The sequence below is a fragment of the Alligator mississippiensis genome, chromosome 2 (assembly GCF_030867095.1).
Source record: "Alligator mississippiensis isolate rAllMis1 chromosome 2, rAllMis1, whole genome shotgun sequence".
Lineage (NCBI taxonomy): Eukaryota > Metazoa > Chordata > Crocodylia > Alligatoridae > Alligator > Alligator mississippiensis.
This window is the reverse complement of record NC_081825.1, coordinates 275,919,355-276,436,517: the sequence shown is the minus strand read 5'-3', so window position 1 is coordinate 276,436,517 and position 517,163 is coordinate 275,919,355. Positions and strand designations below refer to the sequence as shown.

The window sequence follows — 517,163 nt, the reverse complement described above, 5'->3', positions numbered from 1 at the left end:
TCTTCCCTTCAAAACAGGATATTCACACAGGATGCCAGGAAAGATACAGATGCAATGCAAACTAGTGCAAAATTGGGAATTCAGAATTGAAATGATATTCAGAACTCTAGGTAAAGGCGATTATCTTTTATTAGTTGTTAAGTAGCCTATCAATAGATAGAATATGTATCTATAAATACCATGCTTAAGTAACCATTTGGGAAGTGAGCTTTCCAGGCTTTAACAGAGTTGAGCACTATCTTAAGTGAGTAGTGGTAATTGAAGGCAATAGAATGACCCATTTTAGTAAGATTTAAGAAGCAGGACATGTAGTCCTTGATCTAGACAGTACTGAGCAGAACAGTTAGAAAAATATGCATTTAACTCAGAAATATGTTTTTGAGGAGCTTGCAGTTAACCTAGATTTAAGATGTATTAAAATCAGCTTCATATAACCATGGTATTTGATTACTGCAGCCATAGTTTTGAAATATAAATGTGTGACCCAGGCTTTGAGTATACCAATAGCCAGATGTTGCACAATAACTGACTCTAGTTATTTTATGGCGTAGGTTAGTTTCCTTTTGCGTATGATGCCATCCAGGCATTACCAAAATTTTTTTCTCTTTTGGGAAATGTGGGGGCAGATTCCAAGATAACCAAAAAAAAATTAAACTGGGCTTACTGTTATTGTTAGCTTTATTTTTGGTGCTCCTCCAGCTTTTGTCATGAGGTAGTGGTCCAGATGCTTCCAAGGGAGGGTCTTCAAGATGAAAGCATTTCTGAAGCATGCTTTTTTTTTGTATCTGTAATTACTTAAACAGGTGGGTGCAGTGTGCACACTTTCACTGATCATTTCACATAAAATGCAATTCATTACTTTAGATGGAGTGCCTCAAGAGCAAAAACAGTCATGTTTTCAAGTACACTTGGTTATACATGAAATTCAGAAGCAGAATGGTAGCTACTAGGGCTGTGCGAAATTTTGCCGCCAGCTTTGTTTCAACCTGTTTCAAAATGGAACAGATAGTCAAAACAGCCTCAAAGCAAAATGAGGCAAGTCAAAACATTTCGACGCTGTTTCGACATTTCAGGAAGATAGGTGCAGGAGGTTCGGGGAAACTTCACCCCAAAGTTTCGAAAGCAAAACTCATGTCGCGTACATGTGTTAAGCTGGTCCCTGAGAGAACCATGATTGATTGTGTAACACAGTAGCTAGCTAGCACAAGCACCCATGTCACGAGTTTTGCCTGTCAGCAGCTAGCAGTGCAGGGCCCCAGAATCCCTGCACCTATCTCCTTAACAGCTGGCAGGCTTCATGCCCTCAGAAGGGGTTACCATTCCTGCAAGTTTCATCCAAATCAAGACAGAAATGACAAAGTTATAGGCTGTTTTGTCCTTCCCCGGTATATCATATGGGTGAAATGTTGAAACAGGTTTGCTGTTTCAACAGAACAAACCAAAACAGCTGTTTCGAATCCAAACAAAATTTGAAATTAAATGCTGTTATGTCGAAATGCTGGTCGAAACAGAACGCTGCTGTTTCGCATAGCCCTAGTACCTACTGTAACTGCCTTCAATTTGGGGTTACAATCTACCTGCAGTTCTTCAGGAACCTGGCTTCTTGCAATAGTTTAATGATCTAATTCAGTGGTTTCCAAACTGCTCCACGGAACCCGGGGCTCTGCAGTCGGGGTTCCACAGCAATTGGGGTAGTAGCAGAGCCAGCCAGGATGTGGTGCACTGCCTTCGCTGGGCCAGGTCTCCTAGCTCTGTCAGTTCACACAGCTGACAAAGCCAGGGCTAGGGGTTTGGTGGCAGAAGTGAAATGAAGTGGTTCTTGACTTTAGGAAGTTTGAAAACCACTGATCTAATTGACATAGTTAATGGTGCTTAATCCATTCAGTGCTGTCACCTCCAGAAAAACACCCCATGCTTTAAGATGGACTCAAGTTTTTGTTTCTTGGAGCTTGGGGAAAGGGGCCGGGGTGGTGACTTACACAACAATAACTTGAGGGGCTTTGCGGGAGTTTGGAATATGTGGTCAAAATATATTTTGCACTGGTGTGTAGGAGTGCATTTTAGTCTGGGTTCTCTTGGTTACCAGTGGTGTGGGGGCATACCCAGGCCCTTACAGAATCATGATGTTATCAGAGTCCGTAGTAATGGGAGTGGGGGATGTAATCTACCTTCAAGAACCATTGTAAGATTAAAATTTCATTGGAGTACAGTCCACATGCAAGATGGGAACATATTAGGTGTGTGACAGTTTCCCCCAACATCAGCTACTGGTAATTAGGGCTATGTGCATTTTAAGTGAGGAAGCAGGTAGTAGCAGCTTTCACAGAAGCCTTTGCCAGAGAAAATAACTGCACAGAGGACAGCACAGCGAGCACATGGAGCTCCCTAGCTGCTGGCTATGAAAAGAGCCTTGCTTACTGCCTCTTCCCCTGCCAGCAAGGGCTAGAACTGCAGAATCAACTAATGGCTTGGCTCTTCTGTATGTCCAAAATGCAACTGAGTGCCAGGACAGAGGCTAGGATCAGGCCCTCAGCTGATTTAGCAGGCACTGCTGGTTGCACCTCTCCCCAGCTCCCTTTGCAGGGTGACTGCATCTATGCTCCTCTGCAGATGGACCAGGTCCCTGCCACAGGAAGAATCCAGCCAATGTCATGCAGAACCAGCTCCCCCAGCCTCTGGCCACACACTTCCTTTTTGGGATGGACCTCCTGGAGTGTGGCCTTCCTTTCCCAAAAAGTTGCAGAAGGGGCTAGCTTCCCCTAGCTGAGAGCTCCTGCTTGACTGTCACCTCCAGTCACAGCTTTAGCCTGTTACTAGAAAAGAGAGGCCAGCACCTCCCCTGGGCCCCAAAGAGTGGGATCACATCTGCAGAACTGCATTGGTTTGTTCTACAGCTGCTTCCCAGATTCCCACATGGCATAATTTCCAGATGTTATGAATTAAGACGGTAACTGGCACTTTCGCATTCAGATTGTAAATATTTCTATTTAGCAGATCAATTGTCTTGTGGAAATTTTACACCTAATGTGAAGATGTTTATTGACATCAACCAATTGCCACGAACGACCTGAAGTGCAGGGGCCACGTGGACTGGGATAAAGAACTTGGCCAGGACATCTGCAATATCATCTCTGCTTGCAAAGGTAAGTGGTTGTGGAGTTCAGTGTCTTACCAGAGCCACCATGGTTGTTCTGACTGCAAGTCCTGCTTGAGAACTCTAGAGATTAATGGAATTAGAAAGCAGGTATGAATCCATGAATCGAAAGCAGTAGTAACAACGTAACACTCCAGGCTAGAGTTTACAACCTAGCTACTAATTTCTGTCCCCAGAGAGCTCAAACTGACTGTGCTTCCCTTCCTGCAGATACTTGGCTGCAGTAAGGAGGGCTGTGAAAGGGACAGGTAGCTCAGCATAGGTGTGCAACACCTAATCCTCTCTACTACCTCAAACTAAGCTAGACCTTCCTGGGCAGGATCTAACCTGCAACCCAAAGGAACCACAGAATCAAGGCCATGTCTGAAAAGGGTCCCCAGCACTGGTATTTAAGAAATATGTTTCAAATTATGCTTATGGGTCATTTGCAGCAACTTCCAAATTGCTGGCAGATCACCAGAAGAGATACGGTGAACACCTGGTAGATGAGCTGTTCTGAGGAACAGCTTGCAACATACAGAATCATACAGCCTCTTAGATCAGCAGACTAGTCTTTTGTATGGGAAATGACTACAGTGTTGTCAGTCAACTAAAGCTGTGCAGCTAAGTGACCTTCTGGTTGACTGCAACACTGTTCAGTTCAAACTTGAAGTTATTTGTTTTTCTCTAGCATTTATTTTCTTTTATTGTTGCAACAAAACAAGAGTTGCAAAAGTTTTGGTGGCAGCGTCCTTTTCAAGAGCTTGCCCAGGATGTAGAAGTCTGTTTTGTAAGCAGCTTCAAGTGATTATAATCAAAGAACCTTAATTAGTGTTTTGGATCATGCCGGCCCATCCCTAAGACTAGTTTCACTTATCTACTAAAATGGTGACTTTGTGACTTTTGAACCTTCATACTTTATAGTAGTGGTTCTCAACCTTGTTAGACTCCAGGTGCCCCTCAGAAAATGCCAGCTGTCTCTTAGCTATCATTCATTTCAACTATGAAAGAATAATAGAGCAATTCTTCAGTTCCCAAGAACTCAAAGACCACAATAGGTCAGAAAGGAATCCATAATGGCACAGCCAATCTGAAATCTCTGGGTTTACCTTGTGAATCCTGTGTAGGTGTTTGCACACCTCCATAGTGCTAATACTACGTGGCACCCTGGTTGAAAGTCATTAATTTGGTTTCTCATTTTGCTCCTTGAGCTTTCCTCAGGTTATGCCTGTCTATGGTGTTTGTCAACTGTTCTAACAATCTGCTATTGTAATCTTTGAGAAATCTCTTTGCTGAAGGTAAAAAACAGCTATTAGGCATTTCTGAAGTCAGCAACTCTACCAAGCAATGTTGCAGATCTACATTTTGCTTGGGGAGATCAGCATCTGCTCTCTTGTAAAGAGGCTGCCACTATAGTAAGCTCTTGTTTAAGGCCCTTTTGTCTAACTACATACACTGCCCTATGTGTCAGAAGTAGTACTTGTTTTTGTTAAGGCTGCAATTTAAAACAAGTATATCTGGCTGCTAATTACCTTATACTTTTAGGACTAATTACTGGGTTTGGGATTGAATTAATGCTTTCCAGTCAATTGGATTTCTGCTTTTCCATCTTTCTTGGCTCTCATTTCTTTGTACAGCAAGTCTCATGACTTGCACAGGAGGTTGGCTAAGCCACAGCCTCCTTCCTGGCTTGAAAGAGATTTACTGCTGTTTGGACTGGGTGGAAGCAGACTAAACCACACAGCAGTAATTCTAAACAAAGTAACCTTAAAGTGTGCACTGTCTGAACAGTCATTTTATTTAAATTTTACAGAATTTTTTGGAGTCCAATATGCAGTTACAACTCCAAGAACAATTGCTACAAAAAAGCACATACAATACCCAGAAATGTAGGTTCAAAAGCAGCTAGTCATATCCGCAAAGAACAAACCAATTGTCTATCAAGTTTCCGCAAAGTAAGATGGTCAAACAAAATTAGTGGGGAGAGTAGGACTTGGGGCGTGGGGGCAAGCAGTTTGGTTAATGTAGGAGCAGAATAGTACCCTCTCGGAAAATACAAGCCCTCCAAGTACAATCCATAAAGTGGAGCTAAACATTATCCAAAACACAATTTCTCAATCTTTTCTCTAGAACACCTTATTTATAAAGCGGGATCAAGGTTGTACGTTAATCAGAAGCTTGTTGACATGTGAAAATTGATACTTGAGTCTTAGGGGTATCAGCTGTACGTTTAATTTAAGAGTTTTTGCATCTTAGGTGCCTTAGGGTATGGACAGGTGTTTGTCTGCAGTACTACAAAGGGTCTCAGCACTACACTTGTAGTGTGACACTATAGGGTCATACAGGCATTCAAATCCCCCAAGCTGGAGAGCTAGAAAATCTGCTGGTGCAGCTGTGAAGCAGGAGGGTCTCAACAGGGCTCTGACAGCTTGCAGCTGGGCAGGCTGGTGGGAAGTCAGCTGCTCACTCCCCATATCTTGGAGGGCTGTGGGATGCCAGGAGTCTGTGTTATGCACAGCACTACAAAGCCTAGAAAGTCCTCTCTGAAAGTATAACTATATTGTAGCACTACAAAAACTCAAACTGCTACAAAAGAGCCTGTGTTTGTGCTTAGAGCTACAAATAACGTGTGTGTGGCCTTACCAGTCACAATACTAACAGAATGATCACAACTTCATGTGTACTACAGCTGGAAGATTTTAAAACATTAGGCTGCTATAACTGTTTTAGTAAATGTCCAGACTATCTACTTAAGATAGATCTGTTTTAAAACTAAAATGTATTATAAATCTTTTTGTTGTGAAAAAGTATTAATTAGTGGCATCCTATTTACACTCTAGCAGAGGGGAATTAAGATGAGTCACTTTGCTGTACAGCAACATTCTACATTTAACAAATGTGAGCCAAACATTTTCTGAAGAGGAATAAAAAATGCCACAAGCTCCGCCTCCAAATCAGTCCGTGATACCTCAACCTTCTTTTAGTCTCAAGACGCCACCCTAGGATTCTGCCTACACAAGTACAATGCGATGTGTGTTATGGGCCTACTGTCAAGATTTGACTTCCCTCTAAAGGACTAAAATAAACAGGATGTTGTTATTAAAGCACATGCCTTATTGTTTAGAGAATTATGCCTCCATGTGAACAGCAGATGAGAACCCACTGTCTTTGTATGGGACACACACAAAAAAAATCACCCCAACCAGGAGTTAGTACAGAAGCATTCAGACCAGTAAAGCAACATTATCCAGTTGTGCAAATGCACTGAATTCCAACATAGTACAAACACCAAGGAAAGAGTGACTGCCTCCATTTTAGTATTAGATACAGGGTGAGGAAATAAAATAAAATCAGATTAAAGAAGAAAAGGAACAACCTGGCACAAGTTTTAATTTGGACCAATCCATTTGCTCAGAAATAAAACCACCTTTCAAAGTCTGCTCACCTGTTGACACTGAAATTTGTACAACTAAGTCACTATGCATTGCATTTGTCGTTAAGTTAGGATGCATCTGTAAGCTATAAAAAGTAGTTAGAAGTATTTTACGAAACAGACTGAATAAGCAAAAAGTTGGAGGCGACTTCTTAGAAAGCAGGATTTGAGGAGGGAGGTCAAGTACTAGTGAAGGTGCTTCTATTTATTGAAGGATATGGTTTTCCCATTTGTCCTTTTTGAAAGTCAAAGCCTTTTCAATTTAACTGCAGTAGTACTGCATCCTATTTGTCCGCCTTCTCTTTCGTGACTGAAATTCTTCAAAGAATTGCTGAATGTCCTCTCTCTTAACAACCTATTGGGAATAAAAAAAAAAAATCAAATCCAATCATAATACTGGTATAATAACATTTTTTTTCCAAATACGTAATTGACTGACAAGAACTACATGAGACTCTACTCAGGGCAACGTATTTTTTCATTACTGTAAAAAGACATGTGGAAACCAGCAGCAACAAGTTAAATTCCTTGGTACTACTGGGAAGAACAGTGTCCTGTTCTATGCACTGGAAGGCCCAAGGCCTAAGTTCCACATTAAAAGTATGCGAGCTCCCATTCTGAATGGCAAAAAGAGAACAAGTGCAATGTTCGCAAAAGGTATAATGCCAATTCAAATGTTCACCTCCTGCCTATAGTCAGGAATGCTACTTACAGAGTAATGCTTCAGTAGCAGTGTGTTTGAGTTGAGGAAACATAACTGCATATGTAGTACTTGTACTTTAACCCAGTTAGAAATGCATATAAGAATAATGCTTTTCCAGACCACTTCAATTCAAATACTGAACATGGCTTACAAGGAAGCTTTTAAGGTAAGTACTGAAGGGCAATGGGATGCAAAGTCCTCAGGTGAAATGTGACTGAATAGGTCAAGTATGTCAGTAATTAACACCAGCCCTTAGTTTTTACAGTAAAGCTGATTAGTAGAAACATGAGACTAAGATTTAGTCTTATGCAGAAAAAGCCTTGCTAGATTAATTAGATTTATAAACTGCACTTGCTGCCCAAGATACACATTTATGGACACACTTCTGATCAGCTCCAATAGTCTCTCAACAAGGCTTTCCTTTAACAACAATACATTCTTATTTAGTTAACAGATATCCAATTTCACTTCACTTGCCTTATTCATATAACAGTTACTAAGGTCACTTTAACCTGAAGTGTCGCACAATTTAAAACAGTACAAAAGCCTAATGGGACTTTCTAGCAAATGGTGACACAAAATTCTGCATAGTTGCATCTTACCGTTCCTTCATCTGCAAATCTCCTGAGATAATCAGTCAACTCTGTCTTTAAGTCATTGTATTCTGGAAGGAAAAATGCAAGGGAAACTGTAGTTAAACACTTGCTTCAGTGAGGGCTTGGTGTCTACCTGTGACAGCTAGTACCCAGCTAGAGCTGCATCAGTAAACTTCATTTGAGCTTGAACCGAACAATAAAATAATACAAAGATACAAGATGTTCTGTCTAAACAATCTCCTTAAGACTTTGTGAGTCCTCCTACATCTGTCAACACCAACTCCTGCTCCAAGTAAAGATAACAGTTTGAGCTGTAAGCAAAGCAAAGTGCTATCCTGGTGCAATGAGATGGATCAGAACACATCATGCAGATTCCTTAATTCTAGGATTTGGCATTTTTTTTAGCTCAGTCTATTTGTTCCTCTACATCAATCAGAACAATCTGTTCCTCTCTGAATGTTACCTCAAGGAGAATCATACCTCATTCTTGCTAAGTCTGAGAGAGTATGAGCCTGATTTTAGAAATAATGAAGGATGGAGAGACATTTCAACTATGCCTCAAATGCACTATACTGGAAGGGACAAATGACAGCAGAGTTAATCATCTACAGATTCCGCAAGTGCCTAGATCCACCAGGTTGGTGGCCTCTCTAGCCCACAGGAGCCTTGAGAAAAAAAAATCAGGCTCCTGTAAATATTAGCACTAGCTGCTCTTTAAGTGTTAAGCAAACTTCATTTGGATGAATCCTTTATGGTTCATTAGCAGAAATCCAGTCAGCAGCAGAACAGATTCTGCTCTAAGACTCGATAGTCATGACAGCTCACTAGGGTCTTCAGAAATGTGTACAGGAAGCAAGAGAGTAAATCAATACAATTGAAAAAAAAGTCTCTGAAGCCTTAATTTATGAGGGATTCAGACTCACTGATGCAGGTGTCCAGCAGAATACGACTGAGAACAACCTCTGCTATTTTTCCAAGAATCTTCTTTTGGGGTCTGCCTTAAGGGAGAATATGAAAACTCTAAGGCAGAAGGAATTTCTTGACACTATTGGTTGCCCTACTGTCCCTGACCCCAAATAATGCCTGTTATAAAAAAAACCCAGAAATCTACCAAAACCATAAATCTAGACCAGCACTAAATCAGAACATGAAAAACAAAACTAACAGCAACATAACCTTTCCAGAAGGTCTCATATTAAAACTGTCAAGAAAAAATGTAGAAGGCAGCATAATCTGCTTTCTTAATACAAGCAGCAGTCATTAACACCAGGCTTGAGCCAAAGCTGTGGTTTCCTATATAAGAATTTTGGGAAGTTTTCAATCTGGGCCAGTCTCTTGTAAGCTGCTTTTTAGAAGACCCCTGCTATTAAAAATTAGGCTTATTAAGCAGCACTTTAAGATTTTAAAATATGCAGGTCATGTGATGTCTAACTCCCAAACAAGTAATATTTACCGCAAATGAGTTCTACTTGCTGGACTCTGTTCATGCTACTAAGTGTGTCCATTAAAGGATCTCTTCTGTCTGTCTCCTGGTCACTTGTGCCTTTATTCTCATAGGCCAACACTGTGTCACATTCATCTGTCAGGAACTGGACATCCAATTCTGAATACATTTTCTGAAGAGTAAAGTAAAAGTTACTTTCCAGCTTATAAACTTTGCACTTCATTTAGCAGCCTTTCAAGCCTTCCTTTTGAGGAACTAACAGGTCACAGCATTAGTTTAATACCAATAAGCATTTCAGGTGCTTCTCCCATATGCTTCCACAACTATGCTCATATTGAAACAACGGGTAAATGTTTAGAAACTGCTCAGTTAATTCAAAAGAGTCATCAGTGGGTCAAAAAGGATCCAACTTTTACCAATTTCCCTACATTCATGGACTCTTCCACTAGATATTTACATCTAGAACAAGGGAGCTTTAGAACCTGCATCAATGCCAACTTCCTTCAATAGGTTCTTCAAGAAGCCAATACGAACATTAGCTTAGAAAGTAAGACTCATACACACCAAACAGTCTTTGCATGTGCATAACTTGCTTCGCCAGCTAGAAGGCCAGAATGTGGCAGTATCTTTCTTTAGATACGGCTTTCTTTGGAATTCTCTCAGCTTGCAAAATTGTTCTTCATTCTGTGTGACCACCTGAATGAAAATGAGGAAAGTGTTTTTCATTTCAATGGTTTTATTCAGTTCTTGACACTTTTATTGTATTGAGTACTTCTATTTTTTGCTAGAGAATTATTTTTTTTATCCCTGTTATACTTTTAAAGGACCCCTTAACGCAGTTCAAATCAAGACACTGCTATATCCTCCCCAACTCAGCAAAAACTATTCGACACTTATCCTTTTAAATACAGTGTTCATCCTTCTTGCAAACAAGGATGCTCTTCCATTGACTCTCAATGAAGCTTTCACAAATTTAGATCCAGGCTAAGCCACTGGCACAGTTCCAGCACATGGTACTGCCACCTTTGAAATATATTCATGAGAGTCCTCAACCTGAGCAAGCAAAAAAGTTAACACAAAGGAAGGCTGGGCTAGGCACGGCATATTGTAGTTCTGCACCTTCTAGCCTACTGGCTATTAGAGGCATTAAATCCTTCACAGCCGTGTTTACTGGCATGTCTATAGCCTGAAGAATCTGCGCTGGGACAATAACAGCACAAAAGTATTATATTTAGGTAATGGCAATGAAACAAAAATACTATTTCCTGAACTCAAAAACAGGTGAGCTTTGCCTTCACTAGGTAGTGGGGGAGCACAAAATAAAAGGAAAAATGCGTGCTTTACCTTTGGACATGCAGACCCAGAGCTAGTAGATGGTTCATTACACTGCTCAACTTGCTCTTCCACACACTTTTCTGTGTGGTCTAGTCCACTTTCTTTTTTGATTTCCCTTGTCTGTTCCTCAGTTTCTTTAACATTCAGCACAATCCCATCATCTTCATGAGAGTTCATTTTGGTCAGTGTAGGAACTGGAAAATACGTATCCACAACTACCATTAGAAAACAAGGCAAAGAAATCCATATTTCTGAATTTTTCTTTACTTAACATTGTAGTGTCACAGTGGTTCCCAACCTTTTTTGTACTGCGGACCGGCAAACTCGCTCAAAAAATTTTGGTGGACTGGGTATCTAATTTACATATTTAAATTTTACTTTTTTGTGGGGGGAGGTGACTGAGGATGGGGTTCCAGCACTGCAGCCACAGGCACTAGGGAACCCTGCAAGGGAAGGGGCTGCGCAGGCAGTGGCCTGGGGGGACCCAGCTGGGGCTGCCTGGAAAAAGGGGCTCTGCTACCCTCCCAAGGAGCAAGCAGCAGAGCCGTTTCCCCACCCTCCACCTTGAGCATTTGCCCGCCTGCATCCCCCTGCTCCCAGCTGCGGGCAGGGGTGGAAGACCCTGCCCAACCCAGCACAGGCCCTGGTACCTGCTGCGCAGGCAGCGCCTCTTCAGGCATGGCCATGGCAGCAGAAGAGGGACAGGGGCATGGAGCTGGCTACCTCCCTCCCGGTGCTGCCCCACCATGCCATGACCTGGAGGCCATGGCCCAAACCTCTGCACTACAGCAAAGCCCAAGATATATCTGACTGCTATTTTAGTACATAATGATCTCATTAACTAATGCAATGACTTAATCTTTCACTACTTATGGCTTATAACTCCTTCCACCCCAAAAATACTATTACAGAAGAAGTTATAGATACAGGCAGTCCTAGACTTGCAACGTTTCAAGTTACAACGTTTCACACTTACGTTTATAAATTGACACCCTGTTTCAACTTTAGTTTCGACTTACAACATTTGATCCGATGCAATGCCATGCCAGCGAACAAGTTCGCTGCGTCGCTCATCTCCCTGGAGAATATCTGTCTAAATTTCCTTGGACACTTTCTTTAAGAAAGCAGACAAGACTCCAAAAAACCTGCAGCCAAGACTCCTGAGAAGACTCCAGCTAACAACCCTTCAAAAAGTCCAACCAAGAGCCCTTCAAAAAGTCCAGCAAAGTCACCTCAAAGAAGTCCTTCCAAATCAATGATTGCTATTTATAATATAAATATATTAATGTAGCTATAATACTTACCTATAATTGATCAAATACAAAATTCTGGGGTATTTTTGGTGAAAGTAGGGTATCAGGCCTTGGTTCAGGAACCAATCCCGCATTTATAACATTGTTTCTTATGAGAAAATTGGTTCCGAGTTACAACGTTTCGACTTAACATAGTTTTCAGGAACCAATTGTGTCGTAAGTCTGAGGACTGCCTGTACTGTATTTTTTACTGAGACACTATTCTAAAACCAATCTGCTTAATTTCTTTGTGTCTTGCCATTTCACATTTATTTTCTAGTAAGCTGTGGGGTTTTAGTATAAAGAAAAATTAACTGAAGAGGGAATAGAATACTGTTATCTCACATGTTTCTGCATGTTAAGATGCTTGTCTTTTTGAGGCTTTTGGAATTCACTGATATTTGTAAAAGACTGGATGGCAGCCAGGTAATTTTTCTAAGTTTTTATTTTGTCATATTTTAGTTCCGGCACTGCCAAATCTGGAAGGCTTTATTTTCTGACGTGGGGTGAAACCAAGAACTATAGTTTATTCTAGAATAAAATACTCTTTTAAAAATGTTTAGGGCTGTCATAAAAACATATAAAGGAATAACGTTCTGAACAGATGATGCCACTTCTAATTTTACAGTGATTTTTCCAAAAACAGAATCATTTAACTATTACATTTGTCCACATACACAGAGGCAAGGATTTTTGGACAAACTATATAATTAGGAGAACTGATAGACAAGCTTTTGAGCATCAAGTGCCCTTCCTCAGGTCTAGACTCTCTCCCCCAGCAACTAAGTGGCAGATGAAACTTAGTAAGCAATGCACTAATCCTGTTACACTTTAAGGTGTGCGAACTCTTCTACACATGCTCTTATTTCTGAAATTTAAGGTGGGGTCTGAATGTCTCAAGAGCTCTGCTTTTCCCTCCCTCAGTCTACTTAGCCACAGAACAAATAAGCGTGACATATCTTCCTGGACAGTGTGACGGAACATTTCTTATTTTTTTTTAATTCTTATAACAAGGAGAACATTCAGTCATCATTGCAAGTGGTCCTAGCAGCAGTAAAAATGTACAAGTTACCAAACAGCTTCTAAACAATTGCTTCACTGGCATGTTTCATCTCTGCAACTGGAGCCCAGCGATACTAGAACCATAGTTATAGGGAAACGGGGCTGGAAGGGATCTAGGCTGCTGCTTGTTTTATCAGCCATGGAGCACGGTATCTTGCCATCCTCTTTAATGCCATGGAGTTATGTGAAGACTATCGATAAGCCCACCTTTTCTCGCAAGTCATGTTTTTTGTTTGTTTTTGTTGGGGGGGGGGAGGGGAGAGAGATCTGCTGTGGCTCTGGCTCCAGCCCCCACCAAGGGTCAGGGCTGGAGCCACAGCAACCACCCACCTGCAGCCTTGCTCACCTAGAGCCATCATAACCCCCAGATCTCTCTCCTTAATACTGCAACCTAGTCACTTGTTCCCAATTCGTATTTATGCATTTTATTGTGCCACCCCAAAGGAACTTTGCACTCATTCTTATTAATCTGAAATTAAACTGAATAAAATTTATTTTCCAGTCTATCAAGGTCATTATGAATTACAATACCATCTTCCAAAGTGTCTGCAGTTCCACTAAGCTGGGTGTCATCTTCAAACCTGCTAACTATGCAATCCCATCATCCAAATCATTCCATCATTGACCTCAGAGTCACTGTTCTTTAAAACAACAAAACTTTAAAAAACTAATTAACATGAAATTGTGGAACAAGGAATCCCACAGACTAGACTGTGTTTAAGTACAGTCTGAACACAAACTGTGCTTTCTTATCCCATTACCTGGGTTAGTTTTTGTAACCTGTCTCTCAAGGGATTAACTGATCTCTTCAACCCACTTTCCTCTCATCAGTGGGTGCATCTACACAAGACACTACTGCGCAGTGGTTACTACACAGTAGTGCTGGCAAACATCTTTTAAATGACACTACTGCGCAGTAGTGCATTAGCACTGTTGGTGCTGTGACATGCTACAGCACAGTCAGCGTCCCATGCCCAGTATCCCTTCTCTTACTCACCCTTTCCTTCTCCTTTGTATTATTCCTCCCTATTTAGTACTCAATTTAGACTTTTATTCTATTTAGACTGTTAAGACCATCTAGTACTCTAGACTTTATTCGTATTTAGTACTCCTGATCTCTACAAGTACATTCATAACATCTAACAAAGCAAGCAATAGCCTACAAAAGCTCCTGCCTCTCTAAACAAGCTAGTCTATGGTAACACCCTGCCCTGCTTTTCTGCCTGAATTCAAACTAAAAGATAGCTAACTACCTTGCTAATATCCAAATCTGGCAGAATTCCAGCCTGCAAGGAGCTGAGAGGAGCAGGAAGACAGCAGTCAGGAAGGGGGCGCCAGGTTCATGTGCACACACACACATGCACATGGCAGCCTGAAGAGCAGCTCCCACAGTTAAGTCTAGTGGGGGAAAGAGGATTGAAGCCCCCATAGGGAGAGAGGGAGGGAAGGAGTTGGGCAGGACTGGGCTTGGGCTGCTGCCCATCTAGGACAGTACATGGAGCTTGGAGTCTGGGGCTGGAATACATGGCTACATGGCCCTGGCAGAGAAAAGGATGGTGCCGCAGGCAGCTCGTCCGAGGGAGGACGGTTTCCCACCACTGCATGCACTCCTGGGGACAGGGAACGTGCCCCCACAGATCTATGTATACAGCAGCGGCAGGCTGCCCACTATGGGCTCAGACTCCCTGCCCTGCTGCCTTCCCCTACAGGGCCTGGTGCTGTGGGTACAGAGTGAGAGGCCTGGACCTGCATCCTGGTGAGCAGAGGGCAAGGGGAGCTCTGATTTTTCCATGATAAGAAACCCAAAATTAAATACCAAAATGTATAGGTATTTAGAATTGATTTTATTATAGTGATTGAGGTACTGGTAGGCTTCCAAACTGCTTTGAAGTTGTAAATGTATCAAAAAAACACTGTGTTCAATTTATACCTATATATATAGTGGCATTTCATTTTAATCATGGATTTGGGGGGTTTTAGTCAGAGAATTTGCGATTTTTAAACATAGGAAACCAAAATCCTTGCTAATGATATCTATCTTTTCCTATTTGGATAGGGTTATGTAATTAAGGCAGCTAAGTATGGGGTATATGCCACAGAAATATTAGTGCAGCTATCCTAATTTTACCTGCTAACTGTGCAGCATAAGGCCATAGGAAAGAGCATCGATTCATACAGGTCTGGCACACCATCTCATGGAAGTCACCACTGTCAGGAGGAACCACACCAAGATGCTGTGTCAAGAAGAAACAGGAGCACAGGGTTGAATGTCAGTTGAAGTCTAATGAATTCAGCAGACTTTTTTTTCTCTTGTACAAGGTAGAAAAATATGCATTATGTCCACCTCCTTTTTCAAGTTTTCAGCGTCTCTGCTATCAGCATATCCAGAGCCCCCTTCATCAGCATCAAAATAACTAGAGGACGGGAATGAATTGATCAAACACCAGCTATATTTCCATGTAATTTGTCTTTGTTTACACACCAACTCTCTAAATCTGGATTCCATTAGCCAAAACATTCATATCAATTTAAACGTTGCATGCCCTAATAGGTCAGCTCCAACACACTGCAAAATTCCCATTGCTCAACAAGTTTCAGAAAACATTTGAGACAGATGAGGATTCTTTAGGGTGATATCTTTTATTGTACCAATTATATAGTTGGGATAAAGTTAGACAAGCTTTTGAATGCAAGACATTCTTTCTTAAGTCTCATTTAAAAACATAAAAAACTAGAACTAACTCTTGGTTCCAAAATGATACCTTTTATTAGACCAACTGGAAAATGGCAAGAAAACTGTCCTTTTCTGCAAGCTTTCAGGATCAAAGTCCTTTCGTCAGGCTCTGGGAAAAGTGTAGATGGTACAAGATGGTAAAAAGTCCCCATAGGTAGGAAACAAACTTCATTTTTGCACAGGGGGAGCTGAAGATGGAAGGTTCTCCCTCTGGGTTTAAAAGCATTGCATTGAAACGCTTGTCTAACTTTAACCTAACTATACAGTTGGTCCAATAAAAGATATTATCCTAAGAAATCCTTGCCTCTTGCATAATAACTGGACTATCACAGCTACATCATCGCTCTTGCCCTAGTAGAAAACATTTAGTCTTTTTTCACTTTCAGTAGGGTATGAAGAGGTCACAAATCTAACCTGCTTTCCAACAATCTGTTAAGAAACATTCAGACCAGGGGTGTCAAACATATAGCCCACAGGTCAGATATAGCCCATGTTGCTGTTTCACCCAGTTCATAGAGGTCCCAGAAGGACTAGGAATTTGGGAGTGGGGTGGGTGAGGCCACAGCCTGCTATCTTGGTCCCAGATGGAGACTGAATGGGCACCAGGTGTTGACAGCAGGGGGCAAGTGATAGGGTGACTGGCCATGTACTTAATATGGCTATCATTCCCACTGGTAGATCCACATCAAGCCCAGTGACATAGATGAGTTTGGCACCCTAATCTTAATCAGGGGTTAGCAATTTTTTGCTTCCACAGGCTGTAACTTGCAACAGATGCCAGAGCTCTGGCCCCTGCCCCTGAGCATCTAAACCCTTGAAGTACGTAAGTATTAAACCTCTCCAAGGGGCTGGGCATCAGCAGCAAAAGTAAGTGTAGGCACAAGAGGGCTGTGAAGGGGACATAGCAAGTAAGATGCGTCACAAAGAAAACACTGATGTAAGTTCATTTCTATGCAAGATGACAGTTGTGTTAACTATATATAGATCCTTACCCTTCCATGGAACCAGTCTTCACAAACAATGCACTGGATCATTTCATCCGGGATCTAGATGAACAATCATATTATTAGCAGCAATATCAATCTTCAAAAGTCTCACAGGCCTCAGTATTATCTGAGAAGCATATATAAATATCACTTTCCCGTTCCATGCACCCACTGTGAATAGCCACTATAAATAGTTACCACCTCAGTTGCAAGTCTGTTTTCTCAAGGTCCTGAATGTAATCTGTTACATTCTGAAGACCATGGAGATTCCCACTTGTCTAACAAAATTAGTTTTTCCTTACAGCCAGACCTCCTGACATACAGATTTGACAAAAATCAACTCAGTGCAGTACATCTGCAACCATCACCTCTCATGTGTAAGTATGTGAATAAAAGATATATCAACAGAAGCAGAAAGAAATCTTTAGGTTAAAGATGTCAGATTTTTAGGAGTCATAGACAACCTAATTCAGCCTCAGAATTCTGTTAGGTACAATACAAGGCAATCTGGCTTATCATTAAACTATATTATGTCTTAAACTGTTCATTTATGCATTCATTAGAGTTCTAAATGCTCAAAAAAAAAAATTTTTTAAAAAATCAGGAACCGGTTCCAATCCTTCACTACCTCTCCTAGTTAGAAAGCTTTGTAATCCAACTAACATCTAACCTAAAACTTCTTTGCTGCAAATTAACCTACCTCTTTCTTGACCAATGCCCTCTATAATATGCCTTTTTTACATATTGTCCCATACCAACCTTCTTTTTTCTAGACTAAGCAAACCCAATTCTTTCTCTGCTCTTAGGTCCTGTTTTAGAAATCCTGTTTATTGCCACTAGACTCTCTCCAATCTGTTTACATAATCCTTCAAGTGCAGTGTCTAAAACTGGAAGCAGTAGTCCAGAATAATCACCTCGTATCTTACATACGATACTTCTGTCAATACATTCCAGAATATTTCCTTTTGCAACAGCATTACTTCTTTAAATTCATATTTAGTTTGCAATCCACTATGATCCCCTCATCCTTTTCTGCAGGTGCTGCTGCTTAGCCTTTTTTCCCCCCCTCATTTGGTACTTGTGCATTTGATTTCTCCTTCCACTTGTCTGCATTGAATTCTATCTTGTTGATTTCAGATCATTTCTCCAATTTATCAAAGTCATCGTGATCACTAATCCTCCAAAGTTCTTGAAACACCTCACAGGTTGGTAGCATTCACAATGATTATAAAATGTAATTTCTATTCCATAATTCATGTCACTAATGTAAATATTAACAGAACCCTTCCCCCCACACACTCACTCTCCTCCCAAGTTTAATGACAAACTACTAATAACTACTAGAGCTGTGCGAAAAGGCACTGTTCCATTCCGACTTCAGTTTCAAGGTCTGGACGGCACTAGATGGCAGGGGGTGGGGAAGCAGCCCAGCCGGATCTTGCATCGGGGATGGTAAGTCAGCCCAGCTGGACTGACTTTGTTTCGATCATAGCGCCGCAGATGAGAAGTCAGCCCAGCTAGACTGACTTCCCCATCCCCAGCGCTATGATGGAAATGTTTCGACTAGCCTCGTTTTGTTTCGTTTCGATGTTGCTGTTTCGACCTTGAAACAGCGCTGAAACGAAACGGCAGTCGAAATTTTGCACAGCCCTAATAACTACTCTTTAAGAGAGGCTATCTTGATTTCATCTGATCTGTATCCTCTTAGTTAACCTAAGACAGTGTTAAAAGCCTTACAACTAAAGTTAAGCTATATCAAATCTACTGCTTTTCCATTATCAGTTCTCCTAGCACAGAGGGTGGCAACCCCCCAGCATGCATACCACAGTGAGACATGCAAAGGCATTTTGCTTCATGCATGTGCCTCAGGAAGGATGGTGAGGAAGGGGCTGGGTCTGCACTGCCACAATGACTGGGGGCTACTGCTCGTGGCTCCCCAGCTGTCCACCCGGAGGCACTCACCTCCGGCAACAAGCCAGGCTGGGACTCTGCAAACCCCAATGCAGCTCCTTGCAACCTCCCTGCTGTGAGCAGCGTGGGTTTTGTGGCAGGCAGCAGGAGCCTGCCAAAAGCGCAGGCCAGCTGTGGCAGGCAGCCGGGAGGCTGCAAGCGACTGCACCAGGGTCCGTGGAGCCCCGGCCTGGCTCACTGCTGCCAGCAGATGTACATGCACCTTGGGGTGGGTGGCAGGGGAACCGCAATGGGCCTGATCCTTGTTGGGGCAGCGCAGGCCTTGCCCCGCTTCCCTGCCGTCCGCCCTGAGGCATGCATGCACCTGCCACGAGCAACAAGTCAGGCTGGGGCTCTGCAGACCTCAGTGCAGCCACTTGCAGTCTCCTGGCTACCTGCCACAGCTGGCCCAGGCTCTGGGCAGGCCCCTGCTGCCCGCCATAGAGCCCAGGCTGCAAACATCTTCACCAAGGTCCACAGAGCCCTGGCCCAGCTTGTTGCCAGCAGCGGGTACATCCACACCTCGGGGTGGATAGTGGGGAGGGGCCCGAGGCTGCAGTTCCACAACAAGGATCAGGTCCCACATGGCTCCCCAGCCATCTACCCCTGGCATGCTAACATCTCAAGTCAAGTTTGGGCTGTTTTTGGCACTGTGCCCAAAAATACTGCCAACCTGTCCTAGCATATCAAATCTACTGCTTTTCCACAATTAGTTATCATAGCAAAGAAATCTGATTAGCTTAACATAATTTGTACTTGCCTAACAGTAGTCCTGTCTGACGTTTATCACCTTTTTATCCTCCCTCATTCATGTTCACATATATATCTAATAAGAAACCAGATACCCGTGTTTCTGTATCAGTTGTTTGGTGCTAACCATATTAAGATGCCTCTCTCTGAGAGAAACTCACTGTTTCTCTTCCAATTATATTTTTGCCAATATTCTGTATTTCCCAAAAGTGTATTATAAAAAAAATAGTTCAAAATGAATATACAAGCCCGTCTTTTCTTTTTTTTAAATAAAAGACAAAAAGAAAGATAATGGCTTCAATTAAAGTGACAAAATGAAAAGCCAAATGTTTGAAATTGCTGTGGGCAAGCTTTACCAACGAGCTACTGTTACAGTAGAACTCTACTAATTGGCAAATCTTGTGAATTACAAAAAGAATATGATCACAGAGACTGCTTCAAGAAATATTTAATGTGCTCTGACCAATGTAATTTTAATAAAGTAAATGTTATTTTTCAAATTTCTCTGCCTCTTTTCCATTATTCTCATTCCTGGAACTTAAAAATACTACTTATGTAGAACAAATAGAAATCTTTCTTGAGCTAATGTCACCAAATTTTACAGGACAATTTATGCTTTCAGCGTAGTATTTTCTGCTCGTTTTTAAAGTAGACTCATAATTCTTATGACTGCAACAAAAACCCTCCATAACTGAATACATAAAAGTATTGCAGAGATTATAGCATACCATACTATACTATGTATATTTTTCTTGTTGCAAAAAAGCCAACGCTGTCCTCTGTTGTATTAACAGGAGTGTCACTTGAAATAAGGGAAGCGATTCTCCTACTCTATTCAGCACTGGTGAGGCCTCACTTGGAATACTGTGCCCAGTTTTGGCTCCCACACTTCAAGTAGGATGTGGGCAGTTTGGAGAGTCCAGTGCAGGGAAACAAAAATTATCAGGGGCCTCAGAGACGAGACTAACGGGGAATGACTGAACAAACTAGGGTTATTTAGCCTGGTTCAAGAGAAGACTGAGGGCGGACTTGATAAATCTCCAAAATACCTGAAGAGTGATTATACAGAGAATAGCAATTGGCTTTTCTGTAGCTGTAGGGCACAGGACTAGGAGCAATGGCCTCAAGCTGCAGCAGGGGAAATTTAGGTTAGAGATTAAGAGGAACTTTCTGGCTGTGAGGATAGTCATGAATTGGAACAGGCTACCTAAAGAAGTTATGTTATCTCCATCCTTGGAAATTTTCAAAAGCAGGTTAGACAGATGCTTGACTGAGATGGTCTGGTCAAGGATGATCCTTGTCTTTAGCAGTGGGCTGGACTAGATGACCTCATGAGATCTCTTCCAGCCCTACTTTCCTATGATCCTATGAATGTAGTGATGCCTTTCTACAGCTGTAGAAATACTGTGCATGTCCCAGGTTCCAGTGTTAGAAGCAGGCTGCCCTGTAGAGCTGAGAATACCATACACTCAAGTATAAAGTAACCTAGTGTCTAGAAGAGGGCAGAGGGAGCAGCAGAAAGAGAGAAATGGTTTTCTACTATTAGTTTATCCTGGGTGAAGGGAGGGAAGGGGGTACGGGTAGCATTATTTTATTTGTATATTGGGGCTATCCCAACACTTCGCTTCAGTCTTACACAGCTATCTTTGAGGATAAAAACATTTTTTTTTGTTTAAGAAACTGAGATTGCAGACTACTATATAAAATGATATAAAGTGACAAGGCAGGTTAAGATTTATTAAGATGGGATATATACTATGGAGATCCTGAGGACACTATGTACATAAAAAAAGTACATGCACTTTGTGTTATTCCCAATCCTTCATTTCTTACCTCATCTTCAGGATCAGGATAAGGCCTTTTACAAATACAGTACAATCCATAGAAGTTGTCGTTATACTTATTGCCTGAATTCACCTTTACTTTTTCCTAGAAAGAAAACAAGATGCGTGTCTGGATGGACAAAGCAGTAAAAAAAGTCTGGTCAGACTGCATGACCTGAAGGCAATTACATATTATTTTAATTTCCTACAGGACAATTATTACACTTACTCACTTGACATTAGTATGATGCCCCTGCTACAAAAGGAATCTCCTGCTTTAGTAGCTTTTCAGGATTCTCACATATGGATATGAGAAGTCAGATGTTTCAACAATACCTTGCTTGTGTGGCAGCAAAGATGAGAGAGAAACATGAAGAATGCTGAAGTCCAAAAGGAAAAAGGAGGGGGTGGTGGGGACAATCTCACCAAAATCATACAGCTTAGGGGAGGGAAGCAGGGGGGCACAGACTACAGCAAATGAGACAGGAAAAAGTACTAATCTGAAAGCCCTTACAATCATGGCTTGAAAAAGCTAACTTCAACCCAATCTTCATGTGCACACACTTTTATAAGACCACAGATAATCACAATGGCAGTGGTTCTCAATCTCGTCAGACCCAAGACCCCCCTCCATAACTTTTGGGAATTAAGTAGCACTCCAGTTCAAAAAATAATTTATTTGAGTGCTTACCTCCCTGCAGAGGGTCCAAGCAGTGGGGCTAGGGGAGTGGCTAGGTAGGGAAGAACCTGAGCCTGCACTAATCTCCTCATACCTGCTTATCTCCTCGCATCTCAGGGTACCCTTCGAAGGGTTTTGCATCAGCCTGGGGTGCTATAGCACCCTGGCTGAGAATCATAAAACCATAGATAAGTAGGGCTGGAAGGGACCTCCAGAGATCATCTACTCCAGTGGTTCTCAACCTTTTTTGTACCAGGATCCATTTGTAAACACTGATGGCCAGTCCTGACCCAGTGCCCCTCACTCTTGACCTGCAGTGTGCAGGGCAGGGGGTGGGTATGTGGGACAGAGGGGGCCCCAAGCATGCCCTTGCAGGCTGGAACCCTGACAGCCTGCAAGGAAAAAGCTACAGCTTCTCATATTTTTTTCTTTAAAGGAGAATCCATTTTTACAGGTTGTTCACAACCCTCCCTTTCATATATTCTAGCGACCCACAGATTGAGAAACGGTGATTTAGCCCAACCCCTGGAATCAATGCACTACAATTTTATCCAAACAAACCTATGAGTTCTGAACCTTCAGTTCTGCCCATACTTCTCAATATTTTACCAGTGTTTTAGATTCAGTGCTGTAGGGTCTACTGAACCGCATGTTCTTCCCATCTTCCAGAATGGAATTCAACACCTCACTCTGCTTACTGGTAACAGTAAAACCATTCTAAGTCATGTTCTTTAGGACCTGTACACAAGCTAACCCAGTTTAGCCAACTTATGTGACTGGTACCCAAAGAATTTAATTAAAACTAGATTTTAAAAGTTATAGCCTGTCTCTAGCAACAGCTGTAAGTCCTGGTTTTGCTGTGCAAATCTTAACTCTATACAATGCAATGAACCCATTTTAAACATAGCTTCTGTAATCAGTTCTCTTTTGAGAGTACATTGGTTTTTGTGACAGAAAAAAACACAACTAAACTCTCCTACTTGGAGAAGCAATACTACCACCAGCTTTTATTATTCTCTACAGAATGAAGAAGATAGCAATGTTTAAACTTACTGGAAGTAATCTGCATTGCAAATTTTTGAATTTGCTGTTTCCACAGTCACAGCAGAAGTTTCTGGAAAAAAAAAAATATAGCAGTTCAGATATTTTTTTAAATGTCTCAAAATGATTTTATTTTTATATTTTTAAGGGCTTCCCACTGCCAGCTGAGAACTAGAACATACTCTCATAAGCTAATTCACAATATCATCTTTTAGAACTGATCAAAGTCCAGCAGCATTACTCCCTCATGCTAACAGCCTGTCAGATTTCAGTATCATTGTCAAGTAGAATCACTATTCAATTGGGATACTCTTCCGGCCCATGTAATTATTGCTGCCGAGAATACTCTTAGGCTTATGGGTAAGCATATGTGTTTGAAAGACAGCGACTGTGAGTTGACTTGAACCTGGAGGGGATCTGGGACAAAAGCACGATAAACCAATGTAACCTAAATCACTTAACTGGTTTATCTTAAACCAGTTCTGGCCATTTTGAATGTGGTTTATGTGCACTGAACTTCTGCTGTTACAGATTTAAACCGGTTTGTGTGTCATTTCTGTCCCTAGACTTACAGGTATACGCCATCTTCAATATTGCATTTTACTGCTTCGTGATGTAAATGGAAGTACCTCAGAAATGGCCCCAATAGTGCTTTACCTTTTTGTATACAATTCAAACAGCTTGTGTGTTCCATGACACTCATAACTGCAGGCTAAGCATATCCCTGCCGGTTCTTCTCCTGGCGGAGTACAAGTACTGCAAGCATATAAAGCTTGTCTCTTTACAGCACCCTACAAAGAAACAACAGATATAAAAAGAGAGAGAGGCACAGAAATAATCTGAAAAAGGTCATTTGCTGTTTGACTGAAGTAGTAAATGCAGTTTGTCATAAGCAAAAAGCAAGTTAATGCTGATGTGCAAGCTAGCACCAGAGGTTCAGAGAGAATCAGTATTTATTTGGCAGTATCTTTTACTAAATTAACCGTAAAGTGGGGAAAGATGTTAGACAAGCTTTTGTGCACAAAGTGCCTGTCTTCAATTCTGGGCAAACAGCAGGTACGTACAGCCTGAAGTAAACACCAGGTAAAACAAGAATCTTTTTCATTTACACAATGGAGTTAAACAACAGCACTTAATAAGTAGAGAGGTAATTAGCATCTGACAAAGTAGACTGCTGCCAATGAAGGCTCATGCCTCTTTAAAAGAGTTGGTCTCTACAGTGCCACCCTGCCCTGCTGATGAGACTTAAAGGAAGGGAAGACAGCAGTAAGCCTGTGGCATTAAAGGAAGCCATCAAAAGCAGCTACAAACCAAGAAAAAGGCAGCTGAAATAAACCTATAAATATATAGATTTGTTTATTTAGATTCACCATTTATTTTCACCACAATAATACCAGGCAAAAGGGGGGAGACTAACGGGGAGCAAATAAATCATAAGCTGTAAAACTACTGTCTGCGTTCAGTCCATAGTTTTAGTGTCCCATAAAACCCTGTGCCTGAAAGCTTACTGAATCTCAATAAAAAATATTGCAAAACAAACCTTGTTTCTCTCATTCTCTGAAGAGAATCCCAGCTCAAACGCTAGAACCTTGCTACAAAACAGAATGACAGCATTCACAGTGCAAATGCACCCCGTTTAACTGCACAGTGTTGGGACTGATAAAAGGGTCCGTATTTACCCCCATCTCAATGTCGATAATTACTCATTAATTACAGGAGCAAGTGAGCTAAACTTTTTGCACCTCAAAAAGGTTTCTTATCTTGTTTCTCAAAACACCTTATAAACAAACAGCCTTAAAATTGGCAGGGCCTAGTAGGCTTGAGCTTGCCTTAGAAGCCTCGAAATGGACAGCTCCCAGCCAGCTTCGATCATGCAGTTAAACCCTGTGCAACTAACTTACAAAGCAGAGGATTCCCATGCACTTAAGCAGCTAATGCTTTTAACGAATACGTGAATAGCTGATGATCGTTTCAATGTAAGTAACAGGTAATAAACTGGGACTGACCCTGCGCTTCACAATTAAGCTAATTATGCACTTACGTGATATGCACACCCATACAGGATGCTTGAAAACTTTATGAATAATATCTCATAGTCCCAAGGGCTGACCTCCAAGGCACTCTTCAAAAACACTGCTTACTAAAGCCTCCCTGGCAGGTCGACCCTTTTTTGCAGGCAGGCCTCAAAATAGCTCAGCCACTTCCTCAAGTGCCACTTTAATCCTCTTCCCCTGCCCAATTTTTCTGATCCCAGCCCCAGCCCCAACCCCTGCATGGCCTTCTGCTCCCTGCCCTGCCTGCCACGGCGCTGCCCGTCCCCTCCCTGATCTGTCACGGGGGCTGCTAGGGCCTGTGCTGCAGGCTGGCCACCCCAATCTACCAGCTGCACCTCTTCCCTTGCCTCGGCCTAGCTTCACACTGCCCCAGCTCACAACCTCTCTCTCTGCTCTTTAAAGATGTGAGGTGGGGCTGTGGCATGTCAAGTTCTGCCACAAGCTACACGACACCCACTGACCAGCCTGGCGGTCACCTCTCCCTCTTCAGGGAGGAGGAAAAGCAGGGGAAGACCAGGGCCGTGGGCCCCACACGCCCCTGTCCCTGCCTCCTGCACCCCGGTTCTCTCCACCTGGCCACCACACCCAGGGGATGGCTCCCCAGCCGTCAGCCCTCCACAGGGACCCCAGGGGCCAACAATCCTGCCTGTGAGCCCTGGCCGGGCGCGTGTGAGCAGGGGGGGGGGGGGCAGAGCTCAACATCGGGGCACTGGGGGGGGACTCCCCTCCAACCCTCTCCCTACCCCGCCCCCCAGCACAGGCCCCTTCCCCGGGCACAGGCCCCGCCCCGTTACTATCCACCTGCCCCCGCTCCGCCCCCTCACCTGCGAGTAGCTGCAGCGCTCGTGGTCGCTCCCGCCCAGCACCGCGCGCGCCTCCTTCTCCAGCTCCTCGTTCTCCGCCAGCACCTCGGCCAGGGACACCACGGGCTCGTCCGGGGCACCCGCGCAGCCGCTGCCACCGCCGGAATCCGCGCCCCCCGCCGCTGCCGCCGCCTCCTCCATCGTTGGACCCGAGCGCGCAAGGCGGGAAACGCCGAACCACCGCCAGGGGGCGCCGCGGCGGAAACGGAACCGCGCACCCGTCACGTGACGCAGCCGGTGGCGGGGACTCGGAATGTGACCCAGGCGGGACGGGAGGGGAGGACACTCTGGGCAACCAGTCACAGAAGGAGAGGGGGCGGGGCTGGCCAATGGGACGCCAGGGGGAGGGGCGCGGCATGTGACGCGAGGGGGTAGGCCAGCCTCCGCCACGTGACCGAGGAGGGGTGGTGCGCGGGGCTTGGCTGCCGGAGGACGAGCAGTTTGACGGCCGTTGGACCTAGGCGTGGGCCTGCCAGTGATGACGCCTTCCGGGGGAGCGCAGTTCGGGCGCTGATTGGCTACGGGCGGTGCCGCTCCAGGCCGGTCCGCGAGGGGGAGGGGGTATGGAGCTGCGCGCGGAGCTGACGGGGCGCGACGGACTGAGGCAGCCGCTGCGGGTGCGCTGCGAGCCCGAGCCCGGCGTCGGGGCGGGCGGGGAGCTCCGCGCGCTACGCCGGGGCCTGGCCCAGCTGCAGGAGCAAGTCGCGGCGCTGCTCGGGCCCCTGGTGCAGCAGGAGAGCGGCGCCGGCCCCCGCGGGGGCGCCCAGGGTGAGCGGGGGGGGCGCGGCTCGCGCGTTCGGGGCACGGGGGCTGAGGAACAGCGCAGTGTCTGCTCGCGGCCCTGGCGCTCGGTGCGTGCGGGAGCGCCTGGTTCACCGCGTCCTAAATGTAACGTGTGCCGGAACCCGGAGCGGAGCGGGTCCCTGCTGGGCAGGTGGTGGAAGGGCCAGAGCCCAGGCAGCTTGTCCAGGGAGCGTAGGGGGGCTCCCACCACTGTACCCACACCAGCTGAGGCCCCAGGTGGCACATGCTTCCTGCATCTGCGCGCAGCGGAGGCAGCTGTCGTTGTGGGCTGGGCTTTGAGGGAGTGGGCAGGGGAAGGCCCTGAACAGCCAGGGCACAGGATGGAGCAGTAAGTGGCTTGTCTGGGGGTGGGGGGACACAGCCTAGGAGGGAATGGGAGGCATATGCAGGGGACAAGCAGGAGCTGGGGGGACAAGCAGAGGCCCGGAGGGCACATGCCCTGGCCCAGCCAGGGCCCTACTTCCCCCAACCCCTGCTCCTGTCTGTGCCCTGGTCCCTCCCTCGCTGCGGGGGGCCTTGATCTGCCCCTTCCCCCACAGACTTACCTGATGAAGAGCCACAGCCCCAAATCATTTTTTCTCTCTCTGCCTCAATCTGTTCCTCCCCTTCCTTCCCCATAGATTGACCTGTGGGGGGAGAGGGTGGCACATGGTAGATCTTGAGTTGTTTTTTAGTTCAAAAAGTGATCTCCTACTTAAAAAGGTTGGAAACCACTGTTAGAGGATGGTTTCAGGTTGGATGGAAGGAAGAACTTGTTTACGGTAAGGGTCACCAGAATCTGGAGTAGACTTCCCAAGAAGGTGGTGCAGTCCCCAACCTTGGAAGTCTTCAAGAGGAGATGGGACAGACACCTTGCTGGGATCATTTGATCTCAGCAGTACTCCTGCCCAGAATAGGGGGTTGGACTTGGTAATCTTTTGAGGTCCCTTGCAGCCCTTTATTTCTATGAGAAAAACCCAGAGGTTGCTAATAGGACTCCATGGTGCTAGAAACCTGACCTGCTGTGGTCTTTTTGAGTACTTTGTAATAGGATAATTTGCTCTAGTGTTTTTCTGTAGTCTAGTGCAAACTAAGACCTGCCAGTTTCCGAGGGGTGCCTTGGGTCTAAAAAGATTTGAGAACAGCTGATTTAGAGACTCTCCGTCTTCAGAGCCCTCTGGTTCCCTCACCTCAAAACATGGATTTGCAAACACTTCTTCTGTTACTAACCTATGTATTGTAACCTTTTACAAGGTGATGTTGGGGAAGAGGAAGAGGATGAAGATGAGGACCAGGAAGAAAACAATGTTGACAAAACACATTCAGATGAGCCACCCTTAAAACGGACAAAAATTCAGCACTCCTGACTGTTGCCTTAAAGACTCCTTAGCATTTTAGAAAAAGACCCAACAGTTCTATCAAATGTATGTTTAACTGGACAGTCTTACTTCCGGGGAAAAAATGGAATATTTTTGGAAGCCAGGTATCCGCATTTCTGTTCTAAAATACAACCAAGCTGAAGAGAAATACCATTTTGTTTTTCTAGTATTTAATTTTAATAAATAATCTGACAAAAGAAATAAGGGTGGCTTGTTTTGGGTTTTTTAAATATTTTTAGGTAGATGAAAATTATTATTTTAATGTTGGAGAGAAGAGAACATGGAACGTAAATGTCAAGAGGAGCTTCTGGCAAAGACATTGTACACAAACAGTTGTATGTTTTGGATACTCCCTGAGCATAAAACAGTCTAGAGCTGTTAAAGGAACTACTCCCAAGCTCTGTATTTATTTGTATCACTTTTAAAATTGACAAACTTGGAAGAAAAAAAAGACAGTTTATGTACTTGAAATGGTAGAAACAATAAGCTAACAATTACCTGTGAAGAAGTTGTTAGAGATGTATATAAAATAATTTGAGGATTCTAGACTGGCTTAAATACATAAGCAAGGAAATAATTTAAAAAAAATTGCTTTAAAAAAGCCTACAAGACAGGAAGTCACTGGTGTTCAGGTATGAGGTATGTTTGTGTTTGGCAGTTGATTTGACAAGATACACGGACGTCTTCGATCAGGACTTTGCCCTCTACCACAGTTCAAATGCTAATTGTGAAATGTTGACATGATTTGCAGTGGATCTTTTTAAATAAGTTTGGTTTAAACCAGAATACATAAGAAACGCAAGAGTATGGTTTTACTTATGTAATGCCAACTTCAGTGACTTGGACGAGGGAGTCAAATGTACTCTGTCCAAGTTTGCAGATGACACAAAACTATGGGGAGAAGTGGACACGCCGGAAGGCAGGGAACAGCTGCAGGCAGACCTGGATAGGTTGGACAAGTGGGCAGAAAACAACAGGATGCAGTTCAACAAGGAGAAATGCAAAGTGCTGCACCTAGGGAGGAAAAATGTCCAGCACACCTACAGCCTAGGGAATGATCTGCTGGGTGGCACAGAGGTGGAAAGGGATCTTGGAGTCCTAGTGGACTCCAAGATGAACATGAGCCAGCAGTGTGACAAAGCCATCAGAAAAGCCAATGCCACTTTATCGTGCATCAGCAGATGCATGACAAATAGGTCCAAGGAGGTGATACTTCCCCTCTATCGGGCACTGGTCAGACCGCAGTTGGAGTACTGCGTGCAATTCTGGGCGCCACACTTCAAGAAGGATGCGGATAACCTGGAGAGGGTCCAGAGAAGGGCAACTCGTATGGTCAAGGGCCTGAAGACCAAGCCCTACGAGGAGAGACTAGAGAACCTGGACCTTTTCAGCCTCCACAAGAGAAGGTTGAGAGGCGACCTTGTGGCTGCCTATAAGTTCATCACAGGGGCACAGAAGGGAATTGGTGAGTATTTATTCACCAAGGCGCCCCCGGGGGTTACAAGAAACAATGGCCACAAGCTAGCAGACAGCAGATTTAGATTGGACATTAGGAAGAACTTCTTCACAGTTTGAGTGGCCAAGGTCTGGAACGGGCTCCCAAGGGAGGTGGTGCTCTCCCCTACCCTGGGGGTCTTCAAGAGGAGGTTAGATGAGTATCTAGCTGGGGTCATCTAGACCCAGCACTCTTTCCTGCTTATGCAGGGGGTCGGACTCGATCTATTGAGGTCCTTTCCGACCCTAACATCTATGAATCTATGAACTTTTATCTGTCTAAAATATTTTAACTTGGATCACAAGGTAGATTACTCTGAATATTATCAGTTTATTAAAAATATGAAGACTGCTTACAGCTAGTTGGTGCTAGAACACATTATTACCATCACACTGTCCTTTTGCCAGCTTGCTTTATCCACCTGCTAAATTTTATTTTTAGGCCCCATCTTAGCACTGAGATCTGCACAGGGAGTCTATGCACAGCAAAGTGTTTAATAAAGGAAACTGCAAACACAGTCAGCCCCTATGTAAAGATTTGTTTGCAAGAGAGACCACTTTTATAACCATTTGGGGAGGACTGTTCTTTATTTTATATTTGCATTGGACTTAACACAGTGAGATTCTTACCTGTTTGGTAACTGTATCACCTGTTACATATAAACACAAGTGCAGTATTAAAGTTATTACTAAGCTGTAAAGGCAGGAATTAATTTCCCATGGTGTGCATAATTATAAGCATATGCAGACATAAATTATAAACAACCTAATAGTTCTAGAGGTAAAAAACAAAACAAATAAACCACCACTTACATGTGAGGTGTAAAAAAAAAAAAAAATTATTCTTTTACCTTAGCATGTTGTAAGATGAGTGTCCTCTCCTGCTGTTCAGTTTGCATAATATTGAATAACATGAAGATGGGTATAATGAATATTCATGAGAACAAAATATATACAAAAAACTTGAGAGAGATTGTTGATTAGCGCAACATTCAGTCTGTTTTGCATGCATGTATTTTGATAGTCTATGTGGGTTTTTCTTCTTGCACTTGCAAGCTCTTTGCTTTTTAGAAAAAAATCTGCATTTCAGAAAAGAGAATATAGAACAATGTATAGGTCCTACACGAGCTTATTTAGAGAGCCTCTATTTTAGCCCATACAGTCTACCCAGAGATGACTGCTCATAAGTGAGAAAATTAGTATTGCAAGAAAGTAACTGGAGAAGATAACTGGGCTTTATTAGGAAAAACTCCAGAAAAGCAACAGCATTGGCAAGAATAAACCTGAATCTCAACTAATGCTAAGTAAGGTATATCTAAATTACTATCCTTTCTAAAAAAAAGTTTAGAGTAGTAATGGCATTCAAAATGGTGATGAACTGAGCAATAGGTGTTTATATAGATGGTATTCACTTAAGGTGTTCTAAAGGAGGGTGAATAGTACCCAGGATCCTGGTATCATGGCTACTGCAAAAAGATGGAACTTAGTGCTTTTTGGATGTGACCCCTGGTAAGTTAATTGACTTCTACTTGACTCTATGACCTGTGCTCTGTATATCCTGAAAGTGTGATATTATGCTGCAGAGTCTCTTATTTCAAGAAAAAAATGTTTCTGCATTATGTCAAACACTGAAAAACATGAACAGAAAGCAAGTAATGTTCACTTATATTTGTAAGGTGCCTGATACAGCCCAAGAGGTGTGAAATACCTAGGTAATCTCTCTCTGTTCCAGGGATATCTCAGTTCTGTAAACACCAAGTTTGGCATTTTCCAGATCATGAGGTTGCTAACTGTACTGTATAGCAAGGCATCTGCTATATGCTGCTACTTTTTCTAGGGTCTGCCTGTAGTTTTCCCTGCAAAACATGGGTATGTGCTTGTAGCATTCTTGATAGTAGGGAATAGGAAGAGCCCAGCTAGCAGTAAAGGCAAGGAAATAGCAAGAAAAATAGGCAGGCTAGCTGGGTTGTATGGAAAACAGTATAGTGACCAGTGATTAAGATAAGCTGGTGCTAAGATGGTATCCCTCTGATACATGAGAGGTTTTGAGCAGCAGAGTAAAGTTCTCATAGAGAATGTAATGAAGAACACTGTTCTGAGCTGCTGGGGTAGAAGGGATGATGGTAATGAAGATTGTGTGGGGTGTTTGTTTTTATAGACACACTGGGTTGATTCTGCTGTGGAATTCTAGAGTATACAGAATCCAAACTGACATACATTCACTTAGTTGATGGTGACAAATTGATTTTGGAATAACAGCTAGTGCAGTTACAGCCCCACCAAGCAGTATGCAGATAAAAGGAAAGGAGGCAAGATTGATGTGCTGGTCTCATGGACAAAGAGACCAGATAAATATGTGCTAAGATGTGTCTTGTTAGTCAGAGCATCTGTAAGTAGAGCTTAGACTTTGTCTGATCCCTCATCTTTCCACTGATCAGAGACAAAAAACCACTTCATCCAGCTTAACATAAGTGTCACTTGCACAGCTCTTATCAGATGCATTTGTGGCATTGTGTATCTGACTAATACTGGAGTTAAGCACGTGGCTCAGAAAATAGGTAGGATCCTTCTGCTCACTGACTGCCCTGGTGAAATAAGGATGTTGCACCAAGGATACAGTCCAGCATTAGGCTTTAATAATATTAGTAGAATAGAGCGAGAATGTCAAGGCATTATCCTTCTTCTGAAATGGAATTGGTATATAGCAGTCTGTTGAAAATACTTCCTGGGTATGTGCATGAACTCTTTTTGCTACTAGAAATTAACCAGCTCTGTTTCTTATTAAGCTAAAGAATGCCTCCAAGGGTCAAGCAACTTTTTTATAGCACTCCTTTAAAAAAAAACAAACAATCCCTGCCTAATTTGTGAAGCTGGAATGAAGGATCTTCGTTTTCTGCCTACTTTTGCTGGCCTGTGATTCTCTGCTACTAACACCCTGTTTAACTACTATTATTTCTGCACTGTCCCTGCTGTTAGCCAATTTCCTGGAGTGATTTTCATGTGACTTATTTTTCTTCCCTTAGCCTTTTTTGCTGTAGTTTTCAGAGTGCTTTTCATCTAGCTGGGTCACTTCACTCCCATCATTGCATAGCTCTGCACTGCAAAACAGTTGTTTCATGAATCTTTCTAACTTCCCAGCCCAGCTATGTGCATAGTAAGGCTGCTCCAGCTAGTACTTATTCATTTGGAACTGTTGCTTATAGACCCTCTCCTAATTGGCCTTCTCCTCACTCTGAGAGACTTAAGGAAGTGAAGTGCTGGTCTATATTGACAAGTATGTTGCTGGTGCCATGAGGCCAAGAATTCTAAGCCACTATTTACCTCAGTTTTCAGAACAACAGCAAGTTGTAATAGCCTTGAGACCCAAATAAATGAATCTCGGCAAAAAAATGCAAGTATTGTGTCATATAACTGGCACTAGACCTAACTGGATTGGAGCAAACTGCATCCGTTTGCCAAATGCTAATCCACCATACGTTGTAATTCCATCTTGATAGGCAAGTAGGGGGAGCAGCTCCTGCAGTAACTTGCTCTGAGTATGTCTGTTCCCTCTCCCATAAAATAGAAGGATTGGAAGGAACCTCAGGATATCATCTAGTCCAGCCCCCTGCTCAAGAATTATCCCCGACTAAACCATTCTGCTCAAGTGTCAGTTTAACCTGCTCTTAAAATCCAAGAACGGAGAGTCCAGCCAACAAAGATCCAAACCAGGACAAACTGAAGGCTTTATTGTTTTTAAAAAGGTGAATCATTCACAGTGCATTTAGTCCCCCAAAGACATTTTTAAAATGTTCCAGTAATGCATTGTTAATTGCAAAATGATAGCAGTTAAGGTGCTGCAGTTGGCACAGGAATTCAGGCAGTCTAGTGCCCAACTTCTAGGTGCTGCAGTTGGCTAATGGCAACTTCATCCCAGTTGGGTGTATTTTGGAGAGAACCTCAGCACATAACCTATGCAAGGTAAGTGTCTAAGGATGGGCAAGCCAGAACAAAACCTATGCCCTCAAAGCTGGCATAGTACCTACCCCTGTTCAGGGATTCTCAGCCATGACCCCTTTCCTAGAGTCTTGCCTAAGCCAAGTTGGTCTTTATAGTTGTAAAAAACAAACAAAAAAACCACCTCTCCCCATCATGCCCAGCAGTCCAGTGATTTAGGCAGTATTGCAGGGGCAGGTAAAGTCCAGCCCACTGGCTGGATAAGGCCTGCAGCAGACTCCATTTCCCAGCAGCCCCTGCCCACATTGCTGTGGCTAGTTTCCATGGAGACTAAAGGAGCATCAGGGCTGTGACAGCATGGGGCCAAGATTTCCATGGAAACCAGTCCCAGCAGCACGGGCAGGGTGCTCTGCTGGGCAGGGAACTGTTCTGGAGATGGGATCTTGCAATGGTGACAACCTGGTTCTGGACCATGGCAGAGCTGGGATCTGCCCACCCCCTGGGCAGGGATGGCAACTCCGCCACAGCTCCAGACCATACCATCACCATCAGATCTTGACTTCGGCCCCAGAGCACCTCCCTGTCCAGCCATACACCCTGCCAGTGCTGCTGGGACCGGTCTCCATGGAAACCCTGGCCACATGCTGTCATGGCCCTGCTGCTCCTGGAGTCTCCATGAAAACCAGTTTCAGCAATGTGGGCAGGGGGTGCTGGGAAATGGAGTCCAGCCACCAGCTAGATCCACCATTTTGCCCACCGCTGCTCTATTTAGATGTAAGAGCCCTGTTTTCAAATTCTCACCACCTGATCTGAGAACAGGTCTGTTGTCTGCAAGAATACCCTACATTCCAGGATGATCAGTATTCTGGATGGGTGTCAGTCCCTCCTGTTGAACTGTTCCAAGCCATACAAATATCAATTGAAGTACAGGCTGCTCTCAACTGACTGTCACAATCACTGGGCTGTAAAGTTGCTCTTGCTCTCTCTAAGCCAATGAATATTCAGTATACGAATAAAACAGCTGCAGCAGAAGGGAGATTCATCCAGACTACCTAGTAGTTAGTGCACCATTCTGGAATGTGGGAGATAGAGATTTGAATTAAATAGATGGCAACTGAGTACTCAATCTAGTGAGTGGTTGGGTAAATTGCATGCACTGGAGTTTCTGGAAAAGTTTTGTCCTGTGTGAGGTCTGAGTTGGTAGGTGAATACTAAGAGCAGCAAATATATTAGGCCCCACATGCAAAATACAGGGAAATGCTTAGTTCAAAACCCGATTACAACTTGGATGCTAAGCAGTGTGGTCACATTAGGACTCCCAAGTATTAAACGCCAATAGTTTTACTGCGATTGAAAGGTTCTGCCAGCACTGAGTAGACACAATAGTGCCAGGCAAATAAAGCCTGGGATTGGTGCCTGAATATAATTTGGTACAGCTTTATTTTACTGCATTTGGGTCACAAGATATATTCCACAATGAAATGCATGGTAGTATATGTTTATATTTTTCATATCTTTATTCAGGCTACCATTAATCTGTTCTTTTTTCTTAGTTTTCTTTTAATATCTGCCAGAGGCCAAAGTGACTTGAGGATAAATCAAATCCAAAATAAAAAATGTACAACTACTTGTGGAAAAAAGTGAGTAGTTTGGCCATAACCTGATTATATTAATCTTCATAACAATCTACATTAAATTTTAAAGACCTGTACAACTGATGTAGTTCTATTGCTGCTAACAATTGTGGGTACAATAATCAAGAACTTAGTACACTGATGTTCCTGTGCAGGCTGAGGTGCCTGTTCAGTCCTTACATCAATACAAGCATTTGATGCCACAGAGCCAGATTTCCTGACAATGACATGGTTAACAGTAACCTCTGTCAAGTCAACTATTAGCAGCTGTTATGATTCAACCCTGGCATTCATGGGCCACTGAGAAAGGTCAGTTTACACTTGTCTTTTTCTGCTGCTTTTGCTGCTGAAGATCAAGTGTTAACCTTGAAGAGCTTGAGCTTTTCACATTTCAAGTCTTAACATGAAAAAGGGGATGTCCACAACGGCTGGATACTTAATCTTTGACAAATCCTGAAACCAAAGGGGTCATCAGAAAATAAAATGCCTATTTACATTTAAGTAAAAAGCACAGTAGTCAGAATTTGACAAACTATGCCAAAAATAGCTTCACCCTCCAATTTCAGTGCTAAGACAGACAATCATGACCAGCACTTAACATATGTATTTTTAAATGGCTTTACTCATATCCAGGAATCATTTAGCTAATTTGATCTGTATCTGGGAAGGAAATTTAGCACCCATACAGTGTCTTATTTTCACTTGCATCTTATTGTTTTTGGTTTGTTTTTTTTTTGGGGGGGGGGGGGGTTGGTTGATTTTACAATGATATTCCCTATCTAATTAAAACTCAGTTACAGCATTTCCTAACACAATGCCATGCCACAGAAAGTTGTTCTGCACCGCTGCTGAAGTGGAACTAGAATAGTGAAGTAAGAGTTGCATTTATGGAAGGGTTTTTTTTTTTTTAAAAAAGAAGGAACCACTTAAAAAGGGGGGGGGGAAAGAGAAGTGGTTTGCATACTGTAAGTGATGAGCCTTCTTTTGGTGCCACAGACCAAGTGTCTCTGGGCCTAGACTGCTCCCCAGCTTTAATCTATGATGTAGTATTTGTGCACCTCCTTAATTCAGTGTCTGTGACAGAGAGGACTGCCCTTTCTAAAAATAAATCAGCCATGTGTCATTTTTTGCTTCCAGTGTAATACAATTGCTTCTAAAAACAGTGAATTAAGAAACAAGCTCTAACGTGTGAAATATGTATTCAGAAAAATGAGAATGCAAAGTATTGTGTTAAGTGCAGCTTTTATAATCATGTTCTAATCATTTTACATTTTACCACAAAATGTCTGTTCTTTGATTTTTCTCAAAAGGAAACCTAGGAAATCATCTTTTTTGTTTGTCTTTTTGTACAGCAGAGTAAGACTGCAGACCAGAAATGGACTTCCCACATGATGGTTCAAATGAAGTGTAGCAAGTTTTCATCATAAGGCAAAATGAGAAGTTATCCCATCATGTCACAGAGGACTCTTCCTTTCTGGTGACATGGTAGATCCACGCTTTTAAAAATTGTAACTTATCTTAAAAATTAAAAACCTGCTATTCTGTTCCCCTTTTAACTGTTTGAAAGAAAAGGCTCTTTTCTAGCCTCTGTTCAGTATTTCCGTTCAGTCTTGTGATTAGATCAGGCATATGCATGGTTTCTGAAGCAGCTATGGCAACCAGAGATTGTATCAAGTGTCAATCAACTGTAATCTACTGATCTGATTAGAGGCCTTCACAAATGTTTGGTGACGGTTGCAAATAACAGCCAAGCAGATAGGGATGATGCAATAGCCCACAGTTTTGGGGTCAGCTCTTGTGCAGGAATAGAGAAACAAAAACATCTGTAAGTAGGGTATTAAAAATATGATAGTCCACAACCAAAAAGGCAAGGACAGCAGTCGTACTTTTAAGGAGTGCATCCATGTGGTTCCTTCTTGTGGTTCCTCAGGGTGTTGCTGAATGTGCTCCAATGCTAATTTGTTGTATGTCTCATTGATTTCAAAGACATAGTAAAAAGCCGCAGCACTTGCCAGCAGATACAACCCCACACCAATCCAGCCCATCCTCTGGCGGAAGTTCATCATTCTCCATGCTCTGCACCTTTAATAAAAACAAAACATCCATTCAGTATGGATTCTGGGAGAGGAATATTTAGATGTAACCCAATCTGTTCATAAGCTACCTAGCATGATAATATAACCACAACAACTGCAAGTACATCCGGTTTGGGGGTTCTTAGCCATTAGTAAAGAGTTAAGGACTGCTGTATCAGCTGCAGATTAACAATACACAATTAGCCAGTATCCTTATGCTTAATTCTGCTATTAAACTAGAATGACCTAGCATCTGCTGAAGACTGGATAATGGGCTACCCAACAGAGGCTCAATCTGAACAAGGCAGAAACAGACTGGGCAAAACAAAACTGACTGACCAGCAAATCCCTTGTCCTCTGTGCCTCAATTTTCCTATCTAGAAAAGAAGGGTGGTCACATACTAGCTTCCTTTAATAGGAAAAGTGCTACTTAAGACAACTGTTTTCAACCAGCTAGAATTGTATGAGTGCCACTAACTGACTGGCCATTTATTGCTAAAATGGGGTTAAAAACCAAACTTAAGAAATCCTATTAGACACCTTGGGTTTTCAAGGAATGCCCTGAAAACAAGCAGCTATGTCAAAGGACATCTCTTTCTATCTGCACATGTAAGGTAAACCTAAAATACTGGTTTCATATATTCTATCTGTATTTGTTCGTGCTTTTATCACTGAAACTGAACTATTGGGATGTGTCCTACTTAGCACTGTGCATAAAATCCAGAAGCTGAAGCCAGTCCAAAATGTGTCAGCTGTCTGCAACCCAGCATGGGAAGCACATACCACTGGTGTTCCACACTGTAATGGTTTCCTTTGATCATTGTAAGCATTTCCTTTGATGGTTACAGTTCTAACTAGTTTGCGATGCTCCCTCTCTTCTCAGACCATTTCTGCCCTGGTAAGTGAAGCTGCACAAAACGTAATACTTTCAGAGAGAAAAAGGAAACCACTTTTTTCCCCCCCTCCTCCTACAGGATAGAGGGGATAGGGGGGAAAATGTTCTTCTGGGATTGCCATAACCAGGATTTGTTCTTCTAAACTTGCTACAAAGTATACTCCTTTTTTCCTATAAAGAAAACAGAATGAACTCTGTGCAATAGATCTAAATAAACAAGTGGCAGTGGTTTCAAGTAACTTAATAAAGCTGGATTCATTATTGGAAGTTAGATGCACTGGATAACATTTTTAGTGCTTGTGTGCATGTGTATATACATACACATCTGCATGTGTGAAGAATAAGTGCATAAAAACTGGTATCAGAATAGATCAATATTAATAGTTTTGAAATCATAACCTATGTACTTGTGTCTATGGCCTGTACCCAGTCTTGGACAGCAGTGTACCTCCCCATCCCTTATAAATTCTCTCTCAACCCTGCCTCACTAGGAAGAACCTTGACAAAACAAAGTGGGGAAAGTTGCTCTGGCCCCAGGCTGTTCTTGTTGTGACTAGAAGGTCCATATCTACAAACAAAACTAACCATTTTTTCAGGGTCTATTAAGTTATGTAAATGCATAACTTATACTATTTGGGTTGGTCTAATAAAAGATATCAAAAATTCACCCAAGGAACCTTGTCTGCCTAACTTATACTATTCAATTCTGTGTTTCATGCTAATATACTGGATGCAATTTTGGATAATTTTAAACAAATAATCCAGGAAGTTTCAAAAGCTGTTAATCTACTAAATAAACTCTGTGCTAAATTCCAGAGTACATGTTTAACCAACAGCTTTGTGGCAGTCTAATTTTTTTTTTTTAAATCAGGAATTAGATATTTTATAATTGACTGTTGGCATTTTCTTTAAAATAAAGGCAAGAAATTTACATAAGAATGCAAATATTATAACCACATCATCTATGAAGTTTCAGATTAATTCTAATCTTTAACTCAAACCACTTTAGCTCTCTTTTTCTATATAACATGGAATACAAGCAAAAACATCAGCTTCACTTCTCAGTTAGATTAGAAAATGAACAGAGGTTAGTCCTTGAAAAACTTAACAGTGATTTATTTGTTTACTTACTTGGAAGTTCCTGCATTCCTGCCTTTCTTGTGGAAATTTATCTTAATTTAAACTGCTCTATAGAAATTATATTCCAATTCCATATGCCTTTTCACTACCCATAAGACCACAACTTAACTACTTACTGAACACCATGTGACCATGAATACTAGTCATTTCCGATCATGAGTGTTAATATCACATGGTGAAAGAACCCTTCACAGAACTCAAGTCACTACTTTCCCCAGAGATCAAGCTACCAAGGACTGCCAAATCCAAATCCAACCACCTGTAATTCAAGCAAGACCCTAAGTCTGCATCCTCTGGGCACACAATTGCTGTGCTAACAAATACTTTCTTTTTGCACAATTATGTAACGGCAAGGGAGACATAAGCTTAATACAGGTATTTGCAAGATGTTGCTCCAAAGAAACAAGCCACAGCCGTGTTAGCTCAGATTACTTGGTAATTACACAAGACGTGTCAGAGATTCAATTTAGATTTACAAGAGATCCATGATGGCTAAGTTTCCTTTCCTACTAATCCTTCCACATGCAAGGATTTGCCCTTTGTGGGTTTAAGTACTGTACTGAAGTAAGGTGCCCAAGGAGAAAACTAGTTGCCAAATGCTGTTCCTACTGGCACCCGGACGCAGGAGGCCCTGGTGCTTTTCACAAAGGACGCCAATAAAGTAACGCTTGTTACAGAGCTCTAAAACAGTGGTTTTCAACCTTTTTTGTACCACAACCCATTTGTAAACGGTGATGGCCAGTCCCACCCCAGTACCCCTCGCTCCCAACCTGTTGCCTGCAGTGTGGGGGGCAATGGGAGGCCCCAAGCAGCCCCCACAGGCTGGAATTCTGGCAGCCTGCGAGGGAAAAGCCACCATTTTCCACATTTCTCTTTTAACAGAGAATCCATTTTAAAAGTTTGTTCACAACCCTTTCATACGTTCTTGCAACCCACTTTTGGGTCCAGACCCACAGGTTGAGAAATGCAGCCCTATAAGTCGTTGCTGAGAGGGTGCTGCCGCACGTTTGCACAAAAGCTAGAGAGAAACCAACTCCCGAGTTGTGACATTTTGAGGCACTAACGTGGCTGGCTCTTTTTTATGGCCAAGGGGTCATTTTTGAGAATTACTTTGCACGTGCGACCGGTGTAAACCCACTGTGCGAGCCCCCCAGCGAGCCGTGCGAGAGGGACTCGGCACGTGGGGCCAGCGAGCTGCGTGCGGCCGGGCCCGGGGCAGCGGCGCGGCGCGGCGCGGCGCGGGCAGCAGGCCGACGGCCAAGCCCAACTCGGGTCCGCAGGCTCCCGCAGGGCCCGAGCCGGCTACAGCAAGGCGATGCCCGCGCGGGCTCCGGGACCGGGCGCTCCAGGCGTCTCCGGTAAGTGCCCCGGCCGCACGGTGAGGGACCCCGCACGGGCTTCACGGCACCGGGTCCCTGCTCCCCCCGCCGACAGCCCGTCCCGGGCTCACGGCTCCGTCCCCCGCACCCGCGCCTCCTACCTGCCTCAGCCGGAAAAGAAGGGAGCTGAAAGGCGGCGAGCGGCCCGCCCGGCCCCCTCACCCCGCCCCGCCGCGCCGGGAGGGGGGCGGAGCCGCAGCCCCGCTCGACCCCTGCCTTCGGCGCCGGGCAGCTGCCATCTCCCTGCGGCGGCCGCACCGGAACCGCAACACTTCCGGGTATGAAGGCTCACTACTTCCGAGGCACTCGGCTCTACTTCCGGGCCGCGGCCTTATGCTGACTGCGCCGCGCCTCGGCTGTCTGCCACGTGACTGGCGGCGCCAGGAGGGCGCTTGGCGGGCCGCCATCTTGTGTGGGGGCGGGGCCTGACCCCAGTGTAGCCGCGCCGGGCCGGGCCGGGCCGGGCTGTGAGCTTCGCCGGCGGCTGCGAGCTGCAGCTCGTCCTGAGTCTAATGTGTCCGTTCTCATTTGACACCTCTCTCCCCCCCTTTTCCCGCGCTGTGGGTGAAATGGATTTGAAATCATGGGACACATCTACACGTGCATTTTAATATGCATTAGCCTACTTTAATGCGTATTAAAGCATCATAAAAAAACCGTGCTCTTTTGCTAACGTGCATAATGGAGGTACTAATTTAATGCACATTACCTAAAGTGCATTTATGAAGTGTGGAGGTGCCCATGGAGCCCTGGACAGTGTCCTTCCCAGCTGGCCCTGGGAGTGCAGCAATGCACTGGCTGCCAGCAACCTATTCTGCTGTCCCACGTCCTGCCTCCTGAATCTGTAAATGAAGGGAGAAGGCTTTTTGCAAAGGCCCTCAGCACTGGTCCCAGCCGCGCCTCCCCCAGCCAGCAGGGGGATGCCAGGTTGTGTGCAGGTGCCCCTGGCCTCTGCCGTGGGCCCTGGCAGGGACAAACACAAGGGGGCAATTGCCGAGTGCCTGCACGTGCCCCGCACCTGGAGTTGCAGCTGCTGCCTGACAGAGGGGCTATAACGATCCCAGCTGTAGGGACATGGAGCCACTGAGAGGAGCAGATGGAGCCTCCAGTTGTTATCTCCATTGATTTCCCCATTGCTCATTCCCACCCCATTGAAACCCACCTGGCTTCTCTGACTGGCTCACTCACCACCATGGCGCCCAGGTACCCTTCAAGGTTATGTCATGTCTCATATCGGTGCATTTGCAGATGTTCAAGATCGCTTAGGGTTATAGAGGTAGGCACAGGTTCCAAGCACGATGACCCCAAATCCACATTTCTTCCTCAGATAAAAGAAGGGGTATAGGTTGTAGCCATGTTTATCTAAGGATATAGACAGACAAGGTTCTTTCAGCAAATCTGATATCTTTTATTAAAACAATTAAAATAGTTGGAAAAAATCTTTGAAAGCTTTCAGGTACAAACACCCTTCTTCAGGCAGCCTGAAGAAGGGTGTTTGTACCCAAAAGTTTGCAAAGACTTTTTCCAACTATTTAAACTAATAAAAGATACCAGACTTAGCAACTCGAAGCATAATTTGACTTTTGTACCGCGCTCCAGAAGTGGAACTTGGAAACCTGAATTAGGCACCTATGTTCCATATACAGCAAATGGGGAGGGCTAGGGGCGTAGGAATAGGTTTTACAACAGTCAGAATGCTGAATGGGGAGACACCTAAGCTAACAAAAAGGAAATACCAAAGTGGGGCATCTGAAATTGCACCTTTCCCTTCACTTTGGGGCCTATCAGAAGGCTGTAGTTATGCATCTCTGTTAGCCTGGGATTCCTAGTACAAAATCTGCTCCTGTCCTTGGACATCTACATTACCCTTTTGCATAGGAATGACTGCCTGACTCTGTTTTGAAACAATATATCAACTAGAAAACAAATAAGAGGTGCAAATGGTAGCAATTGTCATGGCACTGGTGTTATCTTTTATGTAGTACCTTAGAAGCTAGATCACTTCTTTATGAAGTGGGAAACATGGGTTCAGTGTCTTCCTCAGCCTGATAGGTTCAAATCCACATTTCAAACCTCCCAGAAGTGAGTCCCAATGGCCACAATCTGAACTATCCTGAATTAGGGCACTCTCTACCTTTCCCATCAAAGTTGTGCCACTGTGCAGAAAGGAAGGCAAGATTCCTGGGTCAAGAAAAATAATAAGACTAGAGACAGAAGTTACACATAAACCCATTTAAGTGATCAGCAACTGGTTTAAACCTATAACAGAACATAAGTTTAGTGCACATAAATCCTCCCTAGCTGGAGCACTATTACTGCTCTGGCCGGCTGAGAAGGCAGGTAGGGGACTGCAGGCACAGCAGCATCTTCCTGGCTTCCCCCTGCCCCACCCCACCTCACCGCTCAAGCAGGGATCCCATTCCCTTCTCCCATAGCACGGACCCCAACTGCACAGATGCTAGCCAGGTCATGGTCACACCACCACCTTGCTAGCTAATGCTGGGAGGTGTCTATGTGTGTCTCCAATTTCTCTGGGACAAAAGCAGACAGAACAATGTCTGCTTAGGACTTTTTGGAGCTAAGCAATAGGTAAACTGGTAATGTTCTTCTATTCATTCCTTGGAAAAAAGCTGTTTAAGAAGAGCTTGAACTAATGAGAGAGGCTTTTGTTTTCTTGATGGGATGATAAACTCTGTGTTATCAGCTCCCTGTTAGCTTGCTTGTCTGTGAGTCTGCTGCAGACAGTATAAAGAAGCAGAGAGAGGGAGATTGAAAAGATCAGTATTGTCAACAGATGCATGCATTGCACACAAACAGTCCTCCCTACCCACTGCACCCTTGCCTCAGAGTGCTAGCCGGGGGCCAGGGTTTGGCAACGCTCTTGCCCCTTGAGCAGTGAGCTAGGAAAAGCCCAGCAAGGACTGCTTCCCCCTCCCCCTCCAGGCATACTGCAGCTGAGGACTGTGCAGGTAGGGTGGGGGTTTAAACCCCTCCCTAATCAAAGCGTCTTGCCAGGGCCTGGCCATGCCCCCCCTCAGCTCAGCAGTGTGGAAGGGAAGGGAGGGCTGCTCTAGCACCCCCTGGCTTCTAGCTTAAGCCACTGCAGGCATGTGCCTGTATTTCTTGATTAAAAAGTGAAAGTCTATCCACTTGCAAATTGGTTCAAGCTCTGCAAGTTAGACTAACCTGCAAAGAATGAATCAATTCAGGCTTGGGCTTTTTGAATGTCTGTCGCTAATCTAAAAGACATTGGTCAGCATAGTGGGCTGAAATTGTGTAGTCCTGGGTTCTGGTCCCTGAAACCACAGTTGCTTCTTATTGTTATCCGCTAACTGAAAATTGCAAAATGCATTAATAGACCTAGGAGTAGGAGCCAAAAACCAGGACCTCCCCATCCCAACTGAGTGTCCTAATGGCTAGGACACAAAGCCATGCTCCTTTTGCTTGCTCATTGTCTGGACCCATGAATCGTTTATTCTTGACTGTGCAGTGGCACAGCTTCAACAGGAGGGGTGGAGGATTCCCTGACCAAACTAGCCTATTACAGGACAGTAGGGCACTCTTTTGGGAGATGGGACCTGTAGGTTTGAACTCCCTCATACTGAAGAGAATACTGAACTTGGGTGCCCCACTTTCTGGGAAATAGTCTATTTTATTACTGGTGTTCACCACCATCAATGTCACCAGCACAACTATCATCAGCTGTATTTCAAAATGTGCTTGGTGCTGAACTTGCAACTGTTCATGTATGTTAAGCAAGCTTTTGTTTGTGGTATCTTTTATTGAACCACCTGAATAGCTGGGAGAGAAGGTAGACAAGCTTTCAGGCACAAAGTGCCCTTAGGCATGCTTTGAGCACTACTATAGGGGCAGCACCCTCTGGGACTTAGTCACAGGAATGCCTCCTTTTGAATCTCAAGGTACACTAAGAGGCATACATGAGACAGGCACCCGCATGTTCAGTCCTACCAAGATGGCACTGCCTTTGGGCCTGCACAGTACCAGACCTTTAGCACCTAAGCAGCTGAAGTAATAAAAACTAGGCATCACTTGACAAGGAGTTGTAGGGGCTTTAGCAAGCAGGTGAAGTTTTGTAGTATGTAGTCTCACAGACTTAGGTGCCTTAATTCCACCTGAAATATGCATTAGACACCTTAGTGCTTTTGAGGATTTGCCTGTAAGTGTCTAGTCATGTACCGCAGGGGGCACTAGGAGCTTTGATCCTGATTTTAATGGAGACCATGTCTTTGCAAATAATCACTTGGACCTTTCCATGTAAATTCACATGGACATATTGAAATGTCAGTAACAGTAGTGTAACTGGAGGGGGGATGAGGGGAGGGCAACCGTAGCAGCAACCCCTGGCACCACCTTTGGCCTGGGACACAAAAACAGTCACTGTCACAGCTCACAGTTGTCTATGCCTACTAGCAGGGCAGCAGCCCATGCTATCTGGTTCATTGCCACTGCCCAAGGCACAGAGCAGCCCTGTTATGCCTCTGGTCAGTAAAATACCGGAGTATACACACTTCTTGCTGGGGCAGATTTTAAAGTGCACAGCAGCCAGAAATTAATACACAGCAGAAGCCTCTTAACACACTATGGGCCTCTTAACACACTATGGGCCTGTGGTCCTTATTCAGGCCAAACTCCTAATTATGTATTTCTTTGAATGTAGTCTGACAGCATCCTTATGAAGTCCACTAGATGGTGCTCAATACCACAGGAAAGTTTGGTTGTCATCATTATATAACACCAAATGTAAACCTGACTTCTACATAGGTTAATGACAATTTTGTTGCTGATTTCAATGTTGACATTTTTTCACAGATATGGGTAAGATACTATGTATCTTTTCTCACCATAACAAAATGGCAAAAGTTCCACACTTTGTCAAATCTGGCCAACCCAGCTATGAAAAAGATGATTCCATTATTGATTTAAGTTTAAGAGGATTGGCCTACTCTAAATTATGCTATCAGACTTCTCATTTTGGAACTGAAAGAAGATCCAGTAGACTGCATTAGCCTTTGGCCGGTAATAAGGGTTAGCAAAAAGTTCAAGATCAAGAAAAGGAAAGTTTAAACAGAAAATCAGGAAAACACCTTAACTGTGAGATTTGTCAGAGTACAATAATATATCAAGTAAAGTAATGGACATACAAAATGGATTTAAAATGGATTAAGCCCTAGAAAATGCTTTGCCAGGAACAATACTACACAAGGACTGTCTAAATCAGGGGTCAGCAACCCCTGGCATGTGTGCCGAGAATGGCACGCCACCGCCAGCCTGGGCTTTATGCAGCTGCTGCCAGTCACGAAGCCCGGGCTGCACCCAGCAGGCGGCTGGGTGGCTGCAAGCAGGCCAGGCTCCAGGGTTGGCAGGTGCACATGTGCCTTGGAACAGATGGTGGGGGAGCAGCCTGGGGCAGTGCAACCCCAGCTTCTCCCCCACTGCTGGCACTGAACTGATGACTGGGCTCCGGAGCCTGGAGCAGCTGTTTGTAACCAGCCTGGGCTCTGGGCAGTTGCAGCAGGCTCCACAGCCCTGGCATCAGCTCCATGCTGGCAGCAACTCTACATGCACCTCAGAGCGGACAGCGGGAGGGCTGTGCAGCCTCAGGCCCTATCCCCACCGTCCGCTCTGAGGCGTGCATGCACCTGCCAATATGGAGCTGATGCTGGAGCCCAGAGCAGCTGTTTGCAGCCTCCCAGCTGCAGCTGGCCCAGGCTCAGGTAGCTGCTGCCAACCATGTGGCCCAGGCTGCTTGCAGCAGGGCTTGCAGCTGAGCCTGCCTGACTTCCACCTGCTTTGAGCCCAGACCCCCACCAGGATGAGGCTGACGCTGCTCCTTGCCAGGAGCACCACACATTTTGCCGGCTTAGCTATGTGGGGTGGGTGGTTGGGCTGATGGGCAGGCTCCAGGCCAGGGCCCTAGCCAGCTGCACTGCAGCTTGGGGACTGGCTCCCCGGGGAAGCCCAGGGGCTCTGGTGGGACCAGGGCATTGTTGGGTCGGACTTTGTCCAGTGGTCCAGGAGCCCAGCTCTGTGCCCCTGCACATCTGGTTCTGTGTGTCTGTGCGCGCACACATGTCTGGTTCCAGAAGTGTGTGTGCATGCATCTGTTCTGGGTGTGTTCTGGTTCTCTGTGTTTGTGCACGTGGTTCTCTATGTGCATGTGTCTGGTTCTCTCTCTGCTCTCCTTTTTCTTTCTCTCTCTCCTGTTTCTTTTGTCTCTTTTCTCTCTCTCTCTTTCATTGCAATATGTTCAACAAAAAAGGAATACACAACAACAAAGGCAATATTTATGACTATTAAGTATACTAATATGCAGTACATCTTGCCATGTACCCCTTCCCCCCTCCCCCCCCCAATTTTGTTTTTCTGGCATGCTGGCACTCCAGCACCTTCCAAGGTAGACATTGTGTTTTTTTCAGCACTCTGGCCAAAAAGCATTGCCTACCCCTGGTCTAAATGATAAGATTATGTCTTTTCTATCTATAACACCTCTGAAGCAAAGATTTTGGTGGTCTATGACCTGCATACCTACAGGCTGGGGAACTCCCTTCTCGTGAGTGCAGAGGCAAAAACGGATCTTGATGTCATTATAGATGCCAAAATGAACATGGGCTGACAGTGTGGGGACGCGGTCAGGAAGGCCAACCGTACCTTGTCATGCATCGACAGATGCATCTCAAGCGGGTCGAAGGAGGTGATCCTCCCCTCTATGCGACACTGGTCAGGCTGCAGTTGGAGTACTGCGTCCAGTTCTGGGTGCCACACTTCAGGAGGGATGTGGACAACTTGGAGCGGGTCCAGAGGAGGGCCACTCACATGATCGGGGTCAGCAGGGCAGGCCCTACGAGGAGAGGCTAAGGGACCTGAACCTGTTCAGCCTCCACAAGAGAAGGCTGAGGGGGGATCTAGTGGCCTGTTACAAACTAGTCAGAGGGGACCAGCAGGCACTAGGGGAGTCCCTGTTCCCCCGAGCACTACCAGGAGTGACAAGAAATAACGGTCACAAGCTGGCAGAGGGCAGATTCAGACTAGACATCAGGAGGCGCTACTTCACAGTCAGGGCAGCTAGGATCTGGAACCAACTTCCAAGAGAAGTGGTGCTGGCTCCTACCCTGGGGGGTCTTTAAGAGGAGGCTAGACGAACACCTTGCTGGGGTCGTTTGACCCCAGTACTCTTTCCTGCCATGGCAGGGGGTCGGACTTGATGATCTGCTCAGGTCCCTTCTGACCCTACAACTATGAAACTATGAAAAACTGCCAGCTACCTGCACCTTGGAAATGTATAAAAAAATATTCAAAAGCCAATAAAGCTGTCAGAGGTACATCAGAGGTACATCAGAGCATTGCTATGAGGCATGATGCACCTGCTCCGTGTGAATGACACCCTGGCAGGGCTGCGAGGTAGCCACCCTCATGTAGTGCAGGTGCATACCAGTGAGCTCTCTGTCTTGGGTCTGCAGAGGAAAGTTCTAGAGCATTCAGTTTATCTAGAATCAGCTCACATTAAGGAAGTGGGATGGGTTGGATTTGGACATATATTCATGAGAGATGAATCATACAGAGCTACCACACTGTATTTTTTTCTGAAAATAAATGTGTAAAAGGCAGAATTGTAGGTTCCCTGGGGCTTGCCTGGTCCCTCACTAGCTCCCCCAGTACTGCTGCTTTTTGTCTCAAACAAGCTCTTAGGCAAGAGTCATCCCTTGATCCCTAAATGCCTTTCAGTAGTGCAGTAAGGAATAGAAGCAACTGTAATGAGACCAGAGCACCGCTCCAGACCCAGTCAGCCTCAGTATGGGAGGCAGGTTAATTCACTCTCTGAACAAGTGCCACCTGCAATAAACCCCAAGCAGTGTCCTATAGTCTGCTGGTCTGAGTGGGGCAATTTGAGCAGCCAGTCCCCTGAAGCCACTAGCAATATCCCCTACCCACTTCAGCTGTTAAAAACCAGCTCTGGCCTCCATGCCCTTGTCTGGGCAAAGGTGAAAGATCCTGATCTGATCCCCTGTGTGTTTCTTTCCTGGGTCCCTGATTTTCACTTCTGGCTCTGACTCCAGCTTCCAACTCTGGTAGGATCCTTGGCATCCCCTGATTCTGGTTTTCTGCTCTTGATTCTAGTTTGACCTCCAGCTCTGTCTTTCAGTATCTGATCCTGGTTAACCTGAGCTTACCCTGCCTCTGGCTCCAGCTTTTGACCCCAGTCTGTCCTGACTTCAGCTAGGCTTTCCAGTCCCAGTTCTGGCACCAACTGATAAACCAATATGGATTGCACCTGTGCCTCAGGTTCCCATCCCCTAGATCAGACTACCCATGCCCCAGTCCCTAACACTAACATCAATCACACATTTGCTATCTCTTCCTCTCCCTTGTGGGAGATGGATATCTACTGGACAGCACTGTAACAAGAGTTGGTGCCTAGGGCAAACTCTGCATGTGGGGGCAGAGGGGGTTGGTGCGCAGATCTGAGAGTGGGGCTGTGGGCTGGGAACTGTGGGCTCCAAAAGCAGGGGGCGGGCAGGATGCGCAGCTCTGAGCGCAGGGGGGTCTGTGAGCAGGGCTGGGGCCAACACAGGTTCTCGGAGTAGGGGGAGCTGGGTTCTCAGAGGGGGATGGAGGCTGTGGATGCTGAAAGCAGTGGAGGGGGTTGGACCCTGAAAGGGGGGGCAGCAGCCCAACCACCACTAGGAACTCCTAAACACTCCTGGCTGAGCCACTGCTGCTGTCACTGCATATGCTCTGGCTATTGCTCTTAAAGCAACAGCAGCAGGGACTGTTTCAGAGTTCCCAGCATGGGAATGCTGTTGGGGTGCAGGCTCTGTGGGTAGGAGGGTGATTCTGGTGCCCCTCCTGACTTGGCGCTGGGGGCAGGTGCCACTCTCACTCACCCCTAGTTATTGTACTGTTACTGGACTGTCTTGCTTGGTGGGGAATTAATTTTCTTTTCTTTTGATGTTGTTAACAAACATGTTCCTGTACATTTGTTAAAGGAGACAAAGTTAAGAAATGTCTTCCATTTGAAGCTGCAGATGGCAAAGTTTACGGTGATCCTTGGTTTTAAAAGGAGTTTTTCAGATTCAGCAGCCAGAAAGCAACCAGTCATGTTCTGAAGAGGTCCACGTTGCCAGAAGAGAGTAACTATCACCCATCCTAACTACTTGTAGAAGAGGGCAGGGTGCATCTTGCAGACTAACCTGTTCAGAGAGTCATAAGTTTTCATAGCATCTGATGAAGTAGGCTGTTGCCTATGAAAGTTCATGCCTCTCTGAACAAGTTCATTTCTAAGATCCCCCCTGCCTTCTGCTTGACTTCAAACTAACACAGCTAATTCAGGTGGTATTTTAGATATTCTGGGCCTAAGTCACAGCAAGCCTTGAAGATAAAGACTGAGGCTTTGAACTTGGTATTCAATTCAGAGCATAGGGAAAAGGTGTGATGTGCTCATGGCAGGCTAAGGAGATGTGCTGCAACATTGTGTACTAGCTGAAATTTCCTAAATGCTACAGGTTCATGACTGTCTAATGCTATAAGTACCTAAAACAGGATCATCATCTGCTAGGATAGGTAAGACTCCCCTACACAGCCAGAACTGATTGATGCATCTCCAACTGGGGTTTTTCAATGTGAGAGCTAATGAAGAATTGAATGAATTGACCACTTCTTGGCATGTGCCTTCAACCAAGTAAAACAGCATCCTGGCTAAGCCTTCTTTGGTATGGTTTCCATTGTCCATGATTATCTAGCTCTGCTCTGCTCAGGTTCAGCTCTAGCCAGCTGCTCCTCATTTATGAGCTAATCTTTTTTTCCAAGCACTGAGCAGTCTTGGTGGTGGAAGCATGGTCATACATGGGAATGGTTAAGAAGATCAGACTGGAGACAAGACTGGCTGGGTAGGTTGGACTAGAGATGACCTCTGAAAGTCCCGGAGAAGCAAGCGATGAGATGTGGCTTTGTGGGTTTGAATCAGCAACAAGCCTGGGTATTTTGCCACCATTGCCAGTAAGGTATAAGGTAGGTCCTTTATGAAATAGTGTGTAATGGTCTGTAAGTCAGCATAACATCCATTTACTTTGGTTCTGGTTTCTGTTTTCAGCTTTGGAAGGCATCCAACAGCCCTGCTTTTCTCATGACATCCAGGGAACCAGACAACTGCCCTGCACTTACGTTATGCTATGGAGTGTGCCATGGGATGGCCATTTACACAATACATAGAGTCTTCTTCCCATTCAAAACACATCCTACATCTGTTTGTTAGGGGTCTTTGTGAACCCCACTATTGCAAACCTGAATCTAAGACTACTAAGCAACCCCTTTCCACAAAGTTGTTTACTGGATCTATCCTCCTGGGAGGTTTATAATAAGGATAGATTTATTGCTGTTATTAATAATAGTAGCTTAGATTGTGGCACTGTGTAAAGTCCCCAGAAAAGGATTCAGTCTTATGTATGGTATGAACTGGACAGTCATGATAAAAACTTTCCCCAAAGAGCTTATGCTTTGAGAGCAGGAGATAATAGAGCAAATAAAAATGTGATCACAAGATTAAAAGTGCAATGCTCCCAGGCTATGATAAGCAGAATATTCAAGATAGCAACTGTAGTACTGCTGCATTTCTTGTAGACACCATAGCAGAGATGAGATTTAGTAACTAAAAGTGGAAGCTAGGATGACTTTGCAGATCTTTACATGTAGGCTTATAGGAGTGGTGCATTTTTAATTACACTGTTTTTGTACACTTAATGTTTCTACACATTTGGATGTGGTGGATGATAGTCTCTCATACAATTAAGGTATGTAAAACATTCGAATAATTAATCCTCAATTATTACTTAACGTATAATACCCAGATTTTTTGATAGAAGTTCTTAAGCTCATTTGTCGAGCTTCACATTGTGTTGGAATGACTCATTAATAAAAGTCTGAAAGTCTTCTAATAAAATAGGGATGAAGAAATGAAAATTGACATATCACCCACCTCCCTTAGTCGCTCAAAGGGCTGTTTGTAAATTAGCTGTGCAATTTTTTTGCCTAAAATCTTCAAGACTAAACTTGAAAAGTGCAATCATGTCCTAGATGCAAGCGCAAAAGAATTCTGGCTTGAAGGCTCAATCAAGGGCAAAAGTTTAGTTTCTGTAAATACTTTAATTCCAACACTTATTCTTAGTCTCTGCAGAAAGATTGTTTCCAAACAATGTCTTTTTAACTGAATTTCAGGATTGTGGCTTAAAACTCTTGATTTAATATTATTCTATGCTTCAGGAGAGAACGGAAATGAAAATGCAGAGAAAAACTTAGCCAAAAAAATATAGGAGAGAGCTCTAGCTCCGAAGACTTCTTCTTTCATATGACAAAAATGGTGTCCGTATCTTTATCTTTGTGCGTGTTAGCATTTTTGTCAATTCGGGATCTCTTGGCCATCAGAGATGTTACTGGGGATTGCTACGTGGAAGAAGCTCTCATTGATCTCCACTCTGAAGACTGAACACCTAATAATGACACCCAACTTTGCATATAGCGCTCAAGAGTTATGTAAAGCTCAAAAGCTACAAAAAAGGTCAGTATCATTTCCTCCATTTTACAGAGAAGCTGTGGCACAGGGCTGCAAAGTGACATATTTGGGTTGCAAAGCCAGGAATTGGCTCCAACAATCCTGAGTTCTATCCTAGGCAGCACAGAAAATGTACCCTAGTTGAGTGTTAGCATACTCTATAGTCAAAATAACTTACAGAGTAGGTTACAGCCCTCATTTTTGCCAAAAGTTGTCAGTCTCTGAGCGATACTTTCCATCAGCCAAATACCCAATCCAGTCTTCTATTTGGGCATCCCAGTGAAGCCTGTTGTTCACAGAGAACCACCAAGGAACAGCTGTTGCAGGGGTGGGCACTCATTTGGGACCAAAGGCCACTTTAGAGAGTTTTGGTGAGCTGTTGCGGGCCGAGTCAGCACCCCCCTAACTCCACCCCCACCATGCCAGGCCAGCACCCCCTCTCTACCACCACCACTCACACCTAGCTCACAACAGCTCACCAAAACTCCCTAAGTGGCTGGGTGGATGGGATGGGGTACAGGTAGGTGGGATGGGGGCACAGGCAGGTGGGGAGCAGCATCCAGGAGTGGAATGGGTGGGTGGGGCCAGAGCCAGGGCTGGGATTGTGGGGCCATGATACCATGGGGCCAGGGCCCAGGCCAGAGCTGCAACTCTGCCCTGCACATCCCCATGACAGGCGCTGGTTCCGTGGACAGGGGAGTGCAGGGAGTGGATCACTGCTCTGCCCCACACCGCAGCCCGCATTGTCACCATCCAGCAACCCGGAGTTCTCTATGGAGACTGCCTGGGACCTGCGTGAGCAGAGTCTGGGGCCAGGCGGATGGGATGGGGCCATGGGTGGATGGGAAGCAGTGTCCCGCTCTCATATGCTGCTCCCCACTTGTTTGCCCATAACCCTATCCCATCTGCTCAGCCACACACCCTGCCCATGCAGGTCCTGGTTGGTCTCTATGGAGACCCCACCCAGCTGCTCCATTTGGTGCCCCTGGTGGTGGGCGTGGGGTGGACGAGGCAGGGTGCTCGAGCAGTGGGGCCAGGTAGCAGCAGAGACTGGTAGTGGCAGCTGGAAGGAGCTATTGCTGCAGGGGCTGCTCCACCCCAGCCCTGCTTCATGCCCAGGGATGGTGGAACCAGCCTTGTGTGCCATGGTCCAGGCTGCCTGGGACCAAGAGACCTGCTTCAGGCCAGACAAAATCCCTTGGCAGATCAGATCTGGCCCACAGGCCATATTTTACTTACCCCTGAGCTATCAAATATTGATATCACATTAAAGTGTTCAATTTGCATCTACCAATTTAATATTATCAGTCACTATATAAAACATTAAGACACAAGTCATTCAGCAAAATGATTACTTAAAGTAATTCAGAGATATCTCTTTGTTTCCATGTGATCTCAAGTTTCTGATAGATTTGTAACATTCAATGATACAGTTAATTCAAAGGATTACAATGGGGGCATGATGGTGGTGATGATTAGAACAACTGACATTTTTCCTTCTGAGCTGGCCAGAAATTAAGGCCCTGTTGTGGTTTTGTTACCGGAAGTGCTGACTTTCTGATGAGATGTGAAACTTCAATCCTAACTACTTGTAGAAGAGGGCAGGGGGCACTTTGGAGTGCGTACACATGTACTAAGTAGACTTAAAATAAGGCAACTAACTAAGTTGACTTAAGCCATGTCAGTATGTACACATGTATATCTCCTTGACACGGTGCCAGCCACCTTGTGAACTAAGCTGACTTAACAAACACAGCTCAAGATATAAACAAGTACTAAATTACTGTGCAGTAACTGGAGTTACTGCTCAGTAGCATCACTGAACAGCTTTTAGGTGATGCTGACTGGGCAGTAGCTTGTTACTACTGCGCAGTAGCATCATGTCATGCTTCCTGCCATGCAACACTACTGCACAGTAGTAACAAGCTACTGCACAGTCAGTGTCTCAAGTAGATGTGGCCTCTGCCATTTAAGTCAACTTAAAAATGTGAAGTCAGCTTAATTGTCAGAAAGTGAGTATATGTGTACACATCCTTGGAGACTAATTTGTTCAGAGAGACATAACTTTTCATAGCATCTGAAGTAGGCTGTTACCTGTGAAAGCTCATGTCTCTCTGAATAAATTAATCTCTAAAATGGCCGGCCCCCTGCTTTCTCCCTGACTTCAGACTAACATGACTAATGACCTCTACTTGTAACTGAAAATCAAATACTTGCTTTGCAAGTTACATATGGCCTAAGTAAATTCCCCTTATAGTTACTTTCACTTGGTTACAGTATTTACTTTCACTTTCTGTCCTCAAGAGTTGTGTAGTTTTATGCACTGCTTTATGACTACCATGTTCCACTCCAGATGTGGGTACACATCTTTGGGAGAGATGAAGCACCACTTGTTTGTAAAGCACAAAGCTCTTAGTGATCCACTGTAATTAGTCACATACTATGTGCACACTTACCCCGAAATCAGCCCTCCAAATTTGGGGTGTATGTCTTAAGTGGGGAAGATGATTTTTTTTGCTGGAATAAAAATAGGAAGGGATAGCAGCAAGCAGTGTTATAACGTTGCCAAGACAGCTGCAGTTTGTCTATGACCCCAGTAAGCAGAAAAGGCAGAGTCCTGTGTTAATGCTTTCAGATCTGCTGTAGTTGTTGGCTGACAACTACAGGCACTGTAGCTTGTGCCTGAAGCTGGCTCTGGGCTTGTGAGGTGCTGCATGCAGTCTGTAGTATCTTGATGAGATTTGTGGTATGGAAACAACACTGTATTGTTTACAGGAACTTCTATAAAGAGCTATTTACAGTAAAGAAATAAGTTTTACTACTGCCCACAAAAGGGTCTGAAATGAGTCTTGCTGTTGTATATTAGGGCCCCTGGGATTTGAACCCCAAGCCACAGTGATTGCAGGCACAGGCTACAGCACTACCAGGGGGTTAGCCATGGGCTACTGAGCAATGCATCATTCTTTTATTGCCATCCTGTCCCCTTATTTTGCTTGTTTACGACACTATTGATGTCATGTCAAATACAGACAGAAAGCTCTCTACAACATGTATATTTGTTTTATACAGATATACACATGATGCTCCGGCATTTTCATTAAGTCCTGGAAGAGATTTTCAAAGGTACAAATAGGAGATAGGAACCCAACTCCCATTGCCTCCCATTGGAAGTTTGGCACAGAGGTGTTTTGGTGTCTATTAATCCCCACCCCCCATAGGAAACTTAGCGATTGGGGAATTCAGAGATTCAGCTACCGGACAGGAACTTTTTTGGTGAAGCATTTGAAGTATACCACTAAACTCAATAGAGGGCACCAAATCACAAAATATTTTGTAAATGTAATTTGGTTGCCCCAGGAGCTTTCCTATCCTGCTGTAGAATTTCTAAAGCAGGGAAGAGCTAGAGGCTGACTGTAACCTGCAGACTGCTACCCTGTAAGCTAAGTCATCCTCAGATGGATTATGGGACCAAGAAGACTTCTAGGGCACTTTTACATGTGCTCCAGGTGTGGTGAGGAGCAGCACTTTAATTAGAGCAGTTCAGACAGCTGTTCTAATTAAAGCGCTGCCGCGTCTCATGTATCAGTGTCCCCACACTTAAAAATGGTGGTGGGGGCACTTGAACTAAAGCTCGTTCAATGACTTTTAGATAAAGTTCCCCTGCCACTCTTTTTAAGTGCAGGGACATGAGACTTGGGAAGCTGCTGGAATGCGGCAATTGCCAGGATTCATCAAGTCTGCTCCGATGTGCTGGAATTTCAGTGCATCAGAGCAGCCTCCATGCTCACGTATGGCGCCCGTAGTTCCTAGCATGAGACTGAATGTTGAACCACTGAGCTCAGGTTGGTGCATCTTATGCTGGGACCTGGAGTCTTGTGTTTTACCTTCATCTTATAGAAAAGGTAAATGAAATGAAATTCAGATTTTAGAATCTTGAGGTAAAAGCACCAGTTAAATGACATTGTCATTAACCCTGCTCTTCCAGAATTTCTATCCACCGTGCATGTAATATGTTCTTCCCAATTTAGCCTTCAGTGTGCCAAGTGATGGGACTTGCTCTAGTTCCTGTTAAGAACTCAGGGTGTCTATACATGTGCTCTGACATGTTCTAATTAGAATGCATCAGAGCAGACTTGATTAATCGACTCTGCTGGAGCCTTGTAATTCAAATGTTCCAGCGTGCTACAACATCACATGTATTCAGCATCCCGCATTTCAAAATGGTGATGGAGGTGCTTTAACTAAAATTCATGAACAAGCTTTACTTTAAGTGCCCCCACCACCATTTTGGAATGTGGGATGCTGAGTACACATGACGCTCCAGCATTTTAATTAGAGCAGCTGTTCCAGAACCACTCTAAAACATCCCTGTCCCTTCCACCCTGGGTCAAGTGTATAGACACCCTCAGTGTTCAGCGGCTTTTCCTTTTATTTCAGGTATGGCCCTAACACTCTCAATTAGTAGTGATCTAGTCTTCCAACCCATGGCAAGTTGTCAGCAGAGTTCTTGGCTGGGCAAATTCAGAATATCCATGTTAGAAGAAACACAAAATTTGCTTGAATTGAGAATACTTTTTTTCAATAAGCAAGTGCTGGTGTATCTTACTGTCCCTTCTATTTGGCTTAACATGAATTTAACCAAATATTAAACTAGATTGATGATAAAGCTTTTAGCTTTTGCAGTGGCAGTGGATAAAGCCATTGAAATCTGTTACCACGTGGCTTCTGGCATATTTTATTGCCCCCACTTTTTTTTTTTTAAAGTGAATTGACATAAATGAGCAGAGCCAGATACATATTGTGTACTCTCCTAAGCAGGTTAACACTCAGCTGAGTGAATTGTATGCATGTTAGAAGTTATCTGAACACCCAAACAGCCACAAAAGTGCTGGGTAAATCATTTTAAGCTCTTCAGAGTACAGGCTATCCACTGCCAGGCAGAGAAGGGGAAACAGATGACTTATAACAAATTAGGGTTTTGTAGTAAGATTCTGCTCTCCCTTGCCACTAGGATGCTGAGCAGCAGCTGATTTTTATTGCAGGCAACTCAAAAAGGAAAAAAGGCAAGGATAATGTTATGGGTGTGTGCATTCATAGGAAGACAAGGTTCCTTGGGTGAATTTGATATCTTTTATTAGACCAACCCAAATGGTTGGAGAATAGTTATTAAGCAAGCTTTCGGGTTCAAAAAAACCCTGCATTCATAGGAAGCAGGATTGTTACTGCTTAGACCAGGAAAACTGTGGGTGGGTCCTCACATGCAGAGGTATGTGTTTATAGAGGCACAAATTTGTGCAGGTGCTTTGCGTCCCATCACACAACCCTGCACATGCACTTTGGTGTGCAGCAAATTGTTCCGGGTAGGGGTAGAGAAGATTGGGACCAGCACCTTGTGTGGTAGAAGGACACCTCTGTTTCTCCCCAAAAACTCTGCTCTGTGACAATTTGGTTAGGATGGGCCCAGCAGAGGATACACACCTTACCCTATCTCTTTAGGTAACCTGAGATGAATACATTCCTAAGGGAGGGAGGAAACCTGCTCCCTCTGTCTACGTGACTGGCATCACATACCTACGTGAGGGGCTTGGGCACCCTGGTGGGCTAGAGACTGCCAGTCTGCCCAGCAACCAGTGATGCATTTCAAATTGGCTGGCTGACAGTCAACAGGTGCTGGCTTCTATTGGGCCAGGTAAATGAGGTCATGAGGGCTATATAAGTTAAGGACTGCCCAGGAGGAAGGAGCAGCAGCCATGAGGAATACTCAGAGAAAGAGAGGAGCTGGACTATCTGAAACTTGCTCTCTCTCTCAAAACTCATGATCAAGGAACTGCCTGCCTCCAGAGGGAATCTCCACCTGCCTCTGGATGATACTTGTGAGTAAGCTACCTGAGATCTAACTAGATATATAGCTTGCAGTAACTCAGATGTGTGATCAAAGGCTACCCAGCCACCCTGTTTGCTCTATGGGATTTCTCTGATACTACTCAACTCTGTATCCTATTCCAAACCTACTCCTTGTAACCAATAAAGTTCTCCTTTGTATCTAGCGTGGGAGGCTTATTGGGAGTGGGTCTAGATTATGCCTTGGGGTCCCCTTGGTTCATCTGACTAAGGGAGACCACTACTTGTGCTTCCGACTGAAGGAAGCACCCCAAGTTCTTGAAGTGAGTCAAGTAACCTCGAGGGCTACTAGGCCTGTGTTTCCTGGGGGATGAGAGCCCATTCTTGGGTGATGGCAGCTCTACTCCCAGGCTACCGGGTGTGCTCCAGGAAGGGGGTCAGTCAGACGTGAGGCGCCTCTGGAGGAAGGGGATTGGCCAGATGTGAGGCACCCCCAGGGAGGCACTCGGAGCCTGGAAGGTGGTTGGGCACAGTGAGGTGGGTGGCTCAATGCAGGATTACCCCCTACTGGCCCACCACACATGGTTGTAGCAGTGGGATCCGACAACCTGCTGTGTTGAAGGCATAATTTGGGGAAGGGAATAGAGTTACTGAAAACCCTTGAGCAAACAATTTCTAATTTGACATTGGGTCAACTGGACAGTGTAGATAGCTAGGATGGCTGGCAAGTATGACCACATGATGATGGCCAATTTGAAAGAGCTGATGAAAGAGAGAGGCCTTCCAGTGAGGAAGGAGCAAAAGAGAGAAAGCCTGATTAAGATCCTGTGTGATAATGACTATGCCACAAGATCACCTCCGCATGTCCTTCCAGAACCCACGGGGGACACTGAAGAGCTGTCCTCTGAGTGGGACATCTGGAAATTCCAGCTGCAGCTAGAAGCTGAGGAGCAAGAGCACAAGTTCAAGCATGAGCTAGAGTTGAAAAGGATGGAGCTGGAGGCCCAGCACCAGCATGAGGAGCTGGAGGCCCAATGCCAGCATGAGAAGGAACAGCACGAGCATAACACTAGAGAGGCCCAGCTCCAAAGCAAGCACGAGCTCGCAGCACTCCGGATGAAGCCAAATGCTGAAACCGCAGGCACCCAGCCGACACTAGCTGCACCCCCCAGACTGAACACCCCAGTCTTTTCTCGCTACAAAGATGGGGATGATCCAGAAGTGTTCCTAAGCAACTTTAAAAACCAAGTGTGCCATGGAAGTTGCCAAAGGAAGAGTTCATGAAACACATGGCTGCTCTGGTTCATAGATTCATAGATTCATAGATGCTAGGGTCGGAAGGGACCTCAATAGATCATCGAGTCCGACCCCCTGCATAAGCAGGAAAGAGTGCTGGGTCTAGATGACCCCAGCTAGATACTCATCTAACCTCCTCTTGAAGACCCCCAGGGTAGGGGAGAGCACCACCTCCCTTGGGAGCCCGTTCCAGACCCTGGCCACTCTAACTGTGAAGAAGTTCTTCCTAATGTCCAATCTAAATCTGCTCTCTGCTAGCTTGTGGCCATTATTTCTTGTAACCCCCAGGGGCGCCTTGGTGAATAAATACTCACCTATTCCCTTCTGTGCCCCCGTGATGAATTTATAGGCAGCCACAAGGTCGCCTCTCAACCTCCTCTTGCGGAGGCTGAAAAGGTCCAGTTTCTCTAGTCTCTCCTCGTAGGGCTTGGTCTTCAGGCCCTTAACCATACGATGGTTGAAGGTGACACGTCCTGAACAGCCTGCCCTTGGAATCAGCAGATAACTATGATGCCTTTAAAAATGCTGTGTGTTCAAGGTTCAGGTTAGGACCGGATTATTTCCAGAAAAAATTCCGGAATACCATCCTACAACTGGGGAAGACAATGGTTGAGTTTGCGGCCCAGGTGTGGGACTTACTCCTTAAATGGGCAGACGGAGCCAAGGCTGACAATAGAGAGAAGTCACTAAACTTCATAGCACTGGACCAATTTTATCACCGCTGTCCGAAGGAGATTAAAATCCTAGTCAAAGACAGGGCCTCCCAAACCATCCAAGAGGCCACTGAAATTGCGGACAAGCTGTTGCTAAATCGTGAGGGGCTGGACAAGAAGCCTCCCTACCTTGGGAAGGAACAGGAAGGGTTCCAAAAAGGGGGAAGGGAGGGCCAGGCCCAAAAGGGGAAAGAGGGTCACCTCCTGCTGAGCAGAAGGTGGCCCCAGATTCGGACAAACCACCCAATTCGGAAAAGAGGGGGTGCTATAACTGCGGGAAGCTGGGCCACATCAGGCCCAACTGCCCAAAGCTAAGCAACAAACCCAAGCCAGTCAGACATGCAACAGCTGTAAGCAGTGAGTGGGGAGACCTGAGCCACTCTGAGGGTCATACCTGTTGCTACAGGATTACAAACCCAGAGGAGGTGACAGCCATCCACTGGACTAGAATAATGGTAAATGGGAGAACCCTTGTCAGGGAACTGGACACAGGGGCCAGTGTGTCATTAATCAATGCCAACCTTGTTTCACCTGTGGATATAGTCCTGGGAGGACCCTTACCATTCAAGGGGTGGGGTCCCAACCATTCAAGGTACTGGTAACCCATCCCCCCATCAAGTGGAGAGGCTGCGAGATGTGCATAGAACTAGGAGTGCTGGAAGGGGCTCCTGTTCTCATCCTGGTGGGACGTGATGTTTTGGAGCTAGAATACCTGCAAAGGGAGGAAGACCACCTCCTAGAGCCCTACCGTGTTAATGTGGTGACTTGTCAACAGAGTAGAAAGGCTAAGGCGGGAGGAGTGGAAACTTCCCAGGGCCTGGTCACCCAATTGGCTACTGAGACAGAGGAGGAGAAGGGAGAGACTCAGACTCCCTTAGACTGCAACCAGCCACCAGCCATTGAGGAAACTAGTGACCTCAAGGTTGGGTTAAGTGACAGCCCCAGGGAGGAGTCTGGTCAGTCCGTGGCAGAGAAAACTGAGCCTCAAGGGTGAAGGTGCACTCTTTGCAGGAGCACAAGAACTCCCTGCTGATTGCTTAGCCAGGCAAAAGGAGTTCAAGCAGGATGTTCTAAAGCAGGGTGGGCAAAATATGGCCCGCAGGCCGCATCTGGCCCACGAGGCCATTCTATCCGGCCCACGGGGCCCCTAAAAAAATTTAGAAAATTAAAATTTATCTGTCCTTCGTTCCTGTTAAAGATGACAGGAACCAAGGGCAGTAGGACCCAGGGGAAGCCCTGGAGGACTCCTCCAACAGCAGGGCCTGCCCCCCCCAACCAGAAGCCCCAGCAGGGGCTTCTGGCCTGGGACCATGTGGCTGCCCCTGCACGGGAAGCTCAGGTGAGGGGGAGGGAAAGAGTGGGGGACAAGCTGGTGCGGACTGCAGGGAAAAGTGGCCCCTTGCCTTCCCCGTGCCCAGAGGTCCCTGCTGCAGCCGCTCACAGCCCGCGTGGGGCTGCCTGTGCCTGCTCAGGACAGCCCCACAAGCTGCGAGCGGCTGCAGCAGGGAGCACCAGCCATGGGGCGGGCGAGGGGCTGCTTTTCCCTGCGCTCCGCACCAGCTGGTTCCCTGCAGGTGAACACGGGGTCAGGGCTGCGTGCTGTCCCCCACCTGTCCCACAGGGCTGCGGAGCACTGGGAGTGAGCGGGTGTAGGAGCAGGGCCTGCACCCGTGTCCCAGGGCCAGTGTCAGCAGGCCCCAGATCAGGGTGGCAGTAGTGCCTCCACCGAGGCACCTGTAGTTGCTGAAGCCCTAACCAAGATCTTCTTTCAGATGGGTTTTCCCTCCAAGATCCTGACTGACAGGGGTGGGAACTTCCTGGAGGAGGTGATGAAGTGCCTGTGGGAGTGCTGTGGGGTGAAACACCTCAAGACCACAGCCTACCACCGTCAGACAAATGGGCTTGTAGATGTCACAACCCATTGATTTTGGTGCCTTGGCACGATGGAATTTTCCCGCCACATGAGAGCCTCTTGCACAGCAAAGGATTTGTTGCAACAGAAAAACCCGGTGCAAGAGAGTTCCCGCCATTTGAATGCAAATTTGTGTCCCACTATTGGCCAGTTCTAAATTATTCCTACGTGGTGGCTAGTAATTGGCTTGCTAGCCATTTAAAATTTCATGCGACTTCCGCCCAAGTCGGAGAACTTTGAGCACGCTGCAGAGTGCCTTTAAAGAGATCTGACTTGCGGCTGAGCTGATCGATAGACTGATCACCTATCGATTCTTCTCCCCATCGCTGAGCGCAATCCTCGACGTACCCTTTCCCCGCCGGCTTAATTTGTGGACGGATTAGCTGGCCTGAGCCTTGCCAGCTGGAACAACTCACATAGTTGTTCAAGCGACCGGACCACCTGCGTCGCGGCTACAAGCGGCGTAAGTAAAGTTTTTGCAACCACTAAGCTTTGTCTGCCTCTCCATTCACCAGCCTGCCCAGCGACCGAGTAATTTCTAAATCACCTCGAGTCGGCTCTGGCCGTCCGAGACATGGCGACAAGGATGGGATCTAAGGGCACGGTGATGGAGATGAACCTAATCGGGTGCTGCCCCGGCGCACCGGGACCCACCGCGTAGAGAATGCAAATGATCTATGGGCGCATATCGCTTACCACTAGGCGGTAGAAGGGGATGAAAGAAATATTGATGGCTACTTCTCCGTAAAGAGAGAAGAAGCAGTTGTAAAAGAATGGAGAACTAAGCTATCCCTTGGGGAGTTCAGATGCATAATGGGGAGCGACCAGGTCTACTATTGACCCCCGAAGGAAACATCAGCTATATCCCTAGCCGGGGTGAAGGCGCGGAAGGCAGAAAGGCTGACCCCCGCTCAGGAGTTCGCTCAATGCACCCGATACTTAAGGGAAGAAGGGGAACCCACCCCCACGGACTGGTTCAACTGTCCGGATTTGGTGCCTGGGTCGCGGGGCCATGAGCTCCTCGTTCAGCTCCGGGAGGACCTGGAAACTAAGGGCCGTTACGTGCCGAAATGGGGTTTAACTAAATGGAAGAAGGGAAAGATGATGAATGTGCTGTTCCAGACAGTAACAGGTCTACTAAGGGAATACGCAAATTTGGAGGCTCAGATGCATACGGCGGGTAAGGAGTTGCTGGAGCGGACAGCAAAGGGCTCCGGAGCGACGCTTATCAATAGCACCGGCCGCATGATGCCGCTAGCAGAAAATGGCGCCAAAAGAAGCGCGAGCCATCCGGGGAACCTGGAAAAGAGGGGCGGAGTTTCAGAAGACCCGGCGGGGATCCGCCTAGCGATTCCACCCCCTGAGGTGACGTCGTTACCAACGGCCCCGCCTCCTTGCCACGGGGAGGGGGCAATGGAAGGAGGGATGTATCCAACACTCCCGCATGAAGAATTTAACCCTCTCTCTGCCGCAGCTCACCCGATAGCTGTGATGAAGCATACTGCAGATGAAGAAGGTACCACGCATATCACTGTTATCTCCCGCACACGCACCCGACCAGAAATTCAGGAACTTTGCAGAGAATCTAAAATAAAACCAGAAGAAACCTTGGCCATGTGGTTAGGATGGATCTGACACTTTAGATCTGACACTTTAGACAATTTGGATCTGACACTTTAGACAAGGAAGAAGCAAGTGCCCTGACCCGACAAGCGGCATGGAGCAGAGGGCGTGCTACTGATTTGAATGTGGTCATGGACAGTGCCCACTGGCCCATCCCGCTCCCGGCGCTTGTAGTGGGACAGGTAACCCACAAATTTCACACCTGGCATGAGGGTCACCTGCAGAAGGCCACTGCAGAGCAACTCCTCCCGGCCATAATCGGGGTATCATATCTTTCATGGAGCCCGCGAGCGAATCCAATGGGACTAACAGCAGTCCAATGCAAAGAGAGATGGGCTCATCGTCACCTATCGAACCCTGGGGCAATTCCAACGCCCGTGGAAGCTATAGATGCCTGCGTGGAGGTATACGGAGGAGCAAATGCCGTTACGCTCCGACTCTTTTTGAACCCGATGGCGGGTCAGCCAGTGGGAAATCTCTTAGGCCATCTCCCACGACTGCAGGCGCTCATGAAACAGAGTGAAGAAACTTCTGATGATATAAGAGACCGATCCTCAGCATACCCAGCCAAGACACTGAGACCTAGACGTCAAGAGTTTACCCCCCGGCGAGAGCTATGGTGGTCACCTCCAAGAACCTCGAAGGAAAGAACTACAAAGGAAAGGAATATGTTTGGTTTTCTTCTCGCCCGCTCTGGACTTACAAAAACTCAGTTGCGAGTTTTGGGAGAAAGGGCCCAGTGTTGTCTGGCCGAAGTATTAGGATTCAAATTTGAAGACCCACCAAAAAACAAATAATGGCCGTTGGCTCTGCCGGCAGCCTTCTCCAACTCAAACCTGACCCCACTGACCCTCGTCCATACGCCGAACTCACTGTTTACAACCCTACCGATCCGGATGACCAACAACAAGTATTCTTCCTTCTCGATACTGGAGCTCAAATCAATGTGATTACCTCAATGATACCTCACCAAAAGACCACCAAAATGATCAAGGTACAAGGGCTTAACGCTATTGCAGTCACCACAAAGGTCAAATTCTCAGTCCAAGGCCACCGATACCCACTAGAGGCTGTCCTAGGGGGCATCAATATTTTAGGAATCCCAGGGATAAAAGCGCTTGACCTTAAAGAACAAGTGCTACAAGCATTACCCATTATTATCCCAGAACAGGATTGGCATCGACCAATGCTTCGTAACACTTCCACCTGGCGATATTGACCAATCCCAACTAAGGGTCCTCTAAAAAAGTCCCTTACTGACCTCCTGCGGCGACTTGAGCAATGAGGCTGTATTAAGACCGTAACTGCTAGCACCTACCTGTCATCAGGATGGGGAGGTGCGAAACCTGGAAAGCCTAACAAAGCCCGGCTAGTCGTAGACTATAGAGAGGTTAACAAAAGATGTCAAGTACTTCAACAACCTAATCCTTCTACTCTGCCACAATGTATGTTTGAGATGGCACAGTTCCAACAAAGTAAGTGGGTCGGAGTCACATTGGATCTGAAAAACATGTTCTTTTCCATCCCGATAACTGACCCGGAAGGAATACTAAATATGTGCATTGATGGCACCATGTACAGGTGGACGGTTTGTCCACAAGGATATCACAATGCTCCGTCATTAGCTACTGGTGCCATGAATAATACCCTAAAGAATTTTCAAGCCTCACACTCTCTTCCCTCAGAGGAAGAATTGAAAATCTGGAGTTATGTCGATGATATTGCCATCATGGGTCATGATAGTTCCGTAGTTACTAGTATAGTCAACCAACTAGTCGCTCACCTTCAAAGTGAGGGATGGACGATCAACGAGGAAAAGTCATGCCTACATCCTGTAGATGACATCACGTTCCTCGGCACCCAATATATTGGTTCCATCCGCCACGGAATCTCGCATGATGGTCCTAACATCGATCCATTAAAAACATTCCTCCCTGTTACTAAGAGGCATTTCCAACAGCTTTTGGGTCATTTGAACTGGTATCGGCATTATGTTGGACCCAGTGATTTGGCACTCCTCACCAAGTTGCAGCGACAGATTCGTGACAAATCCCGAAAGTCCATGCCCTGGACGAAAGGAGATCAGCGGAACCTGCTTCACCTGCTAGCCACGGTTAAAGATACACAGCTCCATGCCATCGATCTGGGTGAGTCACTAACCGTAACCCTTGGGTTTACCACAAACCACTTGTGGGCTGTCGTGCATAACCCTCGCGATGAGCTAGTATACATGGCCCATAAGACGCTTCAAGCGGCACAACATCAATATGGAGCTGTAGGAAAAATCCTCCTAGCTGAACAACTGGTGGAGCCATTAGCAAGGGGGCATGAGACGTTACGCGCTCCCGGTGCCATATTGTTACCCTTGCTGGATGTGAAAAAGGTCAACCCACATTTTCAGGGGGAGTCTAAGACCTGGAATGCGCTAGTGCTTACCCACCATTACAACTGGCATTGCTGGAGGTTGGAAGACACGGCACCTGATCCAAGCCCAGAAGATGAGGAGAAGGTCCCTACACTGTATGAAACTTCTGCCCCGGCATGGATGGCCTCAGATGGAACCTCCCAACATGGCGGAGGCTATGGGTACTATTGCAAGGCTTGTCATGACAAGAAAATATTCCAAGCCGACCCAGATGATAATTCCACCCAAAAATGTGAATTGTTAGGATTCCTCAAGGTACTGGAACATTGTCTGACCCATCATAACGACTCGCTCCCCGTTCCAATCATTGCAATCGATTCACAATACATTTATAAAATTCTTACTGGTACAGCCTTTCCCACCGAAAATTTGAATGATTGGCAAGACATCTGGAAGACGTTAACTAAACTTGCACGCCTCCCATTGGTTAGGCACACTAAGTCCCACCGTCCGGATACTGATCCAGTACATGAGGTCATTGATAAGCTCTTAGAAGACCCACTCCGGACCGACATAGTCTTGCCTATCACATCTACCTCCGGTCCTGAAGTAAATCCATTCTTCGCGTGGCTTCACGAAAATTGGGGTCACCCAGGACCACGGGCTTGCCATCAATGTTGGTGCCGAACCATTACGGAGCCGGCCTCATACGGAGCTAGGCGCGATTGGGAAAAGGTAGCTCAGGCCTGTGAGATATGTGCCAAAGAAAAGTGCCATAGAACCAAGCATCAACTCAGAGCTTTCGATTCTTCATAGTTTCAGGCAGGAAAAGTTTGGCAGGTAGATCTGCTAGGACCCCTCCCAGGATCTAAGCCGCCAAATAAAGAATTAGTTGTTGTCAACTTGGGAACAAGACAGTTACAAGTTATTCCCTTATGAAAAAGCAATGCCACTGCTGTCATTTCTGCCTTAACTGCTGTATTTGCCACCTGGCAACCTCCTCATGAGATTCAGTCTAATGCCCTAGATAAATTAACTCTAATGCCCTAGATAAATTTGCTCGTCTTCACAACGTAGCATGGCATCTCCATCTGCCGTACCACCCGCAGTCCAACGGCGTTGTGGAAAGACACATAGGCCTGTACAAAGAACAACTCCGCTTCAGAGGAGGAGGGACATTTAAAAACTGGACCAAATTCAATCATGATGTTCTCATCTCACTGAACACCGCTAAACCGTTATGGGACGAAGCTAATGTCCAGAAACCCCCACCCTGGGAACCCAAGTTCCAGCCAGATGAGTTAGTATGGATCTCAATACCTCACCCCCATCAGTCTCATCCACAAGTTCACAAAGGAACAGTTCAACGGTCGGGACAATATCCTAATACCTGTTCTGTCCACTTAGAAGAAAAACCCGATCGTCCTCCTATTATCGTTCATCACAACTGGATGACTCGCCGCTCCAACGTTCACCCAGTATCCTTACAGTGAATCCAATTATGAGTCTCTTTTGTTTTGTTTTGTTGTTCTCTTTTCTTTACAGGTCTAACCTCAGCAAAGCGGTAATCTACAGCTGTTCGATTGTGAGACCCGTCGAGCACCAAACTACAGTTCATTCGAGTCAATAGAGTGACAGTTGTGAAGGAGACACTGAGGCAGCGAATGTCCATCCGCTCAGGACTGGCTATGACGCTGTTTTCTCTCATTTTATTAAGTATTTTAATTGACATTGTCTGTTATAGGAGAAGAAGGACTGATTAATGAACGAGGGGAGTCCCAAGCAGATGTTTCATAGATTCATAGAAGTTAGGGTCGGAAGGGACCTCAATAGATCATCGAGTCCGACCCCCTGCATAAGCAGGAAAGAGTGCTGGGTCTAGATGACTCCAGCTAGATACTCATCTAACCTCCTCTTGAAGACCCCCAGGGTAGGGGAGAGCACCACCTCCCTTGGGAGCCCGTTCCAGACCTTGGCCACTCAAACTGTGAAGAAGTTCTTCCTAATGTCCAATCTAAATCTGCTCTCTGCTAGCTTGTGGCCATTGTTTCTTGTAACCCCCGGGGGCGCCTTGGTGAATAAATTCTCACCAATTCCCTTCTGTGCCCCTGTGATGAACTTACAGGCAGCCACAAGGTCGCCTCTCAACCTTCTCTTGCGGAGGCTGAAAAGGTCCAGTTTCTCTAGTCTCTCCTCGTAGGGCTTGGTCTGCAGGCCCTTGACCATACGAGTTGCCCTTCTCTGGACCCTCTCCAGGTTATCCGCATCCTTCTTGAAGTGTGGCGCCCAGAACTGCACGCAGTACTCCAACTGCGGTCTGACCAGCGCCCGATAGAGGGGAAGTATCACCTCCTTGGACCTATTCGTCATGCATCTGCTGATGCACGATAAAGTGCCATTGGCTTTTTTGATGGCTTCGTCACACTGCTGACTCATGTTCATCTTGGAGTCCACTAGGACTCCAAGATCCCTTTCCACCTCTGTGCCACCCAGCAGATCATTCCCTAGGCTGTAGGTGTGCTGGACATTTTTCCTCCCTAGGTGCAGCACTTTGCATTTCTCCTTGTTGAACTGCATCCTGTTGTTTTCTGCCCACTTGTCCAACCTATCCAGGTCTGGTCCAACCTATCCAGGTCTGTCCAACCTATTCAGGTCTGGTCCAACCTATCCAGGTCTGAATGTTCTCCAATCAGACGATGATCAATAGTTGTTGTTATGTGTTCAAGTTATTATATTTTATAGTTTGTTAAGAAGACCGGTCTATTAAATTGTTTATGTATATATATTGGTTGTTTAAGCTTCGCCAGGTCAGTAAATCCTGAAACAAAGACGCCTTATGATGTGCTCATGTGTCTAAAATTCCAGTTGTGCCGTCGGCAAGGGGGCATGTCACAACCCAGTGATTTTGGTGCCTTGGCACGATGGAATTTTCCTGCCACATGAGAGCCTCTTGCACAGCAAAGGTTTTGTTGCAACAGAAAAACCCGGTTCAAGAGAGTTCCCACTATTTGAATGCAAATTTGTGTCCCACTATTGGCCAGTTCTAAATTATTCCTACGTGGCGGCTAGTAATTGGCTTGCTAGCTGTTTAAAATTTCGTGCAACTTCTGCCCAAGTCGGAGAACTTTGAGCACGCTGCAGAGTGCCTTTAAAGAGATCTGACTTGCGGCTGAGCTGATCGATAGACTGATCACCTATCGATTCTTCTCCCCATCGCCGAGCGCAATCCTCGACATACCCTTTCCCTGCCGGCTTAATTTGTGGACGGATTAGCTGGCCTGAGCCTTGCCAGCTGGAGCAACTCACATAGTTGTTCAAGCGACCCGACCACCTGCGTTGTGGCTACAAGCGGCGTAAGTAAAGTTTTTGCAACCACTAAGCTTTGTCTGCCTCTCCATTCACCAGCCTGCCCAGCGACCGAGTAATTTCTAAATCACCTCGAGTCGGCTCTGGCCGTTCAAGACAGTAGAAAGGTTCAATGGGACCTTGAAAGGTATACTAAAGGCCTATGTGGACTCTAACCCCAATGTCTGGAATGAGAAACTTCCGCATTTGCTCTTTGCCTAGTGGGAGGTGCCTCAGGAGTCAACTGGGTTCTCGCCATTTGAGTTGATGTTCGGAAGGTGAGTCAGGGGTCCTCTTGATTTGGTAAGAGAGGAGCGGGAAGGGAAAATCTCTTCCACTAAGACCTCCGTGGTAGAATATGTGCTCAGCTTTCGTCAGAAGCTAACTGACATGATAAAGGGGACACGAGACTCCCTGGCCCTGGCCCAGGCCCAGGAGAAGCAAAGTGCCTGGTATGATGAAAAGGCTCGCTTACCTACCTTTGAACAAGGTGATAAGGTCATGGTTTTCCTGCCACTAAAGACAGACAAGCTGCAAGCAGCTTGGGAAGGTCCTCACGTCATCCTGGCCAGGCTGGACAATGTGACATATGTAGTGACCAGGAGTGGGAAAAAGCCTAAGATAGTTCATGTGAACATGCTTAAACCATACTTTAATAGAATTGATGCGGTATTCTGGATTTCCTCAGTAGAAGGGAGCCAGTCATGTATGGTGACTGGGACAGAGAAGCAGGAATAGAGGAACTCTGCTTGCCAGACCATCGGCCCTCCCAGGACAAGGACAAGCTGGTCACAGCACTCAAGGACTTTGAGACAATGTTCTCCAACAAACCAAATAAAACGAACTTGGCAGTACACTCTATAGACACGGGCAGCCATCGCCCTATCCAATCCAAGCCTTACCCAGTTAATGCGAAGGTGATGCAAGAGATAAAGTGATAGATCACAGAGATGAAAGGGTTAGGGGTAATCCGGCCTTCAATGAGTCCCTGGGCCAGCCTGGTGGTACTCGTCCAGAAGCAGGATGGGTCCATCCTGTTCTTGTGTGGACTACCGGAAGCCGAATGCTATTACCACCCCTGACACTTACCTTATGCCCAGGACAAACACTTTACTTGATCACCTGGGCCCAGTCAAGGTCATCTCTACTCTTGATCTGTCCAAAGGATTCTGGCAAATGGCACTGGATCCAGATGCTATAGCCAAGTCTGCCTTTACCATGCCTGTGGAACTATATGAATTTACAGTTTTACCTTTTGGTATGTGCAACTCTCCTGCATCTTTTCAAAGACTGATTAATAACCTGTTACAAGGATGTGAGCAGTTTGCCATGGCCTACATCAGGGGTGGGCAAAATGCGGCCCGGGGACCTGATGCGGCCCACCAGGCCATTCTATCTGGCCTGCGGGGCCCCTAAAAAATTTAGAAAATTAATTAATCTGCTCTGGGCTGCCTGTCATGTGGCCCTCAATGGCTTGCCAAAACTCAGTAAGCAGCCCTCTGCCCAAAATAATTGCCCACCCCTGGCTTACATCGATGACATTGCCATCTTCAGTCAGGACTTTGAATCCCACCTGATTCATCTAACCACTGTGTTGGGCAAGATCAAGCAAGCTGGTCTTACTGTGAAAGCCAAAAAGTGCCAGTGGGCACTATCTGAAGTGGAATGTTTGGGATATTGTGTGGGTGGAGGTCTTATTGCTCCCTTGTGGGACAAGATTGAGGCCATTAGAGACTGGCCACCTCCACAAACCAAGAAGCAAATCAAGGCCTTCCTTGGCCTGGCTGGATATTACAGGCAGTTTGTCCCTGGATTTGAAGTGACAGCAGCTCCCCTACATGAGCTGACCAAGAAGGGCAGCCCCAATCCAGTGGTCTGGAAGCAGGGGTGCCAGGAAACATTCAACACCCTAAAGTCTGCCCTGATCAAACAACCGATTCTGAAGGCACCAGTCCATGATAAACCCTTCTACGTAGCGACTGATGCCTCCAACTCAGGACTAGGAGCTGTACACTTACAAGAGCACCAAGAGACACAGCACCCCATGGTTTACTTAAGCCGAAAGTTAATCCCTCGAGAAGGAGTGTTTGGCAATCGTCTGGGTGCTGAACAAGCTGAAGTCCTATTTGTGGGGGCAGCAGTTCACCGTCCTATCGGACCATGCCCCACTGCAATGGTTGCAGACAATGCAAAACATCAATGCCAAGCTTCACCGATGGGCCTGGCAGCTTCAGGAGTTCAACTTCATCATTGAACACATCAAGGGAAGCCAGAATGTGACAGCAGATGCCCTGTGAATGTGTTCATGGGCTGCATCATTCTTTAATTGCCATCCTGTCCCCTTATTTTGCTTGTTTACGACACTACTGATGTCACGTCAAGTACAGACAGAAAGCTCTCTACAACATGTGTATTTGTTTTATACAGATATAGGAACCGCCCAAGGCCAATATCTTGTCTCTGACAGTGGCCACCACCAAATGCTTCAAACAAGCTGTGTGGAATATGGCTTTTGACACTCCTGGGATCTTTTCCATTCATCAGCCAATGCCCTTCCAAGTGCACATCATAATCTGATGGCACAGCTGCTGTAATGGAGCTGTAAGGAGCCACCAGAAATGCCTGTGTGCATACATGTGCATATGGTTTCGTGGTGGGAGCTGCCATCCACCCCAGGAAGTTCTGGAAGCAGAGGTAATTTAGCGTCAACATAGACTATGTCTGTGAAGTTCTGTTCTAGTCTCTGTCTAATGCCAGCAGCCCATTGTACTTTCACTTTAGAAAACTAGCCCTATCTGGTTCTCAGCTTGTCAAAATTCCCAGAATAAAATTTGTCGTCTTTCCAACAGACTGTATATGTTCCCTCCAATCTCACAGAGGTGTTTGCTAAATCATTTTCTGAACCCTCCACAGTGTCTGTCAGCCACAGGAAGAATTACACTGTCCTACTCTCTGTCACGGTGCTATTAAAGAACAAATCCAGCCATTTAGACAGCTTGTTAAATGATGCTCCAATTCACTAGTTATCACCAAACAGGAACTTTTTGTTTGCTTTATACCAATCCAAATAATCCTGGTAGGAGGTAGGGAAAGCTCATGCTTCAAGGGAACACTTACCATACATTTTCCAACAATGAATTGTTGACTTCAAAGATGTTAATAAGAACTAACTAAGCGGATTGAATAGCATCAGTAGACATCTGGTAACTTCACTTCAAATGTAAAGAGGAATGTACATTCAATGGGCAATAGACTAAGCAGCTGGCTGGATTATATATTATCACATATTCCAGATCAAACCGATCAAGTTCAGGATCAAGGGAATGATGGATGTACTAAATAGACAACAATTAATGTTTATAAAGTGCAGGATCCTTGAAAACTGCTATATAAGTGCAATTGGCCTTTCAAGACATTTTGTGCCATTTAATATACTGGGCTTCAGAGAGATGGGAACTACCATAATGGACCAGTCAGAAGCCCCAGAACTAAGTTGGGGCTGAAATGAAATGGGGAGAGGAGATGCTATTTTATAAGATTGATCTATCTTAATTTTATTTCCCTCTCATTAATTCATTTTTTGTATGTTGCTAATCTGATGGCCCTGGAGACTGAAAACCCTTTATTTGACCACAGGATAAATACAGTTTATGCATCAGCAATGCAAGTATTATTGTACAAGCTTTAAAATTGCTCTTTCCACTCAGGAGCAAAGGTAATATTTTTCACAGTATACAATGACAGTCAGAAGTAGTACAGCTTCTCTCTTGCTTCTTGCTCACAGTGCCAATCTTATTATAACACGAACAAGAGACTTTGACCTTGAAAATGAGCAATGTTTCAATGAGCAGTAACAATCAACTGGCCTCAGTGATTTCAAAACTAAAATAATAGAAAGAAAATAAAAGATTATTTCAACTGTTGTAATATGTCACATAATATTTAACATATAATTTGTAGTACATAATGTGGCATGACATATTCCAGCAGAACTAAGTAGCATGACAAGGAGTGGGCACGTGGGGCCTCAGTCCTGGGTGCTGATTTTGATGATTATTAGTCCATTATTTCATGACCCTCTAAGTGAAACAAAAATAGAAAACCAATAAAATAGATTTTGAAAGAATTTCAATTTCAAAATGGATTTTTTTTCAATTTTTTTCTAGAATAACATTATCCAAAAAATCTAGATTTCCCATTTTGTGTGGCATTTAGAAAATATTTGTTCTGTTTTTCCACATAATAAGGACAGAGTTTGAAAGATCAATATTTTCCCCAAAACAACAGTTCTGAGCTTTCACTAGCTCTAGAGTAAGGCTACAAACCATTTTGCCCATGGTCTGCAAGCTGCCTGCCAGGGGAATCTCAATGGCCTGCCATAATTCATTATTAGACCAGGTGTTAATTATGATTCTACAAGCTTTAAAATTAAAAAGGATTTGAAAGGCAAAAGAGTGGGCTCTGTATCATCTCAGCACAGTAACTCATTAATCTGTGCATGTGCCTGCTTGTGTGACCCAGTTTCCCACTTGTGGACAAGCTAAGCACTACAGCTGATCAGAGTAGTTTCCATAGGGGCAGCCCTCTGTTTGAAAGTTCACCTTGCAAGCTGGCATCGATAAAGTTTTGAGTTCAGCACCCTGATCTAGAGGGCACATCAATCTGTGGGCTTGAGACTCTTCTCCCTTACTGCTTTAGAAATGATTGGAGTTCTTCTCTAGTGTAAGTGGCAGGAGGTCAGAATCAGCTCCTCTGTGTTTAGTCAACGCTCTGCCAGCCTGCCTGCCAAGAACTGGTACTATTGGGATGGCCTTCCTATTGAGATTGCCCCAGGTATTCATTTTAATGAGCACCCCCCAACCTCTGGGAGAGTAAAAACTAATTCAGTTGGGAGCATTGTATAAAAAAAAGCCAAGCACTGCAAGCAGCAGATACTCTTATAAAAATCATGTGTACTAACTAGGGAGCCAAGTATACATCAGTGTGCTATCTAGCCCCAAGCCACAGACCCCTGCACTGCTTGAGCTAAATCAATGGTAAACAGATTCTTTATGTTCTCAAAAGGCTACTCACTAGAAGCATATCTCCCTCTCCACCTTTTACACACAAATACATACATACCACACACACGCGCGCGCGCACACACACACACACACACACAGTGCAGAGTACAATACACAATGCAAACTATCCCAATGCTTCAAACAAGCTGCACATTAGTACAGCTTTCAGTTTCTCTTTAACTGGAGAAAATGTGTTATATTTGATAATGTGCCATACCATCTGCACCATGCTTTTTAAAATCCTAGATCCATCCATTATTAAATCACTCCTCAGCACCTGAGTCTCCCATGAAACTTTTTCCATGATTCTACTGTGGTGAGCTCCTGTGTCTGTTCTCCCTTTTTATTTCATATTTCTTGGCTTTTCTTGTCATGGTCACTAACAAAGAGCATGAGTCCTTTTATGGCCTATGAGTAAAGCACGTTGTTTATTTTTATCTCACTTTTCCTTGTACGTTTCTTACCCTGTGTCCTTAATTATACCTTACAAATTAAGTTTCATTTATTAACCTGTAATGGTTGCTTTTTGCATAAAATAAAGCTGTATTATATTTTGCATAAAATGACAGATACATTATTTTTATACAGGTATGACATAACACAGAAACCAGGGACCACTGTGAACTGTCACTACCCCATGGAAAAATGAAGGATGACCTAAGGTGCCTGCAACCATCTTACGCAATGATGACGGTGCTCTATGCAGAAAGTAACCACAATACATTTGATGTATTTTGTTTGATGTCAGCTGAGATAGGTTACTAAAAGTGACTGAGTCTGACTCAGATTCTGAGCAAAGAGAGCAAATCACCTATATTTCAAAGAAGTCTTGGTGTAAGAAGTATAGTATAGGGTTAGGCACTGTTTGATGGAAGTCCCAATAGAGGTTTAAAAACTCCCAACAGAGGGGCCCACAGCACAATACCAGGAGGGAACTGGATGAGTTCTTACAGGCTCTACCTCAGGGTTACTGCCCCCATCTCGCAGGAGCCGAGGCCGGGCAACTTTTACTTATGACCCAGTATCCACAAGCCTGGCAACCCAGGATGTTTCAATGTTTCTGGCATTGGCACTATCAGGTTGGGAGATTCTAGCTATGTTGACTCCTTCCTGTTCTCATATGCCACTGGAGCTGCCAGCTATTTGAAAGACACCACAGATGTCTTAAAGAAACTGGTCTCCATTGACAAGCTTCCAGCTAACAACCTTCCAGAATACTTTAGTCTCCCTGGACACTCCATCACTGACCTGAGGGTGACTGTTCTCAGGCAGCAAACTTTTAAAAGCTGATTTGAACAGGAAATTACAGAACAAGAAATCCATTTACAGCCTGGATTATGTTGGTTTAAACAGGGACTGTAGGTTTTTATCCCATTACCTAGATTAGCTTTTGTGACTCCCTTGTTCCACGAGTTCACTGGTTGCGTCACCCTCTCCCCTTTTCCCTTTCTGTCCCTCCCTTCAGCTTTTGTATTCAAATTTCTCTTTCTTATACACAGCTTTGTGCATGTCCTTTCACAGCATCTGATAAAGTGAGCTTCAGCCCATGAAAGCTTGTGATTAGATAGATAGATAGACAGATAGAGTTAACCATGATGTGTGTGTGTGTGTGTGTGTGTGTGTGTATAGAAAGGGGGGGGTACAGGTTTCTCTCACTTTATGCGGGTTCTGTATGTGCAGATTCACTCTTATGCGATGACCCTTTTATGCCAAAAAATCATTATATGCGAGGTAAATTCACTCTTATGCGATTGGTGTGGTGGAAGTCTGCAGTCAGCTGCTTTGTGCAGTGCATTGTGGGAGTGATGTGCACCAAAATATAGTCTCATGTGTGGATCTGTGCCCCTTTCTCGTTGTCAGTGACACGTGTTTCTGTAGTTGCCATCCCCATTATGGCAACATTCATCACCACCCAGTGCTGTTGGAGAGTACTAACATTGTCTTGTAAAAAGTAGTAGAAATGGGTCTGGGGTCAGTACAGTCGAGGTTTTCAAATGTACCCTGTGTGCTACATTGTAAAGTGGGTTCCCTTTATGCAAATTTTCCAGGAATGCATGTACAGTATAAAGCAAGGGAAACCTGTATCTATATAGATATCTATCTACTTCGGTTAGTTTATAAGGTACGTATCTACCCTGCTTTCTACTTAAGTTCAGACTAACACAGCTAACTACAACTCTCTAACTCCAAATGGGCCAACTGCTGTCTGTACCAAGCTGAGGATAGGAATGAGATGGTGTTAGGAGTATTGTTTGGTAAATTTAATGTAAATATGGATAGACAACGGATGATATTAGAGACTATAAACCAAGTCTACACCTCTACCTTAACACATCCAGCTAGTGTGGGGCTGGGTTCACTCAATGTAATTGTCATTTGCTGTTACTGTAAAAGAGAATCAACATGTCCTTGTTTGAATGAGGAAACCTCTGAAATACTTCAATGAGAAACTTAAACACATCATTTTAATATGGTTGTTTCAAGTGAACAAATCTTGATTCTCTCAAAACTGAACCACCTGGGCCAAATATTACCCAGTTACCCTGCTGTAAAATCCAGAATAACTACTCAGAAGACAGATGAAGTACTCCATGTTAACATTAGTAACTGAAAACAAAATGTGCTCCTCTGTGCCTGACTAGAAGCAGAACTTTTGCATTATTCTGTAACTAAATTAAGCTTGGAAATAGTAAGAAAAACAAAACCCCTTTTCCCCCAGCCCCAGGCTGCACCCTTCTTCCTGCTCTCAATGCTGTCTCCTCCTTCTAATGTAAATTCTTAGGATACCTGTAATTGTCTCTATGGGCTCCAATTTAAATTCCAGGACATTTCTTTGGATGCACAGCTACAAATGGCTATATTTTCCTATCTAAAACCGTGTGTGTAATGCTTTATTAGGTAGGCAACTAAGTGGCAGGTATGGGGAAGATGAGAAGTTATTGCAGAAAGATAACCAGAGAATATACTAAAATATTTTTTTATTTGTTAAGTTGCCTGAGACTGCCACAGGCAAACCTGCTTCCCTTATATCCCAAGAGCTATTTGCCCTTTCACAGCTTCAAACCCAGTCCTGGGCTTTCAAAATTGGTGGGAAAGAATAGCCCAACTTCTCACTATACCGTGCAAGCCTCAACCCCCTCTCTCTGTCAAACACTGGTGGGCAGCTACCCAACTTCTAAGAGATATGCCTGCCTCCTGTTATGTATTTATTTAGCTTGTGTGATAAGAGGGTGGACTCCTGGGAAATATATTTATTTTCTTTCTGCTGGCATCTGGGTTTTTCTAGCTTGTTTTATTGACTGCTCCATCTTCATTTATAGCTGTCCTCCAGCCCAGTGCCTGACTTAGTGTGTAAGCTCCAACTAGCAGGGACTGTCTGTGCTTAGTGGCTCATACAAAGCACATTCCTGTTACTAAACAAAAACTGATGCAATATTCAGCTTAAAAACCTTTTTCTTGGTTTTGAATTTTATACTTCTTTTTGATTGAAAAGTGCACCATAAATACATAAATAAATCCTAGGACTTTGCATAGGGCCCATTGGAAGATTTGGGGGAGGGCAAGAGAATTACATTTTGTGAAAAGTTGAGAGAGAATCCTGCATTCTGCTGCAGAAGCAAAGTCCAGAAACCACCTCATAGTTGCCCACTTTTATATAACTTTGCAAGAGCCAGCTATCCAAATAGCTCAGAGGCTGCTGGATCCTTAGTCACAGAAATATTTTCACACATTCTAACAGACCTGCACATTTCTTACTATACCTGCTCTTTACTGTTTGTATAATTATCTTCCTCATTTCACAGATGGAAAATCTAAAACATAAGAATTTAAAATCTTGACCATAGCTATTAAATGAGCCAGCTTCAGTCAGAGATGGAACCTGAATACTTTTTGGTGCTTTCTCTCAAACAAGTCCTAGACCACAATACCTCTTATTCTGTTGAGCAATTATAGTAGCACCTCAGCTCTGCAGATGCATCTAGATGGGTCTTTGTATGGGTCTTCCGCACCCTCCCAAAACTCACCCAGCTGTAATTCATCTGGCATGCTCATTAGAATGAAGGACTCTTTGGCTATAGATTTGGTGAACTACAAGGGGCAGGTGTAAAATAGGCTAGAAGCAGAGTATTATGTAAAATAGATACTATACTCGCCTTTCTTGGTACCTCAGTTTAAGCTTTTGGTGGGGCACAGGCCAAGTTTGTCTCTTTCAGAAATCAGTACACAGAGTGAAATGCTGTTGTTTTCCATTGGGGCGCAGGTGTTAATTGCAATTACCAGTCACCTTCAAAGACAGAATGCCATGGAAATGTTTAGTAGACAAATATTTGCCTTTAATTCAATAAAAAGCATATCTCACTATTTGAGAAGTAACTCAAAATACAATCTATTTGGTAAGAAAATAAAAATAACTTTAAAATAAAATAAATAAAAAGTCACCTTTATAATAAAATCTATTCGGTATCTGTTTCTTCCATTGTAGATTTCCACAGACTCTTTCTGCTGCTGTTACTGTGCCCATGAAACCTGGAAGTGAGAAAGTCTTTGATGGCTGTAGGGAAGTGGGGCACAGACTTTCAGGACATTCTGAACAGCCAGAGAAGGCATCAAATGTCCCTCTGGGCTGGGGAGCCAGGGGTTTGAAAGCTTATTAGTGCTTATAGTCTGAGAGCAGGGTTGAAGGGAAGAAGAATTAATGTAATAGAATTAATTGATTGAAATAATTAGTGTAAAGCATATGCTTTGTGAATTGATTTTATTCAGAGTGGATATTATTAGGAAGAGCTGCACCCTAATATTTTTCAACTGAGGGCAACTGTAACACTGAATTTTATTGCTTCAACACAGGAAAAGCCAGTGCAAATGGAAATAATTACAAGGGTGCAGAAATAGCCAAAGTGCAGAATGAACATGTTGGCGCAGGCAGGCTTACAAGTATATTGAGGTGGAATTGTAGCTCTTCCTCTTGTCTTGGTTGGGGGGAGCGGTGGAGGGCGGGGGATGACTTGGCAACTCTCCTTCCTTTGCAGGTGGAGAAGTAAAAGGGGCTCCCAGAATACTGTTTCCAATAGGCTGCAGTGCAAGGGATGAGCACAGGACAAGCACCTCCAGTGAACTGTCTGCTTCTGAAAAATGTCCTACAGCCTTTCCTCCATGTCCCTTTTATAATTATCAAAGCCCTTGACAGCTTTTTGGCATGCCTCTGTCCTACTATTCTTGTTCTTGTCCTGCAGTGTGAATCCTCTCTTCCATTCTTCTGGGTGTTCTTTTTGTTTTGCCCTCTGCTGGACTCCCTCTTCATCCTTTATCTCCTCCTTTGGAGGCTTGCCAAGCATTCAGTGACTGAGAGCACCTCTTCCCCGCTGTTGCTGCTGTCCCAATCCCCAGGTGAGCCCAGCCCTAGTGCAACCAAGCTGGGGCAGGCAGGAATAGGTCTGGTGCTTCCCCTGCTCCCAGAACAGTGGGGAAAGCAATAGTAGCAGGCAGACAGGGGAAGGAAAGGGGGGTTTTCACCTGCTTTAGAGACTTTAAAAAGTCCCTAGCAGCTCCTGAGGGTAGTCTACCCACATGAATCGGGGGCAGAGATGCAGCTGCACCCGTCTTTGATTCCTGCTCCATGCAAACTTTAAAACCAATTCCCTGGGAAGGGCAGAGGTGTTTCTATTTAGGCAGCAGTGAGATAGTCAATGGACTTCATGGTTCATTGTCATTTCCCTGGTTCCTGCTAATCTATCTCCACTCCCCATGCTTTAACAACCCTCTCTCCTTTTTAATGGTCTCAGTGTTCCACTATTCAAATGATCCTTTCTTCTGCGATTTTGCTGTCTGTTAGATATTCCTAGTAATGTCTTCTTCTATTTCACAATCCTGCAGTTTAGCTCTAGCTAAAAACCTTAGGGGTAGTAATATTAACTCAAGTGTAGGAATGACTGACACTAAAGGATTGCAGGCACCATCAAGATGCTCAAGAAGGCTAGATTTTGTTGTATGAATCTGAAGAAGAGACCTACATTTAATGATAGTGACTATGATACTAATTACACAATATCTTTTTATAATTTTGACTTTTTTTAGGTTTTTTTTTTAACCTTAGTATATAATCCAGCAAATTAGTACACATTCCATGATTATATTTGTTTTTGCTTTGACTAATAGAGTGCTAGGCCCCTAGCACATTAGTACAGCTTTCAGTTTCTCTTTAACTGGAGAAAATGTGTTGTGTTATATTTGATAATGTGCCATACCATCTGCACCATGCTTTTTAAAATCCTAGATCCATCCCTGGGTGTGCTGAAGGGTTCTTGGTTGCCCAAGAGGAATTGGCTTCCGGTTAGAGTTGGTGATTGCCTGTTTCCAAAAGCATGTTGGCTTCATGACGGGCTATAGCCAAACATGCTAAGAAGCCTGTGATTGCTTCTCATGCAAAAGTCTGGTCCTGCTCCTCAGAGTACTGGGGGAGTTACCAGATGGCTTATTTCTATCTTTGGTAACTTTGCTGCAGCTCTGTGGCTTTGACACTGCATTGATACATTTCCCCTCTGTGTTTCCTCTCCTAGTCACTGGTAGGTCTTTCCATTCTGAGGGCTATTAAAACGATGGGACTGAACTTGCCCTTTTCTCCAGAGAAAGTACAGGATCTCCTTACATAACCATGCAGAAACACACGGCATAACAGCTGTAATTGACTTGGGCTCTGTGAACCTGCCATGAGGCATTGTGTACTTGTTTGGGAGAAGGTACCAAACAATATTCAGGTTCCAAACAGGGGTCTTGGGTGCGTGTCAGCATTGAAATACAATCGTTCATCTAGCCTATAGGTTCTGGAAGACTGCAGAATTCAAAGGTAACCAGACTGACCAAACTGGATGTCATAGAATCATAGAAGTAGGGTCAGAAGGGACCTTGTAGATCTTCAAGTCCGATCCCCGGCCTGGGCAGGAGGAAAACTGGGCTCAAATGACCCCAGTCAGGTAGGCATTGAGCCGCTTCTTAAAGACCCCCAGGGTAGGAGCCAGCACCACTTCCCTTGGAAGTTGGTTCCAGATCCTAGCCGTCCTAACTGTGAAGTAGTTCCTACAGATGTCTAATCTAAACCTACTTTCTAACAACTTGTGGCTGTTATTCCTTGTTATCCCGGGGGGCGCTAGGGGAAACAAGGTCTCCCCCAAACCCTTCTGGTCCCCCCCTAGTGAGTTTATAGACAGTCACCAGGTCTCCCCTCAGCCTTCTCTTGTGAAGGCTGAACAGGTTCAGGTCCCGTAGCCTCTCATTGTAGGGTCTGCCCTGCTGTCCCTGGATCATGCGGGTGGCCCTCCTCTGGACCCTCTCAGTGTTGTCCACATCCCTCTTGAAGTGGGGTGCCCAGAACTGGACACAGTACTCCAGCTGTGGCCTAACCAGTGTTGCGTAGAGGGGGAGGATCACTTCCTTGGCCCTACCTGAGATGCTCCTGTGGATGCATGATAAGGTCCGGTTAGCCCTGCCGACCGTGACCTCGCATTGTTGGCCCATGTTCATCTTGGAGTCAATGATAACTCCAAGATCCCTTTCTGCCTCCGTGCTCTCAAGAAGGGAGTTTCCCATCTTATAAGTGTGCTGCCAGTTACTACTGCCCAAGTGCAGCACCCTGCACTTGTCCGTATTGAAACGCATCTTGTTTTTGTTAGCTCACCCTTGCAACCTATCCAGGTCTTTCTGCAGTCTTTCCCTCCCTACTAGCGTGCCCACCTCACCCCAAATTTTGGTATCATCAGCAAATTTGAACAGGTTGCTTTTCACCCCGTCGTCCAAATCGCTGATAAAGAAATTGAACAGTGCAGGCCCAAGGACCGAGCCCTGGGGAACTCCGCTGCCCACTTCCCCCCAGGTCGAATATGACCTGTCCACCACCACCCTCTGAGTACGACCCTTCAGCCAATTTGCAATCTATCTGACTGTGTAGGCATTGATGTCAAGCAGTGTCAGACTACTTGAAGACAAAGCATTCATTTGAAATGGGATATGTTCTGACCCTGATGGTCATTCTGAAAGTTAAATTGCTTTGCAATTGGATTTGGGAGCAGTGGCAACAAGCCTCCTGTGTGAGGGGTGACAGTTGGGGTCTTTTGAGCCTATGATAAGATTCTACCCTGTTAACCTCCCCCTGGCCAGGGCCCTAAAATTTCCAGTTATGCCTCTGATGTAATCAAACTAGTACCACTATCTTACAGTGGTGCATTTGCTCCAGTATAAAAGAGATCATACCAGTATGGCTTCCATATAGCTCAGGGGTGCTTAACCTTTGGCCTGCAGATGAGATTTGCCCCACAAAGCCATAGGTACTTGGCCCATGGGGTCCCCCATGGATCAGGAAATTTGTTGGCAGGGGAGCAGTGGCAATAAATATGGCCACCCTTCCCCCCAACCCCTGAAGCTAGATGAGACTGGGACATCCCCCACCCCCCAGCTGGCTGGGACTGGGCCATACCCCTTTTCCCAAGTACAGGCAGGCTGGGGCCAGCTCAAGTCCCCTTCCCTCTGCCCCTCCATGGGGCCGGGCCATACCCCGCCTTTGTCATACTGCCTCCCCCTGCTAAGCCAGGTTAGAGCCAGGATGTCCCCTGTCCCCTCCATGTGGCCAGATGCAGCTCTGCCATGACTGTACCATGCTATGTCAGATTCACCAGCCAGATCCAGCCCACGGATGGCCTAGGCACTGCCTATCTGAGTTGAGCACTACTGATGTAGCTTGTTTCCATTAATGGAAGAGGAAAACTCCATATTGGAGTAAGCAGGCAAGGTTCTTTGGGTAGATGTGATATCATTTATTAGACCAACTGAGTAGTTGGGAAAAAAAGGTCTTTGGAAGCTTTCAGGGATAAGTACCCTTCTTCAGGCATCGGTAGATTCTGCTCTGGTTCTGAGATTTCCAAGGTAGGAAAGAAGCTAAAAGTGTGAGAGGGGGTCAGTGAAAATGTAAATAGGTGGAAGTTTGGAAACCCATGGGTAGAGAAGGGAGGGGAGGGGAGGGGAGGGGAGGGAAGAAAGAGGGGGGAAATAATGGGTGAAGGAATGCAAAAGGTAAGCATGGGAGAGTCTGCTGTAGAATTGAGTTCTCCAAGGTAGAAAAGAGGCAGTCTGAAGAAAGTAAATAGGTGAAAGTTAGGAAGACAATGGGTAGACGAGGAGGGGAGAGGAGGAAGGGGGTGGGAATGTGTAAATGGTAAGTTCAGGCAGGTACCTGGTGAATCAGATATCAGGCAGGCTGTAATGTGTCATAAATCCAATATCTATATTAAGTCCATGATTTTTTTGTATCCAGATTTATGAAGTTTGTAGGCTCATGTACAAAATGTGTTTCATAGATTTCATAGATTTCATAGACATTAGGGCTGGAAGAGACCTTGGAAGATCATCGAGTCCAGCCCCCCACCCAAAGGGCAGGAAGTCAGCTGGGGTCATAGGATCCCAGCAAGATAAGCATCCAGTTTCATCTTGAAGGTGTTCAATGAAGGCGCCTGAACAACCTCCGGTGGCAGGCTGTTCCAGACCTTGGGGGCTCGGACAGTAAAGAAATTCTTCCTTATGTCCAGCCTGAAATGATCTTGTAGTAGTTTGTGACCATTCGACCTCGTCATCCCTTGGGGCGCTCTGGTGAACAAACGTTCCCCCAGATACTGGTGGTCACCCCTGATAAACTTGTAGGTGGCCATCAGATCACCCCTGAGCCTGCACTTTTCCAGGCTAAAGAGCCCCAGGGCTCTCAGCCTGTCATCGTAGGGTCTGCTTCCCTGACCTCTGATCATGCGCGTGGCTCTTCTCTGGACTCTCTCAAGCTTCTCCACATCCTTTTTGAATTGTGGAGCCCAAAACTGGACGCAGTACTCCAGCTGCGGCCTCACTAAGGCCGAGTACAGGGGGAGAACGACGTCCCGGGATTTGCTTGAGAAGCATCTATGGATGCAAGCCAGCGTTTTGGTCGCTTTACTAGCCGCAGCATCGCATTGCAGGCTCATGTTCATCTTGTGGTCAATGATGACCCCCAAGTCTCTTTCTTCCATAGTGCTAGCCAACATAGCACTGCCGAGCCTATAAGGATGCTGCAGGTTTTTTTTCCCCAAGGTGGAGAACCTTGCATTTATCGGCGTTGAACACCATCAGATTCTCGTCCGCCCACTTGCTGAGCCTGTCCAGGTCAGCCTGGATCATCCGCCTGTCTTCTGGTGTGGATGCTTTGCCCCAAAGTTTGGTGTCATCTGTGAACTTGGCCAGTCCGCTTCTGACTCTAGTGTCCATATCATTAATGAAGATGTTGAACAGTATGGGTCCAAGGACAGAGCCCTGGGGGACCCCACTGGTCACCGGACACCACGATGAGTGACTTCCATCAATTACTACCCTCTGGGTCCGACCCCGGAGCCAATTTTCCAGCCAGTGGATCGTGGGGGACCCAAGGCGACAATTGGCCAGTTTCTCCAAGAGACGATCATGGGACTCCAGATCGAAGGCTTTTTTTAAGTCAAGATATATGACATCAATCTCATCTCCTTGTCCAGGTGATAGGTCACCTGGTTGTAGAAGGAAATGAGATTGGTCAAGCAAGACCTACCCGCAACAAACCTGTGCTGGCTATCCCTTAGGATGTTGGCGTCGGCCAGTCCATTAAGGATGGCCTCTTTAATAAACTTTTCTAAGATCTTCCCCGGGATAGAAGTCAAGCTGATGGGCCTATAGTTAGCTGGATCCACTTTCCTCCCTTTCTTGAAGATAGGCACCACATTGGCCTTCTTCCAGTCTTCGGGCACTACACCAGAGCGCCAAGAGTTTTCAAAGATCCGCACTAGAGGCTGGGCTATGATGCTCGCCAGCTCCTTGAGTACCCTGGGATGAAGATTGTCAGGGCCGGCTGACTTGAAGGTATCCAGCTTCTCAAGATGTTCCTTCACGAAGTCAGCATTAATGGAGGGCAGGGGATCACCCTCACCTGGACTTCCCGGCCCTGTAGCAGGCACGGGCGTCCCATGGGGCTGATGAAAGACTGACGCAAAGTACCTATTTAATAGGTTGGCTTTTTCCTGGGCGTCAGTTGTCAGTTGCCCCATCTGGTTCAGCAGGGGTCCAACGTTGCCCCTGCTTTTCCTCCGGCTCCCAACGTATCTGAAAAAGGACTTTTTATTGTCCTTGATGCTCAAAGCTAGCTGGAGTTCAGTTGCAGCCTTGGCTTTCCTGGTCAGCTCCCTACAGGACCGGACCAGTGCAGAATAATCCTCCTTGGAAGTGACTCCGATCCTCCATCCTTTGTAGGCCTTTCTTTTTAGCCTCAGGAGGTCTGCTAGGTCCCTGGAGAGCCAGGGGGGCTGCTGTGCCCTCTTGCTGCCTTTCCTCCGAGATGGAATAGACTTAGTTTGTGCATTGAGGATCGCTCCCTTGAGGAGCAACCACTCTTCTTGAACTCCCCTCTCCCTGTGGTCACAGTCCCTTAGGGCCTCACTGACAAGCCTCCTGAGCTTGTCAAAGTCGGCTTTCCTGAAGTCAAGGACTTGCGTGTTGCTGACTGACTTGCCAGCTTTTCGGCGGATGGTGAAGGTGATCAGCTCGTGGTCGCTGTCACCCAGCTTCCCATCGATCACTAGGTTGCCGACTAGGTCATCCCCAGTAGCCAGTACCAGGTCGAGCAGCGCTTTGCCTCTCGTTGGCCCATAGACTTCTTGAGTCAGGTAGAGGTCATCCACGCATGAGAGGAAGCTCTGCGACCGCTCAGATTTTGCCGAGTGATCCTCCCACGAGATGTCCAGGTAATTGAAGTCACCCATGACAACCATGGTCCTGGAGCAAGCTGCCTCAGCCAGTTCCTGGGCAAACTCCTGGTCAAGCTCAGGACTTTGGGTGGGAGGTCTGTAATAGACTCCCACCATTGTGTCCCCTGTGCCGTGTTCCCCACGGATTTTAACCCAGAGGGTCTCCAGCCGTCCACCCTGGTCGCCAATATCGGCTTGCAGGGACGCATAGCTTTCCTTAACATAGAGAGCTACACCCCCGCCCCTTTTCTCTACACGATCCCTCCCGTACAGGGTATAGCCATCTATCCCCGTGGTCCAGTCATGGGTGGAGTCCCACCAGGTCTCCGTGATCCCTATGACATCGTAATTGTTTGCACTGAGCAGGAGAATGAGTTCCTCCTGCTTATTCCCCAGGCTCCTGGCATTAGTGTACAGGCAGGCAAGTGCCCCCTGGGGGGCTCCTTCCTTGCCCACAGATTTTACCAGGGCTGGGGCCGGGGTGGGCTCCCTTAAGTGCCGTGATCCGCTGGCTTTGCAAGGATTGCTCAGCGGGCCAGCAGTGGCGGTAGTCCCCCCCGTCCTCCAACGGGCTTAGTTTAAAGCCCGGTGGAGCAGGTCAGCCAGTCTGGCTGAGAAGAGCCTCCTCCCTAGGGGAGAGAGGTGGAGACCATCTCTTCCCAGCAGCTCGCTGCCTCTCTTGCCAAAGAGCGGGCTGTGGTCATGAAAGCCAAAGCCTTCCTGACGACACCAGCGCCGCAGTCTTTGGTTGACCACACAGATCCTCCTGTCCCTTCTCAGCCCATAGCCTGAGACTGGGAGGATCGACGAGAACACCACCTGTGCCCCCAGACCCTTAAGCCCCGCTCCCAAATCCCTGTAGCGCCTCATGACCTGGCTGGGAGTGCTCCGAGCCGTGTCATTGGTGCCCACATGAATAAGGAGCATGGGATAGTGGTCTGTGGGTTTGAGGAGCTTGGGGATCCTCTCCGCAATGTCCCGGATGCGGGCCCCTGGGAAGCAGCAGACTTCCCGGGCTAAGGGGAAGCAGATTGGCCCCTCCGTCCCCCTCAGGAGGGAGTCTCCCACAATAAACACCTTACGTTTTGTCTTGGGGAGAGCAGGGGCGGGAGCTGCAGTTAGGCCCATGTTGCCTGTGGGGGCCGGCAACTCAGCAGGCTCCGCTGGAGCGGCAAGAGGTGCGTACCTGTTGCTCAGTTCTGGTGGGGGAGGGGCCTTGGTGCGGCGGGCCTTAGGGCCCTTGACCACCTTGGTCCATGCCCCTGGCTGGACACAGCAGGAGGTCCCAGAGTCCTCCTTTGGCCTGGAGGGAGACCGTGGTCTACCCTCCGCCTCCCGGGAGAGAAGGGCCTGGCAGTAGGAGTCTATCTCCTGCTCGCAGTCCCTGATGGCACGCAGTCTCTGGACTGTGGCCTGGAGCTCCTCCAGCTGGCGCGCCAGAGACCCCAAAAGGGAGCAGACCCCGCAAGGGGAGGTCGCCATGCTCCCAGGCCCCAGAGCCTGAAAAAGGGACAGGCAGCCCCCGCAGCCGAGAGCCAGGGGCTCCGTCTGCGTGGAGCCCAGAACCAGGGTCTCCGTCTGGGTGGCCGTCTCTGAGGTGCCAGAGGGGGGGGCCGCGGAGCCCGAGGGGACCCTCGGGGTGCGGCACGTGCCCATCCGTGGCATGCCTCTGGGAGGCTGGCTACAGCTGGGGCTGTCTACCCTGGGGGGTGCGCAGGCAGGGTCCGGGGCCCTCCCGCGCTAACTCACGCGCCAGCAAAGAAGCGCTCCTGTTTGCGCAGCTCCGGTCGCGTGGCTCCCTGGGGGGCTGGGCGAAGTAGGGGCCTGGGCGGGGCTTGACCCGGCCCGGCTCCACTCAGCCGCCGCCTCCCACACACACACTAAGGGGTTAGCACCCTCTCTCCACGGGCCCCGCTTACCCCGGCTCTGCTGGGGGTCAGCGGGGGGCTCCACGGCTGCTGGAGGGTTTCTGGGGGGCTTCGGGGGAGCGGGGGCGCAGCGAGCTTTCACCCGCGCGTCTCTCGCCGCTCTTGCATCTAACTGGGCTTTTTCCCGGTCAGCGGGCCCTTTTAAACTGATTATTATCTGGCCTCATTCCATCAGGGTCTTTCACCCGATGGGCTCAGATGCCTCTCTAGTTTGTGCCTGGCCCCACCTTGGGGTAACCCATCAGGATGTGCAGGCTAGTGTTTTAAGGCACCCCTACCCACCTTTCACCAGGGAGGTAACTGGCTTGGCATTTTGCGGGGACTGTTCTACCATAGAAAGCCCCACCAGGCCACCCTTCCCCAGCAGGGTGCAGTTTCTAGTCATTCCCAGGACCAGGAGTCTCCTGTCACCCCCATAGCTCCTGCCCATACCTCTAAGATGGTCTGAGAAGCAACTCAGCCAGATATTACCTCCTCAGCTCTGAGGGCCTGGGTTAAAATGGAGGCTGTTCCACCCCCTCCTCCAATCTCAGGGCTCTCCTGGGGTCATGTAACCCTGATTAAAGCTAGCTCCCACCTACAGGCTGCCCTGCTACCTGCTCTCAAACCTTAAGGTGGCAGTCACTGAAAGTACTCTGCCACAGGTGTGTATTCATTTTGGTATGCAGTTGTTGTTTGGTTTCTCCTACATATTTTCCATCAGGGCATTTGGTGCCTGAAAGTTTGCAAACAACTTTTTCCCAGCTAAGTTGGTCTAATAAAAAATATCACATTTATACATTTGCATATGTCCTTAGACCAACACAGCTACAATCAACAACCCTGCATACTGGTATAAGACACTCTTATATCAGTGCAACTGCATCCATACTAGAAGTTGGGTCAATATACTTAATTTCGTTAAAGAATCACATCCCTCCTTGACCTAGTTACTCTAGCATATTAGGGTAGGCCTAAATCCAAAATTCAAGCTTCTTTCTAGTGGCTTCTTGTAGCTACCTGCATTCAATCTTTTGGGAGTCTTTTAAATCTTTTGGGTCCTTCTCAGCCTGTGAAGTTAGAGAGGAAGCTTAGAGGCAAAAAGTTCCATGTTTTGAGACTTAACCTGGCAGCCAGGTTTTTGAAAAACTGCTTTTGAAAAACTATTCTGCTGCGTTTACTTGAATAGTCACTAATCTTTTCATTTAAACTTTCCTCTGCCCTTGAATTCTTGTTGGCTCAGTTCTTAAGCCATGGATGGAGCAAGATGTAAAATTACCTGCCAGTAACAGTAGCTTTAAAGAGAGCATCATGAAAACTTACTGAGCATGCTAAGTTTATTACTTATTTTCATTACTGTAGTGCCTAGTTATGGACCAAAGCTTGATGCTCCCTTCAGTGGAGTTTCACCCACTTGCATCAAAGGTTGGTTAGACTCAATATGTCCAATATTGGCATGGGAGCATGCATTTGCTGAAAGACTTTACAAAGAGAGTGGTCAGAGGGAAACAAGGGAAACCTGTACTGAACTCTAGCCAGAGCCTAGATGAGCAGAAAGATTGCTCTGATTTCCTAGAGGCCTCAAGATTTGAATTATCCCTGATGTCTTAGTCAGTAAGAAGCAGCTCATCTGTACTTCACAGAAAACCACCTCCTGATTAGGGACTGGGGCCACATTTCCCAGGGCTCCCTGGGGCCACAAATTTGGTAATTCTACCTAAACTCATTCTGCAAGGTGAATAGAGCATTGTATTTAGCAACTGATAATGCAGCAAAGCCCAATGCAATACAAAGGAAGAAGTACATTTCCTCCTGGCTACGAAGTTGGTGTGTTGTTAGATTAAGGAAACAGATAGTACTAAAGGAGGGAATTTCCTGTGTTTCTCCTTCCTACAGCTCAATTGCTGATATGATATATGCTACATCATTCAGTTTGCTTCCTCCTACTAAGAACGTTCTAAACATTAGTTCAATACTTACTTTTTGTAAAAAATTTCTAGGGACAGAGACCAAGTCCAGAGTGTGATTAGGAGCTCAGATACCAGCATTAAAATGGCATGCAGTAATTCTCTTTAAATTGCAGTAAGGCAGCATCCATTGTGGGCCTTATTTATAGAATATAGGTGCTCAGATGTTGTGTGGATAGTTATAGGATAAAAAAATCAACAGAGTTGCTCTTTATAAACATGTGGAAGAAAGCTCTACTCTGTGAATGTCATTCACTAGTCACCTGCTCCTTCCAAGTACCTGCAGAGTAATCCCCAAAGAGCAAACAAAAGCATAAATACTGACAAGAATTTGTACTTTAATATTCCATGAGCTTAATTCTACAAATAAGCACTACTAAAGGAAGTGCTTCTAGTAAATGGTGACTACTCCACATCGTAGTCTCTACATGGGTACAAAGTGCTTAAATGCTTTAAGATATTATGAATAATATAAATAAGATGTGATTCTTTATGTCATTTTAATACTTGCAGTACAGTGAAACAGTGACTATTGCTTCATCTTGTAAAGTGAACTACTCAGCAATTAAGCAACAAGAGTTATGATTATTACTCCATTTAATTTGTATTATACAAATGTCAAGTGTTACCCCAGAGATCTCCCCAAACCAGTAAACCTTTATCTCTTTGAGCTTATCCAGCACAATCTTCTTTATACCTTCATACAATTTTACCCAATGTTACACATGCTTTTTTTTCTCCCATGAGGCAGAGCTGAGAATGTTCAACACCTCTGAAAATCAGGCCTCTGATGTCTGAAACTATACATTTCTGCCTCATCAAAGCTTGCAAATTAGAATGAAAAGTCCAAATTTTGAAGATTCTTACAAGAAGAAAATTCTGAAAATGTTTTATTCTGAAATATCAACATGTATAGTTTCAATAATGTCAAATAATTTTGAGTCAATAGTTTCAAAAAATATTGTAATATAAAACATTAATACATTTGAATTTTATTAGACAGAGATCATATTTATTTTAAGCAAGAAAGGCCACGTACATTGTTTCAGCTTTCTTACTCCATTCTCATATTGTCAAAATGTTTTGTCTGAACCTTTTCTGGTCATGAATTTTGCCAAAATCAACATGTTTCCATGACAGGTTTAATAATCAGTGAAATGGTATTTCATAGTTTCGTTTGTACGGTTGGAAGGGACCTGAGCAGATCATCAAGTCCAACCCCCTGCCATGGCAGGAAAGAGTACTGGGGTCAAATGACCTCAGCAAGGTGTTCATTTCCAACAGAGAAAGATTCTGTAAATGTTTTTCAACCATCTTGAACAATAATGATGAATAACCCTTAATCACCTCTGCAAAAAGTTTTGGAATATTATTTACATGAAATCTGATTTAAAAATAAAAGTTATTCTGTTGGGAAGATCAATGAATATTTAAAAATGCTGTATAGTACTTGGTATCTTCCATGTTGCAGGGGTTTAGGTTGTAGCCGTGTTGGTCTAAGGACATAGGTAGACAAGGTTCCTTGGGTGAATTTGATTTCTTTTATTAGACCAACCCAAATAGTTGGAGAATATTTATTAAGCAAGCTTTAAGCCCCTGGCTTGTTTACTTCTCATTCCATCCAGGAAGAGCACACACCAACTGCTGAAACTTCTTTAGCCTGATGAAGGGTTTTTGAACCCGAAAGCTTGCTTAATAAATATTCTCCAACTATTTGGGTTGGTCTAATAAAAGATATCAAATTCACCCAAGGAACCTTGTCTGTATAGTACTTGAGTGAGACGTATACTACTTAATTGATGCTGCCAAAGGACAAAAATAATGTTACATTTTATTTTAAGTGCAAGCAGTTATTTTTGACTTGCTCCAGGTAAACCTCTACTTCTTGTATACACTCAAACATTCCATTTACTTAGGAGTTTTTATGATTTGATTGTCTTGTAAATGTAAATAACAACAGAAAATAAAACAGCCTATGCTGATTCCCTGAGCCAGGCTCTTCCTAGGGTTTCTTATTTCCAAATTATTTTCCCTCTAAACAGAGGCTGGGACCGACCTTTCTACCACCCTGTTTAACCACATGCATTGTGGCTACCATGAGTCAGCAGGACATAGCCGGCAGCTGTATGCAGGGTGCTAAGCTTCGTTTGCAGAGAGCAGCCACCAGAAGATCCCTGCTTCTCTATCATACTACTGCCAACTTGTTACAGAAAGAAATAAAACAATTATTACAAAAGCTATGTTATGCAAACAGCCTCATTGTCATGTTTTCCATTCCCAAAGACATGCATTTTTCAGCCCCCATGCCGTTTGCTTCAGATTAGGGGAAACAACAAAGATGGAGAATTTATATGAGAGATCCCAGCAACTGATTCTCAAACACTGTGCATCTGAATTCAAACAAAAATGACAGCTGCCTCTAGACTTAAAGGTGCAGAACACAAAAAAGAAAATGACAGCTAAAGCAGGCTGGGAAGGACTCCTACATGGTTAAAAAAATAGCATGCATTGAATTTTTTTCAGTCTCTTCTGGGTTTTTGTCAAAGTCTGGAAAACTTGAGGTCTCTTCCCCTGAAAATAATGATCAACAATCTTTTCTCTTTGTAAAAATGCCTATAGCAAGATAAACCTCCCAAACTTTTACATTAAACAAGAGGGTTGAAGGAATTTTCAGTCAGCTGTATTTGACCACTTCTTTCAGGGCCATAATCTGCTCAGTGGGTCTGGCAGCAAGCTCCACACTCACTGAGCTCTGCACCTACTTGGATTTCAAACTGGCTCATCCCTCCCAGTCAGATGGGGACCTTTTCTGTTAAAGGGGCAGGGCCAGTGGCAATGTGTGCACTCCCTGACTGGCCACACTCACCACTTAGGTGATGGGCAGGGTGCAGCAGGTGGGAGTGCTGGTGCCCCCCGTGTAGGTGCTGGCCAATAGCTGCAGCCACTCCCAGAACCGGCCGCAGCCACTCCCAGAAGCAACTGCAGCGATCTCCCCGCTCCAGGCAGTGAGATTGGCCGCAGGGGGACCCCACACTTAGGTCGGCAGAATCAGCTGCGGAGGACCTCCCCCAGTCAGTGGGACTGGTCGCAGGTGGCGCACGTGCTCCCCCCCTAAGGAGGCACCAGTCACCCATGGGCAGGGCACTGGGATTCAGACACTGGTACAAGGCGTGGGTATGGAGGACGTCCTGGAGTATTTTCCCCTGCTTCAGCTGAGGCTGATTCCCATCCTTGTCCTCCGCCAGCCTGTTCTCAGGCCCCCAAACCTGCCTGCAGCATCTTGGGCCCTTCCGTGACACTCACAAAGCTAAGGCCAGACTCTGGACGTGAGGACAGGAGTCCAAGCTGCACTGGTTCCCATTTGGGACTGGCTGTAAGCTGGACTGTCATTTCCATGATTTTAGGAGGGAGACTCGATGGCGCTACCACAGGCTGCTGTCTGCCTGGCTTCAGGCTGTTATGGAGGTGTAGTTAGTTGTGTCAGCCTGAAATCAAGGTAGATGTCTATAAGGTACAAATCTACCCTGCCTTCTACTTGATTTAAGACTGATGGGGTTTCCCCCTCTCTGGTGGTAGCTGGGATGCAGACAGGGGCAGACCGGGGAGGGGGAGGGAGGGTGCACTGATGCCCTTGCACCCCTCCCCGCCTGCCCCTCATTGATTCATACTCTGCCCAAATTTTAAAACCAACTGCCTGACCCTGGCAGCAGCACTTCTAGGCAGGCAATGCTGAGGGAGCGCATTGACTTCATGGCTCATTATAATCTCCCGTATCCCTTCTAAACTCTTCACTCCAGAGGTGTTAAGGACTCTCTCTTCTTTTTAATGGTCTTGCTGTTCCACCCATCAAGCTGGCCTGTGTTGTGCCCCGCTGCTCTCTGCTCACCACTGCTGGTGGGGAAGCTCCTATTCCACAGCCTTGCAGACTGTGTTTAACTCGCTCCTGTGACGTTATATTCGTTTCTTTTCTTCAGTCTCAAACTGAACAACACAGCCCTAGGCCTGTTAGTGAAGCTTCCAGTTTACTTTTCATTGGAGAAAAACATGTTGTTATAAAGACTCCTAGAGAAGTCGGGCTGGAAGGGACCTCCAGAGGTCATCTAGAGAGCAACCCCCTGCCTCAGGCAGGATCCACCTTATCCAAACCATCCTATGCAAGCCACCACCTGTGACCCTCAACCCCGACACAACACAGGCCCAACACCCCACCCTGCCACAGGTAAAGCAGGAGGACCGCGGCGGCCAACATCCTGCCTCTACGAAAGGCTTCCAAGATGCGCTCAAGAGATCCGGGTTAGAGGGTCGTGCCCCTGGCTACGCAGGAAAGCAACCCTCACCCGCCCCTACCAAGCCTACACCTGATGACCTTGGTTAGAGGGGCAAGGCCCTGTGGCCAGAAACATGGGCTCAGCCCACTCCCTGCTTCTGCATCCCTTTGCCAGATCCGGCCCTGTGAGGAGGGGTGTGGGGGGGGGGGGGTGCTGCCTTTCCTCCTCCTCCTCCACGCAGCCCGAGGCGCTGAGGGGCCACCTGAGCCGGCACCCTCCGCCCCGCAGACGAGGGGATCTGTGCTTGGCCACATTCACCTGTTCCCGCCGTCGCCGGGGAGGAGCAGGCCCCGGTCCCCTCGGCGGCCTGCTCCGGGGCAGCGGGTCGCCATGGCGGCCGCGTGCGCGCTCCCCCGCGCGGCTGGGTGTGCCGCGTGCCGCCCTCTGCCGGCCCCGGGGCGGGGCGGGGGCGGGGCCCGGCGGCGGCAGGAGGAAGTGGAGGCGGCGGCGAATAGCGGCAAATGGAGCCGTGAGCGGCGGCGGCGGCGGCAGCGGCAGCGGCGGGCGGACCGACCGACCGGCCGGCGCGTGCTTGTAGCCCCGCATGCTGCTCCCGTAGGGCTGCGCGGCCAGGGCCACCCTGCCCCGTGCCGGTGCCGGGACGATGCAGACCTTCCTGAAAGGCAGGCGGGTGGGCTACTGGCTGAGCGAGAAGAAGATGAAGAAGCTGAATTTCCAGGCCTTCGCCGAGCTGTGCAGGTACGAGGGGCCCCCCGCCCCGGGCAGCACAGGGATGCGGGCAGCGCGGGACGGGGCTTCCGCCCGGGCAGGGAGGGCGACTGCTGGGCCGGGCCGGGCCGGGCCGGAGCTGAAGCCGGAGCCGGAGCCGGGAGCCTGCCCGGGCGGGGCGCGTCCAACTTGCACTTCGCGTTCGCTGTCGCTGCTGTTCTCTTCGTGACCCTTGGTCTGGAGGCGGGCCAGCGCCTCGGGTTATTTTAGGCTGGGAGCACGGCTGAGCAGACCCGGCCCCGGAGCCCCGGTGCTGCTGCTCCGAGGAGGGGAGCCGGGCAGGGCGGCGCTGTCCCCGCTGGCAGATGGCAGCAGTGTCTCCCCCACCTGCTCGGCAGCCCGCTCTGGGCACGTCTCCGGGCGGCTTCGCAGGGCACTGCCCGCTGGTTTCTTGGACTCGCCCCAAGGGCAGAGGACACTGTCCCGCCTGCTCTGCTCGGTGTCCCCCCCTCGGTGCACTGGTTTTGAACCTATGATCCTCGCTCTCATCCCTGGTCAGCTTTTTTTGTTGTTGTTGTCCAAAACCATCTGGGATGTGCTGGCCCGTAGTGGCCCCCATTGCCACGGAGGGTTGTCGCTCTGCTTGGTGGTCTTTGGCCCATGTCACAGTATGGCAGGTCAAAAGGCCTGTTCAGCAACCCAGCAACCAAACCCGGTTCCCTTGATCTTAGTTTGAAGTTTCTCCTCTTCCCCATGGGTCCGTCCCCCCCCCCCTGCAGTCCTGGTGATATGTCACTGACTAGCCTGACCACTGAAAATGACTGAGACTCTTGCTTTGGGTGGATGCTGTAGCTGTGTTTTGTACCTAGGCTACACTCTATTTGCTTGCTGCTTCTTGGGAGCTCTCTGTCTCCTGAGAGCATCAATCCCAACATGGGCTCTCCTAAGAGCTTGGTGGGAATCAAAATGGGAGCTCACTGGTTTTGGTAATACTGTTCAGATCAATAGCTGGGCAGAATATTGACTTGTAGAATCATAGGAAATGATGGATCTCAGGAGGGCATTTAGATCAGCCGCTTGCTCAAAGCAGGGCCACCCCCAGCTAGATCTTCCCAGCCAAGGCTTTGTCTACCTGGGTCTTAAAAACCTTTAAGGATGGAGATTCCATAACCTGTATGGACTGAGGGAGTACTAAACCCTTATGTAAACTTTTACTCCACCTGTCATGCTTTGGGGGATATCTGCATCTATCTACCTCCACTAACAGGATGTTAGCGAAGGTTATTCTATTATGTGTGTTAATTGCTTTACATATATAAAAGAGCACGTGCAGTGTACCTTCTGGTATTTTTACAGGCTTTAATGATTTGATCCCATGAGTGAACTAAGAGTAAATAATATGCTGGACAAGTTTTCAGCTAAACAGAAAACTTAACCCATCATAAGTTATTAGACTTCCCATAAGAATTATGTAAAATTAGCAGTAAATTAAGAGAGATTTTTAAACCACTTCATGTGCAGACAGACTTTCTAAAGTTGGGGAATCTACTATGATATTTGTAGTGAAGAAAACTTTTAATTTTGTTATTTTTTTAGAAAGGTACTTTGTCTCTTATAACACTGATTGTTAAGAGGAACTGTTGCCTTGGGTCCCTTCTGTAAAGATGAAGGGGAAATGACAAAGAGTAACTTGAGCTAATGAAAGGTTTGGCATTTTGGATTTTCTTCTGATCATTTTGTATCCTGTTAATTAAACTTCATAGATATAAGATCTGTTGTAAAATTTGTGTATCTAAATAGATCAAAAGGTCTAAATTAATATATATTTTTTTTAATTTTCCAAGCAAAATCCTTTCTTAATGATTGATACTATACTTTAGACATGCCTAAGAGATCTTCCATTTAGTTTTGGTACAGTTAAAAAATACCTCAAGCTTAAAATGACCCTTTTCCTATGTTTATAAAAGGATATTGTATCTAGCGTACAGCAGATTCCATAGAGTAAAACTGAAAGGGCCCTTGTTCTCTGTATTCTCTATATGTTTTAGTAATGCCCTCCCTTATTCCTGGGACTGAGCACTCTGTATTTCCATGCTTGGAATCCCCAAGTTTCTCATTATCGACCTTATTGACTGACTTCTGAGTTGGTTGCGTTTTCCCAGTTTCAGACTTCCTTATGGTTGTATTGCATAATATTGCTCCATAATGTCTTCACTTAGTGCACAAGTTATCTTAATGGGTGCCACACAGTCATTAAGGTTAAAATAAACCCAAAGGGTCTTTGTGCACAAGGTGCTTACTTGGCTCCCTTAATGATGGATGCCATTTTGCCTTTGCACTAATGTTTTCTTGCATTTCAGTGTTTTTCAGTGGCCCCCGTCTTTGCAGAGGCTAAATGTGTGTTGATTAGCATTGTAGCTTTAGAATGGATATATAATTAGAACTGTGCTTTCAGTGTCTAGGCATGGAGACTAGCATATTTATGGGAATGAAGCTAAGTAATGAGTCTAAGGGTGGACTTGCCTCAATAACTGTCTCATGCTTAAGGTCTTGGTAGCCCAATCTTGCATTACCTGTCCATGCAGGTTTCACTGACATCAGTGGAATTTTCTGCCAGAGGGAATATCTTTAAGATTCTTGAATCTTGGTTCCTTTTGCCTTTTGTTCAAATATCCTCCTTGCAGTTGGAAGAGTAATGCCTGACTCAGCATGCATCTTGCCACAAGCAATGTACCTGATAGTAGGAATTACACATGTGAATTCACTCCTTTACACTGAAGCATATGCTATCGGGGGTTGTGTGGACTGTCCTGTAGGTATTCCAAGGCAAAAGTCACCTTGGAATCTGTTCACCCATTGCCTTGGTCTTCATTTTGTGCAACAGCAAAGATGAGTTGGTTAATAGGTCTGTTCTGAAGCAGTGCTTGCACGGTAGAGGCAGCATAAAGGGAGAATTTCATTCTGGGTCCTCTGCTAAGGTAGCTTAGTTTTATAAGGTGATGAATATGGGAATGATAAATTTGCTGAGAGAGGAAAGCTGGTGTCTTCCCTGTGTCTGTGCATTCAGTGAAAGAGCCACCTAACAATTCGACACATTCAGCCCCAATTCGGATCTGAAGTGCAGCCAGGTAAAAATTGGTAGACCAACCTTTTATTTAAACAGCTTAGAATACTTTCCCAGAAGGTGGCTTAAGTCAACTATTTTAGTTCATTTTCCCCCCCCCCCCCCCCCCCCTTCTCTGGCCCCTTGACATGGCCTAAAGAGACTGGTTTGATGCTTAAGGAGAGACTTGGGGAAGGTCTCCCTGCTCTGTCATTCACTTCCCATGTTGATTTACTTGTTGAATCCATCAGTCAATCTCTCTAGCCCAGGCCTACAAAAGTGTGGGAAAGCTGAATGCTGCCTCTCCTACTTGCTAGGCATCTGGCTTGCAGACTGGATTTCACAAATTTGAATTTAGCACCTAAATTCTGGTACAATAAATTAGAAGGGTTGGGTGTGCAAGAGTGAGCCAGCATGCTCAGCAAGGGGATTCCTGAGCTGGCTGTTAATTGATGTTTAAGACAGATGAATGTCTGCGGTCTTGTTTCTCCTCAGGACTGTGGCTTTTGCAGGCACATATATAAGATTGGGATTTGCAGCTTCAAATCTAATCCTGTGCTTTAGTGCCTCAGCTGTTACCTTGGGTATGGATGACTGACTTTTAAAACATGGCTACTGAAAGGGGTGCAGACTAGTGTTGTCCATTATTCATAAAATCACCTAGGGCAAGAGCACTTAGGAAGTGGGACATCTGGGTTTTTTGGCTGCCTCGGTTTGAGGGGTTCAGGTGCACATTTTGCCTCCCAATTTGCCAGACCAGAGAAAAAGTTGAGGCTCCTTTTGGCCTGTGGTCCTGACCCCTGCCAGCCTCGGTCACTGTGGGGCTTCAACTCCTGTGAACACGGCTCTCCCTGTGGGATTTGACTCCCTCTGGCCCTAACTGCCTTAATGGCTAAAATAATGGCCTCCTGTCATCCCCATAGCCATACCATACCTATGCCTTGCAGGATGCAACTTGCTGTCCAGTTCGTAGGGAGCCCCCGATCTCCAAGGCAGCACTTGACCCCACAGGCCTCAAGTTTTTGTCTGGGTTTTGGCCTTCTGGCATTAACCCTCTTATTCGGGCTGTGCCCTCTTCCCCACCCCCGGTCCACTGCCTTGGACCTTGGCTCCTGGGCCCCAGCTCTGTTTTGTTCTCTGGGCCTGTGGCCCTGTCTCATGAGCTTATCTCAGCCTGCTGGGGTTACCAACCCAGGTGAAGCTGCTCTCAGCCCAAACCCAGCTCACTAGGCTTCCTGACCCAGGGGAGTCTGGCTTCTCTCTGCTACAGCCCTTGGTTTCCTGACCTTTATAGGGCTCCACGCTGGGTGTCTCTCGGGCACCCCTGGGGCCTCCATACATCCCCATAGCCACAGCCCAGTCCTCTGGTCAAACCTAAGCACTATGTAAATACTAGCAAACTGCTTCCATCTAAGGTTTGCCTTTGTTCTCTGTCCAAGCCACACCCAAGCCATATTTCTCCCTTAACTGTCCTGGGTGGCTTGGGTGCCTGTGTCCTCTTGTCCCCAGAAGTCCTCTCCCTGCAGCTTTCAGGGCCAGGCTACTTGTGTTGGTTCAGACATTGGTTTTATATGCCCCAAAGCACCACCCCTTCTGATTGTGTGACTCTCCAGCCACACACAGGGCTTTCTTCGTTTGCCTGATGGCAAGCCTGTTCCAGCTGCCTGCACCCTTTACCTTGGGGCTTCCTGGGGATCCTCTCCTTAAATGTTGATCACAGTATAGTTTGCTTTTGCTCAGTTGTCTGCCATACTACAAGGTTGGCCTGCTGCATTATCCCCTTGAAGTAACAGTAGCTTCTGGCTCCCTGCTACAGAAGCTGTAATACAAAAAGCTTGAGCAGGTCTTACCTGTTGCTTAAAGTATTCTCCTGGGAGGTAGAGATGTGGTTTTGAACTGTTCAGGCTGATGAGAGCCTTTAACACAGGTCTCCCACTTCCTGGCCAAGTGCACTGGCTACTAGGCTGTTATGTAATAAGTGACCACCACCACTGCAGCCTCTTCTTCCGGCTGTATATTTTGATAGAGGGGTTGAGGCTTCTGTGCCGTGTGCTGAATTCATTACAGCCTGTGTGCATCAGCAGTGCTTTGAGCACACCTGATGGATTGGGCTGATGATGCAGAATTTTAGTTTGAGAGTCCCAAATGTCCTTATGTGAAAGAGATGCGCCAGATTGCTCAGCTCAGTACTCTGGCTATCTAAGGAACCAAATCAGACAAAAGATAAGCGCCTTTGGATTTTTGGGAACCTAATCATTTAGGTCGGGGTTTTGTGGATCGCTCACTTGAACTTGGACACCTAAATTCCATCAAAACTGCACTTCATAGGCTTAATGCCTTTTTTAAATATGGTCCTCTATTTTAGTTACTCATTGACAAACTGGTAATTAACAGTAGTGCTGTATGTCGCTGGACATTGTGCCACGAGCCCCCATCCCTCACCTGTTTTCCCAGGGCGCGCCCTCCCCCCCCCCCCCCCCCAATGGCTGCCCCACTCGGCCCCAGCTCCCGGTTCTTTAAAAAAACAAAAACAAAAAAAAGCCTCCACTCGCTGGCTGCTGCAGTGGCCATCAAGGCTTCTGGGGGCTCATGGCAGAGCCCCCCATGCAGTACCAGTCAGTGGAGGGGCAGTGGGGATTGCCCCCCCACCTGGCAGGAGCCAGTGGGTGGAGGCCCTAACTGCCTCCACTGTGGAGTCTGCTGAAGGGGAGCAAGATGCTGGAGACCCTCAAGTCACCGAGTGTTAGACAGCACACTTCCACGGAGCACTGCATGCTCCTTCCCGCTCTTCACCTTTGACCAGCTTAGGTACTCGGGCCCACGCTGACTCCAATCACATCCTCGCTCTCTCTCACTATCTCTCAGTCGGACACCATCAGTTAATCTCCACCTTGCTGTTAGTCATGCACACATCAAACCCACACCAGGCCATCCCACACACTCATCTCAGGCATTCTCAAATAAACCCCCCCTGAGCTCCGACACGTACCCCCTTTTATACAGATGTGCGCACAGCACTCTCTAGTTCTGCGCTCAATACTAAAATGTACACGTGACACTGCTTTCAGATGGCTGACATCATCTTAACAGGGGTAAGGTCAACTGCAGTTCACATTGTGACTTACTTAGAGAGTCAGGCTGGGTACCATGATATCTCTTGCTCTGACACAGACCCAAATTTCTACAGTAACACCTGGGCTATCCTTGAGACTTCCAGCAGCTAAAGCAAGGGGTTGGGGTTTGGGAAGAGAATTCCCTTCAGCTCCTTGAGGCTGCCCTGTGTTGGGGTGGGAGGAAGCCCTCCAAGGTGGGGGCTCCCTGATGCCCCATTGCTGGACTACATGGGCAGGCGTCTGGCCCAGAGGTGGTCTTCTCCCTCCTGTGGCAGCTGCTGAAACAATCGGCAGCTGGGGAGGGGGAAGGAGGGAGTTCCTCTCCGCTCCCGGGGCTTCCTGGGCTGGGGGAAACCTCCTGAGGCAGAGACTCCCCCAGGGTGGGCCAGGACCAGGACAGGGGGCTGCTTAATCCCCTGTGGAGGGACAGCAGAAATTTGGGGACACTTGGCTGGCAACGGCCACCAGGCTGGGAGATGTTCTCTAGTGCCTGTTGCCTATTGGCCTGGGTCAGTGCAGGCCTCCCCCTACTTTTCCCAATTGAAAGCTGAATGTTGGTTATCAGTTCAACCTATGCAGTTTAGAGGAAGCTGCCTAGATTGAATTGATTCAGCCTCAGGCTTTTTGACTGTCTGTACTTAGCCTTTGACAGTGCTTCACTGAAAGTTTTTTCCACACCTGAGTTAATGTCTTCAGCTAGAGTGAAAAACAGTTTACCGGCCTGTGAAATAAGAGCTACATTACCAGGAACAGCTATCAGACACCAGAATTGCAGAAGAAAGGATAGTTTGATTAGTTGAACATCAACAACATTAAAAAGAAGAGGGGGGGTTGTTATAAGCTGTGGAAAAAGAAGTTTAGAAGGAATTAGGTAGATTACAATGAGCCATCAAGTCCATTAACTACCTTACCGGTGCCTGAATAGAAATGCTGCTGTCACTGCCAGACAGTTGGTTTTAAACATTGGGTCAACCAGTAATCAAAGGGGGGGGGGGTGCAGGTGCACCACTGTATGCCCTTGGATCTGCCCCTGCTTGCTCCCTTACGACCTGTTGTGATCCCCAAGGTCAGATGAGAGCAATGTTTTACAAGTACCATCCATGTGCCAAGTTTGCTTAGTGAAAACGTGTAGGAGGTTGTTATCGACAGTCATCATTGTGCCAAGTTTGCTTGGTGAAAGTGCGTGGGAGGACGTTCTCAACAGTCGCTCCTCAGTTCTGGCGCCATCCACTGCTGTAAGACTCTCCAGACCCTGAGCCTGGACATCTTTCGCAAGCGCTGTAAGATCTTCCTATTTGAGCAGGCATTTAGCAAAGAAAGCTAGGGTGAGATACTGTTCAGGGCTGTTTTATACTGATACTCTAGTTGCCTTCTAAGCTATGTTGTTCTCATATTGTAAGCTGTCCTAGGCCTTTGTTGGCGGGGGATGGGGGACATATATAAATTGAATGAATGAATAAATGCTATAAATAGATATGTGGCTAATCCTGAGATTCTTCTTCTCATGTCTCTACAGCACATTTCACCGCTGCTTGTGCTTGTTTGTACTTTGCAAGATCTTTCATTGTACATGTGCCTTCAAGCAGTGGGCATTGCAGCAGGTGTTGCCTAGTCGGTGGCTCTGTTACTGTTACAGGTGGTTGAAGTGGGGCTATACCATTGGTTCATTAGTTCCTTGGCGCATCCGACTTCAGTACATGGGCAGTTGAGCCATGGCCACTTCTACTATGATTTGTCAGCGCCTGGTGGCAAGGACTCGGTGTTGGAATGACCACTTTTTCACTGTCACGTACTTTCTTCAACCTCTCGTTCCACATATGTAGTCGTGTCTCCTCAGATGTGGCATTGACAGGTTGGGTGCTGGTGAGGAAGCTCCTGTGTGACTTAAGACATTTGTGTGCTGCAGGATGGTTGTCAGTGTACTCAGTGTGGGTGTCTCTCGCATCTTCAGTTCATCTGAATCATTCTTTCCTGCTGGCCACTGCTTTTCTGATGTCAGACGGAGCGATGCTGGCATGCAGGTACACCTTGTTTAGACTGGTAGGCTTCAGATATCCTGTGGTACATCAGCATCTGTCATTCAGAATGTTATCAAGGCACTTGGCATGTATGGATCTCTCCCAGACAGGGCACGAATACTGAGAAATTGTGGGCGATTAGTACACATTGGCACTTATGTTGGTTGCAGGCATTAAAAAGGGTGCTTTCTCAAAAGGAGATGAAGGCTTTCATAGAAAGACAGTCTGTGAATCAGTAGACACTATGGTCTTTATGGGGAGTTCTACACACAGGACAGTAATGAGGCACTTAAAACTTGTTTGTCTTGTGCTGGTACCGTATCTCAGGGAGCATGGCGCTAAGCATGCCCTAGCCACCAGAGGCCACTGATGTACCTCAGGGCTGAAACTTTGCTGGATTTGCCTCCAGTGTCTGCTCCCAGACCTGCCAGATTAAGGCCTTGAGAGTGGTTGTTGAGGAGGAGCTTGGTGCAACCTTGCTGGCTAGCTCCAGGGCTGCAGCATGTTGGTGTACTCCGTGTGGGTGTGCTCAGTCTGGTGTTTCCTGGGACATGTGCTGCCACAGTAAAAGGAAGCACTGGAAATCCCAGAACTTTATCCAAACCGGCCGTAAGGAGAACATTCAACAGGAATACAGCTGATCTCTGCCAGCATCACCTGCATGGATCATGTTGTTATTCTGTGCATAAAGTGGAATTTAAAACATTTCAACATCCAGATGGGATCAAAGTTTGTTGTGCTGCCTTTATGCTTTTGCACAAAAGCAGAAAGGGGATAAAAAGAGGGGGTTTTTTCTTCTCGTGGAGCAACCGTGAAAGAATCAGATTGATCATGTTGCCACCAAAATAAGAAAATAGAAATGAGGAAGTTGGGAGAGATCTCTGTTTGCTAAAAGCTTCTTGCCATAATATGGAATGAAGAAACTAAACTGCCTTCCCAGAAGAACTTCTCTTGACAAGTCCATCCATCATGGGTTGACAGACTTAAAAAGACTGAACCCACTAGACCCAGTGTGAGCCCGAGGTGCTACTTCAGTACAGACAATAAATAACAGTCTTGAGACTGAAGTTTTGTCTGGTGTTCAGATGGAATCAGTGGGGGAATTCTTTTTTTTTTTTTCTTCCTTGACTGAAAATCAGATGGATAAGACTTTATTATGAGGTGAGAAAAGATACCTTCTTTTTGTTGTCTTGGGTTTTGGAGTAAGTTCTCTTAAGGTGTGTGTCCTCCCTGCTTAATACCTTAAGAACCAGTTTCACAGGTCGCTAGAATTTTGTTGCTTTAGGATAAGACTATTTTTGTTGCTGATGATAAGAAGTAGCTTTGCTGAAATCCCCATCCTTATTTTCTTCTTCCTTTTGGATAATTGATGTCAGTGAGGCAAACTGGTCCACTGTATTTTCTTCAGCTACAGTTACCCCCCCCCCCCCCCCCCGACTCATAGCTTTGTTTCGGTGACCTGTTGAATTTAGCTGCACTCTGTACATTTTGCAGTTTCCTTAGTAGCATTTTATAACCAAACTGTCTTAGTAAACCAACCTCATAAAACAGAGGTAAACACTCTTGTCCTGCAAGAGCAGAGTACAGGCTTCTTTTCTTTTTGGAAATTCATTTGTGGTCCCCTGTGTGTAGTGGACTGCACGAGGGCCCAAACAGGAGATTTGACACAGACTTTGGAATCATTCTCATCTCAGACTATTACATTGAGCTGTTTCTTTATATAGCAAACTATGAAGTATGTTGCATATTGTTTCCAGGAAGAACTTGGGTTTTTCTCTCTAACCCCAGTTCCCCAGAAAAAGTAAATGCTACTGTTGTTAAATGCCTGGCTTGTGCAGGTTGGCTTTTAAGCCTGTAGAGCAGGGGTGGGCAAAATATGGCCTGTAGACTGGATCCGGCCCATCAATTGACTAGATCTGGCCTGCAGCTGCCCCCGATCTCCATATAGGGCTGAGCCTCACCCACTCCTTCCAGGGCAGCATGCACCATGCTCCCACCTGTGCTCACTGGCCCAGGCCCTGACCAGCATGCACAGTTTCTGCTGGGGCTGTTCCTGGTGCTGCTTTGCTCCCCTCACCTCCTAGCAGGAACTGCCCAGCTGAAGCTTCCCACCCACCCAGAGTGGCGCAGCAGGGGCAGGAGCAGAGGACGAGCTGCTGGTGGAGGTGGGGAGTAGAAGAGCCCCACTGGCCCAGGCCCTGGCCCTGGCTCCGACCAGTGCACACAGCTTCTGGCAGGGCTGTTCCAGGTGTGGTTGCAGCTGGCTGGGGTGCTGCTCTGCTTCCTCACTTCCAGCGGTGGCTCCTTCTGCTTCTGCCCTTACTGCGCCCCTCTGGGCCAGCAGGTATGTTGGGGGGAAGCTTTAGCTGGGTGGCTCCTGCTGGAGGTCAGGGGAGTAGAGTAGCACCTCACTGTCTGCAGCTGCACCGGGAATCGCCCCACCAGAAGCTGTGCACTGATCAGGGCTGGACTAGTGAGTGCAGGCTTCAGCGCAGTGTGGGCTGCCTTGGGTGGGGCTTGGCCTCATGCGGAGCGCCACGGGGGCAGCTGTGGACACTCTGCCTGGGCAAGCTCTGCTGTACACAACCCCCCTGCTTCCCCCTCCCTTTCTTCACCCCCAGCTGGCTCCTGAGACCTAGCACCCAAGCAGCCCCCTCCCCATGATCCCCACAGGGCAGGGGGTGTGCAGGGAGCGGATCATGACTTGGCTGGGCCCCTGCCCTGAGATGGCAGTGCCCTGCAACCCAGTGACATGATCCTAGCCTTGCTTGCCCATCTGTCCTGCTCCTAAAGCCCCATAAGAAGTTTTGGTGAGTTGTGGGGGAGGGGGCGCATGCTGACTTGGCCTTTGATAGCTCATCAAAACTGCCTATGTGGCCCTCTGTTCCAAATAATTCCCCAACCCTGTTGTAGAAACTATAAAAATTAATCCATAAGCATGTTGATCATTAGCCTTCATTGTTGCCTAGATTAATTCAGTACTCTGTCAGGAGAAGCCAACAGAGTTGAGAGAAATAAAACATCTTTGCTTATCCACTCTCCCCTGTAAAAAAAACAAAAAAAAAACAAAACAAAAAAAAACAAACAAAAAAAAAACCATGGAATTTCTCTCTGGACAAAGCCTTTTATTTTGGGATCCTACATATGTACAAGAATTCCTCTTACTTTTAAGTACCTGTGAGGTAGCCATATAATATGCTTCTCACTGAGCCACCCCTCAATATGAGGGAGCTAACTTGATTGCCACTCAAGCTGCATATGTAAATGACTGACTGACTGTCCCCAGCCTGTTTTGAATGTGAGTAAAAGTTGGGGATAATTAGACCTGGGATAAACCCCAAGTCTCTTCCTATCCTTATTGAATACAGCAGGGGCGCTCAACCCTCAGCTTGCAGGCCAGATCCAGTCCCTGGTGCTGTGTTGTCTGGTCTGCAGGGGATTTGTGAGGATCCATGTCTGTTGTCAGTGGCCCTATGCACTAGATCGGCCATGCAGGACAGCATGGGGCCAGATCCTGACATGCAGGAGTGGTGCAGGGCCTCATCCTGATGGGTGGGGCATGTGTATAGACTTTGGAAACAGGTCTGGGGTGGGATTGTGGAACCCCAGGTTCCTGTGCCAGGATCGGGCTCCAGGTGCCTCCGCCCAGCACTCTACACACTAGGATCAGACCCTGTGGACCTGTGCTGCCTCTGCCTGGCTGGGATTGCGTTTCAGCCGCGCAGAGGCAGTACAAGGACCTGTCCTGGCAGTGTGGTCCGTGGGCTAGGTTGGGCACCAACCCTGTACCTTTCATCTGGTTCACAGATCCAAAACTGTGAGTACCACTGTAATAGAGCAATGAATCACTGTGTTCTGTCTAGGGAAGGATGGTTTATGGCTGCTGCTGATTCTCTGCTCCTTCCAGTACATGGCACAGCAGGAACTGCCTTTCTTTTTAGCTAAGGTATGTTTCTCTGTGGAGCCCTTACAAGCATTGGTAACAGGCTGACGCAAAGCCCTCTCCCCTCCCTCCCCTCCTGTATACACAGAGCTTGCTGCAGTGTCTCCCACGTTCTAGGGCCAGAATGCTTTGATGGCCGTACAAAGCACAGTTGCTGTGGGCCGAACAACCAGAATATTTGCAGGCTGCCTGCGTTTCGTAGATAACAGTAATTTATCTCAGAATTTGATAGCACTCAATTCAGTTCTTCAGCTCGTCACTTGCAGCTCTTGCAGAAAAAATTATAAAAGGGGTGTGGGGGCTGTGTGTGTATATTTATATACATAGGGTAGGCCTTTTCCTGCAATCATAAATAATGCAGCACAGGTCCTATCTATCAATTGTGGTACAAGTGTAGACTCCATTTCAAAACGTACTATTTGCCACACTTCGCCTACAGATGCAGATTTTGTTGTGGCGCTCAGGTTAACACTGACAGCTGCTGAGTTGATTAGGATTATGGGGCTTTGTATAGTTTAGGGAGATGGGAATGTTCTACCTGATGCGCCTTTTCTCACCATACTGTTTGGTTTGAGGATGAGGGTTTGTAGGAACTAGTAATAAACTCTGCCTCTGCCTCTGTTGCAGAAGGTTCCTGAAAGAGAGTTCGTCATGTCATGCTTGCTAATTTCTTTCTGTCTCAGATGTTGATGGCTCCTTACTAATTCAGAAGTTGCAACATGTTTTGCAGGGGAGGGGGAGCTGATGATCCAGATACTAAAACCTCATCAATGCTCTCCACAGTGGAGAGATTCTGGAGAAAACCACTGAAATATGGCTTGCTTGGATGTGACAGCTTCTTGGATGGTTTTAAAGCCTGTTAAGTTACAGGCTAATTGGGGAGTTCAGGTGCATTTAACTCGTATACCAGATAAACGCTTCTTTGCCTTCCTAGTTAGGACATTCAAATGGAGGGCCTGATGAGGCTATAGCATTGAAGATCTTATGATTTGCTCTCTGTGCTTCCATCTTTAGTAGAAACAGTATTCAGGCAGATCAACTTGTTTATCTTTCACTTGACTTCATACTGGCTTGCAGATCCCCTGTTAGGGGGATGCCCCATTAAAGTTAAGGAGAATGGATTAAAAAAAGAGAGAAAATTTGGGTACTTTAATGTGTGTAGTTCAGTCCATGAGTAGGATGAATCATTTCCAAAAATTTCTAATGGAAATGAGGTCTCTGAATCTCCATGGGTGACTTTGGAAATCCCATCTTGTGTCAAAAAATGATTTTTCTGAAAATATGGAGTCTGCAGAAATGCAGTTATTTTGCTAACTTTTTGTATAAAAGTTTGTAGATTGTTATAAGCTATTTCTTAATGTTTCCTACTGGCTTCTTTGCATTCTTTTAGCAATTTGTAAGTAGGTAGCCTGCTAGGAATTGAATGATTTGGTCATAATCTTTGGTATCCATTGTTCAGCACAGCTGCTGATGTTGAATTGCTGGGACTGGGTGTGTATCGGTAAAATAGAAGGTCTGGTTTAATGTGAAAACAAAGGTATTTATGTGTGTAAACACATTAGCCAATGGACACTGCATATCTAATTGTTAGTACCGCTGGCCCAAAGTCCTTAAAATGCTTTATTTTACAGTGAAAATATTATTGGAATAGGGACAGTCTGATGTATACGGAGGTTGAGAATTTCTCTCAAGGAATATAATATAGCTGATAATAGAAACCCAGGTCTTTTGATTCCCATTTTACTCTTATTCAAAGAACCCATGTTCCCCTCTTCTTGCCTGCATATTGTCTGTGAATTTACTGTATGTCTGTGCACACATGCAGATATCAAAACCACAGGAGGAGATCGTGGCTGCACAGAAGTAAATAACAAAACTGCACTTTACGTCAGCATTGCAAGGTCATCAACCCAAGGGTTGTCAATTCATTTTGTTTCAGTATTTCGTACGTAACTTTTGTAATGGAAAGACTTACTATTTCTGTGTCTGCTTCTCCCTGCTGTACTTGTGGGTTGTGAAAGATTATCCTTTTAAAATAACTAGTGAACTTTCCCTCTTAAAAATTTTTTCAAACATTTGGTAAAAAGTGACACTACCCAGAAGAATATATATTCTCTCCTAGTAGAAAATAGTTCAAGGTGCTATAGAATTTAGGCTAAGAATGAACTCTTTTCTATTCTAATACATAATAATGTTTAGTAATAACAACTCCCTGTCTAAACCATGATAAAGTTAACTACAAGTTGAGATTACTGGTTAATAGCCAATAGAACAAATGATGTATTTGGTGATTAATGGCTATGGAGAGAAATGACAGTATTATAAAGGTCTGTTTGTAATAGGCCACCCATATCCCATCTACTGTGATAAAATGCTTCAATTGTTTTTCTATGCCACCCCTAAATTACTGCTACAGTTACAAGAACTGATATAGTTCAGTTTTATCTGTTACCTTGTCAGCATGGCTTCATGACAAGGGCATAAAGAGATGTAAAGCATTTTGTAAGCGTGGGTTATGTTATGAAGCATGCTTCATAAGTTATGTCTTTGTATTACCAAATCCGAGAACTAGTTCAACAGTGACCACATATGAAATATCCTGAACCCTTAGTATTTTAAATATGTATTTCTGTGAAACTCAGTTATTTCATCTAAGCTTAAAATACAAAGATGTAAACAATAATTTATTTACTGTTTGTGTCCCTTGTCGTCATCGTTTGTGTCGTGTACACCCCCCCCATCACTTGTATTCCTGTTGGGCCTTATTTGGTCAGGGTTTGGACACCAACTCCCTTAGGAGTTGTACACATACATAGCAGGAAGTTGGTCCCTACCCCAGTGACATTACAATCTGGTGCATAATTGTTTTGTTTGCTATGCACATAGAGCCCTGTTCAAGTCCTGAGGTCTGATCTTGGTGCACCAGTGTCACCTGCCATGATTTGCCAGATGGGAGCCTAAACAAATGTGAAGTGGGAAGAAGGCAAGGTAAAAGTGAAAATGCAGAGACTGGTGGAATAAGCCACCAGTTAGTTAAGAAGCACTTGGAGGGGCTGGATGGGTACAAGTCAGCAGGCCCGGATGACCTCCATCCATAGGTACTGAAGGAATTGGCCAGTGTCATAGCTGAGCCGCTGGCACGGCTGTTTCTGGCCAGGTCCCTGAGGACTGGAAAAGGGCCAATGTGGTGCCCATTTTTTAAGAAGGGGAGAAGGGATGAACCGGGTAACTTTAGGCCAGTCAGTCTTACCTCCTATCCTTGGGAAAGCACTGGAAAAAATCATTAAAGAGCACATTTGTGAAGGCCTAGCAGGGGAAATAATGCTGAAAGGAAACCAGCACGGGTTCTTCAGAGGTAGATCCTGCCTGATGAAACTTATAGCCTTTTACGACCAGGTGACACGCTGCCTTGACACTGGAGCTGAGGCAGATGTCATCTACCTGGACTTTAAGAAGGCCTTCTATACTGTTTTGCATCCTGTTCTCATAAGGAAGCTAGCAGGCTGTGGAGTGAATGCTTACAGAGTCAGGTGGGTGGCAAACTGGCTTCGGGACCACACCCAGAGGGTGGTGGTGAATGGGTTATTTTCAACCTGGAAGGAGATGGGCAGATGTGTCCTGCCTGGGTCGGTCCTTGGAACAGTGTTATTAAATATCTTCATCAGCGATTTGGATGAGGGTGTGGAGAGCACCCTCTCCAAGTTTGCAGATGACACCAAGTTATGGGGCAGGGAGTGGATACAGGCCAATCTGGACAGGTTGGGTCAATGTGCATAACAAAACGGGATGCAATTCAACAAAGACAAATGCAGGGTACTCCACGAAGCAGGAGGAATCCCCAGCACACCTATAGGTTGGGGGATGTCCTCCTCAGCACCTGAGAGGGATCTTGGAGTCATAGTTGACTCCAAGATGAACGTGAGCCGACAGTGTAATGAAGCCATCAACAAAGCCAAATCGCACCTCATTGTGCATTAGCAGATGCATGACCAACAGATCAAGGGAGGTGATACTCCCCCTCTATCCGGCATTGGTCATGCCACAGTTGGAGTACTGTGTCCAGTTCTGGGTGCCTCACTTCAAGAGGGATGTGGAGAATCTGGAGAGGGTCCAGAGGAGGGCCGTTCATATGATTAGTGGCCTCTGTGCAAGACCCTACGAGGGGAGGTTGAGAGATCTGGATCTCTTCAGCCTTCACAAGAGATGTCTGAGGAGAGACCTTGTAGCAGCCTATAAGTTTATCAAGGGAGGACAACAGAGAGTTGGAGATGCACTAGTTACCAGGGCACCCCTAGGAGTAAATAGGAATAATGGGTACAAACTAGTGGAGAGTAGATTCAGGTTAGACATTAGGAAGACATTTTTCACAGTAAGCATGGCCAGAATCTGGAACAGGCTGCCAAGAGAGGTGGTACTCTCACCTAACTTGGAGGTCTTCAAGAGGAGGCTAGATAGTCACCTGGCTGGGGTTGTCTGACCTTTGTCCTTTTCCTGCCTGGGGCGGGGGGGGTGTCGGACATGATGATCCTTTGGGGTCCCTTATGACTCTATTATCTATGAATATATGAAAGCCAGGACCATTGCACCGCAGAGATCTAGCCATTTCTGAATGTTGCAAAGGAGTCGAGCAAAAGTTGGTCAGTCATACCAGGATTTCCCCCAAGTTTGACTGGTCCTTTGTACTCTTTGGTCCTTGGCCTGGCTGTGCACTCTCTTAGGAAGCAGAAAATCATTTCAATAAACTTTTGTACATTGCTTCCATTTTGTAGGGTTCAGCACACCCTTGTTCTTAGCATGTTTTCTTGTAAACAATTGTTAACAATGTTTCCGTATGCCAAAAATCTTGATGGTTGATGAATTGTTATTGCCTTTGAGTTGAAAAAGTGGCAAACTTAGTAGAAAGTCCTGTAGGGTGGTTTCCCCTTAGCCCCCAACCTGCCGCTTGTTTGTTTGATTGGGGGGGGGGCGGGACTGTTAGTTTAAAAAAACAAACCCTCCTCAGCAACCTGTCTCCTTCCTGGTCTAAACCATCAGAATTTGGCCTTTTCAGAACTGCAGTGGGAACTCATGTAGAATCTCAAACTCCTTGGTGAACGAAAAGGGAAATTGCTACTTGCATGATTATGGCAGCTATTTAGTGGCTTTTGCAAATCAAAGTACAGTACAAATAAGCAGCAAAATATACTTCTCTGTAGTTTGGTTGTATATATAGCAGTCTCCCTGCATGCACAAAGTTTTTCAGCTAATATTGAGAACATGCCTAGTTTTCTTTTGGTTTTCTACTGGTCCTGAGTCAGTGCTGGCGTAATACAGTTAGGGATGCAGAATTTTGGAGTCAACCAAACTGCAAAATCCTTGCATTGCCTTGACTCAAACTTCCTTTGGGTGTGAAAGAAAAAAATGCTGACTTCAGTGAATTAAAACACTGTCCATGTTGTGTGTGTTGAGGAGGAGAGATTGTGCTCTGCAGGAGAGTTGGTGAAATAAGAGAAACATCAAATTAGAGTTGCTATGTCATCTAGATCAGGATGTCAAACTGACCTGCACTCTTGGGCCAGATTCTGACCCAGCAGCAAGGCCAGCCTTCAAATTCCTGGCTCCTCTGGGAGCTTCATGGGCCATATATTTGATATGACTGATCTAGATATTAGACATAATCTTACAAGAGAAGTAAGTCAGAACCAATTTAGTGCTGGTTTTTTTTCTTCTTCTTTGTTTTAAATTCTCTGCAAGGATGTATGTCTCTGTGCTTCCAGGGTAGTGCTCAATGCAAATGAAGTACTGGTAAGTACCAAATTCACGGCAGACCTCTTCTAGGACTAAGCAGTGTAGTGATGCCATTTATGAAGGGAAGGAATTGGGCATGTTTGCTAGCAGAAGGTGCAGGAAGAGGAGTTTGCGTGAAATGTCCCTGCCTGTGCTGCGCTTGCTCTTTGGACAAAGAGGGGCTTTAGTAGAGCTGTCAATTTGTTTCAGTTAACAAGTAATTAAAAAAAAAAAAATGGAACTATATGCACAGGGGTGGGTGGGTGGTCAGCCTAGGCTGTTCCTTTTACAGTAGCTTCTAATGACTGCTACCTGCACCCTGTAGCTAAGAGTAAAAATAGGAGGGGGGGAAAAAGCACAGGCCTTGCAGCATGGCGGGGCATAGATATCCAGTGCAAAGGCTACCCAGTTATCGGCCCAAGTTTCCCCTTGCTGTCAGTTAAAAGAACAGATTTTCTTTCATATTTCACTTCTTAATGAGATGTTACTATGAAGCCAGCACTCGCTGATGGCAGTGCTCTTCATTCTGTGCAGGGAGAGCGTCTTGTTCTTCTCAGCACTTTCTGAGATTGCTACGTGGAATGCAGATTAGGAAATGCCTCTGGCTCTTTTGTGGAGGAAGGTTGCATTTTTAAGGGGGTAATTTTTGGATAGTAGGATGAGTCCTTCACCTTTTGAGCATCGTAGGTACCAGGTGGAAGGAAATCTTGGTTCAGGAATTTTGCCACCTTTTGAGCATTGTCTCTCTTTCTCCTCTGTCCCAAAAAAGGTATCTGAGGCCTCCTGGCACTTCAGAGGCTAGAACTGGTTGAAAGTTTTTGCATGGGGGAGAAGGATTTATGAAAATTTTGGTGATTTCTTAAAATTTGGGGTGGTTCCCCCTCCCCCCCTTTCAAAATTTCAACCACCTCTAACAAGGAATAAATTCTGCTGTTGCTGGTGAATGGAAAATCAAACTCTTCCTCCTTTTGTTTTTAATTACTTCTTCAGCTTTTAGCCCACAGCATCTGTTTGAAAAAGAATTACTACTCCAAGTTCTTTCTAAATTGTGAATAAAAGCATGAGCGGTGGCTCATGCTGGCCAGCTGATGGAATCAAAGTAATTAATAGTATATCTAAGCTGCTACCACACTGGAAATAACTTTGGTTTGATTTAGAAAGAGGTTTGGTTTGCTTCTCATTCCTGTATTGGGAGAGTTCGAACGTAGCTTCAGTATTTGTAAAGCATGCAGATTCATTGATCTCAGAGAATTCCAGGGTTCCTACTCCAAAAAAGCAGCCGTTTCAAGAAAACCTCATCTCCTGTGTGCACGGGCTTTTCTTGAACTGGCTCAAGACTATAGAAGTCACTCATGCAGAAAATGACAGTCAGCCTTGCCCCTTCCCAGTCAAAGTATAAAGATACCCTCCTTTCTTCAGAGCAACTTTATACCAGCTGCTAGGGATTTGTAAACAAAGCCAAACATCCATATCACAAAACTTCATCTGTCTCCAAGGGAGGGGGATTGGAGTGGAGTGCCAACTTGATTGATTGATGTGAAGTTATCTTGTATGCTTCAGCTTGGAAGGGTGGCAGGATATTCATAGTGATAGCAATGGTTTTACAATGTCTGAATAGGACAGAACTCTAGTCTGCCATGCAGAGACCTACTGGGCTGAGGCTGGAATGACTGCTACATGACTGAGCAAGAAATGAGGGATGTGTGTGCATGTGACACTCGCACACCTGTCCTATTTCTTGTTCAATCATTTACACACATGCATACATAAATGTGTAGAATAAGTCTAAATATTTGATGGAGTGCTCAGGTTGCACATGACTACCACTTTCATTTTTATTTTATATAATGCCTCAATATGCCCTGTGGCAACCACAGGGCCTCTGAGAAAAAGCTTTTCTTTTCCACTTTGTGTGACTGTGGGTAGTAGTTTCCTGACCAGCCTAGCAGGTTGCTTACAATGGGCATTGTCTGCGAGGCAGTTGGCACAATATATTTTATTTATTTATTTTATTTATTTATTTTTTGCTGAGACTTGGAACTCTTTGTCTTGGGTAATCGGTTAATGTGACACTTATCTTGATTCTGTTCCTTTTTGGCCGTGTTTTTCATCTGCTTTTCTTGCTGCAGTAATGCACTAGTGTAGTGCTAACTGCAGAGATTAGAGATGCATTATTTTCCAGTTTGTTTACTTTTGGGCCTGTTTCAGGTTTCTGGGTAAAGGCAGACTCACTGCTTTCCCTCGGCTTTGCTTTCTCCTCTTTGTTGTTGCGAGAGACGCCTACAGGGCAGAGGAAAGTTTTCTTAAGCAAAACAGGAAAATGATTTAAGCCATAAAAATAGCAGGGGGACTTGGGGAAAGTAGAACTATAGTACACTTTCTGATTTCCCAATTTTTTTCTTAACTTGCAGGATTTCGGCTCAATTTGTGGTTAGCTCAATAGTTGCAAGTTGTATGGGCAAGAATTTATTTTTAAAACAATTGCAGTTGGCACAATCCATATGCCTGTGGCTCTTGCATGGTGTTTTGCCCCTTAAAGGCAAGGTGTAAGCAGAGGATTTGAAGATGAAGTCCTGTTCTGACCATTGTTCTACAACTGATCTTGTGGCCAAATCTATCCCCTTGCATGTAAAATGAAGCTAATATCTGTCTGAAGGGGCTGTATAACATGTGTAAAATGAAGATATAAGGAGTACAGACTAGTCCTGTTCAAGGACTCTGCAAATATGACTGCTTCCCCGTGACTTTAGAAGCACATTCAGCTTCCAATCAATAGGAAGCTTTGCAGTGGATTTAATTGGGACCTGAATTTGCCCTTTGAATTCATTTTTACTTCTTCATTTTATTAATGGAGAAACTATGGGTATATCAACATTTTATAAAGGGTTGACCTGGACCTCACCCAGCCTGAACCATGTGAACTGTTACCTGTCTATATTGTATGTTATGGCCTAAACCAAAGCTCTCCACATAGTGCTTCTCCCTTGGAAAACAGCTGTACTAGGAATTCCTTTGTGAACTACTTGTCTCCTGGGTTTGTCTGTCTTGATGGGATGCCAAAGAGTGGGGAAGTGAGAATAGGGAATTCTGGGATTGCTTCTGACCACACCTAAGTTCCAAACACAGTGCAAGGAGGAGTGGGCTAAGAAGTTGTTGGGAGCGGGGTTCAACAGAGCTTTTGGGGTCAAATGTATTGCCACCAGATGGTCAAGCTTGGGAGTTCAGTATAGATGGGTTTATGCTTAAGGGTGATCTTAAGGTTACCCATAGCTATTAGAGTAGATGTAGCTTGAACCATAGCAAAGGCAAGTTCTTTGCTCAAGGCGTCATGGGGTCAGCACCAGGGCTGGTTTCGGACTGTCCCATGCTAGCCTGTGTGGGATCTGGTCCAGGGGCCGCTAGTTTCACTTGCTTTTTCTGCCTCTGTAAAAGTATAAATCCTAAAGCAAAAGCCCCAGCATGATTCAGGTTAACAAAAAAAAATTGGGGGCAGAATATCATAGCTGTGGCAGGTGGTCATTGACATCCTGCTAGGATCGCTTTAAGCCCCTTTTGAATGCTTATTTAGTTCAGGGAAATATCCGGTATAGTAATTTTGTATTTTTTTTGTAGCATCAAGTATAGTATTTGCATTTCCTGTCTCTTGGTGATACTGCCACCCTTTCTTACACTGAGTGACTTTTGTGGGTGTGATAGCACAGTGTGAAATCAGTAGAGCATATTTGCTGCCTTTAGCTGAGGGGTTTTCATAGTTTCATAGTTGGTCGGGTCGGAAGGGACCTGAGCAGATCATCAAGTCTGACCCCCTGCCCTGGCAGGAAAAAGTACTGGGGTCAAACGACCCCAGCAAGGTGTTCATCTAACCTCCTCTTAAAGACCCCCAGGGTAGGAGCCAGCACCACAAGGTATCTGTCCATAAAAGCATATATATTACATTTTAAAATCCTTTCTCCTTTTTTTAAATAAAAGGAAGTTGCCATTTGTGGGGAGTATGTTATTTTTTTGCTAATGACATTATTAGACTGCCCCAACTCTAGTGCAGCAAGAGACAGATTTTGTCAAGGAGTGCTTTCAATTAATGCACATATTATTCTGTCTTTAAGATGGTGAGACCCTGTCTCTGTGTGGGTGTCTTTAGCAGTCGGCATGACGTCAGCGCGATAATTTTTGGGAGCCTTTTATGAATAAAGGGAGGCTAGGGGCTGATTTTTACTGCAGCCCAAGAAGCAGAAGTTTTTAAAGGGTTAATTTTCATTTTCTTCCTCCATCAATAAATTTAATCTGCTTGTGAAAATCTTTTGCCCCCGACAACGTGAGGAAATTATATTGTTTACTCAAAATGTCTGATGTCAGTGTGGACCACCTACGCTAGCCTAGGAAAGCTCCGAGCTGTTCCTGCAAGGCAAGCCCAGAAGAATGGGAGCTGTATCCTTTCATCTGAACTGTAAACGTACAGTTCAACTGCCTGAGTGTTGCAAGCAGTCTTCCCAGACAACTTTAAAATTACACTAGATTCCTAGGCCTTTATAACTGTTGCAACCATTTTAAATCTCTTGCAGTATTTGGAATGTCTTCTGCATGCTCACCAGTATCCTGTTCAAAGGCATTTTAACTCATATAAAATTAATGATCTTTTAATAAGGATGGATGGCAAAAGGAAGGCCTGTGGTTGAGGTACAGTACTAGGAATCAGAATGGAGTTTGTGCCCATAACTCTGTTATGGGCTTTATCATTTATACCTGGGATGTCAAAAATCTGGCCCATGGGCTGGGTCTGGCCTGCCAGGCTACTGGAAATTGAGGACTATGACCTACTGCAAAATGTGGGGCCTTTCAGCCCTGTTGGCTAGAGCCATTGGCAGTGATTTGGCGGCTTGCTGCTGCTGCTGCTGCTGTCCCCAAACCCTCATTGCAGCCAGTCCCCTGCCAGTGCCAGACCCCTTAGCTAGGGACAAATGCAACAGGTAGTTCACAGCAGATAAATCACTTTCAGAATGGACAGAACAGGTTTAAGACAAACCTGGATGGATGTAGTATCAGACTTAACTGATTTAGGCTAAATGGGTTTATTGAACTTCTGTTCTAGATTCTCTCCAAAATCAAGTTAACTTACGGTCCCCCAGCATCCCAGGATGCTTTGCACTTCCCCTGCAAAATCCTGCTTCTGTCCTCCCCCTTGTAGGGGGGGCAGGCTGGCCTTGGCCCAAGCTATCTGCTCCAGCTGAACAGGGAGGTGTGTTGTAGCGCCCCCTGGCTTCTGTCCTGGACCACTGCAGGCATGTGGCTGCATTACTGGAATCAAAAGTGAATGTCTGTTTGCTTGCTTATCGGTTTAATCTGTGTAGTTTAGACTAACCTGTAAAGATTAAATGATTCAGCCTTGAGCTTCTGTTTGTACTTAGCCCTGGCTGCCACTGTGGTAGTTGCAGTAGCCATCCCATGCCTTGAGCTGGATCCAACCCTTGAAGAGCTCCAGGTGTCAGAGCTGGCCCAGGGCCCCAGGTGAGTTTGACTCCCTGTCTTAATGCAAGTCAGTTAATTTCTTGGTATCTTACTCCCCGACCTATCAAATGAGGGACAGTGTTACATAATAGCCCTGTGAGATGTTTAGAGTTGATTGTGAATTACTTGGATACTTTCAGATAAAAGTTGTAGCAGAAGTGCCAGAGTCCTAGTTTGGATGTCTGATCCTGATAGTTGCCAGGAGCTCTTTATTAAAACTTTATATTTTCAAGGCTACTCTTGCCAATTTCAACTCCAAATCATTAGGAGCCCAATTGTGGTTCCAGTGAAAGGAAAAATACAGCTGATCTATTGCTTAGTACACAGGGAATCTACTAAATATCTTTAAACACTTAGTTCTTTTAACTGTCTCTTTTAAAGTGGTAGCTGTTAAAGTATTTCACAAATAAAGCAATTTATTTTATAGCCTGTGATGATCTGAAATCAGTTGTGTTGATGCACTCAGCAGTCTAGTTAAGGCTTACCCTTTGCATGTTCATTGAGCTACCATTTATGTTGACTTGCTCTTTGTGGTTGGTCAGTTGAATTGGAGAGACCTATTCAAAATGTGCTCAAGATGCAGCTGTAGGTTAATTGTTGTGGAAACAATGGATGTGATGCTGCTGAGGCATTCCCTGGCATTTCCCTTGAGATACCAATAATGAATATGTCTCATGCCTTACCTGGTGTTCTTCATCTCTCCCAGAAGGGGCTTACTGCCATGGAAAGTTCAGAGTAGTGTGGGAGATGGGAAGCAGTAGCCAACCACATGAGGAGAATAAAATGGTCAAAAAAAATGCAACCCCCCTGTATCCGCCTCCCCCCAAAAACCCCAACAACAAAAAACTCTGCAAATAAATTAAATAAAGACCAATTCTAAACCCACTGAGGGACTTGGCAGTTTTTCCTGGTTTATTGCATTCTACCTAGGAAGCAGATTAAGATAATTTGGAAAAAGGAACATTTCTGTGTATAGACCAGTCCTTACCATTCTGTTTTGTTGTGTCAATGTCTTTTAAATAATCAGAACATGTTAGGCAGATTTGCATAATTTGCTAATTGAAAATTGTATGAAAAAAGGTAGCTCAGTTTTGTAAAGCTTATATTGATGATGAGGTCTCATCCTTAGAGGCTTTCTTCAAAGACTGATGTTTCTCAGTCCAATGGTAAACCTATTTCTATTTAAACAAAACCCAAAAACTCAAGACTTCCAGATTTGCCTCTAAAAATAGAGTCATTTGTGACTTACAGTAAACTGCTTAGGAAATAACATACTACTTTCAAGTGACTAACATGATGTGCAATCATCATGCAACCTCCACTGATTAGAATGGGTTGAATAGAAACTGTTGGCCAGATCAGTTCCTGAGAATGAGATGGAATAGTAAAAAAGGTTTATGACCAAAAATTTGGATGAGGATGAACTTCTGTAGGTAAAGCATGATATTCTAAGATGAATGTGCTCTATGGCTGACCTGCAGATTTGTCTACAGAAGACTTTGTTCACTTAATCTTCCCACTGAAAGAAAATTTGCAACGGATCCTGTTTTTCTCTATTCTCTGTAATTTGGGCCTCTTGGCACAATATTAAAACCCAGTGGAGCCCTATGTTGTCTTTCAAATGCATGACTGAGCCACAGTTACAATATAGTCAGATGCTTTTGGATGTGGCCAAAGATTTAATAGGCTGTATGGTATATGGTGTTGTGGTGTGAACTGAAGTAAGCTCCTCCTCAAAACTTACGGGTAAAACCAGGGGCGAGCAATTATTTTGGGTGGAGGGCTGCTTAATGAGTTGGTGAGCTGTTGAGGGCTGCATGGGCAGCCTCACCCCTTGACTATTGCCCTGCCCCCTTGTCACCATCTTGGGACAAAAAGCTCCACACCTAACCCCTGGCAGACAAGGTTCCTTGGGTGAATCTGATATCTTTTATTAGGCCAACACCTAACCCCTGACTTCTGCCACCAAAAGTCCTTCCCCTTGCCTGCCGGACATGCTCCTTCTGGGAGAGGTGTTGCCATCTTAAAGCCAGAAAAAAACCAAATCCTACACTAAAAGTCAAACACCTATTATAACATATTTTAATTTTATTCCAAAAAATACTTTTGTCATGATTTGTTTGTCTACTGTATGTAGAGGTGATTGCATAATAACTCCAAAAATACATTATTAGTCTTGTATATTGTGTGTATGGAGGGGTGGGTACATGCATGTGCATAGTGGGGGCAGGGTGTGTGTGTGTGTGTGTGTGTGTGTGTGTGTGTGTGTGTAGGGGGGTTGTGGGGGCAGGGTGTGGGGAGTCCCATGCACTTCCCCCATGGAGCAGCAGCAAGCAGGGCACTCAGAGCGCAGGCGCCTGGCAGCGTGTGGCTCCAGCCAGTGCTGCACATCACAGCAAGGGGTGCAGCCTCCATTGGGCCATCTGTAACACTGGTGCTCCCTGCCACTCATGCTTAGCCCCTGCACTTGCCAGGCATGGGAGGGAATCGCCAGGCACTGGAGGTGGCTGCCTTCCCTGTCCCCCAAGGGAAGGTGCCTCGGGCTTCCTTCCCTGGTTACACAGCCCTGGCGGGGAAGGCAGCCAGCTCCAGCACCTGGGGCTTCCCTCCTGTGTTCGGGGAGTGCAGGGGCTGTGCGTGAGCGGCAGGGAGCACTGGCAATACAGACAGCCGGGTGGAGGCTGTGCTCCCCGCTGCAATGTGCAGCGCTGGCTGGAGCTGCACCCCACCGGGCAATGGTGCCCCGAGCACCCCCACCTGCTGCTGCTGCCACTGCCTGCTGTGGGGGGGGTGTGTGGGAAGTCATTGCACCCACACATTGTGTACCCGAGCTCTGTGTTACTGCTGCCCCATTGGGTGTGGGCTCTGCGCTGCCACCAGCCCTGCACTCCTGTCCAGCTACAGCTCTGCCCCTACCACTTTCCTACCTCCTGCCTGGAGCCAGCAGGAGACTGGGGAAGTGGAGTAGGTCCCTGGGGGCTGCAGCAGCAGCTACCCTGTCTGGAAGCTGCTCTTGGCAAGGCTGCTCCCTTCTGCCCATGAGGGTGGGAGCAAGGCACAATAGGATACACTTTGGGGGGGAGGGGTGTACACATGGGCACCTCCCTCCCACCCTTGTGGGTGGGGGTGGAATTCATTGGGGGGCACCACAAGCCAGATGAAAGTGCTTTGTGGGCAGGATCCAACCCGCAGGCCGTATTTTGCCTGCCCCTGGGTAAAACAGTGTTGTAGGGAGTTCCATATAGCATGGGAAAACTGACCAAGGGCATGCCAGTACCCATTTGGCTACCTTGGTCTCATGAAGCAGGGCTTCTACCCAGAGTAACAGATCTGCTGCAGGAGAAATTTCCCTGGCAGAGAGTGTGCTAAGTAGGAAAGCCAATGGCAAAGAGTGTGACTATTTTCTCTAAAGCCAGTTTGAGAAAACACAAACTTGTGCATCCTCTCTCTTATTCTAAACTCTGGCTTAATGAGATCTTTAAATACATGCTCCTAGGAGCTATCTTCTCTGATTTCTTTTGAGACTACCTTTTTCCTATGAAACATGAAGACCTTGAAGAACCTAGCCTGGCCTGTAGTCTGCTATGGACATCTTTATATTTGATCTTCTAATGCAAATGTGAGCTTTGGTTGCAGTGGGAGAAATTTTGATTCCTAAGGACGAAACTGGGTATCTCAGAGTGCTGCACAGACTTTGTTTGAGGATTTGGGGGCCAAAAAAAACTAGTTATTTAGTAATTCAAGGATTACCACTTTGAATTCACCAACTAAATGTGAATGTTTGCAGTATAGTTGTCATCTGTTACATGCTTCATGTCAGGGTATGTAGTAGATAGAAGAGTTACTGAGTATCTTATTCCATATGAATCCTACCTTGTGGCTGAAATGTGTTGGTGATCTGTTTTGTTCTGTTTTTTTGTCGTTCCCCTCTCCCCCCTCACCCCCCCATTGAGTCCAGTTAATTTCTCTGTACAAGCAGTAGGTGATCTACAGCAATTTTTATTTTTAGTGCCACAGCAATAGAAAAATGGCTGTTCCCAGAAATAAAGCAGCACTACGCTGTAATATCTCTGACTGATGATTTTAGGAAGGACCTACAAAGGGGGATGACAGATATTGGAGTGTCAGGCCTTTAGTTCTGCATTATTACAGCGAGGCGAGTGAAAACAGTTTACTTCCAGAAATGTAGAGATTTGAAGTGCTACTCTTACAGATTTCCCTATACAAGGCAAAGCTGAAGCCTCAGTGTCCTGAGAGCAATACCTTTTAAAGGAACAGAAGCGTACTCCATTATTCTGTGAAATCCAGAAGGGGGAACAAGTATTACATAAAACCTCATGTAGCAGACCATATCAACTATTATATATAGGTTCTCCTACTGTGCACATCATTGTAGTAGTTGCCAAGTATCTGGTTCTGATACTTGACAGCCTTAGTCTGGCTATTTATACTACATTGTAAAGATTTTAAGACCCACAATACTTGATTGGATTTATTGTTAACTTGCAGGATAAGAAATATGTTGTCGTAGGTGGGTAAAGACAGTAAATAATCAATCTTTAGCAATCTGAATACCAAGGGAATAGTGTAACTTCAGGAAGAAGTAGGAGTGAGTCTCTTAATCATTAAGAAATAGCCCAAGCTTTTATTGTGTTGACTGTTCATTTAAGGCAAAGGTCCAAGAATTGTGTGGTATTTGAAAACCTTTATTTGCAGGAAGACTGGTGGAATTTGATGGCAACATTAGTGTGTGGATGGCCACTGAAGCATTATCAGTCAGGTTTTAGAGAGAGGATACCAGAGTTTATGGGCTAAGGGGCTTAATTACAGTAGGGGTCTGGGTACAAATATTTGTAAGTAAAATAAAAACAAGATTGAAAGGCCAATGATTTTTTTTTAATTGCCTTTAGAAAAATGTAAAGCAGTTCACTTTATATCTTACTAGTTGTATAGATTTAAATGTATAGTTTATATACGTTATATAGTTTTCTGAAGCAGGGGTTGTCAACCGGGGGTACTTGGGAAGGTCCCAGGGGGTATGCAGCAGTGGCACAGAGATGCAGGGGTACTTGGGAAGTGTGCTGCTGCTTCCCAAGCAGTACTCCCGCTTCTCCTGCCATTGCTACTTGTCAACCAGCCACTGGGGGATCCCCCATGCTCATCCAGGGGGTACAGTCCAGGAGGGATACCCACCAGACAAGGTATACTCTTTCAACCTTTTTAAAAAAAACAAACAAAATCCTGTTATAAAGCACTTGGAGGAGAAAAAGGGTGATTATGAACAGTCAGCATGGATTCATCAGGGGCAAATAATGCCCGACCAACCTGATTGCCTTCTATGATGAGATGACTGGCTCTGTGGATGCTGGGAGACTGGATGTGGTGTACCTGGATTTTAGCAAGGCTTTTGATATGGTCTCCCACAACGTTCTCCTAGGCAAGCCAAGGAAGTATGGGCTGGATGAATGGACTGTAAGGTGGATAGAAAACTGGCCGGAGCATCAGGCTCAGTAGTAATCAATGACTTGATGTCTAGTTGGCAACTGATATCAAGTGGAGTGCCCCAAAGGTTGGTCTTAGGGCTGGTTTTGTTCAAAGTCTTCATCAATGACCTGAAAGATGGTATAGAGTACACCCTCAGCAAGTTTGCAGATGACACCCAAGATAGGGGCAGTAATAGATGCACTGGAGGGTAGGGCTAGGATTCGGAGTGACCTAAACCATTGTTTCTCAACCCGTGGGTCACAAGAATGTATGAAAGGGTCGTGAACGAACTTTAAAAATGGATTCTCCTTTAAAGGAGAAAAACATGGAAAACTGTGGCTTTTCCCTTGCAGGATGGCAGAATTTCAGCCTGCAAAGGATTGCTTGGGACCCTTATGCCCCACACATGTCCCACCCTGACCCACATAACCATCCTTGCCTGACGCACTGGACAAGTGGGGCCTGGGAGGGAGGCAGCAAGTTGGGAGTGAGGGGCATGGGGTCAGGGCTGGCCATCAATGTTTACAAATGGGTCCTGGTACAAAAAAGGCTGAGAACCACTGATCTAGACAAATTGGAAGATTGGGCCAAAAGGAATCTTATGAGGTTCAACAAGGATAAGTGCAAAGTCCTGCACTTAGGACAGAACAGTCTCATGTACCAGTACAGGTTGGGGGCTGACTAGCTGGGTACTAGCTCTGCAGAAAAGGACCTGGGGGTTACAGTGGGCAATAAGCTGAATATGAGCCAGCAGTTGCCAAGAAAGCTACCAGCATACAGGGCTGCATTGGTAGGTGTGTTACCAGTAGGTCAAGGGAAGGGATTATTCCCCTCTATTCAGCACTGGTGAAGCTAATTCTGGAGTACTGTGTTTAGTTTTGGGCCCCCCACTACAGAAAGCACAAATCGGAGAGAGTCCAGAGGAGGGTGACAAAAATGGTTTGGGGGGTGGGGGACGTGACTTGTAAGGAAAGACTGAGGGAACTGGTCTTATTTAGTATGTCAAAGAGGGGACTTCTTAGCAGCCTTCAGTGACCTGAAGGTGTGGGGGGTAAGGTTTGAAAGAGGATGGAGCTGGACTGTTCTCAGTGGTGGCAGATGACAGAACCAAGGAGCAAGGGTCTCAAGTTGCAGCAATGGAAGTTTAGGTTGGATATTAGGAAGGAGGGTAGTAAAACAGTGGAACAGGTTACCCAGAGAGGTGGTGGAAGCTCCATCCTTGGAGGTCTTCAAAACCTGGCTAGACAAGGCTGTGGCTGGGATGATCTAGTAGGGGATGGTCCTGCTTTGAGCAGGGGGTTGGACTAGATGACCTCCTGAGCTCCCTTCCCACCCTAACTTTCTATGATTTTTATTAAATGGCTAAAATGGATGTTTTGTGTTTTGTTTTGTTAATTGCCTAATAGGTGGTAGGTTTTTAGATGCCATAGAGGTTTTTTTCCACTATGGAAAAGTTATGTTTGTTATGCTTATCTATATTGGAAAAATCAAATCCATGGCTTCATTAGAATTGCTCCAGTGAGAACAGACATGCTAAAAATTGACAAGCATCTCGCCTGCATTTGCAAACTGCCCATCTTCTGTATTGAACTTCCAAAAGTCAACAAAGCTGAACAGCTTATGGAGGAGTATCACTTCAAGGTTTTTATAGTTCTCAAGTCCATGAGCTTTGTACTCCAGAGACGCTTATAAGTAGAAATTTTCAAGAACAGACACTTGAGATGGTTTAGTCGGGGCTGATCCTGCCTTGAGCAGAGGGCTGGACTGGATTATATTCAGGTCCTTTCCATCCACACTTTCCTATGATAAAGGCAGTATTTTTGACAGAATCTGTGCAAGTGTATGGGTTAAGACCTTAACATTGGGCACTTGTGTTGGAAAACTTTGGCCCTCCTATATGTGAAAAAGTTCACAATAGCTCTAATGTGTTCAAAAATAAATAACTTATAATTTTTATCATGGAAGTAATTTTTATGTTGATAGAGTGCCCCTCTGGCATCAATTCACCAAACTGCAGAATTAGGCTGTAACTTTTTTTTCTCTGCTGCTGCAGTTAGGCCTTCAGTTAAATGGCAGATCTAAAAATGAAAGTGAAATGGTGGGAACAGATGGCACATCAGTTGGAAGTTACACTACAGCTTCATCTTAATAAGATGTACGTTTTGCAGGATTGATTGGCATACTGTGGATCTAACAACCACCTGCTTTTAGGGAAAGTTAGAGGATGATTACTAGCTTGTGGGGGGATGTATGTATATGCTTGGGGAGGGTGGATGTTGTATGCACACCAGTATGAAGAATCTTTCTATGCTTTACTGTTCGGAGTAGGATTCTAGAACCTAATATGGAGAAAATACCTTCAGTTATTTTAAATCAGTAAGGAAAAATGTCTAATGTCCCCATCTTTCTGCCCCCCCCTCCCCCATGTGCACACACACATTGCAAAAAATGATTAGTGGCCTAGTTAAGGCACGACGGGTGCCCCATGATGTAGCTTAAGGAACTGCAGTTCTCTCAAGGGTTTGATTATCCCATTGCAGCTGTAAAGCAGAGTGCTTCTGAGGTCTGGCAAGGTTTTGAAGAGGAATTTCTCTGTTAAATCTGAATGCTTCGTGCCCTTAAGGTGATATGTGTGCATTTCACAGCTTAGTGTCATCTTGGAACATTCCCTGACAAAGCACAAAGCCATGTAAATCAGTCTGCTGATAATATATGCTTCAAGTGAATGTGTATGGACTGCAATGAAATAAAATACATGGCATCTGTGTATAATCTGATGTGTGATTCTGGGGATGGTACAGTTTCCTTTATGAACCAGGGAGGATTAGGTTTGATCTGCAGAAACCTCCAGGCATAAAATCCTGCCTTTGCACAGATAGATCACCAGTTGTGTGCCTCCTTTATACACATAAGCAGACATGTTTTTGCATTCACAGAAAGAAGCACTTGCAAATATTCTGAACACATTTTTGTTATTGCCTGTTAAGAAATTGGTGCTCTATCTCAAAGTGAAAGGCAAATATAAATTCCTTCATATGTGAAATCCTGATTCTTTTGTGGGGCTTATAGCTTAGGTGTACTAGGCCACCGATTATTTTATCAGATAAAAAAAAACAAAAAACCCTCTCATATATTTTATACTAATATATTTGTTTGTGTGCACATATGTCTGCTTCCCTACCAACCTCTGTAGATCGTGTGTGTGTAAAATATATAACGTGTCTTAAGTTACTACCTGAGGAGTAAGCAAAATCAGCTGCATAACAAGGATGGCTCTTCATGCACCCAGATAAAGTATCCCAAGTTTCTAGCACAATTTCAGGTAATTGTTTATCACAGACTTGCCTATTAAACTTGATCTTCAGAGCTGATCTCACTGCTGCTTTGTGGGCTCCATAGTTACAACAGTTTAGAAATGCATTTATGCCCATGCATCTCTAGCAAAGCCCAAGGTGTTACAACTGCATGTGTATCTGTGTTGACAGCTGAAACGGGCCCTGCGATTCTCACAGTTTTTTTAGCTAAAACCCCAAATCCTAGAAAGTTGTTATTGTGCATTTAATGTCTTAGGTCAGTATAGAAGCTAAGTATGAATACATGAGTGTGATGGTTGTGTCTCTTCTAAAGTTCTGTGTTCCTCAAATTATAAAATGGTTCCTTGCTTTGTGTATCTAGTCTACCAGTTTTTAAATAGGGCCTGGAATCCTGGCATCTGATTTTAATTGGAAAAGTAGGACCAACTCTATCCTTTTCTTACTTTTTTTAAATTTCCAAAATGAGAAAAAAAAATATCAAGTAGGAAAAGATGGGCTCAAAATTGTAGAAGTGGCCTTAGTTCTGTAGTTACCCACAGATATTCCATCCTACTTAAATCTCCTTTTTTAAGATTATCTTTATCACTTCTAGCAGTCAGATGAGGAAAAAACTGGGTTTTGGGAAGGTGAAGGAGGAGCTCTGGGTAAAAATAGCCCAAAGTTAAATAAGTAATTGATACTTTAATTTCCTTGCTTGTGTTCCTGCATCTCCAAACCTGGCAGGTCACCAGCTTTCTTACTTGTAACCGTGCTTCTGGGCTTGTGACTCTGTCTAGAGACAGAAATTGCACATTAGATCAGTTTTAGTGGTCAGAAACTGGTTAACCTGTAACAACAGAAGCTCAGTGCACATAAACCAGTTTTAAAATGGCTGACACTGGTTTAAGATAAACCTGGTATCAGAATAAACCGGTTTCCATTAAATCAGTTAATGGAACTTCTGCCCTAGACACCTTCCCAGTTCAAGTTAAATCAAAGTTCCCCAGCATCCCAAGAAGCTCTGCAGGCTTGGGTTGGGCTGTGCTGTCTGCTTGAGCAGAGCAGGGTTGGCCCCACCCCTCTAATCTCTAGCCCAAGCAATGAGGGCTTGCTGACAAGGAGCAGAGTGGGGGGAAGAGGTTGAATCTCCCCTCCCTCCCCCTTTCACCTCAGGCTGCTGTTGAGGCTGGCCATGCCTCCCATTGCTCAAGCAGCAAGTGGGGGGAAATGCGTGACAGGCTGCTGCGCCTCTGCCTGGCAGACCTTGGCTGGGGTCCTGTGCCAGTGGGAGAGGGGGGATCAAACCCCTCTCCCTCTTTGCCGCAGGCTGCTGCCAGGGCTGTCATCTGGCTATGTCCCCTGCCTCCCCTGACCCCTGCTCAAGTGGTGGGGTGGGGGAATGCCTAGCAGGAGCTGCTTCCCTGACTGGGGTATACCCTGACTGGGGTATACCCTGACTGGGGACTGTGCAGGTGTGGGGGGGGCTCCCAATTGGCCTGCTGGGGCCTGGCCACATTTTCCCCCCCCCCAGCTTCCCTCCCTCCTTCTGGCCCCTGCCAAAGGGAAGGGAGGGCTTGCTCTAATGCCCCCTGGCTTCTAGCCTGAGCTGCTGCAGACATCATGTGCCTGCATTTCCGGAATCAAAAGTAAATGTCTATTCACTTCTCGGTTCAATCTACACAGGTTAGACTAACTTGCAAAGATTGAATCAGTTCAGGCTCGGGCTTGTAGAATGTCTGTACTTAGCCTTTATGTCTAGAACTTCTAGATGCCTGTTGTAAGTCCCTCTTTAGCCATTGAATTTTTGTTGGCCATGCAAATATGTTTGTAAGGGCTATAACATGCTTGCTCATTTGGGAACCTGTTTTCTAACCAGAACTTGGTTACTTAAACTAACTCTGATTAGTCATGCTAAAGGACTTTGTTACCTAGTTGCTCCTTGATATGCTGTGAACCTGCCTATGTTGCAAGTGGTACAGGCAGCTAGCTGAGAATCTAGATAAAGCTAACATGGTAGCAACAGCAGAAAGAAACAAATATGAACCATGTATGAACTGTTGGCAACAGAGTACCTATTGGAGATGAGGAAACAAGACTGTGACTAACTTAGCTTCCTAGTATTACTGCAATTGCTAAGACAGTTGCCCAGGAATGAGGGGGTTTTTGACCTCAAGAAGTGTGTAAGCCATATCACTGCCTCTTACTTGAGCAATGCTGTTAGCTGGACAGTATCAACATGATATCAAGTCAATTTGGAAAAGTCTGGATTAATAGTAGTTTTGAGTTGTACACTTGACCCTAAATCCCCTGGCCAAACTTTGGAGAATTTACACACTTGTTATAGTTTAGGCTAAACATCAGTGAAAGAAACCATCAACCTCCTTGTATAAAATGGGTAGTTGAAATGAGACGCTGTAAATAACAGACTAAGGAAAGGATCTCAAAGCACCCCTGGGTGCCAGGGCATCCTGGTTGAGAATCACTGATTTAAGGGGAGAAACACAAGATGGAAAATGCATTCATTGGTTATCCAGCTGTCTAGTATGCCAGCCTTGCAAGGTGATCTGCTATTTTTGGTTCTGCTTTTGTTTATAAGGCACTTGAATTTGCATGTGTATCAGTCATTCATGTTATTCCTTTTATCAGGTAAGTAAGAAGTTTCATTGATGTGCTCTCTGCCCAGATCATCATCTTCAACTGCAGTTATGACCCAATTCACTAATTGTATCTGGTTGTTTGGCTAGTTCTGAAGTGTCACTGGGCACTTAATTTTGTATGGTCATGTGCAACTCATAGTATAGTGCAGGGGTGCTCAACTTGTGGTCTATGGGCCAAACGTGACCCATGAAGATATGACATCTGGCCTGTGGGGCTCCCCACAGGTCAGGAAATTTGGCAACAGGAGAGTAGTGGCCATTAATACTGCCACCTTTCCCCGCTGCCAAATTCCCAAACCCCAAGCTCTAGCATGATGGGGTCTCCCCTCTGCCAGGCCAAATCCTCTTCCCTTGTGCAGCTGCCCCCGTGTCACCCTCAGTGTGGCCAGGTGGGTCCTGCTTTGCCAGCCCCAGAGGTGGGATTGAGACCAATTATGGGATCTAGCCTGTGGCTGGACTGGGTACTGCCCATCCAGCCCTAACAGTGGAAAGGCTGAGCACCACTGGTGTAATGAATCATCTTGGTCTCCTTGACCCTCCACTCCACTCATGCTTCATGGGGAAGCTGGCCACATGCTAATCAAAGGAGTATTATACATAAAATAGAATTGTAGTTTTTGGGAAGCCAGTCTTCAGTTTTTGCAAGGATCTTGTGATAAGGTTTCCAAATGAGGCAAAATCAGATTAGGTCAATGGAGAAATTATCTAAATCCTGAAAAATAAGGGGAAGCTGTCAAGCAAGAACTCACATTGGGGATGTTGGGGGTAGGGGATGATTTAATTTTGGTACTGCCTTCTGAGATTGAGAAGGGAGCTCCTTCTTGCTTTTTGTTGTTTTGTGCAGCATGGTTATTACACCGCATTTTTTTTTTTTTTTTTTTTCCCCCTTCCTGAGTCCACTAAACTGTTAAGTTTCACTTTTTTATGGTCACTTCTTTTTTTCCAGCTGCTTCTGTGCTACTAGTACAGTACTGCAGTGCTTTGGGCTGACATAACAGCAGGGAACTCAATGTGCAAGTGCAAATGAAACCCTGCGTCCACTTGTATTATGTCTGACAAAAGCATTTTTATGCTGAAGCTGATTTAGGTCTGAACTGCCTGATACAGACTCTGTTTTAAAAATAATAGCTTCAAAAGGTAGGGAGCAAGGAAACTGGGGAAGCTGGCTGGGTGAGTAACTGAGCTTCATGGGTCCAGGATTCAAAAATGAATATTTCTAGGAATGGCTCTTTTATTTCAATTACTTCCTGGTAACTGCTCCCAAACAACCAACCGTTAACCTGGCAAAATGCCAGCATTTAGTTGTGAATCCATAGCACTGTGTAGTTCTGAGTGTAGAGAGGCTAATGGGATCAAACCTTAGCTGCTGGCTACATTGGTGTATATCACCAGTTACTAAAAGCAGAATTTGGTCCTTATTCAGGCAAATGGTGATCTCTAACTCAACAGATGAGACAAATGACCACGAATATATTCAAAACAGATTGTAACTCTGATCTCCTGACTCATCTTGTGCTGAAACCACAAGGTTGTCCTTCATTCCACAAAGTAATATTGCGAGTTAAGCTTCCATCATAAGCAAAAATGTTAACTCCCTTCCATAGGCCTAACAGCAGCTTTGTGAGAACCCTTCGCACACCCTGCTTCCCTTCCCTTCCACCACACTCCAACACCTGCTTATCTTAGAGAAACCGTGATTAAAGTTGGTCACTTCTTTGAATTGCAAGATAGCAAGGCTGACATGCCAGACTTGTGCTAAATTAAATCTTTTCTGTAACTCATACTGAAGGAATCTTAGTTTGCCACTGGTTTACTCCATGTGCTTCTCAACTGATGGATAGTTTGTCTGTGTATGGCAAAAAGTTCAAGGCTTTTTGCTGATTTAATTCCTGGGGCGTGGTCATGGGGCTGAAATGCTTTGATTTGCTGGGTAACTATGTGGAGGCAAGGGTATTTTGCAAGGTGATATGTTTTATAGGACCAACTGGTTGGAAGAGATATTTGACCTAAGTTTGCCTTCCTGAGGATGGGCACTTTGGCTGGGGACAGACATTCAAAAAGCCTGAGCCTGAATTGATTCGGTCGTTGCAGGTTAGGCTAACCTGCATTGGCTAAACCAGTTTTGTAGCAGGACAGGCATCCCAGAAATGTAGGGACATGCCTGCAGTGACTCAGGCTAGAAGCCAGAGGGCATTAGAGCAGCTCTTCCTGCCACAGCATGGAGCTGAGGGGGCTGTGGCCAGGCTCAGGCAGGAGCTCTGATTAGCCCAGTAGGGAATTGGTAAGTGTTTATCACCCAATTAAGAAAACAACAGAGGGACAGTACCAGCTACTTGTTGATTCTACCTGTTGATTCAGCACTGACTGTAGCCAGCATGTGGTCTGCTAGCCAATACACAGACATCTCCTCAGCAAGGCAGAGGATAGGGTGGAATTCCTGCTTAACAGAGGGTGGTGAGGGGGAGGAGCCAGCCCTGCTATGGAGCAGAGAGACCTGTCCAGCCCAGAGAGCATGCCGGGATGCTGGGGAGTCTAGTTTATCTTAAACCAGCAAGGGGTCTGGAACGGACGTTGCATAAATCGGTTTGACCCAAATCAGTTAAGTCTCTGATACTACATTCAACCAGGTTTATCTCAAACCAGTTTTAGCCATTCTGAAACTGGTTTATGTGCACTGAATAACTGTTCTGTTACAAGTTTAAACCAGTTTCTGATCACTTAAACCAGTTTATGTATTATGTCTGTCTCTAGCCTTTTTGTTCAAAAGTTGTTTTTTTTTTCTTTTCTCTTCTTTTTTTTAAATCTCTCCCAACCATGTACTTGGTCCAATAAAAGAGATCACTCCCCCATCCCTGGTATATTTCCTCTTGCATATTTTCCGGACCACCCCAGCTACAACATCACTCTACAACAACACTAACTGCTTAGATGTAATTTTAAAATTCAGGTTTTCATGTCGGACGCTAAGCCTTTCATCTCTCTCCCCTTGTCTCAGTTTCAGGACTTCTGAGAATTGTACAGCCATTCCATATCACAATGAATGTAGTCTGTGAATGACCTTAAGAGCAGGCCAAATGCAGCCTGGGGGTGCTGCTTATGGGATCTTAGTGACCCTCCTTATTAAGTGGAGCACACTGCTCTGATTGACCTTGTAGACCATTCTGTATTAAAGATGAGGGCAGTTGTAACCAGCTGCATCAAATGGTGAAAGCATCAGAGCCCTTAGACTCCTAGCGAGTTGTGCAAATAATTTTTATTTGGCTCAAGCACGAACTTCCAGGTAGGACTTGTCAAGTTTAAATGTGCTGCTGTAAGATGTTGGAAAGTTTGTTTTTGTTGGTTTGGGTTTTTTTTATTGAGTGGCATGTAGTGAAAGGCAGATTTTAGGCAGTGTTCTTTATGTTCTTAATGTCTTTATTTTTAGAAACCGGATTTGTTTTGCATCCACTTCCAGCATTGCCTGATTTTGAGAAAATTTAGCAATCATTTTATCTGACTTCCCCCCTTCATCATTTTCTTCCCCCTCCCCCCCCCCTTTAGCTTTCCAGACTGTGTTACAGACATGCATGAAGATCATTATAGAGAGGAGATCCTCCAGCATACAAATAATTCATCCTTGGGATTTGGGGTTGTGTTTTTGGGACTCTGACAGAATTTCTCCCTCAAGCCTTTAATATCATCATTTAAGATGTTTGCCTTGTAAAGTGATCTTATTAGGCTAAGCATCAGCTGGGAGGGAGAGCTGCATGCTTTGAGTTTCTGTAAAGCACTCTCTACCCAAAGAGGGTATGTTGTTAGCTCAGTGAGATCATAATCTTAGTAATTATTATCTGTATTACAGAAGCCCTTAGTGGCCCTTATTAGAATCGGGACTTGATGGTGCACAGCCACAGAGTGAAGGATAAATTCTTCCCCAAAATATTTACCATCTAGTTCTGCTTTTCCTTCTCTGCTAAATTTATTAAGTAAACTTCAGTAGCCTGCAGCAGGTTGAAGTCAGCAGTTGTGCTTGCCTAACTTAGAGGCCATGGGAAATGCTTGGGTTTGCCTTTTGGTTCCCAGGGGCTAGAAGACATAATGAGAGGCTGTGGTTGAGTAGGGAGTGAGGACCAGCTGATTGGCTGGCTGCTACAAGTATAGCTTTTGTTGACCAAGCAAGGGAGCTCATTGATTTTTTTTTTTTTTGATTTTTTTTTTTGGGGGGGGGTGGGGGGGAAGAGTTGGGTGTGTGTGGGGGGTGTTCTAAAAGTGACTGTCAAAGGTGTTTTTAAGACCATAAGAATTGCCATTTACTAGGTTAGATTGTAGGTCCATCTTGTTCAGTATCCTGTGTCACAGTGGCAGAGACTGGATACTGAAAGGGAAAATGACCAGGGTTGTTTTTGGTTTTGTTCTCTTCTTCTTTCCCAGCCCCCCACCTGCAGCATTTAAGGTTTAGGAAGTTTTGACTCAGAGGATGTGCTCCTAACTCCCGTGCTCAATAGCTACTGATGCCCCTTTTCTCCAATAATTTGTCCGGTTTCTTTTGGAATCTGGCTAAACTGTCAGCTTCCACCACATCTTGTGGCAATGAATTTACACTTTAAATACACACCCTGGCCGCATCTATACGAGATGCTACAGTGCAGTGTCAATGAGCTACTGCACTAAAGCTTGTTTCTACCACACAGCGTTGCCAGGCACTAACTGCACAGTGATGCTCATTGCTATTGCTCACTAGCATCTGGCAAAAACCATGTGGTGACAGTACTGTGTAGTCCATTTAGTACTTAGTACTATATGATTAAACAGTAACAACTGCGCAGTCCATTGCACACGTAGACGTGGTCCATATGAAAAAGTAAGATTAATGTTAACAAAAGAAAGTTCTATCTGCTAGCTTCATTCTGTGACCACTTATTTCTTGTATTATGAGACAGCAAATAATAAATCCCCATTTACTTCGCCACTTTTTTTAGTTTTCAATTTATGGGTGCTGAACTTTAGAGCACTTATACACGTGATGCCATTGCATGTACACATGACAAAAATGTCACTGTGTGGCTTTACTGTATGTGTACTGTGTGATACCATTGTTTTGGGGATTTTAAATGAGTTTACATTGTTGCAAATTAAACTATATCAGCTGTTGGGGGGGGGCCCCAGTCCTTCTTTCCGGCAACAGCACCCCCTGGGGCCGCCTGGGCTAGCTCCTACCAGGCTGGGAGTTGCTCCAGCTCAAGGTCGGGGAAGAGTTGAATTGGGTTGGGTTCTGCCTGTAAGTTGGGGCAGCACTCAGCCCACTAGCCACCTACCCAGGCAGCCCTGGTGGAGGCGGGGCACTGCCCCTGTGAAGGGAAGGACCTCGGCTCCGCAGCTCAGAGGCTGTTCAGTCCACCAGCAGCTCACCCCCGGCTGCAAGCAGGCTCTGCAGGAGGGGAGGGGAGGGAAAAGGATCAGGCCCCTCACCATTGTTGCCCCTAGGCTTCTTTTTGCCAGAGACCCCCAAGGATTGACGTGGCTCCTCGTCCGATTTCGTATCAAGTGAACTTTATTAGTAATCCTTTAATCTTATTAGAAGTATTCTTCTCTGTAATACAGCCTGGCAAGTGGAGATGTTACAGCAGTGACCTTCAGTGGTACCAGCTTCAGATCCTCTGCTGGGTGTGTGGGATGTTAGTTTCTGGATTCCTCGTTGTTCATACAAGAAGTCCAAGGTTGCTCCTGTCTCCCTAGGGTGGCAACACAGAACACACACATTCCTTTGTTTGTCCATCACTTTTGTATCTTTTCTCATCCCAAATTGTCCAATCCCCTCACACTGAAAATCATTCTTTATATGGTGCACCAATCCCCGGCACTGTGCCAGCCACGCTCTTTATAGGGAAACTTGTCCCTTGCTCGCCTAGTGCCCAGTTACAGCACTCATATCTCCCAGTCCCACAGAAGGCACTCTGTTCAATTTTGTTGCTTAGTTCTGGAAAGGCCTGAACTATGGCTAAAAGCCTTGGCATAACTCACTTTGCCTGCTACAGCCATAACATTTTTCAATTAAACCCACCATTTCAATTTAGGGGGCACAGAATGCAACCTTAAGGACTAAACCCCCCTCATGTCTACGAGCGCCCTTAGATGTTTTAAACAGCTACAATTCTTAATGGCCAGTTTATGTGGTTCTTCCTGAAAAGCTATCCCCAGAGAATTTAGAGTGCAGGTAAGCATCATGGTTTCTGGTCTCATGGCCAAATTAGCGTGGTCGAAGAATACTCAAGTTGGAAGCCTAAAGGTTGATGCTTTTAAAAGCTTTTCTTTCCAGGAGTCCTTTCAAGTAGCATTTTTAAAAATTTTTTATTTACTCTGTGTTTAGCTGTTTTGGCCAGTGAAATCTTCCTTTTGCACATGATTGGAAATCAGACTGGTCACTCTCCAGTTGCCATGGAGCAGCAGTAAGGCCCTCTTCACCCCTAACATTTTGAAAAGGTTGCTCTTTAAATAAGTCATCACAGGCAAAGCTGTGGATCTTGCATTATCTTCTAGTGTCTGTTTGGTTTGTGATTTCCCCTAGTGGTGTTTCTTTAGAAATATTAAGAAACACCTCCTCCCCACCTGAAACAGTTGTGCACTAACAAATATATTTCTTCACCCTTGTTGTTCCATATCTGAGCAACTTGGGAAGTTTTTATAGGTAGAACATGAGGTTAAGTGCATCTGCTTGTAAAATATATAGATATATTTTACAAGCAGATGTACTTAAATCTTAACCTTTTAAGATATAGATAAAAAAGAAAAACATGTTTCAAGTGATCAGATGTTTTTCAAGCCTGTATAGTCTATAGGAAGGTAAATCTCTCTTTTCCTTTAACCCTGCACGATAGTTGTACCATGTATATATCATCTATGTTAACACTGGGGAATTAATACCGATGAATTGGGCAACTTTTGTACGGTGAGAAGGAAGAATCTTTTGATGCCTAAGCTTGATTGATGGTGCTTAAATTTAAAGCCTCTAAATAAACTGTCTCTCCATTTTTTTTAATGTGCATTGTGAATCTGTAGTATCCAAAGGAAAGGAAAATGCATGCTGTCTGTATGTGAACTGTGTCTTGCATTGTAACAGCTATAGAAACTTGAAATGTGTTTGATTAACCAGTGCATGGGGAGTAGCTGTTTATCTCCCCATATTCCATATTAATGATTTATGATGGCCACAGCAGAAAACTGTGTATAAAATATGTATGCAGGTTTCACAAGCTTTGGTGTGTGTCTGTTAAAAATTTAAAAACCATGTAGAACAATGAAGCAATTGTATGTTGGGTCATGTCTTAACTGTGAGATGGGAACCTAAAAAAAGACATTCATCAGGTTTACAACCTTTAGTTAATGAAGGTTCTATCCTGTAAACTGGAAGAAGGGAGCAAGTAAAGCATTTCATGGGTCTGCTAAGAGGTAGGATTCTTCAGGGCTTCCTTTACTGCCACATTCCTGTTCTCTTGTGTAGGGGAAAATCTGTTCCTCTTTCCCTAGATCTCTGTGCTTTTGCTCTTTCTGTCTCTTTAGGGAAGTATGCTTTGCTGGCTTGAATATAGCAATAGCAGTCTAGCCACAACAACAGTAAACTCAGAGAAGGTGGCCAGACCCTTTTGAGGAGCTGGGTGAGTGCACTGTGCTCTCTGTACTGTACCTGGCAGCAAACCAACCATGCTTGAGTTATCTATTTTAAATCTAACTTCAGTCTGTCTTTGTGAGCTGACTTCAAACTTTTGATTTCAACAGAGACCTCACCTCCCCTCTGTCCCTGCCTGCCTTCTGTGGCTTTGTTGTGTTACACAACCAGTGTTTGTCAATTTATCACTCATAAGACTAGAAGAAACCCTTTGGACTCCAAATTCTGTAAGATAGTGGAGTATATCACAGTGGTTTACTTCGCTCAGTTTGGATTGTGCTAGTTGCTTTCCCAGACCTGATGATGGATTCCTGAAGCCCAAAAATTTGTTTCTGATCTCTCCCAAACAGCCATGGGCAGATCTTGGATTTTGAAACGTGGGGTGCAGATGGTGGTGTACCTCGTCATATACACCACAACACACATTTCTCTCCAATTAAAAATAAACTAGAAGCTTTACTAATAAGCTAGGGCCCCGGGCCATATTACTCAGTTTAAGTTTGAAGTGAAAACAAATGTAACTTTATTGGAATCTGTATTAATTTGCCATATCATGAATTTTATATAAAACTGAACCAACCAGGCAAAAATAATCAAAATCATTAGAACTCTGGTCATTAGAATTAAATGTACATCTTGATTCATAAACAAAATCTAGCCACTTTGTCCATCTAGCCTTTTTTGACAGTACATCCAATACTTCAATGAAAGTTATTTTCACATGTAAGTTAATGTTTTCAGCTAGGGTTAAAATGAGTTTGCAGAGCTGTAAAATAGAAGTTTTGCTACCAGGAGCTACTAATAGAAGAGCTGGAGAAGGAAAGCTAGCTTGATTAATGGATCATTAAGACCATTAGAAAGGAGAGAGAATCATAAATGCCTGGGGAATGAAGAGTTTAGAAGGACTTGGGTAGATTATAATGACCCTTGAAGTCAATTGACTACCACTGTTGCCCAAATAGAAATTCTTCTGCCACTTCCAAGCAGTTAGTTTTAAATTTTGGATGCGTCAGGAATCGGAGATGGTGCCACTGCACCACTATCTGCCTCCCTTCCTCCCTCTCCCCCAGAAGCAGCCATGTTTGTCCAATAAAAGGTATTACCTCACCTTGTATATCCTTACCTCTCTAAATTCTACATCTGTATTGAGGCAGGAAGTCAGGCTATGTTGTATAGAAATTCACCCAGGAATTCCTGTGCCACCAATCTGTTTGTTCTAAGCAAGGCACAGGCAGTGATAATATTACCTTAAAGAGGATATAGAAGGCTAGTCCAAGGGCACCCTGAAGAGGAGGTTGAAAGCTTGCCAGGTAGCCATGTATAAACCTTGGGCACCCTTGAGAGAGCATGTCTTCAGCTGGTGCTTTCAGCCACTTCTCATCAGGAGCAGGCTGCCTACAGGCTGAGAGAGACCAGTGTAAAGGTGGGAGGAACTCCCTACGCTGCTGAAAACTGCTGTGGTCCAAGGACACACAAATGTGCTTGGCTAATACTGTAAAAATAAAGCTGTGGCTGTCATTGCAGAAGTTATATGCTACCAGTTTTCTCTGTCTCTAGGATGTAGTTCTCATACTATCAAAATTGCAGCTGATACAAGGGAAAACCCACCTAAAGCAGAAATTGGACCAGCAAACTAAGTTGCTAATCTCGCCTGTGCCTCAGCAAGCTTTGTAGTAGGGAAGCAAAAGTAGGGTTCTGTTACCGGTTGCAGGATAGAAAACTTAGCCTGAGTCTCCTGTGCGTACAATTACTTGCTAAAAGTAAATAAGGCTCATTAGCTGGTAGCAAGATCATAATCTTTTTCCTTTAAATATCACTTGATATCCCATAGTTTTGCCTCTGATTTGGCATTGCTCACTTAAATAAGCTCTATAAAATGGTATGAAAATGTGGACCGTCTTCAGAGTATTTTCACACTAGTCTGGGCATCTTCACAGTATTGCTGGTTAGAGGGCTGCAGTACTTGGAACTCATGGTGCATGGCTTTTACTTTCTTGCTGTAGAAGGAAGAGCAGGAGGTACAGTTTCTTTTTCTTTAATGACTGGCTGATCTGAAGAATCTGGTTCAGTTGGTCTGTTTTTTTGGGGGTTTTTTTAGGTGCTTCTTATTGGCACTCTTGGGTCTAGGCAATATAAGTCCTACTGCAATGTATTTGATCTTAAAAATAGACTTTTATGCTGTCCTTTGAGGGTTTTCTCTTTTTTTTTTAAGAGCTACAGTCAACATACCTGGATTGACATGAGAGATGAAAGGTGTTGGATCAGGAATACATTTGATCAGGTTTCCCTCTGAGATCCCAGTAACCTTAATTGTGAACAAACCAGACACCAGAATGGGATTCTTGCTCCTTGATGACTTTTCTGAACCTGCTAAGTTTGAAGAAGAACAGTGGGTTTCCAAATAACAAACAGATATTTGTCCTCAGGCAGAGAAGAGACTTCCTTCACCTTCACACCACTCGCCTTCCTCATTTTCCAACACGATTAAATCATCATATGTTGTTTTGGGGGAGCAGGTGAAGGGAAATCTTACAGATCTTATTCCTGGCACCATGTGGAGCTTCCACAATCTCTTTGTGTTGACTTAGATCCATGTTTTCACTTCCTGCTCAAGTCCACAGGTATCTAGTAACTTGTTTCCATGTTGAGTTGGCAGTTACAATCGTGTTGAATTTATTAAGACTTTTGCAAAATGCAGATGTTTAGAAACTTAAAGGAATAAGAAGTGCAGTGAATTAAACCTATGTAGATACAAGATCTGTTTCTCTTTCTTTGACCTGGGTATCTTTTTAGAAGTGCCTATCATCATGCTGTTGTAAGGCACACATACAACATGAAGAGACTTACACTGCAGGCTCCCTAGGACAAGGGTTCTCTTTCACTATGTTTGTACAGAGCCTTGCGCAGTGGGCACCCACCACCACCACTTGAGGCTTATAGCTGCTTCTGAAATGAGTATTAAATATACATGAATAAATAGTGCCTACATCTATGGACACAGAATGCTGTGTTTTGCCTCACTGTGTTCTTTCATAATTTCTTAGGTTTCTTCATGTCTCTGCCGGTATCTTGTGAATGAATAATACTTATAACCAGGAAGGGGTTTGCACTGGGTTTAGGGGAAATGCAAAAGGTTGGGTTCGGACACTGCTGACCATGGGTGACTGGTGCCTCCTGAGAGTGGGGGGCACAGTTTGTGGGCGGCAGTGTCCAGTGGCGGCAGGGTGTCAAGAAGCTGGTGTTGGCATTGGGATGGGGGGCAGGTGGTAAGCTGTGACTGCCAACAGAAGTCGGCGGCTGTGGCAAATCTTGGGGGGTGGGAGGGGTGGAGCACATGCTCCCCCTACCAGTCACCTATGCTGGTGACCATGGGAATGGAGAGCCTATATCATGAGAGGAGACTGAAAAAGACCTTGACTTGTTCAGCCTAGTAAAACAAAGGCAAAGAGATTATATGATATGATTGTTGTCTGTAAACATGTGTGGGAGTCAACACTGGGGAAGGAGAAGAGCTATTTAACTTGAGGACAAAGCTGGTGCAGGAACAAATGGTTACAAACTGTTCATGAATAAATTTAGGCTGGAAATTAGCCAGTGGATTGCTGTTCTGGTATAGACTTCAAGTAGGAGTAGTGAGGCAGATAACCTAACTAGCTTTAAATGGAGTTTAGTCAGAGTATGAATGGGATTGCATGATGTAGGTGCTAACTATAGCTGGCAACATGATGACTAAGGGGCTTCCTTCCAGTTCCATACTCCTGTGGGTGAAGGCTAAGCCTTATGAAGTTTCTCAAAATTGCAGTTACTTAATATTACTATGAATGACTGGCAAGAGGATGACTTGCTACATGTAATAACTTCTTTTTCTGGCTTTCTGTAGGTGCAAGTCATTATTCTTTCTTCCTTTGCCGCCATGCTATTTCTATCACTGCATGAAAGGCTGAGTTTAAAGATTGTCCCTCTTGTGTTCATCATTTTCACAGCTTTTGACCTGGAATACCAAACCACTATCTTGGGAAAATTGGGGGGGTTTTTTTGGTTTTCCTAGCTAAAAGAGAAACTACTTTTGCAAAACCAAGTAGCATTCTCTTAAAGATAAGTGATTTGTGAGAGGGGTGGGGGAAGATGGAGGGTGGGAGAAATCAGACTCTTTCAGATTGCATATTTTTATGACTATTTTCTTAAAGCAGCTTGTTTTGTAATGAAGCTAAAATTAGTAGCCCTGTTTATGTATTTTGAAGCAGTTAGTTGCTGAAAATTGAAAGTCTTAACACTGGGTGACTAGAACTACATTTATTTCTTTGCAGGTGCTGTTTGAAGGATCTGGTTTATCTCTTCCTGTCTTTTTTTTCTGCTCCCACATCTCTGAGGACTTTTTGAATAGAGCAGGGGTCGGAAGTGTTTTTAGGTAGTGTGCCAAAATCACCCGCAACCTCAACTTGCAAGATGTTGGCATGCCAGGGGCAAATGGCGGGGAGCTATGAGAGGCCCAATACTTGTTGCAGCAGCTCAGCCTTGGTCCACTTCCTGAGGTGCATGTGTTAAGCAAAATGTCTTCACGTGCCATGCTCTGGCACGCATACCAGGAGTTGCCTATCCCTGGAATAGAGCATAGTTTAAGAAATGGCATTTGGATGTTGTCGTCTCACTTGTTTGAGGCAGTGTAACTTTGGTCTCCCACATTCACAAGTTACCTGGGTTCTGATGCACCTTTTAGGATCCTAAGAAAAAAGAGCTGGAAGGGACCTCAGTCATCCAGTCTAGCCCCCTGCTCAAGGCTGAGATGGTTTAGTCAAGGATGATCCTGCCAAGTGTCTGTCTAACCTGCTTTGAAAGTTTCTAAAAGTGGAGTTACCACAACTTCTCTAGGTAGTGTTTTCCAACGCCTGACCACCCTCATAGTCAGAATCCTTAATTTGCATGGTGATGCTTCTGAATCGTCACATCTGGGTTTTTCTGGTATGGAGATGCTTGTCCCTTTAACTAGCGTTAATATTCAAGTGTTGTGCTGCTGCCTGCCTTGCTGAAAATAAATGTCCGTTTGTGTCCATATGAGTGCAGGCTTCCCTCAATATTTTGATGCAACTATTGACATCTAGTTCTTGTAACAGGTTCTCCATAATTATACATGGTGTGGGAAGATGCTATGAAATTGGAGAGGAAGCCAGATGGTTTGGCTCAGTTTCATATTTTGTGTAGTGAGAATCATAAGAAGATTGTGTACTATGCTGTAGTGTTTGATTTGAGCAAATTCACAGTATTGATGGTGTTCCCCATCCCCATAAAATGGGGAAGTGAATATATTGCGACAGATGTAACCACACTTAGTGTTCAAGTTAATTTCTTAAATGATGTGCACTGCAGCAGAAACCCATATTTCATCCCACCTAAAGAAAAAGTCCCCCTGAACTAGTAACCGGTCCCCTTTTTGTGCATGGGCTCCAGGATGCTAGAAGAATTTAAGAAATGTAGCTAACATATAGATTAATGAGTAGTTTTTTCAATTGTACACCTCAAGAAAATGACTGCAAAAGTAAAAACCTGCTGAAAGGCACTGTAATTAAGCAAATGTGATCACAGATGCCGACTTGCTAGACTGAATGCAAAAAAAAGTTCAGAAGGGGCTCAGTTCTTCCAGGTGCAGAGTGTTTCCTTTGCATAATACTGAGGAGAGTCGGAGAACAAAAGTTTGAGAAGGTGAGACTCCATAAGTCTTCAAGTTCTAAAAGGTTGCTTATAAGGAGGATGGTGATAATGTGTCTCATCCCCTGTGGACACAGAAAAGAAATAAGTGTCCTAAAGTGCAACAAGATTAAATTTAGACCGGATAATCGAAAGAGCTTTCTAACTATGGGGATGGTTAAGTATTAGACCAAGCTACCCAGAGAAGCTGTGGAGTCTCTATCTTTGGACATTTTTAAGAGCAGGTTAAGCAGACACATTTCTGACATGGTTTAGACAAATATAAGCCTACAAGGGGTTGGATTAGGTGATCTTCTGAAGTATCTTCCAGCTCTATTTTTCTGTGATTCTGTACTTTGGTTATCTTCAGTGGGAATATGATTGACCTTTAAAAGAGATTGTGTTAGAGCAGTCCCCTAAATATTTTTGAGCAAAGTAGTCTGTCTTCATGAGCTTTTTTGTTGCCCAGATGGGGGAATCAGCAGTTGCTGTTTCACCAGTGATTACAAGAAGGGGCAACAAGAGGAGAAAAAAAATACAAAAAGCAGAGACCACCCAAAAATTAAATAACAAAAATGCAGCTTCCTTTGCTACCAAAATGCTAAGGCAGATGAGCTGAGCAGGGAAGCCTCTTTGCCAGGAAGACAGGAGGATGAACAGAACATTGTCAGGATGTTGATGAAGATCATCTGCTGTCTTCCACACTTAACCTGGTTGTCATCTGAGACTTCTCATCTTCATAAGTCTCTGATAATTCCAATCATGCTCAAAAGGTTCTTTCAAGAAGGAAAGAATTGCAGTATTGTTAGAGGCTACTTTTATTAATATTTAGAAAGCATTCTCTGATCCTAATACAGATATCCTTATAGAGGTTAAATATTGTTTTATTTGCCACATGTAAATGGAAATTGTTGGCTAAAAATCCTGTTTATAATAAAAGAAACAAACTTTGTTCCTTTATTCTTCGTATTGATAACTTCTCAGATTATGGAAACTGAAAAAATAGCATTTAAATGAAAAGTTAAAAGTTAAAAATGCTATTTGAGTTTTCTTGCTTGTCACCTCAGATCAGACAGTAATAACGTTAGTCGGTTTCACCTTTTTGTTTTTTGTCATTTTCTCTTTAGGCGTCACTTGCCAGCACAATTTCTGAAAGTCTGTCCCTAGACTATAACAGCCTGAGCTTGAATTGATTCAATCTTTGCAGGTTAGTCTAACCTGCAAAGCTTGACCTGATTTGGAGGTGGATAGACATCCCCTTTTCATTCCAGAAATGTAGCCTGTAGTGGCTCAGGCTAGAAGTTGGGGGGTGCTAGAGCAGCCCTCCCTTCCCTTCCATAGTGCTGAGCTGAGGGGGGTGTAGTCTGGCCCTGACAGGAGGCTCTGATTAGGGAGGGGTTCCCTCCCTCCCCAGCAGGCCAGCAGGGAGTTAATAACACAGTATTTATCACCCCATTAAGAAAACAAAAAGATTTATCATTCGTTAAAGCTCTTCTTTAACAACTTTTTCCAAGGAAGGAGTGGAGGGATCTTACCCACTACCTGTTGATTTAGCTTCAAAAAGCCCTAAATTGACACTGTGCTGTCTGCCTAGCACGGACCATAGCCAGCATGAGTTGTGTTAGCTAATGCTGAGAGGTGTCTGTGTAAGGCAGAGGGGAGGGAGGAATCCCTCCTTAAACGGAGTGGGGGGTGGGGAGGAGGGAGCAGGAAGAAGCCAGTCAGACGCCCTATACTTGCAGTCTCTGCCAGAGCTGCATCCAGGGAGCAGAAGGGAGGGGCCAGCCCAGCTCTCTGGACCAGATGGCCCTGCCCAGCCCAGAGAGCATGCCAGGATGCTGGGGGACTGTGATGTAACTCAAACCACGAAAGGGTCTGGGACAGACATTGCATAAAGTGGTTTGACCCAAATCAGTTAAATCTGACACTACATTCAACCAGGTTTATCTCAAACTGGTTTCAGCTATTCTCAAACTGGTTTGTGCACTGAATGTCTATTCTGTTACAAGTTTAAACCAGTTTTTGATCACTTAAACCGGCTTGTGTAATGTCCGTCCCTAACCTTAATGTTCAGCTAACGTACTGCTGGGGAATGTTTAAATCTAAACTCTTTACTAGTGAAAACATACAGTAACTTGGAGTTTGGCAGTTTTTTTAAATCTTCCAGGACATCAATGCTGAGCCTTTATTAACTTGATAGCATATCCTTTTTAAATAAGTAGATCTAGTTAGTTTAAATCTGTGGGGTAAATTAATCCAAAAATCTCACACCTTAAACACTTTAATTGCTTTTCCATGTTGTAGAGTTTGCTTCATCAAATAACTTTTCAGCAATTTCAAGCATGGAAATGACAAGCTATAACAAGCTTCCAATTTTGTTTTGTTTCTTTTTTGCATTGAAAGGTAATGATGTGCTACTAAAGTATGACTAGTTAATGTTCCTTTTAGATCTTCACATGTAGCAACAACCGCTTCCTGTTGAGCAGCGAATTTGATGCTGAGCCCTGTGCTGAAAGGGAAAAAACCAGAAGCTAGAGTCAGTCCTTGGTGCCACATCTGAATGGGTTTCTGTAGCTCCAGGCATAGAAAAACAGCTTGTGGCATTAGAGATTTGCTACAAATGATCTGTTTGGGAATTTTTTTCCCCCCTAGCATAAGCTACCTTTTTCACAGGTTTATAACTGTGGATAATCATTTTTTTTTTTTCCCCCCCCCCCCCCCCCCTAGGCTGATGGTTCTAAATAACAAAAGCTCCCACCTAGTTCTACATTCCAATCAAGTGTTTCAGAAATAATGGCTACTAGGGTGTAGTTTAGCACTGACCTTTTAGCATGTGCATGACCTGTATTAACGGAAAACCTACAGTCACCCTGTGGCCTGTTGCATTGCCTGTTCCAAGGGAAGAGGGAAAAGGTTTAACACCCTTGCAGGGCTCTTGTCCCATGCTGTCTTTTGTACAGCTAACGTAGGTTTTAATTTGTAGCTGCCCAGGCCTTTGCTGGAGCCATGTAGGTAGTAGTCGGAATACAGGGGCTTGTTGCTTCTGTACTGTTTGGGAGATGAGGGGGCTGAACTGATGGTTCTGAAATCCATTGCAGCCTCCAAAGGAGTTTGCTCCTTTGCCTACAAGAAGGAGCATGGTAACACTCAGAAGAGCCAGGCTGGAACAGAGCTCCTTTGGTATAGCTGTTGCCTTTTGTAGGCACTCATCTCTGGAGACATTATCTTATCTAGCTGTTTGCATCTGTGCCCTACACTTGATGTGGCCCTTGGAGAGAGAATTTTTTTGATCACATTTATAATAGTGCTTTTAATCATTCTCTGTCCTCAGTGCAAATGTCTGAGTTGGGAGTAACTTCTGGTACAAGTTGCTGCCATTTTATATTTTGGGAATATATAATGCACATAGATTGTATTTGGAGGATGTTTCAGTCTAGTTTGGGTAGGGTTTAGTCTCTTGGCTAATACAGAGGCTTCTTATCCAAGGAATTTACCCAACAGAAACCATGCAAAGGATATGATGCCTGCATCTGTCCAGATGAGGTTTAAAACATCTGTGGTGAGAGTATCTTAACCCTGAAATGAGCAATGCAGTTATTAGTCTTGTTTGAGCATCTCTTGCTGATTCAGAGAACTTTGAACAATGCTATTTCAGTAAAGGCTCCAGCCCAGTGAATTACTGTTCAAAATACGTAACTTCCGTGGTTTCTTTGTCCCTTGGTTTTGAGGGTGAAATGTTGCAGCATTTCAAATAACTACAGAGGAAATCACCTCCTAGAAAAAATGTAGAGAAGCCCAGCAAGGTAAACTAGCACCTTCTCCTTCTTTCCCTCGGTTCTTTAAACTTCCACTGACTTTGTATCCAACATGGTCATGTTCTCCTGCACTCAGCTGAACTGAAGAGTAAGCAGCTAGTCTAATTTTGTTCTTAGACTTGCTCTTGCTTTTGTAGTACAATCTGTTTACAGCAAATCCTAATAAATGTGTAAAGTCCATTTTTATTAGGATTTTAAAAGCTTTCAGACTGAATGATACTCAAGTGGCTTTGGCAACCAGCTTTTTCTTCCTTGAAAGCAGAACAAACTTTGGTCTGTGTGTACACACCCATGTACTACTTTTCCCACCACCTAAATTTGCCTCTTTCCATGCCTCTATCTTGGGAGGCAAAAGAGGCATATTTCAATGGCAGCCTCAGTCGTCTTGCTTATTACAAGGCAGCAATGTGTAACCCGTTTGCTCATTGTAAGCTCAAGCGCTTGGATATTTTGAGATGCTCAGAATGCTCCTAACCTGAGCTGCTCCAGTTGTTTACTAAGCTCTCCCTGCCCACTTAAATTCCTTCTCTCCCTGATACTGGTTATGTTAGTATTATCATTAATGTTTTCTTTGCCAAATGAAAATCTCTCCTGTAAACAGGGCTAGCAGTAGGGATCTGAGTAACCTAATTTGCTGCATGTTAGTCTGTAGCAGTGTGGACAGGTTGTGAGCAATTTGTAAGTTGTTCATCAGTTACTGAAGGGCTTTATCTGTAAGTGACATTGGAAATGCTCCTCTTTCTTAGGTGCCTTGATTTCATTTACTCCTACTTTTAATTTTTGTTTTCTTGCTGAGCAGCAGGCTAATGATTATTTGTATGTACCAACAGGGAATGGTTCTCCTAGCCCCCAGTAACCCCAGAGCTTGAGGTAGCCTCTTTTCCTTGGCCAGTTTTGTAATAGTCTTCCAGAAGAATGAGAGCCTGCACTGGGCTCCAGACTACTGGAGTAATCATAATGAATTCAGCAAGTACACCCCATACTTGCTCAGAGCAACAGCAACTGATGTAGACTTTTTTTTAGAGAGGAGGGAAATCGTATGCAGGTATATTCACTCCTCTTTGAGGACTGCTTGAAGGGTCTTTTTCACATGAGGAAATAGTGGAGATCAGGAAAAGGGATCCTGACTTCACATCACTTTTGAAGCTTTTCCTCAATAACTAAAATGTTCTTTTTCTTGTTTGTAAACGGAAAGCTTACTGCGTTTCAGTAGCCTCTGCCCACACTAGAAAAGTGGCATGGGATAGCTGTGACTGTTTTGGGGAGGGAAGTGGGGTTAGGGGGTGGGGGAGGTCTGGTGTGCTGATAACTTGTCAGATATAAAGAATGAATAAACGAATCTTTCTGCCTAGATAGGTATGAGCTGCTTCACCAGTTAGGCTGAAGGGCTGAGTTTAGAGATGAGCCTAATTGGTTTCAGCACCAGCTTCTTGCCAGATTGAACAGATCTCCCAAGGTCTTGCCTCCTGGCTGCTCTTGCCAGTCCTGCTTTCCAGGCATTGTGGAACTGCCTCCCTTACAGCTGGAACTTTGTGCAGGGTAGACAAAGGTTCCTATGAGGTCCAAAACTTTTTTTTAGTTTGCTCCAGCAGAAGTGACCAGAGATCTCCCCATCTTTGGATCCATGTGCTAAATAGTTTCTATTCTGACCTTGTTCGACTCATGTAACTTGTTAACTTTTTTGAAACATGTTAAAAGACTTCCCTGCAAGGGTTGAAAATGGAGTAGGTTTTATTGTTATAAATCATTCTGTCTGTGTGTGTATATATGGGAGGTTATGGGAGTTGATGATCATAATACAGGGACATGGGTAAGTGCAGTAACTTAATCACACACTTGTTTCATAGTAGGTAGGGTCGGAAGGGACCCGAGCAGATCATCAAGTCCAACCCCCTGCTGTGACAGGGAAGAGTACTGGGGTCAAATGACCCCGGCAAGGTGTTCATCTAGCCTCTTAAAGACCCCCGGGGTAGGAGCCAGCACCACTTCTTCTCTTGGAAGTTGGTTCCAGATCCTAGCCGCCCTGACTGTGAAGTAGCGCCTCCTGATATCTAGCCTGAATCTACCCTCTGCCAGCTTGTGACTGTTATTTCTTGTCACTCCTGGTAGTGCTCAGGTGAACAGGGACTCTCGCAATGCCTGCTGATTTTTCTCCCCCCCCCCCCAAACTAGTTTGCAAACGGTCACTAGATCCCCCCTCAGCCTTCTCTTGTGGAGGCTGAACAGGTTCATGTCCCTTAGCCTTTCCTCGTAGGGCCTGCCCTGCTGACCCCTGATCATGTGGGTGGCCCTCCTCTGGACCCTCTCAATGCTGTCCACGTCCCTTCTGAAGTGCAGCGCCCAGAACTGGACACAGTAATCCAACTGCAGCCTGACCAGTGTCACATAGAGGGGGAGGATCACCTCCTTGGACTTGCTTGAGCTGCATATGTGGATGCATGACAAGGTACGGTTGGTCTTTCTGACCGCGTCCCCACACTGTCGGGCCATGTTCATTTTGGCATCAATAATGATTCCAAGATCCTTTTCTGCCTCTGCGCTGATGAGAAGGGAGTTCCCCAGCCTATAGGTCTGCTGCTGGTTCTTCCTCCCTAGGTGCAGTACCTTGCGCTTGTCAGTATTGAATCCCATCCTGTTCTCATCTGCCCACCCCTGTAACCTGTCCAGGTCCGATTGCAGCATATTCCTCCCTTCTCGCCTGCCTATTTTCCCCCACATCTTGGTGTCATCTGCGAATTTGAACAGGGTGCTTTTTACCTCCTCGTCCAAGTTGCTGATGAGGATGTTGAACAGTACGGGCCTGAGGACCAAGCCCTGGGGGACCCCACTGCCCACATCTCTCCAGGTCAAAAATGACCCGTCCACCACCATTCTCTGGGTGCGGCCCTCCAGCCAGTTAATGACCCATCTGACTGTGTAGGTATCGATGCCACAGTCCCCTAGTTTTTTAATGAGAATGGGGTGAGAGAGAGTGTTGAAGGCCTTCCTAAAGTCCAGAAAGACTGTTTGACTTAACTTGCATCCCCTTACAAGTGACTTCTGAATTTCACTCATTCTGTGGGAACTTACTCTGGTGAAATTCCCTCACTAGATTCACTTAGGGGAGGGATATCAGGGAAAGAACAATTCAAAGTGCAACACTCCTTTAGCTTGCAATCTCATATGCTTCTTTTTGGTTGGTAGTCACGCAGATTATACCAGTGCAGCATCGTTTACATGTGCTTGCTGGTCCCTAGATCCCAGTTTAGGAAAATGTTAATTACATGCTGAAATTTTTCCCTGTTTAGGACAGCACAAGCACTCACTGAAATGTACAGTTTTTCTCTTGTATACTAGCATCAAATAGAGCATTTTTGTAAGCATTTGACTTATGATGCCGTTCACAAAAGTAACCTTTTTTCTTTTCTTTTTCCCCCCCTAGGAAAAGAGGGATAGAAGTAATACAGGTGAGTAAATTTTTTTTAATATTTAATTTTTAAAATTATAATAAAGTGAAGGCAGAAACCTACCCCATTCTTTAAATAAAACTTGCATAATCTCTGGTGGTTTTCAGTGGCATATGGCCACAATTTCCTGCTCCTCCCCCCCCCCCCCCCCCCGGTCCCACAATTTTTTTTTTTTCTTGCTTGAACAGTGGATGATTCAAACATTGGCTCTGGAAAGGAATTATGTTTGCTGCTGTTAAGCACATATCACCTTAACTTGTAGAGCCTCATAATTATCAGGGGCAATTGTAAAGTTAATACCCTGGTTAAGCTTTTCTTGTCTCCAAGTTGATGACATTGTTTATGATTAGCCTGTGTTTAATCTGTGCTCATTGCATTTAAATATAGCATGGCTTAAAAGAAGAAAGCAGAACTGTTTCCTGCATGTGAAACTTCTGGAAGGATCCATGCGAAAAGACTTTTCTTCTGTACTAAGCAACATGACGCTGCTGTTTGCTATTGGCCCATTTCCTGGGGGGGATCAAGCAGTGGTTGGTTCTTTCTGTTTGGCAGGTCTAAATGGTTGCATTTCCTCTGTGCTCTAATGTAAAGGGATGCTGTCAGCTAGAAAATACTGCTATTTTGTGACATTTTTATTGTTGGATTAACTCAGTTCCCTGCTACTGTACACTCAGCAGGGAAATGTAACATTCTTGGGTTTTTCAAGTTCATTTTGTGCATTTTTACAACCGTTTGTAGCATCAGATTTTTTTTCTTGTGGCTGGTCTGTTGTGCTCCTTTCATGTGCTGAAGTGATGACATTACTTAGAAGCTCCTCATGCCTGCAAAGAGATTGATTGCTTGTAACTCAGTAGCAAAACTTAACTGTGTCCTCAGCAAGGAGGAACAAAAGGGACGTGGGCTGATGTGTTTGGGTGTTGCTCTGGATCTGCATGAAAGACTTCTTTTAAGCCTCAGTGAAGAAGCAGAGAAGTATTCTAAACATTAAAAAAATAAAATAAAATAAATCCTTCATCAAAAGAATGGAAATGTCCCTTTAAGGGGTGTGAAAATGAAAGAATATCTGCATTTGGGCACATAATGTAAGAAAAGAGAATCTGCCTTAATGGCCAGCTATATTTAGCCTAACTACTAGTACTGTGTGCGCCACAAGATTGTTCTTTCTTTTACCAGGACACTGGATAGTGCTAAACAGCAGCATCTTTCAGTCTTCGCTATTAGTTTGGAATCTTGAGACCATGCCTTTGGATGCTGGTAACATTTTATTGGTTTCACGTGCTTGGAAAGGGGAAAAATGGTTTTATCAGCATTATTATTATTATTATTATTATTATTATTATTATATATAACATTTGCATTTATAAGAGCTTTAATCGCAGAAGTGCTTCCAGAGGATGTGAATGTATTATATTGGCTTCCCAGTACCATACTACATATTAAAGTGATGAGACAACCTTTGTCCAATGTATCCAGTGCAGCTCTCACTGACTGGGTAGAGAGGAAGTTTTCTTCTTTCTTCAGTTAATCAAGTTGATGTCCTTAGGTCTGTTTGTCTGAGTTTGTGTGAATGCATCTTGCAACGGGCTGTAGCAGTCTTGGTAGGTAGAAGGCCTTGTTAGTAGTTTGCATGGCTAAAGGTCAGGTTACCACTTAAACCTTTTTTTTGTTTGTTTTATAGAGGAAGGTTTTGGAATTGTTTGAGAACTTGGTGAAGACTCAGATGTGAAAGGACATGTTACTGTCCAGACCCACAGCTTTGCACAGGCTGCCCTAACATCCTGATTTTTTGAGTTGTGTCCTAAAAGGTTACACTGGAAAATGAATGGGCAACCAGTGACCTTTACTTGGCAGCTGCTGCACCAGCTAATTGTAATCTAACAACACAGGGCAAATATTCTTCTACTGTGGCAGAGTCAAAGTTTCACATGATCTTGGGTTTACATGCTTGTGCAGTATGGGATATTAGCCAATACCTCTTGGGAAAGAATCTCTTTCATAGCACAGGAATCTTGATAGATCTTACTGCTCATGGCTCTTGAGGCATCCCTTCCCTGATGCCAAACCATTCTGCCTATGGCACTGAACTAGCAAAATTTCCATGCAGAGGTATGCAAGCAGAAATTGGAGCAGTCTTTTTTCCTACCCAGCTTCCATAGCCACAAATGATGAATTCTGCCTCTAGCTGAGGACTGATGGTTTGGGTATTCCATGTGCTGCACAAAGTTTTATCTGGTAGAAGAAATATTGTTTCTGTGTCTTAAACAGAAGGGCTGCTTTGATTTCTAGGTTCAGACTCTGATGGGAGCTGCCTTTAGCAGAAGCTAGTTCATACACTTGACAATAAACAAGCACCTTGAAACAACAATACACAGAGCCTTGTATGTGTGTTCCTGTTTACACAAGGTTTGAAATCGTACCTCCTACTGAGATGCATTGAGGTTTTTTTTTGGGGGGGGGGGGTGTATGAGAATATACTCATACTGGTGCAACATGAGGGTGGAAAATAGGGATATGGTATGAACCTGGAGGGCACAAAGTTGGCTGGTGCTGCAGTGCAGGACTGAATGAATATTTTCAGGATTCTGCTGGTTTTTCTTCACCAACTCTTTCTTCTTTCTTACGATTTTCCCCTACCTGGGAAGAATGTATGCACCTTCTGCTTACAAGAAAATATTTTTATTTTTATTTTTTTTTTTAAAGCCAGGCCCAGTGAGTTTGCTGTTTCTTTTACCAGTGACAAGTTAAGGTGATCTTCCCCTTTTCCTGGTTACTAATGAAAGTCCTTAACTTCATTTCCTTACAGTTTGTTGATAACTGAATTAGCAATGCAACTGCCATCCAAGCCTAGTTTTAAACTTTGCTGCTGGATTTGAGATTCGAGGCCTTAAACTTCTTCTCATCTCAAAATCCAGACTCTAGAGCAGTGTTTCTCAGCCTGTGGTACGTGTACCCCTGGGGGTATGCAAGACACGGGCAGGGGGTACATGGGTGCTGCATTTTGGTCTTTGCCTGCTTGGGCTGGAAGTTCCAGCTGCCACCCTTCCCGGCATGTCTGCTACACTGGGGCTTTCACTCCCCAGCGTCAGTGCGCCGGGGGATAGAGAGGGAGGCCCTGCGCAGGCTGCTTTGCCCCAGGCTGCAGTGGAAAAAATGGGACTTGGCTCATGGCAGCGAAATCAGAAGTGTCACAGTGGGTCTTCTGGTTTCACTTTTTCCTTTTCAATCAGCAGGGGATACATAAGGTACCAAAGGTTGAGAACCACTGCTCTAGAGAAGGAACTATGCAAAGCATTACTTTCCTTGCCTCGCAAAGTGAGTATCCTCTCCCACCCCTTAATAAGGCATTGCTTTTTCACTAGCCGTCTAATAATCTAAAAGAACTTGCCGAAAGCCAAGCCTCCTAACAGGTGTATGTGAAATATTGTTTAATGAAAATTTACACAGAGTTGAGTTGCAAGCTCAACATGTGGGAGTGGAATTAGGTAATGTTATTACTTAGTGCTTTAAATGAAACCTGCCAAATGAGATGGCTGAATCTGGAGTGGGAGTTGGGGGGGAAACGCTCATCAAACACTGAGTAATTCTCTAAAGCAGCCTGAATCTTAACCAGTGCTTCTCAGTCTTTTTAGACCCAAGAGACCCCTTGTTAGACTCAGGGCACCTCTCAGAAAATGCCAGCTCTTAGCTTTCTCTCATATTTTGATTACAGAAAAATAATAGAACAATTTTCTGTCGCAAAGAATTTGCGAAGACAGCAACAGTCAGAATGGTTTTAATGCTGTGAATTCCTATTTGAAATCTCTGGATTTTATTTTGTGAATCATGTTTGCAAATGTAACAGTACTAATATTGTATGGCATGTCATGGTACCCTTGAAAAGATTTAAAGGCACCCCAAGGTGCCACCACACCCTGGTTCAGAATCAGTGGTCTAAATCCAGATATCTGGGAGCTCAGTAAGTCTGGATCTGAGGTTTGCAGCTGGTTCCTGTCTTTCTCTTGGACAGAAGCAAAGTGCTGGGTACGAGTCTCTTGAATCTGGCAATGTTTTAGATTTGGATCTGAACTCTGTAGCTTGAACTCAACTCCGTAAGGTAGCAATAAATTGATTCCAGGTTACAGTGCATGGGGTAGGGAGGGGAATCAGTAGACAGTGAGTTTGAAGAAATTCTAATTGCACAGAATGGCTCACTACATCTCTGCCTTTGCAGATGTTTAATCTTGTCTGTTTTAGGCGCTTGCATGTCCCTCATCACCACAGCATTGGAGGGCCTTGTTATATAAGGTATTTAAGTGCTATCAAGCCCATTTTCCTGATGGTGAGCTTAGGCACAGAACAAGTGACTTGTCCAAGGTTATATAGGTAATCCTTGACAATCACTTGCCCAACATTACCTTGAGAGAACTTTTATGATACATCTAAACACAGCATGTAATACTTGTAGTAGGTGCTCTTCAAGTACCTATCCCATAGGGCTTGCACTGTTTCTTGAAACCAGGGCTTTTGCATGGTCTGTGAACTCCAGTAAAGAGAACAGTAGATCTGGTGCCACTCCAGAGCCATTGTTTTTCCACCCCAATGTGGGAGACTATGCTGGTTCAGCTGGACTTAAGATTTGTACCTCATTTATATGCTTGTAAAAAGCCCAATGTAGTTGTTGCCTGCACGTTTCAGGTGCTGTAAAGATGTTGCATGCTTCAAGCCCTTGAGTCAGTGGTTTTGAAGATGTTGTTAGGTGGAATGTGTTCTTTGGGTTTGCTTTCACTGGTTCAAGAGTAAACGCTTCATAGATTGTAATGGGCTGGAAGGGACCTTACAAGATATTTGCACTAGTCAGGAAAGACAACTGGGGTCAGGTGACTGTCCAGTCTTCTCATGAAGATTTTCCAGGGTAGATGTTTGCACCACCTCTGGGGGAAGTTTATTCCACAGTCTGGACACCCTGACTGGAGAAGTTGTTTCCTAATGTTAGGCCTGAAATGGTCTTCTAGGAGTTTGTGGCCATTACTCCTGGTTTTCCCCAAGGGTGCCCTGGTGAACAGTTGTTTGCACAGCCCCTGATGTAGCGATTAAACTGCTACCAAGTCTCCTCTCAGCCTTCTTTTTTTAGGCTAAAGTCCCTCAGCCTTTCCTCATATGGCTTGCCTTGCAAGTCTCCCATCATACAGGTGGCTCTTCACTGGACTCTCTCAAGCTTTTCTACGTCTTCATTGGAGTGCAGCGCCCAGAACTGGACACAGTACTCCAGCTATGGTCTCACAATGCTGAGTAAAGCAGAAGAATCACTTCCTTGGTTTTGCTTGAGATGCATTGGTTGATGCATGCCAGAGTATTGTTTGCCCTGCTGGCTACAGCATCTGATGGCTCATGTTCATACTATGGTCTCTTATTACCCCTAAGTCCCTTTCAGTCGTGGTGCTAGTCAGTATCGCACCACTGAGCCTGTAAGTATGGGGGGTTGTTCATCCCCAGATGGAGCACTTTACACTTCTCAACGTTGAACTTCATCTGGTTTCAATCTGCCCAACTTGCCAGCCTGTCTAGGTCCACCTGTATCTGCAGCCTGTCTTCAAGCATGACCACACTCCCCCGTAACATGGTGTTGTCTGCGAACTTGGCCAGTGAGCTCTTCACACTGCCACATCCAAATCATTGACGAAGATATTGAAAAGTGCTGTACCAAGCACAGACTCCTGAGGGACACCACTGGCCACTTCTTGCCAGGGCGACACAGATCTGTTCATTAGAACTCTCTGGGTCTTACCCCACAGCCAGTTTCCTACCGACCTGACTGTCGAGCAGTTAAGCCCACAATCCTTCAGTTTTCCCATGAGAACATCATGGGATACCAGATCAGAGGCATTTTGGAAGTCTAAACGTACAATGTCAACCTCCTGTCTCTCATCCATGTGGCGAGTTACCTGGTTGTAGAAGGAGATGAGATCGGTGAAACAAGACCTGCCCGCGATGAAGCCATGCTGGCTGTCATTCAGAATCCTACCTTCTGTGAACGTATTGCACATAAACTCCTTGATAAATTTTTCTAGGATTTTCCCTGGGATTACAAGTTAAGCTAAGTAGCCTATAGTTCCGTGAGTCCTCTCTCCTTCCCTTCTTGAAGATGGGTACAACATTGGCCCTCTTCCAGTCTTCAGGGACCTCCCCCAAGTGCCACAAGTTTTGTAAGAGTTTTGCCAGAGGTCCTGCAATGACTTTGGCCAGGTCCTTCAGCACTCTCAGGTGAAGTTCATCCGGTCCTGCTGACTTATAAATGTCTAACTTTCCTAACTGATCACGCACCAGCTCAATGTCAACAGTAAGAAGGCTATCATTCCCACCATGTCCAATCTGAACCTTATCTAGTATGATTTTCCCGTTGCTTCGGTATTTCACCAGAATAAAGTAGTCATTCAGGAGTTCAGTTTTTCTCCTGTGTGTTGGTAACTAGCTGTCTTGAGTCACTAAGCAATGGTCCCGCACTTCCATTTCCCTACATATCTAAAGAACAATTTCTTATTGTCCTTGATTTCCATTGCTAGTTTGAATTCAGTCTTTGCCTTGGCCTTTCTAATTGCTCCCTACAAGTGCAGGCTGTTATTGTATAGTCCTCCTTGGGGACTGTCCCAAGCTTCCATTGTTTGTATGTCTCTCCTCTTTCAAGAGGACCATGATATTCCTATTGAGCCAAGAGGGCTTACCAGCCCTTCTGCTACCCTTCCTCTGCATGGAAATGGACTTCTTTTTGGGCTTCAAGGATAGTGTCCTTGAGGACTCTTCATGCACTCCTCCTACCTTCAGTCCCTGGTCCCACAGCACTTCTCCTACTAGTGACCTGAGCCTGTTGAAATTCACTTCTATATGCATCTGTGTAAAATACTCCTCTTACTAGACATCTTATTCAAGGTCCAGTTTTATGGGAATGGACTATAATGCCAGCTTTTAATGGAATCACCTTTTTAAGGCAAGATTTACTTTGGTCTTGATTTTGGACCCTTCTCCCACCACTCCCCTCCCCCTGCCTCAGCAAAAAAATGCATTTGGGGTTACATTATAGACATCAGAGTGGGCAGTTTCCCTCTAACTAGTGACATAGCTTGTTGCTTCTATTACTATGCTGGTGCGTGTGTTGTGGCTGTGTGGTCTGTTGGACAGGGAAGGGGAGGTATACGAGAGAATCCCCCCAAGTACATCTCTTTGCAGGAACGTGCTGTCTCCAGTAATCTGAAGAATGCAAGATTAAAAATAGGCCTAATTCATTGAAGTGGAAATCATCGGAAGTTCATCTTTTGGTGGCTTGCATTTTAGTCTTGTTTCACAAGTTATGCAAATCAGCATTAATTAGCTACAGCCCTTAGGCTCCTGACAAATTGCTAGTTCAGCCTTGGTGTTACAAAGTGTGGATGGAGCACCCCTGTTCCCTGCGACTTCAAAGCTCAATGTAAATGCCTACCACGCCCAGCCTTTCCTGATGTAACGCATCTTCTTCTATTTTTAAATTAGATAGGGTTTCTAATTCTTTTTGTTCCTAATTAACATTAGCATTCTTTTGTCTTGGCAAGACATTGCAAGCACTTTGCTACAAAAAAGGGATTAGTCATTGTATTTCAAACTGCAATCTTTTTTGCTTTTCAACAGCAATGGGACCTGAAAGACGAGATTTATTAAATGTGGAACGTCTGCTTATAGTAATAACAATGTTCTAAGCTGCTGTTTCATTTCCCTTTCCCCACCTTGAATTCTCTGGGAGTTCAGATATTACAAACCTCTTATTTTTGAGCAAAAAAATATTTTTTGAATAGGCAGCTTTGCTGAAGACTGTAAAGGCAAACTTCAGGTTTTTTATCTTGAATCAAAGTAAAATGCCGATGACAACAGTTTCCACTAATTGTTGCCAAGGAACAGTTGTTTTCTTGAAATGTTGAGAGGTTTATTTTCACATGAAGTATTAATGGAATAAGCTAGGAACAGCAAAATATAACCAAGAAAAGGGAGCTTATAAAATACATACCCAATAACATATACAGAAAGATGTGACTGGAAAGCTTCCAAAGAAAGCAGAGCTGCAGAGATGTTGGAGAGTTGGCTCCCTAGCACTAGAAGAATAACGTTTATTTTTATTTGCATGCCAGCATCTCAGTAATGTGCAGATTCTTTTGGGTATGGCAATCAGCTCTGGCTTAGTGCATTTTTGGAGAAGATAATACAAAACCCTTGGCTTCCCCCCCAACTCTGAATGTTACAGGTATATGCATGCTTTGACACAAGGGACCGGAAGTTACAGGTGTTAAATTCCACATTAAAGAAATGCTGGTAGTTTTTTAAGGTTACAGTTTGACCTATTGTATCAAATAGCTCTATTTTGATTGGTGAGCGTCTCTTCCAAAATCGGGGAATAGTATTTTTTAAAAATCTACGACTCCATCCCCTAGAAATAATGAGAATTAAACAATTCTGCAAATCTGCAGCTCCTGCTTTTTGTGAGTAAAATAATGTGACAGTAGCTAGCTGAGAGAGAAGCATTATTTGCTGAGCTGATATGAATTGCAAATTTCAGTGCAGAGAAGGATGTTTTGGCACGATGAGGCATTATAGGCTGCAAACTGGAGTCAAAAGTAAAATAAAATGTGTTCATTTCTGCTTTGTTTAAAGCACACAGATAAATGCATGTGCAAAAAATGGAAAGAGCTAATATAATATTCTAAATCAGAGTAATAAGCAAATATGTAGCTATACCTAAGACACCAAAACAAAAATCTCAAAATGCAGTTACCTGCTGTATTTTACTTCAGTTAGATTTTGTAAACTTGAACATGATGCATAACATTTTCAAAAGCACTTAACTGATTTAGGAGCCCAAGTCCTAGTGACTTTCAGTGAAATTATCTCCAAGCTGCTTGTGATAACAGGGGGTGCTTCTCAAAAAGTTACTAACAGTTTGGTAAGCTGTGACTATCATATAAGAGCAGCTTTCAGATATGAACTAGCTGTACTTTGAGATGTGAATTAATGAGTCTGACCCTTGGTCAGTCTAGACAGGAATTTGAGAAGTGTTGCAGTCTAACAGATATTGCAATAGACTGAGAGTCAGGAGATCTTAGATGCAATTCCATCCCCTTTAAAGTTAATGGAAAAACTTCTAGTGACTTCAATAGGACCAAGATTTCTCCCTGACTTTCCTAGCTTCAGCTGAGTCCCTTAATTTCTGTGCTTCAGTTTTTCCCACCTTTAAAATGAAGATAACTACTTTTTTGTTATGCTACTGTGTTAAAACATTATAATTTAAAAGGGTTGTACAAGTTCCAAGAGGATGTAGGGCAATTGGGGACCTTTGTGTAATAAGGTACAGTAAATCTGCCTAGTCTTAACACTCATGGCTGTTAATCATGATCATTATGAAGCATATTTATTTTGGTGGTGCCTAAGGAACAGCAAAAAAAATAATGCGTCATCTTTGCACTTTGATCATCATGATCATGTAGTATAAGTAGTATGATGTAGTATCATCAAAGAACAGCTAGTATAATAAGGATTTGTAGCATGGGAAATGCCTTTTTTTCTGCCTAAGCTGTTGCTGTAGGTATGTTTGTGGAGCTCTTTCAGCCTCGCATACATTTTTAATTAAATTGTTATTCCTGCATAGGGGAAAAGTAGGGCTGTAGTTTGTCACAATTACTGGGCTAACAGGGACGCCAACCTTATGCTCACCTCCTTGTGGGTTTCAGCCTGATCCTGCTGCATGTCTGAGGGTGGAATAGTGCAACTTTCCACTCTCAAAAAGGCTGTGGTCTGCAAGTTTCTACTTCAGCATATCTGACTTTGTTTTGGGCCCTGTGGTGCTTGTCTCCATGTGAGTGATAAGTGGTACCCCCTAACCAGACAGTTATCTTAAAGCCAAATATTTTGTCCTTAAAACAAAAGCATTACAGAGAAAATTGATCGTGGCAACCATAAAACAAACCATGAGTGTATCTCTCACTAGCTGTCAATTTTTCCCACACTTGGGAATGCTGGTTAGTGGAAGCTTTCTGTAGACCCTTCAAGGTTCTTTGGATCTGGGGAAGAATCTCTTCCTTTTAACTCTCTGTTTCTCTCTCCAACTTTAGGAGTATATCCTTTAAACTGCTTAATCATTTTGATCATGCCTGTTTGTATTTTGGGTATGTGCTGAAAGGATTTCATATGGGAATCCATTATGTTGCATACATGGTATGTGTATGCATTTTTTTTGTTTTGTTGTTTGTTTTGTTTTTTACAATACCCTCCATTGTTAAATCAGTACATTCATCCAGGAAGTTCTAATAAAGAAGCATAGATATAAAATAATTCTACTTCTCTTACAATAATTGTACCATTACTGAATGTACATTTTAGCCTACTGTATTACAAGTTCTCATCTGTCACAAAACCAACTTAAACAATTAACTAGACTTTGCTTACAGGCCTGAATCTGATATACCTTTGTGGCTATGCCTCAGGAAAATACTTGTTCAGGAAAGGACACTGCTTGTTTTACTAAGGAGACTTAAGAATTATGCTTGAGTGTTGTCCAGAATCTAGCTCTGTATGTGGAACTGGCATTGAAGAAAACACAGAGTGACTTCAGCCTCCAGCCTTTATTAGAATAGCTAAACATTAATGCTTTTCCCTACCAAGGGCATTGTAGTTTTTAAATGTCATCTTTTGCCAGTAGGAAAATATAGTCCTTCAACTTAACTCTGCATTTTTGGTGGAAAAATTGTCTGGCATTCTTTCTTTCTTCTCTCTTTCTTGGCAAGGATATATGTCTTTTCACTTTATATCTAAAGGTAGGCAGACCAGACAGAAAAATTCAGTTCCCATGTGTGGTGATGATGTTTTCCATGCCTCTAGCTGCTATTTTGCAATGTCTTCCTTTTTATGAGGTTGAGCACTGTTGTCAAAAAATATTTTTAGTCTTTGTCAATATATTATTAGCCATGGTCGTTGTCTAATAGTCATCCATGCTCATTGTTCAAAGGAATTTTACATTGCTGAGCAGTTACACAGCGCAAACCATTTACGTGGTTATTATTGAGTACAGGTTCACAGACTGAGCAATGCAAAGAAATGTTGGGGAAGTGAGGGAGGGAGGGAGTTGCTGTTTGTCTTGCTAGCTGGAGTCCCAGAAAGTTGGTTATAAGAGAAATAATTTTTTTTTAAGATGTGGTTGTGGTATGGAAGGGGAGGGAGAGAAAGGCAGAGGCTCAGGGTGCTAGCCCAGAACTTGAAAGATAAGTCAGTTCTTTCCTCCACAGCTGTTGCTTATGGGATGGTAGCAAGTTACTTGGTACCTCGGTGCGGAAGTTCTCCAACTTTCAATTGATATTTAATAGAAATCACATTACACCTGTATCTAAGCATCTCATAATGTTTAATGAAGGCCATATAAACACCAAAGACATGTCCACAAAACTGAAAGAACCTAGAATGTTTTATAGTTTAGGTTATCAAGGTTGCAGCTATTCTTCTCCTATTGCCATGTCACTGTTCTAAAGCTCTGAAGGTGTGCCTCCAGGACTCTTGGAAATAAATCTTAAGAGTTTTTTTTTTTTGTTTTTTTTTTTTCAATTAAGACGTTGGTATTTTTAATTGCATACCTTGATACAACAGACACATGTCAACTCCTCTTTGAAGAGCCCTTAAAGGATGCTAATCAATTAATCTAAGAAGTTACCCTTTTCATATTGAGGTTACATTAATAAATAGATTAACAAACTTTTGTAGATATAAACATAGATGGAGTAGCATACTTCAGATGTGTGTGAACATATCGGAAGCAGGTGTTGTCTAGCTGGTTAAAAAATCTTGGCTTCCAACAGGCTGTTGACCTGTTAGATTCCAAAATCATACGTAATCATCTATGTAGCCATAATTTTAACTATGACAAAAATAAAACAAAGCCAAAAAAGTGTAGTGTGTTTTACCACCTCCTCTGTCAGGAAAGAGCTGATTTAACTATATTGAGATGAGTTCTCACAAAATAGCTTAACCAAGTTTCTGTCACAAAGAGCAGAGGCTACAACTGTACATACAACGCATTTAGTACTTGATGCTTTTATTAACTGAGGACGTATTACGGAATGTTGTTTTAAGGTCCAAGTTGATTTTGGTGTCATTCCTTTTCCACAGTAGGTGCATTTTTCAGTCTTGGGTTGCTCCAAGAAATGACCTCTGTTGCCTTGTTGAGTTAGCAACATGGCAAGCATTTAGTTTAGTCAAAGGAGCCTTCTATATGCTTTATCTCTAGTATGCATGTGTATATCACCCCATATAATTAATTATTTCAGTTATAAAGGGATGCTTATTATATGCAAAAAAGTTAGCCATTACTTCAGTAGTTAGTTGAGATGCTTTCATTTATTTCTGCAAGTGCTTCCTGCCAAAGTGGAAACCAGTTATTTACAGTGCTTTGACAGAATCATCGGAAGAATGGATGGAAAAGATGCCATTGGGACTGAGCTAATATTGTAAGAGACTGAAATGTAAGGGGAAACAACTGTTGCAGGAGAATTTTGGCTAACTGCAAATAAATGAAGGCTTTTAGTTTTGTTTTCCTAGTAAATTGTTGACTGCAGCCCAGAGTTCCTTGAGTCTGAGTATCTAAATGCAGTCAAAAATGTGTTTTGTACCAGAACCTTCATTACAAAATAGGCCTGATATTCTCTTATTTTGGCAGTGCTTAGTTTTATTGATTTGCTGATGGCAAAGACTAATATGTAAGATGTGTGTAGTCTATAATTACTTTGTTAGTTGGGTTATCTTGGTAAGGAGTCTTTTCTTGCAACAGAGCTGGGCTTTTCTTGTGTTGCCTTTCCTGTTATGATAACATTGGCTGAAAAAAGAATTACAGCCATAAAAGGGGAAAACAGAGAACTTTTTTAACCCTAAGTAGGAAGCAGAATTGTACATGCTGCCTGAAACTTTTTTTTTTTTCCAAAATCTTGATATGGTGACTTAAATGCTGCTCAGGCCCTTAGTAAATATGCTGGGCAAGGCAAATCTTTTTCCACATGCCTAGGAAAAAAAACCAAAAAAAAGTTGTTTTTTTTCCCCCTTCCCACCACATTTTCTTTTGCTCCTTGCCTATCTTCTTTCAGTTGGAGAAGGCAGGTTATGGTTCCTTTTTGGGATGCCTTTGTATTAATAAGAGTTTTTGGCAGGGTACCTCCCCATTCTGACCTTTTGTGGTCTTTCTGAGATTTTCAACAGAAGAATTGCTCTATTTTTCTGTATTCAAAAATGAGTGAAAGCTAAGAACTGGCATGTTCTCAGGAGAGCCTTGAGTTTAAAAAGGTTGAGAGCCACTGATCACCAGTTCAGTCCAACATGATTATTTAAGATGCTAGGATGTTCTGCACAGGAGTCCAGTAGTCATAGAATCATAGAAAATTAGTGTTGGAGGGGACCTCAGGAGGTCATCTGATCCAGCCCCCTGCTCAAAGCAGGACCATCCCCATCGACATCATTCCAGCCAGTGCTTTGTCAAGCTGGGTCTTAACCTCCAAGGATGGAGATCCCACCACCTCTTTAGGTAACCTGTTCCAGTGCTTCAACACCTTCCTAGTGAGAAAGTTCTTCCTAATATCCAACCTTGCTGCAACTTGAGACCATTGCTCCTTGTTCTGTCATCTGTCAACACTGAGAACAGTCTTGCTCTATCCTCTTTGGAACCCCCACTTCAGGTAGTTGAAGGCTGCTATTAAATCCCCTCTCCATCTTCTCTTTGGCAGACTAAATAAACCCAGTTCCCTCAGCCTCCTCATAAATCAGGAGCCCCATCACCCAAGCCATTTTCGTTGTTTTCCGCTAGACTCTCTCCAACTTTGTCCACTTGCTTTCTATAGTGAGGGGCCCAGAACTGGACACGGTACTCCAAATGTGGCCTCACCAATGCAGAACAAAGTAGAACAATTACTTCCCTCGATCTGCTGGCAATGCTCCTATTGAGGCAGGTCAGTATGCTGTTCACCTTCTCGGCAACAAGGGCACACTGTTGCCTCATCCATCTTATTGTTCACTGTAACCCCCAGGTCCTTTTCTGCTGCTTAGACAGTCAGTCCCCAGCCTGTACCAGTGCATGGGATTGTTCCATCTTAAGTGCAGTACTTTGCACTTGTCCTTGTTGAATCTCATGAGATTTCTTTTGGCCCAATCCTCCAATTTCTCTAGATCACTTTGAATCCTAGTTACTGGGCCCTCAGTATCTACTACCGAGGGTGCAATCCATCCCATCTTCCAGATTGTTAATATTTAAGTAGTTTTAGATTTGCTTCCAGTGACCAATCTTGGTATAAATTTGCTTCATCTTCCAATTTGTTAGGGAAATTGTATGGATTGGTAATGGAGTTTGAAGATGATCAAGTGGCATGTGGCTGTTATGGTTTGTTAAAGAAAAGAGCCTTGTAATGATCAATTTGTGTAGTTATCACCTCCATTTTGATTAATGTTGGTTTTTTTTTTGACGTTCCATTTTATGGCTAGGTATTTGGTCATTATAAATGTCAGATCTTTCTATTCAGGCCACTAAGAAGTTCTACATCCCTGATTTTTAGAGCAATTGGAAGCTCCCAGCTTGCTGGTAGGCAAAATTCTAGTTCTTGTCTATTGAACTGGGATCCCTTAATGATCCTTTTCCATCTTATAAAGTTCTGTATATCCAGTTATTTCTGCCCAGTCTTGACTGAAGGATATATAGTATGGTATATGGCAGCTTAGTCCCATCTGTGGTTGCACTTCAGAAATGTTACCCAAGACTTTTGGTATGAGTGTAGATTTACATCTGCCCAGGATATAAATAATTCGAATAAAGCGGTGTCTGGTGTATGCCTCTGTATAAGACAGGGATGTCAAAGATAAGTCCATGGGCTGGATCCTGCTTGGTGCTAGTCCTCAGTCTCTCATTCAGTCCCTCCAGATGAGTTTTATGGGCCAGATGAACAGCACAAAGCTAACCCCATGGCCTGGATTGGGCCCAGGGCCCATGCTGGATCTAGTGCCCATGGTGCCCATTCAGGCTGGTCTGGGAACCATGTTGCACATGGTGCTCGCCCCAGACCAGCTACAGCAGGTACCACCTGTTGCTTGTGTCCCAGACCTGGGGCTGGATCTGGCATGGGGGAAGGAGGTCTGTGGGTCTGATCTGGCACTTGAGGTCCACCACGTGCTGTTCATCTGGCCCATGAACCAGTCCCTCACCACTCATCTGGCCTACAGGGTCAGATAAATTTAACACCCCATTTTTTTGCTGCCCCCCCCCCCCCCCCCCCCCCCCCCCCCCCCCCGTAGAAGGGATTGTAAAGTAAATGCTGTACAGTATAGTCATGCCTTAAAAGTAATCTCTTTGGAAATGCTGTCCAGAAGATTTTCAGGTTTAGTGCCTAGAGGTTGGTCTATGGCCAAACTTCAGAGCAGTAATAACATCAGGCAGAGGTTTGTTTGTTTCTTACAGAAAGGGGCTAATGTGAAGCTTTTCTTTTTAGTTGACAGGAATACTAAACCACCAGAGTTGCTGGTGGCAGTGAATTTTAATTTTCTATAAATTCCTGGAGATTGATGCGTTGCATCTTTATTTATTGAATCTCTCAAAGTTGTTTATGATTTTGCCTGGAGAACTTTGTGTGTTTGCAGTTGGTGGCATAGCAACAGCCTGCCGTACAACGATGTTGAAGATGACGAAAGCAAGCCAGGATGATGAACCATAAAGCAATACAAACAGCACATTCAATTATGGGGGAAAAAGTAGAAATCTAAAACAGAACAAAATTAAACGGTTTATTTTGAAAAGAGCTTAACAGTTACTTGGTGTGTGCGCTCTTTTATAACTCTTGTATGTCAGGATCCACCTGTGTGTTGCTGTTGTATTGAAACAACAATATTTTTTCCACTTCAGTAGATAAATGGATAGAAAGCATTATGGAATCTAAACACTTCTATCTGTTTAGAGACTCCTGTTTCTTACTGTAGTACCTAAAGACCAGATATCTAAAAATACAGGTAAAGTGGATTGCAAATCCTCATGATTAGTTGTTTCGTTTCCCCAGAGAGAATTATCCTATTTTATGGATTAGAAATTACAGATGGCTGTGTGACCCGAGATCATCTGAGAAGTCTATTCCCAACTTCCTTGTCTTCTGCAGAATCTAACCATGGGTGGATCTAGGATTTTGAAAAGGGATGTGCAGGTTATGTGGCACATCATCATATATAATGCAGCACATCTTTGTTCAGTTAAAGAGAAACTAAGAGATTTACTAATATACTAGGGCCCAGTGCTATATAACTCAGTTTTGAATCAAAGTAAAACCAAATACGACTATATTTGAATACACGCTAATTTGCTAGATAATATATTAAGTTTAAAAAACACAATAAGTTACACAATGGTAAAAAAAAATCTTATTTTATCTGCCTTGTAGTCATTTATAGTTAAATGAACATCTCTTACTTGGATTCAAAAAGCAAAGTCTAGCCTTCTTGAGCTTCTTGATAGTGCATCCAACACTCTGCAGTTAGTCTCTTCCAGACCTGAGTTATTGTTCACCTGAGTTAAGGTTTTTAGCTAGAACTAAAAAAGTCTGCCTGGCTGTGAAACAGAAGAGAGAGATTACCAGGAACGCCTAACAGAATGCAGAATTGCAAAAGAAAGGATAGCTTGATTAATGGAGGATCAAGACTATTAAAAAGGGGAGAGAGTAGTTTACACTTGTTGAGTAAAAAAAGATTATCAGGGATCAAGTAGATTATAATGACCCATGAAGTTAATTGACTACCTTAGCAATATCTGACTAGAAATGCCTGTCCCTGGCGTTTGGTTTTAAAGTTTGAATGGAGCAGGAATCAAAGGGGAGTGCCAACGCACGTCTGCCCCTCCTGGATGCTCCTTCTGTATCTAGCTTTCCTGGTTGCCAGTTCAGTTCTTAAGCCCTTACACAATGCTCTCTTCCATACATAGCATTATTTTTTCAGAAGTGTGTAAGGTTTAAGACCAACAAGTTACAATTAAGTCTACTCTGACCATCTGTATATTACAGGCTGTTACATTCCAATTAGTTTTTTGGAATATAGCATACAGTAGTAACTTTTGTGCTTGATTTGAAGTTGTTGAATGGCTTAACCTAAAACTGAAATATGTATTTACAATTTAATAGTTTCCCCAGTGTTTGAACTCAGAAGTCTGGATGAAGACTTTTATACAATTTTAATTTACCTGATCAAAGATAAGGGAAGAGGAGGCTGCCACCTCTGAGCTTTTACTTGAAAAGGAACAAATTATTATTTTAGTATCTGGGTCCTATCTTCACTTAATGTTCAGAGTGTTTTAGATTTAGGTGTTTGGTTTAACCTCAATTTTCAGTTTAGCAAAGGAACTAATAGGAACAGATAGGAGCTGTTACTCTGATATTAGTTTCATTGTAGAGATTCTGAAGTTCTTGGTTCTATACATGTATGATCTTTGAATCCAGTGTTCTCAGGGTTGGAGAAAATTGGATAAATTATTGTTCACTTGAAAAAGTATCTTGTGGCTATCAAGTAAGCAAGTAGACAAGGTATAAAGAGAGTGTTGTGCTGAATGGTGTTACCAGAAGAGGAAGGTTGACACATTGAGGTAAGGGACTTGACTTCTAGAAGTTCTTTTTAGCAAATTTTTATTTTTGAGCTGTGTATGTCATGTCAGTTTGACATGAAAGTAGCATTATGGGGATCATCTGATGTATCATTTTGCCAAATCAGAATTGTGCCTCTGGTCTTTTGAGTGGGTAGCTGAAGAGGGATCTGTGTCCTTGCAATATTTTGAGTTGTTTTGAAGGTTATTACCTTGTAAGCATAGAGTAGTGTGACAACTAACACTACAGATGTTGAAGTTCACAATTCACTTTGTTGCCAAGGTCTTGGGTTTATCTGAGATAAGGCATTGTTAACGCATCGGGCAAGTTGAATGTTGACACACAATATTCTTGGTACAGGGTTATCTTGGAAATTTATTTTACCATGGTAAACAAGTTGGGCTGAAACTATGGGGTGGGGTGATTTGAAGCTCATGTTGTGCATGATATATATGGATTAACCGAGAGGGGTAGTTCTATCGGTTGTCTCTTCCCTGCAGTGGTCTGCATGATCAGCTGTAATGGAAATGAGAACGTGTTTATGGCAGTTAGCCCCCATTTGATTTTCCTTAATTTGAGACTGGTTTTGAAGCCATGCATGACCTTTTTCCAACAGGAATCAGGTAAGAACCTGAAAGACTCTTCACTGATAGTGAAAGCAAGAACACATTCTGTTTTAAACTCCTTTTTATCTCCATTGTACCTCACATTTTTTGATATTCACTTGTTTCTATTGTTGATGTTTTGTTTTATTTAAGTCTTCTGAAGCATATGCTATCCTGCTTTGGTCTTCATTCTTTGAAACAGTTGGTAAAACAATAAGTTTCTGCACATACTGATCCCTCAGGCTAAAGGGACTATTCAGCAATAATTGTAGGGTTGAGTATTGCTTTGTTAAAATTAACTTGGAGAAAATTACAATAGGTTTCTCCTCTGTAATTTCACAGAAAACATAAAATCAGGTGTTTTCTGTGAAAAATGGTGGGCTCCACGACTTTTGGCAGGCTCACTGAAGGCAAAAAAACTTACTGGCAGGCAGAGGAAAAAGGCAGGAAGCCCTGCAGTCTTGAAGCAGGGAGGGGAAGAGGAAGCAAACGAGAGACTGAGCCTGTGACAAGTTCGGTACAGGAGCTAGTCCAGGGCATCTCAGAAGTAAGAGACATGCTGCTGCTGCATGCTACAGCTTGAGGAGGATTGAGCAGGGATGAACACTAAGAAGAAATCCTCCAAGAGGGCCAATAGTTTCATCTCTGGACTCTGTAAGGTAGTGTCCTTCAGGGACCTTGCACACTGATGGAGGCATACTATTCTGTACCACCTGCAACACCATTCTGGATGTGTCGAGGAAGACCAGTATAGATAAACACTTAGGAGTCCAAGGCTGAATGTCAGAGCAAGAAACAAGTGACCATGTCCTCGCTTTTTAAAAGGACCACGGAAAGCAGCTTGGCAAGGCGAGTAGTAGTGTTTCACTCATGGAGGCTTTCATAGTTTCATAGATGGTAGGGTCGGAAGGGACCTGAGTAGATCATCAAGTCCGACCCCCTGCCATAGCAGAAAAGAGTACTGGGGTCAAATAACCCCAGCAAGGTGTTCATCTAACCTCCTCTTAAAGACCTCCAGGGTAGGAGCTAGCACGCCTTCGCTTGGAAGTTGGTTCCAGATCCTAGCCACCCTGACTGTGAAGTAGCGCCTCCTGATATCTAGTCTGAATCTACCCTCTGCCAGGTTGTGACCGTTATTTCTAGTCACTCCTGGTAGTGCTAGGGGGAACAGGGACTCCCCCAATGCCTGCTGGTCCCCTCTGACTAGTTTGTAACGGGCCACTAGATTCCCCCTCAGCCTTCTCTTGTGGAGGCTGAATAGGTTCAGGTCCCTTAGCCTCTCCTCGTAGGGCCTGTCCTGCTGACCCCTGATCATGTGGGTGGCCCTCCTCTGGACCCGCTCCAAGTTGTCCACATCCCTCCTGAAGTGTGGCACCCAGAACTGGATGCAGTACTCCAACTGCAGCCTGACCAGTGTCGCATAGAGGGGGAGGATCCCCTCCTTGGACGTGCTTGAGATGCATGACAAGGTACGGTTGGCCTTCCTGACTGCGTCCCCACACTGTCAGCCCATGTTCATTTTGGCATCAATAATGATTCCAAGATCCTTTTCTGCCTCTGCACTGACGAGAAGGGAGTTCCCCAGCCTGTAGGTCTGCTGCTGGTTCTTCCTCCCCAGTTGCAGCACCTTGCACTTGTCAGTGTTGAAACCCATCCTGTTCTCATGCCCACCCCTATAACCAATTGGACGTAGACAGTAGCCTATTCCTCCCTTCTAGCCTGCCCACTTCCCCCCACATCTTAGTGTCGTCAGCAAATTTGAACAAGGCGCTTTTTACCCCCTTGTACAAGTCACTGATGAAGATGTTGAACAGCGTGGGTCCGAGGACCGAGCCCTGGGGGACCCCACTGCCCACATCCCTTCAGGTCGAAAATGACCCGTCCACCTCCACTCTCTGGGCGTGGCCCTCCAGCCAGTTAGCAACCCATTTGACTGTGTAGGTGTCGACGCTACGTTCACGGCAGCAAACATCCCACTGGAGAAACTTGAGCCCCCTAAGTTAAAGGACTGCTTAAACTAAAACATGCCAAATGCTGGTAGTTTTCTGTATGCAAATAAGCTACGCCAAGACTATCTCCCTACACTGATTTACTTTGCATACGCAGTCCACAAAATCTACATTGGCAGAGTATGAATCATTCTCCACCGTGGCTGATGAAGCCACTGACCCTCGGGATAACTGTACTGCACACTTTATTTGTTTCTGGGAGCTGGACAGACTGGGACCTGCCTGTTTTTCAAACGGAGCTAGTCCACCTCACATTTGTCAATCTTTCTACTGTCCCAGGCTGTAGTGAAGGGAGTTGTCAACTACGGCTTAGACTTTAACAAGATCTCAGCATTCCTGTCAGGCGATGCCATGTACATGTGCAATTCTTTCTTTGACATGCTCCAAAGAATGCTGCCCAATGCAGTTCACGTTGCCTGCAATGCACACACTGTCTTTAAGTGACATCTGGCATGCGCAGTTCCCTGATGTCGATAGTCTGGTGTCCTTCAAGCACTGTACAGGCTATAAGGTCTGGTACGAGTCCCTCACCAGTCAAAGTAGAGACTCACATGTGACTGTATCATTGCCAACAGATCCTGTGCTCACAAGCTGCAGCTGGGCAGAAGCATGGAGCATGGGGCTGGGGCTAGCAGGAGTGCAGAGCCCACACTTGAGGGTGGAGGAGGTGGTGGCGGGAGTGCAGAGTGTGAGTGGGCAGGGTGCAAGTGTGAAGGAGGGTGGGGGGAGGTGTGGGGACCCTCTGCCCCTGTGCGTGCCTCTCCCCCCCCCCCCCCCCCAATGGTGCACAGCCCTTGGTGGTGGTGGCAGCAGCAGGCGCTGGGTGCTCAGGGCACTTGTGCCCCATGTAAGTGCTGCTATCCAGTGGCACATTGCTTTGGCCAGTGCTGCAAGTGGTGGCAAGCACAGCCTGGCTGGCCCACCTCTCTATTGTACAGGACTCCAAGCGGTACACGTCCAGGTCCACACCAGTGAGGGAAACCCTGCACAATGGGACCCTACCCTCTGCTTCCCGGCAAGGTCCCAGGACCTGCATCGCTCCATCGTGGGGCTTACCCCAGTGGTGCGTGAGTACAGGGAGCTGCATGTGCTTTGCACTGAGCACTGTGCAATTAGAGGTTGGTCAGCCTGGCTGTGCTCGTCACCATGTGCAGTGCTGGCCAGAGCCATGCACCACTGGGCTGCAGTGCCTGCGTGGGGCACGAGCAACCTGCTGCTGTTGCTGCCCCTGGTGGGAGCTGTGCACCATGGGTGGAGTATGTTGGAGGGGTCCCCACATCCCCTCACTCTCCCTCACAGCCCACAAATGCCCCACACATCCACAGCCCCAACCATACTCCCCTCCCCTCACAGTATACAAGTGTAAGACTTTTATTTTTGAGCTGTTATGCAATCACCTCTATATACAGTACACAAACACAAATTGGCACTAAAAATATTTTTTGTAATAAAAATGAAATGTGTTATAGTAGGTGTTTGACTTTGTGTATGATGTGGGTGTTTTTTTTGGCTCCAAGATAGCCACCTCCCCCCATCCAAAAGGAGTATTTCTGGGGGGGGAGGGGAAAGGACTTCCAGTAGCAGAGGTCTGGGATTAGGGGGTGGGACTTGCAGTCCTAAAATGGTGACCTGGGGACAGGGCACCTGTCAAGGGGGCAGGGCTACCCTTGCAGCCCTCGACAGCTTGCCAAAACTCATTAAGTGTCCCTCCAGCCAAAATAATTGCCCACCCCTGTACTGGATTCATAGAGAATTAGGATTGGAATGTGTCATAACCCAGTGAGTTTGGTGCCTTGGCACTATGGAATTTTTTTGCCACCTGAGAGCCTCTTGCACAGCGAGGGTTTCTGCTGCATAAAGAACCTGCGTGCAGGAGGAAGTTCCCGCCACTTCTCAGTTGTCTTTGCAGGGTGCATTTTCCCTTTGCAGCACAGAAATGCACGGTGCAAAGAGTTCCCGCCATTCGGATGTAAATTTGTGCCCCGCAATTGGCTAGTGCTAAATTATTCACACGTGGCAGCCGGTAATTGGCTTGCTGGCCGTTTAAAAACTAGTGCGACTTCCGCCCAAGTCGAAGAGCTTTGAGCATGCTGCAGAGTGCCTCGAAAGAGATCCAACTTGCAGCTAGCTGATCGATAGACTGATCACCTATCGATCCCTCTTCCCGTCGCCGAACGCAGTCCCAGACGTACCCTTTTCCTGCCGGCTTGAGTTACAGACGGATTTACTGGCATTGGCCTCACCAGCTGGAGCAACTCACATTGTTGTCCAGACGACCGAACCGTTTCCGTTGCAGCCACCCGCGACATAAGTAAAGTTTTTTTACAACCATTAAACCTCGTCTGCCTCTCCATTCACCAGCCCGCCCTGACGAACGAGTAATTTCTGAATTGCCTCGAGTCGGTTCAGCCCGGCCGAGACAGAATGGACTTCAGGAGGTCATCTAGTCCAACTCCCCGCTCAAGAATGACTGTCCCCAACTAGATCATCCCAGCCAAGGCTTTATCTACCTGGGTCTTAAACTTCCAAGGATGGAGATTCCACAACTTCTCTCAGTAACCTGTTCCAGTGTTTGACTACCCTTCTAGTGGGAAGAATCTTCCTGATTTCTAATATAAACTTCCCTTGCTGCAACGTGTAACCATTGCTCCTTATTTTGTTATCTGCCACCACTGAGAACAGTCTAGCTCCATCTTCTTTTGAACCCTCCTTCAGGTAGTTGAAGGCTGCTATTAAATCCCCTCTGTCTTCTCTTCTCCAGACTGAATAAGATCAGTTCCCTCAGTCTCTCCTCAGAAGTCATGTGACTGAGCCCTCTAACCATTTTCATTGCCCTCCGCTGGACTCTACATCTTTTCTGTAATGGTGGGGCCCAAAACTGGACACAGTACTCCAGATGTGGCTTCACCAGTGCCAAATAGAAGGGACTTCCCTCAATGTGCTGGTAATGCTCCTACTAATGCTGCCCATTATGCTGTTAGCCTTGTCGGCAACAAGGGCACACTGTTAACTCTCATATTCAGTTTATTGTCCACTGTAACCCCCAAGTCCTTTTCTTCAGAGCTGCTGTTTTGCCAGTCAGTCCCCAACCTGTACTGGTGCATGGGATTGTTCCATCATAAGTTCAGGACTTTGCACTTGTCCTTGTTGAACTTCATGAGATTTCTTTTGGCCCAATCCTCCAATTTGTCTATATCACTCTGAATCCTAGTCCTACCCTCCAGTTTATCTACTACTTCCCCCAGCCTGGTGTCATCCTCAAATAATACTAGGGGTATTATGTTGTTTGTAGTATATTGTCCTTGAAATTCCTGCAAATCATACATGATGACTTTTCTAGCATAAAAGTATGGCTGAAATATGATGTAGGAAAAAGTCGCAATGGAAATAAGGAACATATTTCCAAACCATTAACAACTGAACAGATTACCAAGGACTCTGAGGGTGGAAGCAGATGTTACCTTTATGCCACCATAAAAATATTTATGGTGGCACAAAGACCAAGCAACCAAAGGTTCATATCTCTTGTCTTGCCACAAATGCCCAACATTTGTGGCTGTGACGGTGGTAATGATTTCTGCCACTTTATTATGTCTGTTTGCTTTACGATGCAAGAGTGTGGGCAGCCCAGAGCTGCCTACACTCTCCAGCCTACTGCTTCCTCAGCTTGAGGGGCCTAATTCTGTGCAACCTGGAAATTTCTGCACAGGATCAGGCCCTTAGTGCCCTGGGAGCACCTGCCTGGCTTACCCCTCTTTCAAGGAGAGACCTTGGAGACTTTCTGGGGTAACTCTCTCTAAGCAGAGTAAGCTGAGGTTCTGCACTTGGGCAGCCCAGGGAATCTCTGAGGCATGTCTCTAAGTGGAGAAAGCTGGGGTCCCATGGTTTCAGAAATGTGCCCCAGAGACTGCCTGGAGTGTTTTGGCAAGCAGAAAGTCTAGCTTTTCCTTCTTAGCGAAACATCCCACCATAGCTAATCCACTTCATTTGGCAACATCCGTTTGATTGCCTGAGAGAGTTTGTTGCTTGAAATTATTTTTAATCGAGATAGGTTTGCTGGAAAAATTACAAGGGGAAATTCTGTGACTTCTGTTCTGTACAGTAGGTCAGATAAGATGATTTCAGTCCAGGAGGAACTGTGATAAATCTTGGAAGTATCTGAAATGCCAAATAAACAGCCCAACTATATATGGTGCTGAGCATCTGCGGTTTCCATTCACCCCAGTGGAAAATGCCCTGTTTACTTGAAAAAAATGAAACCATCTATTTACATGCATAAATACAAATTTAGGAGCCCAACTTTAGAAACACATTTCTTAGAAATCTTGGCTGAAACATCTTTCTAAATGAATGTCACTCTCTTAATCAGAGTAGCTTTTCTTTTTGGCTTTGCTGTAGTTTTACTGCTTTCAGTAGGGCTTATTTGTGTCTTTATTGTCATAGTCAATGACATTCACAGCATGTAAAGGTCCTACTTGGTCTTCGTCTGTAGATCTCATGGCTGAATTTTAAATGGATAAAAGTTTGTTTTGTTTTGGTTTTTTTATTGGTATAAAGAAAGATGGAATAAGCACCAAGCGAAGCAGCAAAGGAAAAACTTTGAGTTTTAGTGCGGCACAACTAATAGCTTTATTCAATTTCTCATGTTGTTGTATTTGTCTACTTCCTTCTTGTTGGCAGTGTGGGAGACAGATGTTTAGTTTGCTAAAGAATTAATCTTGCCAACTGATAATAAAACTACAACTTGGCAAAATTAGTCGGTTAATGAACTGGGGAAAAACAAGAGATGTTCCCCCTGATATCTTTGGGTGAAATAAAGTTTTTTCTTTCTCTTTTTTTTTTTTTTTCTCTTCAGTCACAAGAGAAAAGGTATTTTAAGCACTCAAGGAGAGACTTGTTCTGTGGGAAATGTTTGTATATAGCAGACTTAAATATAGAAGCCAAAGAGTGTCATGACAGAAGAAATCCCTGTCCCTATAAAGCAATAAATGTGTGCCCTTTCTACTGCCTGGTCTTCTGCTGTGCTGCATAAGGAAGGTCTTAGAATGTTTTGGGGTTTTTTTTCTTCCTGCTTATTTTTGTATTGACAGTCCTTGGCATCCATATATGCCCTTTGCAAGGAGATTTTCAGCAAGATACCTGGATATCCTGGATAGTGACATAACAAGAAGTTAGAAATTAGTCACAACCCATTGCCTTCCCTTAAATGTGAAGGGGTCCAAGGACTCTGTAACCCTGTCAAAACAATGCTGCACAATAACTTTTCAGCTTGCCTGTTACTGACCTAGGTCATAGGAGGGTTCAGTTTGGCCATCATAGATATGAGGGCTGTGTAAAAAGCTCCTCAGAAATGCTCTTTGGCTGAAGTCAACATTACATGTAGGCTGAAGTCAGTTTTGGCAATGAACTGGGTTGTAATGTTCTGACCACCATAAAATGAGCTGTTGGCTTTAGCTCTGTCCATACTGCATCTGGAAGGTACAATGTACAGAGTAGATCAGCTTTCCCGCACTAGCTTTGTTGTTACCAGTGTTAGCTACAACATCATGATCTTTAGCATAGGCTGTACAGAATCCCCTAAGACCTAGGTATGTAATTTGAGCTGTTGGCCTGTGCTGAGGTCTCCTCTGTTGCCACTTTTTTTTTTTTACTTATTTGCATTAAAGCCAGATGTACCAACCTGTCCTACAGCCATACCTCCTTACTGCTGCCGAGCTGTACCCATGGAATCTGGGAGGGCAGCGGTTTTGGCCTCCTGCTTTCATGGCACCATTCAGGTGATTGTGTAGACAACCGGCTGAGTATGTGGCCTCATGCTCCTAACCTGGGAACATAAATTTGAAAAAAAATATTGGAAATAAAGGTCATCAGGATCTATACTGTAGAAGAGATGCAAAAAAGCCTGATTTTATAGTTCCTTAGTCAGACTGACTTATTTTATTTTAATCCCTTCCTGCCTGTCTTCCAGAAAATGTGCACATAAATCATTAATACAGAAATCGGAGAACAGGTTTTATAACTTGCTACTGTTGCTGCAACTACCTTTTATGTAACCTGTAATTAATTTATGTGCACCAATATTGAACTGTCAGTGCTCAATATAAATAAAAATAGCAAAATCAATGGAGGTTTTTTTGCAGTTTTGGAGATTTACCTTCAGAGTTGATGGATGTGTCTGAAGTTATTCCCATGGTGCTCACTGGGAAGTCTGTCCTGGGAGCATAGCTGTGCTGCTGACAGTTTCTTTTATGACTGACTTTAACAAAAAGACTATTTCTAAAAGACTTTACGTGCCCAAAACCAAACGCCTCAAATAAGGAGAACAGGTAAACCCTGAAACTCTTCATGCATTCTAAATATTTGAAGAAAGGTTACATCTCTCCCTCTGTTCATCAGGAAGTCTCTGTGACCACCATAGATTGTCCCTCTGCTCTTGCTGTTCATTTGAAAAGTCACCAAACTCCTTGAAGCACCTGAAATATTTTTGGAAATTGCTTTGAAAATTATTGAGAGAGAGAGAGAATTTGCAAGCTTTTTCAAAGCAAAGAGGGGTGGACCTTGTATTCTCTTGTTCTTTGATCTCTGCTTGTAGATACCTAATTTATCACTTTTCATTATCCCAGTTTAAATTAAAGAGGGGAGTGAGGTCAAGTGGTGGATGAGCTGCTTTTTATAGGCTTTGGTTTATTACCGTACAAATCCAAATTTTGGAATAGATATGGCCCAGTTCAGTGACCTACATCCTGCTGGAATAGAAGAAAAAAGCTGAGGGGAAAACAGATTGCCAAGGTAGCTGGTTCTCTTACACTTGTGACACGATGCAAGACTTTTAGGCGGCTCTGACTGGCTCCTTTGTGGATTTTATTCTTCTCCAAGGGAATGGTCAACTAAAATCTAGACGCAAGTAAAAGAAACATAAAAAATATAATAGCTTTTTATTTGTTTGTTAACAGCCGAGTTAATGTTTTAGCAGGAGAATTGGGAGTTGGGATACCTGGTTTTTAGTCCCATGTGGAAACTTTGGACAAGTCATGTAACATCTATCTTTATGCATCCATTTTGCCCATTAGTAAAGCGGCCTTAATACCTCCCTGGAGAATTGTGGGACTTTCATTAACTCTTGAAACTGTTTGAGATCCTCTGCTGTAGCTTCATAGTATTATTACTGTGTCAGTGTAGCTTGGCTTGCTCCTAGCCTTTGTTCCCCAGCATGTGTGCTCCATGCTAAGTATCTGACTTCCCACGGTGCTATATACTTCAGTGTAGATCCCAAGCTGATCAGTGGCATTTATGCAGCAGCATTATGAGCATTTATCATTAGTAGCACTGGGCTGTTTAATGATCAGATCCTAGTCTTGCTTCCATGTTCTGGAGACTGGTAGAAATAACTCTAAAACGAAAAAGAGAGAGCGAGCCCTTTAACTTTGGAGGGAAAGCAGAGGTGTGACTGAAATATGCAACAGGCTTTCAGAAAAAACTTTTATAAAAGAGTTGGTCCAAAAGGAGGACTGCTCTGGTTACTACCTGAAGAATGGAAATGTGCACTCAGTGAATTTTTGCAGGGAATTCTCCTTGGTAGGCTCTAAGCGAGGGAGAGAGAAGTTATTCTCTATTTCCTCATCTCCTGTCCTTCAGCATCGCTCATTACGTGTATAGCTCTTTTGGAGTCCATGGCTGTGATGGTAATAGAATTGGGCTGGGCTGCCTCAAGTTTTCAGTCGGCCTCTGTTACGAAAGGCCTTTCTGAAAGACTGCACCTGTTGTTTGCTTCCGCTGGGGCTTGATCATTCCAGCTGCTTTTTTTTTTTTTGCACCAGCTCTGAGCTTTCACACAAGCATCAGTAGGTTAACAGCGTGTATTTCTATGATGGTAGCTCCTGGGGCTGTTTCTCACATTTCACTTTCTTTCCATCCAGTGTAACAACAGCCAAGCCTTATTTTAGCTACAGTGGTTAGCCTTTGCTCTAAAGTGGTTTACATACAGCACCTCATTTTAATCTAGTTGTAAATTTGCTGTACTATAGCCTGGCTTGTGTAGGGCCGGTGAATCTAGGGAACCTGGATTATCTTGATGAGCCTGTCCTCCTTTTTCATCAGTTTTATATATAACCTTTCTTCATTCTCTTTATTTGCATGGGGAGGGAGGGAGAATTAGAAGCTGGATAACTAGCAGTAAGGTGCACTGATTATTCTGGGAATTATCTAATTGTCTTGGCAGTGTCTGTCAGATGGAGGTGCTCTGCACAATGGTGACACATGCAAGTTAGGACGTCCTACAGGTCAAGTGCACGTTCCTTAATCTTCATTACTTAGTTACTTTTAGAGCCAAAGGTGCCTCTCGGAGATCTTATCAGGCAGCAAATAAATTTGGTTGTGTTTGCACAGGGTGTTTCCCATGTGCTGATGCTGGGACAAAGTGTATGTTCTATCAAGAACCATTAACTTGCTCAATAAATCAGGTTGCTTTTTAATGGTTTAATAGAGAGAGGCACTGCAGACCTTCTAACCAGTGAACTGGGGGTTTTGGCCAGTCATTTGTAATGAGTGCAAAGAAAACAGTTTGAGCCATGGAGTAAGCCACAGAAAATGGTGCTTATCAGAATAGATTTTTATTAGCTATTTTCCATTGTAGTTAGCTCTTGAGTAATTACAAGCTGGCACTTAACTAGCTACTGGCAAGTTAGTGGGGTGAATTCTAAATACAATAGGTCTATAATTTTTTATTATTATTGTTATTTCATTAAAATACATTGCCATCTGCCATATAGAGAATGCAGCATGGCTGAGCTGGATAAATACTTGTTAAATATCAGTACAGATTTATTAAACATGTCTCTCTTGCAGCAAGGATGAAATTTCTATAGAAGCAGTCAAATAAACATTTCAGATCATGGGTTTGGCTAATTTTAAATAAACGGCAAATGTCTCTGGCCTCAAACCTGAGAGGGACTTCAGTCATTTTTCTAAAACAGGAATTGCTCTTCAAGTTCAGCTCCTCTCTCCTTGGAGACTCTTACCTGCTTTTTATTAACAGTAAAGAGTGCAGAGGTCAGAGCTTAGCAGATGGAGTCATGACCACCTAGTTCCAGAAGGAGCATCCTGCTTGATCTATAATATGAAGGGACAGACCTGCTCCCACATCCACGGGCTGGAGCTAATGGGAAGTGAAAATTCTGGCGAAATAAAAATCTAACAGTAAAAGGACTTGCCTCAAGCCTGCACGTTTGGCAGAATGAAAAATAGAAAGAGAATCCATAATAATGGAAGAGGTCAGCCAGTCAATTTCCCTGCTGTTGAGGGTTGTTTCCTACTGTACAACTCTCTATTGTTCAGTCTAGCTTAACCCCATCATTTGGAATGCGTTTTACTCAGTTTCTTTGGGAGTTCCATAGCTAAAACGTCTCACTGCCAAGAAATCTTCCTGCTAATCAGTCCAAACATTTCCTCTCTTAAATTTCATCCAGTTATTTATAATTAACCGTTTTTGTCTTTTGCCACCTTTAACTGGGGTCGTGTGATCCCGGTGTGTGCGCTCCGGCCAGTGGCAGTGGGTCAGATTAGATGATCTATTTAGGTCCCTTCTGACCCCTAAGTACTATGAAACTATTTCTCTTCCCTATCCTGTACACCCAAGAGATTTTCTGTTGTGTCTCCCCACATTGGTCATTTTGTCATCACTGTATGTATTAAGGCTAAGCATTATAAAGCTACTTGCCTAGAAGATTTGGGCTCCTGATTTTAATTTTAATTGGGAATGAGTCCTATCTGAATCTCCTATACAGCTTTGAAAAATCAGGCGTCTATTAGTAAGCTTTTCTCATGAATTGGCCTGTCTAGCCTTCTGGTCTCTCTCTCTCTCTTGCTGTTCACTACCATTCTCGTCAGTTTGCCAATAGTTTTCCCAGTGTTCAGGTGCCTAGAAACAAGTTCAGTAAAGAGGTGGATCTTGTTATGCATCATTAGCAGATTCAAGTACTGTACATAGATAGTGTTTCCTTCTTGTAGGACTTGATTTACTTTATTTTTATTTGACATGATACAGTAGAATTGCTTTCTTTTCCCCCACCCTGAGTACTTTGGTAAGGGTTTCCTGGTTTGACTCCTGCACCTCAGTAGAAAACGTCCTGTTCACCCATCTTTTTTTTTATGCGTGTTTGATTATCCTACAGCAATGGTGTTCTTTTAAGGGGCACATACTTCTGGTTTCATTTGGCTGTGTTTTTAATCAAAGTGTCCTTGTAGTTTAAACCATTTTGGTGAACTCAAGAATTTTAGTTAGCTTTTGTGGACTGCTGGTATTTTGCAGTATGGGCTCTTGGAGCACAGTGTTTTGGTACTAGCATGCTATTTTAAATGCCTTCTTCCAAAAATCCTCTCTCTGTATTGGTAGTCTAGACACTTTCCCATGTTCTTCTGCTATGTTGTGGAAAGTGAAAAAGGGTGTTCTAACACTCAGAAATCATCACTGGAGGCTCTGTATGCTCCTTGGGAGAAGCTATGGCAATGTCAAGAAGGCCATTAACATGATGTTAGGCATAGTGTTTAATACCTATAGCTTGAGTCCTCTTAAAGAATGCTGGCTTCATATTCTTTCACCTGGGTCCTGTCTCCACAAAGAGTTCACTGCAAGCTTAAGGCCTATTCATTTTGACTCTACACAAATTTGTAGTAGTTCTATGGGAGTTCTCCTTTTGAAGACCTTCTACAATTGGGTCTTTGAATTCCCCAGTTATAAGGAGTGTCTCAGTTGCCCTCCTGAAGTAGTTCTCAAAGTATCTGAGGTAATCTTCCCTTCTTTTATTTCCTTGATATATATTGCACTGTCTCTGAAAGAAAGCTTCTAGTTTTCATGGGTTGTTGTTTTATACCCTTCATTGGTGTATACAGCTGTCAGCCACCATCTACCTCTGGCAAAGATGACAAGTCACCATTGTTCTCTGGAACTGGAGGAACTGCTGTCTCCCTTCAGTCAGTAGTCTTATGTGTGTATTTCTGAGCCAGCAATATTTGAGTGTCATCATTTTATTTTGACCTCCCGATGATTTGTTAGTTCAGTTTTGTTTCTTGGGCTTGCTACAAGTGGACAACGTAAGGTGCTATTTAGTGTTATCTGTTAGTTGGAGCACAACGCATTTTGGTACTCTTTCCTCCTTCCCTTGTGAGGGGTTACAGTAATTGAGAGCAGAATCTTTCTTGCAATCAACTCTGGATTGTTCTGTTTATAGAGGAGGTAACTGAACTATTAGTACTAAAGGGAAAGTTTTTAAAGATATTGTTGCAGTTGCTAATGTGCATCATCTATCTTCCTGCCCCCCTCAACTATTTTAGTCATCGTGTGCACATTTTTTTTACTTGTTTCGTGTTGGGTTTCAACCCTGATTTGAGTGCTTAGCTGAGCTACTAAGATACTTCCCAATACAGTGCAAGGCCCCAAACCTACAGTGAGATCCATGTAGGTGCAGGATTTCTCCTGTATGGACCTAGTTTTAATAAAAAAAAAAAAAAAAAAAAGGCAGAGCCTGAATTGATTCAATCTTTGCAGGTTGGTTCAATCTAGGCAGGTTAGACTAATTTGCAATTGAAAAGACATTCACTTTTAACTCAGGAAGTGCAGGCACATGCCTGCAGTGGCTCAGGCCAGGCACCAGGGGGCACCAAAGCATGTCATCTGCAGGGAAGCTGTGCTGGGGGGGCATGCCCAAGGCAGCCAGCATGCCTGGGCAGTAGCCTCAAGTGAACTGGCACTCCCACCTCACTGCTGCAGGGGCAGGGACATGGCCAGATGCTGGCTGGCATTGCCTCCCTGGCCCTTTACCTCAGGGAGCCATTTTTCCCCCCCTCTAGCCCCTCTGCCCCTGGGGGACTGCAGCTGGGGGTCTGCTAGATCCAGCTGCCACCGGCCAGGCACTCCCTGCACAGAGCGAGCAGTGGAATGAGCCCCTTCCCTGCCTCTTCCACCAGATGGCGGGGGGGAGGGGGAATTAACCCCACTCCCTGCCCCCTCGCCTAAGGGGGCCCTACCAGCCGGCCTCTGGCTGCATCCCCACCCCTGCCACTGGAGTGGTGACGGGGGTAGCGACCTTCTCGGGGCAGCAGCCCCTGTTATGGTTTCCTGGGGAGTACAAGTCTCTTCCTGGTTGTGGGGCAGTGCTATGGATGGGAGCAGGGCAGGCCGAGCTGCTGCAGCCTGCATGGGGCGAGTGGTGGCACTGGGGCTCAGAGGGCTGGTCATAACCCCCCCCCCCTCCAACCTCCCTAGTGTTGCTGCCACTCACCCCCAACCCTGCCTGCCCCTCCTCCAGCTAGGGAGCAGAGGGGCAGGGCCAGCCCTACTCTGTTGGAGCAGAGATCACAGCCCAGCCCAGGGCTGCAGAGGATGCTGGGGGCTCTGGTTTAACTTAAATCAGGAGGGGGGTCTGGGACAGAAGTTCCATAAACCAGTTTGAGCTCAATCAGTTAAGTCTGATACTACGTTCAACCAGGTCTTTCTCAAACCGGTTTCGGATATTTTGAAACTAGTTTATGTGCACTGAGCTTCTGCTCTGTTACAGGTTTAAACCAGTTTGTGCTCACTTAAATCGGTTTATATGCCATTTCTGTCCATAGCCTATATGCAAAGAGTGCATGAAATAAAGCCATCTCTAGTTGCCTTCCCCCATTATGACATTACAAACATTCGGAAACCCAAGGCAGAATTAGTCTTGTTGCACAATTTTAGGTCAGTATAGTTTACATCAGTAGCATGGCCCCCCTTATGGCTGGAGGCACAAATCCTAGACTGGGTTCTGCTTTTTTTTTTTTAAACCACTCTGTGTACTGAATTTTCTGTTTTACAAATATAGACCAGTTTCTGATCGCTTATACTGGTAAGTGCAATGTCTGTACCTAGCCTATGTGTTTAACAGTGCCAGGAATAAGTGTTTTACTTGCACTGTCAATGGGGACAGCTAGCAGTGATCAAGTGAACTTTTAAAAATCTTTATAAGAGATCAGTAAACTCTGCTGATTGCTTCTCCACCTATAAAAGGAAACTTTTTATATCAAAGTCTCAAAGGGCATATTCAGCCATCATATTTTAATTAAACCTTAAAGCACCTGGGATGTTAGAAAACCATACTCCATATGTGAATTTTAAATTGTTGTCAAAACTAGTGTTGAAGATAATTTGTCTTTAAGTTGAGAATTTTTCAATGGCAAAAACTGAAAAGCCATAGCATATACTGTATGTTTTCCCCCCCCCCCCCCCTTCCTTCCTGCTGGAAATGCATGCTTAAATTTTTTTTAAGTACATTAAAAATGTGACCTGCACAGTGAATATGACCCATGCATTAATAGCAGGCTTGTCTTGACTAACAGCTATATGCTCACTAAATGAGGCAGATGGGAAACCTGAGCAGAACAAGTCAGGCTGCACAAAAGAGCTGGTGCTGTTGGTCTCCACAGGAATGGCAGAGGGCTAGTGCTATTTGTCTAATGGTAAACAGTTGTGCGGGTTTTAAATAGTAGGAGCTGCATGGGCAACTATCTTAGTGTTAAAGTTAAGTGTTAGATTCTTCAACCTAGGCAGTTTCCTTTGTAACTACTTTCCCTTTGATCCCGTTATTGTATTGTAACTTGTTGCATGAGCAGCTTGGGGTCCCAGTCAAGTTTGAGGGCTCCTTTTATGCTTGACTCTGCGGACCTATGGTAGAATTTCCTGTCTTGAAGAGTCTGTGTCCCTTGATAGTCACTCAGTTACAACTCTTTCATGCTGCCCCAGGAATACTATTCTGCTGCAGCATGTAAACCATTCAAGGAAGACAGGCGTTGTAGAAGCAGGTATAAACTTGCATCTGTTACTGAACCCATAGGAATTTGGAGCCAGCCTGAAAGTCACTGTTGTTTCATAAATGAACTGGATTAGTTATAAGCAAGGATCCTGGTTTTTCACTTTGACTTTAAACAAACAAACAAATTCCAAATTCTCTGATTTAAAAAAAATCCCAAATCTGCATTTTTCATGATTTAAAACGAAACAACACTGTGTGTGTGTGTGTGTGTGTGTGTGTAACACATTGTTTTATTGATATATTTACAGTTTTAAAGTAGGTCAGAAGCCTAACAGTGCTTCAATCATTACAATAAAACAAATTTTAAATACCTATGTATTTCGGGGTTGTCTTTTTATTTACTTTATTTCGTGTCACAGTCAGAGCTTCCCCTGCTCCCTTTGTTCACCAGAACATGAGCCCAGCTGTGGTTGTCCCCCTGCTGCTTTGTGGCACTGAGCAGCCCCAATATGCAGGTGCCCTGCCCTGACCCATGTCATTGCCTTTCACTTCCAAGCCACAGCCGCCCCAGCCGGAAGGGGGTGGGTACATGAGGAAGTGGGGTATGGGCTCAGGTAATAGGAAGGGCAGTGGGGGGCACATACCCCTTTACCCCAGATTCTGCAGCCACAGTGGGGCATAGGACTTCAGCCTGGCTATACCAGCTACCTCTACAGCCCAATAAGCAGGACCTGGCACAAGAGGGAGTGCTCTGCTACCATAGCTGCAAAAATGAGGTGCCCGCTGCCTGCCCAGCAGTAGTGGGGGGCACAGATCCGTGCTGCTGCACCTTACCTTGGCGGCCATGGTAGTTCAGTGTTCTCTTCTGTACCAGGTCCTGCCTGATGGGCTGTGGAGGCAGCTCCTGCCTGGAGCTGGTCCAGCCAGGCTGCAGCCCCATGTCCTGCTATGGGTGCAGAAATCTAGGTGGGAGTGGGGGTACATGCCCCCTCCCCCACCCCCCTGATGCATCTCCTGTCTCTCCCCACCCAACAGACTTAGCTGGAGGGAGCTGCTCTCCACTACAATGCCTAGCTGCCATGTGTACGTGTACACATTCATATACATGTGACTCCCACTGTGTCCTGCTGCCCCCAGCCTCAAGTAGTCCCTTGCAGGCTGGCAGTTTCCTGGGTCTTTCTTCTTTAGAGTGGAAAATCCAAGTTTTTCTGCAGCAAACAGAAAACTTGGATCTCTGGTTGTAAGAAGACATCTTAAATGAAAAGTGCTGGATGTACCCGTGTCCCAGTTCAGAGAGATTTAACTGTTTAACTTGAGTCTTTTAAAAGCAGTTTCCTCTTATGTCCTGTTTCTTAACAGAAAAGCCACAAAATAATAAATCCTGCAAAAGCACAAAACATAACTTTAATACAACCATTTTAATACAATCATTATTTGTAGTTTCCCATCAGTTCCCTCTAGAAATTGGTAATTCATTAAAAAATTCAAAAGCATTCTAGTTTAAAAACAAAAAAAACAAAAAAACCCAAAACACCTCAAGATGGAAAATCTGGATAATTGTTTTAATGCTCTGATTTAGCATGTAAGTGTCACATGCCTCTCAACAAGAAACAAAGGTGGAAAGGAAGAAAATTAATTTAAACATAAAAACAAAACCAAATGAAAAAAAACTGGCTAAAAGGCAAGGCTCAAAATGCTATTTGAATCGAGCATCTGTATTTTGTACTTCCACAAGGCATCCACAGCAAATCCCATGGAAAGGAACATTAGCTATGGTAGGTAAAATGGGAATTGGAAGGAGAGTTGAACTGTACTTTGACATAAAAGCATAGCTGTTCCCAAGGTGTTCATATAGTCTCCATTACCATGATACGAGTGCCTTACATTTGCTAATGCATGATCCTTGTTCAACCCCTGTGAGTTGTAGGAAGGACCCTTGTCTTCCTTTTACAGGTAAGGAAAGCTAGGGAAGCACTACACACCCAGCCTGCTTGCATTCCCCCCCTTTAATGTAACTGCCTTGGCGTGGTTCTGGATTCATGCCAGTAAGCTTGCTGTTTTAAGGGAGCAACACCCCTCTAAGGCAGCTACGTCACATCTCTTTTTGGGTCTAAGTAGACATAGAGCAGTCATGACCGTTTTCCCTGCAACACTCTCTGGCATGATCCTTTAGCACAGATGTGCCCTTCATCATTTGCCCAACATCTGTGCTGAAGCAAATAATGTCTGTACCATAGTGTGTAGACCAGGGGTGGGCAATTTATTTCAGCTGGCAGGTCACTTAATGAGCTTTGTTGAACTGTTGAGGGCCCCACAATCTTTCAGAATGCATCATTTTAACAATTTATAGATAAAAATGTATACTAAAAATCAAACATCTACTATAACATTTTAATTTTTTTCCAAAAACAATTTTATGCATTTAACTAGTGCATAGAGGCGATTTTTGCTTAATAGTTCAAAGTAAAGTCTTACTCTTGTATGTTGTGTATGTGCGTGTGGGGGATAGATATGTATGTATAGGGTGCTGCTTGTGTGCTAGGTCCTGGAGAAGCTGGGGCAGGGGGTGCATGCAGCAGAGCTTGCCTGGGCAGTATGTTGCAGCACAGGTATGGTCCGCCACCCTCTTCCCCCAGTCCAGCCCATGGCTGACCTAGTAGTGTTCCACACGGGGCTGAGACCCACCAGCTCCCACGTGTGCTTGCCTGCAGCATGCTCCCACCTGTCTGCTGATGACCCAGCCCCAGCCAGTGTGCACAGCTTCCCAGTAGAGCTGCTCCCAGTGGAGCTGAGGGCAGCAGGGAGCATGGGGAAGTGACAGTGGCCATGGTAACACATGCTGGGTGCCACATGTCCAGTCAGGTGGGAGGAAGCTGTAGCCAGGTGGCTCCTGCCCCTGGACAGGGGCTTCAGCTCCCAGCTACCTTCCACCCACTTGGGTGCACACAGGTGGCTGCTCATCATGCCAGGTGGGTGAAATGGGTGGAGGGCTGTCGGGAGCTGGAGTCCCACGTGCTGGGGCAAGGAACCTCCCATCGGCAGCACCCCCCCTGCACGTGCAAACTGACTGGGCATGTGGTTCCTGGCAGGCATCTCCAGCTCCCACCACTTCCCTGCACTGCCTGCTGCCAGAGTGACACAGCAGGAGGTGGGGAGGAGAGGAGTTGAGCAGTACCTGGGTAGTTGCAGCTCTGCCAGGAAGCTGTGTGCTGGCCAGGGCTGGGGCTGTTGGTGGGTGTGGGTTGGAGCTCAGTGTGGGCTGCCCTGGGCAGGAACGGGCAGGGCTTGACCCCATACAGAGCACTGAGGCAGCAGCCATGGGCTGTATATAATCAATTGGTGGGCACTAGGGGTTGCAAAACGGGCTATATTCGATTCAGATTTAGCTTGAATCTGGGACAGTAATTCAATTTGTTGATTGGGATCACTGTCCTCGATTCTTCTGTTAGGCCGAATCTGAATCTGAAGATTCGATGTTGATTCGGGAATCAGCGATTCAGACATAGACACAGCTTTAAATGTTTTTTCTACATACCTCGGTACCAGGCACGGCTTGTGATCATTGCGATGCTGGGGTGGATGGAGCATCCCACAGGAGTGCAGGGGGGCCCCCATGTGCTCAGCGGCAAACCTGGAAGTGGGCTGGAACTACTTCTAGTCCACTTCCAGGTCTGCTGAGGAGCGTGCAGGTGTCTGCTCCCCTCCGCACCTCCCTGGCTTGGTGATCAGCTGTGGGGGGACCTCAGGTGCCCCCCCAGACCCAGGAGGCACCAGCTGCTGAGCCGTGGAAGTATGGAGGGATCCCCCCCAGCATGGTCCCTGGCAGACCTGGAAGTGGACTAGGAGTGTTTGTGGTCCGCTTTCAGGTCTGCTGCTGAGTGCATTGGAGACACCCCCCCCCCCCCGCACGCACGCACGCGCGCGCGCGCACTCCTGTGGGATGCTCCATCCGCTCCACCATCGCAGCACTGACTAGCCATTTAAAGCTGTGTCTGTCTAAATCGCCGACTCTTTCCAAATCGATCTGGAGAGATTTAAAGGGTCTCCTGGTTCGGTTTTGGAGATTCAGCCACCGAATCAGGCCGAATCTCGGCCGAATCATATCGGGGACCAAAGGTTCACATAGCCCTAGTGAGCACTTTTCCACAGGCTGGATCTAATCAGTTGGCAGGAGGGATCTGGCTTGCAGGATGTATTCTTCCAACTCCTTGTGTAGACATTAGGGGTCTGTACCCAAACATGCAAGTAAAATTGTGAGGGCTAGCGGTTGTTTAGACGGGGAGAGCTGTTTCATTGTAGCTCATACAAATAACCTTGATTTTTGTAGGTAATGTGTTGTTTGGTTTTTTATTAGTAAAAAGGGAAGGAAAAGGTTTAGAGAGAAAGTAAGTCCCTGCGTAACTTCAGTGCTGGCAATGCAGAGAAAGTACAGGCCAAACAAACATATCCTACATGTAGCTGCTTAGACAGTGTATTAAATTATTTACATAAACAGGTATCGCATGTATAGAATTGCAGCAGACTGGTTGTACAGGGAAGATTATTGGTGTTTAAAATACCAGGCCACAGCTTTCTAGAGGGCTAGCAGTGGCAAAGCCGGGAGGGACAGAATGACTGAGGGGAAACATAAAGCCTGCGGGCTAAAAATGATAGAATCATTTTGGTTCCTGTTGCTAAAATCTTCAAAGAAGTATTGGACAGTGATGTCACTGGATGGTGTTTCAGGTTATTAAGGTGTCTAGTGGTGAAAATCTGGAGGTATTACAGGTAGAAGGAATGCATTTGAGAGCAAGAATTTTGGTCTTGGCTGGCTTTATTTGGACAGTGCCGTGTATGGAAAACTGAGGGCAGGGTTTGCAGGAGCATAGATTACTTTCTACTGCAGTTGAGACACACCCACCACATCAGATTAACCACTCAGTCAAATTGTAAGAAATAAACCACGTGAGAGAAATAGATTTAAAGCTAAGGAAACTTGCAGGATTTTAATCATCGCAATCACTTAGAATTGAAATCCTGTGCTTAGTGGCAGAGAGCTACACCATTGTTCTGACTTGAAGGCCAATGCTGAAGGAGCATGAAATGCTCCAAGGCAGGGAGAGTGGCTTCATTTCTCTTTTATTTCTTTGTCTGTTTTATATTATAGGGGTCTATGTAGAGAGGTACAAAAGTGAAAATCGAAACAATTGGAAAAAAAACCAAACCCCCAAATCCCTGGGTGCCAGGGGGTTCCTTTTTCCCCTTTAGTTTCATTTTGTTCTGTGACTCCTGAGCTGCGTGTTGAATAGCTGCTTTGTTTCCTGGGAACATTCTCTCACGCAGGTGTATAATGGCAGGGGGAATGGTGCACTCATTACATTTTACATACATCCTATTAGAGGCTCTATGTTCTGCTTGTGAATCAGAAACCACCCATTTCATTCCCTGTGAATTAGACTAGGGTCCAGTTTACTCTCATCTGGGCCTTACATTATGACTTGAGTAATTATTTTGCATGGTTTTGTAATCCCAGTGCTTCATAGCACATTTTATTGTGCTTTAGTTTGAGTGCTGCGCAGTTATACCAATTATAACTGTATTTGATCAAAAATATTGCATGGAACAAAGCTCCCTGTAGGTCAGAACCAAAGGGCACTATTGGTACTTGTGACCAACAAGAAGCAGGCTCCTTGGTGTGTTGCACTATAGGTCTCTGCTTGGTAGGAAGTGGGTAAGGAGGAGGCTTCCACTGTTTTTAAGTTGGTTGTGTTGTGTTTTTTTGTTGTTGTTGTTTTTGGTTTTTTTGTTTTTTAAAGGACATGGCCAGGAGTTCAGCAGTTCAGTTTATGCATGTAGATCCTGTGACATTTCCTGTTTTCTAGCAGCTAAACTTCATTGCAACGTGCAGGTACTCAACACATATCAGACCTTGCTGACGACAGGAGTCAGCTGCCAAGTCACTGCGTGCATACAGATCTTCATTTTTATCTTCCTCCGCTTCCCCAATAATGGGCATGGGGAAGAATAATAAATTGCTAGCCACTTACAAAGATGTCAAAGAGCCCTGTATTTAAAGCAACATACAGTTGAAGTTGTGTGTGTACAAGCAGATTCATAGTTTTTCACCATCCTATATTCCAGCCCCAACAAGTGTATTATTTCCTCCCAACACCAGATGCAGACAGGAACAATCGGAACTCTGATAACATTATCTTTAATAGGGGCCAGCTGGGTCATACACCTCAGTTGTTTCCTGTCTCTGTACAAGTAGAAGGGATGGTTTGGCTGTTCAGAGGATTGTGAACTGCTGATAAGCAAATGGGTAAGAGAGGAGGAAGAGAACTGTATTGGTGGCTTAGCACTCTTGTTCAGTCCAGTAGAGCTAAAGGAAGAGGAGGGATGAGTTTAGAAGGGAACAAGGAAGCAAAGAAAGGAAAGAACAGTCAGAAACATCCACATCTCCTGTCAGTCTTGTATAGTCATTCTTTTTTTTTTTCCCTTCAGTAACAGGAGAATCAAGAATTTGACAGCTTTGCATTAAGTATACATTGGGTTCTTGTATAAATTGTTGGCTCAATGGAGCATGCTTGTGTTTCATTGCTGGAACAAGTCAAAAGAAACCATCCGTAGGAACTCATTCACCAACTCTCATCAGGAAGCAGACAGTTTTGCTTTTAAATAGAAACCTACTGTGTACAGCGTTAACCTGATCTATGGGAACTTTTTTCCCAGTTACCGTAAGTTTTTTCAATTCAGTTATTCTGAATTTAATGATTTGAACAGGTATGAAATGCCAGGGAGAAGGGAGTTGTATTCTGCTTCTGTCTACCATTCAGTTCATTAAAAATCCTCATTAAATGTAACATTCCTTCTCCTGAGTTCTCTGTCATTGGAATAGCCTATTAGGATCTTGCAGTAAATTAAAGTGGAAGCTGCTTTGCCTCTCTTGATTTTAATAAGAAAAGACCTTTGCATGTGGAAATTGGAAATTGGCATTTAGCTTGAAAGTTTCAAGTGTGTGCGCACAAAAAGTTTCAGTATACGTGTTTAGTCTGACAGTAAGTACGGGCTGCCAATTAGAGAGCTAACAGAACAGAGTTTTGTCACAAAATGGGCTCCCTTTTTATGACTTAAAATTTTCACTAAAAATATACAGGTATTGGATTGACAACCCTGGAGTCTGAGGTCCTCTATCTGCAGAGTAAATGAAGTGTCAGCAACTATAGAGCAAACTTTCCATGCTGCCTTACCAAGCTGTCTGTCCTGATTTTACTGGGATGCTTATCTAAGGCAAGGTAGCTATATGGTCCTTGGCTGAGAGCAGGATGTGGCATTTGCATTATGGATTCTTGGTCCCTGGTGTAAAACAAATGACCAGATTTTGTGAAAGTGTCACAAGTCACTGAATGGTGACAGAGCCATACTGTGAGAGCGTGCGTTACATTCCTCTGTCATTTATTATTTGTATTACCGCAGGAGGTCCAGTTACGGATTAGGACCCCAGCTGTGCAAACACAGATTAAAAAGAAGACAGACCTGCCTCAGAGTTTACCTTTTAAGTATAAGACAAAGGCCAACAGATGGATAAGGGCACATCAGAATTTCAAGGCAACAATGAGATAACATTGATTAGCATGATCAACAGAGATCTGAGCTGGTGTAACTGCTGTGAAGTTTGTGTAAGCATCACAGCAAAAGGGAGTTCTTAAGGAGTGATTTGTCTGTAACAAGGCAGTTTTGTGATCATTTGTAGGGAGCTCCTACCTAATTTGTGGGGCAGGATGGGAGAGAGCATCAGAAGTGTAAGTTTGAATTGATCTATGTTACAGCTGCAAGATGATCACTTAGTATTGAATAGTTGTGGGGTAGGGAGGGGGTAGGTTGGAAAGGGCTTTGAAAGGGGACAGAAAGACCTTATTTGTTGTGATTGAGAGGGAGTGAATAGAGGGGTATATAGAGAGGGGTGATGTGGCATAACAAGAGGCTAGGAAAATGATCCTTGCATCAGCATTCTGGATGAGTGTGAGCTCGGCACACTTGCCTTTGTCAAGGTTAGAGAATTAAATATTACAGTAATCGAGACACGAGGTGATGGGCACCAATGTGATAGTTCTAGGTGAGGCGTGGACAGGATAGACCACATCATACATATAATAAAGGAAAGGTCATCAAGACTTAACTTGGATGTAAGGACCCAGATGACACTGTGGGGCAGGCAGGATGCTCAGGTTATCTGCAGTGATCAAGAAAAGTGTGAAAAGGCTGGGGAAAGACATGTTTGTGTCATGCTGTGTTGGAGGTGACATCTAAGGAGATGTCGGGGAAAATGGCCGAAGTTTAAGTTTAACCAGAAGGTCTGAAATAGAGCGGTAGATCCTTAAGTTGTCTGCACTGAGATTTGGAGTTGAATTTCTGAATTAGATTACTGAGATATAAAGAATAGAGTGGGGGGGAAGGTTTGAGGGGAAAATGAGGATGAATCTTTGAAGGACAAGCTGAAGGAACAATTAGAAGGGTAGGAGGAGTCAAATGCAAGTCGGACATGGAGAAAATGCAGTTGGGATTGTGGTCATGGGGTTCAGTTAACCTGGAAAAGTAAAAATGTTCAACTAGTAAGATAACAAAATTTAAAGAGAGTATGACTCAGTAGTGAAGAAAGTCAGCTTAGTCATGGGACCTCTGCCAGCAGTGCTATACAGCAGAAGAGCAGAAGGGGACAAAGGGTGTTGAGGCCGCTGGGATAGGAAGGAATTTGCTGGAGAGGGAAAGTGGCAAGTGTTGAGGACTGAGATAAGCCAAGCTAGGAGAAGATCGACAAGTGCATCAATGAAAAATGAGCAGGGAGGTCATTGAGAAAGCTGAGAAGAGTCATCAATACTAATGGTGTGCAGCAGTCAAATATGACAGTTTGGGGTGGGGTGCTGGAGGCCAATGAGGAAAAAGAGCAGACACTGGAATTGGGGGTGAATTCTGCTGCTGGGTTCAGAGAGAGTGAGTAGAGCAGGGGTGGGCAATTATTTTGGGCGGAGGGCCGCTTACCCAGTTTTGGCAGGATGTCGAGGGCTGCATAGGTATCCCCACCCCTTGACAGGTGCCCCTCCCCCTGGTCACCCAATGTCTTGGGACCAATGTCCCAGGGCCAGCACTGGTGGGGCCCAGAGCAGGGCACAGGCTGGCAGGGGTCTGTGGAGCTGGGCTGGGGTGCACCAGCAGGGAGTGGGGAGTTGGCCTGGCTCCATAGAGCCCCTGCCGGCTGAGACCTTGTGCTCCTGCCACCCTGCTCTGGGCCCCACCGCACTGGCCCAGGACAGTGGTGCGGGCCCTGTGCTCCCACTGGCTCCCTGCCTGCTCACACCCAGTGCCCCCAGCCCCATGGTACAGGCAGGGAGCAGCGTACAGCCATGGCCCCCTGCTTGCCAGTAGGGAAGAAGCTGGTGCTGAGCGTGGGGAAAAATGGCCCCTTGCCTGCCCCATGGCCGGTGCCCTGTGCTGCAGGCACTTGCAGCTCACACGGGGCTGTCTGAAGCAGGCACAGGCAGCCTCATGCAGGCTGCAGGTGGCTGCAGGACGGGGCACTGGCCGTGGGGCAGGCAAGGGGCCACTTTTCCTCGTGCTCAGCACTAGCTTGTAACCTGCCCCACTGCTAGCCTGGCAATGGGACAGGTTACAAGGTGGTGCTGAGTGTGGGTGGGGTGGGGTGGGGGGGTGAAGAAAACAGCCCCTCCCTGCCCCATGACTGGCGCCCCGCGCTGCAGCTGCTCGCAGCCTGCCTGAGATGTCCAAAGCACGCACAGGCAAGCCCCATGTGGGCTGCAAGCACCTACAGTGCAGGGCACTGGCCATAGGGTGGGCGAGGGGCCACTTTTCCCCAGGCTCCTTCCCTGCATGGAGAAAAGCTGAGCGTAGCGGGGGGGGGGGGAGCAGCCCCTCCCTCGCCCTATGCTGCAGCCTTCTTGTACCTGCTCTGGTCGTCCCCCCCACCCCCCACTTACCTGAGCTTCCGCGCCAGGGCAGCCATGTGCTCCCAGCTGGGGCTTCCAGCTGGGGGGCAGCACTGAGCACTGTTATTGGAGCCTGTTGGGCTTCCCCTGGGTCCTACTGCCCTTGGTTCCTATCAAATTTGACAGGAACCAAGGACAGAGAAATATTAATTTTCTACATTTTTCTTCTTTTTTAGAGGCCCCATGGGCCAGATCTGGCCCATGGGCCATATTTTGCCCACCCCTGGAGTAGAGCTTGGTAAAGACCAAGCTGAGATGCATGAGATCTCCCAGTATTCTCTGTCACCCAGCGGGTATGCTAGGCAATTCTGCCTTTTATAGTCCATGTTTACTTTTTATTTTAATATCTTTTCTTTCTGCCTCTGCTAGTTAACTTACTATTCATAAGTGTAATTGCATCTGATGCCTGTTGAAGGGGGCACCATCAGCTTATAGATCCCAATTCTTTGAGAATGTTTGAAGTACTGCTCTGACAGTTGTTCTTAGTTAGTGTAAACTGAAAAGATTTGAGAAAAATTGACATTTCATGCTGTCCTTTCCAAGTTTTAATTGTTGCCTTTGAAAGCAGTTTGTTTATAGACCATTTCACTGCCTCCTTTATATAAGAAGTAGTTTTTCCTGTTTGTGTGGGCTTTTCACACAGGACAAGGGGAGGGGAAAAAGATGGTGTGGGCAGGGGGGAGGAAAATGTTACTGTAAAGCCACAGGCACTGGGGACTGGTACCTGAAACTACTGCTAATTAAGGTGTTACAAAAATGGCTGAATTGAAAGAGAATTTTGAGTAGAACTTGGCAGATATTCCTTTAAATTGGTGCATCTGCCTAGAAATCATGTAAGCAGGCTTTTGCCCTAAGGGACACCGATGCAGAAGATAAGTACAGCCTGGGCACTGAGCAAAACATGGTGGTGTGATTTTTTTCCTTCTCTATATGGTAACCAAACAAGCTGCTTTGGTTAAAGTGATTGGTAAGAGAGTTGGGGATCACAGGAAATCTAGGTGAACCTAGGTTTCCAAATTGCCTTCTCTCAGCATGCCCTTGTGTTGAGTTGGGTCTTTTCCTCTTGCCCATGTACTACCTGGCACTCCGTTTTCAGTGGAGGCAAGGAATGTAAGCTTGAAAAGATGTCATTTGGAACCTATGATTGTTCAATTTAGATCTTCCATTTTGTGTAGCTGTATTTATTTTATTAATGACTGTAGCAAACCTTTACCAGAAAGCAATTAAAATCCTTTGATTCAGCTGAGAATTGCAACTCATCAAAGTCTCTATTCTGTTATGTGAAGTGTGTAAATATAGCAGTATGGAACTGAAAGGGCATCTCCTGGGTTATCAAGTCCTTTCTTGCTGCTGGAGGCAGCCATGTCACATAATCCCATTCACAAACTGATCAAGTACCATCTTAAAACTAGTTAGTGTTTGCCCCAACTACTCGTATTACTCCAGACCTTTGCTTTTACGGTGGTTATGGGCCTTCTCATTTCCTGACTCATTTTAATTCCTGGTCAGCTTGTTCCCATTCGTTATTGTGCTGGCATTGTGCGTTAGCTGAGCTTGTTCTTTTCCCCCTGTGTTCCATCCCCCATTGCTGTCCACATTATTTTTGAAGAATTTTGTCAAACCCCTTCCCAGCCTTTGGTTTGTGTGGCTAAGCAAGCCAAGGTCTCTTAGTCTCCTCATAAAACAGATGCTCCATTCCCTGTTTCTGTACCTGTTCCAGTATGAAGTCTTTTTTTTTTCTTGACTAGAATTGTGCACATCACTTCAGATGAGGTTTCACCAGTTGCAGTTGCCTAATGTTTTCTTATTTTCAGTAAAAACGTGACTAACAAGTCCTAGGTTTGCTTTTGTATGTTTTTCACAGTTTCACAGTGGTGGTATATAGCTATCCTGTGGTTGGCTGCTAACACTCACCCCCCCTGGTCTTGTTTGTAACTAATGAACCTCCTGTTTTATAGGAGAGATTCTTGTTAGTCCCAAAGAGCATGACCTTGTGCTTGATGCTCTTGACCTTCATCTCATTTTTACTGTGCCAGTGTTCAAGGTGTCTCAGTTATTCCTGTTTGATATTGGCATCCTTCTCTGTATTGACAACTCTTTCCATCTTTGTGCCTACTTTTTGTTCCTGGGTCATAATGAAAATATCAACCAAGTTTGGTCACAAAATCATCCTTCAGAAACTCCACTAGGAATCTCTGCAACCTTCTACTTCTCCTTTCAACATGAACAGTCATTCCAGTTAGCGAGTCCCTTTGAATCCCCACTTCTCCAGTTTACCTCATGGTATCAAATGCTGTAGTAGTAAAGTCTGTATAGATTAGTCTGCCTCGCTTCCCTTGTCTAGAAAAAAGATCACTTTTCTAATGAATGAAAGCTATCTGGCATCTTTAGGTAAACCCATGGCCATTTAACCCATTTTCCTTTGTGTCTCTGTCTTTATTAATTATTCTTTCCTGAAAACTGTGTTCTAAAGCTCTGTGGGCTATTCAGCTTCGACTAATGGATGTGCAGTTGCCTAAAACACCTATTTCCTTTTAAATATAGATATTGCATTTGCTATCCTCCAGTGATGCAGATCCTCTGCCAACGTTGATAGATCTAATGTGATTCCATGTGCCAGTTCTTTCACAGTTCTGGGATAGAGATTATCCAGTGTGAGAGCATTAAACTGTTCAAGTTTTGCTTTCATCCCAAATGTGGTAACTTTCATTTCTTAGCCATCCTGCCTTTGCTTCATAAGCAGCATTATCATCTTTATTGAAAACTGGGGAAGATAATTTCATTTAATTTGGGGGCCATGCGTCCATTTATCTTCATTGTCAACTTCATTCTCACTGCTTGGCAGCTCCATGTCTCCTATTGTCTATATGGCGGAAGAACCTTTTGGTGTGCTCTGTATTAGGTCTGAAAGTTCATTTTATTCCTATGCTTCCAGACCTCTAAAATTGTTCTTTGAACCGTATCTTTTTTTCAATTCTTTGTGGGCTCTCATCTTTCTACTATTATCTTAATAGTACACATACTCTTCCCTCAATTTTTTTTTCTCCTTCACATAAGAAGAGTCTTTGAGTTCTTCAGTTCAGCTGACTTCACTTAATTTCTTTTAATTTCCTGAAGTTTTGCCTGTTGGAATTCTAAAACTTCATATGTATTTTTTTTTAAGCTTCCATTTAATTTAAACTGAATCAATTCATGATATCATGATTCAAAGTTGTTATCTGCAGTCAGCTTGTTTATCATGTCCACATTATACAATTTCCAGTTCTAGTTATCTTTCTAGTACCTCTTGCATTGACTTCAGCAAGGTCTAGATTTCATATCGGGAGTGTCTGTTGTTAAGTGTGCAGATCCTGTTGTGCCTGGGGGCCTGTGCGCACATAGAGGGATGAATTAACCCTACTAGGCAAAGAAAACTGTGAGAGACTAATTAATCTCTTCTCTTCGACACTTTTTTCTGATGTAAGTCAGTCAGTCTCACCTGTTAATCCATACATGCAGAAGAGTCGTCATTGGAAAATTCTAGTGTTGACCATAAGTAATCTGATCATTTAAGATGGGGTGGTCCAACTTCTAAGTGTCCCGAGGCTGCAGGTGTTGTCGCATCCTACCCGCCAACATGCCATGGGAGCCGCATACACCCTAGGTGCATGAGGATGCCCTTCCCTTTGCCCTCGCCACTTCCACACTGCATGGGCATCTGCTGTGCTGTGAGAGCCCCCGGAGCTATGCCCGCCCCCCCCCCCCCCCAGTGTGGTGGGCAATTCCCACTGCACTGTGCCAGCGTTCATAGATTCATAGATGTTAGGGTCGGAAGGGACCTCAATAGATCATCGAGTCCAACCCCCTCCATAGGCAGGAAAGAGTGCTGGGTCTAGATGACCCCAGCTAGATGGCTATCTAATCTGCTCTTGAAGACCCCCAGGGTAGGGGAGAGCACCACCTCCCTTGGGAGCCCGTTCCAGACCTTGGCCACTCGAACTGTGAAGAAGTTCTTCCTAATGTCCAATCTAAATCTGCTCTCTGCTAGCTTGTGGCCATTATTTCTTGTAACCCCCGGGGGCACCTTGGTGAATAAATACTCACCAATTCCCTTCTGTGCCCCCGTGATGAACTTGTAGGCAGCCACAAGGTCGCCTCTCAACCTTCTCTTGTGGAGGCTGAAAAGGTCCAGTTTCTCTAGTCTCTCGTCATAGGGCTTGGTCTGCAGGCCCTTAACTATACGAGTGGCCCTTCTCTGGACCCTCTCCAGGTTATCCGCATCCCTCTTGAATTGCGGTGCCCAGAATTACACGCAGTACTCCAACTGCTGTCTGACCAGCGCCCGATAGAGGGGAAATATCACCTCCTTGGACCTATTCGTCATGCATCTGCTGATGCACGATGAAGTGCCATTAGCTTTTCTGATGGCTTTGTCACACTGCCGACTCATGTTCATCTTGGAGTCCGCTAGGACTCCAAGATCCCTTTCCACTTCCGTGCCACCCAGCAGGTAATTCCCTAGGCTGTAGGTGTGCTGGACATTTTTCCTCCCCAGGTGCAGCACTTTGCATTTCTCCTTGTTGAACTGCAGCGTTTTTAGCTCTGTATGGGGTCCCCAGTTCCCCCTGAACCGCCTGACCATAGGGTTTCTCAGCCTCACAGGCCATTCCACCCCACACCCAGATGAGTGGGCAGATAGCAGAAGCTGTAGGAGCAAGGGTGAGGACTCTGGCCCACAGCACCTAGAGCAGGGGTGGGCAAAATGTAGGCTGCATGCGGCCCACCAGGCTATTCTATCTGGCTCACTTGGCCCCTACAAAGTTAGAAAATTAATATTTATCTGCCCCTGGCTGCTTGTCATGCGGCCCTCCCAAAACTCAGTAAGCGGCCCTCCACCCCAGATAATTACCCACCCCTGATCTAGAGAGCAAAGTGGGAAGTGGTGCTTGGACCATGAGATCAAGGGCCACATGCAGCCCACAGGCCAGCAGTTGGATAGCCCTGCCTTAAGAAATGAAAAGTCATTCTGTTAGGCATATCAACCCCTCATTGTGTGCATTTCAAAGGCATTGCTTCAGAAATAGTAGTATTGTAGTATTTATTTATGAATATTTGAACATGTCCTTTAATTCATTGTTGGAAGTTTTAAAAAAATTCTTCCCTTGTCTCAGAGATGGTCTGAAGTCTGAAAACATATTTATAAATGAGAGACTCTGAATTTCGTTCGACTGTAAAGATCACTTATTTTCACAGGCAGGTTTGGAGCAGTTTAGATTTCTGCTAGGTGCTGGGCATAAAGTGTGTTAGGAATCTTTTCTGATTTAAAAAAGACAGAGGTCAAGATTTGTAGGCACAGTGCTTTACCCTCTTTTCCCCGCTTAGCAAAGTCCATATGATGTTTTATGTTCCCCTTGTCAACCAAGTCTTCCAGGGTTTTCACCCTCCTCTTCCTTCTCCCTGGTCCTTGAGAATTCAGCAAAACCTCCCCAGGCACCCAGCACGCACCAAAAACCCGACAGTGGCACAACATGAAGGAGGAGGGAATTTTGGTAAGGAAGCACATTTCAATTTCAACCTGCTAATTTGAGGGGAAATAAAAAAAAAAAAAAAAAAAGTGAGAATACAATTGCATTCGCTGTCTTCCAGCCATCATTAACATTTCTAGGATGCAATAAAGATGGCATAAATTCAGGCAGCTGACAGTCAGACTGGGTTAATGTGTTCTGGATGTGCTCCGCTTTGCTTATAGCTCTGCATTATCAGTGAGACTGTGGGATGGGAAGCACATGTGTAAACCAGATATTCTGCCATTGCTTGGTGAGAGAGTTGATTAGGGTGATGAAGGCGGCTGTGACTGATCACCAGCTGGAACAATCATTTAGAGGGTAATTACTCCCGAGGCATTAGGAATGAAACAAAAAAGCAGCTGTGTGTTCCAGAGGATCTACTCCTTTTGGTATCTGGAAGGCAAACTATTTAGGGTTCTCCTGGAAATGTCAGAGCCCTGCAGTTCAGGTCAGGTCTGGACTTCCTTAAAATTTTAAGGCATTCAATACTAAAAATAAGATAACACCAAAATAACCTGGCTTAAATCCTTCAGCCTAATGTTCTCATTTTTTTGTAGATCAGTGTTTTATTGATCCGATGATGTTCCCACTGCCAAGTAAGAAAGCTTGTACTCTATCTTTTGACTGCTCAAGAGAAGTTTTCAAAGAAATGTTTTCATCCCTTCACGCACTTTCTCCTCTACATGCAATCTCCCTTGATTTTTAAATGTACTCACAGCTTTACTATTAGGAGACCTTTCCTCCAGGTGGACCTCCAGATACTGATTAATTTCCATTGTATTGCGTGCTTGCGTGATCCTGATATGCATAAACATTACTGCTCAAGTGTCCCGTTCTTCATCTCTGCCTTAGCCTGCATTCACAGACTTCTGATGTAGTATTTTAGTGTATGGTATTGAGGACCAAGTAAGATTGTTGACTATCCTGAGCCTTGTTGATCTGATGAGAATTTCCCAGTTCCACTCCCTCTTGCCTCCCTTGCTACATGGTTCCGGCATGGATTAGTAGTGGGGCTTTCAGCACTTTCATTCATTCTGCCCAAGTTTAGAGAAAGAAACAGAAGATATTTTCCAGGAAATGTGGTCCTTCTGCTCTTACTAAACTAAGTGTCTGCAGGCAAAAGTTTTGACTTGGCATCCAGGGTCTCAACAGGTTTTCTGAATCTACCCACTGGTTTTTCTAGAGTTTCGTGTGCTGTAATTTAAAAAAAAAAAAAGTGATTATATGAATACTGTTTTCTACCAAAAATGGAGGTCAGTGAAATTAGTCCATTTCCTCAGCAAGTTTCATTTAGATGGAATTCTCTCTAGGAGCTTACATTTCCCTATAACTTCCCTTCCTCAGAGCTGTAATCCTCCTGTGTGTCACACTTGCCCTTCAGCTTTTCTTCTCTGCCAATCTTTGGATTCGTTCTGCTGCCGTTCCTAATCCACAGGAGTACTTGCAACTCCTGGGGAAATCTTTGGCAGGAAGCTTTTTTGGATTTGGGTAACATGGATTATTCTGTGTGCAGTGCTCAAAATCAGCAGCTGTCTTTCTAGCATCCGTGAAGAAACCTAAAGTGCTTAACCGCTTGCCTGCCAGAAACTGCATCTGCATTCACCCAGAGGTTCTAATGGAAAAGCTTAGTATGATGATGGATACAGATGTTCCTACATGTTTTACAGTTGCCGGAAAAATCTTTTATACAGCCACCAAAGCTCTGTATCTAAGAGGACGAGATGTATTAGCGAGAGAGGTGCAGCTTACATGTTGTCTTTTTTTTTTTTTTTTTTTAAAGGAAGTTTGTAACTGGGATTTGGCTCAGAGTGGCGCGCTGAATATTCTCACTAGATAAAACATATTTCTAGCAGACAGACAAATGCACAAAAATTCATGATGAGGAGATACAAAATGATGACCCAGATGACAACAGAATTTACAAAGGATGAATAATAAATTAGGTGCTACATAGATATGTTTCTCCTGGAGCCACACTACATAAATGAAGGCTGTTTGGGAATGGGAGGTCACAGGTGGGATTGAAAGGATCTGACTCAAATGGAAATTACTAAAAACACTGTTTTAAATCAGTTGCTTTATGTCCTGCCCTCTGCTGCAGGGGAGAACAGTTGTTCTCCCTCTCTTTTTATGGCAGCATTTCAAATATTTGAAAACTGTTCTCATGTTTCCCCCCAGCCTTAATCTTTCTTTCTCCAAACTAAACACACCTAATTTGTACACTTGCATTCCAACCCATTTATCACCTCTGTCTCTCGCCTCTGCATCTTCTCCAGTTTCTCTACATCCTTCTTAAATTGCAGAGCCCCAAATGGTACATAACCCTGCAGCTGAGTGCTAGCCAGTGCTGTACAGAGTGGCACTGTTTCTCCTCTGTCTTGCATGCAGTATTCCTGTGAATGCAGCCCAAACTTGCAGTTGTCTTTCTGGTGAACTCCTGGCATTACTGATTTGTGTGGAGTCGGTGATCCACCAAGATCCCCCAGAGCCTTCTCAGCAGTGCTGCTGCCTGGCCAGTTAACTCCTTTTCTGTATTTCTGCATTGGGTGTTTCTTTCCTGAATTATCTTCTCTGATATATTTTTCTCTCGGGTTAGGGACAGAAGTTGCCCATAAACCGGTGTAAGTGATCAGAAACTGGCTTAAGCCTGTAACAACAGAAGCTCAGTGCACATAAACTGGTTTCAAGATGGCTGAAACTGGTTTAAGATTAACCTGGTTGATCAACCAGGTTAATCTTAAACCAGTTTATCAGACTTAACTGATTTGGGTCAAACCAGTTTATGGAACTTCTGTCACAGACCCCTTCCTAGTTCAAGCTAAATCAGTCCCCCAGCATCCCAGGATGCTTTGCAGCTCTGGGCTGGGTTGGGCTGTGCTGTCTGCTTGAGCAGAGCAGGATTGGCCCTGCCCTGCTGCTGCCCAGCCAGAGCAGTGAGGGTGGCTGACTAGAGAGGGGGGTAGGAAACCCTGCTGGGGATGCAGCCCCTGCCTGAGTGGAGGGGGCATGGGACAGCAGGCTTGGGCAGAGGGGAGGGAGAGGGATTGAACTCTTCTGTGTCTTCCCTCACCCCCCAGGACAGGTACCCCATCTGGGGTCTGCCTGGCTTTTCCCCCACACTGGCCACTTGTACAGCGGGTGGTGTGTCTGGAGCTGGCCTGGGCAGCAGTCTCAGGTGAAACGGAGGGAGGGAGGGGGGATTAAACACCCCGTCTCCCCTCAGCCATGCCCCCCACTGCACGAGTGGCCAGCAGGGGGTGGGGGGGAGCTGTAGTCGCCATGCCAGTAGGAGTGGAGGGAGATGGGATTTAATCCCCTTTCTTCCCTCCCATTTCCCTGAGACTGCTGCCTGGGCTAGCTCTGGCCATGCCCCCTGCCACACAAGCAGCCAGTGGTTGGGGGGGGAAGATGGGCAGACCCCAGCTGGGGTCCCTATGCCCATAGGAGAGGGCGGACATGGAGCTTTAATCCCCTCCCTTCCTCCCCTTCACCTGAGGCATTGCCTCAGCTGGTGTCTGGCCATGCCCCTCCTTCCTCCCAGGGACAAACATGCAAGGGCTGCATCCTTCCTCCCTATCCAGGCACACACCGGCTGGGGTCTGTGCAGGCCCAAATGAGGGTTTAAACCCTTCCCTAGCCATGCTCAACAGCTTGCCAGGGCCAGTCATGGCCCCCCTGCCTTTCCTCCCCAGCTCATCTTCCCTCCAGCCTTCTGGCCACTATTCAGTTGCTTCTCGGTTCAATCTAAGCAGGTTAGACTAACCTGCAAAGACTGAATCAATTCAGGCTTGGGCTTTTTGAATGTCTGTACTTGGCCTTAATGGTAACCTTTAAAACTAGACTGGACAGAACAGTACAAAAGAGACTGGTTCTGTAGGAAAAAAAGAACTATCTGTTGAAATGGGTGTTAGTCTTAAATCTCTTTCATTCTGTGAAGTGTGAAAAAGTGGTATTTTCCACTTGGATTTTCTTCTCATTGGAAAGAGTTTCTCTGAGGCTGACATCACTGCTGCTGTTAATGCTAAGGTGTTTGCTTCTCTAGCCAGCCAGGCAGTTGAGGGGAGGGCGGGGGAAGGCTCCACACCATAGGGGATTTCCTTTCTGAGATCTCTGCTGTTGCAACAGAACTTTAAGGACAAGTTAATTCAGTCCTGGGGAAAGTAGCAAGGGAGGGAGGGAAGGACGGAAAGGATCCTGATAGTGAACTTTTTCATTCTTTTGCATTGCAGCCTGCAATAGGTTGGTTTGTATTGGCTCTTTGCAGTGGGATCAGCCTGCTGCTCCTGTTATCCTCACAAAGAAAGGTTTATATTCATCTAGTTCTCACTCAGTGCCCTTTGGCTCGTTTAACAGCAGCAGCAGGTGCTGAATAGTTGAGCTGGTTTTGTAGTAGGAAGACAGAGAGCACTTTCTGACCTTGTTAGTTGGTTGAGAAGACCTATTTTAGTTCTTGAAATATTCTAGGTCAGAGGTTCCCATTTTTTTTTTTCTTATTGTGTACCCTCTTCCAGATTTACCAGCTGCCCATGTACCAGCATACATAGTGGTATTTATTTTAACCCCTTAAATGCCAGTTATTATAATGAAGATTAAATTTGGCACTGCGTAGTTTCTCCTGTGTACCCCCCCCAGAGACACCTTGTGTACACCCAGGCGTACATGTGCCAGAGTTTGGAAACCCCTGTTCTGGACAAAAGGAGGGGTATGTGTGTTAAGAGATCTGCCTATGCTCCTGCCTGATAAGCTGGTATCTTTCCCCTTGCATCCCTTAATAAAGGTTTAGTTACCCCTCCTCTGTTTATTCTGGCTCTTATTCCTAACATCACTTTTGCTTGCAGTTAAAATTCACCCTGTAGTTTCTGCAAGTGCTTTCTCAGCTGATGGAGTATATGGGTTGATGCTGTCAAATGTTTAGGAAACTGCAGGAATATATTACACCTGAAGTGACTGAACCCCAAGACAAAGTTCAGGGATTCATAGGGCATGGGGATATACAGACAAGTGCTGTATCAGACCATTCATTGTTTTTGCATCTTTTCAATTTTGCTTTATGCACCAAAGAGCAGACGGGAGATGGAACTTATATACTCAGTTGCTCTAACTTTGGATAATCTTTAGACACCATCAAGAGCCTCTGAATACATAAAACAGTTTTCTGATGAATTTCTCTTTGCCAAAAAATCAAAAATGTCCTTGTAGTAAAACTGAAGTAAATTTTATCTCCATTAATTTTATTTCCGACAACAGGGAAAGAAAAAAAGTTGTGTTTTGCAAATTTTCTGCCCCTTCCCCTCTGCTAGAGGAGACTTTTAAAAGCTGTTCTCTCTAAGGCTAAGTACAGACAGTCAAAAAGCCTAATACTGAATGAATTCAGCCTTTGCAGGTTAGTCTAAACTGTACAGATTAAATGTGTAAACAACTGGGCAGACATTCACTTTTGATTTGGGAAATGCAGCCACGTACCTGCAATAGCTGAGGCCAGAAGCCAGGGGGTGCTAGAGCATGGTTCTCTGGCATGCAGCCAGCATGGGCTGTTTGCTTCCTCTTCCTGCTGCCCCCAAGGTCTCTGGGATTTGCAGTCCAGAATCATAGCAGCAAGACTTTGCAGAGTTTCTCATCACTTCCTCTTCCTGCTTCCAGGTGCCTCTGGGATTTGTAGTCTACAGTTGCAGCCAGCAGTAAGTTTTTAGCAGGGCAGGGCATCTCTGTACTTGGGGGAAGGGAAGCTTTAACCCCCTTTCCTGACCCCAGACAGGGTTTGCCTGGGGGGAGGAGGGGGGTAGTTCCTGCCTCCCCATCCCCCTCAACTCATCTCTGCTGGAGCAGACAGCACAGCACAGCCCAGGGCTGGAAAGCCTACTAGGATGCTGGGTGGGACTGTGATTTAACTTTGAATCAGAAAGGGGTCTGGGACACAAGTTCCATAAACTGGTTTAACACAAATCAGTTAAGTCTGATACTACATTCAACTAGGTTTATCTTAAACCAGTTTCAGCCATTTTGAAACTGGTGTATATGCACCAAACTTCTGTTCTGTTACAAGTTTAAACCAGTTTCTGATAACTTAAACTGGTGTGTGTGTAACTTCTATCCCTAGCCCAAAGCTGGTGGAGGGAGCAAGGCATACCCATGCTTAAACATTTGGTTTCTTGCAGGTTTGAGGTTTACCAGCTTAACCCAAAACTCATTAGTGTTTTCTGATGACTCATTTCCTTGATGTACGCCAAGACTAAATGTTTTGCAGAGCAGAAGAGGGTACATTGATATCAAAAGGATTTTAAAACAAAATGCAGTGAAGATGCAGAGTATAAAATTGCCTTGGAAGGACTAACAGTCTGAAAGCTGAGACTTGGTGGGCTTAGATAATTCTCAAACCTGAAATAAAATCCAAATGTTTCTGGGTCAGTGCAGCTTTAATTGAACAGCCTACAGCAGATCTGTATGGGGAATACCATATACAGCCTTTGGAACTGAGACACAAAAGGCCAACTCAGGCTGGTGCTGTATGTCCTGTTCAGAGCAGGGAGTGCTTCAGTGCCAGAGAACATTTAAATTGCCAGTGCAGAGAGTTCTGATTCTGCAGTTTATGGAAATATGTTCCTGGTATAGACCATCCTCCATGGGGTGAAAAGTTAAATGGACTAACTCTTTGCTTCAGAACAATTTCTCTTGTATTTGGGTGAATGTCAGAAGTGTAGCAGAAGCTGTCATGGAAGATTGTTATGATATCCTCTTAGAGGATTCAGACGCCCAGCTTTTTTGATCCTCTCTGCCCTCTGACGCAATATTCACCCTTAGTTCATACAGGTTTTCCCTCCCTTGGCTGCACTATTATCATACAAAGGTCATAAACTCCTGTTTCATCGCTACAAAACATAAGGTCAAATTAAAAAAAAACAAACCATTCTTAACAATGCAGCATTTGCGTTGAGGGGTTGTTCTACATTTGGTGATTAGGAACAAGATGTTGAAACAATGGGTGTATTAATCCAATTGTACAGATAAATGCTTTGAGAGGAAAATGAGGAAAAATCATAAAGGGGGAAGCCCTAACCATAAGTCACAAGGGCATAAATGAAGTCAGGGTCTGCCCATGGCTGAGAACAGGATGGCATCAATATAGTTTCACTCAAATAATCTAAGAACTCTTTCCAAGACGGATTGTTTAAAAAAAAAAACAAACCAAAAAACCCAACAAATCCCATTAAGCCAGGCTCTGAAATGCAGTTGACTGTGTCATGTGCTAAAAGCACTTTCAAAGAGATTGTACAAAACTGTATTTGTATTCATTTAGAAAAATCATATTGCTTCTTTTGCTAAATCCTGCACTTGCAGTTTGGGTCTGTTTTTAAATGAACAGATCCTCATTTCTTCACGTGGTCCTAGTTTTATTTTTAAACGCTGCTTTCAGAAACCCACGCATGCAAGATTGCAGTTGGCCATGGAATTTAGCTGGGCATTTGTCCCTTTGCAGACCATAGAAGAATCGCCCAATGTTCTGCACAAGGATTTTGGACAAATTCTCTGTATTGGAAATATAAGCTGGAGAGACCTGCAATTAAAGACCAAGGGTACAGATCTGTATTTATAATTCCAGACCTGTATTTATGTCAAAGGACCAACATTCTAGTTGCAACTTTGCATTTCTGTATGTGCAAGTTCAGCAGTTACTGCTTTCTTCAGCCCACAGATTTGTAGAGCTTGGAAAGCATAGTCTTGGTATTTGGCATTTGCTACACATTAACAGGTTTTGCTCTGTATTCCTTCGTCATCGATTTACTGCATTTTGCTGGGTAATTGAAGCAAATTTCTTCTAGGTAATATTCATATATGCTAATAAACATTATCAGAAAGAATAGGAACACCACAGATAAATACACTGGAGGTGTTTGCTCAACTGTTTTTCAATCCGCTGCTGATAAACCTTGTTTTCTCTCTTGTTGCTATAGCGTTGACTCTATTTGAAACCAAACCTTTGGGCAATCAGGTCAAATGCAAGGGGCACTTGAAGAAAGAAACAGGAAGCAGGAGGTCTCTGATTCCAGCTGATGACAAACACTAACTCCTTGTTTGTTGCAGTAGAGGATCATCAGAAAGTTTGTGCGAGGCTTTGTCAGGCTTGTTACTGGAGCTGATATTCCTCTTAAAAAGGCTTCATTTTTAAAAGATTTTCTATGCCAATATACAAAGGAAGGTGGAACTCTTCCAAATCCTGCATAACTCAGAAATGTTTACCTTCTGCAGTTCAGACCAGAACACAGAGATCTTACTTTTGCAAACAGTATGATCTTCAGGATCATGTAATAGTGGATGAAACCACAGACTTGTGTAGTTGAAATGTAGATGCTGTTCTTCCTCCTAAAATTGCTGGTTAATGTGACCTAGCAAGCATTCAATTTCTAGACAGAGTAAACTTGATTAGTGTGTTGACTTGGGCTAGGGACAGCAGTTACACACAAACTAGTTTAAGTGATCAGAAACCGGTTTAAACCTGAAACAGAACAGAAGTTCAGTGCACATAAACTAGTTTCAAAATGGCTGAAACTGGTTTAAGATGAACCTGGTTGAATGTAGTATCAAACTTATATGATTTGTGTCAAACTGGTTTTTGGAACTTCTGTCCTAGACCCCTTCCTGGTTTAAGTTAAATTGGGGTCCCTCAGCATGCTCTGCAGGGCTGGGCTGGGCTCTCTGCTCCAGAGAGCAGGGCTGGCCCCACCCCTCTACTCTGGCCAGAGCAGGGGTAGGGGGCATAGCCAGAGCCAGCTGCCATGGCCCTGCCATCCACCTGCCTCACGTGCAGCTGTGGCTGGGACTGTGGGGCTGAGTTGGTTGGGCCTGAGGGTAGATGCAGAGGGGCCAGCACGGGCTGGGCCACGGGCCAAGCCCTTCCCAGTGGGCTGCGGCTTGGACTGGGGCTGCCAGATTGCTCCTGGCTCCTTGCACCCTGTCTGGGCAGGGCTGTCATGGAACTGCAGCTGGCTGGGAATGGCCTAGTGGGGCTGTGGGGACAGGACCCTTGCCAGCTGGCTGCAGCTCAGTGACAGCCCAGTCTGGCAGCACGGGTGGTGGCTGCCTGGTCAGTGAGCTGCCCAGGCCAGCTAGGCGGTGCCAGCTGGGCCAGAGGCCAACAGCCACTCACAGGGGCTTGTGTGCCTGCAGCGGCCATGCCACCGCTTGTCCTGTGCAGTACGTGGCAGCTGCACCACAAGCTGTGTGCTGGCCAGGGCTGGTGGGGCTGTTCTACTTTCCTCGTCTCCAGCTGCTGCTGCTCCTGCTCCTGTTGCTGCCCCTGCCACTGGGGCACTGCTTGGGCGGGCAGCTTTAGCCTGACAGCTTCTGTCTAGCTCCTGGACACCTTCCAACCACTCTACTTGCCTGATGCAAGGAGCAGCCCCTGCAGGCGGGTGGAATGGGTAGAAGGCAGCCGAGAGCTGGGGCTGGATTTCCATGTGCTGGGCAGAAGTCAGGCTGAAGCTTCCACCCACCCAGAGTGGCAGGAGGAGGGAGCCGCCGCTGGAGGCAAGGAGACGCTGTGCTTTGGCAGGACTGAGCAGGGCTGTTCTGTTCCCCTCACCTCCAGCTGTGGCTCCTGCTCCTGCTGCACCATGCAGCGCTGCTCCAGCTGGGTCTGAGCTTCAGCCCGGCGGCTTCTGCCCAGGTCATAGAACTCTGGCTCCAGCTCTTGGCTGCCTTCTACCCCCTCCTCCTGCTCGCAGGGGCTGCTTATTGCACCAGGCAGTGGAGGGTTATATATTTCTAGTTTCAAAAGAGTTGGCCTTTCAGTGGGGGGAGGGAGGTAATATGATTGTGGGAGGGGGACCGTATATGACCATGCCTTGCTCCTGTCCCTCACTCCCAAGCCACAACCCTGCTGCTGCCCCTCACTCCCAACCTGCTGTCTACTGCACCACCCCTGCAAGCACAGGCACTGGCCCGGGCCCCGGTGCTGCCGAGCTGGCCATGCAGCTTCCCGCTGCCCCTGAAGGACCTCCCCTCCCCCGCTGGAGGGCTTAGGTGCCTCACTGACCTCCCTTGCCCTACTGCAAGCCTAGCACCCAGACAACTTCCCCTAGTGATAGCGGGGAAGTTCAGGAAAAACTTTGATGCTAAGCTGACCAAAATCCCAGACATTTGATCATAGTTTAAAAAACTGCCCGGATGCAGATTGGAGAATCCAAAAAGAGGACGTGTCTGGGAAAACCCAGATGTATGGTAACCCTACTCCTGCACTGTGACAGAAATGTAGCAGCTGCTTCAGTGGGAGTCCTGGACTAAACAGTATCTCACCTTGTTTGGGTCCCAGTCCTGCAAATACCATGTGCTTCATTTTACTGTTGTTAATAGCCCCATTGTTTTTGATGCAACTACTGGACTAGTCACCTGAAGTAAATTTTAAGCACGTTTCCCAGCTCAGGACCTGCAGTGGCATTCTTCTCCAACCACAGCTAAAGCACCCTTTGTCATCTGTCTTTCGACTCTATTATGCCTTGTGTGTTCATTTTGAAGGTTTCTGCATTACGTAAACTTCCAGCATAAAATGGTTACAGATCAGGACAGTAGCTTTAATTGTACTGAGTTGTATTTCCAAGCTTTCTAGGATGCAGTATTCTAAACAGCGTTGATTTGTCACTGTGCATATAGAAGTGTGTGATATTTTAGTTGAGAAACATAGGAGGTTTCTTCTGAGGAACTGGTTTTCCAGATAGGCATGTCTTCACTACAACAGTTAGTTTGATTATATTAGAATTCCTTCCTTTGGCTTAGCCTCGCTTAAGTGAGAGAGAGTAAATGCCCTGTGAAAGTGCTCTAGCTACATCCAGTACGGTGCTGTAGTGTGAGCCATCATGTCCCCATCATGTTACCAGTTTGAGCATTAGGAAACTTGCTTGAGGTCTAATCCACCCCACTGAAGCCACTTTGCTGAAGCTTAAAGCTTATCTCCAGAAACTTGTGTGCGTGGGTGAGAGTTGGGTTACAGTAAAACTTGAATTTATAGCTTGAATTAATACAGCGGTGAAGATGAGCCCTAGCTTTAGATTGTAAGTGCGTGTATGTGTAGTAGGCTAAAAGGAATAGCAGTAATGTAGAGGAGGATGGTGGCAACAATAAGAGTATGTGTTGGCTTTGGTTTATGATGAAGAACTCTTGTGCATCCTAGATAAAGCCATTCTTGTTATGGGTTTCCAAGCAAAACATACATGAATGTCACGAGCGGTAATGGGTTGCATGGTCAACTGAATAGCTGCAGTCTCTTGTAGTGTAGTTGATTGCCAATAGGGACAATCTGTTATAGTGCTTGGCACATGAGACTGCCTAGGATTTATACACAGTAACATTTCCAAAGCATTTTAATAACTTAGCATTAATAGGGCACATCTATGCCGCAGTAGTTGTATGCCCTGGCCAAGATGGCCCTGCCCCCCTGCTCCTTCTCATAAACTCTAGACACAGAAATAGGCTGGTGCAGATACAGCTGCTCTAATGCCTGCCAGAGGCCAGGGTCTTGGGAGTGGTCCCCAGAGACTGTTTACTGCAGTTGTGTGTTTGGAGGGTGCAAGTGGGAATAGGTGACTGGGGCATATGTAGGGCTATCCAAACCTGGGCCTGCTCCTGCTGTGGTATTCACCTGCCCTACAACACTTCTGTCGTATCAAGTGTTAAAACTGGGCATTGTTCCCTGTGGTTAATCAGCGAAGAGAAAAATACAGCTGGGTGCAAACGTTCCTTTAAAAATATGAATGAATAGCATAGACTCATTCCTTCCATCTTTGGCAGTACCAAGTGGGTTTGCAGAGGCAATTTGAATGTGGTGGTCTTGCATATTGGTAATGGCTATAACCTGTTACTATTCTCCGTGAAAAGTAGAACCTTTTGGGCAGCCCAGGAAATGCATTTTCCATGGGTTTCTAAGGGGAAGTGATTGAAAAAGTCTACCAGTAAATTTGAAGCTAAATACTAACAGTGATGGCCCAGTGATCCCCACACTTTGGGGATACTGGGAATTGAAAACACGGATGTGGGGAGGAAAAGGCCTTGAATCTGGGCTTTTATTAATAAAGGTTTCTCTTTGTTTTATTCATTCAGCTTGACCTCACTAAACCAATTGAGGGCCCACTGGATGTGATCATACATAAACTGACAGACGTCATCCTTGAAGCAGACCAAAATGACAGCCAGTCATTGGAGTTGGTTCACAGGTTCCAGGTGAGTGTTCCTTTTACATGGCCTTTGTATACCTCGGTGGGGATGAGCCTGAGCAGGAATAGGATCTTGGAGCTGCCAGTTCTCATGAAGTTAGGGATCCTTGACTAAAACGGTTCCTGGTATTCTGCTCCTTGGTGGCTGAGAGTGATGAGAAAAATGGGCTTAATGGTTGAGAGTCACTGATCTAGACCAGTGGGTCATGACCCAAAAGTCGGTTGCAAGAATATTTGAAAGGGTTGTGAGCAAGTCCCCAGAAAAACCTGTGAAAGCCTGGGTTTCCTCTTGCAGGCTGACCAGCATTCCATCCTGCAAGCAGCTGCTTGGGATGATTGGAGGCAGTGGGTGCATGTGTGTCTGCACGTGCAAATGCATATGGCCAGCATAGAGTAGAGATGTGAAGGCCTAGAGAGAGAACCCATAAAAAATTGGGGAAAAAAACCGAGGGTGTTTTTCCATCCCCCCCCCCCCCCCCCCCCGAGGACTTCCAATTTTTGGGGAAAAACTGAAAATTTTTAAAAAGCCTCTTATGAAATATTTACTTTTAGAATGATGAATAAAATGGTCAAGACAAGGTGTTCATATATTGCTACCTTTTACTCCCCCAAAATATTTTGTAATAACTATGTAATAGGAAGACTTTTATGTAAGACTATCTACTGTATCAGATCATTACAATTCCTGTGCACCGAGGACAAGCAGTACAGTACAACTCTCAAATGCAAGAGCAAGATGCATTTCTGCCCCCAGGGGGCACTGCCACTTTCACAAGAGAAGGAAGAAGGATTCAGTGCTGCCTTTGCTTGTGGACTTCCTCTGTTGTTGACTTTTGATCTAGAGGTCCTCCTGACTAGGCCTCAAAGGAGTGGGAGTGGACACTGGCAGCAGCATCCGTTCGTTCCTGTAGAGATTAGAAACAAGGAGCTTATTGCCCTGCTTGCTCAAAAGCCTCAGGAGAGGAGACGAAGCAAGTCTAAAAGTTTTGGAGTTGGAAGGAACCTGCCTCTTCCTGGCCCTGTGACCTTGAGAGTCACAGAAGTACAGAAACAGCACAAAAGAGCTGAAAGAAAGTATACTTCTTTATTGAAAGGTAAGAGTTTAAATTTCTCTGCATTCAGTATATTAAACTATTTTAGCTTCATTAGCATATTTTCATAACCTATGCAATTCATAATTGAATTTCTACTAATCTGATGTTTTGTAACAAATAGCCCAACCTTAGCAGTGAGGTGAGGCCTGCAGGGCAGGGAAATTGTTCACAGTTAACTCTGAGGAGGCCTTTTCTCCATCCATTACTAAATTTGTACATGCTGTAGCTTAGTGTTTATATATGCAAGCTAGCCACTAAATTACATTTTTCTTTTTTCTCCCTCAGCAAAATGGTGCAACCAACTTCTACCATGTGGAAGCATTTCCACGCTGCAAGTTATTCTGAGAAAAAAATGGGAGTTTGCAAATACTGTCAAATGAAATATGCATTTCCAAATGCTACTAGGATGACCAAACACATTCCTGTATGTAAGAAGTGTCCTACAGACATTAAAAAATCCTTCATGGGTATAAGTGAGGAGGAGGTAGATCATGATGATGAAAGTGCAAGTAGCTCTTTCCAGTGTTCTTGCTGCAGAAGTCCTCCTACTGCTGCAGGTTCTTCTATAACATCAGCATTACAAAGGGTTGCACAGTCAGCATCCTCAAGTAACCAAAGATTGCAACCAACTGTATACAAAAGACTCGATAGTTTCATATGTAGACAAGATGACACTTGAAGATCAGGAAAAAATTGACCAAGTTCTTGCAAGAGCAGTGTATTCTTCTGGGATGCCATTGTCAATAACTGAAAATACATACTGGCAAGAAGCTTTTAAATTACTAAGACCATCATATTGTTTGCCCAGAAGACATTCTTTGAGCAGGCCTTTTTTAGAGTCAGATTATGAACATATAATGCAATCTGTGCAAGGAAAAAATCAACAAAGCACTGTGTCTTTCAGTACTTACAGATGGATGGTGTGAGCGGGTGAAGGATCTTAGCCCTACCTTCCTCCAGACTCTCCTGCCACAACTTAAGAAAAGAAGAGGGTATCAATGATCTTTCTGGGCTAGGAATCACTACCGCCACCCAGTTGGTAACTTTTCACAGGGTTGCTTTATTTCCCAGCAGGGTGTTGCACAGTAGCAATAGCCTCGCTAATTACTTAATTACCAAGGAGAGTCTGTGTTGCCGATTTAAGGTAACTAGACAGCAGACATCTTACAGATAAATTGTAGTGGTTACCGCTTCTATCGTTAATTGCCTTGTTAGCGAGACGCATTCTCCGCGTCTTTTGTGTCTGCCTCGTGCCAGGAGTGGTCCTGGCTGCTCCACCGCCTGCTGCACCACTGGTTTCGGCATCATAGCTGGTCCCAAGGGTTCGGGGGCTTATGCGCGCTCCTCCTGCCTGCCCATCATCCCAGAGTGACTGTCTTCACCCGGAATTCCCCCGCTGAGCCGTTCCATGAAGCCCCGGCTCTTCCCCACACTTGCCGGAGCTGCTGAGATTCCCAGGTACGTAGCTTGTCTCAGTTGAGTGATCGTGTCGTCCTGAGTCCCATGGTCTCGGCATTCCCCCTAGATCACCAGGCGGCCTCCTAGTCTTCCTCGTCTTCTGGGGTCTCGGTAGCCTCTAGTCTGCCCCCTCATGCCCGAAGGCAAACTGGATATGTCCCGCTGCTGGATATATACCAGCCGTGGAGGGCTAATCACCCTGCTTTGCCCCGGGTGTGTGATCCCCTTCACCTGGTGGAGTGCGTCGGGTCAGTCATGCCTGAAATTGTTTCAGTAACAGGGCTTCCACCTGAGTCCCTGTTACAGATGGATATGTGTGCGGGAAGAAGGAATCATAAACTTTGTGTTAATAACACCTCAACCAGTTTTTTACAGAAGCATTGAAACAAGAGAGAACAGACATACTGCAGAGTATATCAGTAGTAAAATATGTGAAGTCCTACAGAAGATTGAGAGTGGTAAAGTATTTGCTTTGCTGCCTGACAATGCAAGTAACATGAAAGCAGCATGGAAGATCATAATGGATAAATATCCACATTACTGCAGTAGGATGTGCATCCCATGGGCTAAACTTGCTGCTTAATGACATCATGAAATTGGATGTTCTGCAAAAAACCTATAAAAGAGCAAAAGAAGTTATAAAACATGTAAAAGCTATTCTTATTGTAGCTGCAGTCTTTAAGAAGAAGCAGGAAGAAAAGAATGCAAAGAATGAAATAGTGACACTCAAACTCTGTAGTATAACTAGATGGGGTGGAGTGGTGATCTCATTTGAAAGTTTACTGAAAAAACGAACTCTTCAAGAACCAGTAAGAATTGAGGATCTTAAAGTATGCAGAAGTGTAAGGAACACTGTACTTATTGAGGATGTCTTCTGGGTTCAGCTGCAGAATTCCCTGAGAGCTAAAGCCAATTTCTTCAGCAATTGCTGCATCTGAATCAGACAGTGCACTCTTGTCAGACATTTCTTACCAAACGGCCTAGATGAAATCAACTGTTTTTAAGAATCTTAAGTGTATCTCTGCTTACAAGTACAGAAGAAAGAAAAGTGAAAGACTTCAGATTTCTCCATCTTCTCCAGCATGTGAAAGGAACTGGTCTATGTTTGGAAATGCACCAAATCAAGAAATAAACTAACATGTGAAGGAGTAGAGAAGCTTGTCTCAGTCTGGGCAAATCTTCAGTTTTCAGAAGTCCATGAAGATCATAAAAATGAAGGATCAAAAGAAGCAGAAACTGCTGATAGTGATAGCTTAGAAAATGAGACTGATTAGACAAAGTTTCATGTAGCAAAATTTGTATTCAATGAGTCTTGGGGTTTTTTCCCTTTTTTTCCCTCAGCTCTTTTTCTAAAAAAGTGCTTTATGTATCTGCTTGACACTGTGGAGGAGACTAAGTCTAGAATACATAACAACATTATTTGTTTTACTATGTTGTTGACGGTTTCTTCTATTTTCAACATTAATCTTTGCCTGCTTCCCATAAACTAGCAAAAACTAAGAGCTGCTAAGTTCTTTGGAGTTCAGCAGCTTGTAGCTCCATTTGTAACAAAAATTAAAAACATTTTTAAATACATTCAATTAGTAAATTTGTAATTATTGTCTGAATAAACTATACTTTTAAATTTTAATAAATATACCAAACATGATAATTTTATGAGCAAAGTAAGTTTTATGATACATTTTATGTTCTTAAAGTAGCAAAGTGAATTTAGATCAGTAAAAGGTGCTAAGAAAATAAGTATTGCATATATTTCAATTTCCCTCAAAATTCCCATTTTTTTTCTGAAAGAAACAGGAAAAAAAACATTTTTTTTTCCCCATGACTTCAAAATTTCCAGAAATTTTATATCTCTATCGTAGTGAGGTCAGGTCGTGGGAGCGACCCCAGTCGCTGGATGCAGTTAAGTATGGGGAGCAGGGGATGGAGATCCAGGGGATTGTCTGGAGGACTGGTGGGGAGTGGGTTGTATGTGGACAGTGGCAGGGTGTGGAGCTGCAGCAGGGCAGGGAGAGCGGGAGAAGGAGGCAGGGGCAGTCCTTTGCAGTGGAGAATTTCATGCCTGGGCCAATGGCATAAGGCCAGAGCCCATATGCAGGGGCTGGCACTTGCTAGAGCGCAAGCAGCTTGAGTAGGATGGAGGCAGCTGGGGGCCCCCTCTGCCAGGGCTAGGGGGGGGCAGGTGACAGCAGATTGGGAGTGAGGGGCACCAGCAAGGCCCGGGGGGGCTGTGGCTTGGAGGTGAGGTGTGCCAGCAGGCCCTGAAAGTGGGGGCAGGGGACTGTGGGTCAGGCACTGGCAGGGCCAATGGTGTTTGGTTGGATCAAGCCATCGATCTTGGCAAATCAATCCCAGTACAAAAAAGGTTGAGAACCAGTCAAAAAATGGTGACATTGTATCATTGAGTAGTTCTTACATTGCATAAATAACAGGGCAGTACCCAGTTCACCCCTAATGTCATTCTGTCATCTTAAAGCTTCTGCCGTTCCGAAAGAAAGGTATGCTGTATCTGAAGGATTTGCCACAGCTGACCACCAGTTAGTTTATCCCAACCCTTCCATGTTGAAAGAAAGTTGAGAGGTTGGTGTTTTCCCCCGTTCTTCTAGTATGCTGGTTTCTGCAGTGCCAGAGCTACTATTTCTTCTGACTGGGTTCTCCATACTGTTGAGAGGCTGTTTGATTCATTTCTCCCCTGACTATTTGCAGTACAGATCAGATCCTCAGCAAAGTCATGCAGACATGTTCATGTTGAAAACAGTATTCAGAGAATGGGTTTTTTCCTTTGTTTTTAAAAAAAACCTCCTGTAAGTATTCTGAAAGCTGATTTCATAATTTTAAAAGGAATTAGTTAATCAGTGACTTTTGAGCACAGACACAGCTTCCTTTCCGAGAGAGTTCAAGACATGTTCAAGACAGCATCGTAAGAAATTGAGCATTCTGCTGAGATCAGCTTTAAAAAAAATACAAATTTGACAGCTTTATACTTTAGGAAATACTATTCTTGTGCTACTTGATGAGTTGCAAGAAGAATTTCCTTTCTATTCCTTTCTTTGGTCAAATTCTTACATGAAAAAAAATCTGACTTGCAGGAACTTGCTCCTCTAATACTAAACATCTGACTTGCCCCTATAATGTTTATTCATTAAGGAGCAGGTGAGTGTTGGGGCACTTGCTCCTTTCCTAGGGTTATCTGAGTATATCTTAACCAGTTACTTCTCCATCATTGCTGTACTAGGGCATTGCCAGTACCCTCATCTCTGCTGTTTTTACTTGTGACATGTTGCATGTACTCCTGGTTGTGGTTTCTGGTTGTGTGCCTTGTTGCTGTGTGGAGAGTTTGAAGCCATGACTTCTTTAGAATCTTTGGGTAAACGTTTGCCTGTGAACTCAGAAGACTGAACTCTGCTCCATTCCAGTCCCATGTTTCTATCATTTTTTCACCGATTTTTAAATAGATGCCTACTAGGGCTTTGTGAAATTTCTCCAGCAGTTTCGTTTCAACACTGTTTCGACTCATTTCGAGCTCAAAGCTCAAGCTGGGCTTGCCTGCAGGGAAACAAAAACTAAAGTTAGGAGAGGGAGGGGGAAGCAGGGGAGAGAAGAGTGCTCCTTATTGACTGTGTAGCTGGCCAGTAGCTGTCATCATTCCCTGAAGTCTCTTCCAATCCCAGTGCTCTGGGGGAGGGATGGAAAAATTGCATAAAGGGCAGTGTTGTTTGAACTGCCCTGCTTTCTGCCTTGGGGTCAGTTACTTAGCTGTGTGTTCCAGTTTTGCCTGTCAGCAGCTAGGGGTGCAGGACCCCAGAACCCAGACTCCCCCTGTACCTATCTCCTTGGAAGCTGGCAGGCTTCATGGCCGCAGCAGGGCCTAGGAGGCCTGCAGTTTTCGCCCCCTGTGCCCTAAGACAGACGCAGTCCCACAAGCACCCATGTCACAAGTTTTGCCTGTCAGCAGCTAGAGGTGCAGGGCCTCAGAACCCAGAAGCCCCTGCACCTCTCTCCTTGACAGCTGGCGGGCTTTGTGGCCTCAGCAGGGACTAGCATGCCTGCAGCTTTCACCCTGCTGCGCCTTAACACACAGTGTCACCCATGTCACCAGTTTTGCTTGTCTTTTGGGGAAACTGCTTGAGGTGCAGTTTCCCCAAAACCGCTGCACCTATCTCCTTGAAACTTGGCAGGCTTCATGGCCTCAGAAGGGGCTACCATCCCTGCACGTGTAATCTGAATCCGGCCAGAAATGACAAAGTTATAAGCTGTTACAAGCTTCCCCATTATAGCCTATGGGCAAAACGTCAAAACAACAAAACTGTTTCGCCAAAATGAAACAGAACAATGGTTTCGAATCGAAATGAAATTCAAAACAAAATGCTGTTCTGTTGAAACGTAAAAATGCAAGTCAAAATGGAGCATTGCTGTTTCGCACAGCCCTAATGCCTACTGCTCATAGAATTTGGAAAACTTTTGGGGTTACCATGGGAAGGCTCAATAAGGGGAGATTTCAGGTACCTGTTGCTGGTGCTCATCTAGCATGTGACTCCCCAAACATCACGCAATTTATTGGCCTTTACAATATAGGTAGTCTCTAACTAGGTACGTGGTTATTCAGCTAGAGAGTAGAAGGTGGCTGGATGTAACGCTAGTATTGCATCACTTCCTTGTGTGCCGTTGGTTATAGGAACACTGGTGTGCCTCAGTTGGTAGCATAGTGTTTGACTTGATACCTTTGACTTCTGTTTATTGCTACTCTATGGATGAGGTCCAGCAGAGACTAATATGTGCTGGGTTTAGAACTCATGAGATCCTAATTCACAGTCCTTGCTTCCCATCCTGCTCGTTCCTATAGACCAGTGGTTCTCATGATTTTTAGATTCATGGCACACCTTGTTAGACTTCAGGCACCTCTCAGAAAATGACAGCTTTCACTTGTTTTTTGACTATGGAAAAATAATAGAACAAATCTTTTGCTGCAAAGAAATGACTGCGGGCCAGAAAGAAAGGATCTCAAAGCACCCAGTGGTGTCGCAGCATCCTGGGTCAGAACCACCACTGTAGACTCTTTTCTTGCTAGTATTGTGAAACTAGTGCAATGGGCTGCATCTTCCCTTATTTCCAAGACCATTCATCTGGTAAACTTGCAGAATCAGCAACGCATTGCTGAGATTCAGAAAATACACGATTTGGGTTCTGTCTCCTTTCCAGCCTGTTTGTTGGCAACAAAAGTTAACTGCTCAAAAGTTTGGCAGTTACATAGGCAGAGTATGACTCCCTTTTTGATTCCTTGGGAAGGCCTAGATCACAGATGGTTTGCAGCATTAGGTACTAGTAAAGCTGTTCTTTGGGTTCTGTGAAGTCACCAAGAAAAGGAAAGCTAAATAAAGTTAAACAGTATAGTGAAGTTAAGCAGCTATAAAAGAGAAAACAGGAGAGATTATACTGCATTGTTTAGTCTCTTAACTGTTTGGGGTTTTTTTGGTCTATTATCAGTGTTATAGTTTAGATTTATAATTTCCTTGAAGAGGAATAACAGTCGACCTTGACATTAAACTGAGTTGTTGTCTGATGACTCCCAGTTCTGACATTTCTGTTGCTAACATATATTCCTAATGTGCCCTGTGTTCTGGAGGGGGTGAAGGGCATCAAAATGAAATTCATGTTTAAGCAGGGAACACATATCAACCAATCTCTGAAACCAGGTTCTTTGATTCTTAAGCCAGAACTTTAAGTGGTATTAACTTTATAACACCAATTTATTTAGTGAGCTTGGTATATGCTGTAGCTTGCGCTTAAAAAAAATGTTCCTAACTGTTGGATTTTGAAAGAAAGGAGACCTGAGTATATGTATAAGGAGACTTCGTCTTCAAGCCATAGTGTCTCAGTGCCACAGTTAAGGGGCTGATATCAAACAAAGGCATTGCTATTGAGGGAACTGTGAACTTAACAATGTGCTATTTTGTTTGCAGTTTGGTTACTGCATTGCTACAATCGCATAGAGATAAAGTGGTGCATTCTGGTCCATTGCTCTGGTTGATTTGCTATGTGCTTTGGGTTATTTTACTGTTGATCTATTGCGTCTTCTTTAACTGTCCTAATAACTTAATAAACCTAAGCCTCTTGCAGTGCTTGCACCTGTTGATATCATAAATGCTTGGTTAGAAAGGGTTCAGTGCAGGTGGTGTGATTTCGATCAAGTGAGAATAAATATGAAGTGTAACCTGTTACCATTCATGCTTCCATGCTTCAGTGCTGCAACCTGCCCCTTGCTACCTGTTGATAAGAACACAAGACAGATGGACCTCTCAAGTCCAGTCCCCTGCTGTTGCAGGCAAATAGGTCCCATAATCCTCAATGTATCAAGCTTTATCTTGATCTTATTGCTTGTCCACGTTACCTTAAATACCCTTTGTGTCACCACTCGGTCAGCAATCAGCTTCCTCACCTACTATTGGAAGTGCACTGATAGATCATCGTATATCAGATTAGCATTAATAAAAGGAAAAATTTATATCACCCATAAATGCTGTGTGCATGCAACCCAGCAGCTTGGAAAGCAGCATCTGGTTGGTAAGTTGTGGGGGGGGGGGGGAGCACGGGGGAGGAAAGGAGCGTGGGTGGGCAGGTTGAGGCTCCCACAGTGAGGGAGGGAGTGGGGCAGGGCAGGTGCTGTCCAGTCAGGGCAGTGAATGCGACCCCACCAGGAGTGGGATGGAACCGCAGGTGGCAGCCTTCGCCCCACATACAAATCTGGAGCAGCACATGTCCCCCATGCCTCCCTTGGGGGTGCATGCAGTAGCAGGAAGCTCTCTTCCCGCCCCCCCCCATGCTCCCTGGACAAGCCACCCGTGGCTCTGTTCCACTCCTGGTGGGGGTACATTCACCACCCTGGCTGGGCAGCGTCTGTCCTGTCCCAGCCCCAATTCCAGCCCCTTCCTCACTCCTTCCCTCACTGTGGGGGCATCAATCTGCCACCCTTCCTCCCCTCCTTCCCCCCCCCCCCCCACCATATGACCCTTCCTTCCTCCACACCCCTTCCCCCCACTACAGACTTACCAGCCAGACTCCGGTCTGCAAGCTGCCGGGCTGCATTCCTGTAAATTGGCTGTTGGGTTGGTATTGGCCAATATGACCGATTGATTAATAATCGGTCATCAGTATCGGCCAAGAAAACCTTCATCAGTGCACCCCTACCTACTACTCTTTTCTAACCCACCTTGCTAAAGAGGGGAATTTGCTTTGTGCTGCCCTCTCTACCTGGGTGGGCTGTATAGTCCTTCCCATTGCAATAATACTGTGCATTAGGTTAGAAACTGGATGCCTGGGGTCTGAGCTAAATTGCCTTTTGGTTTAAGTGTGTGTCCTAGTGATTGATTTACATGTTGCTCGGAGTACATTGCAGCCTTTGCTGTTGCTGGCAAATCTGTTTGCAGTGCTGCCTAATTTCAGATGCATAGCAGCTGAGAAATGGTTTCATTCAAAGCTGGTCTCCTGTAGGATGTTGTACATGGGCCTTCTGTTTATGTATCTATCCTTAGTCAGCTGCCATTATTCATGTGAACGCCGTATGGTTTTTTATTTCATTTCAAAATGGCTAAATTGTCTGGTAAAATCTGTGATCAAAGTTCGTGCCAGTGAACTGTGCTTCGGTGCAGGGAAGTTTTTCTGTCTCTTTTTTTTCTCTAGTAGTATTACTGTCCAACGTCTGCCCTGAATACATTGGGGTAATTGTGAATACCTCACCACTTCAATACCTGGGAACAACTTGCTACAAGCAGTTCAAATTAATACATGACCAAGCCATATAGTTTCCTGAAATTACTCCCCAGTGCTTGTTATCAGCACATGAGTGGTGCTACTCATATATCACCTCATGCTTCTTAGTGGACCACATGATCTCAAAGGGTGTGGATATACAAACGGTTTATCTTGGGCCAAATAGGGTCGTGCTTCTCTGTGCGTCACCTGCTTCACAGTAATTCCCTTTGTTTGCGCTCTGACCCTGTGAGAATTGAGAACTAACCCATAAAAGCTCCCGTTCTTTCATTGCAGTGTGGCTTTCATTTACCTTGGGTAAGAGCACCCACATTGGGCAGTTACTGCCGAACAGTTGATGTCTGCTAAATGCTGCTCGTTTGCCCTACACTAAATTATATAAATGTCCATGCCCAAACCAGGGGATGGGGCCACAGGTGAGATCCTGTGGCTGCGTAGTGTTTGAGAGTTTCCTCAGCTTCCTCTCTATACAAAAAACTTTTTGTCCTTGTTACAGTTCCTTAAATATTACTTTTCAGTTTGCAATAGTGATGTGGCCTTAATCTCATGCACACTAAAGGAAAGGGTGACTTACTAGGTCAGTGATCAAACTGGAGATAGGCTTGTTGAGTCATGTCATTATTGCATAAGGGTGAGGCCACTGATGATATGCAGTACTGTCAAGGCAATGTAAAACTAAACATGGGACATGTTAAGTTCTTATTGCAGGACTTGAAGGGTGATAATTTTTTCTATGGGGACATCTGAATAATTCTGCTTTATTGGTTATCTTCACAGAACCACCTGCAGACTGATAGGAATATATATCAGCTTGGCAGCATGTTAACCTAGTGCTTGATGAGGTTAGTTTAGGAATATGAGAAGGCAAAGACAAAACAGTCCAGAGGTTGGATAATAGGACTGAGAATCAAGCCTCCTGGCTCCTGTTCCCATCTCTGCTACTATCTTGCTGTGTGACCTTAATGTCAGTCAGTCTGTTCCTTGGGTTGCCCATTTGTAATGTGGATGTGACATTTACTTCCTTGCTGTGGAGGCTTACCAAATTGTAAGTGCTTTGAAATCTTCCTATAAGCTGCAGTACAGAATTGCAAAATAGAATGATGATGATTATTAAATGCATCTCCAATGGACTGATAGTAAATCTGAAGTGGTAATAGTCTAAATTAGGATCATGTACCAAGTACTATAGAAAGAAATCCAGTACTTCCCTGTCTGAGTAGTACGTGACAAATTACAAGTCAATAATGCCCTTTGCAAACTGGCTCACTTATTAACCAATAAACAGACTGTTCTGGGCTTTAGCTGAAAAATCTCTCTGGGAGGTAACAAATGCTATATACTATTTTTCCTTCAGCTCTGAGGTGAGAGGCCAGTTAGCAGAGAGAGATGAGAAAACAAACTAGCACTTGCATTAGACAAGGTAGAAATCCACAAGTTGTGAGCTCCTTATCTTTGAGATTAATGTATAAGCTTAGTTGAGTGAGCTGCTTTGATATAAGGAGGTTATAAACACCTCTTTGTATCAAAGCCCAATATCATGTGGCCTCACAAAGACAACCCTGTAAGAATGGAGAGCTGGAAGTGGTCAGTCAGTGTATACTGGCCTTGCATCTCAAGAGGGCAAAGTTTACATCACAGGAGGGTGATAATTTTGGTCTGGTCCTAGTCTTCTATTTATGCACTTCATCAAATGACCATCCAGTATTTCTTTGTGCACAGTGATTACCACCAGCCTCTGAGTGTGGATTGGCTCAACTATGTGGGGAAAGTTGCTTAGCATCTCTTGCGAAATGGTTTGGATCTCACTAGTGCCTATAAGGCCTTCATTTTTAGGAATATTAAACTTAACTACAAATGAAAATAATAAAAAAAACCCAGGAATGCCTGAAAGGAACTTGATGTTCTCTCTTCCTCCCTGTCATTATTTATTGGCCATCCAGCAAGCACCAAATCATCCAATACATTTTTTTCTTGCACTGCAAGGCAGGGTGGTGCAATAGGGAGGGCACCTAGGAGAAGTGGCTTTAATTCCTAGCTTGGCTATTGCTTTGCTGGATACCACTGGGTGGCTCGTTTCTATCCCTATGCTTCCATTTCCTATCTGTAGAGTGGGGATATTGTAAGCTAATCTCCTTTGTAAAGCCTATTGGAGAGCTACAAATGTAAACCACCATACTGTATGTACTATGCTAGTAATAGTAGTAGTATAAAAGGGTGGATTTGGTCCTGTCTCCCATCTCTGACTATAGTGCTGATATGAGTTTGCAGTGACTGTGGCTGCTTTGACTTACCAAGACAAGTCACAGTAGTCCTGTCTAGACTAGTCCTGTGCAGTGATATTCATTTATTGAGCCCAAAGCACTTTACAGAGAGGGAAATGAGGCACAGAAGCTAAGTGACTTTTGCACAGTCGCATAGCAGAGAAGAGAAAGTGGGTTTCCTGTCTTGTCAGCTTGTTTTCTAGCCGCTGGATTGTGCTTCTTCCAGGCTGTGGTTAAGAACCATAACTCATCCCAAACCTCCAAAAATTATCATAGATTTTCTTGTGGTATATTGGATGTGGAGGGTAGAAACCCAACTGGATGAAGTTCTGACACTATTTAATCCGTAATAAACGAGGGCTGCAAACTTCTGGCATATACAGGTTTCTGGCTTAGATGCAAAAGGGTGCACCCTTTTGTCACGTGTGCAGGAAGTTTTCATTGGCTGTTTGCACCATTTGCATGCTGCTTGCTGTAATAAAATGTGTACACAGGTGTTGGTAGAGCAGGGAATTGTCCTGCCAGCACTGAGCAATGTTCAGGGAGACTGTTCAATGGGAGTACTATAAAATACATATATTTTAAGAGGTATTACCCCTTGGGAATATAGTAGTTTATTGATTTTCCCCCCCCCCCCCCCCAGTGGCCTTCCATTGTTTTAAATTAACATATCTCCCTGCTTCCCCCCTACCTGTCTCCACATAGCCAAACTCTCCTACATATCTGTAGTGGCATGCAAGTGGTCCCATTAAACAGTCTCCCTGAACATTGTTCAGTGTTGGCAAGACTCTCTCTCTCTCTCATATATATATATATATATATATATATATATATATATATATAAAAAAAAAATAAAAATGTGGATACATTTTAAAATGGAAAGTGGTGAACCTCACAGTCGAGCTACCTACATATTCATGACCTGGCAAGTAACTAGTACTTGTTGCCTTCTAGCTTGCCATGCTATATGGAAATGGTGTCATATATCCCCCTTGTTCAGTGGATGGGCTAAAGCTCAGATGATCTTGAGCAAACCAGACAATCCATTGCTTGTGATGCTTTATTTGTCTTTTCCAGCTATCTGCTTTTTTGCCACTAAATATAATTTCCAGGGTTGAAACTGTCTACTTTTTATTACTGCTACTCCAGAAACTAGATGCTATGAGCTAGAGAGCAGGTTATGCTCTTCAGTAGGATGAGAAGAACTCATAAGGCCTATGCTTCTAACAGCCCTTAAAGACCAAGATGGGAGTGATGAGGCTTAAATCATCATCTTTAAAAAGGCTTGCGCCAACCTTCAGTTGACAGCAGCATGTATGTGTCTGTTGTGAGCTGTCCCAGTGCTCAACCTGCTCAAGACGTATAGGACAGACTTGGCATGTCCTCCTCTTTCTGATTTTGTAAACCAAGTTCTCACTACCCATGTAAAACCAAAACTGTAAAAAACAGTCTATAGAAAGAGTGAGGACAACTTGTCTACCCTTTTGGGAGTGGGAAAGGGAGGGGCCCTTTTAGAGGAGGAAAACAAGCCCAGCCACTGAACTTCCATGACTACTAGAGGGAACTTGATATGACCACTTTGAGGGGCCTCTGCAGCAGCCTCATAGAGGTGGGTCTCAGTTGCAACTTGCCAATCTTTGTTAATGGTTGAGCTGTCTGATTGTCTAAACCTATCCTAAAATGAAGACCTGTCCATAGCTTCCCAGTAAACTGACAATATGGAGCACTGAAATACTTCTGTTGACTCTCTGTGCATTGGATCAGGTGCTTTCAGGTTGGCAGAGAACACTTAAAAAATCCTTTTTCTTTGATTAATAGTGCCACTAAGCTTTTGGGCAGGAACATCATGTCTAAAGACTTTTAAGCTGACTAGTAGGTACTTTATTTTGGTCTACTGATTTTTATTTTTTTGTGCTAGAATGGGTTTCAAGATATGTGCTTCTGCTACTACAGCTGACCAGTGTCTCTTCAGAAGAGTTAAAGGGGTAATGCAGTGCATTTGGAGCAATCCTAAACTCTGGAATATAGGTCTGGTTGTGTTTTTGCTGACTGGGCTAATCTAACATGGATTCCATAACATGGATCTAAATTCCATTAGATAGAAATTGTCCAGGGTCCTTGGGTGCCTCCTACCTGACTCCTAGAATCAGGCAAGAGGAGAACCAGTACCAGCGTGAGGTCAAGCAGGGAATAGGCATTAGGCATGCTCTGTAAATGCACGGCCAATTTAATTTGATGCCTCAGTGAATATTTTCTTGCTGGCAGCACTCCTCCCCCCCCAAAAAAAACAAAACAACAACAAACAACAAAAAAACAAAAAATGAAAAACAAAGCATTCTCTTAGCCACTGCAAAGTCTGGTATTCCTAGGAAAGTTTATGACTTTGAGAAGTGAACGTATCTTTGTTTTTGTCTTGTGTTAAAGGCTGTGACTAGGAAAACTTTTGTTTTGATTAGAACAAAATGCTTTCAGCCTGCCATGGCTGTAAGGGACTTGGATGGGTAACTTCATTCAGTGGAACTGCTTTCTAGTCTGTCACATTAAAGATGATGGCTTGAATGGTGGAAAGTTAACGGGCTTATTAATTTGTCCTCCAGGGCTGCTTTTTGTGAATGACTTCCATTCCACCAGCCCTGTTTTGTTTTGTTTTTAAAAAGTTACATCACCACCATGAGGCTTCTGCTATGTGCTTTAAATGATTGCTTTAAGTGTGAAAAATTTAAGTCTTTTTTTTTTTTTTTTTTTTTTTTTAATTTTTTCTCCTCCTACCTGGAAATCTGTGGGGAGCAGTAGGTGTTCTGCTATTCTTGGTCCACAAGCTCCATCCATCTTCCAGATAACTATTCTTGTTGGAGCATTTGTTGTCACCATAGACCTCACTTTCTGAGGATGGGCAGCCCAGGAACTTCCTCCTGGAGATAATACCAGGTCTTTCTGTGATGATGGATGATGGGCAGATTATGGTTGGGGGGGGGGGGGGGGGGGTTTAAATTCCCTCTGTATCCAGCAGCCCACACACTCCTAAGAATCAACCTTTTGTTGTGAGAATATACAACAGCAAAATCCTTGGAATATCAGTAACGTGTTATAAATTTTGCTTTTGCAGAAGGCATGAAAACAAGTAGAATTGAAAAATGAGGGAACCAGCAACATGAAATATTAAACTTATTACCTTAGTAAAACAAACTCTGCTCAGATGAGTTTTGAGTATTACACTTGCCCCTAAGTCCTGCTTGTCAACTGTTGTGGTTTTACAAACGTTTTCCTGTTTTTAAAAACTGTTTTTCTGTTTAATGCTGTTGTACAAGCTACCCACACACAGAGGTGCTGTTAATTAAGGGCCTGATTTTTGCAAATGATCATGAGATCGTCATGCACATGTGTCTTCAGAATTAAGTGCTGACTAGTCAGAGAAAAGGTTATTCAGAATTGTTGACAAAAGCAGTTTGGGCTATAGGCAAAATGTTTCATTCTCTGTTATACTAATCTCATGTGGCAATAGCAAGTTTAAAAAAAGTTGCATGTTGAGTTAATAGAGTCGTCTTAAAAGAGCAAAATGAAGCTTATGTGTGAGGTTGAAGATGGAAGGTAGCATATCCAAGTGAGAGAGTTTGAGCATTGGGAGCCAGGAGGACCTCCTATATTTTACCTCATACTCAATACTAACTTCCTCTGTGGCTTTAGCTGGTTCTTAAGCCTCTTTCTATCTCTTCCTCTCCCCTCCTACTCTGTCCTCTTCTAATATATAGATCTACTTAACAGGGGTATTAGAAAGGGCAATGCTGGTGAGATGTTTCAGAGATGGAAAACCCCCTATGTATACGTGTTAAATTTTATTCTTGCTCTTGTTAGTACATATTTTATTAGCATATAAAATATATTTAAAATGTAGCATAATACAGTAAAATCTCTGCTATTCGGTATTTCACCAACTGGAATTTCTGTATTAACCAGAGTTTCCAGCCGGCTGGCCGGACGCAGGGGGGCGAGGGAAAGTTTGCATGTGGTGGCAGCTGCCGCTGCCCACCACCCTGTACTGCTGCTGCTGTACTCTGTGTTATCTGAAAACCCTGTTGGGTTATTTAAAATAATCTTAAGTTTTTTCATCCAGCCTTTTTTAGCACTTATCCTGGTATTTGCAGGGTTGGATGTACTAGGGTCTTTTAAAATGACATTGTAGGGTCTAATTGTCCTTCAGCTTTTCTAGCTATTTTTTTCAGGTGAATGGCACCCTGGTCATCACTTCCTTTGTCACACACATCATCCATCTGAACAAGACTTTACTTTCTGCAATGCATCCAGATCTCAAACTGGAAATCCTCAGTTGCTCTTTGAATTCCAGTTTCATTGCTGGCCTTCTGCCAGCAGCAGGGCTGGCACAGCTTTCCTAACCGCCAGGCTGGAAATCTAAACAGGAGGATCTGCTCAAAAGTCCTTGTTTCTTCTTGTTTGCTTTTATGTCAAAGATTAGAAAGAGGAAAACATCTATGTTGCCTGGGTCAAGCTGAACTGCAGCCCAGGGACAGCTCCCTTCCCAAATATTGTCACAAAACCTAAGCGTCCTCCAGCTTGTTGCTCAGGCCGCTGGAGCCTGTGGTTGGAAATAGACAGTTGGTAAAGCCCAGAGAAGGAATGTGGAAGGTTAGTTGATCAAGGTGAGTAAAAACGAGCTGAACAGACCAGTTAAACTCCCCAAGCTGCAACCTGCCCTTCTTATTGCTTTCCCCTTCCCACATCTCTTCTCTTCAAGTTCACATTTGTAGTCGTCAGCACGCTACCAGGATTCTTCCACTTCAGTAACTGGTTAGCAGTGAACAGTTTCATGTTTATTTTATGCAAGAAGAAAAAGCAAGTTTCATAGGATGTGGAGAGGGTTGCTGCTTTAAATTCCAATAGGACTTCTGTCTCGCCTGTCTCGTGTTTCAGCCATTTTAGTGGATAGTCCCCTTGCTTACATATATACCAGACCATGCTCTTACAATAGCAGGTAGTTGTTCTGCTGCCCTTGTATCCAGTGATCCCCACTAAGGGGTCAAGATGGTCTTTGGAGGTACCGATATTATTCCCATGAAATAAGTACAAAGCTTTTTGGGTTTCTTTCCACCCCACTGCACATTTGTAAATATATGGGAATATCTGGGGGATCTGGTTTAATATGGATGATGGGAAGGAGTATATTCTCATATGACTGCAGTGGTATGGCAGAGACTAGGGGAATAACACCAACGCCTGCTTGTGGGAGCTGTTAAGTCCTTCTCTAGGATTTCTGTTTGCCTGGCCATATGATGGTGTTCATCTTCAGTGGGGTTTCCTCCAGCTATGTTTGTATAGCAGTTCCCTATCAAAGGATAGAGGACTTGCCATGAGCAGATGATAGTGACTTGGCACAGCCCTTTGTCCTGTGAATATTTTGAAGAAGAGAGTTCTTCTTTATGCACTGAAGATGACATTTTCCTTTGATTGCTAAAGGTTAACTTCCTAGGACTCTTATTCCTGTTCCAAGTCCTTTTGTTTACACAGGCAATGCATGCCTTCATTGTTCTGCATTGGCATCCTCTGTATTTTACCATTCCTATGCACGTAGGCTTTCAGGTTGCCTGAGGGACAAGAGCAGGACAGCAGGAGAGTGGTACCTGAAGTGAGTTTGGTGCCAAGGAATTTCATGTTCCTTGGTAAACAAAGCCCCTCTCTCAGGTACTTGTGTGCGTGCAAAGAGACTGTTTATCTGGCTGCCATGGTGTGCAGATCAGGTCAGCTTACGGTTTTGTGGAATCCTAGAATAACTTGCATTGGGCTGCTTAATCTCTGGGGGGGTTGCTTTTTTATAGCACTTTACCTTCATGTTGTGTTGATCTTCCTGCTAGTTGGCAGGGGTGGTTAGAGCCTGGTGTGTCTCCTTCCACCAGGAAGATGAAGAGCAGGCTACTGAAAAATAGCTTTGAAGTGCTTGTCTTTCAAACTCCTACCTTCAATGGAATGGACTCGGTACCATTCCCTTGCTCAGTGATTGGGTGATTTTTTTATTTTTATTTTTTTTTAAATGTATTTTTATAATTCTTGTTAGGAACAGAGCACCATACAGCATACAATGGGGTACTGAAGAGAATATAAGTCCCCAACTCTGAGAATGCAAAGTGTAGCCTGGGCCAGAACAATACAAAAAGTAATGTCAACTACAAGAAGGTAAAGAGACTGTTGCTGAGCAGTTGAGCATCAGAGTGCTTCATGAAAGCTGGTGCTTTATGGAAGGATCAGAAGAGAACAAGGAGAGATGTTTTACAACATCAGAGGATGGTCTGAGTGTAGGGGTCAAAGTGAAAGATGATGAGGTTGAGAGTGGGATGGGTGGGCAGAAGGGTAAACAAATCTGTGCTGTGTCCTGATGAGTTTGAATTTAATGCAGTAAAGCAACCAAGAGAGATTTAGAGAGTGAGAACTGTGAAGTGGTTGCTACAGAGTAAATAAAGAGTTAATACACACTCCAGGAAATCTTCAAGATGACTGCTGTTATTTTATAGAGCTATCAAGCCACAATACAGATGGTGGTTGTGTCGAATTTCAGATTCCTGCCTTGCTCAGTCTATTTATCTTGGGTATGTATGTCACTCCCATGCTGTAATTCAGTTATGTGTAATGTATTTATCCTTTATATAGTGCCTTTCTGAAGTAGGGGATTGCCACTATCTCTGTCTTACAGACAGGAAACTGAGGCACAGAGAAACCTGGCCAGGGTCACACAGGAAGTACATGGCAGAGCAAAGAACTGAAACCAAGTCTCCTAAGTCTTAGGCCAACCATTGAACTGTCCTTCTTTTGGAAAAGGCCTTTGTGAGCAATACACTTGCAAGGACCAGCATTTAACTTGTATTTGAAAATTCTGGGGGCATGTTTTAAGGAATCTCAACCTATTTTATGCTCTTTGAAAAAGCTACATTCACTTTTTTTCTCTGCAGCGTTTGAGAGAATCTAACCAACTGCATCGTACCTTCCCCTAGTGTAGTAGGTGATGTCAGGGGAGTTCATTCTTTCAGCTAGTCTCTGACACTTTTGTGATCAGGAGAAAAGAGCTCTTTACCTGTTTCATGCTTATCTGCTCAGAATGAAAGCTTGGAGCCCAGCTTTCATTTGGAGAGGAGCCTTGTAGCCAGGGACAGCATCTGCAGGGGTAGCATGTGGCAGCTGTCTAAGTTTGACTGCTTGCAACCTCACTGTGGTGCTGGCCCAGTGCCTTTCTTTTTTTGGGTGGTGGTAAAGACTCGTGCAGTGTAACATACACCCCTCTGAGCAATTTGTTTGGTAATTCTAAGAGAGGTATTAAATATGTAAGAGCATGTGGTGCCACATAGCATGTCAAGGGCATGTGAAGGAAAGCCATCTGTGTGATCTGAGCAATGCAACACAGCTGCTAAACTACCCCTGGCTCCTCTTCAGTTCTGAAGAATAATCCCTCTGCAGCAAGCAGTGAATTAGATATATTCATTCAGCAGCAGGCAAAGACTTGTTGGTGCCAAAAAACAACTTGCCCGCTCCATATTTGGAGCAAAGTCACATGTTGGGAGTCGCATGTCTTCATTTCCATGCCCCCCCCAAGTATCCAGCAGTGTCCCCAGCACTACCTTGTGGTGTCCTGAGTGCCACTTTTAGTATAGTACATAAGGAAAAACAGAAATTATGGGAAACATGTATTATGTAAATAGATTTGGAGAAGTGAACAGACGTTAAGCTCAGACTGACTTGGAAATAGCATTGAAGAATGAAAGCAATTTTATTCTGGGAACAACTTGTCTGTTTCTAAATTGTTCTGCAATTGTGGGACCTGGGTGGGTGGCCTCCCATAGCAAGGAGTCTGAAGAGCTTTTCTGTAGCGACATAGCAAGATGGATGCCTACAACTAGCACTCTGAAAACTCTGCCATGTCTCAGTGAAGCAGCATTATCACCTGCCAACTTGTTTTCTGTTCTTATTGTTTGGTTCTTAACTTGGGCAGTCAGTACAGCTTGAGGAGGAGGATAATAATAATAATAATTTAAAAAAAACAATATGTAGTTCTGAACTTCTGTTCATAGCATATTGATGCGCATATTCTGTTTGAGCTCACTTGATGCAATTACAAGGCTGACCTCAGTACAACAGTATGTCATCTTTCTCTTTTTCTAATGGTTATTCCTGGCGAATCTCACAGCTGCTGTTGTGGCGCTTTGCCACTGGTACACTGCTGTGCTGATGTGGTTGTGGAGCATGTTACAGCACTGGTGGTAAATATATGTTAGGATGTTGCTGTCCTAAATACTGTCTGCCATAATATTTGCATTCCAGTGACCAGAAAGTCTAGGCTTTCTCTGGAACAATAAAGGCAGCCTGTTGGCTTTGTCTCAGAGAGGAGCTAGAAACTGATTGAATGGGGTTTTAAACTTTTCTCTTTCTTATGCTCTTTCCCCTTAAATTGCTACTTTTTGTGCTCTACAGCTAATCTGGCAGCAGCTTTAACCCTCTTATTGTTTTTCAGGAGTATATTGATGCTCACCCTGAAACTATTATCTTGGACCCCCTTCCTGCTATCCGGACACTGCTGGACCGATCCAAATCTTATGAGCTTATTCGTCAAATAGAGGCCTACATGCAAGGTAGGCAAGTGACCTTCACCTCCGAAAATTTGTGCTTAATAGTATGGGTTTGTAGAGGAAAGCACATGGGATTCAAGGAAGCTATGTTCATGAAAGCATTCCTGGTAGGTAGGCCTCTTGCATTCGGTGAGTCATGGAAGCCCAAACACTTGACACATTCCTTTGTCACAGGGTTGTATTCTGGGGTCTAGGATATTTGTTTACAAATGCCTGAGACTTGGGGTTCAGCCTAGTTGAACATAAGGTGCAAGTTTAATAGGGAACAGATTTATTACACTGAAACATGGGAAAAATCTCCAGGAAACCATTGTCTTTTATATACATCCGTAAATTGAAATTACTCTGTACACTCTGACAGCTGATCATGGGAATGCTGAGGCCTGGATTTAGGAAGGGATTATTAAAGGAGAAAAAGTTCATGGAGGGCCTAAAAACAGCCAAGCTGTAAATAGAGAGGCAGTTTTATTTGAGGAATGTTGGAAACCTCCTGCACATGTTGTTAGAGATGGAGACAGATGCAGTTCTGGTGTTGGCTACTTACCTACAATAGATGTGCTTGTTTTTTCTTTTTATTGGCACCATTTGAGTTGTATTTCCATGTTTGGAGGGAATGCTTTTGGGGCTCAATAATTATTTTAATTTGTTACCTTTCTCCTTCTATTTTTGCCATCTAACCTGATATAATTAAATGCTGATTCCAAGGATTTTAGTTTCTTGAGCTTTTGTCTTTAGGTCCCTTCTAAATAGCTTTAACAGTTAATAAAAAAAAAAAGAAAAAAAGAAAAGAAGAAGTTTTATCCTGCCTTCACTGAAGATGATGAGCTCTAGCTTTCTTACGGTTACTAATATTTAGTGAGTAAACAACAGATAGTTCTTGAACCAGTTCCTGCATTTAACCTGAGTAGCCTTTGCATGTTCTAAAAGCAGCTGTTTCAAGAACCATTTTTTTTCATGGTGGGGGGGAAAAAAAATGCTTCCCTTTAAAATGTGTTCCAGTGTGATTATTTAGCTAGTTTTAATGTCTGTGCAGTTCTGTCACTGTTTCGATTTGTAGGTCAAACTTGCCCCAGGGCTATATTTGTATTTTTATGCCTGGGGATGTGTGTCCATGTGGCTTCTACCCAGTCTGTCTGGCCCCATCAGCATGGTCCTTGAGAGCCTCCCAAGCATATAAAAAGAGAAGAAAGAACATCAATTTCCCAGTGTCTTTCATCCTTGTGTGTGCGTGCTCGCGTGCACTCCTAAACTGGGCCTCTAGTCAATGGGCAAACAGCATAGAGACTGGATCCTCCTGTTGTGTGTTCACGGTGAACTTTCCTTAAGCAGATGGCCTCTTAATTTTGTACCAGTACAGGCTTGCTCCGGGCATATCGCTTTATTCCTAGGTATATTAGCTTATAAGAAATGAGTTGGGTGGTCCACAAATGTATGGGTCATTAAAGCTTAATCTGCATCTGAAACGTTTTTTTAATAGGGTTGTCTATTCTGTTGCTCTTCTTGGCTGTCTAAATCACCAAGGCACAGCTCAAAGTCAAACAGAGGTGTATCCATAAATAACATGGCTGTTGTAACACTTGCATCTTCTATAGACTGGGTTCTTTAAAATTGAAGTCATCTTAATATTTGACTACAACTAGCGGATTCTTCAGTTAAAGATGTCCTGTTGCACCATGGGATGTACCCTGATGGGTGGTATAGCCCAATTCTGTGAACACAGAATCAAAAAAATAGGGGTGGAAGGGACATCTGGAGGTCCCCTACTCCAACACAATTCCCAAGACAGGATCGACCTGGTCTAAACCACCTAAGGCTATCAGACTTGCCTGGGGCCCTGGGCTTGTTCTGGACTGAAGTGTTCTTCATGGATCGGATCCAGCCTGGGGCATAGGGGTGGCAGTAGGCTCAGAGATGGGGAGCCTGGCAATGGCAAAGGTCTGGGGGGTGCAACAAAGGTTCAGGGGCAGCTGCAGTGAATCAAGCTTCCTGCCAATGACCATATTCAGCAAGGCCAAAGGGCACTGCCTTCTGTAGCAGGACACATCCCTCAATTTCTGGTAGCCTGGCAGTAGCCCAGTTGGCCAGATAGAGAGACTCCGTAGATCATATGTTTGCCACTCGTAGTCTAACGTGCTCTTAAAACTTTCCAAAGACTGGAGATTCTGTAGTTTCTCTAGGTAGCTTGTTCCAGTACTTAGCCAAACTCATACTTTAACAGTTTTCCTCTTCTGAAGTGAACATAAAAAATGTAGAAAGTGTAGCTACAAATATTCTTATGGAAGTCCATTTCATAAAGAATCTATGCACATGCTAGATACCAATGCTTTAGGTCAGTGGCAGGCAATTATTTTGGCTGGAGGGCCACTTAATGAGTTTTGGTGAGCTGTTGAGGACCATGTAGCTAACCCTACCTCCTGACAGCTGCCTCACCTCCTGGTTGCCATCTTGGTACCAGAAGTCCTGCCCCTAACCCCTGACCTTTGCCACCAGAAGTTCCTCCTCTTGCCCTGAAAGTACTCCGGGGTGGGGGGGGTGCCATCTTGAAACAGGAAAAAAAAAAAACTAAAAAAAAAAAAAAATCAAACTGCCACTATAACTTTTATTTTAATTTATTTTTAAAAATATTTTTGTCCCAGTTTGTGTTTTGTGTAGTGTATCTAGAGGTGATTGCATAATAGCTCAAAATATATTCTTATTCCTGTGTGTAGGGAAGGTTAAGGGGGTATATGTTGGGGCTGTGTGATTTGAGGAGTGGGTGTGGGTATGGTGAGTGGGGGTTGGGTATGGGGTATGTGGTTGGGGGGTAGGGGTGAGTGGTAGGGTGTGGGTGTGTGTTGGGTGTATGGTGGGAGGTAAGGAGTCAGACCCACCTGTTCCATCTCAGATTCAGCACGCAGTTCCTAGCTGCAAAGTTGGGACCTGTATGGCACAGTACGGGGCCAGCCCAGCACAACGCAGTTCTGGTTGCATGACCGGGAACTGCACAGGATGGCATGGAACTAACCTGGCCCAGCCCAGTCCATCCTGGCTGTGGCTCACGGTTCCCAGCCACAAGGCCAGGACCCATGCAGTGCAGCACAGAGCCAGCCCGGCCTGGCTCCTCTGTGTCGCACTGTGTGGATCCTGGCCTTGCAGCAGGGAACTGCACACCATAGCTAGGATGAACCAGGCTGGGCTGGCTCTCTGCTGTGCTGCATGGGTCTTGGCCTTGCAGCTGGGAACCACATGGTACAGCATGGAGCCAAACCATTCTGGTAGCGCGCAGCTCCCTGCTGCAGTGCCGAGACCCACGTGGCGTGGGGATGGGCCAGGCAGGGCTGTCACCATGCTGTGCTATGCAGTCCTTGGACTCGCAGCTGGAACCGTGTTGTCAGGCCAGGCTGAGCTCTGTCTGGGGCTGTTCTGCTTCCCTTGCCTCCCAGCTGCTGCTGCCACTGCTGCTGCTCCTGTCCCTGCCATGCCATGCTGCACCGCACTGCTCTGTGTGGGCAGGCAGGAAGCTTCAGCTCTGGCTCCAGCTGCCAGCTGCTTTCCATGTGCTCTGCTTACCCAGCTCAATGAGCAGCCCCTGTGGGTGGGCGGAGTGCCCTGGTGAGAATAGGACTTGCATAGTGCGCTGCTAGAGCAGTGCTATTTGAGGTTGCAGGACTGCCTGTAAGCCAGCACAAGTTTGTCCCCTCTGGCTACCTTGAGATGGTCACCATTTTCCCAGGAGGGGTTGGAAGTCATGAATGATGTGCCTGAAGTGTTCAGGTTGGGGACTGTAGGAGACAACTGAAGGGATTCATTTGCCTTTGCCCTGGGGTTGGTATTGTAGCAGATCAGAGTGGGGCCTGAGACTGGCTCTGTTGATCTGAGTAGCTACAATTTTCGGATTGTATTATAATTGTAAATCCCTGCTCCGGATCTTTAAGGTGCGCATCCTAGTTTGTGGGATCGGAGCAGATATGGTTGTAAAATAGGGTTTGGTTGTAGACAATCGATCTAGTGGTGTAGCTAGGATGAGAGCAGCTGGCATGGAAGTAGCTGTAGCAGTCTGTTAAGGCACTTAAACACATGCGGGGAGCCTGCTCCAATGTGCTGGAAATCCAGTGCATCTGAGCAGACTTAATTAATCGAGTCTGCTTGAGCACATAAATTGCCGCACTCTGGAAGCCTCATGCATCATGTGCATCAGCAGCACAGCGCTTTCTTGCGCTGAGAAAATGGCAAGCATGCTTTGAAATAAAACATGTTCAATGTGCTTTAGTTCAAAGCGTTCCACCGCTGCTGATGCATGTGATACATGGGCACTTTTAACTAGCGTGGCTCACTAATTAAAAGCACCTGGCGCCACATCGGACCACATATAAAAATGCCTTTGGTTTCCAACACAATGTGATAGTAAGGCCATTGGAAACTTTCACAATGGCATACAAGAAATGAATTTGCTGGGAGGAGTATTCCAGAGCCAGCTTGATGGATGCATAGAAATTTAGTCCTGGTGGAATTTCTCTGGAAATGTATCCATTCTCGTGTATTCATCTGATGTCATCCATGTACCTTAGGGCAGTGCTTCTCAAACTATCTGATATGGCAGACCAGCAATTTTTTTTCCAGTAGGCCAGGAACCGGTGCCCGGTTCAGCTGGTGGCAGCAACTGCGTGTAACAGTGCTACACAAATGCACGACTGGCTGTTTCTTTCTCTTTCCTCACCTCACATGACATGACGTCACCTGGAGTGTTGGAACATATGAACTGTGGTGCTATGACATATATTAATGTTATGCTTCTGAAAATATACTTCTGTCTTTCCTGGCAACTCACTGCAGACTGGCAACTGGTGGCTTGCGGACCGGCACCGGTCCACAGACCACCACTTTGAGAAGCACTGCCTTAGGGGGATAAGAGGGCAGATGCAGAGGAAGTGGACTTCAAGGTCATAAATACATTGGGATGTTTGGGGGCCATACATGTGCCTAAGGCAGTGCCATTTGTTTGTAGGTATAGGGAGTCCCCAAATCTGAAATAGTTATGTTTGAGGACAAAATGGAAGTGTGTGACAGAAGCAGTGTACTTGTCACAGATAATGTTCTTTATGGTTTGTAATCTATCCTCATGAGGGACGTTGGTGTACAGATGTAGTATCCATAGTAGGTAATATGGTGTTAGCTGGAAACTTGTCACAGGAAGCCAGTTTCTTTCAAATAGCTGGCAGTTCCTGTAGCATATGGAAATAGGATTGAGTTGGTGTAGCCAGAAACTCTCTCTGTGATGGTGCCAGCTTTGGAGAGAATGGAATACCGTGGGTTGCCAGCTTTGCAGATCTTGGGTAGTAAGTAGAAGTTGCCTGGCCTGGGCTAGTGGAAGGTGGAAGCAGTAATCCTCTTCCCTGTTTCCAGCAGTAGGCTCTTTGAGATTTTTTTCTGTTTCCTTGTGATATTGTGCCATGGGGTCCTTGGTCAAGACTTTGTAGAACTCCATGTTGGAAAGTTGTCTCAGTCTCCTGTACGTGTAATGTTTTGTCCATGACAACAGTGGCACCCCTTTTATCAGCCTCTTGTATGATGATATCAGTGTTGTTTTTAAGGCCGAGTGTGGCTTTCCATTCCTGAAGACTGAGGTTGTAACATAAAGATTGTCAAAAAACAACAATGCATGAGTGGGTGCAGAGGTTGAAGCCATTTGTGTACAGACCCAGAGTGAAGCTGCAGCCCTCCAATGGACAGTCTAGGAGCTGTCTTTCCTGTGCTGTGTATGGTTCATGTCCGTGGTGGGCAATCATTGTCTGACTCCTTGGGTACTTACACTTGTGGGGAGTCTGCTCTGACGCACTGGAAATCCAGTGCGTCAGAAATGGACTTAATCCAGTCTGCTTGAGCGTGTAAATTGACATGGATTGGCAGCCTTGTGCGTCACAGGCATCAGTGGCACAGCATGCATCAGCGCTGAGAAAATGGCAGCAGTGCACTTTGAATTAAAGCACGTTCAATGTACTTTTAGTTCAGAATACATTGCTGCCATTTTTTGCAGCCCTGACGCGCGCTGCACCACTAATCATATCTGGTTCCGAAGCAGCGCCGGGCGCTTTTAATTAGCATGGCTTGAGGTCTCACATATAAAAATGTCCCTTTTTCATGGAAAGATTGCTTTAGTTTTAGGTGCTGGGAAAGAGCCTTGAGGTCTCAGTACAGCTGCATCTTCTGTAGTGGGGCAGCAAGAAAGAGCACAGAGTAGTACAGACACCTGAGCTGGGCTGAGGATGTAGTTGGATAGATTGATAATATTACTGTGGATTGTCAGGTGGTGTGTGGAACATCTGAGTATGTTTAGAGTTTTTTTTTTTTTTGCTTCTTTTAAGGTGTGAAAGTATTTGTGATAGGCTTCATGGCTGGGTGCTAAGATCTCTTGGTAATTGGCTGTTACGTCCTGGTGGTTCTGTTTGCTTTTAGTTGGTCCTGCAAGTCTGGTGTTGATCTGTTCCTGTTTGCCCAACAGAGCACTGGTAAGGGGGTCCCTCAATTAGTAATTGGGGTCCCTCAATTAGAGTAAAACCCAGAATTTCAGAATAGGCTGTATGGTTTGCTGTGAATGTCTTAATTTTTGGGCACTCAACTTGGCACCTTTAAAATAAGCCCAATTTTCAGAAAAATTTGAGCATTGCCCACAGAAATGCTAGTCATTTTGAAAGTCTTGCCTTGTGTCCAGCAAAAATATTTAAAAACTACTTGCTTTCAAATTAAATCATGGGGCCTAGTTCTAAAAATGTCTCTTTTGGTTATTCTTCTGGACTTCATTATCAAACTGTCTCAGCATATCATGCCTTGCACTGTAGGGGAAGATAAATACATTAAAGAGGTGTTGAAATGTACCATCTCCTTTTTAAAAGCACAGAAAACTATATGATTTGCCCTCTGTGAAATGGGCAGTCCATGGTGAGGTAAGAAATTGAACTTGGGCCTCCCAAGTCCCAGGCCAGTATGCTAACCATTTGTTACAGAACCCCTGAGAGTCTCATTAAATGTGATAGCACTAATTAATGGTGAATCTCTTGGATGAAACATAGGGATTGACATGATTCCAGCTCAGGAAGAAGTAGCGCTCTCAAAAGGCAGGAAATATTTCTAATAATTCTCATTATCGCTATGAGATGTGGATTTTTTTCTTTTTAGAAGAAATAGGTTAAGGGCTGTGACTTCCTCTTTCCTGTTCCCTTTTTGTTTTCACAGTGCAAATTCTGAACAGCTAGTCATTCTAAAATCCTTGTTTCAAAATGAACAAAAGCTTGGAAAAATATAATACATACAACACATACAGGATGCACACTTAGCGGGTAGATCATTATTAAAATAGTTATCAAAAATGTTTTGCTGGTATTACAGTTAAAGCTATAAAATTTGGAGCTGTAAAAAAATTTATCCTGAGAGATTTCTCCCCACAATAATGGTGTTTGGAAAAAATTAGGAACAGGCTTTAATGAAGAAATCACTTTGAACAGAGCTTTCTATGATCTCAGCTGTGTCTGCTCTTTTAAACTTTGACCTTATGAACGGTATCTTTTGAGTTCCCTCAGGCATACTGATGACCTTGCATTGTGAGATAACTTACCCATGCTTTTATGGTTAAGATGTTAGCAGATAATCAGAGTGACTTGGTCTTCTCATGATTTAATTTAGAAACCACAATATCTCTCTTGCACGTAGAAACTTTATTTAAAAGTTACACATTTTAATCCTCTATTTTTATTGCATATCATCCCTTAAGGTCTGAAGGAATTAAAAAAAAATAAATTATTCCTTAGTTTTTAACTTGATTTAGGCGGTGGAAATGTACTACTAGGGTTTTTTTTTGGGGGGGGGGGGGGTGTCTTTTCTTTTCCCCTATTTAATTAGACTCAGGGCAGTGATTAGACTGCAAATATTTTTGGACAGTTTTTTGATCGATTAACTGGTTCCATATGATTTTATAATATCATGAAAATCTTTTTTTTTTTTCTAAAAGCAAATTATTAGAAAAGCTTTAAATGTGAGGTAAATTTTCTCTTGAGGATGAGAGTGCGAGAGAGCGCGAGAGAGAGAGAGAATTCATTTGTGACAAGCTGTTGTTCTTAAGTTTCGCTCCCACTTAACAGTTGTCTTTTGAAGTCCAGGAGCTACTCCCTACAGATACTGTAAACAATATAAAACCATTTAACTATGACATTTGCAGCCCAGGACATAATTCAAACCGTTTATGTTCCATTGTTTTTGAATTACGTGATGCTGCTGCTCTGAGCGCTGTTTTCTGCCCTTTTAGGAATATGAGCAACTATGTTATGCTCCATTCTTTTTTCACCATGAAATTGGATCTTCCTTTGGCTTAGCTAGCAAAGTATCTCTTGCATGACCAGAAGTATCTCTTTATGACCAGAAACATGAGACATTGCAATTTAACAGGTAAAGTACTGGATTTCAGAATGGGCAGTCTAGATTCTTCATGGAGATCTGTCATTAAACATTGTCATTGATCACATTATGTGATCTTAGACATTTCACTTACTTTCCAAATGACTGTTTTTCCTTCCTTCCTTTGTCCATCTTATGTATGTATATGCTAAATTTGTTTTATAGGGTAGGAGCTTTCTACTTGTTGGATATCTGTGTACTGCCTGACAAAAGGCAGTCTGAATGATCTAAATTGATGGGGGCCAACCTTTATTGTCGGGTGTGCCACAAATTAGCCTTAAACTCTTCCCGAGTGCCATTCCAATCCCCGTTCTCTGCCTGATCAAAGTTATCTTTTCTGCTTCCTGTCCTATCAGTCAGTGCACTGCTTGTCTCCTTCCCAACCTTTTACATGACACGCACACAGGCTGCCCACGCCACTTTGTGGCACATGTCACAGGTTGGCGACTCCTGATATAAATGAGTATTTTTAGATGTTGCTGTCATAAATAATAATACATCTGTTGTTCGATAGACGTGTTGGTGGGGCTAGAAGTAGGTACTTAAAGAAGTAGCCTGATTGTTTTAAAAGTGTTAAGTACCCATGTTTCTGAAGCAGTGGATACGCATCACTTCTATAAAGTGGGACACCTATTTAGGTGCTGAAGTATAGGTGTAAATGTCCAAATTGAAGAAACCATCATTGAAACTTTTGGCCAGTTTATTTGGCCTACCTTTCTTTGTCCTTTTGGATGCCAGATGTTAGAACATTGAAGGCTCCATCAGTGATTTGCAGCTATTCTTTCCTCCAAGTTCACATGACAAAGGGTCTCTTGTCATCTAGACCTTATCCAATTGCAGGGTATGTGGTTTATACATAGTGGGCGTGTCTATACAAGGCATCTTAATATGCAATGGACTGTTCTACTGCACATTAGCACGTCATGGCAAAAACCATGCTAATGCACAGTAGAATTAGTCTACTGTGCATTAAACATCACAAAATTATGTTCACTGTAACTAGTGTAGATTAGCACAGCTACTGTGCCTTTTATCTAGTTCTAGTACCTCATATTAGAGGCACTACACTTAATGCACAGTAGCAAAGGTGCATTTATTAATGTGCCCAGTGTGTCTTCACTTGCAGTAACTTTTAGTCTGTTTATAAATTCCCAGCAATGGCAAACTCTTCTCTGGCTCTGGGGCTAAGAGCAGGCAGCCCCTCAACACAGTAATGCTGCTGTTTTCCAGTTAACGGAGAGGGGAGGGGAGAGCCGGAATAGCAGTATGGGTTCCAGCTGTCAATTTGTACAGCAAAATGAAGGAATGAATCCCTTCTACACGATGCTCTGAATTCCTTTGGGCCTGAGGTCATTCTGAGAACTGGGATCTCATGTCTCTTACACAAAGTGTTTTCTTCAAAGCCATAACAAAAGGATTTACATCTGGTATGAAAAAAACTGCCAAGTTTTAAAAATGGGGGTGGGGAGGAATCTACTTGCAAAACTTTCTTTGATTTCACCTGCATGTACAGCCCTATTGTAACTGTGAACCAAAGAGTGTTCCAGGCATTGGCATTGCAATTGAGCAAGTGTCTTGCTTAACAGTTCCTGTTCCTCAGCCAAACACAATGCATAGCTTTTACATGCATAAGACAGTTGTTTTCAACATATGGTCCACGGACCTCTGGGGGTCTACATGCTATGGCCAAAGGGTCCACGAAAGATAACTATGATCAATCAAAAGTATATGAATACCCACACTTAAAATTCAGAGGGGTCTGCACCTCCATTCAAAAATTTTTAGGGGTTTTCAAATCAAAATTTTGAAAACCACTCCAGTAGGTTTCAGCTAGGTTGGTGGTTTGCTGTCCCAGTGCTGGATCTGCAGAACAGGTCAAAACCAAGAAAGGCTTGGGAGGTTCAAAATAGGAAAGATTATCTGCAGTTCTGGCTCCCAGTGTGCACACTAGAACTTAGTGAGCCATCAGGCAAATGTTGATCTTGTGTCCCAGCAGTACTGATGCGGTTGAGTTCTGAGAATAAACCCATTTGGATGTTGCTTTTAGACACTCTGGGCACATCTACCCATGTGCCTGACTGCACAGTTGTTACTTTCTTGGGTTTGAACTGTCCTGCAAGTTTCAGCCCTGGGCCAGCAAACTACCAACCTAGCTGAACCCTACTGCTTTAGCAAGTATTGAATGATTGGGCAGTAACTGCTATTACTGTGCAGTCCTGGTGGCGCACGTTTTTGGCCCTACTGTACTGTAGTAATGAGCTGCTGTGCAGTAGCCTCAACGTTGCAGCTCATGCCCACCAAGGCTACGTCACCATAGCTCATCACTACAGCAATGTAGCGTCTCGTGTAGATGTGCCCACTGAGATGTTAATTTTTAATCTGTGTGCTTTGTTGGCCATATGTTTGGAAACCAGTTAATACTCACAGTGCCCTTCATTTAACAGCCTCTACAAGGAGACTGTCAGAGCTCTTCATCCCTTTATTATATAGTAGTGTGGAAACATTTGCTCGCACTTTCTCTCTCGCGCTCTCTCTCTCGTGCTCTCTCATGTAATGTAGAAAGATATCACTTCAGGAGGTCTGCATCCATTTGAAAACATGAAGGTGACAAAGATCTGAGTAGTTACTTCTGTGAAGAATCTCTTTAGTTTGGATGGTGTAAAAGGAGCTGATATGATTCACTTGCATCCTTCCCAGTTAAAATGTTTTGTGGGGTTTTTTTTTTTGTTTGTTTGTTTATTTTACCTAAAAGCATCAGGAAGTAGAGGCATCGCTTCTACATTTTTACCATCCTCTGGCATGTTTCTGAGACCTCTGCCACCTTGGTGTTAAGTGCTGCACATGGTTATGCAAAAAATGACAAAGGCAATATTTTCTGCCTAGTTTTAAGACTGTGGAGATCAGAGGGAGGGAGTGAAGGTTAGGAAGTTGTTATTTGGGGAAGGCTTCATTGAAACTATGGCAGTCTTAGATCTTAATAGAGTCTAGGGCCTCATGACTTCCTTGGGCAAGAATTTTCTCAGCTGACCTTCCAGCTGGTAAGAACTGTATCCCAAATACCTGGGGCAAGGAGGACTGGGAAGACATGGTGGAATGGCAAAATATATAGTTACTTTGAGACAAAATTAAATGTAAAAATGTATTGGGAAGCATTAGTGCCTTCTCCTGATTTGTCCAGCCCCATGAAGTGCTGTCATTTTAGTGGGTCCTGGATGATAAAGCACCATCTGGGATGGCTACTTCTAACCTGGTTTTAGTTTCAGATCAGGATTTTGAATTTGATTTAAAACTAACAGACAGCTAGCTGAACTCGTGGGAGTGCCAATACAATATATGATGACATCACTTTTTATTGCTTAAGTGTATCTCTACCATATGTAGGCCCAGCTATAGGAGGGAGAAAATATCAGTGATAAAAGAGAACAAAAACAGAAAGCCTCTGGCTGTGAAGATGCAGCAGTCTGTGTCCCAGGGCAGGCTAGTGAGGAGTAGCGTGATTGCAAAGCTTTGCCCATTCCCCTGATTCGTTGTCATGTAAAAAGGGAGTATATCCATTCTCTGAAGGAATTCCCTTTCTTACCATCTCCACTGCTATTTTCTTTGGACTGAATTTGTCTCAGTTCCTCTTATCTATCCGCAGGTATTATGACTCGTATGTGATTGTAGAACCTGCACCAGTGGAGAAGATGTATAGTTGAGTGCCTTTCCTCTTTGGATGCCACTAGATTATGTGATGTCCAGGAATCCTGTTTTTTTTTTTTCTGATAAATCACAAATTCTCTGCTTAAAAAAAACAACCCAAAAAGGCACATTCTCTGATAAAGACCCCAAGATCTGTGATTAAAATAAAAAGCCACAGGATGAGGATCCTGAGCTAGTTTTCTAGAGCTAGATAAAGGCGCAGTAGCTGCACTAATGCACAGTAGTAATGGTGAGTATATTTTTGTGTAGACTAATACTATCGTGCATTAGCATGGTTTTTGCCATGATGTGCTAATGTGCAGTAGAACAGTCCATTGCATGTGTGTATAGGTATCAATTGAACATAATCTTTTATTGATATATTTACTGTTTTAAAGCAATTTGGAAGCCTACCAGTGCTTCAATCGCTATAATAAAATAAATTCTAAATACCTATAAATTTACTCTGTGGTGGCCCTGGGGAAGTGCAGCAGGATGAGGATCCTGAGCCTGCGGCGTGCAGCCTGTATTGACCCCCCCCACCCCACACAGATCTGGTGGGCACAGGTCCCCCTGCCTCCCCCCAGGAGTGTGTGCAGTAGCAGGGAGCCAGCTCCCTAACCCCCTGGACAAGCCTCCCATGGCCCTGTCCTACTCCCTTTAGGGGCCCTGCAGCCACGGCTTCTGGCCCTGGACCCCAAGCCCCAGCTGAGCAGCAACCCCAGCCCCAGCCTTGCCCAACTCCCTTCCTTCCTATGCAGGCCTCAATCCCCTCTCTCCCTGCTAGACTTAACTGCCAGAGCTGCTCTCCAGGCTGCCTGGGGCCATGTGCATATACATGATCATGGTGCCCCCTGCCTGACTGCCCTCCTGTCACTTCCCCCAGCCCCTTGCAGGCTGGATCAGTGCCAGTCTTCAGCAAGCTCTTTGCAAAAGTGCAAAATCCACATGTTTCTCTGTTAAAAATGAAAAATCCACATTTTTTCCAGTAAAAGGGGAAATCTGCCGGTTTTTTCCATTTTTTCCACGGGAAATGCAAAACCCAGATCCCTGGAAATGTTATTCTCTAGACATATATAGGCTGTTTGCAGACATGGAAAAAAACCCCAGCACTTTAAATTTGGCGCACACTCACACTGAGCCCAGTGAATGCCCAGAAGAGGCAGAGCATTAGTTGCACCTGACTTTCTCAGCATCTGTATAGATCAGGTGCTTTAGTGGGGCTTTTTTGGCACTTTTATCTAATAGTTGAGTCAGCTTTAGGTAAAAGTGCCAAAAAGCCCACTGAAGCATACAATCTATACAAATGCTGTGGAGCTGGGTCAGAGTAACATGCTGCTCCTGGTAAAGCGTGGGGTTTTTTTGGTGGTTTTGTTCCGGGGGGGGGGGGGGGGGGGGTGTCCATGCAGTGAGGCTATGGATGAGAGTAAGATGGGGTGAGATGAGCAGCTGATGCCCTCTACAACCTTCTGGGGTCTAAGTGAGGGGAGCAAGTGGATTTGAGGTGGTTTTAGTCTACGGAACAGAAGTATGTATCAAGTGAATGCCATCTGCTTTGAATGTTCAGTGGTACAGAAGGCCACAGACAGGTCTAACCAAAATAGCAAAGCATGCAGACTTTGTCTGTGTGGTAGCCAAGATGGGTATCTGATGAGTTGTCTGGTTTGGAACCTGATTGTGAAGAATCTTGGAAATTGGAAGAAAGAATGTGCTGCTATGGGCATACACCACCTTCTCAGTAATTGGCTGGGAACAGGGAGACATAGAGATACTTGACCTCAAATGTCACCCTTTTCAAAGCTTGTTTGCTTTGTTTGGTACAGTCAGGACACTGATGAATTCATTGAGCCTGGTGATTTTTACCAGCCAAAATGGGCTGAGCTCAGAGGATGAGTCGGACACTCCTTAGGCTTTACGACTGAGTAATTGGAACAAATCTCTCTGAAAATCAATGGCTTGATCTTCATGGACTAGGCCACCAATAACATGTCATTATTTGACAATAGTGTCTGAGATATTGCCATCGTTACCTGCTCTGAGGCTGAAGAACTGCAGGACAACCTGTGTAGCAGTGACTGGAAAAGTAATTTTAAAAAAGCAACCCACTGTGTACATTAAAAATAGAGAAATTATATGTCCGCATGCATAGCTTTCCTTCCCTGAACTTCTGTCTCCACAGCTTGGGTCACCATACTGCAGCTGTGTAATGGAAACAAAATGCAGCCTATGCAGAATATGGCTTTAACCAAATGAAAGTGTAAAGATGCTGCACAAAAATCAAAGTGTGACAGTACCAGTCGCGTATTTGCATCCTGTTTGATGGACAAAACGTGCTCAATCTGAACATGCTTCAGAGCATGTGCCATAAGGAGGAAAAAGGTAATACTTACAGGGTGCATCTACATGTGCATTAATACACTTTTTCTAATGCGCATTAAATGTAGTACCTCCAATATGAGGTACTAAATAATTGTGCGTTAAACTGCTAATGCGCAGTAGCGCAAGTACACACTTTTTAGGTGATGCTTAATGCATAGTAGCCTATTCTACTGTGCATTAGCATATTAGCACGATTTTTATGCACCACTTCAATGCACAGTAGAATAGGCTACTGTGCATTAAAGCACACATGTAGATGTGCCTAATGTGTATTAGTAGAACCCATTCTTACTCTTCCAAGGTTTAGACATAATCAGATTGGTGCTAAATGTTGCACATCAGTCATGTCATTCTGGTTTCTTCCAATATTTTCTAATCTGCTAGAATTTTTTGATTGTGTCAACAAGACAGTGGATAGAAGGAAACCAATTACAAAGTTCTGTTTGAACTTTGAAAAAAACAAAAGTCCTGTGATAAAAAAGCCCTTAGTTAAGTGTAAACTAAGAGAGATTAGGCAAGTGGCAGAGAGACCAAAAGCCGAGTTGGGATAAATAACTTAGTTTCAGCCTGGCTGACAAAAGGTTCCCCAATAGCAGTAATGCTGTTGTTGCACTTTGTAATTAGTGGTCAGGAAAAATTTCAAGTGACCTCAAATTATTTAGGTTCTTCAAGACTTTTGAAGACTGGAAAATCTAGGTGGACACAACAAAGATAAGTGAATGGCTGGCACAATAGCAGTCATAATTTACTGCTAATTCTGGGACACAAGAACAAATGCACCAACACGTCCTTTGTTAAGTTCTCTAGTGACTCACTGCTCAGGAAAGGCCTGGGCACCCCTGTGGATGGCTCAGTGAATAGTTTTGTCCAGCACTCTTCCATGGCCAAACAAGATCAAACTGAAGATTATGGTGAACAGAGCAGAAAATAATATTGAAGATACTATAATACTGCTATACAAGTTGATAGTTTGCTTGCACTTGGAACACTGAGTTCAGCTCAACTGACCTCATTTCAGAAGCATGTATTAAAATGGAAAGAATTCAAAAGGGTAGCAAATAATTTTGGATATAGAAGAGCATCCATTTAATGAGAGAGAGCAAAGATGAAGCCTGCCTAGGGAGGAAGCAATTAAGAGGAAGCATGATTCAGATAAACAAAATAACAAGTAGTCTAGAAGGAAAATAGGGCTTTCTATGGACAGGTCCTTGTAATATGACAGCAAAGGTTAACATTTAAAAATGAGAAAAAGAAATACTGTTTTACACAAAATATGCTTAACCTGTGGAATTAATTGCTACAAAATATAGGCGAGATCAAGAGCTCAGTCAGTGTCTGAAATGGACAAGAACATTTAGCTGCATTAGATAAATTATTCTTTAGAAGTGTGATAAATTACCATGCACCGAGTCATGGGGCAGTGAGATAGAAGAAATTTCCCCCATGGAGAATTTATTCCTTCACTGTTCACATAGTGGCAGCATTTCTGCACCTTCTTTGGAGCATCTGGTACTGACAGTAGTCTCATTTAGAATGACAGTTTCCACTGTCAGAGAGAGCATGCTGGGCTAGATGGACCGCTGGTCTTTTGGTATGACGCTTCCTATGTTTTCTGCACTCTTTTCACAATACAACAGTGCTTGAAGATGCAAAGAAGATGTAGCTAGTTTTAGAGTCCTGTGTAAACTTTATACCTAACACAAGTAATAATATTTTGTCTCCCAAGTGTAAGGTTCTGAAAAATGCCAGGGGATGCATATACAAGTATTACTGTGTTGTTATTAGCATGCTATTACTGCTTTACTATTAGCATGCTTCTAGTGAAACACAAACTCCAAATACTGTCTGTAGTATCAAAGCTGGAAGAGAGTTTTGGGGAGGTTTTAATCATATGTGACAAGATTGTATTTTATCTCATAACTGATTGACTCAGCTTTAGAGAAGCACCAAAAAGTCCTGCTGAAGCACCTGATCTATACAGATGCTAGGGAGCCAGGTCTAACTAACGCACTTCCTTTTTCAGTAAAGTGGTGTGGTTTGTTGTTTTTTACGTCTGTCATCAATCTTGGTGTCAGTCAAACCTGTTCTATGTTGAGACAAGATGTCAGCCTCTGGCTGCATGATGGTGCTTTCCAGGCTGCCTTTAGTGATTAAACCCTTGTCAGAAACAAAGGGGTATGCTAAGTCTTTAAATAAGGTCCCAGAGGAGATGGAAAATCTTTCAGCACCTTCCTGTCCTATGTTTCTAGTAGAGTTATTCATTTGGCTGGTGTCTGGAGGCCAATTGAAATCTGGCCTCTTTATGCCAGGCACAGTGCAAAGACCCCTGCCTCTTAGGTCTGGAACAGCCTGCCACCGGAGGTGGTTCAAGCGCCTACATTGAACACCTTCAAGAGCAAACTGGATGCTCATCTTGCTGGGATCTTATGAACCCGGCTGACTTCCTGCCCTTTGGGCAGGGGGCTGGACTCGATGATCTTCCGAGGTCCCTTCCAGCCCTAATGTCTATGAAATCTATGAAATTAGGGCATCTTTACACATGTTCCAGGGGTGGGAGGTAGGCATGTTAATTTGAGTGTTTCTGAGAGCCCCTCTAATTAAAGCACCCGCAGCATCTTGTATGCAGTGTCATGTATTCAGTGTCCCACACTTCAAAATGCTGGCCAGGGCGCTTTAAAGCTCATTCAGTGAGCTTTAATTAAAGTGCCTTTACCGCCATTTTGAAGCATGAGGATGCTGAATACATGAGATGTAGAGGCTGTTGGGGTGCACAAATTAGCACACTCCAGCAGACTCGATTAATTACAGCATGTCAGAGCAGCACCTCTGCAGGCACCCTTAGAGTCCCTGCCTCGTAAACTTAAGTAAATAGAGCACAAAGGAGAGGCTGTTCTCGACCATGGTAAACTAGGATGTAGGCTTGGTCTTTCCTGTCACTCACATGCTGAAAAATTTTGGCCCTTGATCCAAACTTCGGGTACATCTACTCAGCACAAGGCAAAGCCATGCAAGGCAGCCTGAGCCAGCCAGCTCTGACTGGGCCAGTTCAGGGGCTGGAAGCAAGATAGGCACTTCAGTATTGCATGGCACCTGGATGATTAGCCCCCTGAGAAACCTCCACTCTTCATATACTATCAAGGGCAAGATGCATTTCAGAATATCCCTGGGAGTTTTGGAGCCTTACTACCTATTTCCTGTGCTAAAATGTGGGTTCCCTGAGGCCAGAGACTATATCAAATACTTCCTGTCCTGCTTAACTTGCAGGAAAAATTGTCCCGAGTAAGTGGCTTCAGCCGTGCCAGCAGTCAAGCTTAACTTACCTTATTTGACACTTTTGATGTAGGAGAGTAGATGGGAGGGATAAGGCTGTGAGCCAGGTCCTTCTGGGTTCTAATCTGGATTTCATTCTTCATGGCCTTAATTCCCCTATCTCTAAAATGGGAACAAAACTTGCCTACCTTTCAGGTATGACCTTCTGAGGATTGACCAATATTTGGACAGCCTATGGAAGTCCTATGTAAATGTGACTGCTACAATCTTGACTGATCTATGAACAGAGCAGTGATCAATAGTTTTCTCTCTGGCCGCTGGGGGAAAGGGGAAAAAGAAATCAGCTTAATTTGTAGCAAAGATGGTTTGGGGTAGGTATTGGCAAAAAGACATTCTAGCTGCGAGGGTGGTGAAACACTGGACCAGGCTACATAGAGACATTGGGGAATTGTCTTCCTTGTGGGGGTGGACTTTGAAAGAAAGTTAGGCAAGCATCTGTCAGGGGTTTTCTCGGTAAGTTTGATTCTACTTTAGAGAAGGGGGTGGACTAGATGACTCAAGGTCTCCGCTAGCCCTGTATTCCAGGGTTGAGCTGGGGGCCTCCAGCGCTCAAGCCAGTGTGCTAATATATGATCTCAGGGGAGCTGTAAAAGAAGTCTTGTCATCTGTAGATTTGACAGAAATGAAAGCAGTAACATACTTGCTGGTGGGTGATGTCAGAACTTAGCAATATGGTCTAGACCAGCAGTTCCCAATCTGTGCTATGGGTGGTCTGCAGACAACCTGTTAGTGGTACGTGTTAACAGATTTATTACAACGACTTTATATGAAAAAAATTAACTGGTGGCACTTAACTTTGAACTGAAAAACTTGCTGATTGTACTTAAGCTTGTATTGTTTTAAATCGGTGGTGAGCAATCTGTCAGAGCTTGGGAACCACTGGCCTAGACCGTATTAGGAGTAGCAAATATCACTCTGCTGATTGAATGATTTTGTTGCTTTGTGCACAACGGTAAGGCAGCTGAAGCCAGCATTTCTGAATCGGCAGGTCTCTCAGCCTGAGGCATTGCTCAGGTAACTTCAGGTTAAAACTAAATCTATAAATAATTTGTATAAGAAGTTAGGTGGAGAAACAGGATAGGCCCACGCTAATGACTAACTTTCAGGTTGCTACCAAGAGCCTGATAAGAGATCAACTGAAGTAGTTTCATTTTTTGCAGCAATTAACTTTAGTCTAGGACAGGGGTATCCAAGCTTTTTGAATGTGGGGCCGGATCACAAACTTTTTAACATGCAGTGGGCCGGTGAGCCATATTCAAAGATGTCACAGGAAGTGGTATCGTATCAGGAAGTGATGTCACATGACCTTTGACACCAATGAAATTGCAGGGGTTGATATGGTGCTGGTTGATATGGCATGCATGCCCGGTTTGACATGGTGCTGCAGGAGCCGCTTGGCTACAGCCGGGTTGACCTGGTGCTAGAGAAGCCGCGGGGCCAGGCCGGGGTTAACCTGGGGCCTGCCCAGCCTGCCAGTGCCGTGCCCGGGTTGATGTGATGCTGCAGGATCCGCCTGGGCAGAACTGGGTCAGCACTGGCCAGGAAAAGCAGCATGCAGCTGAAGCCGGCTTCCAATGTGCTGCTGGGGATGGGAGGAGGCCGTCCAGGTCTGCACCGGCCAGCAGAAGTGGTGGCAGAGCCACGTGCCACCCAGGACTGACAGGTGCAGGCTCGTTCGGTCCTGAGCAGCACACGTCTCCGCTGCTGCTTCTGCTGGCTGGTGCGGACCTGGCCGGGCTCCTCCCATTCCCAGCAGCACATGAGAAGCGGCCCCGTCGGGGCCTTGCGTGTGGGCAGGTAGCCGGGCCTGGAGAGCCGCAGCGCCCCGGGGGGAGCAGGCGCTGCCTTGCTGTGCGGGCAGGGCAGGGCAGCAGGGCTGGCTTGAAGTAGGTGGGTGAGGAGGCAAGTGCGGGCTGGCAGTGCCAGCGGCTGCTGCTTGGCCTCCCGTGCGGTGCTGCTCCCCCGGGCCCCACAGGGGTAAGCAGCTCCCCTCCCCTCGCTGCTGGCTGGGGCCCGTGGGCCGGCCCTGCCAGCCTCACTGGCGCCGCGGCAGGTCCGCCTCGGGCTAGATAAAATGGCTTGGCAGGCTGCATGTTGGCCTGTGGGCCATATGTTGGACAAGCCTGGTCTTGAAGAAGCAGACAAATCTGTCCTGTCAACCGATTGCTGCATCATGCAGTTCACTGACGTAACTGTTGTGAATCTTTTGGTTTCCTTTTTATGTAAGTATGTTTTTTAATGTATAGTAGTTAAAATAGCTCATATTTTGTCAGGAAGGTGGATGCAAATTCAGGACATCACTTCCAATAAGAGAGTTAAATCAATTCAAAGGAATTCTCCTTTTATTTGTCCTAAAGGAAATTAATTCTATCAAGCATGCTAGGTGTTGCTTAGGATAATTCTTTTCAAGGCTGTCTTGTAGGTAGGCTAGATTTATAGATAGACTTTTTTATTCTCTTACCTGAAACTTGAGCTTGGTTTGACTGCTTTGGACAAAGCCCACTTTGTCTTGTGAGGGACAGATTTTGGCCCTGAATTTTCTAGTCAATTGTTAGGCTAAAATCAAGGGTTTTTGATTTTTATCTAGACAGGTCACTGTGTCTAGCAGCTGCAGTGTTACCTTTTATAATGTTTTGGAATCATGTTAAGTGTTGTTTCTTTAAACACAGTCTCTTTATAGCTGCACCTTCTCTTCATTTCACTTGCTGTTTATAAAATACAGTAGGCATAATTTGCCTTCAAGGTCCTATCTTGCAGGTAAGTAGTAGACTTAATGCCTCAGTGGATCTCATCCCTCCAGTGCTGATCAGAGGTTTCAGATCTTCAGTATTTTGCTATTTGAACTACAAAAAATCAGGAAGATTTCACTGAAACTTGCATTTTACAAATCTTCGTTTGACCAGTTGTACAATATCTCTTCCTTACCCATTTACTTTTCAAGCTAGCTCTAACCTCAACTTTGGTTGAATCAAGGGAGAGAGAGGTGAATTGTCACTTTAGCTTTTGCTCAAATAGACTGAAATGAGATAGGGCTAAGGGAATTGTTGACCAAGGAACTGCCCTTCAAGCATTATTATAGTTAGCTTAACTTGCTACTGAAATACAGCCCTGTTGCAGACCTTTTGTTGCCTGCTTGTTCTAAACTTGAACCTAAGAACTTCTCACTGCAATTTATATTTGCTGACATAAAACACTGCAGAAACGTGCTGGTTGTGATAAGAGGATGGCTTGAATAACTGTAAACTTTCTGGTGAACTATGATCAGAATGGGTCTCACAATTGGCATCAGCCACAAGGGGGTAGGAAGTTAGGCTAGATTAGGGGAGGATGAGTTAAAAGTACATGGAAAACCTGAATGTTTTCAAACCCAGTGAGCTTTATGAGCTTTACCCCAGAGTACTTGGGAACTGGTGGAAGCAGTCTCAGAGCTGTTAGGGATTATCTCTGAGAATTTTTAGAAGAAGGGTGAGGTTCCCAAAAACTAAAGAAGGGTAAAAAGGGCCTGTCCCTAAACAGAAAATGGGGAACCCAAGGACTTATAGAACTGTTAGACTAACTTCAATTCCTGGAAAGTTGCTGGAACAAATAATCAAACAATCTGTTTGAAAATACCTAGAAGATAACTATGGATATGTAAGAGCTAACATAGATTTTGCCCAAAACAAGCATACCAAGCCAGCTTCTTTCATGACAAAGAAAGAGGCCTTGTGGCCCAGGGAGAAGCAGTAAATTTGATACATCTTTAGTAAGGCACTTGACAGCATCTTGCATAACATTATTTGAAGCAAGTTAGGCAAAGCTGGTCTAGGCAAAAGTACTTTCAGGTAGGATACACAACTAGTTGAAAACCTGTTCATTATATGTTGTGGTGAATTGTATTCACTAGATGAATGATTTGCTATCAAACTGGAAAAATGTATTAAATAGGCTTTGCAGGGGTAACTCTTAGACATAGTAATGTTTAGTATTTTTATTGATAAAATGCGTGATGGGATAGGGAATATGTTCATACGTAGCACTTAAGTGGAGAAAGAGGTTTTAAGCATTTTAGAGAACCAGATTGGAACTCAAAATGATTTGGACAATTGGAGAAACTGATAGGATGGAATTCAGTAAGCACAAATGTGCATTACAGCATTTAGAAATAATCGACTGCCCAAATAAATGAGCCCTGACTGACCAGATAGCCGAAAAGGGTCTTGGAGATGCAACGGATAATACACTGCAAATGATCCAACAATTTTGTATTGTTGTGAAAAAAGCCAACAGCATCACACTGAGACACAAATAGCATACTTTGAAGGAATACTTCAATCTCCTCTGTTCTGGCAAAGCTTCAGTTGGAATAGTATAACCACCAGAGTAGCATTTTGGGTATCGGACTTGAAGAGAGATGGGAATTAGAGTGCAAAAGAAAGAAACAAAAATGATCAGAGGCCTAGAAAACATGAGTTATGAGGAAAACTGGATTTTTTTCTGTCTAGGGAAGAGAAGACCAAGGGGGAACCATTAAATATTGCTTAGGTTACTGCAAGATGATGGCTTATAAACTGTTCTTCACATAGAATTACAGAGAAGTGGAACTGGAAGCAACCTCAAGGCTAAGGACAGGCATACAAAAAGTCTGAGCCTGAATTGTTTAATCTTTGCAGGTTAGTTTAACCTGCCAAGGTTTAACCAATTTGCAATCCTACAGATGTTCCCTCTGGACTGAAGAAATGCAGGCACATGCCTGCAGTGGCTCAGGTTAGAAGCCAGGGGGTGCTAGAGCAGCCCTCCCTTCCCTTCTCCAGTTCTAAGCTGAAGGGGGGCATGGCCAGAGCCCAGCAGGATGCTCTGATTAGGGAGCAGTTTAACTCTCCACCCTGCCTGCACAATCTCAGGCTTTTGCCCACTTCCTGCTCAAGGGGCGGGAGTGTTGCCAGAGCCCAGACCCCAGCTAGCACAATGAGGCAAAGTGGGGAGAGGGAGGGAGGACTACTTGTGTGCAGTGCATACATCTTTTGATGATACCGAGCTTTTCAGTCTCCTTCTCCCTGCTTCTTCAGACTGTCTACAAACCTGACAGGTGAGGGAGGCAGCAGGGAGCTGATAATACAGTATTTAGTAGCCCATCAAGAAAACAAGAGCCTCTCTCCTTATTTAGAGCTCTTCTTAAACGCCTTTTGCTAAGGAAGGGAGGGGCATTACCAGCTGACCTGTAGATTAGCTCCAAAAAGCCCTAAGCGGATTGCCTTTGTCCTGTCCCAGTGAAATTGGACAGATTGATAGACAGACCCCCTCTCAGCATTAACTAGCATACCACATGCCAGCTGGGGTCTGTGCTGAGGGAGATCGGGGCAGGGGGTGAGGGGGGGATCCCTGCTTGAGCAGCATGGGGGGTGGGGCATAGGGAAGCCAGGCAGACCCTACTAAGCCTGCAGTCTCTGCCAGAGGTCTGGCAGAGCTCAGGGAGCAAAGCGGGTGGGGCTAGTCCTGTTCTGTGGAGCAGACAGCACAGCACAGTCAAGTATCTGGGATGCTGGAGGACTGATTTTTACTTAAACCAGGAATGGATCTGGGACAGACACTGCATAAACTGGTTTGACCCAAATCAGTTAAGTCTGATACTATATTCAACCAGGTTTATCTTAAACCAGTTTCAGCCATTTTGAAACTGGTTTTTGTGCACTGAACTTCTGTTAAAGGTTTAAATCAGTTTCTGATCACTTAAACCGGTTCATGTGTAATGTCTGTCCCTAGCCCAAGAGATCATGTAGTCCAGTGGTCACCAACTGGTCAATCTCGATTGACTGGTTGATCATGGAACCTCCAACAGTCTATCTCAGTCTATGGGGGGGGGGCTAAGCGTGCATGCATCTGTGGATGCTGTTATACTTGTATAAGCATCTGTATCTAACTGGGAAGTTGTAACAGTAGTGGTCTCAATGCCAAACTCAGGCACATGTCGCCATCCGAAATGCATGTGGGCACAGAGGTTTTGCTAGCTACTATTTTGTGAAGGTTTGTGTGTCAAAGGACTCGCCTCCAGGGGAGGTTTCTTTACAGTATAATAAGAATTTGCAGCACAATTGCTACTCCAGCATCTCCGCATCTTCAGAGCTTTGACTGTACTTTGTTTACAGATCTGAATCTTTTCGGCCAGTGGTCAGCCCAAAAAAGTAGGCTTTGTTTGGACTTTTCTCATGCCTATGCTCATTGGTTGTTTAACTTGTGCCTGGTAATCCCTTCAAGTAGTGGGAGCTACCTCTCGCTTGCTATGAGGACACTAGGAATGTCCACGCAAGGAATTAGGGCAGAGTAGCTAGTGTTGTAAAGTTACTGGCCCACAAGAAGCCCTGCAAGGAGCAGCAGAAAGAGCAGTGAACCTGAGGGAGGAGGAGTTCCCAGCTACAGCTTGACCAAGCCTGTGGTGTGTCGCTATGAGTGTTATTGGCACGAAGTACTGGAGCTACAAGTAAAGGCACTGTCTTCTGTTGTCTTGATTTTGCCTTTTGCAAAACGTCCAGTTTCCACAATCACTTATGGCAAATAAATGGGATTGCATCACAGATGCCTGACTCCCTTCATTTTTTTCTCCTAAGGGACACAAGCCACACGGCCCTAAATTATGTCTAAGTGCTCATCTCAAAAAGGAGTACTATTAACAAGAGTTGCAATCAAGTGTATAAGTCCATGTGTATGGGATCAGAATTATGTATATACACCTGGAATGATGCCAGTGGTACATCCCTCAGTGTATACATCCTTGACTTACCCAGGGGGCTTCCTTTAGAACCAAAGCTTTGGATAATTTTGTTTGTTGCCTTTTTAATCTTAGTGTTTTTGTTGGCTTTTTTCTTTTGGCTTATATCAGAACATGTTCAAATAATAAACTTTGCCTCAACCTATGTCTCTTAATTCTTCATATATTTCTACTCTAAATATTCATAGATAATATGAAATTATTCAACAATAATCATATGAGGTAAAATGAAAGGCCTGCTTGGAATTTAGTAACAAACCAAATACTTTGTTGGTTGTTTAGTTTGCTTGCCCTCGTCTCTACTCTTTAAGCTCTTGTGCAATTTTTGTTTTTCATTTCAGTTTATCCAAGGATTTTTTTAATAGTTTTTCTAACTTAGTGGGCCTCTATGGAAAATCATTTTTCATCTGCTGAAGGTAAATCCATGTATATTGAATCTTTGTTCAGGTTTCAAGGGAAGCTTATCCTGATTGAAATGTAAATGGAAGTAGATTTTTTTTGTCTTAGGAAACAGTCTTTTCAGAAGATTTGTGGTGGAGTCACTTTGGGCTTTTTGATTTGATTTTGTATTACGGATTTTTTCACTCCATATGTCTCATAACCACCTCCTGCAGTACAGGGCTGATTACTGGTCCAGGCTTTGCTGGCTGTAGTGCACATAGTTGCAATATTACATGCTAAACTGACTTGAGCTCTGCCTGTTAGAGCAAGTGTCTTGTTAAACATAAGGAAGAGAACAAAAGGGTTTAAAACATTTAATTGCAGGCCATAAACTTTTCAGCAGATCCCACTGGACTGGAATCAGTAAACCCCAGTATATTCTTAGTCTCACAGCTAGTTTGGGGGCTTTTCACCTTTCTGAACTTCTGTTTTCCTTCCCACTCCCTTGCTTATTCAGATTGCAGGCTCTTTGGAGAAGATGCTGTCTGACTCACCATGTGCCTGTACTAGTATTGAATAACAGGTATCTGTGCTACACTGGAGCTAGGAAGTACACAGTCTTGGTTTATTGTTCTCACAAAACTCCCGCAGTATCCAGACTGAAGTTTTATTATGTGTATACATGGAAAAATAAGCTTTTAAGAGCTGCTTTTGATGAAAACAGAATTCAGAGACAGGGCTGTGATTTCTTTAAATGTACAGCTTTGTCTTTCATTGCAGTCTGCAGAATCTGATATTAAAATAATAGCTCTTGCAGTACTTTATTTTTGGAAGAGTTACTAAGATCTTGTCCTGTGCTCCTGTTACACAGGTGCTGTACAAACCACCAGAGCCAGAGAAGTTAAGTGACTTGCCTTAGTTTACATGCAGTGGAGTAGCAGAGCATGGATTAGATGCCAAAAATTCCTGGCTCCACCTAGATCAGGCTGCCTTTTGTAACATTGCATTATGCCTTAGTTAGTGATCACTGCAAAATCCAGGCAAATCTGCAGGGTCTGACTTAATTCCAGAGCAAACAATGGAATGCAGAGACTAGATGCCGCATGTGCACCAGTCTTAAGCATAAATATCTTAATTGGATTGTTTTAATGCTATTATTGCATAAACTTGTCAGTTAACTACCTTTTGGTTTATGGTTTAAAATGTTCTTTTTAGAAATACCTGAAAGTTGAAACCTAAGAATTCTATAGATTGGTGAAGGGGCTATTGTATAAAAGTGCTGATCATCATTGCCTTGCATAACTGGGGGTAAGGAAAAATGTCTAGTTCACATGCTAGTAAGTGAGGCAGAAATCCTGTGGCATGGTGTGTTGGAGTGTGTACCTGCAGCAGTCATTTTCTAAAGCTTAAATACCTTAACTGTTAAAAAATCCTTCTCCACACCAGAAATGATGTGAACGCAGAATAGACCTACCACTTTCCACCTTGTAAAAAATCAAATCGACACTGGATAGGGTGTGGAAGTTATGCAAGCTTAAAATGAACTGGCTCCTACAACAGTAAACATATATATTGCTGTGTGAACACCAGCAAGTTATTTCAAAGATTAATGCAGTTGCATGTTTTTATTAAACCATCCAGAGTGCTTGGGTGTCTATAGCAAAAAAGCATTTAAAAATCTCTTAGTGGGGCTTCACTCCTTTTTCTTAGTCTCATTTAAAGACCAGTCTTTCCTTTTCAAGGATGTAAGGAGCCCCAGTTCTGAGTCGACTGACAGATGAAGGTGTTCAGCATGCCAGGAGGATATTCATCCTTAAATCACTAATCCAGCAACTGCATGTACACAAGCAGATCCCTGCATGTACAACCACAAGCTCATTGCTACAAGGAGATTATAATGTTAGGCAGAGACCTGTGTGGCTTTGGTTCTTGTGAACTGCTTTTTGTAATTTCAGTGTCATTAAGTGAATGCCAAAACTTGTTCAACCCTAGGATAAAAATTGACAGTGAAGAAAACACCTTCACAAAAAAAAGTGTGGTTGAGATGGTCAAAAAGTAACTGTAAGAGTTAGGACCTAGTTCCCATTGAAAGGCAGTAGGAACTGGGTACCCAACTCCCTTAATCTCCTTTGAAAATACCAGCTAGTCTTAAAACTTGAGCTATTTGAAAGCCTTTCTGAGGGTGAGTACTGTTTGGTCCTATACAAGCAGCAACCTGTACTGAATTCTCCAAGCATGATTTTGAGCTCTAGTTTGAACAACCATGTTATACTTGTGAGGTTCAGGTGCTCAAGCTGGGCTTTGAATCAAGTTAGAAGCATGTGTGCCCAGTCACTGCCATGACCTGTGTTCTGTTGTGGTGAAAGCAAGCCAAAGATGAATGGAATTATCCAGAGTGCTTTATTTTACCTGTAGCTATTCTCATCCAGTTGATTAAATCTACAGTAACATTGGTGGGTCATATCTAAGAGTTCACTGCCTCTAGATGCAGAATGATATTGAAGAATTCCAGTCTTCAGAATTGTGACCTTTTGATCCTTGTCTGTATTGCTTTTTTTTTTTTTCTTTCTTCCTCTTGCCCTTGGTAGGTGGCCTGTAAAAGTAGGTTTTTTTCTTCACACTCATCTGTTCCCCCTCCAAAAGGAAAGGGAGGGGGGAGAATCTAAGAATGCAGAGATTGTAGTTAAATTGAATGGGAAAGCAAGGCTGTGCTAACAGTGATATTAAAGGAAAGCAATCATAGCAAGGATTTTGAGTCACTGTCAAGAAACTTAAAACTCCAGATTTAAGGATTTTTTGATGAACCTGTTAAAAGCTAGGTGATTTACTAGTGAGGAAAGATTTACTGTGTATTTAAATCTTAATCTCCCCCTGAAGTTTTGGGAATGAATTATCAAAGTATTTAGCCTTCAATAAGAACAAAAAGGTGATATTGCCCCTTGTAAAGTCACTGTTCAGAGTGAATGATGTGTAAAAAGCATGAATTCTGAAAAATAAAATAAATGAATTTATAACTTTTCTGGTCCCAGGTGTTACCAGTAAAGATAATGAGACTTTCTCATCACAACTTGGTCCTAACAATGATCCACTGTTAAACTTTAGCAGATGCCATTTACTTTTTCAATCTTTATCTTACATGTGACAAGACAATCTTGCACCACACCTCATTATGGCCTGTATACATTTATAATGCTAGGAATGAGTTCTGTTAGGAGTTGCTTTATATTAAATAACAACAGATGAGAGGTGTTCTAAAATTTGATTTGAATGCTTTTTTACCTACTTTATTAATCTAGCCTGCAAACCTGACATAGCTCAGCTAACTTTACAAATGTGTCTGGAAGGCTGCTGACAGACATGCTTAAGATGCAATGAACTGGTAAATCATGTGTCTTAAGTAGTGGCATGGCCACACATTTATTCAATTAATGGCATGATAAAATGAAAGCCACAAAATTACTATGCAGAATATGTGTAGTAACTTTGTGGCTGGTCCCTATCACTCTTTTAGCTGAACATGTGGCCAGTGCTCCTGGCTTCTGGAAGCATGCTGAATGAAGCCCTTCAAGTTTCCCATGTGCTCCAGAAGCCCCAATCAGCTGATGGGCACTCCCAGCCGGGGAGCAGATCGGAGCCAAAGGTTTCGCACATTGCCCTGGCTAGGAGCACCTGTTGGCTGATTGGGACTTGCAGCCGCAGGAGAACGTGGAGGCTGAAGGCTCCATATGCTCTCCTGGTCAAGCGCTCTGATCAGGTGACTGGGGCTCCCAGCTACAGGAGTGCATTGGAGCCAAGTTTGTTACTTGCCCATAAAAGGGGAGCCTGTAATTGCAATCCTGGGCTCCCCCTGCACCAACGGTATGGCACGGATAAGCTCTGATGTTCAATCACAGAAGCCTACCTCCAATGTGGTATGGTAGGAAATATGATTGTTGGGATCTGCCATTAGGTCACATCATGGCTTTAATTGAACGTCTGTCAGTGACCGAAACGTTTGCAGAATTCTCCCTGCCCATTGCACAGTATCCTGTATAGGTTTAGGAAGTCCCACTAGGAAGGATTCTCTTATGCAGGTTGGACTAGTTTCAGCAGTTCCAAGTTCTGGATGAGCTTTCATTTCTGAGAATAACTTGAGTAGCCACTGTGCCAGGACAAAAAATAAATGTAACAGTCTGAGTTAGCTTTTGAAATGAATGATGTGCAGTGTCTCTCTTCCAGTAAAGGGAAGTGCGTCACTGACTGTTTGTCTAGGCCCTATGTCCTGTCATATGGGCTTTTCAACTTCTTAACCCTCATATAAGCAAGTGGTGACCACCTGCATTAGCTATATTAGCATTCCCACTAGAAAGGCTTACTTGGGTTATGGCAACCTCACTACATTCTTACTTTCCTGTCTGTCTGGGGCAGGGATGCTCAAACTCCACTACTGAGTTGCAAGTGACTCTCTTGCTTATCACCTGTGCTTTGTCACAGAAAGCATCATCTGTTTTTGTTTATTCTCCCCTGCATGCACTGCGTTGTACTTCATGCCATTATGCATAGAGTGTAGATATCTGTGGATTTTTAGTTAACATTGAATACTCTTGCATCTCCTGAACTAGTCAGGACTGGGAGTCATTGGTTTGGGAGTATATGCCATGTTGCTTTGTGTTGAGATGCTCTTAGGTTCATACCTTCATTTAGTTCCAGGATAACTTGTTTGCTGTTCAGGGCATTGTAGGAAGACTTCAGAGGACTATTGGCACTTTATTGATTTCACTGAAAAGGGGTTAGGTTCCAGTTTAGGTTAAGGTGGAGCCCAGACTTTAACGTACTTTCACATTTTTTAGGTTCAAAGTACCTCTTGTTTGACTCACAGCACCCCTTGGAAAATGCCAATCTTAGTTTTTGACTCATTTTTGACTACAGAAAAATTATAGAGCAACTTTTCTGTTGCAGGGAACCATGACCACATCACCAGGTCAGAGTGCTTTCAACACTATGGATTCCTATTTGAAATCACTGGGTTTCTTTGAATCACGTTTGCACATTTAACCATGCTAATGTTATATGGGACCCCATGGTACACTTAAGATCCTTTAAAGGCATCGCATTGTGCTGCGGCCCTGGTTGAGAATTGCTGCTTTAACCCATAAACCAGGGGCAGACAACAATTTTGACCAGAGTGCCAAAAAAAGCTCAATGTCTACCTTGTAAGATGCCAGAGTGCCAGCATGCCAGGAAAATAAAACCAGAGCAGAGAGGACATGGCAGGACACACTGCATATTAATATTCTAATATAGTAAAAGCCTCTGTCTGTCTGTCTGTCTGTCTGTCTGTCTGTCTGTCTGTCTGTCACACTCCAGCCCAACTGTTCACGTGCTGCCGAGAGGGCGTGTGCTGATTGGCTGCAAGGGCCTGGGAGTGTTCCAGACAGAGGAGGTGAGGGAGCAGCTATGCCGCACCCCCCCCGCCCCCAACAGCTGGCAGGGAGGGGGAGGTGGCAGGGAAGAAGGAGGGAGCAGAAAAGGGAAAGGGGGGGGGTTTCTGGTGCAGCCGCCCCCGCCCCCCCCCACTGCCATGCACCCCCTGCTGCCGCTGCCTGGCCCTAACAGCCAGCAGAGGGGGAGGTGGCACGGAGGAGATGGGGAAGGGAGGATGCATGTTGCGTGTCGCCGGGTGTCAGTGGTTGCCGCTGTATGCAAGCTCCCCTTCTCCCCTGTTCCTGGAAGCCGTGCCGGTGCGGGGTGGGGCAGCAGGGGATGAGGGGGGCTCATGGGGCTGCAGCAGGGGCTGAGAGGGTGCATGGGGGTCAGACATGGGGCCGGATGCAGGGGGATGTGGGGGGGATGTGGGGAAATGTCATTCATGACAGGCAATTTGCTAGTATTTAATAATAATGCTCCTTTTTTCTTATAGCAAATGCAAGGTTTTCTAAAAATTCTAAAATTGGCAACACTAAACAAAACTTTATATACTGTGAGTGCACATACAGAACCAGACACACACATGGACATATGGAGACAAACGCACAGACCCACATGCAGATGCACATGTGCACACCCACACAGCCGGGCTTCTGGGCCACAGCCCAAAGTCTGACCCGACAATACCATGTTCCTGCTGCAGCCCCTGTGCTTACCCAGGCTGCTGGTGCCTGAGTTGCAGTGCGGCTCTCTAAGGCCCCTGGGGTGTGCAGCCTGGGGTCAGGGGGCAGCAGAATGCAGACAGCGTCCCCGCCTGTGTTCTCCTGACTCGCCCTGGTACCTGCTATGGCGCTGGGATCTGTGGCTGCTCCAGAGAACCTGGAGCAGCAATTTAACACCCCCCCCCCCTCCACCCCCCCCCCCCCCATGGTGGGAGATCTTTGCTGGGTGTCTGTTGGTCTTTAGATTTTTATTTTATTTTTTTTTTTTTTTTACTATGCCTTGCAAGACTTTAAGGCCTTTTATTGGTGTGCTATAACACAATCCTTATAAGTATTGTGCATCTGCTGCATCTGAGTATCTGGCCTATTTTCACAGCACTCCACATTAGTGAGATGAATTCAAGGAACAATCAGTTTGACTTCCAACCCTGACCTGCCTGAACAAAGTTGCCTGCAAAAACTAAGACAACATTCCCTTCCCCTCCTTCCTCATCTCCCACAATTTAGTAACTAGAAGCCTCTTTTTTTTTTTTTTTTATGCTGGTGAAACTGAGATCCTGAAAGCCAGTACGATTTGGCTCACATGATGAGTAAGATTCCTTGTGTGCAAAGAGCAAGACCACCCTGGAGCTAATGCTATTCTTGAGAAGCCCCATTCTACACTAATGCATCCTTTTTTTTACTGTTTCTTTCATATTAATTAGAGCATGAGGTCAGTGCTGGTTCTTAGTACCTGTTGATAGAAGAGATGTTATATAAATTCGGCGCAGACAGTAATTCAAGTAGTTTAAAACTCATTTAGTAAGAAGAGCCACAGTGGGCAACCATGAATACTTGCATCCCACCCTACCTTACCCTCTGCTTTTTCCATTTTACAAGCTAACCTATGAAAGCTCATGCTGAATTTCAAGTTCGATTAGATCAGAATGAGCAGTTGCTTGAAAAAGGGGGGATCAGGAGAGTAGCACTGCTGGAACTTCTTCTGTGTCTAAATTTTCACCATTGTGATTTAACTTTCTTGTCTTTAGAATGTCATTGGGGTAAACTGACTAAAATAAATATGCTGCTGTTTAAAGAAAAAGACCCAGGGAGAGTCATAGCCATGCTTGTATAGTTCAGAATATGTACTTGACAAAACAAAAATACCCTTATGGGTATTATCACTTCGAGTTTGGACTTTTTATTTTTAATGTAACAGTCTCTTTCCTGTAGGAAAATGACATTTGTGCAGTGAAATCCTACATCTGTTAAAGCTAAAATCCGGGTTTTGATCAGGGAGGAGAAGTAATCTGGGGAATGATCATATAGTCTTTTATTTAATCCGGATTCTCTGATCTTTTAAGCTTATTATTATTATTTTAAATACATGAATTCAAGGAGCAAAACCCGTGGTGGGCTGAAGTAATCACAGACCCTCCAATCTGTTTCCAAAGTTAGGGTTGTTTGTTTTTTAAACTGCCAGTTTTTTTAGCTAATCAAATCAAAAAGTCTGCAGCTGATGGCTAGAGATGATAATACTGGGGCAGTTCAGTCTTTTGTTAATAGATACTCTCCTCTCACAGTGTGGACATTGCCTAGGGCGTGGGGGTGTTTTAATTAGAGCAGTTCCTGGAGAGCTGCTTTAATTAAAACACCACAGCGTCACCTGTATTTAAGCCCCTGCATGTTTAAAAATGGCTGCACTATGCTTTACCTAAAACACATTCAACAAGCTCTAGTTAAAGTGTCCCAGCAGCCATTTTTAAACCCACAGGGGCTTATACATGTGATGCTGCAGTGTTTCTAGAACGTGGAACACTTGATTTAATTGAGTGCTTTAGAACGCGTTGGAGCAGACAAGTATAGTCATCCTTCAAGTGCAACATACCAATGTCTTTGAGGCAGGGCTTTCTGCCTGGGAGATTACCCATCTACCATCTCACCATCAAGCAAAGAAGTCTTTCTTATTTTATTTTAAAGTTGGTAAATAGAAGAACTAGTTGAGCATTTGATTTGTTTTCTTCAGATGTCAATCTGGGCACCTCTTTCAAGCATTTTCTGTTAAATTGGAGAAATAATTGCCTTCTAGGCTGTAGTGCTTCTCTTTAGGAAAAACACCCCCCTTGCCTGGTATGTCCAGGCTCGGAAGCATGACACCCACTGGTTTCACAGCTTCTGTGCTAAGATAGCAGGATTCAGACCTAATGCTTCATACCAGAACATTTCTTTGAGTGCACCAGGTTTTTAGCTCCTGAGTCACCCCCCCCCTGCCCACCCAGTTTATATAGATTAAACTGGTACAACTTGAAAGAGACTTTATTTAATGGTTTGCATTAACTTTCTTTAGACTAACATATGTACACAACCTTAATACTTGATCATATAAGACCTATGTCCATGTAACCTTTGAGGCATGTGTGTTGAGTCAGACAGATAAGCACCAATTAACACTGCCAAATACAAGATTCACAAGTGCAAGCAGATGTGCATGCAGTTTGGCAAGAGCAAAATTAGAGATCATTTCTGGAAATGCATACTTCCTTATGAGTTCCAGTGGGGATCATGTACAGAACATTAACCTATGTTATAACATTGGAAGAGGAGCATTTTAAGTGTGACCTGAGGACTTTTTTAGTTACTTGCTTCCCAGGAGGACTTGGACAACACTGTCAGTCCCTTAACTTTACAGAGAACTTTGAAGATTCTGACCTAAAATGAGTGGCTTGTGCAAGGCTGAGATGAGTGGAAATGCTAAAGTTCTTCTTTGGCCTGGATATGTAGCATCATGTTTGAGCATGGAAGGATTCGCAACAACCTGTGAGGAAGTCTTATTCTTAAGTATCCATATGCATAGGGACCCTTCCCAGAAACTTGTGCAAAGATATTACCTGCTTCTGCAACAGCAGTAATTCTGTTTTTCACCCAGCTCGGAGCAGATCTCTTTACCCTTCAAACACAAGGTGGAAAATAGTTTTACTTTAGAGATTAGGAATCTGAGGCACAGATTATAAGCAGCCTGCCAAAAGTTACAAAAGAAACTTCCAGAAGAGCTATGACTTTGTTCCTAATCAGGTGTTGTAATTTCAAGACCATTCTTTTGGCTTTGTATTTAATTATAAGAGTTGCTGCAGACCTCTCAGACTTCTTAAAGCCCTGTAGGAAAGAGCTTCTGGGAGCAATTGTACTGCTTTTGTGAAGTATTTTACTCTAATGAATACTCTGCCTTTCCCTCACAGTACAGCATCCTTTATGGGCAGAGCTTTTGATTAAAGTATTTGTTACACACAGTATTTACAAATAGCAGAATGGGAACCCAAAACTTCCCATAAGGATGGCAAATTCCCCACATCTACTGTAAATTTGATTCCAAGGAAATCTAGACAGTGATCCAAATGGAATAGGCCCATTTCTTGAATAGCTGTTTACACTTCACCTCTTTTCCTTCTGTGAGTATTCAAGTTAACGGTCAAGTACACGGTGTTTAGATAAGCTTTAAAGTCTAAAGCAGTTGGGGTCTTTCTAGTTTGTCATAATTAACTTTTTAGCGAGTATTTAAAAAATAATGGCTTCAGATAACCCTTTCTGGATGCTGGTTGTAGAGCTATTAAGAGGATAGAACAATCATTAAAAAGGATTTGCATGGGGAACTCAAAATGCATAAAAGAGTAGCTTTAGAGGTGCATCAATATATCGGTCCATATCGGATCAGTACTGAAAAGGAAAATTGACGTTGTCGGCAATCAGCTTTTTTTGGCTGGGGTAGCCAATAATGTCACCAATAAATGTCACACATATGCATGTAGCCGCAGTATGCACATGGCCAAAAATGCAGCCTAACAGCTTGGAGAGCAGTGTCTGGATGGTAAGTCTGGGGGGGGGACATGGATGAGGGCAGATCAAGGCCCCCACGTTGAGGTAGAGAGTTTCATAGTTTTTAGGGTCGGAAGGGACCTGAACAGATCATCAAGTCTGAGTTGGGCTGGGGCAGGTGCTGCCTGGGTGGGGTGGATGGGGCAGGAGCAGGATGGAGCTGCAGGGGGCAGGGAGGGGACAGTACCCCACTGCTGCAGGAACCCACAGGGGAGGCATGGAGAGCATGTGCTGCCCCGGATTTGTGCATAGGGAGAGGGTGAGCTGCCTACTGCAGGCTCAGGACCAGAGGCTGTGCCAGCCTCTTCCTGGTGGGGTGCCTGGGCCAGGGCTGCACTTGGGGCGGTCAGGGGCAGGGTGGGTGGCAGTGTTTGCACTGGGATGGAGGGCTACAGGGTAGGCTACAGCCCCCCCAAAATTCCCTGCCCCAAGTGCATCCCTGGCCCAGCCCCACCCTGCCCCGCAGGGAAGAGGCCAACACAGGCCCTGGCCACGAGCATGCAGCCTGCCCTCACCCCACACTCAAATCCAAGGGGCACATGTCCTCCCTGCCTCTCCCAGAGGTGCGGGGAGCTGCCCTCCTCCTGGACAAGCCACCCTCTGCTCTGTCCCATGCCCCATCCTGGCTGAGCAGCACTTGTCCCTGCCCTGCCCCAGCCCCACTCCCTCCCTCACCATGGGGGCCTCAATCTCAAATCTCCCTTCCTCGCCATGCCCGCCCCCTCCCCCTCCCCCCCCCCCCCGACTTACCAGCCGGACACTGCTCTCCAAGCTGCTGGGCTGCATGTTGGCTATTGGATCAGTATATGACTGGTTAATAATTGGCCATCAGTATTGGCCAAAAAAATTGTTGTCAGTGCATCCCTATTAGCCTTCAAAAAAGCTGCTCTGTGTTCTTAAATTTGCCTGGCTGTAGTTTAACCTGGGTCTAGACAGTTGTTTTTTTTTAATACAAAGTATAATGATTGAACTTTTGCTGTGGAATTTGCATCAAACAGAAGCAAAGATTATGAACAAAGATAAAGTTCCCAAAAGTTTTCTCCTATATTCAAATGAATTGCAGTGAAATGAACATTGTCTCTTGAACAAAATGTTGTTACTTGCATAAAGGAAAATTTTTGGTGTCCATCCTTTTCCTGTCTCTAGTTGGTTCTGTAAAGATAGTTTCTCAAGAGGTGGGGTTTAAGGATATTGGCATTGTGTGTTCAGAGAAATTATCAGGAAGAGAAGATAGCAGGGGGGAGTAATTTCTTTCATTGTTGTAAGTGAACAAAAGATGATTGTACAATCAGTGAATACATGTCTGAAGCATTTTATTTTTCAGATTGCACAGTGTGAATATTCATCCATGCAGTAGCTTTGCATGTAGAAAACAAATCTCTGATGCAGATCATAAGCAGAAATACAAAGCACCAGTGGGAAAAGGCTGCTTTGTACTAGAAGAGATTAGGTATTTTATAGAAAATAACATACGTATTTTTGGGCAGCTGACAGATAATTTGCAAAGTGTTCATTATTCAGGGAGATTTAAGAAGCAGGTGTTCAGAGCAGGATATTCTTACTTCAGTAATAAAGTAATTGTCCTTAATAAAAAAAAAAAAAAATCAATTATGTCTTATAGTGGGGGGGGAGGGTATCTTGCATCTTTAAAAACAAACTCATTATGGAGGGAAAGATGGAATGAATTAAAGCTACAAAATCAGTTATCTGGAAAAGCAGTGTTCCTCATCAGCTGTCCTACATGGGTACTTTTTACAGAGAAAAGCAGTACCCCCTTCTTACCAACCAGGTTCAAGTTTGCCACCAGGCTTCCTTTTCAAAGACTTGTTTTAGATTTCCTAAAACTAACATGCTACAGTCGGTCTTCTCCAGGTTTCCCGATCCTCCACTGATCTGAGAGAGAGAGGCAGGGAGGGACACAGAGATTGGGTAGGCTGCTTTTCAAAGGTACCACCTTTGACTTTTATTTGTATTGAGATTTAATCCTAGCAGCATAAAAGAGTCAACCCTCTTATTTTTCCAGTAAATGTTCCTTTTCTCAGATTTTTATTATTAATAACATAATTTCCACAGATACATGATCTAAATGAGATGTCATAACCATCCTCTCTTCCTCTTCCATTTATGTTTATAGTTTGCATCCTGGGCTGAAGAGGAAGGTAAATGCTGTTTTACAGGGTGGACATGGCTTTCTTAGTTCTTGATGGTGCAATCCCAGGATTCATATTTATCTCTGTTAGTCCTGAAGAATGTTATCTCTGTAGCCTCAAATATACCATAGGAAGGAAATTGGAGAATTCTTGTAGAGGGGAAATTTTGTTCTTGCTGTCTTCAGTGTTCTGCAATGACTATATCAAGCTCTCTGGGCTAAAGGGGCTCTGAGCTTGACTCTGTTCAGAAGTAACAGCAGGAGCTTATTTTCTAAAGGCAGATCCTATTAAAACCCTTCCTCACTGATTATTCTTTAGCACTTCTGTTCCTAGGTGAGTCATCGGGCTGCTGCCCTCTCTTGGAAGACACAGACAGAGCCAATGATTTATCACAGGATTGCTGTACTAGTAAAGAATCTACTCCTTGCTACCCTATAAGCTCATTGCTACATATTTCCTGTCGCTGCGCTAGTTCAGTGTCATCTTGCTTTCAGCTCTATGTTCTTTTAGAGAGATGTAATGCCTAACCATGTTCAGTATCCTGGTTATGTTCTTTTCAGTGTTATTAAATGTACAGTCATCTCCTTTCACGGAGAGCTTGGCAGTTTTTCTGCCTTACCTTTTAGCAAATCCTCTGACAGTTTTTCCTTCCTTTGTTCTGCTCCCTTAAGCTGCATGTAATATTTCTGAATAACCCAAGGTGGCTGTTGTTAAACATTTGAGGGGGAAGTTTGAACTGTGAAAGCAAGTTGTTTGGTGATCTGAGCTGCTGTTAGCGTCCGCTGTAATTCCCTGGGTGTGGACACACACAGACCTTCCCCCCCTGCCTTTTTCCGTGTACGACAATACAATCAATTTCTCTTCCTGTGGAGATGTTCTCGTGAGCACCCGGCACATTTCCTTGTGTTGTAACATGAAAATCAAATGCTTTCCATGAACAAGCAGCTTAAGAGTAGAACTCAGCGAGCCGGGATCATTTTGAATTTCCCTTAGTTCATTTCTTCTGTTACACTCTGATAACACTCTTTTCCCCTATTTGGAGCAGTAAAAATCCCCCCTTTAACTGGGCAGCCCATTATGTTTTGGCATGGTATGAATGAGTTCCTGGTGTTGTCTGCACAACTCTTCTGTTTCCTCAGCTTTTGGCTGCTGTAGTCAAGTGCATAGATGTGAATAATAGTCAGGCTAGCTGAAATGAACCAAATGTTGGTATTGCCTGGATTATATCCCTGTAGCAGTGCAAAAATGTCCTTATTTAGAGTAAACACAATTTGTTTCTCAGTGCCCTTCTGTTTTGCATGTACGAAGTCCATTTTGGCAGCAGTGAAAAGCATTACCATCCTCTACCCTGAACCGGGGGGCGGGGGGAAGGGGGGGAATGGAATGCTATTCAAGCCGGTTTTGTTGGCGGGGGTGTTTCATAGATTCATAGATGTTAGGGTCGGAAGGGACCTCAATAGAACATCGAGTCTGATCCCCTGCATATGCAGAAAAGAGTGCTGGGTCTAGATGACCCCATCTAGATGCTTATCTAACCTCCTCCTGAAGACCCCCAGGGTAGGGGAGAGCACCACCTCCCTTGGGAGCCCATTCCAGACCTTGGCCACTCGAACTGTGAAGAAGTTCTTCCTAATGTCCAGTCTAAATCTGCTCTCTGCTAGCTTGTGGCCATTGTTTCTTGTAAACCCCAGGGGCACCTTGGTGAATAAATACTCACCAATTCCCTTCTGTGCCCCCGTGATGAACTTATAGGCAGCCATAAGGTTGCCTCTCAACCTTCTCTTGCGGAGGCTGAAAAGGTCCAGGTTCTCTAGTCTCTCCTCGTAGGGCTTGGTCTGCAGGCCCTTAACCATACAAGTGGCCCTTCTCTGGACCGTCTCCAGGTTATCCACATCCCTCTTGAATTGCGGCACCCAGAATTGCACGCAGTACTCCAACTGCGGTCTGACCAGTGCCCGATAAAGGGGAAGTATCACCTCCTTGGACCTATTTGTCATGCATCTGCTGATGCACGATAAAGTGCCACTGATTTTTCTGATGGCTTCATCACACTGCCGACTCATGTTCATCTTGGAGTCCACTAGGACTCCAAGATCCCTTTCCACTTCTGTTTCACCCAGCAGGTCATTCCCTAGGCTGTAGGTATGCTGAACAATTTTCCTCCCTAGGTGCAGCACTTTTTTCATTTCTCCTTGTTGAACTGCATCCTGTTGTTTTCTGCCCACTTGTCCAGCCTATCCAGGTCTGCCTGCAGCTGTTCCCTTTCCTCCGGCGTGTCCACTTCTCCCCATAGCTTTGTGTCATCTGTAAACTTGGACAGAGTACATTTGACTCCCTCGTCCAAGTCGCTGATGAAGACATTAAAGAGTATCGGTCCAAGGACTGAGCCCTGCGGGACCCCACTGCCCTCACCCTTCCAGGTCGAAACCGACCCATCCACCACAACTCTCTGGGTGCGACCCTCTAGCCAATTCGCCACCCACCGGACTGTGTAGTCATCCAAGTCACAGCCTCTTAACTTGTTCACCAGTATGGGGTGGGATACCGTATCAAAGGCCTTCCTGAAGTCTAAGTATACGACATCAACCCCTCCTCCTGTGTCCAGGCGTTTCGTAACCTGGTCATAAAAAGAGACTAGATTGGTCAGGCACGATCTGCCTGCTACGAACCCGTGCTGGTTTCCCCTCAGCATAATTTGTCCTGTTGGGCTCTCGTAAATGTGAGCCTTGATAATTTTTTCAAAGACTTTGCCAAGGATGGAGGTGAGACTGACTGGCCTATAGTTGCCCGGGTCCTCCTTCCTCTCCTTCTTGAAAATGGGGACCACATTGGCCCTTTTCCAGTCATCTGGGACTTGGCCCGTGCGCCACGAGCGTTCAAATATTCCCGCCAGTGGCTCTGCGATGATGTCGGCCAGTGCCTTCAGCACCCTCGGATGGAGCTCATCCGGGCCTGCTGACTTAAAGGCATCCAGTTCTTCCAAGTGACTCCTCACCATCTCAGGGTCTACGCATGGAAGTCTGGCGCCTTGCTGCTGCCTCTCTACAACTCCAGTGAAAGACTTGTCGTGCCCCTCACTTAGGAACACTGAGGCAAAGAACTCGTTGAGGAGTTCAGCCTTGTCCCCCCGTCTGTCACCAATTGTTTCTGCCCATTTAGCAGGGGTCCTATTCCTCCCTGGGCCTTCCTCTTACTCCCTATATATCTAAAAAACAATTTCTTGTTGTCCTTTACTTGGGATGCCATCCTCAGCTCCATAGTAGCTTTGGCCCATCTAACTGCCTCCCTACAAGCACGAGCAGAGGAGGTATATTCATCTTTGTTGATCTCTCCCTGTTTCCACTTTTTATGTGCTCCCCTTTTGGCCCTTAGGCTGCCCTGGATTTCTGTGGTCAGCCATGGAAGCCTCCTGGCCCCTTTCCCTCTTTTACCTCGCACAGCGATCGTCTCGCTTTGTGCCTGAAGGATCGTTTCCTTATGGCACAGCCACCCTTCTTGGGCTCCCATCACTTCAAAACTCCTACTCTGCAGTGCATTTGTTTGGGTTTTTGTGGGCACCATCCAAAAAACCCCCCAAGATGAAGAGTGCAATTGTCCAGCTGTGTTAGTGCAGCATTTTATTTTACAGCCCCCAATCTTCACTATTCTAGTGGCCTCACACTGCCCAACAGTGAGATCACAAAAGGGAAATTATTTGAGGATAGAAGTCGGACTCAGACTCGCTGTTGTAGTCAAGGAAAACTCATTGTCACATCAGTGACTCTTAAGGCCAAAATTATCTGTTGGTATCCTTCACTGGAGGAAGGTGTTGGGGGGTGGGGGGAGGAGGAGAGATGGGCTCATGAGACCCAAGTCCCATTTCCTGGCTCTCATTGCCCTGACTGGATGGCTTTGGGCAAATCATCTTACTTTTCCCTACCTCAGTTCCCATTTAATAGAGCTGATGCTGCTGAACCTCCTTTGGAACATGCCTTGAGGTACACCAATAAAAAGTGTTACGTGTATAAGCTGGGTATTACTATTGCACACTAGTCTGGACCTGGCACCACCTTTTAACCTTGGGTAGCTCATTTAATCTCTTGGCTTCAGCTTCCCTATCTGTAAAATAGTGACAATGATTGCATATCAGAAGAGCATGAAGGATTCATCCATGTCTGTGGGGTTTTTTTGACAATGAAAACGAATGTATTAATGTAAATTATGCTTATACGGTTATGGTTATATTTATTGTCATTCTGTTACCAATATTTGTATTTTATGGCAATTAAAGGCTTAACCATGTTACCAATACAAGCTAGTTCAGTTTTTCTAATAGGATAAGGATTAGTATATTAAAATTTGGATGAAAGAAAACGACCACATCCTTTGAAATCCACTAATTACTTTTGAGGCTAATCTGCATTTTCCAGAACTACAGAGAAGTTCCCAGTTTTAGTAATGATAGAAAATGTCCGCATTTCTGTCATCTGGCCCAGCTTTGTTACTAAACTTCAAGTCTGTGAACAGGCAAAAAGAAAACAGTTATCTGGCATCTCTAAGACTGCAAAAAGGTCATTAAATAAATCAAATGAAGAGGAAATAGCATGTCTGTTAAATCAAAGATATTTTATACAAACCATGATGGGTCATGCTGAGAACTGTCTAGCTTGTTGAGCTTAGCAATGTTTCTCTAATGAAAATCAGCCAAAAATGTAGCTCTTTCCATGACTCTTTATAATCTACCTACCATACCAGAAGTCAAAATCTATTTCTCAATTGGTACAAATCCAATGCACTTCTATTGTTTAATTTATAGAGTTAATTCCAATTTTACTTTAGGGTAACTCAGAATAGAATTTAGCCCTGTGGCTCAGAACATCTAGCTAAAGCATAAACTACTAATAAACAGATCTGCTTATGCAGAATATACTGTATGTGATTCCAAGGAGTTAAAATCATAAAGGAATAGGGCTGGAAGGGACTTCAAGACGTTACCTAGTCTAACTGCCTGTTCAAGGCAGGATCATCCCTGTTTTAAACCATTGTAGTGAACTACTTGTCTAACCTGCTCTTAAATTTCCAAGGATGGGGATTGAGTTGGACCAAAAATATCTAGTGCTATTATCTCTCCAAAAGCAGATGGTAATGTGACTGTGGAATGAGCGTGACGTCTTCTCTCATTTTTGCATCTCTTTGTGATTTTTCTAGGAAAATTTGTTTGTCAGATGTTCCCTGTTTCTTTTCAAAAGAAGCTGTGAATTGTGGTGATTGATGCTGACTGGAAACGAGGCTTGTAGTGGGTTGTTACTCCTTTAGCTAGGCTCAGGAGCGTGCCTTCCCCCTTTCCTACCTCAAACTAAACAGAATAACAAAACATCAGTAACCCTCCCCACCCTACCTCTCCTATCCAGGGCAAGGGATTCGCTGCAGTGCTTCAGTATTGCCTTCTTGGCTACCAGCATCATCTCTCTGGGAGCTTTTAACTTCCTTCAGGGCCAGCCAATCATCCCCATCAGCTGGCCTAGACCTCCTAGGCAGGCAAACTATTACCCTCTAACCCCCTGTGGCTGGGTTCCAGTCCCTGTGCCATGCAACTTGTTACAGGGCTTTTCTCTGCACAAATCGGATATTGTGCAGAAGGAATGCAAGCATTCCAAGCGGACAAGCCTCAGGCTTCTTCTCTAAGGTTCCTCTTCTGGTCACTTATCAACATGGATCAGTCAAAAGTGCTCTCATATAGATGAGAAACTTCTTATTTCTTTTACCTATTTTGTGGACCATTCTGTCCAGTTGGACACGTGGCGTCTGTCCCCTGCACGTGCAAAATGGTCACAGTACATTTTAAAGGTCTCTGGTGGAATCATGAGGGGTAGTCTGCTGTTTGCATTGATGCACTTCAGATAAATGGCTTCTACATCAAAGTCATAGTTTGCCAATATACTGTAGCTTAATTGGTTGTGCTTGCTTTCTGGAATTTGTGGCTCCTTTCACTTTTTAACTTAATTTTAGACATGAGGTTTAGCTACCCCCAAAAGCAGAACAGTTGGCACTAACTGAAGTGTTAGTGAGAGTTGTGTTCTCTGTTTGGCTTCAGTGGAAAAGGAGCCATAGTGATTAGGTCATACATTTGGAAACAAGTGCAGCTGTATCATTTCTCTTGAGCTCCACTGAATAAGAAGGACCTTAAGCAGCAACTCTAATCTAGATATTCTTCCTTCCTTTGTACTTTAGTGAAGATAAGAGCTAGATCCGTATTCCTGTGGGCCAGCCAAGACAAAGGCCTAAATGCCCTTTAACTTTTGGAGGTGTTTTGAGCCTGGATCTAGACATTGTAGTTTGTCCCAAATCTAAAATAACAATTAAGAGCAGTTGAAAAGATGGGGGCTTGCTGTGCACTATTAACACCTGTGCACTTGTGAATGAAATTGCACACAGAAGTTCAGTTATAGGGAGTCACCTTTCAAATACAAGACTGAGAAGAGTAAAACTCTTAGTTCTTAATTCCTGCAATTTATGATTTGTTGGGTAGCTTGAAGAGGGGAGAGGTGACAGGGAAGTGGGGGTAGAGGAGGTTACAGTTACTCAGAGGGAACAAAGCATATTGTGAATCTGAATTTTGCAAGTGGAATGTTGAAGAAGAGGCGACTTCTAGGAATATCAGAAAAAGAGAAGCACAAGATTTGAATGAGAACCAGGATGTGAGGAGAGGAAGAAAAGGAGGAACAGTCTTGTGGGTTCAAGCTTAAGTAGCAGGTAGGGCAGAAAGAAGCTGCCGTTGGTGGAAGAATAGGAGGGGGACAGTCCTATATTAAAATTCTGTGAAAACAGTTCACCGTAGGTCAAGGGTCATCAGAAAGGTACCAGTGAGGTTTTAGGAGCAGGTGGGATTAGTTCCCCAGCATGCAGGTTTTGTGGGATAGTGATGGGGAGGAGAGCACTAAGGCCAAAGAAGTCCTTGTCCTTGAGGACTGGAATAACACAGGCTGAAGGAACAATTGGAGAAGTGAGTGTCATAAACAATAACATACAATTCCTTTGCTCTTGTTTTTCATGCACTAAAAAGGCTACTTTTCTATCAAGGAAAAATGGTTTAATAGTTTGCAAAAAGTTGCATTTCACTTTGTAGGGAGTATATACTATACCCCATCTGAATCCTGGTTAACTGATTTTTAGGTTTTTACAGTGACAGCTGGTATACAAAACTAATTAGGAAAATAAATTCGTAAACTTCTGTACACTTCGTCTCTGTCAGCAGCTGGGAGCTGCACTCAAAGGCTTATACAATTTCTCCCAGATTACGTGGTGTAAAGGGATTCAAAGAAAAAAGTTTTCAGTTCCTGGGTGAATCCATACCAAACAGTTATGCAAGAACAGGACATGGAATCTGCATTTAATATATTGCAAACAAAAGATTTAGTCAGTGGCAAGGTGCCTGTGCTGAAGGATTAGAACCCAAATGAAACTGTGTTCAGATGGTACAGTGAAATACTTCTTGCTCACTTTAAACAAATCTTAGTAATGTAATTTTAGAGTTAATCTTTGTTGAGAGGGAAAGAGTGATGTGGTGGAATAATTGCCTTGGCCTGACATTAGCAAGTACGTACTGGATAAAGTGGCAGTAACCCCTCTGTCATCCAAGAGCTTTAATTTGAAATAGAGGCGCAGCAATATACCAGTGCCATATTGGATCAGCATCAATAAAATGAAAATTAACAGTATTAGCTATTGGCTTTTTTTGGCTGGTACATTTTTAACCAATAATGTACCAATAAATATAATATGCTTTCCAGCCAGGACCACCAGACACCACATGCATGCACACAACCAGGAGCTCAGCCAAGTAGTGTGGAGAGCAGCGCCCAGCAGGTAAGTCTGTGGAGGGGAAGGAGTGGGGGGAGAAGGAAGGGGCTGGGGGGAGAGGCAGATTGAGGCCCCCATGGTGAGGAGGAGGGAGTGAGGCAGGGACAGGGTCTGGGGCAGGGAAGTGAATGGGACCCTGTTAAGGTGGGAAGCAGGATGAAGCTGTCGGTGGCTTGTCCAGGAGATTAGCATCCCGGCGCTTAAATGGTGGCAGGGCATTTGAACTAAAGCCTGTCAAATGAGATTTAGTTCAAGTACCACCACCACCCATTTTTAAGCGCCGGGACGCTTTTAGGAGTGGAGCTGAGTGGGGCAGGGGCAGATGTGGACTGCCTGCTGTGGGCTTTGCGCTCTCCACTCTGCTGCCTTTGCCCTGGAAGCCATGCACTGACCGTGCAGTCCTTGGCTGTCCAGTAACAGTGGTGGTGGTGAGCTGTGCCTCCCACTTCTGGGCAGGCAGGGGCCACAGCATAGCCAGTGTGTGGCCCCTGGGGCAAAGCAGCAGGGCAAAGAGCCCTGAGTCCGCAGCATGCAGCCTCCACCCTTGCCTCACTTGGCTCCGCTGCTTAAAGTGTCCCACCACTTAAACATGGTGGTGGTGGCACTTGAAGTAAAACTCGTTCTTTGAGCTTTGGTATAAGAGCCCCCACCACCATTTTTTAAGCACCAGGATGCTGCTTCCCTGGATGAGCTGCCTGTGGCTCCATCCCACTTCCCCCCCCCCCGGGTCCCATTCACTGCCCAGCCCCAGCCTCTGCCCCTGCCCCACTCTCTCCCTCAGCCTTGATCTGTCCCCCCCATCCCATTCCCCTCCACAGACTTACTTGCAGGGCACTGCTCTCCACGGTGCTTGGCTGCATTCCTGTAAATCCGTTATCAGATTGCTATCGGCCGATTATGCCTGGTGAATAATTGGCTATCAGTATTGGCCAAGGAGATCTTTATTGGTGCACCCCTAATTTGAGATGGTTTTTATGTATGTACATCTTTCTCTCTCCTCTTGCCTCCTTCCCTGGAAGTAGAGGTATTGTTTAAATTTCTGTCATTACTTCTGTTCTAAAAAATTAGTTTCTGTTCCAGAAAGTTCATCATGTTTAAGCTTGGGCGATACAGCAGAGCAGTGGCTTTCCTTTTGAGACTCCAGGCACCGCTTGGAAAATGCCAGCTTAGTTTTCACTATTTTTTTTTTTTCACTACAGAAAAATAATAGAGCAATTCTTTTTTTGCAGAAACTTGGAAAGACCACAACAGGTCAGAATGTTTTTAACACTGTGGATTTCTATTTGAGATCTCTGGGTTTATCCTGTGAATCATGTCATAGTGCTAACATTGTGTGGCACCCTGAGGCACCCTTGAAAGGATCTCAAGGTACTCTAGGATGCAGTGGCACTCTGGTTGAGAATCACTGTAGTAGGGAGTGACTAAACAGACAAATGAGAGAGAGGAAGATGTGCGGCAAGTAAAGACCGATGCAGTTGCATGAAAAAATAGTCAAAGTTATCTCGGAAGTTAGAGAACTAAATGCATTTCTTTAAAAGCATTTAGAATATGTAGCCAACTGCTCTTTTTCTGGCATGCTTTGATATAATACTTAACTACCCGTTTCAGTTGCAGGTAGTTCCCATCATTTGACAGTTTATGGTAATTTGTGCAGGTGGTGATATTTCTCTGACATTTGAAATATGTAAAACTACATTCAGGTCTTGCTTTAAATGCCCAAAATGCTTACTAATAAGGAAAGTTGAATGTGTCAATTCCTGCCCCACCACAAAGTGCAAACCAGCAACCTAGGTGTAAAGTTAGTGTTAAAGAAAATCCAATGTATGCAAGACTTCACTAACCATACTGTATTCTGCTCTTACTTTGGGTGATGAGAGGTAGATGGGAGGAACTCAGTTCTAAACTACAGGGTTTTTACTGGGTTTATTTGTAAACCAAGATCAGATTGACATTTGTATATTTTTAAATAGCTTTTTAGGTTTAATTTTGTTTTCCACCTTCTTATATTTTTGAACATCTCTGAACATATTTTCTCTATATTGCATTCCTGTATGCTAGTACTAATGAGCTTAGTATGACATGCTTTGCTATTGCAAAATGATTCTAGGAAGCTTCTGTTCATAACCAAAAGTACTCGTATGGAAATACAAACCACAAAATGTGTGGAAAGCCTAATAATATACCAGAGTAGAAATGGGCCACATTAGAGCTGGAACTCTGGATACTAGAGTTCAAGATCTCCAGATATGGGTTCTGCTTTAGAATCTTCTCAATAATACAGTAAAATTTTTGCCTTTCTTGATTGCTCTGTATTCATGGTTCTCAAAGTACTTTATCTGTCGGCATTAAACATCTTGCACTTTGCATATATTCATTTTTTCAAATGTATAAATGGAGTCATGCATGTTCATTACTTGTTCACATTTCACCTGAGAGTGCATCAGGAGTGAACCCACAAGTCCTAATTCCCATTCCCCTGCTGTAATTACGAGAGCGCAGTCCCCTTTGGAAATGTGGCAGTCATAGACACTCAAACTTCATATTAATGGACACCTGATGAGAAGCTTTCAGGAGACCACTGAGATGCTCTTCTGCTTGAGAGGGAGTTTGAATGCATTCTTGAACGCTGCCCTAGGGTTCTTTCATGTTCTGCCTTGCATTTGCGATACGTAAGGGATGTACTGTGCAGAATAAGTGGTATCAGTAGGTACCATGGGCTAGACATTGTATTGTCTTTCTCAATATTTAGTTCCAGAAAGCTTATTACACTAATCTGGTTTAAGGGCCATCAACCCTCTCAGAATTAGAGTTATAAAGAGATTTTATAAGACTGTCTATTCTCTTGCTATGCTTGTAGCTTCTGGAAGTGAGCTTTTCTATGTGCAAGAAATACAAGTCATAAATATACTTAAGCATGTTCTCTCTCTCTCTCCTTGCCCCTCAGCCCCTTTTTCCTAATAGTACACATAATCAATGTGAGAATTGGAGACTGATTCTCCAGCCTTTAGGCAATAACTTGACAGTTGGTTGAGTTACATTGATATAAATCCATTAGGTCCCAGGTTTTAGGAAGCACAGCTACTCTACTGTACAATGAAACTTCTTGTTCAGTGGCAGCAAGATCTTCGCATAGCATTTCTGACTTAGGCGCACTAGGGTTTTGATATTAACATATTTGCCTCGAGTCCTAGATCCACCACTATAATCAGCACAAAACCTGTGGAGCCGGTCTGGTAACTCCTGTAAGTTTTTAAACCGTTTGGGGTCACTGGGTAGGAACTAGCATCACGGCTTATCAAATAATTGGGACCTATATAGCTCAGGACTGGAAACCAGTAGTCTGTCTTTGTCATCCTAACTGCTAATTAATTCCCTATCAAAACAGATGCTCTGCAATTAGCAGTTGCAAACAGTTTGTAAGAATGTCTGTGTGTGTTTTTATCCTGTCAGCACTGAACAATCTCTTCAGTGACAGGCAAGAAGCCTTACTGGGAAGGCCATGTTCCTCTTGCTGCCATCAAAGGACTAAGACTATCCTGGCTTTCCCTTGGGCTGAACTTGATCTGCTACTCCTAGCTCAGCAATTTTGAAGCATGCTGCATATTGCAGGAAATACTGATATCCAAAGACAAAACTAAGAAATGAGTGTAGAGGTGTGGTCTGCTGAACAATAGAAAAGATTTGAGGGAAAGCTGCACCTATTGTAGGTAACAATCATCTGCTTGACTGCCACTGGCTGTTCATATATATCTAGGCAAAGGAGCCCTGCTGGGTTGCTGAATTTATTGGTGCTTGATTTGGGGTTTTTTATCATGGAAAATCAGAGCTCTCCTTACCCACTTTGCTCATCAGGATGTGGGTCCAGCTGCGGCAGTTCCTTCCCCAACACGCTTCTTTGTGGCACTGAGCAGCCCTGATTTATACAAGTGCCCTGCCCATGCCATTGTCCCCCACTCCAGACTTGCAGTCCCCTGGGCCCTGCTGGTACCCTCATTCCCCACCCACAGCCCCCTGGGCTCTGCTTGTGCCCCTCACTCCCCAGCCTCCCACCTGCCAGGGCTACAGGGCCAGGGACCTGGGTCCTCATCTCCCTGCCGCCCCATCTCAGTGCCTGAGCCCTGGCTGCTGCCTGCAGCAGGTACTGCTGCTGCAATGGAGATGAGCGCGGAGCCCATCTCCCCCTCCCCCACAGGCAGTACAGCCAGAACAGAGCCCATTGGGGACAGGGAGGGATGGTGGTGGGCTGCCCTCTGTGGGCTCTGGTTTCCCTGCCCTATTGCCCTCCCCTCGAGACCTCTGCAGTCTAACCAGCAGGACCCAGCATTGGAGGGTAGGGCAGGACTGGGCGGGGAGGCTTGCTGCCACTGCTGGGAGCTCTGCATCACCATGGCGAAGTGCCCCCTGCCTGCCCAGCAGGAGCGAGGGCTGCAACTCTGTGCCTGCTGCAGGGTGGGTAAAGGGCACCTTGCCAAGGTGGTGTAGGGCTTGTGGCAGTGGCACCAGGCTTCCCTGTCCCACCCACCAAGCTGCAGAGGCCATGGAGGGAGAGCAGCAGGGTGGGTTGCCCTGAGCCTGCAGCTCGCAGCTCGCATGTGCCCTGTGTTACCCCACCTAGGAATGTATGCAACAGTGGGGAGCCAGCTTCAACACCCTGCTGGCCACCAGACAAGCTGTCTGCTGCTCTGTCCTGTTCCCTGCCTGGAACTGGTGGCCCCATATTCAGGCCCGAAGTCCCCCCGCACTACCTCTGCTGGGCAGCAGCCCCAGCCCTGCAAAGCTCCCTTCCTCACTATGCAGGGGGGCTCAATCCTTCCTCCCCCACCCAGACTTACCTGTAGGGAGCTGTGTACACACATCGCATACATGCACATGGCACCCCCTGCCTGCAGCACAGACAGAGCCTCCCAGTACAGAGTGAGAATAAAATGGGGGAGGGAGATGAACTGTTGGGTGCAGACCTTGTTTGGTGGCAGGAGAGATAGCAGGGTGCAGAGGAGGTGGTGGGGGGCAGGGATAGACAGCAGCTGCAACTATGGCCCCTTCTCTGGGTAGGGCCTGGAGTTCAAGCCACAGCAACTGCCTCCCCCACCCCTCTCTGGCCCTGTACTGGATTCTAACACGAATGGCTCCCCCATGTTAAATAGGGAAAAAGAACGTCATCTTAGAATTGGGTAAGTATGGTAGTAAAGTATGAGTGACAGTCAGTACATTTATATAAAATGTTATGTAACACAGTTAAGTCTGTAGGCTGAGAGACTTCAGCTGCTGCAGAAGAGCAAATCTGAACTCTAGTTGCATGCCTGAAACATGTGGACAAGCATACAAAATGGAGCAAGGCCAAATTACTGGAGTGAAAAAGTTTAATTGGACCAGCTACTGAGTTTCAAGTGTTCACACTGAATCTCAGAGTCATACCCCATTTTAGAGCAGACCTGATGGGTAGATTTTTACACTGTGCCCTTTCTAAAAATTCTGCTTGGATTCCCTGGGAATAGGTATTTTTAAAGTCAATTTACTGAGCATGTTACTAACTTAAAATAATGGAAATGTAGGTTGGATATGTGAGTGGTTCACCTTTAGGATAGGATACCCAATTGCCATCCTTGGAAGTTAACAACAGGTTAGACAAACACTTGCCTGAAATAGTTTAGACAGGGATGATCCTATCTTGAACAGGGGGTTGGACTAGGTGACCTTTGAGGTACCTTCCTGGACATACTTCTAAGTGATTCTATGAGTAAAGGTTTAAGTATACAGGGAACAGTTGCTTTGAACTTGCCAAATAGCCTTTTTCTTTTTTCCTTGACAAAGAAGATGAACCCTACTCTTCATCTAAGTTTTGCTTATACTTGCAAGCTGGACACATTCCAGCCTGTGAGAATAATTCTCAAAACTTTCTTATGGTTTGACTGCCTCTAAGAAAAAACCTTACGAGTATGACTAAAGCTGTTCTGCAGTGCCTCCCAACTTCCTCCTTATTTTTAGGAGGAGGACTTTATTTACAATTCAGTACCTCCATATAATATTTGAAAAGAACCAGAACATTGGCTTTCTTCCTATGGAGAGCTAAGAGCTTTAGTTTCATTTATTACTACGTGGCCCATCTGTAAAATGTCAATGTGGCTTTTCAGTGCCTTTGTTTTGTTTTTTTACATGTGTTGCTACTGTGAGACATGTCAAGCACAACTGAAAAATATGGCATGGAGTTTTCAGCAGCTCAGTCATGTAACAACTCCCCTCGAGATTGTCTGAACTCCCAGTCAGATCTGGGTCTCTTCATACAGCCCAAATGTAATCTTAGCCCAAAACTTTGGAGCCTTTGAAACATACACTTCAATGCATGTGCCACAATGGTTTCTCTCTTTCACACGTATGAGCTGCATTGCCACACTGTTCCCTTTTAGCATTAGAAGTGAAGACTCTCTGGGTGTGTCTACACGTGCATTGATGCACCTTTCCTAATGCGCATTATATTTAATACCTCCAATGTGAGGTATTAAATCAATCCACATTAGGCTGCGCTAATGTGCAGTAGTAGAAGTGCATGCTTTTTAGGTGATGCTTAATGCACAGTAGCCTATTTTACTGTGCATTAATATAATAGTACAGTTTTTTACATGACTCTTTAATGTGCAGTAAAGTAGGCTACTATGCATTAAAGTGCACGTGTAGACATGTCTTCTGAGGACTAACATGCCTGCGTCTCATCCTTTCCTGTGATCTTTCCCTGAATGAGATAATCTCTTGCCTTCTGTATTATTACATGTCCATGGACTCGCTCTGTCCAGTTCTGTCAGTGAATATGTTTTACCACATGGCATGCTCTCATTCTAGACATGGTTCCAGATACCCATGAGGCTGAATCATGATGCATAAGTTGAATGCTTGTTTGCAAAGCTTACGTGACAGTCTGTTTTGAAGTGTAAGTGAGATAAATATATGCTCCTTTCTAATTTCCAAGAAAGTAAGTGTACAAAACATTTTACAAGTTTGGAATCTAAAAATGCTGCCCTTTGAGAAGAAGAGATTTTAAAAAAATTATCTTCAAGATATGCAAGAAGAGAAGTGTATTCTTCACTCTGTTAAGCTGGAATAATATGGGATGGGAAATGTACAGAAAAGTTTTCTGTGGACAGCATGAGCTAGAGAGAATGCTGCTTGGACCACAGCTTTGTAAAATACCTCTCCTAAACTGGAGAAGTCAGTAGGGGATGCTGAGAAGAAAAGTTCTAACAAGGATGACTTTAATTATTCCTTTTCAACTCTCTCCTGTTGTCCTTTCCTACCCCCTCCCCCCAAGTCTAATTGAATTTGTTGTGGGGGTTTTTTAAAAAAAAAGACAAAACATTTAGCAGCCCCGAACTTCTGTAGAAATAGTAAATTCATTAATTCTTTATATACCAAAAAACTAGAACACTTGGTTCCAAGATTTTGGATTTTAAACTTCATTGCAGAACAACAAGTACGTTTTTTTTTTTTTTTTTGCCTCCCTACCTACCATCTGACACCTTCAGGGAAGGAATTCTACTTGATCAACACATCAAAGAGCTACTCAACACAGCTCACAAAGACATTCTCATGGACCCAGAGGGACAGACTTCCATCTTCAGCTCCCCCTGTGCAAAAATGAAGTTTATTTCCGACCTATGGGGACTTTTTACCATCTTGTACCTTCTACACTTTTTCCAGAGCCTGACGAAGGGACTTTGATTCTCGAAAGCTTGCAGAAAAGGACAATTTTCTTGGTATTTTCCAGTTGGTCTAATAAAAGGTATCATTTTGGAACCAAGAGTTCTAGGGGGTTTTTTTATGTCTTCTTGTCTCAGACCAACACGGCTACCAAGTGCACCCGTTAATTCTTTATATACTTCCATTTATGGAACTAGGGTTTGGATTTCCTTACTTCCTATGCAGAAAATCCAGAATTGCCCATTTGTTACTGTGAAGACTCTTGGCTACAGAGGTGTGTGTTGAATTGCATACAAACATTCCACTCATCAGAATCCTAGCCTTAATACAGTATTAAGCTGAGGGATCAGACCCTCACAGCTAAGAGTGACTGGCCTTCTTGAACGTTAATATACATCCATTGACTTCAGAGGAGTTATCAGTGGTGAATTTGGCTGGTGTTCTCTTTATTTCATTGTACTAATCAAACAGTAACTTTATATATAATGTAGTGCCGACTGGAGTTCCTTATCCAGCCTACAGTATGGTGCAAGGTATATGGTGTGTCTGTACAGATGACTTTGAATCTACAAATCAAGGTATATTTCAGAGGAAATCTTTTCTGCTAGTAACAGTTTATACATGCATCGACGTTCTAAGAGGAGTGGATGGAACACAGGTGAGATTTAGAAGAATATTTCGTTTTGACATGATTTAAAAAATGATTTTGGTGATTTACAAAAATTGCCCTTTGATAAGACATTAAAACATTCAACCTGAAAAGAAAGTTGCGAACAACAGAAAAGAGGTCTTCTCATGACAGCTGCATTTATCTCGTGATTATAAATATTCTGAATGAGGAAAAGAGAAGCAGGTAATGGGTTTCAAATGAGCCTCCCAACTAAAGTAACCTAGCCACAAAAAAAATCTTCTCCCCTCTACCTCTCCAATTCTTGATTTGGGTGCATGTCACAGCTGAATTTGGAGGCTTCACCTTGCAACAAAATGTGGACGAGCTAGTGTCATGCTGAACCACTGAGGGGAAGACAGATAGCTAGTCCTAAACGTGTAACCCCATGAAAGGTATTATTGGGGTTAGCGTTGATTCAGTTTCTTTTGATATGGTGTTTTTTGTTGCTGACAGATGTTTTATGCTTAGACCCGAGAAGGGCTACGTATGTCTGCGTTTTGACTCTTTAAACCTTTATTATAAAATATTAAAAACAAAATCATCCGTCTGTCTCTGGTTTTGTTTGGGTTTTTTTCTTTTGGTTGAAAGTGAAGCTTCAGAGTCAAGGGCGAGGGTTCTTCCAGCAGGTATATTAAGAGAAGGACGTGCTGTACTAACTACACAGTACATCTTGCACATCCACACAGTGTGGAGTGCATTAGAGCAACTTGTGAAGGTGGTGATGAAGTACAGCTTATTGAAAGATTCAAGGTTTTCTTTTTGAAAAGCGTAAGTTTCTTTTAAGCTCCAGAGCCAAGTATGTTTTCTCCCAAAGAGAGAGGTGATTTGGGTACATCCTCTTAGGGAACAAAAGTGTAGAATTGTTGTTCCTTTATTTCGGGTCTTTGCTGATTACTTAAGACTAAATCGTGCTTCTGGAGCCTTTGATAGTAAGTAACCTGAACTACTTTTCCTTAAATATGGACACTTTCTGCTTATTTTAATGAACATTTACAGGGGAAGTCAGCACTTAGGAACAATGGGATTCTCTTCTCTGCATCCTATATCATGTAGGGATTACTACGTCCTGTTTCTTCACTAGTGTCTCTTGCAGCTCCTCCAAACAAATGCAGAGACCAATGAACTGTCTTTGCCTTAATTGTTGCCGAGTACAATTAAGAGGTCATGCACTTAGCTGTTTCCTTAGGCCAAGCTAACTGCACACATTGGGGATTCCTTACCTCCACAGGTTCCTTGAGTGCCTCCCTCTTTTTCTTTCCACTTCAGAGATGTGGTGCAACTCCCTCCCAAACTCTCCTTCAGGCCAAGGACTGTGTGCATGTTCTGTACCCCCTCCCCTCTCCCTTTACAACTAAAATTGATGCTAAGTAGGCACCGCTGAGCTCTTTCAGAAAGAGGGACACTAAATAAACAGCTTGGCGCTCTCAGATTGCGTCTTTCTGACAGCTCTAAGAATTAGGTTTTGGCAGGTAATATTTACAGATAAAGTTTTCGAGGAGTAGTTCGTTAATGTACAGGGGTAGGCAACACCCCCCCCCCCCCCCCCCAGCAACACAGGTGCCAGAATGTGGCGCACATGCCTTGTGGTGGACAGTGTGGAAGGGGCCAGGGCTGCACTGCCACAACAAGGATTGGGCCCCTCGTGGCTCCCCTGCCATCCACGTCTGGCACTCCAACATCTGACGAGTTAAGGTGGTGGGTGTTTTTGGCACCGTGCCCAAAAAATGTTGCTGACCCCTGTGCATTAATAATGCTTTTATCTAAGGATCTCAAAGAGCTTTGAATTCTCTTTTGAACCAAGCCACAGTAACCAGGCTTTATTCCCTGCTCTAAAGAGGCAGGACCTAAAGCACAGAGACATTGTGACCTGGCCACACCCACACAAAAAATTGTCAGTTGTGGAAGAAAGAACCCTTTTCTCCTGATTTTCTGTTCTTTTGTTTAATCTCTTGCTAGTGAAGGTCTAACGGGAGCTATAGTGGTGGTGAGTCCGGATCCTGGAGTCAGGAGTTATATTGCTGGTTAGCTCCCATGCATTATTAGCAGGAATCCAGATTTTCTGTTCACCACGGAAAAATGTGGTAAAACACTGCTTTTTCTCTTGTAAAGAGAAAATTGCAGATTTTCTCATTAAGGAGAAAAACACACACAGGCATATGGCCACCAGGCAGCCTGGAGAGCAGCTGCTGCAGGTAAGTCAGGGGAAGGTGGTAGGGAATTGAGGCCCCCATAGTGAGGGAGGGAGTTGCCAAGGCTAGGGCTCGGGCTGCTGGCCAGCCAGGGTGGTGTATGGGCCACGGCCTGGGCAGGGAGTGGGACAGAGCTGTGGGCAGTTTGTCTGGGAGGTAGCGAGGGGTGGGGGGCTGGCTTCCCACTGCTGCATGCATTCCTGGGGAGGTTTGAGGGGCAGATGCCCCCCAGTTTAGTGCACGAGGCAGGGCAGATGTGGGCTGGTGGCTGTAGGCTATGGGTTCTCCACCATGCTGCCCTACCCCGGAGGGCTGTGGGACCTGGCATGTGAGACCAGAGTGGGGCAAGGAGGCTTGGTGCTACCATTGGGAGCACCAGGCTGCCATGGTGAGGCACCCCCTGGCAACCTGGCAGTAGCAGGGGTGGCAACATGGAGTTGTGCCCTCTGCTGCTGCTGCTGCTGCTGGTGCTCTGGGTCCTACCAACCGAACTACAGAGGTCCCAGGGGGTGGGCAGCAGGGTGGGAAGCCCCAAGCCTGCATCAGTCAGCCCGCATCTATCCCCCTCCCCCCTGCACGGGCTCTGCTCTGCCCGCAGCAGCTGTTGCCTCCCACAGGTGGCAGCCAGGACTCGGGCACTATGGGGGGGAGCAGGACCCATGCCCCATAGCCCTGGCAGTTGGGGTCCCCCTCTGGCAGTGCTGGGGGGAGTGGGGGCTGTGGTTGAGGAGTGAGGGGCACTAGCAGGGCCCAGGGGGCTGTGGGTGGGGAGTGAGGGGCAATGTCATGAGCAGGGCACCGGCATATCAGGGCTGTTCAGCGCCACAAAGCCATCTGGGGGGGGAGGGGGGTGCACAGCCACATCTGGACCTGCGTCCTGGTAAGCAAAGGGGTAGGGGGAGCTGTGATTATCCATGCTAAACTCAAAATCAATGCCAACAATTTTAGGTATTTAGAATTTATCTTATTATAATGATTGAGGCACAGGTAGGCTTCCAGACTGATATATTTACAATTTTAAAGCAATAAATCATTGTGTCCAACTGATATGTATGTGTGTATATGTATGTATGCATGTAAGTGGCATTTCATTTTAATCAAAGAAAAATGTGGATTTGGGGTTTTAAATGAGAGAATTTGTAAGTTTAGGTTTTTTTTAATCCTGAGAATTTGCTATTTGTAAACGGAGAAAACTAGGATCCCTGGCTGTTAGTCGCAGGTTTCACAGTAATTTCCTGAAGTAAGAAGAATTGCCTATATGGTATTGGGACAGGGCTAAACAAGAACATGTGGCACCAATATATGGTCTCAATGAAGCTTACCATTTTGAAGAAAAGACTCCCGTATAAAAGCAGTTTTGCCCATTAAAAGTTATTTTGTTGGAAGCATGTGGGAGAGCTCTTCAGCCATAGTACCACAGCATTAGTTGTTACTATGATTAATTATTTTTTCTAGCAGTGATGGATGGGAGGGATGGACTGTTTTCAGAAATGGAAACATCACTACTGAGGGTGGTATGATCTTTTGATCAGAACTCCTTGCTTTTCTTTGAGGGGAAAAATGTCCATATCCATGTTGCTGTCATGGTACATTGGCAGTGCTTGGTCACGGTGATACTTTTTTTTCACAAATCATAAGAATCACAGGAGTTAGAGGGAGAAAGGACCTTTCGGTTCATGGTAGTGTTGGAGTGATGTTGTAATGTTGACATTAGGAACTGAGCCCTCATACCTTTGTTCTGAGCAGGCACAACCCTCAGACTGACCTCAACACCTGCCAGTTGATAATAGGCGAATTCACTGATACAGAGTAAGAACAAAAAAGCAACAATACAAACAATTAAACAATTCTATATCTACCAATCCTATGGATGTCATCAGAGTCAAAGTACATCTGGTCAGGATGCAGGCTCCACTCGGAGGCTCTTTCTCTTGGGTGTCAGCAGTCTGGAGGTGGGATGCCACAGCCCACAGCCCCCCTCCAGTGGGGCGCATGAGACAGGCTGCTGGTATGCAGTCAGTCCATGGTGGCCTCAGAGACCCTTCCTGGGGGGTGGGGATGGGAACCCCTCTCAAGGAAGAGAAGTAGGAGGATGATGGGAGGGATAAGACAAAGGTAGGGACCATTTGTTAGTCTCTGCTTTTGTATTCTCTTTCCCCCTTGAAGACTCTTCATCCGTAGCTATCTCTGGTTGGTTGTCTCTCTGTGGTCGCACGTCCACGTAGCCTTCCAGGCCTTCTAATTTGGTCTGTTCCCCCAAAACTGGCACTCAGCCCCCTCTCTGCTCTGGGACCTTGTAGCTGGTGTCACTTATGTTGTGTTATGGGACAGTATGGTATATTCCCAAGCTGTTTCTAGACTGTGTCCTTGTTGGCCTTGTGCTAGACAGCCCGTCTGCTTTCAGGGCCACGAGAAGCTGTGTGCGCGTCTCCCAAGCTCTTTAGAAATCCATTTAACCCCTGCTGCCCATCTTGACCCCTTTATGCATATATCTATACCTATAAGCCAATTCCCCCAAAAAACAGGCCTTTAAATACCGTTTCTAAGCCAACAGTAATCATGATGGTCCAAGGAATATGCAAGATGCAAGGATTTACCTTTTATTTACCTTACCAAGATGCAGGTAATACCTTTTATTTAACCAGCTGCATGGTTGGGATAGACTCAGTCTAACCCTGTAGGGGGCCCAGTAAAATATCGCCCACAAAAAAAATCTTGCCTTCTTGTACATGCTGTCTTCCCTTTGTCTGTCTAGGTTTGTCCTCTGCAGTCTCCTACCTTAAGCTTGGTTCAGCTTTTAAAAATCCCAATCATTGAGATATGTACAGGCAGTCCTCGCACTTACGGCAGGTTACGTTCCTGCAAAAGGCGCTGTAAGTCGAAACAATGCAAGTCTAATCTGATTTTCCCATAGAAACAATGTTATAATAGGGGGTTACATTCCTGACCAAGGGCCTGACGCCCAACTTCTTATAGAAATGACCATAAACACCAGAGCTGCCGGGGTGTAGGTGGGATTCGCGCCACCCCAGGAGTGAGTCCTGCCCTGCCTGGGGTCAGAGCCAGGAGCCCTGTGCCCCTAGGCAGCAGTTCCAGCCCTGTGAGCCTGTGCCAAGTGACCAGGTGCAGTGCCCATCACCATCACTAGAGCACTGCCTTTTCCTTTTATCAGCCATTTTTAAGGACTGAATATATAAAAAAGCTTAACATGCACTAAGAATCAAAGAATACAAGAAACTTACGTGCCGGAGCACATCAGGAAGCAAACTGACTGGGTGAAGTATGTACATTTGTGCGCTGCCTGAGTTGCCATCATGCCGTAAGTGCGAGGATCCAGCACTATAGGTAATAATATGGGTGTAAATGGCGGAGCACGGCAAGTGCGAATCGCCATAAGTCGAGACGCCGTAAGATGAGGACTGCCTGTACTGTGTTTCACTGCCAGGAAATCCTTTTCCAGCTGGTATTCTGCCTAACTTTTCCCTAAGTTGCAGCTCGCTTCACCTCAGAAAAAAATATTTCCTTTCTCAGGACTGATGCCTTTTGTTATATTCTTCATCTTTCTCATTTGTTGCTTTGCCATGTTATCCATATTCTACCCTGTTAATCTTTGTCTTTCAGTCATGTCACTGGTCTTTTTTTGGGTCCCCTATAAACTCTTTCCAGTGCTATGGCATTCTAAGAAAGAAACGCCCAGAACTAAATGTCACATTCAGGCCCAGATGCAGCAGAGCTTTAAAGAACAAGGCCACCTCTGCCCTGTTGCATCATCTAGTGGCTCTTTTATGTGCCTCTGTCTCCCAGATGCTTCTTATCTGCATCCATGCTGGGGGGTGGGAATCAAAGGAAGAGAAAGGAATAGTGGTAAAAAGAGACTGGGGCCAGACCGCTTGCTAGTTTAAATTGAAAAACAGACATCTAGAATTGCATTTCCAGCCTCAGGTCTCTGATATAGTCTACCAGACTGCAAACCCACCTCTAGTAAGTCAGGTTCAGACTGAGTAAACTCAGGGTTTAAGAAATTAGTGAGTGTTACATTATGGCATTCCTTAGATTTTTTAAAGTGATTTCTCCACTGATGGTTTGGTTTCAATAAAAGGCAATTGTTGACAATCAAGTTTATATGGAAATAAACTCGTTACCCTTTGCTTTAATTAGTATTATAATAAATAAGCCTGGAGGATTTCCAGGAAACCAGAAGGCTGGATTGTAGTTCCCCTTGTGGGCAATAGTTTTTACTTCAAAAGTATTCTCCAGGGTTTTGTAGCAAGAAAAGCACCTTTTAAAACATTCCCTCATGTTATAGCTGGGCTCCCTTGTTGTTCAGTCACTGTAGGCTATCCATAAACTATAGCGACTTGCTAGGAAATGAAGCATGTAGAGGCCACTTCTTCAGTGGGTAAGGACAAGAGATCTCTCTGCTGCCCCATGACACCGCTCATTAGTGTTCACTTGGCTGAAACATGCTCTCGGTTGTGTTCTGCTCAAAACCATTTGAGCTTTTTGACAAAAAATGGCCTATTATTCCTTAAACACATGTCTGTTTCTCTCAAATATTTTCCAGTGCTTGGATAAAATTTGAAAACTAGATATTTGGAGTCAGGATGGTCCCAAAAAACAATGTTTTGGCTTTTAAAAACATTTATCTTAACTTCTTTTGAAATGCCTCACAGAAAATACATGCACACATAACTGAATCTTTTTGCCTGAGAAGAAGAAATGTTATAGTTCTTTTAACTACCATGCTGTGAGGTACAATTCTAGTGTGAAAAATAGCAGTGTATATATAGCTTAAACTGCCTCCTGCTGTGTGCATGTATTCTGAGTTGTATCTGATTATTTCCCACAAAACTAAATGTTACGACTTTTCATAGCCCTGTACTGCTCTAGGAAGGATGTCGTGTGTGACATCCTGCATTAGCAGGTATCCAAGCACTTTTAAATGCATCATTATTTTGTCCTTACTATACCTCTGCCAGAAAAATCACAATCGTGCCAGTTTTTACAGATAGAAGCAAGAAGGTGTCAGTGCAGTGAGTTGCTGCCAGGGCCACTGCTCTTGCTCTTGCTTCTAGAATGCACTCTTGCTATGGCTGTTCTTGTTCCTCTTGCTGGTGTTTTCCACTGGCAACAGGTCACCATTGTTTTCTTAAGAAATGGTGACTACAACCACTACTGTCTGATGCTAGAATGCAAACAAACACAGAATCTCTTGATAGTCTGTTAGCACAAAGGGTTAAATCAATTCTGGGCACATGACCCGGTTTCAGATGGTGACATAACTAGTTCTCTCTGATGCGAGACAGTATCAAGATTGGCCCTCCCCAGTTCTGATGGCAAGCAGCTGCACTAAGCTGGCTTTGCTTTCTGATAATGGGGATTTGGTGGAGAAAGCAAGATGCTTTTCCCCAGAAAGCAGTGCAGCGTTTGCAGCCCTGGACCAGACAGTAATTGGTGACTAGGGGCTGTTTCTTCAAAATGAACAACTGCCTTTAACCACACACACTGGCAGGTTTTAATGCTAAGAAATCGCTTTGCGTTCACGGCTGTGGTAGGATATTACGCTTGGGGGCAAAGTGCTTTCCCATTGAGTTAACAGGCTGTTCTGGTGTCTTCAGTAGGCCGCAGCAGTCCTTTGGATGGCGGATCTCTGGTGGGCTGCAAACCCTAGTCTGTGGCAGCAAATTGGAGCATTTGGAGGTTGAGTGGTTTTCCCTTCCCCTTTCTTTGTTGATCTAGCTGTTTTTAAGCACTAAGACATTCTAAGAAATTAGTTTCTTTCTTGTCCCCTTCACAAGCAAGTGTCATTAAAATATATCCATATCCCATTTCAGTTTGCTTGGGAGATAAATGGAGGAAAGTGAGATGGAACCATATGTGCTCCTGAATTTACATAGTGATGGCAAGAGTTATTTGTGAGCCTCATGCACAAGGGTGGGAAAGCTGCCAGAGCCAAAGTTGTTCCCATGTATCCATAAACTAAATCTGATTTCTCAAATTAATCCAAATTAAGAAACTTTGCTCTGGCAGAAGCTTGTAAATATTAAAGTACCTGTCACTTTTGGATGCTGTTTTCTGTTTTCATAGCAGTGAGCTGAAAGCTTTGAAGTCTGGGATGCTGTGTTTTGAATTTTAGAAACTGACCTCAAAGCATCAATCTTTTTGTAAGCTTGCTCCTTTCAGGGCACATGAAAATAAAGCCTGAAGTTGTTGCAGGGGAGAACTTTTTATGGCAGAAGAAAAGCTCAATGGTCAGAACAGACCAATATAAATCAAGAACTTGTTGAAGTATAATCCAAATCTACTGTTCCAAACCCTCTATAGCCTTTGATGCCTCAGTTTTCCCATTTGCGCAATGGTGATAGTGTGTGAGGGTAGGGGAATTACTTTAATGTTTTATAAAGTGATTTCCAGATGCCGAGGAACACTCAAGTAGTTAAAATTATTATACTCATTTCTTAGATTGAACATTCCTTTAAGCCTGATTGTAAAGTGTGTAGAACATTAGGGCTACAACTTGGCTGGTGTCTGTTGGTGTCCAGTATAAATGTTAACCCAAATGATCAAGATTTCATGCTTGTTTTGCTTTCTGCCAAGGAAAATTGCTAGTTGATGCAAAAATGCAATTTACTTTTGACAGCAATGCTGCTAATGATCATTCTTCTCCTACCTTCTGTGTTGGTTTTTGGTTGATATTCTGAGATGGGTGCAGATCGCCTGCCTTATAACTGCTGAAATCTGTCCTCTTTCATTTAGTGTTTTTTTTTTGTTTGTTTGTTTGTTTGTTTTGGCTAACCCGTTCCTCTTCTGGAATATGCATATCTATCTTCTGAAAGATATGCCCTAAATCACTGAGATGTTCTTGAAAGTGCTACTCTGTGGCAGGGCTGTCTACCTGGTGGCCCATAGGTTGCACATAACCTGCGAGGGGTCAGTTTGCAGCCCTCGGGCTCCCACCCGGCTGTCACTTCGCACCCCCCAGCTGGAGCTGGGGCAGGGCGAGATGTGGAACAGAGCCGCGGGCAACTTGTCTGGGGGGTGGCTCCCCACTTCTGTTTGTACCCCCAGTGGAGGCATGGGGGCATGTCCCCCCCCCCGATTTGTGCTTAGGGCGAGGGTGGGCTGCCCACTGGGGGTTGGAGGCTGTGCCAGCCTTTTCCTGGTGGGAGGTGGGGGTGGCGGTGACAGCACTGGGAGGGGGAGTATTGTGAATTTTGGAGTGGCTGTAGCCCACCCCATATCCCCCCTCCCAGCACCGCCACCACCCACGCTGCCCCTGCCCACCCCAAATACACCCTCCTCCCCACTGAGAAGACGCAAGTGCAGCCCACCCCCACCCTGCGCACAAATACGGGGGGGGCACATACCCCCCATGCCTCCCCCAGGGATGCACGCAGCAGCAGGAGCTGCCATCCCTCCCCACCCCCTGTGCACAATCCGTCTGTGGCTCTGACTTGTGCCCTGCCCCACCCTGGCTGGGCAGCATCTGCCTGTGCCCCTGCCCCATTCATTCCCTCACCATGGGGCCTCAATCTGCCACCCCTTCTCTCCTGCACGCCCCTTCCCCTCACAGATTTACCAGCAGGACCCTGGTCTCCAAGCTGTTGGGTTGCACTCCATACCATGTGCGTGCTGCAGCTGCGCACATGGCATTTATCAGTGACATTATCAGGTATACTGGCCAAAAAAGGCAATGGACAGTAATGTCAATTTTCCTTTTATTGGTGCTGATCTGATGTGGACCGATATATCTGTGCACTTCTCATGATGCTGTTTGTGAAAATGTTGTTCCTTAACTATTCTTTCTTCCAAAGATAGTCTGTAATTTAGGGCCTGCAGTTGCTGTAAATTCCCAGAAGCCCAGTCCAGGTTTAGCAGATGATCTCCCCAACGCTTTTTAAATTTATTAGCTGAAGTACTAGGAAGGAAAAGAGCTAATGTGAACATTAACTGGGAGGCAAAAGCCCCTGATCTCCATTTGATTGCCCTTTTTGTCTTGCAGATGAGAGAATCTGTTCACCACCCTTTATGGAGCTGACAAGTGCCTGTGGAGAAGATACCTTGCAGCTCATAGAGAAGAAGGGACTATCATTTCCTTTCAGTATGTAAACAGATGTCCTATTACTTCTATTATTTTCTGAATTCCCCTCCTTGGGGGACGCTGTAACCAAAACAGTCTCATCAGGATTTTAGGAGATGTATTAACTTTTCTAAAACAAACACTCTTAAACAGAACAGTTGTTCTGAGAATCCAAATCCTTCCCCGCCAGCTTTTACTTGCTCCTGATTTGGTATTTATTATTATAAGCACATCTCTGCCATAAACAAAACTGCATTCCTGGGAAAAGCTAATGGTTCTTATGAATTGCCTTGAACTTGCTCTGGAGGTTACCCCCACAAAGTATTATTTTTCTTGAAAAAGAATCAGTTTCCATCTCAATCCAGACTGCAAATATACCCTTACTGTGTCAAGAGTTTTAAAAAAATGGACTGGGGCTAGGGGCAGACATTCAAAAAGCTTGAGCCTGAATTGATTCAATCTTGTAGGTTAGTCTTACCTGGCCAGGCCAAATCAGTTTGTAACTGTACAGACATTCCAGACATGCAGGCACATCCCTGCAGTGGCTCAGGCTAGAAGCCGAGGGGGGCAGGTGCTAGAGCGGCCCTCCCTTGCCTTCTACAGCGCTGAGCTGAGAGGGGCATGGCCAGGCCCCAGCAGGATTAGGGAGGGGTCTCCCCTCTCTCCGACCAGCCCAGCAGAGAATTGATAACACAGCGTTTATTTACCTCACTCAGTGTTTATCACCCCATCAAGAAAACAATAGAGGGACATTACCAGCTGCCTGTTGATTGTGCCTTTGTCCAGTCTGCCACAGCATGGACTGCAGCTGGTATGTGGTCTGCCAGCTAATGTTGTGTGTCTGTGTAAGTGGGGGTGGGGGGTGGGGGCAGAAGCCAGGCAGATGTCTTTAGTCTCTGCTGAGCTCCAGCCAGGGAGCAGAGGGGAGGGGCCAGCCTACGGTGGCACAGAGCCCTGCCCAGTCCATAGGGCATACTGGGATGCCAGGGGAGTCTGATTTAACTTAAACCAGCAAAGGGTCTAGGACAGACATTGCATAAACCAGTTAGACCCAAATCAGTTATGTCTGATGCTACATTCAACCAGGTTTATCTCAAACCAGTTTCAGCCATTTTCAAACTGGTTTATGTGCACTGAACATCTGTTCTGTTACAGGTTTAAACCAGTTTCTGATCACTTTAAACAGGTTTATGTGTAATATGTGTCCCTAGCTTGGAAGACTGGCTTCAAGGGATGCAGCCTATAGCAGCTGCAGTAAATTGCCTGCCCCATCATAATGGATGCCCATAATTCTTCCTTCCTTCACTTTCTTCACTTTTACTTTCTTCCTTGTCAGTGTCTGCTTGATTGTATTAGTCTACTGGATTATGCAGTGTTGCTTTGTAGGGAACTGAAGGAAAGCCATGCTGAAGCACTGCATGCCTGTTCTCACAGAGACTGCATCCACCAAGAGATGCAGATCTCCTGAAGTTAGAGTAAAACAACCCCTTAAACACCACTGTGAAGGGCTTTGACTTTCCAACTTGTTTTCATCATGGACTGGCCAGTGACAGCCTGCCTGGCTTTGTAGTCCTCAGGTTGCAGAACTCAAGCAGTGGCTCGCAACAGTTAGCACTGCAGTACTGCCAGCTCCAAAGCTTCAAAGAATCACAAGATTGCAAAAAAATCATGCAGTTCTCTTTTAAAAAGTTCATGCTGTGATTTATTTCCTGCACGTGGATTTTTGAATTCCCATTGCTCTTCCTCAGCATGTGTGTAGGGCAAGGTTCTTTGGATAAACCCAATATCTTTTATTAGACCAACTAACATAATTGGGAAAAATCTTCTTTGCAAGCTTTTGGGTACAAACAGCCTTCGTTAGGCTGAGGAAGCATCTTCAGCCTGACTAAGGGTGTTTGTACCTGAAAGCTTGCAAAGAAGAACTTTTCCAACTATGTTAGTTGGTCTAATAAAAGATATTGAATTTACCCAAAGGACCTTGTCTGCCTATGTCCTTAGACCAGCACAGCTACAACCTATACTCAGCATGCGTATAGCACTTAGTGTTTTCCATTCTCCCTAATTTCTTCTTCCCCTTGCCCATCCTGGTGTTTCCAGGATGGAGAAGGGAGGAGGTAATGGAGAGTGTACATGCTCTCATCATTTTCAGGTGGGAATAAGGAAGAGGGATCCAGGATCCTTGAATTGCTGGGGTATTTGTTCCTTCATGTGGGAAATGTACTGGCTCCTGAGGATAAGGAATGAAGCTCTGTCTGCATCCTGCAGCGGCCCTGATTGGTTGCTCTTCCCTAGGAGCTGGGGAAGTGTGGAAGGCAGCCAATCACTCAGGGTTTTCCCCAAAGCTGAAATTTAAATCACTGCCAAATGAACTACAGCTGAAATCTCATAATTCATGGAGAAATCATGAGAGTTGGCAACGCTGCTGCTGCTACTTTAGTCTTTTGTACCTGATGCTTTGTTCCTCTCCCAAACTTAATGCCAAATTTATCTGCTGGGCCATTTATTTCCATCCTGCTGCCTTCCCTCTCACCTGGTATGACTCAACTCCAGTTGCAAACTAGCTGTAAGAAGCTGTGGTTCAGAGCAGGCTAGACTATGGTGGCATTCAGCATGTCAAGAGAGCTAGTGAGTCCTGTTACAGTTGGTATTGGTCTGTTAGACCGTTATATTTGAGCACAAAGGTGTTTAAGGTGTTTGTATGTGGCTCATTTCACACATTCACTGTGGTTATCTTTTCTGTTTATATAGTTTGTAAAACCAGAGTGGCTCATGGAACCAATTCTCATGAGGTGAGTAACTGACCTTGGGGATTTAGTTGCCTCCTTTCTAATCCCTGCATAACTGCTAATAGTTTGGCTAGAGTTTTATTGTGCTGTACTAGTCAGAATGGTACTTCTTACATCACCCCCGCCCCCAACCCACATTTATTCATGTTTGTTCCTCGGGCTCAGTTTAACCCTGTCTCGTACCTTGGGGTCCAAAGTGCCGTCCTTAGGAGCAGAGTGAGACGAGTCTCCTTTGGTGGGAGCTTAAGCTAAGTGAGCTGTCTTGTGGACCATCTCTGTGCCCCGATGTGAGGTGTCAGTGCTGAGAACTGGTGCTGAGATGTGGCATCTTTGATCCTCTTCTGTGAGATTGTGAGAGAAAGGAGACAAGATAAGTAGGACAGGCTGCCATGTGACACTCTTTATGGCGGGACTTAAGGGACAGGAGCCAAGTTCCACATTATACTCTGTTCTCTTCATGAGCTGGAAAGAGGCTCTGTAAAAAAAAAAAAAAAAAAAAAAAAAAAAAAAAAAAAAAAAAATTGGGCTGGGCTTTGCTTCCAATCTGAGGTGGCCATAATCAAAATGATTGCATATCCTTGAGGTGAGGGAATCTCTAAGAATCTTGGCTGGCTGTGAGTACAGGGAAACAGCGTGGAGCTAGAGAACCATCTCTCAGCTCATTCTCCTATGTGCTTCCAGCCTCTCTCAAGTCCCCATCTGAAAAGCCAGGCCCTACTCCCTTGGAATAAAAATGCATTGTTCTTTAACACTTTAGCTATTGTCAGATACATTTTCCAGCTGCTCCTAAAGTCTGCAGTGCATTGCTGCAACACCTCTAAGAATTAAGGGCTCTGGAGTGAAGTGAAATTTGGAGAAATACGATGCCTGTCACCAAAATGATGAATGATCGATATTAGTATATAAACATAATTAAATCTGTGACTCAAACCTTAGCTGGATCTTACTCCCTCTTTGCAATGATGTGGTGTGTAGTTCTGGGGAGAGTTTAGGGGAGTGCCTGATATCTGCTGGCCACTCCTTGACATTTTCTCCTGTTTTGGTGGGATTTCTGTTTCCCTGCTTCTAGTTCTCCTGCAGCCGCCCTGTGAAATGCATGAGACTTTCAGCACCTAACGAATTCAGCATGGACTTCTTGATGAGTCTTTCCATTCTCAAAAAAAAATCTGACTCATTTAAACCTTCTGCAGGAAGCAGCATGTGAATATTTTCATAGTGGGGCTGTTGTCACAGAAGCTGATTACTGCTGCCCAAGATGGTACCCTGCAACAAGCCTGGAGTCCTGCACGGCACTTCAGCCCCTGTGTAGCAGAACTGCAGGTGGTGTTAAGGCTGGTTTATGGTCCAACAGCAACCTATCTTGTAGTAGCTACATGTGGAGAATGGCTGCTTGAGACGTATGGAATGCTTTTTTTGTTGAGAGGAGGCAGTGTCTCTAATGGTTTGAACACAAGAGGCAAGAAACTCTCTCGTTCTGTTGTCTCCTCTGCCAGTGACTCCCTCTGTGCCCATAGGCATGTTGTTTAATCTTCTGAAGATGTCTTTATTGCAAAGATGGCCTGAGCTTTAACCTTGATGTTGCCCCCCAAAATCCTACTTCAGTTGACACAGAAAAATATCTAACTTGGACTTGTGGATGCTTTTACTCCTTGGCTCACTGAGGATATAGACTTGAGCTTCGGTTTGGCATCAAACTAAGCTGGCAACTTGCCTATTTGGCAGCTAACGCAAGCTTGGAGTGCAAGCTAATCAAACCCTGGGTGCTGTTAGTCTCCAGTGATATCCCGCCATTCCATGTGGACTGCACATTTGTTCTCTTACCACCCCGCTTCCCCTACTTCCTTCTTTCTCAGCCCTGGAAGTCACCTATGTTGGCTTAGCGTTTTAACCCTGTTTTGTGTGCTCCATTTTTACTACATTTCCACAGCGCTATAATAGAGATACTGTCCAAGAAATCCTCCCCTCATGCTGCCACTTGGCCAGAAGCTGATACCAGCCTTTGGTAAAGCTGTAGTGTGACATCAGTAAGACCCAGCATGTGGTGAAACGTGCCCAAAACAACCCTGGTGTGTTTAGCAGACTGGAATGAATGAAATAGATTGGCAGAGAATATGAATCATTTTCTGGTTTGCCAAATTAATTCCTTAAGGACACTGTCACTGAAAGCTCCTGGTGCCAAATGTTGCTTCATTTAACTTTCCAAACTCTCTGTAACGTCACATGGAAGCTGTTTATGTAAAGCATTGTTCTTATGTCACTCTCACAGATGATGGCTTCGTATGTGCTTACTCACCCTGCAAATGAATTCATGGAGAAATCCAGTTTTATGCACTGCTAAAAACCATGGGATATCCCACCAGGAATCTATTCAAGCATGCTGGCTAGTACAGAAACATCATGCACATGTTTCCACGACTGCTAGACCCGTGTAGGCATGGCTAGCCTGGGCTAATTCCAGCAATGAAGACATACCCTTTTCCACCTGGAAAATGGGATTAATGAATAGATTTTCATCTTGGCTCCCATGAAACACCTTTAATAATGTTTACAAAGTGAACCTTGAAAATATGAAGAGCTACATGGTGCTGTTATTTTATATAAAATGATGTAATATTGTGTTGGACCCTCTACAAATGTAGAGAATCATAGCCATCCCTGCCATCAGTGTGGGGAAAAAATGTGTTAAGTTGTTGGTATGGCTTTGAGTCATTTTGATGGATGATTCTATAGAAGCTTACTTGAACAGGTTATTAATGTGCATCTAGTATAATAGAGATGGAGTAAGAATATCATTGCAAGTAGGCATTGACAACATACACTAACTTGCACTCAGAAAACGTTAAGAGAATCGACTGATTCATTGCGTATGCATACAGACAATTATGTGATCTAATATGGTCTGCTAGGTATAGAAGAGAATGGAATAGTAAACAGCTGGGTAGAGACAAACATGTGCTCAGACCTTTAACCATGAATGGATATCACTCTGTTGTTTATCTGGGCCAGATTTTTGCCTTTTTAAGTATCATTTTTTATCAAAATACCTCCTCCTTAAAAGGGGCAAAATGAGAAGTTAACATGAAGTCAAATATAGCTCTGCAAAGTAAGATTACAACATAAATCAAATGGACAGGCGTGTGCACATAGGAGATAGAAGAAACTATTTCATGGCATGCAATTTGTAAAATCCATGGGCGCTCCTGACTTCACTGAGATCCAGTTAATCATAGAAGTAAAGAAGAGAGACAGGGAGCATATAGAGCAAGAGTGGTATGATGAGTCATACTCTGCCACTGGAATGTTTGGTGACCCAGAACAAATCACTTAAACTCAGAGGTTCTCTCTCCCTCCATGAAAACCCGACCCTACTGAAATCGGATCGTCGGCTGCTGTGGAAGACAGAAGGATCTTGCATTGTGCTCTCCTGATTCCATTGGAGTTTCTCTGGTGGAGAGTTCCATGCTTTGAATACTTTTTCACTCGAAATGACTTCTCCCTATCAAAATCCATCCAAGTTAGATGCTCTCAGGCATTGCACCTGATACTGTTCATTGGTATCATTGGAGTGACCTGTCTTTTAGTTACTTGGACCACAGCCTATATAATGCTTTAGAGAGGAAGAGCAGACTTTGAATTGTCCCTGACCATTAAATGGGGAGCATTGATATGAAGTGCTGTCATCAACCTTTGCCAGTTAGCAGGCACACATGGTGCTTTGCACCGATTGATGCTTGTCACCTCCAGATGGGAGATATTGTCATAGTCCATCCTCAGAGCAACAAAAGCCATGCATTACAATAGGAGAGCACAGTTTTCAAAGCAATTAAAGTTGGAAATAAGTGTGTCTGGCTGATGATTTAATTGGATGTCCAAGCATAGAGCTCAGTTGTATATGTTGGTGCCTATGGCTGGCTCCTCAAAGTGCTTCCCTTCACTATTACTTAAATGTTACATGAGCTAGGTTTGAACTGGTTGTTGCTCATCATTAAAGCCCCATAAATTATTTCCTCTGGCATATTTCTTCCTGTGCCTGCATTCTTCATCTAAGGGGTCTGTACACTTGGAGAAATTGGATGAAACTGAGCCAAGAAAAATGTTGGCTGAGCATTTCCTAGCAGCAAGAACTGTTAGACTATGAAGAACTCTCTCAAGTGAAGTGATGGAAGCCCTATTGCTTCAGAGAGTTAAAACCAGGCTGAATGAAGCGATTAGAGAAACAGCTTGTATTGTCAAGGAGTGGTCAGCACTTCTTAGTAGGCAGCGTCTGAAAAACCTGATAGGTATTTTCCGGGCTTTGTCACTCAAACCTTTTACTGATTTTAAAATAAAAACTAAAATCGGGATTGTGAATAAACTAACTGTGATGGATGACATTGTGTGTATGTATAAAAACTTAATTTAAAATGAAAGCTGCACTGCCAATAACATCCTGAGGGTTTTAGAGCTTGCTTACAGCAGTGAACATAATAAAATAAAAGCTAGCAACAGAGAGGGGATTTGGGCATTATCCCTGAATAGATATTCCCCATTACTTGCACTGTGATCAGACAACTGAGAAATGCAAAATAAATGAAAGCCTAAATCCTTGTGGAGAACTGTATTTGTGTTTTGTGCTTTAGATGGCAATTGTATTCAACCAGGAAGGCCTGACAGCCATCCGCCCCCCCTGTGTGATTCAGAGCTTCATCAATCACAATGCTGTGCTGTATAAAGTGTTTGTGGTCGGAGAGTCGTACACTGTTGTGAAAAGACCATCTCTAAAGAACTTCTCTGCCGGTGTCTCAGGTAAATTGCTTGTGTGTTAGCTTTGAATGCAGGCATGAGCTCCGAGGGCCTTTGTGCCTGGGAGCCTGAATGAAAAATGACTTTGAGTAGGCTGCTAAAATTAAGGCATCTGGTTTTCACATACTGTATTTCCTCCTCTGTATTATTTCAGTAGAAAGGGAGATAACTCATCTGCTCTGGAATACATGTGAATGGAGATCCTGTAGTAAATATTTATGTGACATTAACCTGAGTCTTACCTGTTAAAAGCTGTGGTTTATGTCATTGTTGAAGGAGAGAGAGCCCCTCCACTAGAAGTTCTAAACACTCAGCAGGTTCATTTGTCACTTGCTCTTGGAGTTTTATATAGTTGAATGTTGGAGAGAGATTCCTGGATTCTGTCATTTGGGAACTTCCTGGTCTTATCTTTACCTCAATCTTTTTTATGTTTAAATTAAGAGCCAGTTGAATTCTGTCACATGGGTCAATTTTTTTAAATCACGATGGGAAAAATAGCTGTACATTTTCACTTGATTGCAGTTGGCAAATATTTGGGGGAACAAAACCTTCAGAGATAATGATTCTCCTGTTATCACCACTAGGTACAATTTTAAATCGGCAGTATTTATTTGGAGAGTTTTAATGAAATGTGTTGAAATCTCCTTTTGTGGAAGAAATACAGCTTTCATTGCAAAGCATTGGACTATAGAAAGCTGTACAAGTTTAGCAGAACTAGTATTTCAGAACTGATGTATCTAGCAGGTAGTAGGTAAAGGACTGGGCCACATTATGCCATAGGCTGTACAGAGAAGTAGCAGAGTTCATGTCTTAAGGAGCCTGTGCTCTAGCAGTCCAACTGCTATAGCCTAACAAAGCAGATGTGTGGCCTGGGAATGGGTGAAAAGGGAAAGTACCAAAACCAGCAAAGATTAACAGAACAATACAAGCTCATCACTTGCCTTGGTGGTAGTGATATATATAGGGAGAGAGAGTGGAGAGTTGCTCTAATTAACGTGCCCAGAGTGTCTTGGGTATTAGCATTCCTGTGCTTCAAAATGGCTGTGGGGGCACTTTATCTAAAGCTCATCAAATAAGTTTTAGTTAAAGCGCCCCTGCCACCATTTTGAAGCACAGGGATGCTGATGCACGAGATGCAGGAGGCTGCTAGAGCACGGTAATTGCCATGTTCCAGCAGACTTGGTTTATCACTGCAATTCCAGTGCGTCAGAGCAGTCTTCTTGCTCATGTATAGGCACCCTTAGAGTCTAACTGCTTCAAAGAGGTATGAGTTTTCACAGACAACAACCTACTTCATCAGATGCTAACGTCTTCCCTACACTGCCCCTTCTCCCTTTCCCCATCAAGTTTCCCTTGTCCATCTCTAACCTGTCCATATGCATCAGGAACATGTGTGATTTAGTGATTACAAACAGCTAAGCACTAGTAGCTTGATCTTCAGATCTGCTGCTCTGCAGGAGCTCTGGGCTGTGAGCATCACTGAAAATTAGGTCATGAATATCTAAAAGCTGGCATTGCCACCTGCTGTAGGTCTCCACCATTGTTCTTCCACATGTTATCAGAAGTCACAGATTGATTTTGTCCCATGTCTTCTGCATCTTTACTATAAGCAATCAGCTAGGACTTTCTGTGGTTCTGTCTGCTGACTAGAACAGCTCAGGAGTGACACCCTCTTTGACTGACCCATTAAGAGAGTAATGGCTCCTGCATAGTCCATGCTACGTTTGTTTTGACATTGGCCCAGATTCACTCCTGGATCTGTGCGCTGGTAGAGGACCCTGGTGGTGGAAGCTCAGCCCCAAGTGATCTGGATGGAAAGCTTTCAGAACATCTGCCCTGCCAGAAAGCCTGAAAGGGGATGCAATGGGCAAAGGAGGTGGCATAGATGGAGGGTGAGCAGGATGCAGGTCCTGGAGCAGCCTCTGCAGTAAGGCTCCTGTGGTGACAGCAGATTTAAAAATATTCCTAGTCTTTTAGCAGTATCCTCTGTCTGCCTCTTCACTGAGGTGATCCTGCCATTTGGGGTCACCCCTTTGGGGAACCTGTCCTTTGGGATCAGGATATTTTAATTTGAAACCTCCCTGCACTCTCTTAGTTGAATCTGATGCCAGCCATAACAATGACCTTCCCCATCAGTCATGTAAACAAGATTTTGAATGTTTCCAGTTGAATGGTCATTTTAATTCCTAAAAATTACCTAGGAACAGTTTCATTAACTTAGGAAAAATGGTTTCTAATTAATAGGATTTATTTTATTGCAGGGAAACACAACCATCCATATATAATATACTCATGCGTTTGTATATCTTGTGTGTATCCTAAGATCTTAAAACTGTATCGGTCTCTGGCTGTATTTTTCTACAGTTGATAGGTAACTAAGTGATGGAAGACTGGAAAATACCATTTTTTCGGGGGGGGACTGGCTCGCGAATGTTATTAACTATTAATCTGGATTAGATTCCCTGGTCTGTACTGCCACCTAGTGTTGTATGCAGCCTAATCCTTTATAAATCAAAAGAAATTCCAAGTCTATATTCATTTATTACTTTTCTTTTTAATTTCAGATAGAGAATCAATATTTTTCAACAGCCACAATGTGTCAAAGCCAGAATCTTCCTCAGTCTTAACAGCAGTAAGTACTTTATAACATTGATATAAACTACTCTCTCTCTCTCTCTCTCGTTAAAGCAGTAATGAATAGTGAATCTTAATTATAAATTGTATCTGGTCAGCTCCCAAGGAGTAGTTAATTTCCCATTTACAAATTATCCAAATCTACATCAATAACTTGTTGTAAATTAATAACAAACTTGAAAACCCATACAAAAGGCAGCTTCTGCCTTGAAGCAACTCCAGAAGGCTAAGTAGAGTTTGAATCTTCTGCAGAAAACTGCTTTCTGTTAATTAACTTTTATCAGTCTGTTGAGACAGACTAAATTCTAGATTATGGCACCATTCATTTGGTGAAATCCAAAACAATCTTCAGTGCAAAAGTAAAGGTTGCAGTGTTCTTTTTGTTTTGAAATATATGCATTTAGTAATTAAAATACTGGACCTGATTCTTCATTTGCTTTTATTGGGGTTCTGTGTCTCTTGATTTTTCATGGAGTTTCACAAGTGTGAAATCGGTATAACAAGAAGTGAATGAGGTACAATGGAGAAGCCCAACTTTTAATTTGCATAAAATGCTAAATGGCAAAAGAAGCTGTTGTGGGTTCTCTTTTTTTAATTCATGGAAGTGATTCTCCTGCAGTGATCGAGAGACTCTTTAGATTGACATTTGCGGTGAAGAGAGAGCTGAGTTCCAAGCACCCAGGATTTTTTTCTGTTTATGTTGTAGCTTGATAAAATCGAAGGTGTGTTTGAGCGGCCAAATGATGATGTCATCCGGGAGATCTCCAAGGCACTGAGACAGGCTCTGGGAGTTTCCCTATTTGGAATTGACATCATCATTAACAATCAGACTGGGCAGCATGCAGTCATTGATATCAATGCATTCCCAGGTAAGAAAGTTCTTTCACTTTGCACTGTGCTGTATGGATGCCAATCCCTGTATTTTTAAAGTGGAATTTATATTACTGGTGAATGGAAGTCAGTTGGATTGCTGCCTCTTAAAATAAAAAATGGAGCAGATTTTCTGATTGCAGGGTGCTATTCATTGGGGTGATGGATCTCTAATCTAGTATTTCAGTAGCACATGCCAAAACTAGAGCTTTAGGACAAAGATAGCCATAGTGTGGATGGCTAGTCAATTTTATGCCATACCTTCCACCCTCTATTATACAGAGGTAGGACCCTCACCCCCAGAGGATCCCTAAATGAAGTACTTAATTTTGAGTCTCATGGAAGGCCACTGGTCTGTCTGCCTCATGGTGTGGAAGGTGAGGACAACTTCAGGCAGGTTTATCCAGCTTTTGTTGGGTACCATGACACAATGACATTGAAGAGTAGGCACAGCCAGCCATGTACCTTTCAAAATCTGAGTTAATAAAATGAAACACTTTTCACAGATAAATTATTACAGCAGTAACTGGGGAGTAATGTATGTAAGAGGGGTGCTGGGACCCTCAGAACACAGGAGATGTCTTAGCAGATGGGAAGATCATTCCATCTCATTCAGAAACCTGACAAGTTGCTATGGTTTGACACTGAAGGATAACAATATTTATAGACCAAGTCAAAATCAATATTGTTTCCCTTGCCTTGTTCAGTCACTTTTGAAACCATATCCTGTGCTAACAAGTTCTTCGCATATGGAATGTGTGAATCAGCACAAAGGTGAATAATAATGTGCTGTCTCAGTTCCATGTTCATTAGCTTAACAGCAAAAAAAAAATGCATCTGCTAGGCGCTGGGAGTAGTTGCCTTGTACATGCTTTTCATGTGATATTTTTATCTCACTACTGAAACTGTAGGATTCCCTTGTACAAACGTGTGCAGAGTTGTTAATCTGGTGTGCTTTCTTCTTCTTCCAACTTTTTGATGGTGTGAGGTTTTGGGGGTTTTTTTCTGTTTTTTGAGGCAGAAATTCTGTCCCAAATTGTCTCCCTTCTTAATCTCTCACTTCTGGTTTTTCACCTTCCTAAGTGTTATAACCAAGGAAGCCAAATGAAAACCAGCTCCTTTTAATATGATGGATGTCATTACTAGATGCCAGTCCATCCCATTTTATCTACATAGTCATCCATTTTCCTAGATTCAGAGCTTTCTTTTAAAATACTATCTGTTGCCCACCACCTCCGTGGTGCTCTGAGTTCTTCAAGCCACTTTGCAGTATGAACCTTCCCTTCATTTGTGGTGGGGATGCCTCCACTGTGCTGGTATGACCCACAAACAAATGACAAAAGAATTGCAAATAGTCTTCCAATAGAATAAAGGGGAACAAACCACCTAATTCATTTTAAGATAGAGGTTGATACATTTTGAGTGAGTTTATTTTGCATACCTCCTTTCAGTGGCAAGGAACTGGACTTTATAATCCAGAAAGTCCTATTCCAATCTTATCTACATTCCTACTGCCAAAAAACACAGCACAAACAATGGCCGAGGGCTTTAATGTTTTTAACAAACTAAACTTCAACCTCCCTTTTCCCCAAAACAGTGACTCCTGCATTGGGTGAAAGCTGCAGCAAATTTCAGTATTCAAGGAGAGATTTTTTTCCATCCCTGTTGCAGAAGCTCGTGGAGAGACACCTGCATACCAACGCTGTTCTGTTGTAGAGCTTCCCGCCCACAGCTGCAGCTTTTCACTAGACATCAGAAATTCCTTCTGAGTCAGGCATTTTGAGCTGCATGATATCTTGTGCTTTTAAGAGGCATTGGATCAATAGTTTGTTCTCTGTAAATAGATAGATATTTTGGACACTGAAGCAAGAAAACTTCTTGTCCTTTCAAAATGTTTGAACGCATAGAGAGGCTCTGTTTATGTAAGTTTATGGTTACCAATCCTTAAATTTGTTACCAAATAGATTAGGGAGGGGCAGCTACCCAGTGGGTTTGTACATTTGCGTATTTATTTTCCAACCAAGAAAAATTCAGTGCTGCTCATTCACGCCTCAAACTGCATGTCCCACAACCAAGCCCAACTGCTGCATTTCCCTGGGATTGCCATCTCTTAGGCCCCTGCCACATATTACATATCTTATGCAATTAACTGGTTAAATGCAGACAAATTTAGACTGGCCCCATGTGCAAAGTAATTATTCCACCATAAAAATTACTATCTAGCTATAAAAAAGAGCCAACGAGCTACAAAGTTACACATTTTCAAGCACTATCTCTATAGCTGGCTTCTCATCAGTTTTAATTTGAATGTGGGACAGGACCTTTTTAAAAGCACAGTCCTGTACAGTCAGTTCCAAAAATTCTTTACATGAGAAAAGATGGCACAACAGCTTTCTGAAGAGAAACTGACCCCTTAAGGGCATTTCTGACAATCTACATCACAGTGGACCTAATCTTCCCACATCCACTCCTTTCCTCAGTAAGGTGAACTTTCAGAGGGCTCTCTCTTCTTTGCTTGTGTCATCCTAGCTTGTGAAGCCAGAAGTTGAGCTGCCAGATGGAGGTGTGGGACATACCTGTAAAATGGGCTCACACCCTACTTCAGATAGTCCCAGCTACTGAGATGAAGACAGGCTGGCCCAAACCTTGTTCCGTCTGCTCCCAAATCCAATTTACTCTGCTACTGCCATAATCAGATTGCAAAGCTCATGAACCTACCCCTTCCCCGAGCTGTTGCTGTGATCTTGGGTCTGATTTACCATTGCCAGTTTGTAGTGGAAGTACGTGTAGAAGTGCATCATCTGTCATCTGCTGTGTATCGTAACAATGTTTTTTCAACAATCTTTATAAGATAAATGTCAAAGACACCTGCTGTCTGTCCTACATGACTGAAAACTGCCTGGACTGTATATTTGGATGTAGCAACACAATGAAATATTTAATGCTAGGCAGGTAGACATTAGAATGCATTCTGTCAGGTTGAGGTGATCTGACTTGAGAAGATGATAGAGTGAAAAAGGTTACATATATACTGTTTCATCATGTCTTTACCTGGTTACTGTTGTTCATGCATAAATTTGGGTGTGGTTTCTGTGTTCTGTTGTCTGCAGTGTCAGAGTTAGAGACTCCATGTGTTTTCGGTGGAGTTTGAGTGTAGGAAATCTGGATGTATGTTATGATATGGAAGTGTTAACTTGGTGTCACCAGCAGAGGAGAGTGACCGTCTTCTCCCAGGTGTTGAGAAGATGACAGTGCGCAAAAATGGGTTTCATCATTGGCTGTCTGCAAATGAAGGGCACTCTTTTAACAACCAAACTTACAATATTTGCAATGTTAGTTTAAAATTTACTGATTTGTTCCAAAACCTGTGTGGAGGTGATCTCCACTTGCTAAATATAGGTCTTGACCTGCATCGCAACACCCCCAAAGGTCAAGCAGGACATTTTTGTGATGGTTTGATTCAGATGCATCTCAAACTGTGGTTGTCCTACCTGTCTGTGCTCATGAAGCTGATACTGTTCACATTCAGTATTTTTACTACTTACCTCTGTAATACCAAATTCAGATCTCATAGAATTAGAAAGTAGGGTTGGAAAGGACCTCAGGAAGTCATCTAATCCAGGTTCCTGCTCAAAGCAGGAACATCCCTATCCAAACCATCTCATACCTTATCTAACCAGTTCCTAAAACTATAGAAACAACCTTGTCACACAGCTACAAGGCATGTAGCCCAGAGACACGAAAAACACCCTTCATTCCTTTTCGCCAACTTGGAGACAGCAAATAATTCTACTTGTTGTACCTCCTTTCTGTAGCCCTTTTCACTTTTATAAACTTACCCCAGGCTTTTTAATCTTCATCTGTAACTAAGCTGGTTGTAAAGCTCTGCTTTGTTCCCCTGCTTTGAACATTGTCCTCTACAATATCTATCTCCTCTGGGCTATCGAGCTCTTTTTGTGATCTCCCATTCTGTGGGACTCCTGGATTTCTAACTGTTGTTCTTTGTAGGCATTGCTACTCCTATATCATCCCTAAACAATGCTTCTCCAACCTCTTCCTGGACATCTCCAAATTATGAAGGAGATTCCACAACTTTCCTAGGCAGTCTATTCCACTGTCTCACTGTTCTAACAGTGAAAAAGTTCTTTCCAGGTATCCAATCTAAACCTGCTTCGCTGCAATATCAAGCCATTGCTATGTATCCTACTCTTTGCTGAGATAGGTAAAAGGTGTCCTCTGTAGTCTTTGTGGTAGCAGTCTTCAAATATCTGAAGTCCTATCATATCCCTTCTCAATCACCTTGACTGCTTGCAGATGTTAAAATAAGTAAACCAGCACTTTATTTTCAACTCTGCATATTCCTGTGCCAAGCCCCATACATACCCAGAAGAAGCAGCATCTTAGTTGAACCCAGCTCTGCAGCCTCTGTATAGATCAGGTGCTTTGGTGGGGCTTTTTGGCACTTTTATGTAATAGCTGATTTAAATCAGCTTTAGCTAAAAGCTCCAGAAGGCCCCGCTGAATCACCCAATCTGTACAGATGCTGCAGAGCTGGGCCAAAATAATGCGCTGCTGCTTCTGGTAAAATGTGTTGTATTGGGGAAGGAGGTGGAGGCCAGTTTAACATCTCTAAGCAGCCCTTTTCCACAAGCTCAAAATGCCACTTCTCTCATAGTTTGCCTTCCAAGCCCTTTATCATTTTTATCACATCCCTTTTATCTCCATTTGCTTAAAGAGCCCAAAACTACACACAGTATTCTAGTTGAGGCCTAACCTGTTCTGAGTAAATAGATGATATTACCAGCCATGTCTTGCACCTGTTGCACATATTGATGCAGCTCAAAATTGCATTCGCTTTTTTTACAGCTGCATTACAGTGCAGATTTGCATTAAGACTGTGATCGACCAATACTCCTACATCGTTTTCCATAGTGCTGCCATCCAGTCAGTTATCACCCATGTTGTTCTTGTGTTTTGATTTATTCTACCCAAGGTGCAGCACCTTGCATTTGTCAGCATTGAGCTGACAAATGAACTGACAAACTGAACCCTGTTGGCTCTAGCCCAGCTTTCCAGTTCTCAGAATCCTTTAGAATTGCGCTTCTGTCTTCCCAGGTTTTTGCAGTCCTTCTAGGTTCATGTCATTACACATTTTTCTCGTGAATCCAGCATCCAGATTTCAAGTAAGCAGGAGCTACTGCACTGATTGCACTGGACCCCATGGAAGTGGTACCCACTTAGAGATCTAAGCCAAATCCACAGAATCTGTTCATCACTTGAAAGTCTCTGGGTTAGGATCAGAGTGGAGAGCAACAAGGATGATGTTATGGTGGGAGTCTGCTATAGACCACCAGACCAGGAGGAAGTAGTAGATGAGGCTTTCTTCAAACAGCTAGTAGAAGTTTCCTGATCATAGGCCCTGGTTCTCATGGGGGACTTCAGTCACCCTGACATCTGCTGGGATGGCAATACAGCAGTGTACAGGCAATCCAGAAAGTTTTTAGAGAGTATGGGGACAACTTCCTGGTGCAAATGCTGGAGTGGCCAACTAAGAGCCAACTAAGGATCCTCTGGGAAGCCAGTCTGAAGGGGGGAGGAGTCCAGGAGAGCTGGCTGTACTTCACAAACAAACAAACAAAAAAACCCAAACCAAAACAAAAAAAAAACCTTAATGAGGGTGAAGGAACAAGCCATGTGAAGGAAGACTAGTAAGTATGGCAGAAGACCAGCTTGGCTTAGCAGGGAACTCTTCAGTAAGCTTTAAAAAAAAAAAAAAAAAAAAGCTTATAATAAATGGAAACTCGGATGGAGAATTAGGGATGAGTATGAGAGTATTGTTTGGGCATGCAGGGATGAAGGCCAAAGCACAACTGGAGTTGCAGCTAGCAAGGAATGTGAAGAGCAACAAGAAGGGTTTTTACAAGTATCTCCATAGCAGGAGGATCAGGGCAAATGTGGGTCCCTTACTGTATGGGGGAGGCAGCCTAGTGACAGGATGAAGAAAAGGCTGAAGTGCTCAATGCTTTTTTCACCTCAGTCTTCATGGGCAAAGTCAGCTCCCAAACTACTGCACTAGGCAGCACAGTTTGGGGAGGAGGTGAGCAGCCAACTGTGGAAAAGAACAGGTTAGGGATTATTTAGAAAGGCTTGACATATACAAGTGCATGGGGCTCAGCAGTTTGCACCCAAAGGTGCTGAGGGAGGGGGCCACTGCGATTGCAGAGCCACTGACCGTTATCTTTGAAAAGTCATGGTTACTGGGAGAGGTCCCAGATGATTGGAAAAAAGCAAATATAGTGTCCATGTTTAAGAAAGGGGGAAAAGGAGGACCCAGGGAACTACAGATTGGTCAACCTTACCTCAGTTGCTGGAAAAATCATGGAGCAAATCCTCAAGGAATCTATTTCTAAGCACTTGGAGGAGGAGCAGAAGGTGATTAGGAACAGTCAGCATGGTTTCACCAGGGACAAGTCATGCCTGACCAACCTAAATGCCTTCTATGATGAGATGACTGGCTTTGCAGATGTGGGGAGACCAGTGGATGTGGTATGCTTTGACTTTAGGAAAGCTTTTAATACAATCTCCCACAACAATGTTGCAGGCAAGCTAAGGAAGTACGGGTTGGATAAATGAACTATAAGGCAGATAGAAAACTGGCTGGATCTTTAGGCTCAGAGTAATAATCAATGGCTCAATATCTAGTAGGCAGCCAGTATCAAGTAGAGTGCCCCATGGGTAGGTCCTGGGGCTAGTTTCATTCAGTATCTTCATCAATGACCTGGAAGATGGCATAGAGTGCACCCTCAGCAAGTGTGCAGATGATACCAAGCTGTGGGGAGGCGGGAAATAGTAGATATGCTGGAGGGTAAGGATAGGATTTGGAGAGATTTAGACAAATTGGAGGATTGGACCAAAATAAATCTCATGAGGTTCAGCAAGGACAAGTACAAAGTCCTACATTTAAGACAGAAAAATCCCATGTACCAGTACAGGTTGGGAACTGATTGGCTGGACAGCACCTCTGCAGAAAAGGACCTGGGGGTTACAGTGGACAGTAAGATTAATATGAGCCAGCAGTGTGCCCTTATTGCCAAGAAGGCTAATGGCATACTGGGCTGCACTGGTAGGAGTGTTGCCAGCAGATCAAGGGAAGTGATTATTTCCTTCCATTCAGCACGGGTGAGGCCACATCTGGAGTAGTGTGTCCAGTTTTGGGGCCCCCACTACAGAAGGAATGTGGAGAAATTGGAGAGAGTCAGGTGGAGGGCAGTGAAAATGGTTAAGGGGCTGGGGTGCACAACTTAATGAGGGGAGGCTGAGGGAACTGAGCTTATTTAGTCTAGAGAAGAGAAGACTGAGGTGGGATTTAATAGCAGCCTTCAACTACTTGAAGGGTGTGTCCAAAGAGGATGGAGCTGGACTGTTGTCATCTGGCAGATGACGGAACAGGAGCAATAGTTTCAAGTTGCAGCAAGGGAAGTTTAGGTTGGATATTAGGAAACACTTTTTCACAAGGAAGGTAGGAGAGCACTAGAACAGGTTACCCAGAGAGGTTGTGGAATCTCCATCCTTGGAGACTTTTAAGACCAGGCTACAAAAGGCCTTGGCTGGGATGATCTAGTTGGGGATGAGCAGGGGTCTGGAATAGATGAACTAGTCCAACCCCTTAGATCTAGTTGCTTTGAGCAGGGTGTTGGACTAGATGATCTCCTGACTAGATGATCTGAGGTCCCTCCAACCCTAATTTTCTGTGATCATAACTTGTGGAAAGAATGTCCTGCCACTGTCCCTCTGTAACTTAACCCCCATCCCTGTTTCCTGTAATTTCTTCAGACAAAACCTAATTCATGCTTCCACCTGATTTCCTGAATGTGCAGTCATTGCTTTGAATTTTCCTTTGAAGATGCTGTGGCAACACTTAGTTATTAGCAGCCAGCAGCATGACTGTGGTTCTTTATAGAATTCTTGTGTGTCCATTCAGTCCTTGCATTGAGTCAGGCTGGAGTTTACCTCCTCTCTTCCTGACTCCTTCCTTTATTTACCATGTGTACTCCAATTCTGAATGACTGCAGCATCCCCAGAGAGATGCTGCGAAGTGCTGGTTCAGAAGTGTACAGTTTCCTATATTCTAATACCTCTCACTTCTCAGGACTTAATAAGTGTTTCTGTCCTAGCCCCATAGATATTAAGAATGACTTCCTTACGAGTTTCCTGTGTGCCGTCTGCATAGGGCTTGTTTTATTTTAACTGAGCATGCCCAGATCACCCCAGGCCACTGTGGATCTTCCCTCTGCACGTTAAAGCTGTTGCTATGGAGATGGCTTATTCCCAGAGTGTTTGAAGTGCATTGAGTAGATTTAAAAACTAATTCCCTGGTGGTGGGAGAGGTTACATAAGCAAGAGATGTTAACAGAAGCTGTGTGACAGAAGTGGGGATTCCTTGACTCCTGCTCTACTAACCATCCTAGCTGGGTGCTGGGTGATGCCCAGCTGATTAATGCTGCTCACGGATGCCCGGGGAGCTGGCATTTTGAATTTGGTTGATTCTATTTTTTTTATGCATTTCAAGTTGTAAAGAAAACCTGAGTTGTGAAAGCTGTTGTCTGGGATATACTGGTTGTATACCAGTTGCCTTTTAAAAGACACATAGGAAAATTGTCTAATCTGCTGTAGTTTCAAAAACCAAAACCAATTTAGCAGTATAAATGACAATTAATTCTTTCTCACATTTGGGTTATAAATATGCCATACAATGACAAAAAAAACACCTCTCTTTAGAATCCAAACCTAGCATTTTATTTATTTATTTATTTATTTATTTATTTTGTTACTTGTGGTGTTTTTCATTTGTATTCAAATGGGAAGCTTTGCCCTATTGCTTTCCCTGTCATGGATTAGTCTGGGACTGGAAGGGGAACAGCAAAGCCAAACTCCTGGCCCCTTCCTCCATCCAGGTAGTGCTTGCTTTGGGAAGAGGCTGGGAGCTGCCTGCTCCCCAGACCCCCGTCTGGGGAAAACATGGGGAGTCTTTCCCTACTGCACCACTGCCCTTGGGGATTGGGAGGAATGGAGCAGGCACTGGTGGACTGGATTGCTCCAGTCTAAGGAAGGCAGGGAGAGCAGGGGAGAGAGGGCGGCTGCCTCTGAAGATCTGTATCCTCAGTCTCCTGCAAAGATTTCAACTGGTGGAAATCTCTCAGAAATTTCCACTAGTAGAAATGAACATCTGTTCATGGCCAGTGTTTGTACCTGCAGTCAGTTGTGTGCACAGAATTGTACTGCAGAGTGTAAGAGCCACTTATAACTGGGGGCATACAGGGAGGAGGGATATTTGTGGGGGACGACCTGTTGCAGGTGACTCACTTCCTTCTCTTTCCTTCTCAGGTTATGAGGGCGTTTCAGAATTCTTCACAGACCTCCTGAACCACATAGCTGCTGTCCTGCAGGGCCAGGCCCCAGAGGTGACCAAGGTGAACAACAGCAAACTCCTGGCTGAGCAGACCAGCGGCCTTATGGGGGAGCGGACATGCTGTGCTAGCACAGGCTGCCGAAGCGTGGTGGGAAAAGAGTCCTCCTGGATTGTTGAGAGCGAGACCAACAGCGCGGTAAAGCTGCAGCACCAGAGACTAGGCTGCAACTCTGCAGTCTCACCAAGCTTTCAGCAGCACTGCGTTGCCACTTTGGCAACAAAAGCTTCCTCTCAATAACCAGCTGATGCCATGGACTGAGGAAAAGGCACAGGGATTCACATAATGATCCCAGAACCAGAGCAGGCTGTAACAACACAATTACTAAAAAAAAAAAAAAAAAAGAGAGAGAAAGGGGAAAAAAAACAGGAAAAAAAATCTTCCATTGATTTAACCTGATTTGTTGATGAAATGATCTAAAAAACAAAAGGGGGGGGGGAAGTGATCTGGATCCATTTCATCAGATTCCAGTTGCAAATCTGTAGTGAGTTTACACACACTTGTGTTTTTAACACTAGATCTTAATGTGGAGAGGGTTGCTTTTTAGTTATTGTTTTTCTTTGTAATCACCAGTTACCAGCATTTTAGAATCAGACCTCACGGAATCAGGAAGAATAATGGTGTAGGTGGCATGCGTGAATGTGGAAGTGCTAGAGAATCTTTCCCCTTTTGCAGATGCTTCACATTTCCTCTTTCCAGCATGGCCCTCACAGAAGTACAGCGAGTCTAGCCATCATTGCTCAGTCCAGACTTTCATCAGTCACTTGATAGAAGTGTAAGGACTGCACATGATTTTAATGGGACAGAACAGATTACAATTACTTTTGTTTTCAAAATGGAGGAGGCAGCTAGTTCCAGCTCTAAGATTCTTTTCCTTGAGCCAAATTACCCAAGATAAAGGCAGCTGCTAATTGGATTTGCATTATGGCAATAAGGAACAGTTTCTGGCCCAGAACGGCTAGAGTCTAAAACGGAAAGGGTGCATGATACAGCTGTGGGTGTGCCAGGGGTTGAGTGATTTTTTTAGTGGAGAAAGTAGTGCCCTGTCTTCCTACAGTTTGGTGCAAGACCCTGAGAGCGTTAGTGGTTTCAGTTCATTCTGTAGCAAAGAATATCATCTGCTAAATATCGTTTATGCTGTGCGAAAGGGCCAGCAAATGGGTCTACTTCTACTTTCTTAGAGTAGTAAAGCAGCCCTGTGGATCCTGTGAATGCATGGATAATTGAGATTTGAAGCCACTGCTCTCAGTTGAGGCATGTGATCCAGATGTAAAACATTCTTCTCAGCAGTTAAACACAGGCAAAATTGGGTGAAGCAGGGCTGTGTGTCTGTTGGTAATATATGATTGTTCTTTTAATCTAGAAACTGTTGCTATCTTGAACCCACAAGCGAGGCTTTGTGGGGTGATTTTCCAGAGCAGTGTGTGTGTACTCACTGTGAGGTGTAACACGTTGATTGGACGTTGCAATTAAGATGCCACAGGAGACCTGTGATGTATATGAGATCTTAAACATGGCAGCATTTCCTGTACTTCAGAAATTTCCTGCAGCTCTTGCCAGTTGTGAACACTAAATGGAAGGTAACTGAATTGGTCAACCTGTGAGTTTGACACTACTTTGGTGGGGTCATGGCCTTTCCATCTTTAGATAATTCCTGAACTATATTCAAAGTGACACTGTTAAGCAAACTTCACCTTAATTAATCTCCTATCTTACAGAAATGACAGTTCCTTGTTTTTCTGTTTTTGTACCTTAGGCATGTATCACCATGGCATCTCAACGGTGTCAGCTTATTCTTATATCTGATATTGATGGACCCTGTGATGGACAAGGGGGGGGGCGGATGTGATACAAAGCTAGGGAGTGGAAAGGCTGGGAAGGAGGAGTGAGTCAAATCATTTGTAAGGAGATCACTGCCATAAAGTCATGGTAATCTGTCATGGAAAAGTCCTGTAGCATGTAATAGGATTTTATTAAAAATTCCTTAAAACATATAGAATCTAATAGAAAATAATATTTTAGTGCCATTCAAGGGAACTCTATAGCAGGGATTCAATTTATAGAATACTTAAAAGCCCGCCCCCCCCCCCAACCCAACAAAACAACCCTTTAGGAGAATTATTAGTTGTACATTCTCTAAAACTTCTTTTGTACAGGGCTTCAAGTGTCAGGTGTTTGTATTAGATTTCAGAGACAGATATGTACAAACAGGCGTGTAGCAAAGGCCCTGCATTTGTGTACAAATCTATTCTGAATCATGCACCTGACACAACCCTAGGTTATTCTGAGGCTTCTGAATAGTTGCTGAATGCCACAGGTTACTTTATTTTGCAGGTCTCATGATTGGTGGTGGTGTGCGAAGTGTATGCCCTTAGCCAAGCGTTTCTAAAAGTATTTATGACAGACCAGACCTTTCCTAAATCCGTGACTGAAATAAAATTGACATCCAAAGTTGTTTTGTTTTTCAAATCTCTTGTGTTCAATATGCAACAAAGATTCCCTCAGGAAGGACACCGTCAGCGTGTGCTTTTGTATGATACTTTCATGTAACCAGCTGGTTGAGTGTTTGTGGACTTGCCATTTGTTCCCTTTATAAGAATGGAAATATTTTAATTGGGTAATGATGGTGGGAAATGATGCTAAATCTGGTTTAGTAACTCAAGACTTTTCAAACTAACTATGTTTACATGAATCTGAGTGTTGGATCCAAGTAAAATGTCTGTATGCTGTTTCCTAGTTATAACATTGAATAAGAATTTATTTTCCTGGCTGCCTTTTGAATTTTGGTTGGCCTATATTGCACTGCTTTATTTCTCCAAAATAAACTACTGAAATCTAATTTGCATTTTACACTTGTTTACAAATAATTTTTAAACATTTATTTTGTAATTCTCTGAAGTTTTACAAAATACTTTATTTAAATATGTTCCAGAAGTTGGCAATAACTAGAAAATGAGTTTATTTCACTAGCTTGATCCTGACCAATGTCTTTCCCTTAGTCTATAATTTATTTTATTTATCAAGTTTATTGCTATCATTTTAATTTACTGAGCACCAATATCATGCAAATGTTTTTTAATGCCATGGCATTATAATGAGGTTTCCAGATAAATACCATGTAATATACCTAAAAGTAAGTTTTTCTTCGATTTTATTGAGTTACCACTTTGATAGTACACCTTTGCTGATGCCATTGAACTGGGAAACCAATGGTGAGCTTCTGACATTTGTTAATTCCTCCTTATCAGAACAGAGGCAATAAAAATGCAAGGGTTCTTCTGTACGAAGTATTCAAGCACTTAACATGTAATATGTGTCTAAGTCCATAGCTAATGATCAAAGCACTTAAGTATATGCTTAAGGTTGAACATATCTTAAGTGCTTTACTTTATTTGACAAGGCTAGATGACTTTTAATTATGCTTGTACTTCATAGTACACTAGTTAGTGTTCTGTAGTATTTTGTAAAAGTAATGAAGTCTTAGTAATATTAGACCTCACTAGAGTATTCTAGCTATCGCATCCTTGCTGAGGATTGGGGGAAACTTCCATCTTATGTATATGGAAAAAGGGAATGTGAATCAGTGAGGTTCTGCTGTGTTTTTGGAGGCTTAGACATTATCATTGTGTTGACTGGTAGAATCTCCATAGTAATTATATTCTAATAGTCAAGTTACCCTGTAAAAGTTAAATTCAGTTCTGTTGTACTCTTGTAAACCTGCACTAACACTCTAATTTCACTGAAGTTTTTTCCTGGTTTATGACAGGATAATGGAGCAGAATTAACTGCGAAAATCAAAATCTTGGTCCCCTGGAAATCGGTGATAATTTTGTAATTGGTCTCAAAACATGAAGATTAGTCCCAGTGTGAAGAAAACTTGCATGGTATTGAATAGCCTGTAATGTAAAGCAAAGCCATTACCTTCACCCATTTGCCCCAACCAGCTTTGATGCATGCTTTGCTTTATAATGGTTATATCGCATTACTCAGTTCATTACTCAAAGGCCAGTTTTAAAATGCGTTATGACTATGATGATCATCAGTGTTTATTTTTGTGGTTAGTGAAATAGAGCATACCCTTGGGATATGCCATTTTGCCTTTTGGTTTATCTGTGTCTGGGTATACAAAGCCTGTGTGCTGTATGTAAGTGCTGGTTGATTGGGCTGGTGGACTGCTACAATCCATTTTATCCATGGATGGTAGATTTGTAAATGTAGGGTGTTTTAATGCAAATGACAAAGCATATTACAGATCCCGGTTCTGAATGCATGTGCGCTTCTGTGTAGGAGGTCTATTAAATTTTTGTGTATTCTTCTGTAGTAGGTTGTTCAGACAGAAAACCACTGATTAAGTGGTTTGTTTGTTTTTTAAATACATGAATTCATTTTAAGGACCTGATCCTACTACCTGAACAGGAGTTGCAGATTCTAAGGATTTCTCAGTATAAGGCTCCAGATTCTCCAAATAACTTGGGACTATATCCAACCTGGAAACAGCTGGATTTTTAGCAGAGGAATCAGTGACAAGATATTGCCCAAAAGCAACAGAGTAAAACTGTCAAAGGCTTTAGCTATCACTGGTCTAATACTTTTACTCCAGTGAAAAAGCTTTCTAAACTTGCCAGCTTTTAAGCAAAACTTTGCTTCATAAACCAGTTGAGTGGCAGCAATGGCAAGTGAATCAGACCTTTAAAAACTGACTAGTAGCCACAGCCTTTGTAGTTGTTCAGAAAATCTTGTTCTGAAATGCATAGACTCTTAACTGATAGCATTTGAGCCAATGACATTTGTGCATAATTAGAGGAATGCACTTTCATTACTTTTCTAACTTCCATTTCTTTTTCCCCTCATTTTTAGTAACAGCGATAATCTTTTCTTTGAGAGGTAGTTAGCCCTATTAATCTGAAGTCAGGCAGAAAGCAGGGTAGATTCTCACCTTGTAAACTAACTAAATCAGAGATGCTGTCCTTTCACAGCATTTGATGAAATAAGCCTGCAGCTTACTACTTATAAAAGCTCATGTTATACATCTCCCCTGCCTTCTGTCTTTCTTTTCTTAGTCATGTTGTGTGAATTTGTTTATGACTTGGCAACCATAACCATTTTTTGCATCCTCTTAATCTTAAAAAATAAGATAAATAGATTAAAATAATTATTTCCTTTAAATGTTCCTCTCTCTCAGACTCAGCATTCCAAATAAGACTACTAATTTAATTGGCAACTTCTGCTTCAGTGCAATTTCATATGGGGGTCTTTCCTCCAGAAGAGTGGGGTCTTTCCTCCAGAAGAGTGGCTCCTATGCCCTTCCCTCTTCTTTTTCTGCCTGTTCTATGGATCTCAACCTTTGAATGCTGAACTTTTTGATTTAATGTGGCTGCCTAAAGTGAAGTGAATCAAATCATAAAAGATTTTAGGGGGTGATCCTTAGCAAGGCCATGATTCACTAGAACTGTTAATTCTAGTGAAATAGAGGGAAGGTTGTGTGCTTGATGGTGTTTAGATTACACTGAACCTCTGCTTACAGTGACACCTTTCCTGTGGAGGGGAAGAAAGATTTAACTGTCAGATGATCCCCCATGTGTGTCTGTGTACAGACTTGAAACAGGAAGAGGTTTTAATTTCTAAAAACCTTGAGTGAAATCTTGGTGTCATTTGAAGCCAATTGAAGCTTTGCCATTGACTTCAGTGGGGCTAGGATTTCACTTCCCATCCTGGAATCCATTGAAGTTGATGTAGCATAAGGTATGTCTATACTATCCCAACATGACACCATGGAGTGCCATATGGAGACATGTGGTGGACCCACTACCTCCCTAGCTGGAAGCAGTTTAGCTTCCTTGGAGTGTGATGCTTTATGCATGCCAATAAGCGCTGTTTTACAGAGCTTACACAGATGATTGGCTTTCACACAACAGTACAGTAAGGTGACTACACCTTTTCCAGTTCAAGACATAGCATTCTCCAACTGGGCATGGCATATCCCTGTATGATACTTCCTGGGGCTTCCCTAGACTGGTGCAGAAATATCCTCTTATGGGCCATGTGACACCATTGGACTTGGAACTTGTATTGAGTCTACTTGTTATTTATTTGCATGGAAAGGGAAAATAAATGGCAAAAATCCAAATTCCTTTGCTCATGCCAGGCTCTTTGTTTTGCTGTTATATTTCATTGTTGCCTGGGAAATCAGTGGAAACTCCAGAAACAGCCATAATTGAATGATTGGAACTCTTGAAAATCAGGTCTTCCCAGTTAATCATTTTAAGGAAATCATATATTCTTTTATCTTGCATTCTTTCTACAGTAGTTTTCAGATATAAATTATGTTAACATTTTGTGTGAAAAGGCGCATATATATAAAAAAAATTATGAAAGGGCACGTGTACTTTAAGTATGAAATAGCAAGTTTCTGTTTTAGATGTTAGGAGCCCATAAGAATGAGTGGGGTTGTTTATCTCCTGTAAAAAGTCAGTGCTGTAAAGAAAAATATTGTATTAGATGTATTTTTTTTAAGTTATTTCTTTGGATTGTTTATTCAGTATTTTATATGGCTCACATATATCCCTGTGAGAATCACATACCCCACTGAATGCCAACATTCTCCTCAAACATAATCCCTTAGGATCCCACAGCTTTAAGAAAAATATTCCTTCATGTGTGAATGGAGTTGTATGCCCTTCTTTGTCCTTGGCATGGTTAAAATGTAGAGTTCCCAGTCCAGTGCCACGAGTTTGGGACCATTCTGATTTTATTTAATTTTTTTTTGTTGTGATGAGTGTCACGAGTATAACAACACACATGCATAAATCCAGCTTTATAGTGTTAACAAGTGTGTGTGTGTTGTGATTTTGCTTCGGTCCTGTTCACAAATGACTTATGAAAATAAAACAAGTTTTGTACTTAATTTGTATATAAGTATATAAAATTTAAAAAAAATCATGGCTTACTGTAAAAACCAAAAATACATGCTCTTTTTGGCTTTTTACTTTACTGCATGACAGAATACATGTGATGATGACAGTGAAGATGGTGCTTTCTAACACCATTTATTTCAATGGCAACTTATCCCATTTCTTCATTTGCCAAGCACATGTGATGGACAATATTTTGGTTTTAACAGTAGAGTATTATGCAGTAAGTATTGTATTGTTATTTCTGTAATTGTTTTGGAGACAAAACTGTCCCTTTGCAACACATAATGAAATAAATGCCTTACAACATCTCTCACTCTGCAGTTTGTTAATGAGTGAAGAGGGCATGTGTGGGGGTTCTTGGTACGGGCAGCAAAATTTCATGGTATCAGTTTTCACATCTTCCTTTTCAAACTTAGTTACTTTTGGTGGCTAATTGTAGACCTGATTTGTACCCGCCTCACTAATGAGTTTCATTTCTTTTTTCCCAGAAAGATGGTGAGAGAAAAAAAAATGCATCAAATTTCATTGAGGTTTGACCCTCAATGTAACCCAGCCATGCTACTTAGTTCTGTCTTTAAGCATGATTATTGATTCACAGTGCTTTAGTGTGGGCTTTCCTTTATACTTCTGAGAGGAAATTATTGTTCTAAGAAGCATTTATGAAATCTTGCCTGGGATGTGAATTTGCTTCTCTTTCATCCTTTACTTACTGGTAATATAGGGATGCATCTGTGGCATTGGTCAGCAAGTATTGACTTGTTAATACTGTTTTCTGCTGTAGCTCAGATGTCAAATTCACCCTTTTAATAAGTTACTGTCAGCCGTGGAAAGCCCTCTAGATTTTCCACACTTCCTTTAAATTTAAGATTTATTTTTTATAGGATGCATCAAAATAATGTTGCATCAACAAAATACTTCTCTCTCCTGATGCTAAATAGAATTTAATAGTAAATATCTACCTGTCTACAGTTTTTAGGCATTCTATAACATTTATTATTGCTTATATTCCAATAATCACTGCAAGGCATCACCCATGCCTGTAGAAAGACTGTCCCTACCACACAGCATTTACAATATTTGGTAAGTGGTTAATTTAAAAGGATGGTTTAAAGAATGAATATTGGAGGCAGGCTACAGTTCTCTAACATTTATAGAATTTTAGAAGAACTCCTATGGTATCGCATGGATTTAATTTATACTAGATCCTCCATGCTTATTCCCAGAAGAGTTATAGAACGTAGAGTAAGGATATTTGCGTTTTCTTTTCAGTTAAGATGACCTATGTACAACCTTTGGACAAGTCGCTTCACATTTCTATGCCTTTCTTCCCTCATGCCTTCTGTCTTGCTTATTTATTTTACAAGCTTTTAAGGCTCTCTTATTGCACTTGAAAGTAGTGCTCACTGCAATGGGGCCCTCACCGTGGATGGAACCTATAAGCTGTACCATAACAACAATAATTATGAAAGTTGCAGAGACTGGAATCTACCTGGACACGTTAGCTGCACTGCAATTCATAGCCTGGGTTGAAAACGGGGGAGGGAGGTGGCGGGGATTCCATGAGGAATATAGAATAGTTGTCTATCTTTAAAAAATAAATAAATAAGGGCTTTCTTTCCAGTCCAAGCAGTACAGAAATTAATTGTCCATATGCCACTTGCCACTGACTCAGTCTTTGGTTACAAGTGTCCCGTGATTTGGCTAAAACACAGTTCTAGTTTGCTGTGAAGATAGGACCATGGTGGTGTTTCCCAGTCAGCTGACAGCAGATTTAAGACTTTAATTGGGCATGAAAAATGGATAAAGCATGCCCTGCAGACTGAATTTTCTTAGCTTTCTCTTCCATTATAAACTGGAGCCACTGTCAAAAAGGGGACCCAGGATTAAGAGTGAAAAAACGGTAGAACTCTTCCTAAACCCAGCTTGTGCTCCTGGTTTTGCTGGATGTTGCACTGAAATGATTAGCAATGAGATGCTTACTCTAGTTCCATATTTGCCTAGGCATTTACAATTCTAGGTGTATCTGCAGTGTTTGTTTAATGTGGTCATTAGCGTTCAGAGTTGATACCCTTTGAGATGAATGGGGTATTCCAAACCGTCAAGAGCTACAGCTCAGGCTGCCATACTGAAGCCTCAGTAGGATGTTGCTGCTTCAAGTCATGCCTGGGAGGTTTCCTTTGTAACTGAAGATTGTTTTTCATCCTACAGATTCTGATGTAGTTATTGTATGAGTTGTAACATGATGTACCACGTAGTCACTAGGTTTTGACACTTGTGCATTGAAATGAAGATGCACTGTAAAAAGGCAAATTGGCTACATTGATCCCATCCATGGCATCCATCCCATGTGTAGAATTTATCCCGAAGAATGGGAGAAAATATTATGAAATTCTTGAGTTAAATTCTGTCCTTAATTACACTGCTACAGCTCTGAAAATCTGAAAATGTGTGTGGCTGGGAACAGAATGAGATTCCTTAAGGCTGGGCTTTCTTAACTTTGCTAGACTCTTTTTTTTCTTTTTCTTTTTCTTTTTGAATTCTCTCCCTTCCTGCCCAAAGTATCTGCTTTTCATTTCTAATTAGATCTGTTGCAGAAACTTCTAAATCATATTTAGTTTGCTTAAATTCCTGATTCTGGGTCTACAGGCACTGTCCCTTTTTGTATCTTTCATTGAAGCAAATGGAAAACCTGGCATTTGAATTTGGACCCTACGGGCACCTCTACATGTGCAGCGAGGCTTTTCCAATGCACTGTAATTACAGCACGTCAGAGCAAACTCTAATAGAGTCTGCTGGAGTGGTAATTACCACACTTTAGATAAAGCGCCTAAGCTTTAGTTAAAGTGCCCCCACTGCCATTTTTCAATACAGGGTTGCTGATGCATATAACACTTGGAGTGTTTTAATTGGAGCAGCTCTGAGTCGCTCTAATTAAAGCGTTCTGCTCTCCTCCCCCTGCCATGGAGCACATGTATAAACAACCTATGGGCACATCCTGACAAGCACACACATGCCAAGGCACACATTTCCCATGGCACAAAAAGCCATGGCACATATTTGTGCTGCTGCTTTTTGTTGCAGGGCACACCCCGTATGCATGCTCTGGGTGCGGTAGGAGAGTCTAGGGTGTGCACCTGTGTTGGCCCCAGCAGCCTTACCTGAGGCCCTGGGGGTCTCGAAGGGCAGCAGTGGCATCAAGCTGGCTACTCAGAACCTGTTCAGCAGCCAGACTATGGCTCTGGCCAGCCAGGCTCCATTTCTGGCAGTGCATACTGCTGCCATATGCACTATGCTGCTTTTTATAGCTGTGTTTTTTTTCACACCAGGATCTTCTGGGGTCCAAAAAACCACCCTGCCATGCTGTGAATTAGCAGTGTGGTCAATGGGGGTGCACATGTGCAGTGTTCAGTTCAGTGTCTTAAATGGGTTTGCAGTGCCACAAACTACACATTGCGCTCCTCAGGATGCATCCTATAGGTTTTTTTTTTAAATGCAAGAAACCTGCCTGCCTGTTGTTCTCCTGCACCTCACCCTGTTTTTTGAACTTGCATGTGATGGTCATAACTCATTCCCTGCTACATGGTTGTCTTGACAGTCTCATACTATTTAACACTAATGGTAGGCAATAAAATAGTGCTTAATGTATTAGTGTGGCAGGACTAGAAATAGAAAACTTTTTTTCATGGGAATAGAGGAGATTTTGGTCCTCTCTCTACTTGGTTTTTGCAATAAGAAAACCCCTTGTGCTGTGTGCAAGGATTGAGACAACAGCTGGAAAAACAAAGGAGGGAACCCATCACCATTTTATTTTTCCTTAGATAAATTTTTATATAGAATATATTACAGTCAGAGTTCTCAGATTTTAATCAAAAGATAACAAGTTATTGCAGTTTTATCCAGAGAAACTAATGGTAGAAGTGAAACATTCTAGAAAGCTGTCCTGTTTTAAAAAAAAAAAATCAAAAGAAAAAACCAAAAAACCAGAAAATGCATGAGTAAGTCACACTGTTCAGGCTACAGGAATCCAGAGGGTACAAGAAAGAATCCAGAGTGGCTGAGAGAACACAAAATCAAGTATGAAGCAGAGGGCGAGCACAACACTACAGCAAAGAGGGCCAAGCCTGTTATTTTCTAGCAATACCAGCTTCCTAGATGAAATGCTTTTGCTGCATCTTTTTATTTTATTTTATTTATTTATTTATTTATTTATTTATTTACTTATTTAACCAGTGAATTAAAAAGCTGTGTAAAAGGAGTCGTCAATTTCTGGCTTCTACTGATGATACAAGTTGGGAAAACTTCAGCCTCTTCTTAGCTCATGAAGCTTGTGGGCCACTTTCTCCAGTTCAGCTTCTATTGCTGCCAGGCTCTCCAGCTCTTGATCCTAAAGTAACAAGCCAATAAATCAAAATGATCCCACAGGCGAGTCAGCCCTTAATGTTTTTTCCTCTCCCCCGCACTTCCTAATTAAAGATAGGAGGGGGCTTTGTTATTTGGATCTGCTTTGTAGGCAACCCAGAGGCAATGTGGTTTTCAGTGGCTGAAATAAAAGCGTGATAGTCAGAACTGAGATTCCCCTCCCCTTCTTGTTCCAGATCACACATCAGGCCAGTGGCTTGTCATATCACCTCTTTGCCTGTTTCCCCCCTAGCCCTTTCTCTAGACTACAAACACAGCATGGCAGACACTGCCTGACACAATATGTTGGTACAATATCAGCATGTCAGGGCTTGGATCTTGGTTAGAAGGGTTTTACTTTAGAATAAAATAAGTAACTTTCTGAAGCAGGCAGTTGACATTTACTGCCTTGAAACCACTGAGAGCTTTAGCTGCCTTCTCTGAGCCCTTCTTGCTGGGGCTGCAGCCACATGCCCTAGATATGAAGTCAGCCAACTGTTCCCTTTTTATTCTAAATGTAAAGTATTCTTGATTTAACCATCAGCTGTGTCACATGCTCCTAACACATAGAGTAGTGGCATGGCAGCTCTCTTTTCCAAGATCTAAGGAATAAAGGAATTCATAATGCACTGATGTAGGAGATCTGAGACATCCAGCCAAGTGCAGAGGAGATCAGGAGCTCCTGCTTGGAGATTTTAATCTCCTTAAAATTAAAGCTGGGTTGTTCAGAAAAGATGTAAAGAATCCAGATTAGTTTTAATATTCACAGACAAGGAGAGTGTTTCTCAGTTCGTACACCATCTTAGAAACATGTTTAGAATAATCTAGGCATGTTATCAGATAATTTAGAACATTCTCTTTTACTGCTTTACATGCCAAGTAGATGCTACCCATGAATCGGTCTTTACGACACCCTGGTGACTTAGGTAAGTAAAACCCTCCCCCACATCCTTCAGACAGCAGATGCCTGAGATGAGTAGCCATGTGAAGTGACTTGCACAAAACCATGCAGCAAGGCAGTGGCAGAGAGCTATACTTGAAGTCAAGATCATGTGAATTGCTGGGCGGTTTGGTACAGGAGAGAGAATCTGCTTCATTTACGGTGCTTGCCATCACTTTATCCTGACACAGCACATATGGAAATTAAACCTCCTGTTACACTGAGGGTAAGCAGAATTGCTCACATCAATTAATCTGCCTGTGGGTTTGTTTTCCCAAGCTTGTACAGGAGAGATAAGAAAAGCCAGCACTGCAACTTACAATTGCTGATTTCCTCTTAATGATTCCTTTTCTTTGGATTTGCTGTGAATATGAAGCTTGCTGGTTATGGGGAAGTAGGTTTACGAATATTCGAAATAAACCTGGCAGCTCACTGACCTGCTAGGAGGTACTTCACGTGGTGTATAGGGACTGCATTACACCCATACAGAACAAAGGGTTCCTGGTGCCTGCTTAGGCATAAATGGTGCCTTGAACCAGCAGTCTAGCTCCACATATGCTGCTGTATAAACACACAGAGCCTAGCTGTGCATTTAGACTGCTCCTCTTTAAACAAAAAAAAATGTATAAAAAGGTAATGGGGAAGCTTATTAATGAGCAACCCTTCCTGAAACACTCTTTGGGTGCTTTTTACTGTGGCCCTTTTATGAGGCTATTTTGGTATAGGTTGTCTCCTTGGTCCAAACTAGTCTGCTCTCAAACCCCATATCTTGCTACAAAATAACATGGGTTCATTTAGCAGACTAACCTGAGCCATGTGCTATTGACCATGGGCATGCACGTAGAGATGCAGACCTCTGACACTAACAGCACAACTTCCTACCAGCTAAACATTCCCTTTGGGCCATTAACAAATAGCAAAGATTTGTACTGGCTAAAGGCCACTGCCAGAGTGAGCCATGTCTGCAGGCTAAGATGCACGCATTTTCTGGAGGAGAGGAGGGGAGGGTAGAAATAAAAGGTAAAACCCAAAAGGCTCACCCATGCTAGTGGACCTGGTCTCTACACTGGAAAATGCCTATCAGTCCCAATGAGAATTTGCCCAAGCCTAGCTGCAATCCACAAAGGCCAGTGCTCCAGTACTGTTGAAGTGGCCTTTGCTACTGTGGCCTCACTGCTACAGATGAGGGCAGCAACAGATCCAATCCATGCTAGAAACATTCAACCTTCTGCTTTCAACAGCATGCAAATACCAAGTTTGATCTTGCCTTGTTCCACAGGTGGTTTATGTGGGAAAACTGCAATTCAAATCCCTAGTACACCAGGAAGGGCACTGCTGTACAGTTCAGGACTTGGTAAACCCATCAGGGTGAGTTTCTGTTTCTCAAAAACTTGTCCACAGAGCAAAGATGCTCTGAAATCTGCGCTCCTGAACACCTCCCCTCTCCCCACCACACACATTCCTATTTCTAATCCTTGTCCTTAGTTAAAAAATGAATATAAAAAAAAAAAAAACAAACAAAAAGGCAAGAGAAGCATTTCTGCAGTACAACCTAATAGGACACACTTTAAGATGAGGTAGTCAGATGCCACTGAAGTTTAATGAATGAGGAGCTTTACAGTTGGATCTTCTTAGGGGGGAGGAAAATAAGATGGGTCTTCAAAATCCTTAAAGGCTCTGGTTTTTGCAGGCCCTGACCCTTCCAAGAAATACTGGATGGGCCTCCCTCCAGAGTCTACTAAAACCACTGTTTAAGGTAACCAAAGAATATCCACAGGGCTTAGCACCTCCCGCCATAGCACAAGGGATTTAACTTGAGAGATTCCATGGCTTCTCTTTCAAAAGACTACTCAGCAGGTACAGAGTGTTGAGTATTATCTAATCCCACACAATTTCTACTCTCCTCCAGGATAGTGCTTGATTCCATCAATGGCCAACACCACTCGAAGCAGCATATCCTGTTTTGGGCGGGGGGGGGGGGGAGAGCCTGGTTTTGTCACTAAGGCTTGGTGCTGGGAAGCTTCTATTTCCAAGTGTGTCCCAAAATTCCTTGATGGATGGTTTGCTCATGCTCTCTGAGCTCCAGTTTCCTCAGTTGTAAAGTAGGAATAATACTTACCTGCATAGGCATCAACTTTTATTCTTGCTGGGGGTCCTAAATCAATGGACTTGGGAAGAAATGCATACCACTTTCCACGAGGGAGATGGGCCCTTGGGCCACTGACATCCTTTGCACCCATGCTTATATGCCCATGCTCGTTGCAAAGCATTTTGATGGAAGGAGCTAAGAGGTGCCATCATGTAAGTTAAAAAAGTCAGTGTCCTCTCCTGAGTGCATTTGCACACATGTGGACTTACCCTGCTATAGGCAAATTTAATCCTCTAGCCTATTAGTGCCACCTACTTCATTTGGATATGGAACCTTCTGCAAGTTACCTTTTTGCAGCATTAAAGGTATTGACTTCTCTTTCATCAACTGCTACCTAGAGGAAAGTTGGTAAGGTACCTGGTTGCCTCCCCAGAGAGATAGAAAGATGGTCTATTTATAACATAGTCAGCTCTTTGTAAACATGGTGATTTCAATACTAAAAGAGCATACTAAGCTAGCTGACTTTCAAGATGAAAACTAAGCTACCAGTCCCAGAACAATGAGAGTAGATTCATAGATGCTAGGGTCGGAAGGGACCTCAATAGATCATTGAGTCCGACCGCCTGCATAAGCAGGAAAGAGTGCTGGGTCTAGATGACCCCAGCTAGATACTCATCTAACCTCCTCTTGAAGACCCCCAGGGTAGGGGAGAGCACCACCTCCCTTGGGAGCCCGTTCCAGACCTTGGCCACTCGAACTGTGAAGAAGTTCTTCCTAATGTCCAATCTAAATCTGCTGTCTGCTAGCTTGTGGCCATTATTTCTTGTAACCCCCGGGGGTGCCTTGATGAATAAATACTCACCTATTCCCTTCTGTGCCCCCATGATGAACTTATAGGCAGCCACTAGGTCGCCTCTCAACCTTCTCTTGCGGAGGCTGAAAAGGTCCAGTTTCTCTAGTCTCTCCTCATAGGGCTTGGTCTTCCGGCCCTTAACCATACGAGTGGCCCTTCTCTGGACCCTCTCCAGGTTATCCGCATCCTTCTTGAAGTGTGGTGCCCAGAATTGCATGCAGTACTCCAACTGTGGTCTGACCAGTGCCTGATAGAGGGGAAGTATCACTTCCTCAGACCTATTTGTCATGCATCTGCTGATGCACGATAAAGTGCCATTGGCTTTTCTGATGGTTTCATCACACTGCCGACTCATGTTCATCTTGGAGTCCGCTAGGACTCCAAGGTTACGAAATGCCTGGACACAGGAGGAGGGGTGGATGTCGTATACTTGGACTTCAGGAAAGCCTTCGATACAGTATCCCACCCCATACTGGTGAACAAGTTAAGAGGCTGTGACTTGGATGACTACACAGTCCGGTGGGTGGCGAATTGCCTAGACGGTCGCACCCAGAGAGTTGTGGTGGATGGGTCGGTCTCGACCTGGAAGGGTGTGGGCAGTGGGGTCCCAGCTCGGTCCTTGGACCGATACTCTTTAATGTCTTCATCAGTGACTTGGACGAGGGAGTCAAATGTACTCTGTCCAAGTTTGCAGATGACACAAAGCTATGGGGAGAAGCGGACACGCCGGAGGGCAGGGAACAGCTGCAGGCAGACCTGGATAGGTTGGACAAGTGGGCAGAAAACAACAGGATGCAGTTCAACAAGGAGAAATGCAAAGTGCTGCACCTAGGGAGGAAAAATGTCCAGCACACATACAGCCTAGGTAATGACTGGCTGGGTGGCGCGGAAGTGGAAAGGGAAGTGGAAAGGAATGACAGTAATTGGCATTAAGGAGTTTCAATGGCTTCTAAGACTGATTCTAAAATAATAGTCATTCCTATAATCTCCCTGTGACTGCAGGGAGTCCAAGCATGCTGAAATGTAGGTATTTCTGAACATCAGGAGGATAGTGTGGAACATTATTGCCAGAATCCTAAATAGCCACAGAGAGATGGAAGAGTAATTTCTGTTTTGCTGGTTTCCCTCTGCCCAACACATTTCAGCCCTTTCTGCACAACAGTGCTCAAATAAATTGTATATGTAACACCAGTTAGCGTGATTATACTCTTAGAATTCAGTAACAGTTGAACATCTAGTTATTTTATAACTTATTCTGAAAGTAACAGGAAAACGTGGCCTGGAAGCATAAAACAGAATGGAGGAAGGCCATCTGCTAAAGCATCAGGTACCAGAGCAGTGCTAGAGGCAGGATAATATAAGACCTTCTGGCCTGATTTTACAAACTGACCCTTGGCTTGAATTGTTCTCCTATTCTAGGATGAAGCAGAGGAATAGGAAGGATGAAAAGTATAGTAAAGGGGGTTCTCTCCTACAGGGCTCTACCTGTACCTTTGGTGGGGAGATTTCTTGTGCTTATGTGCTTTCTGTGGACTGTCTTCCCTAGCTTTCCACCCTTTCCCTTGGGGCTCCATGATGGGATATGCAATCAGTTAACTGCAGTGGATACTCGGGACCCCAACATCTTGGATGCTGACTGAAAACTTACGAAAGCACTTCCCCCCAAAAAGCAACTTAAATTCTTTGGCAAACGTGCAGGTGTCTGGTCACAGCTCCCTCCCCCTTAGCTATAGCCATTGCAACCCTGATCAGTTTGACTGCAGAAGTTGCTCCCCCTTGCAGTCCCAGTTATTCTGATTGGCTTGCTGTTCAGTAGGTGGTCAGGATGTCTCAATAAGCCAGGGCTTATGCAGTAGCAAACAACAGGTCTCACCTTATTGACTTAAATGCATGTTCCATCCATTCTGGTATGAATGGGTCATACTAGAATGGATGGATGAGCCCCTTACAACCTGCAGCTGCAGGGGTGAAATCAGCAGGGCTTTGAAGAAATAAAACTTAGAGGACCTGTTCAAGGTCTTCATTGAAGGGAAAGGGAGGAACAAAGTGACTACATGGTTGTTCAGCGCCAAGTCAGTCATTTGCCTTGCCAGCTCTCCCAGAGTGTGCATTAAAGTGTTTTTAGTGTCTCATTTGATTTGCCTCCGTTAAGGCAAATTCTGGAATAAGATCCTTGTGCAATTTCCCCTTTGCCTTTTAATTTTTAAGATATGGCAGGGAAAAAATAGCCTATTTCTAGCCTCAGGGAAATAAGTAGCAGCATACCAGGAAGAGGAAAGAGGAAGAAAGGGAGGAAACTAACTGAATATATAGAAATATATAATATGGATATAATACATTATGTGAGATGAAGAACCTATAGCCACAGCTCCACACTATTCCCAGAGACCTACGCTTGGGTAGTTTCAAAATACATGCTAGTTAAAGATAATGGTAAAAAACTTCAGTTTCTACTGTCCAGTCCCTTCTCCTCCCTCCAGTCCTTTATGGCAGCAGTCCCTTGCATTGTCTGATAAGTGCCTCAACTTATCTTGTGTTTTGCCAGCCTGAGCCTCTATCGGTCCTGGCCCTGGCTTTCCACTTAGTGCCTAGCACCAAATGGAAAGAAGTTTGTGACTGTTTTCCCCCAAGGTATAGGCCCAGAGGCACATAAAGACAGCAAATATTATATCAAATATTAAAGGGGAATTCTCTATGTTGCCACCAAGGGGCACATACATTTACCTAAATAACATGTGCAACTCCAGAAGCTACTTGTAATTATGCTTTTGTAAGGTTGCTTTCTATGTATGAATTTTGGTCGGCTTAAGCAACCTGGCTCTGTAAGTGTGGTTCAGGTACATACACTTCTCCAACTGCCTCTGGGCTTTTGTTTTTAAATCTGTATGGTTCCTGTTCCATACACATAATAACTAACAACCCTGAACAGCAGAAAGGTCACAAACTGGTAAAACACATGTTTCTTCCCAACACTGGGCTTACTGAAGTAGCTCTGTCACATTTTAAAAGTGAGGCACCTTCCTACACCTCCAAGGGTACTTTGGATAATTGCTAATATCTACATAGTATTTTCAAATGCATGCACAGGTCTCTCACCAACCTCTGTTCTTCTGTTAGCACTTCCCTCTTCATCTTTTTTTTCCTCTGGCATGGGGGCAAGTGGAAACCCTTCACTGCTGTCCTCCTTCGAGTGGTGATTCCAAGACCTTCTTACATCCTCTTCAGGACTATTAAAGTCATACTTGCGAGACCTAAATGACATTTTCATGGATCTGTCTGGGTCTTCACCACTGTCATTTTCCTCCATGCGCTTCTTGGTTGTCAGCTGCTTAGCCAGCTCATCCATTTTGTTCCATCTCTTCGAGTCTCCCCACTCTTTGGAAGACTCCTCCATTTCCTCACTTTTTACTTCCCTGGTGCGATAGGTGTCCTCTGCCTGCATGGCTTCATCCTCAGAATGATGCCTCCCTCCTTTCATTTGGTAGGATTTCTCCTCTTCTTCTGAGCTCCTCCCTCCTTTGCCAAAGCCTAAAGCATCTTCATTATCTGAAATATTTATTGAACATTATGACAATGAAAATGAGGTTTTGTTCGGAGCCAATCATATTCAACCATACCTTATTTACTACTTACAGAAGGGGCCAGGATGAACAAATTTGACTTTCTGGCTAATGAAGAGCTAAATCAGTGATTCTCAATCTCTTTAGGCCTGAGGCATCCCTTGGAAAATGCCAGCTCAAAACCCATTTTTTGACTATAGAAAAAAAAATACAGCAACTTTTCTGTTGCAAAGAACTCAGAAAGACCACAACGGATCAGAATGTTTTAACATCATGAATTCCCATTTGAAAACTTTGGGTTTATGTTGTGAATCGTGCTTGTGTATCTAACAGTGTGGCACCCCACAGCACCCCGGTTGAGAATCACTGGTCAAAATTAAAACACAGCTAGTTATTCTGATGTGCTGAAGAAGAAAATATGGCTGCAGTGCAGTGTTGATGGCAGAGAATGGAGTCAATGGCATTCATAAAACACTTAGCAACCCTGAGGAGCAGAAATAACTAAGTTAGAAACTCTTTGAGAACTGCATCCAGCCAGAGTCACGGTCAAAGCAAAGTGTCAGAGGACCAGAAGTACAAAGACATTTAGGTGCCTGTACAGATAGGCAGCCACTAGTGGAACTTCTGGTGGGAGTTGGATACCTAACACATTTGTGTATTTTGTATGTATGTATCTTTCTTTTTAGGCTGCTATGTGCCTTTGTAAATCTGTCCTGGAATTCTGTCAAATACCCCCCAAAAAAAAAAAAAAAAATCAATGCAGTGGCTCAGGCACAATCAGAAATACATACTGTCTTCCCTCTGAATCTCCTCACTCTCATCCTCATTTGACCCGAAGAGCCCCTCTGTTTCTGTTGGGTGTTCATCTCTGGAGGTGCCTCTCCTGTCACCATCTTTCTCTGCATGTTCTTCTACAGCTTCCTCCTCTTTGCTTTCCTCCTGGTCCTTTTTAGAAACTTTCTCCCTTGCTTCCTCAAGCTCCAGACTTTCATTGGTCCCTGCAGGCTGATCTTCATCCTCTTGGTGCTTCTGCTCAGACACCTCATCCTCGCTGAGGTCATCACCAATGTGATTGTCTAAAGCATCTTCTCTTGGGGATTCTTCTGCCTCACCAATCTCATTGCTCTCAAATTCCTCTGCATTCTCCTTGTCGTCTTCAGGGTCAGCATCACGTGGCCTTGGCTCCCTCTCTTCCAGGCTGTTTTTCTCGTCCTCTTTTGAGTTCTCCCTCTCATTATGCTGCATTTTTTCTGCCTCTAGCTCAGCAAGGGAGGCTGCAGCTTCCTCTGCAGGGATCTCCTTTCCCTTATCTGTGGGGTCAATATGGCAAAAATAGAACCTGCCTTTAATAGTCTATTTCACGTATGAGGAGACTTACATTTTTTTGAGGATAAATTCAATTCATTGAATCATTTAAGTGAGAAGGATTTGCTTACATTGAAGCATGTCAGTACTTCCACTGAAGCTTACCATATTGAACAAGTCAATGTATATGCTCGTGCCCTGATGAAGCAGCATCTTTACTGCTGTCTAGATTTAAATGACAAGCTAGCAGCCCACTAGAAATCAGATTAAATATATAAAAGTATCATGGAGGTGCCAAAATGCTTTCTGCCAAATGACTCAAAGGGCTGTAACTCTCAGAACAGCCCAGATAGCAATGTGTTATTTACATGTAACATGGGGTTGTAATCTGGTCAGCTGGCCACGTGATTCTACCAATTTATGACTGTTCACCTCGGACTGATCTCAGAGCTCTCATATAAAAGTGTAATTATAATCACATTTCAAGAGAAAAAGGAACGGTAAAAAGCAAAAGGTATATGAAAATAGAACAGAGAACAAAGTACAGCATATAAATGGAAGGAGAGAAAGGGAGAGAATGGAATGAAAAAACAGAAGAGAAAAACCTGTGAGGTGAATAAATGTAATGAATGTCCCTCATTCTACTAAATATCCCTGGCATAAAAGGAGCAATGGTCTGACTGGCTGGAGTCCCAGATGTAGGAGCATCAGGGTCAAGACTCCTCATTTTAATTGTGTCCATTGGGGCTGGGAGAGTGATTATGCCACCAGCGTTGTAATTTGTACAATAAGGCAATGCCTGGCTTCTGCTCCCACAGATTTCAGTGGGAGGAGGATCAGTTTCTGACCAAAGGAGATTTTTCAGCCTCCTTTAGTCTTGCTCCCTTAATAACAAGCAAATCAATGGGAGTGGTTATTGGCCACAGAGGGTGAGCAAGCCTGGGTGCATGGCAGACGATGGCAACCGCTCAGAACATTGCCCAGCAAGGGATAATAAACATCTGATAAAAATAGCTCTGTAGCACAGTAGGAACTACACTATATTCATTTAATAGTGGTGTGGTTTACTTTGGATTCCATTCTCTATGGAAGTCTGTTTGTAGCAGGCTTCTCTGATGTTGGCATGACCTTCTCTTGCTATGGAAGAGGGAGAGCATTGAACTATAGAAAGTAACTGTGAGGCAGCTCTAGTTAGTAGGACTGAACTAGGGAGGAAAAAAACCCAACCAAACAGAAAACCCACAGCTGAATTGAATACTTTTAGGATGCAAGCCCACATTTTTGTGTACCCAACTCTTCCATTATTTCAAGAGCTGTATGACTCAGCTATTAATGCTGTATGATGGGGGTGACTGTAACATGTAAACTAGAAAAAATATACAGCTAGTTAGAGTAACCATTCTTTTTATATGTTATCAAGTGTTTCACTATCTGGCACTCATTCTAATATGAAAATGGGCGATACTTTTGGCAGCAAGATTAGGGAGAAAAAAAAATTAGCATTGGCTATCATCTAGAATTTCACCATTTATTCTAGCTCAGAAATGACTTATTTCCTAAGCCTTTGACCAATTCCAAAGCAAGCCCAAGGTCACTAGGCTATTTCAGCAGTAAAAAGGCCCCCACATATGCAGGATATGTATGCATCAAGGCTGTTAGAAAGAACATCCCTATTTCTGGTAATACACTGATTTACAGTGGGTTATGCTGACACTAACCTCTTTGCATGTTATCATTCTGGCTTTCAAGGACTTCTGAAAGTTCATCTTCAAACCCACTGTTTTTCTTCTGCTGCTGGTTTCTTTCATTAGCACCTGTGCCAAAGAGGGGAGGGGAAAAAAGAGCAATGTTCCCTACTACATTTTAAAGATTGGGATTGGAATAAAATTTTAGAATATTTTTTTGTTCAGAATGAATCTTGGATAGTGAAAATCTGGGATGAGGATATAAATTAACAAGGCCAAACCTAGGAGTTGCTTGAACCAGTTGGAATCACAAGGCCTCAGTAAAGTACATCATGTGTAAACCAGTGTATCAGAGAGAGAGAATCCCTAAACAAACAGACATTTAATGTGAGGGAAACGCCTGGAAAGCAGTAATGCTGCAGGAGGGGACTCGGTGGATAGAAGAATATGCATTGAAATGCAAGGCCCTCATCCAACAAAGCATGCTAAGTATATGCTTATTTTTAGTCATAAGTAGTTCCACTGAAGTGGTGCACTTCTCCTTCCAGGAGTTCCTTTATTATCTCCATAACTCAAAGGGTAACCAGGACTTGTACATCTCTTCCTGCTCAGTGCTTGCTATTCCTGCAATGCAACATTCTTGCCCCTTCTCCCATGTGCAATCCCCTCCACTTGGTATATTAGTGGGAAGCTGTGGCCTCTTTTGCGTAACCCTCCAGTAAAGACAAATAGGGATTCTTCCACACAGTATTCTGTATTGCTCTCACATTTCATTGGAAAAGGAGAAACAAGTAGGGATAGTGTCCAGAGACCCTAACCCTCAATCAAGGTAGTGGTTCCTATTGTGCTAAGTTATGTACAAACACAAAACTAGTCCCTGACTCCAAAATAATATAGCTTAACTAGGTAAGGTGAGACAAGCACTAGGAGAAAGGAAGTAGTGTTACCCTTGGTTTTCTGATTGGGGAAATGAGACATAATGCAACTTGCCCAAGGTCACACAAGACATCTGTGGTAGAGCCAGGAATTGATCGCACATTTCCTGAGTCTCAGTTTAGTATCTCTGCTATTAAACCATCCAACTAGCTCTTCTCTAGCACTTTGCATTCCCAGAATAGGCATAGCCAATCTCAATTTATCCCACCTCCAAATCTTAGTAAAGAAAGATAGAGGGTCAGCATTTTTGGACCAGTCCTCCTCCCTCACTATGAAGAGGCCAAGCAGTATGAAGTATGGTCTTGTCTAGTCACACTTATCTCATTCCCAGCCAGGATAGAGTAGAGAGAAAAGAAGAACCTCCTATGGCTAATACTTCCTCACTTCCTTCCTTCTGCTGCTTCCCTATGATGCAAAAAAACATTTTGCATTACAGACCTAAGGAAAACACAGTCTATGTGATGAAAGAATAACAACAGGGAGAAGGGGATAGCAAGGAACACCTTTAACTCAGCTCATCTTGAATTATTTTAAGCTTGGTTTAATTTGAGGTGTTGAAAGGCACCAGTACAGAAGACTCATACAGAGGTATAATAAAACTTGTTGCCACCCCTCCTCACAGTTTAATTAATGCCAGACTATACCTTCAATTGCAATTTCTTGAAGCTCCTTCAGTAAATTTTGATGTCGAAGAATTGAAACGATCCTTTTATCTATGACAGAGAAGCTTTGTTATGGAAGATTTCAAACAGCAAGACAAGCTTTTTTTACCTGCCTTTTTTATCCGGTCCTTTAGCTAATCAGCTGATTTTTTAAATTTGATCTTACTGGTAAGCCCCCCCCCCCCCCCCCCAAAAAAAATCAGTTTACTTAAAAATTACTAGATTTTTTTATTTCATACAAATTACTCCCAAACTTCAGCTTCAGTGCAGGCAGTGCTTTGTCTTGAACTTTGTCCTGACAGGGCACATGCTCTGAACTGGGCAGTATGTTATTTACAGATGATAAGCAGTTTTCATGAGACCATGGTAAAGCAGTTCTCCATACCTCCTCTGAGAGTTTCTAGGCATTCCTGGCTGATTGGCAGTGGGCTTGGCTTTGACAAAGTATCTGAAATGACCTCTACAATGCACTTCCTCACCTAGAATGATACAAGCATATAGATTAAAACATCCCTGCTCTTGTTTGTATTAGCCAAGTGATTGGGAAAAGGCCAGGGCCCATTTCATCTTATACTCTACTGTTTAGATTTGGGACGTCCCATTTTCAGGTTCATACTGCTAAGACAAAGTATATGATTTCCAAACAAAGGTGCAGTACATATGCCAATTTCCTATGCATCCATTAGACTTGGAGAACACAAAATCTACTATCTAGCTCAGTGTCTGTGTTAAAATTGAGGGAGGGGCCAACAATGGTTAACATTACAGTGAGGATCTGCTGCTGCAGTCTTTATGCAGAAAAAATACCTATTTGCAGTCATAGCATTTATCAAGCACCTGATAAGGCACATTAGGAAGCAGAACTGCCAGCTGAAGAAGAGTCCACAAGTGAATAACATTAATTCTTGGTGAAAAAAAAAGCATATATTGATGTTCTAATTGACCCTGCTCATCTCTTCACATCCCAAACTTCTGTCATTTTTTGGTGTCCGTCATGCAGATCTGAACTCTGGCACTGTAACACTTTGAAGAGATTCAGAATGCTGTGGCCATACTGCAAATGAACTCTAATCAACAATTCCCAGTTGACTAGGATGGTGCAAGCTTAAGTAATAAAGTGTATTAATTTACCAATTAAAATATTCTGTTTATAAATTGCAAAGCATTAATTCTTTTCACCATGTGATTTTGCATATTAAAATGATTTTAGAAAGGGATGATATAGTGAAAGATCTTCTTGAAATGCTAGAATGGTGTTGTAGCCATGATGGTCCAGGAAGTATGACAGTGGCCAAAGATTCTGTGGGTGATATATTTTATTGGTCTAACTGCATTGTTGGGATAGCCTTAGACAAGCTTTCAAATGCAGAACATTCTTCTTCAGGTCCTTGCCTTCCTCTTGAAAATGTTCTCAGTGTTCAAAGAGATTGCTTGCAACTCTAGAAATAGTTCAGGATATACAATACCAGAGGAAAATAAATTAATGTCTACACTTTCTTTGATTTCTTCCACACCACACACAAACCATTTGTATTAATTTTAAATGTGCTAAAATGAACTGCTTGTCCACTGAACGAGAGAACCAGAATCCGATGTCCTTTTTCATACTGAGTAGCATCTCACTGCATGAGAAGTCAGTAGGACCTGTTGGGGCAAGGTGTTGCTAATCACGCAAAATGTGAAGCTGGATCAAAGAAATGCAGTAAAATCAGCATTCTCTAGCTCTATTTCCATGTTCTCTTGTTTTATGCTTTAAACTTCATTCTCATGTTTTATGATTTAAACTGGTTGATTTAGCTGAGAGTTTACACTGACTGAAGACTTCAGGGTCAGGCTCTAAAAGGGCACAGGAACACTACAAAACAGTCTAGGTCAGGAAGTGAATAAGATTATCTCCAGCTGTAAGTAACTAAAGCAGAGCAGCTATAATTACTCTGGATGTAATTTCTCCATAGATCTTCTCTAAGTATGTTCATGCAACTACATTCTTAAGATCCAGTTATGTTGTACCTACTCAGAAAAGCACCCCATCAAAGCTGCCTGTAAGTGAGCAACACCAGCTTTCTAGGGCAGGGGTGCTCAACCCCTGATCTGACTCCTGGGACCGTGTCATCTAGTCCATAGAGCTCCCCATGGACCTGTGGGGAGCTCTGCAGGGCACTGGAGGGCCCCAGAGCCCAATCCCATCCAGGCAGGGGTGTCATGGGGTCTGGGCCAGCTCACAGGCTGGCCCCACACCATGCATCTGGCCTGTAAAACCGTAAGCACCACTGTTCTTAGGGCATTTGAACACTGAAACTGGTGAAGGAGTGGGATGTTTTAAGTGAGGGTCCAAGTCCCAGTTGAAATCATTCTGTATTAAGAAAGCACAGTAAGCTATGGAGGGAGCCCCCCCTTTAGTGCCCACTGCCCCTACCTGGGCAGTAATGAACTGCTTGCTACTCAGCCCTTCTCCACCCCATCGGGACCTGGGAGCGCAGGCTCGGTTCAGGATGACCAGCCAGGCAGAGTGCCGCCTCACAGGCTTGCCCCCCGGGCCGAGAGACAAGCTGCCTTCACCAGGAGGCGATAAACAATTCCATGTGAAACTCAACTCCTGAATGTTTCACAGTGGCGGCAAAGTCGCTTAGCAGGGGCTTGCTCCAGTTCCCACCCGCGAAGAGAAAAACTTGTCCCAGGTCTCAAGCTAGGAAGAGGATCGGGAACGGTCTGTCTCTCGGGGAATAAGTTCAGGCCAGGCACAGCCCCACGGCCTTGCCTGCAGTTGCAGGAGCTTGTGCCAAGAGAGGGGCCACTGTACAATCGTCCTTTTTGCAGAAGACGCATCTCGTCTTGGCAAACACTGCGGTAGGTCCCAGAGCTGCCCAAGCACCACCCGGTGGAGTAGAAGGAAAATGGGGCTTTAACAGGCCCCCTCCAAGAGCACCCTGGCGCGGCCCCTTCTCTGCCCCTCGCTGAGGTGCCCCAAGCCAGGGCCCGGCCGCCTGCTCCAGCCAAGCAGCCGCAGCGGCTCTGCAGGGGCGGCAGCCGAGCGAGGGGCCGCGGGGGCCGGAGCCCGCCCTGAGCCGCGCTAATCCCCGGGCCGGGCCGGGCTCCGCTCCCCGCCGCCAGCTTACCTGCGTGTCGCCCCGGCCGTCCTCCGCGGGCAGTGGCAGCAGCAGCCCTGCGGGACAGAGCGGGGTTACTCGCGGGAGGCGATGCCGCGCCCGCCCCGCGCTCGGGGCGGCGGTGACCTTGGCGGAGCCCCCCGCCCCCGGCCGCCCGCGCCCGCCTCCCGCCCGCCGGAGCTGTCCGCGGTGCTGAACGCGCCGCGCTCACCTGGGCCGGCCGCCAGCAGCACCAGCAGCAGCGGGGACACGCGCACCATGGCGGGCGGGCGGGAGAGGAGCAGCGCCGGCGTCGGAGGTGCCTTCAGCGCCGCAGCGCAGCCCGCTTTATAGCGCCGCCGCGGAAGTGGCGTCACGAGGCCACCGCCCCCCGTGTGCCCCCCCTTTGCAGGGGCTGTGTGTGTGTGTGTGTGTGTGTGTGTGTGTGTGTGTGTGTGTGTGTGTGTGTGTGTCCTGCCCCGCTGTGCACAGCACAGGCCCCCGCCGCCGAGCCGGCAGGCAGAGCCCACGCGAGCCCCTCGCACCACCCGCCGCTTCCCGGGGGCTTCCCCGCTCCTTGCCCCGAGGGTCCCCAAGGAGGCTGCGAGCTGCTGTCGGAGGTGGCTGCTGTCTCGTTGGGACAAGCGCAGCGATTGTTTCGCTGCTCCCGACGCTGCACCAGCAAGCGGGAAGGACACGGTGCTGGGGAAGGGTAATACCCGCCTCTTCGGCCATGCTCTCTTCTCCCAGCCGTCCCAGACCTGCTGGGAGCCAAGCCCTCCCTTCCGCACTTTGCAGCGCCTCCCGCCCCCCGACATACCCAGGAGACAGGCCCCGGGTTAAAGCTACTGTCCCCCAAGGGCTTTCAAGCGTAAGGCTGGTTTTAACTCAGGAGCGTGGACCCCGTAGCTGGTTCCCTATTCTCCTTTTCATGTGGCCGCTGCATTGTCAGGTGCTCCTTGGTTCAGCTGTCACACCAGCTTGGGCTGCGCTGCACAAGCCCACTCAAAATAGAAGAGGTAGAGGACCATTTGCCTGCAGTGCCTCACATTAATAACACTGAAGAGTGGCAGTAACTGCTCATCTGAACACTGCACTGTGCAATGCAATCATTGCATGGTTAAATGTTTCTGAGACCATGACACCAGCACCAATGACAGTTTTGCTGTACAAGAGAAGCCACACACACCTTCAAGGGCTACAAACAGACATCACATTTGTCCCTGAGTAAATCGTTTTAGCCCAGGACAAAATGCAGTCATTCAGGTGTCCTCATCTGTTATCCCAGGATATATCCTAAATGCTTCATGGGATAAATAGTACTAACAGTTTATCCCAGGACACTGTAAACTGTGTTTGAACAGTTATTCCAGGATTGCGTCATTGAATCAATGGCAGAAAAGCAGCAGTGCATTCACCCACCCACTAAATACCGATTAGCAGGATGATGTGTGTAGGCACCAATCGCGGGATATTTCTGTTCCAGGACAAACACAGGCACAGCTGATCCAAGGACAAATGTAATATCTGTTCCTAGCCAAAAGGGAGGAAATATCATATTGTATCCTCCATCTCCCTTTGTACATCATGGCCTTACAGTCCTTGAGGTACACCCAGGAGGACTTTTTAAGGCTATGAATCTGGTACATGGATACTATTCCTGTCTTCTTGATGCTGTCTAAACAGATTGACATGTGCACCATGCTTGTTTACCTAGCTGCTATTTGTTCATGTTTATATATAAACAGGTAAACTTTATTAAGGCTATATAAATGAATCCATCCACCTGATTATATCCTAACCCAGTGGTGCTCAACTTTTTTTTTGGCCAGCAGGATGGATGCACAGTGCCCAGGCCAATCACGGGCTGGATCCAGCTGGTGGTCCTGATCCAGCATGAAGCAGTTACAGCAGGGCCCCATCCAACCGAGTGGAGGGGGGCAGGGAGCAGCTGGGCTCCAACCTGGTCCTGCAGGAGGGAGGGGGTCATGGCCCAGCCTGGCCCCATCCAGCCTGTGGAAGAGGAATGGCCCAGCCTCATCCAGCCATGGGGGTGCAGGGAGGAATCATGACCTGGCCCCAACCTGCTGCACAGGGCTTGGGGTTGGGGATTTGGCAGCAGGGGGTGGGGGGTGGCCATATTTATTGTCACTGCTCACCTGCTCCAAATTTCCTGATCTGTGGGGAGCTCACAGGTCACAAACCTATGGCTCCCTGGACTGCATTTGGCTTGCAGGGTGGAAGTTGAGCGTGCATGTCCTAATCCATATATTCTCTTTACCAGTAGGGCCTGAGGAGCTGTGGCACCTGCAATTCCCATTCAAGTACAGTTTTTTTTCTCTCTAGCACTTCCAGTCTTGCTTCCCAAGGGTCAAATTCTGTTTCTTGCTAAGTTACATCAGTGAGACTCACCCAGTTTTCAGGTGTCGCATCACCCAGCAGTGTCCAGCTTTTCCTAGCAGCCTAAATCACATGTACATTGCTAATATCTTACCTGGCTACAATTCTGCCCTACACAACTAAGTGTTCCTACTATATGTTCTCAGCCATGATTCAGTGCTGCACCAGAGGTGCTTATGGATGCACAAAAGCATGGTAGAAACCCCCATAATTGTGGCTGATCAAACCTATGATTAGCTGATGTTTGATGCTTGTGGCTTTATCCTTTTCAAACTGCATGTTGGTAAGAGCACCTACCCTGGACAGGGAGACCCCAGGGACTCAGGTTCCAGGCCAATGATTCTCAACCATGGTACCCCCCCACCAGATCTTTTGGAGGGTGCTATGAAGTATGAGGAGGTAAATGAGGTGTTAGGAGATAAGTAGCTAAATTGATCAGATAAAGAACAGGCTCAGGCTTGTCCCCTTGATCCCCCCCATTCCCACTGCCAGGCCCCTCTAAAAGGAGGTAAGCACTGTAATTGATAAATAAATGTATGAAACTGGGTGCCACTCAATTCAAAAAAGTTTTGAAGGGCTGCCTTGAGTCCAGTGAGGGGTTCCTTGAGTCCAAAAGAGCTGAGAAGCACTGTTTGATGCTCACCTTCCCTCCAGGGGATGGGAATCATGACTGCTCACCTAGGGCATGGTGAGCACATTAAGTGCCTGGGGGGTGTGAGGGTTGGTGACTACTGTGGGCTGGGGGACATGGCTGAGGAGAAGGGAAGATTTCCCTTCCTGGGCTATTGCTGCTGCTACTGCTTCTGTAGCAACATTGGCTCTGCTCAGGCAGCAGCTGCCTGGGAGCTGACCATGGTGCCCCATTCACTCCATTCCCCCTGTACATACACGTAACACACACAAACTGTACAAGCCATTTTGCACTGCAAAGAATGTTCTAGTTTTCATGTTGCTAGGTATTTTGTTTTTTTATATTGGGCCAGGGTTCCCTGGGGGTGGGAGCACCCTCCTGCTCACTCCTCAGCTCCAGATACATTGCTCTGGGCAACTTGCACTGGTTGGCTCCTATGGCCAGGCAGAGCAGTGCAGGACTGTTCCTGCCACGACAAAGACTCCTGGGAGGGTGACTCTGATGCCCCAACACTGGTTGTGCTACTGCTATTCACATCACAGCAACCCAGTCACCAGGCCAGGCAGGGCTCAGATCACATTCCTGCTGGGATTAAGTTACTGGAGAGCCAAGAAGAAAAAAGGCAAGCAGGGCTCTAACTGGCTCAGGGAGGTGAGCTTTTGTTTCCATTAGTGTTTGAGCATTTTGCATTACAGGCATTGGGAAAACTGCAGAACAACACAGGGAACGGAGAGCAGCTTTTGCCAGATGGTCTCGCCCACCTGACACTCCCTCCCCCTGGGACCCTGAGACCTCAAAGTCTCTGACTTACATTTCAGATAAGGAAGGTCCATGATACTCAGCAGTCTCCAGCCATTTGTCATTAGCTCTTACATGACACCAGCTAACTTTCTCCCCTGTCAAACCATACTTCTCCTGTTACACATCTCACCATACAGCCAGCTCACCCAGGAGGCTGGAGTGTGCATTAAGAACTAATGACCCTTTCATTCTCAGATCCCTCCCCCCATGCACTGCAGGCCAGAATCCCTTCCCACTTGCACTGATGGAAACCCACTGGGCCAAATCCTGCACCATTGCTAAAATTAAATCTAGAATAAATTGACTTACAACAGCCTTACTCCAGCTATTAATCTGTGTATGTGATACAGTGACATTAAAGTTATTACGTAAAATGCATAAACAGCCTTGGGAACTGGGGAATCCAGGGTTCTCTCCCTTGCAAGAGTAGGCCAAGCCCTTCTCCCTTCACTAGAGTTAGACTCCCTTTGGTTGCTCTCCCTCTGGCAACATGATTCTTGTTGGCTGTCCAGTGAGCCAGCTTCAGGAGGATGACAGGGTAGCCTTGACAAAATTTTACAATCACTAGGCTTTTGGAGTAGAAGGTCCTTTATGCTGTCCACATAGACCAAAGAATTCTGCTAAGATGCATCTACCGTAAGCAATCAGAGAGAAGTAAGATTCCAAGTAGCTGAATGTGGCTTAGCACAAGTTAGAAAATTCTTCATTGGAATGAATGGAGAACCATGTGCCTGCTGTATAATGGAGAATCTGTCTCCGGAGGTGTCTAAATGAAATGAAAATGAAGGAGAGCACTGTGTGGCCATACAGAGAAGAGTGGCGTTTACTTCTAAGGGCATGGACATATGTTCTTGTACCCCTTGAAAGTACGGGAGGATGATGAATCTACACAGGCAAAGTAAAATGCCTCCCTGATCCTGGTCATCTACATCAGGACCTTATCAGCAGCTTCACATTAAGTGCCTACCAGGTAAAACATGATTTATTTCTAAATGTTTTCCAACTTCTGAATCTGTTCTCACCTTGATCTGTAATATAAATGATCCCTTCATACTCACCAGCCCTGCTGTCTGTGGCCTAGTACTTCTATGTCTAGCTCCAGCTGAGAGTATATGAAGTGGTTAATCCTGAGATCAATGTCTTATCCATCTCCTGTTGGACTTTTGGCTCATTAGGCACAGCTATATTAGGAACTGCAAGTAGTAAGACATGTCAGGGTAAGATGCATGTCAAAGGCAGAACAAAAGTGATCAAAGAAGAATGTGCAAGATGTACTGCCACTCTGAGAAAGGCAATGCTGAAAAACAGGCTTCAAAGGAAGAGGGAAGTTATGAGTCTTTCAGAGTCTGCGCTTAAGAAAGTGGAGGACACGAGTGGATTGGTCGGAGGTAGCAACTTGACATTTTTTAGACATGCACTAGCTGCTCTATCCCTGCTTACAAGATGCTTTTAAGTTGGACGTGCTGTAGGAAGGATCATATTCTTTGTTCATTTGTACTGCTCCTAAGACTATAGTGCCCTGATCTATTTGAGGTCATGACCAGAATGTGAATAACACCTCTTTTTACCTGCTGTACTCAGTACCAAGGTGGCTTTCAACATGCAACACTTCAGTAAGGAAAAGGTAATGAATACTGCCCCAAAGCCTGGCAGCTGACATAATGTCCTACCTCCTACAGTCCGTATAAGAAACTGTTTGTGAATGTGATGTTTGGTCCACTCAAACTACAAGGCCAGGAGAGTTAGGTGGCTATATTTCAGAAGGTAGAAGATAAGAGGTAGGAATGAATAAACCAGAGGAACTCAGGATCAGCTTGCACTTACCATGGCAGATCAGTAGGCCTGTGCAAAGCAGCTAGGATTTGCTTCAGATTCGGATTCGGCTGATTTGGAGGACAGTGATTCAATTCAGTGATTTGAATCACTGTCCCAAATCAATTCAGCTGAATCTGATTCAGAGATTCGGCTGCTGCTGAATCAGCGGAATCTCCAAATCACACAGGCCCCATCCCCTTGCTCGCTGTCAATGGCTGCCCCACCCATCCCTGCTCCCGGCTCTTTGAAAAAAAAAAGCTCCTGCGTACCAGGTGCTGTGAGGTGGGAGGCAATCCCCGCTGCCCCCCACTGCTCCACACCATGTCGGGGGCTCTGTCATGAGTCCCCGACCCCCGCCTGCTCTCCCAGTCCCCCATGGCTGCCCCGCCCACCCCAGCTCCTGCCCAGCTCCTGCTCCTGCCCTCCCCCATAAGCCCACCGAAGCCCTGAGGCTGCTGCAGCTGCCAGTGAGTTGGTGGGAGGGGGGGTGTTGTTTGTTTTTTAAAGGGCCAGGAGCTGGGGCAGATGGGCCAGTCATGGGGAGAGGGGGCTGGGACAGCAGGAGGGGATTGGGGAGCTTGTGGCAGAGCCCCCATGCAGTGTGGGGCAGTGGGGGGCAGTGGGAGTTGCCCCCCTGTCTGGCAGCAGCTGGTGAGTGGGGGCTTTTTTTTTAAAGAACCAAGAGCTTGGGCAGGCAGGACAGCCGTGTGTGTGTGAGGGGGAGGGGGGAGTGGGAAGGGGATAAGGCCTGGCAGGGGTCCCCACATGGTCCCCTCCCCACTCCTCCAGCTCCCCCTCCCTTGCCCCCCTACTTACCAGCATGGAGTCCAGGTTCAGCTCCTTGCTGCAGCGAATGGGGACTGTCCAAATCACCAAAGCTCTCTGAATTTTTCCCAGATCGATTTGGAGAGCTTTGAATTGATTTGGACCTTTTAATTGGCCCTCTGATTCAATTCGGATTCAGAGATTCAGCCACCGGATCAGGCTGAATCTCCAAATCGAACGAGCACCCAAAGCTTCGCACAGCCCTATAGATTATCCCCTTGAAATTCCTTGTGCCTAGTTTGGAAATGGGGCTTTGTACTTATCTAGTGCTTGCCACCTGAGCACTCCTGCTGCTTTACAGGTATTACAACCACTTGGTGCTTTCTCAATATGAGAAGAAAACAGAGGTAAAGAGAGAGGAAAGGACAAGTTTTCACAAAGATCTAAGGAGAAACAAGGTACAGGCTCAATTATCCACCTGCTTTCTTACTTCTAAAAGCCATGTCTGCATATGCAAATAACTAGCAACAGCAAGCACCTGGCCTACACTATTAGCATCTCATATTTAGGGGCCTTCTTTGGCCCACTGTCACAGTGAAGCAAGTGCCAGAGTCAGGTTCAGAGACCATATCACCTGATTCCAGGCTCATATGTCAATAATTTCTCTTCTTACATTCTCCCAAGGACCCTTACTATCTTTCTGGTAGGCGCTAAGTCTATTTCTCAGATCGTGAAATATACTGATAGGTCCCGCAGTAAACTAGAGCATCAAAGCTCAGGCGGCTGCTATGAACATCCATCCGCTGTATTAAAAGCATTTCTCTCTTGTCATTTTCAGGTCAGCAACAAACTGATGTTTACTCTGATTTTCTTTGACTAGACTTATCCTTACTAGAGTGTAAAGGCTCTGACTTTTTAAGTGTTTATTTACAGGATATCAAAATATGTAATACAGGAACAAGTCCTGACAGCAACTGCTGCTCTAGGGAGCTCCCTCATTCTTTCCTGTTGTCATTGGTAGCTCTGGTCAATATTAATGGAACATTGGCATTGATGGGTGCAGAAACCATTACTTCTCAGTAGTGGGTCACAATGTAATAAGAGGTTGCTGTTATGAACATTATCATTTCTTGTATACATTCATAACTAACCAACACATGTCAACTTATAAACCTAACTGTTTTGGAGTACCCCCCTTCTGTATACTTATTCACATGGAATAGTACTAGCTAGTGCATGCAAGTCCCAATAACTCAGATAAGTGCTAAGTGATACGAATAACAATTGAAGAATCAGCTCCATATAAATTAATTATCATCTATCACTTGGACTGGAACTTTCTGTAACAATATATACAAAATGTACTGATTATTCTAATGGAAAACAACATTTTGTGCAATTTTGATGGCAAAGTCTTTGTCACATTAAATATGCTACATAAAGTAACATGAAGCAATTTTTTAAGTTGTACCCTGGCTTTAAAGAAGGCATCACAGAGGTAAGAATACTCATGTTGCCCAATATTTACTCATGTTCAAAAAGATGGGTGTGTACAATCTTATGTCATTACACTGCAGAAGCCAGCAATGTTTACAGCGATGGTAAACAAGCCATGGGATTTTTAATTAAGATTTTTATTTTGTTAATAAAGAAATGTTTATTTAAATCTAACAGGCAGTTATAGTTACATATTAGACTTTCAGTGGAAATATATACACAGGTGCATCACTTTGACTTAACAGAGCTTTTCCTGTGTTACAAACAATTTCAAAGGGTTAGCATGATTCCAGAATAATTAAAAAAATCTTGAGTCATGCACAAACTTTCTGGGAGTCCACGGGTTGACAGGGCAGCCTCTGTATTTCCTAAAGATTGTTGCCGAGATGTACCTACTTAGGTTGCTCAAAACCTTAATTTATACACAAGAGAGGACTGAAGCTTTTCACAAAGATGCTTCTTATACATAATCTACTTCCATTAAAGTCTGATCCTGCATCACTTGGGCTTCCAAAACTTCCATTAAACTTCAATTAAGTTGTGCACAAGGAATGCAGAATTAGGATCTATGTTTGATCCCTGCAGTAGGTATGAGGCTGTAATGCATACTACAATTTTTTTGTAGAATGCAATTCACATTCACAGGACACGGTGGACCAAATCTGAGAGAGGTGCTTTGTGACCACCCTGAAAAGTGTTCTATAACATAGAACCTCTTAAACCATCTTTCCCTTACCTGGAGTTAAATTTTGACAGATAAGATGATGAGATTTTCAAAATAAAATATGTAGACCTTTTTGTAGCAACATTTTTAAGACTGAAATCCTCAAGGGCTTCCTACTCCTGTCTTCCTGTTGATCTGCTCTTCCTGTATTGGAAAAAGTCCACACTGAAGAAAGGTTGAGCTCTGTTCCCTCTGTGCTTGTCATAGAGAGAAGTGATATGGAATGTCACCTTCCATTTTTTCTCTCCCAACCCATAAGGGGCCTGCAGTGTATTTTTACACTCACTAGATTAGGTCATGGACTAATCTGACTCTTGACATTGTTGTCACCTGAGAAGGGGGTAATTCATCACTTAGACAACTTGTCTAGGATGCTGCGTACAGATGGCTGTAGGAACTGCCATACTGAACCAGACCCAGGGTCCACCTAGACCAGTTCCCTGCTTTTGACAGTAGCAAGTGCTAAACATGTCAGAGGAGAGTGCATGAACCCTGCAGCAGGCCGATATGCAATAATTGGTCCCTGACTCTAGGTTTCATCCTGGTCTCTGAGCATGGCATTTAATATGCTGTTGAAAGTGGTTATCTCCATTACTCAGGTCTAGCTCTCCTTATCCCTACAAGTGCCCAGTTTCTTTTGAAATCTCACTGTATTCTTGGCCTTGATAACTTCTTTTAGAAGCAAGTTAACAGTCTAATTATACACTGTGAAACTATATTTTCTTTTATCATTTTTTTCTAATTTCTCCCTTTTAATTTCATTGACTAGTCCTTGTTCTTGTGTTAGCAGGCAGAAAGAACCAAAGTGCCTAATTTGCCTTCTCTACACTGTTCATTATCTTACTGATGTGTATTGTGGCTCCTCTTACTCATTTGCTTCCTAACATAAACAAGCCCATCTGTTTTCATGAGTCTTCTTCTAGGCCCTTGATGGTTCTCATTGTCCTTCTCAGAACTCCCCCTCTGTTCTGGTATATCAGTTCGAAGATGGGGGGGTGACTGATACTGCACCATGTCCCAGGTGGCTCTGCACTGGCAACTGATATAAAAGGCACAGTGTTATTTTCTGTATGCTTAATCCCATTCCTTGTATAACCTTAACAGCTGGGCACACCTTACTGACTACACATGTACACTGAGCAGGTGGTTTCCCGGAGCTCTCTGAAGTCACCTTCAGACTCTTTCCTGAATCAATAGTTAATCTGGAACTCTATAAGATGCAGGAGCAGTCTAACAGTTTCCCCAGTTAAAAGATGGGGAAACTGAGACACAGTAAAAAGAAGAAAGGTCAGATTTTTAAAGGTGCCCATCTCCTATTCATTTCAGTGGGAATCAGGCATTTAAACACCTAAGAATCTGTCCATAAGTCACCCACTCCAGATCACACAGGAAATATGCAGTGGTACAATTGGACCACTTCCAGAGTCTTAACACACAGAGGTGAGTATCTTAAGCAGCAGATCCAAATGGTCTAAGTTTAGCGCTGTCCAACCATTTTGGCAGGTGTGCCACAAGTTAAGCCCTGCCTCCTCCCTGAATGGCACACTGATCCTATTCCCCAAAGGCTCACCTGACAGAGTTTGTGTCTTGAGGCACTGGCATGATGTGGATCCAAAGTTCCGAATTCAGTAGTGACAGCAGGGCCTGGGAAGGGTTAACCTGACTCTCGGTAGTATCACCAGACATCATCTCTTGCAGCAGCATCCACTCCCTGCCTCCATTCTGGTGCCTCACATTACTGAATACCCAGGGCTGCCCTTGCCACCTGTGGCATGTGCTGTGTGTTGGCCAGCCCTGGGCTGAATATAACTTGGACCTTCCCTAACTCCTCACATCCAGTCTGTATATCACTTTTGCTGATTCTTTCCACACCAGAGCCTATAATGCAGTCTCTCCTGTCCAGTCCTGCACATCCAGCCTTGGACCATCTTGTATTTCAATTGCTGCAACATCCTTTGCTCAGCCCTTGACAAATGCAAATTGGCCTCATGTTTAAGATGCTACTCACCTACTCCACTGCCTTGACAAGCTTACCATTCCCTAGGTAGCCCTCCACTGATGCCCCCATCTCTAGCACATCAGCTGTTAGCTGCCTGTCTTCACCTATGGATCCTTTATGCTCTTCCATCTTCCCTCCCTATCCTTTCTCATTTGGTATCACAGGCTGACTCCCACCTCTAACAGACCCATGATGACAGTCTTCATTGTCTGCTTGTTAAATTGTCATTGAAGCACCTTTAGGGTTTTCCCCACATTGCCCGTCACCTGTGGATGGTGTTTCCCCTAAACACCCTCCAGCCACTCCATTCTCTTCCTTAATGACTCTTTTAAAAACTCTGTTTTGCTATGATGTCTTGGAAAAACTTTGACAGCTATTAAGAACGTTGATGTGCCGAGATTATTACCCATCGTGCTGAACAACAGTAGCATAGGGTGCTCACTGAATGCCTGGGGCAGGGGTGGGGAGCACCATTCTGCTTCTACGTGTTATCCCCTCCCACAAATACATGGTTTGGTGTGGTGCCACGCTGCCCAGCTCCAGTGACCAGGCAGAGGCAGCATGGAGCTTCCCAGTGGGAGGGAAGAGAAATCCTGGTGCCCCCTCATAACACCTGAGACAGGTACCCCCTCACCCTTCCCTAGTTATGCTACTGATGACCAATACTGCCTCATTAGTTCCTTGCCCTTCCATATCTGTCTGTATCCATTCATTATCTCTTGTCCTATACTCAGATTATAAACTATTTGGGGCAGCACCCTTCGTGCTGTCTGAGGTTGTACGGTGTCTAGCATAATGGAGTCGTGGTCTTTGACTAGGGCTGCTAGGCATTATAATCCTACTGGCAAAGGTAGTTAGCTGTTATAATCTGAAGTCAGGCAGGGCAGAGTGGCACCTTAGAGACTACTAACTGGGACAAGGAAGCACGAGCTTTCAAAGGCAACACCCTACTTTGTCAGATGACAAAGCAGGTTGTTACCTATGGAAGTTCATCTGCTTACCGATCCCATTAAGAGGGGTCTCAGCTGCTGTTGGGTAATATAACTCTTGCAGCATTCCTGGAGTTGGCCTGCTGATCTCCCATGGCTAAAGCAGGCAAGATTTATCCAATGTATGACTTCATTTGTGTCTCACTGGGCATCTCTGTATGCTTCCTTCATGAACTTGCTTTGTTATAGGTCACTTTGTTTTTCACACAGCCAGAATAAAACTGGAGCCCTTAGCTGTGCAGATGGCTCTTAGCCCAGATGTTCTGCTGATAAGGCTATTTTCTCATGTCAAATTGCATTTTAATGCTGCTTAATGAATGTTCTCTTTACAGGCAAGGCAAACTGTTTTCTTCCACCCTGAACTGGAAGCGAGAGGAGGTATTAAATTACCGTGAGCAAGCGCACATTCGCCATTGACTGAGGAGCGGCCACATGGGTTTGAGTAATTGTTACTATACTTTACTGTGTATATAGGAGGCACAGCTTTCATTCCTAGCCAACTCTCTTGTTCCCAGGGAAAAGAGGGTCTGGGATCACTCCTTGGAAAGCGATTGCCTCTCTGATGAATGGGAGGGCTAGGTTCAAATGATGATTCCTCACAAGGAAGTTCATGTGGAAGTGTGTTGCTACAGGATCATGATGAGGCAGTAAGGCCCAGGTCTCCTGCAAGGGCTCATCCTGAGATATTTGCACATCTCCATGTTCTAGGGATGGAGCTAGCCATTCTGCCGTGATAGGGATCCTCACTCCCCACTCCCACAATAAAATTGTCCCAGGAAAACTGTGATTTGTGTGTTTTTGGGTGGTGTTCTCAAGTCTCCTATAGATATGGTTGTGGAATGGGGTGTTCTAAGATATTATTGAAAAGCTCATTTGTTCCGTCTGTAACTAACAACACTGTCACTCTGGGAGAGATTTTAAAATCCAATTTACAGTGTAGGTTTGGATATTAGACATTTTCCTTTACTATTACCTTTCAGTCACCTTGGAGGCCATGCACATTGCCTGTCCTGCATGGGGATGTTTTGGACACAAACAGTACAATCCATATCAATGAAAAAAATCCTGACAACCCTTCTATTAGGTTGTTTCTTCAAAAATGTCTCTGGTTTTAATTTTTAAAACAAGGTCTAAACCTGGTGCTTCTGCCTCCTGACCCTGTCTGTATTATGCCAGTGTATCTGGGTAACTGCAAAGAGCAGTGACATTCTAGCATAAGCTTCTTGTCAAAGAAGAGATAATTTCTGTTGTGCTGCACACACCCAACTCGCTTGATATTTAAACATGGTTGCAATGGCTTGTATTTAGAAGCAAGTTGTACCTGTTTTGCTCGACACAGTATTTGGAAGGTTTATGTGATGAACAATGCCTTCCCCCCACTCCAAATGTATAAACTGTGACTGAGGTTGTAGCCATATTAGTCTACAGGTTGTAGCCATATTGTGTAGCCATGTTGTGACTACAGGTTGTAGCCATATTGGTCTACAGGCAAAAAGAATCAGAACTCGTGGCAGAGGTGATACTTTTTATGAGACCCAGATATCTAGGTGATATCTTTTATTAGATATATTTTATTTTATTAGCTATTTTTAAAAAAAAATTAAAAATCCCTATTTGCAATCTTCCAGGCACACACACCCTTACTCAGGCATAGGAGAATGCAAAAATTGTAAAATTGCTCCTAGATGGAAATAAAAATTCATATTTCACAGGAGAACTGAAGATGTTGTAAGATCTCCTGGTTAGAATAGTTCATTTTGTGCAAATTAAGTTCAAATCTATTTACCTTGATGTTGTCTGATGTCAAGCAGAATGCTGAATTTTGTTTCCTTCTGGTTATGATATTTCATATTTCACAGGAGGATGGTGTGATGGTCTTGTGTTGAGGCACTTTGCACTCTGTGAACATGCAGATTGATCTAACTTTTATCTGAGCCCAATATGCACAAAATGAACTATTCCAACCAGGAGATCTGATAACGTCGCTCCTGTGAAATATGAATTTTCATTTCCACCTAGGAAAATTTTTACAATCTTTGCATTCTCCTATGCCTGAGGAAGAGTGAGTGTGCCTGAAAGCTTGCAAATAAAGACATTTTTTGCAAATATCTAGCTGGCCTAATAAAAGATATCACCTCTGCCATGAGTTCTGATTCCTTTTGCCTGTAGTCCAATACAGCTGTAACCTGTATCCCTGAAACATGGAAGATATTTAATTTTAGTCGTTTTTAAAATGAAAACTTCATAATTTTACAGGAAGGAAGCAAATTTACCACCTTGGAACTCGTGACACCCTGGCTCCTGCCTATTGTTCCAGCTCAATCTGCATGTTCACAGAGCTCAAAGTGCCTCAACGCAAGAGAATTTCCTGTCCCAGAGAGCATCCATCACACCATCCTCCTGTGAAATATGAAACATCATAACCAGAAGGAAACATAATTAAACATCTTGCTTGACACCAGACAACATTGAGGTAAATAGACTGTTCTGAATTGTGACTTGTATTCATATATTAGTGTTCATTAAGGGCTTGAACCCAAAGTCACTGAAGTCAATGGAAACACTCACTGATTTTGATCAACTTTGAGTCAAGGCCTAAACTGTGTCTGTGAGCCTGTCTCTGCATGTAATGAATTGGCATTACATAGTTCTGAGTTCTCTCTCTCTTGGCTCTGTGATGTTGTATTACGTTTACCAGCTCAGACAGGATTCTCAGGAAGCATTTCTTAGATACAAGATTTATATGCCTGACTGGAACTTTTAAGTCAGTTACTGGTGAGGAGGGAGGGCAATAATTAGACGAAACATAACAGCATGCAATAATTCCTATTAAGAGAAAGTGTCCAACAGGCATGCCGTTAGAAGTTATGCCTTGCCAAATAAAATGGAAATAATTTTGTATTGCAGTGAGTTAATCAGCAAGCATCAAAACTTGCTAACTCCCTTTATATTAATTTAGATCTCAGGGAGATGGAACACATCAGGATGTGACTAAACCTAAACTTCATATACAACTAAAAATCTTCTCTGATAGTGGAAAGGCCCCAAAAAAGCTGTGGAGTGCTAATACACACTCATTACTGGGAGCATCTCTAGGAAGAACTACTTCTCTTAGGTTAAATTTTAAGGAAATGTAATGGCTCCTTTTGTCAGCCAACTACTTATGAAACCTGACAAGCCCTCTCCTTCCTTCCATGCTATTTGATCTTGTACCCAAAGTTCTCAGGAATTTAGCAACTGAGTTTGGAGGGTATGGGATTGGGCCTTTGGGATGTGTGGGCATCATTAATACCCATATATTAGTCATTAATACCCACCTGCTTAGCCAGATATAATTTTCTTTGAAGACTTACTTGATATGGAGACACGTAGTGAGATGTAGTCTTCAGTACCTCAGCCACATGATCCAAAAGGCCTGGAGAGTGTGTGACAAGGGGCACACTTGGGGCCAGGTCTCATGTCAGCCTGCCAACCTGTCTAAGTATGGTAGTCTGCCCAGTCCCACCTGCCATGACTTGCTGTTTCTTAACCTGGTGTAAAATGTGAGAGGCTGCCTATTTAATGCCCTGATGCCAACCTTCCCTTACCATGTCCCATGCCTAGAAGATGGCATCCAAAACAAGTTCTTAACCTTTGACCCAAACTTAGCCTCACCACATCTGAAGACTTACCGGGGTCTCCCTCCGACTCAACACTTGGCCTCACCACATCTGAGGATTTACTGGAGTCTCGGCCATTGGCCCAACTGCATCCTCAGGCATCCGTAGACTTAACTTGCCCTAACTGCCCCATTCCTGGGACTTCAACTTATTCCCTCCTGCTAGGGCCTTCCACGCATGCTATTACTCTTATGGGGGTTGGCCCGTGTGCTTCCCTTCAGGCTGCCTCTACAGCCCTACTCAACACACACCCTGTCCGGCAGGTGCCCGTCTTAGGGCTCTGGAGGCGCAGGTGAGGGAGCTCCGGGAGGAGGTTAGCAGGCTGAGGGGGATCAGGGAGGCGGAGGATGAAATTGACGGCTATTTCTTTTCCCTGCAGGACCAGGCACCTAAGGAAGAAGCACCCCGGGGAGTGCCCTCCACAGCAGAGTGGCAGACAGTCACATCCAGGACCGGAGCTGCTCGCAGCGAACAGGTACCAGTTCCTCCAGTCCGACTGGAGAACAGGTACGAGGCCCTGGCGACCCTGCAGGAGATGGAAGGAGAGGAGGAAACCCTTGGGCAGGAAGCAACACCACACTCTCCACGCTCCGAACAGGTCAAGAGATCCAAGTGGACCCAGAGGAGGAGGTGACAAGTGCTCATCATAGGCGAATCCATCCTGAGAGGTACGGAAGGGCCCATCTGTCGCCAGGACCCCTCAACACTAGAGGTATACTGCCTGCCCGGAGCAAAGATTCGGGATGTGATGGAAGTAATCCAGGCCAGGATCAAGCCCACCGATTACTACCCCATGGTCCTAGTCCATGTGGGTACTAATGATGCGGCCAGGAGAACCCCCGATCACCTGATGGCGGACTACAGTGCTCTGGGTGGCATGCTGAGGGAGTTCGGTGCACAGGTGGTATTCTCTTCCATCCTACCAGTGAACGGACGCGGAAGATGGCATAAGAACTGCATCAGAGAGACAAACTGGCGGCTTCGGCAATGGTGTCTCAAGGCAGGCTTCAGCTTCCTGGACAATGACCTGCACATTACGACAAGGGACATGCTCAGTTGGGATGGGCTTCACCTGTCCCCCAAAGGTAAGTGTGTGTTCTCTTCTAGATTGGCGGATCTCCTCCGGCGGGCTTTAAACTAGGCTTGTCGAGGGGAGGGAAAGATGAGGGTGGGGGCAGCTGTGAACCACCAAACCATGTGGCACCCACAGAGACAGCCCAGCCTGAAAAAGGAGAACATTGGGAACCTGCAAGCCATGGGGCGGCCAGCAGTACAGCACAGGTAAGCAATAAGCTGGTAAGAAATAAGGGGCCCCTTGGGATTTGGAGCTGGAAGGGCAGCGAAGGCACCAGTCGCAGGACTCAAGTGCCTATATACTAATGCTAGGAGCATGGGGAACAAGCAGGATGAACTAGCGCTCCTGCTTGCACAAAACACCTATGACTTAGTAGGGCTAATGGAAACCTGGTGGGATTCGTCCCACGACTGGGCGGTACATATTGAGGGTTATAGATTGTACAGAAAGGACAGGGTGGGGAAAAAAGGGGGAGGGGTTGCGCTCTATGTCAATGAGCAATGTACCTTGTCCCTCATCAAGATGGAATCGAAGGATGAGGAAGTAGAAGGATTGTGGGTTAGGTTACATGGGGGGCAAGGACAAAGGGATTTGGTGGTAGGGGTCTTCTACAGACCCCCACACCAAGGGGAAGAAATAGATTCGGGGCTCCTGAGGCAGCTCTTGGAGACCGTTAAAGCTACAGAGGCGGTAGTTATAGGGGACCTAAACTACCCAGACATCTGCTGGGAGACGCAGACAGCAAAGTCCCACCGCTCACGCAGGTTTCTAACCTGTGTACAGGACCTCCACCTGACACAGGAGGTACACGGTCCCACTAGGGGGAATGCCTTACTGGATCTGGTATTGGCAACGGGGGATGACATGGTAGGGGACCTACAGATCGGTGGCCATCTGGGGGACAGTGATCACCTAATAATAGAATTCACCATAAGATGTCGAGTGGGTAAGGTAACTAGTAGGGTGAAAGTGCTAGACTTTAGGAAAGCTGATTTCAATGAACTCAGGCGACTAGTCAAGGAAGCACTGAAGAGTAGGAGTTTTCAAGTAATGGGAGCCCAAGAAGGATGGCTGTGCCTTAAGGAAACGATCCTTCGGGCACAAAGCGAGACAATCCTGATGCGAGGAAAAAGAGGGAAAGGGGCCAGGAGGCTTCCTTGGCTGACCAGAGAAATCCAGGGCAGCCTAAGGGCCAAAAGGGGAGCACACAAAAAGTGGAAACAAGGAGAGATCACCAAAGACGAATATACCTCCTCTGCTCGTGCTTGTAGGGAGGCAGTTAGATGGGCCAAAGCTACCATGGAGCTGAGGATGGCATCCCTAGTAAAGGACAACAAGAAATTGTTCTTTAGATATATAGGGAGTAAAAGGAAGGCCCAGGGAGGAATAGGACCCCTGCTAAATGGGCAGAAACAATTGGTGACGGACGGGGGGACAAGGCTGAACTCCTCAATGAGTTCTTTGCCTCAGTGTTCCTAAGTGAGGGGCACGACAAGTCTCTCACTGGGGTTGTAGAGAGGCAGCAGCAAGGCGCCAGACTTCCATGCGTAGACCCTGAGATGGTGCAGAGTCACTTGGAAGAACTGGATGCCCTTAAATCAGCAGGCCCGGATGAGCTGCACCCGAGGGTGCTGAAGGCACTGGCCGACATCATTGCAGAGCCACTGGCGGGAATATTTGAACGCTCGTGGTGCACGGGCCAAGTCCCAGAGGACTGGAAAAGAGCCAATGTGGTCCCCATTTTCAAGAAGAGGAGGAAGGAGGACCCGGGCAACTATAGGCCAGTCAGTCTCACCTCCATCCTTGGCAAAATCTTTGAAAAAATTATCAAGGCTCACATTTGCGAGAGCCCGGCAGGAAAAATTATGCTGAGGGGAAACCAGCACGGGTTTGTAGCAGGCAGATCGTGCCTGACTAATCTGGTCTCTTTTTATGACCAGGTTACAAAACGCCTGGACACAGGAGGAGGGGTGGATGTCGTATACTTAGACTTCAGGAAGGCCTTCGATACGGTATCCCACCCCATACTGGTGAACAAGTTAAGAGACTGTGACTTGGATGACTACACACTCCAGTGGGTGGCGAATTGGCTAGAGGGTCGCACCCAGAGAGTTGTGGTGGATGGGTTGGTTTCGACCTGGAAGGGTGTGGGCAGTGGGGTCCCGCAGGGCTCGGTCCTTGGACCGATACTCTTCAAAGTCTTCATCAGAGACTTGGACGAGGGAGTGAAATGTACTCTGTCCAAGTTTGCAGATGACACAAAGCTACGGGGAGAAGTGGACACGCTGGAGGGCAGGGAACAGCTGCAAGCAGATCTGGACAGGTTGGACAAGTGGGCAGAAAACAACAGAATGCAATTCAACAAGGAGGATGTTGCACTGCAGAATGCAATGCAACTAGGTGTTGCATCTAGGGAGGAAAAATGTCCAGCACACCTACAGCCTAGGGAATGACCTGCTGGGTGGCATGCAAGTGGAAAGGGATCTTGGAGTCCTAGTGGACTCCAAGATGAACATGAGTAGGCAGTGTGACGAAGCCATCAGAAAAGCCAATGGCACTTTATTGTGCATCAGCAGATGCATGACGAATAGATCCAAGGAGGTGATACTTCCCCTCTATTGGGCGCTGGTCAGACCGCAGTTGGAGTACTGCGTGCAATTCTGGGCACCGCACTTCAAGAGGGATGCGGATAACCTGGAGAGGGTCCAGAGAAGGGCCACTCGTATGGTTAAGGGCTTGCAGACCAAGCCCTATGAGGAGAGACTAGAGAACCTGGACCTTTTCAGCCTCCACAAGAGAAGGTTGAGAGGCGACCTTGTGGCTGCCTATAAGTTCATCACAGGGGCACAGAAGGGAATTGGTGAGTATTTATTCACCAAGGCGCCCCCAGGGGTTACAAGAAATAATGGCCACAAGCTAGCAGAGAGCAGATTTAGACTGGACATTAGGAAGAATTTCATTCCAGACTTTGGCCACTCGAACTGTGAAGGGCTCCCAAGGGAGATGGTGCTCTCCCCTACCCTGGGGGTCTTCAAGAGGAGGTTAGATGAGTATCTAGCTGGGGTCATCTAGACCCAGCACTCTTTCCTGCCTATGCAGGGGGTCGGACTCGATGATCTATTGAGGTCCCTTCCGACCCTAACATCTATGAATCTATGGTGCAGTCCTTCAGATCATCCTCACAATGTTACTCAACACCCACTTATGCATAGGCCTTTAGGCCACAACATCACACCCTACTCTGCAAGCCACCACAAACTTCTGCCCCCTTACTGGGGCCGCTCTGCCAATTTGCCCCCTTTGCTGGGGCCCCCGGGGTCTTATACCTCATGGGGCTAAGGTGCCTCTCTCTATGCTTGGTCCCCGTGCCTGTCCCTACAATAATGTCACCCACCAGGATGTGGGGGCTAGGGTTATAAGACACCCCTACCTGCCTTTCACTAAGGAGACAACTGGCCTGGCATTCCTGGGGAGCTACTCTGCCATGGGCAGCACCATCAGGACATGCTTCCCTAGCAGGGTGTAGTTTTAGGTCATACCCAGGACCAGGAGCCTCCTGCCATCCCCATAGCTCCTGCCCTTACCTCCAAGATGATCTGAGCAGCAGCTCAACCAGATGATGTTCCTCTGGCTGCCGGCAACCCTAGGGCCTAGATCTAAAATGGCCACCTCAGCAGGGCTGACCTGCACCTGCCAGCTGGCTGCTCCCAGCCTTAAAGTGGCAGGCACCCAAAAATGCCCTGCCACAGAGAGTTACAAGCAGCCCTCGTGCACTGTATTTCTGGCTTTATCACTTGACCAGAAGCTCAAGGGCTCACAGAAGGAAGACATCCCTGGGAGTGACAAGCCTTTCTTGTGGGAGTCTTAGAGCCTTTTTTAACTGGAGACAGAAAGGGGGTTAGGTTTTGGTGGCTCCAATCCACATATAGCCTTAATCCATGCCTGGTGACTTGCAATACAGAGTAATGATAAATATTGAACATTAGCTAGCTACAGTGAACCATTTTCATAGTGGATGTGGAATTTGAGTAATAAGCATCTTTGTCCATAGAAATAGGAACCTGCCAGTAGCAAAAATGTCATGCAAGACATTAATTAGACTCTACTTGAGAAAAACAGATAATCCAGAACCTCTACTAACCCAAGTGATCCCAGAGTTGGATGGGCCTTGAGAGGTTTGATATAAGCACCCACATGGCTGTAACATACTATCCTGCTGCTACTGTATAAGAGTGCATTGGATTTGCCTGGTACCACAAAGCAATCCCACACCAAGAGCTGCAAATAGGTTCTAAGAACAAGCCCGTGCACTGGCAGAGAGAAAGTGGAGGAAGGAAGAGGAGGAGGGAGAGAGATAGAGGAGGAAGAAGTGAAGGACTAGAAGACAGAAAAAAGACTGAAAGCAAGAGGGGTCAGGAGGGAAAAAGAATAAGATAGAAAAGAACAGGGATTGAAGCAGGAAGGCAAGAGACAAAAATCCCTGAGAAAAAAAAAAATCTAAGAGGTAAAGAGAAAAGATTTCAGAGGAAGAAAATTCCATATAAAAAAAGGTGAAGGTATAACTGGCACTAATTTTAAAGGTAAGTTACCCTGGGCAGAATTATTCTTGGTTTAAAGAAATCACCAGAGGCTGAACCTTGACTCTCCCCTTGTCTCCATTTGTTTTACACAGGTGTATTCTTACCAGTACCAATTTACCTGTAACCTCTGACATGTGCCAGTATAAGGGTGAAGTTATAAGTTACACTTGGACCATACTAAGGTACTTAAAAGGTGAGCGTCTCCATATTAAAGATTGTTAATTCAAGCTAAGTGCCCCCTGAGCATCTCAAAGTTATGCCACTTCAGGTGAGGGTTAACTCTGGGCCGTGCTACCTAGTTCATATTAGAGTAACTTCAGCCTACTTCACAGAGATAAAACTAGCAATTTGCAGTCCTCCAGCATCCCAGGATGCACCACTCCCAGCCCCCTCCCCACCCAGAGCAAGCATAGAGCCCAAGTGTCCTGGCACCTAGCCACACCCCTGATCACTAGCCTTCTAGTGGTAAGTCAGAAATGTGCAGGCACAAAACAGTATTAAACCTTAATGTGCAACTGCTCACAGCACGTTCTAACTTTAACACCTCTTAACATCCCACTGATTTAGTATGGTCTAAGCGTACCGTGGAACTTTACCTTAAGTGAGAGCACACACAGTTCTTAATGCTGCCTCCCAATGGCCTCCAATGCTAACCTCCCCGTCTCAGTGTTTTCTGGCCCCTGTCACTGTAATACAAAAACACCTGGTCCTTCTGGCCATGCTTGGCTCCGTTACACTTTTCTTTAATTAGCACTGGGGAGCCTCACTACCACTGCTTTAAGGCAGTCTCTATAGCTGATGTAGGGGTGGTATGTTGTTGTAGCTGTAATTGTTCAGGAAATACATGAAGCATGGGCTTCTTGTGGTATTTTTTATTGGACCACTTGCACAGCTGGGAAGAGATGTTGGGCAAGTTTTCAGGCATAAGTATCCTTCTTCAGGTCTCAGGAATGAGAGACCTGGGAAAGGATACTTTATGCCCATAAGCTTGTCCAACACCTCTTCCAACTATGCAGTTGGTCCAATAAAACATATCACAAAAAGCCTTTTTCTGTGGCTGATGTCATCCTGTCATGACTGAGTGCACTGCTGGGTGCCTTGTAAGGGGATGATCCCAGGTAATCTGACAAGATAGACAGCACTACAGCTGCTGCAGGGAGACAGAATGACAGACATGGTGCTGTCAAAGGGTAAATAAAATTTTAAAGAGAGAGGCCCAATACAGCAAAGGTGGCATCTGCTGAGTGCTTCATGCCACATGAATGCCTCCTCTGGTCTTAAAAGTCCATTAACTCAGGGGAGAACTGGGAGAGAAGAACAACAGCTAATAACAAGTGGTGTTTTGTGAACACTAAAAGGGGAGAGAGAAGGGAGAGATTTTTTTTTTTTTGTATCCCCAATGGGGACAGCACAGGGTGGAGGACAGTTGGCTTTTTCTAGTGTAGCTGATCCTTGCAACTGACTATTGTGTAGAAAACTCTCACCAAAGCATCTTCCCTTTCCATGTCTTTATTGATACATAAGAGATCCTCTAGTAGTTACCTGCCCTGTACAACTACATGCCATTAGGGCATTTAGTACAAAATGTTCCTTTTGCACAGCCTTGTCTACAGCAGAGAATGTAGTTCACTACACATCTCAGGCAAAATCCTAGCTCTGTGGTAGTCAGTAGAAATTTTGCTACTCGTGTCAACTGAGCCAAGACTTCACTTCTTGTGTTGTACACAAAAAGAGAGCACAGGTTGTGCCAGCAGCATTTGCAAGCACACTTCTGGATCACAGGATCATAGACAAGTAGGGCTGGAAAAGACCTCACCAGACCATCTAGTCCAGGCCCTCCTCAAGCCAGGATTGTCCCTTACTAAACCACCCCAGTCATGTGTTTGTCCAACCTTCTCTTGAAAATTTCCAGGATGGAAAGTCCACAACTCCTCTAGGCAGCCTGTTCCACTGCTTGACCACCATCATAATCAGAAAGTTCCTCCTAATCTCCAATCTAAATTTTTTCAGCAGCATCTTGAAGTCATTGCTCCTAGACCTATCCCTTATGGCCACAGGAAAAAGCCTGTCTCCAACCTCTCTGTAATTGCCCTTTAGGTATTTTCTTCTCCAGACTAAATAACCCTAATTATATTAGCTTTTGTTCATAAATCATGCTTCCCAGGCCTCAGTCATTCTTGTCACTCTCTGCTGGATTCCTTCCAGTCTGTCCACACCTTTCTAGAAGTGTGGGGCTGAAAACTGAATACAGTATTCCAGACAAGGACTCATCAGTGCTGAACAGAGCAGAAGAATTTCTTCTCTTGATTTGCAAGAGACAGTTGTGTCAATACAACCCGGTATATTGGGTTGTGTTTGCGAAATAAAAACAACAACTCCCCTCCCCCCCACCAACACCCAACAAGAGCATACCACTGATTTATATACAGTTTATGGTCCACTGTAACCACCAGGTCCTTCTCTGCAGTACTATAGCTTAGCCAGTCATTCCCCAATCTGTGTTCATGTATGCATGTATTTTGTACTTGTCCTTATTGAATTTTATCTCATTGATTGTGGACCATTAGATGCTTCATTACTCTGCTTCTCACTGGATCCTCAGCTCCATGCCCTGAGTTCCTCTCCGTTTTTCCAGTCTTCATCAAATCATTTGCCTCTGGACTCTGACCCCTCAATACAGTCCCCTACCTTGATTTATTCCACTGGACTCCAAGCGCACAAATCAAAATGCAGGGTGTCTCATTAGCAAGGGCAGATTAACACATGGGTCTGCAGGGCCCGAGTCCAGGGGCCCCTACCAATCAGGGGCCCCCGGGGCAGCACAGGCTAAGCGGACATCCTGGTCGCGGGCACTCAGTGTGGGCAGCGTGCACCTCCTCCCTCCCAGCCAGGCCAGGACCAGAAGCTAGGGGGCAGATGAAGGGCTCTGCATGGGTGACAGTGGCTTTCCTGGGCCAGGAGGCCCCATGGGCAGCCGTAGGGTGGGCCCCGTTTCACTATCAAGTTGGGCAGCCCGGTGGCAGTGCCAGCAGAGAGCCCCTCCCCGTCCGGAGGGGCCAGGCCTGGGCAGGTCCACAGGAAGTGCCTCCTCAGGCCCCACAAGGCTCCACCTGCCCTGCCTGGCACAGAGGAGGTGGGGCTGCACCTGCTGCCCCAGTGCTCCCAAGGGCCAGGTTGGGGAGTTGCCCACGCCACTGCAGAGGCACCCGGGAAGGACCTGGCCAGGGCAGCCTGCAGCATGAGAGTGGGCCACGTACAGACTGCCTCCCCCCACCCGGTCAGTCTGACCAGGAGGAGAAGCACGCCTGGCAGAGCTGCAGCAGGGACACAAGACATCCCAGCATCACAGAGAGACTGAGAGGCAGCTCCCGAGGGCACCCTGCCCAACCCCTGCCTGAGGCAGGATCAGCCCCATCCAAACCCCCCCACAAGCATCACCTAAGGAAGCAGCATTGCCTGGCATGGGATTTCCAAGGCCTGAAGGGATGGATGTGTCCAGGCCCAGTGACTTCCAATGGGACTCATGCCCTTAAGTGTCTTACGCAGTACTTGAAGTCAGGACTTTCCAGTGGAAGGCTAAGGATCGGAAACGAACTTAGCTGGCATTCGACTACCAGCCACAGTCTGGGAACTGCTGCCAGAGGCTTTAATCCCATATCCTGCTGCACCTGCCCCAGCCCCCTCCCCTTCCCTCAGGCATTCCTCCAGGAAGGAAGTCAACTCTTCACACTTGGCTGATTTTTAATTTTATTATTGCGAATTCATTTCTCTTTATATATAGATTGTTTACATATATATAAAATTCCTAGTGCTCCTCTCTAAACAGTGAGCACTGGCAAATTTGCAGAGCGATCCATGTGATAGGTGGACAAATCAGGAAACACAGCCAAATGAACACGCACACAACCACAGCAGCAAACACCCCTGTTAAGAGACAAGGGTGAGGAGGGGAAGAAGTACACTTCATCCTTTCTATTCACTTTCACAGCTGAGGCTGATCCACCTGGATTTTCCTCCCGTGTCCCAGGAAACCTGTGAAAGGATCAGCCTAGGGTGACCATGTGTAATATATTTGGTAGCTCTGACCAGGGGCAGATTAATGCACAGGACTGCAGGGCCTGGGCCCAGGGGCATCCGGCGGCTTCCCGGGACAGTCTGTGGCAGAAGACCCCATGTGCAGCCCCGCTCCCACTCTCCACCATCTGTGGGTGGCTGCTGGCACCAGCACCACTGGGACAGGACAGAATAGTCACACCACCTGGATGGCAGAGGGGCAGGCAGGCAGCTGGGGGGTGCCGTGAAGCCCATGCTTCCCCCCAGGCCAGCCCCAGCTCCAGCCTCAGCCTATCTCATAGCACTGGGAGACCACAGCCCCAGCTGCTCGACACCCGCCATGGGGAGGGGCCAGATTGGGTCGGGGCTGGGGCTGCCTTTCTTCAGCGGCGCTCATGCCCCATGGCTCACCCCAGATGTGCTGTGGAGACTGGGTGGGCCTGGCTGTAGCCCCCTGGAGGGCACAGACTGGTAATTTTTTAATTAAAAATTAAAAATTAAATTTAATTTAAATTAAATTCCAATTTAATGTTTGCCCAGGGCCCCAATAAATCTTAATCCACTACTGCTCATTAGCCCCCTCCATAGCCTCCTACCTTCACTTTAGCCAATCCCAAGCCTTGTGGTTGGTACTATCTCCTAGACCTCTGGCCCTACCTTGATCTTCCAGGCCCACAACTAAAATGTGCCACGTCTCACTGGCACCTACTGTAGCCTTGTGGCCTGCCCCCACCAGACCCATTAGAGCTTTCCTGTGCCAGCTCCCTTGATCAGTAATCTCACCCAGACCTTAAATCTGCTAACCTGAGCATAGAGTGCCTTTCCTGGCATCCCCCAACTGTGGTCTCCTGCCTCCCCTTCAGCAACACCCATGCCTCGTAGCATTAACAGCCAACATAAACTGTTCTTAAACAAAATACTTAAACCATTCTCGGTCTCTGAGTCACACCACAGACTCCTACCCTCTATCAAGTGACTCTCTCCCACTTCCCTGGATACCTGTTTTTGCCTGTACTCCCCTCTCCAGTAGCCTGGGTTCACACACTCTCTTCCCCCTGCAAAGCTCAGGACCCAACTGAGTCTTCTAACCCAAGAGTCAGGCTTCTGCTATTCTGGGCCCCACTCTTCCTTGTCACAAGGTCGCCAACTGGACACAGGGTTTCCTAATCAGCCCACTAATCAGCCTGCTCGAACCTGCTGCAGCCTGCACATCACATGTTTGCCTCTGGACTCTACCCTTCCACCCCTATGTAGCTACCTGCTTGGAGCAATGCCCCTGTAGCTCTTTGCAAGACAGCCTGCCCAAGATAGCTTCTTGCAGCTCTGTGACTCCTTAACTCGTTTGGCTGCTTAATGTCTTGCAGCTGTGTTTCATTGAAGCCCTTTCCTGCCGCTCTTCTCTTAAAGTAACAGAAGCTGTTGGCTCCTGTTACACTTATGTTGTAGCCCATCTAGCCCTGCTGACTTGAAAGCATATGGCTTCTCTAAGTAATCCCTAACTTGTTCTACTACTATTCTAGGCTGTTTCTTTCCTCCCCTATCTTTGCTGCCAACTCCAGTCATTATCTGGGACTTGACCTTATTTATGAAGACTGAAGTAAAAAACACATCATATACTTCAGACTCCTGCATCAACCTTCTGCATCTGGTAAGAGACCTACCCTTCCTTTGGTCTTCCTCTTACTTCTGACATACGTATAAAATCCCTTTTTAATGCCTTTTATGTCCCTTGCCAGTTGTATCTCAAGTACCTTGGGCTTTCCTAATTTTCTCATACCCATACAATATTTTTGTACTCTTCCCTAGTAATGCAACCATGTTTCCACTTTGTGTAGGATGCCTTTTTGACCTGCAAAAAGGAATGGAGGAGATAGCCAGACTGGTTTCCTGTTACACTTCCCATTCTTGCATCACATTGGACTAGCTTGCGCCTGTATTCTTAATGGCCTCTTTAAAGGACAGCTGGCTCTCTTGGACTTCTTTTCCACTCAGACTTGCCTCCCAGGGGATCCTGCCCACCAGTTCCCTGAGTTTGTGTAAGCAGTGCTCTCCAACAGGGTATCCTGTGTTGACCCTTCCCCACACTAGTGCCAACATATACTTGTTATGTTGCCCACCTGACAAAATTCCTCATTGGTCCTGCAGCCTCTTTAGAGCTGCTTATGTGCTCTGGCTACTGTATGCCTGGTTACATCTCATTTCATGCTGTAGAGGAGGTTTCTGCTTAATCAACTGAAATACACTTTCTCATTCTAAAGAAAAACATTTTTTATGCAACCCCAATCCTATTTAATTTTACAAAGCAAAATCTGCTACTTTGTTTCACTTAAGAAGTGATGCACAATTAGATAGATAGAAAATTACTTTTAATTGGCAAATTATGATTAATTGAAACTGAAACCATTTGCAAGATTTCTGTCGTTGCCAAATCATTTTTATTGTGAATGTTCCTTGGGAAGTTAGGAGAGTGTGATGCTCACACCAGAATAATCCCTGTTTTGATGGCTCAAGAGTTATAAAATGTCAAATAGGCCAGCACTATTAGATGTATATATGGTGTTCTAGAAATCAGTGCATGAGGAAAAGTAACTAGGACAAATGAGAGTGTATTAAATTTCTTGCAAAAAAGATTTTTAAAAAGGCAAGACAACTCAACAGAGGTAATTTTGGAACTCTCATTCTCTCTCCATTTTTCATTTTTCAGCCTGGAAAATAGAGCTGGCCATTTATATTCTCTGTTTTGTTTTTTACCATTTCAATGAGATTTTTATCAAAGAAAAGTTTAAAGCCCCTGTTAAACTGAAGTCTCTAACAAAAAGCTTACCTGTGGCATAGTTACCACTCCATGGCAGCAATAATAATTCTGGAAGGTAGTCCAGGATTAGACATTAGTTATATCTATTTTATTAGCATTACCTTACTCTATCATAGGCTAGAACCAGCACAAGTATGGACAATTGATTTGGATTTTATTCTGGTTAAGGCACCAGGTATTGATACTAGTTGGTAGGGCATATCAAATCACTTCTTTACCAATAGAGTAGTCCACAAGTGATTTTATTGATTTCAGTAGAAATCCTCATGGAAAAGGTATTATTTCTTGGAGGGAAAGGATATCCAACTCTGATCATAAGTAGGCTAGATTTGCTGGATCTTGATGAATGGTATTTGTTAAGAAAATGTTGGCTTTTTATGTGTGCAAATACTTAATACATAAGGTGCCTGAAGATCGCACTCAACAACTTAGAGCATAAAGCATGAGTTTTGCAAGACTAATAAACTATATTATGTACTGTAAAAGTTCTTATGTGCATCCAGTCTTAACAGATTTGACAGACAGAGACAATCCAACTTGAATTTTAGATCCCAGGTTGAGTCTTTAGTCACAGCAACTGGAAAAAATCATTTTTTGATTTAAAACTTACCTTATGTTTCATAAAATCTTGAGTTTATGAATGAGTGTTAGAACAATCTTACTATAAAAACTTGTTCGTTAAAAAAAATAATCATGTAAGTGGTAGAAAACCCCCCACATTTATTTGGTCTTTTAAACCAGAGTGGGAAAAGCACAACAAAGTGTATTGTAAAGAACAAGCCTGAGAGATGGAAAAAAAATACCTTGTTTTTTTTATAAAGATAAAATGGCAATATCTGTTTAAACAACACTTCCTATAATGTTTTCACCAAGACATTAGAAAACTGATTTAAAAATTACAACTAAAAAAAAAAAGAAACTATCTATTTCAAGCCCATTGTCACAAACCTGTTCATGGGGACCTGCAGAGCCCTGAGTTTCTCCCCTCTGTGCCGGAACAGGCCAAGAAACAGACCAAGGTTGCCCTGGGATAGCTCCTCACCCCCAGTTAGCCTCCGCTCCACTGCCCTTTTACCAAACCCTGCAGCTACAGTAAGGGAATCTCTGACAGCCCCAGGAGGCAACCATGTTGGGTTGTGAAAAACATTTTAGGTCTCCCCACCCCCCTTTCCATCGAATATCGCTTGCCCCCAGCAATCACTCTTCCCACAGGCAAATCAGCAGAGAGACAAAACAGAAAAAGGATTTATTATAAAGGAGAAGATAATTATACAAGCAGAACTGATTATAGGTTTGGACATGGAACTAAAAAGACAAGAGACATTTCATACCCTCTCAGCTGGCTATACCCTAGCCCTCCTGAGAGACCTGCCAGCATTTGTAGGGATCACCCTTGCTACTGATTCTACCAGCCTTGGCAGCTGAGGTCTCAGACCTACTTCAGCTTAGAAAAAATCCAAAAGACCAAGTATATCCTACATATAGCTTCCTAAATCACTTGAACAGGACTAGCATTCTCATGAGTCACCAGAAACCTCTGGAAATGTCTGGTCTCTCTGGGGTATCTGGAGTTCCCTAGGCTGGAGGGCCATTTCTTTTGGATGCCTTTTCTGTACAGGAGTTGATTTCCCCCATTACAGACAGACAATGCCTTGGGTGTGTGCTCAATACCACACTTGATTGTCTTCCAGTGACATCATGAAATTACAAAAGTACATTTACATAAAATACTAGAATATATACAGATGTGAAAATGACAAAACCGAACCCATCGTCAACCTAGCTACAAAGAAAGATAAACACTGTAGGAGTAAACCTAATTTGGGAGGTTTTCCATGCATGCCACATAGAGAACCTCAAAGGCAATTCGGTTTTGTGGAGAATCTGTGACATCCACCTAACTGAAAAATCTGAGTTATTGAATTCATTTGCAGAAGTTGTCTGTCATGTTTTGACCATGTCAGTGGCTAATGACCATCTCTAATACAATCTAATGATGTGCTTATAATTATCTGGGTTGCATACTACCCATGCTTGTGACCTATCACTTCTATCAATTATTTATTACCCTTTTATAAATTATTTGCAAAAGCATGCTGAATAGAAAGCCTGACCAAGTTTCCATTTGTGCTGGAGAAGATGTCAAAAGCCAGCCGATGGTCTCAGGTAGAAACCAGACATTCATGCCTGCCAAATCAAGTCTTGGTCACACTGTTCTGCAAGCCAGCATTAAAAAATGACATGATTTTTCAGTCAGTTGACTTACTGCCTCAGTCCCTCAAATTTTCAAACCATTAGGTTTTATTTCTTGGCTAGAGCAAAGCAATCATTATTTAAAATTCTGAGAGCAACTCAAATGGTCAAACAGGTGGATAAGTCCAGCAGCCCAATGGAAATTCATACTGTATTATACTTAGCCAAGATGCAGCACTCCTGCTGTACAGCAAGGATATTATCGAAACCCACAGCAACCTTGATTGCCCTTGCAGTGGGCCTCAAGCTAAGCTTAATTAGAATAGATGCTTGTAGGCTGTGGTTAAAGAAAGCTCCCAAGGGATGAAGTATTGTTGCTTGATAGGAACAACACTCAATTGTCTAATGAGGCTGTTATCTTTTATTTAGTCAGAGATGAGAAAGGGAAAAGCTTTATGTAGCTCTTGTTTAAAAAAAAATGAAGAACCTAATTAGGGAAATCATTTCCTCAGGGATAAAATAAAGCTAATATAAAGAAAGGGAATATTATTTACTGGTAAAAGCTCTGAGTAGAGGGAGAGGGGTTGCTTGGAGGGGGAGAAGGAGGCTAGGATTCCACATTCTGTTTCTAGTGCTCCTGTTCTGAAGCAGTCATCATCTCTGTATCTGAGTTTATTCTTCCACAGAATAGACTCACCAGCTTTTGTCTGTCTTGCAGGGATGCTGACATGTGTGAAGTGAACTGAGAAGATTGGTTCAGAAGCAATATGGAGTTGGAAAAAATATTATCACTAAGTTCATTGTCTCAAGCTGCAAAATTAATATTTCCAAACTTGGAACTCATCCACTGATATTGGCAATGTGGCAGCAAATAACTAAAGGCCCAGTGTTCCATTTAATAATCATAAACAGTCTGTTTTTGTTCTGATGTCTTGATAAAACCTCAGCCCTCCCAATCAATTCCTGTTCCGAGTAGTACACGATGCCCCTTGGAACCCTGCAGGATGGAACACTTTTCACCAATAAAAGTAATAGGGTTCACAGATGAGCCTCTAGATATTCCAGATACTTATTAAACCATATAGCACTTCTCATCACTGGGATGATTTAACATGATATTGGGAATATGTTGCTAAACTATCAAGATGAAACTGCTACTTTTCTCTGGGGAGTGATTTGGATATCCATTCCATGGATCATTACCTCTGACTGACTGACTTATACTAATGGAAAAATTCACTACACAATTGCTATATTTTTCACTGTTAAATTGGTAAACAAAGGCTTAAAATAGGCAAGACAGGCCCATACCTAGGAGCAAAAATTTCCATCTTGCTAATATAGAATATGTTCTATAAAGCATTGTAGAGGAGCTGAAAGTCCATGGTGTTACAGCTGACTTTAATTGGCATGTCAGTGAGTTGGGATGTTTTTTTACATCTAAATTTTACTTCAGTGGGTTGCAGCTGAGGTGTATCTGCCCAAGAGAGACACCTTAAAGCCTTACTGATATCTATTATTGCTGCAACATGGTCCTCTGGGATAAGTAGGAAATAAATACTGCTCTGTCTGTCATCTCTATGGTCAAAGTATAGACTATGAACAACACTAAGCAAAAGAAAAATCCCTGTTGGTGCTCCTTTAATGCTAGATCAGGCAGGGAGTCAGCCCAGCTGAGCTGCTTCCCCATCCCCAGCGCTAGCTCAGGCAGGGGGCGAATTGTCAAAACATCGAAACAGCGTCAAAACAGCCTCACTGTTCCGATGAAGCAAAATGGAATAGCTGTTTCGAATTGAAATGAAATTCGAAATGGAACGCTGTTCTGTTGAAACCTCGAAACTCAAGGCGAAATGGCACAGTGCTGCTTCGCACAGCCCTAATGTCTACATGAAACATTTACTGTGAAGTTGACTAACTGTACAGTAAATGTCTCAGAATCTACATAAGCCCCCATTATGGCGCACAAAATTAATAAACTCTGCAGCAGGATAGGACTTGTAAATTCAAGTCCTGCTTTGCTGTGGAGCTTTTTCATGCAGAGCAGCACACATGTAGACATTACCCTAACTGACTGGGACATGAGGGTGCTTCAGCGAGGGGGCTGGCCACTGGCTAGTCCCACACTGAAGCACCCTTGTGCCCCAGTCAGCCCCTCCACAGCACATTGAGCCCAGTCAGAGCAGCCACAGGCTGCTGAAACCTGTCTCAATATGCTGGACTCTGGACGCACTTGTGAACTACGCACCAGGGAGCTTCCTGGGAGCAATAAACTGAGGAGCAATAAGTAGTTTATTGCTGCCCCCTAATGGCACGTGTAGACACACCCTCTGTGCTCAGATTGCTTCTACATAATAAGAAGCTTCTAATTTCCACTTCCCATAAACAGTGTTTTTTTGGTCTGTTTAAAGTATTGACATATTGCCCACACAACACATAACACTTCACAGTCTTAGATATTGTTGCTCGTTTTGAACAACTGGTTAGCCAACATGCTGGACTTTGTGAGTTATGTCCATTGTGGGAGGTGAAGAGGGAGGGTGGAACTGATGACAGAGTCAAGTACAGGTTTTTGTTTTGAAATAGTCATGTTTTTTCCCCTGGAATTTTGTCACTGAAGCTTAGGGTGAAGACATTACACATGCCCCAGAGCAAGACCCAGGAAGTATCAGCATTAAATAAAAGGCATAGGTCTGGGTTCTTGCACCCATCAATTCTTCCCCCTTCTTGTACAATCCTATGGATGACACTGAATGAAGAGTGAAATGAATGTACCTCATGCATGGATTTCCCACGTGGGTGTATCCCATTCTACAGCAACTCCCATCATTTAAGAGCAGTGTCTTTTGAGACTCTTCCTTTAGAAACATGGATGTGGCCATTACACAGGTAAGTTGTTTTTTCCAAAATTTTTAGGCAAAATTAAGGTCACAGCTATTGTACAAGTGCAGCTATTATGTAAGTAAACACCATAGCCTGTGTTTAGAACTGTATTTATTTGCAAAGATTGTAACAAAGTCTTGTTAAAGAATCCAAGCCTTTACCTAATAAGCTGGGTGCGTCTACATGTTCATTCATGCACCTATGCTACTGTGCATTAAGTTTAATTTCTGTAATATGAGGTACAACATAAAGGCTCATTAGCCTCCACTAATGCTCAGTAGAAAAGGCAAATAGTTTTTTTGTGATGCTTAATGCACGGTAGACTAGTTTTACTGTGTATTGGCACGGTTTTTGCCGTGACTTGCTAATGCGCAGTAGAATAGTCCACTGTACATTAAGCCATTTTTGTAAACGTGCCTACTGTCTCATAGTTTTCTCTCAGAGCCATGGTATAAGGACTTCTCTGGCTGTCTGTGGCTTTCTGCTGCTGCCTTTGTCTGCTGCTGTGATACATATTTCTGCTATTTCCATCTCACACACATATATAGAGTCCCTTCCACAAAAGCATTACACAACCCACTACATTTGCATTTAAATCCAGGTCAAGTTGCTCCATCCACCTGTGGTTTCTACCTGACCACCCTTACATGAGACCTGTGGTTTGAGTTGTGGCCCACTGTGGTTCAATTTTAGTCTAAAAGGAGCTTAACAGTTTCCTACCTTTAGCCTCAATAAAGGACTGCCCTCACACCCACCAATTTCAATTTGATTTCAACTGGTTCTCTGAATAACGATACGTTCTTGCATACAACACCCCTATCAGATAAGGAAGTGTGGCTATCCCTATGTTAGTCATGGGGACCTGAGGCACAGAGAGACCATGAGTCTTGTCCAAAGTTAGGCAAGGGAGCTACAGTGCAACATAGAATGAAATCCAGGTCTTCTGAACCTCAGATGTGTATCCATCCTTGCTACCAACTGTCTTATCTTTCTACTGTGTAACAGTAATTATATTTAATATGCTTTTCCCCATTTTAACCTTGAGGAGTAATTCCAAGTGCAGTCTTTTCTCTTTCCATTGCTTCTAGAGCAGATCCTCAGTTTTCTATAAAACATTACCCCAAAACACTCCAAGAATCATTTTCATGGTAAGAAATGCATTTGTATTTTGGCGATTCTAATCTTTGCCTTCAGGTGTGTTTCAGATGCAATGATAATTTGGTGACTAGACCATGAATGCTCCCCAGCTTCAGCCTTATTCATCAGACTTACATCATTTTATGGAATTAAGTCTACATTAGCCTCTGGCTACACTGTTCAAACTGCAGATGGTAAAGCAATCTTGAAGTCACTCTGCTAACACAATTCCCTCTGTATCCCTTACAAAAGCTGTATTCTAAGCAACACCTGAGCTAGTGAAAGCCTCAGGCCAAAGGTTCTGTCTTCCTACTGAGATAATCTATAGATGGGAAAGACCTATTGAGTTCCTCTCTCTGAATATGAGGAATGGTCCCTATCATATACTTGCTTGTGAATCAGGTAGTTCATTTTTTCCATTTCACTCAACTGAGTCTTTTATCCTCTTAATCCATCTACCTAGACTTCCTGAAAAATATATTCAATAGTGATGCTGGGCAGAAAGGGGATATAAATGGTTACTTGTCACATTTTGGCATACGATGAGCAACACATTTTTAAAAAAATGACATTTTTTCACTTCACCTGGAAAAGCATGAAGCACAACATCATCATGACCCTAGGATGTCATTTATCAGTTGTGTGGGGGTCATTTAACAGTTTCAGGGCCTGGTTTCTCCATCAGTAAAATCAGGATCATGCTATTTTAACCATCTTTGCAAAGCACTACAAGATCTATGAGTGGGACTCTCCCACATAAAGCCTAAGTATAACATGTTACCATGATGGAAATAGTGATTGAATAGATTTTCTATAACAGCATTCCTGACATTACATTTTTGATCCCATACCCCATCATTTGTTCACAAGGTAAGATGATTCATAATCTGTTTAAGGAATAATTTCATCTCAGTAAAAGATTCAATAATACGTATCCCCAGTTCTGATGCAGGCACAACCACCTTGGAAATCAGCAAGCCATTTGCCTACATAAGAACAGCTGGTTTTAGCCCTGACCAGGAAAAAACTGCACTTGAATTGCATGTTATCTCTTGTTTATCCTAATGCAGCCTAATTCATCTGGTTAACTGACTCTCAATATGAGGCTCTGCACTATAATGTATATCGCTCCTTAGAAGTTAGTAAATTGATGTCATTTATACAAGTCGTGTAAAAAATCCTGGGCCACATCCTCAGCTTGTATAAATTAGTGCAGCCACACTGAAGTCAATGAAGCATTGCTGATTTACACCAATTAAGTAGCTGACCCTCAGGTTTAGGACCAAGTTAGATAAGAAGGGAGTAGAAGGCACTTTTTGATATGTATCATATCTGTTTCCACCATAGGCCATCTGTTCCGAGTTTATTAAAAGTGATATCTTCTACTGGGAGGCTCAGACAGCATCTGCTGATGCATTTACATTGAAATCCTCACTGCAACTCATCCATCCTCATTTTTTAATTAATCAGAAACACTCGCTTGTGAAACTGCAGAGACAAACGCTTCCTCTGCATATTGGAGCTTGTGTTATGCTAATACCATTAAATAGCCAATATATAGAAAACAATTTAGCACAAGTGGCTCCTAGCCCAGGATTTAGGGAAGCAGTTTGACATAGATTGTTTTGGTTTAAAAGGATCACTATTTGCAACTGGGTTATTTGGGATCACGTTCTAGCTGGCACTGAATGCCTAATCGTATGCTTAAAGGAAGAATGAAACCTGAAGTAATTAACCTAAGTGGGCTCATGTTAGGCTCAGTGCAGATAGGGCTAAGCGATTCCTGGAAGAACTGAGTCCCTGCAGTGTTAGCTGAGGAGAATGAGAAGGGATAGTGCTTAGCAACTGGTAGGATCACTCCTTTCCACAATTTGTGAAAAAGTGAAGCGCAACACTGACCCGCAGGGGTCAACTGTGCACTGACTAAGGGTGTGTGGCAGTTAGGTGCTTTCACCTTAATACCCCATTTTCAGTCATGACTAAATTAGTTACCATAAGTATAGACCTCTGCCTGAAGAGGTAATGGGTTAGAGTACAGGTTTCCTCATTAATGCTATCATTGCCTACAGAGGTGTTCCTGGGCCCTGGCCAGTGGTGGCAAGTATGGCAGCATCAGTGACTGCACTGCTGGCCATGGTGGTGATAGTATTCAGACTGGCAGTGCAACCACTGCTATTTTTGTTCTCCCTCTTAGCTCAGAGCTAGTGCCCAGGGTTCCCCCTATGTACCTTTACCTATGTTACTGGTTACCTGAATTTAAATGAAGATGTTTTGTTATGCCACTGCCTGTGATTTTCCAAAGAAAGTTCAAATCACTGAGTCTTCAGTTAGGGTTTTCTGTGGGCCATCTGCTTAAATGAGTTGCAAACTCTCCCAAACAATGAGAATTCCAGTTCCTGGTTCCACTAAGCCCTCAGTACATTTCCACAAAATCTTGTCAGTGAACCTGCCTAAAAGACCAGCAGGAGCTTGTGTGATGATTGCCTTCTTGGCAAACACACCAGTATGGACCCAGAGTCTCTAACAGCACCTATCCCACTATAGGTCAGACACAGGGGCCTGTAATGTGCTTATCAGTGAATTACAAACATCCTCTGCTCAAAGGCTGCTTTTTGCAAGTGCTGGAGGGCTAGCACATTTCTAATTCTGGATGAGTCTCTACTGACAGGACAGCTGCCACTTAGCCAAGGTATAGAAATTGAACTGCAAAGCCTGAGCTCTGCAACATGAGAGAGAAAGCCAAGATTTCATAGCTAGGGCTGTAACCTCTCACATGAGCAGAGAGGGACTTATAACTTACCCTTGCTAATAGGTTATATTTGCAGAAAACCTAAAAGTTAAAGCCAGACTTTACCGCTCCTGAAGCCTGCATGTGGCACCTACACTTCTCAGAACAAGGGGCCCAGAACATTGGGAAGATTCTCAGATTTCTAGCCTTTCTAAAAATGTGACTTTTTTCTAGCCCATTTTTTTGCAAAGAATGCTGATTACAGAAGCCACTGACAAGCAGCCTTGTGATTTGCCATTGTACAAGGAATCCGCCCATTTTGCAGGCACTGAGGTGAAAAACTGCTTTGCAGGACCACCCCAATAGAAGCTACGCCTCCAAAATTTCAGGTCATGAGCAGACGCTGTATGTTCAACACTGAGACAAAACTAAATCCTAAACTGGAGTAACATCACCTAAACTGAGGAAATTATCCCTAACAAATCATGGATAAAACCCCATTAGTGTAAATTACATTGGCTCAGGTGTCATTTGTTGGTGCCCATCCTGAGAGAGCCATTTGAAAAAAGGCAAACGGGCTTTACATACTTTTCAATCATCTAGCAAGAAGACACAGTAATAGGGACTAGTTGTATCAGCTACCCTAGGATACCCCAGTTTAATTTAATCAGTATTAAAAAAACAACAAAAATTATATGGAAAGGCTTCAGCAGAGCTAGGAATGGACTGTATTTCCCATGCTTCCTATGCACATGAACACCTCTCCACTGGGTGCACAGTCTGGCAACTATTCTGGGCAGCTACCACAGCCAGCGATGAGAAGGCCACTGCAGGCAGTAGTACAGTCAAGGCATCTCCATGGGTACTTTGACTTGGGCCAGCCTCCACCTCTTTACCTCCTCCTTGGAAGTGTATGGAACAAGAACATGATAGTATGTGTGTTGAAGCAATAGGCAGTGGATGTCCAGAGCAACACCATTTACCTCTTCCTTTCACCTCTCCTTGTTTACCCCCATGTCCTTGTGGTGGGCCAGTAGGGGCTGCTCCTGCGCTGAGCCATGCTCCTTACTGTGCCCAACCAAAAACCAAGCTTTGAGTGCCTCCCCTGCAGTGCCTACGTCCGGCCACACCCGCAAGCCTGGGGTAACCACTGCCACCACCCGGACTTGGGTCTTTGATAAGGCTCTGTGTCACCTGAGGTACATGGACCCTGTACACCTTGAGGGTGCTCAACCCACCGTGGGATTCTGGGGTGCTTCTTTTAGCCTGAAGCATACAAAAGCTGCCTCCTGTACAGGAGGAATGCAAAAAGCCAGGCCCACCTTAGCCAGCTGAGTAAGTGAGCCAGAAAAGGCTCGTCCCTTCCCTCTAAAGCACACACCATGAGCTATAGCAGATAGCTTTATTGATCCAATAGGGATAGGGAGTAGAAGGAATATAAAACAACTGAATATAGAAAGAAAACTGACTTTGAGCAAAACAGCATAGGCTTGTTGCCTTTTGATACGCGACCAAAACACTTAAATCTAAGTTCCTAGCTAGATTGCAGGTAAGTTACTCACATCAACACCCAGAGACTTCTGGAGGCCCACAGCTTGATTCAGTGACCAAAAGAAGTCTCTCTACTCCAAGATGGAGAGACCCTTTAAATAATCTTTCTAACCTCATCACCTGGACCCAACCAGAAGCAGGCCCATTGGATGCTGACCAATGCTTTTAAAATTCATCAGCATCATCAGGTGAGGGGACCAGGATTTCCCAAGCCATTTGGCGGGAATTTAGCATAAAAGAAGGGTGACCTCCCCTGCCCCCCATGGAAATGACAACCCCATCACCTAGGAGACCAGGTGAACTGACCAGGTAGAGCGAGACTCCCAGGCCCTAGGCTGCCTCAGAGCAGGGGTGGGGCAGCCAGAAAGGGGATTTCTTCACCGTCCTCAGGGCAGAACTCCCTGGTATGACTCCCCTGCCCTAGCACAGCACAGAACAATCGTGCCACTTCTGCAGCTATGGAACTGGAGACAAAAGTCTTCATAATTGTTATTAAATTTGTGGGGCACGTTCCCACAAGTGGGAACATGCATTTCCATGGGGAAAAACAGCAGCAGCACAGTATGTGCCACTGCTACTCGTCCCCAGGAATGTCCATGCATATGTGCTCTGGCGTATGGCACTTTGCTCCAGGTGGGGTAGGGGAGCCTGGGGCCAGCACCTGGGCTGGCCCCTGCAGCCTTATCTGGGCTCTGGGGGCTTCTGGGAGCTGAAGCCATGGCAATCCTGCAGCAGGGAGCCTGGCCAGCAGCCAGAGCATGGCTCCAGTTGTCCAGGCTCTGATTTTGAGTGGCGCATACTGCCACCAGATGTGCAACTCCGTTTTTTTTTTAGGCACAGGGTTTTTGACACCAGGATCTCCCAGTGTCAGAAACACCCCCTGCACTGCAAATTAGCAGCACAGCAAACACCTGCATGTGTGACATGTGCAGTGTGCGGCACCACAGACAGGTCTATGGTGCTGCATACTGCACATGCACATTCATCTGGACATGTCTCTCAGGGCCAAGCTTATGTTCCACATATGCCCCAAGCTGGTATTATTTCCCCTGTGAGCCTGGTCTTAATGGGAGTGATGAGTACTCAGCATGCCCCAGAATTAGCCCCTTTTGTTTCCAGAACTTGCAGGTGTGCTACTTTCCAGGCTGATCAGTAGCCTGCAGGAGTTCTGTTTGAAGGTCAGTCCCTGGATAAAGCTCACAAGACCATGCAGAAATTTCTCCCCTGTCTTCTCTTTTTCTTTTCTATTTCTCTCTCTCTCAAGGCAAAATGGCCTTTTTCAAAATTTCTAAAATAAACATGTTCCTGGTCTGAGATCTCAGCATGCCAAGACTCTGTCTGCAACTAATCTCTGCAGTTCAGTTACAAACCAGAACATTCACGCTGTATTAACTATGCAAGGACAAATGGTGCCCCAGCAAAACCCTTTTCACTGACCTCTTACAGCAAATAAGGGTTTATTACTGTGTGATCAGAAGGATCAGTCTTAAATGAACACACTGTGATGAACTATGTAAAAGTAAATTCATAGCAATAGCAGACCACGATGAGACCAAAATGCCCAACATGCAACACCCACACAGCAAAGCACAATGCTGCCTTCTTTTACCATGAGTGTAGGTGAGTGTGGGGAACATTACTGACAAAAAGCCAGGGAGGCCAGACAGATGGCAAAGGCAAGGCTTGCATAGCAAAAGAGGAAATACAGCGAGAAGAGGATTGACAGTGAAAGTAGAAGGAAAAGAGGATGGCCCAGGCTGAAATGGAAGAATTTAGTCAGGGATGAAATTAATGCAATGCTGAGGTGGGGAAAAGAAAAGATGCTGTTGAAAATAAAAGCAGAGAAGGAAGGTCCACCCATAGGTCCAGCCCTACTACAGAGCAAAATAGGAAAAAGGCAGCATTCTTGGAAGATGTGGTGGAAGGCTCTGGAAGATGCACTTTGTCGCAGAGCACTGAGGTGCCCTGCTCCTAAGGAGGAGAAACTAGGGAAGGGACCCTAGCAGTGAGTGAATAAGGAGCCCAGCTGTGGGTTGCCAGGGCAACCAGGGAAGGTCAGCTGACCGGAAGGACAGGGCCTGGTCCTTATAAAGCCCAGGGGCTGAGGTCAGGCTAGCAGTTCTCTGCCAGCTGCCAAAAAGGAAGGAGCTGTCTCATGGAAGGGATGGAGTAATTCCTGGTAGGCTTGGGCATTGTTATGGTCAGGCGGCTTCTGTTTAAGTTATAGCTGATTGGCTTGTATTTTGTGTTGCCGTTTATGACCAGTGGTTTGGGTGAGGCTATTAGGGGGTGGAGGAGGCCTCATAGGGGACCCACAGTGGTGTGGGGGCCCCAGTACCAGTAAGGGCGCAGCATCCTCATAGGGGACTTGCAGAGTCTGAGGACCCCAGTGCCAGTGAGGGCGCAGCATCTGGGGTACATTGACCCCAACCCCAGAAAAGGGTGGTTGAGAAGCCCCAGTGCGGGCAGGGTGAGCCCTGGAGAAGGGAGCAGCACTGCGGTGAGCCCTGGAGAAGGGAGCAGCACTGCTATAGAGAAGGCCCCAGAGGAAGGCGGCAAAACTAAAGAGGGGCAGCATTGTGGCGAAGGCCCTAGAGAGAGGGCGCGGAGAGAGACAGGGCCACAGAGGGCCCGAGTGCCAGAGAGATCGTAGACCTGACAGAACAATGTCCATTCCAGCTGCGAGGCTTGGGGCATGGTATAAGGGGTGGTTGGAGCCACACATAGGCCCTAAGGCTAGGGTGCCCTGGAAGTACCCATTTGTAGAGTGGGACCCACAAGGGGTCTGGGAGTCCACAAGCAGAGACTACAACAAGAAGTGACCAAGAAGGCATAAAAAGGCAGCCTCCCTAACAAAGACGTGGCGGGCGAGAAATCGAGGATGCCCTTGGGCCAGCTTGGCACGGGAAGGGGCCTTAAGGAGATCACGGCCCTCCTGTAGGACCCTGCCTGTGACATACTTCCTGATTAGAATGGCCGGTAGCAATGGAAACTCCATGTCCCCCCTCAAAGCTGCTACAATCCTCTTCTGGAAAGACCAAATCAAGGTGCAGGAAGCAGTTTGGTTTTCAAGCCTTTAGTACTTGACCCTTCTATTGAGACTCCTGACCAGGGTACCAGCACTGACAGTCAATTTTGTGTTTTGTGCAGCCTCATCCACCAGGTGCACTGGCTTGATCTAGTGAGGCCCCAAAACACCCAATGGCTATTAACAGCTTTCAGTCACTATTGTGTTGAGCCATCCACACCCAAGTATTAAACTAGGAGCTAAATGAAAGTCTTCTTTCTTCCTTTCCTTGAGTGAGTGTCTGGCACTACAGTATTTTTTTCACTGTTTAATAGTCACTGAAATTAATATGTTTAATAATTTAGGACTGGTTTCTGCAAGGTGCTTGATCTGTCTTCTCTCCCCCACTGACTTCAGGAGGGTCAGAGGCATAACAGAGTAGCTGTGTGCCCGAGGCAGTAACAGCTAATGGCTGCTGGCAGTCGTGGCATGGCTGAGTGAAACTTATGAGATGCTTGGTTCATCCTATATGGGAAAACATGGTCTCTAATAACAGTGAGACCTGAGTGTGCACATTTTATCTTCTGCTGGATCAAGCTTCTTAAGTGGGGCAGAGGTGGGTGTGGAGATCTCCCACTTCTTTAGCTCAGTCTGAATTGGCACATTACCTCACTCAGACCTCTGAGAGTGTGCATGTGCACAAGGGCTGTCAGATGGGCTACATTCAGACAGTCAAAAAGCCCAAGGCTGAATTGATTCAATCTTCACAGGTTAGTCTAAGGTGGGTAGATTGAACTGATAAGCAAGTGAACAGACATTCACTTTTTATTCTGGAAATGCAGTGACATGACTGCAGTGGCCTAGGCCAGAAGCCAGGGGATATTAGAGCAAGCCTCCCTGCTGGACTGGAGCAAACAGCTTGGTTCAAGACTAGCCTGCCTATCCTGGGGAGGGGGTTTGTAGAAGAGGTACAAAGCATCCTGGGATGCTGGGGGACTGTGAGTTAACTTGAATCTGGGGAGGGGATCTGGGGCAGAAGTTCAATAAACCAATTTAAACTAAATCAGTTAAACCTGGATGGATGCAGTACCAGACTTATCTTTTACTGGTTTTAGCCATTTTAAAAATGGTTTATGTGCCCTGAACTTCTGAAAACTATCTAAAGCAGGAAATGGACAAATCAAGGCTGTAAATCACAAGAGTTTACTGGTAAAATTTTTAAGTACTTCTGCCTTGGAAGTCCCAATTAATGAACAGGATGCCACTGAGCTAGGCACTGTGCGTGCGCACACGCACACGCGCGCGCGCGCGCGCGCGCACACACACACACACACACACACACACACCCAAAAGGCCCAGTCCCTGCCCCAAAGAGCTTGCACTTTATAATGCAAGAGAACAGAACCGAACAGCAGACAGAGAGGAAAGTGCTAGGTATTGGGGAGGTGATTATAAAATGTGTCATCAGCAGCAGTCACAGCGTGGCAGCTGCCCAGCTACATGAGGTACAGGCAGTCCTCGACTTACACCATTTATAAATTGACACCCTCTTTTAACTTTCTGACATTAGTTTCGACTTTACAATGTTTGATCTGATGTGACGTCACACCAGCGAACAAGTTTGCTGCATTGCTCATGTCCCTGGAGAACATCTGTCCAAACTTCCTTGGACACTCTCTTTAAGAAAGCAGACACAACTCCAGAAAAACCTGCAACCAAGACTCCTGAGAAGACTCCAGCCAAGAGCCCTTCAAGAAGTCCAGCAAAGTCACCTCAAAGAAGTCCTTCCAAATCAATATGATTGCTATTTACAATATAAATGCATTAATGTAGCTATATTATTCATCTATAATTGACTGAGAACAAAATTCTGGGTTATTTTTGGTGAAAATAGGGGATCAGACCTTGTTCAGGGACAAATCCCCATTTATAACATTGTTTCCTATGGGGAAAACGGTTCTGAGTTATGTTTTGACTTAAGAAACAGTTTTAAGGACCAATTATGTCATGAGTCCAAGGACTGCCTGTATTTTACAGCAGGGGGTGAACTCTGAAGAGATGTGAATAATGATACTGCAGTGGCTTTATAGAGTCTGTCAAGCAGCACTTCCCCTGCATGAGAGAGACCATGGGATTAAATATATTTGTTGGTAAATTTGACTACTGGACAATAAAGTCAGAGGAGAGGCAGGGACATGACCCTCTACCAAATAAGAGAGGATGAACAGTGTGATTGTTCATAAATGCCAGTAGCACATTTGACACCAAAATGACTTTCTCTTTAATTATGAAGAGTACAACTCTATACAACCTACCAATGTTATATAACAAACCCTCTGCTGACAGAAGGAAAATGCACTAACAATGACTTGCCACGGTAAAAAATAATACTTCCTCCAGCAGACAAGTCTGTGTGTCATTTTAAGGGAAAAGTTACATTTATTCCACAAAAATCCATTAGCTATTCCACTGGGATGCATAGTTAAGAGGACAGCAGACAGTGGAGATAGTGTTATGGATTGAAATTCTTGTCTGACTAAACCTTCACTGCACGGCTATATGGTGTAACCTGATCCTTCACCTGTCTGTGGCATAAAGGAAAGAGCACATCTTGTGAATGCTGGTGTTAGGGCTTTATCCAATCAGCACAATGATTGTTATTGGACAGCTCATATGTAAGTGAAATAGAAACCTTTTACTCTGGTATATTCTGCTGCTTTCTTCCTATGCTATCTAAAGGGAAAAACAAACAAATACACAGTCTAACCATATTTCAAGCCACCTCTTAGTTCGACAAACAATAAAGGCATCTGGAAAATAGAAAGCAAGGGCAGTCAATTCTATTTTTTCAGCATGCAAGGTTTATTACAGACCTGGTTTTCACTGCAAAGTCTCTACATCCATCATGCTTTCATTCTACAAGATCTACCAGTCAATATGTTTTTATCTCAAACCCTTGTCATTAATTTGTTACTACTCAAAGGAGTCACAGCCTCTTACAACATGTTATAGATCCCACTTGTCCCTTGACCCAGAAATGGCTTTTATTTTTCTTTCTAAATAGTGAGGCTAAAATGGTTTGCAATGCCTTCTTAAGTTACATGGAGAAAAAGTAAACAAACTGCAAAGATGAAATCTAAAAGAAGGGTTAATAGGATGATCTGGGCAATTAGAGAATGATTTATTTCGGGACCAGATAACGGAACACAAGGATTACAGGGTGGAAATATAACTGGTGATAATCACCATGGTTTGAGGAAAAATAAGCTTCGTCAAACTTGGACAAGCGTACAATCTTGTTTACTAAGGTGTAAATTTGATGCAACACTGTAGTAGCATTACTTGTACACTACTAGACATATACTGTGTCAAAATGCACTACTATTCTAATATAATAAAAGGCGTAGTCTGCCTGTTTCTGTCTGTCCATAATGTTTTTGGGCAACTGCGCATGAGCCGCCAAGAGGGTGGGTGGTGATTGGCTGCGTGGCCTGGGCTGCGTGTGCCCAAGTTTGCACAGCTGCTGGGGAAGTTTGTGGTGGCAGTGAACACATCCCAGTTACCCAAGCAGTGGGGCTCCCCCCTCAGCTCCCTGCCTGGGAGTGAAGGGGAAGGATCACGGTGATGGCACCCAGCCCCAAAGCCCTCCAGAACAGCCAGCAGGGAGGGAGGCGGATGTGGGCCAGGTGGATGTGGAGCAGCAGGGTGGAGTGGGGCCGGTCCCAGAGCGGTGCAGGGGTGGGGCAGGGACAGACCTGGAATGGCAGGGGAGATGGAGCAGGGCTGGACCCAGAGGAGTCAGGGAGGTGGGGTGGAGCAGGGCTGGACCTGGTGCAGCGTGGGAGGGTGGGGTGGAGTAGGGCCAGACCCCAGAGTAGTGGGGGTGGGGTGGGGTGGAGGATGGCCAGCGGGGGAGAGGGGGCATGGGGCTGGACACCGGGCTCTGTCCCCACCCACCTCCCCCAACATCATTCTTGATGGGTAATTTGCTAGTGTTTAATAACCACATAAAGCTTATGGGTACTATTATGCATGTTCTTTTTTTATGTTGTGCTTGAACAGAAGGGTGGGTGCTGGGTGGCACGGAGGTGGAAAGGGATCTTGGAGTCCTAGTGGACTCCAAGTTGAACATGAGCCGGCAGTGTGACGAAGCCATCAGAAAAGCCAATGGCACTTTATCGTGCGTCAGCAGATGCATGACGAATAGGTCCAGGGAGGTGATACTTCCCCTCTATAGGGCGTTGGTCAGACCGCAGTTGGAGTACTGCGTGCAATTCTGGGCGCCACACTTCAAGAAGGATGCGGATAACCTGGAGAGGGTACAGCGAAGGGCAACTCGTATGGTCAAGGGCCTGCAGACCAAGCCCTACGAGGAGAGACTAGAGAAACTGGACCTTTTCAGCCTCCGCAAGAGAAGGTTGAGAGGCGACCTTGTGGCTGCCTATAAGTTCATCACGGGGGCACAGAAGGGAATTGGTGAGGATTTATTCACCAAGGCGCCCCCGGGGGTTACAAGAAACAATGACCACAAGCTAGCAGAGAGCAGATTCAGACTGGACATTAGGAAGAACTTCTTCACAGTTCGAGTGGCCAAGGTCTGGAATGGGCTCCCAAGGGAGGTGGTGCTCTCCCCTACCCTGGGGGTCTTCAAGAGGAGGTTAGACGAGTATCTAGCTGGGGTCATTTAGACCCAGCACTCTTTCCTGCTTATGCAGGGGGTCGGACTTGATGATCTATTGAGGTCCCTTCCGACCCTAACATCTATGAATCTATGAACAGAAGCCAAGCTTTATGAAGACTGTGAAGGCTATACCATACCTGCTCCAGTTGGGGCAGTCAGAAATGGACTTCTGAGGCTATAAACCCTGAATGCAAGACAATTAAGCTTGGAATTTGTCACTTATAAATGTAGGCAAAGTGCAAAGACCCTTACTAGGCTTTAAATAAGATAATCAAAGATAGGGATAAACTTTGATAGCCTGTACTGAACAATTGTTTGACATCAAAAGTTACAAAAGTCTGCTTAAGAAGTGGGCTACTTGGAAGAAAAGCTAAAGAGCTTAAATTAGAGCAGGGGGTAGGAGCAAAATATATGTTATGAAATATGAAAACTTGGTAGTTGTAAGTAAAGTTTTAACTGAAAATAACTTGAGTGTCTCTTTTACAAAACCATTTATAAAAATGGGGGTGGGAGTCAGAGGTCCCCAAAGCACATGCATTACAATTGTGAATCCTTCTGTTTTCACTCTTTCAAGGCTTAGTTCTGTGCTGGAACTGGAGCTGTGATGGTTTTGTCTCTACTTACCGTGGCCTTTTCTTTGTCCTCTGGACAGATTGAGTTGAGCATCAGACTACCGTGGTTGTCTCCTGTTGCTTTCTGATTGCAGTGAGAGGTCTCTGAGTGGGCTCCTGGATCTATGGTGATTCTCAAAAATGTGTCTCTGGGGGCCTACTTTGGAAAGCTGCACCCAGCTGACTAGGAAATAGACATTTCTTAATTCAGTATCAAATATCCAGTCTTACATCCTTGATGAAAATCTTTACTTACCTACACATGCACAATTTACTTGTTTTGTTACCAGAAATGAGGCCACTGGAAAGCAAAGCCTTGCAGCCATCAAAACAAACAAGTAGAGCATATTTGCCAGCACTCAGTTGTCTGTTAACCTATAACACTGGAGATTTTTGTATGTTCCAATTATTTTTTTCTTTTTAACTTATTAACACTTAACTCAAGCAAACTCCATTGTTGTGGAGAATTACACTGCAAATGAAATAGTCCTGTAGCATTCTAAGTTATCTCCTTATGGCTGTGTTTTTCCCTATTTAAAGGCATATAAGAGGCATTCTCTTACAAATATCTACTTCATTCTGAATATTTACTGGGCTCTGTGCTGCACCTAAAGCAGTTTCCCGAACGCTGACACCGGGCGCACACTTGTTTTCTAGGTTAAAACTGGTAGAACACTTCACTCTTTCACCCAAAGAGGTATAGGTATGTAATGTAAGACTCATGCAGCAGTACCCAAATTTTTGGCCCTGTTGCCCAGATGAGCAGTGCCATATCAGAGCCAGCACATCTGGAAGTGAATCCCACCACAAAGAGCTTGCAAATTTGGCAGCAAAGAAGCGGTAGCCATGTTAATGGCTGCCATTCAACTACCAAATTTCCAAACCCATGGGGAGGCTTGCAGCTCATATGATGTGGCTCCAGAAGCTGTATCTGATACTGATAAAGAGTCACTTTTCGCAGCATACTTCTACGAATCTCAGGGCCCACTAACGTACTATGGCACATCCTTTGGGAACCACTGACCTACAGACTGGCAGCTAGGTTTAGAAAAGAAATGTGTTTTCACAAGGGAAAAACAACCTGAAATCCTGGGAGCAAAACCTGATGAAAATAAAGCCACAGAAGGAAAAATAAAAGCAAACATTGTTTTCCAAACACAGTCAAACTCTTTAGTACGCAAAGAAAGCACATTGTTTGAACAAATAAATGCATCTTTACCTTAAGAAGCACTCCATCCTTGCAGTGAACACAAAGAAAGCACAGCCTATAAAAACAGATGTGAATAAATACCTTCCAGGTTCCTTAAATATTGAAATATAGCCCAGCTCTAAGAGAGCATATTCTTAGCAAAGGAAGGAGGTACATACCTTAAAACACTAAAATCTGTATAAAATAAATAGAAGCAAATAGACAGCTACAGCATGCATCTATATTTGTTGGAAGTAAGAGTCCTGGGTGTCTACTGCGTTTTAGTTACAAGACCTAAAACAAAATAAGTGTCTGTAATGGTGGAGGCAGGGTGGCTTTGATCCACTTGAGACTCTGAAAATGAAATTGTCTGTGGAACACAGAAAAGGGGAAATGCTTATTTTTAAAAATCTGGTGACAATAAAGCAGAGTCCTGATTTTTATATATAAAATAAAGCCTGGCTGTTCTGCTATGTGATTAAGGGCAGTAACAGTGGCTTAAAACATACTGAACAGTCTTTATAATCAATTATTTAGGGCCATGTAAAACCTCAGTGTGGTTTGAGAAGGCTTTATGGATATTTTGAGAAAGAAGGTATAGGGAGAAGTGCAAAGTCTTATGCTTAGGATAGAACAATCCCATGCGCTGGTACAGGCTAGGGACTGACTGGCTGGGCAGCAGCTCTGCAGAGAAGGACCTGGGGGTTACAGTGGGCAATAAGCTGAATATAAGCCAGCAGTGTGCCGAAGGCTAATGGCATACTGGGCTGCATTGGTTGATGTGTTGCCAGTAGGTCAAGAGAAGTGAATATTCCCCTCTATTCAGCACTGGTGAGGCCACATCTGGAGTAATATGTCCAGTTATGGGCCCTCCACTACAGAAAGAATATCGATAAATTGGAGACAGTCCAGCAGAGGGCAATGAAAATGGTTAGGGGGCTAGGGACATGAATTATAAGGAAAGGCTGAGGGAAGTGGGCTTATTTAATCTGGAGAAGAAAAGACTGGGGCAGGGCGGGGCTTTAATAGCAGCCTGCAACTACCTGAAGGAGGGTTACAAAGGGAATGGAGCTACACTGTTCTCAGTGGTGACAGATGACAGAACAGGAGCAATGGTTTCTAGTTGCAGCAAAGGAAGTTTTGGTTAGATATAAGGAAACACTTTTTCACTAGGAGGTAGGGCTGTGCGAAATTTTGCCTGTTTCGATTCAACACTGTTTCTACTAATTTTGAGCTTGAAACAGTGAGATCAAATCGAAATGAAGGGCTTTGAAACAGCCGCAAAACAAAATGAGGCTAGTCAAAATGTTTTGCAAGTTTCAAAATGTTTCGAGTTTTGAAGCCAGCAGCAAGACAGGGGAGACAGGGCTGCGCTCCCAGCACCAGCCGGGAGTACAGCCCTGGCTCACCCCATCTTCCGCTGCCAGAAGCCGATAACAGCACAGGGGAAGGGAACTGAGCCTGGGCTCAGATCCCCACCCCAGTGCTATGATCTGGTGGGGGGTGGGGGTGGAGAGTCAGCCAGCTGGACTCACTTCCCCCCTGTGCTGCAATCGGGTGCGGGGGCAGAGAGCCAGCCCAACTGGGCTCACTCCCCCCTGTGCTGTGATCGGGTGCAGGGGCAGAGAGTCAGCCCAGCTGGGCTCACTTCCCCCCCATGCTGCAATCGGGCACGGGGGCAGAGAGCCAGCCCAACTGGGCTCGCTCTCCCCCCTCCCCCCGTGCTGTGATCGGGTGCGGGGGCAGAGAGTCAGCCCAACTGGGCTCACTTCCCCCTCCGTGCTGTGATTGGGTGCAGGGGCGGAAAGTCAGCCCAGCTGGGCTCACTTCCCCTCCGCTGCAATCAGGGGTGGGGGAGAAGAGTCAGCCCAACTGGGGTTGCTCCCCCTGCCCCACGCAGGGATCAGGTGTGGGGTGAAGAGTCATCCCAGCTGGGCTCATTCCCCCCAACCCCCTGCACTGAGCTCAGTTGGGCTGACTCTCCACCCCTGCACCCGATCGCAGCGTGGGGGTGAGTCCAGTTGGGCTGACTCTCCGTCCCACACCCGATCGCAGCAGTGGGGGAGATGAACCCAGCTGGGCTGACTCTCCACTCCCCACACCTGATCACAGCGCTGGGGGGGGTGGGAAGTGAGCCCAGCTGGGTTGACTCTCTGCCCCTGCACCCAATCACAGTGCAGGGTGGGAAGTGAACCCAGCTCGGCTGACTCTCTGCTCCCCCCACCCGATCTAGTGCTGGGGATGGTGAGTCAACTCAGTTGTGCTGACTCCCCGCCCCCTGTACGATCTAACACTGGGGGTGGGAAGTCAGCCTAGCTGGGCTGACTTCCCACTCCCAGTGAAATGTTGAAACAGCACTGAAACAGCCTTTCAGTTTCAATGGAACAGAACAGAACAGCTGCTTTGAATCAAAATGAAATTTGAAACGGAATGCTGTTCCTTTGAACAGGTGAAAATGAAGGCAAAACGAAACAGTGCCATTTCACACAGCTCTACTAGGAGGGTAGTAAAGCACTGAAACAGGTTACTCAGAAAGGCTATGGAATCTCCGTCTGTGGAGGTTTTTAAGACTCAGCTTGACAAAGCCTTGGCTGGTATGAGATGGTCATGGTAGTTGGAGATGGTCATGTTTTGAGCAGAGGGTTTGACGAGATGACCTCCTCATTTTCTACGGTTCTAAACAGGACATGACTCCTGTAATGCTGTGGGGTCAGAGTGTTGGCTACAGATGTCCAACTCGGGGTCCTTAAAATTCTGGTTTATTAGGCGCATTGAAGCACTGTAATGAAGTTAAATCATAAACCTTGGGGCTGGTCCCCACACACACACACACACACACAGTAGCAAGCTACAAGACTCAGGTATACCTATCCCACAGGTGCTGGAGTCTGCCATCGAGGCTTCTTTCAGCATGGTGTTATCTTCCAGAAGGGGTCGCCGGCTGGTCCTTCTGGCTGGACAGATCAGGTGCTGGTCAAGTTGAAGATCAAGAGGGCGCTGCTGAGGGTCACTTTTCACTGCTTTTTATTTGTCCTTGGCAGACTTTGGTGACTCCCCAGTTTTCAGGTTTGCCCAATCCAGGGGTCGCTGACCCTTGTGGGACTTCCCCCTCGGTGGCTACTGGATGGCATCTGTCAGCCCCAGGGGTCGTCCGCAAGTATGTGCAGGTTTGGGAGTTCATTGATGAATTTTGAATAGGGCTCTGGGAGCGGTCGATCTGGAGATATTCATCCCAAAAGTTGGTCCCCGGCGTTGATTAACTCAGACCAGGGCTTCTAGTTCTTGAACAGTGATGTTTAGAGATTTCCTGGTTGCTACATTGTCTTCTATTGATTTCTTCTGTTGGTTGATATGGGGCTTTCCTAGGTGTTAATTGCTGTCTGTTACTGTGTTACGCATTCAATCACTGATTCACTCGCTCTTTCAGGGGCCCGCCTGATACAGGGAAGCGGAAGTTTGACTTTTGTCCTTGTTAACATTGTTACTAAACACATTTATAGTTAAAAGTTGAAAGGTGAGGAGTACAAAATATAAGCTACAAAAGTAATGCCATGGCACACAAATAGATAAAAAATACCAAAATACACAGGGAGATACAAAATGTACACATACAAATTTTAAAACACAATTCCTTATCTTAAAGTGAAAGAAAGAGGAAGGAAGAAAAGGTAGAAGAGGAAAAACATATTCGAAGAGGGGAGAGCAAATGCAGGCAAGAGGAAAAGGGGGCTTTCTGCTACAAGAGCAAGAGAACCCAAGTATGAAACAGCCTATATGAACGAGCAGTTGGGGTCCCCTTTGATCTCTCACAATTGTATGTATGACCTGCCAATTTAAGGAGGAGCAGGATATGCCAATGTTACGGAAATTGATGAGACTTGATAAAGGGACTGTCAAATTATTTCTAGAAATTCTTTAAGTAGTAAAAACAGTTTAAAATATCAGATAATTTGAATAATGCAAAGGGTCTTGATTGGATCAAAAGGGAAGTTTATATAAAACTCATTGTACATATAGATGAAGAGTGTGGAGGATGATGGATGAACACAGGACCTCCTTTCTCCTCCTGAGCAGAGATACACTCTGGATTAGTGCAGGACTCTGGTGAGGTGCCATAAGTGAGATAGCCTGCCAGGCCCAAACTGGGTAAATGCAAGTTACCACATCTGCTTGGCCTGCTAACTAGTAGAGGTTTAGTTACAAAGTTCCATTAAATAAAGCTAGCTTTGGTTAATATGCTTCCAGACCGGGTGTAGACAGTGTCCTACACCTAGCAACAGCGTACCTTATAGACAGTTGCTAAAGTTATATTAAAAAACACCATTGGGAGCTGTGTTAAAAGTGCCTCTGATTATATCTTAAGTTAAAAATATTTAAAAATTATTACCATGGTCTATCCATGCAGGACACAAGAAAGCACACACTTTAATAAATAAATTCCTCGGCACTTAAATCTAGCAGCGATGTGCAAAAATACTATATTAAACAAGAACATGTTGTAGAACAAACTGCTTCCTTTCCTCTGATAAACACAGTGAATATTTGAAGTACAGGGTATTGTTCTATTTTTAAGTGACTGAGTGCCTTTTTATAACAGAATCCCATAGGGACACTAATGCTGTTCTAGGTATACATTAATTTAGAGATGTAAAATGTCTAAGTATATTTTTTTCTATTAAAATATGCCGTGTTAAATAACAATACTTCATATCTTAATTGTAACCTGATATGCGTACAGCAGTTGAAGATGAATCACTACAATTCTATTTTCAGGCCAAGGTAAAAAGTAGGACTGTCTGTAACTCTTTAAAAATAGTCAGGTTTTGTGTTTATATAAGTGTAGTAAATGAAATAGTTATGGCATAATTGCTAATATTCTGCTTGTTCATTAACCAGAAGGTCTAAATATAATCTGAACTGAGAAGGGAAAAAATGGACATGAGATGGTGTGTGAGAAGAGGAGAAACAAAAAAATCATGTTCCAGGGTGTGTCTATTCTCATTTTATTTAAATCTTGCTTTTAATGCACATTTCTGTATGTTTTAGATATCAAACATTTTGTTTTGATTTTTTACTGTAAAACAAAACCTTAATAGGGGTCTGTTCCATAATGTGGATATGGGGAAGTAATGTGGGTGTTTGTCCTTTCTGATGACGCTTGGGGCTTTTTTTTTCCCCACCATGGAAAAAACTAAGAGGGATTTGCTGGTAGGCTTGGATAATGTGGGTGTGAGGAAATAGTTTGCACATTGGCTTTACAGATGAAAGTGTTTTTTTCTTCTAACAAGGGTTTGGTGGGATACATTTGATAACATGAGTGTGGGGAAATAATGTGTGTGGGCAGGCGAATTACTGTATAGAGTGAAGCAGGTTTTTATAAAACAAGGTTTCTGATATGCATTTAAATAGGGAGAAACACAGCCATAATAAATTACTTTAGAATGTTACAACACTATTTTAATTGCAGTGTAATTATGTTATGCCACAACAATGGAGCTGTCTTGACCCAAGTGCTAATATGTTCAAAAGAAGTCATCAGGCAAGAGAAAATTTCCAACATTATAGATTAATGAACAACTGAACGCTGGCAAATCCACTCTACTTGTGTGTGTGCGAGGGTGTGCACATGGGTAAGTTAAGCTTTGCATCAAGGTCGTAAAACTGGATATTTGATATTAAATTAAGAAATGTATATCCCCTAATCAGCCCCCAGAAACACCAGAGACCTAGGACTCCACTCAGAGACCTCTAACATTGCTTCCAAAAAGAAACCAAAGACCACAGGCCAGAAAAACAGGGCTATCTGATGTTCAAATCCATCCATCCATCCAGAAAGGAAAAAAAAATGGTAAAAAGAGACAACACCACCATAACTCCAGTTCCCCAGAGACCAGCATAGCACCAATGTCTGGAAGGGCTATGAGTGAAAACAAAAGGATTCACAATTATAAAGCATGTGCCTTCAGGGAATTTGAATAAAAAGACAAGGACTGAGAGCTCACCTATGCAGAAAGTCTATTCTCCATAACTTTTATAACATATGTGATTTATTTGATTTCATAAAGGATACAGAAACCTGTCATAATACTGCTGAAAGACTATGACAATTGGAAGGAAGAGGTTTCTTGCAAAAAGAAAAAATCCTTTGAGCAGCATTGAGATATTTACCTATTGTGCAAAGGAGATATTGGATATTGCAGAAAAACTGATGTCTTTTCTAAAGAAGCCCATAGCTCCAAACAAAAACTAGATGTAAAACTTACACCTGTGCTGGTTTCCAAAAGAGATTTGAATTTAAAGAAGTCTGTGCATGGTTTGAACAGTAAATGGCGTGGGAGAAAGAACAAGAGTGCATGACCTGGCAGTAAGAATAAAGACTGAATGGGGTTGAGTAGTAAATGGCTCACAGGAAGATAGTAAAGGAACCATTAAATGCTCCAAGTCAAAAACAGGCTAAAGAGCTGTTGCTAAGAAAAAGTAAGAGGTCACCTAGGAATGGAAACTCATCATCTTCTGAAGTTTGTGAAACAGTCTGAGCTTGAGGCCAGAAGAGGCAAACCAGATGATATACAGAAAAAGTCAGGGTGAACCAGAGTCAAGCACCCTTGAAAATGTAAAAGGAAAAAGTCTTCCCAGGGTTTTTATAGAGTTAAGAGAGGGCAGATACTGGATGTTATGAAGGTTTAGGGCTGTGTATTACATTACACCAAGGGAAATTTAGGTTACACCAAGGAAGTGTTACACCAAGGGAAGTGTTTAGGTTACACCAAGGAAGTGTTACACCAAGGGAAGTTTAGGTTACATATTAGTAAAAGCTTTCTCACTAGGAGGGTAGTAAAGCAGTGGAACAGGTCACCCAAGAGAGGTTGTGGAACCTGTTTGTGGAGGTTTTTAAGACCGGGCTAGACGAAGCCTTGGCTGGGATGATCTAGTTGGGGCTGGTCCTGCTTTGAGTAGGGGTCTGGACTAGATGACCTCCTGAGGTCCCTTCCAACCATAATTTTCTATGATTCTATAATTTTCTATGATAAGTTTCACTTTGTTAACATAGGCTCAAGTGTATGACTGTTTATATGAGAGGCAAGTATTTCTTTGGGTGATAACTTTTATTGGACAAACTGTATAGCTGGAATAGAATTAGACAAACTTTCAAATGCAACACATTCTTCTTCTTGTCTGAGGAGAAAAGCAAGCACGGTGATAGGAAAAAGCAGTTTTCCCTGGAGCATCACAGCTACAACACTATTACATCACTCTAACACTATCACAGCATGACTGTTTAGAGACATATACATGTACTTGATAGGACTTCCAAATAGAGCCAGATGCATGACTGACTTTGAATGTGAGAGGGTTGAAGGATCCTTTGTATTCAGTCAGGAGATATAAGGGTCCTCTAAGCTCAGAATAGTTCCTAGCCCAGGTCTATCATCTACTTAGGAATAATGATGAGATAATGAGGAATGGAAAGTTATGCATCACTATAATGATTATAAAAAACACAGGTGGGAGTGAAAAATGCAGACTTATAACCAGATCATTTATCATAAGAGATGTTCCTAGTAGATTTAAATGTGTGGAAATATCCAGTTTGTGGTAGGCAGCCTGATAGTTGCTGTAGCCAGAGAGAAACTCACTGATGCAGAGTTTTTGGATTGGATAAGAAAGTTACATGAGAAATAATATTTTCTTTATATTAAAAAAGAATTGGTCCCAACACTGCTCTCACCGTGAAAGACCATCCTAATAATCATGACCCATGATGTTGCTGAGCTCAAGTAGCTCAAATAACATCATGCCACAGTCCACAAGGCTGCGTACAGGATTAAATGTTAAACCCCCTCACCCATACATTTTTCCCAGAGGGAAGGAAAGAAAGAGAGAGAGAGAGAGAGAGAAAGAGACTGGCTACTCCCATCATCCATTTTAAGAAACTGTGCTCATATATAAACAGGATCCAGGAAGACCCAATTGAGCACCCTGCATTGATTTACAAGCAATCTACCATGCTTGCACAGTTCTTTGGAACTCTCCAAATTAAAGTGTATCTCCCAGGAGGGCTGTTTTTACCCTTGGCTGTCATTTGGGATAGATGGCAAACTCCTGTTCCCTCTGTGCCTGGCCTGTGTGGAGTTCAAGCGCAGGTAGCCTTAGCCACTTTGTCCACTATGCTGAAGAGAAGGGGCCTATCTCTGGCCTCTGGTGTACTGTGAAATTAGCTTTGTCTATAAAAGATGGATCCAGGGTGTCCAAAATCCATAATATTTGGCATTTCCCTGAGAGGTCAAATAAGCTGTTTGCCAAATACAGACAATACCTCAGACAGAAAAAAAGAGGCATTAGGATTTCCCAACCAGAGTACAGGCAGGGGAAGAAAACTAAATCAATGCATTAGTTTCTGTAAGGAAGGAGGCAACCTTTTATGCAGAGATCAAAACAGTGAACTGAGCTGAAAGCAAATTTACTACCCTGCTTATGAACTCCCTGTGGGGGAAACTCAGACAGATCAAAGAGAAGCCTTGCAAGAGATCCTGACAAACTCAACTTCCCTCCTCACTTGCCATTTTATGAGGTTTTCTTCTGCATCTATCAATGAGGAAACAGCTCATGTGTATTGGATGTGAGAGAGCATCCCATAATCTGTGAAAATATCAGTATTTTCTTAGCTGCTCTCACCACTGCTGGCACCTACCTGGAGTCATACAGTTTGCTTGGCCAGTCCCAGGATCACTATCTGTATCAGATTCTGTGCTGCTTATGAGCAACAAAGATGAACCCTCCTCTGGGGAAGCTGAGAAGCAAGACTCCACCAGATTGGCACATCACAAAGGTGGTGGCAGCAAAGCCAAAATCCTACAGGCACAAAATATCAGAGGTCTGCATGAAAATTAAAAAGGTATATGAGGAACAGTGAAGAAACCATTTCTGAGGGGGTTAGTTCATATTGCCTGGGTCCCATTGATCATTCCCCTGTGAAGCACATGTGCAACAATTGTCCATCATAGGGAACCAAAGCTGGTGATTAATCGAGACAGCGATGCTTAAAAGAATGAAATATAACCAAACCAATATCCAACAGAAAGTCACTTATGATAAAAGGGTCATCACAAAAGATTTTAAAATGATAACTTGTGGTTTTAAGAACAGCCAGATTATGGAAACACCTTTTACAGTTGTTTCTCTGGGGCTGAGCAATTGCAGGGAAAATTTCTTTATCAAAAAACTGCTGAAAAACACTGGGTAAACTCTGTGATGCCCAAGATTCTCATGCAGTTTTATAGCTAATGTCTAAAGAATTGCAAATCTCTCAAATGTATTGAGGGTTAGCCACACATTTAATAATGACCAGTTGTTGCTACTTATAAGGGACCCAGGCTGAGGAGCTGCGCTGGAATGGGGCCTGTGCGCCACACACTCAACAGGTGTCTCACTCTCTTGCTTTCAAATCTTTCCTGCCCTGACTTGATGTAGTTGGAAAGAAGTATAAGGAGGTAGGACCTGCTCAAAGAGAGTTGGCTGAAGTTGGCATAGGTCGATGTCTTCTGTGGGGCTCCTCCTCCCCTATACTCCACCTTTTCCACTCAGAGTTCCAGTTGGTGCTGGACACTCAAATCTGGCTGTCCTGAGTGACTGCCTTGCATCTCAGGTGGAGAAAGAAGCAGCCAGGTTGTCCAGAGTCAATGTGTTTCAGCTATTCTCACTGGATTTTACTGCAAGGTCAGGATCAGCTGGGCATGGTCTGTGTAAAGAAGCAAATAAACCAATAAGAACACAAATGACCATGCCCTAGGCTCTTCTTTCACCCTCTGGACACCTTGGTCTCCCTTTCGCAGGCAATCCAAGTCCCAAAGGAGTTGCCCTGTATTTGCTCAGTCTGTATGGGACTGCTTGTCCTAGGCAGGCCCTTGAGTAATGTGGGGCCAGGGGAGTCACAAACTCCAGCTTAGCCCCTAGAGGTACGTAGCTTCTCCTGGCACCATGATGATCCGACATGTTTGGGAAGCTCAGATGCTCAATGTCTCTGCAAAATCCCCTGCCTCCATAGGGAAACATGAAGATAGTCCTCATCTGTCCATGTGTTCTCCCCCATCCTAGGGTCAGTACATACTTACATATGGGTTTCTGGGCCGGCATGAGCCAGTCCAGCCCCTTGCTCACCCCCACATGCCTGGCTGCTGCCAGCAGGTGTTAGGAGCCCCTGAGGGGCTCATTATCCCCTGCAGCTGTTGCCTCCAGGCCCCAGGCAGAGCTTTGTGCACCAGCTGCCTGCTCCCTCTCTGGGCTGCAGACTGAGCCCATGTGGGACTGGGGTTCGGATCCCCACCCTGATCCAGGCACAGAGCCCAGGGAATGCTTCCAAGTACTGGCTGCCTGTCCAGCAGTGCAGCAGAGTCTCACTGTTTCCCTGCAAGCCCGGCTGGGGATCTGCCGCCTGTGAGGCGTGCCGGCTGCTGCCATCCCAATGAGTACAGGCCTTGGCTGAGCCCATGCTACACCACTGAATAAAATAAGTGTGATCATTATAGATGATTTGTTGGACTCTGTTTGTGAAAGAGGTGAAACTGAGACAGCAAGGATGTGCACTACCAGAATCCGAGTATTACATACATAGTTTGGAATATATTGTGCCTGGGGTCAGAGGGTGTCGGGGAGGGAAAAACTTCACAGTTAACCTAAACACTACAGACATTAAAAAAGCCCCTGGCAAAAGTCCTCTATTGAGCTTTACTTAAAGACTATAAGTTAGAGCAGGACTGAACAGAACAGAATAGAACAGATGCACCTCCCAGGAGACTGCCAGAGCAGCCTCCCTCTCCAACCCTGCTCCCACCACCAGCTGGCAACTGTCAGTAGCAGCTGGGTGGGGAGAGAGGTGGGGACAGAGCCCCTGTGCTTGCAGCTCCTGGCTGTAGCTGTCAAGAGGTTGGGTTGGGGGGAGGTTGGGGAGAGGAGGAAGCCCCTGTGCCTTGCACTGTCCCACAGATTGCTGGGTCAGGTCTTGGTGGGGGGCAGGCTGGGTCCACATGGCAGGAGGCCTTCTTTCCCCACCCCCAGTTCCCAGCACAGCCAAAAGCCAGGCCAAGCAGCCTCATGCTGCAGCTGCTCGCTGCAATTGTCAGAAGGCTTGGGCAGGGGGTGGGGGAAGAGACCCCCCCTACCACATGGACCCAGCCCAGCCCAGCCCTTCCCTGACCCCTGAGCCAGCAAGCTGTGGGGGGCCTTCATGGCAGGAGGGGATGCATGCCTCCCACCTCCCCACTACTCAGCCGTGCAGGTTGGAGACAGAGGCTTTTCAGTCTCTGTGATAGCCCAGGGCAGGGCTGTGTTGGTGCTCGTCTACTCAGATGAGGCTAGCAAGCTGCCCAGCAAGGGGCCCCTAGGCTGTCAGGGAACACGACCTACCTCAATTCATGCTGGATGTGGTAAAGACATTTGATAAAGTGTTTTAACCAAAAGCACTTTAGTCTGATACCACATCCATCCACAATGGGATCCACCATTTTTAAAGCACTTTATGTACTTTGAGCAGCTGTTCTGTTATGGCTGCAAAGCACTTTCTGCATGCTTAATGTGTGTTAAGTGTAACGTCTGTACCTAGCCCAAGTATACAGATATTTTTCAGAACCCTGGAAGGAAGTTACAGGTAGCAACCCTGGCATGGAAAACATACCCTGGCAAATCCCAATTCCATCTAGAACAGCGGTGGACAAAATGCGGTCCGTGGGCTGGATGCGGCCTGCCAAGCCATTCTATGTGGCCCACGGGGCCCCTAAAACATTTAGAAAATTAATATTAATCTGCCCTGGGCTGCGTGTCATGCATCCCTCGATGGCTTGTCAAAACTCAAAGTGGCCCTCCGCCCAAAATAATTGCCCACCTCTGATCTAGAACCTTTTGAAGATGCTATCAAAAAGCTTTAAGTTTACCTGGTGAAAGATTTACATGCTTCTACACCACAAAGTTATAGATGTAAAAACAAGATTTTCTCACCAGACTGGACAGTAATTTATACTTTGGGGAATGTAAGAAAAGGAGGAAAGAAGGGTACACATGTGCAGAAACACCTTCCTCCCCCTCCCCTCCCCCCCCCACACAGTCTATAGAAAAAATATAGATTATTGGCAGACTTATTTTAGAACTGCTGTCTGATAACATGCCTGGTAGTGTGAAGAGAAACCTGCCCTTTTCAAAGTTTCTTATCAAATCCATTCACTCCCCCACTGCTCCACCTCCAGAACATAGGAATGCTCCACTGGGTTCAGCCTCTGATGCCTTACTAATGGCCATCTGAGAAATAGCTCTCAACAGTATAAAGGGAAACATAGCTTTGACACAGAAGCAAGTGTGCCTGCTAAAAGAGTGATGGAAATTCATAAGAGCTCTGTCTAATAAAAGGTTCTCTTTCACAAGAAAGAAGCAGCTGGTGCAACAACCTAGACCAGAGGTTTCATCATACCACAGTTAAGTTTTGCTTACAATTGATAACAGGGCTTTTGACTAATTAACTGAATATTTGGGGTGGGACTGTCATACCTAGGTACCAGTTTGAGCAATTAAGTGCTCCTCCAAGTGCAGACAAAAACACGAGACTTACAGTGATATGCTTACTGGGTGCTGAAATGAAGGACTTTCTCCAAAGAGCAGGTTTAACAGAATATGAAAGAGCTAAACTTTACACAGCTGTGTTTCAAAAATAGCTAGCCTACATGAATTAGGGTTATGTGGAAAAAGGAAAAAGATGTCTCTTCCTACCAGAATAGGAGAATAGGGTGACTCACAAACTCCTAGAAACATCAAAGAATCACAACCAAGTTATTCTGGAAGGGTTGGACCCTGGGAATAAGCATTAAAATAAAACTGTCCAACTATCATTACATATATTGAGCCAGAATAAAAATAACATTTCTTCTTGGCATGATAAGGGGGCTTTGTGTACAAAATGTCAGTTGTTAATGGATCCAGCGTGTTTGATTTAGTCAAGGGAATCAGCCAGGCTTATCTTGTCTGTACCAAATGCACAACTTAGGGCTGGGATGTTTTTCTGAAAGCTGTAGCTGAACTGAGCACACTCCTTTATTATAGGCAACACTGGTAACATATGAAAATGTCTGCCAGACTCAAGACTTGATCAAGAGGCTTTACTGCCACTTACTTTTTTGTCTCCTAAACACTGAAAATGGCTTAAGTCCTAAAAGATTGGCTTGGTCCCATTTTGAAAGGTTGTGGTTTGAAATCCTTAATATTTCCATTCTTGCTTTAATTGGTTTTAATCTATATTTTACTATTCAACTTGACTATCTAGGTCAGGGGTGAGCAAAATGGCAGATCTGGCCAGCGGCTGGACTCCATTTCCCAGCAGCCCCCACCTGTGTTGCTGTGGCTAGTTTCCATGGGAGACCCCAGCAGAGGGGGCGGTGATAGCAGGGGACCACCCCAAACTGTCATGTGGGATTGCTGCAGACCATTAGCATCAATGACTTCTCTCAGCCTTCTCAATGACCTCCCTACCCTTTTTTCATTGATGCACTTGTTGATCTTCTCCTAGCTTGGCTTATCTCAGTCCTCAAGGAGGGTGCACAGACCTCATGGAGGGTGCACAGCTGAGTGGGGAGCTGCTCCAGGGTCGGGATCCTGTGACAGTGAAAGTGTGGTCCAGAACCAGGGTAGAGCTATAATCTGCTGCCTGCACACCCTTGCCTGTGGCATGCGGGCAGTGGGTTGGGGTTCTGCCCTGGCTCCAGACCATGCTGTCACCACCACAAGACCCTGGCCCTGGAGCAGCTCCCCACCCAGCTGCACACCCTGCCAGTGCTGCTGGGGTTGGTCTTCATGGAAACCCTGGCCCTGTGCTGTCATAGTACTGCCACTGCCGGGTTCTCCATGGAAACCAGTTGCAGGGATGCAAGCAGGGGCTGCTGGGAAATGGAGTCTACTGCAGGCTCAATCTGGCCCATGAGTTGGACTTTGCCCACCCCTGATCTAGGTTTAATATCTTTGAACTGATGGTGGTAAAAGGAAAAAATAATAAAAGATAGACACCAGTTTATCTTTCAAACGCAACCCAATAAGGGACACGTATTTTAAAAAAATAATGATGAAATTCATGGCAGAAGCATATGTCGGGGCTTCTTGAAACATGCTTTGACCAGGTCTACACATTCAAGCTTTTAGACTTAATTTTTACAAATCACATCGCCATTCAACTGTTTTGCACTAAAGTACTTAGAATATGGTTTTAGAATTTGTTTAAAAGATAAGTTCTTGCTATGATGTTAAAAAAAACCCAACAAACCCTACACCTCCACACAGTAATATCTGCAGGCAACAGGGTGGGGATCTTATGATTGTCTATTTTACCATATGGCTTTGCAGGCATTTTTGCTTAAAAGTATCATATTACTTGTTTGAGAGAAAGTAGCCTTGTTAATGGAGGGGAAAATTAAAAACCCTCTCACGTGGCCACGCTTTGTTAGGTACACAGCAACCCAGGGTTTGCCTGGTTGCGTGTGTGGGTGGGTGTTGACCACCATGCATCCAGAACAGCCTGTCATCTAAGAACCAGTCACTAGGAAACAGGTTTTGTCCAAGAAATCCCTATTAGTGAAACAGTTTACTGAGGATATGAGATGGCTGGATGATACCCATATCTGCATGCAGTGAATCAAGTGTATTTGATAACCCTAGGAATGGCAGGACATTGACAGTATCCTCACCTGCCTGCTTTACTTGTGGCAGGTTAGGTTGTTCTCAGTGTTTTGGGTCAATGTGTCTTATAGGTGTTCAACAGGTTGCATAGATTTCATAGATTTTTAAATGCCACCGGACGCGTTGGCAGCAACTGGGGGGTGGGGTGCAAGTGGCATCTGCCCGCACAAGCCAGCAGCGGCTTCGACGGCTGCCAATCTTAAAGGGGGCACGTGCCTCCCCATCTGCCCCATTCATCAACTATAGGTACTGATAAACACTTTGTTCTTTCTATGGATGGGTGTAGAAAAGTCTCTCACAATCTATTATTTTACAATATCCACAAGTAGATACAAAAATGACCCCCATAATATCTGCAAGCAAGAGAACTTTTCTTGTGTGAACAGGGGATACCTCCAAAATATTGGCTAGTTCCTTGGTGGCAGAAAATGTACAAGTACCATTGGAAGCTTCAAATCTACCTGTTCTACTTGCAGATTCATAGATTATGACAAACTCGGAGGACCGAGCTAACTATAGCTCTGTTCATACGTTCCAGTAATTTGGTGTGGTTGACTAGCCCAGTTATGCGAACAGACTACGTTTCTTAGTCCTAGAAGACATTTCAAAAAGGGTGCCATCACAGATACTATGACTGCAAAACTTAACTTCCATTAACCTGACTTCAAGGACCCCTGGAGGTCCACAACTTAACTACTATTGTAGACTGTATTCCAAAATGGTGTTTTGTGGGAAAAGCCCACTGTTTGCCTTGCTAGAAAAAGTGATAAAGAAGCCTTCACCATTCATTTTTTCTCTCACCTTCAATAGAGAGTAATGATTTCCTTTGTATCTGAATGTTGGAGTGTTGACAGGCTTCCACTCAGCTGTTTAATTTACTGTGCCAACCGAGCCATCACACAAAGCATTGCTCTTTTTCTTTCCTTAACTTTTCTTGAAGTAGATCAAAAACTTCCCCCTAGAAGTAGCTTTCATCACAGTGAAAACAGCAATAGGTCTGCCACCAATACTTAAATAATATTGCAGATTGTTACCCTTTATAAACCTGGATAAAACATCAATGTGGCAGAAAGTGTTGTTGGTCCTAAAATATTTCCATATCTGAGATTTCCAAGGTCTATTAAATCATTCCACAAGCCCAGCAGTGACTTTGTTCATGGTGGCATAACAGTATAACATCATTTAAATAAATTTTTTACAGACTTGTTAAAAAAAAAAATTTTACTTGCACATTTTGGGATACTTGCCCTTCACTAAGAATACATTTAAAAGGCCGTGGGTACTTCACCACCCACCTCGCTTTTCAAGCTAAAGGCCCAGGCATTTTTACACATGTGCATCTGCCACTGGTAAACCCATTTTCGTGCTGGGGACCTGCTGCATATATCCACCAAGTCAGCCTGCCACTGTGCATTAGTGCCTCAGCAACTGCAACAATCTTGCTTCTTTTAAAATCACAGGCTTGTGAGAAGTGCAAGCACCCTGGTCTCAAAGCTCTGCTGTTACTGGTTATTTTAGTCACAGAACTACTATGGATTTCTGGCCACTTTGGAAGGGGGCATCCTTATTTTTTTCTTCTTTCTCCCAAGCTCCTAGCCTTGCTAGAGGTGAAATACATTCTCTTGAAAAGAGCCTCCCCATAGACTTGTCTAATGTTTTATTCATATTAGCAAATATGGTCAGGGGAATATGGCCAGTTAATTAATGATTTTATTGCAGTTAATGAATAGTATCTATATATTTTATATTATTAACTAATACTACTAATAAAAGCATATTGGTGTGTCCCATTATTACTACTATAATTAATTTCACACATTGTCAATTAATTTTATATATTACAAATTGTGCTGTAATTACATTTTGACAAGCCTAATTATCAAATTAATCATCACTCTGAGGAATCATCCACTCCAAATTACATCTACTTTACTTGCTCTGCAAGTTTCTGTAAGAGTTTTGAAGCAATAGGGCACATTCTGATTTTTCAAAAAAGATAGTACGACATAAAATCAATATGTAACATAATTTAAGTTGGCTAAAGTGAGATACCTCAGAATGAAATTGTTAGTGTGGCATCCTAAATGGCAGGGTGTCTTTTTATTGCTGCCCTGCTGGGATCAGTTCTTAGTTTAGCATTAGTCACTATTTTTATCAATAAACTAGAAGAAAATGTAAAGCGATCCCTTTTGCAGCCACTGAATATAGCACACAAAGTGGAGTGCTGGTAAACAGCTATGAGGCCAGGTGGCTGAGTGATCTGGATCACTAGGTAAGCTGAAAGCAAACAACATTTTAATACAGTCAGGTGCAAGATCTTACATTTAGAAATAGAATGAAGGTCACACTTACATGATAAAGGGACACACACCAGAAAGTAGCGACTTTGAAGTAGGCTGACCATATGGAAATCCTGGAAAACCGGGACAACACCTAGGAAATCTGGGACACTGCCCACCCTCCACCCACCCCAACCTGTTACAAACTAGCGCAGTCGGGTCTGCATGTCAAGCAGGCAGCAGTGCCTGCCTGCCCACCTGCAAGGCACTCTGCACTGCTCCAACTCCTGACCAGACTGTGCCCTGTGCCCTTGTCTTTCTAGGACACCCATTATAATTCCCAGCAGCTGGCTGGGACCAGTGTCTAAAATCCGAGACTGTCCCAACTAAAACAGGACATATGCTCACCCTACCCTGAAGGGGATTCTAGGCAGAGGCACAGTAGAGCAGCTCTGCTCCCCCATTCTTGCCTCACCTTCCAGTTACACTACTGACTCTAGATACCATACCTGTACTAACTGGTACAGCAATCCTCATATGTGTATTATCCAGGGTGTGAAATATGGGTGGAGGCTCAGGGGGGACTGAGCCTCCCATAAGAGATGAGAGCTCCCCATAAGCCCCCACATAAGAGCCAAGAGCCCCCCCTGGGAGATAAGAGCTCCTGGCCCACCCTGCGTCTTTCTAAGCAGCTCAGGCTGCTGCAGTGGTGGCGGCAGTGGCTCCTTCCGTCTTCCAGCTGCCACTGCTGCAGATCCCCCCAGGGGTCGGAGTATAATTCAAACCTGGTATTATCAAGGGGATATCAAGCAAGTCTACTAGAGATAGTATTGCCTCTATATACAACACTTTGTTTTTAAGTAGGGACACCAAATGAGACAACAAACCACATAGTTGGAAAGAGTTTTGGTTGATCCAGAAAAGAGCTGTGATTGATGTAAAGTTTGGAGAACATGCCTCATGCTTAAGCATCAATCACAGATTACACTCTGCAGAGAAGCAACTTGCTTATAGTAAAAGGCAGAAGATAACCAGAATAAAATGGTTGTTAGTCTACTATGCAAAGGCCTAACAAGGGTGTAGGAGTCTCTAGAAGCTGAAACCAGAAACGGTACACATTTTTAACAGCAAACGTAATTTCCAAAAGTTAACTAAATAAATGTAGAAGATTGTCCACCATGTGGTGTCATAAAAGCAGTATCAAATATTTTTTCTAGAAGACAGGAGAGGGAAATTGAAGCTGCTTCTCTTCCGTCAAGCTTTTCTAAACAAAGGGTGAAATCAGGAGGGTTCTGCTATAGACTTCAGTGCAGTCTTGTACTCCTATTTCATTCTACATGTTCTCTCATTGAAAAGGTGAGCTGTCAAATCAATTGAATAACAACTCCCATGATGAACAGCCACAGTTTAGAGATGAATAATGTAAAAAACTAATCATTTCAGAAAACATTAGAATGTCACGCTGCACAGGATAATATGTGCATATATATAATATTTCATGTCTTCAATAAATAAGCATATACATAAATGGCTTAAATACTTTTGTTCAGTTGAGAAAAGATCTTAAGCTGGGGTGGGCAATTATTTCTGCTGGAGGGCCACTTAACGAGTTTTGGTGAGCTGTTGAGGGCTGCAAGGGTAACCTTGCCCCTTGATAGGTGCCCTGCCCCTTTCCTACCATCTTGGGACCAGAAGTCCTGCCCTAGCCCTTGACCTTTGCCACCAGAAGTCCCTCCCCTTGCTCCAGAAGTACTTGTTTTGGGAGGGCGGGGGTTGCCATCTTGAAACCAGAAAAAAACCAACAAATAATACACTAAAAAAATCTAGCATCTACTATAATTGTATTACAAAAATATTTTTGCCTTGATTTATGTGTGTTTGCATAGTGTATCTAGAGGTGATTGCATAACAGCTCAAAATACAGTCTTATTGTGTATGATCAGGTATGGGGGTGCTGTGTGTGGGAAGTGGGTATGGTGGGTGGGAGATGGGTGTGGAGGGGGTGTGGGTGCAGGGTATGTGGTTGGGGTGGGAGTATGGGATGGTGTGGGTATGTGTACTAAATAAATGAGCAGTAACCACTGTGCAGTAGCATCTCATGTAGACGTGCCTAGTGGGTCCTAGGGATGAGCCCAGGATAACCCCATGGCTCTGGAGCACATCAGCAGACTTATATAGGGTATGGCAAGCTGAGCCCCACACTCCCCAGGACATAACCCCCCAGGATGGACAAGCCCTGTGTCTGGTACTCCTACAACAGATTTCAGGACCAGCACTGCTGACCCCCTCCCAACACAACACACACTTCCTTTCCAGATCTCCATCTAATGGAAACTTTGGGTTTAAATCTACTTCTTCAGGGACACAGAACAAAGAGAGCAAATAGAAGAAGCAGCTTTACAAACATGTCTAAATACAATAACACTTCACTTTAGATATCACAAACAACACATAGATCCAGACAAAGTAAAATGAAATTTTCCATGTCTCCCTGTGCCAGGTTCCTCACCACTACTCTGCAGCATTCTCTTTAGAGTCCTTCAAAGAGCCCAGGATCCTCTTTACCCAGGTCATAGCTTCTCATGCAAATCATGGAGTCACAGTCAGAAGTTTCCCTCCTACCAGCCTCCAGGTCAGCATCTTTTGATCTTGGCTGGTCACTCAGTAAGAAAGGGATCCTGCAAACTACAAAAGTTTACCCCTTTTTGTTCCTCTCTCTTGCCTAAAACATCCTCTGTCTCTGACTACTCCCCAAGTAGCTCAGGCTCTGGATTTTAAGACCAATGTCTTTGTTCTCCTGTTTGGGGATATTCCACTCTCCAAGCTGAAGTCCTTTCCAACAAGATTGGTCAGACTGCTTTTTCTAGGCTTTAGTCATGCCATTGCTCCAAGATGCTTTCAGTTGAATGGGATCAAAGATTAAGGACTCTCCATTGTTTCTGTTCTCTAGGAGGTAAATGGCACAGTCCTGGCAGCAAATGGTGAATTCTTCATGCAAATCCCCTCACCCCAGTAGTAGACCAATCTATTGTAGGCCCCCTCTACACATTACAGGTATTGCACAATTAACTGGTTAATGGCACAATTACCATAAAACCAGCTACACATGCAAAGTATGTGGGAAGAAAGGGGGGGGGGGGTTGCACTTTATGTCAGTGAGCAATATACATCAACCCTCATCAAGACAGAATCCAAGGTTGAGGAAGTAGAAGGATTGTGGGTTAGGCTACATGGGGGGCAAGGAGAAAGGGATTTGGTGGTAGGGGTCTGCTACAGACCCCCACACCAAGGGGAAGAAATAGATGCGGGGCTCGTGAGGCAACTCTCGGAGACCATAAAAGCTAAAGAGGCGGTAGTCACGGGGGACCTAAACTACCCGGACATCTGCTGGGAGACGCAGACAGCAAGGTCCCATCGCTCACGCAGGTTTCTAACCTGTGTACAGGACCTCCACCTGACACAGGAGGTGCATGGTCCCACTAGGGGGAATGCCATACTGGATCTGGTATTGGCAACAGGGGATGACATGATAGGGGACCTCCAGATAGGTAGCCATTTGGGAGACAGTGATCACCTAATAATAGAATTCAACATAAGACGGCGAGTGGGTAAGGTAACTAGTAGGGTGAAAGTGCTAGACTTTCGGAAAGCTGATCTCAATGCACTCAGGCGATTAGTCAAGGACGCACTGCAGAGTAGGAGTTTTGAAGGGATGGGAGCCCAAGGAGGGTGGCTGTGCCTTAAGGAAACGATCCTTCGGGCACAAAGCAAGACGATCCCCGAGCAAGGCAAAAGAGGGAAAGGGGCCAGGAGGCTTCCATGGCTGACCAGAGAAATCCAGGGCAGCCTAAGGGCCAAAAGGGGAGCACATAAAAAGTGGAAACAAGGTGAGATCACTAAAGATGAATATACCTCGGCTGCTCGTGCTTGTAGGGAGGCAGTTAGACGGGCCAAAGCTACCATGGAGCTGAGGATGGCAACCCAAGTAAAAGACAACAAGAAATTGCTTTTTAGATATATTGGGAGTAAAAGGAAGGCCAAGGGAGGAATAGGACCCCTGCTAAATGGGCAGAAACAATTGGTGACAGACAGGGGGGACAAGGCTGAAATCCTCAACGAGTTCTTTGCCTCAGTGTTCCTAAGCGAGGGGCACGACAAGGCTCTCACTGGGGTTGTAGAGAGGCAGCAGCAAGGCACCAGACTACCATACGTAGACCCTGAGATGGTGCAGAGTCACTTGGAAGAACTGGATGCCTTTAAGTCGGCAGGCCTGGATGAGCTCCGTCCGAGGGTGCTGAAGGCACTGGCCGACATCATTGCAGAGCCACTGGCGGGAATATTCGAACGCTCATGGCGCACGGGCCAAGTCCCGGAGGACTGGAAAAGGGCTAACGTGGTCCCCATTTTCAAAAAGGGGAGGAAGGAGGACCCGGGCAACTATAGGCCAGTCAGTCTCACCTCCATCCTTGGTAAAGTCTTTGAAAAAATTATCAAGGCTCACATTTGTGAGAGCCCGGCAGGGCAAATTATGCTGAGGGGAAACCAGTACGAGTTTGTGGTGGGCAGATCGTGCCTGACCAATCTAGTCTCTTTCTATGACCAGGTTACGAAACGCCTGGACACAGGAGGAGGGGTGGATGTCGTATACTTAGACTTCAGGAAGGCCTTCGATACGGTATCCCACCCCATACTGGTGATCAAGTTAAGAGGCTGTGACTTGGATGACTACACAGTCCGGTGGGTAGTGAATTGGCTAGAGGTTCGCACCCAGAGAGTCGTGGTAGATGGGTCGGTCTCGACCTGGAAGGGTGTGGGCAGTGGGGTCCCGCAGGGCTCGGTACTTGGACCGATACTCTTTAATGTCTTCATCAGTGACTTGGACGAGGGAGTCAAATGTACTCTGTCCAAGTTTGCAGATGACACAAAGCTATGGGGAGAAGTGGACACGCCGGAGGGCAGGGAACAGCTGCAGGCAGACCTGGATAGGTTGGACAAGTGGGCAGAAAACAACAGGATGCAGTTCAACAAGGAGAAATGCAAAGTGCTGCACCTAGGGAGGAAAAATGTCCAGCACACCTACAGCCTAGGGAATGATCTGCTGCGTGGCACAGAGGTGGAAAGGGATCTTGGAGTCCTAGTGGACTCCAAGATGAACATGAGCCGGCAGTGTGACGAAGCCATCAGAAAAGCCAATGGCACTTTATCGTGCATCAGCAGATGCATGACAAATAGGTCCAAGGAGGTGATACTTCCCCTCTATCGGGCGCTGGTCAGACCGCAGTTGGAGTAATGCGTGCAATTCTGGGCGCCGCACTTCAAGAAGTATGCGGATAACCTGGAGAGGGTCCAGAGAAGGGCAACTCATATGGTCAGGGGCCTGCAGACCAAGCCCTACGAGTAGAGACTAGAGAAACTGGACCTTTTCAGCCTCCGCAAGAGAAGGTTGAGAGGTGACCTTGTGGCTGCCGTTAAGTTCATCACAGGGGCACAGAAGGGAGTTGGTGAGTATTTATTCACCAAGGCACCCCCGGGGGTTACAAGAAACAATGGCCACAAGCTAGCAGAGAGCAGATTTAGACTGGACATTAGGAAGAACTTCTTCACAGTTCGAGTGGCCAAAGTCTTGAACGGGCTCCCAAGGGAGGTGGTGCTCTCCCCTACCCTGGGGGTCTTCAAGAGGAGGTTAGATAAGTATCTAGCTGGGGTCATCTAGACCCAGCACTCTTTCCTGCTTATGCAGGGGGTCGGACTCAATGATCTATTGAGGTCCCTTCCGACCCTAACATCTATGAATCTATGAATCTATGAGTAGCTACCACACAATAAAAGGCTCCAACCAGCTATAAAGTTAGACCTTGAAATATGTACTAACTTTATAGCTGGTTGCTGCTGAGCTTTAATATGCACATGTAGCAAGGTCTCCCCTATGGCCAGGAGCGCCTTCAGCTGACAGGGATCCCAGCCATAGGGATACACCTTGCCCAGTGAAAAAATCCAAGCCCAGGAGTTGGAAGCTGCTGTGATCCCCAAGGCTGGGGGGTAAGGTGTGAAATCCCCAGGTCACACCAGGCTCTTGGTCCAGTTCCTCACTTGCAGCCAGGACCAACAGTCCTGCAATTGATGGGGCTTCCAGTCCCAGCTGTGCCTCACGTGAGATGCAGTTGGAGCCAGATCCCCATCAGTTGTGGGACTCTTGGTCCCGGTCGTGAGTGAGGCACAGCTGGGACCAGAAGCTCTTTCAGCTGCGGGGTCTCTTGGCCCTGGCTGGTGTGGACCCAAAGGGGGCTCCCAGCTGTGGGAGCCTGCTTCTTGCCAATGCAGGGGGAGCCCTGGACTGAGCAATATCGCAATTGGATCTAATATGCCGTCCCACAGTCATGCCACCTGCCATGCACTTGTAACATGGCAGGAGGCAAAATTGTGTGGATCACACATTAGATCCATTTGTGCTTTTACTTATATGTGTAGACAGAGCCGTAGTGTATCTCAGCTGAGACACCAACAGAGAAGTTACAGCAGTAATGAAAGTGGTCTCTTGACATTGTAAAGCTTGCAAAATAGCATCCAGTGGTGATAACAGAGCAGTCTCTTCTCGTGATACAGGAGTTCAGTGCTATCAAGTGGTGGGCAGGGATGGCCATTTTACCATAACTGAGACTGCTAAAGAGAATTCAGAAAAAAATGACTGCTCTTATCAATTGTAAAGGGGGAAGAGTCATGAGGTTTTGGTGCCCCTGTATTGGTAGTTCATTTTTTGCCCTAACTGGTAGATTTTTGGGCAAGCAGTTTAAACATGAAGTAATTCTCAAACTCATTCTCTAGATAGAAGCTCATGGGAAGAAAATCTTAACTATTGATCATGCACAGGATACTATTAACTTGACTGTTCAGAGGAAGCACATTGCTTTTCAACCTGAGTACTTATCTAGGAAACATTTCTTTGCAGAAGTGAACAAGCAAGCTCTTGGTTTAAAGTGTAACTGATGTCATCGATCCTGATTGCTTCTACCAATGGCTGAAAAATAACTGTGGATGCAACTGGAATGATCACCCCTACCCAATGTCTCTCGCAGGTTCCACTCAACCTTTGCGTCCTCCCTTATATTGATCTGCAGTTTTGTTTTGTACTTTTAAGCAATCACCACAACATTTCTTAAAGGGTTATGGGAGATTTAGTTACTTTGTACATACAGAGTGACCTGAACCATATGATAACCTCCTGATCTACCTATTTATATTACACAAGAAAAATGCTATAGAAGAGCACCTGAATGTCTTCCTCCTCATTGTTGGTCTTATTTAGTCAGGACAGAGCATAGCATTGGGACACTAGCAATGACCTGCTGTGAGACAGTCCTTCTTTCATCTATCAGTATTTCTTACATATCTATTGGTAAAATTCACTGTTTGAATTTAACCAGAAGATTTCCTAGGAAACTGCCCTCCCCTTGGGCATCTACATGTAGCGGCAAATTAAGCATGGGTCCACTGATCTGTGAATTCACATCCTACCTGGCAGAGATCCTGTGCACCTTACATCCACAGAGACATCTGGGAGGCTTCTACTTCTGGAAGTATGTGGTCATGATGCAGCGACGGATGGGGAAATGTAGGTGGGAACAATCACTGGTCCTGGGTTGTACTTGTGGTTGAATTTAGCAAGCTGTCCTTTTCATCACATTTTCCCTGTAGCCCAGATGGTTAGCAAATGTTTAAAGCCTTGCCACATAATAGTACCATCCGGCGGAGAAAATGATTATGTGAATCAGACTGTTCCAAAGAACTATCATGTTTACTTGCAGAGAACTCGCACTAAGTCCCTTTAGGGAAAGAGGCTTGGAAAGGACACCCTGGGTTACTGAGTCCAGTCCCTGCTATTGCTGGCATCACCTCATATAAGCTCTTTCATAAATGTATCAATCCCTAGCTTTTTTCTCCTGAAAGTCCAATTGAATGGTTGCTTCAGACACTCTGATCATTGAAAACTTTCTTCTGATCTCGAGCCTAAATTAATCACAGTCAGTTTTTGTGCCGTTTTGTTCTTGTGCCAACATGTCCTGTTTAGCTTAAATAAATTTTCTCACTCTCTGAATGTAATTATACACATCTCATTCCTGAATATAATTATATACAGCAATCCTTATTCCCTCTTGATCCTTGTTTTCCTAAGCTATTTTTGCCTCCCCTTATAAAATAAGCTCTTCCATTTCTCTGATCATCCCAGTAGCCTTACTCTGCAGAGTCTGCACCTGGTCCAGTTTGAGTTAATCTTTTGAACATACGGCACTGGAAATGTATGTGGTGGTCCAGATGCTGTTTCCCTGAACACTGGACAACAAACACCAGGAAATAAAACAATAAATCTTGCCTTTCCAGAAAGTATCAAGCCCAAGTGAAGTTCTTTTTGCTTCCTCCCAAAAAGCACACTGCACCATTCTCTTGCTTTCTGTCTCTCACATGCAGGTGCACACACCTGTAACCAGTCAGTCTCCTAATCAATGCTTTTGCAACAGTTCCAAGCAAATCCTCTGGGCTCACATATTTAGACTTTGCTATGAAGCTATCTGATCACCATTCTCCATGAAGAGGCTTAAGTGCTCCTTCCATTTTTCCCCACTTTTCCTTCTCAACAAAGGTTGGTTAGTGCACCAGGCTCTCGTGAAATCTGTGGTTCTCTGTATGTCAGAGACCCACTTGATGGCTGTCAGTAATACCTTCCAACCTGAGAAGTATTATGTAATGTTCCAATATGTGCCATCAAGCCACAGTGAATTTTAGTAGAAAAGGCAGGAAATTCAGCATGCTCTTGGCTCAACAATTGTCCTGGTAGAAGGGATGATACTAATTTATTGATGCTCAACTTTAAGCGGCACTTGCGGAGGTAGTCAGCAATGAGTTCCATGTCAGTACTCAGTATCTTTTCCAGTTCTGTCATAGCAGATCTTTGGGCTACTATGGAGACATCATCAGTGTACATGTATCACTTAGATGTCATATGCAGGAAGTCTGAGGTATATACATTGCAAAGTACTGATGCTAGCACTGATCCCGGGGGACTCCATTCTTCAGAGTTTGTACTCTACTTTTTTCTCCCTGGCTAGTAGTGAGTTTAAATGATCTGCTGAAGATCATGTTCATGAGGAAAATGTATAACTTGAGGTCAGTTTATGTTTTTGAGGCCTTGGTGGCATACAGTATCATAGGAGGCTGTAAGGTCAATAAAGACTGTTCTTGTTTTCTGCCTTATCTCAAATGCATTTTCTATGTCAGATACAAGTAATGTATCTTGATCAGTGGTACACCACCTTTTCCTGAAAACCAGCTTGTTCTTTTGGGAGCTGGGGATCAATGATGTCCGCTATTCTGTTCAGGATTAAATGCTCCACGAGTTTGTATGGACAGAGTTGTGAGATGGGTTGGTAGCCCTTAGGATTCTCTGGTGGTTTCCTGGGTTTCAGGATAGCAATGATGTCAGCTTTTCTCCAGATTTTTGGAAGTCAGATTTTTGGAAGAGCATGCTGAATATCGGAATAGGCAACCACATCTTCCCCCATGAAAATACTCCAACCTACCTAGAAGTCACATTAGACTGTTTCCTCACTTATAAACATCACATTCAGAAGGCCAGCAGTGAAGTCTCTGCACAGGCAGCTGCCTGAAGATGTTTAGCCAGCATGACATGGGGTGCCAATGTCAAGGTGCTCAGAACCTCTGTGCTCGCAATGGTACATGCCCCAGCAGAGTGTTGTGCTCCTGCATAGTCCAGAAGTTGTCACTGAAAAGCTCAACACTGCACTTAACAGTGCGCTGAGACTTCTAACAGGATGCAAAACTTACACACACAGATGTACTCACTGTATTCTTGGGCATTAGACCACGTGATATAAGAAGACAGACCTTAACATGATTACTGGCAATACAGGCAAGAGATGATGAAAATCGCCTGCTCCATCAACTGTTAACTGAAGACCTGAATAGACAGAGGCTTAAGAGGCTTAAAAGCCATAAACCGTTTATACATGACGCCCACAAGCTCCTGGAAGAGACTGTGGGTGCTGAACCAATCCTGTGGGCAGTAACAGAGTGGCTGACTCCTGGGACAAGTCAGACCTATTCCTGCAGCATCTTATACCAACATCAAATGAGTCCTCTATTGGGCACAACTTTGGCAGAGAAGCATGGGTCAAGCTGAACGGACTGGGATCTGGATATGGATGCTTCAAAACAACGCTGTACAAGATGAACATCTTGGACAGTCCCTGTGTGAATGCAGCATCCAATAAACACCACAGCACTTAATCAAAAGCTGCAACCTTTACAAATGCCCGGATAGAGCAAACGAAATCTGCATATCGAGTGATAATACCAGTCAGTAGTTCATAGATTTGGAAGTTAATATCTGATACCATATGAAAGAGAAAGACAGCAAATGACAGGACAGTAGCACATGTGACAGAACAAGCAATGAAGTGATTGAATCACAGCATGAACCCGCATTTCCTGTTTCCTTATTTGAGAGGAGGAAAAATGTCCCAAGCTTTATAATGGCAGTGTGATGAAAAGCCGTTATGGGAACCACCACAACTTAAATTTCCTCCTGAGAAGCACCTTTCTCAGTTTCTTGCAGGCCCTTTCCCACTTACTCTGATATTGCAAAAAATATCTAGATTCCCCAACCTCACCACAATATACAGTGTCAAGCATCTAGTTATCTTGTCCAGACATGGCTGCTTCAACAGTTCCATGGCAGGGCAAGAGTGAGCATTTGTCTTAATTCTAAACCTGCTGAAAACAAGTTAGAAAGAAGAGGAAAAAACCTACCACATTCCTGAATTATAGTCACCTGTAGGAACCAAATACCTTTCAAAACTTCAAGCAATGGAGTATCATTACCATTTTGATTTTTCTAAGAAATTTTATTATTTAGACAGGTGGACCAAAGGTCCTCAAGCACCATGTGTCATGATTATGAGGCCAGCTGCAGTGCTTCCCTTCTTCAGGTCTTCTTGAGTGAACCTTAATATGTGTCAAGTGTTTCCTGGTGGCTGGAAAGGTAACTATTAGTAACTGAGTTATAGACTGCTGGGTGCCAGGTGTGAATACTTCAGCTGGTCCAAGCTGGGGTTTGAACCCTATAGGAATTTCCCTTCTGTTTAAAGAGACAAAAGCTTGCTAACATAACTCAAAACCAACTTCTAGAAAACAAAGCACCATTTATTCTTTTACTTAAAGGCACAAACCATGCAGAGATAAAATAGAAACCGAGACCTGTAGGCATACTTGTTTACCAAAGCAAACCTGCTCTGTTGATAACTCAGCCAGGTATAACTTGTTCCTCATTTCTGACTTCAAAGGAACATGTTTGTTTTTGGCAGGCAAGGTCCTTTTGTTAGATGTGATATCTTTTATTAGACCAACTAAGTAAGGGTGACTGCACCCAAAAGCTTGCTAAGAACTTTTTTCCAACTATTTTAGTTGATCTAATAAAAGATACCGTGTCTAACCAAAGAACACTGCCTGCCTATGTCCTTAGATCAACATAGCTATAACCAAAAACTCAGCATGTTTGTCTGTGGGAGATTATCCCATTCTACTCTGAATGAAGCCAGCTAGACAGCTTCTCTCTTTAGCTGATGAACCAGCCATTGTTTTCTTAACAGCTCTGAAGATCTGTACCTGAGGCTGTTTTTTTTCTGTCATTGGTTAGCCTTTTCTAAAAGTGTTTTTTAACAGTTCCATTATAACCATTAACAACTCCATTATAGCCTCTATAGATGTATCTCTATCATTCAGGCAGTAACAACGCTATACTGAATAGTCACTCCTTATGTACATTGAACATTTTTTATAGAATACCAGGGTGCTGGGGTAGTTACGAATCTGACCAGAATGACCTAGTCAAAAAAGAATCCATTTAGGGGGGTAGGTTGTAGCCATGTTGGTCTAAGGACATAGGCAGACAAGATATCAGATTTACCCAAAGAACCTTGTCTGTCCATTTAGGGAACACAGATTCATCTACAGCCTCAGCTCTATAAGGTCCCATTAATCTAATTATATCTACCTCCCCCTGAGATTGTATTAGGAAGAAAAAGACTCAAGTTCTTCAAGCAAAAATGCACGTACACATATAGTTGTATGGACAATTACAAGGTTTTGCTATTCAAATAGGGTGACTACCTGTGCAATTAGTGGCCAGATGAATTTTCAATTTGATTGCACAATTTTTGTGCATATTTTCAATGTGATTAGTTGTGTGGGAAGAAACTTCTTAATACATTGGGTTAAAAGGCAAATAATTGCTGTTAGTTCCAGAAGAGAACATGTCCTCCTTTCTTTCAAGAGTTGTTAAATGATTAACTGTTTTTAGAATAAAAGACTAGTTACTACATGTTGATAACATTATGCTAGCATACAGCAGATCCAACACAAGCCATTATTTCACTCTCCAATTAGTACCTGTGAATAAATAACCTCCTATTGTTTTTTTTAATGTGCCAGTAGAAATGGCTCTGATTGTAGGACAAACAATGCTCTGGATATGGATTAAGCTGGCAGCTTGGAGTGCAATGAAGAGCAGTTTCTGTGGAGTGACAAGGTTATATGCATTAATTCACCTTAAAGAGTATTCATCAGCCCATTCAAACACTCCATTAGGTCTGAGTAGTTATACAATGCAGAGTCATTTAAGAAAATTATTTATTAGTTGGATGAACAGAGACCATTAAACTACAAAGTCTGCTGCTAACACCCACAGCAGTTTCCATCTGGCAAAAACACTGGTTTCTTTCCTTAGTAGTAATTTTTGATGGATGCTGCACTGTACTTTCCATTCCCAGACCCTTGCCCTTCTAAGGTGATTCATTTTACTTCGAGTTACTGGGCCAGTGCAGCTACTGCAGAGAACACCTGCTGGTCCTCTCCTTAATCACATCAATTGCATTTTTCACGCTCATCCGGAGACCAGTGCAAACTAAACAGAGATTCGAGGTTGCTGGGCAGAGTCAGGGCTCACAAGCTTCCTCTTTAAGCAATAGGCAGGCACTAAAATTAAACAGTATATCACTGGGACTTGGGAGTGATACTCAAAGATATTGTACAAATAAAACATTTCTGTTAGACGTTGCTGCATACATTTCAGGAAAAGAACTTCTGCTGCTCTTTGTTAAGAGCCCATTGGTTCAGTGGCATAACAAGAGTGGTTCAGTGGGGCACCAGCCCTGGGCCTTGCCTGAAGCAGGGAGGGGCAGAAGGGGGCCAGGGTGCTGTACTGTAGCCAGGGAGCACCTCACTCTCCCTCCCCTAGTACCCTGCACCTTCCATACAGCCACTGCAGCAGCCACATGCAGCACTGGTTGTGGGACAAGGAAGAGCAGCAGCTGCAGGGTTGGCAGGTCAGAGGTTTATTACCAAGGGAAAATGCTGCCCCACTGCATCACCTCCCTTTTCTATTGCAAAATTTTAGTTTTTAAATTGTTGCTTCATGTACATTTCCACCTGAACCCCGATAGCAGCAGCTTGCCCTGTTATACCTGTCGGCCACTGATCCTGTCCCATGCACCACTGCCACCCAGGGCACAGAGCTATCCAGTTACACAGAAACTGTAGAAATGATTCACAATCTCACAGCTGAAAAACACCTCAAGAAGTCGCTTAGTTTGGTTCTTTGTTCCAAAGGAGGATCAAGATTCTAATATAATAAAAGGTTTAGTCTGTCTGTCTGTGTGTCTGTCTGTCCGTAATGCTTTTGGGCAACTGTGCGTTTGCCGCTGAGCGGGCAGGTGGCCATTGGCTCTGCGGCCTGGGTTGTGTGGTCCCAAGTTTGCACTGTTGCTGGCAAAGTTTGTGGTGGCGGTGAACACGCCTAGGCCACCCGAGCAGCGGGGCTTTCTCCTACCTCCCTGCCTGAAGGCAAAGGGGGGATCACAGTGATGCCCCCCAGAACAGCCAGGAGGGAGGGAGAGGTGGCAGACAAGGAGGGGAGGGGACGGGAGGCAAGTGGACATGGATGCAGAGTGGAGCAAGGCAGGACAGGGGAGTGGGGGTGGGTAGAGTGGGGCCAAACCCAGAGCGGTGGGGAGCAGGGCCAGACCTGGAGTGGCGGGGCAGGTGGGTAGAGCAGGGCTGGATGTGGGGTGGCCAGGGTAGAGTGGGCTGGACCCAAAGCAGCAGCTGCGGGGAGGGGTGTAGAGTGGGGCCAGACCCAGAGTGGGGTGGGGGGTAGAGCAGGGCTGGACCCAGGGCCAAGGGGGGATTAGAGTGGGGATGGACCCGGAGTGGTGGGGGTGGAGGGGGTAGAGTGGGCCCGGAACCTGAGCGGCACGGGGGGGTAGAGCGCAGCCAGATCCCAGGTGGCAGGGGGGAGTGGGTAGAGTGGGGCTGGACCCCGAGCAAGGGGGGCGGGGCCAGATGCGGGGGGGATAGAGAGAGGCCAGGCCCAGAGCAGTGGGGGGAGAGGGTTAAAGCCGGGCGGTGGGGGAGAGGGGAGGGAGAGCAGGACTGGATGCGGTGTGGGGTAGAGTGAGGCTGGATGCAGGGGGAGGGGTAGAGCAGGGCTGGATCCTGAGCAGTGGTGGGGGAGGGAGGGAACAGGGCCAGACCCAGAGAGGCGGGGGGAGGAGGGTGCGGGGCTGGACGTGGGGCTCAGTCCCCGCCCACTCCCACCCCCCATCATTCTTGATGGGCAATTTGCTAGTATTCCATAATGGATGTTTGCTCCCTCTAATGGTAACAATCCCAGAGGCCATGTCCAGATGAGCAAGCAAGCGTCTGTTGCGGCATCTCAAAGCAGTCTGAGATGCCACAAGAAGCACGCTGGGAATGGAAAAATGTTCCCTGCACTGCATATTTGCAGCATGGACTCAAAATTTCATACCAGCAAATCCTGGTATCAAAAAAAGAAAGAAAACCACACTGAAAAACCATGGCACAGGGCATGCTCCCAGAGAGTGCCCTGAGGCAACCGAAAGCTGGGTCCTCCACAGAGATGCTCTAGCACCCAGTCAAAACATCTCTATGCCTGCCATGTGTCCTTGCTGCTCCAGCACGCTGCCTCGATGTGCTGAAGCAAATAGGAGCAGGACAAGGCTGCAGCAGTGGATTGGACCCAGGCTCTGTAACTAAGGACATGGGGGTGGGGGATTATGGGTCAGGTGAGAGGCAGTGTGTGGGAGGAATGGGTACCCTGCACGGTGCATAGACCCACCCTGCAGCAGCAGCAGCTGTCAGGTTGCTCATGGCCAGCTCCTGGCACAGACCCCCAGTGGCTGTACATGTGACAGCAAGAGCCGGCTTGGTCCTGTCCAAGGGTGCATGCTGTGCTGTGTGCCATGTGCAGCCGCCAGGGGTCTCTGCCAGGACCGGGCCACAAGCATCCTGATGGCCACTGCTGCTGCAGCTGTGGGGGAGGAGGGGCTGTGTACCGTGTGGAGAGGCAGGAGGGGGACCCACCCCTCCCACATAGTCCCCCCACCCCCACACAGTGCCCCCACATACACAACCCCCCCAATCAACCCACAAACCCCCCAAGCCCACCACTCCACCTATTTCCCCCCAAGCCCCCACATAAGCCCCACACTGCCCCCACAAGCCCTACACCCACCTCTACACCCATCCACAAATCCCCCTAAGTCCCCCCACAAAACCCCCACATACCCCCTCTACAAACCCCACACCTTACCCCCCAAACCCTACATCCCCTCCACAAATCTCACAGGGATGGGACCTGCTGGTGGGAGCAACTGCCACACTGCAGCTCTGCCCCGTGCTCACACTGGTGCTGGGACATGCAGCCCCGGCCTGGGGGGCGCTCCTGGTCCCAGGAACCTTGGGAGGTGTGATGGACTGGGTGGAGGGGTGGAGATGGCAGCAGGGCTGTGTGAGAGAGAGAGATGGGGGTTGGGGATGGGGGAGTGCTCCAGGTAGGAGAGCCCACCAGAGCCAGGCTTAGATCCCCTCTACCCACCTTGAGCAGCTTGTGCAGGGGGAGGCCAGCCTGGAAGGGAAGGAGCTTGCACAGTCCCTGAGCCCCAGTCAAAGGCTTCCCAGGAACAACATGGAGATCACTGGAACCAGGGCACAGGCACAGGGAACAGAACAGCAAAGGCTAGTACTGTCCAGGGCCACAAAGCAGCAGGTGGGACAGCTGCATCTGGACTCATGTCCTGGTGCTGGGATGGAGTTGCTGCTGGGAGGGAGCTAGTGGGGGCAGGCAGGGTCTGTAGGTGAGGAGTAAGGAGCAGTGGTGGGACTGTGAGTTGGGAGTAAGGGGCAAGGGCATCCCAGTGCTGTTTAACACCCCACACCTGGATGAGTGAAGTGGGCAGGGGCAGCTCTAATATTTTATGAAAAAAAAACCAAAAGCAAATGCCAAAGTGTATAGATATTTAGAATTCATTTTATTATGATGATAGAGGCACTGGTAGACTTCCAAACTGCTTTAAAATTGTAAATATCAGTAAAACTTTGCCCAACTGATCTCTCTGTATATAGTGAAGTTTCATTTAATTGCGGAAGAACACAGGTTTTGGGAATTTTAATAAGAGAATTTGAGGGGTTTTATCAGATAATTTGCAATTTTTAAACAGGGAACAACAGGATCCCTGCTGGTGAGGCAAGTAGCAGGACCTGGGCAGAGGAGCTGGGACCCAGCTAAAGAGCAGACAAGGTGGCTGACCTCCTGGCCATTTGAGGCCAGGAAGACATGCTTTGACAGTTGAAAGTGGGCCACCTCAATGAGCTCATCTGGGCAATAGTTGCCCAGATGGCAGGGCAGGGGCACCAGAAGACATGACAGCAGTGACAACAAAAGCCAACTGTGCAGCCATGGCCCACTGGCAGCAGGCCCAGAGGTGCAGGAGGCTCTACTGTAGTGCTCATACCACAGCCCAGGTGGCTGTGTGGTCCCTGTCTGGGTCTGGCAGGCGCGCAGCCCGGGGCCGCAGGTCCAAGGGGATGGATGCTGTCACAGGTGGCAGCAGGTCACAGCCAGACAGCAGCTCCTACAGCCAGACTGCTGCAGCAAATAGAGGGTGCAGGGGCTACTCTAGGTTAGCAGTCCAGCTGGTACAAGAGGCTAGTGTCTCCAGACACCAACTGGATGGGCCTCAGAAGTTTCGTAGACAGGTTTCATAGACATGAGGGCTAGAAGGGACCTCGGAAGATCATCAAGTCCAGCCCCCTGCCCGAAGGGCAGTAAGTCAGCTAGGGTCAAAGGATCTCAGCAAGATATGTGTCTAAACGTTTCTTAAAAGAGTCCTCTGGAGGGCGTCTATTCCAGGCCATGAGGGCTCAGACAGTAAAGAAGTTTTTTCCTTATGTCCAGCCTAAAATGGGCTTGGAGGAGTTTGTGACTTTTGGAACTTGTCCTCCCTTGGGGTGCTCTGGTGAACAGGCGTTCCCCCCAGATCCTGGTGAGCACCCCTATAGACTTATAGGCAGCCACCAGATCACCCCTGACCCTGTGCTTTTCCAAGCTGAAGAAGCTCCCTGAGCTGCTCACCAAGGCAACCTTTTATACTACCATAGATCTGAAAGGAGCTGGGCAGGTTCAGTTTGCCCCAAGTTGCACAATTTGCCCCACACCAAAGTGTATGTTCAGGCACGTGTGCTGAGGAACAAATTCCCGGCACAAATTTGTGCTGCTGCTATTTGAGCTGCTGCAAGTGTATGTGACTGCCTGTGTGGACATGCCCAGGTATCCCATTCCAGTGCTTTGCTACCTCTATTGTTAGAAAGTTTTCCCCAATACCTCATTTAAATCTCTCTGCTGAAAATTCCCGTTCTACCATGAGTGGACATAAAGAACAATTGATTAGTGTCTTCTTCATAAAAAACTGTGCATACTGGAAGGCTGTTATGTTCCCTGTTCTTTTGGTCTCTTCCTCAGTAGATTACACAAACCTAATTCCTTCAACTCCTAGTAGATTATTATTTCCAATACCTTCATCATTCTTCTTGTTCTCTTTTAGACTCTCCCCAGTTAATCTACCTCTGTCTTGACAAGCAGTGTCCCAAACTGGACACAGCATTCCAGCTGAGTTCTCATCAGCATGGAGGAGAGTGGAATATCTGCCTCCTGTATCTTCTGTAGGAACAAAGGAAAAAAGAATGGCAGGAATACTGGGGTCATTGAGTCCTGTTTCCTTGATAAAGTTATTAAACTTCATCTTGAAACAAGTTAAGGTTCTTGTCCTTGCTACTCCTGTTTCAGCACTTCACTTCTCTAATGGACAGGAACTTTCTCATAGCAGTGTTTAGTCTAAGTGTATTCATAACAAGGATGTACCCTTTCAGGATTTTCTTTCAATTGGATTACATTGTTGATTCGTGTTCAGTTTGTGACCCACCCTAATTACCCTCACCCTGATCCTTTTCTGCTATACAGCTTCATAAACAGCTCATTCCCATGTTATGTCTGTGCATTTTACATTTTCTTCCTTGGTGTTGTACTTTGCACATCTCTTTATTGAATTTTATCGCATTTATTTCAGACCATTTCTCCAATTTGAATTATGAGCTTATCCTCCAAATTGGGTGGATTGCGGGGGCAAGCAGGATCTGCAGGAGGGATTGGGGGGTGGCATTCATGGGGAGGGATCTAGGGGTTTAATGGGGTCTGCGGGAGGGATTGGGGTATCAGGGGTCAGGTGGGTTCTGCAGGAGGTATTGCAAGGGATTGGGGGGACAGTTGGAGTTTATGGGGGTAGGAGGGGCAGGTGGGGTTTGTGGGGGTATTGCTAGGGTCCAGGCAGGATCAGAGTGGCTTGTGGTCCAAAGGACTTGAGGGGATGGGGGGGCTGTCTGCCCCACCCCCTGAGACCATGAGCTATTTTTAGCTCCCTTGACCCCAACCCTGGCAAATGTACCCCCCTCCCCCATCCCTCCTCCTGCTGGGACTTACTTTCTCACTGGCAAACACTGATAAAACTGACACTGGGAGCAACTTGCATGATGTGGGGTTTGGTGGGCTGGGGGAGGCGTAGTTGGCTGGTCCGCAGGGGGTGCTGTTTGCCTGGAGGTGGCGCAAGGGGTCAGGGAGCTAAAAATAGCCTGGTGCTGGGGCAGGGGGGCAGGGGGTAGGAAAAGTGCTGCCCAAGGGTTGGGGCCAGTGGCTGGGCTTTCCCAGCCCTGTGGCTGCACTAGGAACTGTACAGAAGTTCAGGAAAGGTAGATTGGTCTAAAATTGGCCAACCCAATCTAAATTAGACTATCTTGGAAGTAGGGTTAACTTAGATTGGGTCAGCCATTTTTATACCAATCAAACCTTCCTGGAACTTCTGTACAGTTCACACTTAGATCCACCTAACTATGGATCTAAGTGTAAGGTCCGCATCTGGGTGAACTAAGTTGGATTGGGTGGCTATTTTTAGCAGGATATAACCTCCCCCATAACCTCCCTGAATCTCTGTATGCACCCTACCTTGAATTGTTCACACTTAGAAGGGTCAATGGCTGAGAATTAGCATTTGACTTAGTTTGTCTATTAGCCTTGGTTTGTCTATGCTGACCTGCTAAGAGGCTTGGGAGCCATGGGTTAGCCAGAGAATGATATATTTACATTTTAAAAGAAGCCTAACATCTAGCTGATCAAACTAACATACAAGAGAGACAGCAGATTAGATTAAGGAATCTATATCTACATGTCTAAAAAGGATGCAGGATTGTAGTCTGGTAAATACGTACCTTTGGGGGACAGAAAGTGACTGGCATAGTGTGAGCCCCCACTATAAATCAGTGTACTTGTTTGCCTAGAGAGTATGGCTTTGTCTTCAGTCTTCCCGGGTACAAGAGAAGGGCTAAGCCTACCTAGAAGGCTGGGTAGACCAAACTGACAGGTCCATGCAGCAGGCCTGACAGGCAAGATCAGAGCCAGAGGCTGCATTTAGACCCTTGAACCTGATTAAGGACTGCATCTTTGGACTTAAGGTGTAGGGTAAAAATAGGTTACTGCTCCAGTATTTTCTTTTGTTTGTTTACTCATATTTCTGTCTGTATCTTAGCATATGGTTACTGATTTCTTATGTCTCTTCTGTTTTTATAATAAATCATTTTGTTGTTTGTCTCCTTACTGGTTGCCTGTGGAAGAGGTGACTTCTGGGCAAAGTGATATCTAGGCTGCCCCACTCTGTAGAAAGGAGGACCTATAATTTCTTCCTTCATAACCCAAAAGCGGGGGCCACTTGGGGCTGGCAGAGATGCCTCACTGCAGCTACAGAGTCTGGAGTAAAGGCCGAGGAACTGAGGTCTGGGACAGGGAGCTATCCCGGGGCAACCTCAGTCTGTTCCATGAGGCAAGTGGCAGCTCAGTGGGCAGAGACTCAGGGCTCTGGGGAGCCCCAACAGATTGGTTTGATGGGGGCACTTAGGGACCTTTAAGCCAAACAGGGAGGTATGTAGTATATTTAAGCACTTCCACAGCTGGGTGTTGGATTAACGTACCAAGGACTTTATTAGGATCTAACCCTCACGCTCCTCTGAGATAGCCAGACAGCCTCTATGACAAGAACTTAGATGACTGTGCATGCACTTTTAATGCCTTTCCAAGAGTGTCATTACAGGTACAAGTTTAAAGACTGACAGAAACAAAAATCAAAAGCCCCAAAATAAGAGATGTTTGGATCCCAGATTTTGAACAACATGCCCCAAATTCACATCTAAGTTTCACATTCTCTACAACATTCAAATCTGAAATTTTAATTTAGGCCTCGTCTGAGAAAGCTGTTGCTATTGTAAATGATTTGGGCTAAAAATAGAAGAAAATTATGCTTTAGAAGACCTGAAGAGAGTGACCATATCTCCAAAGTTGCCTGTAGTGGTCTTCTGAAATCACAACCACAATGTTAGATGTATTTTTGTGTGTAAAAACTGGTGTTTCCAGTGCAAATATACCCACACATGGAGGTTTGATTTGTAGGTATGCTTTTAGCCTTCCTAAAACTTAACATGTGAAAAAAAAAAAGTGTACACAAGAGCTTGTGTGTGAAAAATTGCCAAAACAACGTTCAGGACCACTTTTGAAAATCTGCATAATATTGCAAATAAATAAAATACCCTATTCAATAAAACAGTAAAACATTAATGGAGTTCTTTTCAAGATTTAAAACCCAGTAGCCTAGACTGATTCCTGGTCTAACTTCAATGAAATCAATGGAGTTCCACTAGCAGTAAGATTGGTTCAATAGTTCTAATTCTTAGTAGAAAACTGAAGTAATATCTTGTTAGCGCACATCTGCTTTCATTATTCTGTCATTGCATATAAATTAGATCGGATGACTAAACAACAGAAACACCTAATTACATCTCAGGTATTTCTTGTTTTATGAGCATCCATAAAATTAATTGGCAGAGTGCAAAGTTACACAGGGACTTCATTGGTTATAATAAGCAAAGTAACCTGAGGTCAGTCCACCTTCTGCTGTTTGTACAGGTTTAATCAAGATTTGTTTGCTCAACAAGCTTACAGGTGAAACATTTACTGTCTTGTTCTGGTCACACAGACAATCTTTAGGTTCCATTTAAAGATTGAGAGCAGGGATGCTCAACCCCTGGTCTGCAGGCCAGATCTGGATGCTGGGCCACGTCTTCTGGCCTCCAGTGCTCCCTACAGGTCCAAAAATGTGGCGGCGGAGATCAGTGATACCACATCCTTGCTGCCAGTCCTTTGGGGGCCCCCACAGGCCAGACAGAGTGGCTCTGCATGCTGGATCGGGCATACAGGGCAGTGTGGGGCCCAATCCCAGCGCACAAGGACAGCATACGGCTAGCACATGGCTCCAAGGTCTGACCCTCGTGCAGAGGGGTGGCATGGTATCCAGTCCCAACACATGGGGTCTGGGCAGAGGTGGCAATTGATCCCAGAGTCTGATTTCACTGTGCAGGGGCCAGGCAGAGGCAGCACAGGGTCCCAGGGTTCAATCCATGATTGGGGCCAGCCAAGGCTGTGTGGGGTCCAGTCCATATGTGCACGCTGGGCAGAGGCAGCGTGGGGCCCAATCTGGGCACAGGAGCCCAATCTGACCCATGGGCCAGCCCCATACCCCTCATCTGGCCTGCAAACACCACTGATTTAGAGAAATAAAACAGCAGAAATCAATATATTGCAGAACTACACTTACAAGCAGATCCAAAATCTAAACCGAAATTGGATTAAAAAATTTCCAACCAAAAAAAAAGCCCATTTACAGCTACTAACATACTTCCTGATGTTAGTACTCATACCCTACTCTTCCTGATAGATTTGCATTCAGGGTTTTAAGTAAACAGTCTCCTCTCAACATATCAGATATAATGGATTATCCATAACATCACCTTAGGGCTAGGGACAGAAGTTACACATAAACTGGTTTAAGTGATCAGAAACTGGTTTAAACCTGTAACAGAACAGACATTTAGTGCACATAAACCAGTTACAAAATGGCTGAAACTGGTTTGAGATAAACCTTGTTGAATATAGTATCAGACTTAACTGATTGAGCTAAAACTGATTTATGCAACTTCTGTCCCAGACCCCTTCCTAATTTAAGTTAAACCAGAGTCCCCCAGCATCCCAGCATGCTCTGCAGCCCTAGGCTGGGCTGTGCTGTGTGCTCCAGTGGAGCAGGGCTGGCTCCGCCCCACTGCTCCCTAGCCAAGCAGGGACAGGCAGGGGCGGGGGCCTGGCCAGACACTGGCCCCAGAAAGGGGCAGGGAAGAGGTTTATTCCCCTCCTTCCTTCCATGAGCAATTGGTGCCTTCTGAGTCTGGGGGGGCACCAGTGGGGCAGCGGAGCCAATTTCACGGGGGGCACCAGTTCTCTCAGAGGAGGCACATCCCCGCAGTGGCCCCCCTACACGTTGTCTATGCCTCCCTCCCTCCCTCCCCCGTTCCATTCATGCAGACCTGCATTTCTCTGCTCGCTGCTCCAGCAGCAGGGATGTAACCAGCCCCGGCAGTAACCTCAAGTGAACTGGCCAGGGAAGGGGTTTAATTCCTTGCTCTCTGTCCCACCAGCATGGACCCAAACCAGGGTCTGCTGGGTGCTCTCCCCTCCCTAGTGTCACAGTGGGGCTGGGGTGCAGCCAAACGCTGGCTGGCATGGCCCCTGAGGCAGGGAGGGGGGTTATTCCTCCTCTATTCCGAATGCCCCGGAGGGACTGCAGCTGGAGACTGCCTGCCCTGACTGCCACTACCACTTGCTCCTGAGGGCTAGTGGCAGGATAAGCCTCCTCCTGCCCCCACTGCCAGACACCGTAAGGAGGGGGACTAACCCTGCCCCCTCACCTAAGAGACCCTGCTGGCCAGCCTCTGGCCAGATCCCTAACCCTGCCATGTAGCCCCACCGCTGGGAAGAAGATCACGCTCCAGGACACCATGACAGGGGGTCGCTCCAGGGCCAGGGCCAGAAGCCAGCACAGCTTCTCTGCAGCCAAGGGCTGCTCTAGCACCCCCTAGTGCCTGGTCTGAGCCATTGCAGGCATATGCCTGCATTTTGTAAATGTCTATTCTATTCACTTGCAAATTGGTTCAATCTAGGCAGGTTAAACTAACCTGCAAAGACTGAATCAATTCTGGCTCCAGCTTTTTGAATGTCTGTCCCTAGCCCTTAGAAAGCTATTGGAGTGAAAGACCTTCTGCTATTTTAGAAGGCAAAAAAGTGATCTTTCATATCTTTGAGAGGATTAACACTGGGAGATGAATTCTGGTAAATGAGATGATGCCATTGTGGGGAAGCCATCTCTGGAGGAAACCATTGGAAACGTGAACTGTGTGTGAAGAGACAGCTTCTGTTCATTTGTGTACTTCTCAGAATGCCCAACACACACTCTGACTCTTGTTCCACCTGGATCTCAAAACAAGGCTTCTCTACCCAGGGCTCAAACATGCTCCATTCTGAGATGTTCACTCAGCTATCATCATAAGCTCCCTGCATTGTTATATTCTGATGTCGCCATGCAACATTCACTACACATGAAGAGTGATCAAAGGATATTTCTCTTACATTAAACCTTCTATCCAACACAGTGCAACTATTAGGGTGATTGTGTTCACATTTTGTTCTCAAGCAGATGTTCTGCAATTCTATTTGGCTATAACTTTTCATGAATGATGTCCTGTGCTCTGGGTGATATATCAGAAATGATAAGGAATGATGCATTTTGAAAAGAAAAACCTAATTAAATTTTAAAACCTGCATTTTCCCTGGCACCCGCCTCATGAGATCTTTGTGTGAAATATTTGTTTAGTCAGGTAGCATACTTCTAATGATAAAGACTGGCTTGTTGCCTGGATACTTCACTCAAGCCTCAATGTCATGACTGCAAAGCATTACTAAAAAACAAATCACTACATATTTTTTTAAGATTATCTGTGTGCGCCATTCCCTGCAGAGTTAGAAACTGTATTTCTCAGGCAATAAAAAATGAACTCTCACAATGTAATATGCATGCAAACCAGATTTAGGTCAGATATTAAATTTATTACCCTGACACTTTTTAAATCTAATTTCTTTAAAGTTGAAATGCTCTTTTGTCTCCTGGGTACCTTCTCTGATAGCTAAAGTCCCAGCACATCAATACAGTAATCCAATCATTCCCAATCATTATACAGGGCCTTTATTGTTCAAATAATTGTAGCAACAATTAATTTTTCAGTTCTCTTTTTGTGTAGTATGCAACTATTAGGGTTGTGTGAAGCTTCAGGTGCCAATTCAATTCAGAGGAGATTCGGCCTTTTTTGGCGGCCTAATCTCCGAATCCGAATTGAATCAGGAGACCAATTAAAAGGTCTGAATTGATTCGAAGCTCTTTGAATTGATTCGGAAAAGATTTGGAGAGCTTCGGAGATTCAGGCATTCCCCGCTTGCTGCCGCAGGGAGCTGGACCTGGACTCTGTGCCAGTAAGTATGGGACAAGTGAGGGGGGCTGGGGGAGGGGACCACGGGGGGACCCCTGCCTACTCCCCTAGCCCCTCTGAGCGCCCCCTGACCACTGTCTGCTGTCCAAGCCCCACCCCCCCCATGGCTGCCCCGCCCAGACCCAGCTCCCAGCTCTTTAAAAAAATGCCCCCACTCGCTGGCTGCTGCGAGGTGGGGGGGCAATCCCTACTGCTCTCCACTGCTCCATGCTGCATGGGGGGGCTCTGCCACAAGCCCCCTGACCCCCGCCCACTCCCCCAGCCCCTCCATGGCTGCCCCAGCTCCCAGTTCCTTAAAAAGCCCCCACTCGCCAGTTGCTGCAACAGCCTTGGGCCTTCTGGGAGCTCATGGCAGAGCCCCCTCCACGCAGCACAGGGCAGTGGGGGGGCAGCAGGGATCGCCCCCTCCCACCCACTGGGCAGGCGCCAGTGAGTGGGGGCTTGTTTTTTTTCCTTTTTTTCAAAGAGTCGGGAGCTAGGACTGGGCGGGACAGCCATTGATGGGGCTGGGAAAGCGGGTGGGGGTGGGGCCAATTTGGACATTCAGCTGATTCAGTAGTCACTGAATCTCTGAATCAGATTCGGCTGAATCGATTTGGGACAGTGATTCAAATCACAGAATCGAATCACTGTCCCCTGAATTGGCTGAATCCAAATCCAAAGTGAATACTAGCTGCTTCGCACAGGCCTAGTAACTATTACCATTCCCCCATCTAATATATAGGCAAATAGAGCCTAAAGAACAAATTCTGCCTCCCTTACTAACATTATGCCCAATTATGCACAGTGCTACACCACTTTTGTTGCAACATAACTCTGTTGATTTACTGTGAACAATGGCAGTTGAATTGAATTGATTAGTCAAAAGAAGAATCAGGCCTAATAAGCTGCTACTTTAAGACAGATGTAGCCTCTGGTTTCACTGAAATCACATGTGCAGTAAACTCCAGAGCATGAGGAAGGACTGAGGATTCTGGCCCTTCATTACTTCTACAGAAATATTGCATAGACATTGCAAGAAACTGAATAGCAGTGACAAGATTTGTGTTCAACTTAGGGCTTTAACACAACTTGATTATCTTGGCTTGAGCCTCCACCCAGAAACCTGAGAACCTCATTTCCACCTGAGTATTCCAATATGAACAATCTTCTCTGCTCACAAGCAATATTAAATAGTAACAGAGCTTATTAATGGAGGAAAGAAAATAGGATGACAACCAGATTTAGGAAACCCTGGGCATGTCTGCACAGGCAATTAAGGTGCAGCAATAAAATCTGGCACCAGTTTATTGCTCCTGGGCACTGCACTTACACATGTGCCTAGGACCACAGCATGTTGAGCTAGGGCGGAGCAGCCCCAGCTGGCAGGGGCCCAAGGGGTCAGTCTGCCAGCTCAGGGCTGCTCTGATCCAGTTTAACGTGCTGCAGAGGTGCCAGCTGGGGCACAAGGATGTTCCAGTGTGGGGCTAGCCAACAGGCAGCACCCACAATGAAGTACCCTTGTGCCCCAGCCAGCCCCGTCAGCATCTACACATGTTTCTGTGCACTAAAGAACTCCACAGTAGTACTTGTATTTACAAGTACTATTCTATGGTGGAGTTCATTAGTTTTCTATAGCCTAATAGGGCCACATGTGTAGACAACTAGACATTTACTGTGGAGCCAATTGGTCAGCTCCATGGTAAACATCTTGTGTAGATGTGCCCACTGATGATCAGTAGTTCACCTCACCCCACTATTAACAGTTTGGTATGTCAGTAAGGTCAGAGTTCTCTCCCAGTCCCACACAGGGTGGTCACGGTACTCAGAGCCAATGTAGTTGCTAGCCCAAAGTTTTCCAAGTTAATGGAGAGGCAGGAATGTTTATTAAGAATAGTTAGCTAATAGAGAATAACACCTCTAATAAAAGAGTGACCAAAGAAGAGACTGTGCTAGAAAGCAGCTGTTGTAGAACAACGATGAAGGAAAAACTCCCACATGGACTTTAGACAGACATGGAAGATCAAACATTGATAAAAAAGTGAAGTAACTGGGGATGAAACTTCTTGGTACATATTCCTCATTCAACCACTGACTTGAAGGTGTGATTTGGGAAAAGTAATTTAATTTCCACCTAGTATTATGCTGTATATATTACACAGATCTTGAATACTGTAATATAAGGCAGAGGGTCATTTAAGCCTTAATTAGCACTTTCATTAAGGTCAGTGGGTGAAAGTTAATAGATACTGAATGCAGTTACTATCATAAGACTGCAATGGGATTTTGTCTATGACAATCTAATACAACTTTTACCACTTTGGGTCCTCCTAGGGTGGAAGGCCTCATTATCCTGCCAGTTAACTAGCCTGCAGTAAGATGTGTTCATATTCATTCAGCAGAGCCAGTCCTCATAGGGGTGGGGAGGTCCAGTGGCAATGTGTAGGGGGTGCACGGGGTGCATGTACACCTCCTGAGAGCGCCGGTGCACCCCTGACCGGCCACGCTCGCTGCTCAGGCGACGGGCAGGGAGGCACCGGTACCCCCCCCCCCACAAGTGCTGGCCAGGGAGTGGAGTGCCATGGGGACCCCCCGCCCCCTGCCCTCCGGTCGCTGAATGGTCGCTGGGGGGGCACATACCCCCCTGACTAAGGCGGCACCAGTTGCCCATGGGGAGGTTTCGCTCAGGTCTCTGTCTGCTGACAGCTCCCAGCATTACTATGGAAGTATGTCCATTTTTCCTGATTAGAGGGAAGGTTGCTATGATGTGTGAATGCAGTCTGGAGAATGATGTGTGATGGAGCATGAGACTTGTGATGGATGCACCATCCCAAAGTGAAGAAAATACAGTCCCCTCGCTGAAGCAAGTCTTTTTCCATACATGGATGAAAATACTGAGCTAGCCTCCCTGTGACCAGATCATTAAAGAGATCCTTTCTGATGAAACCTGACTGAACACTGAATTAGTGCTGGCCCTGGAGCAACATTTAAAAGGACACGGTAAATGGGAGTGTGTTTAATTAAAGCTGACAGCCATAATGGCATTGCTTGTAATAGTGTCAGGAGATTATCCACTGCAAAGCGGTACTACTCAAGGCTCTGTAGAATTCTGCCAAGGTAAGTTTGGGGCCAGGTCTTTGTGGTCAGCTCAGTTTCTTCCTTTTAATAATTAACAACATTTCATACCTGTAAGGAAATGTAATCAGTTATTTCTGGGATAATCCCGCATCATGATGATCAAGTTTAAACTAGTGCCACTTTCATTGGACAAAATCCTGCCCCAGTTCAAGCTAAAAGATGAGATTGATTTGAACATGTCTGAAAAGAAATGAATGGCAGCAGCAAGAAATCAGGCACAGTTAGAGGAAGACTGTATATATCCCTGTTCCACACACCAACTGCACTCTCTCAAAATGATAGCCATTTCCACTGATTCAGACACAGACTGGAAAATCTGCATCCACCCTACATACAGGCTAAAGTAATGGATATTGGATTTTATTTTAAATATACAGCTGTCTATAAAAGGCATGAGAAATAAAACAGCCCAGAGATATCTGTAGAGGGATGGTGTGTCCAATAGGAAATGGACAGAGTGTAAGCTCATTTCAAATAGACCAGTGAACACAGGGGACCAAATGAAATGACGCCTAGTTCACTGCTGATCACATCTTGCTACAAACAGCTAAAACAAAGGCTCCCATTACCATTCTCCCATTACCAGCTAAATGTTGGCTGCTACAAGAGAATCAAGGATCCTGCTGCCAGTTAAATAATACAGGGTTTGATTATTAAAAGGATTCAGTACTGCACAGGATTCAGTACTGGCCCAACTCTACTTCCTTTGAAGTCAATTGGGTTTTTGAAAGTCCCTGTCCAGATGTCTAGGATATTACAAAAATGAGAGTGGGTAGGATGGTGTGGGCCAGTGGAGATAACCTTGTTTGACTCATGGGGCATGTGAAATTTTAACAGGTGCCTTCTACCTTTTAGTGAAAACTGCAGGATTTCAACTATTGTTTAAACCTTTGGCATCTTCCACTATTTAAAAAATGTCGCCCTGTTTTAAAGCCATGTTGAGTCTCAGCTAAAACAATAAGACTTATACTATGATTACTCCCTTCTAGAATTCATCTATCTAAACTGCAAGCTGTCAGAGAGGTGGCCTGGCTCTTATGTCTGTATGGTGCAAAGCCATGCTATGCTACAGTATGCTGTGCTTGTAGCCCCCCCAAATCGAAGCAGCATACCTGCATTACTTTAACACTGTACACAGGCCAACAAGCTCTGCAGGGAGGCTTGGAAGATAGCACGTACATGGACACAGCCTGTCTGCACTATATAGCTGCACTTGACATACGCAACACAGACAGGGCCAGATTAACACACAGGCAAACTAGACACATGCCTAGGGTTCCAAGCTCCAGGGGGCTGGTCCTTCCCCTGCTGCCTTGGCAGGAATGGCCCCGACTGCCTCCCTTTCCCTCTGCTAGCCTTACCAGTAGCTGCCTCCTAGCCACAGCTCTGGACCCCACTCCCCAAGGGTGGCTGTGCCAGGGTGGGGAGGGGGGTGTCAACCAGCCCTGGGCCCACGAGCTTGTTTGCCTAGGGCCCACTAAAGGGTTAATCTGGCCCTGAACACAGAGTACAAAGGGTCTCCAAGCTCAGTTTGGGCTTCATCTGCTGCTGCAACACAAGTAATATGATGAATGAAGGTCAGGGTGAGTTCATGAAATGGAAAATATAGCAATGCATTAAAAGTATTTCTTCTTAAAAACCCAAAACAGAACATGTATTCTAAATTCTCAACTGCCATAAGCAGGTGCTACTGTACTTTAACTTATTTTAACACCTGAGTATAGTGAAAAACTAATACTCTAGCTTTGCAAACAAAATGTCAGTGTCTCTACACAAATCAAGACTCCAGTTCCCTTCAATTTCCTTATTGTCTAACAAATCCCTTTTGTTTCAAAATGACCAGGGAACTTAATTACAGCAATATTTCACAACAAAATTAGAGAACTCCAACTGACTTGGGTAATGAGGTGCACAAATTAATAATGACATTGACTTTTGTTTTCCATCAGTATCTTAGCGTCTTGCCCCCGTGAGGTAAGTACATCTGAATATTGACCTCTGCAGAATTCAATACCTGCACACTGCTTCTGGGAAATTCAACTAGGTCAGTTGTGGGCAACTCAAATGAAACCAGTCTGCATTGTCTAAAGCCCTGGGAAGAACTATATTATCCAAGTAAATCTGCAGCTTCTTCTGAAGAGAGTGATTTCATTGGCTTCAAGCCTGGACATAAAAATGTCTTGGAAAATTATTGTGGATCCTGCAGATTTTAAGGTTTATTTTTAATTCCCCTAAATTTTTTAATTTCAATAGAAAAATTGAGTGAGGAGCTTTTAAAAAAAACTAATCCAAAGAGTAATTGGAACATTCAGAAGTGCCAAAGAGAGAAAATTAAGCATATGCAATCAATTTACAATGGGATAAAAGGGAGCTGGACTTTATCATACATCAAATGCTTCCTAATCCCCCTCTACATGTGAAACTAGACACTCAATGGAATCTAATGCAGGATTCACAAAATCATGCCTCCTGCTATGTCACACGTGCATGGCAGGAGGTGCGATTGTGGGCTTGCTCATTAGATCCCATCACACCTTAACGATCCTGGGCTCTCTGTGCACTGGCAAAAACAAGCTCCTGGGGTTGGGAGTGCCCAGGGCTGTGCTGAACTCCCTGCCCTACAGGTGCTGGGAAACCTTGGGCTGGAGGGTCGCTGCAGGGCAATCCTCCTGCCCAGGGGAAACCCTTGTGGCTGAAGGATTGCTATGATCCTCCAGCCCCAGGGATTTCCTGCACCCCTGAGCCCTGGGGTTCCTGCAGCCACAATCTCCAAGGTCTGGAGATTTCCCACAGCCCCAAGCCCTAGGGATTGTGGCAGGGCAACTGTGATCTCCAGAGTCGGGGGGGGGGGGGGGGTTGTACCCCTGGACCCTAGGGTCATTGCAGATCCCCACAGCCTGAGAGTGCATGAAACCCTCAGACCCTGGGGATCCCAGCTACTGGGATCCCTAGGGCTGGAGGGTTTTATGCTGGGCAAGGTGAACCCCTGTGGCAGGGAACCCTGTCAGCTGACAGGGCTCTCAGCCACAGGAGAGAGACCTGGTTACACATGCAGATTAAAAGTTGACAGCAACCAGCTATAAATTTAGTACACATTTTTGAGGTCTAACTTATTGCTGGTTGGAGCTATTTATTGTGTGATAGCTACTTTGCATGAGTAGCTGGTCCCAGGTAATCAGCCAGTTAATTTTGCAATACCTGCGCCATGTAAAGGGGGCCTTAGTAACAGTCTGCGTACACACTCTTGCCCTGTGGTAAGTGAAAGCTAACTCCACTGGTTTAGCGCTCAGGAAAAGGGCAAATTACCATATTTACTTTTCACTCCCAGTAGGGTAAAAATGGGCACAAGGGCAGCTAACAGCTGATGCACAGTGCAAGCCTGCCTTCTTTGGCTTTGTAGTAAATTGTCTCTCTACACCCCAAACTCAACTTCAGGGAAATACCAGACAAATTAGGGATACTGCCTGCTGACCAGAGGAGCTGTAACACTCCCCATCTTTCTTACAAAAGATCTTGATGCAATTGGTTAAGCCAGTCCTGAAACAGGAACAAGAGCAGTTTCAACCCCTGCCACTTATTTCTGTGAGGAATTTCCCCTCAAAGCCCACTGGTTTGTATAGAATAAGAAAATACATATAACTATTTCTTAAGGACTGATCATAGAGGTCAGCAGGTGTCAAGGACACTCACCTCTTTGCAGGACTGAGATACTAGCCTCTTTTTATTTACAGTCATCGCAACTAATTTATGTAACCCAGAGAAGGGGCACAATCAACTGCTTTTGCTATCAAAAAGGCCTGCACCTAGCTCAGATACTCAGGGAAGTGCTTACCTCTTTCAGCCTTCAGCTCCCAGTCCCATAAGCTGCTCTCTGCAGGTGCAGGAATCAGCAGAGTGGATCCTGGAGCAGAAGAGCAAGTCTGGATATGAACGCCACATCTTCATGAGGGCAGCACAGCAGCTGCAGAAGCAGTTTACATCCACACTGCAGCTCCTGTTGGGAAAGAGGTAAACTAGTTCACTGCTAGGAACCACCACCACCCCCTGCCTCCCCAAATGCCAAAGTCTGAAAAGGAGTCACAAAGCTGAGCCCTATGGGCTTGGAGAGGGGAGCTGCCACAAGCTGAAGCTGGCATTGCAGCAGCAGGAACAGGAGGCTGAGAAAAGACCAGTGATTCTGTTTTGCAAAATGTTTTGACATTTGAAAATGTGCTTTATTCTGCCCCAGAATGAAACTGAGACTTACAAAATACAGAAAATAATAGCCACTCCTCGTTGAGGCAAAAATGGAAAAACAGGCAAACCCCTTTGTGAAGTGGATAGCTGTAAGACTAGGAGCCTGTGACTAAAATACAGACCACATTCATGAATCATGAAGTGGAAGGGTTTCATGGGGGACTAAAATCAATCGCAGGGTTGGATAAGGTATATGTAAGAAACAGCAAAAAGAAGCAGAAAAAGCCAGGCAGAAACAGAGATGGCAACAAGGAAGAACCAGAGGTAGCCAGGGAGATGGGTGTAATACCTATAAGCCCCTGAACTTTTTGGTTAAGTGCTGACTGCAGCTTGGAATTGTGAATGAAGAAAGACTCTCCTGCTATTTGATTCCTGAAGTGCTCAGAGAAATAGGACTCAGGGTGCAGACAGAAATGACAAATTTTGCCCCAGTTTGGCCACAGAAAGTGGTCTATAGCTGTGACCAAACACCAGTGTATAGCATGAAGGTTCAGATGAAGACATTTTAAAACATAATGTTTTCTGTAACTTGCATCTGCTCTGTCAGCCAGCTTGTGGCTGTTTTCAGAATGGGAGAGGGGAAAGGGAGCAGAGGAAGTTCAGTCTGGTGTATCAGAGCCTCTTCCTGAGGGGAGGAGGGGCTCTAATTCACCCACCACATCCTCCAGCGCTACTACAGCGAGCTCCCTCTGCTTCCTTTCCCACCTCCCATTCTGAAAACAGGGATAGGCTGGGAGGGACCATTGATAGGGAAAGCCAGTTGCAGGCTCACAGCCAGCAACTAGATTCCCCTCCCCCTGGAACCAACAGTGAACTTCTGTTTGGTCCGGGGGATCCTTGTAACTCAGAACACTTCCTGCAAACCCTTCTGAGTTACAGTCTGCACCCTGAGTAAGTTCTCAGTAAGCAAACGTGACGCAGCCAAGAAATATCTGACCCCTTCATCACTTCCTTCCTTTACCAGAAACAAATTGGTAAGTTTGGGAAATGCAGATGTCCATTAAGTAAAAATCGGGCTACTGGCTTCACAGGATTGGAACTAATATTGGAGGGTGCTTGTGACCTGCATTATTCGTCAAAGGGCTGAGGAAGTCATGGCCTGAGCTCAGAAATGTTGGTTCTCTACCATGTGCTCAGGTCACTAGAAGATACTGCTGTACAAGAGTAGCAGCATTTTTTTCACTATGGCCCCTGTGCGGGCCGGGAGCGGTCCGAGGCCCTCAGGGGTTTTTTTCGTGCGGCGGGCTGTGGCCAGCAGCCCAGACACACCGGGTCAGGGAAGGCACGCGGCACACTAGAATTAGGCATGGATGCTTAGTGGTTGATTAAAGATTATTTTACTTACACCGAAGATGGTCTCAGTGCAGGCAGGAAAACTTGCTTGAGTTGCAGTTAAAGACAGAAAAGAAGAGAGGCGGACTAGAGTTCCTTCCTGTGAACCTTCTAGCCCAATCCGGTTGAAAGCTTTAAACCGCGAGCCTGTCGTGTCAACCGAAGAAAGTAACTCGAAGCAAAGAGCTCTGAATACACTCACACGAAGTTTGCTAGGCTCCGTGGAACTTGCGCACAGGGAAGGGTACGTCGAGGGATCAGGCGGCGACGGGGAGAGGCCAGAGGTTGATCAGACCCCTATAGCCTTCTTGAGATACACGCTGGGTCCGATAGGCTCCGCAGCGCTTAGAGATCTTCACGAGACGTGAAGTTCTCCTCCTCCAGATGGTTGTGGAGTCCTCCCTTGCGGGGTTCTCTTCAGAGTTCTCCAACTTGGGCGGAAACCACTCAAGCCTCTTATACGGTTAGCAAGCCAATCGCTAGGCGCCACGTGGGAATAATTTAGAACTGGCCAATAGTGGGACACAAATTTGTATACGAATGGCGGGAACTCCTTGCACCGTGCATTTCTCTTTTGCAACCTAGAAATGCACCCTGCAAAGAAAGCTCCGAGTGGCGGGAAATAATTTAGCAGTGCCGAAGCACACACAAACAAAAATCACACCCTTGGGTTGTGACATCCCCCCTTGCTGAAGGCATAGCTAAATGAGACCGCACGCTCGTCACTTGAGTTATTAAGAGCTCTTACCACGGGTTGCTGAACTAAACGAGTAAACACAAAATTCGCTAACATAAGAAGTTCGTCCTCTAGGGATCGAATCAAATAATAACCAGCACAAATACATATACACATGATCAGATTCATAACAAAAAACTGCACGATCAGGGCTTCAGTGGGCGTCATGGCGAAGTCGCGCGTCAGGCCCTCACTTCTTCCAATGATGTTATCCTTCTTGGAGCTTCTCTTCGCCAAGCACTCTGAATTCCGGATCTGTAAACAAAACTCTCAAAAAATAAGTTAACGTATAACAAAATATTTACAAAATTTCCATGGAACTATACTATCAATTTTAAAACATATAATACAGGTATTTGCTACTTTAAACTACCCTCTCTTGCACACTCAACTAGATGAAATCGTCGAGGAGCCATCGTCTAATTCTTCTAGATAATGGAAACCTAACTCATAGGCCAGTTGCCATTGGCCTGCGTCCCCTAAAATCCGAAGTTGCCACTTATTGAGTCCAGAACGCTGTAGGAGAAATCCAAACATGTATCGCTCCTCTGGTGTTCTCTGTGGCAATGGTGGAAGATCGGATTCGCAGTGTCTTGTGCCTTGAATCTTGGTCGGGTGTCAACGTTCCCGATCACCAGATAATTTTGGCTCCGTTAGGATACACAGTCGTGACAACTGACGAAGGAGGTTACTCACAGGCTGGTTAACCATTGGGTTAAGCAGAATCTGGAGGACAGCAATGTTCTTTCGTCCATAAACCTCAAGACAACTATGTATGCTGTGAACGGTCACTGGAACGGTTCCAGGATCTCGTAGATGACGGTGAGGCCATGGTCTTATTTGCTGGAGTGATGTCAGTCCCAGCGCACATGCTCTGGGGTTCCAGGCACAGTACAAGACTCCGATGATCACTAGCATAAGTTGTTCTGCGCCGGTATGTTCTGGCCATCCCTCATGCCATACGTGGGCTTTCTGACCAATCAGTCCTGCAACAAGTGCTGGCAGTGGAATAGGCCAGTGAACGTTAACCGCTACCGTGTCGATGTCAGTGACATGTCCTCTACTCCACGAAGCTTGTCTTACCAAGAAGCTTGCTTCTTCCTGGTTTAGCAGGTCGGATCCAAGTTCCACAACCAAACATCCCAACCATACAGCTAGAGTTTCTTCAGGTTGGATTCTTGATTCTCTGCACAAATCCTGCAGTTAAGTTCTGGTGCGAGCATAGTAGGCAGTAGCAACTCGGTTAGTTGTTGTTACAGGCTGGACTACTGCTGCGGGAGTCATTGCTGCTGTTATTACTTCAGGCAGGAGGGGCAGATGCACTCCTCTGCTCGATTCTCCCTTTCGTCGGCAAGAAGGTGTGGTCATTGGAAGCGACGCTGCGTCGGTGGGTGGGGTCGCTGGAAACGACGCTGCGTCTGTGGGCGTGGTTGCTGGCCGAACTCTCGCGGGTTCCTCCGAAGCTCCACCCTTCTCTTCCAGTTCTTCCACACGGTCTCCCTCTTGCTCGGCGCCATCTTGTCGTGGCGTTTTGGGATTCTTTTTCGCAGCCGCTTCTTTGACCGCTCGAACGGCCATACGCAGCTGGGCCTTCAAACTTAAATTCTTCTGCATTAAATCGGTTACAGTGCGAAAAGTTGCAGTTAACACTCCCCCCTTGTTGTATTGTGGGGCCACCCTCTCATCCGCAGCGCGTTCCTCCGTCTCCAGATCTTCACGGAGCTCGGATGGAAGCTCGCGACCCCTTAATCTAGATGCCAGCATAAAGGGGGCGAACCGGTCGATCGGCACCGGTTCTTCACTCTCCCGAGCACATCTTAGGCAACGGGCACACTCCCGGGTGAGGGTCGGGTTTACTTCGCCCGCCGAGTTGACTCTGGCAAGGGACACAGTGTCAAGGGGCCTGAACAGGACCCGCTCATTGCTCATCATACACCCGAATGCCGCGGGGTGCAGATACACTTCCCTTTCTCTTGGGGCTCCGTCTTCGGAAGCTCCCTCTTCTCCCGTCAGCGAAAGGCATCTGCTGATAAATCTCTCACCCGTTCCGCCCGCCTGGTGGTAAGCAATATGTACCTCCAGTTCCATAAAGCTTTCTACTTGGCGTTTTCCACTGCGCCAAGGGCAGTTCTTAACTAATTCTAGCTCCAGCGTGCCTTCTCCTGATCCCATCCTCGTCACCATGTGCGGGCCGGGAGCGGTCCAAGGCCCTCGGGGGCACGCGGCGGGCTGTGGCCAGCAGCCCTTGCACGCGGGTCGGGGAATGCAGGCCGGCAGACTAGAATTAGGCACGGACGCGTAGCGGTTGATTAAAGATTATTTTACTTACACCGAAGATGGTCGCGGTGCAGGCAGGAAAACTTGCTTGAGTTGCAGTTACAGACAGAAAAGAAGAGAAGCGGACTAGAGCTCCTTCCTGTGAACCTTCTAGCCCAATCAGGTTGAAAGCTGTAAACCGCGAGCCCGTCGTGTCAACCGAAGAAAGTAACTCGAAGCAAAGAGCTCTGAATACACTCACATGAAGTTTGCTAGGCTCCGTGGAACTTGCGCGCAGGGAAGGGTACGTCGAGGGATCAGGCGGCGACGGGGAGAGGCCAGAGGTTGATCAGACCCCTATAGCCTTCTTGAGATACACGCTGGGTCCGATAGGCTCCGCAGCGCTTAAAGATCTTCACGAGACATGAAGTTCTCCTCCTCCAGGTGGTTGTGGAGTCCTCCCTTGCGGGGTTCTCTTCAGAGTTCTCTAACTTGGGCGGAAACCGCTCAAGCCTCTTATAAGGCTAGCAAGCCAATCGCTAGCCACCACGTGGGAATAATTTAGAACTGGCCAATAGTGGGACACAAATTTGTATACGAATGGTGGGAACTCCTTGCACCATGCATTTCTCTTTTGCAACCTAGAAATGCACCCTGCAATGAAAGCTCCGAGTGGCGGGAAATAATTTAGCAGTGCCGAAGCACACACAAACAAAAATCACACCCTTGGGCTGTGACAGCCCCCTTAGTGAAGAAGCTTTCAATTCTGATGGGTTACACCAGGTACATCTACATGTTCATTAATATGCTATAATTATGGCACATGAAGTTTAGTACCTTTAATTACAGGTACTAAATGCACCGTAATCAGTGCTACTGCGCATTAGTACAGATGAATGGTTTTTATGTGATGCTAATGTACAGTAGATTAATTCTATTGTGCATTAGCATGGGTTTTGCCAGCCACACTAACGCACAGTAGAATTAGTCTACTGTGACATTAGTGTCTTGTATAGTAGTGCTCGCTGTGATTATAACTGCTGAAATTTAAATTGCTGCCCTTTCAATGGCATTGCAATAGGGACCGCTACTGAACTGTGGACTGCATTAAATATAGTTCCATGCAGACGGGTGCAGGTCCAAACCTTGTTCACCTTAATTACATGAGCAGGTTTGTTAAATCTTCAGCAAGACAGCTTGTTTGAGCAAGGAGGGTGGGGTTTGTTGCTCAGTGGACATACTCAGAGTGCTGTTTTATTTTGAGGATTAAGGGCTCGACTTTTCAGACAAGCGCTGCTTTCAAGTCTCTTCAAAGCCATGTTGGGTCACTGACCTCTGCCCCACAGCTGGCCAAGCTATTTAGCAGTAAGCTGCTAATAAGCTCATGCTTATGTTGATGAGCTGTTCTCCTCACTTTAATCCCTTACTGTGCCTCTCACTTCATAATTCAATATCTGGTTCCTGGCAGCTAAAAAGCATGTGCATTTTTGATAAAATCTGAACCCCTGGCTGGGCAGTCTGGTAATTATGGCAAGGTGCAGACGAAATGAAAGGTGTGTGCGCACTACACTTTAAAGCAGGCTAAATGCTTTTGCACCACTTTAATGGTGTCAGTGTTTGCATGCCTCAGCGGCATGTTGCGCATTAATTCCAGCCACTGTAGGAAATTTGGCGGTGTAATGTGCCTTAGATGACTGGGGGCACAGCAAAATAAAACTCCTTCGAGGAGTTTAATTTTGCTGCCCCTACCGACATGGAGCAAAGCACCAGGGTCCAAGCAGATCTGCAGCTCTGCAGGCAGCCTGGCAGCAGCCCAGGAAAGCAGGCTTCACCCAAGAAAAACGGTGAACCTGATTTCCACCCCACAAGCCTGCCTGCCTGCTTGCCTGAGCTGCATGGGGGCCCGGTGCTTCCCTCTATGGCTGCCCGAGCTGGTGCCTGTGGATGGGTGCCACCTGGGGAGGGGCTGCTGCTGCCTCAGAGGGAAGCACTAACCCCCCCCACAGCCCAGGGACCACTCTGCCCATTGGCAGCTCGCCCTCCCCTAAGTCAGCAGGGTATGTGCACAACATGGGGGTTTAATCAGCCTTAAACTGAAGCAGTGTTTTTTAAAACTCACCACTTCAATTTAGGGCCCCCGTTTTGTCTACACACACCTTATGAAGCTCCCAGAATACATTGCTTCTGGGAGCTGTACCAGGAAATGCAAGGTAAAAAACCAGAGGGCATTGGATCTGAAGCATTTTGGACCACCCCTAGCCAGGGGACAGGCACACTTATAAGAGCAGAAAGTGAGGATCAGCTCTGCTATTGGTGCCCTGCTTAGAAACACTTCCCACTGAGCCAGTTGGATGCCACCCAGCTAGCTCAGCTGGGGACAATTCAGGTCGTTATCATAAGCAGAGCCTGCATCTTTAGTAGGCAACTTGCTACAGCTGTATGATGAGCAGTGCTCAGCAGTATGGCAACTTGCCAAGCTGCTCCATTGTTTTATTTGCCTCCTAGGTAGAGCCAGAGGCATCAGCTTGACACAGATCAGCTAGTTTCACACAATTTGCAGCTCTTGGGCTTGGGAAGGTTTGGTACATCTTGTGGCAGAAATGCCACCATCGGTGCCCCTCTCCAGAGACCTGTCTCAGCCAGCCTGGGAGGCTGGTGTTTCATTCCTCAGGGTGGGGATCTCCCACCTGGTCTACATGACAAAAGCCTGGCGCCTGGGAGGCGGATGCTCTAGTCACCTGGGCAGGGGGGAAAGACCCGGCCCTGCGCGGGCCCAGGTAGCCAGGGATGCTTGGAAGATTGGTCGGCTTGTGGCCAGTATTGGCAGCTTCGATTGGACCGGGGTGCTGAGGTCAGAGAGGTTATTTAAGGGCTTGGCCCAAGAAGAAGGGGCAGTCAGCCATTAACCATTAGCCATGTAGTCATCCAGGTGAATCTGAGCCTGGCTCTCTCTCCTCATCACCGCATGCTCCAAGAGTGCACTGCCTTCAGAGGATACAACAACTACCTCTGGACAATGAGAGTGAGTAAGCTACTAAAGATCCGATTAGATATTTAGTTTCAGTAACTCAGATGCGTTTAAACGGCTCCCTCAGCCACCCTGGTTTGCTCTATGGGATTCCTTTGATATTCCTGTAAGATTTCTATGATACTGCTCTACCTTTTACCCTGTTTTCACCCTACCCCCTGTAATCAATAAAGTTCTCCTTTGTGACCGGTGTGGGAGACTTATTGCGGGGTGGGTCTAAATTATGCCAAGGAGGCCCCTTAGGTCTGTGGACTAAGGGAGGCTTCCTAATAAGCCCCTGACTTGGGGAAGTGCCCCAAGTGCTTGTACTGGGTCTAGGACCCATTGGACGATCAGGCCTGCGTTTTCCAAGGTGCGCAGAGCCAGAAGTGAGTCCAGAGCCTTGGATGGTGGCAGCGGGACCCCCAGGCTAGCGGGTGTGCTCCAGGGAAGGGGTCGGCCGGACGGGAGGCACCCTAAGGGAGGCACTCGGAGCCTGGAAGGTGGTCGGGCGCGGGGAGGTGGGCGGCTCAACGCAGGAGCGCCCCCTACTGGCCCGCCACACATCTAGTCTAATATTTTACTCCATGGTATCTGGAGCCCTCATGTTGTGCCTACGCCATCTCTTCTGTGTCTAGAGATGAAGCATGTGATGCACAGGACTAGCTGGTGGCTAGTCCTGGGAATATAATCCTGCCCTGAGTTCTAGATATTCTAGCTTCTTTTTTTTCCAGCTAAGGGGAAGGAAAACACAAATTATCTAAGGGAAAGGGAGAAGCCAGGCTGAGCTTCTGGTCATTTCTCTCAACCCTTTCTCTTGCCCAGCATTTTTCTATAGCACTGGTACAGTGGGCTGTTGTTACCAAGTTCCAGCCACAAGCTGCAGGTCTGGTATTGTTACCTTGTCTTTACACAGAGCTGGATATTTCCACACTGACTGTGCTGGTCTTTTGTCAAGTCATTAGGTTAGAAATCAGCATGATAAAAACCATGATTAGTCTGTGCTATACCTTGAATCAATGTCTACAAGGCTTAAAAGAAGGAAACAAACAGCTTATGTTGTGTAGAAAATCCAGACTGCTTTGACCCCAGCAGTTAGCTTTAAAGTCTCCTTTAAAAATAGTCCCAAATTCCCATCCTTCACCTGTATACATTAGACAGATTTCTGATCAACCCAGCAGAAGTGTGAAAAACAGTGTTTATTACCCTGCCTCGTACTCCCAGGTCTTCCCTATAATGCTCCCATCATGGCTGTTCATAGACCTGCTTAGTGTTTTCTAAACCAAATTAACTAATTCACATCACACTGTTCAAATCAAATTTCAATTTAAATTAAGGGTTAATAGATGATCACTGACAGCTCCTTAACAGACCCAGTTCACTGGGGTTGGAAGAAATTCGGGGTGCTTGTACACTCCACGGCATTTAATCCTCATTAATTTAACAAGCATTAAAAATTTTTAGCTGGTTTATTTTGGCGCATCAGGTTTGTGTTTGCACGCATCAGGCTTTCAAATGAATTAAGTCCCGTGTGCAATTCCCCACAAATTCTAGCAGGGGGAGCCAAATACCAGTCTATCCTAATGAATTACAGCAGGTGGTGCCTCCTTGCCAGTAAGCCAGCCACCACAGTCCCTGCCCTGCACTGGGAGCCTCACACTGAGCTCTCCCCCACCTGCCAAGCCACAGTCACCCCAAAACCCTGCCACTTGCACCTCTCTAGACTCCACCTACTCTTCAGTAGGTGACCTTGTAGCGATCCCGATGCCAAGCCGTGTGCATCATCCCTTCCCTTCCCCCTCCCCCCATGTTAAGAAGTAACGTAAATGTATATATGATTTTTTTTTAATTGTATATATCATATCAGAAATATATGGGGGTGAAAGTAGTGGCTGCTGCCCCGGGTGATTGGCGATTGCGGCTGTTGGTGGTGGCAGTGCTGTGGACCAGTGGGTGAGTGGTTGGTGTTGTATTGTCAAAGTAGATGTGTGCCATGAGCGCTCATTACAAAATTAACAGTCTACTAATTGTACAGTGGGGGGGTGGCGGGATGGAGGGATGCCAAATCCGACAGCTGTTAGTTTTCTGGGTTTTAGGACTACATTTCCCACCATTCCCTAGCTGCCCATGCTTGGAACAGTTTCCATGGTGACCCCTCACAGGGGCTGCTTCCCCCTTCCCTGCCCACATGACACCGTGAATACCTGCGGCCTTGTGTGTGTGTGTGTGTGTGTGTGTAGCGCAGCAAACGGCTTTGTGAAATGTTTGGGTGTTGTGAAATGTTGTTGAAATGGTGAGGTGTTGATGGGGTTGGGGTTGAATATTGACTTCACTCTCCACCCCCACGATCTTCCCCCATATAATGGTGTAGTAAACAGAGACCACTTCTTTACTCTAAAACGCATTCTTTGCAGTTTCATATGGAATTTGGGAATAAAGTGGCTGGATAGAGCAGACCTGTAGGAGGATTTTGGTCCAACAACCTAAGCAAGTGAACCCCATTCTCCTCCCCACCACAACCCCCGCCCGCGCACATACATAAACCGGACTCCTGCAGAGTGCTTTTACCACTCACTTCCCATCTGCCCCCAGCCCTTCCCCAGCCAACAAAAGGTGTAATTAACCCTTTCACAAGACATGATTCAGGCTGGCTAGGCAGTGTTGTGTAATGAGCCTCCCCTCCCCCTCAGACCAATGCTAGCCTCCAAACAATAACCCCCTACCCCAGTCCACCTCCCCTCATGCCCTGCTCATCCTCCACCCCTGTCCCCTCCCCCCACAGTAAGGTTGTGCCCATCACCATGAACTGCTACCCCACAGTAACTGAATGGAACATAATCACAGTAGCCTAGAACATCCAAATGGCAGGAAACCAGAATTCTCCTTCGGATGTGATTTTGTTTGGTTTCATAGAGCTATAATGTGAATTACAAGACTGCATCCTCTCCAGACAAAGCTGGAGACACACAGCACACAAAGGCTCTGGCCTGCAGTCCCCAAGTGCGTTATGTCCTTTATGCTGGTACTCTGACACCTACTGTTGGAAATCACCATCCTGTCAGTTTTGCTTGGTTAGTTTCACCTGCTTTTCTTTTTGACCCAACTGCTCCTTTTTGTGTAACTGAGGCATTGTCTTACTGAATCATGATAACTTTGAGTATTTAGATCCAGGGCCCAATGCTTCAGGAGATGAGGGTGAAGAATGACCACACTGATTGCTTCTACAATTGACCAAGTGAGAAACAATGGACATCTTTCCTTACTTTCCCCTTGTTTGTATGCCTGCTTATTAGAGAAGCACGAGAGGGAGCATAAGTCAACAGGCCAATAGCAGGAATGTTTTGGAGCTGATCATGGCTAAGGACTATAGTGGTAGATTATAATACCACCTTTTTCCAGTCTAAATACTGTTCATATAGAGCTACTGCTATAACTCAGTACTAATGAAAATCCAATGCAAACATGCTCTTCTTAACCAGCCTCTCTCTTTCTCCATCATTCTAATTAATCATTACACTCAATCATGGGTGTAGACAGAAGTGACAATTTTCACCTAATCTGGCCAGAGAAAGCAGTCTATAGCTGCACTGGTGCCCCACTGAGAGCACCAGCCGGGGAGTGTGCCAGTAGAAGCAGTCCCCCCCGCAGCTGATTGCGCTGACCCAGAAGTGCCAGCGGTGGACCACTATCAGTTGCAGGTTGGTGGGTTCAGCCATGGGGGACCCCTCCCCCCGCCCCCCCAGCTTGCAGGATCACCCACAGGGGACCCCCCCGGTCACTGATTGTCTGCTGGGGGGACAAGTGCCTTCCCTCCCCCCCCCCCCCGGCTCGGGAAGCACCAGTTGCGCATGCAACTCAGAACGCTTTGCAGAACACCTTCCGAGTTACAGCTGGGAGCTACGCTTCTGTCTGCACCCCACCTTGCCCAGAGGATGAGTTGTTGAAATTAGCTGAATAAGTCATTTAATTTATTTAAATGAAAATATTAAATATGATAACAAGAATTGCTGTATTCACAGGTTTCTACAGTGGCAGTGGCCCATTTCCTAGTCAGTAGAAACCTAACAGTGCGTATATCAAAAGAAGCCCTTTCAATTTCATTTGAAAGCAGATTAAATAGTTGTAATCAGCAATGCTCTGTACCTGTTAGTCCTTCAGAAGGATATTAAGACTGAGAGCCTCAGGGTAGCAAAGCTACAGAATACCAGCTGTCACCAACCTCACCTTTCAGGAAGAACATAAGGCCAGAGGTCTTTGTAAGCATTTGTTCATTTCAAGCTCAATTATTTGGAAAAGAAATATCTTCTACTGAAGTACAAAATGGCAGGGGAGGCTGGGAAATTCTAAATTAACACTACCACGGAAAGCACAGAAAATCATCTCCGCTGCTTTGTCTCATTTGTACTTTACAGTTCCAAGCTGTGCTACAGCTAAATTAATCAGTTTTCCAGGTCAAATGATATGACTTGAAAATATAAAAGACAAAACCTTTGGTGGAGATATAAACAGAAAATGATGGTTTGTATTATAACAACATTGTGGATCCTTAATTGAAAGCAGGACCAGGTGTCCTGCCTGGGGAGCAGATGTCTAATGAAGGACTGTCCATGTTCCAAGGTGTCTACAACTTGATTAGACCAAGTAAGAGAGGCTCAGTATCGTTATCCCCATGTTATGCTGAAAGCAGAAGAACAGGCCTCCTGAGACCCAGGGCTTAGCCACAGGCCTTTCCATCCCCTTCAAAAGTGATTATTCTGACATATGCATTCCCTAAGATTGATCTGGTGACTATTTAAACTGAAAACCACAGTAGTATATAGACACAGCAGTATAGAGACATTCACAATCATAGGCAGATCCAGGATTTTAAAAAGCAGCAACCAATGCTGCAGGGGTGGCTGCAACCTCACTCATAAAGGGTAGGGGAAAATATTATTTGGGGGGGATGACCCCCACCCGCCTGCCCCCTGCCCCTCCCTCCTGTAGGGCTGTTGTGGGGCCGGCGTGCATTGGTCCTGTATGCGACAGCAGAAGAGTGCCTGCATGCTAAGTGGTGCTGGGTGCAATGGGATAGCTGTGCCGTGGTGCTGCTGCTCCCACCAGCCACAAAAAGTTTTGGGGAGCTAAGCCCCATTAGCCCTGGCCTTCCACAGCCTATGCCCTCACTCCCACCTCTTCACCACTGGACTGCAACCATGCCACTGCACCCTTCTGAATCTGCTCCTGTTCATAATCGGGTCAGCATAGGATGTATAATTTTCTGAAGCTGTTTGGACCGATGACCTGTACATTTATTTTGTATATTCAGAATTCAGATATGAATGAGCTTAGGCATCACTGTAACCACGCTAACTTGTAAACCAGACTACCAGAATCCTTTTTCCTTATGATAGGCTGGTATTGTCACACTCCCTGACTAATACAACAGTAATATTTGCTGCATTTTGGTTTCCAACCCTGCCAGGGAACAATTAAAACAAGGCATTGACATTTAAGAAATGAGCTGTCATGTCTATTCTGATGACATTTAGTCACATTTTTCTGTAAACCTCACTTACATTTTGTTCCCAAGGACAACGTTATAAAAAATGACTAGTGATTTGAGTGCCTCAGTTTGTGTCCCAAACTTGCAGCCAGCAAAAGAGGCCTGACTGAGTGCTGAGCGCTTGCCTTCTGAAAAATCTAGTCCTGTGATAATTAGTTAACAGTCCCTCAATACAAGGATGAGTGTCTTCCATAGATTACTGAGGAGGCTGATCTGAGATCTGCACGTTCGACTGCAGACATGGCAAATAGGTTCAGGAAGGAGTAGAGCTTGGTGATATTGGGTCACAGCTCTTTCTGTTCATCTCTCATCTATCCTGGTAGCCTCCTTAGTAAGGTGACTTTGCTCAAAATGATCAATGCCTCACAATTTAGCACTTGAGCCTCCCAGGTACTGATGTTAATATTGCATTTTTTTTTACATTGGCTTTCAAGGTATCCTTCAATTGTTTCTTTTGCCCACCTCTAGGGTGGTGACCATCGCTGAGATGGAAATACAGGGCCTGTTTGGGAGCTGCTTGTCAGGCATCCTTGTCAGGACCAATAAGTCCTGTCCAGTGGAGCTGGTACCATATAAACATGGTTTCCATGCTGGTGGTGTTTGCTTGAGCCAGCACACGGGCATTCATTCTTCTGTCCTTCCAATTGACTTGGAGAATTTTCCAAAGACATTGCTGCTAGTAACGTTTCAAAGCTTTCAGGCATTTCCAGTATGTCCCCTAAGTTTCACACTCATACAACAGAGTAGGAATGACAGCAGCTTGGTGGTTGACAAGAAGTTCGGTTTGGGTCCTGGTGTCATGACCATCAAAGACATGATTCCAGGGACATCTGCCAGAGTACTGTCAGATTTTATCTGGTGTTGAATATCATCATCTATGGATACTTTTTGAAAGACCTGGGTAAGAATGACCACCTTCCTTCCCTCTCAGGTGCTTGTCATGCACCACAGGGCACAGGATGGTTTTCTCCAGGGTGCAAAAAACTGTTAGTTATGCCTCTGCATTGGATCAACCCAGCCTGGCAGTCCCAAACCAGGATGTACATGCCAACACCAAGCTCTGAGTCTGGGAAGCCCAGAGTGACAGAGTCACTGCCCCTTACTAAGCTCTCTGTGCTAGGTGCCCCAAAAACACAGCAGGACACTCACTCCTCATTCCCCAATGCTTTCATGCCCAGTTCTTCCTATGTGCCCCAGTGCCACCCCACATTGAACCCTCCATCCAGGGTTTTCCCACTTACACCCTGACCCAGGGTCCCAAAATAACTGTCCCACCAGAAGCCCTCAGACCAGTATACAATGGAAGGAGAACTGCCTCAGAGTCAGCCCTCAGGGATGCCTCATCCTGCTGCCCCAGGGTATTTCTTGGACCCTGAGGGTGCTGTCCAGCTGGGCCCTGAGGATGCAACTGGGGCAACCCCATTCAGAGTGCTCCCACTAAAGGGGATGCCCAGTGAGGGAGGAGTAGGCTAGCCCAGGGGACCCCAGTGACACCCAGGCAGCCTCTGGCATGCAGTTGTTCAAGTGTACATGTCACCCTGTGTCATGGGCTCTGAAGGTGCCACTTCAGGAGGCCCTACAAATGCCAGTGTGATACTCCATCTCTAGCCCCTGCTTGTTCTGCCCCATGAGAAAAGTGTAGGACCTGAAGCTGTCACTGGGCTTGTGGTAAAGCCATCACTGAAAGTATCTTTAGGTGCCTCACCTGAGGCTGTCGCAGGGTAAGGGCACCTGTTATAGCTCTGGCCATAAAATAATAAAGCTATTGTAGCTGATAAGGAACATGCAAGGCCCAGCTCTGAGGCTACCTTGCCAAAGACTAGTGCCCAACAGTGGTTTTCCACACGTCAAACTATTTACAAGAAATCCTTTTACTTTATTTTTCTTTTCAATTTTAAGCCCAAGTAATGATAAGCAATAGCCATGTGGTAGCCAAGCCCAGCTACAGGCAGCCATTGTGTGTGGCACGGGAGCCCTAGCAGCTCACTAAAGTGGGAGCAGGAATTGAGGCAGGGGGGCATGAACCTCTAACTGCCTGGAGTGAAGGGGCAGCAGGATACTTCCGCAGAAGTTGCTGTCACCACCAAGAACCAGGTTAAGATTTCCCTGGCCCTGTAGCTGCTGCCAAATTAGGTGCTTTGTCCCCTTGCTCACCATATAAAATTGCAGTATTTGCAGGGCCAGGAAAGGCCCTGGCATTGGCCCCTCCTCTCTCAGTAATATCCTGCTGCTACTGTGCTCCACAGGCCCAGAGAGTCCAGCCCCCTGCTACCACTCTGGCACCCCAGGATGCCGACTCTATCAGGTATGCCTCTGGGGTGGGGTTCAGAGCAGCACCCAGTGAAAAGTGGGATTTAACTTCTGGCATACCTACCAAAAAGGTTGACTACCCCTAATTTATACAGTGATCTCCACAAATGTCAAGACACTTAATGAAAACAAAGTTCATGGCTTGCCATGGTTAAGAATGGAGGGAAATGTCATGTCATATGACACTGAAAATATCAAAGTTTGACTGAACATCATTTCAAGAATGTTAATACTTATACTAATAATATAGTATTATACTAATAGAATATATAATAATATGTATCTATAAAATATACTACAAATATACTATATCCAATCATTCATATAGGAAAATATAAAATACACAGAGCAAGAATCACATCTAACAGCATTTACACTGAGTAGTTATTTAAAAATATACAGCATTTATTTGCATTTCACATGTACCCTTTTAACAAAAATTGAAGCCTCTGTCTTAAGTAAGGAAACCAGTTTCTACACCAGAATGGATATATGGGGATACTGGAATGGCTGAGCAGCCAAGAGTTACTGCCAGTTTGGCAGCAGCTTTGAGAGGGTTAAATCTAGACGTTGGCTAAGCAGCAAAGGGAGGGCAACAGACACTGATGAGTGACCCCTGCGCCTGATCTGTGTGGTCAGCTGTAGGGAGCCTGTACTGTGGAAAATAAGATTGGAAAAATCTTACTTTCTTTATTCTGCCTTCCCAAAACAAGGTGGCATATGATATGTGATTAAATATGGTATATAGTTTTATAGATCTAGTTAATTGTCATGATGTCAGATACCAATCTTGTATCAGTTACATTCCGTTCACATTTGGGCAAATTATCTACCTAACCAGGACTATACAGGCACTTTTTTAAAAAAGACTGAAATTTTCAGGAATCCTGCAGAGGATTATTCAGCAGCTGTGACTTTTCTTACAAAACTGGGAATTCATGACAGCAGGACAAATGACCACCCTCAATTAGAGCCAGTCTGGTGTCAGGTTCATTTTGCTTGCCCCTGAAGTATAGCCAGCTCTGTGTGATACCATCACCTTTTTCCTCATCTTCTGATATTAAAACACAGAATCTCAATGTTTAATTAATTAATTTATGTTGAAACTGAAATTGAGCTGGTCTTCTTTCAGGCTGAGTTAAAGCAATCTAGAAACTGGATAGGAGTCTACACAAACCCCTGAATCCAGGTCAAAGCTTCTTGCTCAGAAAAGGAATGTGGCTTCCTGCTCTCCCAGTCCCAGACTATTTGTGCAGGCAGGGAATCTGAGTATATGAGGGCCCAAGGGCCCTGGCTCCCTTTGGGAAGAAGGCTTTCACCTGAAATGCATAAAACTTTCCATGTGTCCATCATCTTAGGCTGCCCCCAGCGCCTGTGTGTGCAGGGACCAAAACAGATGCTAGTTTAGGCTATGATGGCTGCAGCAGTTCTTGTTGCAAACTGTGTACCCCACTTTCTCTTTTGCCTGCTCCTCTTTCAACAGTCTGTCCACACTGCACACTTGTTGCACCAGTTCTCCCCCACTCAGGGATTCCCATATGTCAGACGAAATTCTCAACTACTCCTTTAGGGCCGTCTTTTCACCCTGCTGCCTTACTAGCCCAATGTACCCTGAGCAAGAACTGGGATTTGGCCCAAGATCTTTCCTATTCGGGGTACAACAAAAACCCCAGAGATCAAAAACAACTGTATAAGGGAAGGGGTGCTTCAAGGGCACCATTAGAGCGCGCTCAGAATCCAGATCTGATCATGATCACCCCAGTGCTGCCAAGTCTTCTGATTTCATGGAGTCTCAGAATATCTGCTATTTTTCCTGAAGCATCAGTACCTGGAGTTATGCAATTACATGAGAATCTCAGATTTCGCTTTAAAAAAAAAAAAAAATGGTTCTAGCCCACTACCAACATGGAGAAATTCAACCACCTCATGTGGCTGAACTCTAATACCTCAGAAACCTGAGGACCAAGGAAACTATATTTTCACTTTTTTAGATCTAATGATCTTTGAGCCCATTTGATAGGCTTGTGTCTTTAATGTTAGGCATTAGCAGCAATAGCCCTTCCAAAATACAGGGCATTTGGATTTATTTGGATTTATGTTCAGATTTGGTCCACTGCTAAATTTAAGGAGTTTATGGCCCTCACTTTGGAAAAGGCAGATTGAAGCACAGTGTTACAAAGAGAATGTTGTTTGTGGGGAGCGGTAGTTAGGATTTACGTGAGTAGACTGACAATACCATTCTTGTACCAACAGCTTGAATGTGTGCAACCAGCAAATCCAGCCCTACCTATTGGGTGCATACTCAAGTCACATCTCAGCTTGCCATCAGGGCAAATTTCATGGGCATTGGGAAGATTCTGCAATGTGGAGAGTATTTCATTAGGAGCAGGACTGAGATTCAATGTATGTCATAAAGAATAACATTGCATCGCTGCTACTGACTTGGGCTGAATTTGAAATGGTGACTTCCAGACAAAACCTTCCTTTATCTCATTTCTCTCCCCAGTCAGAGAGGTGGTTAGCCATGGTAGTCTGAAATATGGCAGAAGGCAGGACAGGATGGCACTCATTTAGAAGGGCATCTGATAAAGTAGGTTAGTCTCTAACGTGCCACTCAGCCCTGCTTTCTGCTGCATCAGTCAGCAGGATATAGTGCCTACCATTTTGATCCTGAATAAATCTTTTTTTTTTTACCAAAGAAACTTTAAATGCCATGGCAAGTTTGACTATTTTCTTTTATTAGTCATTATATTCAAAGAAACAGAATGTGCCGAGGTTCGGAGCCTGGATCAAAGGGAAAATAAAATTAACAAACAGTAGCAGTTGGTAACACAAGCACCTAAATTTCCTGTCTATGCCTTGACAAAGACATAGATTGAGTCATATTTCCTGCCATATTAATAAAAGGCTTGTATGTAGGAGAAGGTGGGGATAGGGCGGGCGGTGTTTATTCTTACAGAGAGAAAGAACGCACGAGCACTTCAGGGTCTATAGAATTCGCTGGCCTCTTTCCTCCTTGTTTATTTTAGAGCTTTATTTTTTTAATGAAACAAAGTTTACATAGATAGGAAGATAATAAAAGGCAGCACCAGCTCCTAGCTTATTAGTGTTTATATTAAGTTAATAGTTTGAAAATATCATCCATTTCCTTTTAATATTCCCAGTCAGATTGGTGGCTGATAGGCCATTTTAATAATGGCTCATATGCCACATGGCCCTATTGACAGGGAGAAACGGAAAGAAGAACAACACAGTAACCAAGTTAGCTCTATCTCCCAGATTAATTAACTAGATAAAACGTGCATTTACCTTATTCTAGGCAGGAAAATAGTATTTACCTACCAGTAACTGGGGACATCACTCTATTTTTAAAAGCCCTGGCCTAGTTGTGGTTCTTACTTGGCTGGAAGGATTAAACCAGCAGAAAGACTGATTGCAAGTGGTCATTTCCCAGTATGTTTCCTCCACCCACCTTTATCATGTTTTCCATCCACATGGAAGCTGGACCACAGAGCCAACCAGAGAGCAAAATAGCCATGATTAAATCCATTGTTATAAAGTACCTTCTATCAGGCTTATTAATGGGCCTGCTTTCTAACAAGCTCTGCAAATACAGCAGATCAGTTTCTATTTCCATACCTACCTACGCACTTATATGGGTCTCTTCCCTATACCATCTGAGCTCCTCATAGTCATCAGTGGATTGTAGCAGGGCAAGTATGAACCCCGTCCCTTTTCACAAGTGGGAAACTGAAGCACAGGTTGGAATAAGCAACTTACCCGAGGTCACAGGGAGTCTGTAGCTGAACCAGAAACTGAACCCAGGTTGAGACAAACTCCATTAGTCAGTCTTCCTCCATCATCCTGCCACATCAGGCATTTTACCTAATGGAAAGTCTTTTCCAGAGCCTATGTACTGGGAACACTTTCTCCTGCAAAGCAAAACACTTTGGTCTAAATGCAAACTGGAGTATCATTCTTGAGGTGAAAAGATCATCATAGTTAGAAATCTATGCCTATTCAGTGACAGTCTACAGCTCTCATGGCAAGAAGAAGACATCTTAATTGAAGACATTTGTAGTAAGGGCTTAGAAGAGTGGTTATACCCTTTTAAAAGGGGGAAGACTTAGTGTTCATAAATACATGCCAGCTGATCCATTGCAACATTGATGCCTACACAGTTGGATGGGTAAAATATTGGCTGATGGGGCGCACCCAGAGAGTAGTGGTGGACGGGTCGTACTCAACCTGGCGAGATGTGAGCAGTGGGGTACCCCAGAGCTTGGTCCTCGGGCCCGCACTGTTTAACATCTTCATCGGCGACTTGGACTAGGGGGTGGAAAGCACGCTGTCCAAGTTTGCTGATGACACTAAGATGTGGGGCGAACTGGACACACTTGAAGGGAGAGAGAGGCTGCAACTAGATTTAGACAGACTACAAAAGTGGGCAGACAAGAATAGGATGGGGATCAACGTAGACAAATGCAGGGTGCTGCACCTTGGGAGAAGGAATCCACAGCATACATACAGGCTGGGGAGTTCCCTTCTTGAAAGCACAGAGGCGGAAAGGGATCTTGGAGTCATTATTGACTCCAAGATGAACATGAGCCACCAATGCCAGACCACAGCCAGCAAGGCCAGCCATACCTTGTCATGCATCCAAAGGTGCATCTCAAGCCGGTCCGGAGAAGTGATACTCCCCCTCTATGCGACTTTGGTCAGGCTGCAGGTGGAGTACTGCGTCCAGTACTGGGCGCTGCACTTCAAAAGAGATGCGGCCAGCCTGGAGAGGGTTCAGAGGAGGGCCACCCGCTTGTTGAGAGGGCAGCAGGACAGGCCCTATGAGGAGAGACTGAGGGACCTGAGCCTGTTCAGCCACAGCAAGAGGAGGCTGAGGGGGGACCTGGTGGCTGCCTACAAACTCATAAGGGGAGATCAACAGCAAATAGGTAGAGCCCTTTTCTCCCCAGCACCACCTGGGGTGACAAGGAACAATGGTCATAAGCTGATGGAGAATAGGTTTAGGTTAGAGATCAGAAGGCAGTATTTTACAGTTAGGGTGGCCAAAATCTGGAACCAACTTCCAACTTCCTAGGGAAGTGGTCCTCGCCCCTACCTTGGGCAAATTCAAGCAGAGGTTGGATGATCACCTGTCTGGGGTCTTGTGAACCCAGCATTCATTCCTGCCTGTGGCAGGAGGTCAGGCTAGATGATCTGTTCAGGTCCCTCCTGACCCTAGTTACTATGAAACTATGAAACTTTTTTGTCTGTCCTCACCTGTTTCTTTAAGAGGTTAGCTTCCACTTATTTGCATAGCATGTGATGAAGTAAGCTGTCACCCATGCCTCTCTGAATTAATTAGTCTCTAAGGTTCCACCCTGCTCGGCCTTCTTCTATTTACTGTGTGGTAGGAATAAAAGATGAAAAAGTTATAGCAGACTCAGCTGAACTGCAAGTAATTTTGCATGTCCCTTTAAAATAGTATAAGGATTTACATGGTCCACAGACTGACTTATAGAGGAGAGACTTGTGGAATAATACACACTCAAACATGGAGCTCAGGTAACTAATAGTGAGATTATTTCTAGCTGCCACAATATTGGACACTTAAATGTGAACACTTGACTTGACCCCTGAATTTATGAAAAAAAAGTTAACACACAAAGGTCCTCATGATAGAGAAGATCTGAATTTAGATTTAAGATGCAATGACCAGATTTTTAAGAGTTACGTACCTAAAAAGGCACATGAAATAGGAGACCAGATTTTCAAATGGGTTCAGCACCTGGCAGCCCCAAGATGCTGCTCTTATTAAGGACACTTAAGTGATATATAGAGACAGGCATTAAACTTAAAAAATATCTTCAGCTTGGTAAGTGAGCCATGCACATGTAACTCAGCATATCAGGAGTTCAATGCACAAGCTGTATTGTAGAGAGATTTGACATATAGTACATTAGCCAATTCCCCTTTCCTACTATCACCTACCACCTTACTAAGAAAACTGCCTAAGAGGAAGAGCCAGACTAGAACACTTGAAGTTGTAAATATTTCCCTTGGCCTTATTTTAGAACTGCAGCTCACTCACAGTCATCATCAATGAAAGCCAAATGCACAATCTCTTGGGTCATCAATAAGGACAGCACACCTGATAAAAATTAGACTTAGCCCCTCCCTTGCACAGAACACACTAGGATATCAAATGGGAACCCTCTGCATGCAATTATCTTGCAGCTTTTACAGCCAGAATTGAAGAATTCTGCCTAGGGAATGAACCACAGAAGTACTGACCTAGAAGTGTACATGAGCAAATGTGCCCTATTTGCTCTACTTTCTTACACCCAGGGTAGGAGGTGTGTTGGCAATATGCCATTTCCCATGACGCTGCAAGAATTGGCTTTATTTGTGACTCTTTTTACAACTCAGTATGGATTTTGATTACACATCATATGCTGGCCAACAAAGCAGCAGCTGCTTTTAATAAAGCATTGGGTAGCACAATTGATCAGTGTATGAGTACTTGGGAGACAGGGACACAAGAAGTTGAAACCAAAGCTTGTCATGAATTCAGATTAACAACAGATAAATGGATATGTATATGTGCATTATTAATACAAGATATGTATTCATGTGTTTCCATAGACATTACCCCCTGCATAGTATCTCTGTGGGCACACATGACATCCCTTACTTCCTTTGCTCTCCTGTATAGTCAGTTATCAAAGGTGCACTATGCAGTTCCTTTTGCTGGGTTAGTAAACTGGTGCCATCATCAATCCGTTCCTTAACCCTCCACCATCCTCCTGCAAGTGTGGACAGATTGGAGAGAGTACAGCAGAGGGTGACAAAAATGGTGAGGGGGCTAGGGGGACATGACTTATGAGGAAAGACTGAGAGAACTGGGATGATTTAGTCTAGACAAGAGAGGACTTAATAAGTAGCCTTCAACTACCAGAAGCGGGGTTCAGAAGAGGATGGAGCTAGATGGCAGAACAAGGAGGGATGGTCACAAGTTGCAACAAGGGAAATTTATAGAAATAATTTTCTCACTAGAAGGGTAGTAAAACACTGGAACAGGTTACCCAGAGAAGTGGTGGAAGCTCCAGCCTTGGAGGTTTTCAAAACCTGGCTAGAAAAAGCTTTGGCTGGGATGATCTAGTTGAGGATGGTCCTGCTTTGAGCAAGGGGTTGGACTAGATGACCTCCTGAGGTCCCTTCCAACCCTAACTTTTTATGGTTCTATGGTTAGTGAGCAATTAATTTTTCTTCTGCCGGGTCCTCTTACATCAGGACAGGGCTTCATCAGCCCAGGCAGTGCATGATAACCTGTATCCCCTAACAGGAGGCCTAGAAGTTCTATTGCTATTTATGTTATTTGGAGAGAAACCACTAGATTAGAAGGTAAGAAATAAGGGGTCCCTTGGGACTTGGAGCGGGGGGGCAGCAAAGGCACCAGTCGCAGGGCTCAAGTGCCTATATACTAATGCTAGGAGCATGGGGAACAAGCAGGATGAACTAGCGCTCCTGCTTGCACAAAACACCTATGACTTAGTAGGGCTAACGGAGACCTGGTGGGATTTGTCCCATGACTGGGCGGTACATATTGAGGGTTATAGATTGTACAGAAAGGACAGGGTGGGGAAAAAAGGGGGAGGGGTTGCGCTCTATGTCAATGAGCAATATACATCGACCCTCATCAAGACGGAATCAAAGGATGAGGAAGTAGAAGGATTGTGGGTTAGGCTACATGGGGGGCAAGGAGAAAAGGATTTGGTGGTAGGGGTCTGCTACAGACCCCCACACCAAGGGGAAGAAATAGATGCGGGGCTCCTGAGGCAGCTCTCGGAGACCATAAAAGCTAAAGAGGCGGTAGTTATGGGGGACCTAAACTACCCAGACATCTGCTGGGAGACGCAGACGGCAAAGTCCCACCGTTCACGCAGGTTTCTAACCTGTGTACAGGACCTCCACCTGACACAGGAAGTACACGGTCCCGCTAGGGGGAATGCCATACTGGATCTGGTATTGGCAACGGGGGATGACATGGTAGGGGACCTACAGATCGGTAGCCATCTGGGGGACAGTGGTCACCTAATAATAGAATTCACCATAAGACGTCGAGTGGGTAAGGTAACTAGTAGGGTGAAAATACTAGACTTTAGGAAAGCTGATTTCAATGCACTCAGGCGATTAGTCAAGGACGCACTGCAGAGTAGGAGTTTTGAAGTGATGGGAGCCCAAGGAGGCTGGCTGTGCCTTAAGGAAATGATCCTTCGGGAACAAAGCGAGACGATCCCGATGCGAGGAAAAAGAGGGAAAGGGGCCAGGAGGCTTCCTTGGCTGACCAGAGAAATCCAGGGCAGCCTATGGGCCAAAAGGGGAGCACATAAAAAGTGGAAATAGGGAGAGATCACCAAAGATGAATATACCTCCTCTGCTCGCGCTTGTAGGGAGGCAGTTAGACAGGCCAAAGCTACCATGGAGCTGAGGATGGCATCCCAAGTAAAGGACAACAAGAAATTGTTTTTTAGATATATAGGGAGTAAAAGGAAGGCCCAGGGAGGAATAGGACCCCTGCTAAATGGGCAGAAACAATTGGTGACGGACAGGGGGGACAAGGCTGAACTCCTCAACGAGTTCTTTGCCTCAGTGTTCCTAAGCGAGGGGCACAACAAGTCTCTCACTGGGGTTGTAGAAAGGCAGCAGCAAGGCGCCAGACTACCATACGTAGATCCTGAGGTGGTGCAGAGTCACTTGGAAGAACTGGATGCCTTTAAGTCGGCAGGCCCGGATGAGCTCCATCCAAGGGTGCTGAAGGCACTGGCTGACATCATCGCAGAGCCACTGGCAGGAATATTTGAACGCTCGTGGTGCATGGGCCAAGTCCCGGAGGACTGGAAAAGGGCCAATGTGGTCCCCATTTTCAAGAAGGGGAGGAAGGAGGACCCGGGCAACTATAGGCCAGTCAGTCTCACCTCCATCCTTGGTAAAGTCTTTGAAAAAATTATCAAGGCTCACATTTGCGAGAGCCTGGCAGGACAAATTATGCTGAGGGGAAACCAGCACGGGTTCGTAGCAGGCAGATCGTGCCTGACTAATCTAGTCTCTTTTTATGACCAGGTTACGAAACGCCTGGACACAGGAGGAGGGGTGGATGTCGTATACTTAGACTTCAGGAAGGCCTTCGATACGGTATCCCACCCTATACTGGTGAACAAGTTAAGAGGCTGTGACTTGGATGACTACACAGTCCGGTGGGTGGCGAATTGGCTGGAGGGTCGCACCCAGAGAGTCGTGGTGGATGGGTCGGTTTCGACCTGGAAGGGTGTGGGCAGTGGGGTCCCGCAGGGCTCGGTCCTTGGACCAATACTCTTTAATGTCTTCATCAGCGACTTGGATGAGGGAGTGAAATGTACTCTGTCCAAGTTTGCAGATGACACAAAGCTATGGGGAGAAGTGGACACGCCGGAGGGCAGGGAACAGCTGCAAGTAGACCTGGATAGGTTGGACAAGTGGGCAGAAAACAACAGAATGCAATTCAACAAGGAGAAATGCAAAGTGTTGCACCTAGGGAGGAAAAATGTCCAGCACACCTACAGCCTAGGGAATGACCTGCTGGGTGGCACGGAAGTGGAAAGGGATCTTGGAGTCCTAGTGGACTCCAGGATGAACATGAGTCGGCAATGTGACGAAGCCATCAGAAAAGCCAATGGCACTTTATTGTGCATCAGCAGATGCATGACGAATAGATCCAAGGAGGTGATACTTCCCCTCTATCGGGTGCTGGTCAGACTGCAGTTGGAGTACTGCGTGCAATTCTGGGCACCGCACTTCAAGAGGGATGCGGATAACCTGGAGAGGGTCCAGAGAAGGGCCACTCGTATGGTTAAGGGCTTGCAGACCAAGCCCTACGAGGAGAGACTAGAGAACCTGGACCTTTTCAGCCTCCACAAGAGAAGGTTGAGAGGCGACCTTGTGGCTGCCTATAAGTTCATCACGGGGGCACAGAAGGGAATTGGTGAGTTTTTATTCACCAAGGTGCCCCCGGGGGTTACAAGAAACAATGGCCACAAGTTAGCAGAGAGCAGATTTAGATTGGACATTAGGAAGAACTTCTTCACAGTTAGAGTGGCCAAGGTCTGGAACGGGCTCCCAAGGGAGGTGGTGCTCTCCCCCACCCTGGGGGTCTTCAAGAGGAGGTTAGATAAGCATCTAGCTGGGGTCATCTAGACCCAGCACTCTTTCCTGCCTATGCAGGGGGTTGGACTCGATGATCTATTGAGGTCCCTTCCGACCCTAACATCTATGAATCTATGAATCTATAAGATGGATTGCTATCTGAATATGTAAATGACATCTCTGGAGTATCCATGATGACATGGATCCCCTATTAGGACTTCGCAACCTATGAAAGCCTGCATAACAAGCAATATCTTTTGCAGCTGATATTCATACATGCTTGTAATTGACGGACCATATGCCATCTCTGGCCCCAGTGCTATTCAGGAATATCATTTCTTCAAAGCCAGATGTTATTCTGGGGTCATTACCAGCCTCTACCTCTGGTGGGCTACCCATATGAATGAAATGCCTTACAAAACTCCATCACTGTAATCCCAACAGTTGACTTGCCAAAGCTGACTTGTAAAGCTGTTGGCCACACACCTGAAGCAGTCCACAGTAGACAGCTTCCAGATAGCAATGGCGATCCGCTTCTGGACGAGTATGTTCTCTCTCAAATGCTTGCCCTGGTATTGATAGATGAAGACAAACATCTTGTGTAACACCATGAAAGTGAATGTTGTAACGTGTAAGTGCTAAAACCAGGCTAGACCTACCAGATCTTGAAGTCCCACTGCTATACACTTCTGGGGTTTTTTCCCAGAACTGCTCGTCAGCAAAGGGGAGATTCCACAGCTATTGAAACAGGTACCAGCTGTCTCCACTCCATATCTGCATTCGGTCTGATAGGTCTCTTCAATAAGGCATTCCACTGCCTTCTCACTGCCAAAATACCATCCACTGATCTCACGCTACACATTTTTCAGCTGTTCCTGAAATGAGAATAGTATTATTATAATATTCTTTCAATAAATGAGACTAGTATTATTATAATAGTCTTTCAATAACTGAAAGAGATCATCATCCTGATTGGATGCCTAATTTGCTACCATCTAAAACCAAGGCCAGGAAGGCTGATAAGCAGTCTGATATTCAGAAGTAATGAGTACGCAGTAGATCTCCCACACAGGCAATAGGAGAGGGGATTAAAGATTTTGTCAAAAGTCAGGCCACTTATTTAGGCATGTAAAATGGATTTAGGAGATACCCACTTGGGAAAATTTTAGCCTATGTGTCTTGCATTTACAGGAAGAGACAATTAGGCAATGTGAGGTAGCTTGGCTTTTGTTTAGCATGCTATTTAACTTTGAATACCTACAGAAACTCTATCTAATCCCTATTATTTGTTTCGCCTCCTGCTTTGGTAGGGAGGGAAGGAAGGAAGCCTTCTGGTTTCCAGCAACAGTGGCGAACCACAAAAGCTCTTTGGTACAAATTCCCCACAGCTTTTTGGGGCATGATGCAGTAATGGTGGTATACTAACTGGCACCCTGAAATACCTGCTGGTTTGGCCAGAAGCACTGGCATTTCCTGTGTCTCTTCCAGCAGAATGCGTTTTCTAATTACAAATTAAACATTAATTATAAATCATTATATTGAGTTGCCATCAAAGATATGAACACTAAAGCTCACAACTAGCGTCTTAATTTTCTAAATAGGGCACATCAGAATTTAATTATCTCTTTGAAGCTGCCTGTAATCTATATGGTACATAGTAATCCAGGTTGCACAGTGGTGCTGATTTTAAGGTGATATTTTCATTTACTTGATGTGAGTTTGAATAGTAGGCCCCACTCTTGTAGCAGTAACTTCTTTTGTTTTTTCAAGGAAAAGACTTGTTTCCTGACTAACGATGCTGTTATTGGCCATCACGTGTGAGCCCAGCCTTCTACAGTTTTATTCTTTTGCTTCTAAAATCCTCTATGGAATTTAATTAATCACAGATCTGTAAGGAACAATATTAATAAAAGACTGGTCTAGTATCGGTCCTTTCTCTCTTTAATACCACCACCAGATATTTCCATAGTACACTTCATACTCCAAATGTGTGCTTGTGCGAACTTGAGAACATAGAATCATGGAAGATCTTGTGCTGTACTTCCTCCAAAATCATACATGTCTGACTTGACCTTCTGCCCTGAATAATTCCAGTTATGTCTTAGGCCTATTCCTTGGCGCATTATTCCCTACCCCATGTGACTAGCTGCTTGTGGTCCTGGATACTTTCTCCAAGAAACAAAACAGCTTAAACTCCAGCCCCACTTAGTCTGTGAATCCTGAAGCACTTAAATTCATAGTTTCATAGTTGGTAGGGTCGGAAGGGACCTAAGCAGATCATCTAGTCCGACCCCCTGCCATGGGCAGGAAAAGATACTGGGGTCAAATGACCTCAGCTAGGTGGCTGTCTAGCCTCCTTTTGAAGACCCCCAGGGTAGGGGCGAGCACCACTTCCCTTGGAAGTTGGTACCAGCCCCTAGCCACCCTGACAGTGAAGTAGTGCCTCCTGATATATAGCCTGAATCTACTCTCAGTCAACCTATGGTTGGTATTCCTTGTTACGCCCAGTAGTGCTCGGAGGAACAGGGACTCTCCCATTGCCTGATGGTCCCCCTTGACAAGTTTATAGACGGTGTTTATTCAAGTTTATAGATGGATGTTTATTCAAGCAAGGGATGTTTATAGAAGTTGATATGCATCTTCAAATGTTGAAACTCCTTTACCCCCAAGAATATCTGTCATTTCACATTTGAGAGTGGTGCAATTACTGCACTTAACAACTGCAATAGATTGTCTCTGGTTGCTGCTACAAAACACAATATGTCACAGGGATTTTCCTTTAATAGAAACAGAAGGCAGGGACTGCATTAAAAATTGCTCTGAGAAATCTTTTTACCATCTCCTCATCTCTATTTTACTCTGCCAAGTTTTTGAACAGATATAAATTAACATGCCACAAAGTATGCTCTCTACCTATGTGTACAAGGACACTGAGCTAAATTGACCTGGTGGTAAAATACATTTAAGTATTTCACATTCTAGTTTATCTCTGTATTTATAGAAGTTACCCTTGATATTTGTGCCTGAAATACTAATCAAACCTTTTTTTCCAGTTTGCACAGAGCACGTTTTGCAACTAGACTGCAGCTGATTCTCTAGGAAAGAACACAGGAAGCAACCAAGCCTGCTACCTGTGGTAAAGCTACACTGATAAGCAATGGGTACACTAATTATAGTGTAAGTCTGATTTTCCCCTCTGACTAATAGTTATCAGAAGTCAAGCAACATCCGCCCTCAGAAAAAAACAAACCAAAAAAACCATTTCCTTTACAGCGAGAGCCTTGGTGTAAAATACCTGATAGAACATATTATAGTATCATATTAAAATCAAGATGTTGGAAAACTGAGATTGGGTTTGTTAATATAATACCAGGGCTCATGACTAGCAGAAATCTAGTATTCCAATATAATAAAAGCCTTAGTCTGTCTGTCTGTCTGTCTAGCTGTAATGCTTTCTTTGCGCTGATTGGTTGTCTTGGCAGCCAATCAGAGTGCTCCAAGAGCGTTCCAGACAGGAAGCAGCGGCGGCATGCCGCTATGATGGTGGGGACGGAGTGGGGTGAGGCCCTGCTCCCTGGAGGTGGTGGCGGCAGCATGAGGTGCTGGCTGAGGGGGACAGGGGATGGTGGGGCAAGCTTCCCCCACCTACTCCTGGGAGGCGGTGGTGGGACAGGTTAGTGGGTGGCAGCGCTCTGTCCCCACCTGCCCCCCGTCATTCCTGATGGGCAATTGGCTAGTTAACACATAAGGCTCATGTTCACAGAGACCTAACTCCAGTTTTCTGCACACAGCCCAAATAACTGGGCTCTGTAGTATGTTCAAATGAGACAAGAAGGGGCTTTTCTTTAAGCTAGATAACCTCAGGGCAGCAGCAGAATTGATGATTGCAGTGATCACACAAGCTACAATGAAACGATTGGTGAATCCCCCAGGCTTAAATGTAGGACCAAATTCTCTCCCTTTACTGCAGGCCATTGGAGCCTTATGGATACCTATGGCAATGTCCACACATCTGTGGATGTTTGGTTTCCCAGGGACAACTAGCGGTTGTATACCTTGTGCTGCTGCTCATTGTCCCTGGGGAATGCCTGTGCTATGCACGCTCTGGTGCGCAGCAAATTACCCCCAGGTGGGGTAAGGGAGGCTGAGCCCAGCACTGAGCTGACCCCAGAAGCTTTACCTGGGGTCCTGAGGGCCTGCTGGGGCTGCAGCAGAAGCGATCCTGCTGCACAGAGCCTGGCCAGTAGCTGGAGCATGATTAGCTAGCCTGGCTCCAGTTTTAAGCAGTGCACGCTGCCCCTGTGTGCACTACTCGTGCTTTTTATTACATGGGTTTTTTTGACCCCTGGATATCTGGATACAGCCTATGAGTGCTCCTCTGCAGTTATGACCATCTCTTTACACATAATACAATGTTCAATGTTGCTGCCTATAATTAGGCTTCTAAATCAATATTTTGGTATCTGAATAAGTAATCTTTTTTTCCCTGGGGTGCTGAACACTCATACCTAAATGTGCAGGATGGTTCCTAGCTTTAGCTACAAAAAGTTTTGGCTAAATGTAAAAGTTACAGATGGAATTTTCAAAAGTATTGAGCGTTGGCCTAATTCTGCTCCCATTAAAGTCAATCACTAAACTCTTGTAAGTTTAATGAAAATAGAGTTAGGCATTGCTTGGCCCTTTTAAAATCCTAATCTTGTGCCTCCTACATTGATTATCCAATGTCAGGGAAACAGAATCTGGCTCTTCCCACATCCATAGAGTCAGTCATCTCATCATAGAAAGTAATCAGGTTGGTCAGGCATAACTTGCCCTTGGTTGCTAATTACCTTCTTCATCTCCAAGTACTTAGAAATGAAATCCTTGAGGATCTACTCCATGATTTTTCCAGGGAATGAGCTGCGGCTGACCGGTCTGTACTTCCCTAGATCCTCCTCCTTCCCTTTCTTAAAGATGAGCACAATATTTGCCAGTTATCTGGGGTCTCTTCCAATCGCCACGAGTTTTCAAAGACAATGGCCAATGGCTCTGCAATCACATCGGCCAAATTTCTCAGCACCCTCAGGTGCATTGCATCCAGTCCCATGGACTTGTACACACCCAGGTTTTCTAAATAGTAGGGATATGCGAAATGGACCATATTTGACTTGGATTCGGCCCAAATCCAGGACAGCAATTTGATTTGATTCGGATCACTGTCCCAGACTCAACTCAGCTGAATCTGAAGATTCGATGCCAATTCAGGGAATCAGAGATTCAGACAGACAAAGCTTTAAATGTTTTCTCTACATACCTCAAGGTAGCAGGTGTGGCTCATGAATGCTACGATGCTGGGGTGGTTGGGGTGTCCTACAGGAGTGCGGGGAGGCCCCCTGCATGCTCAGCAGCGAACCTGGAAGTGGACCGGAAGTACTTCCAGTCCACTTCCGGGGCCACTGGGGAGCATGCTGGGGGGCCCCCCTGGCTCGGTGATCAGCCATAGGGGGACCCCAGGTGCCCCCCCAGACCCAGGAGGTACCAGTTGCCAAGCCAAAGGGGTGAGGAGGGCGCCCCCTAGTGCACTCTCTGGCAGACCTGGAAGTGCTTCTGGTCCACTTCTGGGTCTGCTGCCAAGTGCGCTGGGGAGCCCCTTGCACTCCTGTGGGACACTCCATGCGCCCCAGCATTGCAGCATTTATGAGCTGCCTGCTACCTTAAGGTATGTAGAAAAAACATTTAAAGCTGTGTCTATATCTGAATCACTGAAACTTTCCAAATCACTTTGGAGGGTTCCAATTTAATACAGAGAGATTAAAGGGTCTCCTGATTCAATTTGGATTCGAGATTCAGCCATCAAATTGGGCCAAATCTCCACAGAATTGAATCAGGGACCGAAGCTTTGCACAGCCCCACTAAATAGTTCCTAACCTGTCCTTTCACCACTGTTGGCTGCTTACCTCCTCCCTAAACTGTGCTGCCAGATGCAGTAGTCTTGGAGTTGATCTTGCCTGTGAAGACTGAAGTGAAAAAGACATTCAGTCATCCAGGTTTGGAAAAATATATAAATTATCTATGCTAATAAGATCTATGAAAACCATAAGTGTACTTTTATTATAGCTGCTGTTACTTAAAGAAATTTGAGAGCTTCAAGTCACTTAACATATAGGCTAAGTAGAGACAGTCAAAAAGCCCGAGGCTTAATTGATTTAGTCTTCGTAGGTTAGTCTAAGCTAACCAATAAGCAAATGAACAGACATTCATTTGATTCAGGAAATGCAGACACATGCCTGCAGTGGCTCAGGCCAGAAGCCAGGGGGTGCTAGAGCACAGCTCTCTGGCACATAGCTAACATGGACTGTGTGTTCACTGGCTCTTCCTGCTACCCCTGATCTGCAGTCCACAGTCAAAGCAACAGGACTCTGCAAGGGTGGTCAGCTCTTCCTCTTCCTGCTTCCAGGTGCCTCTGGGTTTTGTAGTCCACAGTCACAGCCAACACTCAGCAAGCAGGACAGGGGACTTCTGTACTTGAGGGAAAGGAAGTTTAATCCCCCTCCCTGGCCCCAGACCCCAGCAGGAGTTTGCTGGGAGGGAGGGGGCAGTGAGCCAGCCAGTAAGGCAGCCCTTAGTGCTCCAGCTAGGGAGAAGAGGGGTGGGGCCAGTCCTGATCTCTGGAGCAGAAAGTCTAGCCCAGGGCTGCAGAGCATACTGGGGAACTCTGATTTAACTTGAACCAAGAAGGGGTCTGAAACAGAACTTTCATAAACCAGTTTGACCCAAATCAGTTAAGTCTGATACTACATTCAACCAGATTTATCTTAAAGCAGTTTCAGCCATTTTAAAACTGGTTTATGTGCACTGAACTTCTGTTCTGGTCACTTGAACCAGCTTATGTGTAACTTCTGTCCCTAGGCCTAAGCTTAAAGTAGTTTTTAAAGGTGTGTTCAGTCATATGACTAAAATCCAAAGTCACATGTTTATCAGTCTTTCACCTCAACTGTTGCTTGGAACTGTATCCTGATGTTACGTTTCCTAAAATTACTGGTGAAATGTCCCAACTCAGAAGTGTTGATATCAAAGGTCAACAACCACTAATTTGAGTCCTAATGTGCAGCTTGCTACTTTGTTTTCATGCAACTTGTGGTTTGTGTTTGTATATTGCATGAACTTACATTCTCTTATACAGTAGCCTCTGCTGTGAAGGAATATTTTAAATTAAATTGGATTATTAAAATTTAGTAGGCCTTTTTATCAAAATAAAATTATAATCTATATTTGTGGTCCAAATTAGGCATATGTCACTTTTTCTTAAGAGAGAGGCACAACAGTTCTTGAATGAACTACATTAATCTAAATATTTTAATAATAATTTAATATGGATTTCAAATATAAAAAACTGATTTAATTGATCTAAAAATGATAAGGTAGTATAGCACCTGCACTTTTAGACATTTGTACAATGAACAATCCCTTGTCCCTAGAACATTTTGTCCTTTGAGCTACAACAAGGTTCTTAGACCAGCAATTCTCAACCTTTTAGGACTCAAAGCATGCCTCCTTAATTTTTGTGAATTGAATGCCTCCCAATTTCAAAGATTAATTTCTGTATTACAGTGTTTACCTCCTTACTGATCCTGGTTGGGAATCACTGTTCTAGGCATTCGCCCCCGAGTGATAATGCAATTATGATATGGTGTGATCATTTAAGTTTGCATTTTTTAAATTTTTAAATAAAAATCAGATCTAGTGAAGGTTGTTAAACCTCTCTCATCCACAGTAGAGATCTATCTGAAAGTGAAAATTAGTAGGTAGATAAAGAAAGCAACTGAAAGGGAAAAGAAGCATAAAAAGATAATTTGGGGTCATCTACAAGATATGAATCAGTAAAGGAAAACACAATACTTTATTTTTTGTAGCGGTTCACATGACAAGATTCGTGAACAAGATTCATGCTTGGTCTGTTTGGCTTTCATGGGATTTAAGCACATTCAGTAGAGTAGGAGTAATAAATTACCTTAGTCATCTTTTCATTACTCAGTTTTCCATGCATAGAATAGCAGTCCCTCAATAGAAGGCCTTAAAAAGGACCTTATATCTTTGTCCCAGTGTATCAAGAATTTACTAATGCCACAGGGCTAACAAGAACTACAGTCTCCTTATTTTGGGGTAATTGCTTTTATCATTATCTAATGAGACATGTTTACCAAATCTGATAAGTGATTAGAGATATAGTTTCTGAAATTGTGGGCGAATATGTATTTGTACAGAAATCATGTTTTAATTAAGTACTTCAGATTTCAGACAAAAAAAATCATAAAAAAACTAAATAAGTTGATAATAGATACAAAATAAGAAGTAGTAAGTACAAATATAAAATTACCCAAAGTGTGTAAGAAAAACTGGCAGTTTTCAAAATAGATTAATGCAACTTCTCTTTACAGCCTAGATCCCTGACAGAGGTTAATGATGGTACAATTGGGATCGGAGAACTTTTATGCCACATTCCAAACATCACACCTCCTGCCATGCCGGATGTGCATCTGCTAACTGTTGGACCTGGTCCAAGCAGTCCCAAGTCCAGTTCAAGACCTTGAAGCAGTTGGGGCTGGGTCTGACAATCAGCTCATTGTTGTACTGGCCCCAGCAGTCCTGGGCAAGTCTGATAATCAGTTATCAGCCTGCCCAGCAACAACCTAGCTGCATGCATGGCTCCTCAGAAATTCTGGCATACTGGGACCCTTGGATTGGGGGCGCATCTCCCCCAGCCCAGGATCCTTATGCTCGGTGGCATCTAAAAAGTGTATGTTTGACCCAGCTCCCCACAACTCAGCATTTTTAAGTGCCTTGCTAGATAGGAAAGGCTGCCAGGTTCAGGGATTCCAAGTTCCTAGTGTCCAGAGTCCCATAGCATCCCCTACCAGGCAACCTTGCAACCCACTCCCTCCTGGCAGCAGTTTTTAGGCATCAGGACTAGGGCTGTCCCTATGCCAACCCCATTCCCAAGCTGATGCTTGCAATCAGCTGATTGTTAGCAGCCTCAGGGGTGCTACACATTCAAATTTATAGTAACATACAAACAAGCCACAAAATATGTTCCACAATATTTGATGAATAACTTTGTGGCTGGTTTGCTACTTTATGGCACCATAAGTTAGCTAAACGTGTAACACTGTTACTATTTATGGTAAAATTAACGCGTTAATGACAAGTTAACTATAATGTGGCTTAAAATGCATGTTGTACACTGTAAAATTCCACATTTCAAATTTAAATCAAGAAAAATGCATTTCTGCTGTGCTAAAAGGACAAAACTAAGAAGAATGCATATTTTATTTTTAAAGATATTTACAAAAAAATATTGCACTGATCCATTGTCAATTTTATAGCATTTTAACATGTTAAAGAACAAGTAATCTGAATATACACTTTAAAACAGAAGTGCAAAAGCAGACTAAACAACAGAAAGAATAAAGTTTATTTAAATTGCTAAGTACAACTAGTTTCCCTGATCATAGTCCATATCCAGTATGATCTACAATACAGCATGTCCCATACACAGCTAATTTTTGAAATCTTTGTTACTTCTCTGCAGGTGTGAATCTTACTTTGCACATGAACCATTCCAAGATTTATGTAAAATCCAAATGCTAAACCTGGCTTGGCTCAACAACTGTCTTTTTCCAGGAAACTCGGACTGTTTTAAGGAAACTGAAGAAGCTGTATAGCATAGTACTTTATATTAATTTAAATTTTTAGAAGTAATGATAAAACAGGCATGATGGTTGTTACTCCTCCTTTAGATAATGTGCAGGAAAGTTTGCTGACATTTCAGTACTGGTCATTTTAAACACACTGTCAATCCAGAATTTATACACTATTAGCATAAAGTCTATTTCCCACTTGGACCATCATGATGCATTTCTGGGGTGTAAGTAAGCAAAACGACCATGACCCAGAGGTGAAGCAATGCCTGGCAAAAGAAAAACAGATGTTAGTACTGTTACATAAACTGCCACCCATTATTTTCAACAGTCAGATGGAAACGAATTCTGAACCAACTTCCATGAAATGTTTGTCCTAGGCTGTCTTGCAGTTGCACGTGGGAAAACAACTACTGTTTGCACAGTGAAATGTTGCACTATTTCCAAATCAATAAAAAAAAAATTACAGCAAATTACAGTTAGTGCATCTGAGCTTTCTTTTAGTAATGCTATCTTTGCTGAAAACTGGTGATCCCATTAGTCCTGGCCCAATACAGGGATCATCTGCAGTGCTGACTGAGATTCATCTCAGGGGACAGGCGTTACATTTCTAAAATCAGGAGAACGAATCACCCTCCTGGTAAAACTACAAGCATACCAGCATCCATTCTACTTCTCCTGGGGGAAGCATACTTCTTCTGGGAAAGGAACTCGTCCCCCATGAGTGAATGGTTGTACACTCTTCTCCTGGTCTAGTCCAAGACAGGAGGGGAGCAGCACCAGCTGCTCCCTGCCTCTTCCCCAAAACTGGGGATTGCCCAGTTTGGGCAACAGGTTAGGGGCTTTCCACCACTGTTTCTTCTACTGCACTCTGCTCTGCTCCTGGGAACTGCAGCCATGGGCTTTGAATATGTTGCACAGGTGGAAATTCCCCCCAGCTGAAGTTCACTCCAGCATGGCACAAAGAAAGCCTGTGCCTGCAGGCCCACCAGAAAGTGAGCAGGGGGCTTTGCCCCACTATTCCAGTCTCCTGGGATTAGGAGGAGCAGAGAAGCTGCTGCTCCCTATGCCTTCCTTGGGCTGATTCTCAGTCTGGGGAAGGCATGGAGAGCTCGGGAAAAGGAGCAGCTGCAGCCTGAACGCTTGTACTGCTCCCTCTCTCAAAATAATTTTTAGTGAGGGAAATTTCGTAAATCTCCCTCCCCTGTATCCCTCCCCTTTCAAAATTAATACTTATTCAAAGCCTTAGATAATGGCTTACAAATCCACATACAGAAAATCCACAGGAACTGTTTTAATATACGAGCTCCTGTGGAAAAGAGGGGAATTAAAATGGCCCAAGTCTTCCTTCAGGTGTAAGATGGAAGAGATAGTGGTGCAAAAACTTAATTTGTTTGAAAAAGCGTTTGTTTTGCATTTCCCAAGAGTTACCATGCATCTTAGAGATTTACTTTTCAACACGATTAGATTTCTCATGCAATGCGTTTTCAATGCATGGAAGAAATGGAGTTAATGAGACCATTGCAATCTGACACCTTTCAAGCACACTACACTGCAGCAAGGTTTTTTTTATATAACTACAAATAATATCAACTGACAGATTCCTCTGCCCTCTAGTGGAACTGCAAGGAATTCCGCCCCCCCCAAGAAAAGTTAGCAATCATCATATTGTATGTGGGTAGAAGTCAGGTTCACTATTTTTACAGCCATCTGACCAGGAAATCATTAAATCAATAGGGTGGAACGAAATGCAACTATAGTGTTAAACCTAAAACATCAGTTTCCCTAGTTATCTTAATGAAAATTAAATCAGAGGTTTGCTATATATTAACATTTATAAAAGAAACAACAAAATTAAAACCAAAATTAGTTACACAAGCATTAAAATGTTAAAAGGCATAACAAAGGGAGGATAAAACCATACATCTGTCAAGCTATGCAACTTCAAAATCCTATTTAATATACGCAGTCTTTATAGTTTACTTTAAGATATGCCAAACTGTCAAAACTAATTATACATCTCCTCTCTTTTCGATGTTACTAAAAGACTTTTCCATTACAGGTAGGTATTTTTAGTAAATTGACTAAAAAATAAATCTGGACAATGTTTTAACAACGTACTCACCATATAAATGATTACAAACACCCTTGCAATGGGATACCGTCTGAGAAATATTCCCAATCGAATGCTGTGCAAGTATAAAAAAAAAAAAAAAAGAGAGAAAAAGATGCCTTTAAACCCCTATCCAAAGGGTGTACAGCATAAAACCTGTGGTACAGCATACAACCTGTGGTCCACAATGTTACCTGCCAGGGCAGTCTCAGTGGGGCACCGTAACTGAATTGCTTGTTGAAACAAAAAATGATTTGAAAATCAAAACAGGGAATCCTGTGTCCTTGCTGCATGATGACATTTTAATCTGTACATGCAGCTACATGTATGGTTTCCCACTAGCAAACGTGCTGAGGGTGCAGTGGATCTCTAATGGTGGGCTTCCACCTTGTAAGCAACTCCCCAGTAATCTGGGCTACATACCCTTGTCCTATCCCCCAAAACTATAAACATCTACTGGCATCAGACATGTAGGCTTTCATATTTCTGCCTTTCAAATTTTACTTCATGCTCTAAGACCTGGCAGAACAAGGGAAGAACACAATATTTATTCAGAGCACAAACCTGACACACATTTCTGATTGGAAAATAATAGTTCCCTTGTGCTATGTGCAAGACTCATTAGGCTTTGTCAAAAGGAGAGAAAGAATTTTTCACAGAATCTTAGTGGGAATTACTATTGGTGAGAATGGGACACTGTAAGCCAAATGTGGGTGACTAGATCCTTCAGGTTCCTTTGGAAACCCAGTAAAAGATCTGTGCTATTCTTACACTAAACTGTATATGACAGACAGAACCTTCAGTATTCTACTGCTAATGCAATATGAAATATATTGTTAATTTTCAGCTGGATTTTGTAATCTAGTTTTAAGAAAAAATAGTAATCTGAATGTGGAAATACAAATGCAAAAATAAAATCAATATTGCCAAGGAAATCTTGGCATTTGCAATGCATATGAAATCCTTTATTAAAAGCACTCTGGAAGTATAAAGACTATTTTATCAAGAAATTCCATTTTTAAGGGCTGAAATATTTTATTTACTCACCCCTGAAATATGACATAGACTTTAGCTCTAGAGTACATAATTTTTGAATGACCAAAATAAGACAGCTCCTTGGTCAAGGGATCAAGATAAGTCTCTTTACAATACCAAAACACTGTTTTATTTTTAGGCATAGATTTTGAGGACAGTTCAAAACCTGGGTTTATTCTTTTTGATACTTAAAAGCATTGGAACAGGAAACCAAGTTAAACTCTTTATGCCCTTGTTGCTGCATGACACTCTTACAATGAATTATTAATAGACGCACTTCGTTATTAGGAAGTGCTCTTGGACTAAAAGCAGCATAAGTGGTGAAACTCTGATACAAGATTTCTTTGAGGAACACTGAGGTAGAGGCAAGAAGTGGGTGGTGACAAAGATTAGTCTGTATATACAAAATGATTAGGTCTCTAAAGGTCTGATGGGTTCATAGCACAAGAACCTAAGTGTTTAAATCATGTCATAATATCTTGTGGAAACACTTTTGTTCTCTTAAATTACAATGGGAATGAAACAAAGGGAATTCATTTGGGCAATATTTAATAGGAACACACTGTACTCAATGTATTACTCTAATACAATTGAAATCAGATTATTCTAAATCAAAGGAAGATTATAAAGGGAACCCAGCAGCAAGAAAAGTACTCCTTTAGGGTTTTTGCTCTTACCTAAACTGGTCTATGCTACTGGCAGCTTTGCGAACTCTCCCATACATCCCTGCTACGTTACCATCCACGTCACTAAAAAGAACAGGAACATTCCGCATTCGAGCACCTATTGAACAAAAATTCTAATTAACTTAAAGAGACATTTCCAACAGGCTGCCTAAATTAGGTCCACATAGATTTTATTAAACCAGATTAATTTGCTGTATTTTTTAAGAGGGCCTATTTATCCTGAGAGGGACTGATGGCTAGGATTACAACTGAACAAAAATATATCCTACAAAATTAATTTTATTCAATTTCCATCTCTATTAAATATGTATTTTAGTATTCAGCTCATATGACTGGACACAAAAACATCTGTTGGCGTCTCTATCACTTCTTTAGTGCATAGCATTGTGGACTTCGTATTGACTGTACCTTTTCATGCAAATCAACAGCTGTCATACAATAGTCAAGTTTAACAGCCTTTCCTATATAAAATTAATATTCTTCAAAGGTTTATAAATTCATAAATAAAGGACTCAGTTTAAAGTTTACTATAGATTCTCAAACCAGAATGTGTCTGTGTGTAATTCCACAAGACTGGCTTAATTATCTGTATAAGAGCAGTAACCCACCCTCCCACAACATACAAATGCATAATTTAAAATTTTCTTGCTTGCCTGATAAAACTTTTACAAATTGCTTTTTTCATGAAGCTGAATAAAAATAAAAAAAGTCTTAAACAGAAGCTATTAGCTGCTGAGTTATCTCCGAGACATTTGTGCAGTATTACACAGACTCTGGGGCCCTTGGGGTCCCTTCCAATGCTGTGACTGTAGAGGTGTGCTGATATATATATTAAAAAATAAATAAATAAATAAATAAATAAAATCAGCTCTTATCGGATCGGCACCGATAAAAGGAAAATTGACATTGATCAACAATTGGCTTTTTTGGGTGGTGTAGCAGAGAATGCGGGGTGGGCAAAGTATGGCCCACGGGCCAGATCCGGCATGCCAGGCCATTCAATCTGGCCTCTGGGGCCCCTAAAAAATTTAGAAAATTAATATTTATCATCTGATCCCAGCTACCTGTCAAAGATGACATCAGCCAGGGCCAGAAAGACCCAAAAGGAAGCCATGGCAGGCCCCTGCAATAGCAGGGTCTACCCAGACCTGCCCCCCAGCTGGAAGCCCCTGCCTAGCAAAGGCTTCTGGCCTGGGACCGTGGAGCTGTTCGTGCCTCCCTGTCCCAAGCGGGAAATTCAGGTAAGGACGTGGGGGGGCACGCAGAAAAGCAGTGACAGTGGCGGCGGGGGCAAAGGAAGCGGAAGGGAGTGAGCGTGCGGGAGCGTGGGGCCCAGAGTGGGGCAGCAAGAGCACAGGCTGGCAGGGGTCTATGGAGCTGGGCTGCACTGCGCCAGCAGAGACAGATGGGAGCTGGCCCAGGCTCCATAGAGCCCCAGCCAGCTGGGAGCCTCCGCTCATACTGCTTGCTCTGGGCCCCTCTGGTCCTGGCCTTGGGGCACCAGCATGGGTCCTGCACTCCTGCCCGGTTGCTGTGTGCCCACTCACTCCCAGCCCCGTTTGCTCCAGCACCATGGCACAGGTGGAGATGGCCATGAACAGACCTGACCCCACACACCCCACACTCACTCATCCGGACTGACCAGTGGCAGCGAGCAGGGATCAAGCTGTTGCTCAGCACAGGGGAAAAGCAGCCCCTCCCCTCCTGCCGCCAGTGCTCCCTGCGGCAGCTACACAGAGCCCACACAGGGCTGTCATGCCCCTCTGCCGGGTACTTGCCGGCCTGTGGGGCAGCGGTGGCAACAGAGCGTGGGGACAGGCAGCCTTGCATGGGCTCCAAGCAGCTGCCGCAGGGAGTGCCAGCAGTGGGAGGGGCCACTTTTTCCCCAGCCCCGCAGCAGTTTGTGCCCCACTGCTGCTGCTGCTCAGCCCATTGAACGAGCCTGGAGCTGCCGTGTGGCCCAGGCTGGCAGCAGCAGTGAAACAAACTGCAGCTGAGTGCAGGGGAAAAGCACACCCCCCCCCCCCCACCACTGCTGGACAGTTTGCCAGAGTCCACTCCGTGCTCCGTATTGTCCAGCACGGCAGCAGTGGCTGTGTGGAGCAGCTGTGCTGGGCAGCAGAGCTGATGGCAAAGGAGCTGCAGCGGAGCCTAGTGTGGTGTGGGCTCCCCCAGCAAACACTGCCCAGTGGTGGCAAGAAGAGGGGGTGCTTTCCTTTGCCCCAACAGTAGTATGTGTCTTGCTGCCGCTCAGCCCAATGGGTGAGCCCAGAGCCGGTGCAAGGCCCAGGCTGGCAGTGGCAGCGAGGAAGAAACTGCAGCTGAGCACAAGAGAAAAGCGGCCCCTCCCCCTCCCACCACCGGTGGTCCCCACGGCATCTGCTTGGAGCCTGCAAAGGGCTGCCTGTGCCCACTTTCCGTTGCCACCTCTGCACCAGCAGTGGGAGGGGTAGAGGCTGCTTTTATGCCATGCTGAGCAGCAGCTTGTTCCCTGCCTGCCGCCGCTGCTCAGCCCGGATGGGCGAGTGCGGGGTGTGCAGGGTTGGGGCTGGTCACGGTTGCCCCTACCTGTGCTGATGGGCTGGGGTAGGCAGGGCAATGCCCAGGGTGGAGGACAGGGAGGCAGCTCTGCTGCTTGCTCCTAGGACAGGCAGCAGAGTCTCTTCTTCCCATGCAGCCCCAGCTGGGTTCCCCTGGGCCACCGCCTGTGCAGCCCCCTCCCCTGCCGGGTCCCCTAACCCCATCCAATCCTTGCAAACCTTCTCCCCCACCTGGTACCCCCTGACACCCATGCACAGCCCACACAATACATAAGACAGACTGCATTTTGAGCTTTGATACAATCACTTCTATATATACAGCGCACACACAAATCAGATCAAAAATATATATTTAAAATTAAATTAACACATAGTATTATGGGTGCTTGATTTTTAGTATATGATTTCAGGGGGGGTTTCCCCCTAAGATGGCAAACCCTCTTCTCAATGGAGTACTTCCAGGGGCAAGGGAAGGGACGTCCGGTGACAAAGTTCAGAGGTTAAGTGGGGGTGGTACTTCTGGTCCTAAGATGGCGACCAGGGGGCGGGTAGCTGTCAAGGGGCAGGGCAACCCATGCAGCTACCCTCCACCTGAAATAATTGCCCTCCCCTATGAAAATGTCACTGATATATGCTGTGTGCATGGACGTAGCTGCAGCATGCACACGGCCACAAATAGAGCCTGGCAGCTTGGAGACTAGTGTTTGGCCAGTAAGTCTGTTGGGGGGGGCGGGGAGAAATATGGAGCATTGTGTGGGGGCAGATACAGGCCCTCACAGTGAGGGAGGTAGTGGGGCTGGGGCAGGCACTGGATGAAGCTGCAGGTGGCTCCCCAACACTGTGCACATCCCCAGGGCAGGCATGGGGGGCATGTGCCTCCCAGATTTGTGCATGGGGCAAGGACAGACTGCCCACTGTGGGCTCAGGGCCAGAGGCTGCATCAGCCTCTTCCTGCAGGGGGGCTGGGCCAGGGCTGCACTCGGGGCACGTGGTAGCACTGCTGGGAGGGAGGCTACAGGGTGGGCTATGGCCACCCCAAAATTCCCTGTAGCCCACCCATACCCTCCCTCCCAGCCACTGCCACCTGCCCCAAATGCAGCCCCAGCCCAGCCCCCACATGGTGGGAAGAAGCCAGCGCAGCCCATGGCCCTGAGCCTGCAGCTGGGAGCCCATTCCCCCTGAACAAGCCATCCGTGGCTCCATCCTGCACCCTGCCCTACCTGGGCAGTGCCTACCCCTGTCCCAGCCCCACTCCCTCCCTCACCGTGGAGGCCTTAATCTGCACCCCCTCCTCCTTCCACAGACATACTGGCCCAATGCTGCTCTCCAAGCTTCTGGGCTGCATACCGACTATCAGATCGGTATTGGCCGATATGGCTAGTTAATAAAATCAGCCATTGGCACAGGTCAGGAAAATCTTTACCAGTGCACCCTTAATGATTTGATATTTGAAAGAGCATACCAATCAAAGTAGTCAAGCCAATTTCAATGAAAGGAGCTGCACTTGTTTAAAAAAAAAAAAAAAAAAAAAAAAAAAAAAAAAAAAAAATCAGGGCTGGACGGGACCTTGGAAGATCATCAAGTCCAGCCTCCTGCCCAAAGGGCAGGAAGTCAGCTGGGGTCATAGGATCCCAGCAAGATCCAAATGTCTCCTGAAGGTGTTCAAAGTAGGTGCTTGAACCACCTGCGGCGGCAGTCTACTCCAAACCTTGGGGGCTCAGACAGTAAAGAAGTTCTTCCTTATGTCCAGCCTGAAACGGTCATGGAGGAGTTTGTGACCATTCGATCGTGTCATCCCTTGGGGCGCTCTGGTGAACAGATGTTCCCCCAGATCCTGATGAGCACCCCGATGAACTTATAGGTGGCCACCAGATCACCCCTGAGCCTCCGCTTTTCCAGGCTGAGGAGTCCCATGGCTCTCAGCCTCTCATCATAAGGTCCGTTTTCCTGACCTCTGATCATGTGCATGGCTCTTCTCTGGACTCTCTCAAGCTTCTCCACATCCTTTTTGAATTGTGGAGCCCAAAACTGGGCACAGTACTCCAGCTGCAGCCTCACCAAGGCCGAGTACAAAGGGAGAATGACATCCCGGGATTTGCTTGAGAAGTATCTATGGATACATGCCAGCATTTTGCTTGGTTTACTAGCTGCAGCATCACATTGAAGGCTCATGCTCATCTTGTGGTCAATCATGACCCCAAAGTTCCTTTCGTCCGAAGTGCTGGCCAGCGTAGCACTGCCAAGCCTAAAACCTGCAACATGCTTATTCCTCCCAAGGTGGAGAACCTTGTATTTTTTTTATGTTAAATGCCATCAGGTTCTTGTCTACCCATTTCTTGAGCCTGGCAAGGTCAGCCTGGATTGCCCTCCTGTCCTCAGGTGTGGACACTTTACCCCAAAGTTTGGTGTCGGCAGCAAACTTGGCTAGTCCGCTTCTGACACCAATGTCCAGATCATTAATGAAGATGTTGAATATAGGCCCAAGGACAGAGCCTTGAGGGACCCCACTGGTCACAGGGCACCATGACAATTGACTTCTGTCAACCACCACTCTCTGGGTCCGATCATGTAGCCAATTCCCCAGCCAGCGGATCGTGAAGAAGCCAAGGCCACAGTTGGCCAGTTTTGTCAAGAGATGATCGTGGGATACCAGACTAAGGCTTTTTTAAAGTCAAGATATACATCAGTCTCTTCTCCCTTGTCCAGGTGATAGGTCACCTGGTCATAAAAGGAAATGAGATTGGTCAAGCAAGAACTACCCGTGACAAACCCGTGCTGGCTCTCAGGATTTTGCCATCGGCCGGTCTGTTGAGAATGGTCTCTTTGATAATCTTTTCTAGGCTCTTCCGTGGGATAGAGGTCAGGCTGATGGGCCTGTAGTCTGCTGGATCCACTTGCTTCCTCTTCTTGAAGACAGGCACCATGTTGGCCTTCTTCCAATCTTTGGGCACTTCACCAGAGCACCAGTTTTCTAAGATCCATGCCAGGGGCTGGGTTATGATGCTTGCCAGCTCCTTGAGTACCATGGGGTGTAAGCCATCAGGGCCAGTTGACTTGAAGTTATCCAGCCTCTCAAGGTGTTCCTTAATAAGGTCAGCATTGATGGAGGGTAAGGAATCTCCCTCACCCAGGCCTTCCTGTCCTGTAATGGGCCTTGGGACTGGTGGAAGACCAATGCAAAGTACCCATTTAGCAAGTTGTTTTTTTCATGGGCATCAATTGTCAGCTCTTTTCTCAGAGCTTTGCATGAGAAGCCAACTGAGTGCAAAAAGGTTGATCTCATCTAAGTAAAACACAGTTCTGATCTACTTACAATGGAATACTCCTTATTCTGATTCTTTCACCATCCTGCAGACACTTCCCTCCTTGCTATTCAAACACTGCATATATGTTTTACAAGGGATAGTCAGGGTTAAAGTCCACAAAATCAATCTACCAGTGGTACTGGCACTTGCCGTAGGTAACCATTTTAACAAATACTTGCTGTATCAGTCACAAAAATAGTTAAGGATGAAGTCCAGACGACCTCCACCCCAGAGTGCTGAGGGAATTAGCAGAGGTCATTGCGGGACCCCTGGCATTGCTTTACGAGCACTCGTGGTGCTCTGGTGTGGTGCCAGAGGACTGGAAAAGGGCCAATGTGGTTCCCATTTTCAAAAAAGGGAGGAAGGAAGACCCAGGGAACTATAGGCCAGTTAGTCTTACCTCAATCCCGGGTAAGCTTTTTGAGAGAATTATCCTGGTGCATGTCCACAAAGGGCCAGCAGGGGAGGTTATGCTTAGGGTCAACCAACATGGGCTCATTAGAGGCAGGTCCTGTCAGGCCAACCTGGTGGCCTTCTACGACCAGGTCACAAAATCCTTAGACGCAGGGGTAGCAGTGGACGTAGTCTTTCTGGGCTTCAGGAAGGCCTTTGACACAGCCTCTCACCCCATTCTCATTAAAAAACTAGGGGACTGTGGCGTCGACACCTACACTGTCAAATGGGTTGCTAACTGGCTGGAGGGCCGCACCCAGAAAGTGGTGGTAGATGGGTCCATTTTTGACCTGGAGGGATGTGGGTAGTGTGGTCCCCCAGGGCTCGGCCCTCGGACTCGCGCTGTTCAACATCTTCATCAGTGATTTGGACGAGGGGGTAAAAAGCACCCTATTCAAATTTGCTGATGACACTAAGATGTGGGCATGTTAGAAGGGAGGAACAGGCTGCAATTGGACCTAGACAGGTTACAGGGGTGGGCAGATGAGAACAGGATGGGTTTCAACACTGACAAGTGCAAGGTACTGCACCTGGGGAGGAAGAACCAGCAGACCTATAGGCTGGGGAACTCCTTTCTTGACAGTGCAGAGGCAGAAAAGGATCTTGGTGTCATTATTGATGCCAAAATGAACATGGGCTGACAATGTGGGGACACGGTCAGGAAGGCCAACCATACCTTGTCATGCATCCACAGATGCATCTCAAGCAGGTCCAAAGAGGTGATCCTCCCCCTCTACGTGGCACTGGTCAGACTGCAGTTGGAGTACTGCGTCCAGTTCTGGGCACCGCACTTCAGGAGGGATGTGGACAGCATTGAGAGGGTCCAGAGGAGGGCCACCCGCATGATCAAGGAGCAGCACGGCAGGCCCTATGAGGAGAGGCTAAGGGACCTGAACCTGTTCAGCCTCCACAAGAGAAGGCTGAGGGGGGATCTAGTGGCCTGTTACAAACTAGTCAGAGGGGACCAGCAGGCATTGGGGGAGTCTCTGTTCCCCCGAGCACTACCAGGAGTGACTAGAAATAACGGTCACAACCTGGCAGAGGGTAGATTCAGACTAGACATCAGGAGGCGCTACTTCAGTCAGGGCGGCTAGGATCTGGAACCAACTTCCAAGAGAAGTGGTGCTGGCTCCTACCCTGGGGGTCTTTAAGAGGAGGTTAGACGAACACCTCGCTGGGGTTGTTTGACCCCAGTACTTTTTTCTGCCATGGCAGGGGGTCAGACTTGATGATCTGCTCAGGTCCCTTCCGACCCTACAAACTATGAAACTATGAAGTTCTTCTTTATTAAATTAATTTAAAGTTATGAAACTGCAGTACTTATCTGGTTGTTTTTAAATGTACTGGTTATACTTCCAAAGATCAACTACCTGAGCTGTTTAATTACCATATTTTCTTATGTATTAAATCAGGGGTGGGCAAAATACAGCCCACCAAACACTTCCCTCTGGGCTGCAGAGCTCCTTCAAAACCCATGTAATGGCAGCTGCCTCTCTAAAAGCCTCAGGTGGCAACAGCCGCCAGCTGCAGCACCTCAGGCTGTTTCCTTGGGTTCTGGTTGCAAGGCAACCAACCTCCGGTTGTGATGCAACCCTGACCTCAGCCTGCCCCAGCTGGCCTTGCCCCACCCCGCCCCAGGCCAGGTTTGCAGCTTGAGAGGGGCAGGGGGGCTGTGCCAAAACCTGTGGCGCTGGTGAGGGGAAACAGTGTCTGGGCCGGGTTCTGTTTTTGGAAAAGGCCTTGCCCTGCAGGTAAGCCCAGGAAAGCAGCTGCTGGGCAGGCTTTCCCATGCCATGCCGTACCACTTGGGTCGTGCAGAGTCGGGCTGGGCGGCACTAGGAAGGGGAAGCAGCAGCTGGGCCGCAGCTCCAGCCCAGTCAGCACCAGGGAGGAGACGTGGCGGCAGAGCAGTGTGCCGCTCGGGACAGGATGAGTTCAGCCGGAGCAGCAGGGACTCGGCTGCATTTTCTCCCTGCCTGTGCCAGTTAGTCCCGAGCAGCACACAGCTCCACCACTGCTTCTGCTGGCTGGTGCTGACCCAGCTGGGCTCCTCCTGTCCCCAGCAGCACCTGGGAAGCTGGCTTCGGCCGCATGCTGCTCCAGATGGGACAGACCTGGCTGGGTCTGCACCAGCCAGGAAAGGTGACATGCAGCTGAAGTCAACTCCTTGCATGCTCCTTGGGACAGAAGGAGCCTGGCTACGTCTGCACTGGCCAGCAGAAGTGGCAGCGGAGCCGTGTGCCGCTCGGGATGGGACGAGCTCGGCCCCTGCCTGTACTGGTCAGTCCTGAGTGGCACACGGCTCCACCGCCACTTCTGCTGGCCAGTGCAGACCTGGCCGGGCCCATCCTGTCCGGAGCAGCATGCGGCTGAAGCTGGCTTCCCATGTGCTGCTGGGGACGGGAGGAACCTGGCCCGGTCTGCGCTGGCCAGCAGAAGCAGTGGCAGAGCCATGTGCTGCTAGGGACTGATCAATGCAGGCAGGGGTAAAGTGCAGCTGAGCCCTTGGTGCTCCGCCTGGGCTCGTCCCGTCCCGAGCAGCACACAGCTTCACCACCGCTTCTGCTAGCCGGTGCAGATTCGGCCAGGCTCCTCCTGTCCTCAGCAGCATGCGAGGAGCCGACTTCAGCTGCAGGTCGCTTTTCCTGGCCAGTGCAGACCCGGCTGGGTCCATCCCATCTGGAGCAGCATGCGGCTGAAGCCAGCCTACCAGGTACTGCTGGGGATGGGGTGAGCCTGACTGGGTCAGCACTGGCCAGCAGAAGCAGCAGCGGAGCCTCCTCCTTTTGGGACCAGCTGGCACAGGTAGGGGAAAAGTTCTGGGGGAGGTCCGATGCCCTTGAAACCCCACTGCTGGGGCAGGATGTTAGAGGGGTCACAACCCCTTGCTACCCGGTAAGTTGTGAAAGGGGAGGGACTTCTGGTGGCAAAGGTCAGGAGTCAGGGGCAGGGCTTCTGGACCCAAGATGGCAACCAGGGGGTGGGGCAACTGAAGGGGCAGGGCTACCCATGCGGCCCTCGACAGCTCATCAAAAACTCATCAAGCAGCCCTCCGCCCGAAATAATTGTCCACCCCTGCTTAGGGAAACTTAAATGCTTAGGGAAACTTACGTGATATATGCAAGACCTTACTAATGCAGAGTACAAATACAGTATAAAAAACAGTCTGATCCTTCATGCTTACCTTCACCACTGTCAATTCCTGCCATATTAATGGATGGTCCATTAGTACTACTGCCTTGAATGTTCTTAAGCTGTTGCTCAAGACGTTCCAATTGATAGACAAGGGAATTTTTTTCTGTACTGAGGCTCTCCAACATGGTCTGCTTCTGAATAAGAGTTTCTGTCAGTTGATGAAGCCGATTTTCTAACTCTGTCTGACTACTACTACTCAAAGTCTTGTTTGTGAGCTGAAAAAGAAACATCAGTTCAAAGTCTGAGCAAGGAAATGAAATAATCACCCCTGTAAAAAAAAAAAAAAAACCACTATAAAAATTCAATCCAGACAACTGAAGTATTAAAAAAAAATACTTAAGAAGATAGGACAAGTATAAAAGAAAAATATATTTTTGTAATTATTGAAGCCAGATATAGTAAATCATTACTTCGAAGCTCCTGGTAAGAATTTATTCCCATTTTGTTCTATTACCCAGGTGCACTCTTTCATGCAGCAGTGGGCCTGTGCACAACCAGAAATTAGAGCACTCAAAAGATTAGAATTTAATAACATGTGTGGGAATACAAAATGTCTCAAATGCAAAAGGAAGGCATACAGGCAATGGAAGAATGGGCAGGTCACCAAGGACATGCACCATGAAACAGCAAGAACTTGCAAGGACAAAATCAAGAAGGCAAAGATAAAGAATGAGCTGCACTTAGCAAAGAAGATTAAGGACAACAAGACTAATTTCTATAAGTATGTGGGCTAGAAAAGAAGGAGCAAGGATAGCAGACCCTCTGTTAACAAGCCACAGGGCACTTCCTAACTGAAGATACAAAGAAGGTAGAGCTACTCAACAGCTACTTTGCCTCAGTCTTCACAAAAAAATTAAGCTGCCAGACACCCAATAGGGATTATCTGGATAAGGAAGGAGCCAAGCTGAGGGAAGAGATAAAAAAGATGGTCAGAGAGCTTTTGTTGCATCTGAATGAATTCAAGTCAAGTCAGCAGGGCCAGATAAGCTTCATCCCAAGGTCCTGAAAGACCTGGCAGAGGAGATCTCAGAGCCCTTGGCAATGATCTTCATGAAGTTGTGGGAGATGAGTCAGGTACCAGAGGACTGAAGAAGGTCCAATATAGTGCCCCTCTTTAAAAAAGGCAAGGAGGAGGATCTGGGGAACTACAGATCGGTTAGTCTCACCTTAGTACCTGGGAAGTTACTGGAACATTTCCTAAAGAAGACCATTTGCAAGCATCTGGAAGAGGAAAGGCTGATCACAAGCAGTCAGCATGGATTTATAAAAAACAAATCAAGTCAAACAAACCTGATCTCCTTTGACAAAGTAACTACTTGGGTGGTTGAAGGGAATACTCTGGATATATATAGTGTATCTGGACTTCAGCAAGGCTTTTGAGTGGGTGTTGGCTACAGCCAAGGCTGGGGACTTCAACTGTAGTGTGCCGATTCTCCTGCTACAAGCAAAGCTGGATGTTCCAGGCTAGAGGGTCTTGTCCCTCTGCTCAGGGTCAGACAGATTGCCAATTTTTAAGTCAGGAAGGAATTGTGGTCAGATTGGTAAGGAATGTGTGGGCTTTTGCCTTCTTCTGTGGCAGGGGGTATGGCGCTCTGCCCAGGACCTTGAGTGTATATTGACAACATTTTATAAAAGCAGGACATTGGCTGCCATGGTTCCCCTGCTTTACTTGTGGCAGGTTAGGGTGTTAGGTCTATGTTGTGTCAGGGTTGATGGTAGTCTTATGCAGAGTTTAGATTATGGTTCTGTGAGATGGTTTGGAAGGAATGATCCTGCCACAGGCAGGGGGTTGGACTAGATGATCTCTGAGGTCCCTTCCTGCCCTAGTTCTTTATGACAATACAGTGAAATAAGGCCATTACAATCATAACTGTCACAGTTTAAGAGAGGATATGGAAGGGAGTTAGTAGAGATTACCTCAGAGGCTACTATAAGCCAAGGGGGCAGCAAGAAAGAAGAGATGAAACTGAGCATGGGTGCTCAAGGAGACTTAGAAGGGACAGGACAAGAATGGTGGAAGCGAACTGTAGAAAAAAAATTATGGTAGGGTGGTATATGTGATCCAATCTGTAGAGAACTTTAAAAACAAACAGGAAACACTTGACTTTGGGATTCCTTAACTCAGGGGTTGTCAACCAGGGGTATGTGTACTCCTGGGGGTACTTGAGAAGGCCCTAGGGAGTATGCATAGGCAGATAGGGAGAGAATGCTGCCACGCACCACCTCGCACTGCTAAGCAGGCGCCGTCTGCCTGGCTGGACGCGGGAGAACCATGTACATGGCAGCTGCTGCCGCTCTACATTTGGACGCACATGCCCCCCACCCTGTGTTTGGCTGCGTGCCACCCCCTACCCCTGTGTTTGGCCACCAGGGGTAAACTGCTCTGCATCTGGCCCCCAGGGGTACACTGATCCAAAGAAGTTGAAAACCCCTGCCTTAACTGGCTAAGTGTTATTGTTTCTATTCAGATACTCCCCATACTAATAGCAGCCTCTTTTTGGAAGTTAAACTTGAGTAACCCATGCCTATCTGAAACGGTAACAAATAGGGCTGTCCGAAGCTTTGGTCACTAATTCGATTTGGAGGCAATCTGGCCCGATTCCACAGCCGAATCTGGAGACCCATTAATCTCTTCGAATCGAATCGGGAGCCTCCGATTCGATTCGGAGAGATTTGATTCAACCATAGACACAGCTTTATATGTTTTTTTCTACATACCTTAAGGTACCAGGTGCCTCATGAACGCTGAGAAGGTGGGGTGGATGAAGCATCCCACAGGAGTGTGGAGGGGTTCTGAGCACACTCTGCAGCAGACCTGGAAGTGGACTGGAAGTGCTTCCAGTCCACTTCTGGGCCTGTTGTGGAGTGCGTGGGGGGGGGGGGATCTCCCTCCCATCCCCCAGCTCAGTGACTGGTGCCTCCTGGGTCTGGGTGGTGGACACGCCCCCCCCCCCCCGTGCCTGACTGCCGAGCCGGGGGGGCCTGTCCACCACCGAGCATGCAGAGGGCCACCCCCCTGCACTCCTGTAGGACGCTCCATCTGCTCTACCATCTCAGCATTCACGAGCTGCACACAGTACCTTGAAGTACGTAGAAAACAAAACCAAACCAAAAAAACCCCATAAAAGCTGTGTCTATGGCCAAAGTGCTGATTCTTCAAATCAATCATATCTTCAGATTCAGACCGAGCCGTATTGAATTGGGACCATGATCTCAGTCAGTTAATTGAATCGCTGTCCCCCGAATCAGGCCAAATCCAAATCAGAATCAAATACAGCCTGCTTTGCACACCCCTAGTAATAAAGCATTTACAATAAGATAATGGAGTAAGCAGGGACCACAGGCAATATGATGCTGCAAATACAGATCAGGGGCACTGAACAACAATACTTCAGCAAATGTTCAATGCAAATGGACACACCACACATTCTGAAGCAAATTTTACACGTTGGGAAACCAACTGCTACTGGGACACAAACAAATAATTACAACACATGAAAAACATGAGCATCTGTTCAGCTCTACATATCACAGTCAATCTTGAGTTACGTTGCTTCAAAGACAATTTGCATGAAATGAAACAGATGTTATAGTAACAGGATCAATTTCAGAAATCCGTAATATCCATTCAAGTGAGCAACACCCTGCTTGGCATTTCATATGATAATGCCGAGGTGCACGTGGTTTTCTAATCACCAGATCCTATAAGGATGCACATCAGACAATGCAGCTTTCTGTCTCTGAAGGGAAACTAGTATTTTAAAATATGTATTTGCTTTTGTTACTTATTTCAAAGTTAGTTTTCTTTACATTATAGTTTTTAAAAGCTGAATGTCATGTTGTAAACCATTACTGGATGGTTCAGATCACGTTTTTTGGACATTTCATTTTAGTACTCGACAGCATAAAACAAAGAATGCAGCCTGGGGCTCTTGTACTTTTTTCATAACCCAAAATTAATATTATTGAATGCAAATAAGGTACCTGGTTTCTCAGTTTCTGAATTTCTTCCTCTCTGTCTTTTATTCTGCTTTGTAAAGTATTTTTTGTCCGATACAGCTCTTCCTCAGTGTAATGGAGCTCCTATAAAATGAACCACAGCCAGTTACAAAATAAAAGGTTTATACACACCCTCTGGAAATTTTAGGAAGACATATTAGCTACTTATTTGGGACTTTATACTAGAGCTATTTACTACTTTGCAGAAGTACACTCAAAGTTTAATCTTTGCATTTTTTAATTTTAAAGGGGTGGAAATACATTGCTTGGGAAAACTGACCAAGGTGGAGTGAAACCTATACCTACAAGATTCCCAGGATTTTACAATGCAGACAGCCTTAAGGCAAGTTACAATCTAGAGTCAACCAAGTTTCATCTACTACTCCATCTGCTTTCATAGATTCATAGATGTTAGGGTCGGAAGGGACCTCAATAGATCACCGAGTCCGACCCCCTGCATAGGCAGGAAAGAGTGCTGGGTTTAGATGACCCCAGCTAGATGCCTATCTAACCTCCTCTTGAAGACCCCCAGGATAGGGGAGAGCACCACCTCCCTTGGGAGCCCGTTCCAGACCTTGGCCACTCGAACTGTGAAGAAGTTCTTCACAATGTCCAGTCTAAATCTGCTCTCTGCTAGCTTGTGGCCATTATTTCTTGTAACCCCCAGGGGCGCCTTGGTGAGTAAAGCCTCACCAATTCCCTTCTGTGCCCCCATGATGAACTTATAAGGCAGCCACAAGGTCGCCTCTCAACCTTCTCTTGTGGAGGCTGAAGAGGTCCAGGTGCCCTAGTCTCTCCTCATAGGGCTTGGCCTGCAAGCCCTTAACCATGCGAGTGGCCCTTCTCTGGACCCTCTCCAGGTTATCCGCATCCCTCTTGAAGTGCAGTGCCCAAAATCGCACGCAGTACTCTAACTGCGGTCTGACCAGCACCCGATAGAGGGGAAGTATCACCTCCTTGGTTCTGTTCATCATGCATCTGCTGATGCACGATAAAGTGCCATTTGCTTTTCTGATGACTTCATCACACTGCCAACTCATGTTCATCTTGGAGTCCGCTAGGACTCCAAGATCCCTTTCCGCTTCTGTGCCTCCAAGAAGGTCATTTCCTTGGCAGTAGGTATGCAGGACATTTTTCCGCCCTAGGTGCAGCACTTTGCATTTCTCCTTTCCTTCACATTCTGGATCAACTGGTCTTCTTTTTCTGTTTGTCTGTCTTTATTTTATTGCCTAACCACAAGGGTTGTCAACTATGGTTCCCTGTAAGTAGGTAAGGAAGGAAAAATGAAATGCATTGGCCTGAATCTGAGATAAAACCTTCTTAAGAGTCTCTACAGAAATAAATTTTAGAACAACCTACAAGCCATGTATATAAAGCATATAATGCTCTCAATGAACAGCAAAGACACTTGTCTTGAAAAACTTAGTCTAAAGATACAGCATAGTTGGAGCATTCTCACCGAGTGGCAAAATTTAGCACGACTGCTGTTAATGTTTTGATTTAGTATATACAAGCTTTTGAATACCCAGACACAAAGATCCAAGATCTTTACTATATTATGCTTTGTTATATCTTTGTGTAACTTCAGTTATCTACTGTTAGAACAAGAGGACACTGCAACACTTCTTTCCAGTTATCAAGTCAACAACATAAAATAAATAGCTGATTAGTCTTGGTTTTTGCTATTTTGATTTCTGAAGCTAAATACATTAAAGAAACAACTTTCAGATATAACAAAGCTGTAGTTATTCATTTCAATATGTAATAAAGCCACCCTAAAACTACATTTGTTTACAACAACTCATATTATGCCCCTAAAAATTAACCTAAAGTTTGCTAAATGTAAAGGATAAATTCCCTCTTTTAGCTCCACTTTTACTGGTCTAGATACAGAGCTGAGATTGAGGGGAGGTAGAGGTGTACTCTCTCAAGGGACATAGGTAACAGAATATACCCTACCATCTGGCTTTGATATAACAAACATCAGCCATCCATCAAGAGCAGGCTTGGAACTTTTGCCTTTTAATTAGCTCAAGATGTTAACATCTAATTAAAATGTAATTTCTGAAAGGACACATAATCCTATAGGATAAGTTGTACTCAGCAGGTATTGTGAATTCTCCAATTTTCTCCATTATTTATTATTATTCTTTTATGGCTACTTGTTTATAATAGAAATCCCTAGTAAGATATAAGAGGATGGTCTGGTTTCAACTGACTGATAAACTTAACAGAATCAGTGATTAGCCACGTACAGGGTGACCATATGTCCTGGATTGGCTGGGACAGTCCAAGATTGTATAGGTTGTCTCAGCGTCCCGGCCATTGGAGGAAATTTAAGCAGAAAGTCCCAGACTGCCAGAAACCTGGGAGTCGTGGAGTTGGGGATCTGTGTGTGCGCTGCCCTGTCCCACCTGGCCCTGCTTCTGGCAGCCACAGGGTGAAGAGTGTGGCAGCAGGCAGGGCCGGAGCAGCTATTAGGATGGACTGGTGAGCATGGTGCCTTGTCACCCGAGCCAGGGCTGCATGCTGGGGGCGCTGTGTGGGCTCTGTCTGCCCCGCATTGCCTTACAGCCCTGGCCCCATCCTGGCACCTGCAGCCACATCCTGGACATGTACTGCCGAGCCAGGCCAGTTGCATTGCAGCCCCCATACGGACAGCCCAGTCCAGCCAGGCTGTGTCCTGCCCTAATCGTACTATTCAAAAATTCTGTACTATCCAATTTTAAATGTTGTACTTCTTTGATTTTAAGATCCATTAGAATATTGTAAGATTGCCAGCCTGTCTCCCCAGCCCAAGGATGACTTATGCCATTCCCAAGTCTTTCAAGGGTTTATCCCTTTGTGACTGTGCTTGTCACTAAAAGGGGCACAGGCAAGCAGCCTGCAGGTAGCTGCACTCCCAATTAGGTGCATGACCAGCAGGGAACTGCCTGATTGGGAACAGGGCCCAGCTGTCTGGGTTAAGAACAGGCCCTGAGCAGTGGAGCCAGCAGTTTGCTGTGAGCAGCCAGGAGAAAAACACCACCTGGCTGGAGCTGCTGCTCATGTAACATCTTGGAGGTACAGGGCAGGAGCTATAGGGATGGTGGAGGCTCTTGGTCCTGAGGCATGATCTAAAAACTAGACCCTGCTGGGGCTGGATGGTGTGGTGGGGCTGCCTGTGGCAGGGCAGTCCTCAAGAAATGCCACACCTGGGCCTCCCCAGTGAAGGGTGAGTATGGGGCGCCAGAAAACCTCAGCCCCCGCTGCCTTGTAGGCGACTCTGTGGAGGGGAACAACTACAGGAGCACAATCTGAGAACAAAGCAAAGGCCCAGGTTTACTGTGCAGAGCTTGATGCAGGGTCTAGGTAATGTGAAGAAACCTGAGACACAGCCCAGGTCCACAGTGTGGCTTGAGGTTCAAAGGGAGCTGGGTGTGAGGCTCCAAGGGAGGGTGGGATTCTGAGCCCCAAGAAGGAGCTGGGTGTGAAGCTCCTGGGGCAGGGGGACTGAGGCCCAGTGTTGGGCAGGGGATTGAGACCCCAGTATGGGGTGTGAAGGGACCAAGAGGGTACAGAGTCAGGCAGGGAGCCCAAGGAAAAAGAGAAGGGCTTGGAGCCCCAAGTGGGTGCGACTGAGAGCATAGTGCGAGCACACAGGGATTGAGAGTCCCAATGTGAGAGCACAGGGATTGCGAGCCCCAGTGTGAGGACATGGAAATGAGTGTCTCGACATGAGGCACTGGAGTGAGGGCATGGGAATGAGAACCCTAGTGTGGGGTATGGGATTGTAGGTCAGGTGACACGTGAAGTAAAATTTAGGTCAGGTGTTAGGCCATGGATGCTAGCTGCGAGGCATAGGATACGGTATAAGGGAAGGTCTGACGCTGTGCATAGGACCTTGGCATCAGAGCAATTAAATGGGCAGCCTCCCACTTTCTTAACAACTTCCAATTAGTTTCAAAGGCGTGGCAGGAGAGCGGTTAGCCATAAAACAAGAGGGCGGGCCAACAACACAACCAGCCTCGGGATGCCCACTTGTTACATCCTTGAACACAAAACTATCCACTCCAAATTCCAAATGTAAACCCAGTGCTCCCCCAGTAAAGATCCTTTGCAAAGATTTGTACTTCTACCGCACTCCAGAACATATCAAATGATACATCCTGCTTTCAACACCACTTATGTGGGATTTTCCAATCTTTTAGGAACCACCCTGACTCTTTCCAGCACCATTTGCTAATAATCCCTAAGCCTAAATACTGCTCCTCTAAAAAAGGGACATTGTCTTTGGACAGGCCTGTCCAACACCTTACAGGGACATCATCTTGCCCAGTTACATTTAAATTAACTCAACTGAAAGGGGTAACCAGATACTGAAGTTCTGTTCCCATATCCTGCGATTTGCCTACATGCCAGACATACTGCCATTCTGACTAGACTACTTTATAAACCTTATAACAAGAAAGGATAAGGCACTGTTTCATTTAGGCCTATGCTGCCTTGGTTTGGCTTTACTTACCACTGGGCGAGTGGGCACATGGCAACTACCAGGGAGCAGGTGATGCATAGTACGTCCCTGCCCCATTCCAAGTTGCTATAATTTGTTTGTCTGTCCATATACACAACATAAATCTTTTATAGCAGCTGCATGTGAGACACGCCCGAAACATTTACACTTTAAACCCGCCCCCAAACCTGTGATTAGTCAGGCTTTTTAAGAAGTTTTCTGGCACAACTCCACAAAATATAATGGAGAAATGATAAATTGCACTGTTTCCCTGTTCATAAACTGCAGAGTAGCAGTGTGAATAATGAATCAATACTAGGTGGCAGCCATACATTTTTGAAAATGCTTATTATAATGATTTTAACTACTGTATATTCTCAATAAAAACAACCCTTGAAAACATGCAAGTGTTGCACCGCTCACATGATGAAAGTGTTTGATTGCTACACAAAAATCTTGGCTCATAGCCTTTAATAATTGAGGATCTGAATGCATTAAGTTAATCTTTCTTTCAATATCCCCTTTTAAAAATAAACTAGTTTTCATAGTTTGTAACCCTTATATATTTACACAGAAAACTGCATCTCCGGCATTGTATATTGTCAGAAATGCACAGTTCTTGCTTTCTTTGCAAAAGAGTTTTGCTGCATGTTTAAAATTGAATTTACAGAGAAAGAGTTTAATTAGAATTAAGACTACTGTACTATGATGAAATGATCTCGAGAAGATCACTGTCTTGTTCACTTATGTATGCAACGTAGTATTTATATCTTTTAGGATTCTTTTCCCTAACACTGTGTACAACGATGCAATTCATGCATGCTTACACCTGAATTTTCCTTGTATGCATCCCCACCATAAATCTAACTTCACTCTGACAACCAGAAAAGAGGTAAATTGCCACTAGAGACTATAGTTATGTGGGGTGGGGGTGGAAATCTATGGAAGTCGAAGCAGCTGCTGCGATTTCATGGGCAGACAGTGGGGCTGGCAGCCATTTTCATAGGTAGAACTCAGCTCCCCCCACCCCACCTGCAATATACCTCTGATTGGCCAAGGGACCCTGGTGGCCCCAACCCTCACCACTGATTGGCTGCCAGGGCTATCCATCATTTGGCCCCACCCCTTGACACTGATTGGCTGCGAGGGCTGTCCTTGCAGGCAATCAGTGGCAAGGGTTGGGGGCAGCCACAGTTCTACTGCCAACATCCTATGTAAACTTGAATAAGTCAAACTATTTCCCTGGTTGCAAAATGAGGCCAGGCCCATTCTTAAGGCAGGGAGACAGTGGCAAGGAACAGTCATCAGATCCGACAATATAATTTCACTTTTGTAAATTAGCTCAGAGTGGTTCAGAGTTTGGCAATACAAATTCCCCCCCCCACCCCCACCACAGTGGCTTTGCAAAGAATGGCACCATGTCTTCCAAACAATAGCAATTTAATAAAGACTTTGCTTGTCCTGCCCTTGGAAATTGTCCCTGTGGCAACCTGACAAAATCTACTTCCATTTCATTAGGCAGTGCCAATAGTTACCCAGAGGTACACAAACATTAACATTCTTCTGAAATGTTTGCACACAATCTCAAAACATACTTTTGAAAATACATAATTAAATCACATTTTCAGAACACATTCTACTTTTCAAGTAGATGCAATTTGGATGAAAGTATGAAGCTCTCTCATTTTTGGAGTTAAAAAGATCAAAATCAGCTTTATGTCTTATAATAGGACCATGTTGCTGGGTTTTTGGTTGTAGCCGTGTTGGTCTAAGGACATAAGCAGGCAAGGTTCTTTGAGTAGATGTGTTATATCTTTTATTAGACCAACTGAGTAGTTGGAAAAAAGTTTTTGGCAAGCTTTTGAGAACAAATACCTTTCTTCAGGCATAGGGAGAGTCTGCTCTTGTTGTGTGTTTTCCTGGATCTGATCTTCCCTGCCACACATATGCACTTTTACAGACCTGCATTTTGCATTTTGACTTAAATTTCTATTTGACCCAAAAGAGTACACAAACACCAGCAGACTCTCCCTATGCCTGAAAGGTGACTGTGCCCAAAAGCCTGCCAAGAACTTTTTTCCAACTACTCAGTTGGTCTAATAAAGGTAACACATCTACTCAAAGAACCTTGCCTGCCTTATAATAGGACCAGAACTGTAACTTCTAGTATGACAAGGCAAGACCCTTCTGCATAATAAAGCACACTTTAGGAATCAGTAGAGCCCTGTTTTACAGCTATCAAAAAAGTAATTGAGAGAGTGCACTGATAGCTACCATTTACAGTGTCCTTATCAGTTAAAGGGCAACATACTCACACAGACTGCATTCCTATAATCCCTCATATCAAGAATTTTGCATAGCCTAATAGACTTCAGTGAGATGCCACCTCTATAGTCTGTTCTGCACAAATAAATGGTAATAGTGTACTCAATACCCAATTCTACCCTTGCAAAAAAATGGCAAACACTCCTACTGAAGTCACTGGATTTAAAGTGACCCATAATAACAATAACATTTGTCTTAATCACAAATTATTTCTTCAAGTAGATATGATACATAGATTATCAAAATTTATGATACACCTGAAGGCTTGTAAACAAAAACTTATTTGCACAAGGAAGTTTAAGATTGGAAAAAGGTCAAAATAACAACTCAGCATAATTTTATGACTTTAATTCAAAGCTGTCAATCTTCCAATTTTAGAGCCAAAACATTTTCCAAAGCTAAAGTTATACCAGGCCTCCTGTTTACCTGCTTTTGCCGTTCCAATTCAGCCTCCGCTTCTTGCTTGGCCATTTTGTGTGTTGCTATTTGCTCTTGTAAGTCCTGAAGCTGCTCCCTTGCTGATTCAGCTTCATTTACCTGCTGAGTCTCCATATCCTAGAAATAATATAAACACTTTTATTCCAATAACATCAAGCCATGAAGTAATCTTTAGAAGTAAAAGCAGAACTCAAAATGTAGTTTCATTTTTGCACATTACAGCAGAAGCAGGATCATGTGGACAAAGGATAATTTTTTTTTTTAAATGGCCAACCATCTCCTGTCTGTCATCTACAGCTGAACCCTAGGAAAGAGTTGGACATAACTGCAGGAAGAAGGGACAAAGGCAGCAGGGGCTACGCAGAGTCTGGGAGTCACTTCAAAGATCAGTGGTCCCCCCATGACATTCTGGAAAAATAAATACATGCATTTATGTTCTCTTCTGCAAAGGAGTACCTGTGGCGATTCTGGAAAGAAATACCTCTCATTTTAAGGAGAAAGTAGTAGCAAGGCACCCCAGTGGCTCCTTTCCACACCTTATTCCAGGGTAGTCAGGGAGAACGGGGAAAAGAAAGCATACATCAAAGAAACCAAACTCAACATCAACTTGTATTTTCTAAGCATATGCAAGAAACACTATCATTCCCAGGGGACTGAACATCTACAATCCTCCGACTACTACGCAACTCTAAGTATACTTCACAACTATGCAAGGGAACTTCAGAAAGAACTTAGAAATTATCTCCTTCACAACCTACTCCAGAAGAGGTCAACTCAAGAAGGAAATCAATACATGCTGCAACAACTTGAGAGAAATCCAGATATCTTCCCATGCATTATATAAAGAGACTACCAAAGATATTTTATATATCCATCCAACATAAAAAGAAATGGAACCAGTTGCTACACGAACAAGTTTCCTAGCTGTAAAACAACCAACACAGAAACAACACCACTACCTTACAACATTCCAACCTTGTACTCAATGAAACTGAAAGAACCAATCAACCCTCAAATAATATCACTCTCTCCACTCACACACTTACCAAAAGTGAAAAAAAAAATAAATAAATAAATAAAATAAAAATCAGTCTTCTCTAAAAGTCTTAATTTCTCTCTGAACCCCCCTCCCCCCCCCAAAATAATATACTACAATGTGGAGAACTAGAAGGATGTTTCTAATGCCTCTGTCTCAAGGAATATTACCACAACCAAAACAAAGAGACTTCCTACAACACTTCATCCTTTGACAACACTGAGGAAAAGATTAACCCCACCCCCCCCCAAAATAAAAAAAAACCCCATCAGCTTGGACATCTCACAGTAGATGAAATTCAAACCTTGAACACTATATTGACTGCTTCAGGGAAAGAATGAACAATGAAATAATCAAACGCCACCATAACAACCGCACTGTCTCAGAGACAAGGGCCATAGAATCTCTAAGATCCAACCACCAGATAGTAATAAAACCAGCAGATAAAGGAAGAGCTATAGTTATCCTTAACCTTGAAATCTACATAAAAGAAGCCAATAAACAACTCTCTGACACCACCTACTTTGAAAAACTAGAGGAAGATCCAGTGCCCTTTTTCACTCTAAAACTCAAAACCACCAAATTATTTCTATCTGAACTATGTGAAAAAGCTACAGGGCTTGATCAGTCTACTACCCAACCCAGGGACTTTTTTTTTTACATGCTTTCCCAAGTCCACAAACAAGGAAACCCAGGCAGACCTATAACATCCAGCCATAGAACCCTAACTGAGGAACGACCAGGTTTAATCGAATCCATCCTAAAACCTCTTGTAACCCAAAGACCGATATTTGTCCAAGGCACAACTGACTTTCTACAAAAACTTAAAAACAGAGACCACCTTCTCGGCAATACCCTTCTATTTATCATGGATGTTATCAGCTTATATACCAACATCCCACACCAGGATGACATCTAAGCCTGCCTTACATAGCTACAAGAGCAAGATTACAACTCAGAGTACAGACCTAAAGTTACTGAACTTAGATACTTCATCCTCACACACAACTTCACTTTCACCAACACATCCTTCAGACCATATGGCACAGCTATGGGCACCAAAATGACCCCACAATTGACAACCTTTTTATGGGCCACTTGGAAGAAGAACTAATTTCTCCAGAACTGCACCATCAAACCCATGCTTTATTTAAGATATATAGATGACATCATCATCTGGACTGAAAAATCTGCCATTGCTAACTGATTCCATCACAAATTCAGTTATCGTCACCCTTCCGTCAGATCTCTTGAATACTCCAGCACCAACATTTCCTTTTTAGACACTATGATCAATATCCAGAATGGTAAAATATAAACCACCATATACAAGCAACCCGTGGATCAACATACATACCTGCAGACAACCAGCAATCACCCTAAACACACCAAGAAAGCCGTAATATACAGCTAAGCCCTCCAAAACCACCAAATCTGCACCAAGGATTATCACCTCACAAATCTCAAAAGGAATATCATTCAACAAAAAACACTCCTCCAGAGAGATGCATTGCACTTTTGAAAGAGCTACCTGGATACCATGTGAAAAATTGCTGCAGTACAAAAACAAAATCCCCATAAATTGCACACCATTAGTATAACATTCCATCCCTCTCTGGAACTTCTTCCCAGAACAACCCATCCTAGCCTTTAAACAAGCACAGAACCTTGCCAACCGAATCACCAGAAGCAAACTTCCTCTGGCCCAGAACACACCGAATGGATCCAGACCATGCTGGGACAAGAAATGTAAAGCCTACCAACACATCTCCACCACTACCACAATAACTACACCCCACAACAGAACCATGACCATTCCTGGATCTCACACCTGCACCTCCAGAAATGTAGTATTTCATCCAGTGCACTAAATGCCTTGATGGAAAATATATAGGAGAAACCAAAAAAATAACTGTGTTATCAGAATGAACACACACCAAAAAATCTATCAAAAGACAAAAATATCTAATTCCCTGTGGGTGCACACTTCTCACAAGACAACCACTTTCCCTCCAATTTCTGAGTTCTAATCCTCAAAGGGAATTTAGAAAAGATCTTTTGCAGATAAGCCTACGAACTTCGCTTTATAAAAGCCTACTGGATACAAAAAAATCATGGACTAAATACAGACACTGGATTTATGGCACTTATCTGCCATCTGATAACCCCAGGTAACTTACCAGCTACATTCTCTCTCCCCCACCCAGCACCTACCTGTCTCACATGGCCTCAGATCCTCACCGCCACACATTTGCATTTTCAGACCTGCATTTTGCATGTTGGCTTCTATTCCATCCAAGAAAACACAAAACAAGAGCAGACTCTTCTGTGCTTGAAGAAAGGTGTTTGTTCTCAAAAGCTTGCAAAGAACAATTTTTCCAACTATTTAATTGGTCTAATAAAAGATATCACATTTACCCAAAGAACCTTGTCTGCTTATGACCTTAGAAACCAACACCACTACAACCAACACCCCTAGTATCAAAGAAGCACTACTCACCCTAAGAGAAACCTTTTCCTACCCAGCATTGATAAATTAATACTGAACCCAACTCAATAGCTGTTTCAACCCCAAATAGCTACAAAGCAGTCTTGATAGCTTTGTAGTGGTAATGCTACAAGTGGCAGGTAGGCATCTGAAGCCCCAGATATTTTCAGCGAAACATAAGGATACTGTGTGCAATAAAAACTACCTGTAGCTCTGTTCTCAGAAGCTGCATCTGCCCCTTTAGTTTTTGTATTTCCTCCTTCTGTGTGTCTCTTTCATGTCTCAGTTCTTCTAGCTCCATGGTGCTTGCAGTATGGCTATCCAGACCTTCAATACCAGAGCCTTCCTTCAGGCTGTTTATCAGCTTTTCTTTTGACTAGAGGATTAAATAAATTTGTATATTAATTGATAAATATTAAATATGAAATTCAACATTTAGACACGCAGGTTTAACTCTCATTGAGGATGATGAGCGGTCCATACTTAAATATGTGATCAAGACTTGGCTCTAGAATCCTGGAGCAAAACTAGAATTAAAATTTATTTCTTTAGTTTCAATGGTAGGATTAACAAGGACCTCATGGATTTTAAGGCCAAAAGGGTCCATTATAATGATCTAGTCAAGTAGTGCTCAATCGTTTGGTCCCACAGGTCACAGATGAATGGCTTTGTGCTGGCCCCCAGGATCAGGCCCTGGAGCCTGAGCCACCCTCACTCACTGGGATCAGGCCCTGGGGCCCTGTGCTGCCCCCTGTCCAACCCAATTCATGGACTAGTATTCCAAGTAATAACCAGGGGTGGGCAAAGTCCAGTCCACAGGCTGGATCAGTTCCACAGTGGACTCCATTTCCCAGCAGCCTCAGCCTGTGTTGTTGTGGCCGGTTTCCACAGAGACTGCAGGAGTGGTGGAGCTGTAACAGCGTGCAGCCAGGCTGGGTGCAAGGCAGGGCGGAAAGTTCCTCCAGGACCAGGATCTGGCGGCGGTGACAGCGGGATCTGGATAGGGGCATGCAGGCAGCGGATCACAGCCGTCCTGGCTCTGGACCGTACTGTCACTGCTGCAAGATCCCAGCCCTAGCCCCAGAGCAGCTCTCCACACTTCTGTGTACCCTGCCAGTGTTGCTGGGACCAGCCTCCATGGAAACCCAGGACCCATGCTGTCCAAGCTTCATGGTTGTTGCGGTCTCTGTGGAAACCAGCCACAGCAACGTGGGCAGGGGCTGCTGGAAATTGAGTCCAGATGCCAGCCAGATCCACCATTTTTCCCCTGTAATAAAGACTTGCTGCTGAAGGTCATCAGCTCTCTGTTTTTCATCCAAATACTTTTTCCCTGTAATACACAGTAGGCACATCATAAAGCAGAAAAGATCTGTATCTGTGAAATAGTTTCTAATTTTCAAATCCTATACCGCCATGTCTACCAAAAAGTAGGAGTTAAGACTGTATCCAACTCAACTGAATTTCCTAAAAACTTTGCTAGAAAACTTAACTGCATATCATCCAAGGAATGAACTCAGCAGTAAGTTTCATTTCTTGAACACACAAAAAGGCAAAGGGGAAAAAAAGTCTCTCTCAAAACACAACCAGAGCTGATATCCTTTACCTAATAAGATATACAAAGAAAAAAAAAATAGAGCTCTTCCATGGGGAAACTTAATCCTGTTACCACCAAACTTTCAAATGGAATTTGTTTGCATTTATAACATAACATACACCCACTGTCACATATTTAGAGCTGAGCCAGCAATTTTATCCATGTGGGTGGATCCTTACATCTGCATAGAGTCCCTGTGACTTAGTATTGTTCTTCATAAGAACTGTGGTCTGCCCACACAGAAATTATTGTAAGATTAAAGTTTGAATTTCCATGACAATTGCTTAACTCTCTACATGAAATTCTGTTGTGTCAAATTATGAAGTTGTATTTTCAGATCTACCATACCGCTAAAAAATGTACAGTAAAGAATTCAAAGGATATGTTACTGATCATATTAAAAAAAAAAAAAATGGGATAAAATTAAACATGATGCTTCCCTGAACCACTCTTCATATTTTTAATAAGATGAATGCAAAAACATTGGCAACTATTTCTTTTCTGCTTAAATTGGATTTTTTTTCCATGTCTCACTCACTTGGAGTATGCGAGTAGCCTTTTGTTTGTAGTCCACCAGTTCTTGTTTTGCAGACTCCAAATTGTTCTTAGCTACTTTGACTTGCTGCTGAAGGTCATCAGCTCTCCGTTTTTCATCCAAATACTTTTTTTCTGCTGCAGTTACTGCTTCTGCCAAGTTCTGACGCTCAACTTCCATTCTACTGAGACGAGCTGCAAACTCATTCTGTTCACAGTGAAAAAACCCAAACCCCCCCAAAAATGAATTAACCAACTCATTATTTCGGTTTAAAATTATGAAAACAAGATTTAAAGCTATGCAGACACAATAAGCAGGGAATGGAATTTCATTACTACCCAAATAAAGTTTTCTCCTCCTAATACATGTAATGGAATGCTTAACAGGATGCCCCAAAACAAGACATAGTTAAAAATTCTAATATAATAAAGGGCTTAGTCTGTCCGTTGATCTGCCTATCTGTAACACTTCTGGCCAACTGCACATGTGCCGCTAAGACGGCAGATGACGATTGGCTGCATGGGCCCAAGTTTGAGCTGCTGCAAGGGATTTTTGTGGTGGTGAACATGCCCCAGGCACCCAAGCAGCAGGGCTTCCCCATACCTCCCTGCCTGAGGGAGAAGGGGGTTGGGGGGGGGGGTCATGGTGGCAGTGCCCCCCCACTGCCTGCCCCTCAGAAAGGGAGGGAGGAGAGTGGGGTGGGGGGAGACAAAGGATAGGGGAAGGATCATGGTGGCAGCTGTTGTTGGGGCCAAGTGGTGGGGAGGATGCGACGGGAGCAGGAACGGGGCCCCCAAAACAGCCAGCAGGGAGGGGGAAGCAGCAGGGAGGGAGGCTGCACGGGCACAGGACAGGGGGAGTCATGGTAGTGGCTGTTGCCAGGGCCAGGCAGCAAGGGTCACAGTGGTGCCCACCCTCACTGCCCAGCCCCGACAACAAAATCAGCAGGGAGGGAGGGAGGGGAGGCAGGGGGAAGCCCCACTGTGAGACAGAGGTGGATTGGGGGTGGGGGAAGCCCCCCGTGTGGGAGGCTGGAGGCAGTGGTAGTCCTTACATGGCCAGCCCCGAAGGGCAACTGGGAGGGTGGCGAGCTGGGGGCCATGTAAGCAGTTCTTGAAATTCGTCATTCTTGATGGGCAATTAGCTAGTACAGTGAAAGCTTTGTTATCCAGCACCCCGGGGGAATAGAGGGTGCCGAATAACAAAATATGCCAGTTAACTAAATGGCCCGAATGGGCATCTTTGCTTGTTCGGGCCGCCGCCTCTCCTGCCTCGTCGCCGAGGGACAGGGAGGGGGGCCCCATGCAAGCTGCTTTGCCCTGGGCCATGGGGGCTCAGCAAAACCGGAAGTGCCACAATTTCGGTTTCGCTTTTTCCTTACAAGCCAGCATGCCAGTTAATAGAGCATGCCAGCTTATAAGGTGCCGGATAGTGCAGCTTTTACTGTATATCTATATATTCTTTACTTACCAAGAAACTTCTACTTGAAAACACCTGAGAAAGGTATATAGCAACAAAATCTTGTCCATGACTTTTTCCACTGCACAGCTGAAAAATCATTGTGCGTAGGATTTAAGCCATTTAAGAATATATTGAAAAGGAAATCGTGTTTAAGCTCCAAATATTGATTTAGAAAAAAAGTGCTGTTAGGAATAGAAAAGCTTCCTATTTACTGAACTATTTAAAAGAAAAAACAGGGTACTTGGTGAAAAGATTTTAATATTTTTCTATGGTAGAGTGAATGCCCCAAATACAAACTAAATCAAGAGAAACAATAAATCACCAGTCTATTGCACCATACAAGCTTTATGAAATTAGGGAACCAGAAAAAAAGCATAAATTATGGAAATTATAAAATAGGTTAAAAATAGGTCTATAACCTAATTATAATAACAAAAACTTGCACACCTACATAAATGAACTTTATGTTGAAACTAGCAAATTGCCCAACAAGAATGACTTGGGGAAGTGGGGGGGGGGGGAGGGGGGGGGCAGCAGGAGGGGATGGAGTGCTGCCACCCACCACCCTGTGCCGCTGCTGTCTCCCAGGAGCAAGGGGTGGGGGGAAAGCTTGCACGCAGCTGCGGCCACCACCCAGCACCCCATGCTGCCGCTGCTCCACATCTGGCCACGTGCCAGCCCCCTCCCCCTCGGCCTGCTTCGCTGAAGCCATGCCCCACATGTCATTTTTGATGCAGCACAGGCTGAAGCCACGCCCCCCAAGAGCGATATGGAGAGTCAGACACACAGACTGACTAAGCGTATTTATTTATTTGTATACACACACGAGCAGAACGCTACAATAAAAAATGGTCAACAGGTTTCCAAAACATTTCACTCAGAATTCAGAAAATAAAAAAAAATAAAAAAATCTTACTTAGATTTTTTTTCTGAATAAAATATGCAAGTGGTATCTCCTTCAGTAGAAGCTTAGCACCCTTAACACTTATTAAAGCTATTAGGAGTCACAAGCGTGACATGATGAGATTTGATCCTATAAGTAGAGTTTTGACATACATCCTCAGTTTACAGTACTAACCTGCATTTGTTTGTAACTTTCTTGTTCCCGCTTCAGTGCAGAGTCTGTATCACGTAGCCTCTCCTGCAGAGTTTGAAGTGCTTGATTTTGCAGGCTGTTCCCTTCACTGTGGTCTTGTATTATTCTAAAATAGTAATACAGAAATTTGTTGAAAAGACAGCAAATTTACTATCTGGTCCTCTATCTTGAAAAAATTAAAAAAAACAAAACAAAACAAAAAAAACACTATTCAGGCATTTCAACTCCCATTAGCATTAGATGCCTAAACACCTTTCTAAACCTGGCCCAGAAACACATTAGGCAATTTTTCAAAAGTATCCATTTCAAAACAGACAGACTGACATGTTTGCACTTTGCAAAATTCCTCTTTTCCCTACCAGGTGCCTCTACACTGCCTGCCTTGCTGAGTGACTCCCTGCCGCTTGCTCACAAAGACTTACCATCTGCATTTTGACCTGATAGCCTTACCTTGGAATAGAGTTTCTCCACTCCTGTCCCCACTCCCCATGTTGAAGGAGGAAAAAAAATAATCTTAGAATCAAGCAAATGCAGTAGTTTGCCAAATGAAATCTACTGATGTAAGATTTCAAGTTTTAGAATTATTTGGTAAACACTAAAGTTAGACAAACAGTTTGTATAAAAAGTTACTTCAGTAATCTCGTCAAAATTGGCAATTTTAGTCTTATTTAGTACGCTGTCTTATCATTGATGTAAAGGATAAACTTCTGTTATGTCTTAACAATACACATGCCTCATCACTTACGCTTCATCCCCTACAATTCTGTACATCTGATACATAAGAAAGCACTCACAATTTTTTCATTTTATTGAAGGTACCAAGCATTCTAGCTTGAATGCCTATACCTAGTACTACTACATTCAGCGGGTTTCAAAGTACCGTGATTTTTCACTCTGCAATGCTTCCAAGGCCTCCGTCCGAGAACTCAATAGCTGATCAGCTTCCTGCAACCGCACTTTAAGCACAGCCAGTTGGGAATCCTTGGCAGCAACAGCTTCTGTAAGGTCATCAATTTGAGCTCTTAGTTCTCGAACCACCCTGTCACTCTTTGAATGGTCAACATTCCACTTTTCTACTCTTGTTCGGGCTTTATTTAGTTCTACAAAGTAAAAAAAAAAAAAAAAAAAAAGTTATGTATAAACATACATTTAAAAAAATAATCTATTATATTTTCTGGAACAGATGTTAATAGTGCTAGGTCTCACTTAAAGTTAGTATGTCAAATTACATGTAAATCAGAAATTAAATACAACCCTCCGAATTTACATAACACTGGAACAGTAAGAGCTAAAAGGCAACTCAAATAATAGAATACAGTCTCTCTTTAATCTAAGACAATTATGAAATAAACTTAAAAGCCATGTTTAAAGTAATGTACGTGTTTAAAGTGTTGAGTTTTTACTGAAGATTTCATTTTACTAAAGAACATATACTGACTTTGCATTAAAGTTAAAATTAGGTATTTAAGTACTTTAAAACACTTTTTAAAAAACCCTTAACCATTGTTGTTACCATCTCTGATGTCAGACAATTTTCCATTTTAACTATTATTGTTTACATGTTTCCATTCAATGAACTTAGCCAGAGAACATTCCAGATAAGACAGACTGACCTGTTAGTTCCTAGCCAGTTCCACCATTGGGTCCCATCTGGCTACTATACAAGATGTGTGCTAGATATTTCAGGGAATTGTAATTCATGTTAACAAAAAAACATCAGCTACATTTAAAAAAAAAAAAAACTGGTCAGGTTGCTAAAACGGCCTTTGTAAACTCTGATTTTATAAAATTTAAATTTTGCACCTTATTAAGCTGACTTTCTTCCTTTAATCACTACTCTATTTTTGTTACTGAGCAAACATTTGCTTACAAATTCTTTATAGTAAATTTTCATTCCACATAATTTATTATTAATTGACTATTGAAAAATATTATGCGATTAGGAATAAGGTACATATGCTGTCAAGACTTAATCTGCTTAAGTGGTTACCTCAACCTTTCAATGCTCTCCACCTCTATACTTCAATTAGTAGGTGTCACTTGGCATACTGACTTGTTTATCAATCTCAGAAACAGTAATTATTTTGATAGATAAAGCTGCCAAAGCAAAATACCTTCTTGCATTTCTTTGGATCTTTGAATTAATGAAGCCATTTCTTGATTTAAAGACTGAACTTCATTCCGCAGCAGTTGATTCTCCAGACGAAGATTGGATAGCTCGTGTGACTTGCAATCATCATTAGCTGAATTAGAATTAGCTGTTGTATTTAACAATGCATCTTTTGTAGGGTCCGCTTGTGCTCCCAATCCAGAATCTGAACTGTCAGGGGTATCTGTATAAAGAGAACTGAGTTTGATCTACTTTGGTTTAAGTAGATCAACCAACAGATAAGTGTTATCTAATGATCTATTTCATGATGTAGTTTAAATTCAATCTATTTTTTATTATATACAGAGAGAAAATGTAAGATCTCTCAATGTTATGTATTTTATACACAGGTGCATCATGAAATAGCTTTTCACAATATGCAGACCTTCAATGTACAATATTATAACACATAAAATACAGATGATTTTTTTACAGCATAGCAAGAAGAGAGACAAGAGCAATTTACATTTAGTAATATGATGTACAAGTAGTACAAATTTAGGGTTGTAAAAGTCTAACACAATAAAAGACTTAGCCTGTTTGTCTGTAATGCTCTGGGCCAACTGTGCATGTGCTGCTGCAATTGGGCGGGCAGTAGTTGGCTGGCCCAGGTGGGCGCAGGCACAACTTTGCACTGCTGCTCCGGGAAGGAGGCAGAGGCAGTCGGGGGAGAGCGGGCCACCGCGCTGCACCCCCTGACAACAGCCGGGACAGGGGTGAGGCGGCCACAGTGGCAGTGCGCCACTGCTAACAACAGCCAGCAGGGAGCGGGAGGCAGTGGGGAGCAGGGTAAGGGGAGGAGACCATCAAGGTGGTGGCACCCTTCCCGCCCCCCACCAACAGCTGGCCGGGACGGGGAGGTCACAGTAATGGTGCCCACCCCCCTGTTGTCGCCGGGCCCCAACAACAGCTAGGAGGGAGGCAGAGGAGGAGGGAGTGGCGAATGGAGCCGGAGGTGGGGCTCCGTCCCCACCTGTCATTCTTGACAGGCACTTTGCTAGCGTTAATATATACTCACTACTCTGTTATAGAAAGTATTTTCATCAGATAAGCACTGTAAATACAAACAACTGACTTAATTTTTTAGAATGTATTAAATTCATATTAGCCACCTTATTTAAGATGTTTATATAAATTTTCAAAATAAAATTTGTATCTTTTTCTAAATGCCATTTATCTTTCATACTTCTGTCATAAATTGCCATCAACATGTCTCAAATTTTTTAATCCAACTGCACAGATTAGTATGGTTTAGTAAAGATACAAATAGACTTTTAAGATTCCTACACCAGCCTCCTTACTAATCTTTCCTCAAAGAGTAATGCACTTGCATATATTTGTTGTGGGGGGAAGGAAGATTGTTTTGCCCTATAAAATGTTTTTACTATAAAAATACTGGAAATTATAGTAATTATGTACGGTGCTGTAGGATGTAGGAGGCTGTAAGATGATTCTTTGTTTATACTTGCCTCCCATACTTCTGCAAGGTTCTATTACACATTAAAAAATTCCTTCTAAATTTCATGCTTCTAGAAGGCACAATTCCCTATGAATGCCTTGAATTATGGCAATGAGATTCTATAGTCTCTTTATAAAATTCCAACCTATAAAAGTATATGTGAACAGACAGCTGTATTCTGAAAAGGGATTTCTTAGGAGAAAAAGGCAGAGGTAGAGGCAGAACTAAAGCACTGGGATTCGGACTATGGAATTACTTAAAACCTACCTAACATTCTTGACTCCAATAAGCAGATATATTGGTGCTTTAAGTTAAGGTTTCACTGCTGGTAATATGAAAAAGCATGGGAGACAGGAAGTGTGAAAAAACAGAAACAGCTCTTTCATGAATGTTAACTTGACTTTGAATTCCATGCCTTTAAAATGGATAACTGGATGAAAACCAGAGAATACAGATGGCAGCTGATACAAAAGAGAGGTCAAGATTGTATTTTAAACTGTCATCATGCTGTTTACTTTACCTTGTGCTCACCAACAAACCTGTTCCACCTTCCTCCTTACCACTGCAAGAGTCCTTGTCATGATACAGCCTCCCCTGTAATGTCCCTAGAGCAACATGACCATGCCACCTCCACCCTATGGGCACCTATTAATCTCACCTGCTATGTCTTGCTGGTTTAAATAATGAATCAAGAGGCTGCCCTGGAGTTGCAGCTCATCACAGTCCTGACAGACTCCTCTAAACCCTGTGGGTTGTTGGACCCCTTACTGAGTCCCACACTCAGTAGGTGACTCACAGGACACCCCAAGCCTTATGGGCTAGATGTGTGGCTCCAACACCTTCCCTTTACCATGTACCATGTCTTGCAGGAAGTATTTAAATGTTGTCCCTATTTTAATGAGGCCTCAGACTAACTAGGCCTCCTGTCTTCACTGGGCCCTTGGCTCCTGTCTCTGTGCCCTCTGCGGCGCTGGGGTCTACACCAAAAGTATGCCCCAGTGAGGCCTCCTCCTCCCCAAAAGCCTTAGTCCAGTGCACTGGTGTACAAACAACCACCAAAATATGAGCCCCTGGGCTGTAACATAATACAAACAGTGCAGGGTACACTCTGTCTCTTTAAAAAAAGAGGCAAACTTCTCCCCAGGTATTAAGTGCCTCGCAGCCCAGGGTGCCTGATGAGCTCCTGGAGTCCCATTAGTCTCGTAAGCTGCATATCAGGTGGCCACAGCATCCCTGGGCAGTTCTTCTCTGCAGGAGGTCCTTCCCCTACCAGCTACTGGGGAACTAACAGCCTCCAGTCCCAGCCCTGGGGCTTATATGTGCCCAGGCCCCTGCCTTCTTCCAGGCAGCTGACCGGATGCAGGTGCAGGCAAATTCCCTCATTAGCCTGCTGCCACTGCAACTTGCACCTGTGGGGGTTCTGCTTGGCTCCAAGGGCCCTCTCTCTAGGTAGTTTCTGCCCGTAAAGGAGCAGGCACACCTCAGTGCCCTGTGACAGTCCTCATCACACACTGCCTAGGAGATGGGCAGGCCATTAATTCTGAATAACAACACACCAAGCAACACAGCAGCAACATAATGGCAGCAAGATTTGTTCAATGCTTCTTAAACAGTTCTATATAATGCCATTTTCTTCCTAATTAATTCATATGGCTACTATATTATCAGAGAGCTAACCCTCATCTTTTGTTTCATGCCAACTCATTACAAGTTAACGGACAAAGTATTAGCCAGTCCCCTGGTTATGTACCTGCCAGTACATTTCATGGCCACATACTTGCTATCACATGCTCAAGATTTACTTTTGTCAATTAATTATGAATCTGTTCAAAGAGTCCATCTCCATTATAGAATTCTTCCCAAAGAAAGTTACATGGGAAGATGCAATTACAAAGCCATATCTACACAGCTAACCAATCATACAGCTATTATTTTCAAATTCATTTATTAAAACCAATGTGGCTTCTTTCTCTTCAGATGCACTAACAAACAAACCCAGCTAAAAGAAACAATTAGCAAACTCAAGATATTTTACTGAGCAGAACATGCACATCATGCCGGTATTACACATTAAGGTATTGTTTATCATCTATTCAGAATCAATATACTTCGCTTTGCCAAAATTATGGCGTCCTAGACTTGGAGCATAGACATATCCCACTTTTGAAAAATACTCCCCTTCATCACGACTGCTAAACCTGTTCACCTATTTAAACACAGGCAAATTAAACTCTTGCCTTTGAATGCTTTACATGTTTGAAGCACTGAACAAATATCGAAGAACAAACACTACCAGCACTCTTGGGAGACAGACCTGACATTAATTTCATTTTACAAAGAGAAATGAAGGCAAGATACTGATGTGACTGATGCCACATAGGAAATCAGTAGAACTAATGTTAGAGCTCAGATTCTTGACTCCCAGCCAGATTATTCTTTTAGATCAGGGATGTCCAACTTTTAAGTGGCTGGGAGCCAAATGCCCCATCAGCCACACACTACCAGCATGAAACAGAGGGCCTCATGGGCAGCATACCACACAGATGCTTTCCCACTCTCAGCTGTACTGTGCAGTGCAGGCCCTCATCCCAACCCCCAACGCACCATGCCCGCTCCCCACCACCTACGGATGCACTACACCACCACGCACTTGCACAAGCACAGGCCTACCCTCAGTTTCCTTAGCTGTGCTGCCCCAACCCTTGGGGCATGGGCACACAACAGAAGTGAGAGGAGGAGCCTGGAAGACTCTGGCTGCTGTTGAATCCAGGGTGACAGGGCTAATGGCAGCTGAGCAAGAACAACTGAACCCACAGACCAGGCCACCAGTTGCACAGCCCTACTTTTACATCAAACTTTTTATGTACCAACCAACTGTGTCTATTGCATTTAGAGCCAGTAAGTTTGTTACACTATCCACAACAATCGTAAATACCCTTATTTTTAATAAGCATGTAGAGTTTTATTTAGCTACCATGGCCTTGACTCTTGCTGGAGTTGTCTTCAGTTGTTTTCACACACTGTGCGTTGGCAGACACAGAACCGATGCTTGAAGTCCGAGAGTGATTTGGAAGAGCTTTACTCTTTTCCTTTTTAGACTCCATCCTTCCATTTGGTTCTTTCTCAGAACTATTGAGAAAATCAAACAAGAGCTCATCATCAGGTTCAGACTTTTTCCTTCTCACAAACTGTGAGGAAGGTCTGGGTATGGAAACACTTTCTGTTGGAGGAGAGGCCTCCAAAGAGGTCCTGGATGCTGCTTTGACATTTGCTGTTCCTGCTAGGATCGTAGCCTTCTGCTGTTTAATGTTATCAGCTGCTGAAGAGATATAGGCTGCTTTTGATGAAGTCTGATGCTTCAATTCTCTGGTTTGCTGCTGTGATTCAGGATATTCACTGGCAGACCCCAAGTTCTTAGTACTATATATTGCATTGCCTGCAGTCTCTTTTTTACTCAGAGCTGTTGCAGCCCCTTGATCAACTCTGTTAAGAAGATCCTCTGCCCTGCCAGCAAGATCGACAAGCCAAGACATAATGGATGCCTACTGATCAACAACACTGAAACTCCAAAACCATGAGCTGGAAGAAAAACACAAAACACAGTTATTACAATGCAAATACAGATTAATGGATCGGGCTCATCTCTGCCATAAACTGTGTGTCAGTCAAACACACTGACAGGGGCATCAAACACACAGCCCGCGAGTCAGATCCAGCCCCTGGAGCCCTACAATCTGGCCTGCGGCATGTGGAGTCGGGGCGCGTGGGCTGGGCCAGATGGGCAGCGCCTGGTCCAGAGTGGGCCTCGCCACAGCCAGTCCACTGGGGCACCAGGCATCCTGCGCACATGCGCCATGCGAGGCTGGTCCAGCCCCACGCTGGCTCTGGCGTGTGAGAACGGGCTGGCACTGGACCCGAACAGCCGCAGAGCCAGCACGGGCACCGCAGACCGGCTGCGAGTCCGACAGCGGCTTCAGCCCCCCGCCCGGGCCGTCCCTCGCAGGGGAGGAGGAGCTGCCAAGCCGCCGGGCCCCGGCATCATGGAGGAGCGGGGCAGAGCGACCTCTGCGCACGCGGCACAGCTCGGCCACACCGCCCGGGGCAGCACCATGCCCGGCCCGACACCCCCCGGCCGGCCCGGCCTGACACCCCCCGGCCGGCCCGGCCTGGTCCGCACCACCGCTGCGGCGCCCCCCAACCGGCTGCCTCCAGCCTCACCTCCTCCCCCGTGCCCTGCAGTTCCAGCGCGGGACGAGGGGCCCGCGGCGGCTACGCAGAGACCGCAGGCCGAACGCGGCCCCTCGGCTCCATCTTCCGTGAGACGTGGCCGCTGGGCTGGACCGGGGGAAGGGCACAGCCGGGCGGAAGGACCCGAAGGTACCAGCCTCTGCCTCGGCCTCGACCCGCCCCAGCGCGCAGGCGCCTTAGAATCCACTCGGGAGGCCGTGCCGGGCCCTGCCGGAGGGGCGGGGCGAGAGTGGAGGCCCCGCCCCTCGCGCTCACAGCCCCAGAGGGGAAGGGCGGGGGAGGCAGTCAGGCCACGCCCCTCCCCGCGACGCCCCACCCAGAGCGGGGGCAGGGCCGGCTTGTGCTACCTGCGATGTAAACAGCCAACTGCAGCGCGCGGGGCTCGAGCCGGGTGTTGGTCCCGCCTCCGCGCGTGCGCATCGCGCTGTGCCCTGCCGGGCCCGGGCCCGGGCCCCGACCACGCCGCTTAGTCTCAGTCGCGCGGGCGGCCGCTGGGGGACCCCAAAGCTCCGGACACGGGGACGGGCCCAGTCGGAGGCGGCTGCGCTGCTTCTGCACCTCCTTCCTCAGGATGTGGCTGAAGTTGGTTCCTTGTTCCCGGTTCCTT

At 44.9% G+C, this 517,163-nt stretch overlaps 7 protein-coding genes and 1 long non-coding RNA gene across 11 annotated transcripts; 2 read left to right on the top strand and 6 right to left on the bottom strand.

Moving 5' to 3' along the window:
* Nucleotides 1-4,910: 4,910 nt before the first annotated feature.
* On the bottom strand, nt 4,911-26,114 carry UBR7 (ubiquitin protein ligase E3 component n-recognin 7). The gene is made up of 11 exons (XM_019481653.2): nt 25,840-26,114; nt 23,619-23,752; nt 22,974-23,034; nt 21,252-21,347; nt 16,725-16,778; nt 15,127-15,232; nt 10,654-10,838; nt 9,874-10,005; nt 9,319-9,481; nt 7,872-7,933; nt 4,911-6,921 (listed from the first exon to the last, which is right to left on the bottom strand). The coding sequence occupies exons 1-11, from the start codon at nt 26,017-26,019 to the stop codon at nt 6,829-6,831; spliced, it is 1,266 nt and encodes a 421-aa protein (XP_019337198.2). The 5' UTR covers nt 26,020-26,114; the 3' UTR covers nt 4,911-6,828.
* A 155-nt stretch (nt 26,115-26,269) lies between these two features.
* GON7 (GON7 subunit of KEOPS complex) lies at nt 26,270-28,051 on the top strand. The gene is made up of 2 exons (XM_019481654.2): nt 26,270-26,646; nt 27,916-28,051. The coding sequence occupies exons 1-2, from the start codon at nt 26,442-26,444 to the stop codon at nt 28,026-28,028; spliced, it is 318 nt and encodes a 105-aa protein (XP_019337199.1). The 5' UTR covers nt 26,270-26,441; the 3' UTR covers nt 28,029-28,051.
* Nucleotides 28,052-33,235: 5,184 nt separating this feature from the next.
* On the bottom strand, nt 33,236-40,885 carry LYSET (lysosomal enzyme trafficking factor). Of its 2 annotated transcripts, none has more exons than XM_059723186.1 (2): nt 40,699-40,885; nt 33,236-37,186 (listed from the first exon to the last, which is right to left on the bottom strand). In XM_059723186.1, the coding sequence occupies exon 2, from the start codon at nt 37,168-37,170 to the stop codon at nt 36,775-36,777; it is 396 nt and encodes a 131-aa protein (XP_059579169.1). In that variant the 5' UTR covers nt 37,171-37,186; nt 40,699-40,885; the 3' UTR covers nt 33,236-36,774. The 2 variants fall into 2 exon arrangements, with proteins under 2 accessions (XP_059579169.1, XP_059579168.1); XM_059723185.1 differs by having other exon boundaries at nt 40,695-40,884.
* Nucleotides 40,886-86,547: 45,662 nt separating this feature from the next.
* LOC132248816 (uncharacterized) lies at nt 86,548-94,624 on the bottom strand. The gene is made up of 2 exons (XM_059723184.1): nt 94,552-94,624; nt 86,548-93,450 (listed from the first exon to the last, which is right to left on the bottom strand). The coding sequence occupies exon 2, from the start codon at nt 87,754-87,756 to the stop codon at nt 86,665-86,667; it is 1,092 nt and encodes a 363-aa protein (XP_059579167.1). The 5' UTR covers nt 87,757-93,450; nt 94,552-94,624; the 3' UTR covers nt 86,548-86,664.
* Nucleotides 94,609-324,657, top strand: ITPK1 (inositol-tetrakisphosphate 1-kinase). 2 transcript variants are annotated; one of them, XM_014596432.3, is made up of 10 exons: nt 94,801-94,992; nt 150,402-150,426; nt 212,044-212,163; nt 233,243-233,360; nt 296,814-296,912; nt 299,640-299,680; nt 304,297-304,462; nt 307,024-307,091; nt 307,800-307,962; nt 317,348-324,657. In XM_014596432.3, exons 1-10 carry the CDS (start codon nt 94,898-94,900, stop codon nt 317,668-317,670), a joined length of 1,218 nt encoding a protein of 405 aa, XP_014451918.1. In that variant the 5' UTR covers nt 94,801-94,897; the 3' UTR covers nt 317,671-324,657. The 2 variants fall into 2 exon arrangements, with proteins under 2 accessions (XP_059579166.1, XP_014451918.1); XM_059723183.1 differs by lacking the exon at nt 150,402-150,426 and having other exon boundaries at nt 94,609-94,992.
* A 3,472-nt stretch (nt 324,658-328,129) lies between these two features.
* CHGA (chromogranin A) lies at nt 328,130-344,192 on the bottom strand. Of its 2 annotated transcripts, XM_006273013.4 has the most exons (8): nt 344,091-344,192; nt 343,889-343,935; nt 341,158-341,251; nt 340,755-340,823; nt 339,208-339,303; nt 336,976-337,494; nt 335,725-336,170; nt 328,130-328,728 (listed from the first exon to the last, which is right to left on the bottom strand). In XM_006273013.4, exons 1-8 carry the CDS (start codon nt 344,137-344,139, stop codon nt 328,645-328,647), a joined length of 1,404 nt encoding a protein of 467 aa, XP_006273075.2. In that variant the 5' UTR covers nt 344,140-344,192; the 3' UTR covers nt 328,130-328,644. The 2 variants fall into 2 exon arrangements, with proteins under 2 accessions (XP_006273075.2, XP_014451917.1); XM_014596431.3 differs by lacking the exon at nt 339,208-339,303.
* Nucleotides 344,193-368,528: 24,336 nt separating this feature from the next.
* LOC109281686 (uncharacterized) lies at nt 368,529-408,783 on the bottom strand. The gene is made up of 4 exons (XR_002088441.1): nt 408,697-408,783; nt 401,137-401,377; nt 400,331-400,491; nt 368,529-368,825 (listed from the first exon to the last, which is right to left on the bottom strand). It is a non-coding gene; the product is annotated as an uncharacterized LOC109281686 (long non-coding RNA).
* A 66,737-nt stretch (nt 408,784-475,520) lies between these two features.
* On the bottom strand, nt 475,521-516,711 carry GOLGA5 (golgin A5). The gene is made up of 13 exons (XM_006268800.4): nt 516,527-516,711; nt 515,283-515,887; nt 510,815-511,033; nt 509,581-509,800; nt 508,683-508,806; nt 506,147-506,350; nt 504,220-504,390; nt 500,479-500,607; nt 493,221-493,319; nt 489,226-489,451; nt 479,735-479,840; nt 478,035-478,098; nt 475,521-476,178 (listed from the first exon to the last, which is right to left on the bottom strand). The coding sequence occupies exons 2-13, from the start codon at nt 515,839-515,841 to the stop codon at nt 476,098-476,100; spliced, it is 2,202 nt and encodes a 733-aa protein (XP_006268862.1). The 5' UTR covers nt 515,842-515,887; nt 516,527-516,711; the 3' UTR covers nt 475,521-476,097.
* Between the last annotated feature and the right edge of the window lie 452 nt (nt 516,712-517,163).

Bases quoted from the DNA above. Each gene is read 5' to 3' on its own strand.
- GON7 (XM_019481654.2), top strand. From the start codon at position 26,442: ATGGAGCTGCGCGCGGAGCTGACGGGGCGCGACGGACTGAGGCAGCCG. The intron at 26,647-27,915 runs GTGAGCGGGGGG...ACCTTTTACAAG, and splicing joins CCCCCGCGGGGGCGCCCAGG to GTGATGTTGGGGAAGAGGAA.
- GOLGA5 (XM_006268800.4), bottom strand. From the start codon at position 515,841: ATGTCTTGGCTTGTCGATCTTGCTGGCAGGGCAGAGGATCTTCTTAAC. The intron at 489,452-493,220 runs GTACCTTATTTG...TTTCTTTTTCAG, and splicing joins TTCAGAAACTGAGAAACCAG to CTCACAAACAAGACTTTGAG. The intron at 476,179-478,034 runs GTGAGTACGTTG...TTCTTTTGCCAG, and splicing joins TGTTTGTAATCATTTATATG to GCATTGCTTCACCTCTGGGT.
- LYSET (XM_059723186.1), bottom strand. From the start codon at position 37,170: ATGATGAACTTCCGCCAGAGGATGGGCTGGATTGGTGTGGGGTTGTAT.
- ITPK1 (XM_059723183.1), top strand. From the start codon at position 94,624: ATGGCGGCCGCGTGCGCGCTCCCCCGCGCGGCTGGGTGTGCCGCGTGC. The intron at 94,993-212,043 runs GTACGAGGGGCC...TTATTCATTCAG, and splicing joins GCCTTCGCCGAGCTGTGCAG to CTTGACCTCACTAAACCAAT. The intron at 296,913-299,639 runs GTATGTAAACAG...CTGTTTATATAG, and splicing joins GGGACTATCATTTCCTTTCA to TTTGTAAAACCAGAGTGGCT.
- CHGA (XM_006273013.4), bottom strand. From the start codon at position 344,139: ATGGTGCGCGTGTCCCCGCTGCTGCTGGTGCTGCTGGCGGCCGGCCCA. The intron at 341,252-343,888 runs GTAAGCTGGCGG...GTATCATTCTAG, and splicing joins ACGGCCGGGGCGACACGCAG to GTGAGGAAGTGCATTGTAGA. The intron at 340,824-341,157 runs GTATGGAGAACT...TCTCTGTCATAG, and splicing joins CCTAGAAACTCTCAGAGGAG to ATAAAAGGATCGTTTCAATT.
- LOC132248816 (XM_059723184.1), bottom strand. From the start codon at position 87,756: ATGCCACGGATGGGCACGTGCCGCACCCCGAGGGTCCCCTCGGGCTCC.
- UBR7 (XM_019481653.2), bottom strand. From the start codon at position 26,019: ATGGAGGAGGCGGCGGCAGCGGCGGGGGGCGCGGATTCCGGCGGTGGC. The intron at 23,753-25,839 runs GTGAGGGGGCGG...GTTTCTTTGTAG, and splicing joins AGCGCTGCAGCTACTCGCAG to GGTGCTGTAAAGAGACAAGC. The intron at 7,934-9,318 runs GTAAATATTACT...TTTTCCTTCCAG, and splicing joins GCAAGTAGAACTCATTTGCG to AATACAATGACTTAAAGACA.